Raw genomic sequence first — 487,587 nt, 5'->3', positions numbered from 1 at the left:
CTCCCCGGCCCGGCGGACGGCGCGGCCTCGCGGATTCCCCCTTGTTCGCTCTCTTTCATGCACTCTCCCTTTGTGTGGAATTATTTAAACGGGAGATCCATGGCAGCTTTATGCTAATGTAGGGAACAAAGGCAAGGGCCCGCCGGCGGGGGCCCCCCCGAAGGTGCCTGGAGGCCTGAGTGGCCAGGCGGGGCGGCTGCGCGTGTCCCTCGCGTGCCCCTGGGACCAACACAACAACCCCTCATTCCTGCAAACACAAAGCCCGGAGCCGGCGCCCAAGCTCCTGAGCGCCACGCCCCTCTGGGACCTGGCAGCGCGCACCGGGGTAGCGACCTGCGGCTCCAGTGAGGCCATCGCTTTTGGGGTTCGGGGATGGTGGAGGGGGTCTGCTGCAGAATGGAAGTGAGGAAGCGCGCGCGCGCGCGCACACACACACACACACACACACACACACACACACACAGTACCTGGGATCTCCACATCCGCCCCCCACAATGGGGGGGTGGTGAAAGTATGGACCCGCGGTCTTCTCTAGTAAGGTCAAGTTCACTTGGGAGCCAATTCCTGGGGAGAAATCCCCAGCCTGTAGCTCTGATTTCTAAGATTCGCGCTTTCTAGAAACTCCCTGGAGCTTCAACTTTGATTCTGAGCTGAGCCGGGACTCACCACGAACCCCAGCGCACGACTAATGGCAGCCTGGCGCCCCTAGAGAGAGGACATGGGAGCGGAGGTGGCCTCCAGGCCCTCTGAGGAAGCTGAGGAAGACCCCCGTCTGCGAGGGCCTGAAGCAAAAAGGCCCTGAGGTCCCCCCCCCAAGTGCTCTGCACGCCCCAGGGAAGGGGGGGCCGCCTTGAAGCTGAGGAACAAGGACAACACCACGATTTTGCTTTGGATACTTCAGTGACAGTGACAGTAACACACACACACACACACACACACACACAACTACTACTACTACTACTACTACAAATTTAGGCTAAGAATTTCCCTAGTCCAACTCCTTATAGTCCCTGTTTGGTGTGGCAGTGCCAAGAGGCAGGCTCCGGGCTCGGCATGGTGGCGCTTTGCTCTTCCCAGAGGTGGACAAATACCAGGACCCAAGGTCCCCATCCTCGAGGGCACGCAGATTCTAAGAAAACCCCGCGATGGCGGCGAGGATCCAGGACCCCGGTGACGCTGTCGCACTTGTGAACAGCCTAATAATTCGTCCTCAGTTCCAAACGCTGATGCCCTTCGAGTTTTCACTTGTGGGGACTTGTACGCAGCTGAACGCAGATCCCACTTCCACTCGCAAGACTCAAGTAAAAAGAAACGTATCCACCGAATCTTAGTGGGCATGCTAGCAATAGAGTTCAATCGATTTGACTAAATTCAGAGCCCCGTTTGATTCCTTCCAGCCGGGATTCTCAGTGTCCCCATGACCTCCCACTCCTGCCTCACAATTCTGAATGTTATTTTGTAAGGATTCACTTGGAGACGAACTTGCCCTGTCATCTATGGAGTGAAATTGCAGTGCTGTGTACCCACCACCAAATGCACTGTAGCTGTGGGATCGCCCGCCAAGCCCCCCTTCCCGCCCCCCCCAAACCATTATTCCACAACCCAGATGGGATTCCTGATTAGAAAATAAAATTGGCCAAAGCTGTCTCGGAATCCATCCTCACTTCTAATTTCATCAGCAGTATTAATCAGCACTCAAAAGAGCAAGAGAATAACATCAGTTAACTTTTTAGATCGAACCATTTTTGGTAAATTTTACATTTTATACTTTTAAACTTCTTTCTAAGATTAGCACTCATCACCACGATCATTTTTTAAATGAGGTCTTTTTAAAAACATGTTCCATTATATGCTCTCTTCTCTTTTCAGTGTGCGGGTTAAAACAAAAACAAAATCACAACACAAAACCATCATCTATCATTCCCGCTTGGCTAGTAACTAACCCCAACAACAAGATTCCACAGAAAAACTTGTTTTAATTTCTACACTAGGGTATTTTTCAGAGGGGAAACCCGAGACAATTAAATGCCTTCAGTGGAATTGAGCGTCAGCAAAACTCGGCAAAGCCTATCTGGTGTCCAGTCTTGTCACTTTCAATAAAGTGACAATTTTCCTCACAACACAGGACATGTTGCGTGGCCTTGCTGCTTGGTCTTGGGTGGGTGGGTGTGGTCCGATTCGGGCCACTGCACTGGCCCGACTCTGCCTCCTCTCCGGAGATTCTACCTTTTGTTTCTAGGTGCTGGGCTGGGAAGGAGACGGATGAAGAGAGGAAGACTGCTGGGGTCTGGGCCCAACGGGGCAGCTGGGGGGGGGGGGTGTCCGCCGTTGTCTTTCTCTGGTGGCACGGGAGCAGCGGCCAGGGCTCCATGAGGCCGCAGCCTGCGTCGGGGGAGGGGGGAGGGGGGACAGATTGCCCCCCTCCCCCCGGCCGGCAGCACGCGTCTCTTTTACGTCCAGATTGGCCGCGACTGCTGCTCAATAGCTGGAGGTTAATTTCCTTCACAAAGGTGAAGGGGGCATGGCTGGGGGGGGGGGGGCGCGTCCAGACAGGCGGCCCCTTTATTCCGCAGCGCCTTGATTGGAGCCCTTGATTTAGCATCTGATGTCAACCGGCAGACAAAATGCCCACTCGGAATGAAAATGCATGAGGCCGCGAGGGGAGGGCGGAAACCAACTTCATCCCCGGAGCTCGCACCGTGCTGACCGCAGGCTCCGCCAATTCGACGTGGATAAACCCAGCCCTGGAAGGCACCGGGAAGCCCGGGCCGGCCACGGAAAGGAGGCCAATCCCCGGGTACTCTGGGAGCAATAATAGTAAAAGTTCAGCAACCCAAGTTCCTTTTGGAAGCCAGCCTATCCTCCTCCTCCGCCCCCACCCCCAGCTCCGCGATGGAAGAAGTGCTGTGCCAAGCATTTCTCAGCCTTGAGTGGAGCCATCCACCCTTCGAACCCGTGCACACACATCGCCCTGGGCTGCAGCCGAGGGGTCCGCTCCATCCACACTCAGAACCTCGGGGTCCCTCAGTCCACTCGGCCAAGGCACGGGCCAGGATCTTGGCCACTGGGACTTTACAGTCATCACCCCTTCTCATTCTTTCCCCAACTCCACGCGGACTCCTTCGCCCCCACCCCGGCCCTCTCGCACCCCGCCGCAGCCCTCGGGCCGCCCCGCCTCCACCCCAGCCGCGCGCACAACTTCCCCCTCCGCTCTGGCTCGCGGGTTGAACCCTCCTGACATATTTGGGGCCATTCTTCTCCTTTGTTGCTATTTTGCTCGCGACCCGCGAGTAATCCCCTCGCGGGAGGGGGGCGTGCATTGTCGTGCTGATGGACGGGCCCATTTGGCGGCTCTGCGCCCCCCGGAGGAGAGACACAAAGCCCAGGCACGTGCGCCTCCCCATAGAGGCGCAGCAGACCGTGAAGGGAGGCGGGGCCGGGCGTGTGCCTGGGCCAGGCGGGGTGGCGGCGCCGGGCGGGGCGGCCGAGGGGCGCACGCTGGGGCCCCGCGCCCTCAGGTACATCTGCCGCACCTACCGGGCGACCCCCGAGTCCCGGCCCCTTTTTTGCCGCTCGGTCGCCCTCCCACCCTACCGGGCGGAGGAGCTGCAAACGTTCTGATTGGTTCTGGGGGAAGCGGGAGGCGAGAACAATGGCCCCCTCCCCCCGTTAAAAGGGAGCGGCGCCCGGGCCCGGGGACAGGGACGCGCGTGCAGGGCACACAGCCGGGCTGTCTCCGGCGCCACTCGAGTTCCCGCCGCCGCCAAACCTGGGCAATGGCCTGGGGGCGTTAAAGGCCGCCGGGCTGAACACGGAGGTGGGACCCAGCCAGTGCCTTGCTCTCGCGCCGCGCCAACATGCCCCGCGGCTTCCTGGTGAAGCGCAGCAAGAAGTCCACGCCCGTGTCCTACCGCGTCCGCGGCAGCGAGGACGTTGACCGTGCGCTGCTGCTCTCGCCGGGCTGTGGGGGCGCCCGCGCCGAGCCCCCGGTGCCAAACCCCGGGCCGGGGCCGCTGCTGCCGCCGCCGCCACCGCCACCACCGGCCGAGCGCACCCATGCGGCTCTCGCTGCCGCGCTCGCCTGTGCTCCCGGCCCGCCGCCGCCCCCGCCGGGCCCGAGGGCCGCGCACTTCGGCAACCCCGAGGCCGCGCACCCCGCGCCGCTCTACAGCCCCACGCGGCCCGTGAGCCGCGAGCATGAGAAGCACAAGTACTTCGAGCGCAGCTTCAACCTCAGCTCACCGGTGTCGGCCGAGTCTTTCCCCACGCCCGCCGCGCTGCTCGCCGGGGGCGGCGGCGGCGGCGGCGGTGGCGGCGCGAACGGCGCGAGCGGCAGCGGCACCTGCGGCGGCGACGCGCTGCTTTTTGCCCCTGCCGAGCTCAAGATGGGCACTGCGTTCGCGGCCGGCACCGAGGCCGCTCGAGGCCCCCCACTGCCCCCCACCGCCGCCCTGCGACCCCCGGGCAAGCGGCCCGCGCCCCCGGCCGCCGCCGTCGCCGTCGTCGCTGAGCCGCCCGCCAAGGCAGCCAAGGCCCCAAGCGCCAAGAAACCCAAGGCCATCCGCAAGTTACACTTCGAGGACGAGGTGACCACGTCGCCAGTGCTGGGGCTCAAGATCAAGGAAGGGCCGGTGGAGGCGCCGCGGGGCCGCGCGGGGGGCGCGGCGCGGCCGCTGGGCGAGTTCATCTGCCAGCTGTGCAAGGAGGAGTACGCCGACCCGTTCGCGCTGGCGCAGCACAAGTGCTCGCGCATCGTGCGCGTGGAGTACCGCTGCCCCGAGTGCGCCAAGGTCTTCAGCTGCCCGGCCAACCTGGCCTCGCATCGCCGCTGGCACAAACCGCGGCCCGCGCCCGCCGCCGCGCGCGCGCCGGAGTCGGAAGCCGCCACCAGGGCCGAGGCGCGCGAGGTCGGCGCGGGTAGTGGCGGCGGCGGCGGCAGCAGCGACCGGGACACGCCGAGCCCCGGCGGCGTATCCGAGTCGGGCTCCGAGGACGGGCTCTACGAGTGCCATCACTGCGCCAAGAAGTTCCGCCGCCAGGCCTATCTGCGCAAGCACCTGCTGGCACATCACCAGGCGCTGCAGGCCAAGGGCGCGCCCCCAGCGCCCCCGGCAGAGGACCTACTGGCCTTGTACGCTGGGCCCGACGAGAAGGCGCCGCTGGAGGCGGCCGGCGACGGCGAGGCGGCCGGCGTGCTGGGCCTGAGTGCACCCGCCGAGTGCCACCTGTGCCCAGTATGCGGGGAGACGTTCCCCAGCAAGGGCGCCCAGGAGCGCCACCTGCGCCTGCTGCACGCCGCGCAGGTGTTCCCCTGCAAGTACTGCCCGGCCACGTTCTACAGCTCGCCGGGCCTCACGAGGCACATCAACAAGTGCCACCCGTCCGAGAACAGACAGGTGATCCTCCTGCAGGTGCCCGTGCGCCCGGCCTGCTAGAGCGCGCCCTCCACCCCGGCCCCCAGAACTGTGCCTTCGCTTGGAGCCCCACAAAGAGAGTGCGCCCTTCTCGCCCAGATCCTGTGTCCGGAGTCAGGGGGTACCCCCACCCCGGGGTGGAAGCATCGTCTCTGATTCTCTCGATGTGGGGTGATGGTAACCCCGATCCTCTCGTTGTGACTCCTTTTGAACCCCTCTTGCCTTTTCGGTTGTGTTTCCCTCCCCCCCCCCCCCCGGCGCAACAGGAGTCCATCTCTTTCTGTATGAGGGAGAAAAAGCTGTACCCGTTTGTCTTGTGATTGGAAGCCCCCCATGACAAGGGGCGAAGCTGTTTTTCTTGCTAGTATTTCGCTGTGTTTATGGTCTAGAATTGCGGTTTGCTCTTCGCCTACCAATCTCTCTGCTCTGTCTGTAGCGTACGGGTTGTTTTGGGTGAATCTTGAGGAATAAAATGCCTTTATATTTCACAGGCTGTAAATTGAACTTCCCACACGATTAGCTTTATTATGGCTTGTGAACTGCTGGAGTCTGGCTTTACCTTTTTGTATGTGAACAAATCAAATTGCTTAAAGAGTTTTCTTTAGTATAGCCACAAATGCCTTGAACTGTTGTCTGTTTGGGATTGGGGTTTTGGGGTTTTTTTTTTTTTTTTTGGACGGGGGAGGGAAGGGAATTTTCACAAGATGCTGTAGTAACTGCCTCAATATTTCACACATGACTTTATGATTTGATCATCTGTGTTGAGGTAGGGCTATAATGAGTTCCCTCTAAATGTATATGTTGATTTATGAGTAATTGTTATTTATTCTTTATTTATTTATATTAATTATGAAGATTATGATATTATTTGATTGCAGAGTCTTTGTTTTGGTGCGATCCTCTCCCCCCTTCCCCACTGGACATTTCACTGTGCATTTTAGAAAAGAGCCTTTTTTTTCTAAAGCGATCTGCTACAAGTTTTAACTTTTATACCTATCTGAGGGAATTACAGACAACCTACCATTTCATTCTGCTTGGAGGGCCCCAAAGCCCTTGTACAACCGACAGCTCTTACTTTTAAATGCAATCTCTTTTCTACATACATTATTTTCTTAATTGTTAGCTATTTATAGAAAGCTTCAATAGAACTGTTTCAACTGTATAAATATTTACTATTCAAATAAAATATTTTCAAAGTCAAAGTAGAGTGGACTTACTTCGCATCACTTGGTTTCAACAAGGATTCCTTCTAACTGTGTGCTTTTAAGCCCCCTCCCCTTTTAATTAAGAAAAAGAAAACCATTACTATCAGAGCTGTGGAGTTTTCCACAGTATCCTGAACTTCTGGGCTCTTTCAGCACTTGAAGGCGGAGAAGGTAGCTGGTATGGAAAGCTCCTTTAGAGGTTCTTAGAAATGTACTAGAAAGTGGGTTGGGATGAAGGTTGTGAGTACCCTGTCAGAAAAATCTAAGAGTGACCAAACAGAATCTACCTGGTTCACCGAGAGGACAGATTAGGAACACTTTGATTTAGCAAATCCTTTACTTAAGTTTCAGTTCCAGGTAAGAGTGATTCCTCATATTAGGGAGTTTTTGTTTATCAAGGACCAACTAGAAGAAAAATAATTTTCAAAATGAGGGTAGCAAGCCAATTCATATATGAATGCAACAAAACTTAAGCATCTGGATTCAGGGATAAGGGCTCTGAAACAAGTTCATAAGTTCCCAATCAGGTGAGCCATCTCTTTTGGGGGGAAAGTGGGACACCATCTGTTTGGGGTATTAAATTTAATAGCAAGTGATTACAATGTTTTCCGTCATGGGCTCTCTGAAGAACAATTCTGACGCTCACCAGTGAATATTTCGAGTTGTTTTCCAACCTTTAAAACATTTGATTCAGAAGCTGTGCTAAGTATAATTGTTCATCCCCTCCATTTGTATTTTTGTCACTTCTTTCCTGAGGTCTGCTAAATCTTTCAGCCGCATTTGCTTGCCAAAGAGATCCTAGACATCTACCCAGTTGCAAGAGTGAAAATAGTAAAGATAGCTGGAACGAGGGTGGCCTGGATAACACATGAAGAACTTGGAAGAAAGAATTGACAAAAGAGCATTTGGGGGAAATGGAGAAATAGCTGGGTGGTAGAGGCAAAGCCCTGGGCATATTCGATCCTGAGCATGTAGATAGTACCTATGTACATGCATATATTCTTTTTCACATTTCCAGCCTGAGGTTTTGAGGGGAGGAGGGAGGGTGTCCTCAAAGGCTCAGCTGGCGGGAACATTGAATATTCCTCCCTTCCTTTGTGAGGAAATCTCACAGACTCAGAGCAACAACCAAGGAGAAATCTCTTACAGAATCTATTCTGGTCACCAAGGGGACCTAAGTGGCCGGTTTGATTTAGCAAATCCTTCGCTTCCCTACAATTTGAGGCTCAAGGCAACAGCAGTTCCTCAAATAAATTAATTTTTTTGGATCTAGGGAGAAAATCCATAAGAATGATTTATGTTCACATTTTAAAATAAGAGGAACAAACCAATTCACAAGTAATGTGTTTCCAGAATAAATTGTAAGCCGCATACCCCCACCCCCAGCAACAATGATATGACTTCTTTTGTTTTTTTGGTGCCAGTACTGAGGCTTTAACTCAAGGCCTGAGTGCCATCTTCAGCTTCTTGAGTAGCTAGCAATCCAGGTGTGAGCCACCTGCACTACACGTGATATGGGAACTTACCTTGCTGCACAATTTGAGTTGTGCTACATATGTAAAAAAAAAAAACAACCCCCCTAGTCAAGTATCAGTGGCTATATAATCCTAGCTACTCAGGAGGCTAAGAGCTGAGGATACAGACTTAAAGCCAGTCAGGGCAGGAAAGTCTGTGAGACTCTTTTTTTTTTTTTTTTTGACACAGTAATATATTTTATTACTTAGGGCTGCTTTTTTTTTTGTATTTTCTTTTGAACAAATTTTCTTAAAGACAGTCACTAAATTCCAAAATACATTCTCCTCAGGTATTTTCAAACATGTTATAAATCTACATTTACTGCTAATATATGTTACTTCTAGAAAAAATAATTGGAATTTTACGTATGTACTTGCCCAGTTGTATAACTGTTACTTCATAATTCTAAGCCAAACAGGAATTCCACTGTTCTCCTGTTGCAGGGGTTCTTATCTCCAAATAATCAACACAAAGCAAGAAATGGAGCTGCTGTGGCTCAAGTAGTAGAGCACTAGACTTGAGCACAAAAGCTCAGGGATAGTGCCCAGGCTCTGAGCGCAAGCCCCAGGGCTGGAACATACACACAAGACTCCCCCAACCTGTGGGCCAGTATATGTAAGTTGTGTAGGAATAACAAATCTTTCTTAAAAGCACAAAGTTAGGCCACACACAAGTCCAGACCTGTCTGCAGGACCGGCCTCTCTCCTCTGTGCTGGATTCACTGCGTTCTTGTCCATAATCATATAATAAGAATTCACCTAATGTTCAACTTTGAGAGCATAAATATACTTGTCCACAATTGTGCTCCTTTGTCCCCTGGAAAAACTTATTTCAGTTGGTCAAATATAGCTTTTCTAGAATAAAAACCACAGTGTTAATTTAGGGGAGGTATTAAGTGGACTTGAATAGGAAATGGAGTGTATTGATGTTGACTGTCTAAATGGTATAGGATAAAATTTTGGTCAACTTATTTCTAAGTAAGGTAAAAGGAGTTTGCTTCCACGGGGAGCAAATCAAGGGTCTCCTTTTTCATGCTTGCCTGGACAGATAGCTCCAGAGTTCCTATTATAAAACGCCAAGTTGAAAGGCATGCCCCTTCTTCTATGGAAGCAAAGGCTGCTATGTGTGCTGAGGTTGCTCCCCCTGGGAGGTCACCAGTGAAAGGCAGCTCAAGACTCCCACTCTACCCCATGAGAGTTTGATTGTCAGTGGATGAGGGGTCATGAACAGCAGCACGGTTAAGGAGGAGCTATGAGAGGAAGTGAACAAAGCAAGGGCTTTGCTTCTTGCCAGTGCCACCTCATTTCTCTAGTTTTATACAAATGTGGTAAAATAAACAAAAGGATGTTCTGTTCTCCTTTGGTTCCGGAGTGAGCCTGTGGTCAGAACAGTTGCAAGACATTTGGTTTACCCCTTTCTTCAGGATTAATGTGGCTGGCTCTTCCTTCTGAAGCCTGGAACAGCTGGAACTCCTCCCTAGACAAGGAATGGCACCCTGGAAAAGTCTGTCTTGGGTCAGCTTAGCCAAAGGCCTAAACTGTGCATGCTTGCCTTCCCTCTTCATAGCACCATGGACAGAGGTGCTTGCACCTTTCTGAAGAACTGAGCATGGCTGGACTCTAGCCATCCACATGTAGCTAGTAGCACCTGGGGGCAGGCCAAGGTGCCCTGTAGAGACACAGGCACACAAAACTGGGAGGGGTGGCAGTAGCCTCAGGAGGATGCTGCTTGGCATGTCTGTGCCCAGGTGTGCTGGTGGGCCCATTTCTGTTTGCTCTGTTGTCAATACCTGAGCTAAAAGGTGGTCATCCTCTTCCCAGTAGCTGACAACTTCTGTCCTTTTGGACTTAATTCCACAGCTTTCAACAGAGTTAATAAAAAATACCCCCCCCCCCAAAAAGCCCAGGAATCTCTGAATGACTCTAGGAAATAGACAGCATTGGAGGAATTCTTCCTGAACCATTTGTCTTGGGATAAGAGGCAAGTTCAATGGCTTTATTCAGTCGAATCACTTGGCTTCCTATAGTCTTCAATCTCTTCATCTGTAAAGCAGAGGGAATTCTGCTATCAGTGGGATGGCGAGCCATGGTGAGATATCTGGGGAGGAGGGGAGGGTCCCTAAGCCTGGGGATGAAAGGCAGCAAGGATCCAGGGGGTGGTCTTCACAGAGGCGAGGGAGAACCTCTTTGTTAGGAATGCCATTTGGTATGGCTTGTAGGATTCATTATAAACCAGCCAGCTTGTGGCAGGCTTACTCTGAGCAAACCTTGCCATCTATGAATATTTTGGTGTTGTAGAGGAATGTTCTGGCAACTAGACTTTAGTGGATGGGGAAAGATATGTCACCCAGTTGACTTGTTATGAAGCCAGGATATGTAGCAAGTTTTGGATGGCCAGGCTAGAGAAAACTATAATGCTCAATAATGGCAGGTTTACGTTACAGAATTTAGAAAGGAAAAAGCAGGAATCTAAGTTACAGAGGGAAACCCGTGGAAGGTTTTCCTATTCACAAAGTAGCAAAATGTGCCAGTGTAATAGAATCAACTGAATTAACAATGTACAATGATCTAGATTTCATTTGATCACCTAGGTGATACCAAAGCAAAGAGAACATGGTAGCCTAAAGACACTCAGGTTTGTAATCTTAAATTATGGGAGCAGCTTATTGGTTTTTTTTTTGTTTTTGTTTTTGTTTTTTGCCAGTCCTGGGCCTTGAACTCAGGGCCTGAGCACTGTCCCTGGCTTCCTTTTGCTCAAGCCACTCTGCCACTTGAGCCACAGTGCCACTTCTGGCTGTTTTCTGTATATGTGGTGCTGGGGAATTGAACCCAGGGCCTCATGTATACGAGGCAAGCTCTCTTGCCACTAGGCCATATCCCCAGCCCTTGGTTGTTTTTTTAAGTATAACCTAAAAGTAGTGGGCTGCAAACTCCCTACAGGTGAGAGAGAAAGTACCCAGATGCATCTTCAAATTCCATCCCAACATCTATTTTAGAGAAAGCCACTGTGTTTCTTTTTTATCAGACTGCGTTATATAATGATCAAATGCTCAGGGAAAGCCTCCTGCGCCTGCTCCTCATAGCTTATGATGTGACGATTGTCTCCAACAGGTGCATGAGCAGCACGAGGGACAGGTCAGGGGTGGAAGCTGGCTCTGTAACTTAAGGAGACTTGCCCTGAGCAGATAAGGTGGTCCTTACCCAGAAGCTCCAGGAAAAAGGAACTCTCAGAGTGGGAAGCCCAGAGCATTCCCTGAAGGATTGTGAGAAGTTCTGGTGTCCCCTCAGCACTTTCATTGGCTCACATTGGCCCACATTTCCAAGCAAGGCCAGGCATATAGAGTCTGTAGGAAAAGGCTGGAGAGACTTCCCTGCCTACTGACTTCAATGAATAGGGAATTTCTGTTTTCTCCCCCATGTGTGTTCTTGGGAGCATCTGCCTCCTTCTGAGGTTACTAAGGAAATAGATCAGTCATTTTCAACATCCCCTCATCATGTGCAAACAACTAGCTACAGGTTTTGATGTCATCAAGGCAACTTGCCAGGCAAGAGGAGTTTCTGAAGACAAATGAATCTAGTTTCATTGTACACATTCTTGATGAGAAACTGCAGGAGGAAGGGGGGTGGGGTCTTACTATAGATGAGACAGATTCTTTTTTTTTTTTTTTTTTTTTTTTTTGCCAGTCCTGGGCCTTGGACTCAGGGCCTGAGCACTGTCCCTGGCTTCTTCCCGCTCAAGGCTAGCACTCTGCCACTTGAGCCACAGCGCCGCTTCTGGCCGTTTTCTGTATATGTGGTGCTGGGGAATCGAACCTAGGGCCTCGTGTATCCGAGGCAGGCACTCTTGCCGCTAGTCTATATCCCCAGCCCCGAGACAGATTCTTGAAAGCTGCAGCATCTGATGAAGGGTGCCACCAGCAACAGACCTTCGACAGAGTTTTGAGGGTGAAAAAAAATGATTTCTCTAAGCTATCTGAGGGAAAACTTGCCTTACAAATTAATGCCCAGTATGTTTCTTAGAATCATAGAACATATTTGGTTTTATGATTTGAAGTCAGTTAATATATTTTCACTAACCCAAACATACACCCCTTCATCTCTAAAGCCTCAACTGTCATCATTTGTCTAGCAGATACTTTTATCGTGGCCTTCCTTGCTCCATCTGGAAAGTAGACTATTCAGCTGGGCACACTTCCTTCTGTGTGGTGAGCAGATGGGTTACGGGGTGAACACATTCGTGTCTGTCTTGTTTGAAGGTCTCTGTGCTGTGTGGTCTTCCTGGTGGCATTTCCACACAAAGCATCAGCACTACTTGCTTTTTTTTTCCCTCTTTAATTCATTGCAATAAGCCCACACTAGTGGGACAAACCATTCTTAGAACATTCACCAAAGTGGAATGAGCTGTACAGAACGTTTGCTGTTAGTAGGAGCAGACTCAAAGGCATAGGTGTTAGGGGCCAGTGTTCCAAGCATGTCATAGTCACAGCTTGCAGCATCGCCAAGAAATTGTTGACACAGTTAATATTCAGTTTCCCGGCGTGCCTCCCCTGCAGCAGAACCCAGGAAATTCACTGTCCTTTCCATTTGGTTTGAACCAGTAGACAGCAGAGGGCAGAAAACAATAATGCCGGAAACTTCAACCTTAATTCATTACTCTCCTCTTTCACTCATCAAAGAAGGCTTTTATTTGAATGCAACATCTGCTTTGTGTCCATTGTGCAGAGCCAGATCCCCGATGCAATGCCCTCTTCTCAAACACCATGGCCAGGTGACAATCACACCTGATGGTGACAGTATGGAGAGAGGGAGCCAAGAGGCTATTGTGTGTCAAATCTGATAGGACACACAGAAGGTGTTAGTGCACGGAAGAGTGGATTCTGAGAAGGGCTCTTTCTACTGGAGGAAAAACAAGCATATATGAGGCTACAATTTCCTTCCAGCACAAAGAACAGAAAGAGGACAGGAGGCTTGGGCTGAAACACACGTGTCCACTATCGCCATTTAAAAGCTTGTAACATCCATTGATTGCAGTTCTTGTCTGTTGCTGTCTAGCTACTGTATTATGTGAGATGAGCCTTTGGAATTCTAGAATACAACTACAAAGAGACTGTTACTCTGAGACAAGCCGAAGCCAGTAGGTGCAGTGTACCTGAAAACAATCAGATTGATAATTGTTTGGCAGGCGGGGGATAAACGGAGTCAGTCTCTGGTGCCTAAACGCAAACAGAGTCATGTTAGATTTCATCAAATACTTTTACAAACGAACACATTCTTTCCCCGCTGATGTCTTTGGAGAGAATCTTCCTTGTTTCTTTTGAAACAGAATTATTATCCTTATCACTTAAGTACCTTGATAAATCACTATACTCTTACTTCAAATGTCAATTTCTGAATCCTGATAATGAGTTGAGCATGGTATCACATACTTGTAAATCCAGCACTAAGGTAGGCTGAGGTTGGAAAATTGGGAGTTTGGTGTTAGCCTGGGTTGCATATATCAAGTTGCAGACCAAACCTGAGCTACACAGCTAGACCCTGACAAGACAGAACAAAACAACACAAAACTTTTAATAAAATAGCAAAACAATAAATATTGTAGAATTATATCAGAAAACAGTAATTCTGTTAACCTTTAAAAATTATTGTAGGGGCTGGGGATATGGCCTAGTGGCAAGAGTGCCTGCCTCATATACATGAGGCCCTGGGTTCGATTCCCCAGCACCACATATACGGAAAATGGCCAGAAGTGGTGCTGTGGCTCAAGTGGCAGAGTGCTAGCCTTGAGCAAAAAAAAAAAGCCAGGGACAGTGCTCAGGCCCTGAGTCTAAGCCCCGGGACTGGCCAAAAAAAAAAAAAATTATTGTAAAGGTGATGTACTGAGGGGTTACAGTTATGTAAGTTAGGTAATGAGTACATTTCCTTTTGAACAGTATCATTCCCTCCCTCCTTCTCTCCCAAGCTTTTTCCCTCAACCATTCCCCATACCCTAAGTAGTGTTGTTCATTTCCAACATGGTGCTCAGTGAATATCACTGCTGAATTGGTTCACTCTTTGTCCCACCATTTCTGTGCTTCCCTGTTAACCTTATATAACCTAAGATTATACTTGGATTCCAGAATTACTATCATCCTTTTGGTACATACCACACTATACTTACAGTACTGTTTTTCTAACAGAAAAGGCCAGAGCCATCAGGTTCACTGGCAAAAATCTGGCCATGAATCTGTTTTGTAAACAAAACTTAATTGAAACATAGCCTGAGTGTTCATAAAATAATTATAGAGTTTAATATTTGTAATAAATACTACATGGTCCACAATGCTTAAAACACCATTTTCCCTCTACAGAAAAAGTTTGCTGACAGTAATATGCAGTAAGTAATAAATCATCAGTCATGTGTTAGAGTTCTCTATAATCCTTCCCCCCTTTGACTACATAGAAACCTGTCTTTATGCTTTGCTCAGTTGTGTTGAATGTCACAATCTAACATACTTGATTTTTGAAAACTGCAAAACTGAGAACCCCTGTTGTTATTTGGTTTTGTGTACTTGAGTCAGGGTCTTGATATGTGATCCAGACTGGTCTGGAACTCAAGATCCTCCTGCCTCAGCCTCCCAAGGTGTTGGGATTACAGGTATGCACCACCATGCCAACCTTAAGTACCATAGTTTTGATAGGTATCATATTTTTCGGTTTGCTTACTTCAATAAGAGAGACTAGATTTCTCTGAAAGTAGGAAACTGCCTCCAAGACAGTTGATCATGGGTGCCATGATATGTGAAAATTCTAACCTGTTCCATCATCCACAGAAATCGAAATCTTCCTTGATTGGAAGGTTTCTTTACTATAATATGATTTAATTTATCAAGTGAAATTACAATCCTTAGGTTGCTATGGGCAAAACCAAAAGCTCTAAATCAACTATTTTATATGGCTCAACTTAACACTTCAAGGGTTTTTGGTAACCATTAACTTAAAAATTGAGTTGAAAACAGAAGACAGGGAGGAAGGAGAGTAAGAGATAGAGAGAGAGTGAATCTGACCAGAGTACACTGTTTGCATGTATGGACACATCAAAATGAAACTGCCTTGTACAAGTAAGGTGGGGGGAAATGACAGAAGACAACTTTAACTTAGTGTTGATTTCTTTTGCAATAGTGTTAATTCATTAGCAACAAACACTCACCTGGCAATTGCTGACATCTTTTAATTGTACAAATCGTTGGGCAGTTGGATATTCAGATTAATGTCTAACAATTAGAAGTCATCGCTAGTTAGAGATTTCCATCATCACTTAAAACATTTTTCTGTGCTGGACACTGGTGGCTCACATGTATAATCCTAGCTACTCAGGATGCTGAGATCTGAAGATTGTGTTTTGAAGGTAGCCTGAGCGGAAAGTCCATGGAACTCTTATCTCTAATACACTGCCAAAATAAGCTGGAAGTAGCACTGTGGCTCAAGTGGTAGAGTGTTAGCCTTGGGCAAAAGAATCTCAGCAACAGTGCCCAGGCCCCAAGTTCAAGCCCCAGTCTCTGAAAGAAAAAAAAAATCTAAGACAGGTTTCATATCCAGTTTCACAAGTGTATCAATTAAAGATAATATTTTGAATGTAGCCCCATCGTCCATGTGTCAGAAACGTGACACCTAATACAAAGTGTTGGGAGGTGGGGCCTACTGAGAGGTATTTATTTAGGTTATGGTGGTCTGTCCTTGTGAATGGATTAGTGCTATTAATACAGGGGAGATCTAATATCTCAGTGAACTTGGCCTCCTCTTGCTTTCTTTCACATGTCCTCTCCCACCTTCAGCCATGCAGTGGTATAAGAAGACTCTTGGTGGAGGCTAGCTCTAGAACTTGGACTTTACTCTGGAATCTGTGAGGCAGTAAAGGTCTGCTTATTATAAAGTAACCAGTCTATGGTATTCTGTTACAGCAGCATTGCACAATAGACTCAGATCTCAGATGAGAAATTACAGTTAGAGATGTGTGGGGTGTTGTTGTTGTTGTTGTTTTTGCCAGTCCTGGGGTTTGAACTCAGGGCGTGGGTGCTGTTCCTGAACTTCTTTTTGCTCAAGGCTAGCACTCTACCACTTCAGCCACAGTGCTACTTCCGGTTCTATTTATGTGGTATTGAGGAATCAAACCCAGGGCGTCATGCATGCTAGGCAAGCACTCTACCACTAAGCCACATTCCCAGCCTCAGTGGCACTAAGTTTTGAACTCAGAGACTTCCACTGCATGAGCCACATCCCAGCCCTTTTTTTGCTTTATTTTTTTGAACAAGGTTTTGCATTTTTGCCTAAGCCAGCATCAGGCCACAACCTTCCTGTCTCTGCCTCCCATGTACCTGGGATAACAGGTATACACCTCAATATCCAGCTTTTCCCATTGAGATGTTTATCTATTGTTTGCCTAGGCTGTCTTGGAGTTGTGATTCTTTCAATCCCAGCATCCCAAGTGGCTAAGATTACAGGTTTGATTCACCAGTGCCCAGTTTATTTAGCCATTTTTCAGATCCAGTCTTAGGCTTTTCGCCTAGGCTTGTCTGGGACCTCTATCTTCCTCCGTACACCTCCTGACTATCTGGGGTTACTAGCCACTCTACCTCACTCAGGACATGTACAATCCAATGCCAGATCACAGAGACAACTGATTTGTGTTTAGAATCTTACAGAAGAGCTTGAAAATCTCACCCAGTGGGAGAAAGTTATCCTATACACAGGGGGAAATAAACCCAAAACTTGTTTCTGGAAATCTACAAAGACAAGGAAGTCTTTCCTCCTTTTGTTTCTCTTAGGCATTTGTCACAGCAACAGAAAGTTTAAGACAAGCTGTGACAACAAAATGTCATTGCACAAATGGATTAACCAACAGGAATGTCTCCTAATTCTGGAGCTGGAAAGTTGAAGCTCCAGGGGCAGATTGAAGGCTCTGCTTCCTGGCTGCAGACAGCTGACTTCCCCCCAGCACTGGGGCTGAAACCCAGGGCTTTGTGTATGCCAGGCCAGGACTCTACTATGGAGCTACAGCCCCCAGCCAACAAGGCCCTTCCTACTAATCCTATCATGGAGGCCCACCCTTATTAATTCACCCAAATCCCATTCTTGCCCCAAATTTCCATCTCCTAATTCTATGACATTGGGCTTCAACATATAGATTCTGGGGGGACCTGATCATTCAGTGTGTAATAACTGCATACTCAGTGTGTTGGGCAGCAGTTAATGTAAGAAAAATGTTAACATAATCAACTTTGGGTGGTAATTTGGGCTTATGGTTTCAGAGAGTGCAGTCCATGGATACAGCCTGTGGGGAGACTGTACATCATGCAGGTGCACGTGGAGGTGCTAACCATTTACCTCATGGCAGGAGGATGAGGAAAGAAATAGAGAGCTCTGGATTTGAGAGTCCTTTTCAAAGATACCCTCAATGACACCCCCACTCTCTGCAAGATTCCTCCTCTTAAAAGCCTCTACCATCTTATAAGTTAGCAAGCTGAAGAACAAACAAGCCTTTGGATACATGGGCTTTTGGGGGGCATTCCAGACCCAAGCTTGCATACTAAGTCATTTCATTTTTGGAAATTTATCTTACAGAAAGAAAAGCAACAAACAGCACATCAGGATAAAAGTGCGATGGTGTTAATTGCAGGTCTACTTGTTATAAGGAACTGTGGAAACCACCTTAATGTCCACAGATAGGGTGAGAAAGTCAAGGCACATCTATAATGAGTAACATGTAACTACTAAACATGACAAATTGGAGATGGGTGCCCATGACCTATCGTAAAGTTTAAAAAGAAGTGGTAAAATCAGTAAATGGAAACATGTATTTTTGTTGTTGGCGGTGGTGGTGTTTTTGCTTTGGGGATTTTGCCTTTTTGGGGGGGAGGGGAGGAGGCACAGAAAGAAGGGAGGAAGGCTGAACAAATGCAATCATGGTATTTAGTATACACTGTGGAAAATGAACTATGTAACTTGTAGGCAGGGACAGGAGATGTAAAGGAAGAGGTGCTATTGCTTAAAAAAAGAAATGTACTCATTACCTGACTTAGGAAGTGGTAGTCCGTCTGTGTAACACATTAATAGTAGCAACAAAATGTTAAAAAAAATATAAACTATCCATTGTACCACACACATTTATACTTTGGTTCTCTCATCAAAATCTTAATGATGGTTACAAAATACATCTCCTATGATCAAGAGAAACTCCTGTTTCAAGCCCCCCCCCCACCCCATACAGTTCTCCTTTTAGGGGGTCAAAACAGTCCCCACTGCCAGGTGTTGGTGGATCATGCCTGTAAACCTAGTTACTCAGGAGGCTGAGATCTAAGGATCACAGTTCAAAGCCAGCCTGGGTGGGAAAGTCCCCGAGACTCTTATCTCCAATTAACCACTAGAAAACTGTAAGTGGTGCAATGGTTCAAAGTGAGAGAGCACTACCCTTGAACAAAAGAGCTCAGAAACAGTGCCCATGCCCCAAGTTCAAGCCCCACACAGGACAACAACAACAACAACTAAAACAGTCCCCAGTGACTGTTCTTCCTGGGGCCTGAAATGAAGATGCCAAGGAAGGCCGTGGGAGCCAGTGATCCCTGGGTGACCATGTGGGGTACAGGTTTTAAAAGAAGACAATGATGCGACGAATGTGCGGCCTTTGCTGCTTCAAACTGTTGGAGAGGGCTGCACTGCCCAAGATCAGCAGGTTCAGAGGAGAGAGATGTATTACCTCAGCTCTCACTTATCTCAGAGGCCATTTCTTAGGGAATATTGATCACAAGTACTCACCTCTGTCATCCAAGGGGCATAATGCAGTCCTGAGTATTCATGGAAAAAAGCTTTTCTTGGCCAGGCTATTTTCTGAAGTCAAAAAGATCCTTTCACGTTCTGTAATAGCCAAGTCCCTTCCCACTTCACACCCTCAGTGGAAAGCACACTCCAATTTTTCAGCCCCGCTAGGACCCTGTGCCAATGAGGAATCTGGAAAGCAGGGCCTATTCATATTAACTATTCTAACTCAACAAGCTTTTGACAGAGGGAGAGGAGGGACACATCAATGGAGGACTGAAAATTACACCAGGACTCAGAGGAAAGAGCACTCTCACTCCAAGGATCCTTTACTTTACTTATTCCTTTTATAAGACTTTTAAATAGAATTTGCAACCACATACATCATATAGTCTGATACCGAAGGTAGTAGATCTTGATGTGCATATTTTTGAAAAGTCTCATCAGTGCTTTTAATGTCTGACAAGTTACAAGAGAAGGATGCTAGCTGGGATTTCCTAGTTTCTCTGAATTTGCTTATATAAAAAAGGCAGAAATTTTGACAGTATCTCTCAGCCCCTCTCTCTCTTCGTTCTTCTCCCTCCCCTCCCTCCTTTCCCCCTCTAGGCCTTGGTGTTTGTGGCTGTAGAAGGCTGGAGGATGGGGGTGGCTTTGCCAGCTGCAGACCTGTACCTTGAATAAACCAAGTAAGCAAAGGTGATGTTTACCTTCTATCCCATTTCTGCAACCCTCATTTTTTTTGTTTGAAAAATGAATTGCAATTAAAACCATGTCCATTTATTGCAGAAAAGGTGAATGATAATAGTGCTCCATGACATAAATGGTTTAATAAATCAAAGTGGCCTCAATTTAGTTTATACACACTGTACCACCACCCCATGGCAGATGTGTACAGATGTGATAAATATAAATGTCTGTCCCTTCTTACTGGGAGATACTCTTTATCACAGGAAGCATAAATAACTGAGCCATTTTTCCTGGAATCTCAAGATGATTTTATACTATGGCTGGTGTGCACCTTAAGAATTTTCTTTAAATTACTTGGCAAGTGGCAAAAATCTAAGAAAGACCTATGATAGCATTGCTTGACACTGGAAGTTGGACTCATTTTGGAATTCTATTAAAGGACTTCCACGATATGGCCTGAGATTTGAGTTTCTCAAAATGTTCTGATTATTTACAGGAAGCACAACGCCATGGAATACCTTCTTACCTTTCTTTCTTCTACAAATAACCTCCTCCTCCTCCTCCTCCTCCTCCCCCTCCCCCCTCCTTCCCCTCCCCCTCCTCCTCCCCTTCCTCTTCCTCCTCCTCCTCCCACTTCCGCCACCTCACAAATTTTTCTGTCCAGGTTGGCTTCCAACCATGAGCCTCAGCTCTCAGCTCCTGAGTAGCTAGGATTACAGGCGTGAGCCATTGGTGTCTAGCAAAAAATACCCTCCTTTATGAGACATTCATAAAAAATACTTTGAATTTCATTATGCCCATTACCAGACTTGAAAATTACCCCAAAAATATCCCAGAGAAGCTTCAGGAATCCTGGAGGGCTGTCTACTAAGCCCACCTGTTAATGAGATTCAGGAGCACTGCCCCTAGGAGGTATGGTGCAACCAGCCACCTTTCAGATGGCCCTGCAGTACACATGGTGGTGGAAGGAGGGTTGCTGCTGTCCAGAATGTCACCAATGGGGCTGATTCAGGTTTACTAATCCACCTCTTCCACTTCCCTTGCAGTCAGTATCTTTTGGGCAGCTTTATGGAATGTACATGTTGTGGTTCTACTTGTACATGTCTGAATCAGGCGGGGAACAGGGTAAGAATCAGGGTCTTACATGAGAAGATTCCTAAATGAAACTTTTGCACAGGTTGGGAGACACTGCTTCTGGGCCACAGAGCTTTACAAGCTCACATTGGGCTTCATTTTCTGAGGAACTAAGTATTAGAAGCAGGACATACCTGCATGCAAGCTCTTGCTTTCAATCAAAAACTAAAAAGAGGGCTGGGGATATAGCCTAGCGGCAAGAGTGCCTGCCTCGGATACACGAGGCCCTAGGTTCGATTCCCCAGCACCACATATACAGAAAACGGCCAGAAGTGGCGCTGTGGCTCAAGTGGCAGAGTGCTAGCCTTGAGCGGGAAGAAGCCAGGGACAGTGCTCAGGCCCTGAGTCCAAGGCCCAGGACTGGCAAAAAAACAAAAAAACAAAAAAAAAAAAAAAACTAAACTAAAAAGAAGCCCATTTGGCTCAGGTTCCATTAACTCCTGGCTACCCCCCAGATGACTCTTTTGAGGCCACTGATAAGCTCTGCAAGTTACTGACACTCAGCAAGCACTTGCTAAAGGGACGAATGACACACACTCTCTCCTTGAGATTCAGTATTGTAAGACTTCACTGCTGTTCAGAGGCCCAGCCAGGATGCGAGGCTACTGGCCTGGCTGCAACATGGTGCTTGGAGTAGTAAGGCAGGGCCATCAACCTGGTTCCAGCCACACCAGCCATATTTTGTCTTCACAAAGCCCTCAGATGCGTTTGCTCAGCAATGCCAGGGATTCAGCCCATCAGAAGGGTGGCTAGTACAGAGTGCTGCCCTGGAGAGGGAGCAAGGGACAAAGTTCTTTGTGAGGCTTGATGCCAACTGGAGTAGTAGGTGGGACTGACCCAATCTTCGTCCACTAGATCAAGTAGCTGAGGAAGATGATTCTTCCATGCACATCCTCTGGTGGCTCTTAGCCTTCCATGTTATGAACTACAAGGCCAACTTTACATACACATGTATAAATTTCCCTGGACTAGTCCCAACTATCATTTTGGACATGGATTTAGGGTTTGGTTAAAAATACTTTTGAATAACTTTATACAATAAAAATGCAAATACTTCTTATTAGACACCAGGACAGCTTTTATTTTCCTACAAAGTAAGCATCTAAGTGCTGTGCCTACACTTCATTAAATCATCACAGTAAATCAAAATAGAAGGGGAAGATGGGTGAACTGGAGCTGGAGTGGTGCTGTCAAAGGAGCTGAATGCTTTCCTGGCACAGCTGCCTTTGTGGAGAAGGTCCTGGCACACACGCATACGTACTCCTGTAAAGGCAGGTAAGACATGGAGATCTTGCTACCTCAGAACAAACCTAGATGTGCGGCATCAGGAAAATTAAATAACAAGAGGCAGCAAACCAACAATCAAATGACACTATAACTTAATTTACTACATTTATCAAATTTTCTCCTATTTACATGTACTAAACATTGTAGACTTGAATGTGTATGTCATACATACATCTTGAGTGCAACTCAACTACAAGAATGGCTGTTTCATGTTGAATTTCTCTTCAGGTACAGACATTTCCCTTCAATAGATACAAAGTAACACAGTGACACAAAATATATCACAGTAAATTTTGAGTAATTCAACAAACCTCCACATGATCTAAATCTAATAGGTCAGCGGTGTGCGGGCAGTGACACCTGAGGAAGATGAGGAAGACAGGATTTGCATGGCTCTCTGGATCTCTACGATCTTGTTTGTAAGGCAAAGGGTTTGATCAATCAACCCATACCACAAAGTCAGGAGGCCTCCAATCCCTGTGCTCTTCAGAGCTGCAGACTTGGCTACTTGTGACAGTCACCGGACTAAGCTAAATTTCTTTCCCTCTATCTGCGGAAGGCCTAGATGCTTTCAATGCCATCATTTCGTGGGATTACTATCTTGTTTTTATTTTCTGTCAGCTCTGGGGCTTAAACTCAGGGCCTGGGCTCTGTTCCAGAGCCTTTCTGTACTCAAGGCTAGCGCCCTACCACTTGAGCCACAGTGCCAATTCTGGCTTCCTTTTTTTTTTTTTTTTTTTTTTAGTTTATTGGAGATAAGAGTCTCATGGACTTTTCTGCCCATACTGGCTTCGGACCCTGATCCTCGGATCTCAGCCTCCTGAGAAGCTAGGATTATAGGAGTGAGACACTGGTGCCCAGCTCTTTCTGTTCTTTTTTTTTTTTTTAATGTACACAAAAAGTATAATCAATAAGATTACAGACATCAGTTTTGCTCTATATGGAAACCTGGAATTCAGCATGAAGTAAGGGAACTGACCACGCCTGGGGGTGGGGGTGGGTAGGCACGGAGCCTTATCACACTTTGGGCCAATTAGAGCCACCTTTCTTTACACATGGCTGACCCACTAATACTAATGTGATGAATCTGCACTGTGGCTCAGGAGGGTCTCTACCACATTACTGACCTTAGCAATATTGCTAAAAGGCATTCATTACAAAAACATAATATTTACTTTGCTAACTGGAAGGGGTGGGGAGCTCGATCAATTTTCCACCCCAAATAACAAGAACGGCCGTGAGACTGCAAGTAAACATGGTTGTCAGATCCCTTGCTCTCCCGTTCTAAATTTCCAGTCACAAAACTGCTGGCTGTCACCGGGGGTCATAGGGTTGTGAAAATCATTAGGGGATTACATGAAGGTCGAGTTATTTGTTACTGACAATTGAATTTCCCACTTGAAGGTTGGGAGCGCTGTCTCATGGAGGCAAAATGCAATTGTGGAGAAGTTCAGGGAGTTAAACATGACTTCCAAGGGCTGGGGCACAGCTCAGTGGTAGAGCACTTACCTCACATGCAGGAGGCCCTGGGTATTCATCCCCAGTGCTACAGAACACCAAGACAAAAACTGAAAAAAAGACTTCTCATTCCTTATGTATCCCTTTTACCATAGCCACAAATTCTGCAACAGAGATTTTTAGAGCCTGAAGATAAAATATTCTCCCAGAAGCTAAGGGTTGTTGCTAAGGTGATACAGAGAGCTCTGGGGCCCAGGAACAGGTGTTATGCTTCCCTTCAGAAAAAAAGTCCGGGTGCTATGTAAGCATGAAGCAAAGTAGAGTAACAACAGTCACAAGTCTGATGAACACAGGCCAAATCACGCTGGCCACAGTTCAAACCACTAACAAACAAATAAACACATGAAAAGGCAGGGGGCAGAGGAGTGAGAATAAGAATCAAAGCATTGGCTGACTCTATGAGTAATACCATGACTTTCTGTCATTTTTTTTTTCTATTGCTGTTAAGCCCCCAATAAGTGAAGATAGCAGGCCCCTAGAAAACAGCCCACAGCCATTAAAGCTTCTACTCTGGAATGCCCCTTGTTTTTGTTCTTGTGCCTCCAGACAACAATCCTGTTGCTCTGGTCAGTGGGCCTGGGATTCAAACCTGTCTGCAATGCTATGAAAGGCACCTTTAAAGCAGACAGATTCTCCCTTCACCTGAGGTTTATCTTTCTGACGGGAGTGATGTTCTCAACTCTTTATCACGTGTCCATGAATGAGTTTGGCTCCTGGGTTCATTCACTTTTTCTATGAAGGTCCAGATCAGCCACATGAACTCAATGGTTGATGGGAAAAGCTGGTTCCTTCAAGAAAATGGTTGCTTTGATGGGGGTGAGCATCTTTAGGCTATAGGTATCCAAGTAGGCTGAGGGAACAAGTAAGTGTGCAGAAAACCAGAGGGTAGAGGAAGGCAGGCAGGTATCCACACAAAGAGCCTGTCTTCTCATGCCTGGGCCCCAGCTATAGCTGGGGTGGCACTGTGAAATGATCTTATATGAGAGCAAGAACTGGGGCAGCAGGCACTGGCCTCTGATGTACTTCTTGGATTTCTCACTCAGGCAGAGTGAGGAGTGGAGCAAGTCTCAAGCTCTGAGACAGCTTCAGAGCCTGGCTAGAGAGCCACACAGGTCTTCCTGTGAACCAATTTCTCTGGGGCTGGATGGCAGGGTCTACCTGGAGGTCCCCTTCCAGGGAGACAGGAAGCCCAGAGGCAGGACTTTCCATTGCTCTTTCTTCTTCCTTTCTTTTTATACAGGCCTAGCATACCTTGGAGCCAGCAAGACAACAGATACAGATCAAATCTCCCTTGCTTGGAATGTATTACTCTAAAACTCAGTGTGGTAAGACCCATTTCTAAGGTCTGTCTTGGCCCTGTCTGAGCAGCAGATGTGAGAGAGCAATGAGGAGTTGGCTATTCCTCGATGACCATCCAGTTGGCACCTGGAGCTGGTAGTTAGTTGCCTTTTGTATTGATGCTGAGCTGGGCTGAACTTAGGGATACTTTCTATACTACAAGAACTCTCACAAGAGGGCTGGGAATATGGCTCTTGGTTCGATTCCCCAGCACCACATATATGGAAAACGGCCAGAAGGGGCGCTGTGGCTCAAGTGGCAGAGTGCTAGCCTTGAGCGGGAAGAAGCCAGGGACAGTGCTCAGGCCCTGAGTCCAAGGCCCAGGACTGGCCAAAAAAAGAAAAAAAAAAAAAAGAACTCTCACAAGAACATCACACTTTCTTTCTAGAGACTTCTGAATGTTCTGTGAAAGGAGAATCACTGATGACCTGGAGGGTGTTTGGGTGGTGAGACTCTTCAGGTAGTGTCTATCAAGCACCAGGTGGGAAAAGACTCAATACTGAGGTAAAACTTCTGGGCAAAAGACCCTTGGGTGAACCAATTTTTATGATGGTGAAATTTTTGAGTAAACTATAAATTTTTAAATAAATAGAACTAGCAAAATCAACAGGGAGGAAATTCCATGAGCAATTAAATAGTTATTTTGTCACCCCCTCTGGGAATCATGCTTGGGATTAAAAATGAAGGGAAACATTTTAGGGTGCAGAGACTAACTGCCCTTTGTACCCCCCTTCTTTCCTGCTGGGCTGTATCGGGATCAGCCAGGCCAGTGTATTCTGAGGTGAGCAGGCTCTGAGGGCTTTGTCTCTGGTTGTTGATGACTTTTTCTTTTCTCCTTTGGAGGCTCAAGGTTTGCGTGTTCTCAAAACAAGGTAGCATGTCATCTCAAAGTTCCATGGGACTGGTTTGGTGGGATTCACCTCCGACTTCGGAGGCCCAGTATTCCGGAGGCTTGCTATGGGCACTGGCACAGACACAGGCCTTCCTGTGGTCTCTGGGGCTGGGGGCTGAAGGGTGGGAATCTTCTTTGTCTGCTCCACACTGACAGGCTTCTTGAGGTCCACACTCAGCCTGGAGGCCAACTCCTGCAAAGGAAGCAGAGAAGGAAAGTCATGGAATCCACTGAGCTCTACACAGAGAGATCTAAGGGAACTTGGTCCTCAGCAAGAGGGTTTGATGTCTTTTATGCTTGCAAAGATGTTTGTTGAACAAATCAACAAGTAAAAGTCTCTCCTGCCTAGTCTTTGCTCTGGGCTTTTGTATACCACCCATTAAAAAAATAAACTCAGAATCTGGCCAATACAGAGGTAAAAAATGAAGAGAAGAGGCATCCGGTTAGAGCGAAAGTGATAGAGAGCCATGAGGAGCCAGAGTTGATGAAAAAGCCAGGGAAACTTCAACGTAAGTTTGTGGATCTCTGGCAGTGTTACCAGAATCTCCATGTGCTTACATATTGATATTTTACACAGCGACTTACTACTCAATTATTCCCCAAAGGGCCAAAGACTAGAGGTCAGGCCTAAATTGCTTGTCTGAATGAGTCCAGATGAGCATACAGTTATTTAGTACTAGAGGGAAAAAGGAATACAATTAAAAGGTGCAGATCCATACCCAGACCCTTCCCCGGGGTGGCTTTCAGGAGCTCAGAGGAATACAAGAATGTCTGCTGCAATACACAGCCACTGTTGCCAGCAGTTTGCTTTCCCCTGGGACTATTCTGCGACTGAGAGGATCATTTCATCACCTTTCCCCTAGTGAGATATTTTTAAATCCTGTTGTATTATACAGCCTGAGTTCCCCTGTGTGACCTCAGCTAGGAATAACCCTCAAGAGCATGAATTTTAGATTCTCTGCCTCCTTCAGACTTTATTCAGGGCTTTGGCCTTGGAAATGATGGTTATTATTGACATTTGAAATTTATTTAAGTTATCCCATTCACAGACAGCATCTTTGTTCCTCTTTTGACCTTGCCTTATTGTTTCCTGGGAAGAGCATCAGAAATCAATACGCTAAACATGCATGGACCTGTCAAAGAGACCTGCCCATGTGCTCTAAAGTCTGTACTTTCAGATTCCAGGGCAGGGCCTCTACCATTGCCTCCTTTTCTTCTCAGCTCTGTGAGCTCAGCAAACAGACTCATCCTCCTGGGTCTCCTGCCCACGATTTTCCTCTGTAAAGTCAGGCTGTTAGGGCTGAGCGTATAGCTTAGGAATAGAATGCTTGCCTACTATGTGTGAGGCCCTGCAGTTTTATCCTTAGCACCACATACAAAAAAATCTAGGCTATTTTGGATAAAGCCAGCATAGCTAGACTGTTATTTACAATAGAGACATGATGTTTTAAGGTATCTCTTCATTCTCTTGTCAATGGGGATGACCCCAAGTATAAAATCCATGGGTGAAGAGCAGCAGAGAAACAAACCCCCAGCTTGAAATGCTACCCACCCTCCATAATCAGATCAATTGGGATATGATAGTCAAAAGAAGAAACACAAGCCAAGCCAGGTACTGGTGACTCATGCCTACATATAAAATCTAACTACTCAGAGGCTGAGATCTGAGGATTGTGGTTTGAAGTCAGGTAGGAAAGATTGTGAGTCTCCTAGCTCCAATTAACCACCAAAAAGCCGGAAGTGGAGCTATGGCTCAAGTGTTAGAGTGCTAGCCTTGAGTACAAAAGCTCAGGGACAGAGCACCTTGGCCCTGAGTTCAAGCTCCAGCACTACTGGCTTGCACACACACACACACACGCACACACATGCACACACATACACAATGCAAGTCAATAAAAGATATTAGTGATGTTCAAAGATATTAAGTGGAAGAGTGAACCTTTGCTAATCCTAGCTTAGAAGGCAAAATTTTCAGCCCAGTTCCCATCCTCATCCCCACCTACAGAGGACAAGGAATGAAAAGAGGGCTGTCCCCTTGAGCTCCTGTAGTGGCACAGATGGTCTGAATAAAGCTCACTGTCCCAGTGAATGAACCTGAACCAGCAGCAGGAAACTCTGCAGTGAAGACCCTGCATATCTGAAAGCAGGGACCCCACTGGCCAGGGGCAGAGGGCAAAGCCACACCAGAAGTGGGCCTAGGGCCAGTGCCACCTAGATTCTTGCATTCCTGTAGTTTCCAACTTCCTGCTGCTACATCCTCATCTTGAGTTGGCTCCCATGTGCCCTCAGTGCCCAGTGATGGATGGGAAGGCGGCAGCTGCAGAACGAGCAGACAGGTCACAAAAGAGAAGGGCTGCCTTCCTGATGTGATAATTCCACTTGCAAGCTGCTGGTAGTGCTGCCTTGGCTTATCTTCTTCCTGGTGATACAGGCTAGGGGTCTATCAGAGGGCACTGGGACCCCACTTCACCTCTGCTATGGCAGGTGCAGGAAGACACAGAGGGCCAGGAGGGTCCTGGGGAATAGAAAGAAGCCTTTGCATCAATTTCCCTGCTGGGGAGGGTGGATGTGGCCTTGCTCTGTCCTGATGAATGAGCACATGGCTGAGGTTCCTTGTCAACTCTGGGAGTTGATGTAAGTGAGCCCAGGTTTGGATAGTGCTGGCAGCTGGGCCAGGAGGTCAGTTTGCTGCGATGTTGGCTGCTCATCCAACTGGCAGACTTAACAGCTCGGCCTCGTGCATGAGGTTTGTGTTCTGGATAAGCCATCTGATGTAGATTCTATCATTGCACTTCCTGTTTATCCTAAGACAGAGTGGCTGGCATCTGCGCCTCACATCCCACCTTAGGCTAATAATAATGACAGTGCACTCATTTGCTTTCTTTTTTGGGTGGCATTACTGCCCAAAGAATAACTATCAATTCCTCTCTTTCCACCTGTGAGCCTGTAAGCTCCTACAACCTGGGTTATACTGGGTAGGATTTTTATTTAACCATCTATCAGAGTGCTGTGGGGCTGGGCTCAGATGCCAGACCAGAAAGGCAAGGTCAGAAGGTCACACCTGCCACAGCCAGATTGCCCTCTAGGTCCTAGACTGTCGATCCCTGGGTTCTCCACTCTCTCTGTTACCCCAGCTTTTGTCTGCTTCTCCTCCCCCCAGCTGTTCCATTTATCAGCCCCCTCAACATGGAGGGCTTGGAGGCTTCCATTAAGGCCAGTGGTCAAAGGCCAGCACAGCACGTGACACATCTTATCGTTCCATCTCATGATCCAACTCCTCCTGCCTTGGGCAACAGAACGGGACAGCCCTTGTGCCCATGGCTCCCTGCAGCCCTCCACACAAAAGAGTGGTGACAAAGACATTTTCCAGGATGGCAGGTGTTGGTGTCAGATTCTGCCAGAGTGCACAGATAGAAGAAAGGCAGGCAAAGCTGGGTTTTTCAGGCAGTGCAGACATGCAGGGGCAGGAGAGTGGGCAAAGCCTCTGGGGAGGGGAGCAGGAGGCAGCCAGGGATGAGGCACAGGAAGGCAAGTAGATGTGCAGCAGTGTTAGCATAGAGGGGAGCCTGCTAGTCAATTTACACCCCTTCCCCCAAAGCAAGGTAGATGAGAAAACCCACTGAAGTGTCACTCTTACCTTGCTCCAATATTGTAATGAGACCTTTAGGTATTTTAATCTGAAAGGAAAGCGCACAAAATCAAATGAATGTAAGTGTGGCACCCCTACAGCTTCAAATGGATAATTAACGCAGTGCTAATAATAAGTGAAATCCAGAGTTGCAGCAGTTTTTTTTCAATCTTTATAGATCATTAAGACATGAAAGTTCTACTCAATGGGACAAAATTCTAGGTGGTATCACATTTGCAAATGGGAAAGAAAAAAGGTATTAAAAAACTCCCAGAATATACATGGCAGATCTTGTTAGGAGCCCTACAGACCCAAGACACTACTGACAGCCGCATCCCTTTTGCTGGTGCCCAGGCTTTCCAGACTGCTAACAGTTGACTAAGAGTTTTAAAGACAGGTATGTGGAATTCAGTGTTTGACTTAAAAAATAATTGAGCCCCAGTAGGTGTGCAAGTTTACATGTCTCCAAGTTTTATTTCATAGGTTTCTGCATTGTATACATATGTGTTAATTCAGCCTAGTGTCACATACAATGTGACAGTCCCCAGGGGAGAAAACATGCAACATGCTGTGCGTAGTACAACTCATGAAGGGGACCCTGAGGTAGTGAAGTTGGACCACAAGCTTAGCTCTCTCACACCCACTAACGTGCAGTGAAGCTGAGCTGGGGAGGGTCTTAGTTTCCCATCCTTGGTGACAGGTCTTGCCATCACTCTTCCTCACGGCCCTGCTTCCTAAGTGGTTTTTCTGCAGCAAACACGTGATGTTTCTGCAACAGACTTCTCTCATCTCTAGCCCCCCCCCCCCCCGACATCTCTCCTGAATTCAGTCACTAGACCACCATGCAATCTGGACAAAGGACATTTATCAGTGACATCGACCACTGTCTGCATGGCCACACTTGTAAACCTGGATTTTCTGCTGACCCATTTGCGAAGGTTGGCATAGTAAGCAGAGACAGTCCCTTAGACTGGCTCAGAATATCACCAGAAGGAACACTGACAGACACTTAGCTGGGACTCTGTGAAGGACATGTAGACTTCTACAAAGATGTATTTTCTAATCCAATGATAACCCCCACACCAAAAACAAACAAACAAACAAAAAACAAGTATAATTGGAGTTTAGGATCACAAATGGATCCTACCTAGATGATCCAGTGGTATTTTCTGTCTTATTGGTTTGCTTTCAACCACTGCTAATGCTGCTCCTTTTCTATGTATGGGCAAGAGTTTGGTAACAGATCTTGTGAATCTTTGAGATTTCTTATTTTCCCCCATGGCACTGCACTGTGGGACCCCAGTTCCTATCATGGAAGATCCACAGAGTGCTTCTGTGTGGATTTTGGAGTTGAGAAGACTCTGCTTTCAGAGAACCATACCACTAAAGCTCTCCCATGTGAGCAAAGGCTGTCTTTATGAAGGGGCTCCTTGATCTCACTCCCCTGCAGCCCCTTCAGCCCTGGTTCTGCTGTGCATATAGGCTCCTGATTGGTAGAAACCAAGAAAGCAGATGGTGCACTAACAATGGAGGACTTGTTTGTAATTGCTGATGAGGACTGGGTTGCTCCTCTCCTGAGAGTCCCCAGATGCAGCCTGGTGTGGTGTGCCGGACCACAAAGAATGTCTCAGTAACTGCCAATCCATGGTTGAGTTAAGGAGATGCAAAGACAGAGGCAGTTGGAGGCTGCCTTGATTATTCCACAGGGCTCAAATGTCACCTGCCCTTGACATGCAGGCAATGATCCCAGAGGGTGAGATCCCAGTGGCTTATGGTAGGGGTATATGCTGTCAGTTTCCTGGTACATCCCTGGGGGTCACCACAAGGCATCAACTACCTTGTGCACTGACAGAAGACACCAGAAGACAACACAGGGCTTGGGGATGAGGGATGGGAAGAGACTAGAAGGCATATAATGCCCAGGGAGGAGAGGGTGACAGGGCAGAGACACAAAGCATGGTTTTACTTCCTATCAGCTGGGCCCTGATATGTGCCAGGTACTGTTCTAGGCTGTGGCCTGCTGCAGTAGATAGCCAAAGAAAACCTCTGCCTTTGGAGGCTTCGGCAAACGGCAGAGGAATAGTGTGAAATCTAATGGGCAATATTGTCCCTTGTGAGCAAAAATAACAACAACAAACAAAGAATAAATTTCTTTATTCAAATAAAGGACAGGTAGCCAGGTGCCAATGGCTCACGCCTATAATCCTAGCTACTCAGGATCACAATTTGAAGCCAGACTGGGCAGAAAAGTCTGTGAAACTTTTATCTCCAATAAACTACTTAAGAGAAAGCTGGAAGTGGTGCAGTGGCTCAGGTGAAGCTCGGGGAAAGAGCCCAGACCCTGAGTTCAAGTCCCAGGATCTGAAAAAACAAACAAACAAAACAACAAAAAAAACACCCCAAACACAAAAACAAAATAAAAAGTCATCACTACAACCACCACCACCACAAAAAAGGACAGGTATAAGTACTATAAAGAAACAGATAACTAGTATTCTTGTGGTGTTTCAGGACATGGAAAACATTAGCAAATATTAATATCTTAAAAGTCTTCCTGGGGGCTGGGGATATGGCCTAGTGGCAAGAGTGCCTGCCTCGGATACACGAGGCCCTAGGTTCGATTCCCCAGCACCACATATATAGAAAACCGCCAGAAGCGGTGCTGTGGCTCAAGCGGCAGAGTGCTAGCCTTGAGCGAAGAAGCCAGGGACAGTGCTCAGGCCCCGAGTCCAAGGCCCAGGACTGGCAAAAAAAAAAAAAAAAGTCTTCCTGGAAGTCAGGCGCTGGTAGCTCATGCTCGTAATCCTAGCTACTCAAGAGGCTGAGAGTTGAAGATTGTGATTCAAAGCCAGCTTGTCCAGGAAAGTCTGTGAGACTCTTATCTCCAATTAACACCCCCCCCCCAAAAAAAAAGGCAAAAGAAAAAGAAAAAAAGATAGCTGGAAGTGGAGCTATGGGTCAAGTTGTAAAACACTAACCTTGAGCACAAAAGCTTCAGGACAGTGCTTAGGCTCACACTTCAAACCCCAGGACACCACAAGCCTCCCACACACAAAGTCTTCATGGTAGATAGTAATGGGGAAAAAGTTGGGAGACACTGGATTATAAAGTTATTAAGTGTCTTGAATGAGAGGCTACTTAACAGTAGTGGTGCTAGGAATCTAGGCATTTACATCCTTTCATGAGGAAGGGCAATTGAGTGAGACAAAGTTGTGTCAATCATTGGTTCCAGAAGTGACTTTTTTTTAGGCTAGTGCTGGGGCTTGAATACAGGGCCTGTGCTCTCCCTTAGCTTTTCCCACTCAATGCTGTTATTCCACTACTTGGGCCACAGCTCCACTTCCAGCTTTCTGGTAGCTAATTGGACTTAAGGAGTCTCACAGACTTAACTACCTGGGCTGGCTTCAAATTGCAATCCTCCTATCCTAGCCTCCTGAGTAGCTAGAATAATAGGTATGAGCACTTGGCCCTTCATATGTCACTTATAAAGAGAAATGTCTTGCTTCTTTGGACTTGCGTCCCCTCTTTGGTACTCTGGATATGAACAAGTATTTAAGAAATAGGAAGTAATAAACCCTGTTGGAGATGTGTTGTGTTCTCTGCCACTCTTCCTAGCAGAGTGGCTTGCAGACGACTGGTGGGTCTTTTTACAGCACATTTGCCCCAGCTGTAGTTACTGGATAGCAAAAGAGCAAGGTGTGAAGCAAGCTCCTTATCTCTGAGGAAAGCTTGCATGTAGGACTGCCACCTGGGACAGTGCTGGGCAGGGTCAGACACGACGAATGCCTGCCTCTCCCTGGATTCTTGTTATTGAACAGTCGGTGTGGAAAATGATGAACTGGTTCAAGATAATTAGGAAAGAGAATGATTTTGATAGCTGGCATCAATGAGGGAGAGAAACAGTGAACTAAGGCTCCAGCTTTAGGCAAGTGCTAACTATGTTACCAGCAGGAAGGCGGACACAGAGCGAGTTCAGAGAGCTGTCTGGGTTATTCAGACCTCTTGGAATGGCTCTGAGGAAAGGAACAGGTGCAGGCAGTGGATGGGGTAAGCTTGCACACACAACTCAACACTGGCAACCCAAGACCAGTGGGAATTCGCCAGCCTCATTAACATCTCCAAATGGCCCAAGGATGGTTTCCAGTATTTCCAGTCCAGCAGCAGTGGCTGTGATCTGGCCTCAGCCCTGCCTCTGGGCTTGGCTTCCCCTATTTGTTGTTGGTCTTGCTCATCAACTTTAGTACTGAAACAGAAAGTAGGACAGCTGGACCAACAGGAAGAGAGGGAGGCAGAGAACACATGTATTGTGCACCTGCATGTGCATGCACACCTGTGCAGGGACTCAGGGAGCAGGTGGAACTTTCATGAACAAAATCTTTTCTTTCTTCTCTCCAACTATAATGTACCTTTAGAGCAATAACTGAATTAAACTCAGTTACACATTGAAGATTAATATACCAGTGCTAATTTTCTGTTTAGGCCACTAGAAGAGTTTTCAGATCCTCTTTACGTCTCACAGAAAATGAATGCTAAGGTTTCTTAGCTGTCATCTAATCAGACTGGATTCCTTCTAGTGAATGTCCAGACAGCACACAAATGTTTACAGCAGCGATATTCCTAGCAGCCAGAGTTCCTCAGCTGATGGACAATGGAATATTATTGGGGAGTAAAAAAGTGAACTGACACACTACAACATGAATGAATCTTGAAAACATGTGCAAGGAAAGAATGAAGTTGCCAAAGATCACATACTTTGTGATTTCACTTATACAACATGACCAGAATCGGCGGATTCAAAGAGATTGAAGGTTAGTGGTTTCACAGGGCTGGGGTTGGGGGAGATAGGGAGGGATGGCAATTATGAGGTGCTTTTTTCCCCCAGAAAGGATGAAAATGTTCTAGAATCAGAGGGTGAAGATAGTTGCCCAGCCTTGTGAATATTTTTATGGTATGTAAATTATATCTCCATACCTGTTTTGTTTCAGTGTTCGGGATTGAACCCAGTACCTTGAGTATGCTGAGCAAGCATTCTACTATTGATGGACATCCCTAGCACAACAGCTAATGGTAAAAAAAAGGCAAAGCAGAATAGAAGGTGGCCTAGGCTATATTCTAATCTTCCCATTCCTAAAGCTACAAAACAGAAATGGACCTAAAATTTAGGGGTGTGTGGGGGGCAGAGGGGTAGGGGTGACCTAGGAAAGCAGAGGAACAGGACAGAAAAAGGAAGCTTCAAAGATGCCACTAGCATCTGTTCTCCTGGGTCATCCCACCATTAAAAAATCAACCTCAAAGCAAACAGGACTGGCTCTGCAGGTGGTATGTAACTATTTGGTGAGTTATTGTCCTGTCAAGGCTGTCTTGGCGGCGTCTTCTAACTTGAATTCATTTGTCTTAAAATAATTCAGGATGGTAGAAGGTGGGATTCTGCTATCTTTCCCAACATTCTGGACTCCTGTGTGCCACTCGGGACTATTTTCCTTTTTTTAAAAATGATAATCAGCAGCTGGGGAAAATGTAGCAGTTAGGCTATGGGAACTTGCAAGAGGATGGAGAATTCTAATATATTCTGAGGTATCTGAGGAACCACAAGGACTGTTGATTGACTTAATAGTCTTCTTCCCAAACACTTGTGAACTGTCTGGAGTTCTTTTTTTTGTGGGGTTCCTGAGATGCTCTGATGAAAATGATGTTCTATTTAAGCTGCAGCACAGATACTTGTGTGTTCCTAGGACCTGAATTTCAATATCTAACTATAACCCAGCCTTGGGTGACAGAGAGCAGTCAAGTGGCCATGGATTCCCTTTACTGGGTCCTTTCTCTCTTCTTAGTTGAAACCCTTTCTTCTGGGATGCCAATGGAGCAGCTAACCTTGCCCTGGCCCCAAGTGCCTGGCCTCACAGAACTGAGTGTGTACTCCATGTAAACTGGAGGGCACTGGTGCTAACTGGAGCCTACTGTTTCTCCTGCTACTTCTCCACACCCTGGGGATGCCGCTAGGAAGCAAGGTTTCCCTAACAACTATGCAGAGGCCGTAGGGCCTGCCCAGGTACACGCAGCAGCAATGGCAAGGCGTGTGGGTGCACATGTTATCTGGTCTGATATCAGGGTTCTGGTGGAGTAGAAACTTCTCAAGCAAGCCTTTGAAGACCCTCGGGTAACCTCAGGAATGGCAGGACTCCTGCCTGGGAGAAGAAAGGTGCAGGACATCGTGGGCCATCAGTTCCCATCACAGGTAGGAGGGCTGCTGGGGGAGGCAACCGCAGTGAGGGACACAGGCAGGCAGAACACATCCTCTTGCATCTGGGATTTTGTTGTTTCATATTCTTGAAGTGACTGAAAACAGGGTTTGCCTATTCTTCTCTACAGTATGACAGAGTTGGCTGTGACAACGCTGTAAATTCCTCTTTCTTCCTCGCCTTCTTTCCTCCCTCTTCTCATTCCTGTTTCCTATAAAAACAGCTTGGTATGTTTCTCATTTTTAAGAGATTTTTCTTTTCTTCAGTTTTTTGTGGGATGTTAAAGGCAAAAAAAAAAAAAAAAGAACCACCTTTTTGCTTCATTATGCTACTCACAGGTTATTTCCTGGTTATCATCCTGCATCTCCCTGGAAAAGGATAGTATAAAATATCCTTTCTTATTTCCGCCAGCAGACTTACATAAATGCCAGTAAGAAAGAGAGCTTCCATTTGGCTTCTGCTTTGCTTTGCTTGTTGCTAAATAGAAATTCGAGCAAAATCATTGAGGCTTCTAGGAAGCCGAGCGGCTGAGGCTGTATATACCACCTGCAAGGTCAGGTCCACCGGAGAGCCACAGACACGGGGGAGGGGTCACAAGAAATGTGAGCCTGGGGTGCCAGATAAGCCCCGGGTTCTTCTCAGTTAAACTGTCAAGGTTATTTCAAATAAGCTTTAATTAAGACTCATTTCCAAAAACTGTCTCTGAGCAAGATTCTTGGTACCTGCCGGCCATCTCCTGGCAACTGCTGCCACCTCCCCTGAGCTGTAATTAGCAGTTAGGCAGGAGGAGATGCCACCTGCACTGAAAGCCCTGCAAGGCCTGGGAAAGCAGGACTGGCTGAATGCAGCATTTCACAGAAAAGCAGCACCTTCCAGCAGCTTCCAGAGAGGCCAGATTCAAGGCAGTGTCAATACTTCAGAATAACTCATTTCTGCTCCTTTCTATTCTGGAACCCATGGATATGCTTGGTCTCAGCTCCATCTTAAGAGTCCAGAAGACTCACAGTTGTTATTAAAGGCCAATGATCTTCTCTGTCTTCCCACATCTACTATCCTCCATTCTGTTCTTCTTGATAGGCCCTCCAGTCCTCAGTCATTTTGGCTCCTAGCCAAAGTGGCAAAGTTAGTAGATGATCTGGGATACAGGGGGAAAGTCTCCCTTTTCTCCCAGGGCCACAAAGCAGATGGTAGGGTCTATCTCAGGGGAGTCTCACCCCAACTGGCCCCATGTCACTGGTTTTTTCACTTTTATAGTTGGTGGTAACTAATCTGAGTTTATTAAAAAATAGGCAAATGGGTTATGAGTATATGCTTTTCTCTACAAGCGACAGAGAGATACAGCCTTCCCAAGGTCCCCAGAGCCTTTTGTATCCCCTCCGGTGTCCCACAAAGTCCTGCTCAGAGGCAACAGCATAGGAAAGGCAGGCTCAGTTCAGATGTAACATTTGACAGGTAACAGTACCTTGTTCTAGCTAATCAGATGGAAATGTTTTTTGCCTCATCTGTTTGTCTTAGAGCTAGCACTGAGAAGAGTAACAGCTTTAAAATGATAGAGGAATGAATGAGCATGAAGCAAAATGTGGTGCTAATCAGGGTCATCACAAATTCAAAAACCATAAGGACCATTTATAAAAGCATCCCGAATCAAGCTTTACTGACTCAAAACCGCACTATCCACTCTATGGATTAAGCAACTTCCTGGTTTCCCCTTCCTTTCCCCATATCCAGTTTTGACCATATTGCTTATCACTAGCCTACATTTTCTAAGAGATCACGATGGGAGGGAGCAGATGAACTGTAATTACAGGTGTTTGTTCTACATCTTGTATTAGGCCCAACACATCTGTGGTCTAGAGACACACCTGTACTACTTAAAGGAACAGCCTGCCTCCTTCCTGCCCTCCCCTGCCGTTTTACTCCTACTACATGTGTTATAAGAAAGAAACGACACGTATCATTCTCTAAAGATTCTTATAATCTATTATGGTCAGAACACACACATACAAGACAGACTTACATATATGCTAAGAAAGATCAAGAGAGAAGCACAGATGTTTTTCTACTTAGGATAGAGTTACATATGCCCGTCATAAATTGAAATATAATTAAATTGGACATTCAGTGATTCCAGTGTGCAGCTGGAGCTGAGCACTATTGGGTTTGAGTGATGAAATTAAGCTTGGTTAAAATTTTTCTATCAATGCCTTATCACCTTTTCAAGAATACATCTACAAACAATTAAAAGAACGGTACTGACTATGTGCAAAAAAAAAAAAAAGACTTGAGCTGGACCAGAAGTTTTGGGGTGGAGGAAATGGCTGTGGGGGAATAGTCAGTTCCAAGACCTGTGGCAAAATTTCTGACAGACAGCTGAGTATACTGAGGATATGAATGTGGTAGCCATGAGTTCTTAGACAGACAAATAATGTATGTGGACTTGAAATTTAGTGATTATCTTCATTGGAGATAGATTCTGGCCTTTTATATTAACAAAAATCCAGAAGCCATAGTTGTGATTATAGGACCTTCACTGCAGGGTGGCACCGGGGCTACCACACCCAAGTGTGGGATGGGGTGTGAGTTGTCCTTCTGTCCAGCTTCCCCACTGTCTCTGCTTGTTCCTTTGTGGTTGGGGCTTCAACTTAGTCACAGTTAATAAAAAGGGGATATACCTGCTTTTTCCTGAAGTCCCTTATAGCCCCATATCCTCCAGCCAGTTTCAGCAAAGTTATGCTAAAGCTACACACTTATAATCACAGATATGTTATCAATTGAAACCTTTTTAAAAGGGAGGCATGGAGCAAGAGAGACAGAGTATATACTGAATAAATCTGAAACAGGACCATACTTATAATGAATGGGACAATCCTTTTGGGATTAAGGTTGGGGTTTATCTATTTGGGAGGACTGGTTTGATTACTAACTGTACAGTAAAGAGCCAACAAAAAGTCCACATCAGGAAATGCATGCAGAATGACAAGTGTAATATCCTGGCACAGGTAAACATATGGTTAGCAAGTGGAAGCTGGTGTGAGTTATAGAACTAATTTGTGTAGCATCTACACCTTATATTCATGTTGGGATTGAGTAGTAACATGAGTGCTTCTGTCTCTATCTCTGTGACATTATACTGGCCATCAAATTGACTTAGTGATACTGAGCAGCCTGCAGGTTAAGTTTCTATCAATTTACCATTATGATTTTGTTGTAGAAAATAATGATAAATGTCTATTCTATGAGGCAAATGAACACAATCATCCTTTTTCCCAGGAAGGATACTTCCGTGAAGTATGAGAAAGATGAAAGTTTGCAGTTCTGGACAGTGGCAGTTGAGGCAGTAGTCTAAGTCTAATCTGAGGTAAACCCCAAATAGACTTACATTAAAGTGAGAGATCAGATGAAACAGAGTGAGGCACTTTCTCCCACTTGTTCTAAAGGCTTCAGCTTTTATGATGGAGCCTATCATAAGGGAGGAAGGGTTGCTGACCATTTCTTAGAGAAATCAAATGCTGTGTTTATGAGGGCTAACAAATAAACAAAGATTTGTGCTCCCTCTGCTGGTTCTCCACAGCAATATTGAAAGGACTTTAAGCAGTGTTGGCATCTTCAGCAAATACAAGTCAACTCTCACTTAGGTATCTTTGGGGAAAAAAAATCCATCTTTACCAAGTTCTGACCAAGGTAGCTGGAAATTCTTAATGTTAGACACTAAATTAGACACAGCTCTAGTTATTCAACTACTAAACTGCTATCTGTGACTGTAAGAGTGATTTGGGATTCATTTACCAACAGACATAGAAGCTTCCTGTAAGATATTAAGGTGTAGACATAATCTTTAGAACAGTTCTAAGAAAAACTCTCAAGTCCGTGCAAAAGTTTCTTTCCTGGTTTTTATTTTTTTGGTTCTATAAGAGCACCTTCTGAAAGGTAAAGATTTACACTATTTATGTCATTTCTGATAATGTCAAACGTTCGACTGGATTCTCCAAATCATTAGCATGCAGAAGAATGACCTCATGGTGAACAGATGCACTTGGCTGTGAGCGGCAGTGATTACATCAGCCCCTCCTCAGCACTCGAGGGTGCCCATTCCAGTTAACCCTTTACAAGCCTCTTTGTTGGCTTCTCTCCTTGGCAACATAAACACACTTACTTCCCTATCCCATAAGTGTGTGGGTTAACTGTATATAAATATAAATGAATAAAACATACTGATGTTAATTGCAAACAGTATTTAACACTGGCTACCTTCTAGATTATATATTGCTACTTAATAATAGAAGGAATCAATAAAGAAAGGCAAAACAGAGGGCTAGGAAAAAGGCTGTTAAAACCTCTTATACACTAGCTGCTATCAACACAAGTAATACATGGACCAGATTGTTTTATAATACCACTTTCTAATTTGGTAAATGAGAAGCTTTGTTTTTATTTTAAGCTCTAGGACAGAAACTGAGCCTCACATATTTGCTCTAGGTCCCTATGGACAGTTTGAAATGCACCATGGACATTCCTTTGGCCATTCTGGCTCCTAGGGCTCTGTAGGAGGTGAGCACCCAGGCAGGAGAGTCTGAGGCAAAGGGCATTCCCAGCAATTGCATGCGAGGGGACAATCAGTGCCACCTAGCATGTCTCTTTCCAGCTCAGACTCAAAAGGCCGACAGGAGGGCCTTCCCTCAAGAGTGAGGAGGCCTGCTTCATTCTCACTTGTGCTATATGCAATGGGGAGTACAGTGAGGAGTGCATGGTGTTCAGGTGACTTTCCCTTTCCTGGGAAGATAAAACCCAGTTGTTGTGAGGATAATAATAATAAAAAAAAAACAACCCTAGGAGCCTCTAATTCCTCCCATTGTGCATATGCATGTGAGCAGGCTTTGATGACATTGCTGGCCAGAGATGATCTGATTGGGCCCTAAGTGTACGGTAGGAGCTTAAGCAGCTCAGGGTCAATTTTTCCAGTTGGCTTGCTGCTTGGAGGAGGAGCCTTCACTTCAGTTTCTTAGTTTAAGCTGTCTGGGCTCATCTGGGTTTGATTGTGTTTATCCCAAGAAAATAAAAACACTGTGAGTAAATGAAAAATGTTTTCATCTGTAAAAGTAGTGACAGGTGCAAGGATTCCTTAAAAGTGAAACTGGCATGTAAATGAGAAGAGCACTGGTTCTTCCATCCTCTCTGTGGGCCCTCATTTTAGTGCCTCACCCCCAAATTGTTAAGGGTAGAGTTACAAAGTGTACTGACACTAAAAAAAGGAAGAATTGCCCTTTGTTTTGATATCTCACCTTTGGTTTTTGTTTCCCTTATAAAAGTTCCAATGAATATTCCCTTACAAGCTATTAGAATTTTTATTCTGTTTAGTCATTTAAAAAAAGTATCATTCCTGAGTCTATTAACAGTCCTCCCCAAGTTGAAGTCATAAAAACTTAAATTGCTCCCAGAGTCTCATGCAAAATGTTACTTATGCATATTAACTCAATTAAATTGGTTTAAATAATTGTGAACCTTTGGAAAAGTTCAAATTAACAAAGAGGCTAAAGTACAGAGAAAATAAGCCACCGATATTTGTTTTAAACACATGTTCATCAACTTTAAGAGTATAACAGTTAAGACATGTAAACATCTAATTATTTTTTTCTTTTCATGGTTAAAAATAAACTACCCTAAAAAGAGTTTTCAAAATCCACTGAAAAATGAAGGGCCAATATCACATGAAAATGAGAAGGTAAATGAGATCTTAAAAAAAAAATTACCTTGCTATAGATCCCTCAAGTTCTTTCATCAGAAAATTAGATACAATTTCAAATCTCTGGCCAGCCTGAGTATGAAATCTTCATTTCCCTTGAAACAGATTTTTTTTTCTTAGATAGAATGTTGGCAGAGTGTATAAAAGAATTCAATTCACAGCTGTTCTACTTTTTTAATGTAAGAAACATTAATCAAAGCTTTAAGTTATAAGCTTTTCTCATGTTGTTTAGAATTCCAGTTCAACAAAGATCAATAGAGGCCATCCCTGTGTTTCTTGACGCCTCACCAGGAAGCAGAGGCGTGATTATGTAAATCATGGCTCCGCACCTCTGCCAGCTTGCTTATCTCCCAAGCCTTCTGCCTGCTGCTCCTGGCTCCCCGAGCAAGTGCATGCCTCTCCCTCTTATCTCTCAACAAAGCTCCGAGAGACACGAATTGACGCCAGTGATGTTAAACAATGATGCATGGCTGATTTTATTTGTAAGTGATTTATTTCACTGAATTTAATTTTTTTCACTTTGTGTATAAGATATTTGTTAACAAGTCAGGAGAGAAGCAAGGCAGTATTCAGAGACAGCTGACACAGGTTAGAAATCTATTAAGCACTCTCACAGTTGTCTCAAACCCAGCGGAAGATGAAGGAAGCCCTTCACACAGACTTTCAACATGTGTTGATTATCCCATTTACTCTCGGAAAGGAAATTAATCTGTAACTACATGTAGAAATTTACAAGTAAAAATTCTGTTCTTTGGGTGGGGGGAACCCCATGGTAATGATATCCTCAATTTAAGTGGCAGTGGACATTTTCTTTTCAAATTGGAAGTATAAAATAATAAGTGCCCCAAAAGGAAATCAGTGGAATTCCCCCCCCCCCCCCCCAATTCTCCACTGGCCTAATAAAGGAAAATGATTGTAAGCCTTTCTAAACAGATTCCACACCAGGTGCTGCTCTGGCCGACGGCTTGTCTGCATGACAGCGACCACTCCAGAGAGCAGGGCGCACACTGCCGTGCTCTGTAATGATGGGCCCGGGGACGCTGTCCTTCCATGTCTCCTGCATTAATCCCTGACCCTAGTATCTTGGCAGCATAATCCCCATTTAGCATTAGTAGCAACGGCTTCCACTGTGAGGAACTCTTTTTTGATAAGTAAGCAGTGATTCGGGCATCCCTTTTAAACAACATATTCCCAGCTCAGCAAGAAGCCCACACTCCTGAATGAACCCAAGCACATTACTGAGAAAAAGTTCATTAACCTTGCTAGATTCGAGGGTTAACAGGATAGCTGAAGAAAGGAAGGGAGTGAACAGCTCGGATACAAAACAAATTAAAATGAATGTCATCATTTCTTTTGATATTCATTAGTTGATTCAGAGGGAGAATGCTCTTCTTAAATTTGCAAGCATTTATCTGTGAAAAACAGGTGTACATCTGCTACTCAAATGTGAGAGGAGAATAATGTAGACACTCACCCGTTCCACTGAGCGAGTAGCTGGGAGAGGGAGAAAAGACTTGAGCTGCAAAATCCTCAAATGTCATGACTTCACGGTGGTTCTGAATTATTGCTTCGAGATACAGAGCTCGCTCTTCATAGCTGCAGTAATTGGTTAAGGAGACAAACATATGTGCAAATGCATGCCTAACAGTGACAGTCCACTTTGCTTCCAATATAGCTGTGCTACTTCTCATTTGTGTACGTCTTGAAAGTTCAGCACTGTCAAAAATTAAGTATTGATTTTGAAAACTAACTTTTTGTATTCCACACCAGAATCACTAAATATATGCAAGCCAATTGTTACAGATCCACGTCAAGCGTTAAGGCTGATTTACACACAAAAACGAGGTAATGATCATAAGGACACTTCCTTCCTCTGACAACTGTGTGACAGAAGACCCCGAGATCTTGTTCTTCATTTTCCAGTTGCATGAAGCATTCTCAGTCTACCAACACTTTGAACTGACATTTCAAGCAAGAATGAGTGATATTATGGTACATCCACTTTTGAAAAAAAAAATGCAAGTCACTGAAGGAGAGAGGGCTGGAAGGGATACTCTGAAGGGGCATCAAAGCCTCTACCCAAGATAACTTATGAGTATTTGAGAATAAGAATATGCTGGAAAATCTAGCAAACAGTGCACAATGCAATTGAAAAAAAAAAGGACTATTGCCTTTTAATTAAAACTGCAGTCTGGAACACACAGCATTCAAATGTGTAATCAAAAACCAGTCACCAATAAAACTTACAAGCGTAACACGCCGAAGCAACTTTCCAGCTGTCTTAATAGGACCCCTGCGTGTGGCAGCCTTTCACAGGGCAGAAAGGGAACCTTCCCCTTTTGTGTGTGGCTTCTGCTTCCTCAGAAGGTGAATCATGCACTTCCAATAGCAGGATAACGTCAGAACCAGCCAACAATGGATGGAGACGCTGCACGTACGACTTTATGAATTAACACTCAGGGAAGTCAGCGTGATGTCTCATTTTCCTCTTCCTCCTTATCAATGCACAAATTAAAAGACATGTTTTGGTCATTTTGAAAATCGTGCTAGTTCTCCATGAACTGAACACGGGGCATGTAGATTATCATCAGCTTACTTGCAGCTCCAAAAAGGAAATAAAGAAAAGATTCTAGTATTTCTTAGTATATTTCAAAACTATTTTTTCCAAATGGCCTGGAGAAAATATAAGCTGGAGACAATTATTCCCTTCTAATTAGGTGCCAATACATGAACACATGCTTTTCTTTTTCCTTTTGACAAGGTATGCACACTGATCTCTAAACAAAAGGCACTTCCTCTTCCTTTATGTATTCAAAGGATTTCATACCACGAGGGAGCCACAGACATTCTAGGACTGTACTTTCTGACGTGGTATCCACGAGTCAAAAATGGCTATCTAAGTTTAAAGTGTAACTGATCAAAATATAAAAGGAATAATTCAGTTTCCCTGTTCTGTTTGCTGCATTTCAAGTATCCAATGGCCACATGAGACTAGGGGTCATTGTCCCAGGTTGCACAGAGAGCAGACATGACCATCATCATGGAAAACAATACTAAGATGGTGCTTTATGGCAGAATTTCTCTTTAAGCTTACTTCATGCAACTTATAAAAAATTGTGTTTGAGGATTTAAAAAAGTATCCCCTTTGATGATTTATGAGCTTTCTATAGATGGCCACAACAGCCCCAGGCCTGGGCATCGTGAGCCTCAACTGGCTCCTGGGCAATGGGATGAACTCCTGGTGACTTGCCTTAATGAACAGGCTGCCAAACTTCCTCAGTGAGAGGCGCCTGCTCAGGACCAATTCTAGAGGGACCCACTAATGCCATTCACGTCTCATTATGAACATGCTTATTCTGCACAGCACTTGGCTGTCGCCACAGTTCGGCCCTCCCTGCACGGCCCCAGCAAGCCACTGGTCTGGGGAACAGCAGGACGTTAGGCCTGAGTGGCCGTCTGGCGAACAGGCACTCTGACACTAAGCTGGCACGTGCTGGCCCAGCAGGGGCTGAGCGAGGCGTGACAAATTACTCAAAGAGCTGAGCTAAACTTATGGCTGACAACCACCTGAGCCTTCGGACTGCTGTGGCCCGCTGTCAACGCTCATTCATGGCTCCCCCTTTCAGTTCAGTCTGTTTGTGGGCCTGGGTTAGAGCAGGCACATCCTCTAAAGAGCTGTCATGCTCTGCTTAGTATCGTCCTGCTGTTTCCTGAAAGGTCCTACTGCGTCCAACACATCCACATACAGTGCCCGGGACAATGGTGAACAAAATAGAAATGTTTGTGCCTTTTGCTAAATACTCAATGGAAGACGTATCTGAAAAGGGGCTTACTATGTTAATCAAGCTCACAATCAAACCCACAGAAGGATGCTGTGTGTTATGCTAGAGACTGACCGCAGACAGCAGCCCATCAGCTTCCTTCAGGATGACATCTTCCAACTGTCATAAGATGGTCCATGTCAAGGATGCAAGCTCTGTGCTAAGAGAAAGTCCAGTACAACACTCACAGGAGGTACTTTTCAAGTTCTGAGATTCTCCCACTCAACGAATATTTATGGTCTGATTCCTAAAATAAGGTATTAATGAGACAGAGCAAATAGATGCTTCCAGAACTCAATACTGGAGGAGGAAATATAGAAGGTTCCTGATCTTGCTATTCATGTCCTGACTGTCATATGTTCTACACATTCCCCACATTCTCACTGCAGTGTTAACAGCGCTAAACTGGGTGTTGTCATTTAGACAAACATCCATTAGGGATTGGGGTGAGACCAAAAGATCATCAAATGCATCTCACTGGGGCCCAAGCCAGGGCATGTACACACCGTGACAAAGAGAAAACAAATAGCACCCCAGCTCTGGCAGCACTTAGCAACAGCTAAGAAGCTCACAGATGCCAAATATCACTTCTTTTAGTAGTCTTTAAAAAATGTAGTCCTAGGATCTTAACTGGATTTATTAGTAGAATTATTAGTGAGGGTAATTTGGAGCAGTATCATCTACCTAAAATCCTTAAGGCTTCAGGGCTGGTTGCTTTCTGTAAAAGAGGGCATTTATAACTCAAGACACTGAAATGCTTGTAAGGCCCTCCTTGGCCATAAGACGTAAGTGGGAATTGAATACTGAGATAATGCCTATCAGTAGATGGTCAGAGACCTTTGACTGAAAGCAGATGGCTCAAGTGCCACTTACTAACAAATCCAATACCGGTATTACAACTAGACATTGACCTCTGTGGTCTTAAAAAAGTCCACTAACAAATATGAAATGTTCACTCTGCCGTGAATGACTGTCTCATTAAAAAAACACACCTAGTAAATATCTCCCTGTCTGTCTCTGTCTCCCTCACTCAGATGCTGCTTTTAGGACTCAAGTTCATAGCCTTGAAGCTATCCCTTAGCTTTTTCACTCAAGGCTGGTGCTCTCCACCCAAGCCACAGCTAGATTTTTGGTGGTTAATTAAAGATAAAAGAGTCTGAATGACTTTCCTTCTGGGGCTGGCTGTGAACTGCTCTCCTCAGATCTTATCTTTTGAGTGGCTAAGATTATAGGCAGGAGACACTGGCACCTGGCGTAGTTTACTAGAAATTTTTGCCTAGATTACTCAGTTCAGAGAACATTCAAATTTCTGAGCAGAAAGCAATCTTGTTTTCTGGGTATTTCTGAGTTTCTTTAGTGACCATTCCATCTACAGCTTTGAATACAAGTTTTAGTTAATTGTTGTCAAGTGATCTACCTGGCTAAAGAGGTGATTTTCCTCCATGGGTTATATTTTACTGAAAATTTGTAAGACAATCTTCCAAAGCTCTCAAAACAGTTTGCTGAGTATGCTGTGTTGCAAAAACCTAAGAACCTAAATCTAGTCCCCCCAAGTTTATTCTGATTATTATTTATTTAAAAAAATGTGAGCTCCAATATAGAAAGGCACTTGCTTTTGGTGGGAGAAAAGTCTAGGTTTGAATTCTAGTCTTCTTCCTCTTGAGATGGAGGATTTGTGGTAAACTGCTTAAATCCCAGCCTCAGTTGTCTTAGATGTAAAATGAGGACTGCTGGGAAAAGCTATTATGGTAAATCTGACTTCGGGTTCCCTGCCCCTCCCTCAACAAGAATTAATGGGTTCTATTCTAGAAAGAATGTAGTAATGGGGAAACCTCTGGTCAGAGTTGGTAGCACTCAAGCTCCCTTTTCATTAGACCTATAGTCTATGTAAAGTCCTATGGTCCCTATTTTATTATTCAGGACCATGCAAGTGATTTTCTTGAGTCATAGTTACTTTGTAGTAAAATCAAGACTAAAACCCCAACTTTCTAACTTTCACTATTTTTAGCCAAGATTGTGAATTCCAAAATATATGGGTCAAGTTCAAGATCTCTTGCAAAGTTAAGAGCTACCTTCCAAATGAGTTCAAGTCAACAGACAAATATATATATAGGGTTCTGGTGGCTCACGTCTGAATTCCTGGCTACTCAGGAACCTGAGATCTGAGGATCAAGATTCAAAGTTCACTCCAAAAATCAAACAGAGAGGCTCTAATCTCCAATTAGCCAGCAAAAAGCCAGAAATGTAGGCATGGTTCAAGAAGTAGGGGCTAGCCTTGAACAAAACAGTTAAGTGAGAGCTACAGGCTCTGAGTTCCAGCCCCAGTACTGATATGAAAAAAAAAAAAGAAGAGGCTATAAAAACCAACCTGCAATTTAAACTTGAATACGTATGCTAAAGCTCCCTTTCTATCCATAGATCATGTTGACTACATAAAAGTCTGAAAAACAACAATGATTGCATCTTAATTTATCTTTGCTTATTCAGGATATGTGTTGGTTGACTACTGCTTAGCATTTCAAACTTTTGTTCTGGAATTAACTTTATATTTTTTATCCAAGAGAAAAAAGCAAACAATTTGGAAGAGGTTTATTACAGATTGTATAGGAGATTTCAAGTGTACTGGAACATGTTTTAATATTTCTTATGGCTTATGCAAATATTATGTGGTTTATAGCATTATAAATATCTGATAGTAAAAACAAGCCATTTGGTACAAATAGAATACAGAGCTGATTTTTTCTCACCCACTGGAAGATGGAATGGCTTCTTTAAGCCAGTAATTTCTATAGAAGTTAATGAAGAACAGTGATTTAAAAAAGTCTAGTTGACTCAGAGAAATCAGAAAAGAGATGTGTTATCTTTAGGGGTTTAATTCCAAAATAAATCAGAATTGTGTGTGTGTGTGTGTGTGTGTGTGTGTGTGTGTGTGTGTGTGTATAATTTTATTTTATTTTTTTTCAGAAAGTCACAGGGACTCCTGGCAGATGGCAGTTTAGGAAAGAGTTTAGGTCCCACATGGACATAAGTGGCACCCCTGAGGTAGGGATTACTGCTCTAGGAAAATGTGCATTCTATAGATCTATGTCTATTACAACTACTATGCATTAAGAATGACCAAACAGGCTGATTCTGGGAATGGTCAAAACTACTCAGAAAACATAATCAGAGGTAACCTCTCCATTTTTCAAGAGCAAATCTAACTCCCCAAGTGTTCACTCAAAGAAAGTGTACTGGGCTGGGAGTGCACATAAGCCCCAGGTTCTAATCCTCAGCGGCCTCTCCTCACAAACTAACAAAATAAAAGAAAGTATGCTCTGAGTGTCCAATCTTCACTGCTGGTGGGCATGTAGCTGGGGACAAATAGGAGCAGACAAAACACTATTAAAAAAGACAAGTTTGCAGAGAAAGGGAAACTGCCCTTAAATTAGTGCCAGGAAAGAGAGAGCGGAATGGCAAGTTGGGGAAGTCCCTGAAGAGATGGCAGGGAAGCAGTCACTGGAATGGAGGGCAGGCTGAGGAAGGGAAAGGGGGAGAGAATGACATGAAGGAGAGAGGTATTTCAGGAGCTGAAAGGGGGCCTGGAGACATGGAATGAGAGCAGGATGACAGTAGATACAGAAAGAAGGTTGGGTCTTGGGCTGGAAGCTTTCAGGAAGGAACTCAAGGTGACAATTTCAATGTTTAGATGTCCTTTTGAAGATGTGCACCACTAAGCAGAGTCTAGAGTTCCTTCAACTGAAGGGGATTTCTAAATCAATCAATGGCTTGTTGAAATGGATTGATATTTCATATAAGTCTTTGCATATTTTAGCAAGTGAATGACATTTAAGGTTTTGTATGTGTGATATATTCATATAATATATGTGACATATAATATATATGTAGAAATTAAAAGAAAGCAAGGAAGGAAGAAGGGGTTGGGGGAGTAAGGATCTCAAAGAAGTCAAGAGAGATGCATTTCCATGAGGAACAGATTCTGCTCTGATGCATTTTCACATCTGTAACACGTTCCCAAGTACCTGGTACCTGATGGATATTCCACAGGTGGGTTCAGGTGGCATTTACTGACTCAAAATAAATGGATAAAATTTGGAAATGACAAAGACAGGAACAGGCTAGTTGTATCCTAAAGTCACTCATCATTTCCACAAAGATCCTGTTTGTCTTTCAATATAAAGTAAATTTAAATGTTAGGACTGTTTAAGACCCCAAATACATGAATCATTTAATGTAAATGTCACATCCTGGTGACAATAAAGAAGATGACTTCACTGACAATGTAACCACATGAAATGGATTTTTAGAAAGGGAAATTAAGCATATGAAGGTATAAGATATTAGATTAGGTTTCAAACCCTAATGATACACTCTTGGAGAGGGATAGTACAGTCCTGCTCAAAAAGAATAAAATGCTCATATAACTTAGTTTAAGAATAATTTTGAGGAAATGATAAGTGCAAATGGAAATGGGAAAAAATAGATTTTCTTCAGGCTATTAAATTAGATTTTTGGAAAAGGTCTGTTCTCATATTCCCATACCCTTCCGGCATAGGGAACTGAAGGCTCCCTCTTAGAATCTGAGGTACTCTTAGGGTGCAGTGGATTTGGTCTACATTTTTATTAGAAATGTTCAAGCCAGTTCTTCCCAGGGGATTGATTTGTGAAGGAGCACATCCTTAATTATAGCATTTTCCATTTCCAACTTCTCCAATTCTTCCAGTGAATCTCACCTTCTGTAAATCACCAAGCGAGAAAATATCCTGTGACACTGTCGCTCAAAGTCTCACATCAGTAAAAATATAAGTGACAAGAAAATTAGTCATTCGGCCTATTTCAGGCCTAGAGAAAGTGCTGCCAAATTGGGTGAGAAAAGATTCAACAGGCTACTTTGCTGATGAAAACGACCGAAGAAGTAAGGAATCAATACCAACAATAGAAAGCCTGAGAGTTGTGCCTGCTTAGGCCAATAACTCCATTTCTGTAAGGGAAGGAGTCAATGTCACTTGAGCTGTCTCTCTTTCACTGATCTGGGGATAGGCTATGTTAGGAGCTAAAAAATGTACTTTTGACCTTAATTATAGAAATGACTACTGCTGACATTCTCTTGACATTTAATATCTACCAAGCAACAACTAAATGGAAAACAATTAGAGACACAGAACTGTCTGGAAATGTCTTGAATCTGGTTTATAGGAAAGCATAAAAAGAGAAGATTAATAGCAATGTATATGGATTTAAGCTCTGACTTAATCAACAATGACTGTAGGTGAAACACTTGTGGGAAAAAAATCACAGGTGTTATTTAGTATAATTCAACCTTGAACAATATTTACTCTCTAAAGACTGATCTTTTAAAAAATAATTACTTATTTATTGTCAAAGTGATGTACAGAGGGGTTATAGTTTCATACATAAGGCAGTGGGTACATTTCTTGTACAATTTGTTACCTCCTCCCTTATTCTCCCCTCCCCTCTCCACCTTTCCCTCTCCCCACATGAGTTGTTCGGTTGGTTTACACCAAATGTCTTTTTTTTTTTTTTTTGCCAGTCCTGGGGCTTGGACTCAGGGCCTGAGCACTGTCCCTGGCTTCTTTTTGCTCAAGGCTAGCACTCTGCCACTTGAGCCACAGCGCCACTTCTGGCCATTTTCTGTATATGTGGTGCTGGGGAATCGAACCCAGGGCCTCATGTATATGAGGCAGGCACTCTTGCCACTAGGCCATATCCCCAGCCCACCAAATGTCTTTCTAAGTATTGCTTTTGGAGTCTTTTTTTTTTTATCCTTTATCTCTCGATTTTGATAATCTCTTTCCCTTCCCTAGTTCTAATACCAGAATATACAGTATAAAGACTCTGATCTTGAAGGCAAAAGCCACTTTCAGTTATTCTGCAGATAAGTATGTTGATCTAGGTGGATTCTAAGATTATAATAGAATCATGATAATCATCATTATAATATGACCATAAGAAACAAATGGACTAGAACAAAAAAATTCTGTGGCAGATAATCTGGCTATGATGCTCATGAGACATTCTAAGCTGTTGCCCTTGAACAAACTCTTTGGCCCCCAAGAAGTTGAGTTGGCTTGAGTATGGTGAAAGCAAATACATTTGCCCCAAATGCTGTATGGACTGTCTTGCTTTTTCATTTCTGAAAACTATTTTGGGAAAAGATATCCTTTTATGATGTTTACTAAGTATGAGCTATATTCAAGTTATTTCTTCTTCTGTGAACTTAAACTAATGATGGATGTATCTGGAAGAAAAATATTTCTATAAATAATTCTAATAACTTAAAAGGCATCTGAGTTTCCCAGGAAGGTTCATACTAGTACAAATTATCAGATGAGAAGAAGAGACTATGAGAAAAGTTAGAGGTTTACAAAATGATAGTAATCTGCAAAATGAGAGTTGCCAAGTGACCTTTCTGACTATTTAGACACCTCAAATGATTGTACTAGGGTGTCACAGCACAGCTGAGCGACAAACAGAGCTGCTGATCTATATCTGAAACACAACCCACTCCAAAGAATGATAAAAAGAAAATTATAAGAAATAGGAATGCTAAAATTATGAAAATCCAACTGGAAATTTGGGGGAATTCTACTAACACAAATCCCCTTGATGATCATAAGTAGTAAAACTAAACTTGCCACTTCATATTCAAGCAACTGATTTGTGGCTATTAGAACCAAAATATGATGCACATGACTTGCATAGGCAGAAGCTACACTGAGTAGATCACATGGCAGATGAGACCGGAACTTGTTTTTATCTGCAGCCCTTGACACACCATTCTAGCTATGGGTATGGCTGGTCTGGAAACAGGCCTCCTTGTTAAAACCCCAAATGGCCAGATGTACTTGGAGACTCTAGTTTTACTAATGTCATGATTAGGAAAGTAATTATGAGCAGCTGGAAAGCAAAAGCACCTCTTTCACAGCTGTCCTCTGGCATTTGGTTCAATGATAGAGGAATTAAAAAATATGTAACATATATATATATATATATATATATGTATGTATGTATGTTACTGTGGCCTTTTTTAGTAGTACCAGGAGATGGAACCTAGGACTATACACATACTAGGCAAAGCTCTACGACTGAACTACACCCTCAGCCTCTATTACTATGTAGGAGCTTCTTATGTCCTACTGTTGAAATTGTTTATAAAAATTACAAGGCATCATAGAATGATTTTGATTTCATAGTGGACTCAACTGTGTTACTGTATACTCTGATACTTGGCTCTATGTTATGCAAAGGAAAGAAATTGGTACATACAGTTCCCTACAAAATAATTTGTCTTGGGCTGGGATATGGCTTAGTGACAAAGCACTTGCCTAGCAAGTACAATGTCCTGGGTTTGGTCCCCAGTAGCAAAAGAGAGAAGACAATAAAATTGTCTTGGTAGGCACTGATGGCTTATAGCTATAATCCCAGATACTCAGCAAGCTGATCTCTAAGGATTGTTGTTCAAAGCCAACTCAGGCATAAAAAGTCTTTGAGATTCTGATCCCCAATAAACCAGCAAAAAGCTGAAGTGGTGGTATAACTCTAGTGGTAGAGAGTGTAACCTTAAGCAAAAAACTCAAAGCAAGAGTATGAGGTCCTGAGTTCAAGTCTCAGTATGGGCACACAAAAAATTAATATTTGTCTTGAAAGACCAGCTTTTCTAGTGGAGGTTATGTCCTGTGGTACCTTATAACAGAACGAGAAGAAATCATCTGCTTCCCTGAAGGTCTCTAACTGCAATGTACGGAGCTAAGGACCTTGGAAGGCAATCATGCATTCCTGTGACACGTCTGCTCGGTGATGAGGAAGTGAAATTTTCTATCATAATACCCAAGTAAGAGTTAAAAGAGTTTATGTACTGGGGTCTGAGGCTCAGGCACATTTGCTGGTATATAATCTTAGCAACCAGTATCGATAGCTTCTTTTGGCAGTACTTCTGGCAGTACTATGCATCAAAGTTAGAGCCTCCTGTATGCTAGAAGAATGCTCTAACACTAACACACCTGCTCCACAGGAAAAGGTTGTTTTAGAAACACTCCAAAGGGAAAGTCTTTTTTCTGAGAGCCCTTCAGGTAAGGTGTCTGTAGCATATAAATCAAACTGTATCCTGAACATCAGTGAGCACCTGGAGGGGTGCACTGTGTTGGTGTTGCATCCATCACAGGTTATATTTAGATATTGATAGCAATTGAAATGAGCAAGTGCTTCTCATGAGCAGAACACCATTTTATAGGTTGACTGTCACTACAACCTCCTGTGATTCGTTGTCTCATGATCATTTTATAGAGGTGGAAATAGAAGGACAGGAGGTGAGGTGTTTAGCTCCCGGCCCCTCAGATGGTACCAGTCCTGCTTTCCATTTCTAACACCTTTCTCCCTAGTAAGAAAAGACCAGTGATGCCATTTCAGACAGAGGCTCTACACACTATTGGTGTTTGTATAGAAATGTGCATCCTTTTTCCATCTCCTCCTTTCAGATTCTATCATCCAACAACTTCAAAGGAAAAACAGCTTACTTTGCTTAGAAAGATTTCTCTTCCTCAATAAAGTAAATCTCAACAGAGACAGGAGTAAGTTTCTTCATGGAGGAGCTCCTGTGGTCGGGTGTCACACCAGGCCCTTCTGTACTGCAGTACTAATGCAGAGGCTGCTTTCTCTGTCCTTCAATTCTTCTTGAGAACTCTTCAGGTTGGCTGGCACCCAAGGCTCAACACCCTACACATTGTCTTTTTTTGGTGCCCGGTGTGGAGATGCTATGTTGTGTCCTTCCTGGCCTCAAGTGATCCTGAGTTTTTACCATGCACCTGCTGTAGGGGCACCTCACTTTAAATTTGACAAGGGATTGTGTCTTACCAGTGACACCACAGGTGGTCAGTTACAAGAAAGCAATTTTGTACATGAGACATAATAGATCTGGCTCAAGACAGGCTGTGAGTGGGAAAGGAAACTACTTGTTTGGTTTTGGTCTTCCTGTTTTGAATATATTCAGTTTTTCTTGAGTATGACATGAAGACAACACATGCAATACCTCCTCTGCATTTCATTAGTACCCTCTGAGCACCTAAACATTTTCATTCTAAGAGTACTGCATGTGACGGGCACCAGTGACTATAATCCCAGCTACTCAAGAGGTTAAGGAATTGAGGTTCAAAGCTAGCATGGACAAATGTGACAGACTCTTATCTACAATTAACCAGCAAAAAGCCAGAAGCAGAGGTGTGGTTTCAGTATAGAGTGCTAGCACTGAAAGAAAAAGCTAAGTAAGAGTGCAAGGCCTTAAGTTCAAGCCCCAGTACCAACACACTTAAAAAAAAGAGAGTGGGGGCTGGGATTATGGCCTAGTGGCAAGAGTGCTTGCCTTGTATACATGAAGCCGTGGGTTCAATTCCCCAGCACCACATATATAGAAAATGGCCAGAAGTGGTGCTGTGGCTCAAGTGGGAGAGTGCTAGCCTTGAGCAAAAAGAAGCCAGGGACAGTGTTCAGGCCCTGAGTCCAAGCCCAGGACTGGCCCCCAAAAAACCAAAACAAAACAAAAAAGTAATAATGCATGCTAGGCAATGTGGCACATGTCTGTAATCCTTGCTACTTGGGAGGCAAGGACAGGAAGATAATAGTCAGAGGCTGGCCCTAAAAAAGCACAAGATCCTATCTGAAATATAAACAAAAAGCAAAGCAAAAGAACTGGGATATGGCTCAAATGGTAGGTGTTTTGATCCAGCAAATACAATTGCTAGAACTTCCAAAAAGAAAAAAAAAAGGTAAATGTAGAAGGAAATAAGGTAAAAGATTGTCCATGGCTACCCTGGTAAGAACAAAGATCTTAGTTAAAGATTCTCTCATGATAATATGCTTAAGGAAAAAAATTATGTGCATTTTTATTTTCTGTCATTATTTTCTAGAATTATTCTACTTTGCACTTTCATGAAAATTGTGTACTTTTACGTTTTATATATAATATTCTGTCCAAGGTCTCATTGATTCTGACTAAAATGCATTCTAAAAACACCCAAATACCAGAGACAACCTTGAATACTTTTCAAGATAAAATTCCCAAAGCATCCAGTTCTCTAGGACTTTCCACATTTAAGCCTCATAGAGCCATTCAATATCATCTTCGTGACTAAAAATATAACTGCAGTATTACTTAAAATTATAATCAAATCATTCTCTCGCAAATTAAGACACTTACTCTTGGAAAAATAGCCAAATTGAATTACGCATGTCTTTTCTTGATAGATCAAAAGCAGCTCCATTAAATCAGCAGCTTTATATTAATGGCATGAGACATGGCCCAGATGAGGAAAATGTCCTTTGGAGCCATTTTGTACTTAATTTAAAGAGAGATAGAGATGTTTGTCATCATTTATATTTGAAGTAAAATTGCATTGCAGGTTCTCAAGGTCAGGAAGTAGACATGATCCCACTGTGGTATCCCATCCACACCAGGAAGTCCAGCTTCATCTTCCTTCCTTATTGCTTCTCATTATTGTGCCTGTCACCACCACCCACCCACCCACCCACCCACCCACCCACCCACTTATCTATCTGGTCTTTACTGAATGCCCCCTACATTCCACCATTTTTCCTGCCGATATAAAAAAAGAAAAGACCATTTCTGCGTCTCAGCTTTCTTCTAAACTTTGACTCATTCATGACTCAACTATCATACTGAGGGTTACAGTATTGTGGAGGATTCTAAAATACATCATTAGAGTTACTTTATGATTACCCTAAGTTTTCTTGAAGTGATGTCTCAGAATAATAGACACAGCTTTTTGAAATGATAACCTACTCGGCAATGTCATACTATTCTGCCACTTATGAAACCCCTTTTTTAGCCATGAGCCTACTGGACCTTTAGAAAACCTCAAAACACAGAAGAGAAAGCAGCAATGAAGTGAACTTGTCCTGAGCTCATCCAGCTAATTATGAGCAGGCCCAAAATTCAAGTCCAGGCTCAACTGTGATAGATGAGTGGATACATGGATAGATGTGGTCACAGACAAGTTGCTTGAGCAACAAAATCAGTATCTCCTAGATGCAGACCTCTTTTCCCTTGTACTCTCAGTTACAGCTTTTAATTATCTTTTAGTTAGGAAGTTTGAAATATTCAATGCTAATTCCCAAATAACTAGTGATGATAGACAAATGAGAATAGACAAATAGATCCTTCTCTTTCCCGCCAGAAAAAAAAGCATCACAAAATAAATGGTAACTTTTAGTGCTAATCAGGCATAAATTGTGACTTCTTAGCTGAATTAGTATTTGTATGATTGATAGAAGACAGAAATTTAGAATAGTAAATTATACTAGTTCAACCCATTATGCATCAATGAATTTGTTTGAGCCAAAATTACTGTGCTTATTTCTAGTTATATTCTGAAGACAACAATTACAGAATTCTAAGGCTTTATTAACTCATCATTTTGAGTAGACATTTTCAATGAGAAAATGATTTAGAAGCATCAGATATTGATTATGAAGTTATAATGTGCTTAACATTAGAGAACAACAGAGCTTTCCCTTGTCAGATCTATTTGGCTTTTGCTCCACAACCAGATGGCAAGAATGGACTGTCATCTTTTGACTGCTATCTTCCAAGGATGATAAAATTTTGTTAAATCTTATTTTAAATTATGTGCTACTTGGTGTCATTAAAAAACCTACTGAAGATGGTACAATCATTTGTGTAATGCTTCTGAGTAAAAGAGGTACTAGAAATTCAGGCTGATTACCATGTGTTAACAAAAAGAGTATAGTCAAAAGTCAAAGCCCAATTTCAGAGTCATGCATACATCTGATTTTGTTTGAGAATATCACCTCAACTAGAGCTCAGATTAAGGATAGTGCAACCTTTAGAATGCACCCACTTCAAGGGCAGTAATGACCAACACAAAGTTGAATATAGAAGGACCTAAGACTTAGAAGGGGTTGAGAAGCAGGGAAAGCTTTTCTTATATCAGAGAGATGGATCTATAGGAGGCACTCGGACAAGTGGATGGACAGACAGTTATATGGCCATAGGCAAGTCTACTCTGGTTCAGTAGACCTGGCTACCCTCTGATTCTGTTATCTATGAAAGGGGTTTCAGGGATGACCTGTGGGATCTTTTCGTAATAAGAGGATTGATGTCATATACCTATTCACACAAACCACAGCAGAAACTGATGATCATTTGAAACACAAGGTTGGCCAGTGAAAATGAACAGGGAACAGCTGGAAAGAGTGTCATTCCGGGATCTGGCACCTCAGAGCCAGAAGATGGAGGACAGGCTTGGCCCTGGGCCCCCATTAATCTCAGCTGCCTGGCTCTGTGATCCGGCTTGGTTATATAGCTGGCTCAGTCACGGACCCCGCCAAGGTCCCTTTAAAGGGAAGGGTCACATCACTTTCTAGTCCCAAAGCCTGAATGCTTGCTCTAACAGGTGAGAAATATGTCAGTGAAAATGTTTTTCTCAATTAAAAATCAAAACATATGATCCAGGGACAGGTACATCTGTCATTTTAAATGACAGAAGTTGGAGTATGACCCACAATAGATTCTAAAACTGATGAAGTATACTTTGTATCACCCACTTCCCCTAATGATGACTCAGAAATGTCTCTGTGGGAATCTCCTTTGTATTTCTCTACTGCTTTTACCCTCTACATTTCCCCACATCCAAATGTGGTCATGCACATAGGGTCTCATTGCTTTCCTGCTTGTGCAGGTCATTGGAACACTAAGTCCCAGGACATGTTCTATATGGATCCTAAGGGTCAAGGAGACTCTGTGAGTAAGAAACCTTTTTTTCCCCAGAAGGAAACTTTGTTTATTTATTTAGGGTGGCACAGGGGATTTGAACTCAGGGATGTATACTTGCTAAACTGTCACAATACTACTGAGCCACACTTCCACGATACCCTAAGAAGTATAATTGGGAGTCTCAGGACTCTAGGTAATCACTGGTGCTCAGGAAACCTGAGGCCTCCTTATGAGAGACAGTGGATTGATGATGAAGGGCGGTGTGTCTGGACTACGCTGGAGCAAAAGCAGGTGTGATACAACATAAGGTCTGCACAGAAAGCCCTAGACATAGCCATGAGAGATGTGTCTGGTACATTTTCAGAGAAAAATGAAAGTTTAATCATGAATCATACTCCATAATTTTAAAAGCTTTGATACAATTTATAAGCTCACTAGAAAAAGTATTCATCACATAGAGGAATGGGGACATGCAAAATAAATTTTAAGCACACTAAATATAGTTAATAATGAATAGCATATTTGAAAACTGCTTTAAAAAGTAGGTTTTTAAATGTTCTTTTCACAAAGAAGCTGTATATATGCTAGGTAATGAATATGGTATTTAGACAGATTTAATAATTCCAGAATGTATACATCTGGAATGTGATATACCATCATTACATCATATAGTAGCCAAAAAATAAATTAATAAATAAAAATTAAATTTTCAATTAAAAATAATGTTCTGTCAGATGCTGGTGGCTCACACCTGTTATCCTTGCTACTCAGGAGGCTGAGATCCGAGGACTGAAGCTATTTTAACCACAGACAAATCTGAGACTACCAATTAATGAGCAAAGAGCTGATTCAAGTGGTACAGTGCCAGTCTTGATCAAAAAAGTTTAAGCAAGAGCATGACGCTCTGAATTTAAACGCCCATGCTGGCAAAAAAAAAATTTGAAAATTCAGCAGTTATGGTTCTGAGGTTCTTAAAGAGAGTACATTGTTCTATTACATGTGTCACATGGAAAATACACGTGCACTCTGGAGGTAACCATGGTTTTTCTACATCAGGCGTGTGTTCTGAATGTTTCTTCTGTTTGGAGTTTGGTCAAGTAAAGGCTGTGTACTTAACAAGAAATATCTGCCAATATTATTTTCAGACACAATACAATTGATAAACAGGATGCAGATCTTTTAACCTATAACTAATAAAGCATTTTCAGGTCTTTGAAACATTCTTTCTTCAGTGCTAAGGATTGGACATAGGACCTGTGCCTGCTAGGAAATTATAAACCTTCCCCCTACCCCCCCCCCCCTCGCCCTTTAAAGCAGTTAGTGAGAGAAATCCTGGGAGCTGTGAAAAAGGGAGCACTGATCATGAGGGTTCACGACCCTCTCACTGTCAGAATTCAGCAGGAGAAAAGCCACTTTTCCTGTGATGATGGAACTGCTATAGAACATAATACCTGGGTCAATTTTCTGCAGAGATGGGTCTCCAAATGTGATTGTCTTATTGTACCTGTTGATGAGCAGCTGCTAGGGCTCTCCTTTTGCTATTAAATTAGTTGGCTGATGATCACTACTGGTTAAGTGACTGGGAAAAAGATCAAAAGTTACCAAGCATAGGTGCCTCAAATGTTGTGGCAATCCTAATCTCTAAAGGGAAGCATGGTACATACTTATTTTTAGTAAGCCACTTAATGAACTTTCACTTTTTATTAAAGATACCTGCCTGGATTTTTTTTTGAATCACTAAGTAATACCATCAAATCCTCCTGAGTAAGAGAGGAATAAAGACCAAATATTTCCTTAAACTGTAACATAAAGTTTTTTAAGAAAGTCTTTTAAGAAAGACTACACAGCAAACAATAATACAAAGGCAAGAAGTTATTTGGAATTACTCTGAGAGAATAGGTTCTAATCTCTCCCCAAATAGCCTTGTCTCTATATTTTTATCTTATTTTCTTTTTAACTAGCTAGCTGGGGAGAATTATGTTCATTGCCAAATGCCTGAATTCCTACAATTGCTTATCCTTGAGAAGACTTTGTGAGAGCAGCTCTGCTAGGTCTGAATGTCCTGCTGGTCTCTCCCTGGCCACTAGTGGAACCTTTGTTGAAACTGTGTGACATCACGCATCTGGCTTGTTGGTATATACCCAGTACCTGTTAGACTTATTTTGGGCATTCTAAAGAGTTCTATGTCAAGAAAGATCATACAGACTTTGTAATAAAGCATTTTGCCACAAAAATGAACTACTAGTAACATTTATATCCATCCATTCATCTATCCAACCATCTGTTCATCCATCCATTCATGGACAATTAAAAATCTTATTATATGCCCTGAGATTATCTTATATAATTTTCAGAAAAAGTATTGCAAAGAAGGTATTATTATTCTTACTTTACAGTTGAAGGAACTGAGACACTGAGAGGTTAAAGATTAGGCCAATAGCAAAGTAACACTGACAATTTCATATGATTACATATACTAATTGACTTAGAGCTAAAGGGCTGGGAGAACAGCTGCATTCTTTCTAGAACATCCCTTATCCAAAATGTTGGGGCCAGAAGTATTTAAGAGTTTGGAGGCTTTCAGATTTTGGAATATGTGCACAGGTTTTTTTCTGATTAGCCATTTTTATAATCCAAAAATCTAGACTCTGAAAAGGCATGGAAATAGCATCACTCAAAACATTTCAGATTCAGAGCATTTCTCAAACTATGTGTTGAAAGAAGTGGAAGAATATAAGAAGAACATATAAATCTGGCTGAGAAAGATGGGCTTTTGAAGAAGTTGGGGCCATTCATAGGAGATAATATCCAGAGATTGCTAATATAGACCTACAATATTCAAATTTAAAAATGTATTAACACCAGTGCCCGACTATCATCAGTAGGGTATCAGACTTGAAATATAGAACCTTTCTGTACTAGTTGCACCAACAGTCTGACTCATCTCATAAAGTCAGAATATTTTAGGTGAGGTCTAACAACTGTAAATATTCATGAACTAACCTACTCAGCTCATTTAAAGCAAATTCTTGCTAATTAATTTCATAATTAATGTCTTCTCTATAAAATCTAGTCAACAACATGCACCCAGAGGACTACAGAGATGAATTAATCTGATGTCTGGATTTTTCTTTCTTTTGAGAATGAAGACAATGTTCATGAAGACCTTAGACTGAAATTTCCACTTTACCACTTAATATGCAAGTGCTAAAATATGTCTAAGTAGTATATGTCTATCAAATTCTGAAACTTTCTACAATTGATGGTAGATCAAATGAGAAAGGAAATATTCTGTGATGTGTATTTCATGTAGTAAAGTGAATACAAAACAAAAATGTAGCAAAAACTTCTTTTCTTTGTACCCCCAAAGCACTCAACTTCAATCATAGCTTCTTAGACATGGTATGCAGTTGTAAAACATGTACAACAGTGGAGAAGACAGAAGAAAGAAGAGAGTATAATGTACTGGGAGTGGCTATGACTTAGGCTCCGTTGGGGGTCTGAAGAAAGATCCTAAAGCACACAAGCTCTAGTAATTTAGCCAAGGCAAGTGATGAAAAATAAAGTGTATAAAAACAAAATAAAAATATACCCAACCTTAATAAGCCTGATTAACATGCACCCCCACTACAATATACACACACTCCACCAACAAAAGTCACTTAGTCATTTACACTGATCTCTCTGGGGATGCATGAAAAGTACCAGTAGATTCGCTCAGTGAGGGTCTGACTGGGGGAAATATGCTAGTCTAAAAGCCAGAGTCAGCAACAAATTCCTGGCCTTTAAGATTATGGATTGAAACTTGCAAAACCATTTGGTGTAAACCAACTGAACAACTCATGGGGCAAGAGGGAAACGGGGAGGGGATTCTGTATACGAGGCAGCAGTTTTCAGATTTGATTGTACAATATAAAATGAGAAAATTAATGTTAATTAAAAATTAGCCTTCTTTATTTTACAGTGGCATTAAATAGTAAAGATTAAAAAAATACTATGACAAGTCAGGAGAGGCAGTTGGAGAGGCAGGTGGAGCAATGGATGGAGAAACATGAAATGAGGTTCCCCAAGGTGTGGCAAAGGGAACACATGATCAAACAAGGATGATCCTCACTCCTAGAAGACACTGAGTACTCAGCTTGGCTAGATGTGTGGAGGCAGAGGAAGAATGGGATGCACAGTAGCGCCTAGTTTTAAGGTGTACCCAACTTTTGGGTGGAGAAAACACATATAAATATAATTAATGAAGCACAAAAATCAAGAGAAATGATAGGAATGAACTCCTGAATGTAAACTTAATTACATTACATGAGAGGGAGAAGAGCAGGAGCTGGATGGAGGCAATCACCCATTAAGTAGCTGTGGAGAACAGAGAATATCAACAAAAAGGAGATGCACAGGTCTTTTAGCAGAGGCAATGGGTTGTTCTCACAGGGCTTCCGTGGAGTCCCAGTGTGGTAAGGTAGGTGGCTCTGCAGTCTTCCTCAAGGGAACAAGGGGCTGGGAAGAGGGATGTATCTGCAGACATTCCCGCAGGCAGAAGCTATACCACCATGTGCCAAATAAATAGTTCATGACCTCTACAGGTGGGTTTTCTATGAAAAGGCCTTATATTACTTGTCAATCCCACCCCCTACAAAGTCAAAAAATTTAATACAGTAAATCTGTCCTTGCTGGAAGCTGATATTTACCTATTTCCTCTCCCAATGCTGTCCTTGACATGAGGGAAACTAATGGTGGTTGATAAGAGTGTATTTAAGTGCCATGGCAATAAATGTGTAAAGAGGCAATGTTCCTGCCACACAACCTCCTATTCCTGGCAGGGACATAAAGGTCTAAGAAGAGCCAAAGGCAGCTGTCTCTCTTCCCCCAGGGAGGTGAACACTGGGTGGCTCTCAGAGCCCTCAATGTGTTCACACTTGATTCTGCTGCCACAATGTTGGAGGCAGGAGAATAATCTAAATAGAAATAGGAATAGGTCCTGACTTTGTATTAGCAGAGTTCTAGAGAATGAGATGATTCAGATTGACAAGGGAAGGGAGGAACATTACCACTCTGTGCCTCCTATGTCCTGTTGATATATTCATGGGCTGCATAGGATCCCATCACAAACCTGTGGACAGACTCTGCCTTGACCATACTCCTGTGCTTATTGGCCAGAAGCTCAGGGATCAGATGCTGCTGGCAGGACCCTGGATAGTTCCCCACCCTTTACAGGGCTGCAGTCACCTCAGTAAAATGGGCATGTTAACATAGTACATTTGTTCATGCACGTGTAACACGTAAATAAATTTAATAAATGTTAGCTGAATGAATGCTGGCTATTATTAATTTAAACATATGTTGCTTTCTAGACATGGGGAAATTAAGCAGACTAGTAACCACAAACTGCCCTGAGGGTGCTGAAGACCCATTGGTAACTTAGGACACACAGGACTCTTATTCTCATAAGGCACATCCTATCTGGCAGCAAATCCAAACCAACCCAGAACCTGACCAGGTGTCAGCATGGCTTACCACTACCTGGACCAAGCCATTGTTATCTACATGGCTTATGGGTTTCCACATCCAGAAGAAAGGCGATGACATTTGTTTGCTCAACCAGCCAATGGTGTTCACACTCACAGAGAAAGTCAAAGTCTTTAAGAGGTGAGTGAGGTGTTTGGCCCATCATTATCTCTGATCTCAGCTGTGCCTCTTACATTCTACACATGCTCATGTCCTTCCTTCTAGGCCCTCTGGTCTTCTAAAAATCTCAGTGGTTCATGTAATCTCTCAGAGTGGTTCTTAATATGGGTCAACAATGTCTCTTGGATGTCTAATGACCAGAAATCAAGGGACCTAAGAAGTTGGATGACAAAATGCCCATCTTTATTTTTACTGCCCTCTAATGGAAATAGAACACTTTTTCCCTTATGCATATGGACAACTGTGATAACCACCGTGATAACACCTATGACTGTGTTACCCATAGAAATCACAGATATTTTCATAGCCTATGTTGTTCCTATTTTGTCCTTACAGAGTGTATAAAATATAGTCTGAGACATAAATTCTTCAGGAAAAAAGTCTTAACTTCATTGGAAGCGGCCTAGTGTGTGAGAAGAAAGTCATATTTATGAAGTCACTGTCTGTAGCCTGTGTTGACCTAGTTACTTTCATTCTCCATTGTATCTACCATTCCTTTTTTCAGTCATGGAAACTGAGGCTTAAGTCACTCCCAGTTTATCACAAAGTGGCCCAATTGCCATGCATTTGATCATACACTGAAAAATCATGGGGACTTCCAAGTAACTTTTTACACAGTCAGGCATCACCTGAAAGACAAAATACTCAACTGGAAACACTTTCTACATTTCTATTTTCCAGTGATAGTCTGGGTCCTAAGACTAGAGTGGGGATGTAATGAGATGAACCAGTCAAAAAACTAAAGGCCAAAGCCAAAGTCCCTCTGAATCAACAGCTACATGCACAGCTTCAAAGTAATATAAAACAGGTCATTTAATTTCATAAAAGGATCTTTCCACAGTTTGTTTTTTTCCTCCTAGCCTATTGAAATGTACACACTAGGAGGACAAAGTACAAGGCACTCTTCAGCTGTAATTTTACTTGTGCACATATTTAATGTGCTGCCAGGGATGAAACATTTTGTGGTTCTGTGCTTAGCAAATGAAATAAATCAATGTGTTAAGAGAGCCATTTTTTCTTGCTGTCTGGGGGAAGTGCTCTTTACTTTTCTATTAACAGGAACTTAATGAACCATTTCACATTCAAAAGCCCTTAGAAAGGTCATAATGTCTATTTCTTAATTAAGTTTTTAAAAGTCAAATAATGCTAATTTTCTTTTATGTATCCACATGGGTAACACTGCTTTAAAAAAATTACTGAGAATAAACACCACCACAGAGCAAGGACTATTTCAGTGAGATGCTTGTAAGGCTTTATAAAGGGAGATAAAGAAAGAGAAATGACCCGACCCAGCATTTTATTAAATATAATCAAAGAACCAGGGAATTTGGGTTGCCATGGAAGTCCGGCCTAAATAAAGTTTATTGCATGGAGCGGACTTGGCATTATGCTTCAAAACAGGGAGCACAATAAAGCTGATGGGCTTTAAGAAACACTGGTCACTCAGCATTTAGGTTCCTTTGCTTGAATTTCTTTTAAATTTTTATGCTTAAACTTCCCAGCCTGTATTAAAAAGGCCCAGGCTTTGTAGGATAACAGAAGCAGGTACTTGAGGCTCGCTATGGCTTCGTTCTTGGGCCAGTCTCATTTTTCCATCCTAATTGCAGCAGACAGCACTGGGGCTTTGTCAGCCCTACCTGCTCTGAATAGGGGCACTTTTGGCCCCCCTTGTCAAAGACCAAGGAAGAAAGCAAGCTCTCTGGTTGGCAGCAGTCTTGGATTCTCGCCCCCGGCCATACTGTGCAATCACGCTGTTTATTCCACTGTAACAATCAGACAGCGAGAGCTGAGCACCTGGTACTCCCGGCCCGGGCCTTCCTTGGCAGCTGACAGGCAACCTCGCTGCCAGGTGGTCGCGCTTCAATTACATTAGCTAGCCATTCTAGGGTTAACGAGGACCCACTTTCTTCAGAATGCCCCAGGAAAATCAGTTATTCATAAAAGACAGTATGCCTTTTGTTGATCATGGAACAATGTTGCTGAATATCCATTAAATTAAATTCTCTTTATTGGACTGAATAATGCAATAGCGATAGCCCCAGCTAGAAGTTTGCATGTTTATTTACAAAATTTCTGAATAATTTATACATGGATTCTGGCTCTTTTTTTCATTTAGTGGCCAAATGCTTCTTTGGAATGGAACAGGGTAGCTTTGCCATCGTTTTAATACAGGCTACTACTCACTTGCAAATAAAAAAACAAATGGAGTGGTGAGGAAAAGAAATTGTATTTTAACTCAGAATTCACCTTCCAATTTTCTTTTGCAAGAGGACTTTCACATTTACACTGAAGCTTTGGGGGACTATTTCACACCAGCACTATTTCCAAGACAGAAAATAAAAGAGAAAGAAAGGACTAGCAATCTTGGCCAGTCATCAAATCTCTAACTTGGAAAAGTGCTTCTGATGCTTAGGTACAAGGTAGCCCAGGAAGGTTTGTGTGGATCTGAGGACTTGATAGTTGAATTCCATTGATGTCTAGATTGTTCTCCCTGACCCCACCCCTCCCAAGTCTCCATCGCTCCAGAGAGCTGCTCTCTGGGGTCCTCTGCCAGAGGGATCACACGGTGTCAGAGACAGCTCAAAACAGGGCACAAGTGGAAAGGTCCCCCCTTTCCCTGGGTTACTCTCTGTCTCTCTCACCCAAGTAACTTGGGAGGTGCTCTCTCTCCTTCTTCCTGGTGACAGTTTCAGGTTTCTTACAGCCTTAGATACATGGCTGCACAGTTTGAATGTGTTAGGAAAAGCATAGGGACAGACATATGACAGAAGTCACTTAAAATCTGTCACCCTATGGATTTAGCCTTGTTTGGAAGATTATTTATTCATTTATTCCCCCCCCCCTACAATGCTGGGGATCAAATTCAGGCCCTTATACTTACTTGGCAAGTACTTTAACACTGAGCTATACCCTCACCCTGGGAAATAATTTTAGAGCAGGATTTAAAAAACAGTATTTAGCTAGAATTGGCAAAAATATCATCTGCAAGTTAAATTATCCTCAAGCACATATCAGCTATAGCACATACACATACACAAAAGACATATGAATGGATAAAGAAAAGTTGGTCTGTATATACAATAGAGTATTATCTAGCCATAAAAAAGAATAAAATTATAACATCTGCAGGAAAATGAATGGAACTGAAAATAATCATGTTAAACAAAATAAGCTAGGCTGACAAAGGCATATATTGAATGTCCTCTTTCTCACATATGAACACACACCTAAATGAAGGTATTGCTTGAGACTGGGAACCAGTGGCAGTGGGGAAAGTGAAAGGAGAGAGTGAAGGGGGCAGAGGATGAATATGTTTTTCATATTCATGCATGAAAACAGAATAATGAAACTGTGAAAATGGCTTTAAAATGAGAGGGGGATAAGAAAGAGTAATAGAGAGGATAAGTTGGATTAAAGTACATTATAACATATATGAGAATACTACAATGAAACCCCGTTGTACATGAAACATATACTATATTATACATTAAAAAGGAAATAAATTCTATTGGATTCTATTCATTTAAAGGGAAATAAGTGCTTTTTTTTTTTTCAAAATGAACAGTGAGTAAATTTAGGGAGAGAGGCATGACCTTGAGATGACATGCAAATTCAAAGTGGTCTGTGAGACAATTTTAGCACTCACAGTAATGCAGGTCAGCAGCTGGAAGATGGCAGGGAGCGGGGCTGTGAGAGGGAGCATCAGATGCCTATGAAAGTGCCACTCTCACTTGATGGCTAAGAGATCTGGACACACCACTCAACTTCTCTCAAAATCTGTTTCCTCTCTTGCAAAATGGAACCCCAGCTCTGATTTTGAGTATCTTCCCTATGGGCTCTTTCACCTTAGCCTAATTTAGGTAGGGACACACACACACACACACACACACACACACACACATACACCCTACTCTTGGTCCTTGAATGTAACTATCTCATTGGTTTCCTCTATAGTAAAGCAAAAGCAAATTAGAACTTAGTGCCAGAGCAAAGAAAGCATCATGGAATATCTTTCTGCTATGTTGCTGATAAAGTATCAGAGCATAGATTAAAATCAGACATTCAGAAATGAATGTTTTAGTTGTGTTTCCTGATCATTTTAGATAAATGCTTTGCCTTTGCCTTGGCATTTATCTTCCCAAGGCAGACTGGTATCTGGTCACATTGTACGATTGTAGTAATATTATCTCTGAATTATAAGATCTACCTTGAACAAGGCACCAACACAAAGGTTTTACAATGTGCTGATGACAAGCGGATACTCTTGTACAGTTCAAAAACAATGGCTGACACTTCTGTATGAATAGACAGAGGCACATCAAAGGCAGCCTTTTATACAGAAAAACTGTGTGATGACCACTTTAATCTCTCTGAAAATGCATGCACAAACTGAACCCAATTTTATTTTTCACAAATACTAAGGCTTGATACAAGGACATCTTTTTCTTTGCAGTTAAAAGAGGAGGAGACAAAGATGTGCTAGCATAGCCTTTGAACTTTCTAAAGCTCTATCAATGGACCATGATACTTAACCACTGATACCAGGGCAGAGACTGACAATAGCTGTATTTAAGGCATTCTGACTAAAACTAGTTATTATTATAGATTAAAGAAAGGCATTAATATTCATATTTTCTTTAAACCTACATAGTTTTTATTCTCTTAACCCTTTGATCAATTAACAAAGGTCTAAAAAGGTAAGGCTACAATACCTCAAGGGTTTATAAATGACAGTAGCATGAGGCTGTGATTTGAGGGAGACCTTGGATGAGTAAGGAAACAGAACAAATGCTTTTTGGGGTAAGGAGAGGGAACTCAAGTGTCTTGGAACTGAGATAACTCCATGGTAATTCTTCTAATTCTAGAAAGACTAAATTAGCGATTGAAATGATATCTCTAAATGGCCCCTAAGTTCCACCTTCTTTTTCTTGTATCTCTGGGTTCCTTATGAGGAGGGGTAAGAAACCATTTTTTTCTGAGGCTGAGAATAAACAAACTTCTTATGTATTGTTGTTGTGGGAGTATACTGGTAAACTTTGAAGGAAGGCAGCTTGGCAGAATTGCTTATAGAGGTACAGGTGTTTGAACTCAGGGCCTCATGCTTACAAGAGAAGCTCTACCACTTAAGCTATGCTCCTAGCCCAAGGCAGTATTTATTAAAATAACCCACGTGTATTTCCTTTCATCCAGAACTGAAAACCTTCTGTCCTACACATGTATTCAAATATATTAAATGAGGTATATATAAGATTAAAAAAACTTTTCTGCCAAAGGATATTTGGATAATTATAACAAATTCACAAGCCATAAAAAATTACCAATACAGTCAGAAAGGCCATAGACAACTGATAAGAAGCATATGGGAAACATATCTATCTGTTCTATCATGTACCAAATAATTGTGTGGACCTTATACAGCACTTTCTCCATCCCCACACCCACCATTACCACTTACTTCTGAGGAAGTAAGGAAGTTGGAAGGAAGATTTTGAAGAAGTTGGGGCACCACTCTGGATGAAAAGTGATATATAATATATTCTCTGTGACCTGACCCTGGCTTTGCTCAACCACATGCTGCAAGGGCTGCTTCCTCAAACTCATTACAAATTTCAAACAAAAGCACAGTAATCAATCCACATACCCATGTAGGCTATTGTCCCTGTGGCCACTAGTCCAACAGCACTTTGTTCTGCCTCGTTCCAAAACACGAAAGATGACCCTGACTTGTAAACAGGGTTTTGAGATATGTTTTAGTGTGATATTAATGGTAAGTAGATTTACCTGGTTTGCTCAATGTCTTTACCATTTTAGGAATGTACAAAAGCATACTAATCAGGAAAAAATAGCAACAAACCAGCACCCACCCCTCCACAACAACAATGGTAGAATCCAGCAACTGTTCTGGAAGAAACTTTTAAGGGTTTGAACTCATGAGCATTTTTTTTCCCCCTCATACTCTCACTCAAGTGCTCTACCACTTTAGCCACGCTTCCATTTTGGCTTTTTCCTTTTTGTTTTTTGCTAGTTAATAAGTCAGAGTTGTCTTCTTGGTCTGGCTTCAAACCTCAGTCCTCAAATCTCAGCCTCTTGAGTAGTTAGGATTTTAGGTATAAGTCACTGCTAACCCAGCTCATCAGCATTTTTGAGAAACTGTGCTAATGACATTGCCAAATTGGGGTACTCTGGTAGTATCAGGCCATGCACATGTGCTTTGAGAGAGATTTTTTTAAAAGTAATTTACTGTTTTGTTATTACAGAGTTGATGAACAGAGGGATTACAAATACGAGTCAGGTAATGAGTCCATTTCCTTTCATACAATGTCTTCTGTTCCCAATCCTTCCCTCTTGTCTCTACCAACAAGTTGTATAGTTCATTTTCATCAATGTCCAGTGAGCTCCACTGCTACACTGTTTCACCCTTTTTCCCTCCAGTTCTGTGCCCTCTCCTTCACCTTCCCAAAGATATACACATGAATACACCATAAACAAGGTAAATACAGAATCATCAAAAACTGAAAAAAAAGTCTTGTTTCCATATCGTGGAGTTCGTTTCAATATGTATATTATTGGATCTAAATATGAAGAGGCACTTAGATATATTGTGCCTTTGAGTTTTTTCCCAAGAGTATCCTCTTTTGGTAAGAGATATTTTTTTTTTCAAATGACTAAATTACATAGTGCATTTTCAGAGCAAAAAATCTCTCTCCTGCCTGGGCACCTCTCACTCCAACTAATGGAAGCTGTGTTCAGTAAACTTTTATATTTCCCTTAACTATATGTTGTTTATAAAAACTAAAGTGACAACAACCTTGGGTTGCTAATGGATGTCTGTTTCTAGTTAGTAAGATTGTATTGTTAAAAGTGAGTTTCAGGGACTGGGAATATGGCCTAGTGGCAAGAGTGCTTGCCTTGTATATATGAAGCCCTGGGTTGATTCCCCAGCACCACATATACAGAAAATGGCCAAAAGTAGTGGTGCTGTGGCTCAAGTGGTAGAGTGCTAGACTTAAGCAAAAAAAAAAAAAAGAAGAAGAAGAAGAAGAAGAAGCAGCCAGGGACAGTGCTCAGGCCCTGAGTCCAAGGCCCAGGACTGGCCAAAAAAAAAAAAAAAAAAAGATTGATAATCTGCCACCATATGCTGAAACTCACTTTTTTTTTTACCCCCCCCCCCCCCCCCGCCAGTCCTGGGGCTTGGACTCAGGGCCTGAGCACTGTCCCTGGCTTCCTTTTTGCTCAAGGCTAGCACTCTGCCACTTGAGCCACAGCGCCACTTCTGGCCATTTTCTGTATATGTGGTGCTGGGGAATCGAACCCAGGGCCTCATGTATACGAGGCAAGCTCTCTTGCCACTAGGCCATATCCCCAGCCCCAATCTTCTTTTTTTTTTTTTTTTTGAAGCATCACAATTCTTACAGTTAAAGAAGTGTGTGTGTGTGTGTGTGTGTGTGTGTGTGTGTGTGTGTGTGTGTGTGTGTGATGAAGTTATACTGGGGTTTGAACTCAGGGCCTTATTATACTTGCTAGTATGGTTCATTACTACTTGAGCAAACCTCCAGCCTTACTTTGCTTTAGTTATTTTTCAGATATGGTCATGCATTTTTGTTGGGACCAGCATTAGACTGTGTTCCTCCTACCTTTGGACTTGAGTAGCTATAAAGGTGATCTACTATGCTAGCTTACTGAATGAGATGGGACCATCTAACTTTTGTGCTACCCTCAAACTAAGATCCTCTGATCTTCACCTTCCAACTAGCTGGGATTACAGGTGTGAGCCATGATGCCTGCAAACTAGGTTTTGAAAGTAAGATGAGGGAAAGGAGAACAAAATAAGAGCAAAACAAAGGGAAGAGGAGGAAGAAAGAAGAGCAGGAAAATGAAGGGAGAAGAGGAAAAGGAGTAGGAAGAGGAGGAAAAGAAGAGAGATATAAAGAAATAACAAAATGGAAATACTAATTACTTTTGTTTGATCAGTATACATTGCACATAAAGACTGAAATATTCCAGTGCATCCTATAATTATGTACAGCTGTCTTATATTAAAGTAAAATAAAAACAAAAGAGGAGAGAAGACTCTGGAAAGTCAGTGCTTTACCACCCAAGAGGAAGTGTAGTGAAGTATTCTGCACTGCCCTTGGTGATACAAATGTGGCCTGCTCGGGTCTACAACAGGCCAAACATTCCATTAGACCTGATGATTTTAGGAGTGTCAGAAGCTCTGCTGGGATGGGAATGGTAAACTATCTGAATGACTGGCTAGAGCCACACATATAGGAAACGTGCAAAGGCCAATTTCTGCTCTGAAAGTGCCTGATTGCCACATTTTGGCTTGAAATCTCATTTGTCATCACTCAGGAATAGAATTTAATATTTATATAAAATTGAACATAAACCAAAGATAACTGTACCCAAAGATAATTTTATATTTTTATGGCAGTAAAATAAAGGTTTTTGAATTTATTTTTTTCCAGAGGTGGTGAATGAAGGGGGCTATCCATTGTCCAGCACCATAAAGTGATAGCTATCTAAGCTGGAGAATTTGCTAGCCTGGCAGGCAGTTCATAAGTATCCTAGGTAAAGATGAATTTCACTCACTTGTTAATTGATGTTAAAGCTCTTTTCACAATAGCAGAATAGAAGGCACTGGATAGAACAGAGCAATAATAGCATTCATTGGGCAGAGTGCCCAGAGAAACCAGCTGAAATACAAGGCTAACGGCTAATGGTCTCAAAGAGGAACCAAGACGTTCAAGATGTAGCAACCTGTAGCAGCAGGGTCTCCAGAGTGGCCTTGAAAAGGCAGCCCTGGGCCTAGCAGGTATCCTGTACCAAGACAGTTACCCTTTCTTACAGTACTTCATGCAGACAAAAATGGAGCTAGTGTTCATTATATACTACATGGTTTTGAAGTTCAGAACACTAGAGCAAACCATATGAAAATGTCTTTTTTGTCTTAAAACAAATACTAGCAATTTTATTTCATGTACTTCAACCCAGTATGTGAAACAAAGTGTGGAGCTCATCTTGTAATTTGTCTCTAATTTGTTGTCATGATAATTTTTTTTTTAATGGAACCTTTGAGGGCATAGGCTATGGCCCTCTTTAGCTTTCCAGACTAGGCCTCATCAACAGAGCCTGATGATTTCTGCCTTGTAGCCATGAAGTTTCCAAGAATGAGCCTCATCCCTCATTATATTCTGTTCTACAATGTCAGAGAAGAAAGACATGGTGTAATCCTCCCTGGCTCAGATTCTAATTACTCTTCTAAATCTTCATTTTCTTCTACATTTATGTACATGTTAACAGTTTGTTTTTTTCAAATTTATTAGCTTTACAATGAACAAAACAATGGAAAATACCTCTCAGCTGAGTGCTGGTGGCTCACTCCTGTAATCCTAGCTACTCAGAAGGCTGAGATCTGAGGACTGCAGTTCAAAGTCTACCTGGGCAGGGAGTCTGCAAGATTCTTTTTTTTTTTTTTTTGCCAGTCCTGGGCCTTTAACTCCGGGCCTGAGTACTGTCCCTGGCTTCTTTTTGCTCAAGGCTAGCACTCTGCCACTTGTGCCACAGCGCCCCTTTTGGCCATTTTCTATATATGTGGCACTAGGGAATCGAACCCAGGGCTTCATGTATACGAGGGAAGCACTCTTGCCACTAGGCCATATTCCCAGCCCCGAGTCTGCAAGATTCTTATCTCCAGTTAACTACTAAAAAAGCTGGAAGTGGAGCTGAGACTCAAGTTGTATAGTGTTAGCCTTGAGTAAAAAGTTTAGGGACCATGCTCAGGCCCTGACTTCAAGCCCCAGGACTGGTACCACCACCACTACCACCATCACCAACAAACCCTCCATTTTGTTGGGGCTGGAATATTTAGGCTTTAAAATTTTTTTCATTATATGAGTAAGACTTGGCATTTCATTGAAGAGTGTTGGCAATGATATGGATGTAAGATATCTTATCATAATGCGGAACAGAAATAAATTCTAGGACTTGAGAACATTTAACAGTATAGACTAGATCTCAATACTAAATAGTCCTTAGGAGAGGACCATGAAACATATGTAAAGTTTTTTTTCTTTATTGTCAAAGTGTGATACAGAGGGGTTACAGATTCATATGAAAGGCAGTGAGTACATTTCTTATTCTACTTGTTACCTCCTCCCTCATTCCCCCCCCGTTCCCCTATCCCCCTAAAAGTTGTGCAGTTAGTTTACACCAAATCATTTTGTAAGTGTTGCTTTTTGGATGGTATGTCTTTTTGATTTTTGTCTCTCAATTTTGGTATTTCCTCTCCCTTCCCCAGTTCTAATACCCATACAAACAGTATTGAAAAAAATTAGGAATATGTACTTGGTCTTAAGTGTGTGACAGGTGCCTAAGAAAATGAACATGGCTTGTTGAATAGCTACCATTTGCCATAGAAAATTAAATTTATCCATCTGTGACCTGAAACAAATAAAACACCTTTAACTACAGATTCAAGTTTTCAACACACTGAAAATTTAAATAGATGCTAAGTTAAGAAGATACTTTACTGAAGTCTTATCATTTTCTAAAACAGAAAATTCCATTAGTACTATATTATTTTAGTAGAATCTAGGCAACAAAGTTTCTTAGGCAATTCTCTAACCCAGAGACATTGAAAAATAGCATTTTGCTATTCCACTATTCCTATAATTTCAGAAAGATAAAAATGAAAATAGCAATTAAATGTGGGTTTTTTTTTGGCATGAAAAGAAAATACATTTTATAAGTGGCTCTTCATTCCTATCTAAGAGAAAAATGATAAAAATTTGTCATTAATCTGCTACTCAGAAAGTGATCTAATTTTATGAATACATATTGAAGGAAAAAGTAAATCTGCCAACAAGAGAAGGCATAACAGAAGTTCATTGAGTCCACAATTAGCACCTACTATGGAGGGCTTTCTAGAATCTCAACACGAAAACCTGGAATGCAAGTCTCATTCAACAACCTGAGAAGAGGAAAGCTTTTTACAGGCAAAGAGCAAATTAAGAAGTTCATTAATTAAACAGTGCTGGTGGAGCAGATGGATGCTACCTACGCTCCAATGGCGCTAAATTGGGACAGAGGTTTGCAGTCCTTAATGAGGCTCCATAAAATGAATGATTACATAGTGATCACAAGTAAACAAACCTGCCAGAAGAACTAGACTATAGGCAACAAGTCCTGCAACATGGTAACAAGAAGATCTAACCAGGGGAAAGTATCTAATCTTCCTGCCTTTGAGGTCATTCAATCCCAGACCATCCCTAGGGCGGGGAAACCTTTACAATTCTACAAAGAATTAAGCATGAAATGACAGTGGGGAAATAATATAAAAATGTCTGGCCATGGAAATGAACAGAACGGAAAAGTTTTTGCCACATAAAGTGTATTATTGAGAATGAGACACTCAGGTTTCTTTTATCTTCACAGAAAAACAGATGCAAAATGTCAGGTGCCTGGGCCTTTTAAAGTAAAAGGCTTAGTTAGTAAAAGCAGCTTTCCAGAAGATGTGGGAATTAATAAAATTGTTTTATATTTTTTATTTATCACCAATTAATTCTTTACTTTTCAACTATGCAACCCTTACCTTTTTAAGGGGGTGGGGAATACAGGGGGCCCTAAAATTAGCTTGTGCTGGTCATGAACTGTATAGAACTCCAAAGATATCTATTGGCAGGAGAAAATTACTTCTTTAGTAATTACTTCTTTACTCTTATGTTTTCCAGCTAAGATGTGGTATAATTTCATCAACAGGAAATTTTGGAATAGCAACAACAGTGAGGGCACATGTGGTAGCTACCTATTGTGTGGCCCAGCTTCGGAAGTCAGCAGTAGTTAGTAGAGATTTCCTGTCTGTTATCTTGGTCACTACTATTGCTGTTATGGTTTAAGATACTCTTAGTTTGATTCTCATTTCTTTCACTTCAGTTTCCTTTCTTATTATATGAGGCCTTTCTGTAAGCACTTTCAAATGTATTTTAGAAAAAGGTAGAATATTGCAAAAAAAAAACCTAAATATACACAAATGTCTAATTTTCAAACTCCAGAAACTTTACCATAATATAACTAAATCTTGATTTCTTTGTCAGTGTCACTATGTATTATCAACTAGGTGCTTATTTTGGGCTAGATTCTAGAGAAATATGTCATTGAGAATATGCTTAGTGCTTTTTGTTTTTTTAAAGCTGGTATTGGGGCTTGAACACAGAACCTAGGGACTGTCCTTTAGCTTTTTCAATCAAGGCTAGTGCGCTACCACTTGAGCGACAACTTCACTTCCAGCATTTCTGTGGTTAAACTGGAGATAAGTCGCATGGACTTTCCTGCTCAGGCTGGTTTTGAACCATGATCCTCAGATCTTAGGCTCCTGAGTAGATTACAGGTGTGAGCCACTAGTGCTCTTGCTTAGTCACAGCTGAATGTATTTAGATACAAGGCATGTATAAACAGTAGCAAAATGGGAATGCTTTTCATGAAATTTATTATGGTTTTGATCTTAATCTTTAGTTATAAAATTATAGTTTCAAGGCTAGGAGCCTGTTGGAAACAATGATAGGTCATGCTAAAATCAAATGAAATTTCTATGTCATTTTGGTGGTTTCGCATACTTTTGTCAAAAGAGATATGACAAGTGAGGATCAGCAGAAAGCCTTCAAGTTGGTTGGCCTGTATGATACAGGTTGTGGTGGGTCCATTGGCTGATGGGACAGTAATTAGTTCATCTAGATACTTAACTGGCTCAGGCTCAGCAGAGACTATTTCTTCCCCTCTGTAATTATTTGACCATTCAACTGCATTTTGTCTCAGTTAATGAAAATGAGCAGAAATAGAATAAAATACAAATGCCAGTAGTAGATCATATTCCCCATCCAACAGCAGTGGAAGCAAAATTGGAAATTCTCATGCATACTAAATATGGTACATTTTAAGTGCTTAATGAATTTTTAGGCCCACTAAATACAAACCAGCCAATTTCCAATAGGAAAGGGAGAGAGGATATAGAAAGTGAGGCATATTTAAGCATTTTAAATATTCTTGTTTCCCTTACTGAAAATAGATTGCCAATTATAAGAAGTTCAATGTGGTCAGGAGCCAGTGGATTATCCCTATAATTTGAGCTACTTGGAAGACTGAAATTGTTGGTTAGGAAAACGTTTGTTAGACCACTTCCCAAAGAAAAAGCTGTATGCAGTGGCTCAGATCTGTTATCCTAGCTAGCTACTGGGAAGACTAACATAGGTGGATCTCAGGTTGTGTACAAGTGTGTGCCTAGGCAGGAAGTGAGACACTATTAAAACATAAGGAGTAAAAATTAGGGTCAGAGGTATGGTTCATAGGCAAAAGTACTTCCTTAGTAAGGGTAAGGCACTGAGTTCAAACCTAAATACTACCTCCCCTTTTCCCCTTTAAAAAAGTTAGATGCACTCTTGAATTTGTATCTGTGGATAAGAAAGGAAAAAACATTGGCTTCTAAAATGAAGCCCACATGAAATATTATTAAGTTGTTGTCTATATTTTCCACCCTACCCCTGAAACCTTCTGGGGTTGCAAAAAGTAATCTGTTTTAAAATTCTGTATTATTTACCTTGGTTGAAGTTCCTTTATAAATTCAATCATCAAGTTCTGATTGCAAAAGCTCTTAGACTATGAAACAGTGATTAAGTTCATAATTAAGTTCAACAGTGATTAAGATAATCATTTTATGCTGGCAATTCTTGACTCCGAATGTTTAAATAAAATGTTCAATAAGGGGTTATTTGTAAAATAACAAATATTTTGATCACTAATTCAAAGGGAGGCCTGATTATATAAGTGCAAATAACTAGTGCCTTATTTTAGTATATAAAAATCTGACTAAATTTAGATATTTATTTGCACAAATGACTCAAACCTTAGTAGATACTTTAAAAAAAAGAAGATCCCATGAATTCACTTTATACCTTGAAAATGGCCACTGTAATATAAATTTATAATTAAATTCATGTTGGTAGAATTGGTTATTTCAGTGTACTATTTAGTAGACAAGGTGAGACAATGTAATAGTATTCCTCAAAATGATCAGCCTTCTCTTATCATTTAAAATATTGTAATGTGAAAAGCTTGAAATGTTCCACATCTGAATTGATATGTCACGGACACAGTGCATTCTACAGAACTTTAAAAAAAGATATTTAACTTCAAATAAATACTTTCAGCTGTTCTACTAAAATAGTACCTTCTGGTTAATTTTCTAATAGCTTATAAAAATCAATTTGATTCTTTCAAAGTGATGAAGGAATTAAAAGTTAAAAATTCCCCTGCACTGGAGGGAAAAATGTGAATGGAAATTTAAAATAACCTCAACTCAAGCCAAGCAAGATGTTCTATAGTCTCTTGATAACTGTAACACATTTTATACAGCAACCTAGAAACTATCCTTCTGGCACATAGTGACTCAAGACATTTTAGCCGGAGGGGTTAAAAGTGTGGGTGTGGAAGTCAGCTTTTGTCTGAAAAATCAGCAATGCTACGAGTCATCCTGCATTAGTGGCATAAGAGTTTTGCATCTTGTACAAATCCAGACACCATATGCCATGCGAAGGCCTATTACTTTATTCGGTGCCACCGCTGACAGGCAGCCACGTGGGTATCCCCAGCGGAAGGGCTGTCTCCTCCAGGCTGTGAGGACAGGAACCCAGTGAGCTGAACACATCCGACATTGTACCAAGCAGCAGGAACAGCTGGTAAGCTAGCGAGCGGCAACGGCCAGCGAGGAGCTCCGATGCTAATGAGCCTGGCGACAAAGCTGGCCTTCCAAGGGGCCAGGGCAATGTCGGTGCGTTCCCACAACAGCCTCCAGAGTAGAATCTGCTCATTCATGCCTTTGGTCTCATTAAAAGAGATATGGGTATTTTGTAGTTAATCAAAATCTGCTGTAAATCACAAGTTATAAATCTCCCTAGCAGAGCCAACAAGCTTAAAGAAGTTGCACAGAACCCTAGAGCGTAAGTCCACACAAAGTGCCTGGGTCCTGTGGGAAGAGATTCACTGGGCAATGGGGCACAGCAGAAAGGAGGCCGTGGAGCAGCTGTGACTAGGTTCAGATCTCAGTCACCACTCACATAACTGTGTAGCCTCAGGCAAGTTATTTAACCTCTCTGGGCTTCTACTTCTGACTCTATTTTTCAAATACAATAAAATATAGGACATAATAGATTGTATTAGAAGACACTGAATTGCATTTGCACATATAAAACTCAGTACAGTTTCACCTTCCTCCCAGGATTGCTGTAAGGGCCACAGGATTGAATATACAGGTGCGGAAGGCCTTGGTGTTGGGGACAGAGCAGGTGTTAGTGAAGATAAGTAAACTTATGTCTCTCTAGGGACCAGAGTATAGGGATGAGCTGCTTAAACTCCTGGTGTTATTTTCCTCCCACAACAGAAGGCAGCAGCGTATCTCAAGATCAAGGGGTCTAAATATGGAAGTGGGGGTGGATTGGGGATGTAGAAGTGGCAGCAGGCTCTAGGAGTCCCAGGCAAGATTCCTTAATGATGAGTTGAGTTTGGGCTCCTCGCAGCACCTGGAGTTCCCTGACTTCTAAGTTCCTTAGTAATTCCAGTACTGAAGGCTCTGTTCTGCTGAAAGGCATTCTGTTTTTCTGGATACTCCTACTGTCCCTATAAATCCTGCTCACTTTTCCTTGGAACTGGGTGCCTTAAAACTTGGGGCTGAATTCTCCACCAACCCCCAGGAACCCAGATGCAATGCCCATTGTCTTAAACTGTCTGTTTTCCACCAAGGGTCCCTAGAGGACAAGCCCAATTCCTTCTGTCTGTTCACCCTTGGCCATAGCAAGGATCTGGCAGACAGGAAATGGTCAATGAATGTTTTGTTAAGTGAATGAGAAAACAAAGGAAAAATTTGCTTTTGGACTTGTCATTTTCAGAATTGGTGTCTGGGAGTATGCCTGGGATGATTAGAATTTGTTGGCTACTTCTTTCTTTGTGTGTGTGTAAATATACTCTCCCTGGCTTTTTCTATGTATGTGGTGCTAAGGAACCAAACCCAGGGCTTCATGCATGCTAGGCAAGCACTCTACCACTAGGCCACATTCCCAGCCCATTTGTTAATATTTTTTTCAAACTCTAAGGAAGATGTTTTACTGATCATCTCCCACAGCATGCACACCTTATACTTGTATGTGCTAGGACTTGTATGTATAGGAATAGGAGAGGGAATTGTCTCATACTTGTTTCCTAGGAGTCTTTATGCTAAAGCTAAGCTCAACTGACAGCATCTCCAAAGGTGACATCTCTACTTCGTGAAAAACAGAAAAGGATGCAGAAGCCTGGGGAGCATAGATCAGTGAAAGTGGCATCAAGATGAGATGACCTGCCATGGATCTTTTTTTTAAAAAGGCTGTGGAGATTGGAATAAAAACTCTTTATCAGGAATGTTGGGCTTGGGTTTGAAGAAGTATGATAAGCCTGGTGTGATGGTACATTCCGTAGTCTCAGTGAAGGGAGAGGGGAATTCTGACTGAGCCTAGAAGTTTGAGGGCAGCTTGGGCAACATAACAAGACACTGTCTCAGTGGGTACAAAGGCAGGGAGAGAGTAGAAGGAGAAGTAGAATCTTAAACATTCTAAGGGCCTTCTTGTAAAAAGGGGTAAACTCTCGATAAATTCAGGCATATTTTAAGTTGGAAGACTGGGTTTTCAGAGGAAGGCTAAGTCCTCCCTTCCAGGCAGGCAGCTGCCAAACTCTTGTGAGAAGGCATTAGACTGCAGCTCTATTTGTGACTGTTGTCTGCTGCTTGTAATATAAGCATACAATAGTAGCCAAGGCTGACCTTGGTTTGTAATTGTTGTTTCTTTTGTATTTGTCTTCTTTAGATCCAGCCCTTAACATACTGTATCCTAAATCCTACAGGCAAAATCAGATTACACAAGGAAGTGAGGACTGCAAAGCTAGGAAAGAAATGAAAGGGCCAGCTATGGTAGCACACGCATGGCATCTCAGCTACTATTGAGGTGGAGGTAGGAGGATTATGAATTGAGGCCAGCTCAGCAAAGTTAGAGAGACCTTATCTCAAAACACAAATAGAAACCAAAGGACTGAGGTTGTAGCACAAGTTGAACAGGGCTCGCCAAACAAGTGTGAGGGCTTGGGTTCAAACCCAAGTACTGCAAAAAGAGAAAAATAAGAGGTGTTTCAACTGCCCATCATTCTTTCAGGGGATACTGCTTGTTCAAGCCCAAGTTAAGAAGTGGAGACTCCTGAAGCACTCTAGCAGTCCTGGGAGAGCCAAGTTTTCATTTCTGAGTCTCTTTTGTAGGCACAGCTATTCAAAGACTGGAGTGACAATCAGTGCTGACCCATCTTATTATGTACTATGGTACAGATGTCAGAACAAGAGAGCCCTTGGTCACTGGAATTTGAAAGATTCAAAAGGCAGAAAAGCTTTAATATTCACAAAATTCCTAGGGTAGAAACAATAATCACACAGGATTCAAAAGTATAATGCAATTTTCCAAGACAAAGTGGTGGTCAGAAGCAGCACAAAAAGAGAACTGACATGCATGTGCCTTCAATTCACACATGGACATATGTACATGCATGCACACTGAATACACACACACACACACACACACACACACACACACACACACACACTCGTCTAGGTAGGATCCCTCTCTCTGAATCAAGTTTCAGAGGGATAATAATCCACAGCAGAGATGAGCAGAACTACACATTACAAATGGAATGTGTCCCTAGGAAGGGTGCTATAAATCTGAGCCACAAAGCTGCTGCCTCCACGGTCCATGTAATGCCACCTAAGCGCTCTGCCTCGCATGACTTGCTGCAGGCTGCCGAAGATTAGAGCCATCGATCGCTCCCTGCAGAAGGGTCTTGCTGTGCAAAAGGAAGGTAAGCAGTGGAGACAGACAGCTTGAGTATCGACCTGCTCCAGCGGGGGGCTGTGCTTCCAAATGAGGGTCAGCACTCCTTCACACCACCTATGAGGGTTACTGTAATGTGCATGGGGACACTACAGAGATGGGTGAGCAGGGCCAAATGCTGGAGTTTTGCTGACATTTCCTTCCTGTAAGCTGGTCATAGATCTCCCAGAGAAACCAAGGTGTCTTGTGAAACATCCAGCTTTTTAAAAACACATGGCCTGGAAAAAGCCCTGTTGTACCTCTGGCACTGGCAGTGGTGGTGCCCCGTGTGTTTTTGTCTTCCAATCTACATGTATGATCTAATTCAGGTAAATCAGACCTGTTTTACTTCTTGAACATTTTTTTTTATGCAGACAGTCTGTTATGCACTGCGGTTTCAGATGTGCAATAATTTGTACAATGGTTTATTCCCAAGTATGCCTTAAACAGAATGTGTTTTTTCTATATAGTTCCTTGCCTTAATAAATATGTAATATAAATTTAAGAAAACTTCTGTTTTGTATATTCATAAACTACAAAGTAAAAATTGAACATGTCATGGAGTTTGTATTTTGCATACTCAAGGTAAGAATTAAGTTTAAAATAAACATGTAATATTTTATATGAAACCAAATAACAACAAAACCACATGGAAACAGTAGCCTAGGATGGACAGTCTACATTCACCCAAGGCAGGATTGCCACAGAGAACTGCCAGAGGCCATGTCAAGAAGCTGTCAAAGCAATATGGATACATCTTCAATAATGTCCCTCTAGTATCTGAGAGATTCACCAACACTAGAAGGCAAGCTGTCATTACAGAAGGCAAGAACCATTTCTCCACTGAAAGATGACCTCTAGCCCCATTTAAAGCTGAAAATTTAAAAATTTGTCCCAAATGACCTTCTCCTGGTGGAAAATGCAATGATGCAATTTAAGTGGCTTTCAAAAGATTTTGTGCAAACAAACTCCCATGGGCATAAAAACATAAATTTATCTAAAAATAAAATAAAATTATGAAGTCCATTAAAACTCATGATTCTTGAAAGCTATATAAAATTTAATCAAGGATTAATGAAGGCAGATTGAAGTGGAAAATAAGGAACACAAAATAATCAAGCTAAGAAGAGAAAACCCCCTGTTAATGCATGTTTCTATGGACATAGAAATTTTATTGCTTTTGTGATTAAATTCTTTTGGGTTAAATCATTATTTAAAACAGTTAATAGGGGCTGTGAATATGGCCTATTGGCAACAGTGCTTGCCCCATATACATGAAGCCCTGGGTTTGAATCCTCAGAACCACATATATAGAAAAGGCCAGAAGTGGCGCTGTGGCTCAAGTGCAGAGTGCTATGCTAGCCTTGAGCAAAAAGAAGCCAGGGACAGTACTCAGGCCCTGAGTTCAAGCCTCAGGACTGGCAAACAAACAAACAAACAAACCCAAAAAACAGCTAACAACTTGAAGTACCCATTTTACCCACCTATGTATATTGTAAAGATGTCTTATGGTATAATTGAATACATGACATTAGAGTTTACTTTCTTCTTATCAAAAATTCCTTAAAATGTTTACATTTTAAAATTTCTATCCAACTAACACATGGTGAGTTCTTGTGCTGGATGATGAAACTGAAAGAAGAATAAGATATAGGCTTTGCTTCAAGGAGCTTACCAGGTCACTCTCCAGTGGAATACATCCTAACCAGAGTGGCCAGTGTGGTATCACCTGTCAACGACAGGCTTGGATGCTGATGCCCTTCTCCTTTCCTTCCTAGGCAGGCTGGTACTCTGTCCTCTCTTGGATCTAGGCTGGTTTTGCAACTTGCCTTGGCTAAGTTCTAGTTCATGGAAGATGAAACTGAAAAGCTTTGTCCTTCCAGTGGGTCTCTTGAAGCCTTGAATAGCCAAGAAAGAAGTTACACTGCTGTGAGAAGACCTGAGCTAGCCGCACAGAGAGGCTGTGGGGTGAAGGATGCCTGGCCAGCTCTTAGCTGCTCTAGCTGTGCCTGCATAGATACTAGCCATGAGAGATGCCCGGGGAAGAACCACCTGTGGGACCCAGACAACCCGCAGAATCTGCAAGATCCTCCTTCCTCAATTTCTCCTTTATGAATCTCTGCCAAAAAGTTTGTAGATTTTTATCCTGTAGGTTCGTAGTTTCTAGTATGAGATGGCAATGCTAGACTCCTATTCATATTTGTCTTATTGTCAAATAAGGAAAGTTAAGCTTTTCTGAGATTTACCACATCACATGACATTAGCACTTCATGCTAAGTCATCTCTCAGACTGTCCTATGCTAAGTCATCTCTCAGACTGTCCTATGTCAGGTTTAGTATATCAATCAGCATGGCTGGGAGGGGGAGAAACAGGGAGGAAGGAGTGCTCCTATACCTTTAGAACAATGAGAAATACCAGAATATAATAACAGTCTGATACTGAAAATTTAATTTTTGTGGGGAGTGTGTGTCTGTGTGTGGGGGCTGCTACTGGGGCTTTAACTCAAGGCCTCATGCACTTACTTGGCTTTTACTGCTCGAAGGTGGTTGTCTATCACTTAAGCCACACTGCCATTTCTGGCTTTTTGCTGGTTAACTGGAGATAAGGGTCTTTCAAATTTTATCTCTCAGATTTATCTGCTTGTGCTGGCTTTTAATAGAAATCCTCAGATCTCAGCCTCCAGAGTAGCTATGATTACAGATGTGAGCCACAAGCACTTGGATTGAAATTTAAATTTTTATCATTTTATAAATGCCATCATCTTTGCAATCCATCTACTGTCCTGAGCAGGGCATGGTAATGAAAAATCTGTTATATTACATGAAGATTTGCCCTTTATCTTACAGGAAATTTCTTATAAAAGCTGATGAACATAAAAGATGAACCATTCATGTTTCCTTTTTTTAATTGAAAGACAAATGTTCTAAAGTTGATGACCTTTTTTGTAATGGCAAGTGGATGACTTCATGTACTCATTCAACAAGTGTTTACTGAATTAATATTTACTCTGTGCCAGGTGCTATGGTTGTATCTAGGATTGGTATTCACTTAGAAAACATCAGCACAGTCTATCTCTATCCCAGGCCAGGTCTGATTGATGCCTCTGTCATACCCTTTTACTAAATATCTTTACTATTGTTCTTGGAGGCAAAAGTCAGAAAAAAATCAGACAAAAACCTCTATCCTAACTCAATGAGCACAACACTGAGAAAATTAGTGTTTTATATAGTCAATTAGAGGGTGACAGGACTGTAGAGAAAAATAAAGAACATGGGTAGGCCAGAGGAGGTGTTGGGAAATCTGTGTGCAGTTGTGTGTAAGCTTTGCACAGAGGTGCCAGGGAGAGCTCTGTGGGCTGAGGAATGAGCCAGGAAGCATCTAGGGAGTGGCAACTTAGACGAGGGGGCAGTGGGCCCAAGCTTCCCTGGAGAACTCTATTCTTGACCTTACTAAGCATGAGCAGGGCAGTATCCTACCCAACTCACATGTGACAGATGGGCTCAGGCTGCTGTATAAGGAGACTGGGTGGAGGTTAGGGAGGCGGGGGTGGGGGTAGGGGACAAACTTAGGAGGTTCTGGTAAGCTGTATGCCCTTAGTTGCTCCCTAAAGGAAATATTTTGACAGTGAGTGAGAATGACTGCCATCGGAAAGAAATGTGCCACAGTAAGAAGACCTTGAATAGAAATAATAGAAAATTTTGTCTTCACCATAGGCATTTACTGTTGAGGGTGGCATATATTCTCAGAAAGCTCTCTCATGAACAAAATTTTGTAAGCTATTTTTAACCCACTAAATAATTAGTGTACCTTTTAATCATTTTGTTGATAAAAATGTAACTGTGTAGTTCTGGGGTGTGGTTCAGTGGTAGAATGATTGTCTAACATGTGAGAGGCTCTGGATTCTATCCTCAGCAATATATACACACACACCCACCAATGTGACAACTGACCTGAAAACTGATCTGACATTAAAGAAGATGAAAATCTCCAGCAAAATGTAAACCAGAATCTTTGTGGGCCTGGAGGCTAAAAATGCATACAGATTATGAACTATCACAATACAGTAGGTCAAGACTACAATCTGTATCGGCCTGCTTATTTTCAGCTAAGAAACCAAGAATTAAAATAACCCAGCTTGGAGTCCCTTGAAATCACTAAATCACAAAACTACTAAAGCAAAGTTATAAAAATGATGTGTGTTGCACACACTAAAATACTATTAATACCTTATTTAGAGTGAAACAATTTTGTTATCAAATATAACATACTTCAAATTATTAGTTATTTCATCCTTATCACATCCTTTCAAAATCCTTATTTTTCATTGCACTTTATAATGCCATCATGAATTAGCAAAGTAGAACCTGTATATGTTTTAAAATCAGTCAAAATGTTCATGTCTAAATGGCATGTTTGAAAGTCTTTTTGACTTTGGAGGGAAGATTTAATAAGATTTGGGAGGCAGGCAGTGGATTTGAGGCAGGATCTTGCCTGCTGATGAGAACTATGGCAATCTGATTTCCATTCCTTCCTCTGGGATAAAATGAAGAACAGCAACCTCCAGACCATAATGGCATGCTACGCACCCAGAGCTTGCTCACAAGAGCACTTTGGAACAGGTTACTGATTTATACAATCAGTTGTACTTAATGTATGAATATCCTTTGGTAAAACAAATAACCAAAGTTCATGGAATCATAAAACTTCCAGCCTTATTAATTTATAGATAGCACACAGATGAAGAGACTGATCAGAGACAGTAACTATGTCAGCAATTTGAAAATGCAGCTAGAAACCATTGTTCTCTCTCTTTTTTTCTTATTTATTGTCAAAGTGATGTACAAAGAGGTTACAGTTTCATACGTTAGGCCTTGGGTACATTTCTTGTACTGTTTGTTACCTCCTCCTTCATTTCCCCCTCCCCCTCCCTCTTACCCTCTCCTCCCATGAGTTGTTCAGTTGGTTTACACCAAATGGTTTTGCAAGTATTGCTTTTGGAGTCCTTTGTCTCTCAATTTTGATATTCCCTTTCACTTCCCTAGTTCTAATACCAGTATATACAGTATCCAGTGTACTCAGATGATGAGATACAGTGATAGTGCAGGTACAACCACAGGAAGGGGATACAAGAGGATCGTCAACAATAGAAGCTATGGTTTCACATGGCAGGTTTAAAGTAATTACAACAGTGAAGTAACAATTGTTTCCATAACATGGAGTTCATTTCACTTAGCATCACCTTATGTGTTCATAAGGGCATAGCTATTAGGTTCTTGTGATCCTTTGCTGTGACTAACCTAAACCTGTGCTAATTATTCCCTATGAAGGAGACCATAGAGTCCATATTTTGTTGGGTCTGGCTCACTTCACTTAGTATAATTTTTTCCAAGTCCTTTCATTTCCTTATGAATGGGGCAATGTCATTCTTTCTGATAGAGGCATAAAATTCCATTGTGTATATGTACCACATTTTCCTGATCCATTCGTCTACTGAGGGGCATCTGGGTTGGTTCCATATTTTAGCTGTGACAAATTGTGCTGTGATGAACACTGTTGTGCTGGTGGCTTTAGTGTGTTCTTGTTTGTGGTCTTTTTGGTAGATGCCCAAGAGTGGGGCTGCTGGGTTGTACGGGAGCTCTATGTTTAGCCTTCTGAGGACATCATTCTCCTTAGTAGCCTGTGTCTGGATGGCCTGACATTGGACTACTGTAGGCCTTTCATTTAGCACAGGTTGCCTCCTACCTTGTCTCTTGGTGACAATCCCTGTTTGGATAGGAAGCTCCTTGAGAACAATGTCACTAATCTTTGCACTTTACAGAATATGCCATAGCCACAAAGACATGATTTCCCAGAGTTCCCATGGCACATGGCACCCATAGAGCCTATGACCTGAGATATTCTGGTGGAAGCTGGTGGGGCAGTGCAGCCACTTTTGATTATACAGAATGAGCAAGAAGCCAAGCCCACCTCTACCCTCCCAAATTCACTCATTCATTCCTCAATATTCTTATGGTGAGCACCTTCTGCTAAGTCTATTCCTTCTATTCCTGGCCTTCAGGTGAGGGAGGTACAACAATGAACAAAAACTTTACCCTTTTGACAGAGTAAATTTATAAAGAGGCACTGACATAGAACTCAGTAAAAAAATGTGGTGACTACTCAAGTGCGTGGGTACTATTTTAGAGAACTTTCTCATTCATGAGTGACCTTAAAACAGATATAACAGGTAGGAAGGAGCTATCTATGAAGATAAAGAAGTGGTGAGAGGAAGTGGCAGAATTCTACACTGAGCCTACAGCTCCTGAGATTAGCATGTCTTTGGGTCTTTTTTTTTTTTTTGTGTGTGTGTGTGTGTGTGTGTGTGTGTGTGTGTGTGCTGGTATGGAGTTGAACTGGGAGCCTAGGTGCTATCCGGGAGTTCCTTTGCTCTACCACTTGAGACACAGCTCCACTTCTGGCTTTGGTGGATAATTGGAAAAAAGAGTCTCATGGACTTTCCTGCCTGAGGTGACTTTGAACCATGATCCTCAGATCTCAGCTTCCTGAGTAGCTAGGATTTACAGGCGTGAGCCACCAGTGCTCAGCCTATGGGTCATATTAAGATTACAGATTTACTCATAGGTGAAAATGGGAAGCAATTGGAGGATTTGGCACTCTATGTTCTAATGTCAAGTTTTAGAGGGACAGTTTAGCTGGACTTTTTTGGAGAGAATGGAGTAAAGCAGGTAGGGTGGGAGGAAGCTATGTGCCAGTCTAGGTCATGACAAGGATGGCTGAACCCAATAAGAAGTGAGGGGCAGCAGGGTTCCAGTTATGTTTTATGGATAAACTAAATTTACAGATACTTCATTCCATAAATCTTCACAATAAATCGGAGAGATTATTTTTCCTCACTTTGTAGATAAGGACATAGATAAAAGATACTTGTTCCAAACCAAAGAACTAGTTATTCATTCAAAATTGAAACTTCAAAGTATCTGAGACTGGCTACATCCAATGGAGGTATTACAACAAAAGAATATCTTAAAGATTATCTGGTATCAGATGCCTGTAGGAAAATTACTGTTGCATCAAGGAAGAGAGTATCCTCGAGTCTTCCCTGAGAGAACTCTTGTCAATGAGAATCAAGACTTGATTGCTCACAGAGAGGCTGAAGTATATAGGTCAGGGGTAGAGTACTTGCTTAAGCATAGGCTAGGCCTTGAGTTTGATTCCCCTCAATGAAAAAACTAAAACAATCTTTCCCACAAGGGCCCAGTGCTGTATAACATGAGATGCAAAGAAAGGTTGGATGTTCCTCCAAGTTTATTTCCAAATAAATAAAAGTTTCCTACTTACTGAATCATTAATGACATTTTCAGTTAAATACTGGATCTACATGGAGATTCATTCAGTTCGTATACATATAAAAGTACTAGCTTGCACAGTCCCAGTCAGCTCTGAAACTCCAGAACAGAGCTGGCTGCTCAGTCTAAATCCTGGGGTAAAGTAGTGATTGAGTACAGGAATTTTTAGAGGAAGCTAATATAACAAAAGGAAAGTCCTGAGCTAAACCAACATCAACAATCTCCACTAAAAATGGGGTAGTTTATCTGGAAGGTCTTTCTTATTCAAACTTTCTTCACAAATTAAGTGCATTTGAAAAACCTATACAATATAATGACAGAAATCATCTATTTTTGTCATTCCAACAATTTAAATGTTTTTCCTGATACAGTCTTCTAATATATGTACATGTTATACACACAGAGAATATTGATTGTTTGAGACATAAATTGTATTTTTCTAAACAAATGAATACATATTTCTAATACACTTGGAAGAGGCACATCCGTCAAGGGGTTAAAAATGTTATGAAAATACTCCTTAAATTTGAAGCTAATTTAACATTTTCCCTGATATTCATATTAACATGAGTTTCTTTCCAGTATAAACTGACTTCTACAAACTTCAATTCGTATAATTCTAAAACTGTGTGAAAATACACATCCTGTTTATTTCCTCAGAGCCAAGCTGAACTCTTAGCAGGAAAACGTAATTTGATGACAGTTTCCATCTTCTTCAGGGAGAAAGTTATATGGTTCTTGGTGTGAAAGGTTGAACATAGTGGTAAGTAGCAGCAGCTCTCCCCATCGGCTCTCCACCTCCTTTAAATTCCACTGAGGATGGCAGTTTGGAAGGAGACCCCAAAATCTATTCTGTCCATCTGTTTTATTATTCTTGGAACAACTGTCAAAAGTTGCCCAGGGATCAAGTTGCAAACATACTAATTTGCCTTTGAAAAGTAGGCCCTGGGGGAATTCTGGAACTCTGCTTATAAATTCAGAATCCCATCAACCAGCTAGCCTGCCTCACCCTTTGTGGAGGTATGAGACTTTGCACTTCCAGGCATACATCTGCCTCAAGGCTGGGATGCACTGATGTACTTACATCCCACTTCATAGGCAAATGAAGGGAGAACCACAGGGACTTGGCATCTTAAGGGCTGGCTTACTCCCTGACAAGCAGACTCCTAGTTTTTAGGAGGCAATCCCTTCATTAATTGTGGGTGGATGAAAGACCAAAGCTTTGTACTAAGGAGTTTAAAGGCATGAGCACAACAGAGGGACAGACAATGTGTACTCTTTTATATCTCAGGAAGATAGAAGACTGAAATGAAGCATCAGAAGAAAAAAGCTGAAAAAAGATAAAAACCAGAAGCCACTGAAAATTGTACATTTTGTTTTTGTGATTTGAATGAAACAATTACAAAAGGCTCATTGTAACATATAGAATACCAGATGTGGGTTTGTTGGGGATAAAGAGGAATGTCCGGAGAAAAAGGGCTATGTAAAAATATCATAGCATTTTATGAGCATGATACTCTACTGGAAACTAACACAGATGCTCATTTCTCAAGTTGGCTATGTTCAAGGCACATAAAAAAATGAAACATACACGTTAAAGCACATGTGGATTCCCAGGTCAGTAGCACTCTGGACCCTGAAAATGAGGAGGGGAGGAGGCAGGTACTAGCAGCGATCCTCCCAGTGACCTGCCCTCCCCCAGCCCTGGTCTGAATGGTCTGTATGTAAAGATTTCAAAGCCCAGGACCACAGAAAGATGCCAGAAATACAACACAGAAGGATGTGCCCATTTTAGGCTGATAAGATTCCTAAGTAGTAAACTAGAAAGGATATCACCCTTCCGAGGCTAACATGATGGCATTTGGTTGTATTCATCCACAGATTAAAAAAAACACACAAAACTATTCTGCTTTGATTTAAAAAAATTCCTTGTATTGCAAATTACTCTAGCAGGGAAACCTGCTGGGAGCTAGCTGAGTATGCTAAGGCAGACACAGCACAGAAGGGATCACCAGTTGGACTTGCTTGCTTTGTCCTTCTTTGGCTTTGCACAATCTCTTATTATAATAAGGCATGTATTATCCTTTTTAGAGATTTGAATAACAGAAAGTCTCACTTTCAAAATATGCTTATAATCCCAGAGTCTACTAAACGTTCTGTGGATGCTGTTTATAGCATTCAGTTCCTTTCAAAGTGGGACAGATAATTAGTAAACTGAAATTTGATTAATGTTGGATTAAGAGGTTCTGATGTCTTGCTGCAATGTGTTATTTCAGTCTGTGGGCACTGGAAGAGGCTGTGTAGAAAGCTGTTCCTTCCCGTTTCCAGAATGGGAAGACAAATTTACAATTTATTAAAAAAAGAGAATTCAATCAGTATGTAACAGTGTATAAAGTGGGATTCAGATTTTCTTTCTTTTGTTTTCCTTGTTGTTTTTTATTTGCTTTGTCACTTTAAGCTGAAACCAATGAATTAACAAAGAAAAAGAAAACAGAAATATAGGTGTTCCTCCAAAAATGCCAAGGGTGAGCCTTTTCTGGTTACAATTTAATAATCTGGCATGGATTTTATCAAACAGCCCCCATTCTCACTGAGCTCTAGTACAGAATTTTGAGAATATGAAGAACTTTTCTAAAAACAAAAGACCTGTCTGTCTGGTATCAATAATGAAGTCTATGAAAATGCTTGGTAGATATTTGAGTGAAAATTTTATACTACTTTGTCCTTTTCAATGTTGAGGTTAGGGATATCACTTTTACTTTTATTAGGGCTATTGGCTAGGACTGGTCAGGCTTTAATCTATGCTTGGTGGGCCAAATGAGTCTACATTTCTTCCTTGCCTATGTTTTGAAATTCATAATCTTGTTGTCTACTACTGAAGAGTGTGGAAGAATCAGGAATGATGGCTCCCTTTGAAGCTGTGTCATTCCCAAAGTAACTTATCAAAATGCTAAATAAATATTGTCATTTTTGGAATGACCATTTGCTCTTTCAATATCCAGACATTAGTAAATGTTAAATACCTAGAAATCCTAGCAGTGCTATGAAAAAGGTAAGTAGGGTCAGCAAATATCTTTTTGGATGCTTTTTGACATGGTGACCATTTCTACTTTTCTAACAGCTTCCTAATAGCAAAATGTATTTGGGAACAACAGTGGAATTTGTGTCATCATGACCAAATGATTATGGTGCAAACCCGAGATTCTTCTGGGGCCCAGCAGGCTTCTGGTCCCTATGGAAACGAAACCTCAGATATTGTCCTCCACTCAGCTGGAGAACCAGCGCCAGGAGGCTTTTGTGCTCGGTGAGATTTCTTCTACAACCTTCCCTCAACAGACCCTAGTGCTTCCTCCCAACTCCTTCCTAATTGAGATGCAAATTAATCTCTCTGGCTGATTACACTTCCCTTAAAGCGACTGACAAATGCAGCTGTAACCAGAGTTTGTGGACTTTCCAACAAGTGACTTCAGCTGTCAGTATTTGCATTCAAAGCCTAGGCCAGCCCCTCCAGGTCTCAGAGCTCAGTGAGCTTCCTTTGGGCTGTGTAGGCGTTTTATTTATGAGTATAAAATTTACATACAATTAAGAGTTTAGTAAAGATCTTCTCCCAATCTGTGGACTTTCTATTTATCTTGCTAGCTATGTCTTTTGCCATGCAGAAACTTTTTATGTACTCATTTGTCCAGCCCTTCTTTGATTTGTTGTGTTTCTGGATCTTAGAGAGTTTCCACCTGTGCCAAGGAGGCTTTAGTGTATTCCCTATCCCTTCCTGTAATATTTTCAGGGTATCTGATCTTACATTAAGGTCTGATCCATTTGGAATTGATTCTGGTACAGGGTGATATATAAGAATCTAACTGCTCAGGGACAGCACCCAGGCCCAGAGTTCAAGCCCCATGACTGACAAAACAACAACACAACAACAAAAAACCCCAAACCCCAACTCAACCCAAAACCAAAAAAAAAAAAGAAAAAGAAAGAAATGTTGAACATCTCTGGCCATAAAACAAATGCAAATCAAAGCTACATTGAAATTCTACTTCACCCCAGTTAGAATGGCCATTATCAAGAAAACTAATAATAATAGATGCTGGTGGGAATGTGGTCAAAAGGGAATGCTATTACATGGTTGGTGGAAATGTACACTTGTTCAACCACTCTGGAAAACAGTATGGAGGCTCCTCAAAGTACTAAACATACAGCTCCCATATGACCCATCAACCCCACTCCTGGGCATTTATCCAAATGACTACAAACAAGGCCACACTCAAGCTACCAGAACAACCATGTTCACTGCGGCATTATTAACCATAGATATGGAATCAACCCAGATGTCTTTCAGTAGATGAATGGATCAAGAAAATGTGGTGTATATATACACAGTGAAAGTCTATGCTCTACTACAAAGAATGACATTGCCCTGCTTGTAAGGAAATGGAAAGACTTGGAAAAAATTATGTTAAGCAAAGCAAGCCAGACGCAAAGAAATATAGGCTGCATGGTTTCCCCTCATGTGTAACAACTAGAATATGTCTAGGATATTCTAAACCAAGGAACACAATAGCTCAATGGTTATGTGGATATGACCATATAAAATGATGTTTATTGAAAGGAACTCCAAGAAATGGAAACAAGAGGGTTTTGTGTGTGTGTGTACTATTTGCAGTTACTTATTTTTTTCTTTTATCCCCTTTTGGTTTATTCCCTGTTGTCACTGTTTTTGATTTCTGTACCCTTTGTCTTGTATATAAGTCTATCTGATTAGGGGAAGAGAAGGGAGATCACAGAAATGAACCAATGCAACTGTGATACCCACTAGACATTGTGTTGGAAATGAACTTTACAACTTGGGGGGAAGGGGAGTCAGGGTGGGGGAAGTGGGAAAAATTGAGGGGTAACACTGTTCAAAAAAGAAATGTGCTCATTACCTTAGTTATGTAACTGTAACCCCTCTGTACATCATCCTTACAATAAAATTTTTTAAAAAATTAAGAGTTTAAAAAACCTCAGCAATTTGCTCCTGCTTTGCTAGATTTAGAACACCAGAAATATGGGCTTCTTTGTATACTTCTTTCTGACCCTGAACTAGAGAGTTACTTTTTTCCAAGAAGGCCATAGCTCTGGTGGCAACACTACATTTCCTTTCTTGTAAGTTTTCACTTTAAAAAGATCTGATTTTAATTTCTCCTCAAATCTAATTAAACATACTTAAGAAAACAGGATTACTGAATAGACTAAGAAAATGGGATTACTGAATAGACTTCAAGGTTGTCAAGATTCCTTTAGTTTAAAAATAAAATATAAAGTCAGCATTCTAATGTACAATATTTTCACACTGATGCCCTTCAGTAACTTCTTGGTGTAGTGATGGAAGAGTTATTATTTACTTATTAAAATTTTGAGGTAAAAACCTGGTGCTGGTGGATTCCACCTGTAATCCTAGCTACTCAGGAGGCTGAGCTCTAAGTATTGCTATTTAAAGCAAACCAGGGCAAGAAAATCCATGAGACTCTTATCTTCAATTAACTACCAAAAAACCCAGAAGTAGAACTGTGGCTCAAAGGTTAGAGTACTAGCCTTGAGCAAAAGAAGCTTAGGGACAGTGTAAGGTCCTGAGTTCAAGCCCTAGGACTGGCGCGCGTGCGCGCGCGCACACACACACACACACCTATATTTTAGGTGAATTTTTGAACTTCTTGGGGATTGGACCCTGTTTTAGGCTTGGTTGGGGACTCTCACTGTGAATTATGCCCCCAGACCTTATATAAAGGAATTAAAAGAAAATATCACATACAATCAAAATTTTTGGAAGAAGTTACCTATAATGTGGACAATTTAGGTTTCCAAAACTTGTTTTTGTCTTGTAATTCAGTTTTCCAAAATGAGTTTACCCAATTAATCTGTTTCCAGTTCCCTCCCTCCCTCTGTGCCTTTACACACAAATTCATAAAACACCAGGAGGCACATGTGAGAGGGGTAGCAGTAAAATGAAAACAAGGCCAACTGTGTAACTGGGAGGCAGTGTTGGCTATAGAAACACTGCATTCTAGACAAGAGAGGATTGTCTGTAAAGGAGACAGTCTAGGTGAGATAGCTGTGGGAGGCTGGGAGCACATGCCACAAGAAAGATCTGAAGGCAGCAGTGACCCACAGGAGAATTTAGGGCAAGTGCAGGGAGAGAAGGTGTTCCACTGAAGGTGGAACTAAGAAAATGGCAAGAGAAGAAAGCTGAGGCTCTTCTGGTTATGTCACTAGGCACAGACAGTATCAGCCTGCTTTCCCTACAGATTGTTAGTCACTTTTCTTGAAGGACTGTATCTTCTCTAACAGAGATAAGTCAGTCACTTATCTCTGGAAAATGGCTACAAATTTCCTGTTAAAAATTTCACTGCACCATCTAGTACTTCCTTTAGAATTCATTTCTTGGGTAGTTTTGACTGTATAAGTCTCTGGAAGGAAGAACAGTCTTGTAACCTTTATTTTAATACGTACAGGGTGAAAAGTATTTCCTAACGCCTAATTTCACAGCTGAAGATTTCAGTTTTTCCAATATTAATTTAGAACTTGGTCACTTGTAGGCACCAGGCTGGTAATATGATGCTAACACCTTCAGCTTACACTGGGCTCTCTGCAAGGAGAGCACACACTGTTTCACCTGGCTGGGCTACCAGCTCTTTCAGAGGGAGACTAGTTGGCAGGGTAGCATGGTGATGGCACTGGAACTAGGACCTGACACTAAGGCAGGGACTATAGTGCCAGTGAACATGTGTCCTGTGAAGGGGCTGGGTGTTGCCAGCAGATTGGGAAGCTGAGAAGGGTCAGGTGTTCTGACTCTTATGAAGAAATTAAATATATAGATTTTTAAAGATGTAAAATCTCCCCAACTTTTTCACTGTGGCTGACAATTTTCAGTTTTTTTGTTTTGGTAATGCTGGGAGGACAAGGACAGGTCAAATAAAGCCCATTTGTGGGGTTGAATTCAGTATGCAGGCATCTGGTTTTGTCAGTTTTGAGTTTTGCACATTTGCCTTGACACTGAGCAAAAGCTGCTTCCTGGTTGCTTCTGCCCATTGATCCCAGTGCTGTAGATTGGTCTCCTATCCAAAAATGTCCCAGGCTCCAGAAATAATTCCTTCTTGGTTTTATTAACTCCCACATGCCTGCTGTCCAATAGTCATACTTTCCCTGGATCAGCTCCAGGTTGGTTGAGATCCCTCTTTAAATCTGGCTCCTATTGCAGCACACCACATATGGATGATCTTTGAGGCTGTAGGAACACAGCAATAGGGCTCTAACTGCTGTGAGGGGACCTCATGCTTCTTGTGTTGCAATTCAGAGAATGCTGGTACTTGCTGCTACATACATCCCCTCTTGTCTCTCATCTAAAAAACATGGCTACCAAGCCACAACAACCCTCCTCCTGCACTGCACTTAAATCACCAGTTATCCAAACCTAAGCACATGATGTCACAGTCAACCCTCTTCAATCCCACCATGGTCCTTTGCACACAGAAGTTTCAATTGTTGAGAACACCTTTTTTATGACTTGCCTCAAGTAAGATTAGTTATTCTTCTCATCTTAAAAAAAATAATAGCCTAATAATTATGTCTATACCTATGCAAAGTTACTGATAAATCTGTTGAATGGAATAGAAATGCAAGCTACAACACAGAAATTGCAGCAGAAACACAAAATCCTTAGTGGATTAGCGGTTTGTGAATTAATGCATTCCTTTTCAGGTCGGGCCACAATAAAGTCACCCAGTTCTCAGGAGCTATGGTCCTCTCTTGTATCTGATAAGATTGTCATGATACTTAATTTTATATGTCCCACAAATTACTTATATAAACTTCCTCCAAGTTCTAAAAACATAATAATCTTATCAAACAGTGTGTTTGAGACACCTTATTCTTTCTGAAGACTCATGAACCATTTAATCCATTTATCCTAACAGTTTTACAAGGGATCCATGCAGCTTTCTAAAAATTTGTCATTTAATCCAATTAAAAAACAAGGAAAATATTTTCCTATTTCCAGTTTTGGGAATATCCTTTATTCTATATGAAAACAAGCCAGTAAATAAACAAACCAGTTTTCATGGTTCTGAGCTGTTGTACATTTGTTCTGCAAAAAGATATGGTTGCCTCTGAATGAGAACCTTTCTTGCAGAGGCCAGTTCTCTCATCTATTGTATTCCCATCAGTTAAAAAACCTTTTCTTCCCTTCCCATTTTCAGAAGATGTGACAGTGCCAGAAGATGGAGAACCATGAGGACACTGTTCACAGTGCTGATCTGCTAACAAATGGGCCAGGAGTTTTCTCCCCTTATCACAATGAACAGATTTTAAATATGTTTATCAGAGACTACCTTCTTATGCAGCCAACCACTGTGGTTGTTCTCTGATGCCATCGCTTTTTCCTTCTCAAGAGAAATAATTTAAATTTTATAATTAAAATATTACATTGTTAAAAATCTCTCATTCCTTATTCCTTTTAGGAATCTGGGCCAACCCGCAGGAATATGCCATTTCTTCCTCTACTTTGTTTTTTGCATTGTGCTTTCCAAGTGTCTGGGGTATACAATTCTACTTTCATTTTCCTCCCATTCATACTTTGTTACTTTCTGCAATACTCAAAGTCACAAGTCTGTTCTTTTAAACTGGTAGGAAAAGAAGTAGTTATTACCCTTGTTTGTTTCTTATTTTTCTAGGGATGAGATAGTTGGCCAGCCAAGAATTTAGAAAATGTTTATTGCTTTTAGTAGAATGTGCCTTACAACTAAGATGAAGTAGCAGAAACACTCACTGAAACTACATTATACTTTGAACTTGTTCAGGATTTTGGATTAGAAAAGCACTGTCCATCTCTTCCATTTGAGCCACAATTTGACTTCAGGCTTTTTTGGTGGTTAACTGGAGATAAGAGTCTCATGGACTTTCCTGGGTTGGCTTTGAACCACTCTCCTCAGATCTCAGCCTCCTGAGTAGCTAGGGTAACAGGTGTGCCACTGGCACTCGGCTTAGGGTGCTGCTGTTTTAAATGCAACCTTTCTCCCATACATGAGGAGTTGAGACTGCTGAACTTTAGTCAGGGATTATTAGATCATCCAGTGGTATATGTCCTGCTTGGCCACTTGTTGAAGGGAAATCTATAACCCCTTTTCATCCTTTTTTCTTTGAAATCAATCTTCCCTTTCCTCTACCTCCTTTCTTCCAAATCTACCCTTTACCTTTAAATGCTTTACAGTGTTCTTTCTAAGACTTCTTTTATCATCCTTCACACCCCAGCAAATCTAGCATGTCTTATACTGTATCAGTTCACATCTTGTGTAGGTATCAATCCATCCCCTTGCCACTGCCATAAATCAGCGCCTCCTTCCCCCTGCTTTTCCCTTCAGAACTCATGCACAGCCCCTTAAATGATTTTATCACCTCTATGTTCTGTATGTATGCTTGCATGTGCATCGTTCATACCCTACACTTGACATATGGATGCATCTGTCATTCTCAAAAGTGATGTGTTCCTTAAAGGTTGGTTCATAAGCAAATACTATCCTCTTTTTTGAAATGTCTTATTCATATTTCTATTCCTAGTGTCTAGGACAGTGAGTGTCATATTTCAGGAATCCTTTAAATGTGGACAAATGCATGATGAGTTCTGTATGGCAAAACACAACATATAGCATGGTACAACTTCTTTTCTAAGATTTGTGGAAATGAATAGGAGAAATGAAAGGTCTTTCCAGGAAGAAGCACTAAAGACCCACTGGAGAAGAAACAAACAGGGTTGTCAAATTTTTATGGGGAGAAGTCATTTTTGAAGATGCATAAATTGGGAGCAGAATTTAGCAATTATATTATGAGGGATGTGAGAGAGGCTCTGGTACAAATGTATCTGTTAATGGAAAATGAAAGTAAATCTCACTTGTGAAAGAATGAGGTACAAAAATCACTTTTTCTTCAGCAGCTCAGTACTCTCCACCAAATGCTGATAGTTCCAGCTAGTAGAGAGAATGAATGGCATTGAGACTATTGTTCTATTGAAGTGGACATTTATTTTAAAAAGCCACCATCTGTTTGGTTCAGGGTGAACTGCTCCTAATGGGCACATCACATATTGTGAGACAACTTTTTCCCTGAAACAAGTTATCTGACAAGGGGAATGAAAGCCCTGGCTTAAATGGTTTTGGAAACTTTTATCAGCCGACCAGGGCTTCATTTTGGAATCTTTAGTTGGCTTGGAAACTGTAAACATAACACGTGGCAAGCTTCCCATTTGCCATGCTCTAGGCATAGGAATAGGCTTTCTGCATGCCCACAAGGGATAGAAAAGGCAGATGGTAGGTGAGTTGGCTCTCATCATTTAGAAGAGCAGTGGCCACAGGGATGAAGGCTCCACATAACAGATTTGCTTTAGCCCATGGGGAAAGTTACAGGAAAACCCAGGAAGCACAATGAAGCAAGGCTGAAAGCACCCTACAGATAGTGCCTTCCCAACATAGTCCTACTGTGTTCTCATTTGATGTTGTATGATCATGTAGGACAATGGCATTTTTCAGTCTACTATGGGTCTTTGCTACACAGTTCCAACTGTTTGATCAGTTAGCCAAGAGAACACCAAACAAGAACCCCTTTGATATTGACTCTAGCTGGATTTGCTATTCAGAAAAAATAATCCCCCAAAGAGACAATTTTGTTCCAGTACTTGCTCCCCCCTCCATAGACAGCTTAATCAGAAATGTTGTATTTTCTTGAATATCACTGACCAAAATGGGCATGTAATTGCCCACATTTCTATTTCTAGTCAGGTCTTAACATTAACCTGAATCCCAACTGACCCTATTCTATAGCAATTAAATATCAATTGTTAGCTAGGAGGGGACAAGGAGGTAAGCATAACTAATTCAAAGTAATTCCATTGACTCTTTTCTTCATTTGTCACTGGGTTCAATGCTTGGCTATGTATGCTTCACACACACACACACACACACACACACACAAAACAGGTGTTCCCTCTGTAAAGCATTTATCTGTAAAAAGTGAACTAAACAGAATGCGGTTTTTTTTTTTTTGTTGTTGTTGTTGTTGTTGGTAGTGGTGGTCCTGGGGCTTGAACTTGGGGTCTGGGTGCTGACACAGTTCTTTTTGCTCAAGGCTAGTGTTCTACCACTAGGATTACAGGCTTGAGCCACCAGCACAGAATAGTCAGTCAATCTGTCACCCAGAAAATGAGTGACATTGAGATAAAAAGTAGCAGTTTGAAAATGTTTTACCTAACACTTACAATCTAAATTTAGAAACAAAATGGTAGAAACAGGGCTGCGTGTAAAAAGTGGAACTTTCCTTTCTTTGTTATCACTCAATACTATCTAGTATCTCAAGGGAACAGGTAAGTTTCTGATTTTTCCACCTATTCTTCTTTTGGGGGAGGGCAGGGAACAGGGCAATACTGCAATTTGAACTCAGGGCATCACCCTTACTAGGGTAGACATTCTACCACTTGAGTCACACCTCTAGCCCTTTTGCTTTAGGTTATTTTTTAGGTAGGGTCTTTGCATTTTTGCCCGACTCTCTAAGACTGTGATCCTCACCCCAATTCGCCTAGTTATGCTTGGCTTATTTGTTAAGATGAATCTTGCTAATTTTTGTGTAAGGGATGGCCTTGAACTTTTATCTTTCTGATCTCTACCTCTTGAGTACCTCAGATTACAGGCATGAGCACATGGCTCAGATTTTGGGTCCTTTAAATAAACTTTTCTTCTAGGGCAGTGCACACAAACTGCTTCCTTCTTTAATGGATTTGGTTCATATGCAATAAAGCTTTGCCAAAGAATATACTGCTACGCCCTAGGAAGGGAATCAACCCTAGATACTCGGGGGTCCTGGATTAAGGTATGTCCAAGGCATTGCTAGTCTTCTGAACCCTTAGGGGGCTTACATGCACTTGGTTAGTGAGATGGCCCCTATACCCCTCTCACTTATTTCCCTCCCTAGGTAGCCCTGGCTGTTCACCCCAGGACGCAGTATAAAGATGAGAACTTCTCAAGCACACACAAGGAGAAAGAGTCAAGGAAGCCTTTTTATGATCACCCAGAACTAGTTCAAGAGCTGTCACAGGAGTCCTGATGAACTTGAACATAGTCCCTACAAAACATAATTTTGCTACTCCAGAATACGGAGTCCTTGTAGCCTCTGCTCTGAATGTTGCCACTTTTCTTGAGAACAGTTTGTCTCATCCTCCAATTTTTCCCCAGACACTCACCCTACTTGGAGAGACCTTCTTGCTTCCCTGTTCACCCCAACTCTCTATTTCATTTCTTTATAAAACTTCCCAACTAGCTTAGGCATTCTTTTGTTTGTCTTCTCTGTGAAGCTTTTGTGCAAGAACCGAGTCTGTTCCTTGCTGAAGTCCCAGCTCTTAGCAGAAGACCTGGCAGAAAGTCCACAGGAACTATTTGTTTGTTAACTGGATAACTTTAATTAGACACCCATAATTAGGATTTTCTAAGTTATTTAGTATTTTTCAAAATTCAAATTTAAGACTTGTGTCAATGAAGCAGCAAATTCCAGACAAGTGCAGCCATGGCATAATCAAATGGATTTAGATTTTGCCAAAATATGTGTGGATCTGTGTGCTTTAATACATTAAAGGAATAGTTAGCTATTAACAATTGAGGCTGGCACATATATTGTTTTTCCTAAACCTGACTATTCCAATGGTGCCATACTAATTTAGCGTTCAACACAATAACAAAACATGTATTTCATGAGCCCGTTTGTAGGTAGAGAAGGTAACAAGACAAAAATTACAATGGACTTGAATAAAATGGTATTTCCTTATTTCTAAGTGATTTTTTGTTTTGTCTGTCCAACATATTTGACTAATGGCTGTCCAGATCATCTTCATAGCTGACATGAAAACTGACTAGCTAATCACTGAATAGGTCTCTCATATCTGCCCTCAAACTCTCTTAAACAGCATGCTTAATAAATACTCCATGCTAGAGGCTGAATTGACAGCAGCTATAAGATTAAGTCTACAGTGCTGTGGAAATTTCTGCAGAGAATGCCATCTCCAAACACTCCCCACCAAAAGCAGAGAGAGTACACTAGCAGGAATAATGTGGCTTGGCTCCAGGGGAGGGACCAGATGGGACCTAATAGCTCTTTTCTACTACTAATTTCTATGATAATTCTAAGTTGCCACATGACAAGTCCAAGGCAGAATATAAAGATTTTAATGAAAGGAATTTTTCATGAACTGTATCTGTTTACACATATCATTCACTCTACAACCCCTAGCAACATATCATTCAGTTAGGTTGGGAAAAGGGTATGGAGAAAGGTCAAACACAAATGTGTGTGTGTGTGTGTGTGTGTGTGTGTGTGTGTGTGTGTGTATGTGTGTGTCCTGGGGCTTGAACTCAAGATTGAGCTCAGGAGCGCTGTCCCTGAGCTCTTTTGCTCCAGGCTAGCCCTCTACCACTTGAGCCACCACTTCACTCCCCACTTTTTGGTGGTTAGTTGGAGTTAAGAGTCCCATAGATTTTTCCTGCTCAGGCTGGCCTTAAACTTGGATCCTTAGATCTCCACTTCCTAAGAAACTAGGATTATAGGTATGAGCCACCAGCACCTAGCCACAATGTGTTTTTAATCACTACCAATACCAATTAGAAACAAAGAGTATTTTTTATTAGGAAGTCAGATGGGGTTTATAAACAGCAATTTTATGTAGCCACTACCTTAATCTCTTTTCCTTGTACTTAGAGATCATACTTGAAGGATTACAGCATGCCAATTAATGTGAGAAAAAATTCGAGGAATAAAGTTCTTCCGTTTTTAGGGGTAAGGTCAGGAATTAAAGGAGGAAGAAGTAATGATTAGGGAAGACTACTGACGAATGTCTACATATTCTTACTAATTAGTCCAAATTCAACTTCATTCAGGATACCTTGTCTCCTCCCACCAGATACAATTTCTCATCTCTCTTCCCACCTAGAACTCTACTGTACTTGCCATATTTTTTGATATGTTAGGGTCATTTCATTTGCTTTTGGATTCTGGGGGCATTCTGAATGAGACTGCTATATTCCGCTCAGCATTCCACACAATGGCCTATGATACAGAGGGAGGATAAATAACAGACTGAACCCAGGGAAAATACCTAAGGAAGTATTAAGAAAGTTGAATTTAAGTTGCCATGGGCAACTCATGATAGTCAGAGCTTCTCAGGCAGATTTATGTGAGTAAATTATGAAATTAACTCTTAAGTATGATAGAGCAGAAAATAAATATAAACAACAAATGGTATGAAAATCCCAGTTACTTTTAAAGCAGACAAAAAATTTCTCTCTTCTCTCTTTAACTCAGTTTGTAATACTTACGTGTCTTGAAAATGTTCCACGACTCTAGATCTGAGAGGGTTAATAAGTTACACATTTTCAGTGAAAAGATACAAGCTCTGGTAAAGTGGGATGAGGCACTTCACAGCTCTGCTGGCATTGATGCACGTGGCACATATAAGGCTTGGCAGCAGCTTCCCACTCACTATGGCTCCATCAAACAGAGGCCCAAAAAATGGAACCTGTTGATTCAAAACAGAAAAAAACCCACTTACTACTAAGAAACCAATAGAAGTCAAGGCAAAGATAGGAGAATAAATGACTGACATCTGTGCACCTCAATGGACACACAGGCTATATCACTCACTGGGTAGACTTGACCTTCACAGGACACAGGATGTGGATTTCAAATCAAGGAAAGCAGAATTACTATATAAGGCTCCTCTATGAGAAACTTTCTAGAAAACCTTTAAATGTCAATTACTACCAGCTTTGCCCACCTTGTGTTGTCATTTAGAGGAATGGCATCATTCTTTCTAAGTGCCTATATCATGTAGATGATGCACAGCACACAGACATGTTTCAGTTTACTAGCTTCATATCTGCCTGAAATCAACTGGAAACTTTAACATTCTTGTGATGAATCTGAGACACATTAACTTTTAAAGGAATTGATGACCATTACTCTAAGGTCCTACTTACAGCACATATTTCTTTTTTTCTTAATTCCCTTCTCTGCTTCAAAGATCCTGCATTATCCTCACACTTCCTTTTACTTCTTTTTTTTTTTCTCTCTTTTTTTTTTTTGGCCAGTCCTGGGCCTTGGACTCAGGGCCTGAGCACTGTCCCTGGCTTCTTCCCGCTCAAGGCTAGCACTCTGCCACTTGAGCCACAGCGCCACTTCTGGCCGTTTTCTGTATATGTGGTGCTGGGGAATCGAACCTAGGGCCTCGTGTATCCGAGGCAGGCACTCTTGCCACTAGGCTATATCTCCAGCCCCTTCCTTTTACTTCTTGATAGAGGCTTTCCTTTGCTGGACCCATCCCACAATATAGGCATCCTATAAAGAAACTTTTTACAGTTTCTCTCACTTTATTACCCATTAGAACTTTAGTACCCTCACTCACTAATTTCAAGATTGTCAGCATCTTAAGATCAGGGACTGGGTCCTTGGCTTTTATATTCACTCACTCATTTTCTTATTCACTTATTCACAAAATATTACAACTATATATATATTCAACTATATATATATTCAACTAAGATGCATCAATGGATAACACAAAAAACCCTTATTTCAATGAATTTGTGTTTTTGAATGCATTAAGTAGTAAAAGTGCTGAAGTGGGAAATAAAAGAGAAAAAGGCAGTAGACTGTTTTGGATTAAATTAGATTAGAACAGTAGGTAGGGGTAAAGAAAAGTTGACATTTCCATAAAAGTCTGTAGGAAGTAGGCAAATTCAACACAATGAGAACAAATGATAGAACACTGCCAGCATAAGAACAACAAAATGCACAGGAGAAAAGCAAAATGGAATTAGTACACTTAAGTAATAGCAAGGAAACCACTGTGTCAGGAGCTAAGAGAGTGAAAGAAAAGAGTTCATGGAGGTAACAAGAGAAGTGTTGTGGGAAAATCTAAGAGCTTTCTGGTGGTAATTTAAGGAAGTAGAACTTGGGGTCTTATTCTACATTTTAAAGGTACTGTTCTGACTAGTGTTGGGAAACTGTGAAAAGGGAAACTGTGGAGACCAGCTGGGGCAACTACTGAATTGTCTAGCAGGAGAGGATGGTGAGGTTGGAAGAGGGCAATACCCAAAGGAGTAGTGCTATACTTGGCATATAGTTGGAATGCAAATAACTGCTTAATGAGATAAATTTATGAATATCTTAAATAAATCAATGAATCAATCAATCAATCAATCAATGAATCAATAAATCAATGAATGCATGCCACAGTGCCACTTCTTGTATATATGTGGTGCTGACGAATTGAACCCAGGGCTTCATGCATACAAGGCAAGCACTCTACCACTAGGCCATATTCCCAGCCCCATAGCTTTTTTTTTGATGATCCTCTTTTATCCCTTGCCTGTGGTTGTCCCCGTGCTATCACTGTATCTCATCTGAGTACCCTGGATACTATATATACTGGTATTAGAACTATGGAAGGGAAAGGGAATATCAAAATCAAGAGACAAAGGATAAAAAGACAAATGACTCCAAAAGCAATACTTACAAAACCATTTGGTATAAACCAATTGAACAACTAATGGGGGGGGGGAGAGGGAAAGGGTGAGGGAGAGGGGAGAAATGAGGGAGGAGGTAACAAACAGTACAAGAAATGTATCCAATACCTAACGTATGAAACTGTAACCTCTCTGTACATCACTTTGACAATAAATAAGAAAAAAAACTATAGAGTAATGGTTCCTTATAGAGAAGAGTGAAGAAAATCAAATAAAGGAGGACATAAAAATGAGCTTTCCATAATTAATTAATTTATAGTACTGGTCCTGGAGCTTGAACTCAGGGCCTGGGCACTTTCCCTGTTATTCCTTCTCCAAACCTCTTCCTTTCTTTATGTAGGTGTATATTTTTCCTTCATTATTTTAATATCCAGTGCAAGAAAGTCATGCTGGTCAATTTCACTCAATTGTTGTTTGATAAGGTCTCTTTCATATTTGAAGGGTAGTTTTAATGCATATAGAATTCTAGGTTGGTGTTCTTTTTTGTTCTTTTCTCATTTTAAGTACATTAGTCTATTCTCTTACATATTTTTTTGAAGAGAAGTCCTACATAATTCCCAAATCTTTGCTCCTCTGAGACTTCTGTGGCTTCTTTCAAGATTTTCTTCTTGTTTTTGGTTTGTTATATTTTGTAAAGGATATGCCCAGGTGTACATAAAATATATTTGACAACTCTAAGAATATTAAAACTTACTCCTTCTTTTGTTTTTTGTTTTTTTTTTCTAACTGAGATGGGTCTCACTATATAGCTCAGGGGGACTCCAACTTGATATCCTCCCACTTCAGCTTCTAAAGTGCTGAGACAACAGCTGTGTACAATCAGATCCCCTTTCATATTTCAAATTTCATATTTCATGCTCCTACAAGTTATTTTAGCTTTGGTGGAACAATCACAACTTTCTCTATTGAGTTCTCTTGAGCTCAGATTGACATGAATGCCTATTTCTATTATTTCAGAAATGAGAGTTCCTTTTAATGAGTCTTTAGGACCTGGTGCAATTCCTACATTGAATTTAGGAATTTTAAAAATTTTAATACACAAGTTAATACACAAAGATCTAATATATATTACTCAAGCCATTAAAATGTTCATAAATGGTAATAAGGATCATTGGAGTCAATGAGCTTTAAGCATGTCATCTTTTTCATAGACATTAAAAAATAAGAGTTTAATTTCTAATTGGGTGCCACTTGCAAGCCTAGTTACTCTGGAAGCTGAAATCTGGAGTATTGTGGTTCAAGGCCAGTCTAGGAAAAAATGTCCATGAGACTTCATCTTCAAATCACCAGAAAAAGCTAGGATGATGGTTTGTCTCCATTGGGAGAGCACCAAAGTAGCAAGCAAGTAAAGTAAGCAGAGCAAGCAAACCAAGCAAGTGCAAGGTCCTAGGTTCAAACTGTGGTATCAGAGAAGAAAATTTCTTCTGACATATATTCATTCCCACAATTATTTCCTCTGCCATGTCCAGTTTACTTTTGAGCCTTTCAATGGCATTCATTTCCGTTATAGTGTCTTGGATTTGCAGCATTTCCTTTTAATCCCACTAAATTTTTTTAAAGAGTTTCTACCTGCTTACATTAACCAATTCCTCTGTGCTCTCCACTTTGTTTTTCAATCAATGCCCTTAGCTTATTCATCATAGTTTAAATTCCTGGACTGAGAATTCCAAAATTTCTATCATGTTCAACTCTTCTTCTGATTGTTGCTCTGTCTCTAAAAATTGTGGTTTTTGTCTTTTAGTCTGCCTTGTAGTTATTTTTTAAAAATTATCTTTAAGGAATTGTACAAAGGAGTTTCAATTCATCATGCTTATCTTTTTTTTAAACAAGGCAGACATATGCCTTGTCTAGCTTTGTTGTAAGCTAGACATGATACATCATTAAAAGCAAAGTAAGTAGACCTTTAATATAAAAACTTTCGTGTTTATCTGGCTATGAGTAAGGCTGTGTTTATTATTATTTTGTAGATGTGGACATAGTTGTCAAAGTCTGAAATTTTCTTGGATTTCCTTGCCTTTGTTTCCCCAGTATCTCTGGGTTTCCCTACATATTTATAAGATCTTTGATAAGATCTGAGACTTTTTCCAGACGCATTTCCCTGTTACTATACAATATCTTACTGATTACTGATATATCCCTCTCATACTATAATTTCTATACTATATCCTACTGATACAGAGATAAGATGTGGAGGTAGGGAGGATTCTAGAAGCCCCTTGATCCTGGGCCCCTCAACTGACCTTCACAACTGCTTCTCAGTTTTGGTTTTTGTGCCCTCTCCTTTTGTAGGTGAAATAGGAAAGCTAGGGAGTTTGATTTACCCAGATCATGTAGGCTTTGTTAAAATATCTTTTCTTGTTAAGAAGAATGGAATGTTTTAAATGGATTTAAAAATGTTTCCCTATCTTGCTTCCAATGTATGAGGGGACTTTATTGTGAGGATCTTAGGACTTAGGAGGAAAATTCATAAAAGTGTATCTACCTTCCTACTTTACTCTCATGGTTGTCCAGAAACTGGTCAATTACAATTTTCCTTACTCTAATATTGCCATACCTGCACCAATTGGTTTCTGTTCCTGAGTCTCAATTCTAGTAAACTGTGTGTGATCCTCTATATCTGGCTGTTGGTCTAATATGGGAACGTGTGTCCTGTGAGTTCAGTTCTTGGATGGAAGAAGTGTTGTTATTTTGTTTGTTGTTTTATTGTGAGGAGGATGAGAGTGATTCTACCAAGCTCTCTCAGGAAGAACAGACACCTGAAGGCATTTATCTGAATTAGTAGTCTTCTTCTTGCACATGTCCTTTCACTATTTTCTTTGCAATATCTATTCTTCAGTCTAACGCTCTCCCAACTGAGCTATTTCGGCGACCTTATCTATTCTAATTGGAAGCTTCTGGTTCAACCACTTCTTTTTTTCCAGTATTTCTTTTTTAATGTTATTATTAAGGAGCTTGGCAAAGGGGTTCCAATTCTGTAAGTCAGATAATGAGTACAATTCTTTTTGGACACTGTCAACCCTTCATTTGCTTCCTCTCATTTTTCCCTGCCCACAAACTGCATAGTTCATTTTGTACATAGTGCTGGCCATCACAGGAAGCAGCCTCAACAGATATAACTTGCCTGCTTGATTGAAGACAATAGTTTACCACAGGTCTAACTGTTGGTTATTAACCAAACTAATTGTCTCACTTGAAATTTCCAGAATAATATAATCATAGAGATGCCTCAAAGGTCAAGGTAGAATGGTGGCAGGGTGGTCCTGGGGTGCTGAGTAGACCTCTGCTGCCATAGCTCTTTTGTTTGGTGGGTCTGAACAAAGGGTTCCAGAGGTTAAAAAATATTAAGATTAAAAAGAACCCTGTGGACTGGAGGGTTGGTATGTTTTAATGTGTGTGTGTGTGTGTGTGTGTGTGTGTGTGTGTGTGTGTGTTTTTTGAGTCTGCATGTCTTTATGTAGCCTAAACTGGCCTGGAAATCTTGAGATTTCCATTCTCTGTCCCCCAGGTGCTAGGATCACAGGTGTGCAACATTGGGTCAGGTTAGGCTGGGCAAAGTTGTTACAATTTCAGTGCCCATAGCACAAAATAAGCAGTTGAACCTGATGAAGGATGAGACTATAGGGCTAGAAGTGATAAGTAATATAAACTTCCTGACTCCTGTGATGGGGGAAAAGTTGCATTTTAATTCCACAGAGGAAAGTTAAGGAGCTACTGATGATCTAAAGCTACTCAGTTGCTAGATACAGGCATCAATGACAACAAAGAAACAAACAAACAAAAAAAAACAAACTAAGAACCTTTTCCTGCTTCTATCTTTAGTAACCACACTCTTCAAATGCACTTCTTCCTAAAAGCAGTCCAGTAATCAGTGAAAGTAAACGCAATAAAAAAAAGCACACCAAGAAAACCCCTATGCTATTAAACCAGTAAATTTCAAGTACAGCACAGAAAACACAACTTTAAGGACAAATTCTCTAATTCTGTAGGTCTTGTTTTCTTTCCACAATAGGGTACTATGCACTCCTGACACCCCATCTCCCAGTATAGCTAACACCATGTACATCTGTGTGCAGGAGTTTAGCAGGGTCTGCCCTCCATTGATTGGGCCAAAAAGGCCCTTCATACTGAGGTAGATAAGAAGCAGAGAATAGGAACTGTCTTGCTTCCTGACACAAGCCTGAGTGTACATTTACAAAAGCTGACCCTGGATGGCCGAAAGAGAAAAGACAGATGAAATGGGAGGAAGCTGTATATTTCAAATACCAAGCAAAAAATGAAAAAAGATGTCAGCTTTCAAGGAAAATCAATGAAGAAGGGATTCTCAAAAACAAGTTGTTGTGAAAGATAAAGTAGCAGCTAGGAGCTAATAACAGGGTATAGATTTTCTTCCATTTTAGTGAGGCTTACCATATAACATAAATATTATTTTTCTTTATAACTTCTTGTGGGTGTCTCAGTGTTTGAAAAACTGGACAAAAGGGTCAATATAAATCCTTCACATCCAGGGAATTCTTTTAATTAGAAATGGCAATGAATAGAAGAAATCTGGTTTTAATATAACACCTACATGACAGATGCCTTTTCACATAGTTCTCCAAACTATCTTTTACTAAAATATATATTACTGCTACTATTAATAAATTACCCAAACAGATCATGCCACAGTAATTAATACATTATTTTTTGAAATTCTAGTCATTTGTAATTATTTTTTTAAATAAATGATTCTCTGTATAACTAAACATTAATTTACTTCCTTAAGAATTTCTCAGAATATTTTAAAGGGCATGATTTGTTCTCAAAAAGACTATTTCACTGAGATTGAGATAAATGTTTAAGAAAATTGTACACATGAAATAAAGAGAAACTTATATAACCATGTTTCAAATTTAAAAAGAAAAAACTTTATGTAATGAGTCCACTCTAGCAAGCTTAAAGCATTTCCTTTCAAACACAGGTATCAAAATGGCTTCTCTTGGCCTCCTCTGTGCAAAAAGATCAGGTGGCTTTTGGTATATCAGCTTTTTGCCAGCATTTTTTTAGGCACTTGGTTCAGGCAAAGGGCCAGGTCTAGGTGTCATCCTAAAGAGCGATACACAGCCAAACAAATATGTACGTAAGTTCTGTCTGTCTCCCCCACCTGCCATGTTGATAAAGATGCAAAGAGAACCAGCTATCCTTTTGGCTGTCACCAGAGTGTGGTCAGGGCAAATTAAGGAAAGTATGGGTGTATAGGACAAAGGATTCAATGGCTTCATTTACAGTCCCTGAAAGGACTGCATCCAGGCTTAATCCACAGCTAAATTTTACCACTGAGGAACCTAAGGGTCAAAGAACTTGAGATATCTGCTTAAGATACCCACTCACTGTGGCAGCCTTGAAACTAGATCACTGGCATCTCATCTCCTATCCTATTCACACTTTCCTTCTTCATACTCCTAAGGAAGTATTTGTCATTGTAAGTTTTTCTCCCATGCTCATATCTACTAGGATAAACTAAGTGATTGAGTTTGGAGGATATAAATGTTTTATATTTCTAACAGTAATGGTCCAGTTGAAGCCATGAGGGTGGACCCATCACAAAACTTCCACTAGTCTTAACAGGTCCTGGTCAAGGCTACTTCAGAACTACTTGTTAGTCAAATGGTTACCATTCAGTCACTAATGTGCTTGGAGATTAATATGTCACAAGAATTAAAACTGATTTTCACAAACACTATGAATTCCAATGACTTTCTAGTCATTGAAGACAGGGAAAGCAACATAGGAACTCACTGTAGTGTGGAAGCTTTATGAATCACTTAGCTAAAGAACAAATAAGTTGTTTTCACCAACTTCATAAAGTCACTCACACTCTCTGCCTTACATTCAAGTCTTTTCTGGATAGCTGATTTATTGATAAAAATAGGACAAAAACATCAAGCCTAGTAGTAATATAGTTTGGTTCTATGACCAAAAGATTATTGCCCCAGTATTTATGGAGATAGACTTATTTCAAAAGAAACTTAAGAACTAAATGATGCTATGGAGGACGGTTAAAAATTTAATTCAAAAAGAAAAAAAAGTTCAATACAATGCTCAAGAAATGAGGTTTTTATGCAGGCACACAAGCACACCCACACGCCTTCAACATACTATTTCACAAATGCTGTGTATTATTAAGAGGAGGCGGATTCTGCCAGGCACATAATTTGTATATTTAAGGGAGGTGTATGGAATGAAAAAGCGAAATATGTTAAATTTCAAAGGACTTGGAAGCAATGCTGCCTGTGAGCTTGTATTACAAATAGCCCTACATTATTACATACGCTATTAATGAGGCCAACTGAATGAAAGTACAATTTGAATATGCATGACTCTATCCAATGAGCAGGACTTTTTGTGTACTGAGTGTTTTTTTTTCTCCTAAAAAAGAATTAAAATTATTCTTTGGGAAGTATGGCTGCCCAAAGATCAGTAAAGCAAATGTAATTAGACCACAGAGTCATACTACATTCATATGAAATATACAGGTGCTAAAATGCCTTTGACTCCATCCACAGCTTCTGAAATTTACACAAATCCTGGTCATCTAATGGGAATAACTGTCAACCTAAAGCAACTGCACATTACAATTTATAAGTTAAAAAAAAAAAAGAGATTTTTTTGGTGGCAATTCCTAAAAGTAGACAAGGCTAAACAAACCTTTTGATTTTAGACCCTTCACTTTCATAGTAAGGAACACTAGTTAAAAGACTGGGGAATGGGTAAATTATTGCACCAAATGGCTAAGAATTAATCTCTGCTGACTAGCTGTAATCTAACGAGGCGTCTGTGTCCCAGGGAGCCTGCAGCATGTCCCTGGCGGTATGTGCAGTGTGTCGAGTCTGCGTGGCACCCTTTGTCCTCGCTCACAGGCGGCCTTTCCCCTCATTGTCCATAATATCCTCATGCATCTGGGACGCGTGGAATGCATTCATACTAACAGACTTACCATTGTTTTCTCTCAGAAGCTTTGTTGAGCAAAGACTGCATCACGGTTACTGATAATTATATTGCTTAATTAATCAAGACAAAAAATTTGCAAATCATTGCCTGGTTGCCAAGCAGGGAGATAAAAAATGACAACAATACAAGCTGAGGCAATATAACAAAAGTAACAGCTATCTGATCAGAAATTCTTATATAATGAAGCTATTAATGCTAAAGCGGTTAATGTTAACATTGCTCCAGGTGTCTCTACTTAGATGCAAACAAAAAGGCTAACATTATGGATATAAAAGGCCAAATGTTGCCATGGATTCTGTAACCTGATAGAGAGGACAGCCTTTTCATTTGATTAGGGAATGCAATTTAAATACCAGGGACTGAAGCCAAACAAACAGACTTTCCCTCCGAAAGGCTCTTGCATTCACCCTGGGGTCAGTGGTTGGTGAACAAAAGGTCAGCCACACTTGCCCTGGAAATGTCTGGATTAATTTTATTACATTGTAATGGTTTGTACTTTAAATGTAGGAATAACACTAAATTTCTAGTTATCCATTATTTTTGTCTTCTCTTCAGGCTTTTTGAATTAAAATACTAAGAAAGCAACTTGCTCAATTACTCTCATCTGGCCTTATGGTCAAATTATTAAACTTACATATTTTGAATAACAATTTTAAAGGTAAATTAAAAATACTAGTGTTTTTATGCATTTTATAATTACTATTTTAAATATCACTTTTGACACTATGAAATGAACTGAAACATTTTTCATGTCCTTTATTTACTTCAAAGATAAATGTGACATTTTTAAGACATTAAATGGCATTTTAGAAGACTATGTTGAAAATGAATTAATAAAGCTAGCTAATCCACACTAAATACTAAAGAAACAGATTTTCTAGTTTTGAGTGGTAAAAGAGAATAAATTTATTGGTTTTCTAATATTAAAATTCTCAGTTTAATTTTAAAAATTAAAGTAATACAAATACAAAGAGTAGATAATGTTAGCACTAATCCTTTCCTTATGGTACAAAATTGAACACTTCACATACACAGAGGGCTGAATAAGAGATAATATAAATATTTGATATGACGTTTTGGCATCTTTACCCAATGAATAAAAGAGCCTTTATTCTTTTGCATCAGAAATTGGATTTGCTGGATTCAGGACTTGATTCTCATTTATCTAGTTTTATAAAAAAATATGCATGCTAAACTTGGCATTCATTACAAACTTTATTTCTGTGACAGTAACTATAGCACAAATACTATAGCAATAATACTAATAGTAGCTAATGCTGAAATGCCTTTCACTCTAGGGTAGGGAACATTTGAAGCACTTTTTCACTTATTACCTCATTTAATGATCACAATTTATTACTTAAGGTTATAAATTTCAGTGACCTATTATTTTTATTATTATCTTTTGTTTGCCAGTCCTGGGGCTCAAACTCAGGGCCTGAGCACTGTCCCTGGCTTCTTTTTGCTCAAGGCTAGCACTCTAACACTTGACCCACAGCACCACTTCTGGCTTTTTCTGTTTATGTGGTGCTAAGGAATTGAACCCAGGGCTTCCTGCATGCTAGGCAAGCACTCTACAGCTAGGTCACATTCCCAGCCCCTATTTTAAATTTTTAAAAGTTCAAAAACAACAATGTTCAGTTCTTTCAAAATGATTTGGAATGAAAATAAAGACTGTATTTACAATTAGACCGAAGAACACTTGAGGAGTGGCTTAATATTCTAAATGTCTAACTTAAAAACTCTTCATAAGAAGTTCAAAACAAAAATAAGTCATTACATAAAGTATTGCCAAGATATCACTAAAAGGCACAAGTATGGTAACAGCAGCCAGTACATAAGGCATAGACTACTGGATTGTTCTATTCAGTCCCATGATCAATACCAATTGACATAACTGAATTGATTCTGTGGCAAGGTGCTTTGCTTGTTAATACCCATCATGTCAGCTGTGCTTTAAGGACACAATCGCTTTGTGGACATGCTCAAAATCCTTCAGGTGTGACCTCTATTAGTACTGATTAGAGGCTGATAAATCAATGCCTATCCTCAGACAACATTGGCTCTATACCTATAGATATCCCCCAAACGCTAGCTAGCTATACACACACACACACACACACACACACACACACACACGTACGTCTTTTAACTTTTACTAAATCAATGTGCCCCATTTTAAAAAGTAGTCTTTCAAACATACATTTCGAAAATGTATATTATTTTCAATCACAATTTTCTTTGACAAATTTTCAAAGGGGCCAAGAATATAATATGTAATTTTGTGCTCATGATTAAAGACAGTTTTGAAAATTCTAGTTCATATTGCATTCTTACATAATGGCACACACACATTTGGATATGTATGTAAGATACCCATCAGTTGGAAGAATTCCTCTGAACTCAAGTTACTGTTTCAATAACAGCGAATTAGATGGCAGATGCTGTAGAAAACATACCTCAGGTTTCTTCGTTATTGCAATAAAGAACATGTGATTCTTCATTGGGTAAATAGTGATCGAAACGTCTCCAAAGGCAGTTGGAATAATCCCCCTGCGGTAGTCTCTGGAGTGTTCAGACCAGACGATATGGACCTCATCATTCCCCAAGTGACGGAGCTGCAACAGAAAATTGGCTCTTTAATAATCAAGGTGATAACAGCAGTTTATAAGGGGTCATGGCTTACAAATTGAATTATAAAATTCAGAGGAGAAAGTACTTTATGTCCAAAGTAGGACACAACATGGATGCCTTTATGAGAATTTTTAGAAGTACAATTCCATAAAAATACATTCATCTTCTATGAGGTACATTGGGTACTAAGATCATAATTCTAAGTACTGAGGAAATATTCTGGTTGGATGAGGCACCAACTTTTCAAGGTCATTTTTTTTCCTTAATGGGGTTTTCTCTTATGTCATAATCATATGCTTTGTTTTGATGAGTTTGTCTCTAAAAATTAATGCCAAGAGTATTTTTTGTTATGCTAGTATTATAAGCCTCTTAATTCAGTGGATATTAAGAAGAATATAAGACAACATAAGCCATTATAAGAAAAAGTTAAGAACTATATAAGAAATTAGTCTTAGGATAAACATTTAAGAAAATGAATGTATAAAATTATACTTATTTAGGAAAAATAGATATATGATTTGGTAGGGATCTAGTATCTGACATTTTAAATTTGAAATTAAATGGTAAATTTAAACTCTTTAAGAGTGCCAATGTGTTTCACATATTGTCTTGTTTAATCTTGCCACAAACTCCCTGAGGGATCCAATGCTATCTTATCCTATGCTCAGGAAGGTGAAGGCTATGTACACCCAGACCCCCATGAACACCGTGTAGGCCAGGTAGGCTAGGAACTTGGACTGAGCTACTGGTTCAGTGCTATTTGTACTACCACAACTATCTAAGCCTTTATGAAAGTTGCTTTAGTGTAACAGCTCAAGGATCTGAGCCTGCTTGTTTGTATAATTTTATATAGAGAGAGGATTTAAACTCTAAAAAGCAAATTATAGAATCATGGTCCTTTTTACAGATGTTTTAGCAGAAAGATTTCAGGGCCAAGCTGTGCAGCTTGCAAGGACAACCTTGATAAACCTCCTGCATGACAACTTCACCATTCCCAGATAGAGGGAACTGCATAAGAAATCAGTTGAGAAGCCTAAAAGGAGGAGTTGAACAGATTGTAAAGATTAAAATGTTGACTAGAGAAAGCCTTTTGAAATGTGAGGTTTCTGTCTCTGCATCTAGTAGCAGAAGGTTGCTATCTATCACCTTAAAAAAGTCTTTCTTGCTTCCTTGTTGATTTAACAGATAAAAAATTAAAAACATAGTGAGTTAAAAAAGAACTTTAGTAAAATAGAAATGTATCAAATCTAATGTTTTAAAGGATTAAGAAAGAATTCTCAGGAATACTGCATATTTAAAACATAGCAGCATAAAAACTATTTTCTTTACAGATTTCAGATTTTCCACAAAGAAAAAAAATCCAAAGTGACCCCTATAGTTTCTTTCCCATTTATTAGGTAACAAACAAAGTGGTTTGTTGCAATGTCTGCTTATTCTTCACTCTCTCTTACTCTGGGAATGACTGCACAAGTCAATTACTTAAAAAGAGACTTGCATCTGTACCTATACTAAGGGCGCACGATTCGATTACATTTGAATATGGGCTCCAGGACAAGTGCAATTGAGGGGGCTGAACACAAGTCACGATGAACCAGAACAATTTAATGGAATTGACAACTTTCCAAATGCAAAAATTACCTAGTAAATCTTTTTTTCCTCCCTCACCAATCAACATATAAATACTATATTGTACAATATATTGTATAGCAGGCAAAAGGTACAGCCAATTCAATACACAAAGAGAGAAAAAAGGACAATGATTTCTCATAGCAGTGCTAAACATTTCCCTCTATCCTATCTTTGTTCTTTCCTTCCTCTTCTCCTTCCCCTTCCCTTTCCTGTTCCTTCTTTTCTTCAGTGGTAGGGATAAAACCGAGGGTCTTGTACATGCTAAGCAAGTACTTTTGAACTATACTTTGTTCCTATTCCTATCTTTTTCTTTTTAACAAAACATGCAAGGATCTTACAATACTCCTACAATTCAATCTTTTTGTAGAAAATAACACCACAGCCAACCCCACAGACATGGTAAGACAGGTAGGCTTTTCACAGGGAATATGGATATTACCCAACTGAAACTTTAGAAGGAATTTAGAGCTGTAGGAAGTAGTGAGAATTGGTCTTGCCTTAAGAGTTCAAGGCTACAACCCTGATCCTGAAGAGTTCAGGACCTCTTGTTAAAACTGCTAGTACAAGCATTCAAATGGAAACCTACAAAACCCTGCTTGTGTACTACTACCTGATACCAGCACCCAACACCTGTAATAGGTCCCTTTATTACACAAGGATCAGATGAAAGCATTATCTCTAAGTGGTACAGTGACTGCTGAAATTTTGCAGTTATTCTCCCCTTCTAAATTGGATTACTCAATTGCAAATTACATAACCCATTCTCAGAAGTACAGCAAGAGAGAGCAGTATCATACTAATAGACCCTCCTTCCTAGTGTAATAATTCTGTAATTAAGGAGAAACTATTTTTGTGTAGATATCTACACAAAATGAAAACATATAAATTCTATATATTGTACATATATTTATGCACACCCACATAAACCATGACAAAAAATCCTCTAGGGCATACAAACTTTGCTTTTGATTAGAATGTTTTGCTTAGAATCAGTATTTCAAAACAAACTTTCACTTTTCTTGTAATATTTGAATGATCTTTGGATGAGAAGAATCTTTGTCATTTAAAAACTGTGCGTATGAATATAGTATGTGTATGTGTTTTACTGGAGATGAAGCCTAGGGCTTCATGCATGTTAGGCAGGAATTCCACCACTGAGCTTTGTGTAGCTATCTTGATTATCATGATACTCTAACTTCTGGACACATTGCAGTTTGACTAGCTAAATGACAAAACTAAGAGTTAAGGCTATAAGACCAATTCACCGATATATCTAAAGCAAAGAACAAAAAGTGCATCCTCTTCTGCTTACTAAACAAACCAAATTGATCTGGACAATCTGCTCACTATATCAGAATATTCTGGAAATTTAAAGTGGTGCTCACCTTAAAGAGATTTCAGTACAGAAATATGATTTTGTCTGAGAACTTTGACGTAATGCCTTCAAATTAGAAACACTGATGGGTTTGCTCATGGCACATGAGTTAAGTTGATCTAAGGTATGTGCCTCTGGGAGTAGACTGGTGAGCCTTGCCCTTGCCCTGGAATGGAGCTGGCATTCCTGTTAGCTTTGCTTCTTCTTCCAACAGGCTCCAAAAGGTCTGGATGTTCATTGGAGTCTCAAGAAATCAACTCTACTTCATGTCCTGACAGAGTTCTAAAGTCCCTATGCTCAAGCTATTCTGCCTGCTGCTGCCAGGCTGCACGCCACTGGTGACACTGGTCACGGTCCACACCTAATAGGCTGACCTCCTTTCCCAACTAATTGCATTACATTGCCAGCTGGCTCCAGAAGGAGTCGTCTGTTTGATTGAAGAATTCCTGCTCCTCAGTGGGCCCGGCTGCTACTTTTACTAAGTAACAGTCAGGCCTGACATCCCCATTGTTTAGCTGACAGTCTGCCCATCCTAAAATCTAAGTTTTATTTGTAAATTAACCAAGAAACTTCCTGCCAGAACAGCCCTGCCTGGAGACTGATAATGTGGGCCTTTCATCCCTTTTCACTCATACTGTATCACTGCCAATTTGTTTTTTATGCGGCTGGCTAGCCTGAGGCTATAAAAGCCTTGTAAGACATAAGTGCAATTATAGTCCTGGAGTCAAATGAATTGGACAAATCCAATAGCACAGCTCTGTCCCCACTCTGCAAACCCCTACAGCAGTTAGATTAGCTGTGAAAAATCTAATCTAGCTAGAGCTAACAAATTTCTGCAGTGAAGGATCAAGAGTTCAGAATGGGGTTGCAACCAGATTGCAGAATTGAAAAAGTCCCCCCATGACAGGGGCAGAAAAGAGCATGAATCACTTTAGAATTTTGCAGCTCATTTTTTAAGCTGTTAGAGTCAATTTAGTTAGAATAAGACAAGGAACTGTGGGCTGCTGTTACTGTGTCTGAATTTTAGTCTAGCTGTGAGACGTCCTGATAAAGAGAGTTTATCACTAATGATGCTAAATCTCAGAGCTGCAAAAGGTATCAGTTGAATTTTGATTATTACAGCGGGGAATCTTTCAACCAGGCCAAGCCTTGGAACATTATTTATAACATGGCATTTTATCAAGAAAACAATATGTCTTTTAAAATAGTAACAACAAGAAAGAAAAAAAATCCACTTTACTTTAGAAAATACTTAAATATTGTACATGGAACTCTTTTGACAATATAGTTATCTGTCATAAGAAAATCATAGAATATGGTGATACATCTGCAGAATTGTAAAAATTTACACATTTAAAAAATGTGTGAGGCTCACTTGTGATATCCATAAATTGTGTTAGGCTCTGAGACACTAATGAAGGACAAGGTCCTCCTTTCTAAGACCTTGGCAGCTAGAGGCAGCCATCAGAACCCAAGACAGAGAAGCAGCTCCTCTAATGTCAGTGGGAAGCAGCACCTAGCTAACACCTCTTGTGCCCAGTGTAGCATGCTAGGCTATGTGGGTAGAAGGGCTGCTGAGTTTCTGAATGCAAATTATGTTTTGTATATCTGAAACACTTGATCACTATGAAAATCATCTGTGACAGGGTTGTGATGGAAGTTCTGATGTCTTACATGCACTGTTGCCTACTGTGTACACAGTGCAAATGTCTATAGCTACAGTGTAGTAGATAAATAAAAGCACATTGAAAAAGATAGTGTTGTGCATGAGTTAATATCAATCACCTGGCTAATAATAGACAATGGTTAAAAGTAAGGATCAATTAGACCAATGGATATTAACAGGGGCCGATGGTTGGAGAGATCTTACCAGGCACAATATTAAGCAATTTTGCATGAATGATTTATTACACTGTGACATGGACTGCATTTTTATCTTATTTAATAGATGAGAAACTAAGGGACTATCTAGTGAAATAACTGGACACACACTAGATCACAGGTTTGTTATCTTCAGGGCCTGGCTCTAATCATATCATCACACTCCCTTAATAGCTAGCCTTAGTCAATGTGTGAGGTGTAGTGCTCAGTTCCTTGAGAATGAGTATGAGGTTGGTATTCTAGGCTCCATCACAAGCTCATAGGTCAGATGAGTATAAATCTAATTGCACTGGGACTTTCTACTCATCTGGAAACTCACAGGAGTGGATTATTTTCCAGACTAAACCTCTCTTTTATTAAGGTACTTCTGACTCTGAACACAGGATTTTCTGAGGTACACATGCTGCAGGCTGTGAAGTACAGAGCCATTTCCCTGAGGGTACTTCCCCCAGGGAAAAAGGTATCTTCAATTCCAAGGAAAGTGCCCAACTGGGTCAAAGCTGAAGAATAAAAGAGTGAGCAGCCAAGGGAAGACAGCAGCACATCTGAACCTGTCATTTTGCCAGATGCTCTCGAATCACTCCCAGCAAACCTGAGAAAGATGGTTTTCCCAGAGCTCCACCAGTACTTTTGTGATATAGGCTATTACACACTGTGGCCTTCAGTCTGTGAGGTAAAAATGTTAGTTTCTGTCAGGGACTAATAGAGAAGATCTAAAAGTAGTATCATTTAAGCCCTTTACTTTTCCCAGACTTTAATCTCAAAACCTAAATTGGTCCAAGAGAGTATTTTATATTCATCACAACTGTATCCTAAAGAAGAGTCCAGAGAGCTGGGTGCATGTGGCTCATGCCTGTAATCCTAGCTACTCAGGAGGCTGAGATCTGAGGATTGCCATTCCAAGTCAGTCCAGGCAGAAAAGTCCCTGTGAAACTCTTATTTATAATTAACCATTCAAAAACTGGAAGTGGAGCTATGGCAGACTACTAGCCTTGAGCAAAACAGCTCAGGGACAGCACCTAAGCCCGGAGCTCGAGCTCAAGCTCCATAACCAACAACACAACAACAAAAAAGAAGAGTCCAGAGGAAAGAAGCCTTGGTGTCCATTGGACCTGGTATTTCTTCAGTGTCAGCTGGGCACCTACCCACCTGGGCAGCTTTGTATTGTCCCCAAGGAGGTACCTTACCTTTTTGGTAAGTGAATCATCTGAATCTGATGGCATCCGAGTGGAAACGTGGAAAATCACTTCCACAGTCGAGGTAGCATAGTAAGGGGCGGTCTGCCCTGTGCTGCCATTGCGTTGAAGGCCACCCATAAACCCACAGTGGGTTGAGAGATCAACCTGATGAAGGGCACATATAAGAAAACAAGTAGGTTAATCCTAAGCTGTTCTCAATCATTAAAAGGAATGTACATTTAGGCGAAAAAAACTATTTTCATTCCAATATATTTCTTCCTGACTATAAACAAATATAATACAAGGTCAGACAAGGTTAAAATTTTACAGAAATAAAGAACAATAAAAATGTAAAAATAAAATTGTTCTGTAATCCTTCTAATTAAAGAAAATAACTATCAAATTTTTAAGGATTAGCTTAGCATGGCTCAGTGGTAAAGTACTTGCCTAGCATGTGCAAGGTCCTAGGTTTGATCCCTATCATAGCAAACAAGCAAGCAGGCAAACAAACTTCCTTAACTAATTATTAAGGGGTACAAATGTACACAAGTTAGTATCATTCTTAAAGTGCCATCAAAAGGGTTGTTCTAGTTTGTACGACTTCCAAGTATGGGCCATTCCTTTTAAAGTATGACATACATATTCACGTCTTAGGGACTCAATCTAAATTTAATTTGTCATAAATGACTTTTCTTTTAGTAAGGTACCTATTTTAACACACATAAAATAGAAAAATGTCTTCTGGGCCACTCTGAATTAATGTTCTAGCATTTCTCAAATGCTAGTTAAGAAAGTGTAGCTTAAAAATATATAATCCAAAAATACATGTCAAATGATATATTCCATGGTAAATAAAAAAGGAGCTGGGTGCTAGTGGTTCATGCCTATAATTCTAGCTACTCAGGAATCTGAGATCTGAGAATCATAGTTTGAAGCCAGTCCAGGAAAAAAAGTGTGAGACTCTTATCTCAAATTAACTACCAAAAAAGCCAGAAGTACAGGTATGGCTCAAGTGGCAGAGCACTAGCTTGCAGTGATTTAAAAGCTCAGGGATAACACCTAGGCCCTGAGTTCAAGCCCCAGGCCTTCCAAAAAACAAAGTAAGTTTATTGGTAAGAAGAACATTTTGATTTATCAGAAGTACAATGGTATTTAGAATAAAATCTACTTGGAAGCTTAGTGGTTCATGGTCCTAGAAACTCAGGAAGCTGAGATCTGAGAATTACAGTTCAAAGCCAGCCTAGAAAGTCCATGAGACTTTTATCTACAATTAACTACTTAAAAAAGCTAGAAGTGGAGCTGTGGCTAAAATGGTAGAGCACTGGTTTTGAGCACAAAAGCAGGGACAGCGTCTAGGCCTCAAGTTTAAGCCTCCAGACTGGGGCAAGCATGTGCACATGCACAGACACACACAAGCCAAAAAAAAAAAAATCAAAACCCTACTACTTGGATTTTTTTTGAAAGTATATACTTTAGATCTTGGTGTACTCTTGCCCTGTCCTCTTATTTACAGCAGGCTTTTTGCTGATGCTGAACTCTTGGAGCCAAGTTGTGCTTATGCACAATTTGAGTCTTTCTTTCTCTTAGCACATATAACGATAACAAGAAAAAATTATATTAGATATTTTGATTTGCATTTTTTTTTTGTTTGTTTGGCCAGTCCTGGGCCTTGGACTCAGGGCCTGAGCACCTTCCCTGGCTTTTTCCTGCTCAAGGCTAGCACTCTGCCACCTGAGCCACAGCGCCCCTTCTGGCTGTTTTCCATATATGTGGTGCTGGGGAATCGAGAGCTTCATGTGTAGGAGGCAAGCGCTCTTGCCACTAGGCCATATTCCCAGCCCTGTTTTTTTTTTGGCCAGTCCTGGGGCTTGGACTCAGGGCCTGACCACTGTCCCTGGCTTCTTTTTGCTCAAGGCTAGCACTCTGCCACTTGGGCCACAGCGCCACTTCTGGCCATTTTCTGTATATGTGGTGCTGGGGAATCGAACCCAGGGCCTCATGTATATGAGGCAGGCACTCTTGCCACTAGGCCATATCCCCAGCCCCTGATTTGCATGTTCTGACTACTTTGAATCCATTACAGATTCTGGGGAAATCTATCTATCTACCAATCTATCTATTTATGTATGTTCCTAGGAGGCAGGTATGTGTTTATGTGTGTACATGTCTATATTAATATACAGACATATATGTGTCAGTTATTATTTAGTAAAGAATAAAACCTAAATGGTTACTATCAACCATCTTGGGAATGTACGGAAAATTGGATGACAGCTAAACCATCATGGCTACTGTATTCTACTTTAATTTCAACTTCTGATTTCATCCAATTCTTTCTTAATTGCTTCCTTCTCCAGTCTCCATACTGTGGTAAAACCATTGCTTCTCAGCTCAACCCCGTTTTTCACTTCTCTATACAAACTGTATGTGGCTTGGTAAGTGCACCTGAGTATTCAGTTTTGTACAAAGCAAGTGAAAAAATATTAAGGGGAGACAAATGTTCACATGTAAAATAATGAAGATGACTACTGAATAGAAAAGATGGGAAGTTCAACACATTCTTCAGTTTTTTTTTTTTTTTTTTTTTTTGGCCAGTCCTGGGCCTTGGACTCAGGGCCTGAGCACTGTCCCTGGCTTCTTCCCGCTCAAGGCTAGCACTTCGCCACTTGAGCCACAGCGCCACTTCTGGCCGTTTTCTGTATATGTGGTGCTGGGGAATCGAACCTAGGGCCTCGTGTATCCGAGGCAGGCACTCTTGCCACTAGGCTATATCCCCAGCCCCATTCTTCAGTTTTTGACCTTTACCTGTGCTATACATATCTGTAAATAGTATTGGTAAACCACTATTGAATTAAATCAATTACCTCCCATCCAAGACCAGCAACGAAGTCTTCATATGCTTGGCTTCCTCTTTCATTGGACAGGATTGAACACTTGTCTTCTTGACCTTCAGCAATGTAAAATACTGCAATTTTATGTGTCTCACGACTGTAAAAGTTCAAATTTAAATGAATTACAATTCTCTATGTAAAGTTTTATTTTACTGCTACCATCAACATGATGTCTGCTATTAAGCTCACATTTACTGGAACTTCCTAGAGTCGATCATTGTTGTAAGATGGTTTAATACACATCTCATTTATTCTCTACAGCTACTCTAAAGACCAGCACTATCATCATTACCTGCCTTGGAATGGTGGCTAAAATCGGGTACAGAAATTAAATAAGAAACACACACAGCAAACAGAGGAGACTGGAACTCATAAAAGGCAGTCTGGTTCCTGAAAGCACACACCAAACAAAACATACACTAAACAACCTATCAGAGCATCCCGTTTTTGATAAACAGCATCGTCTTGTAAAGAATTTCACATACATATGAATTGGGAGTAGATCTATAACACACTTCTAGATACAGACATTGGGTATTTCCTCAATTGAAGCAAATATGCCAAGACTTTATGAGAAATAAAAATTTCTCCAAGCAGAGGATACTTGGTTGTTTTCTTTGCCAAAGGATAATATGTAATCCTGTGCTCTGCTTATACTGAGGATGTTTGTTAGGTGGGGTGGACAACTATCCAAGAAAACCTTACTTGGTCATACAAATCCTTTATATTGGCACGCTCCATGATGGATTATGGTAAGTTTATTATATTTAGGTAATTCACTTACTAAAGTAAGCATGATACTTTGAAGAAAGGGACCCTGACCTGAAAATTTCTTTTGTACATCTGGCATAGACTGCTCAGCTAAATCCATGTTAGACTGATTAGAAATATAATGGTATATTTGAATGTCTTAATAAGCAGCTTCTACAAATTATACAAAGTAGCTGAACCAACCCCTATCCTGCAATTTGATGCTAGTTTAGTTTTGAGAACATGGTTCTATTTCAAACAGAGCCTTACTCAAGAATCCCTCATCCGAAATGAGAATGGCCAAGAGACATATGAAAAAGTGCTCTACATCACTGGCCATAAAAGAAATGCAAATCAAAACAACATTGAGATTCCATCTCACCCCAGTAAGAATGTCATATATCAAGAAAACTAACAATGGGGGCTGGGGATATAGCCTAGTGGCAAGAGTGCCTGCCTCGGATACACGAGGCCCTAGGTTCGATTCCCCAGCACCACATATACAGAAAATGGCCAGAAGCGGCGCTGTGGCTCAAGTGGCAGAGTGCTAGCCTTGAGCGGGAAGAAGCCAGGGACAGTGCTCAGGCCCTGAGTCCAAGGCCCAGGACTGGCCAAAAAAAAAAAAAAAAAAAGAAAACTAACAATAACAGTTGTTGGAGGGGATGTGGCCAAAAGGGAACCCTACTTCATTGTTGGTGGGAATGTAAACTGGTTCAGCCACTCTAGCAAGCAGTATGGAGATTCCTCAGAAGGCTAAATATAGAACTCCCCTATGACCCAGCAACCCCACTTTTGGGTATTTATCCAAAAAAACACAACCAAAATCACAGTATAGCCACCAGCACAACAATGTTCATTGCAGCGCAATTTGTCATAGCGAGAATCTGGAACCAACCCAGATGCCCCTCCATAGATGAATGGATCAGGAAAATGTGGTACATATACACAATGGAATTTTATGCCTCTATCAGAAAGAATGACATTGCCCCATTTGTAAGGAAATGGAAGGACTCGGAAAAAATTATACTAAGTGAAGTGAGCTAGACCCAAAGAAACATGGACTCTATGGTCTCCCTTATTGAGAATAATTAGCACAGGATTAGGCAAGCCACAGCAGAGGATCACAAGAGCCCAATAGCTATACCCTTATGATCACATAAGATGATGCTAAGTGAAATGAACTCCATTTTATGGAAATGATTGTTATATCACAGTTGTAACTACTTTCAACATCCCATGTGTATCTGTAGTTTATACTGTTGATGATGTTCTTGTATCACCTTCTTGGATTGTACCTACACTATCTCTGTTATCTTATCTGAGTATATTGGAAACCGTGTATACTGGTATTAGAATTAGGAAATTGAGAGGGAATACCAAAATTGAGAGACAAAGGGTAAATTAAGAGAAACAACAACAAAAGCAATATTTGCAAAACTGTATGGTGTAAGCGAACTGAACACCTCAGGGGGGAAAGGGGGAGGGGAGAGGGGGGTATGAGGGACAAGGTAACAAAGAAATGTATCCAATGCCTAACGTATGAAACTGTAACCTCTCTGTACATCAGTTTTATAATAAAAAATTTAAAAAAAGAAAAAAAAGACAAAAAAAGAAAAATAAATAAATAAAAAGATTCTCACTTCCTCAGGTTTAAACAAAACAAAACAAAACAAAAAAAAGAATACCTCATCCACAGTCCCATTGTCAGTGAGTTTTACTAGTCAATATTTAACAAAAAAATCAGATTACCACTTCTAGAGCAGTTACACTCTTCTTTTGTATTACATTCTGAGAAATCTCACAGAAAATACTGTTAAGTGCTTCAACAATACAGAAATGTTTCTATTTTCCAATTACTTAATATCTCAACATTATAATCGAACTAGATAACTATTCTGGTAGAACTTGGCTCCATATTTTAACAAAATCTAGCATTTACTTCCTCATGAATTGTTTTTCTATTTAGGAAGAAAGACAAACTAAAATGTTATATAAAAACTGGAGAGAGGTTCTCTTCTACTCATTTAAATAGATATTTGTTTTCAAGTTCTCATATAATAAACATACTTGAACAGAAAAAGAATAATTTTTTTTTTTGGCCAGTCGTGGGCCTTGAACTCAGGGCCTGAGCACTGTCCCTGGCTTTCTTTTGCTCAAGGCTAGCACTCTGTCACTTGAGCCACAGTGCCACTTCTGGCCATTTTCTATATATGTGGTGCTGGGAATTTGAACCCAGGGCTTCATGTATATGAGGCAAGCACTCTTGCCACTAGGCCATATTCCCAGCCCCAGAAAAAGAATAATTTTTAAAAAACAATTGCGCATTTAAACAAAGAACATAGCTGTTACCATTTTATGATGTATTTTTGCACAAAATATATCATATGAAAAATGACTTTCCTGCCTGGGTTGCCATATTATTTACCACCCCAGTGACACTGACAAGGGGCACTTAGAGTCAGACCAGCTCATCCCAAGAACTATGAATAATTTGGAGGCTTGAATGCTACACTAACTTTTGAAGAAGAGGAGAAAAAAAAGTTACTCAATTTCTTTCTCTGGCTATCTCTACATATTTAAAGTCTCTTAGCATTCAATTATCTCAGTTCTATAGATTTGACAAGCATAAAAACAAATTCAGGTTTATGCAAAATGTCTCTGCTTATTCTCCAAGTCTAGGCTGTTTTATTTTATTTTAAATCACAACTGTTCATTGGTCCTTGAGTCCTCATTAACTCAGTATAGAAGCTGGAAGAACCAAGACTGAAAGATGGATGACTGACTGGTGTGGGTGTAAGGAAAGGTGATCTTTAGTTGTAAACCTTCACCAAATTTCACATCCTCCAAAATGTTAGTACCACAGAGAGCCTGCTCGGATACAGACTCTGTGTCTGGTCTCATTAGAGGTAAGCTTTTGAAATGGTAATTACAACAACAATAGCACTTCATATCCATAAGCTGCACAACCAATGCACGAAGGAACAGGTAATTGGAGAACACAAATACCATAAAACCAACAATTCCCTTATTCTCATTAGAATAAATTTTTCTTCCTTTTTAGGAATAGACCATGTGTTGTAATATTTAAAGAGACAAACAAACAAAAACAACAACTTAAAAAAAAGCATTCTTTTAATATCCACCTCACCACATGGGGGTAAGAAGGCACTCATATTTAAAAGGGAGAGCCCACTGTTATTTCTATGTACAGAGGTCATATACAGTCTACAGACCACAGATACAAGACAGTGTGTACTTTTCCTAACATTATGTTCAGAATAAGCTATATATCTTGCTAACAGTGACATGAATTAACATCAGAAACAGATAAATGTCCTAAGTGAAGATGAGGAACAAATTATGTTCTTGTCTGCTATTTGACCAATCTACAGGACAGTCCAGATTCTTGGACAGTCCAGATTCTTACAGTAGAAAGTCCCAGATTTACTTTCAGAATATTTCAGAGAATCCAAAAATACCGTTTACCACAGAATAAGTTGATAGGCATTTAGATGTCAATGAGACAATAAATCCAGGAGCTGGGGTTTTAAGTGAAGGTTAATCAAGGGGCAGAGGGTTGCCAATCAGTTCCTCAAAGCTATATTTTACTGCAACAGCACCCCAGGGAGATAATTCAATTGCACCTCATGTAACTAAAGTGCATTAACACTCAAAAAATTGGCCACAATTACAAGATACTAATATAATCACTTAGTACTATGAAGCATGGAATAATTTAGCACATGCTTGAAAATCTGAGTTGGGGACCCAAATGACTGCTTATTTAATGTTGAAGAACAAGAGGGAGAAGGAAGTGAATTGCTAAGTCCTTCAGGAGTCCCTCAACAAATTTCCATAGAGAACTCAGTCTTCACTCCCCTGGAGCAAAAGAATTACAGCAATAAGCAGGAAACTGAATCCAATAGAGTGTATAAGGAGTAACAAGTTATTTATCTCTAATGAGCTTAAAGCATTTTTTAAAAGTCAAATCTTTTTTTTTTTTTTTTTGCCAGTCCTGGGCCTTGGACTCAGGGCCTGGGCACTGTCCCTGGCTTCTTTTTTTTGCTCAAGGTTAGCACTCTGCCATTTGAGACACAGTGCCACTTCTGGCCATTTATATATATGGTGTTGGGGAATCGAACCCAGGGCTTCATGTATAGGAGGCAAGCACTCTTGCCACTAGGCCATATTCCCAGCAAAAGTCAAATCTTATACTCTAAGTTTCACTGGGCAAATTAAGAAAGGAAGACATTTAAAATGGTGATAGAGCTGTATCTTCACAGAGAATGGTTTCTTTCCCCAGGTACCACTGTAAATGAATTGTTTAATCCTAGGTATTTCTTTTCTTTTAATTCTATGTAACAAACACAGAATTTCCTTGATGCTGAAATATTTATTTCTCTTCAGAGTAGGAAGACCACCTAGGAGAAAAGGCCCTCACGTCATCTTCTACAGAAGGAGTCAGGCTCAGAACAGCCATCTTGACATACTCCAACACTCAAGAAATGTACATGGAATATTAATGTTTCTCCATGTGTGCGGCTATTAGAACCTGCAAGAGGGATAAGGAGACACATGGGAAGGTAGAAAAGTAAGTATGAAAACAGGGGAGGGAACGGAAAGGGAGAAAGAAAATCCATACTCTTGATTCTCACACATAAAATGAATGCTTAATTCTAGATCTTTCTGAAGGAATAATAGGACACAGCTATGCATAAACACAATTTCATTATCTGTTTGGTCCTTAATGACATGACAAAAGGACCACTTTTTTGTAATAAAGTCATCTTCCAAGTATTAAAAATATCCTGCTGGGCATTGGTGGCTCACGCCTATAATCTTAGCTACTCAGGAGGCTGAGATCTGAGGATCCCGGTTCCAAGCCAGCCTGCGTAGGAAAGTCCATGAGACTGATCCCCAATTAACCACCAGTAAACCAGAAGTGGCGCTGTGGCTCAAGTAGTAGAGCACTAGCCTTGAGCTGAAGAGCTCAGGGACAGTGCCCAGGCCCAGAATTCAAGCCCCATGACTGATTAAAAAATAAAAAAATCTAACTGGAGCTTGTTAGTTATTATTTTCATTCTAGTTCAAGAATTCAAATCATTGAAGAAGAATCACAGTTGTGAAGCTGATATAAAAATAACAATGACACAACAAGAGTTTAAAAGCAGGTGTCACTTTTGAGTTTTGACCAGAACTAAGACCATACAAAAGTCACCTAAGGGCTGGGAATATGGCCCAGTGGCAAGAGTGCTCGCCTCCTATACATGAAGCCTTGGATTCGATTCCCCAGCACCACATTTATAGAAAACGGCCAGAAGTGGTGCTGTGGCTCAAATGGCAGAGTGCTAGCCTTGACCAAAAAGAAGCCAGGGACAGTGCTCAGGCCCTGAGTCCAAGCCCCAGGACTGGCAAAAAAAAAAAAAAAAAAGTCACCTAAACATATTTATCTAGCAGGTCATAACTCATCCCAGTAAGTGTCAGGCAAGAGAAGCTAGTGCCTTAAAATAGGAGGAAACGAGTATATAAATGAGTGCTTATGGGAGTGAAATGAAGAACACTAGTTATTTATCTGAATACCAAGAGAAGACCTGTCCAGACAAAACTGTCCTCTGCTATTTTTCTTTCCTCCTCCTTACTTTTCCAACACTCTTTCAAAACATAAAGTTCAAATATATTTCAAATGTTATGAGTTAAGGAGTAAGAAAAATGTTGTGAATAAAATATATGAGGGAGAGCTGAAAAACAAGCATGAAGAAAATAACCTGAATTTCTGTTTATAGAGTTGATGGAATATGAGGAGATTCTTAAAGACAAGAAGAGGGATCCAAAGCTGCTTTGTTCAGTTCATTTCCTTTTCTATGCAGTTTCCTTATTAAAAAAAAGTTTTATAAAAATTGAAGACTGAAAAGTAGTTTATTCTTTTCAAGACTTACACATCTGTCATGTAAAGAGGACTATACTTAGTCTTGATTTTGATGGTTTTGAAAGCCACAACTACAGAATGTCACTACATGGTGCACAGCATAGACTACAAAGTCTCATGTGGCTTTGAATACTCTAGTACAGGTGGCCTTGGTGTTTCAATCAGGTAAACTTCTATCTCCTCATTAGAAAAACAGGTAGCTTTTAGAGTAAATGAGACCAAATGTCCACTGACTGCTCCACAGAAAAAGTAACTCAAAAGTCAAGAGTATAGATTAGAGGAGCACACTGACATCAAGTCAAAAGCATAGGTTAGTGGAGAGCAGCGTAGAAAGCTTGGATTTTCTGAACCAAAGGTTTGGCATGTACATATGCCGCTAGACTGTAGTTTATAGAACTACCATTTTGGGTCTCTGCAGGTGTGTTTACATCTAGAATTCTATCTGGTACCTAAGCACACACCAAGATAGATAGGAAAAAAAATTAGTTTGATTATTTTCACATACCACTGACGGGAATCCAGATTTTTCAGCTCTCTCAATAATTTTGAGTTTTTCTTTAACAGATGAAAATTCTTTCTGTGAAAGAAAGAAAAAAAGGTTGAAGAAAAAAATCACATCACAGACAAAATTTATTACTTTATTAGTAAGTAAAATTATTCAATTAACAAATCTACCTATCACTTATTTATCTGCTACTTTTGTCACTAAAGATTTGTGATAGAAATCTTTAGAATGAATTCTATGCTCTGTAGGAGAATGGAAACTAAAAGATCCTACTATATCCCATTACTATCCATCCAGGGCCACTAATGTCTCTGTAGGTAATGAGTATGTTTCTATGTGCCTATTATGTCTCTGTTCCACATCTCTGTCTTTAAAAATGTCACTCCACTATCAGGGACCAGTTCAAATTCAACTCTTCTACTGCCCGAATTTTACACTAGATTGAATCATTCTTCTTGACCTACTATGTCACCCTCTCATTTATCACAATTGTGTCAAGTTCACCCCACTTATCACAATATGATTACATAGTGATTTATTTACCTTTGAAGTCCATTTGCATCTTGTGTTAAAGTAAAAACAAAATGGACAGAGAAGTTATAAAATAAAACACACAAAGAAAATTTTTGATATTTTTTTTTTTTTTTTTTTGCCAGTCCTGGGGTTTGGACTCAGGGCCTGAGCACTGTCCCTGGCTTCCTTTTTGCTCAAAGCTAGCACTCTGCCACTTGAGCCACAGCGCCACTTCTGGCCGTTTTCTATATATATATGTGGTGCTGGGGAATCGAACCCAGGGCTTCATGTATGCGAGGCAAGCACTCTTGCCACTAGGCCATATCCCCAGCCCAATTCTTGATATTCTTTAAAATATGTAATTTAAGTTTGGAATTCAATCTGTATGTAGTACAACAAAATTAATTTCCTTTCTAGTTTTAATCTAGTATTTGAAAATAATCTACAAATGTTAAAAATCAAGAAAATTCTTAATTTCTACTTCTCTTTAATCTCAAATTGATAAAAAGAATAATCATATAATAATGACATAATAATTGAAGGACAAGCTTGTATCATACCTTCTGTCCCAAGAATTCATTCCCAAGTCATCCAGCAACAGTCTGCAAAAATAAAAGGGTCCTCGGGGCTCTACAGGTGAGGGCTGCCTTTGGCTGGTGACTCTCATTGCAGAATCAGAGTTACATCTTTGAACATATTCATCTTCTTGTGCGCTCTGGCGCAAAATGACTTCAATGATTTCCTTCTCTTGGTCACAGTTCATTCCACATGGGGGTGGGGAAGGCTCATTTAGATTTAACTGTGATGGTAAAAGACATTCAGGACTTGTATGGCCAATGTTTTCAAGTAATTTGTCAAGGACATCATCACCCTCATCAATTTCAATTTGAGACACGTCTTTCTGAGGTCCACATGTGTGATGACACCAGCCCGAAAACAGAAATGAGGGATTTTTTCCATTAGGTGCTAAACAGCCTTCCAAAGGTCCATATAAAACCTTACCATCCCAAGAGTACTTCCCTGAGATATCCCTTACGATGACTCTTACGTCAGAAAGGGAACCTCCTGGTGATGCTCCAGATGGCCCTTCTGATGGTGTCTGAAGGTAGGAGATGAGGGTACTCTCATTAAATACAAACAACTGCAGGTTTGGGCTCCTGAACACTTCAGGAGACAGCTCAGCACCTTCCACATGGGCATTGTCATGGTTTTCACTGACAAGGCTGTGCAGCACGGCTGGGCCTCCGCTGAGGGGGTAGTGGCCCAGGTGGTTCACCAAGTGGGCCATCACCATGCGGGCAGTCAGGGGAATCAATTCCACACTTCTCCTCTTTTTTTCTGTAAAAAGCAAAGAAATATGGAGAGTGGAGAGTGAAGATTTAAAATCAACACCATCAGATTTCAGTTTATACTGAACATGTTTGATTTTTTTTAATGACACTAATTCTATCTAAACGTTTTACATGGCAATATAAGTGGACTGCTGTTGGAAGTCAACTTACACTGAACATTTGTTTCTAAATAAGACTTAGAAATCTATAGATACAGGAAAAGGTGAAAGATATATTCTTATGCTTTAGAGTTGAGGGTTCGGGGGTTCCTGGCGAGGAAAATATCCTCAGTTTGAAGGACAGCTATGGGTTGGAAAGTGGGCCAGGGAGATCCCCTTGCTCCTTCAGTGAGGTGAAGGTTGATCTGATGAGGAAATTAATGAAGCTGTGATTGCTTAGATTGGAAACAATTTGCTTGATAATTTTTAATTTAAATTTTTTTTTTTTGGCCAGTCCTGGGACCTGGGCTCAGGGCCTGAGCACTGTCCCTGGCTTCTTTTTGCTCAAGGCTAACACTTGCCACTTGAGCCACAGCGCCCCTTCTGACCATTTCTGTATATGTGGTGCTGGGGAATTGAACCCAGGGCCTCATGTATATGAGGCAAGCACTCTTGCCACTAGGCCATATCCCCAGCCCCTGCTTGATAATTTTGAGATAGCTTATGTTTTATTGTTTTCTTTCTTTCTTTCTTTCTTTCTTTCTTTCTTTCTTTCTTTCTTTCTTTCTTTCTTTTCTTTTCTTTTCTTTTCTTTATTTATTTGGCCAGTCCTGGGCCATGAGCTCAGGGCCTGAGCACTGTCCTTGGCTTCTTTTTGCTCAAGGCTAGCACTCTGCCACTTGAATCACAGTGCCACTTCTGGCCATTTTCTATATATGTGGTGCTGGGGAATCAAACCCAGGGCTTCATGTATACAAGGCAAGCACTCTTGCCACTAGGCCATATTCCCAGCCATGCACATTTTAAATATTAAAGAGAAACTATTAGTAAGTCACAGAGATATTTAGAAGGCTTTAATACCATTTGTAAGCTGATTATTAAATATGCAAGAGCAACTGGTTTTACAAAAATTTTAGTATTTAAATGTATAAATTATTTTGACAAAGAGTAAGTCTTGTAAAATGAGGTACAAGGGAAAGAAAGGTAAGTAATCTAAAACTTTAAATAAGGGTTGAAAGTTAATTATCAAAATTAACTTTGAGAGGTACTACAGAAATTTCAATCTGCTAAAATTAAAAAAGTATTAAGTATTACTCTAAAAACAAATGAAAGTGGAACCTTTAATTTTAACAAAAAGCCCCACCCTTTTCTTTTTTTTTAAAATTTCTTTTTTTTTCGTATTTATTGTCAAAGTGATGTACAGAGAGGTTAATTTCATACGTTAGGCATTAGATACATTTCTTGTACTGTTTGTTACCTCCTCCCTCATTCTCCCCTCCTCCCTCCCCCTTCCCCTCTCCCCGCATGAGTTGTTCAGTTAGTTACACCAAACAGTTTTGCAAGTATTGCTTTAATAGTTGTTTGTCTTTTTATCCTGTGTCTCTTGATTTTGGTATTCCCTTTCACTTTCCTAGTTCTAATACCAGTATAAGGTAAGATTTATAATTTGAGCGTAAAGCTTTAGGAGATAGTTGGTTTCTAATTTAAATTTAATTTCTACAACCAAACATTAATTAAAACATTATAAACTCCAAATATGCCTTTTCCTGATAAAAAACATAAAAAACCCAAGTGGCTTATTTGTTTTGTTTGTTTGTTTTGTTTGGTCATGGGGCTTGAACTCTGGGCCTGGATGCTGTCCTTGAGCTCTTCAGGTCAAGGCTAGCGCTCTACCATATGAGCCACAGCACCACTTCTGGTTTTCTGATGGTCAATTGGAGACAGGAGTCTCACAGACTTTCCTGCCCAAGCTGCCTTTGACCCACGATCCTCAGATCTCAGCCTTCTGAGTAGCTAGGATTATAGGCATGAGCCACTGGTGCCTGGCCCCAAATGGCTTATTTAAAACATATTTTTATTATTCATAAATCCTAGAAAAAAATCCCTTAAGAAATATGGACAATGTTAATGAAAAATAAGATTATTCTGAGCTTTTCTGAATTTCTTACTATTTTTAATAAACATGAAATCTACACTAACAGAAAATAAAATTTTATTTGCTTTTAATTTTTACAGCAAAATTGCTATATACATACTGCTGTGCTGCCTTGAAATTTCTTCCAACAGATTTGTCTGTACCTTTAAAGTCTACTTCCCACAAAGTCTTGAGGCATGTACAAAATATAGAAAAATTCTTTGTCTAAATGTAGTATGAATGGCCCTGTATTAACTCCTAATAGTCAATAAAGTCTTCACTCTATCTGAAATCTCATGAGCAAATCCTTTTACTGTCTGTATTTTCTCAGCATTCTCATCTGAGCTTCATCTAGAGTCTCCTTTGTTTACACTATTTTGTCCTAGCACTATTCTAGCCTGTTTTTCTAAACAATTCCAAAAATCTCTGAATTACATCAAAAATAGGGAAAGGGCCCCATTCCTAACACCAGTTTTCTTTTCTTAGTAAGGAGTAACCCACTACTCTGACAGAATACCTGCAAAAATCAACTACAGAGAAAAGATTTATTTTGGCTCATGCTTTGAGAGGTTTCAGTAAAAGTTTTGATCCTGTGATGAGACAGTAGCACATCATGGTAGAAGTATATAGTAATGCAAAGTTGCTTATTTCATGAGGTTCAGGAAACAAAATGAGTGATCTTACCTCTTTAACAAAGCTTTTCTCCAACCTATAAGTCTATGAGTCCATCAGTACATTAATCCACTGGTGAAGAGGTCAGAGCCCTCATAATCTAATTACCTCCTATGTTCTGATGTCATCAATCTTCTGTTTTTATAACTTTGTGCCCAAATGTATCTGCTTAATAAGCCCACTGCTCATAGTGTATTAGTGTCTACCCAATGGCCTTATCTAATCTGGTCACATGACAAATTCATATTTATTTATTTTTTATTTGTGGGTTGTTGGGTTTGAACTCAGGGGCCTGGATGCTCTCACTCAGCTCTTTCACTCAAGCTAGCACTCAACCACTTGTGCCACAGCACTGCTGCTGGCTTTTTCTGAGTAGCTTATTAGAGATAAGAATTTCACAGACTTTCCTGCCTGGGCTGGCTTCAAACCCTGATCCTCAGATATCAGTCTCCTGAATAGCTAGGATTACTGTTGTAAGCCATCAGCACCTGGGTAAGTCCATACTTTAAATAAGGTCACATTCTCAGGAATTAAAGTGGTAGGAGTTAGCTACCTTTTGGGGAGGATAAAATTCAACCTTTAACGGTTACAAGGCACCAATTTATGACAATTATTCTTCCCTTTCTATTTTGACCTATGTGTTTTTGCTTATAGATAAAAAATAATACACTATACATTAAATATTGCTGGTACAAAGAATACACTACATTTTAAATCACATTTTTGATGATAATGTTACATCCAAAGAGAGAGAGTAACCAAACCTTCAATAACTGTTCAAGTCATCATTCTGTAAAGCTAACTCTTAGTTTTAGAGGATGAAATAGACCAATAAAAAACTATGAAGAGTCTCCCATTGACTTATTTCCTTAATTGTAGTATAAATTCCTTTGATATTGGGTGGATTATTATAAAGCACTGAATGAGTCTATCAATGGTAATATTCACACACACACACACACGAAATGTCTACACAAATGGTTGCTCCTCCATGATAGAAGAGCCCTTACTAGTCAACTGTCTACCATGTACTTGGTTAAAATTGCCATGTGTCTATTCCAACCACTCAAGAAACACCAGTTATGCTAACAACTTGGGAGTTTTATTTTGGTAGTGTAAGCCTGATGGGTCTCAATGAGGGCAAGTCTATCTTGTGATTCTGGGTGTAGCTATTATTCTTACAATATTCTGGAGTTATATCTAGGAGAGACGGGATGGATGGCAGTATTGTGTTTGAACTCAGAGCCTCTCTCTTGTTTAGCTTGCTTGTTCTGCATGTACAAAACCAGTTTAGCCATGACTCTTGTGCTGCTTTTCTGTTAGTTGTTTTGGAGCTGGAGTCTAGCAGATTTTTCTGCCTGGGCTGGCTTTGAATTAAGTTCTGCTAGATCTCAGCCTCCCGAGTAACAAGGATTACAAGCACAATCATACATCTATGGCTGTAGTTTATGTGGACATTACATGATTAAGAAATAAATTCTTCCAGGCACCAGTGGCTCACACCTATAATCCTAGCTCCTCAGGAGGCTGGGATCTGAGGATCATAGTTCAAAGCCAGGCAGGAAAGAAAAAAAAATACATTTCTTTGAAGCAAAGGTCATCTATAGCCATCTCTGAAATTAAACTCTTCTCCAATCCTAGAAGTATAGAAGATTTCCATCTCAGAAATTTATTGCCTAAATTTAAGCTTCAAGATAAGAAATGTTAATGTCAGAAAGAGCAAAGACAAAGCTAGTCAAGAATTGATGAGTTCATAATATAAATCTGTAGTAATGCTATAACAGAACATGCATTATCTCTAACTGTAAGGCCAATCTGAAAAGATCCATGGCAAAACATAACAACTAGAGAAATCACTTCCACTTCTTTTATTCACATAAGTTGTGCTTTTAATTTGAGGTAAACATAAATGTGTATTTTGTGAACGTGTCTGAGTTCTATAATGGGAAAACAACTAGGAGTCACACTAATGGATTCATAAACCATGACATGAGACATTTAATAAAAACCCCAAGGAGCTCTGGTACTGAAAGGTAAGGAAAAGGAATATTTGTGAGATAATAAGCACTTTTTCATGACTCACTTCAACTAAATCCACCGCCTGTGGGTTCTATGATCTAGAGTCTAATAATGAAAAAAAGAACAGGCTCATGACTTCCAAAAATTATTAAAAATAAGACAACAAATGTCTTCATTTTTCTAAATCCATGGGGAAAATATAAAAGCAGTATTTCGGCTACCTTTGATTTTTTTTTCTAAAGCTCCTTGCCTCCCTTCTGTTTCAAGCAATAAAGTATGAATGATGAACAATCTGAGCAGACAGGATTAATATGAATGGCTTTACTGTGTCAAGTGTTTGTAACTTCATTTACAAGTAGTAAATATATCAAGGCAGGCAATGATCTAAGAAAGTATCAATAATTGTTAAAATATATTACTGCCAATCATAAACAATTATCTAACTAGAAATAGTTTTGTAATGAATGATAAATTCTGACTTTGAGTGAAAAATTACCCATGTATTGTTTAACCTAAATGTTATCTTTGTTCATCCTTTTCACTCTTATCAGGATTTACTTACTCAGCAAGAGTATCTGTACATGTTAATATGTTTTTAGGGTTCTTTTTTCAGTTGGTTTGCTTGTTAAAGCACTAAAACTTCTTTGTCATAAAGGTTTAAGCAATTATTTTCAGTACTATAGAACTATACTGGAAAATAATGTCTCAGCAACTATGTAAGGCTTATTTAAAGACCTCATTTTTTGTTTTTGCTTTTCAATTTTAGAGTTTTTGCTCTCTATGAACATACATTGCTTTGTAGTAAATAAAATGTGTTTAAATATTTTTCATTTCAAAATGAAATATATAAATTTAACAAAAAAGAAATATTGGGAATGCTTGCCTATATATTTTCCTGAGGCTTTTCTGGAGAATGAAATAAAATAGTACAAAAGTTTAAGTATTTTTGAGGTTTTCCTTGCTTTTTTTCTCCATTAGTCTATGAATCTTCTGTAACTTAAAGTGACAAGTTATAATAAATGGCTAACCTACTTTAGGAACAGCAATATGGGATATGTAAAAGTTAATTTCTTCTAAGACATGGACTGAAAGATAGGAAACAACAAAAGAAGTGGACATCAAAATGGTGAGACAAAGGGTAAAAGGCAAACCAATGCAACAGCAACACTTACAAGACAATATGTTGTAAACTAACTGTACAACTGGGGTGGAGGGAGGGTGGAACTGGGGAGGAGAGAAGGTAGAAGAAAAATGAGGGAGGAGGTAACAAGTTTGACAAGAAATGTACTAACTACCTTACGTATGTAACTCTAACCCCTCTGTACATCACCTTGACAATAAAAATTAAAATAAAAACTGTAAAAAAAAGACCAACTTTGATTACTTAATAAAAGTATTTCCCATAATTATGGAAAAATATGAGGAAGATATTTTGTTAATATAACTAACAAAAAAGACAAGTACATGATAAAGTAAATGGAAGGTATAAACAACCTGCAATGTACTCCATAATATTACCACCTGCACAACTCAAAAGAGGAGTCTTTAGTCTACTTAGTAGCAAAACCTGATCAATGACTTGATCATTACATTTGAGTCAAATTCTATTATTTCTGACTCTGTACCCTGAAAAAGTAACTTCAATTTATTCATGTACAAAATAGAGCTAAAATCTGGACCATCAGATTTTAGGCCATTGCTATTTTTTTTAACTTAACTGCTTCTTTTTTTTGGGAGGGGGAGTTGGGGGCGGTGTCTTTGTTCTTTTTTGGTACTGGAGATCAAACCCAGGATGTTGCACTTGCTAGGCAAATGCTTTGCCTAGCTATATCCCAGCCCAAGTCCTTGCTCCTTTTCATCCTCATCTTGTTCTCCTTCATTCTAGGCTCATAGACATATTCCAGACTCCACAGTTCTGCAAGTGCACCTCATGCCCTTTACCCTTACCCAGCCACAGCCTGTTAAGTTCTCTCCTTTCCACTAAAGGAAAACAAAAGAATTGAGACAGCTCCTGTCCCAGGGTTAAATGATCCACCATACAGGACCACTAGGTCATATTATTGGGTTAGATTAGCCACTCTGCACAAAATATTCTGGTAAAACTCACAGCCAAATACTTTCTTGAGAAGTAAAAGAGTTCCTTTTTTGCTTGTTAAAGCACCCAGAACTGTTGACCTCCCTCAGCACCGCCACTTTTTCCTTTGACCTCTTTAGAAATGTCTCTGTTGGTTCTTCTCTACTTCTCTGACTTTGTTTCCCTGGTGACAAATTCTCATTTCTTTTACCCTAAAGGATGTTTTTACCTTCAATTTCATTCGTGGCCCAAATTTTAAGCTAACAAAGTTCACACAATTTTCATAGATGATTTATTACTCCATATCCACATTTTTGAAACTTTTAATTTTGAGACAATTTATATGTAGTTTATTGATAATTTATGTGTATAATTTGATATGTAGTTACATAACTTATATGTAGTTACAAGAAATAACAAAAGACTTGAAATATCCTTCTACCAAGTGATAACATGTATCTATAGCAGAAGCTAATATAGAAGCCCTTCACAATCCCTTGACTTTAAAATGGTCACTCTAAAATGGTATAAGCAGAACATTCTACAACAGTGGCAAGTAAATTTCTATCTCTTTTCATGCTCATCTTCTAATCAGGAACACTATGTGGTCCTTTCAAAGCCTGACCATTCTGGTAACTTTAGCTTAAGTTCTTCTTCATGGAAAACACTCACAGTGCTACTGGTCCACAGTCTTTCTGAATACTCTCCATTTTCTCAGTAGATCTAGAGCTCCTTGAAAATGAGTCTTTTGTGTGAGTTTCATGGGTGTGAGACATCAGGCCATTTATAATACAAAGCTATTTAAATAGTTAAGATATTTTTTTTTACAGGAGGATTAAAGTAACAGAAAAAATAAATAAATAAGGAAGGCAGAATTTTCCATGGGAGGACTCTATAAATTGTGACTCTATAAAATTTTCCATAAGAGGACTCTATAAATTGTGACTCTATAAATTTAAACTCCAACAACTAGGTTTTTTATAACAGAACACACTATGCATGGCAAAAAATGCTATAATCATCCCTTTTTTTTGCCCACAAGATTTTACATTTGAACTAATACTCACCCTCTTCAACAGTCAGCAGGTTTCCCAATTCTGCCGAAGAATGGTACTGAACTGGCTCGGAGCTCTTCACATTTGCTAGTGGCAGGAAGGGGTCATAATCCGTGGATGACAAGTCAGCCAGAGTCAGTGTATAGTGACTCTGCTGGGTATATGTGCTTGATCCACAAACACAGCAGTGCAGAACCTGTGGAAACAGATGAGAGTGGCACCTTGGATGCCACTAACCCATGTCCATTAACTGTTCAATTACCCTAGTCCTTAAGTGTGATGGCTGCTTCTAGTGAACACTTCAAAACATTTAGTTGTTTTCATTCTTAAACACCTCTTGCTAATAGGAAATTTATTTTGCTTCTTTCACATAAATAACGATAAGTATGTTCTCAAGGCAAAAGAAAAACAAAGGCAAAAAATTACCCATTTTACTATTTGGTGTGGCTGCACATGCTTGAGGTCTCTTCCCTCCACTAAAAGTAGCACAAGTAAAAGGAACTAAATCAGGAGGTGAAGGGAAGCTGTGGGATAAACCCCTCATAGTGATGAGATTTATGACAGTTCATGAGTTTATATTAGTATAGCTGAGAACTCCATGAGTTGTAATGGATAATTTAATACAAATTTTAAACTACAATTTAATCAAAAGTAAATTTAAGGGCTGGGGATATAGCCTAGTGGCAAGAGTGCCTGCCTCGGATACACGAGGCCCTAGGTTCGATTCCCCAGCACCACATAAACAGAAAACGGCCAGAAGCGGCGCTGTGGCTCAAATGGCAGAGTGCTAGCCTTGAGCGGGAAGAAGCCAGGGACAGTGCTCAGGCCCTGAGTTCAAGGCCCAGGACTGGCCAAAAAAAAAAAAAAAGTAAATTTAATACTGTTTTAAAAATATTTTTACTTTTCATTGAAGATTAGAACCTTTCACTTATTTTAGAGGCTTTTTAAAGGTCAATAGATTATTGGAAACATTATACTGTTTTCTTCCTTTCATAAACAGATTCTGTTAAATGCTTTGGATATTATTTTCATATAAGCATTCCATTCTCAAACAGACACAGATTATGTTCCATAAAAACTGGGTATTCTGACCAAACATCAATGTTTTAAAGATTAAAGATGGCAGTCATGTAAAAATGCACACATCTTTAACTTGGTAAATTATCCTTATCTTTTTAAGTGTTTCAGCCCAGGACAAATCCTTTTCAAAGGGCATAAATAAGTAAATGCACAAAACACAATCTGGTAACTTTTGGAAATATAGCTCTAAAGTTGTGCTCTAAAGTCCAGATGGAGACTCACCCTGTAGATATAATCCAGCAAGGGGGCCTGGGATGGGTGCTGTTCCTCTAGAACCACTGTGGACACAGGGTGGAGAAGTGCATTCACTGGCAATGCCATGCACCAGTCCAGAAGGCAGAGGAGCAAGGACACAATGAACTGGAAGAATAAACATGTCCAGTACTATATACTGAATATTTAAGCCTCACTATATGTAATACTACCTGAGAGAATGGTCTCTGCTTAAACTAATTATTCAATGAACCCACAAATAAAGAGAAAACTGTTTTTTTTTGTTGTTGTTGTTTTTTGGTAAAGGTCCTGGGGCTTGAACTCTGGGCCTGGGTGCTGTCCTTGAGCTTTTTTTGCTCAAGGCTAGCATTCTACCACTTGAGCCACAGATCCACTTCTAGCTTTTTGATAACTAGAGATGAAAGTCACTAAAGCTACCAGCACAAACTGTGCTCATTGCAGCATTATTTACCAAAGCCAAGACATGAAATCAACCCAGATGCTCCTCAGTGGATGAATGGATAAAGGAAATTGTGTGTGTGTGTGTGTGTGTGTGTGTGAGAGAGAGAGAGAGAGAGAGAGAGAGAGAGAGAGAGAGAGAATTCTATGTTTCCATCAGAAAGAATGACATTGCCCTATTCCTATTTGTAAGGAAATGGAAAGACTTGGGGAAAAAATCATATTAATTGAAGTAAGGCAGACCCAAAGAAATATAGGATGCCTGGATTCCCTCATGTGTAATAATTAGTATGTGTCTAGAATAGTTCTTGCTGAGGATCACAATAGCTCAATGTACATATGACCTTATAAAATGATGCTGCTAATCAAAATGAATTCCAAGATATGGAAACAAGAGGCCTTTTTTTTTCTTTATTGTCAAGTTGAAGTACAGAGGGGTTACAGTTTCATATGTAAGGCATTGAGTACATTTCTTATCCAACTTGTTACCTCCTCCCTCATTTTTCCCCCTGCCCCCTTCCCCCATTCTCTCCCCACCCCCATGAGTTTTACAGTTGTTTACACCAAATAGTTTTGCATTGGTTTGCCTTTTTATCCTTTGTCTCTTGAGTTTGGTATTCCCTTTTCCTTCCCTAGTTCTAATACATGTATATAGAGTATCCAGGGTACGAAGATCATATACAGTAATAGCAGGGGTAAAACCAAGGGAATATGAGAGGGAAAAAAAAAGGGTATGGTTTCACATGGCATGTTGAAAACAATTACAACAATGATATACCACTTGTTTCCATAATGTGAAGTTCATTTCACTTAGCATCATCTTATATGTTCCTAAGGGTATAGCTATTGGACTATTGTGATTGATCTTCTGCTATGACTAACCTAAACATGTACTAATTATTTATTCCCTATGAGGGAAACCATAGAGTCTATGTTTCTTTGGGTCTGGATCATTTCACTTAGTATGATTCTTTTCCAAGTCCTTCCATTTCCTTATAAATGGGGCAATGTCACTCTTTCTGATAGAGGCATAGAATTCCATTGTGTATATGTACCACATTTTTTCTGATCCACTAATCTACTGAGGGGCACCTGGGTTGATTCCATATTTTAGCAATGACAAATTGTGCTGTGATGAACATAGTTGTGCTGGTGGCTTCAGTGTGGTGTTGCTTGTAATCTTTTGGGGAGATGCTCAAAAGTGGGGCTGCTGGATCAAAGGGGAGCTCTATGTTTAGCCTTCTGAGGAACCTCTACACTGCTTTCCAGAGTGGTTGAACAAGTCTACATTCCCACCAACAATGTAGTAGTGTTCCTTTTTGGCCATATCCCCTCCAGCATTTGTTATTATTAGTTTTCCTGATAATGGACATTCTTACTGGGGTGAGGTGGAATCTCAGTGTTGTTTTGATTTGCATTTCTTTTATGGCCGGTGATGTAGAGCACTTCTTCATGTGTCTCTTGGCCATTCTCATTTCCTCTTCAGAGAAGCCGCTTTTTAGGTCTTTAGCTCATTTGTTGAGGGGGAAGTTGGTTCTTTGAGGATTTGTTTTGGAGGAATTTACTTTTTTCCCCTTAGTGTACTGTATGCAGTCATTTATTTTTTCTTTCCTTTTTTTCCTTTTTTCCCCCTTTGGTTTATCCCCTGTTGACACTGTTTTTGATTTTGGTACCTTTTTATTATATAAAGTTTATCTGATTTGGGGATGAGAAGGGAAATCCAGAAATAGTGAGACAAAGGAGAAAGGGTGAACCAATACAACAGTGCTACTCACAAGACACTATGCTGAAAATGAATTTCACAACTTGGGGGTTGGGATTTGGGGGTTGGGAGGGAGGGAAAGCAGGGAAAAAAACAAGGTAGGGAGTAACAATGTTCAACAAGAAATGTACTAATTTCCTTACTTATATAACTATAACCCCTCTGTACATCACCTTTGCAATAAAAAAAAAAAGAACAGAAAAAAAAGAGTCTCATGGACTTTCCTGCCCAGGCTGACTTAGAAGTATTAATCTTAGATCTCAACCTTCTGAGTACTAGCATTTTAGGAATGAGCCACTGATACCCAGTGAAAACAGTGTTTTTATAGGAGTAGATACTGTGAAGGCCCATGCTTAAGAATATTATTAAGGATATCACTATACATAATATTACTTATCATTCCATCTCATATTTAAAAATAAACTAGGGAAAAGTCATCTAATGTGCCACGTACCTTCTTATCTGTTTCCACTGAGGAGTATTCAGCACTTGGTAAAAGAAAAGCAATTGTGGCCACAAGAATCTGCATAAAAGGTAAATCCTCAATCAAATAGACTATAATAATAGTTTGGAAGTCACATGTTAAAAGAGTACCAAGGTAACATTCTAACTAAATCCAGCTTTGTCCCATCAGTGTTAGAAAAGTGATGAAGGCTGCAAGGTAATTAGTTGTGGGTAGAATCTTGAAAGTTAGGAAAAGGGAGACCCAGGCCTGGTTTCCATTCCATTCTCCTGGTAGGAGAACTGGGAGCCCCAAGAAAAGGAGTAAGTATTTCCCTCAGTTCATATAGCTTCCACCATCAGCTACATACTTCCTACAGTGAAGTAAAAGGTACTTTCAAAAATAATTTATGGAGGGCTGGGGATATGGCCTAGTGGCAAGAGCGCTTGCCTTTTATACATGAAGCCCTGGGTTCAATTCCCCAGCACCACATATACAGAAAATGGCCAGAAGTGGCGCTGTGACTCAAGTGGCAGAGTGCTAGCCTTAAGCAAAAAGAAGCCAGGGACAGTGCTCAAGCCCTGAGTCCAAGGCCCAGGACTGGCCAAAAAAAAAAAAAAAAAAGTTGATGGAAATGTTCTCATTTAAAATTATTATAAGTTGCGTAAGTCTCCACTTGTTATCCTGGTATAACTACACCTCTTTTATTCTCAAAAATATTCATGTTCTTAAATGATAAAGATAAATAATACAATCATCCTAAAACTCAACTTTACACTTTATATTCCTAAAGATAAAGCACTATTTCACTTTAGGTTACTTAAGGTCAGAAACTACTTGTGACTTTCGATGTGTTTCCTGGGAACAAAGTGATCTCTCCAGTGAAATTTGTCTAACACTAAGAGGAAATAAATCAACATTATTTCTTTCTTCCTATAATCCCTTACAGGGACAAATCAAATTTCCTCAGACACCACTGGATGTGTAAAGATCAGGCTGTGTTTAAAAACGTGTAGCTATAAAACATAGCATTTGATGTGCTTTAGCACAGGCACCTGAGTTAGAGTACCTATGCAGGTGTGAGCGAGGCATCTCGATGGTAATCCACATCTAGGATGCTATGTTAAGTGATTCTTCCTGTTCATTCTGCTTCTCCCTGCTGCCAATTACCCCGTTGAGATTATTACAGTAATAATCTCATTATAGCTGGGTAATCATGCTATGGCAGAAAGCATGTTCCAGGGCTTTCGTCTGGGAGGGACTCTTGCTTTATATACAACAGCCGTCCCCTCCAGCCTGCACCATGGGCACTCATAACCAGCTGCCTATTCCTTGTTGGCACCATCCAAATTACTCTCCATGAATGAAGCCCAATCTACAAAAGATCTCTTTGTAGAGGTTGTGTCTGTCTTTCAAATTCCCCAAGTATCCAGAGCCTCTGCTCTGGAATAGTGCTGGCTTCCTTACTTGGTGCCTAGACTTGCAGCTGAGAAGAAACAGCTAACTTCATCTTAAAACAGGACTTACATTGCAACTCAATAATTGGCTCTCTAACCATTACATGAGGGTTTATAAATAATTAGATATAAAATAAGTTAAAAAGAAAATGCAAATGTGTTTTAGCATTACAAGAAAAAGACTTACTTCTGCCATTTTCCGAGGCAGAGCAGTTTCAAACATCTGAAGCTTTTCCCAGTAGGAAACAAGCAACTGAAGAACATCACAAGCCATTTGAGCCACAATTTTGTTAGGAAACTAGAAAAGAAAGCAAAATCCAAAAGTAAAATATAATAACAGGTGTATTATTATTAAGAAAAAGACTTATTTTTTCCCAATCCCATATACATTATACTAACTTGTTTTGCATGAAGCTCATAAGAACTATGTCTAATTAACAGAATTTATATATAACCGCACCAGTCTTGTTAATTTACACAACTTTCTCACAGAATAAAATACCATTGTTTAATTTAGAAATTAAAATTGTAATTTCAAATTCCTTACACAGATCATAAAATTAATACTTTTGCCTACAGGAAATTAAAGTGGGAGTGTACTAGTATCTCTTGTGTTGAATCAAACTCATTTTCATTGACAGCTCTGTAACGCAGATGCTATCTTCATTTTCTTTTTGTGCCAGTCCTGGGGCGTGGACTCAGGGCCTGAGCACTGTCCCTGACTTCTTTTTGCTCAAGGCTAGCACTCTACCTCTTAAGCCACAGTGCCGCTTCTGGCATTTTCTGTTTATGTGGTGCTGAGGAATCGAACCCAGGGCTTCATGGATGTTCGGCAAGCACTATACCATATTCCCTGCCCTACTATATTCATTTTACATATGGAAAAACAGATTGATCAAATGAATTTCTACTCTATGAAACGAAACAACCCACATATGTAACATAATAGGAGACGTGTAAAATTAGAGAATAGAATATAATAAAAGATATAAAAAAAGATTCTGAGGATGTGGCTTCAGAATGTTTGTTTCAGGGACCACATTAAGATCTTCTGGATGCTTTTACTTCTTGTGAGATGAATGTCAGAAGTACTGTTCTTACAAGCTTATATTTGAACATGCTGGGGGGTGGGGGGAAATGAATGTGATCAGGGCATCCCATGTTTCTCTCCTTAGCAAGAAGCTGGGGACTTTACATTTCTGTCCACACCTCATTATCTGTTGCTCAAAGTTTTGTCAATAATTCTATTCTGCATCACTGTTCTAGAAAATCTTTACTACAAGGTCCGTGAAGCAGACATCAATTAACAAGTGTGCCACCTAAACAATGCTAAAAAGGTCAATGTTTAGCACTCGAGTGACAAAAGCACAGATGAAGGTGGTGAGGAAAAAGTAACCAATTTCAATTCTACAGAACATTTGCTTACTGCTCCTACATGGCAAGTGCTAGGCAAACACAAAGTACAGAGGGTTTCCTTACAGCCTTCCCTGGCCACCTAGCCTCCAGAAAACCTGATCCCTTCTCCCTCTCTTCCTTTCTTTCCCTTCCTTCCTTCTTTTGTTCCTTCCTTTTTTTTTTTTTTGTTCAGTGATGAGGCTTGCATTCAGGATCTAGGTACTGTCGTCCATGAGCCTTTTTTCCACTCAAGGCTAGCACTCTGCCACTTGCAGCCACAACTCCACTACTGATTTTCTGGTGGTTAATTAGAGATACGAGTCTCATGGACTTTCCTGCCTGAGCTGGTGTTGAACCACAATCCTCAGATCTCATCCTCCTGAGTAGCTGGGATTACAGGTGTGAGCCAACAGCACCCAGCTCCTACATGCCTTTTCTATCACTCAAATGCCCTGGATTGCTTGTACTCTATGGAGCACACAATGTCATTGTCCAATGAGGTCACTACCCTCATCCAAAGCTGGGGCAGCCTACTGCTTCCAACTTTTCAGCTTCCTCCTGTTCTCCTATTATAGTTCCTTCACAGTTTAGGACTGTTGGACTTGTTGGACAGAGCAGTTAGACTTGTTTGCTACCCTCCTGCATCACTGTCATATCCCAAATATCTCACATGGTCCCCTCAGGTGTTCATGATGTGCTTAAGGAGAAGTTGAAACATTGAGGGAGAGGAGAAAATGAGTAGGCACTTTGCAAGGCTCTTAATTCAAGAAATTGGAAACAGACAAAAGGATGATAAAGAGAACTATGGCAGAGAAGGCAAAAGGGCTTTGGGCTGAGAGAAGGTAAAGATGGAAGGCAAAGGGAGACAGCAGGAGGGAACAAGAGCTGAGCTGTTTCTAGAAGAATGCAAATCGAGTGTTAGATCCCCTCCAAGCAGGAGGGGAGCACAGGCACTAAGGCAGAAAAGGACTAGGGAGGATTGTGAGCAGTGTGGTAGTACAGACACATAAGACAGTGAGGTGGAGAATGGTGGGGATAAAATAAGTCATTTATTCACACACTTGGGCAGCACATAGCCATGGAGAACTGTTAATGTAAGCACAGAATTAAAGGGACAAAATATATACATAGTTCCTATTTTCTAGGAACTGGTAGTGTCATTGGGTAGGCAGAGAGTCCTATGAAGTACACTACCTGGTGGGCTACACTGGTCACCCTAGGGCTGGCAACCCCAGTCAGAAGGCTCAGTGACAAGCAGAGTGAGTGAGGTGATGGATAGACTTGTGGCAGGGGAGGTAAGAGAAGATTGTTGGAGAAGCAAGAATAACCAGTAAACATCAAAGACTGAAAACATTAGTGAGATAAGAAAAGGAAAAAAGTCACTTTTCCTTCAAGAAATTGAGTAAAAGGAACACCAAATAAGGCTGAGGGTGGCTGATTCAGGAAGGTAAGGCTGGGTAGGTTTCCTGAGCCTCAGCATTTAGGTCACACTATGGCACTGGTCCACATCTACAAAGGAGGGATGCCATGACTTCATGAAGATATTGGAAGTTTAGAATCACCACACACAATGAACTCCCCCATTAAACAAAAACAACTGAATAAATGGAATTCTTTGTGCAGTAGCCCATCTGGGCTGATCTCAGTGAACTCTCTCAGTGCTGCTTGCTTGTGGCAACAGGTGAGGTTTCATCAATATATCTAGGGAAAAGAACTGCAGACATGGTTGGAGGTGTCTTTCCATACCCATGGACACAAATGGGGCACCTTTATGGAGTAGTTTTTTCCCCTTCTTCTTCTTTTCTTATTTCCTTATCTTTGGAGTTCTTTTCAGTATGAATATTATGAAGTAGTGTTTGGGTTTTACTTTTTGGTGTCTTTTTTTTGGTCTTGCTGTGAATTGGTATCTTGGGTCCTGTTTTCTTTGTCATGTCTCTGCTATTTAATTCTAACAGCAGCATATCAGGGAGACCATGTGCCATTTGTCTCTCTGTTCTTGGCTTGTCTTGCTCAACATGATTTGTTCTAGTCCTGTCCATTTCCCCACAAATGCCATTATTTTATCATTTCTAATAGCTGTGTAGAATTCCATTGTATACAGGTACCACATTTTTTGGATCCATTCATCTGTAATGGGGCATCTGGGTTGTCATGGAGTGTTCTTAAAGGTCATGGTAACAAGCAAGATGGTATCAGAAACCTTTTGGGGCTCTTGTTCCCTGTGGAACAGACAAGAGCTGGCTGGGGCCCGGCTCCAAATATGGCCTTCTCTTCTTCAGTTGTATCCTTCCTAGCTGAGACACAGGGTCTCCCTAAAGCCCTCTCTTCCCAAAGTTCCTGCTCTTCCTCATGTTCCTTGTGGCACTTCTTTCCCTTCTATTCCTCAGTTCCTATGTTTATGTGCTATGGCCTTAAGTAAAGAAACCTAATTGGCACAGAAACTCAAGAGGGAGATGTCCCTAATAATCCATATTTTGGTTAATACATTGTTCACTATTAATAAAAATGCTTAACATAAGATCTACTTGGCTATATCTTGGCCTTCTGATTTCTTGGCCTTTTGACTGCTTAGCACTTCAAGCTGGAGCAACTACTTTCTTCTTCCCTTTCCCTTGTCTTATGTCTAAACTGGAGATGGCAGCAGTACCCACACAGCCGGGGAGGACTGTGGGACAAGCCACACCCTGTGCTGGACAGTGCCTGACAGAATAAGGGCTCAATATGTGTTACCACATGTCTTTCTGATACTTTGTTTTTGCTCAGAATGATGGAAAGATAGTAGAAATTTAAGAACTAAAAGGAAAATCGGGCTGGGCACCGGTGGCTCATTCCACACCAGTGCCTGTAATCCTAGCTACTTAGGAGGCTGAACAGGAAAGTCTGTGGGACTCTTATCTCAATTAGCTACCAGAAGTGGAGCTGTGGCTTAAGTGGTAGGGTACTAGCCTTGAGCAAAAAAGCTCAGGACGGTAGCCAGGCCCTGAGTTCAAGCCCCAAGACTAGCACCAAAACAAAAAAAGAAGAAAATATATCTATCCTATTACTCTAGTCTTTTGCTGTTATCAATTTCTACTTTTGTTCTATGCTATATACACACATACAAATATACACATACATACACATACACATATGTACACACATACATAATTTCTAAGATACCACTGAGTTTTTTTTAACACTCTTTTTTAAATAAGGGTGAAGTGAGACAGACCCAAAGAAACATAGACTTTAAGGTTTCTGTCATTGGTAATAATTAGAACATGTATAGGATAGTCCCAGCAGAAGATCACAATAGCTATGTACATATGAACACATAAGATGATGCTAAGTGAAGTGAACTCCAAGTTATAGGGTAAAAAAGAAGTGAGGGAACTACCTTATATTAAGTATTTATGTCGAGATTTAAGAAAAATTCAAAGGTGAAAGGCAAATCTTACCACTGGAAAAATTATGTAAAAATAAGTTGAGATCTGCATTATTTTACAAGTTATATCCAATGTTTCACTTTAATAGTTATATGTAAATATTTCTCCATAGCTGAGAGTGAGTACAGCACACACTTATGTAAAACCCTGGACATGTGGCCAGAGTCTCCTGGGTTTAACCTGACATGCTCCTCAGGCTCCCAGGAAATGCATTTTCCTCCTCTGTGAAGTGCAGGTAGCAGTGACAGTTCACTTCACAGTGTGGTTCTAAGGATTAAACATCATGGAAAAGGTCAGGGTCAGCACCCTGCTCACGCTGAAGGGAACAGTCCTGTTGTATCATGGTTGAATAATTTTAGTTTTAACATTCCTCATCAAGGAATCAGTAGCATGCATTTTTCCAACTTTAAGATATAAACAGCACCTTCCACTGTGCCCAAGTATTGTGAAGCAGGGAAGGGTAAGGACAAGGTGATGGGAATGGTTGGAGGATATGCTGGGGGAACAAGAGGCACTGAGTTTAGTCAAACAAGAGCCAGATCATAAGGGCCCCACACCAAGATAAGGGTGTGGAAAACCACTGGCTGATTATTTTGTGGTCTAAAATTCATAGTGCATTAAGGGTGAAACAGGGCTGACATTGTCCTAATGGTGATTGTCTCCACACAGCTGTAATTACAGTGACATTGGCAGGCAACAAGGAAAGGCAGGCAACAAGAGTCTGAACACTGAGGCAAGACAGATGGTTTGAGATTTGAACTTTGGCTCATTTTGGTGGTCCTACAGGCCTGAACAAATTTCTTAACTGTCCTGAACCTTGGTTCCCCAACTAGTAAAATGAAGACACTTTTCTCATCATTGAGAACTTCCCCAAAGACCTGAGCATAATGCCTAATCCACACGAGGCACTCATCTGTTCTGGAAGTACAAAAAGAACAAGGCTAGTTATAATCACCATTTCCAAACAGGAGGCAGGAAAGGGCAGGATATGAGCTTTGATTGTGGAAACAGCCTAACAGAATAATTGAAAGTTCATTTTATGTCTTTAATATCACACAGATCTATCTTCTATGCTGGTATCTGCCTGGCTTTAAACTTGTGACCTAATTTCTCCGAGCCTTCATTTCTGAATATCTACTTCACAAAGCTATCATAAAAACTTGCCTCACATGAATATACAATAAAATATGGAAGCTGATCTCAATAACAAAGCAAACAAATAAAGATGCACCAAAATGTCTAAGGTTTAGCAGGCTGCTGGACACTCAGGGCTCCTACATGGAAACTGTAAGGGTTGTTCCCAGTTCTATGAAGCGGCTTGGACTTGAAATATCACTTTCGTGTCACCCTCACTGACAGGTAGCAGACTTGCTTCTTTCCATAGGAGCTGCCCAGCCACCAGAAGCATGCTATCTGGCTACTAGGCTTGCTCCAGGACTACTTAATTCAGTGGCCTGATTGTACCTGCCAATTAGGAAGCAACCACTGGTGGTCTCACAGCACATTAACCATGGCTGTCAGAAAAGGAATTTTGAATCACTAACCTCTCTGCAATGTGAGGAACAACAAAGATGGAGCTGATTCCAAATAAAACTAGTTAAATGTCAGAGAGATAGCTTAATGTCACATTAACATCATGAAATGGTAATACCTTCAAAGTTACACCTATCACATTGATGGCCTCTTTCACCTGAGGATGGCTGGTACATTGTGCAAGCTCTTCACAAATCCAAACCCCGAGGGAGCAAATGGCGATGCATCTTTTTAAAAAGAAACAGAGGGAAGAAAACTCCCATAAATAAAAAAGTGTAATGTCCGAACTCAAAGTAGCAACAATTATAGATCCAATAACAGGATTCATTCTTGAAAGAACAGAGGAGAGATTTTTTTTTTTTTTTTTTTTTTGGCCAGTCCTGGGCCTTGGACTCAGGGCCTGAGCACTGTCCCTGGCTTCTTCCCGCTCAAGGCTAGCACTCTGCCACTTGAGCCACAGCGCCGCTTCTGGCCGTTTTCTGTATATGTGGTGCTGGGGAATCGAACCTAGGGCCTCGTGTATCCGAGGCAGGCACTCTTGCCACTAGGCTATATCCCCAGCCCCAGAGGAGAGATTTTTTAACAGGCCGGTTTTTAGAACAAATGAATATGGATAATCATTTGCACTTTACTATTTCTTGAAATAAGTAACATATTTTCTGATAACTATCACAACCCATTGATGACTTGCTTTTGATACATCTAAATTGTTTTTACATTTTATTGTTTTCAAGGTTTTTGAGGTGGAATCACAAACATAAAACTTTGAAAACTGAGTTTGTACTTGTTTTCTTCACAATAATAAATATAAATACTTACTATGTATATAAAGACAAACCCTACATTTTATTTTAAAGCATATTTGGATGCAACTTTCAAGATAAATTTGTTATTTCCTTTAAATATTGTGATAACACACACATTCTTCAAAGATAACATCATACCATACATGTATCCTACTTGTAATTCTACTAAGTACATCCTACTTGTAATTCTAAAATTTGGCTTCTGCATTGAAGAAAAAGTTATTGGTGGAAGCAGAGGGTGGCTTACCAAGACATGTTCAGTTTGAATATGGTAGGTGTGTAAAAACTAATAAAGTTGAGAGACTTTTAGTAATAATATTAAAAAATCAGAATGTACTAAATTTTTCAGAGACTAAAAAGTACATATAACTATAGAAATGGAAGAGACAGAAGAATAACAGGGACAATTTAATATGATAGTATATTTTAAAACATATAAAATGGATAAATTCCTACAAATTTTTAATTTATCAGGACAAAGAGAAAGGAGGAGAGAGAGAGACAAAATAATGTCAGCCAAACTAGATCCAGGACCATGATACCCAAGTTGAGTTTTCCCCAAGGTACAAATTTAGTTTAACATTAGTAAATTGATAATGAGCATCTAGCTAATGGCAATGGCAGACTAATGAATGTGTTTGAAGCCATAGTCTGAAGGTAACTGAAGTAGTTAGTTGAGATATAGTAGTTGAAGAACCTTAAAATCATTAGAGTCCACAAGACACTGAGGAGTGATGGGTGTTATTTTGGCTAATTCTAAAAGGCAGTAAGAGGCTGAGTTGGATGCTGGAGTCTTTAGAGAGTTGGAAGTTGAGTATAAAAGACAGACGTTCATTTCCATCAGCTTTAGCTTTTACTGCAAGAAGAGAGGTGAGAACTTTTCATCATTCAGGTAGCCTAGAAAACCTTCTTTCTTAGTCACAGACTGCTAAAAATTTTGTCTCATGATAGAAGCCATCCACATGTTTTCAGACATGGACAAATGTCTCCTGGGGCACAAAAATCATCACTAGTTAAAAAACATTGCCCTGGGTGCCAGTGGCTCATGCCTGTAATCCTAACTATTCAGGAAGCTTAGAACTGAGGGTCATAGCCTGGGCAGGAAAGAGCCGTAGGCTCTTATATCCAATTAATCACCAAAAAGCCAGGAGTGGAACTGTGACTCAAGTATTAGAACACTAGCCTTTAACAAAAACAGCACAGAGACAATGCCTAGACCTATGCCTAGTTCAAGCCCCAGGACCAGTTCACACCCATACAAATCATCATGCATACATACATACCAATATACATGTCACTTTTGTGAATTGTTTGTTTATTCTTCCATTTTCCTTCTTACTGGAAGAATCAGGGAATATATCTACTTGTTTGTAATCTTGCCTTTTCTTATACAAAAGATGGAATACTATGTATAACTTCTGTATCTTATCATTTTCACTTAGTAATTACTTTTAAGTAATGAAGCATAACAACTTTATCATTTAATTCTTACTATACATTTATTATAAGAGTAATAAGAATTTTTTGAGCATTACTATTTACATATTTAAAAAAGCACATCTTAAAATTCTAAAATAGTTTACCTTGCACATTCATTTGGTTCTTCAGTGGCATTCTTCAGTAAAATATTTATGAGGTAATGCTAAAAAGACAAAATAAAATAAAATACAACCTTTGTGTCATAGTTGGTTTCTCATACATGCTGATCATGTTCCAAACAATGGGAAGCTATGAAGAGCCAGGGAACTTAGGAAGCTCTTCAGTTTGAAAGCCTGGGGGATGGAGAAACTCTGGGATCATCTCTGTTGGGGAATCCCAGAACAATTAAGTCAGACTAAGGCATGCTGTTGTGGGCATCCAATGACAAATTTACAAAGCAAATGACTTCCAGATAGGAAAATCTTCATTTTCTTTGATTGGATTATAATTTGTGCATTGAATTATGAAGTGATTGATTGACTGCCTGATAAATGCTGATATATTTTTGTTTGCCTCAAAAGTAAACTGAGGAGAAAATACATACTTTTATTTGCCAAGAAACAATTTCAGCTTTCAAATTATTACTAATATTTAATCAGACTGAATACTTAGCTTACCCAACTATCTGTTATAAATTCATCTGATACACTAATGCAGCATAGTTAACAAAATAAAATTATTACAAAGGATAATTCATTCCTAGGAATGATAAATAGATCTAACAAAAAACACTGAAGGAAAGAGCTAGAAGATCTAATTGCAATATAACGTGAGTGTGCTATATTTATAGCCCCCAAAACAGACTTCTAAAAACAATGACTGAAACATTTACTAGACAAGGCCAAATTCCAGAGTTAAGTAGATCAAGGCATAATTTAGGAGCTATGCTCACATAGCTAGACCTATAAAATGCTGAACCTGAGATTCAGTCAAATGTGTTATGTACCTTGACATCTTCAGTTCCTGAAATGACCTCATTCACTTCTGGCACTGATTGAAGTAAAGGAATCTCCTGATAGGTATTTGGAAAACAGACCAGAGAACCAAGGATGGTGAGAGCTTCTGAACGAGGTGCCTGCACACAAGAAGTAAAACATGGAAAACAACAATAACATGGTTGTGAGACATTGTCTTTATCATTACTTTATTTTGGGTAAGAAATACTAAACTATGCTTGTCTGTTTTCCTGGTGAGTATTTAGGCAAGTTTCCAAGGTATAGAAAATATCACTATACCTGGCACAAACAAGTGTTGTAAAGACTGGTAATCAGATTCATTCAGAATTAGAAGGGCAAATGGCTCAGCTGTGACTACACTATTTTAATGCTCTGAGCAAAGAAGAGCAAATTAAATCAACTTAATATTATTTTTGTTCTTGAACAGTTAAGGAATATTCATAAGAAAGGGGTTTTGGAGGCAACTATGAGAAAGTAGAGAGAAGGACACCTAAGAAATATCCTGTTTCACCAAGGACTACTTAGCAAAATTGCATATAGTGAGCTATGGCTATATCACTACATCTAGTGAGATACTAATCATTTATTTGTCCATAAATGAAATTGAGCATATGTTAAAGAAGTACTTCATTATATTTTGATTCAGAAAACAGTGATTGGCAGCTATAATTATCAAGGATTGATAGGGATAGGATTACAAAGGCATGTGATCCAGCCACTCAACCATCTGTCCATCTTACCATCTACCCAGATGACCCTCTATTTTCTAATAATAATAATGAGGAATAATACTTCAGGAGTCCTCATTCTCTGCAAGCACTGTTCTAAGAGCTCTAACAAGCATATTCTTATACAACAATCCAATGAAGTAGATATTATTATCATTTCCATATTCCATAAGAAAGCTGATAGCTTTTCAAAATCTTAAGGCTATCTAACTTCAGGCTTTCACAAGGCTTACATTGGTAAGCATATGGATATGAAATAAAAGCTTCCTTCCTTCAAAGAGATGGGGGTATGGCATGTGAGGTTGGGGAGGGGAGGCAAGTTAAGAGGTTTACACAAGTCAATGAGGCTTTGGGAACAATACATTGGAAATATAATTACTTCCTTTTGACTTACGATGGTTCTTTTTTTTTTTTTTTGGCCAGTCCTGGGCCTTGGACTCAGGGCCTGAGCGCTGTCCCTGGCTTCTTTTTTTTTCTCAAGGCTAGCACTCTGCCACTTGAGCCACAGCACACTTCTGGCCGTTTTCTGTATATGTGGTGCTGGGGAATTGAACCCAGGGCCTCATGTATACGAGGCAATCACTCTTGCCACTAGGCCATATTCCCAGCCCTTACAATGGTTCTTATAAACACATGAGTAAATAAAAAACATAAAGCAGAAATATATTCTATAGGACAAATAAATCTGCTTATGATGGTTAGGAGATACCAAAACTTCTGCTAAAAGCTACCCATATGAATATGAGTCAGAAAGGCTAGCACGGAGTGAAGGAGTGAACTGAATGGGTAAGATGCACATTGCAAGCAGCAGGAATGGCAAAGGCAGAAGGACCCAAGGTGTCCATGGAACTTTAAGAGGACTCATGTATACAGAGCCCAGACAGTGTGCAAGTATGTACGCAAGCACTGGGAAGCTGTGACTAGAGGGAACTGAGGAAAGCATAGTGCTGTCTGGGAAGAGAACATGGACAAATGGCACAGAGCCACCAGCATTTAACCCTCAAGCTGGGTGGTATAAATGAATGCCAGCAGGAAGAAAACAGTGTCTAGAACTCACAGTAGTATGATCTAGAGTGATGACATCTTGGAATGGAGCCATGACATCAGCAATGAAGTCACTATACCTTTAATGTTGTATTTCATTTTTTTAAAGTATGATGATTTGAAACTACTATATAAAAATGTTCAGATATGCCAAAGTCAGGCACAGTGAATATATTTGCTAATGCAAACCCAGTTGGTCAGCATTCACTCTGATCTTATCTGCCTTCTCCAAGGCACTGATTCAGTGGACAACGCCTTCCCACCTAAGTACAGTACAATCCTATGGTTTCTAGGATACCTTTCTCAGTTCCTAAGGGAGACGTAACAGTCTCCTTTACTGGAGCTTTCCATTTCCCCATAACGTAAATCTGGGATACTGATCATAGTTCTTTGTCTTATCCCCTTTGAGAGTTGTACTCACTCCCAAGGGATATCTACATCTATGTACTGTGACATATGTCCTGCCTGCTGTCAATTCCCCACACAATTCTCTATTCTAGACATCTCCTGTCCTCCAGATTTGTGAACTTGACTCCTTCTTCTTTGGTACTCAGAGTGAAAAGGCATCTCAGGACTAGGTGATGGCATATACCTATAACCTCAGCACTTGAGTTGCTCAGGTGGGGGAATTGAGAGTTTGAGGCCAACCTGGGCTATTTACTGAGTGGTAGAGGCTTGTCTAGCATGTGGGAATCAGAAGTTCAATCCCCAACAACACAAACAATGCATCTAAAATGCAACAAGCCTTACCAAGAAGGGTTCTGTAATTTTGTATGAATGTACCCTGCTTTCACCACTCTGACCACTTACTGCTATTTTTACTTTTTTTCTCTCTCTCCCTCCCTCTGCTCAATTAATTAATTAAGGTGCTGAATATCAACAACACAGGGCTTTGCATTCTAAGCACACATTTTAGCACTAAGCTATATACCCTTTCCCTTTAAGACAATTTTTATGTTAAGAAAATCTTGAAAGCTAGTGAAAAGCATAGAATATCCAACTATATTCAACATTCAAGATTTTACCACTGCTGCCCCACCTATCCCCTACTGATTTTTTTCTGTTGAATATTTAAAACAAAAACTTTTCACCTGGATCCTAGGAGCTGATGCCTGTAATCTTAGCTACTCAGACAGCTGAGGGTTGTGGACTGCTGTTCAAAACCAGCCCAGGTAGGAAAGTCCATGATACTCTGATCTCCAACTAACCACTAAAAAGCCAGAAGTGGATCTGTGGTTCAAGTGGTGCTAAGAGCGCTAGCCCTGCGCAAAAAGAGCTTAGAGACAGTGCCAGGCACCGAGTTCAAGCCCCAGCCTCCCACAAAGAAAACCCAAAACTTTTCCACTTCATTATTTTAAATTCAATTCAAGATACAGTGCCATTTCACCTCTATGATCCAGAGCATCTCTGCTTCATGCTCTTTATTTACACACATCATTTCTGACATGTTAAATGTATCCTTCATAAGACCAGAGAGATTGAAGTCTTCACCATAAGTGGAATGGAGGTACTAGAGTTTTGAGAAGCTCAGTATAATAAAGGTCATAAAAGGAGATTTCAGGAGTGAGATTTCAATCAGAGCTCTTACATATCTCTGCAATTAGCCTCAGGAAAAATATAACAAAGGCTGGTAGTGAAAGAGCAATGGTGAGAGTGGCAAGAGAGGTGAAGACTATGGTCTCTATGTCTTGATGCACGATTTGATGCAGGGCTGTAAGAAAGCATATAAAGTAATTTATACGCTCAGGGCTAAGGCGACAGGCTATGTGGTGACACTCAGCAGGGAAAAGAAGGAAGAGGTTGTGAAATGAGCTGTGGTCTGCTGATGTGTGGGGGATTTAATGTACCTATGTGATACATACAGGCAAGTGTCCATAGACTTGTGGATAAGAGGGTTGGTAGCTGGGGTCCCGAAAGTGTGTTCTAGGAGGGTCATAAGGAATTAATGCTTAAGAAGAATAAACAAGGACTCTAGGAGGAAAAGCAGTTGCAGAAGTATTTGGTTAAGCAGTTAAATGCTAATGTCCTACTATGATTTCCAAGGGAGAAAGTGTAGTATCCCAAAGTTATTTCAATATGAATCGTGGACAAAGTATTCTGAAGGACTTTTTGAAATGCTTGTCTTTAGGAAAGAAAAGTCTGGGGTGAAAATATGGGGTCCTTTTCTCTTGGTGAGTACTGGATGCTAACCACCTCTGGGAATGGGCAGAGAGAATGAACAGTGACAGAGGTTACAACCCTGGAGCAGACAAGACAGACAATGGGAAGAACATCACCAGCTCACAGAAATCTCTCTTTCCCTCCCACAGTATCCTCCCTTTTACTCCCCAAAGAAACTCCTATTCTGCCTTGGAACACCACAGATTAGTTCTGTCTGGCTTTTGAATTTTATATAAATGAAATTACAGTATATGTTTTGTGTCTGACTTCTTTCACTTATTATTGTTATGTAACTGATCCTTGTTACTGTGTTACTGTACATAATTTTCCATATTATGTAATAATATTCCATTATATTCTATATTGTGTACACACCATATTTTGTCTTTTCTATTGTTGATGAATATTTGGATGGGCTCCAGTTTGGAGATGTAACAAATAATGCTGTTGTGCATTGCTCTCTCTGTCTCTCTCTCTCTTCCTCTCTTTCTCTGTCTCTGTCTCTGTCTCTCTCTGTCTGTGTGTGTGTGTGTGTGTGTGACTTGTGCATGCCTCTTCCTCTCTCTTGCATCAGTGGGGCAGATCTATATCACACAGGTACTCACACTTGAAATTAGCTTATGTTATCTGAAATTTTTGACTGAGCTGGTGTATTCCACCCAAATTTCTCACCAGTTTCCTAAAGTTTTTTTTCTAGGAAAAATTTATATTTATTAATAATGAAAACCTCCATGAAGGAAAAGAAAATACACAGAGAACAAGATATCTCTCACATACTGTTTGGACTACTAGTGGTCGAAGAGAAATGAATTATCTAAAATACAGGGAAGAATAGATTAAGTGCAGAACTGTACAATAAATACTGCTTTCTGTTTACCAAGCACTGAATTCCTGCAGGCATCCCCTTCTCAACTACCATTGCAATCATGAGTATACTTATATTTCTTCAATAAAGGAACATATCATATAGTTACAACCCAATATACTTTCACAATAATGTATCATTGTAGTATCACTCAACACAATAACCCAGCTACTAAAACTAAATATGTTTGGAATGTGAAAACAGTTTCCTAAAGTTTTTTTTTTTTTTTTTGCCAGTCCTAGGCCATGAACTCAGGGCCTGAGCACTGTCCCTGGCTTCTTTTTGCTCAAGGCTAGCACTCTGCCACTTGAGCTACAGCGCCACTTCTGGCCATTTTCTGTATATGTGGTGCTGAGGAATCAAACCCAGGGCCTCATGTATACAAGGCAAGCACTCTTGCCACTAGGCAATATTCCCAGTCCCCAGTTTCCTAAAGTTTTAAACCTCAATTTTAAACAAGAGATAATTCATAGTGTATTAGGGTTCCCATTTCGCCACATCCTCACCGGCATCTGTTATCATTTTTTTTTTTTTATAGTGGCCATTCTAAATTGGCTGAGTGAGGGGTAATCCCAATGTTGTTTTGATTTGAATTTCCTTGAATATATAATTAAAATAAAAATTAACCAAAATTATGCATATACAAGGTAAGCAATCTGATGTTTTGATATGCGTATGCATTATAATGTGATTATCACTATGAAGTGATAGTCACCATCTCATGTGGTGAAAACATTTAAACTCCTTTTCTTGGCAAAGTTTGAGCTTACAACATAAAGTCACCATGCTCTACATGAGATCTTTATGGCTTATTCATTATTTATAACTTTGTACATTATTGTCATTATTACCCTCACACAAATTATCAGCTATTCAAAAACATTAAAAAATTATTTCAGCAGCCACTGCTGGCTTACACTTGTAATAGTAGCTACTCAAGAGGCTGAGATCTGAGGATCATGGTTCAAATCTAGTCCACAGAGATAAATCTGAGACTCTAATCTCCAACTAACGAGCAAAAATCTGGCAGTGAAGGTGTGATATGAGTGGCTGAGTGACAGTCTTGAGTAAAAAGCTAAGGCACTGTGAGGCCCCAGTACAGGCACAAAAAACCCCAAACCCGTAAATCCTTAAACCCCCAAAGCAATTCTAAATGTAGGGCTTGAAGTTTGAAGTCATTCTCTCTCTCTCTCTCTCTCTCTCACTCATACACACACACATACACACTCACACATACACACACGAGGCACACAGTAAACTAGCAAATACACATTGAACCAAATTTTGGATACTGGCTACTCATACTAACTTCAATACAAATCCTTGTCAAAAAGTAAAGCTCATTTTATTAATACAACTTGAAAAGAAGAAGATGACTCAGCAGATAACCATTTTATCAGAATATATATGAAAAAGACCCTTAAGGTTTAACTGTATAAGAGTGTTCTCTCACAGTCATTAAGACATTGTCTAAATAGTGGAGAATAAGTGAGCAGACTGAAAATAAATTGTTTTTACAGCCATTGATGTTCATTTAATCTACATGCTTATGAGAATTCTTCTATAGTTTTCTGGAACATTAATAAGAAAAGTCATATTCATTTGTGGTAAGCATTTTGGCATTTTAGTATTTTAAGAAAATATTTGCAGAGTTGAGAATTCAATACAGCAATACAGCACAAGTTTAGCAGGTATGAGGTCCTGGGTTTGATTTCAGTATCACATTTAAAAAAATTTTAAAAACAAATAACCAAAACTTAAATTAAAAAAAACCCTTTATCGCTAATGTACACCTAAAGTTCTCTTTTTACTTCATTTATATCTTAACTAGCATTTCCTGAAAAATATTAATAAGATTCTATGAGACAAGTCCTGCTTCTGTGTAAATGTGCTACAGTATTAGTGGGGATATGATTTCTCACACTTTGGCCTTTTGATGAAACGCCTTTCCAGTACCAGTGTGTCATCTTATCCTACAATTTCACACATCAGCTGCCAGGGTATCTACCCTGAGAGCCCAGTCTCACATTGCACTAATGAGTCAACACCTGTTAAGAGTGGAGAAATCTGAACCTTGTTAGCGATTGTGAAGTCTCCTGGGAGCCCGGGTGTTGAGCATTGTCATACTCACCGCCAACATGTCTGTACTGAGGACCCTAGCAGCGGCTGTGATGAAGTCCCCCATGAGCATTGAGAAGCCAGGCAAACCAAGGGAGAAAAAGCGGGTTGGACAGTGCCTTATGATGGTGTTTAAGATATCCTGAAAAGGAAAAACAAAAGCTCCACTGTAACTTTTTAATTATTTTATTGTAAAGGTGATGTAAGAAGGGACCACTGTAATTTTAAGAACAAAATTTTCAAAAGTTTATATATACGTATGAATACTATATAATACTCTAAAGGAACATAAATGGCAGAAATGTTTTGGTGACAAGGTATAAACAGATGAGTTACAATCTTGTGCTCATTTTGTAAGAGAATCAATAGTCCAAACTGTAAAAATACTGACAATCTAAACTGCAACATTGAGATGACACTTTCTTTTATATTCCACCTAAAGGTGGCCTCCTTGGACAAGCTACAGAACTGTGGAGGTAGATACTTAAATACAACTTTCAAATACCTGTCACTAAAGTAAACAGTATGTTCTGTTTTTAGCCTTCCATCTTCAGAATTGAAAGCAGTGTTTCATTTAGAAAGTCTTAATGCAGGCAAAGAGGTAGAAATCATCACTCTTCAGGTAATTTTATGTACCGAGAAATGGGACTGTATAGAGGGCCCAAAGTGATGTTGTGATACACTAAGGTCAAGGAGTCGTATGGATCTCAGCACAGATGGGATAGCAAGGTGCAAGTACACAGTACAAGAGAACCTCTTGTACATCATGCAGCATCATTGGCCTAAATGTCTCATGTCCTGTCAGTAATGGCCGCTTATTGATGGATGGATGGTGCCTCAATCACCAGCTCTGTTCTGAAGCAGTAACTTCATTCCTGCCTGTGTCAGGTCAAGATTGACTACTACACAGTGTTCACACCATCATGGCCAAGCCATACCTGTAAAACCATATGTGAGTGAAGAGTTAAGTAAGTAGGTAAGAAAATTGAGTGTTGTGTGCATACATATGTGTGCCTGTGCACACGTGGATGTTCAAGTGTATTTAGTAAGTGTTCAGGGAGAAAAAATATGGCCTTTTTGTATGAAGTTTTTAGTCGGGCACATTAATCAACCATACTGATGTATTATAGTCATGTGACTTGTAGTTATGAACATTCAGAAATACCAACATACAAGTAATAAATAAAACACAACCTCTGCCTTCTTAGTTTTTAGTGTAGATAGAAAAAAATCAATAAAAATAATTCTGACAAATGCAGTGGTGGTTCTCACTAGACATTATGTTGAAAATGAACTATACAAGTTGTAGGTGGGGGTAAGAGGGAAAGTCTGGAAGAGAGCAAGGGGAAGGGTGACTGTCAAAAAAGAAATGTATTCTTTATCTGACTTATCTTTATCTAACTATAACCCCTATGTATATCACCTTTATAATAACAATGAATTAAAAAATTCTGAGTTAACTCACTGAATTAGAACCAAGTAGAGGTAACATGCTCAATTCTTATGTCAATTTAATGAGTTTTTATAGGAGAAACCTCATTTAACAACTCTCCCAAAGTACATTTTTTATGTGCTCAGAAAACATTTTTCCCTAGGCCTAATTTTCCCTACATGGTTGGCTCTCATTTAATTTCTATAAATCTATATATCTATATTCTTAAAATGACTCTAGAATGCTTAATTTATTAGAACTTGTATATGGTAAATAGTTTATCAAGTACTAACTTAAAGTTTGGGCATTTTAACAGAGTTTTTCCTATGCCCAAAATAAACAGACAGATAGGTAGGTAAATAAAAAGGAGAAAGGAGGAAAGGGAAGAAAAACCTGAACCATACTTCTTCCCAGTTAATGTTTAAACCTGCTTTAATCACGTCCTGTGACACACTTTAGGGTCCATATCAGCCAAGGCAAACATTCTAAGGGGCTGAGCAGATGGATGCTGCAGGTTAGAAAGTGTGTAGTAAACTCATGTTCCAAGAGTGGAACAAAAGATCCACCTTTTTTTCTCTTCTTTTAAAAAATATATATAATTAAGCCTGATTAATGCCCTGGGCTCTCATCACACACCTGTAATTACTCACAGAGGTACATATTGTGCTGGGCCTTGTCTCAAAATATCAGGCATCAAGCTATCTGGCAACAGATGGAAGCACATTTCTGTTGACATATGCTGCCATGAAAGGACTCATGCAAACCTGGCTAGCAAGGTAGCAGAATGCCATGCATTTGAAGATTAATAATGCAAACAACCATAATGTTAACTTTGTTATGTTTGTGTTAATTCCATCTGTTGAGATGAGAAATTAAAACCCAGAAGCCTATGAGTTTTAAAAATCTTTAGTATACCCCTAACTCAAATGAGCCATGATCACCACTGGAATTTAGAGTTTTTAATCTAAAAAACGCTTTTCTTGGTTATGTTTAATAAGCTCAAGCCAGATTTTGTAAATAGAATCTGTTCTTGCTTCATAATATGTGTATGTGTAAAGGCAATGATCTGTAAAATGGGGCATTCAGAAAAAAATATTAAGTTGCCATTGATGTGAAAGACATCAGACATGCATAGAGCTGCAGTAAAGTCACATGGCTTGTCCCAGCCCCTGGATGTGAGCCAGTCACTTTAATGGAACCTGTTACTGTGAGCAAGAAGATCAGAAAGACAGGGCGCAATAACAGATGGCTTGCCTACCATACTCTACCACCCACGTAAGACAGTGCCCTGTGAAGAAGCAGGGCCAATGCTGCAGTCATCACAGACAGCAGTGGGATGGGGTAAATGTGAGGGTTAAATGAGGGCGCTATATGACCAGTCACCCAAATTGCAGCCATACAGTAGCCTCCGCTGGGATGGAATAATTCAAAGAATCTACTTTGAGATAATATTTTTAAAATTAGGAATAACCTTGTGGTACTCAAAAGGGTAGCTGCATCCTCCCAATAGAGGGATAGCCATGAAGTGCTCTATTCACAGATGAAGCCTTCTTTCACCTTCTCCTCTATACATTAAGGAGCACAGTTGTAATGGAACTTTAAAAATATAAAATACAAATCTTGAGGCTCATACTTTCTTCACAGCCTCCAGGGCTTTATAGAAAAGTTGATGGCACAGCCCACACATCAATCATTCATATATGTGATTCCATGCCTTTTGTGACATTCACTTTTAAAGCAAAGATGATTTGCCTAAAAGCTTTTATTAAAGTAGTGCACCCTTGGCTGGGAATATGGCCTAGTGGCAAAAGTGCTTGCCTTGTATACATGAAGCCCTGGGTTCAAGACCCCAGCATTATATATATATATATATAGAAAATGGCTAGAAGTGGTGCTGTGGCTCAAGTGGCAGAGTGCTAGCCCTGAGCAAAAAGAAGCCAAGGACAGTGCTCGGGCCCTGAGTCCAAGGCCCAGGACTGGCAAAACAACAAAAATAAATAAATAAAGTAGTACACCCTTTTTGAACTTAAAAAAATTCTGGAAAAATCAGAAACAGTAAAAAAAATTTAAATCAATACAATATCAGTAAGCCAATAATTAATTTTTTTTTCTAAAAATGTCACTGACTGATAGAAGTTCTTGGTCTGAGACAAGTTTTGCTTTTTTTATTTGGCTGCTACTGGGGCTCGAACTCAGGGCCTTGCCACTCTCAACTGTTACTCACAGACAGTGTTCTTCTAGTTTGGCTATGCCTCTACTTCCAGCTTTTTGCTGGATATTTGAAGATGAGTCTCAGATTTGTCTGCCTGAGCTGGCTCCGCCCGAACCTTCCTTCTCAGATCTCAGCTACCTGAGTAGCAAGGATTACAGGTGTGAGCGCCTGGCACCCAGCCAGTCTCTGCCTTTTAAACAGGGTGACTGTAGCAGTGCTAAGAGAAGATTCTTACAACAATACCATCAAACCTGCCTGAGTGTATCACAAGCCAAGATGAGAGACAGGATTCTATTTGAACTGTGTTGATTTGCTTTTATACAGTGCTGCCTCTCCAGTGCCTACTAGTGGGAATTGCCTGTCTACTCAGACTTAACTGGTAAAGAACTGGGGTATGAGGCCTGGGTTCAAAACCTGTGTGTGAGACTGGGCAGATCACATCATGTCTGGGGTTTTCTTAAACCAGGATGATCTCCCACTTAAAGGACTAGAATCTAATGGAACAGTAGATGTGAAGACACATGTTTATTAACTGAAAAGGACATACAGAAATCAGCAGAGCAATGAGCAAAACATATTTTTTTCCAATAGAAGAAAAGACTGTGAAGGACTTCATAGAATCTAATTCACAAATTTAGTTGCTATAATTCAGTAAGCTATTTCTCCAATCTACTCAAAGGGTACTTTCGAATTTTTCATAGATAAACAAGCCTCTTGGACCACAAAGAAGATAAAAAGATCTAGACATGACTGCTTCTGAACAGCAACCTTAACGAAGCATTAGAGCAATTAATCTTAGTGTACATTGCTTGCAACTGAAATAAGAAAACAAAAACAGGAAAGTGTTTATTTTAATTTTCTAGGTTTCATCTTTTCTGAAGAATTCTAGAGCTTACCCCCAAATAAGTGAGTGTGGAAGCAAGAATTAGTTTCTTTTTTATACTCTAAATACACTAAACAATAAAGGAAACAACAAGTTCAATGGTAAATGGAATCTAAAACAGGAATTAAGGTTATTGTTTAAGCTGACCACAATGAAGCATAGATAAAAGTCCTTCATATGCTTTTGTGCCAAACAAATAAACCTGCAAAATGTCACATGGTGAACAGACCACCAAACTAGTATTTTCCCCCCTCATTTTGGTGAAAAGTCTATGTGTATGCTACAAGTTGAGTGTGAAAGACTAGACTGTAGGGTGATAATTGTATATTTCAGCTTATCAAAAGATTCAGGTTTATGAGAAAGTAACTGGTGAGAACATCTGCCCCGTATCACTGATCTTGCAAAAAAAATCAGGTAATTCAAATAGAGGTGTGCTGTTTCCTCTCCTCTAAAGCACAGTTCTATAAACACAAACCACATTCAGCCCAGTAAATGAATCGCTTTAATTGAATGCTATGTACACAGTAACTGGAAAAACCATAAGTGATAAGAAAAACATATGGTGATGGCAGCAGAAATTGGTTTATTCATTTTGCATAGTGTTGTTTCTTTAGTTCTCTTATAATTGACCTTTAGAACGATAAATGTGTAAAATAATTTTGTTTATTATGGCTTCAAACCTTCCAACAATTACACAAAATGAAAATTTAAAAGGAAGGATTCATTCTGGAAGCATTTCTATTGTTTACATAATTGCACAACTATAATTTGGTGCTTGTGTTGTTATGGAAAATAAAAAAAGGCCATTACAGGCCATTTCAATTCAAAATATTGCACAGTGGTGTCAAAAAAATCAGAGAAAATGTTCACATTAAAACAGTTTAAAATGGACTAATCCTGTAAATAAAAGCATTTCAATATAGTACCATATGAAATACAAATGTTCAAGAAGTAGCCATCTCTCAAACTGTATTAGAAAAGTTGCAACTGTACTTGCACACCAATTACATATATATTATTCACTTAATATTTGCTCACAGCTCAACAGATGATGGCTGTAACACAATAGCCAGCCATCTGTCTCTCTGCCTTTCTTTTGCAGAATTGTGCCCGCTTCTCAAGAGCAAACAGATCCGGTTATTCTAACTAAAGCCACCCAACTCCTCCATAAGGCCAAACAGAACCATCAAGAAATAAAATCTGAGTATGCAAGATGATTTAACTCCTTAACTTTTTACTTCAAGAAAACTACAATGTTACAGAGAGATGACTTCATCTCCCTTTTTCAGGGAAGATGCCTGTCTTTTATCTTAAACTATTTTATATAATGGAGATGTCTATTCCAATAATATGTCTCATAAAAACACATGACTCATATCACACTTGGATGACTAATTATAAAAAATACCTGAATGTAGAGGGATATTTTTAACCCTAAACTTGAACATAACACAAATTTAGTTTGCTTGTGCCAGTACTGGAAGTTGAACTTGAGGCCTCATATTTTCGCTTGGCTTTTACATTCAAGGCTGGCACTCTCCCACTTGAGCCAAACTTCCACTTCCTCAAGTTTTCTTTAACAAGGAAAGGCAGCCACAATTCTGCAGTACTTTGAGAAGAAAATGTATAAATATCGATTACTGCCTGATTGGCAAAACTCAGAAATGCTGAGTGATGAGAGCTTTAGTGACTTGAAAAACGGATCTGAAGAGTTCTCCAGTGCCAAGGTCTGATTCTCTCCCTCCTACAGAGTGTGCTGCTTCAGCTCTGTGTGCAAGGTCATCCTTTACAGGGCTCTACCTGTCCTTACCATGGCCTTTAAATAAAGCACAGCAGAACATAGTATCAGTCTTGTGTTTCCAGAAAAGTCATCAGGAATAAAGGATGAAGCTGCTTACTTTCAAGATCTGGGCCACATAATATGTGGCCTGTACTATACACTATTTGTTAAAATGGTCAAGTGTGGTACAATCTGGGAAAAAAGCAGATTTTTTTTTTAACCAGTGCTGAACAAAATGTGACTTCCTTGGGTATAACTACATTACCAAGGCTTGGAGAATTATGACAGGACAGAGTAATTCGGTTCCACAGCAGAGAATCACAGTTGCTAAGAACTTCTCATAACAAGAACTGCTGCTGAGAAGACAGAGCTTCCTGGACAGGGTACCATGCAAAGGAGAAGGGGAGTGGGAAGCATGAATGCAACTTCTGATGGTCTTACTTGGATGATCTGCAAGTAGCAGGGTTTCAAGAGTGACAGATTAAGCAGACAGAGGGCACAGAGTTGCTGCAGCCTACAAACTCAAAACAAGAACTCTGAATATTTTTTATGAGTGCTTTTCAACTAAACCTCAGCCAAGGAAGAAAAACTATGCTGGCCTTTAAACTGATGAAGATTGACTATTCTGCTTTGAAAAAAGTGAGTGATAAAGAAATTTGAAACACTGCATATAAATGTCATTGTATACTGTTATTTATGAGTCACCTGCCTTCTTAATGGCTTTCTTTTTGGTTATTTCCAACAGCTTTATTAAGATATACCTTACATAAGAAAATCCACTCTAACAAGTATACAAAATAGTACAGTCACACAACTGAGCAAGCATTACCACAATTTGAGAGTATTTTCATTACCCCAAAAATGGAATCCTACACCCATTAGCAGCTACTTCTCATCTCCCATCTATATAGTACCTGGCAACCATTAACCCACTTTCTGTTTCTATGGATTTGCAATGGTGCACACTTCGGAATACAGAATCATAAAGTAATATGATATATTTTGCATCTGGCTTCTGTCCCTTAATATAAGCTTTTCAAAGTTCAACCATGTTATAGCATGTGGTAATACTTTATTCCTTTTTATAAGTGAATACTATTCCATTGTGTTGATATTCCACATTTTGTTTTATCAGTTTTTTTCTGCCTCTTACTGACTTTGAATATACTGCTATGAAAATTTGTGTACAGATTTCATGAGAACATATGTTGTAAATTCTTTTTGAGTAAATAGCCAATAGTGGACCGCTGGTCCCACTAAATGTAGGTTGAGATTGTGAGGAATTTTCAAACTATTTTCTATACTAGCTGTACAATTTTATATTCTCACCACAAAAATGCAAGGAATCCAATTTCTCTACTGTCTTTTTTTTTTTTTAATGCTAATCTTGGGCTTGAACTTAGGGCCTGGGTATTGTTCCTAAACTTTTTTTGCTCAAGGTTAGCACTCTGCCACTTGAGCCACAGCTCTCCTTTGGGCTTTTTTGGTAGTTTAATGGGGATAAGAGTCTCACAGACTTTCCTGCCCTGGCTGGCTCTGAACTGTGATCTTCAGATCTCAGCCTCCTGAAGAGCTGGGATTACAGGCATGAGCCACCAGCACCTGGCTCAATTTCTCTACTATCTTATCAACACTTATTATTTTCCTTTTTAATAAAATTATTACTGTAGCCATCATAGTGTGAAATAGTATCTTACGATTTTTGGGTTGCATTCCACTATGACTATTTAAGTTAAATATCTTTTCATGTGCTTGTTGGACATATATATTCCATATATAAATTTAAGTCCTTCATTCATTTTGTTTGGGTTATTTATCTTGTTGAATTGTTAAAACTTCTTTATATATACTAGGCACAAGACATTTGCAAATATTTTGTACCTTTTTTCTGAATTGTCTTTTCAATTGCTTGGTAAGTGTCCTTTGATAAAAAAAATTTAATTTTGATAAAAGACAATTTATCTACTTTTTATTGTTGTTGCTTGTATTTTCAGTATCATACCTAAAATTACCGTCACATATAAGACTCTGAAAATGTTCTTTCCTTTCTTTCAAGATATCTGTAGTTTTATTTCCTGCATTTAGGTTGTGGATACATTGTGAATCAAATTTTGTATATGGTGTGAAGCAGTAGTCTAATTTCATCTCTTTGTACATAGATATCCAGCTGTCCCAGCACCACTTTGCACCTTCATAAAAATATCAGTTATCTATAGATACATGTGTTTTACTTCTGATCTCTATGTCTGCATTTTTAGTAATGCCATAGTTAAATCTTCTAACTTCTTAGAAAGTTTCCAAACAAGAAACTATGAATTCACTTTGTTCTTTTATGTGTTAGAAATGTACTATTCGATTTGGCTATTCAGGAGCTCCTGCATTTACATAGGAATTTTGGAATCAGTTTTTCCATTTCTGGAAAAACAGAAAAGGCCACTGGGATTTTGATAAGGACTGTGCTAAATCTGTAGATGTATTTAAGAAGAATTATCACCATTAGTATTCTGAACTACGATTATGAGATCTTTTCCCATTTATTTAGTTTTTAAATTCTTAGAGCAAGATTTGTAATTTCTAATTTTACAATGGCTTGGATAAATCTACTCCTAAGATTTTTACTCTTTTATTATTGCTGGGCGTCTGTGGCTCATGCCTGTAATCCTAGCTACTCAAAAGGCTGAGACTGATGATTCCAGTTTGAAGCTCGCCTAGGTGGGAAAGTTCATGAGACTCTTAACTCCAATTAAGTACCAAAAATGTCAAAAGTGGAACTGTGGCTCAAATGGTAGAGTGCTAACCTTGAGCAAAAAAACTCAGGACAGTGCTCAGATCCTGAGTTCAAGCTTTAGAACTGGCACCGAAAAACTAATATTAATTTTATTCTTTTACTAATATAAATGAAATTTTTTATTCATTTCAAAGTTACCCATTCTTTGTTTTTAAGAATATAGCTGGTTTTTGTATACTGATCTTACATCCTACAACCTTAATGGAATTTGTTTTTAGCTCTAATAATCTGCGTCCATGTGTTTAGCTTGTGTACATGCCTTTAGATTTAAAAAATATGATTGAATCATCTGCAAGTACAGTTTTCCTCTTTTTTCCCAGTCTCAGTGCTTTTTATTTTCATTTTTTAATTTACTTTTCATGAATAGAAGTAGTAAAAACACACATTTTTGTCATTCTCTTGATCTGGATAATTAGGGGAAATGAAGGAGTTTGAAATTGAAATGTCTGTTATTTTTTTGTTGGGGAAGAAAGCCAGAAACACACAACCAGAGAAACCTCTGTTCAAAGTATGTTGTTTGGTGAGGGGAAAATTAGTATCTTCCACAGAATCTAGATTGCTATAAGATGAGAACCTCCAAAAAAGAATTTACCCCTATCATATAAACCAAGTAATGTCCCTAGACCAGTCCTTTAGTTTAACTATACCAACAAAACATAAACCTTTTAAACGCTGACACTGGTAGAGAGCTGCTACACTCTTGTGCTTTTTAACAGGCATTTCACAGCCTACTGGGAGATTGCCAGGAAGATGGCAAACCCTTAGGAAATTCTGGCACTTGTATAATTCCACAAAATGAGGGAAACTGTTAGAGGGTCATAAAAAGAAGTGACTTGCCAGCTGTGCCTATAACACCTTGAAGATGCTGTGGCCCAAATATGCAATGACTATCTTAGTCATGACCCTGATAAGCCTCAAATCCACAACATTACAATTTATACAATAGGCTGGCTTAATGAGGTTAATGCAGATGCTCAAGAGCAGTTCCTTACAATGAGACTTCAGCAAATAAAGTCTTCAACACATTGTTGCCAGCAAGTGACAACAGTGGGAGCAACTTGGCCACATTACTCTGAATACTGAACGCTGATACAGCATGCCAAAAGAAAGAGTAGACCTGATGGCCAAAGATGAAGGACAGTCCACGTAGAAAGATATTTATACATTGCAAAGCAGTTCCCAGGGGCTGTGGAGCAGGGTAGAGATAACTTTTTCTAGATGACTATCTCAAGAAAAACTAAATTGCATAAAATCTCTGTCTCCTGCATTCTCTCCTCTGTAGCTTTCAATAGTTTTCTCTAGAAAAGGCAAAAGCAAAACGTCACTGTCATCACAAATAATTGGACAGCTAAAAACACAGTTATGTGGAAGGCTGAGATTGAGAGGATCACAATTGAAGGTCAGCCTCAGTTTAAAAAAATGTTTTCAATGGGCTGGGAATATGGCCTAGTGGCAAGAGTGCTTGCCTCGTATACATGAGGCCCTGGGTTCGATTCCTCAGCACCACATATACAGAAAATGGCCAGAAGTGGCGCTGTGGCTCAAGTGGCAGAGTGCTAGCCTTAAGCAAAAAGAAGCCAGGGACAGTGCTCAAGGCCCTGAGTTCACCGCCTAGGACTGGCCAAAAAAAAAAAAAAAATGTTTTCAAGACTCCTAGCTGGGCAGAGTGGCATGTGCCCATCACCCTAGCTATCTGAGAGACTAAAATTAGGAGGATCCCAGTTCGTCAGCCTGTGCCAAAGTCTGTGAGATTCCACTTTAACAGTGAAACTCTGCACATGGTAGTATGTGCCAATCATCTCAAGCTATGGCAGGAAGTGAAAAATAGAATTTTTGTGATTAAAAAGGGTTAGGGGTACAGTGGTATAATCATGGGGCCCTGAATTCAGACCTCAGTACCACCAAAAAAACAAAACACTTAAGAGTTCATAATCAAGTAAGTAATATTATTAAGATAGGAACAGGAGTACCTATAATTAATATATGTACTAACAGGTTAGGCAACTATACTAGTTCTAGGTTTATTGTTCATCTGATGTCAGGAATATCTCTGTTAGGAACACATTCAGACTTTAAAAAAGAAATTATTGGAGGAAATCATAGGCTCAACACTGTCAGATACTGTCTAACACCGTGGCCACAATGATACAGTAAAGATTTAATCAACACTGTCAATGAAAACCATCTTGTTCTAATGTAGGAGTCCATATTGGATCCAACTGCACATCTGTGTTACTGTAGAATGACACAGAAATCTGGTAGAGAAAACAATTCTCTACTGAATTTGGGCAAAAAAGTGTTAGTTCCTATAGAACCTTGAAACCTGAGAAAAGGAAAAAAAAGATCCATGAGATCCAGACCCAATCATTTTACTTAAAAGAAAGGAGGTAGTCAAGAGCCTCTAGAATCTTGAAAACCGAGAAAAGAAAAGACATTTATACCCAATATTTTTACTTTACAGAAAGGAGATTGTCAGTTAAGGCCAGTAACTACTTAGTTACAAGGTCTAGACACAGCCCAATGCTAACTCAGGGTCAGTAAAGCACAATTTGAGGTTCCTCCATAATCTAGAGGTCAAAGACATGTTGAGAACATTACTTAGCTTAAAAAATGCAAATTGTGCTGGGAGCCAGTGGCTCATACCTTCAATCCTAGCTACTCAAGAGGCTGAGATTTGAGGATTGCGGTTCAAAGCCATTCTGAGCAAGAAAACCCCTGTGAGTGAGACTCTTATTTCCAATTAGCCACCAGAAAACTACAAGTGGAGCTGTATCTCAAACTGGTAGAGTGCTAGCCTTGACCTGAACTGCTCAGGGACAGAACCTAGGCCCTGGGTTCAAGCCCCACAACGGAAAAAAAAAGTGAATAAAAAAAGTATCATTTCATTGACTAATGACCATTTTAAAAAGCAATACTTTGTAAGCTGTACTGACAAAGTCAATAAGCCCAATAGCTCTCACCGTATGTATTCTTGAGGAAATATGATAACATGGACATGCCAGATAAATTCTGATCTACAAAAGAAAAACAAGTCTCCCATATGAATACTTTTTCCCCTAGGAAACTTCTGGAGACACAATGTGAGTATGCAGGATGGTAAGAAGGGGTACAACAGAAGAATCCTATGAAGAAAAAAAAAAAACAAGGAATTTATAGTATTCCAATAAGAAATCAAGCTTCCCATTTTTCCCTCAAAATGAACACCAAAGAACATATATCTGCTGTGATTTTTGTGTTCATTTAGCTGTGGCCTAAACAGCGAAAAGCCTTAGGGCTTCTGATGCAATAAAAAAAATCAGCATTCCCTACATTTAAACATGTTTCATTCTCCCATATCAAATTGGGAAGCCAGACTCTCAGATGTGGATAAAAATGAACCTGATTTGTGGCACTGCTTTTGCTGTGCTATTTCTCAGCCCTATACCCAAACAGGTTAAGGAGTAAAAACTATTTTGGTTGAAGCTTTCCCATATCTTCTGTTGTATTCTCACATGAAGCAAGAAATAAGCATTAAAGTATGATTCATTTTAATTTCCTTATTCCAGAAAAACACATGCATGTTCTCTAATTAATTTTCTTAGATAAAAAAATTATTCCATTTGTACATAGCAGAAAAATTGAAGCTTTCACCATTTTTGTGCTCCCTTTTAAAAAAGTACAAAAAATATGGTCCTTTAATTACAGGAATCTACAGACTATCCCATGGGTGGGGCTGGAGGCTGGATGAATTATGCAGAGCAGTCACAAACAGGTAATATTTTTAGTTTCTCCTCAGGCAACAGAATTACAACTTTGTTTTTGCTTCTGCAATTTAATTTATGCTTGGATAAAGAGCCCTAAGAATTAAATTTGAGAAACAAAATATCAAAGAAGCCAGCTTATCATCCTGCGAAACCTTAGGCCAGATGTGCAAGCAAAACAGCAATCCTTTTCCTTACCCAGGATAGAAAGAAAGCCAATCCCATGAGATCCCATCACTATAGGAAGGAAAGAGGTGACCATCTAAAAATGATCAAATAACTCTTAAAGACTGATAAAGGGCTCATTGCTTTAAGTTCTAAAGAATGTTTTTCTTTTCTTTTTCAGTACTGGGGGTTGAACTTGGGATTTATCAATTAAATCATATACTCAGCCCTTTAAAAACGTTTTAGTATTTTTCAGGTAAGGTTTCTTTTTTGGGAGGTTTGATTTGGGGTTTTGTTTTATATTGTGCCAGTACAGGGCCTTGTACTCTTGGCTTTTTTTTTTTTTTTTTTTGCTCATGGCTGGCCTTCTGCCACTTGAGCCAAGCTTTCAGTTCAAGCATTTTGCTGATTGGAGATAAAAATCTCAAGGATTTTTCTGCCTGGGCTGGCTTCCAATGATTTTCTGATATCAGCCTCCAGAGTAGTTAGGATTACAGGTGTGAGTAACCTGGGCACAGAAGCCAGCTCTTAAGGTTTTGATCCTCCTTCCTGTTGCCTCCAGGTAACAACATACTCAGTTTATTGAGACAATCTGGCTAACTTTTTGCAAGATTAGAGACTGGTCTCTGAAAGATATTCTCCCTAGAATTACAAGTGTCAGCTATCATACTCCTGACCAATTCTTTCATTTTAAACTTAAACATAATGTAATTCATTTGGGGAAGTATTTTCTCTTGTTTAAGTAAAGTTGCTTAAGGCAGATGTTGGAGATAATAAGGAAGTTGAAAGTAGAGGACTTAAAGGTAAGATTCCAGTGAATGATCACATTAATATCCACCTGACCCTGGACACTTTACCTTCTGAACAGCAGTTTCACTATTTACAAAGTGGCAAGAGAAATGCAACATTATCCATAGTGCTCCTATGAAAAGCAAAGGAGATTATGTCTAAAAGAATATTAAAAAATTCAAAGTTTCTTACACATTGCTCCATTTATTATTAAATGAAGAATTTATGCCATGTGCTGATGGTGTCTCACACTTATTTATAATCCTATCTACTCAGCAGATTAAGATCTGAGGATCTCAGTTCAAGTCTAGTACTAGAACACACAAACAAAATTAAATTATGGATTTATAATCATGATGTTACTAAAATATTAATTTTCCAGGACCATCTGAAAAATTTGAGAGCTGAAGTTGATTTAATTTAAAGCCTGCTTATTAAAAGGAAATCTAAAATAAAAGCTATGTCATTTTGATAATTTTACATAAAATCATTTTCATAAGTTGACAAACTTCTTGAGTGCTAAATGGTTTTTAGGTACCATGTTACGTACTGTGAGGAACTGAGGCAGAATGAAGCAGGAAAAGGCCCAGCTTTCTAGTGATGACCTAGGGGTTAATTAATGCCAGGGCAAAAACTTAAGACCTCTCTGCCAAGGGACAGCCAATATACTATGGGATCAGGGAAGGAAGAAACTAAATGACACATGGCACTGAGTCTTGGTAAAAGGACCTTGCAGCACTTAACAAAGACTCTAGTATAGGGAACAAAAGAATAGGTATTTTATTATTATGTCTTACTATTAAAAGCTTCTCTTTTGCTAAGAGTTCTCTAGGCCACAAATACCTACCAAAGAATGTTTTTCCATAGGAGAACAAAAGGAAAACTGTTGTTTATTGTTTCTTTAGAAAACAATGTTCTCTCTCAAACGTGTTCCAGTAAATAACATTAATAGCTGAACAATCTACAATTACCACACTACACTTATTGTTATGTACCAAAAAGAAATCAACAAGCAAAAGGATATTATTTCCCACAAGGAGAGCACTTTCTCACAGAAAGAAAACCTGCAATTTAAAATACTTTTCTTGATGTTATTTGCCTGTATCCAAAGCCTACCCTTTATGGATTGTAAACTGCAGGCATGACTTAAAATGTCACAAATCATTTTCTCCAACAGGAGGATAAAGTACCCACCCCTTTTTCCAAGAACAATTTTAGTACTTGAAATGCCTCTAGAAGCCATCCCTTGGACTCTCGGTGCTCCTTGGCCTACAGAAAAATGTGAATTTTCTTAAAATCATCATAGACTTCCAAAGGAGAAAAGATCTTGCAGGTCAACAAGCCATGTTACAATCATCAAAAGACTCCCTTCTGCAGGGAATGTGCCAACAACTACTGAATGCAGACTTGTCTTTACCATCCCAAGGCTCTAGAGAGGGGAAGGAACCCACTTCATGGAATAAGCAGTTCAAAAAAAAATTTTTTTTAAGCCACATTGGTGCTGAAGCAGAGTGTGGCCACTTACGTGTGAGGCTAGAGTGCAAACTGTATAGACATTTGTTTCTGTTTTCTGGAGGCTGCCTACAAGGCGGCTAAGTAGCTTTAAAATGAATACTATAGAGCTGGAGAAGCTTATATACTCAGTCAATCAACTGTCATATATGATCAGAAAACAGCACTGTCAATGTGTCCTGATGGTAAGAAGCAATTTACCTAATCTGGACTCTCGAGGTTAGACAGCCTCATCTCTTATCCTACTCCATTGCCTCAGATATGTGAAGAAGGCAATTCTGTGTCTGTGTGCCAGCTCTCCTCCACACAAGCTGTCCTCTCAGCCAAACCCTCTTGCTCTCAGCTACTCAAGCTGTGCCCTGTGTTGGGCTGGCATTTGGTCCCCTCTCTGCCTTCACTCATGCATGCCATGTCTTGGACTTTGCAGCTGCTTGTCATGAACAATTGTCAAATTGAGATTCTAGACAAAAATCTATCTCAGATCATCCTCATGTTAACTTGAGTTAATCAGCTCACTCTACGGTTTACTTCTTAAACTAATTTAAAAAATCAATACAGAATTTAATAAGATGAACCATATGAATTGTAACTACTCTTCTTGAAAAACATTCAGATACTGATAATTTTCATATTCTTCAACTTAAATATTTGCCTATCATACTTCAATCTCCCTGGTAAAATTGTCATGCGCTTTAATTTCCCTGGTTAAATTAGGAGAGCTGATCTTTTGTACTTTCTTTTTTTTTTTTTTTTTTTTGCTGAGTTTTGTCATTTACGTTGCCGAACAAGTCTCTCAGCTAATGTTATCTGCTCTTTTAGGGCAAAGTTTCTCCACCTCGTCACTGCTGCCATCCCGGTCATTCTTTGTGGGCTCTGCAACTTCTGGGATGTGTAAGAACAACTCTTGCCTTGAAATTCCAGATGCCGGTGGATCCTCTCTCCCCAGTGGTGACAACCAAAGCTATCTCTAGATGTGGCCAAATATCCTTTAAGAGTAAGGGGGGGAAAATCCCTCTACCCTCCAGGAACCACTGACCTAGAGTAATGAAAGCTGATGAGCTCACTTCAGTGGAAAAGTTCATGTTTGCTTTGAAACTGACAGTTGGAGCCAAAATCTCAGGTTGGTGAAGTTCAGCTCAGATGCTAAATTTAGGGTCATTCATTCTTCTCCATAATATAATGTGGATATGAAATAGACAGGCTCTAGGGGAGGTCTTGTTTTTGTCCAGTTTCTATCAATCACCATATTTATTGAGCATCTATTATGGGAAACGATGAGGTAGATAGACTCTAATGAGTCTACTATGTGAGGTTCTGGTGACTTGGCCTTGGGAAAGGCTTTAGTAGAATCAACTACCAGAAAAAGACCTAGGGCTAAACAACAAGTTCTCTACTGAAAAACACAAGCCATCATACATATTATGTTCTCCAAGCATGTCCTATTGAGCACATAGAAGATATACAACTACATATATCTAATCCATATTCTTCACTGACAAAACTCACTTGAGTACAACAAAGTACAACAAAGGAAATAAAACAAAACTCCAGCTTCTTGCCTCTCAGGTGGACTCCTCTCTCTCTCTGGATCAGTCTCCCATGCTATCATCTTACACTTTTTGAAGCTGTGAAACAAGTTCACTGCCCATGTGTTAAACCTCATAACTGAAAGCTCTGCCATCTGTTACCTTCTACATATTTCTACTTTCCTTATTGAGGTGCAAGTGGGCTTGGACTGCAGCTTAATGAAAATAATTACTGGTTTGATAGCCACCAAGGAAAAGAAAAATACCTTCTAGTTTATTGAAGTCTCAAGTTCCCAAGCCCAGTGATAACTGAACAAGTGTAACAAAAAGTTTTTCTTTACTAAAATTTGGCTCATTTGATTTTTTTCATGAAACCACATGAGAAATACTTAGAAACTACCATTTAAGAACTATACAACTGGGCTGGGATTATGGACTAGTGGCAAGAGTGCTTGTCTCGTATACATGAAGCCCTGGGTTCAATTCTCCAGCACCACATACACAGAAAATGGCCAAAAGTGGCACTGTGGCCCAAGTGGCAGAGTGTTAACCTTGAGCAAAAAGAAGCCAGGGAGAGTGCTCAGGCGGCCCTGAGTCCAAGCCCTAGGACTGGGGAAAAAAAAAAAAAAGAAGAACTATACAACTTCAATTTGGGGGGGGAGGGCAGGGGCAGGATTGTAGGGAGAGGTAAGCAGGAGAAAATGAGGGAGGGGATAATAGACCTTAAAAAGAAATGTACTCATTACATTACTTATGTAATTATAACTTCCATTTAATATTAATTATATGGTAGCTTCTACATTTTTATATCTCTGAATTTGGTACATTAGGCCTATACTAAAAATCATTCATTTAAGAACATATGGCACGAGAGAGTTGATTTGTAGCATCTATTCTTGTAAATATTATTCTTTCATACAACTTAAGTTTTTCATAGTTTTGAAGCATATCCTTTTCTCAGAAAAGCTTCATTAACTTGAATCAAGTAAATTCAAGATCATAAACTATATATGTATACACACATATTCACACAGAGGCAGTACTAGAGTTTGAACTCAGGGCCTTGTGTTTGGTAGACAGGCAATCTAACATTTGAGCCATCCCCTCAGCCTTTTTTCTTTTACTTATTTTTCAGATAAGGTCTTGTATTTTGACAAGCTTAGTTTTGAATTGTATTCCTCCTGATCTCAGCCCTTTGAGTAGCTAGGATTACAGGCATTAACAACTTCACCTGGCTAAAATTATATACATACATATATATATATATATATATATATATATATATTTTTTTTTTTTTTGGCCAGTCCTGGGCCTTGGACTCAGGGCTTGAGCACTGTCCCTGGCTTCCTTTTGCTCAAGGCTAGCACTCTGCCACTTGAGCCACAGCGCCACTTCTGGCCGTTTTCTGTATATGTGGTGCTGGGGAATCGAACCCAGGGCCTCATGTATATGAGGCAAGCTCTCTTGCCACTAGGCCATATCCCCAGCCCCAAAAATTATATTTTTAGAAAAACAAATGAGGTTGTCATTAATGTCAAATTACTTTTGGAAACTAATAGTAATAGAACTAACAAAACATGAAATAACAGAGACCTTGGAAGTTCATTTTAATAACTCAAAAAAAATTATAATTTGCACACCAACTGTTAGAATTCCAGCAGAAGCAGAGAATATGTTCTCTTAAATAAAGAGAAATATCCATGGAAAATTGAACATACACCTGCTTACTAGTCTGATGGTATAATGAAATGAAGGAGGAGTGATGATATGAGTCTTTTGTTATTTTCCCTTTTAGGGGTTGAACCCAAGGCCTCGCACAAGGTAGGTAAGCCTTTTACTACTGAGCTATATCCCCAGTCTTTTGTGAGACAGTGTCTTACTAGATAGCCCTGGCTGGCCTCCAGTTCACAACTTCCTGCCTTAGTCCTGAGTCATGGAACTACAAACTTGCACCACCATGCCTGGCTGAAGTATTTTTCTTTGGTTTGGTTTTTATAGCCAGGGCCTTACAAATGCTAGGCAAATCATCTACCACTGAATCACAGGCCTAGGTCTTAGGAGTCCATCCTTCTACTCATTTCCAGTCCACTGTGTCCAGTTCATTTATTTTCTGACTCATCGTCTTGGCTGTTTAAATGACTTTGGCTTTGACAGGTAATGGGAATGGTGTCAGGATGGTCTACATTCTTAGGGCACTTTCTACTCTGCACCATATCATAATTTCTTCAAATATTTTACACATACAAATATATAGGTACAAAAATGTGTAGATGTTAATGCTCATACCACCATCTATATCTCAGTCTCTGCTAGGCTTCATAAATTTGTCCCTGGACTATTAAAATAATTCCCTTTCTGTTCTTGATTCACTCACAGTTATAATTTATATCACATAATCACTGTAACTTAAACTTCCCTAAGATACATTTTGGTTTTGTCAATTTTCATACTCAAAATCTTTCAAAAGCCTCCCAAATCCATGGAATGCTGCTTGGATTCATGTTCACATATTACCACTATGCATATCTGACACTAAATCAAAACCACTCTGTATTATTCCTTGAACAATGCCCAAGAAGTTCTGTGTCTCTGACAAGTGAAATTCCATCCTTATTTTTGTGCTAATCCTAGCCAACCTTGAACGTCCTGCTATGTTCACCTCTTCTATGAACAGCTTTCAAACCAACTTAGCTGGAAGAAATGTCAACATTTCCAGTTTTCATAACATGTGTATCACTTATTTCCTACTCATTTTTGCATTTCATACCTTCAGAACAGACCTTCTAGTAAAAAGTATGTTTTACTACTTATGGTCAGATGGGAGCCACATGACGAGTGAGTGATGAAGCTTACTCTAGCTCAGGTCTTACTCTTCTCAATATGAGGCTTATCATCCATACAGATCGTATATTGATTACATTTGGAAGTCTTAAAAGATGTATTGGCTCACTGTTAAAAACCTTAGAAATAGATTTTTTTCCCCTTAGTGTGCATGCCTGTAAGTTAAAAAAAAATTTTACTGTTATTTTTTATAAATTTGGTCTGCTAAGATTTTTCTATTGAATGCCAAATTGTTATTCAGTTAAATCTTGAAATTCATAAATATGTACTTTATCTTACAAGTACTGAATCAAAATCCTATGATTTGAACCTTTTTTTTAAAAAAAAAAAGGTTACTTGTACAGAATAAGCACTTTAGACAGAAGCATTAAAACACTAGTAATTTAGTATTAAAATATTAGGTCCTTGGTTTGGCATCTTAATTGTTTTTCTAAATTTAAATACTCATTTCTGTTTGGCTTCAAGTACATTTAGAAATTTGTATGCATTTAACATATATGGTTCCAGTCATAAGTCTAATTTTCAGCAAAGAACAATTCTTTGTCTGAGAAACGCTGATGCAATTATTACATATCACTACATGATACAGGCTGTCTGGGGTTATTAAAAGTCAGGTATAGCCAATTTACAAGTATCACCCCTGCACTTTGCTTTCAAGCTCACTGCTGAGTCTTATACTCAGTGAGGGGCCTCTAGGGATCTTTTTAGAGACGATTACTTATTATTATATTATTCCATCATATACCTCAGGAGAGGAGGTAGTAATATCCGTTAAGAAAATTATGAACTAAAAAGAAAGAAAATCATGAACTTCTATTTTGACTTCTATGACAGAATATGCTGTACATACCGTATATAAAATTGTGTTTTCTTTAATGCTTGTGTTACAAAATGTTAACTCTCAAGTTAAATAAAATTAAAGTATTTTTAAAGCAAGTTAAATATTTGCGCTACAAAATAAGTGGTTAAAAAAAGCAAAACCATAAATTAATGCTCTGAAGATATTTAGGAACTAAAATATGAACCAATATTTGTTTGTTTGTTTTTGCCAGTCCTGGGCCTTGGGACTCAGGGCCTGAGCACTGTCGCCTTCTTTTTGCTCAAGGCTAGCACTCTGCCACTTGAGGCACAGCACCACTTCTGGCCGTTTTCTATATATGTGGTGCTGGGGAATCGAACCCAGGGCTTCATGTATAAGAGGCAAGCACTCTTGCCACTAGGCCATATTCCTAGCCCTGAACCAATGTTGACTATACCAGAGCACAGAGAAGTCAACAATGACAGGGTCTTATTTGTGAACAAAAGAATCTAGTTTGCTGAGAATATGTGGAGAGGACAGTAGTGTCAGATGGCTAATAGAATTTCCTGAAGTGCCAGGGAACCAAGCATGAACCTCTATAGCCAGGGTAAGGGTGTAAAAAGAATACCTAGCCACACCATGAGGTGGGTGATTGTGGCAGACTTTGTTGCCTGGCTCTTGTTGCAGTAATGTCAGTGCCTGAGTAGGACTTCTTGCAGGAGAACTCAGTTTTCCTACTTCTGCTCCCCATCCTCACATCTACTTTCAAGTGTTATATTAGTGTTCTGCTCGATGTGAATCCAGCTGCAAAGTCTAAGCCATACAAAGGCCACCTTTCCTAGCTTTCTTCATCAGCTGGAGAAAAAAAACAACAGATAAAGAGTGACCCCTGTAACCATGAAAACAACGGAGATGTTTCTAGATTATGGATGTGCAAGGGCAAAATAAACCACTACGTCTGACTCACAACACAGAGTGGGAGTTGTTAGTTCTTTACCTGTTGTAAAGTTCCAAAATGCATAGGTACATGTTTTAGTCAAATCATTATGTTTCAAAGTTAAGCAAGAGATGGATAGGGAAAAAATTTCAGAAAAATAAAATAATGAGTTGCTGGAGTTCCTCTTCTTCCTCTGACTTCCTCAAGCCCTGACTTTCACACTCCAGATCCAGTGTGTAAATCCTCTGTAATTATGTCATTTTACAAGTGGAATAAGGGCACAACAAGCCCAAATGAGTTGGCTAAAAGTGTCCATAAGCCTTGCTGTTAGCCAAGACTGGAACTCAGCTTGACATGAGGCCCATGTTCTTCCCTGTGAAACTCTGTTACGCTATATTATGCCATATCATAATGTTATGATTAAATTCTGTAGTTCAGGTAGAACTATATACCCCCTTTCACCTTGTGCTCTTTTTGGTGCATTTCAAAATGTGATGATATTACCTTGTGGATGAAAATGACAAAGATCCACATCTCCCAAAATTTCTATAAGCAAATTCGCAACAATAATTTTGCATTACTGTAAGCTTTGCATTTAAAAGAGAATTTAACTTTGATGTACAACAGACAAATTACATTAAGACATTAAATCTGTAAGTCATTGTTAAAAAATAGTTTACTTATTTTAAGAAAAGAAAACTTTCCAGTCTTTGATATATGTTCTTAAAAACATGAAAATAAAATTCCTTTCCTCAACTGTCCTTTTCCATTTCACACATATTGATCTTTCCATATGTTTTAAATAATCATGAAACTAATAGGAACTGTTTTTAATAAATCCACATCATGGCTCCTTTCATGTCAAAATATTTTGGGGAACACTGAGGTGAAAAAGCTGCTTAAACATTAGAGAAAAACTTAGAACAACCAAGAACAGCTTGAGAAGAAAAATTTAAACATGACAGAGAACTAGGAAGGCCTCTATGGGAAGGTGTTTACATGCTGGGAGGGGTGGTTACTCTAATTATTCTGAAGAAAAGGAAACCATGGCCAGGGCCCCAGTAATATAAAGGGAGGAATAAAATCCAGAATATTTGACCAACATTTTTAGCTGTGATCAATGAAAGAGACATAATGAGTAGAATAAGCCAAACCTGTATGTGAGTACTGTCTTTTGAATGTGTAACATTAAGCAAAAGTTCCTAATGCTTTTTGAAATTTCATTATTCACAAAATGGGTCATGATACTTATCTCCCTGAATTTGAGAGAATAAACAGGACAGTATCACAATCCTTGGCACAGAGCATGGCATTGTGGATGGTAGATACATGAATGACCTCCACTTGTCTCCACCAGGCCTCCAGGCACCAAACTGCTGGGCTGAGGAGGCCCAACTGGGCAACCCTTCATGGGTAAGCCGGGCAATGCCGGGCAATATATCACTCCCGAGTTTTCTTCCTAAGATATAGCTATTCTAGGAGTGTTTGTGATCCTAATTATCATTGAGCCAGTGACAAGATCAAGTTTCCTTAAAACACACACACACACACACACACACACACAAAAACCATTGTCAAGACAACAATGAAGTCATCACCACACTGGGTTTATTAGTGTTTCCACTCACACTAATAAGCCACAACTCACACTATATTTACAAAGTCATGTTAACTAATAAATAATGAAGTGATTAGCATACCTAAAATTAGTTTGAAAAAACTACAAACAGTTGTTCTAGAATGCAACTACCTTTTACACCCTAGGTGTTTGGTTTACGTATTATTTTTAGATGGAAATGACTAAGCTCATTGACATAATGAGTTTTCTATGATATTAGATGAAGCTATGGTTTTACATGATTGTGCCTCAGAATACAAGGCAATTTGTGAAACATCTGTTTTACAGATTTTTTTAAAAACTCAAAAGTCCTCAATTAGTATGAGCACTATTATGTTTGAGAAGATCTTACAATTTAACATTTTATTGGTCACTACTGACATAATTCTGGTACTCCTATATTCATAATAGCATTTTGTAAATCAACCATGCCACACCACACCATAACATTCAAAGCATCCAGATTGTACAGCAGTTTTAAATCACAGGTTGAGTTAAGCAGACAAGTGTGCCATCCAGAGGTAAGAGGAAGAAACACACCTAGCATTTTATTTGTAAGCTAAAACTGATGTTAAGTTAAATTATTTGGTATCATTTATTAAGAAACAAAACAAAACGTAGGAAGCCCACTGTATGTCACCTTTATAATAACAATAAAAATTCAATAGCACAGAAATTCTTTGAGGTTTGCTCTACATAAAATAATCCTTTTAATGCCAGGCTACCTGTAAGTGTGGCTTTTTGAAAACTCATAAAACGGAAACAAGTCCAGCCACAGGTGTAGTTCACAAATTTAAAAACTGAATTTAAGTGAATTTGCTGCAGCAAATGCTTTCTTTTCTTCTTATAATGAATATAGCATGTGTTTCCAGAAGTACATATAAATTCTATAACAACCACTATGATCTACTTAGACATGTGGTCCAAAAGTTAAACTAATTAACCAGAAGACATTTCTTACTTAAATGAGAAAAGTTTCTTTCATTAGAAGATCTTCTACAGAATTTTCTTCTGGCAAAAGAATAAAGTTTATTTAGGGTAATTCTGTTTGGCAGACAGTAAAGGGCTTCTAAAACATATACCAATAATTGCTAAGGTTAAAGTAAAACAGTCAATTCTATTAAACCCACATAAATTTCAGGCTTCTAATAGCTAAACAATGGTAAGATTATAAAAGAGATTTATGATATCATCATTTTGTCTTAGAAGTCTAAATGTAGGATTACTGTTAACATTGAGACATCTTTTAAGATTTATGCATTTTGCAATAAATTACAAAAGATCCCTAAGCCTCTACTTAACTAAAAACATAACATGTATTACACTATAAAAATGATGTTAAGCATAAAACTTTTTGTATGTAATTTTTGGAAACAATTCATTGTTTTGAGTTCTTATTTCATCTTTTACTGTTCCATTTTCACACCAACATGTCTTAAAAATTGTTACCTATATATGTGACTTTCTAGATAACCTACTTTCAGAAATACTATTTATGACTGTTTTCAAATTCCCTCCCTTCATTCCCTTCCTTTTCTCCCTTTCTTTCTTCTGGTAGGACTGTTGTTTGAACTTAGGGCCTTGTGCTTGCTAGCAAGTGCTCTATCACTTGAGTCATACCCCTAGCCCCTTTTTTCTTTAGGTTTCTTTTTATATAGAGTCTCATGTTTCTAACCATTCACTGGCCAGTCCGGATTGCAATCTTCCTACCTTTGGACTCATGCACAGCTGGTGCCACAGGAACATGCCATCACATCTAGCTTATTGGTTGAGATGGGAATCTCACTATCATTCAAGGGGTGGTCTTGAACTGTGATCTCTTGTGTAGCTAGCTAGTATTATAGGGCTAAGCCACTGCACTTTGCTCAAATTTCTTCTTACTATATCAGAAGAGTCTATAATTGCTTTTCATTTCCAAGGAAAACATTTCCCAGAAAATATCTTTATAAAAATTCCACTTGAAAGAACAGTACTGCTAACTAGCCTTTTCTTTATTGGTTCCTACATGAGGGAGCTTATTACTATCTATGAAGTTAATTGTCATCCCTATTTGATTCTTTAATCTTACATACACCCTACAATGCACTGCTCTGTAATAAATACTTGTATTTGTACTGAAAGTTGTAAAATATTTAAGCATGGAATGCAAATACTTCTCCTGACATTCCAATTTGTACATTTATTTTATAAATAAAAGAAGTTATGGGGGCTGGGGATATAGCCTAGTGGCAAGAGTGCCTGCCTCGGATACACGAGGCCCTAGGTTCGATTCCCCAGCACCACATATACAGAAAACGGCCAGAAGCGGCGCTGTGGCTCAAGTGGCAGAGTGCTAGCCTTGAGCAAAAAGAAGCCAGGGACAGTGCTCAGGCCCTGAGTCCAAGGCCCAGGACTGGCCAAAAAAAATAAATAAATAAAATTAAAAAAAAAAAAGAAGTTATGGGTCTAAACCCAGTCTACAATGTAAATGTCCCCTAAACACTGCTGAATTCAGAGTAAATATGGACCAGAATAGCAAGGTTATGATTTAGATAAAAGCTCAATTGTTAAAGCTCAAAATATGCACCAGGGACATATTAAATATTTACCAATCATTGGGAAGGTTCAAGTACATTCGTAAGCAAAAACAATGAAAGAGCTCATCGGGAAAATTATTTATTTATTTTTTGGCGCTGAAGATTTATCCCAGGGCATCACAAATACTAGGCAAAAACCTAATAAGCTGAGCACCACTAGCTCATACCTGTAATCCTAGCTATTCAGAAAGCAGAAATCTGAGGATTGAGATTAGCAGCCAGTCTAAGCAGGAAAGTCCATGAGACTCTTATCTCCAATTAACAACCAAAAAACCAGAAGTAGAGGTGAGGCTCAAGTGATAAAGTACTAGCCTTGAGCAAAAAAACCCTCAAGAATAGTGTCCAGGTCCAAGTTCATGCACTAAGATTGGCACAAAATACAAACAAGCAAACAAATCAAGATGTAGTGACAAAATAAAATGCTAACTTAAAATTTCTTGAATCTTTCCTGATCCCTTTTATTCATCTCCAGTGCTGCCATCTTAATTCTTACCATTTTATAATCTATATTAGTTTAGCTACTTCCTAATTAACCTCTGTCCACAGGTCCAAATTCTTGCTCTATCTTACCATTATATTTTCAAATGCATCTTCCAAATGGAGTCGCGAGGATTCTCTGTGAAATCCAAGTAATCATATTATTTGCCTATTTGATATCCTACAAGTTCATGTGTCCTGTTCCCTTCACAAGTCCTAAAAGCCTTCCTAACACAGAAAGAGGGCTGGCAACATACTATCCCCTAAACCTAGGGTCTACAAGGCTGGGGGCAATAGGGTGAGCCTCCTGAGCCTTTTTGTTCTTTACTTAACAAAAACTTCAATGTCTTCAGATAACCTTAAAATAATTTAAGAGGTAAAGTCTTTTAAAAAAGGAATCCAACTACTACACCAGTGATTTCTAAATACTTTTAAATTGATCAGCACTGCTTTCTTCAACAGAACTCAAAGAAGTTGTCAAGATAGAATTGGAGTTGACAACACAGGCAGAGATTGGATCATAAAGACCACAGAATATAAACACAGACATATGTGGAAAAATGCAGTATCAGTGGGGTGAAGAAGTAAGGAAGTAAAAGAAGTGATTTACATTTTTGAAAGACTATCATTTTAATATGTGTAAAAGAGGAGACTTTTGAGAATCAAATATTTCTAAAGTATTTCTACAAGCCCTGATAATCAGTAATATATTATATGTACATTGCTTATTGATGTGTAATCATAATAAAGGAGTCACAGAATACCTGGTCCTCACTGGTTAATCCCAGGTGCATCACAAGGTAAAAATGGACCAGGAAATCCGAGTTTGGCAGAACATCCTGGCGTCTGGTCATCATGGCACAGATCAGCCTGTAGGCTTGCAGTTTTCCTTCCTTATACTCGTTCGGCAGTGTTGTTGCCTGCCAAGGAGATGATGTTTCCAGATTAAATCAAGTCCAGATGCACAGCATTTCAACATTTCATTTACTTCTCAGCTTTCCAGAAGAGTTGTTTATGAAAATGTGGGATGCAGTAGCTTTAGGAAAACCCAGTCTGTCTTCAAAACATGCCATCTTGGGCAATTACATTTTTAAAACTCAATTTCAGAAAGGAAGAAGAAAATTACAATTTAAAAAATGAACATATATCCACTTGCCTTAAATAGCCATGATGCAAACATTCTGAGTGGTGGGATCAAGAGTGGAGGAGATGGAGAAGACTGGTTATCCAGACTTATTGCTAGATTGTCCCGAATCTAATTCACAAAGAGGAGAATTTTAGGGACAATAACAGTCCATGTATGACAACATTGCAACACAGTCTCCCATAGCCAAGTAGCTGCTTCCAGCCAAATTTCTCTAAATGAAATGAAAATCTATAATATTTATAGATTTTTTTCTTTCACTGTGAATTGTGACTGGCTTATCATATGTGGGTATTGTTTAAGTATAAACTAGAGCACTGCTTTTTTTAAATGTGAATTTCTAAAGGGGTCCTGAAATCCAAATGATATGGAATGATTTAATAGGCTATACTGCATGTTTTGGAAAAAAGATATAATAACATAGGGAAAAATGTATGCTTAGTATCCAACAAAGGCCAGAATGAAATTGTATGTAGTCTAAAAATCTACTTGTGTAATAGGACTATATATTAATATTGGTTAGTTCTATCAGATGATGCTGTAAATTTTTTGTACTTCCTACATTTTTCAAGTATTGTAGAGTAAAACCAGTATCCTTCAGTAAAGAAACCTAAAACTATTTAAGTAACTATTATAATATTCAAATAGGAAAATACTTTGTTCTTTTTATTATATAGGGTTATATATATATACTTTTACACTGAATGACAGAACTCAATGCATTTATATATTTAAATATTTATATTATGTTAAATATTATGAATTTAAATCTTATGTATTACTCTTTGATAACCAAATGTATTTGGTCTAATGCCTGATTTGTGTTCCAGAATATGTTCAATAGCTAACTGCAACTGTTTTTATGTTAAATGATGACTCAACTTTCCACATTAGAGGAAAAGATAAAATAGCAGAACATACCTTTGCCAGTTTGTACCAGAGATCATAGAGATAGCCAAAAACTTTAGCATGGATCTTAGGTGACTGGATATTATTCACATCTCCAAGGATTCCCAAGACTCTTCGCCAGAGCACAGCAGCAGAGTCTGGGTGCCAACCAGTTAGGTTCCCTCCAGCAATTATACTGCAGTCATCTGTGAGGCACTCACTGCTATCTGTAAAACCATGTGAGTTAGCTATGTACACACAATCTGGATGCCATCAGCACAACTTTTCTATTTATGCAAATTACCTATCCTTATACTTTATGGGTTCTCCATAAAATAATTAAGATGAAAGATATGAAATGGCCGTGGATTTGAAAGGATAGACCAGTAGAATCAAAGAAGGGTCAAATGATTTTGATTGTTGAACGAGAGATGAAGAAACATTTCCTGGCGATTCCACAAAGGGCTTAAGGAAGCAGGTGAGAGAGGACAAGGGAGACCTTGGGCAGTACAAGTGCAATGGAAATAGGTGGCCAAGGCGGTCTTAGTACTGGAGAGCCATTGGTGCTGGTTTTCATGATTGTTAGGTTAGCCTTACTGAGGGTAGAATTTGCATATAGGAAATGTCTTTTCCTCTTAGGTTTCAGGAATGTATGCCATCATGTAACAATTGACACAAATGACCCAAACCAAGATATAGAACAGTCCCATCAATTCAAATTGTCCCCCTTGTAGTCAGTTCCCTTCTTTTATTTGCAGCTTTTCATTGTCCATTTTGTTTTCTTTACCTCTAGTTTTGCTTCTTCCAGGATGTCATATAAATTGAGTCATAGTAAATAGCCTTTCTGCTTTGGCATAATACACTCAAGATTCATCGAAGAGATTCTGCATTATCAGAAGGTGGTCTATTCCTTCTCATTGCTGATGAAAAGTCCGTGTGTTAAATATATCATACTTTATTCATCTATCTGTTGAAGGACATTTATACCAGCTCCTATTTTGAGATTCTATGAATAAAGCTGCCAGCTTTAACTCATGTTAAACTGTAAGAAAAGCAGCTGCGGGCTGGGGATATAGCCTAGTGGCAAGAGTGCCTGCCTCGGATACACGAGGCCCTAGGTTCGATTCCCCAGCATCACATATGCAGAAAACGGCCAGAAGCGGCGCTGTGGCTCAAGTGGCAGAGTGCTAGCCTTGAGCGGGAAGAAGCCAGGGACAGTGCTCAGGCCCTGAGTCCAAGGCCCAGGACTGGCCAAAAAAAAAAAAAAAAAGAAAAGAAAAGCAGCTGTGAGACTATTTTACAAAGTGGCATTCCATGAGCAAGGTACAGAATTAGCACCTGTCGGAGCAGAGCACTAGAGTGCTGCATTTTCTACATCTTTGCCACAGCTTGGTATTACTAGTGTGAAACAATATAGTGATCAATAAATAGTAGCAAATATTTTACCAGTGCTTCTATTTTCTAACTCTTCATTCTTTTCTTTTCTTTGTAGCACTCACCCTGTACTTTCTCATGTGCTTTTCTCACAATTCTGCCTCCACCTTTCTTCATGACAAATAATATTTTCCTAGTCTCCAGCAGCTGGGTTTTTTCTTCCTGGAATCCAAAGTCCAGCTCTATCAAGCTTAGTCTCCATCCTCATGTGACATAACTTCAGCCTCTACGGTGTTGTACTCCTTTCAACTGAAAGGCTTATGCAGATAGTGATGTAACTTTTTAGGTCCTTTTTACACTTTTCAAACTTTGATATTTTTCTACTCACAGCCACTGTATTGCTTAACATAGTACTCAATTATCAGTTTTTAGTAATATTAAACTAACATATCTCCTTTCTAAAATCATTTATCTGACCCTTTTCGAGTAATGTCCAGTTGCTTTTCTTCTGGCTAATTTGTCTTCATCTCACAGATCTGCAAATACTGCCTTCTTTGTTCTACTCTCCCCTTTTCCTCCCCCTACTCTTCTCCTTTTCCTATAGACTAATGCCACATAGACTTAAATGCCATCCATAAACTCACATCCCTGCATCCCCATTTGCAATGCTAGGAGTCAAATTCAAGGCCTTCAAATGCCAAGCAAGAGCTCTCTTCCACTGAGGGACACCCCTTCCCACCAGCTCTTCCAAAAACTTTCTTGACTGTTTCAAATACTTAGGGGTGAATGGGAAGGTAATGCCCAGCAGGTATCATCTCTGGTGAGTTTCACCATGTTCTTAAAGAACCTCAGAAAAATGACATCAATATTTTGAGTTTTTGTTTGAAACAGAATCTCATTCTGTACCCCAGATTGGTTTTCAATTCTCAATCCTCTTACGTAGGCCTCCTGGGTTCTCAGATTACAGGTAGGTGCCACCACACATGGCTTACATTGGATTCAATTCTGGAACTCAGACACCAGGGAAAAGATTCTCCCCAAAGACTCTCTCCTATTCAGCAAATAAGTAAACTCTCATTTAATCCCCTTGTTTCCAAGACAGCATCTCTCCTTTAGCCCTTAGTGGTTCACTGGTAATTCCAGGCCAGAAATCTCTAATTTACTTTGTCTTCTGGGATGAAAGCAGCAACTGTAGGCAATGAAAGTATGACTAGTACATTGGTATTTTTTTTTGGCAGTTACTGAGCTTTGACTGCTGGTCTTTGCACTTGCTAGCAGGCTCTCTTACTGCTGAGCCACATCTCCAGCCCTATTTTTGCTGGCTATTTTAAAGACAAGTTCTCCCTACCTGCCTGGGGGTGGGCTTGGGTACAATCCATCTATGTCAGGCACGCCATGTGGCTAGAATAGCAGACACATGCCATGTCTAACTTGCCATTGAAAAGGGGTCTTAAGGGGGCTGGGGATATAGCCTAGTGGCAAGAGTGCCTGCCTCGGATACACGAGGCCCTAGGTTCGATTCCCCAGCACCACATATACAGAAAACGGCCAGAAGCGGCGCTGTGGCTCAAGTGGCAGAGTGCTAGCCTTGAGCGGGAAGAAGCCAGGGACAGTGCTCAGGCCCTGAGTCCAAGGCCCAGGACTGGCCAAAAAAAAAAAAAAAGAAAAAAAAAAAAAAGAAAAGGGGTCTTAAGGACTTTTCTGCCCCAGTTGGTGTCAAATGACAAATGCAATCAATCTTTCTATTTTCAACCTCTCACATAGCAAGGACTGCAGGTGTCAGCTACCAGTGCCCAGTTTTTTTTTCCTCCCTCATCAGTACTTGAGTTTGAACTCAGTGCCTCACACTTGCTAAGCAGATACTTTACAACTTGAGTCATGCTCCATTGTTTATTGCCTTATTTATTTTGCAGATAGGATCTCATGCTTGTGCCAGGCTAACCTGAACCAAGATCTTTCATTTGAAGCTCCATGATTCTCCAAGTGAACAAGCACTGCTCACCAAAAAAAAATGCCATATTCTAATACTAACAGAGAGCAGACAAATCATGGTTTGAGGCCAACCTTGGCAGAAAGTTATCCAGATCCATTTCAATAAACAGAGTAGGCATGGTGCCTTTACACCTATTATCCAAGTTACACAGGAGGCATAGAATCAAAGTTCCAGACCAATCCAGCAAAAAGTGTGAGCCCTTATATAAAACAGGGCTCCAATTGTGGCTCCAGTAGCAGAGTAAATCCAAGATCCTGAGTTCCGACCATAGTACCATCACCACTACAAAAAAAAAAGCCATATATTGTTTTTAATACCTTGAGAAAGAAAAAAAAGCCAAACCAAATCAACACAAAAAAACCTAGTTGATTTACTGCTATCGTTCATTCCCTACCACAACCTAGAAAAGGCAGTCATCCAAGAGGGAAATTGCCTCCAGCATTCCAGTAACACTGGAGCTTTGTGGAGTAATACTAACTCCATGTAAACATAGTCAGGAACCTTATCACCTGCACCTCTTTGCTACCTGCAAGCTAACATATCCTATTATAAAAAGATCCCATATAAAAAAAAATGTTTCAATCCTATTTTGCACTCAGAATCTTGTCTCCGTGACAAAAATCTTAGGCATCATTTCCTATCATGTTATCAAAGTATGTTGAGTGCTTTAGCAAATGATTCCATGTACTTTTTCAATATGATCATGAAAGAATTTTAATGAGTTGAAATATTTTTGCCCCAAATTAGCCCACTGATGGCATATGTAACAGAACAGATGCTGACATTTTACATGTAGATGGTTCCCCAATAAAGTACTTAATTAAAAATGGGGATTTCAGAATTTCAGAATATTTCATGCTAATCCTTCAAATACTAAATATTTAGTTTTTCATTAGCAAGCTAAAATCATAGCTTAATAGCTTTTTGCTTCATTATTAATAAATATTACAGATGTATTTTAAATTTTTTTTATTAAAATGGGAACTCTTATAAACAGGTAAAATTGTACCATCTTTTGCTAAATACATACACAATTTTAACAGGTTAAGTTTGGGACTTTGCAAATATGTAAAGCATTTTACATGTGAATTAAGTCTTAGTAATTGGTAAAACCTATCCCTAAAGACCAAGTGGCTTTCTTGTATCCCTGTAATTTTATGTAGCCCTGACAGTGTTAAAGAATTTCTGTTTGATTTAAAAACTTCATAAAAGACACAAACTAAAAGGCTCTAGTTAAACATCTTAATTCTGGGGGCAGAAGAACCAGTCTGAACCTCATAGGTCAAAGTAGAGAAGCAACAAGTTGGCATTGTACTGCCCACCACTGCAGACTGTCCCTTCTCCCCACCTCTTGTGCTTCTATGAATATCCACTGTTCACTTTAATGGTTTTAGAAGGCAACCACTACTGATGCCACGGTAGCTATTATTGTTATTTCATGATATCAAAACTAATCAAAGCGTGGTGAAAGTACGAAAAATGTGTGTGATAGAACAGAATGTTGAAAAACTATTCCTATAAAAACAAATAGTGGCACATAATGACATGTAATTCACATGCACAACCATAATTAAAAGTGGAACAGGTTAAAGGATTTCTATAAGCAAAATTTGGATATAGGACTATGATTAATATACTAAAACAGACTTTGAAACCACCTTATATATTTATTATTTTTAAAAGATTAAAATGTAATTTCTGTTTTTGGCTAAACAGTAACCTCTCCAGATTATACCTATTGCTCATTGATTAAAGTCACTCACTGAAAGCTTCTCTTCTGCCATGTATTATTGTCCAAGCCTCTCCTCCTGGAGCTGATGACGTTTTTATTAGGGGAAGACCCAGGACACTCCTAACTAAAAAAGTTCAATGGTATATATTACCATGACCATACCTTATCTTAAAATTTAACAATAAGCTGACAAGAGCCTGGAAAGAAAAGAACATCATAGGTTGGTTGTTTTTTTTTTGTTGTTGTTGTTGTTGTGTGTGTGTGTGTGTGTGTGTGTGTGTGTGTGTGTGTGTGTGTGTGTTACCAGTTTGGGTCCTTGAAAGCCATGGGATTTCTTATACTTTCTGTAATTTGAAAAGGTCTAATTTTCCCAAAGCTGAATTACTGATAATTTTCCTATTCTTTTTTTTTGTTGTTGTTGTTGTTCTCATCCTAGAAACTAACTATACCCTAAGATTATAAATAATTTTTATTTTTAAGGTTTTTTTTATTGAGCAGTTGTACAAAGGAGTTTAAAATTCTACCAGTTATGAGTACAATGCATCTTGATCAATGTCATTTCTTCCATTGTTCTCCTCCATCTTACCCATCCCTATCCTCAAGTCACTTAGTTCAATGTTTAATAACGCACATTGAATATAATGACTATATTTGCTAACTCTTCTTCTCCATACACAGTTCTTTTTAGACGAGTTACTTAAGTTTTTCAAATTTCTTTTTCTTATTTAAGAATTTTGTCCCTCTAGAACTGAGCATGATGTGGAGGAATTCTATTTCATTTTTCTCCTCATTTTGCAAATAGTTGTCTCACAGGTATCTGTTGAGTAGAACCTTCTTTCCTTTCCAAACCTAAAAAGCTACCTATCACATAACACAGTTCTATGCTTATGTGGATTCTGTTCTAAACTTTATACCACATTCTTTTTAGTCTATGTGTCTATTCATATGATTTTAACTTTAAGTACATCTCAATATTTATTACACTATTTGTGACTATTAGGACATATATCCTATCTTCTTCATAAACTCTTAAGACAATAAGTGTCTATTACTCATTCATCTTTTTATTTCTCTAGATCACAAGCTTACCTGTTAAATAAATGATGAGCTCAACAACAACATAGAATTGTAGCTGTAGTCATAAATGTCACAGCCCCAAATTAATGCTTCAACAGAACTATTCATGTACTACCTGTGTTTTCTTTTTTTCTGTACTTTCAATGCATTGGCATCTGGAGCCTAGCTAATCTGAGCGGGAAGCCCCTTCCAGTTTTAGCTAATTCCTAGAGACAGCAAACGCCTCACCAGGGACCCAGCTTTCATATGTAAATGAACCAATCTAAAGCCTAAACTCCACACTTCAACCTTTCACAGGCTCTAATCTTTATCAAATCAATTCCTTCCTGCTCTAATCACTCCAGGGCCAGGTCCCAGGCTTCTAGAGACAGCCCTAATTCTCCAAAGCCCATGGAAATCATTCACACCAGCAATCCTCAAATCTGCTGACCCTGTTTTGCCTATAGAAGTTACAATAAAGGTTGTTGCCTACATTTTGTTTCCTAGGCCTCTTGACCAACCCAAAGGATTCACTGTATGGCCACACATAGTCACAGACTTGTAAGTATAACCTTTTTTCTTCATAACCTTTATTTTGTGTCTGCATGTCTTAAGAAATCTAATTAAAACAAATCCTAGGTATATTTTAAAAAGATGCAAAATAAATTTGGCTATTCTTTTCAACAAACATGAAATAATCAAAATAAGCAAGCAAATATGAAAGCAGGCTGTTAAGATGGCCAAAGATCAAGGAATTTAGGATTTTAGAAATAGCTTTCTATTCTAAACATTTGGTAACTGGTAGGATTGCTCAAAAAGAAGAGATCTCTGAATCTGTGGGCTATTTATCTTGCTAGCTATACCCTTTGCCATGCAGAAGCTCTACAGTTTAATGCAATCCCATTTGTCCAACCTTTCTTTGATCTGCAGTGTTTCAGGGTCTTTATTAAAGAAAGTTTCAACCTGTGCCAAGAAGCCCTAGTGTTTCTCCTATTCCTTCCTATAATGTTTTCTGGGTATCTGCTTTTACTTCAAGGTCTTTGGTCCATTGGAATTGATTCTGGGGCAGGGTGATATATAAGGATCTAACTTTAGTTTTCTACAAGTGTATAACCAATTTTGTCAGCACCAGTTGTTGAAGAGGCTGGATTTTTGTGTGTGTGTGTGTTTTTTCCCCCCATTTTTTGGCTCCTGTGTCAAAGATTAGGTGGCCATAGATCTGTGGGTTCATTCCTGGGTGTTTGGTTCTATTCCCTTGGTCCTCAGGCCTGTTCTTGAGCCAGTAGCAAGCTATTTTTATTACTATAGCTTGGTAATAGAGTTTGAAGTTTAGTATTGATATTCCTCCAGCCACTGTTCTTCCTGCTAAGGATTGTTTTTGCTATTGGAGTCTTTCTTTGTTCCATATGAATTTTTTGATTACTTCCTCTATTTCATTAAAGAATGATGTTGGGATATTGATGGGTATTGCATTGAATTTGTAGGTAGCCTTTGGAAGTATTGGCCCTTCACAATGTTAATCCTCCCAATCCAGAAGCATGGGAGGTTTTTCCACTTCCTTAGTTCTGCTTTAATTTTTTTCAGGTTTTTAAAGTTTTCACCATAGAGGGTCACTTCTTTGATTAAGCTCATTCCTAGGTATTTTTTTTAAGCTATTACAAAAGAAGATGCTTTCCTGATTTCAGCCTCACTATTCTTGTTTGCATATAGAAATGCCATTGATTTTTGAGGGTTAATTTTATAGCCTGCTACTTTGCCAAAGTTTTGGATCAACTTGAGTAACTCAGGAGTGCACTATGGGGTTCTTTAAATATAGGATATGTCATCTGCAAAGAAGTAAAGTTTTACTTCCTCTTTCCCTATTTGGGTTCCCTTTATGTTTGCATCTTGCCTTATTGCTCTAGCTAGGAATTCTAATACTATATTGAGGAGTGGAGAGAGAGGACATCCTTATCTTGTTCCTGATCTTAGAGGAAATGCCTTTATCTTTTCACCATTAAATATAATGCTAGCTGTAGATTTGCCATACCCAGCCTTTATTTTTTTTTAATTTTTATTGTGAAACTGATGTACAGAGAGGTTACAGTTTCATATGTTAGGCATTGGATACATTTCTTGTATTGTTTGTTACCTCCTCCCTCATTCCCCTCTCCCTCCTCCCCCTTTTCCTTTCCCCCAATGAGTTCTTCAGTTGATTTACACCAAACAGTTTTGCAAATATTGCTTTTGTAGTTGTCTTTTTACCCTGTGTCTCTCGATTTTGGTATTCCCTTTCAGTTTCCTAGTTCTAATACCAGTATACACGGTTTTCAATGTACTCAGATAAGATACAGAGATAGTGCAGGTACAACCACAAGAAGGGCATACAAGAGGATCATCAATAATAGAAGCTACGGTTTCACATGGCATGTTGAAAGTAATTACAACAGTTATATAACAGTGGTTTCCATACATGGAGTTCATTTCACTTAGCATCATCTTATGTGTTCATAAGGGTATAGGTATTGGGCTCTTGTGATCCTCTGATGTAACTAGCCTAAACCTGTGCTAATTATTACCTATGAGGGAGACCATAGAGTCCATGTTTCTTTGGGTCTGGCTCACTTCACTTAGTATAATTTTTTCCAAGTCCTTCCACTTCCTTACGAATGGGGCAATGTCATTCTTTCTGATAGAGGCATAAAATTCCATTGTGTATATGTACCACATTTTCCTGATCCATTCGTCTACTGAGGGGCATCTGGGTTGGTTCCACATTCTAGCTATGACAAATTGTGCTGCGATGAACATTGTTGTGCTGGTGGCTTTAGTGTGTTTTTGTTTGTGGTCTTTTGGGTAGATGCCCAAAAGTGGAGCTGCTCATACCCAGCCTTTATTATATTCCGGAATGTTTCATGGATTCCTACTTTCTCCAGAGCTTTCATCAGAAATGGATATTGGATATTGTCAAATGCTTTTTCTGCATCTATTGAGTTGAGCTTCACTAGCTAGCCATACAACAGACAAGGACCTCATAATTAAAGTATACTTGGAACTGAAAAAAATTAAATCCCCCAAAACAAATCCTCAAAGAAACAACTTCCCCATTAATTAGCGGGCTAAAGACTTAAAAAGAGTCTTCTCTGAAGAGGAAATAAGAATGGTCAATAGACCCAGGAAGAAATGCTCAACTTATCTGGCCATAAAAGAAATGCAAATCAAAACTACATTGAGATTCCACCTCACCCCAGTTAGAATGGCCATTCCCAAGAAATCTACTAACAACAGATGCTGGCAGGGATATGACAAAAAGGAAACACTACTACACTATTGGTGGGAGTGCAAACTTGTTCAATCACTCTGGAAAGCAGTATGGATGTTCCTCAAAAGATAAATATAGAGCTCTCCCCTATGGAACAGTAATCCCACTTCATTTACCCAAATGATCATAAACAAGGCCATAGTAAAGCTACCAGCACAACCATGTTCATTGCAGTATTATTTACTATAGCTAAGATATGGAACAAACTCAGATGCCCCTCAGTAGATGAATGGATCAAGAACAAATGGTATATATACACAATGGAATTCTATGTTTCTATCAGAAAGAATGGCATTGCTCCATTCATAAGGAAATAGAAAAAATTGGGAAAAAAATCATATTAAGTGAAGTGAGCCAGACCCAAACAAATATAGACTCCATGGTTTCCCTCATTGGTAATAATTAGTATATGTTTAGGATAGTCCTAGCAGAGGATCACAGTAGTTCAATAGCTATGTGTATATATACATATATATGTATATATATGTATATATATATGTATATATGATCATATAAGATGATGCTAAGTGAAATGAACTCCAAGATATGGAAACAAAAGGTTTTTCATTGTTGTTGTTATTTTTGATGTACTATGTGAAATTCTTTCTTTTTTTCTTTCTTTTGTCTTTCCCATGGTTTATCCCTATTGTCGCTGTATTTGATTTTGGCACCCTGGGTACTGTATATAAATTTATCTGAATTAGGGAAGGGGAACATCAAAATGGTGAGACAAAGGATAAAGGGCAAACCAACACAACAGCGATATTCACAAGATAATATATTGGAAATTAACTGTACAACTTGCAGGGTGGGGGTTGGGTGGGAGGAAGTGGGAGAAAAATGAGGAAGTGGGTAACAAGTTTGACAAGAAATATACTTACTACCTTATGTAGGTAACTGTAACCCATCTGTACATCACCTTGACAATAAAATTAAATTTAAAAAAAGAAAAGAAACACTTTGATTTTTATGTGTGTGTATTATCAAATTTAAACCTTGGTAGCTCTACCATTGAGTTATACCTCCAGCCTCATTCGTACTGGGTTTATCTTGCATGTTCTAAAAATGAGGCTAACATGAGTTTTATTTTATACACTTATAAAGAAACTGTTCTCTTAAGAACAGAAAGTTAAATTCAGAAGTGTGATAATCCTTAAGCATTATCACATTACAGTTTGTCCTTTTCACAGGTAACAAGCTGAACTATTGAACTGCGTGTACTGATTCTCTGTATTAGTATTTCAAAGAAGTTTTTAGAGGAATTAATCATCACAGAGAGTGTATCATACAGAATTACCTCATGCAGTTTATTAAACTGAGCCATCCAATGCATACTCTGAAATGAGATCAAAAGTAATCTTTCTCAAGAGCAACAGAAGTAATTGTCCAATTTTCTTTCCCTTAATAAAGATAATTAAACCTGATTCATTTAGGCATATCAAACTTGATGAAGATTCAGTATTGGATTACTATGATGATGAGTATCTCTTGGATAATCTGTATACTGGACCTAAAGAAGCCACTTATTTCACAAACGTATTAATAATACTCAAGTACGTCAAAGGGCTTTACAATTGTAATTATAACCAAAATGTAATTGAAAGGAGTAAATACAGCATGGCAGGAAACCAGTTCAAACTGCACAACTTATATTCTAGTGGGATAACATAATTTTTCTGGATCTCAATCTCTTCATCTCTGAAACAGAAATGGCCTGCTTATTAAATGGAATCAAAGAAGGTAAATCAAAGTTATCTGTAAACTACTAAATCCTATGTGCTTATAGTATTTTTTTAAAGGAAAGCCATAACCTACTCTATACTTATTTAATACTGTTTTATCTGTTAATTTTATGACATTTTAATGTTATTCCATCAAGAATTTCCAAAAATGTGAGAGCCTTTGATCACAGTGAAAAATAAAGTTTGTTTGATTTTAAAAGCCTCTATTAATAATTAAACAATTGTTTTTCCCTATGTGGTATAGGCAGGATTGAACCTAGGGCTTGTACTTGTGCTCTACAATGTATTTTTTTCCTCCAGCCCTTTTGTTATTTTTAATTTTTCTCTTTTTGAGATAGAGTCTCACTACCTTTGCCTAGCTGGCCTCAAACTTTTTTTTTTTTTTTTTTTTTTTTTGCCTCAAACTTTAGGTCCTCTTGCTTCTACTTCTGGAACAACTGGGATTACAAGTATGCACCACCATGCTTAGTTAGAATTTTAATAACTTTTTAAGACTTACTGTGCTTTTAAGTTTGTTGCTTTTATGCAAGATGTATGCATGTGTGTAAGATGTATGTAAGTATGAATGTGCTACACCAGGAAGGACTTGGTTCCTGTCAAAATTTCACACATTGTCAAGTGTTAGTTGATCATGCTTATAATCCTTACTTCTTAGGAGACTAAGATATTGAGGATTGTGGTTCAAGGTAAGTTTGGATAGAAAAGTTCACTAGACTCCCATCTCCAAAATAACCAACAAAAAAGCAGAGCTGAAGGCTCAAATGGTAATTTTACCAGCTGACCAACCAAAGCTGAGCAAAAATAAGACCATGAGTCCAAATCCCCATATCATAAGAACAAGTAAAACAAACAAAAACAATTACATATTGAATTCATTAGAGCACACATCTCTGTTGACACTTGTCCAACAAAGCAAAACAAACTTCATCTCCTTGGTCTACAGTGATGAAAGCTTTTCTTTGAGAGGTTTGCTTATCCAGACTCATATGGAGTTAATGCACTGGTTCACATGCAAGTATGGATTATGAATAGCTAAAACTACACAGACCTTCTACTATCTTGCACACCTAACTTAAGTGTTCAATCACTTATTCCTCCAATAATCCTATGAAGTTGAAACTACTGTTATTTTTACAGACAAAAAAATTGAGGGACAGAGGTTGAACGACTAGCTTAAAACCCTCAAAAATTTCTTGGCAGAACCTGAATGCAAACTCAGAAAAGTTTGCTGTCTAGTCCATGCAGGCATCTCAGAACCATAATACTGAAGAAAAAGTTGCAGAAAAGGAAATATGGCCAAACAAAACTAAATGATATTTGACTTGAAGATAAAGACATACATGGTAAAACCATAAAGAAATTAAGGCAATTGTTATAATACCAAACTTGGGCTTGGGTCTCAGGATGTCAAGAGAAGGCTAGGGGCTTGAGAAGGGCTCTCAGAACCTCAGGTTTGTTCTAGTTCTTAATTTGGGTAGTAGGTCACCAGTTTTCATTTTACTATTGTGGTTCATAACCCACATATATGTCATAACTTATTCTATATATATATCAAATACTCCATAAAATTCTGAAATACTAATCGACAAGCTATCTATAAATCCATTATTTTGGAGTCATGATAAATCTAAGTTGAAAAAAAAAACCATTATTCTGTTTACAGAGTAGAGCAATCTGATAAGGGCAGGCAATTGCCTGGCACGAGCACTACAACGTCTTCCCATGGTAGACAGTTTTCATTAATGTGATGGGCTTCCCCCCTACCTGCCCACTGTTTTAGAGTTGCTTCCATACAGGACTCCAAGATTTTATGGCTGATTATGGATAAGTGGTTGGAGCTGCTACTCCAATTTAACTGGAAGTGGCTCTGCCATCATCATTACATGAAGTAATCCTTAGAGTTCTTCCAACTTGGAAACTATGGGATCTCCCAGTCTTACAGTGGTGCCTCTTTTCAAGCATACCTGTTAAGTTTGAAGCATCAGTTGGACTTAGTTGTAACCAATGGCGGGCATCAGAGTCAGCCACATCTGTGGGAGTGTTCAGTTCTGTGTCCTCTTCACATGTCTGCCACGGGTTCATTGACAGCTCTGCTTCATTGTTACAGCCCAGAGCCACATCACTGCTGGTACTTTCACCTGGCACAATAGAAGAAGCACAGCTTCAGATGATAGCTAGCTAAATATCAGAATGTTCACAATGACCTGTATGCATGTCACTAAACACTTGAACATTTGATACAACAGGGATTATTCAAGGGGGTATGGGCAAAACCCATGGAATGTGGTTGGGGTTCAGGTGGTATCAATGTAGGATTCTTGGTCAACAAGCTAAATCTCCCCAATACAGGGTGTTACTAGGCATTATGAGCTCCAGGATATACTACTCAAGGGATATTCTTTTCAAAGCATATTTATTCACTCAGTTATCCAAGGTACCCCAAAGATTACATCAAAGTTTTCTACTGAGATTCATTCACATACAAAATGAGATATGATGGGAGGAGCTAATGATAATTTCACCACACATCTTGGTTGTTTTGCTGGCTAGAAGAGCCTGAAAATGTTACATACATCAAACCTTATATTTACATAGTCCAGGGTAAATCATCCAGGGTCATCTGAATGGGACAAGGTGTTCCTCACAACTGATTTTCTACAATTCTCTCCTTTACATGTTAAACATTTTAATTTATCATAATATAATTCTGTTAAGCTAATAAGATCAACAGCTAATTACTTAGTCTGATAGCAAGTAAACCTAGGTTGTTCTGCTACTTGAAATCTCCTATCTCATAACAATTTTATGTGTTCATAAAATTGCAAAGAAAATTCATATTCACTTGCAAAGAACCAAAAGTTGTCTTAGTAATCAGGAGATCAATCTGTAGAGTCTCAAACTTCATCTTACACACAACTCTAAGCCAACAGAGAGAAAGTAGAAAACGGGAAGAACTCATCTGTACCCAATTAAAGGGCCATTCTGGACATAGGAGTTGTTTCACTATGCTACTCTGAGAAGGAAGGTGGCTTAATATCTTACTTGAGTAGAGTACTGTATACCATATACTTTATAGTATACAGTATCTCATCTCAGGATTCCAAATTATCTTAAAGTACTTATGCTATTGACTTCAATGTATTTCTGAAGCTTTGTACCCTTATGGGGAGGGAACTTTGGGTGGAAGACAATTGTTCCATTTGGCTCTGTTTACTCCCCTCAACCCTCAGCCACTACTGTGCTTCTCACCTGGGGAAAGGCCCAGATAAAGAAAGACAGGTCTCTCTGGTATAGGCAACTGACTAGAGCTACTTGGTTAACAGATTAACTTTACATCAATCCTGTGTTCAAGGTAAAATGTATTCCATTTTACAACCATGTCTCTCTATTTGATAAATAATCACTTGACTTAGAAAAGAAAAAAGAAAAAAAAAAGATCACAGTAATTCTGTAGTTAGGTGTACACTTACTCTTTTGTCTTTCTCTACACTTTCCTTGTGTCTGTTGCAATTCGTCCTTCAAATCCAGTTCAGCAGGGCTACTGCTTCTTCGAACTAAGATCTTCAGACAAAAGGAAATATTATGTTTAGTACGGGAAGTTAAAAATTTTACAAGACTGTTTTTAAAAAAGGAAACAAAAATAATAGTAACAAAACACTGAATGTTGTTTTTCTATCTGAAGGATATGTGTTCACAAATTGCTCTCATTGAATTATATATTCCTCAAGATCTGAACCTTTATACCCTCTGCTTCATCAACGGGCATCCAATTAAATAGATCTACTAAGAAGGGATGCCAAATTCAATGGAGTAATTTATATTCAAGTTGTATTTGTCCTGCTGGTCAAGCACACATGTGTAGTGAACACATTTCTTCAGAAGGCCTAAGCATTCCATGAAGGGTAAGTGTACAGGCAGGGAAAGTGTAAATTCCACCCAGACTTCCATAGGTCCTCTCAGTGCCTTCCTAGTTAAATGTGCTATAGACTTTCCTGGGTACAGCTCAACACTGGACCTTATGCTAAATATTGAGGGCTGAAAAGTCAAGAGTAATCTGTATCCTCTATAAACTTACATTTTGTATGGAGGGACAATAGATAGACAAGTTACACAAAATAATCACAGTGTACATAAGCAAAATATGCAAATAAACTCTCTGGAAGGTATGAAAAATAAAGTGTTACCTTAAAATCAGCTGACAGTTACAGGAGAGCTGTTCAAGAAGACAATAAACATGAAGTGGTAGAGGGAAGGCAGGAGGGGACTCAAGGCAGGAAGCACGGAGTGGTAATCAGCAAGTTCTATGTGCAGGAAAAGAAGCTGATTATAGCAGGCCATGCAGGACAGCCAGGGGAAGAAGGAAAAGATAAGAAGAAATGCAGACTTTGTAAAAGAGGCAGCTGCAAGGGAGCCTTCAACATGAGGTTTAGAATTTTTCACCTAATATTGACAAATGAGCAACTAATGTTCCCCACAATAGCTAATTGTGATTAAAATTATGCGAAAGATAGGTACAGTAGTTATCTGTGGGACAGATTAGTGTGAAGAAGAAAATTGCTGTGCAGTCGTTAGTGGAGATTCAGGAATGAGGCGATGCGGTTTCTGATGGTAGAAAAGGGAAAGAAAAGAGAAATGCTATAGAATGGAGGCTAGCCATCTTTCCAAGTGTATATGAGAATGGAAGAAAATCAAATAAAAAAAGGCTATAAATATCAGGGATAATGAGAAGGATGCTGACAAGTACAAGGAGGGAATGATAATGGGAAGGGGAAAAGATGAAAGAAAGGGAAGAACTTAAAAACATTTCTGGCATCTGAATTTTTATCTTTGACCTAAAAACCTGAATAGAATGTTCTATAAGTGGGAAACAAAACTTCACAAATAGTGAGATAGAGAATAAAGCTAGGAATGAAGATACAGATCTAATGCCCTCCACTGCAGAGTATATTAAAACAAAACAACCAAACAAATCGATTGAAATTCAATAGACCAATTAAATGGATTAACATGCCTTACAAATGAACTTACAAAGAAACAAGTAAAAAGGGGGAAGCAAGGTATATAATTAAAAGACAGTATAGTTACCAAGCTAAAAAGTAAGCCATTGCTAAAATATTGAGAAGACTAACATCATATGAAAAGTTATTATGCATCCTTAAAGAAGGAACATATAGAGAGAATATATATATGTGAATAGAAATGTGTCCAGGATAGTATCAAAGCAAACACTTTAGTTTCTAATTATATAAGAGACAAAATATCATCCAACTATAGAATTAGACACCACATAAAACTTTTGGTTACAATATGGGATGACTTGTACAAACCAAATTGCCACAAGTTCTAAAGATCCTTCTTCAAAAGTAAATAGAAATTAGAGCAGTTTAATGGGGCATCACAAGGGCAAATCTGATACTACTACCATCAATGTGACAAAAAGACTGAGGTCCAGGATTAAAGTATTACTCCCTGACTCAGGGGAAAAGCAAATATAATGTCGTGGTGAATCAGTATCACTTTAGATACCCAGGTTTTTGGTATATTGAGATCAGCCAGCTAAGAAGCTATAATCAAAGCTCACCAAATACATAAGGAAATATATCATCAGACATAAGAGTGTCAGAAACAATATGGGAATTAGGCCCCTAAAGGATGAGAATCTAGAATCAGATTTTATAAAGATTATAAAAAAAATGATGAAATCATAAAAATTAACAAGCACTGAAGAGTTACAGGACATACTTGAGAAGAATATATTTGAACAGAGCATTAAAAAATACAATTGCTAAGCTAAAAGAAAAAAAAAAACAGGGCTGGGAATATGGTCTAGTGGCAAGAGTGCTTGCCTGGTGTACATGAAGCTCTGGTTTCCATTCCCCAGCACCACGTATATAGAAAACGGCCAGAAGTGGCACTGTGGCTCAAGTGGCAGAGTGCTAGCTAGCCTTGAGCAAAAAGAAGCCAGGGACAGTGCTCAGGCCCTGAATTCAAGGCCCAGTACTGGCAAAAAAAAAAAAAAAAGACTTTGGGAATAAAAAAAACCTCAACAGAGCATAAAGAGTAAACAAAAGAGAGATTCACTTTACTGACATGAAGCAGAGCTGATGAACCAATGCAGGATGCAACCAGAGTGCAAAGGAGAATGGGTCATATGAAAGAGTGCTAGAGACATAGAGGGGGGATGAGACAATATGATGTATTTCTAAACAGAATTACAGGAGAGAGAAGAAAGAATAAAAAAGAAGTAGCAACATTTGAAGAAAGTATCACCAAGAAATTCCCCAAAATGACAAAAGATAAGCATCCAGCAGATACATAGAACATAGCATCCACCCCAAAAGACGAAAGTATAAACCAAAATAGTTAGCCTGTACTAAATATACTGGAGTGAATCTAAAAATTCAAGGACAAAGAGCATAAGAAACAAAGATTAGACAGGATAGACAAAAGATACTTCAATATCAATAATGAAAGACAAAAGAATTAAAAACAACAACAACACTAGCTCCCAGGAGAAGGGAGAAAGAAGTAGGAGAAATATTGTAAATAAGATGGTGAGGCATGGCCAGGTACAGTGGCTCATTCCAGTAAGTCCAGTTATTTGGGAGGCAGAGTTACGAAAATTTAGATTTACGGCCAAACTCTCCAAACAAGAATCAACTCCAGGTACATGAAAGACTTAAAAGTGCAAAACTGGAACACTTACAGAATACAGAGTAATACTTTTTCTCTATGTAGTTGAGCATTTAAACTAGTACATAAAACTCTAAGCATACAAAATGATAATAGAGGATATCAAAATGAAGAATTTCTCTTCACCAAAGGACATCACAGAATGAAGAAAGACACACAGTGGACGAAAATACTTGTTATATACAAAACCAAAAGGGGATCAGTACTCAGACTACAAAGAACTAGTATAAATAAGAGAAAAAGACAAACAATAGGGAAATGATAAAAAGACTTTAACAGGCACTTCACAAATGAAACACAAATTATCAATCTGAAGAGAGTTTAAACCCTATTAGCAAACTGGGAAATGCAAGTAAGTGATCTTATTTTCAACCTTTGACACATAAACATTTTTAAATCTAAAAAAAAAAGTATTAGCAAGAATGTAGATGAATGAGAACTTTGTATATCATTGGCAGAAATCTAAATAGTGCAACCATTTTGGAAAACAGGTATTATTTGTAAAGAAGAATACTCAATTTTTGAATAATTCACTAATTCTACTCCTAGATGTTATCAAGAGAAAACTTTAAACATGTAGATGTTGAGGTATATTCAAGAATGTACCTAGCTGCAGATTCCATAAAAATTAAAAGCTTTCTGAAAATAATCTAAATGCCCATTAACAAATAATGGAAAAATAAATGGTGGTTTATCCATAGCAGAATATCATGCATCACAGAAAACTTGGTCATTACTGCTACAGACAACAACTTGGTTTTGTGAATCTTAGAAATATATAACTGAAGCTAGGCACCAGTGGCTCATACCTGTAATCCTAGCTACTCAGGAGGCTGAGATCTGAGGATAGAGGTTCAAAGCCAGCCCAGGCAGGAAAGTCCATGTGACTCTTATCTCCAATTAGCAATCAAAAAAACCAGAAGTGGAGCTGTGGCTCAAAATAGTACAATATTAGCCTGAGCAAAAGAGCTCAGGGACAGCACCTAGGTCCCGAGTTCAAGCCCCATGACCAACAGAAAAAAAAGAAATATATAACTGAATAAAGCAAGAGTACCACTATATTACATATTATTGAAAAACTCAAAAATAAAGAAAATTGAAGAATATATTGTTTGGAGAAAGATCCACAGCAAAGCTATAGAGCAAAAGAAGAGACTGAACAAAGACAAGGCTATGTCACTCTTTTGAAGATGACAGTAGAAAGGGACAAGAAAGGAACTTAAAGAGTCTAAAGCAACAGCACAAGAAATGCTCTAATTCTTAAATTGAGTAATGGTTTTGTGGATATTTACTCCATTGCTGAAATACAGAATTTACATAGGTAAGTGGGTACATGCCCTATTTAAACATAAGGAAACAAGAGACTTGTCAGGCGCCAGTGGCTCATGCCTATAACCCTAGTTACTCAAGTGGCTACAAGGACTGTGGTTTGAAGTTAGCCCAGGCTAAAGGAGCCTGTGAGACTCATATCCCCAATTAATTATCAAAAAAAGAGCCAGAAGTGGAGCTGTGGCTCAAGTGATAGAGCGCAAAGGCTCAGGGACAGTGCCCAGGCCCTGAGTTCAAGCCCTAAAAGCACCAAAAAAGAAAAATGGAAAAAAAAAAAAAAAACAGGAAAAGAACCAGGACACTTAACACATTGGTTATCTTCCAAGAGGGGTAAAAGAGGCCTTTCTTTTCATTTTGTACCTTCCTGTGATCGTTGAGCTTTCTGTGTGTGTGTGTGTGTGTGTGTGTGCATGTGTGTATACATACACATATACATATATATATATACACACATATCACATTAAGATGAATAAACAATGACATCTATTGAATGAATTATGAGTTATGGTTTAATTTTCTTCTTTACATTTTATTTGTTTTACAAATAAATGCCTTTTCCTTGAACAAAAGAAACCTATAACATATTTGTGAGTATTCACTTATCTAGGAACTTAAGTTAGCTACTACATAAAATGTCAGGAATGAGAAATATAGACTCCAGGTTTATAGGCAAGTATGGATACTTAATAATATATAGTGCCACAATCAGAACAGGCATTAAACTCCATTTCATGCTCAATTTTTCGCTATTTGTGTAGCATGAGTATGATTTTACATAGAAAGTAAGCAAGTCCTCAAATGGCTTCAAGGTCATCATTGGACTTCTAATCCAGCCATTTAGCTGGATTTTTTTTTCCCCTATTTGGGAAAAAAGTATTACTATCACCAATAAATCAATTTATTGGGCAATAATGTATATGCTTATTTTTTATGTCAAAGTGGTAAGTTTTTAAAATCTTACCATTACTCCTTCATGTTCTCTCCTCATATGTCCTTTATTCTCTTGAGTAGACTTGGGTTCTGAAGAACTCAAATTCTGTACATTTTCTACTTTTTGACCTAGAGATGTGTGGGGAAAAAACATTGACAAACAAATGTTTCAGAAGATAAAATAGTTTTTACTTACAGCTAACAATTAAATTCAGATATCTGAAATACATAAAGTAAGAGTTATGGGTCTGGCCAAACTGGCAGCCTCAGGGTCCAATTCACTTATCAACCTGGCATCTGGCCTACAGAGTAGGAACAGAGCACACTGAACAGTGTTCACTATTGCCAATAGCACCTTTTGTGAACACAGGAGAATGTGACAAGACACTCCACAGAGGCCTTTGGGAAGGTAAGAGCTTCCTGGGTTGGCTGTCGGGTATCTCCACCTTACTTGAAAATAAAAGCTCTCAAGTAGAGAGAGACCTAGTTCTCAAGTAGAGAGAGATCTAGTTTCAAATTTGAAATAAGTACTGAAAAGATAATAAAAGAATTTTACAAATCATTTAGGACCACTAAATTTGAAAAAAGAGAAAAACCTAACACATGAACTAATTTCTAGAAAGAAATCTAATTTTCAAAACTCAAAACAAGAAAAATCTAAATAGTCCTATAATTATTTTTTTTTAATGCTTAACATTTTTGTTTTGTTTTTGCCAGTCCTGGGGCGTAGACTCAGGGCCTGAACACTGTCCCTGGCTTATTTTGCTTATTTTGAGCCACAGCACTACTTCCTGCTTTTTCTGTTTATCTGATGCCGCAGAATTGAACTCAGGGCTTCATTCATGTAGGTAAGCACTCTACCATTGAGCCACATTCACAGCCCCATGTTTAACGTTTTTAACTGAAAAAAACTCTATATATCATGTTTAACATGGACACATGCATACACTGTAGGATGGCTAAATCAAGTTAATATATGCAAACCTTATATATTCATCATTTATTTTTGTAATGAGAGTATTTCAAGCTGCTTTCTTAGAAATTTTCAAGAATTTTCAAGCCACCACATTGTAAAATAGATCTCTTTAAATTCATTCTTTGTTAAGTAAAATTTTGTTAAAATTTCAATAATGTTTACCAAGTCTTTCTATTAATAATCAGAAAAATATTTTTTAAAGTACTGTCAAATTCTGACAGATATTATAATCAATCAAATATCAATTTCACCCCTGTAGTGTAAGGAGACTCAAACTCATGGACTCATGCATGCTAAATAAGTGTTCTATCTCTGATATATACTCATAAAGTTCTTAATAAAAATCCTGTACAAAAACCTTCAGAGAATAAAAAACCTTTCAGAAAAGATCTTTATTGTATTATTGTATTTTCTTATTTCAAGAGGATTTCTAAGAGAAAAACTTTCCTATTTATCTGATGAGACTAGCATGACTCTGATATATACAGATACTTATTGATAAATAAGATACATTTGTTTCTTACCTCAATACAATAAAATGAAATGATTAGCACATTTATTAATACCAGACATACTTTTCGCTGTTGTTGGTCGTGGGGTTTGAACTCAGGGCCTAAGTGCTGTCCTTGAGCTTCTGTGCTCAAGGCTAGAGCTCTACCACTCTGAGCCACAGCTCTACTTTTGGTTTTCTATTGGCTAATGGAAGATAAGAGTCTCACAAACTTTCCTTCCCAGGCTGGCTTTGAACTGCAATCCTCAGATCTTAGCCTCCTTAGTAGCTAGGATTGTAGGTATGAGCCACCAGTGCCCAGCTAATACCAAACACACTTTAAATGTACTTTTGCATTGTACAATACACTATTCACTGTTTACAGGTTGAAACATCTGTCTGCTTTTCACTAGTAATAGAAACCATGTATTTAAATGTTATCATAAGTTTTTATTTTCAGCCAGGCATGGTGGCACGAACTTGTAATCCTAGCACTCTAGAGACTAAGGTGGGGGGAGCTGTAGGTTTAAGGCCAGCCTGAGCTATATAGTGAGACTATGCCTCAAAACAACAAAATATTATTATCTTCAACCCCAGTTAAGTTTGCACACTGTTAATAGATTTATCACATGTTTATTTAGCTTTCTACTCTCATTTTCAACTTCCAGACCTCTCCTTACACCTATCCTTCTTCTCCCTCCCTCTCTCTCTTACCTTATTTGCTGCCCTTTCTGCTTTAACACTCTGCTCCTACCTACTCTGGTCACTCTAAACTCCCATCTTAGTCCTTGTTCACTCTGAACTTAAAAAGTGAGCATCCATATGTATAAAATTTAGTCACTATAGCAGTGAAAATATTTTATTGCCAGAAATTAGATCCTTGCAATAAAACTAAAAGGTGATTTTGCTCAAAATAAACATATTTAGAATAAATGTAGGAAAGAATACTATTTGTATTTCATCCTGCTCCCAGACACAAATCTATGCTTCTGAATTAATAATTCTGAAATAAGACATTGTATACCCTGAGAAGAATCTGAGCACAGTGGTTCAGTGATGTCAGAGGTGCTGCTGCTCCGAAGGACCTGATGCTGTCCCACCACAAGATGACCAGATTCAAATGCAGGTGCATTTTCTGCTTGTTGATACTCTTCTACTTCTGTGAGCATTAACACAAAACATTCAGGGTTAGGCACCAAGACATTCAAACATATTTTCATAATTAAAACAACTGTTTTAAAATTTAAGTGTAAGTTTTTCACAAAATGTTTACAGTAAGATAATCTACATTTACATTATAAAGTTTCCTATGCTTGTGAACACTAATATTCCATCCTAAGAATATATTTTCTTTATTAGTTCTACTTAGCCTTTTGTTTTTCAACCAAGTGAAGTAGGCAGAGCAAAGAAAGCCACAAAAATGACACAGAGCTCTAAAGAAAGATTCCACATTCTAATTCTTGAAGATGCAAAGAATGGTAATTGCCATTTGAAGAGTATAGATAGTCACACACACACATAAACACACACACACACACACACGCAAAGTAAAAGAAAACAGAAATTCCAACTTATCTCCATTAATGGATTCACAATTGCGTTTTTTCTTTTTAGTGGCTTTTATCACCAAGTAAAAGCTGAACTAACCACTAAAGTACAAAAATGATCCACTAACACTTAAAGAGAATCAATACACATATAACATAAAATACGAAACTATGGATGAGTACTGACCACTGAATAATCTCAGCTATCACTTTCACAAAATAAATTCTCCAGAGAATGTAGTTCTAAAATACAATTCATCTTTCATTTTTTTTGAGTCGTGGCTATAGCCTTTTTGCTTTGTTTGTTTTTGAGATAGGGTCTTGTATTTTTGCCCAGGCATTTGACTGTATCATCCCACTTACAACTCTGAGAGGTCCTCTGTCATCAGAGTCAAACCTGTCCACTTTTCTGGATCTTACCCTACACACGAATCCCCCGGTCCCTACAATTGGCAACTCTGACCTACTTGGCATCCTTTCTTCTCTTCCTCCTGCTATTCACTCCTTAGGCCAATTTCAGTCCTGCTCTCTGCCCTTCCTGCCTGGGCACATCCCCTTATGTCTTGCAGTGTGGCTAGCATGTAAACACCACAGCTCTGTTCCTTCTTAGACTCATACTCACTGATGAAGTCATAAAACTTGCCACCTGCAACATGACATCATGCTTTAAAAAATCTTATGGTTTCACTATTTATAAAGCAGATTGATCAAAATTCAGCCTGAATTATCTTACATGGCTGTGATATTAGAGTTCCTTCACCTAAAGTGGAGACTCACTGCCTCTAATTTGAGCCACAAACTAAAGCAGTCTCACCTCAACTAAGAAGTTGTACATAGGATGATTCTAAGTTTGATACAGAAGATTTCCACAAAGGGTTACTACTCTATTTTTTCTAGCTCAATGAAAATTCCAATGTATAGTCCACTGATAAAGGGTGAGTGTGTGTGTGTGTTTGGGGGCCTGGGCACTGTCCCTGGGCTTTTTACCCAAGGCAAGAACTCTACCAGTTGAGCTACAGCTCCACTTCTACATTTTTTGGAGATAAGAGACTCACAGACTCTCCTGTTCAGGCTGGCTTTGAACTGTGATTCTCAAATCTCTGCCTCCTGAGTAGCTAGGATTACAGGCATATGCCACCTGTGCCCAGCAACTGATACAGTTTTAAGACCTCAAAACTAAAATTCAGGTGATCTTCACATAAGTTTAAAGTGTTTTTTTGTTTTGTTTTGCTTTTGCCAGTCCTGGGGCCTCAATTCTAGACCGGCCCACTGTCCCTAAGCTTTTGTGCTCAAGGCTAGCAGTCTACCACTTTAGCCACAGCTCTACTTCTGTTCTTTTGTGCTTAATTGGAGAGAAGAGTTTCACACTTTCCTGCCCAGCCTAGCTTCAAACTGATTCTCAGATCTTAGCCTCTTGAGTAGCTATGTATACAGACATGAGCCCCAGGAGCCCAGCTTGAGTTCAAGGTTTTTAAAACTTAAAACTTTTAGACTACAGTTTAAATTTGGATGCTAATGGATAGGTCAGGGTGACAAGAAGACACAAGATTCATTAATATCGGATCTTTGCTGGATTGGCTTTGCCTGCTGCTTCTCATGAATAGCCAAGAACTGTTCATTTTTCCAGAGGAAACACAAAGCACATGTGTATGGTTTTTATCTACCTACATGTCCCAAAGCAGAACTAGGCCATTTCACACATCTCCTTCTAGTGTCTTTAGTGTTAGGCAACCCAAGCTGGTTAACATCTTGCGGCAAGACCTTCAGGTGGTCTTTTTTCATTGTTTATTCTAATTAGCAAGATGCTGGAACCTGCTGGGAGACTGTATTTGTTAATGAATCTACTTGTGAATCCAGTATCAGTAGAGGGAGCCCAAGAGCTTCCTAGCTTACTAGGGGAAAAAAGTTGGCCAGTACCCAATTTTATGGATAGTGAGAAGAGCGGTTTTTAGTCTCTTAAATCTACTGCCAAAAAGTGGTAGATGTTGGTTTCTGGGCTACGAGTAGAAGCAAATATGAGCTGAGCCAACACTGGTTTTTGTGTTTTTTTTTTTAAATCACAGATAAAAAACATCGCCATCTGGTGGGATGCAATACAGCCACAGCACCATTGCTTCCAAATTAAGAGTGTCCCCACTGGTCCTGGGCATAGCAGACAGAGGAAGAGTCTGCCACCACCAGCTGGTCTGCCTTCCCAACAAGCGAGCCTAATACAGCTTTTAAGGTTTTGTTTTTGTAAAACTGTCAGGAGGGACTTCTTAAATGGAAAAAGTCCAAGCGGTCAGAAATAACCCATAGTGATAGTGAGAGGAGCATTGGTTATTGAAATAGAAAGGGAGAGCCACAGGGCTGTGTTGTGAGGCCTGAGCTATTCTTACCATTAGCTGACTGTCAAAAGAAGTATGGGTGCATGTGTATATGAGGAATTTCTACCTCCTATATACAAACGTACATTCATAAGAAATTTTCAGTTTTTCTTATGCCACAATTAAAATGCAATTTGACTGTTAAGTATACATTTCTTGATTTTTTTGTACTTTACACTAAGTATGTACTCAACATAGGTTCTGTATAAATGGACAAAACATTTTCTGGACACCTTTCTCTTTTTGAACAGTTCTTGAGCTCCCTCTGCTGGCACATTATTTGTTAAGAAAGCAATTTATGTTGCTCCCATTCTATGGTGTCAGCTGTACCTGTTGCTCTTTCAAAACAAATGAAAATGGTATTAGCACTGATATGAAAATATTATTAGGATACAGGATAACAATATGAGTTACAAAAATTACATTACAAATGTCAGATCTAATGCATCCTGTGTTTTAGATGCAACAAAACTTGTTTTTACTTCAAAGAGCTGGATTCTGGCTCAGATTCACAAATTCATTTACTCTCCCTAAACCCAACTTAATCCCAATAGCTCATATTTTAAAAGTACTAACGGTCTTGTCTCTTGATTATATAAATTGCACAATTCTATTACTAACCCATGCTTTCAAAAGCTCAATTCAAAACATCAGAAAAGTGATCAAATAAGAATTACTTAATTTTATTTTTTCCCACTGAAGGAAGAGGCAGTATGATTAAATTAAACTAAGCATGTAGTCTCTTCAGTAACTTCTATTTTCTCCAGATGTCTGACGACTTTTCAAAGAAGTTTCACTCACTCTTTAATATAAGGCTTTTTTAATCAAAGGCTTCCTTATTAAATGGAGTGAAGCTCATTCTTTAGAAACCGAAGTTCTGGGTTCCATTTACGCTCTTACAAAATTGCACAAGCAAAATTAAGCGTTTAATTTCTTAATTGTTAAAATATCATGCATGATAGCAACTAGATCCGGTGAAAAAATACAGGACATTTATATCCACTTAACACATTAGTTTTCCCACAGGACAAGCCTTCCAAAAACAAACCGGTCTAGGTCCTGATAAACATTTCATTGGAGCCTATGAACACAATGCAGAAGGAGCTAAACAGAGCCTTTCCTTACGTTCCCAGCCCTAACCCTTTTTAAGACAAGGAAAGATGAATCCTCCACTTCGTAGAATTACAATATCCACCAAAGAAAAACAAAATCTACCATCAGCATAGCCTGCACAAAAGCTGGAAGGAGCTGTTCTCACAAAGGACTATTGGAACTGCCAAGTCTACTTCAAAGATGTAACTGTGGTCTTATTAATGGAAATCAGTATCTGTGACTCTTCTGAAATACAAATAATTCTCCCTAAATATAAACAATAGCATTGGTATTTACGGCTGGATAATTTGTTGTGAGGATGCTTGACAGCATCTCTGCCTTTACCTACTAGATGCCAGTGACACCATCTCATTGTATAACAACCAAAAACATCTCCAGACATTATCCAAATTAATTATCCAAGGTTAAAAGAAACAAATCTCTGCTCTAAATATTCAACTATCATGAGGAACACATACAAAGATACAAGAACTAAGAATCTAAGCAAAATAAAATGGAACCCTGAGTGAGAGAGAAGAGTTCCAAAATAAAATTACTAATAGAAAGCTTTCTTGTGTGTGAGAACATATTCCAAAAAAACAAAACTAGTAAAAAGTTTAAATGAAACAATATAGAAATAAAGGAGGCTGTAGAATTTATCACCATGAAAAGAATAACTTTTGTGTACCAGCCCAATAGGGAATAAAATTAAAGACTTTAACAATCACCTCTAAACAGCTGCATTTTCAGAAAGCCAAATACTCAAGCAGTTAACACTCATGAGTAATTAAACAGATAGGGACAATTTCACCATATGTCATTTTTACTATTTTTCACCTCAGTACTAACTAGAGGTAAAAAAAGCTTTCTCATCTGAATACCCTGGATACTGTTTATAGGGGTATAAGAACTGGGGAAGGGAAAGGGAATATCAAAATTGAGAGACAAAAGACAAAAAGACAAACCATTCCAAAAGCAACACTTACAAAACCATTTGGTGCAAATCAACTTCACAACTCTTGGGGGGGAGAGGGAAAGGGGAAAGGGGGAGGTGGAGGAAAATGAGGGAGGAGGTAACAAGTTGAACAAGAAATGTACTCACTGCCTTACATATGAATCTGTAACTCCTCTGTACCACACTTTGACAATAAAGAATAAAGTTTAATTTAAAAAAATCTTTCTAGGAAACAGTATAGTCTTAGTAAAATGAACCTCTTTCTTCATAATCTGTAAATTAAACAATACAGTATTTTACACTGCCATCAGAGGACTAAAGCTTTTGTTTACTCTTGCCAAACCACAATGTGACATAACTTAGTGTAATGCACTAATTCAGGTGGCTCATGCTTTTAATCCTAGCTACTTAGGAGACTGAGATCTAAGGATCACAGTTTGAAGCCAGATCAAGCAAGAAAGTCTGAGAGTCTTATTTCCAATAAATCACACACACACACACACACACACACACACACACACACACTCACACATACACCAGAAGTAGAGGTGTTGCTCTTGTGGTAGAGCACTACCTTCAGTAAAAAAGCTAAGAGATACAATGCCTAGGATCTGAGTTCAAGCCTCAATACCAATCTATATACCAAATTATTGAAAATAAAAACAGCATGAAAATATTTCCATGTTCAGTAAGAAGTCTATTCATCCTAGAATCACTGCAAATTAATAGACATAATTATTCATAGTAGAAAAGTACATTATTTTATTGAGATAACTAAGCCTAAATCACTTTTAGTCACTCTTGGTATGTAATACCTACTGTTTTACCTGATACAGAATAAGTATTCATATTTTTTATGTAAAATGGGTTAATTTTTTAACATATTGGTTAATGATCAGATCAAGATAACTGACATATGTATGGCTTTAAATTTTCATTATTTCTTTATGGTAAGTGCATTCAAAATCCTCTCTTGTAAGTATTTCAGGATACATACATCACTGTTAACTATATTCATCCTACTGTGCCAGGAGCTGCAATGTCGTAACAAATCAAAATACGGAAAAAAAAATACGGAAAACAAAAAAAATTATGCATAAATTCACTTTCAACCAGCTGAAATCCAGGAATAAAAATGCTTGCTTTTTAAAAATTAGCAGTTTTGGGCCAGGAGTTTGGCTTAGTGGTAGAATGCTTGGCTACCATGCATGAAGCCCTGGGTTTGATTCCTCGGTATCACATACACAGAAAGAGCTGGAAGTGGCATTGTGGTTCAAGTGGTTGAGTGCTAGCCTTAAGCATAAAGCTCAAGGATGGTGCCCAGGACCTGAGTTCAAGCCCCAGGACTGGAAAAAAAAAATTAACAGTTTTTAGCCCTGTCTTTCCCCCTCTCCATAAAAATCTCAATTATCAGCACAAATTTGATAGCCAGTGAGTCATGAAACTTGTACACTACCTGAATGCTACTGAATATCATCTATGAAAATAATTATCACTATTCTTTAAAATTTAACACTAATTCAACAGAGTCAGACATAGGTATTATGTATGGACATTAACAAAGGAAGCAAGGTCTGGAAGGCCAGCAGCAGAAACCTGAGAACATTTATGGACATAGAGATGGATTACAGTACCTGACAGTCTGTGAGAGCAAGAGGAGTAAGAGAGACCAGGTAAGAGAGCGCTCACGGTGTGAAGGAGGAGCGGGACGCTTTTAGTAGCAGGCAAAGCCTCAGAAAGGTGGACACAGTTGCTGATAGACTGGCTTCGCTTAGCTTCCAGGAAAGATAAAGTAATAATTACATCAGAAGCACATCAAGAACTTTCACTACTTTATTACTGTTATTTTCCTGGGCTCTCCTTAAATATGTAAAGGAGGTAATTTTAAACTTTAAAGAAAGTCATAAATGGCAGTATTTCATCACAGTTTCTAAATACAGCCAACTTTCAGTCAGTCTCTGTGATGGCTTAAAAGAATGGGCAATCCATAAAAAGTCAGTTTTAGTTGGAATGTTTTGTAGATTTAGCCTTCCCTTTTCTGCTGTGTATCGGGTCCACATTCAAGTTGTTTATTCATACAGACACTGTAATTTCCTAAAAGATACACAACAAAAACTATACTAAGACAGCAACAATCTGCCTCAAGATAAAAACTCTTCCACAATAAATAATTCAAAAATTGGTTTACTGAGAGCTGACTGTATTCAAAAGCAAATCACTTAGTAAATCAAATATCCTAAAAGCTCAAGAATATTTGAAAGTCAAGATAAACAGTAAAAGATTTGGTGCTTAAAAAAAGCAAAATATCTATTAAGTCTATCTTTTTATATCATATTTCATGTTTATATAACCAAAAACATAGTTTTTAGTATCAACATTATGATTCACTTAAGTTTTCTAGTCACTGCTGAACAAATACATCTCTGGAAAAATGGAGAGACAGAGTTCATGCTTCATATATATAAAACCACAATCAATAAATTTGAGTTTGCCCTTAAAACAAATCATAAGGCTCTCTTTGTTGTTTTATTATTCACCTACCTTTATTTGACATAAGTTAAACAAAATTACAAATGGTGGTAGCATACTTGCAAAAAGTAACACAAGCTTTCTACAGTTCTTCTCTTAGGATTCCCAAAACTGATCAATGTGCATGAAGTGATAAAGGGCAACTTTCATGTAAATATCAAACTGACTCAGCTACTAAAAGATTTGTTCATCTCTCAGTATGTCAGAGACTTTTCATTACAGTGTTGTTTAAAAAGCTTTCCTTTATAAATAAAATGATTGTTAACTTTTCCAAAACTGATCACCAGATTTTTTTGGTACCAGAGATCGAACTCACTCAGAGCCAAATGCTTGATCCATACCCCTAGATTTTTTTGCCTTAATTTTATTTTTCAGATAGTGTCTCATTTTTGTCTAGGGTTGACCTAAGACCTAGAACCTAAGGTCCTACTATTGCCACTTCTTAGTGTAACTGGTATGACAGTGTACAGTTTATACCACCACACCTAGCTTTTTTTTGTAAGATGTGGTCTAACTTTTTGGTTGGGCTGGCCTCTAACCATGACCCTCCCATCTCTGCCTCTCATATAGCTGGGATTAAAGGCACAATCCATCCTGCCTGGACCAATGGATAACTTAGAAACAATAAGACTGGCTGTCTTATGTGGAAATTTAACACTTTTTACTGTTCTCATATTTTAGAAAATTGAACTCTTACCATCATTTATACTTAGGGACAAAGTTTCTCTTCTATTTAAAACTCTCCTTTCCAGGTCTTTTAAGCATATTTGCTATTTAAAAAATGCCATTACCCTGTAATTACATTTTCCTAATGTCATCATTAATAGTATTTTCTCTTCCTAACGGAAACTGGTGGGCCAAATCATTATATGATTATCTTAAATTATTCTCTTACTATGATTATGTAAAATAAAGTTATTGTCCATTGGATCGTCCATAAAGATCATTGCTGTCTTAATGATTATTGCTAATTACTATTTTTGTGGTAAAACACTAGTTCCAGAAGCCACTGTTCTCTTATTAAAAAAAAGCAGCCTCTATACAAATAAAACTCTACCATCAAGCTATTACATTTTTTAAAGAAGAAAAGGAAAGTTATTATACCACATAAAAATGAACTATGTAAGTCAGATGAAGGCAATTCATGCTTTTAATCCTGGCTACTCAAGAGGCTGAGATCTGAGGATTGGGATTTTTTTTTCTTTATTGTCAAAGTGTGATACAGAGGGGTTACAGGTTCATATGAAAGGCAGTGAGTACATTTCTTGTTCTACTTGTTTCCTCCTCCCTCATTTACCCCCTCCCCCTCCTCCTCTCCCTTCCCTCTACCCCCAAGAGTTGTGCAGTTGGTTTACACCAAATGGTTTCTAAGTGTTGCTTTTTGAATGGTTTGTCTTTTTGTTCTCTGTCTCTCGATTGGGATTTTTGAAGCCAGCCTGAACAGAAAAGTCACTGAGACAAAGGGTAAAAGGTGAACCAACAAAACAGCAATACTTACAAGACAGACAATATGCTATAAACCAGCTGTACAACTGGGAGGGGGAGAACTGAGGAGGAGGGCAGATGGGAGGAAAATGAGGGAGGAGATACCAAGTTTGCCAAGAAATATACTCACTGCCTTACTTATGTAACTGTAACCCCTCTGTACATTACCTTGACAACAAAAATAAAATATTAAAAAAATACTCTCAGAAAACAAAACAAACTACCCCCCAAAGCTAGAGGCCGAGTTGTGGCTCAAATAGTAGAGCAACAGAAGCTCAGAGACAGTGCCCAGGCCCTGAGTTCAAGCCTTAGGATTAGAACCAAAAACAAAAAAAACAGAAATAAAGAACCATGTAACTTGAAGGTAGGGATGAATAGGGGAAATGAGGGAGGATGAAAAAAGGGAGAACACTAATGAAGACGCATTATATTCATAACCTGATTTATGGAATTGTAACCCCTTTGTACTACTACTTAATAGTTTAAAAAAGAACAAAACCCAGGCTGGGTATCCCAGCTACTCAGTAGATAAAGATAAGGAGGATCACAGTTTAAGGCTAGCCAGGCAAAAAACTAGTGAGAACTTCATCTGAACAAATAAATTGGGTCGATGGTATTACATGCCAGTAATCCCAGCTATTTGGAAGGGGGAGGTAGGAAGATTGTGGTCCAAGGCCAGCTCTGGGAATAAAGCCCTACACCCTATCTGAACAACAGCGAAGAAGGGGTGTGGGAATGGTTGGATGCAGGGGGATTGAGAGAGGGCCTCCACAGCAAGCACAAGGCCCTGAATTCAAACTCTAGTAGACAAAAACTAAAAAAAATCACTGATGTTTAGTCCCTGTAGATTAATTTTATAAAATAACATCATTAAAATTCCAAAAACAATTTGTTGCATAATTATCAGAGACATATAATATTTTATAATTACAAAATGTAATAGGAAGTCATATATATATACACACATATCTGTGTACATATAGCACATAAAATAATAGATTTGCCCAACTATATTCATTATCAATCAAAGGCAACTGTTTCAATTTTTTAAAATTTAACTAATCCTACAAGGGCAAAGTCATGATTTTTAAGTATTTAATCTAAAAAAACCTTTATAGGACTTGAAAAAATTCTTGTTTATCCAATGCTGTGCCATCTCAGACCCCTGAGGGCACTGACAGACATAACCTCACTGCCATAATTACTCCGAATGTTTTCTAAAATATGTCAGTACCTCTACTATACTGCTGGCTTAAAATGCCTGTTGAAAGTTAAGATACTATCTCTTTTTTTTTTTTTTTTGCCAGTCCTGGGCCTTGGACTCAGGGCCTGAGCACTGTCCCTGGCTTCTTCCCGCTCAAGGCTAGCACTCTGCCACTTGAGCCACAGCGCCGCTTCTGGCCATTTTCTGTATATGTGGTGCTGGGGAATCGAACCTAGGGCCTCGTGTATCCGAGGCAGGCACTCTTGCCACTAGGCCATATCCCCAGCCCCCGTCTATCTCTTTTTTTATATTTATTTTTTTCTCTTATTTATTGTCAAAGTGATGTACAGAGAGGTTACAGTTTCATACGTTAGGCATTGGATACATTTCTTGTACTGTTTGTTACCTCCTCCAAGATAACATCTCTTATAAGGCTAAGTTTTGGCCAAATACTGGCCCATGAAACACACAAAAGCCACGTAATATACTGTCATTAACATGTGAGAATAAACTTTAAAGTGTTTTGAATCATGAAATTTGTTTTGATTGGGACTCAAGGATAGTAAGGACAGCAAGAAATCTGGGACACTCAGGCAGGATGCCATCTTTGCTACAAACTTTTGATTTCTTTCCTTGAAGGATCCAGTGGTGGAAGAAAGAATTTTTCAGAATTGGAACTAGAAGGCAAACAAATAAATGATCTCTTCAAAAGCTAGTTGTCAGAAATAATGTCTGTCTTCACAGAGAGAACAAAGAAAAACAAGAAATGAAATAGGAGGTGCAAGTAAATGCATTGGTAATTTACCAGCAAATGCCAGAGAGAAAACAGGATTCTAAACCATCTATATTGGGCTTTTAATAAACACTGCAAATGTTAGGCTGGAACAAATCTTTGTCTTAGGATCAAAAGATAACATGATTTTCTGAAGGCAGCATACTGACTACCAGCTGTAGTTACATGGTATCACTGTATCATTGATGAAAAAACTCTAAGAGAATGATATATAATTGTTTTAAATCTAAGTCATGGGGGTAAAAAAGAACTTTATTTGTTCTTATTAAATACAATATAAAAGCATTTTTAAAAGATTTCTATTTTAATTTTAGAAGCAAAATGTACAAATCAGTCTGATTAATTGGGAATAATCCTGTTCATTTAAATATGTTAATATGACGATTTCTACAGACATGTAAGGCTAAATTTTTCAAAGCCAAAAAAAAAAAACCAAGAAAATCTTTCTATACATTTTTAAATACAAAGTGAGTCATCCTTTTTTTCTTTGTTAGAACTGGTTATCACATACTATTAAGATTAACACTGCTTAGTAACAATGATGCCAACTCACAGTACACTTGTCAGGAATCTATTTCCTTCAAGGTTCTAACAAAGCCTCTCTTTTCTCTATTTTGCAAATATCTCAATGTTAACATATTAAGTTAACAATGGAAGATGTAGAAATAAATAGAAGGCTTAGGAATAAACAAAAAACTATGATTTCAACAGTAAACAGAAGAGAAAGTTGAAGAGATAAGGTGACATTTCACTCAACAAACTGTCTAATAGTTAAATTCTAAGTAGAATTTCAAACAGTTTAGCCCTGTGAACTCAAGTTAAATAATAATTAGCTTCTTAGAAATATTTAAACAAATGCTTACCGGATGCTTTTTGACGAACAATATTTCTTGCTTTCTCAACTCCTGGGGCTCCAGATGTAGTAGCACTTCTAAATCGCATTGGCTCAGTCACATCTGGGTGGCTCCGCCAGCTGAGAGAAAAGGATCTTCCCACAGTGGTCCCTTTCTGAGAATCTAGAACACAACCTGATAAAGAATGAGGTGAGAAAAAAAGCCTACAGGCTCAATTTATTGCCATTTGTTTTGCATCCCATGCTGCCCAGCAAATGGCATATACACAGAGATATATAACAGCAGATTCCCTTGTTGCAAATTAGGTACCAATGATGTGCCCACTAATCTAAAAAGTGCTATTACCAGAATATTTCCAATAATCTCCAACTGGTTCATAAAAAATATTTCTTCGTAGGATTCATTTCAATATAAAAAGACACTAACAAGCCTTTTTAAGCTATCTAACTATTCCCAGGACACTCAAAAGCCACTACTTATAAACCCCAAACTCAAGAGATCCTAATGTTAGAACAGCACTACATCCTGAAGTCTCCAACCCTCACACAAATGCCCAAGGAAATTTAAGGATATAAACTCTAGTAGATTTCATTCTCTCACTTGAGAGAATGAAATCTAAAAATAATACAAAATTCTATAAAAATTCAATAAATATAAAATTCTATTTTGGAAACTCTACAAAAAATGCAGGATTGCAACCTGAGACTCAACTTCTCTTTTGTTTTCTTATTGCTTTAGTCAATTATTTCAATGAAAAGTTAACCAATACATGAGAAGGAAGAATGGGTGGCTGTCTGCACAGGAATGATGTGCCAGGGGCAGCAACCTTTGGCTTGTTTCTGAGTTCCTTTGTCTATTTCCTGCTTTCACTAGTTTAGTGCTTAGAAGATAGGTATTTCTATAGTGAACATTTACATACCTTCTAAAGATTAAAGTGATATAAAACTATCTATCATGCTCATTTTAAAAATAATGTGTTCTGTACCACTCTGAAAACAGTGTTTGCCTTCCTAGCACTCATCTATCTCTTCACAGATCAGTTTGTACAAGAGGAAAGGAGAAAATATTGTGTAGTGCTGTATGTGTGTGTGTGTGTGTGTGTGTATGTGTGTATTGAAGCCAGAGGCAGGGAACATAGTTTAAGGAAGTAAAATATTATCTCCCATTTTAGTTCTTCCATATTCCACTCTAGAAAGTCTCCTTAGCTTAGTTAAACTCTTCTTCTGGACTGAGAATTGCTGTCATAGACATGGCCTATGGTTGAAAGTATCTTCACCCTCTCAGTTTACGGAGAGGCTGACAGAGCTGTGAAAAAGGATAAGAAGGCAAGAGCCCAAGCTCTTGGCTCCCTGTCCTATTTTAATGCCAAATTTCTAGGCTAATTTATATTTTTTTTCAAAAGGGTTCTGTTCAGCTTCAACTGGAAAGGGAAAAAAAAAGATGTGTTGCTAAAAATAAGTTAGAAAATTATTACATTACACAGTCAAAATCTAAACTGGGATTAAACTGTTCCACTGGAATGCCACGTACTTAAGCTTCTTTGTTTTGACTTCTTTGGCATTTGCTTTTACTAACTGGGGCGTTAGTAATCCATCTTCAGGCTTAGAATGAAATCATAACAGACTAAGTCCCATTAATCACATACACACACGCGCACACACGCACGCACACACACACATGACATTATGTGGCTTGTTCAATTCATTATGAAATGCCATGCAGTACTAATGGGTTAGATATATAAATATACATTCATCAGTCTCATTCCAATCATGAAACCCCAAAGAGTGGAAATACCTTTGCCTCGCTGCTTCTTTTCCTTTTGCTCACTTAATTTATCCAGAGGTAGATTTGTCAGCTCAACTCCATAAACGGTTCTTGCAAGCACTGCTGTCAAGGAGTCCATGATGTTGGCCCACTCATTGAAGAGTTCCTCCCATTCTGTGAGGGATGACAGCACACCAAGAAAGTCATCCCATAGCTCCCGAGAAATGTACACACAGAGGTTTGCTCGGATCCAAGCCACGATGAGTGTCTAAAAACCAACAACCAAGAAAGAATTCAATTGGGAAAAAAGATAATTTTCAACAAAATATTTCAAACTAAGTTTTCAAAGTAAGTTTTACAATTAAAAAGTCACTTGGGATGATGTTTTTTTCTGATTGTGAACAATTATTAGTAACTCATCAAAATAGTTATCATTATGAACAGTTATCAATCCAATATTGTTTAGAGCATGAGCCTGGCCCTGAGTATAATTAGGAAGGAGTCAAAGCCCTCTACAACATCTACGCTGTTTTCCTGACTCACTGCCTTCACTCACCACAGTGGCCACTTCAAACATCCTCCTTTATATATGAATGTTCAACATATCATTTCCTCCTTGATTTTTAGCTGATGGGCTCATTGTAAAGTTAGAAATAAGAAAGCCTTCAACCTCAACCTACACGCTCATCTGGGTTATACTTGACTCTAAGTATACTCTGGATTCTATCCTCAGAATCTTTATCTTCTGCTAACCTAGTTTTCATCCATGAAGCAGATTCCTCCTCTAGTTAAAGCCCTCTTCTTTCTCTTTCAAAGTCAAACTTCTTAAGAAAATGTTCCATACTCATCTTATCTCTCAGCCAGCTGAGTGCTCTTGCTTCTCCCCTTCCAAAACCATTCTACCTACTGCCTAATTCCAATCTCCATTCACACAGCCACATTATCCTGAATACTGTGAACTGAGACCAGCCGGGATCTATTTGCTTATTACTTCTTGTCTAACCACTTGCCTACTAAAGAACTCAGCTTAAACATCCACCAACACCTATCACATAGCGTAATAGTGAAAAGAATTTAATGTGTTTTGCTAAGGTTCTCCCAGTTCTTTAACCTATTTTCTCCTGCTCTTGACCTTTGTAGTTTTGCCTCTAACTCCCAGTGATTCTTCAAGTCACAATTTGGGCATCACATCATCCAAGAAGGTGTCCTTGACAAATTACAGATCTCATTAAAAATATATATTATTTCTTTAACATGGGCACAGAAAAAAATTGAGAAATAGATAGTATGCATTCTAATCAGGCAGGTCTACTCTTATTACATCAAAAAAATACTTAAAGTGACTTGTTCTTCATGTTAACCACACTTTTTAAAAGGGTAAAAATGTTAAAATAAAACTAAAATAGGTGTAGCAAAACAAGTTATCTATACATGAACAAACTGTCAAAACTAAGAAAAACATAAAAAATGAAATAAGTGAGATGCTACTGGTTATGCCTATAATCCTAATTACTCAGGAGACTGATAGATGAAAAACCAGTTTGAAGCCAACTCAGACAGAAATTTCTGTGACTCCATCTCCAATTAACCAGCAAAATTCTGGACTGGAGTCATGGATCAAATTGTAGGGTACTAACTGTGAGCAACCAAGTTGAGAGAGAATGTAAGGCCTGAGTTCAATCCCTGGTACAAAAATAATTATACTGCTTACAATGAGCAGTTTACCAGGTAGTTTATTTACTATGACTAAAATAACAGGTTCTGGGCTGGGGATATAGCCTAGTGGCAAGAGTGCCTGCCTCGGATACACGAGGCCCTAGGTTCGATTCCCCAGCACCACATATACAGAAAACGGCCAGAAGCGGCGCTGTGGCTCAAGTGGCGGAGTGCTAGCCTTGAGCAGGAAGAAGCCAGGGACAGTGCTCAGGCCCTGAGTCCAAGGCCCAGGACTGGCCAAAAAAAAAAATAAATAAAAAAAAATAACAGGTTCTGTCTTTTCATTTCTACACTCTTGTTTTCAAAAGCAGCTTAATGTTATCATAAAGGACACGAATAGTCTTCATCTAAAAGGAGTTAATTAATTATTAATTAGTGTTTATATACTATACCAGTAAATGTAATTTTAGCGGAATAAGAGGAAATAGTGGAGACTGGCAAGTTCACTATGACTCAGCCTTACATTTGTGGCATCAGCTTCAAGAACAAAATCCGAACATTGTCATGGTATAATAAGGTACTCTATTCTGGAAATCTTGTTTTGGCTTCATTTTACTGACTAATTTATAAAACAAGAAATATCTGACTTCTTTTAGTTTACAAAATTCTTTCTATCCAGTACCACAAACATGTATGGAGATCTGCTGAATCCTCATCACAATTCACTGTAGCATTTATACTAAGCACAGTCATAAAAGACAGTTGGAGTGGGAGTAAATGTGGCACCTCTGGACATCAACAGAGGGTGCCCTTTTAATCAATTGCCCTTTTCTAAAAACAAAGCAGGAGATGAGAGCCCCAGCTCAAGTTGTGACACTAACTTGGCTTATGACCTTCAGCAATTCTCTTGGCTTTTCTGAAACCACATTTAAACAGGAAAGAGCTGGATAAAGGCACCTCAAAGTTTCTCCAGCACTGACATTCAGTGTTTAGTTAGATATAGCTTAGCACATAAGCTATATATTAAAAAAATATTTTGCTTCAAAAATCTGTCTTATGCACATTTGTTTACCAACCACTACCTTCCTCCCATCAATGGATCCTACATAAACAGCAAGACTAGTTTTCTGACAGACCTTCAGAGCCTCATAAGTTCTTATTTAGTGATGCCAAGAGATTAACACATCGTTAGAGCAATCACCATTATCTGATACATATTTAAAACAGAGTCAAATTCCACCATCATTTGAAGAAAGTTTTCTAACTCAACTTATTTATTAACAGAGAAAAAATAAACACTAAGAGGTAAAAAGTATTCTTGTATCTAAAAGAATAATGACAATTTAAAACTTTGTGTCCCCTTTAGTAGACTCCTCTATAAAAATGCCAGGTACCTGACCATTTTAGACATTTTGCCCATGTGACAAATAAATTGTAATTAGATAGACTGTAATTGTAGTGTGGTACCAACATACTACCCACTTGACAGCCTGCCCATTCTGTTCAGACCACTGCCATATTCCCCTTCTCGGATCTCACATAAAGACATGGGAGGTCAACAGATGATCGTAAATCCCACTCTGCTTCCCATGACAGCCCTACAGCAAAGAAAGGAGTCCTCTCTTGATTATGGCAGATCAGAGGAAAGAAAGGTGAAGTGGTATGTTCAAGGCCAGATAGTCAGAAACTGCCAGAGCTGGGATCACAATCAGGATTAATAAAACAAACAAAAGGCTCATCCTCCTTTCACTATTCTATGATTAGTCCTAGATGTAAGGAACTTTTTTGATCTACTTATTTCCAAAATAATAACAATGGAATCAGATCAGATATTATCATGGACCTAAATATATCCATGAAGCTTCCTTGATAAGATTTCTTCATAAATAAAGTACAGATCCCTCCTTAAAAAAAGAGAAAAAAAACCCCATACAAACAGAAAACACTGCACCAAAATAGACTTTTGCTTGATTCTCTAACAAAATCTTTCACTAATTCCAACACACACAGTAAATGCAGGGCCAGACAACTGGTGGTGATGTGGCCTAAGTACCTTTCAGCCTGATTTTAATGTCCACTTGGCAGCCCAGCCCTAGTACCAGGAGCTTGGGTGGGTGCCAGCATTAAGAGGTCCCACTGAGACAATAAACAGAACAGTGCCCATATGTCCATGCAGGCAACAAAGTAACGATCAGTACCACTCTCCAAGGAAGAGCAAGGCCATGTTGAACACATGCAAAAACCAAGTGAAGAAAAAGCATGGTGGTGCATGTTTATAATCCCAGCACTGAGGAGAAAGAGGAGGAGGATCACAAATTCAAGGACAGCAAAGACTACATAGCAAAATTCTGTGTAGACCCACTCCACATGTCTACAAACGAGGCAAGGCAATCAGAGTGAAAGGGATACTATTCAGGAGGCAAAAGTATGTGCTAATTACTTCTGTACTCTCACATATATTTCATGAAGCCAAGACCATTAAATCATATTATAATATTAAAAACTGATGTGAATACACATAAACAAGGGGAGTATGTAGCTTTAAAGAAAGATTTCTCTTTTTGTCACCTTCATCTACATGTCTAATTGCTAATTTTCTTATGTTCTTAATTAGCACCTATCCCTCCAAAACCATTTTTAGGGCAATCATCACTTCAGCTCATGTTTCACCACGCAAAAATTTAATGTCAGCCGAACCACTTGTGCATATTTCTAGAGCCCATCTACACTATTCTCTTTTACAAATTCTATGTACCCCATAAATATTACCAGTGTGCTTCCATTAAGAGTCCTGTGCTACTTCTACATCCATGACAATGGGAGGCAGCACAAGCATCTCCTAGAGCTCTACACTCACACTAAGGGTCATTTACCCCTCCTCCATATTTGGGACTTCTCTCCAACAATTCTCCTCCCTCTCCCTCATACTATCTTGTCCTTCCTCACTGGATCATCACACTGATAAGCAAACACACTTGAGTATAATCTTCCCTAAGCCTTACCCTCCACACACTGTCTACTCCAGCTAGCTCTCCTCTACATCAAGACCTCTTGAATGCCTTGTCCACGTTTGCCTATCTCATTTTCTATTCCACCCACTCCAAGTGGGCCTCATTTCCTTAGGACAGCTCAACCAACAAATCTTATTAGCAAATGATTAACCCAGACACCTAGGGCACACACTCTCAGGCTCTCCTTCTAGACCACTGGCCACCCTTTTTTAGTATCTCTTGATGGCTCCTTCTCTTCTACCAACTTTAGAAAAGCTCTTTTCTGTCTATGGTATGTGTTCTTTCCCTAGGCAACTAGTCCTGTGACTTTACACAAATGATACTTTTCAAATTTTTACATGATTCCATGTTTCCATTCATTCTTTGCCTCTCCAAATCCACCTTGCTCTCCATCAAGGCCTTTAGCTCTTGTCATTTTCCTAATTTCTACTACCCTTGAGCAAATCAAGAGAAAATAAATGGCAAAGAGGGCAGAAAAATATAACAACAACACAACAAACAGACCACAAATTTTAAGACAAAATTAAGAAGGCAAATTTCTAAAAATACAATGTTAACTTGATATTACTCTTAAAAATCTCAATGATTAAAACTAATTTGCTGTAAAGTCTGATTCATTTCTTCTATTTTCAGTGTTTTAATAAAAACGACTTACCCTGAACAGTAACCCTGCCAAGCTCTGGGCAAACAAGTCCTTTATTTGTTTATCCTTTGGCTTCTGCATGACAGCTTCTGTTATCCTGAGTAGTATTTGCAACATCTGTTCCCTAGGCCAAAATAAAAGCTCATATTAATGATCACATTTCCAAATAACCTCAAATTATAGGTACAAAAAATCCTCTTAGGAATAACATTGATTACTAAATGCCAATTGTACAACAGTATATACGTTATCAAAATAAACTACAACAATTCTACAAATATGTCTTCCTCATCTCCAACAGGTAGGATGAAACAGATATCTCCCTAGGGACACATGCAGTCCTAGCATGACTGAGCTCCAGTCTTCTTATAGGCAGATGGGGTTTGGAAAGATCACAGCTGGGCATAAATAAGCATGGTGTTTGTGTCTGGAAGATCCTGATTACACTATAGTACACAGATGTGAAAACTAGGGTCACAGATTCTTAGTCACAGTGTGCCAACACTTTCAGAGTCTTTTGCAGAGAGAGATACTTGTAAAGTCTTTGAGGAACATGAAATACTATGGAGAAAATTTAACACTGCTGGCTAAAACAATCTGTGTTTTAGAAGAACAAAATGGGCACTATTCTTTCACACAGCTAAGTTGTATTCCTCATATCAGAGTATCTGCTAAATTTTTATTTCCCTAGATTATGTGGGAACCAAAAATGCATTACCTTCTGCATATAGGAAAGGTCTATTTTTAATTTGAGAGGAATCACTCTGGTGGGAAGTTTTATACTTTAGCCATTTGTTCATCTCTACTAACTTTCTCTTTGGCCTTCTTGTTCTTTATTGATAAAATCAAAAATAGGACAGAGTAATCTAATCCAGATCAGAGAAAGAGATTTCTAAACTATAGTTCTTTTACAATTCTCTCTGCATAGTAGGACAGCATTTGTCCATAATTTATGATAACGAATCTCATTAACATTCTCCTAATACCTCTGGGCATTTCCAGCCATCTTTATAGCGAGCCTCAATTGGATTTTTACATGAGGGTTATCAATTAGTGTAGCTTCCCATAGCAATCTCCTCTACTTGTTATCTATATCTTGTTCTATACCCTATCAATATCTTACTTTATACACTGTCTATGGATTCCTGAAGCACAGAAGAGCAAGAGCAATCAACATTGCTTAAGGTCTGGGAACATGTCCATGGACAGCAACTACAAAATTGTGCTGATTTGAGGACACTCAGAAGATAAGCATGATGATAGGAGTATTTCCAGTGTAGAAGGACGTCATCAACACAGGACCTCAGTAGTCTGAGGGAGTGAGAGTAGAGACCCCGTGTGTGTGTGTGTGTGTGTGTGTGTGTGTGTGTGTGTGTGTGTGTGTGTGTGTGTGTGTGTGTGTGTGTGTGTGTGTGTGCTGATGCTGCTAGGCCAGGTGGGCAGGGATGGTGGTAGCTGAGTGAAAAGAACATGCTTAGGGAAGCCCTGAGAGGCACTTGTAGGACAAAAGTGAGAAGCTAAGTCTTCTGGACACAAAGAGAACAGAAGAGAGGGGAAAGTGACAGAGAATGTTGCAAACACCTCACAAGACAAGATTTATGGTAATATTAGTGGAGAATGGCACAGGAAAATATCTAACATGTTCTTTAGCTTAAAATGTAATTAACAGAAAAGTGGAGGAAGAGAGACAGAGAAAGAAAACTTTACTTCAGTGAGGAAACTTTATTATTAATTTTAAATTAGATACTTCAGTAATTTACTACATAAAATAATAGTTCTTCCAAAGTAGATTTAAAAGGTCAAGCCAAAGCAACAAAAATCAGTTTATGGTATTTGGGGGAAATTAACAAACTCTCTGTAGCTTATAAAGAATAATATTAAAGCACCACAGTGCCTGTCCAAAAAGCGTATTTATTGACAGTGTAAAATGGAAAAAATTACTATTAAGTACTGTGATTATTCTTAGTTCAGGAATATTTATTAAAACAATAAGAAAATAAATGAACTATCAGGCTCATGTATTTATTAGGTTGTTACCTTTGTCCAAAATTCTCAGAAATTTATATAAAAGACTGATTATTGTCCTATTGTCAAGTTCATAAAGCCATTAAATAAATGGAAACCATAACATTTTAATTATGATGAAAAACAAAAACATATGTTTTACAATGTTAATGAATTTGAAAGAAACTTACCATGTCTTTTTATTCATTGTAAGTTCCATTATCATGCGCCTAAAAATAATCAGAACAGCTTTACAAGCATCAACTTGTTCTTTCAAGAGCATGGGAACTTCAGTACACGGTTCCAGCAAAAAGACGTTTGCAGCATTTGTAAGAAAGACCTTAAAGTCAACATTAGAAAATACAATTAACCATATACATCAAAGCAAATTTTGCCTAAAGATAAATGATATTAATTTCCTTCTAATAATGAGTTCTCTGTTATTTCACAGACTGTGTTTCAGTACAGCAAGTAGAACCAACATGTTCTAATGGTATTTAGTTCACCTGTCAGCATTACTTAAATAGATATACGAAAAGACCTTTTCATAGGGAGAGTGACTACTATAACATACATGTAGTAAAAAATCTACCATGAATCAAAAATGATTTGAAGATTTCTTTTCAATGCCTCTTCAAGAAAGGAAAAGGCAGAATAAAAGATAGTAAAGAGTATAGATAGTAAAGAGTATAGATGAGAAAGGCAGAATAAAAGATAGGATCATTGAGTATAGATGAGAAAGTTTGAGTATAGATGAACTCTGTGACTCTGAATCTTTCTGTATATAGATCCCTCTTGGGTAGCTGGCCACTCAAGGGGGGTATGCAGTGGTGTATTCATTAACAGATTAAACTACACGAGCTATAAAATTTTAGTGAATTCTTAAGACTGAAGCAGATTACAAAATAATTTAATCAGCTGACTATGTTGGGCTCTGGACCACACTTTTGGAATCCAAGTTTATTGTCCACTATCAGCAAGAATATCTCAGTGAAAAAAATATGATTGGCATAAAAAAATGGCAATCCACACAGAGGGAGAAGCTGGAGAATAGATGAAGGGTAAGGACTCCTCCAAGTTTTCTATGCTTAGGACATGGGTATACTGAGTTGCACCAAAGTTCTTAGAGCCAAAACATTCTTGCTCGCTCTCTCTCTCTCTCTCTCTCTCTCTCTCTCTCTCTCTCACACACACACACACACAAAGAGACAGACATTAATCTCTAATATATAAAAATATATAATAGGGGCTGGGAATATGGCCAAGTGGTAAGAGTGTTTGCCTCGTATACATGAAGCCCTGGGTTCGACTCCTTAGTACCACATATGAAGAAAAGGCCAGAAGTGGCACTGTGGCTTAAGTAGCAGAGTGCTACCCATGAGCAAAAAGAAGCCAGGGATAGTGCTCAGGCCCTGAGTCCAAGCCCCAGGACTGGAAAAAAAATAAATTAAAAATATATAATATACAACAAATATACAATATAGTCTCTATAAATATATACATATATGTAATATAAAGATTAAATATGTAGTATATATTATACATGTAATAATAAATGCATAATAAACTGTAAATAATTTGATAGGCAGAGACTCCACCAGTTGAACAACATTCCCAGCCTTTTTTCTTTAGTTTTTCAGGTAATATCTTGCATTTCTGCCTAGGGCTAGGCTCAGATTGCAACTCCTACTATGGACTTTTGAGTAGAGGATTGGCAGGCATGTGAACCATTATGCTCTTCATCAGCTGACTGGTTGAGATGGAGTCTTTCAACCTTTTTTCCAGGACTCATCTTGGTGTTTTTTTTAAATATTAATTTAAAATTATTTGCCGATTCTTAATGAAAAGAAAATGAGAAAATGCATAGATACTTTATAATAAATAACTAATTAAACTTGATGCTTAGCCCCATCAGGAGACAGATGACAAGCTGGACACTGATGGCTCAAGCCAGGTGCTGTGGCTCAGGCCTATAATCCTAACTACTCAAGAGACTGCAATCTGGAGGATCAAGTTCAAGGCCACACTGGGCAAAAAAGTTGACTACGCTCCATCTCCAAACTAATCATCAAAGAAAAAAGCAGTGCTGGAAGCATGGGATCAAGTGGTAAAGTGCCTAACAAGCACAAAGACCTAAGTTCAACCCCTCGTACCATGAGAGAGACATTGAGAGAGAGAGAGAGAGAGAGACATTGAGAGAGACAGAGAGACAGAGACAGAGCGAGACAGAGAGGATAGACAAAGACAGACAGAAAAGGGAGGGAAACAAAAGTACTCACTGAGAAGTGGGTAACATGCACAGTATTTCCATGCTCACCTAGACTGTACACTTGGGCTCTATGTGGGAAGATTCACTAGTAGCGAATAGAAACTTGTGTATAGATAGGACGGAGTGCTTGGGAGCCAGAGAATAGAGTAAATGATAGGCACCCTGTATTTTTTCTTATATCCTAACATCTCTTAAGTAGCACAGGAATGAGAAGTGATCCCTCAATTCCAATTTTTAAGACAAAATTCTGAGGCCTGAGGAGGTTAAGTAATGACCAAAGATGTTTTATCCAAAGTTCCCAAATTATATAAATTCTATTTTGAATTATTCAGATAAATATATAAAAGAACTATATTATTCTTCATAAACATATGCAGTTTTTAAGAGAAATATTACCAATAAGATTATATAATCACCAAGCTTGTCTTGTAAATAAATTAAAGTCAAAGTAACTACCTGCAAATGTTTGGAAGATACTTTTAGGATTTAAATTTGAGACATTTCACATTCTATGTATAATAATCCTTTAAAAAATTCTAGTAGTTCTTATGTCTTCTTTTACCTTAAAATTTTTCTTACATTATGTTTTCTTTCACCCTATAAAAAATCTTTACAAACTTTAGGTGGGCCATTAGGAAAAAACAAGAATTTAAGAGCTGTTTGCTATCTGATAGTTAAGAATATCACCCTACTTTACATGACATTCACGTGACTTCTCCAGTTTGGTGCAGGTGGTGTCATGGTAAACTGGCTGACAACATACCTGCAGCATAGCCTGGGCCCCGGCTTTCACATTTGTATTATCCTCCTCTGTCACACACCCTCTGCTCATGGCACTTGTGAAGGAATATGTGCGTCCCCAACTGGAAGATCGTTTGTGACCAGAACTCTCAGATGAGGCCTTTGGAAGATAACAATCCGTTAACAGAAGAAAAAGGCATGTTTCCACACTGAATTCTTTACACTCAACAAAAATCACAAGAAAACAGATTTCAGGGGGCAAATATTTTTTCTATTTGCTCACCATTCTACTTCCAGCACTGAAAACATACTACTACTTAGCATGTGCTGAAGGAGTTAGGTTTATTCAATGCCTTGTAAGCATAAAATGCAAGCTTCTAAAACACTTGAATTCCAAACACATGTTTCCAAGTTCTTGGAATCTTTGCTTATTTTGATGTCATGACTAGTTATTATTTTTATCAATATTGTTTATTTTTATCAATATTGAAAATTCAACATTATGGAATTAATATCAATATTGCAAAGTAACATTATAGTTAATAGGTTTAAACATTTTAAATAACTTTAAAATAGCTCGTGATGAATATAAATGTTTCTTTTGTGTTTCAAGAAGGAGCTGTATTCTGTTATTTTAGGTTTATCCAACCTGTAGCTTTTTAAGAAAACAACACTCAGCACTGCTTACAGCCCAAGGAACACTTGCTTTATTTGGTCAGTTTATTTAGTCAATCCTTTCAAAAGCTGTAACAGTCAGATGCCTCTTGGATAGGATACTGCAAAAGAAAAGTCTGCCAGAACATTCAAATTTTCATTTTTCAAAATGCGATTTACTTATCTGGGTGCTGATGGCTTACTGCTATCATCCTAGCTACTCAGGAAGCCGAGATTTGAGGATCATGATTCAAAGCCAGCCTTAGCAGGAAAGTCTGTGAGACTCTTATCTCCAACTAACCACCACAAAACCAAACCTAGAGGTGTGGTCCAAGTAATACAGTGCTAGCTTTGAGCACAAAAGCTCAGGACTAGAACTTGGGCCCTGAACTCAGGCCCTGATCTCAAGCCCAGAAGCAGCACATATACACAGAAAATGCTACTTTTACTTAAATAAGTTAAGGAGAATACATTGACTGTTTTAGTCTCAGAGAGCCATGAGAAATGTGATGGCTAATTAAGCAACTCTCTGCGACAGAAACTAAGGAATCTATACATGCACATGGCTCTGACCTCAGAATTAAGACTGCCGATTCAGAACAGAGCAGAGATGTTCCTGTGAAAGAGCCTCCTCCTCACAGAACTCAGCAACTCTGAGGTTGGTTCAAAAGAGATCTGTGGGCCACCATGACACTAAGGGTGCCCTGGTTTGAGCAGGTATATTCTGTTCCCAACTCAGAATACAAGTGAAAAAATTTACCTCTTTGCTATCAGCCTCTGAAAATGCTAATTTTTCAGTATCTTCTTGGGCAACATCTTTGTTATCTGGTTCCTCCATGAATACAGGTTTGTCCTGAAGGATCCACTTTCTGTATACTTGAACTACTTTTCTTGTTATAGCTATCTCACAGGAAGGCAACAGGAATGCCTGAAAAGATGAAAAATGCATTTAATTCCACACAAGCTTATTACTACAAAAGTCAAAACATACACCTTCTACACAAGGCCACATGTCTTTGTGCATACCACTCATCTGAAGAAATTGAGCCAGAAGAACAGTGCAGTTTAAAAATAATTCCTGTACTAGATAAGTTTTCTACAAATCAAATAATACCTATACAGGGATGTTTTTGTTTGTTTTTGTTGTTGTTGGTTGGTCTTGGGGCTTGAACTCAAGTCCTGGGCACTGTCCCTGAAATTTTGTGCTCAAGGTTAGCACTTTACCACTTGAATCATAGCTCTACTTTCAGCTTTTTAGTGGTTAATAGAAGATAAGAATCTCAGGGACTTTTCTGCCTGTCTTCAACCACAATCCTCAGATCTCAACCTCCTGAGGAGCTAGGATTACAGGCATTAGCCACTAGCACCTGGCTCTACACTAGTATTTTAATTATCTATATAAAATAATTTTAACTGTACAACTTGGAACTTTTCCCAGGGAACCAGAAACAGGTTATAAAGTTGCAGGCTGTGAAGCCAGTGGTACCTAGCTGTGTCTACTTCACAATTCTGAGTTCAGAGACAGGCATGTTAGTGACTTAAATAAGGCATAGTAGAAATGGTTATACCCCAGATGTTGGCAACAGCTATGAATCAGGGCTTTTGTTTATTTTCCTTTTCCTTTTCTTCCCTCCTACCTTTTTCCCTTCCTCTTTCCTTCTATATAAACTACTTTCAACATTTATCAGAATATCATTAACTATAGCCACTACTATAAACAAAAGCCACAGACCATATATAGCATTGTGTACATTTATAGGAACTTTAAAAATAATTAGTAAAATATTATTTTATTTATATATTACATGTAATCCTGAAATCAATGCAAACATCTAACACATATCTTGAGTAAACGTTACATAAATTTTACTTAACCAAGACACTCTTATTGTTCTGATAAGTTTTCAGTGAGTTTTCTAGAGTGATTCCTATGATTCAAGCTACTCAGTAGGCTAAGATATGGAGGATATTACAGAAGGAATTAAGAACAGCATACGCTCAAGATAACTGGATACTCATGCTCATGATAGTACTTTCCTCTTCTCTAATAGTCTTAGTTCATTACTACCATGTCGTTTTTCTTTACTTTAGCTTCTACATATGACATGTAAATATATTGTTACCTGCCTGATCTCTAGTTCTACTTTCCTCAAACATGACCTCTTTTTTCTCTATGGCTGAAAATACTACATTGTGTGTATTTTCCTTTTCCCCCCATTCATCAGTTGGTGAGCACATAGGAAGTTTTATCATTAAAAATTCCATTACAAACTGGGTGCTGGTGGGTCACGCCTGTAATCCTAGCTACTCAGGCGGCTGAGATCTGAGGATCAAGGTTCGAAGCTGGCCTGGACAGAAAAGTCCCCGTGAGACTCTTATCTCCAATTAACCACTCATAAAAACAGGAAGAGGAGCTGTGGCTCAATAGAGTTCTAGCTTTGAGTGCAAACAGGCTCAGGGACAGTACCTAAGCACTGAGTTCAAGCCCATAACTGAAAAAAAAATCCATTACCTATTTTTACACAACTTTTGACTTAATGTTGTAAAATCTTAAAACCATAGTAAGAATTTAAAAGAAAACCAGGCACAGTGAGTCATACTTGTAGTTCAGATACTTGAGGGCAGAGCCTGAACAATATTAGCAAGGTCTGAGAATAATGCCAACCTCTTCATTCTAAACTCATTGTAGGGTACTCAAGAATGGCCTGCTCCAGTTTGGTACTACTGGGAGATGGTAGACACATTAACAGGTAAGGTCTAACAAGTTATAAACCATTGTGGATGTGCCCTCAAAAGGGATTGTAAAACTGAATCTCATAATCTTTCTTTAATTTTTCACACCTGTTTCTGCCATATGCACCATAGGCTGAAGCAATAGAGCCAATCATTCAGGAACTAAAACCTCTGAAACTTCAAAAATGGTGATCCAAAATAAAGCTTTCCTCCTTTCCTTTTTCTTTTTGGTGCTGATACTAGGGCTTGATTTCATTTGCTTATTCATACAAAACTAGCATTATACCACTTGAGCCACAACTCTACTTCTAGCTTTTGCTGGTTAACTAGAAATAAAAGTCTCTCAGATTTATCTGCCCTGCTGGTTTTCAACTGTGATCCTCAAATCTCAGTTAACTGAGTAGGTAGGATTAGAGCCACCAGCACCTGAGTACCTTTCCTCTTTTTAAGATGACTTAGCTCAGGTATTTAGTAAATAATAATGGAAAGCTAATTAATGCACATAGAAACAAACAAATCTCTTTAGATTTGTAAGTTTGTAACACACACACTAACCTGTCGAAATACTTCATTGACAAAATTGACGTAACCTCGTGTTGACAAGAGGATCTGCTGTACCATTTCATACACTGTTCGGTGTTCTTCTTCAATGCTACAAAGGCTGGAGTTGCTGAGTCTTCGGTCAGACAAGGTGCTACTGTTAGAATGGCCTCTGTCCTGCTCTGTAGGCCCACTACCATCCAGCTCTGGTGCTTTCTCTTGCACTGTACCACCAACAGTCTGGAAGATAGTCATTCTTCTGAGAGATCCACATCCCCACTCAAGAGCATTTAGCAGAATTTGTTGCTTTGTGCTTTGCATTTTGGATTTTGTGGGACAATTTGGTGTTGGGGATTAAACCCAGTGTTTGTGTTCATCCACCCTAGCCCCAAAGTACTCTAGGTCCTACAACTTGAACAGAGCATGACAAGCTGAAAATCAAGCAATTTCTTACAGGCTCAGGATCTAGAACTTGTACTTACCTACTTCCTAGTTAACCAACTAATCCTTCCTCATCTGAGTTGTTTCAACTGGAAAAGTACTAAGTTATTTCAAGAAGACGGTCTGAAATATTATCACCTAAAATATTTCATTTGCATTTATAAATTCGTAGAATTGAAATACAAATAAATACTAGAGAAATGTGTGTTATTACCATTCCAGTCTTTAAACTTCAGCATTTATTCTATGATCACAAAGATATGGAAATTCAGGGGACATCTTATAGTAAATATACTGGAATATATTGTATGATTCATAGGTATAAGTGGCCATTATTAGTTCCAGGGGAGGCTGAAGTTGACATTTCCTATCTCTTGAAACATTATGCTCTTGGATCATGCACCAGTAATCCAACTACCCCACTAGTGAGACAGCATGGAAAAATGTCTCAGATGGGCTTCAGCTGCCAGGTGAAGGTTGCCACCGAGTGACCCTAGTTAATACAACAGGAAGCACATACGAGGAAAAGAAGAATGGGAAGGAGGAGGAGACAAAGGGACACTTAATATAAGTAAAAATGCTAAATAATTTTAACTATCAGGAAGATGCAAATCAAAATACAATGAAATTCCATCTCACCCCAGTTAAAACAGCTGTTATCAAAAAACAAAAATAAGAAATGCTGGCAAGGATGTGGAGAAAAAGAGCCCTCAATACTGCTGACAGAAATGTAAATTAGTATAGCCTCTATGGAACATAGTATGAAGGTTCTTATGTTTATTGAAATTAACTTCAGGAAAATTAAATTATAAAAAGGAAAAAAAAAAGAAATTAACTCCAGGAAATGGGAACAAGAAGTTTTTTTCTTTTTTGTTTTTGTTTTCTTTATGTCTTGTTTGTTTATCCGTCTTTGGGAGGGTAAGGAGGACAGAGAAATAGAGGGGCAAGGAGTGAACAAATGCAGCAGTGGTATTCACTAGACACTATGCTGAAAATGAACTATCTAACTTGTAGGTGGGGTTAGGAGGAAAAAAAACTGAGAGAGAGCAGTGGAAGGGGATGACATTGTCCAAAAAGAAATGTACTCATTACTTGACTTATATAACTGTAACCCCTCTGTATATTGCCTTCATCACAATAAAAAAGAATAGAAAAGTCCCTAAAAACAGAACTACTTTATGATTTGGCTATACTATTCCTGAGTCTGAAGGAAATGAAGTCACACACAAAAGAGACACTTGCATGCTCATGTTTATCATAGCACTATTCACAACAGGCAAGGTATGGAATAAGTCTAGGTGCATGTCAGTAGGTAAATGGATAAAGGAAACATGGTATACATACTCAATTACATTATTCATCCATAAAGAACAAAATCTTATCATCTGCAGAAAAATGGATAAAACTAGAGGGCATCATGTTAGGTGAAGTAAACCAGACACCAAAAGACAAGTATTGTATGTTTTCTCTCTTATGTGGAAACTAAAAAAATTAATAAGAAAGGTGGAGACCCATGGCTCATGCCTGTATTCCAGCCACTTCAGGAGGCTAAGATCTGAGGATTGTGGTTCAAGGCCAGCCTGGGCAGGAAAGACTATGAGACTCTTATCTACAAGGAATCACCAGAAAACCGAAGTGGCACTGTGGCTCAAGTGATAGAGCACTTGCCTTGAGCAAAAGAACTCATAGTGCCCAGGCTATGAGTTCAAGCCCCATAAATAAGTGACTGATAGAGGGAATATGAGGGAGAGGTCGTAGAAGAAAGATTGACATCATCAATGCATGATACATGTAATATATGCATGTGTGGACATACACAGTGAACCTTTAAGTTGTGTAGTCTGTATTCATAATTATAATAAGAAAACAACTGCTGCTTTTTAACTTACATGAATGAAGAGTGCAACTCAGTAGACAAACATGAGATGAGATGGGAAACATACTAGTATAGGGAAGAAAAGGGAATACAAGAAACAAATGAGATAGGCCCTAAAGACCTTCCCCAAAAATGTCCATATCTCGGTTCCCCAAATCTGTTAACTACGTCATAGATATAACATAACATGGCAAAAGGGACTCAGCTAATGTGATTAAGGATGTGGAGATGAGGAGATTGTCCTGAATTAACTAAATTGTCCAATGTAACTGAAAAGTCCTTATAAGAGGAAAGCAAGAGGATCAGGGATTGAAATTAGGTGACAATGGAAACAGGATGAAAATAGTGATGTGATACAAGGACATGAGCCAAGGAATGAAGTGGAACGAGAGGGCAAGGAAACAAAAATCCTTCTTAGAGCTACAGAAGAAACCCAGATCTCCCAATACCTCATTGTATTAGCTCACAGACACATTCTGGACTTTTTTTAATCACCAAAACTATAATATAGTAAGTTTGCCTTGCCAAATCTGTCAATTTGTGACAATTTGCTACACTGGCAATAGTAAATACACACATCCCACTGTGAAGGATAGTAACAATCTCTCCACAGCATAGTCATCAGGGTATATAGGTCTGTTGCATTTATTTTTCCTGGAACTCAAAGGTCCTTTCATTCTGGGACATACATGTCCTTTTTTAGGTAAACTTTTCTTGTTATTATTTACCCTATTATTCTTCATTCTTTTACCATTTTATCTAAACATCTGTAAAGTAGATCTGAACCTGCCTTCAGGTATTATTCATTTCTGATTTCTGATGATATTTTTACTCAGGGTTGTAAGATGTTTCCACAAAACACAATTTTGTTCTCAGTAGTGGTGTGGTCATTACCACTTGCATTCTATCTATAAAACTTTTTGTTTTTTTTGCCAGTCCTGGGCTTGGACTCAGGGCCTGAGCACTGTTCCTGGCTTCTTTTTGCTCAAGGCTAGCACTCTGCCACTTGAGCCTCAGCGCCACTTCTGGCCGTTTTCCATATATGTTGTGCTAGGGAATCGAACCCAGGGCTTCATGTATAAGAAGCAAGCACTCTTGCCACTAGGCCATATTCCCAGCCCTCTATAAAACTTTTAAGTTACAAAATTTGACTTCTTAAAAACACTTTCAGTGAAACTTTTGTCATTCTTATGGGAACTCTTATCTCCCTCAGACTTTTTTTTTGGAAAGTTCTTAGTAAGCTTTCTCCAATGGGATAAAATATTCCAGACTCCATTTACCATTCCTATATCTAATGACTCTAAGGCTCTAATAACCTTGAAGTTATTGGTCTGCTTCCTGGGTTTGTATGTTCTCCTAGCTCAGGAAAAGGCATACTACCTGAAGCTCTAGGGTATCAGCAAGCTTGCAATAAGTATATCATTCTTCTTGTCCCAATTCTTGGGGAAAAGAAACAAAAAAAGTATCCAAAACCATGTCCCTCCTAGTGAAGTAACTTCTTTGCCCTCCATATGCAGTAGTGCTCTACCAAATACACAGTCCCTAACCAACATCACCTACTGCAAAGACCCTTTATCTATGTATCTGAGCAAGGCTAAGACAGAAAACCCTTTTCTGAAGGCCTCGAGCAGAAATGGTTTACTATTCTAGGGACCTCAGCATAGTAAAACGATCCTGAAAATCATGAGCTGTTGATGCATTCCCTTCCCTAAGATGCCAGAGGGAGCTGGCAGCATGAACCTTTCCCTGGGCCAGCTATGTGAATGTTCTCTGAGGGCTTTCCAGTGCCTGGTGAAGGAAAGATAGGAGCCTGTGCTTATGCTCAGAGATCTCTAGCATTTGAACAAAGGAATGAGAATGAAAGCAAAAGGAGAATGCCTATCTGTGCTGCCACCTTAGTACTCCTCCCCTGCCTCTGTGACTGCCTTGTTATGGCAATTCTATATACATGAGGCTCCCTCTAACACCTCAACATTGCACATATTAAGCCAATAAATCCAAAACTTACAGACCCATAGCTCTCATAATCAATGTCTTTGTCTATGTGTTAGTGTGTCTTACTATTCATGGTTAAGAGATTTAAAAGATGATGACTGGTATCTGAGTACATTGGAAACCGTGTATACTGGTATCTGAACTAGGAAATAGAAAGGGAATACCAAAATCGAGAGACACAGGGTAAAAAAAAGACAAACGTCTACAAAAGCAATACTTGCAAAACTGTTTGGTATAAATGAACTGAACAACTCATGGGGGGGGGGGGAGAAAAGGGGAGGGGGGAGGCGGGAATGAGGGAGGAGGTAACAAACAGTACAAGAAATGTATCCAATGCCTAACTTATGAAGGTGTAACCTCTCTGTACCTCAGTTTGACAATAAAAATTTATAAAAAAAAAAAAAAAAAAAGATGATGACTGGCATACCTGGATGATTTTAGGTAATACATCAACTCCATTTTTAGTGTTTTGTGTTGCAGTTAGATACTTTTTTTCCAAAAAGAAGGTTACAATCCATTTAATAAAAACAACACGAGCTGCCATGTATGGAATTTTGGTACTGTATGTGGTTTCATTATCTCGAGTTATGGTGATATACACTGGCTTTGGTCTCAAATGTGGGACATCTGGTAGAAAATAAGAACAAATATTAGGTGACTCTTAACATTGCATAATCTCTATCCATGTTTCAGTTTTCACTTAAATTCACATATATTTGGTAGTTTAAGTAGAAACTAAAAATGACGATCCACAAATACACACAGAAATATCATCTTTTAGTAGGCCTTTCCAATTCTGCTTTGCAAACTGACCAAAAAAAAAAAAAAAAGGTGGCTGCAACCACTGTTCGAACACAACTACAATATTAGAGCCATGGAGAAAGTAGGCAGGTTACTCTTTTTAACAATTCTGACAAATCTTGAGACTAAAATATTGAAGATCTCTTCATATACACTGCATCTAACTTAATCTTATTTTATGACTGCCACAAATATAAAAGTACATATAAACTTCTGAAATCATTTCAAGCATTTTAATATCTAATACTCCACTAATTTAACTCCACTGACTTTTGTTTTATATCCTTTTCTTAGAAGAATCCAAGGAAACAGAATCAACATAATGTAGTTTATGTCTAAATCCAGAAAGTCACATTTTACATTTGAGATATCAGATGCCCTCATTTCCGAAGAATACATTTCCTTTCACATTCTTTGCATTTAATGAGATATAAAGAAATTGTCAATTTTCTCTTAATTTTTGGTACAAATGGAATATCTGCCTGAGGCAATAAACTTTTCAATAAATAAGTTCTAACCTATTGAGAGTGAACAGGTTTTATAGTGACTATAGTATAGATACATGTATATATATGTGTGTGTGTGTGTGTGTAGTACATATAAATTCAAACTCAACTTTTTTTAAAAACACCCACATATATACTTAATAAAATACATATTCAAATATCTCTAAAAGCTAGTACTCCATATACTTCAAAACATACAAATTTCACCTACCCTCCTCCTTGCCTGTGTGCATTGTGTGTGTGTGCATGTGTGTGCGCGTGTGTGTGCACACATGTATACACACAACAAAGAAAGCTGAATTAGTTGAGCACATCCTCAGATGGAATAATGTCTCTTGTGATCTTTTTCCCTCCATAGCTGTTTTTGGATTTGTTGTTGTTGTTGTTTTAGCTTGGGTATCTTTATTAAGTGATGCTTGCATCTTTCAATCTCTGCCAGGCATTGGGGGTGTGGTGACCATACTGCCCTCAGGTTTTCCCAAAACATGCTATCTTCAAGGATGGGGGCAGGAACCTGCTTCTTTGACCATAGCCCTGGAAGCTAGGCCAGCACTGGGTGGGGAAGGCTGAAGAACCGAGATCCACACCCAAGTCCCACTATGCTTCCAGACTGAGAGAAGCTGAGACATTCCTGACCAAAAGCCTCCCCTACAGCCCTGCTTCCAGATCACCATGCACTGCCCTGAGCTATTCTCTGCTCCTATGAGGGGGTCAGTGAAATAGGACCAGTCAATGCAGCACTGCAGTTCAAACTGACAGAGGGCTGGATATAGAGAAGGAGCTGCTGGTAGAAGCCAATACCAGGGACCAGGTGTTTTCTGTAGCTCATTCCAATGTGGTACTGCTGTAGATGTGCTTTTTATCAGTCTTGATAAGCTGGATAACTTCATAGTATATCTTTTTCCACAGCAGTCCTTTAGCCTTCTTTCCACAGTCTACAAGATGCTGGAACATGACCTTGACATAGAGCTCACACAGCTTGTTCTTCGTGCTAGTGTTCTCTGGTTTGAACACTTTTTGATAAGCAGTTTTGTTGCAAAGGATGAGGTCAAGTCGATGCACAGCCTCAACCATAGCCCTTTACTTTGGGCTCCTTGCTCTCCCCTCCAAAGGAGACTTCATGGTGCCAGGCCCAGAGGTAACTCCTGGTCACAGGCCCCTGCCACTCATCCTTACCTCTTCCACTGCCATAGCTGAAGCACCACCACTGCCAAGGGCCCTGTAAGGCCTCCAGTGCTATGAGGTGGCCCTGTGACAGCCCCAGCTCCACCTGCCAAGTCTCCTCTAAGGCTGTTCTTGATCATTCAACTTAACTAATATTATCTGTTTTAATAGGGTGATTTGTCTCCAATCACCACTCTAAGGGATGCTTCTGACCTGTGAATCTTCATTTCTTTTGTTGTTTGTTGGTTAGGGTTTTTTTTCTCCAATTTTCAATTTTATTTTATTAGCAGCTGAGGAGATAGAGAGGGATTACTGTGAATATTCATTAACCTTGTTTGGTTTCTTTCAAATAGGCTCTTGCTGGCCAAAAAGGCCTGCAACTCAGTATGCAGGCTGCACTTGCAATCCTGCTGTCACAAGCTTCTGAGTTCTGGGATTACAGGCATGTAACACCACAGTTGGCTCCTCGTTTCTTTCTTTCTTTTGTTTTTTCCTTTTTAGATAGTACTGGGGTTTGAACTCAAGACTTCATGCGTGCTAGACATATGCTCAAGTGAGCCACAGTCCCAACCCTTTTTGCTTTAGTTATTTTCAGATGGAGTCTCAGTTTTGCCTAGGGCTGACCTTGGACTTCCTATCACTGTGTCTTATATAGATGGGATCACAGGCATGAATCATCATGCCTGGCTTATTCTGGGATAGGGTCTTGCTAACTTTTTGCCTGTGTATGTATGTCTCAAACCAAGATCTATCTGTATCTGACAACCACTTGGCTGGGATTATTGGTATGAGTCACTGTACCTGGTCCTCATTTTTCTTGTGGTTGTTGGGGCTGAACCTAGGGATTGAACGCAGGGCCTGGATACTCTCCCTGAGCTCTTTTGCTTAAGCGTAGCACTCTATCTTTAGCTCTATTTGTGGGTTTTACCTGAGCCTCATTTTTTTTTATTATAGAAGTAAACTTTAGGAGCTAAGTTAGAAATTACTTTATATTTCTTAACCCTCTGGGGCTTGTTGTCCCTTGATTATCCAATCACATACATATCTTCCCTCCATAATTAACTCTCAATAGTATCTGCTATATGAAAGACAAGTATAAAAGAACATATTGTGGGCAACTATGTGCCCTGGGCTGGCCTGCCTCCTCACTGAGCAAGGTCTGGGCTTACCTTACACCATCTATGAGAGAAGCATGGAGATACAAAACATCTTTTTCCATTAAAAGATAGCAAATATAATGATGCCCAAAACTTCACATTTTTAAATTATTTCTTCCTTGCTCTTTTTTTTTTTTTGTGCCAGTCCTGGGGCTTGGACTCAGGGTCTGAGCACTGTCCCTGGCTTCTTTTTGCTCAAGGCTAGCACTCTACCACTTGAGCCACAGTGCCACTTCTGGCTTTTTCTATATATGTGGTGCTGAGTAATCGAACCCAGGGCCTCATGTATACAAGGCAAGCACTCTACCATTAGGCCATATTCCCATCCCTTAAATTATTTCTAAGTATAGGAACCATGGTTCCCCCTTATTGCTTTAGGTAAACTATATCTTAGTTGGGTCACACCTCTTATAATAATAAAGTTACTATTCAATACAAAGTTAAAGTGACAATTTCTCTCTAAATAAGGTATTACTCTGAAAGTGATTGCATAGCTTTCCTGTGAAAATCTAGAGTTCAAATGTGTACTTACCAAGTACAGGTTTGTAGATATTTGTTAACTTAGTAAAAGATGGAAACAAATGAGGAAGATAATATTTTCGAAATAGTGTAAAAAGAAACTTAAATCCAGTATGCTGGTTCTCCTTATTCTTCCACTCCAAGCTTGCAGCCTAAGGAAAATACATGAAAAAGAAAATATGGATATTTATATTCAAATTATCATATACTGAAATACTGTTATGATTAAAATTCATACCTTACATTGAAAAAAACAAATAATACTACATACACGGAATGTAATGAAATTATACCTTAATTGATCAAAATATGACCAGAATGCTTTTTTAAAATGTTACCAAGTATTTTCACACATCCTACTACAGAAACCCCACATTACCCAGGTGTTCTTTAAAGTGATTAAATATTTCTATGCCTTTAAAAGATTTAGTCAAGAATAATCAGGTACTTTTACTAAAATCAAAAAAGGCCATTTTTAATAAGAGGAGTTAAAGACATAATGTCTCTCAGTGATTTCATCCAATGTTATCTACATACAAAATCAGTATCAGAAAGCATGTGGTATAGACTTTTGAAAAGGACATTCCCCTCATTAAAATGAATTCACTGGCTGAGATAAGTCAGATCTGCTAGTCTAGTTAGGGTTTCAGTTTAAAGCTTCCACAGAATTAAGGAACATTCTCTCTCTCTCTCAATAACCTACCATATGCTGTGTATAATGTGAACAATCCAAAACAGCTCACTAGCTAGCTGCACCCCCAGGATCAAAGCGGAAAGCCTGTTATTGAGACACATTCATTCTCATATTGCCAAAGGAAAGGTGGCATGAAGGGAGGGAGGGTGCTAAGAGAGGATCTATCAGTGGTTCTTGTCAGACTAAATCATGGCTTTTCAACTTCCTTCACTAGTAACACAGTTAGAAAAGGATAATGTTTGTGTAGCACCTGAGATAATAAATGAAGAGATGCTTTGGCTGCCCCTAGGGCAGATGGGTTCAGCATCCAAACCTGCCTAAAGCTCTGCTATGAAGACTCACCCCAACAGACAGAAGGGAAGGCAAGGGTCACAGACATGAACATAAAAGCTGCCCCCACAAAGCTCTATGCTCTATCAATGCGAATCCCTCTGACGTGGATCAAAGAGACTTATGTGACTTATTTAGATCACACAACTCATTAGTGACACATTTAAAATAAGAGCATAGGCCCCCAGTGTGTGCAAGTTCAGGTACTTTTATGCTGACTTCTGAGGACAAATCAATGCCCCACCACTTCTGAACAGGTAGCATTTAAGATACATATAGAAAGGCAAGAGCTCAAGCGCGAGCCAGATGACACACACTCTGTCAAATTCCCCACATGGTAAAGTCCTTGTGTTTCTAGTACTGACTAAATACCATGGAGTAAAGGCAGAGATCAAGATTGCCCAGCAAGGTTGAGTAGTCAGAAAGGGAAGTCAAGTACTGAATCTTGGGAGATGGCAGAGAAAAGCACAATTCCCTAGAGACAACTGGAAAGAAGTGGGAAGAAAAAGAGGAGGCCAGAAGAAAACATGAGAGAAGAGAATCTCATAAGAAGGTTGTCATTGCCAAGTCATCTCAACAAACAAGTAGAGTAAAAACTGAAGCGCACTCTCCCCATACATAGGTCATTAGACCCCACCATTGTATCATAGTGTGGGAACTGGCATTTCAGCCATAACTGGCAGAAGGTAAAGAACAGTGGGTGCTTAAGAAGTGTATGGTGAAGAAATGGACAGAGAAGATGGTGATTTCAATAGTGGGCTATGAAGGGAAGGTCAGACTAGACTACACCTAGGTGGGGAATAGGGACAAAAGAAGAATTCACTGAGAAAAAAGAATGGAAGGGTTTTATTCTGACACAATTGATGTACAGAAATAGAAAGCAAAGGACAAATTAGCTATTAGAATCAAAAACTGAATTCAGCTCTATATTTTATTGATGAATCTAAGAAAAAGGAATGTGCACCATGAAGCAGGTCAAGCTCATAGCTCTTCATGGCTTCTTACATGAAGATAACCCTGCCTACCCAGCCTGCCTCTGGCTCTCTGCTCAGCCTCTAGGACTGCCTTCTCCTCTAGGGAAGAGACAAAGAATGAGAAATCGTTTAAAACACATTTCCACAAAATAGCACTTGTGCCTGCACTGCTTGAAGTCACAGAAAAGTCATCTTAAAGTAAAAGTAGAAATAAAACATATAGACTCAAAGAAAAAAGAAGGCAAGCAATAGTTCCTCCTTCCTAAGAACAAGCCCATCATTCAGAGAGCTTTGCTTTTTCTCTGACCTGAATAACCATATACTTCAACAATATTTGAAGAAAAAAGCAGGTTTGGTCCTCACTGATTTTCTCTCCTGATATGGCAGGTAGGAGTGGAGTTATCTCTTCTGGATATATCTTTGCTGTAGAATAGAAAACAACAAGTTAATAACTTTCAAAGTTAAACTGAAAATAGGGTTTTGAAAAAATGGTCTTATTATAATATACCTATCTAACCACTGGAATGCTAATGCTAAACTCCAAATGAATGTGCATAAAGGATAGAGAAATACAAATGTCCACCTTTCCCACTGAACCATCTCTCCTCTTTCAAGTTCTGCTTTGGTTAGTCTAAGATCAATTGCTAAAGCCAGGCACTGGTAGCTTACTCCTATAATCCTATCAGAAGGCTGAGAGCTGAAGATTGTGATTCAAAGCCAGCCCAGGTAGGAAAGTCTGTGAGACTCTTATCTCAAAGTAACCACCAAAAAACCAGAAGCGGAGCTGTGGCTCAAGTAGTAGAGTGCTAGCCTTGAGCACAAAAGCTCAAGGACAGTGCACAGGCCCTAATTCAAGCCCCAGAACTGGCACAATAAATAAATAAAATTTCAAAAGATCAAATGATACTCATGTGGCTATGAGAGGATATGTAGTAATGAGCCAATGGGCCCTAACAGGAGTTCCTTAAAAACTCAATAGGATACAAATGGTTCCAAGAGATCACTACTAGTCTTCCATAAATGCTGCATGAGAACACATAACTGACAATACAAGGTGATTGTCCACTTATTAAATAATAGTGATGAGAACAAAAGTCAGTCATTTTGGAAGGCAGATTTCAATTTAATTAGCAAACACTTTACATATACCATGTGTCTCTATTTCCTGCTACTGCCGAAATTTGTTCCTTCTATTCCTGTTTCTACCACTTCAGTACACATTTCCTATCATTTCATAAAATACAGGCTATAACTTTTTTTGTTGTTTGTAAGAATACAATGAAAATTACAGAGAATTATTCCTCTTTAGACCCTATTAGTATTTCTGTTTAAGAAAATGAAAAACCAATTCTTCAAGATAAGTTCAATAGTAACTTCAGCATGTTAGATCTGCTGACACATACTGCTTACCATCAGCTACACTAGGGCTAGGATTGATGAGTGTCTCCAGTGTGCAGGGCCCCCTGGATGACAAGACTGCTGGGAAACCAGGCACGAGGCATGCAAAAATCAGCACCTGCTCTTCTGCACAGTTTGTCTGAAGTGCTTGAAGCCACAAAAGAAACAGCCTGATTCCTTCACATCTTATCTGAAAACAAAATAAAAAGTGATGAAAATAACATACATGTGTTTACAGAAAAGCACCGTGATGTAGCATCAACCTTAAGAGAGAAAAACTAGAGAGCTAGGTATGGTGGGGCATGCCTGAAATCCCAGTGCTCCAGAGATTGAAGCAAGAGAATCAAGAATTTTAGAACAGCCTAGGCTACTAAAATGTTTCTCCATGGTCACAGAAACACTTTAGTCTCATCTATAAAATAGAGATAACAGCTTTTGCCACAAACGACTGCAAAGGATTAAATAAACATGTATAAGGCACATAAAGCAAGGAGAGAGAGAGAGGCAAACGGACAGACAGAGGCAAAGTAAAAAGATATAGTTATAATATTGAATGTGCATGTGTGAAAATGAAACTAGGTAACTTGAGGGGATGAGTGGGCTTGGGAGAATTGGGGTAGAACAATGGAAGAAGTGACATTGATCAAGACAATGCATAAACATAAAAATTCATAAACATGGTAAATTTTTTAAAAAGAAGAAGTAAAACTAGAAGTTCAAGGTACCATTAAAGTACTAGAGCAAGTCTTCATTAAGTGACAAATTAGAATGGGCACTATAATATAGCACCAGAGGTTAAGTGCTTGGGCTATACAGTCAGAGGGCCTGGGATCAAATTCTGCTTTTGCCACTTTCTAGCTGTGACCATGGAGAAACATATTAGTCTCATCTATAAAATAGAGATAGCAGCTTTTAGCACAAAAGATTGTCAAGAATTAAATAAATAAACATGTGTAAGGCACATAAAGTAATGCTAGTTCCCATTGAGCAGTATGTGTTTCCTATTAAGCAGAGGTGAAGAATCTTTTTCTGATGAGGGCCATTGGATTTTTATAACATCCTTAGGGGCCATACAAAAATTTTAGTACAGGTAGACTGGCAATGGGCAGCTGAGGAGTGACATTACCTGCCTATCCATCATGTACCAAATGATTCTGAGGGCCTTGCATAGCTCATGGGCTATAAGTGTAAGGCAATACTGTTGATAGCATTAATGTTTAATAACTGATGAAAACAATGACAAAGATAATCTCACTCCAAATTTATATCATTTCAAGAGAATTGTCATATCATTATAATCTGCACCTACTTACAATGTTCTTGAAAATAAGAATGTTTGCAGTTTATTAAGACTCTAAAGACCTGGCTCAGGAAGACAATGCAGCTCTCTAGCCTTTCCTGCCCTATGCCTATCATCTATTCTCTTTAACAATTTCACCTTGTTCTGAATGGATGGCATCACCTGATAAGAAACATAGGATTTTTTTAAATTCCTACACTGACTTCTAACTTCATCTTATTACTGGAATTCAAATATACATATCTCTACTTTTCTGTGCTCCTAAATGGGTGAAAAGATGATTAATAAAAGAAGCTAAAGAAACAAGTAAGAATGAAAACATGCCAGATAGTAGCTGAAAGACATAGTGAGCTCCAAAGATAGGCACTGGAGAAGCTTCCTTTTGTCTTTCAGCTGAATGAAGATGGCATTGATTCCTCCAAAGAAAACACTGCAAACCGAACATGATGCTCTGCAGGAAAACAAAGAAATAGACGATACAGACACACATACCTACATGTGCACGTATGTGTGTGTGTGTGTGTGTAGCTGCAGCCTCACTAACTCCCAAAAGAGTCAAAACATACCACGAAAGACATCCTATCTGGTGACAGTGCTACCTCATTAACTGGTTAAGTTTACAGTACACTTCTATACATGTTCCTGTACTCTTATCTCCACTCTTCCAAATCCACATATTAGCCAAACCTGTCCTCTTCTCTAGCACAGAAAATGAGTGGGAACATTGACTCTGCATTATTCAACCATCAGATATGAATGATGTAGCTCTCACTGTATATAATCATAATATTTAATAAGAGAAAAGATTGTCTAAAATTCGATGAGAAGCTGCCTGCCCTTTGTGCCAATAGTGGGGCTTAAATGCAGGATCTTACATTCTTGCTTAGCTCAAGATTGGCACTCTACTACTTGAGCCACACCTCTACTTCTGGCTCTTTGAAAAGTTAATGGAAGATAAGAATCTCCTGGATTTGTCTGCCCTTTTGGCTTCAAACTGCCATCCTCACATCTCAGGCCTAGGTCCTAAGTAGCTAGGATTACAGACATGAGCCATGGGTGTCCAGCAAGATCCGATTTTAAAGTTAACTATATTTAAGTTCACTAGATGTAAAGAAAACTAGCAATAAAATAGGTAACTCCATAGCTTTTATTTATTTTATTTATTTATTTATTTTTGATTGCAAAAGCAGGCAAGCTGCAACTCGGGCCTCGTCCTACCCACCGACAGCGGAGGTTAGGAGGAAGGCCACAAGCAGAGTTTTACATGGGTATTTAAAGGAAAGAATCACAAAGTTGCATAAACCAGGTGCAGGCAGGATTGGGGTGTGAGGACAAATCTAATTGACATGAGCCAGGTGCAGGGTTGGGGTGTGAGGACAAATCTGATTGACTCAAATAACATTTCTTTTTTTTTTTTTTTTTTTTTTGGCCAGTCCTGGTGCTTGGACTCAGGGCCTGAGCACTGTCCCTGGCTTCTTTTGACTCAAAGCTAGCACTCTGCCACTTGAGCCACAGCGCCACTTCTGGCCGTTTTCTGTATATGTGGTGCTGGGGAATTGAACCCAGGGCCTCATGTATACGAGGCAAGCGCTCTTGCCACTAGGCCATATCCCCAGCCCCTCTATAGCTTTTAATGACAAGACTATCCTCTTAAAATAAGAGGGACACAAATATGATAGGAATAGATTACTTCTGTTTTCCAACGTGTAATAGAGTTCACACATCAAGCTTAAGTGGCTGGTGGTTTCAATTGTCATAAAAACAAAAATATACTAACTTACTTAAAGTCATGCATACAACTTAGCTACATGTGAATTATCCTCTATAAAATATTCATTCCAGATGGCTTCATTTGGCTGCTCAGGTTTTAGGACTATCTTATCCCATCATCACATGGCCTGTGTCATTACAAAAGGTATATTCATTTTTAATTAAGCCAGTTCTAACCTAAATTACAAGGTCTATTAGAAACAAATATTCCAAAGTAAAGCCCTGCTGTTCTTTTTCCCTATAACAGTTCTCAAAATTAGCAATACTTCGGAGATGACTTATTTTAACAACCATGGCTGAGAGGGATAGCATGAATTATGTTATCTCTGAAGCTCAAAGACAAAGTACCCTTCATTTTATTCTGGTAAAATTGGAACAATCATTGCCTTGGCTGTGGTCCTTAGCTGTACCCAGCAGAAGTACAACTAGAATCTGGAACTCCAAACTCAGAAGCCTATTAATAGTTTAGAATGTCTCTTACAAAGCATGTCAGAACAAAAACCTTTCTATCAAAATTTGTCATAAAATTTCCAAATTAAGAAAAAAGACTAGTAATTTTTAAAGATTACCTCCCTTGCCCAATGGACTTTTACTGTGTGGCATTAATAAATTTAAGAATATATTATATGATGTTTATATATGGCATATATAAATATAGAGAGAATACTCTTAAATGTATTAATATTATACATATTTAAAGCACCATTTTACTGTCATCTAAGTAAATAACTTAAAATAATATAAATACCTTTATAGAATTTCCAGTGTGTAGAAGCTTCTTTAAAGTTGAGCCTGAAAGTTGAAAACAATTAGAAATTAGAACAATTAGTAATTAGAAATACACTATATGAATAAATATTTTTAAAGTATATGACTGACATGGTATTCAATATATACTATGTAATCTGTGGGCAGGAACAGGAGGGAAAACTGGGGGAAAGAGAGAGAAGGAGTGATATCCAAGAATTGAACTCATTATCTAACGTATGGAATTGTAACCCCTCTGCACAACTTCTTAATAATAACAACAAAATTGTATTTAAAGAAAAGCATATGACTGAATACTTAAGATAACAGGGTAAAAAGACAAATGACTACAAAAGCAATACTTGCAAAACTGTTTGGTGTAAATCAACTGAACAACTCATGGGGGGAAAGGGAAAGGAAGAGGGGGGAAGGGGGAATGAGGGAGGAGGTAACAAATAGTACAAGAAATGTACCCAATGCCTAACGTATGAAACTGTAACCTCAGGGAAGATGGCGGAGGAGCAGCAGAGCCCTAGCTGAGCTCCCTCCAACATCGCAGTTTTCCCATCCCAGAGAAACTTTCATTCCTAGAAAGACAGCCCAAGTAAGTTATAACAGTACAGGGATTCTGGCCAGGAAGGAAAAATCAACTTTGCTGGCCTGAAAACACAGATTTGAGCTCCGGGCGGCGACTCGCTGCCATGCCAGTGCTGGCTCTGGCATAGTGCCCTGCACTCTGTGCACCTAAACCACACCAGTGAGCAGGGAGAAATCCTCCAGACAGCAGCAGGCACATGCGGATCGCAGGCTGAGCACAGACAGACCAAAATCACAGAGAAAGCATGAGTACCCCACGAAAGACATTCTCACTTGCGCCCACAGAGCAGCTCCTTGAAGGTAGCCCTTCCCCCACCACCAGAGCAACGCACCAGCTTTCACAGTGGCATAGGGCCAGACCAGACTGGAGCTAAAGCGGGCCTGGGGAAAGCAAAAACAAAGCGGCCATCTTTGAAAAGGGCAAGAGGGACCAATCAGTGAGAGCCAGCTCCACCCAGGGGAATGCCCCCAGCCCTGGTGGGAGGCTTGTCCTGGGCTTTGGCTCACACACTCAAGTGAACTCAGCCAGAGGTGCTGGCCCTCCCCGCCGGAATTTCTAAATTAAAACCGAAAGCAGGAGCAGCTACCAGTGGCACAGAGCAACCAGACAGGAGAACAAACAGTTCCTGAGACAGATAAATGGTTCCGTCACAGAGGAAGCCCAATTTCTAGCCTGAATCAGAGCTGAATTCCATAGCCAGCTCTGCCCAGGAGGCAACTCCACCCAGGAGGGAGGAACCTCCCCCAGGCAAGTGCCTCTCAGCCAGGTAAACCCAGGCCAGAAGCGCCCCACCCTGCTGAGTCCACAGCCTATTCAAAGCCAGGCATTAAAGGCAGCGGCCCCACAGCAGATGGGAGGAGCCACGGTTCCCAAGACTGTTCACGTCCCCCATCTACAGAGGATACCCAAGGCCTACCAGCTAGCTGTGTGAACCACAGAGCCCCAGGATTTCACTAACAGGGGAGGAGGGTCAAAACAGATTCACTCCCTGAAAACTGAAAGCAAGTCAAACCAGCCAAGCAGCAAAATAGACAGCAGACCATTGCAAGGAAACCAGAGTCTGGAGAAAGCCCACCCAAACAAGGAAGACTCCATTTTTTTTTTCAAAACATTTTTTAAGCTTTTTTTGTTTTTTTTTCTAAAACATCATTGGTTTTTTGGTTCTCCATTTATACCTGTTTGTTTTATCAAGTTTGGTTTTTTTGTTGTTCATTTTACTGTTTTTTTCCTTTTTTTCAAATAACTTTTCTCTGTTTTGTGAATTTGTCTTCCAGTATTTTTTCTTTATTTCTCTCTTCACATTCTTTTTCTTTAAAAATTTACTTTCCTATGAATAACACCTCCACTCTTTTCTGCTAACACTCCATTGACAATCACTTTAACCTTGTTCTTTCTACTGATTCTACTCTTCTCCATGTCACTGAAACTAAACCAAATCATCACCCCCACCCCCCATACACTTTACTCTATTCTCTTTACTATCTCTAACTTACCCTCCTGACTTACTTCCAAGACCTCCAGATTCCATTGTCCCCTGGTTATTGGATAAAGGGTATCTCTGCTCAAACAGAGTGAATCAAAGGGGTTCAAAGACAAAGCCATACAGTCCAAAAAGAACTTAATATAAGAACAAAAATTTCTCATAGGGTTGTAACAGTAAATAAGTAACTACTGATACTGGCCTCAGGAGTGGTTGTTATATCAAAATTGTATTCTTTAGGAACACCAAATCTAACTTTATATACAGTATACAAGGTATCTGTATATAATTGTGTACTTCTAAGATTTACACAACAGTGCTTGGTAAGGTCTGCTTTGGGTCTTAAACAGTGCTCACAAGTGCTTGTAGATTGGCATTCCCAATCCAAATGGGCAGAAGAAACACAAGAAAGATGGCAAACAATGGAGTCTCATCTCCCACTAAAAACAAGCAGGAAGCAGAGCAGTCAATCAAAGACATAGAAAAGAATACTCAAAATGCTCTACAAAGTCTACTGATAAGAATGATAAATGAAAAGTTTGAATCTCTTCAGTCAACTACTCTAGAGCATAAGGAAGCAAAGCAAAAATTAATGGAGAATTTCATGGCCTCCACAAATAGAAAGATAATTGAACTTCAAACGAAAAGATAGTTACCCAGCTAAAAGATTTGAGAGACAGCACTCAAAACCAAATCAATGAGGTAAATGAAGTAAAGAAGTCCATGCAGGACCTAACAGATAAGTATAGCAAGGACATGGAGATCATCAGGAAAGTCCAGTCAGAAGGAAAAGAGATTCGGAATCAAGTAGCTAGCCTACAGTCCTGACTAACTGAAGCAGAGGATCGAATCTCAGGAGCTGAAGATTCCCTAGAATCTGTGGAGAAAGATAAAAAATCAATACAAAACCAATCCAATTGACAAAAGAGATTGCTCCAGGAGATTCAAGACACAATCAGGAAGCCCAATTTAAGGATAACAGGTATTGAGAAAAACCTGGAGAAGGAAGTTAATGGAATAGGTAACCTATTTAACAGAATATTAGCCGAGAACTTCCCAAATATCCAGAAGGATAGGCCTATACAGATAAAAGAAGCACTTAGAACCCCAAACTGACCAGACCAGAATAGGACACCCCAATGACACATTGTGATCAAAACAGGATCAGTAGAGTCCAAGGAAAGAATCCTTAAAGCTGTTAGGGAGAAGAGAACAATCACATATAAAGGAAAAGCAATCAGAATTACCCCAGACTTCTCAGCAGAGACCATGAAAGCAAGGAGAGCCTGGAATGAGGTATGCCAAACCCTAAATAAAAATAACTACCAACCAAGAATAATGTACCCAGCTAAACTCTCATTCATAGCTGAAGGTCAAATAAAAGTCTTCCATAGTGAGGAAAAACTGAAACAATATATCTCCACCAAACCAGCTTGATAGAAAATCCTCAAAGATGTACTATACAGGGAAAATAATCAAGATCCCAATGCAGACAGAGAAATGAACCCTAAATAGTAATCCAGAACATCAGATCAACAAATGGGAAGACACAGCCTTTAACAAGATAGGGATAATGAGGGGTTGGGGATATAGCCTAGTGGCAAGAGTGCCTGCCTCGGATACACAAGGCCCTAGGTTCGATTCCCCAGCACCACATATCCAGAAAACGGCCAGAAGCGGCGCTGTGGCTCAAGTGGCAGAGTGCTAGCCTTGAGCAGGAAGAAGCCAGGGATGGTGCTCAGGCCCTGAGTCCAAGGCCCAGGACTGGCAAAAAAAAAAAAAAAAAAAAGATAGGGATAATGAAAGGAACAAATGATCATCTCTCAATCCTAACTCTCAACATTAATGGACTAAATTCTCCAATCAAACGACATAGGCTCATAAGTTGGATCAAAAATCAAGATCCATCTTTCTGCTGCCTCCAAGAGACACATCTATCCAGCAAAAGTAAACATCTTCTAAAAGTGAAAGGCTGGAATCAAATCTATCAAGCAAATGGCCCCCATAAGCAGGCCAGAGTTGCAATCCTAGTATCAGACAAAATTGACTTCAAATTAAAAAAGGTAAGAAGAGACAAAGAAGGTTACTGCATACTAGTAAAGGGATCTCTCCTACAGGAAGATATAACTATCCTGAATGTCTACACACCAAATACAGGAACACCCAACTTCATCAAACACTACTGACTCTAAAAACACTCATAGACCCAAACACATTGATAGTTGGGGACTTCAACACTCCACTATCACCTCTGGACAGATCAACACGCCAAAAACTGAACAAAGAAACCACGGAACTAAACAATTGCATAGACCAACTAGACTTAACCGATATCTACAGAATATTCCACCCAGCAACAACAGAATACACATTCTTCTCAGCAGCACATGGAACATTCTCCAAAATAGGTCACATCTGAGGGCACAAAGAAAATCTGTACAAATTCAGAAGTATCAAAACCATTCCCTGCATTCTCTCAGACCACAGTGGAATAAAATTAGAGCTCAACTCAAACAGCCACCACAGAAAATCCTACAATTTATGGAGACTAAACAACACACTACTGAATCATCAGTGGGTCATTGAAAAAATTAAAACGGAAATTCAAATGTTTATAGAATTCAACCAAGAAGAGGACACAAAGTACCAGCTCCTTTGGGACACAGCAAAGGCAGTACTCAGAGGAAAATTTATATCTCTGAGTGCATACACCAACAAACTGGAGAAACAGCAACTCAATAATTTAAGGAAGCACCTTAATTTCCGTGAAAGAGAACAACAAGCCAAACGCCAAGTCAATAGACGGAAGCAAATAATTAAAATCAAATCAGAATTAAATCAATTAGAGATGAAAAAAAAAACATCGAAAGAATCAACAATACAAAGAGTTGGTTCTTTGGAAAAAATCAACTAGACAGACCCCTAGCAAACCTGACCAAAAAACGAAGGCAGCATACTCAAATAAACAAGATAAGAGATGAAACAGGTAACATCACCACAGAAACAACCAAAATTCAGAACATAATAAGAGACTATTTTGCAAACCTTTATGCCAACAAATTCGAGAACTTGAAGAAATGGATGATTTCCTAGAAAAAACTCATATCCCCAAACTAAACCATGAAGATTTAAACCTTCTAAACAGACCCATATCCAGTATGGAAATAGAAACGGCAAAAAGTGATCTCCCATCCAAGAAAAGCCCATGTCCAGATGGATTCACAGCAGAATTCTACAAGGCCTTCAAAACAGAACTCATACCAATATTTCTCAAACTCTTCAATGAAATTGAAAGAGATCTTTCACTACCAGACACATTCTATGAAGCCAGTATAACCCTCATCCCAAAACCAGGCAGGGACTCATCACGGAAAGAGGACTATAGACTGATTTCCCTGATGAACATAGATGCAAAAATTCTCAACAAAATTCTGGCCAATTGATTTCAACGGGTCCTCAAAAAAATCATACACCACGACCAAACTGGATTCATCCCAGGGAGGCAAAGTTGGTTCAATATACGCAAGTCAATTAATGTAATCCACCACATCAACCAGAACAAGGTAAAGAACCACATGGTTATATCTCTGGATGCGGAAAAAGTGTTCGATAAAATCCAGCACTCATTTATGTTAAAAGCCCTGGAAAAACTGGGATTCCAGGGAACATTCCTGAATATAATCAAGGCAGTTTATGACAAACCAACAGCAAGCATAATTCTAAATGGTGAAAAACTAAAGCCATTCCCTTTAAAATCAGGAACAAGACAGGGATGTCCACTCTCTCCCCTTCTCTTCAACATAGTACTAGAATTCCTAGCCAGAGAAATTAGGCAAGAAGAAAATAAAAAGGGGATCCAAACAGGAAAAGATGAAGTTAAACTCTCTTCTCAGATGACATGATCCTATACCTAAAGAACCCCATAGACTCTATCCCCAAGCTACTAGAGCTAATCCAAAACTTTGGCAAAGTTGCAGGATATAAAATAAACCCTCAAAAATCAACGACCTTTCTCTATGCTAACGACCCCAAAACTGAGGCTGAAATAAGGAAAGTAACTCCTTTTGCAATAGCCTCAAAAAACATAAGATACCTAGGAATAACCTTAACCAAAGAAGTGAAAGACTTCTAAGTTGAGAACTTTAAAAACATGAAAAATGAAATTAAGTCAGAACTAAGGAAATGGAAAAACCTCCCATGCTCCTGGATTGGGAGGATTAATATAATCAAAATGGCAATATTACCAAAGGCTAACAAATTCAATGCAATACCCATTAATATCCCAACACCATTTTTTAATGAAATAGAGGAAGCAATCCAGAAATTCATATGGAACAATAAAAGACCTAGAATAGCAAAAACAATCCTAAGCAGAAAGAATAGTGCTGGAGGAATTACAATACCCAACGTCAAGCTGTATTATAAAGCTATAGTAATAAAAACAGCTTGGTATTGACACCGGAACAGGCCTCAAGACCAATGGAACAGAATTGAAGACCCAGAAATGAACCCACAGAACTACGCCTACTTAATCTTTGATAAAGGAGCTAAAACAATAGTTTGGAAGAAAGATAGCCTCTTTACCAAATGGTGCTGGAAAAACTGGTTCAACACCTGCAACAAACTAAAACTAGATCTTTATGTATCACCCTGCACCAAAATCAATTCCAAATGGATCAAAGACCTCGAAATCAAAACAGACACCCTGAAAACATTAAAGGAAGGAGTAGGAGAAACACTTGGGTTCCTTGGCGCAGGATGGAACTTGCTTAACAAAGACCCAGAAAGGCTACAAATCAAAGAAAGGATGGACAAATGGGACTGCATCAAACTGCAGAGCTTCTGCAGGGCCAAGGACATAGCTCACAAGATAAACAGAAAGCCCACAGATTGGGAGAAGATCTTTACCATCCATTCAACAGACAAAGGCCTCATATCTAAAATATATGCAGAACTAAAAAAATTAAATTCCTCCAAAACAAAACCGCAAAGAACCAATAGCCCCCTCATCAAGTGGGCTAAAGACTTAAAAAGAGACTTCTCTGATGAGGAAATGAGAATGGCCAAGAGACATATGAAAAAGTGCTCTACATCACTGGCCATAAAAGAAATGCAAATCAAAACAACATTGAGATTCCATCTCACCCCAGTAAGAATGGCCTATATCAAGAAAACTAACAATAATAATTGTTGGAGGGGATGTGGCCAAATGGGAACCCTACTTCATTGCTGGTGGGAATGTAAACTGGTTCAGCCACTCTGGCAAGTGGTACGGAGATTCCTCAGAAGGCTAAACATAGAACTCCCCTATGACCCAGCAGCCCCACTTTTGGTTGTCTATCCAAAAGCCCACAAACAAAATCACACTAAAGCCACCAGCACAACAATGTTCATCGCAGTACAATTTGTCATAGCTAGAATCTGGAACCAACCCAGATGCCCCTCAGGAAACGAATGGGTCAGGAAAATGTGGTACATATACACAATGGAATTTTATGCCTCTATCGGAAAGAATGACATTGCCCCATTTGTAAGAAAATGGAAGGACTTGGAAAAACTTATACTAAGTGAAGTGAGCCAGACCCAAAGAAACATGGACTCTATGGTCTCCTTAGGCAAGTCACAGCAGAGGCCAGAGCTATACCCTTATTAAGACGATGCTAAGTGAAATGAACTCTGTGTTATAGAAACAATTGTTATATCACAGTTGTAACTACTTTCAACGTGCCATGTGTAACTGTAGCTTCTATTTTTGATGATCTTCTTGTATCACCTTCCTGTACCTACACTATCTCTGTATCTCATCTGAGTATATTGGAAACCGTGTATACTGGTATTAGAACTAGGAAATTAGAACTAGGAGACACAGGGTTAAAAAAAAGACAAACAACTACAAAAGCAATACTTGCAAAACTGTTTGGTGTAAATGAACTGAACAATTCATGGCGGTGGGGGGGGGAGGAAAAGGGGGAGGGGGGAGGGGGAATGAGGAATGAGGTAACAAACAGTACAAGAAATGTATCCAATGTGTAATGTATGAAACTGTAACCTCCCTGTAATTCAGTTTGATAATACTTAAAATAAAAAAAAGATTCTCACTAAAAAATAAAGAAAATGTAACCTCTGTACATCAGTTTGACAATAACTTTTTTAAAAAAAAAGATCCAATGAACGAGGTAACAAACAGTAAAAGTAATGTATCCAATGCCTAATGTATGAAACTGTAACCTCTCTGTACATCAGTTTTATAATAAAAATTTGGAAAAAAAAGAAAGAAAAACTGTACTTATGATAAAAGATACAGTTGTTCTAGGAACAAAAGGAAAAAATCTAATCTTCAGAAGCAAAGCAAAGCAAATGTCACAGAAGAAAAGATGTGTTTAAGATTAAAAAAGTACCCTGAGTATGTACCTCTTCAAAATTCTTTTAAAAGACTCAAATCAAAAACCCCAGGTAACAAGTTGAACAAGAAATGTACTCATTGCCTTACATATGAATCTGTAACCCTCTGTACCACACTTTGACAATAAAGAAAAAAGATTTTTTAAAAAATTAAAAAAGAAACAACTAACCCCAATGTTCACAATGGATTATGTCCAAAATATTTCTTGTCATACATAATTTTTTTAAATTGGTACTTGAACTAAGGACCTCACACTCTTACTTAAGCTTTTTAGCTCAAGGCTGGTGCTTTACCATTTGAGCCACATCTCCACTTCTAGGTTTTTGCTCATTAACTGGCGATAAGAGTCTCACAGACTTTTCTACCCTGACTGACTGTGAGGCTGGAACCTCGGATCTTAGCCTCCTGAGCAGCTAGGATTGCAGGTGTGAGGCACCAGCACCGAGATATTGTTTTTTAATCTTTAAAATTGAAAAATAAAGTGAAAGTACTGTTCACAAAGCATTTCTACTAGAACATCCTGCAAATATTCAGAATGGTAATTCCCTGTCCTGACAATGATGAATACATTTATGGGGTTCAACACATCAATAAATCCTTTTGAAATACTTTGGTAAGGGTCAGGAGGCAGAATTTATTCACGACTACAATGATCAAGTGAAAAAAACCCTGATGTAATGGTTTTCTTAGGCGGGCAGAAACATATAACCGAGTATTGAGCAGGGTATGGCACTTAAATATCATATGTAGACTTTAGGTTCTAACCTCAAAAAAGGGAGTTTTTTAAAAATATATTCAAATATAGAAATATATTTGAATTATTAGGCCACAGAACTCTCTCAATCAAGTTTCCTTATCTTAAATTAAAAAAAAATTACCTGGATTCCCTGATGAAAAGTATTATGCCATATTTAAAGTTCCACCATAAAATCCAACCAGTGTCTCGACACCTGATGAGAATCATATTGATGTAAATGTTGGGTATACACAAGACAGGAATTTATTAGGTAGAACAAAATTATTGAAAGAAAACCTTTCTTTCATAGCCACTAAACTATAACTGCCATATCTGTCATTGGGGGCCTAATCTCTTTTATAAGGAGCACTAACTTCCTAATGGTTGCTGTTTCATTGACTCGTGAATGATTGGAAGAAGGAATAAAACATAACAAACTGAACTGACTTATGAACCCTTCTCTAGGCTTTTATTGCATTTTAAACAAAAATATTCTTGAATGTGGTAGGTCTTAACTACTTTTAAAGAGGCAAAAGAATATAAGCACAGAGATGAGAATGAGGGCACTGCACAAATTTTAAAGAAAAGTCAAGAAACCCAATGAATAGTCAAGAAAAAATTGCTTTTGAAAATCAAATGCAACATTGATAAACAATACTAAAATTTAAATATTGGTAATATGTTGAGCCTGAGATAAAAAAAAACACATTTTAATGGTTAATCTTTTCATAACATTAAAGTAGTTGAAAAATGTTGAAAAATTAAAAACCAGATATATTAACACTTACAACTATTTTATTTATAATAATGATTGTGTTATAACTACTTTTTTGGCTTTAGTAGAAACAAATTTATCAACAGTAGTTTCAAAACTATTCTTTGATTCTCATTTTTGACTGCTGAGAACTAACACTTTGACAGTGTCTCCTTGGCCAAGTGGCAAGCTTTAAAAGATCTTTTAAAGGTATTCTTTGAGCCCAAAAAGGTGTGTGTGTGTGTGTGTGTGTGTGTGTGTGTGTGTGTGTGTGTGTGTGTGTCCGTCCGTCCGTCCGTCTGTCTGTCTGTCTGTCTTTCCTGGCCAAGTGGCAACCTTTAAGAGATCTTTTAAAGGTGTCCTTTGAGCCCAAAAAGCTGTGTGTGTGTGCGTGTGTGTGTGCGCGTGCGTGTGTGTGTCTGTCCTAGGGCTTGAACTTTGGGCTTGTCCCTGAGGTTCTTTGCTCAAGGCTAGAATTCTACCACTTGAGCCACAGCTCCACTTCCAGTTTTTTGTTGTTTTTTTTTTTTTTTTGCCAGTCCTGGGCCTTGGACTCAGGGCCTGAGCACTGTCCCTGGCTTCTTTTTGCTCAAGGCTAGCACTCTGCCACTTGAGCCACAGCGCCACTTCTGGCCGTTTTCTGTATATGTGCTGGGGAATTGAACCCAGGGCCTCATGTATACACTCTTGCCACTAGGCTATATCCCCAACCCCCTAGATTTTTTTGAGTAGAGATAAAACTCACAGATTTTTATGCCTGGGCTTAGCTTCAAACCATGATCCTCAAATCTTAGCCTTCTGAGTAGCTAGGATTACAGGTGTGAGCCACCAGCACCCAGCAGCACTAATTAATTTGAAGACAGGAAGAACTTGCTTCCTGCTCAGGTGTATGTCTAGACCACAATCTGCATGTTTTAGGGATGAAAGGAATATGCCATCATGTCTAGTTTTCTTCAGTGAAGAAAAGTCTTGTGGAGTTTTCTGCCCTGAATGATCTGGAACCATGATCCTCCTAATCTTAATCTTCCACATAGCTAGGCTTACAAGCATGTAGTCCAGGGCCCAGATAAGCACTGAGAAAGGGTCTTACAAACTTTTCTGCCAGGGTTTGCCTCAAATCTTAAACCTCTGGATCTCCTCCTTCCAAATAGCTAAGATTACAGGCATGAGCCATTGGTGTCCAGTTCAATCTTTGTTGGATTTCCTTAAAATGATCTGCATCTATCATTTCTCAAACCAAATAACAAAAAATGCAGTATACCACCAGACAAAGGTCAAGAAAATGGCAAGACTCCCTCTGTGCTGCTGATTTGTAAAGCATGCCAAAAGTAGACAGAGGAGCAAGGCCATAGGCCTTTCTGGCACGACTAAATTCCTACTAAGAATTAAACAGTAGTCTACTATGGGAATTTTAAATTAACCAAAAATTAACTCAAAATGGATCAAAGACCTAAATGTGAAATACAGCTATAAAATTGTTAGGGAAAAAAAAGGGATCCCTTTGTGACTCTGGGTTAAGCAAAGATTACCTAGAAATGAGACCAAGAATATAAACCATAAAAGAAAAAGGGTGAATTTAATTTTTAATTAAAAACTAGACTCTTTCAATGACACTATAAATTTAGAAATGAGAAGACAAACAGGGAGAAAGTATTTCCATGGCATATATCAGATAAAAGCCTTCTACACAGAATATGTAAAGAACTCTGTAAGTTAAAAATTCAAAAGCCAATATAACACATTTTTAAATGGACAACAGATTTGAACATAGATGTTAACAAAGAAGACAAGAGATGAAAAGCTCATGAAAGGATATTCAAGATCATTAGTCAATAAGAAAATCATTACCACTAAAGACCAGAATAAAAGCTAACTGCACTGTCACACTCCTGATAGGAATATAAAATGGTACAGCCACTTGGGAAGAGTCTGGCAGTTAAACATATACTATCAGCCATTCCATTACCAAAAATATGAAATGTGTGCATATATCCACATAGACTTGTAGTAGCTTTATGTGTAAAAGACAAAAACTAAAAAACAACCAAAGGCAGGTAGATAAACAATTATAGCATAATACCATATACTACTAAGAAACAAAGAGAAATCAATACGGATGAATCTCAAAATAATCACACTGACTGAAAGATGCCAAACAATGTATGATTCTATTTATATACAATGCTAGAAAATGCAAGTGAGTACAATGATAAAATCAGGTCAGAGGTTCCCTTGGAACTGTGGGGTGAAGTGGGGAAGGGTAAGAGAGAGATTACCAAAGTGAATCAGGAAACTTCAGGTGTAATGTCTATGTTCATTATCTTAATAGTAGTAATTATTTCACAGATACACATACATATTAACTTATTAAAATGCACATTTAAAATATATTCAGCTTATTGTACCTCCTCTCCCTATAAAACTGTTGTAAAAAATAGAAAAATCAGAACATGTGGCCTGAAAGCGACTGAGTTAAAGATCAAGAGGATGAGGTTGTGATCAGACAGAGATAAGCATGAGGATAGGAGTCAGAAAGCCACTAAATGATGGGGTGAGGAACAGGCTGCTGAGTAACTTGGCATGCAGGAGAAAGACTAGGAGAGAACAAGGTGCTGAAAAGGGCAGAAAAAAGAAAAAGGAAGTGACAGCAAGCTGGCAAAGTCCAGGGAGGGAAGTTTCCACAGTGTGGGTGGTAGGTAATATCTGGAATTTACAATGGAGGAAAAAGACCCTGATTTCATCCCCATACTCCTGCAGGATATGGCCAAGGAGTTGAAGGAGGCCAGGCAACAAGGCCATTACTTAACCAAGTAAGTTAGCTCTCACACTCACAGGGGTATAATACGTTCCAGTTACTGCTTCCCAAACACAGAGGCACACAGGGAACTGTATTTAGCTAAACCTGGTTGTGAGGCACTTCTGAGGAAGTCATAGGGTCAAGTGCACAGAAAAACCCTGTCCCTTAAAGAGTAGGTGATAGTATAGCCTGACTGCAAGGGAACCAAGGAAGACATCACACTCTTCCTTAGAGGGGAAAATTCAGTGGACCATAGGAACTTTGAGAAATAAGGCTAGTCAGAGGTTGTGTTCACATCTCAGGCAATATTGGGCCAGGTTGTCCCAGGCATACAGCCAAGGATACTGTTGAAAAGTCAAAAGAAATTCAATGTCGTTATGCATTTGATTTCTGTATTACAATGAAATCTAGTTAATAACAACTAACAAACTATTGTACATATGTGAATTTTCTACTAACTGAGCCTTATTCCCTTTAAACCCAAGGATTATCTGTTTTAACATTTTTTTCTATTAAACATCTCTAATACAAAATATACCCTTTCACCCACTCAATAAATAACGAATTCAGTCACATCACCATAACCTGAAACATACTGAAAATCTGTTTTGCAGATGTTCATGAATACTAAACTCTCTCAAATCAGACAAACAGCCACATAGCTTTACCCCTACCTACACTGATGAGACATGGGCACATGATGGAGTACTATTATGAGATGCTCTTGAATCAAATGTCCTATTTTAATGCCAGTGCTGTTCTTTGGCATCTCACCACTGACCAGTTTTCATTATTGCCCAGAGATAAGGTACCAAGCATCCACTTTATCCACTATGATTTACTGACCTAAAAATCACTACAGAAACAGCTTGGTAAACAATTTTTGTATTTATCATCAGTAAAGGAAATTTCCAAATAGCAAACATGTCAACAGATACTTGCTATTCCCTAGTTTCTTTCCACAGTTAACTCATTGAAACCTTGAGTGACAAGCAGTTACAGTATTAACAAACCCAAATAAACCAGAAACAATGCAACAACACTTATAAAAACAAATCTGTGTAACAATAAGCCCACAATCTCTTATCAATATCATCAAAATCCAAAGGCTGTGAAAATAAGCTTTTTTGAATAGGTATGAAGTGGACAGGATATAATCTGAACCATGTTGATTAACTAAAGGCTGCTTGAGACTTAGTTCACTGAGGGTGAATATTCCTATCTTAAGCTGCAGAAATACTATCTCAGTTGGTTCACTGCCTAGCCTCATAGAGGTGTCACATACAGAAATTAGAATAGCGATGATGTTCTAAATTACTTGTTTCATTGCATATCAATATACATAACTAATACTCAAAGAAAAACTGATTCTCAAGCACACCTAGCCTGAAAATCAGGTGGACTCATGTCCACCCAATTTGATTGATAAAGTAAAAACACATTTATCTACAAGAGTATATTTAACTCAAGCATCAAATATATAAGCATCATAATGATGATTTTATTTATATGCAAATGTCCACACTTTAGAATTCTGAATATGATTCTGTTGATCACTTTGATAGCTTGCTCCACATACCAGGTAACCAACTGCTACTGTGTTGACTTGGGAGACTAGTACTTTGAAACCCCAACTGAAGAGTTAGAAGCCTCATCAATCCTGAAAAGATACTACTAAATTCAGTAAAACTACTTATGCCAGCACTTTAATCAGTTCTGGTGGTAATGGGTAGAATTAAAGAAATGCCACATACTGCTTACTAAATGTGTAGTTTTACAATACAAATATAAATTAGTTTTCACAAAATTCTAATAAATTTATTCATGCTGAGGGGAGCCCACTAATCTTCACACATTCTAAAGTGCTATCTAAAGAAAATGAGTATGGTTTTCATACAAATTACATAAACAAAATTAGAGAAAGATTATACTTGGCACAGACAACTAATACTACATGTAGTTATTTATCATTGCTGCCTCTTCCTACTGTACCACAGAGCATCAAAAAGCCCCATGATGTCTCTTTATATTGTACTTTGCATTTACATTTTATTTTTACATTAAACACATAGACTAAAAGTCTCAATTAAGCAGAAATGCTATGGTCAAGTCTCTAAGATTAAAAAAAAACTCCCTTTCTAAAAGATTTACAGATAAGACACATGACAAATGCACATCTCTTAGCAACAATTTCAAAATCCAAAGGCTGTGAAGATGGAAGCTTTTCTGTGTAGGTCCACAATGGGTAGGACCTGATCTGAATTATGCTGGATAACTTTAAGAAACATCTTTTTTTTTTTTCTTTTTTTCTGGTCTCTGGTCCTGGGCACTGTCCCTGGATTCCTTTTGCTCAAGGCTAGCAATCTACCACTTGAGCTACAGTAGTACTTCTAGGAGTTTGTTTTTTTTTCCTTTAAATAATTGGAGATAAGAATCTCATGGACTTTCCTGCTGGGCTGGCTTCAAACTGTGATCCTCAAATCTCAGCCTCCTGGTAGCTAGGATTACAGGTATGAACCACCACCACCCCGCTGTAAAATACTTTCTTAAAGTAATGATTTTTTTATTTATCCAGTGCCATAGATATAACCTATATAAGTTTTACTTTCTTTAAATTTGTAACATAAACTTTAAATAATTTAGTTTCTGTGAGAGTCAATTACATATCTTATAAAAAAGAATCCTCAAATTTAGTATTCTAAATCTGGGGACATCTACTCATCCTGTTATATTCTTGCAAGTTCTGTAAATCTGTACATATTGATCTCCCACAAAGAAAGCTCTACATTCATCTTCCAAGACTCAGATGGGAGTTACCTCTCTTGAAGTCTCCTTCAAATCCTTTAAATACAATTATTCAACATTTCGTCTTTGTTCCTATACTTCTTTCATAGTACCATTTACACTGTAATTATTTTTCTCATCTATCCACACACAGGGTAGTATGCCTACACAAAGCAGGGATGGTGAGATATTCTTTGTTGTTGTACCAGAACTTTGTACCAAATGTCTCTCCTTCAATATGACCATCTGGTAAGGAAGAACAATTGTAGAAAATGAGACTCTTGTACACCAGAAGGATTGAAGCAGACACTCTTTAAAACAGAAGGCAGAATTCATAATCAATACCCTAGAATGACTCCAGCTGTACTGTATATATTTAATTGCAACAATATGGTATTAGCTGTTAAGAGCTGGACAGAAAGGTCAGATGTGATAACTTGGACTATTTCAACCTTTTTCTTACTACCACATCCTAAGGCATTCAAACAGTAATTCTGATTTAATGATGCAGGCTTAGAGGACAAAATGCTTTGTAAGCAATAATATAAAATTATTCAAGAAGATACTTTAGATCAGTATTTCTCTAACTATTATGCTCAGTATTGGGGTCCAAAATTCTGCATCTCTAGCAAGCTTCCAGGGAAAGACTGATGCTGCACGCCTATGACCTACACTTTAAATTGTACTTTTAGAACAAGATAAAATACAGTATTGCTCCCCCATTGCTCAGATAAGATTTGCCTTGGTTTTAGTTACTATACCCTTATTAATATTTCTTGTTAAACAATCCTGACTGTGTTAGTTAAATAATATATTATTAAAAACCGAAAAAGAAGAAAATCAAGCTACTTTAAAAGAAAAAAATACTAATTTTTCAGTTGTTCTTACCTATACTCTGGTAATGCCATCGAAAGAAAATTCGTTCAGGTAGAAACTGTAGTATTTTCTGTAAAATAAAAAAATGAGATACAAGAAAATAGATGAAATTATGTATTTTCAGGACAGGCCCACTTTACTTATAGTACATATATGTTTCAGAAAAGAAAACTACTTATAAACACTATACTTTAGCTATAGTCCTATGAAATGGTTTCTTCTATTTGCCCCTGGTAAACTCCTTCCTTGAATATTTGCTTTAAAGAGACCATTGTTCCAAGTTTAATTCCTCCCAAAAGAAAAGAGGAAAAAAATTTAAAAAACTAAATGCAAGGACGTGGAGCTGTGGCTCAAGTGGCAGAGTGCTAGTCTTGAGCAAAAAGAAGCCAAGCCAGGGATAGTGCTCAGGCCCTGAGGCCCCAGGACTACAAAAAATAAAAATAAAAGAAAGCTAACTGCAATATGCAAAAAAAAACTAAAATGATCTTTTTCACTCATAAAATAATAATCATTTCTTGACTGTAAGATAAGAATCTCCTCAGTCAAATTTTGTACATTCCTCTTGTTCACCTTCTCTCCCCATATCCACTATAACCATTATTTTTAATTAATTTATTTATTTATTGTCAAAGTGATATACAAAGGGGTTATAGTTTCATATGTAAGGTAGTGAGTACATTTCTTGTTACCCTCTCCCTCATTTTCCTCCCATCTTCCCCCCTCCCCAATTTCCTCTCCTGCCCCAAGTTGTACAGTTGGTTTACTGGATATTGTCTTGCAAGTATTGCTGTTGCATTGGTTCGCCTTTTACCTTTTGATTCTCCATTTTGATATTCCCCTACCTTTCCCTAGTTCCAATAAACATATATACAATAGCCAGGGTACCAAAATCAGTTACAGTGACATCAGGGGTAAAACCATGGGGAAGAAAGACAAAAGAAAAAGGCAGAAATTCACATGGCATATTGAAAATAACAACAATAATAAACCATTTATTTCCATAATTGGGGTTCATTTTGCTTAGTATCATTTTATGTATTCATATGTACTAGCTATTGAGCTATTGTGACCCTCTGCTAGGACTATCCTAGACATATACTAATTATTACCAATGAGGGAAACCATAGTCTATGTTACTTTGAGTCTGACTCACTTCATTCAGTATGATTTTTTCCAAGTCTTTCTATTTCCTTACTAATGGAGCAAAGTCATTCTTTCTGACAGAAGCATAGAATTCCATTGTGTATATGTACCACATTTTCTTATCCATTCATTTACTGAGGGACATCTAGGTTGGTTCCATATTTTAACAATGGTAAATTGTGCTGTGACGAACACAGCTGTCCTGGTAGCTTTAGTGTGGTCTTGCTTATAATCCTTTGGGTAAATGCTCAAAAGCAGGGTTGCTGGATCATAGGAGAGCTCTATGTTTAGCCTTTTGAGAAATCTCCACACTGCTTTCCAGAGTGGCTGAACAAGTTTACACTCCCACCAACAGTGTAGTGGTGTTTGTTCCCTTTTGGCCACATCCCTGCCAGCATCTGCTGTTATTGGTTTTCTTGATAATGGCCACTCTTACTGGGGTGAGGTGGAATCTCAATGTTGTTTTGATTTGCATTTCTTTTATGGCCAATGATGTTGAGCACCTCTTCATGTGCCTCTTGGCCATTCTCATTTCCACTTCAGAAAAGTGTCTCAGTCTTTAGCTCATTTATTAAGGGGGCAGTTGTTTCTTTGAAGATTTTTTGGGGAGGAACTGAATTTTTTGAGTTCTAAGTATATTTTAAATATGAGGCCCTTGTGTGTTGTATGAACACTGAAGAACTTCTCCCAATCTGAGGGCTTTATATTTATCTTCCAAACTATGTCCTTTGCCATGCAGAAGCTCTGAAGTTTGATGCAGTCCCATTTGTTCAACCTTTCTTTGCTTTTTTGTGTTTCTGGACCTTTATTAAGAAAGTTTTGACCGTGCCAAGGAGTGAAGAAATGACAACACCTGAAGTAAGCCTTGCATGGTTAGGAGATGCCTTCTCTGTAAGACTATGGATGGACAAAGAACATAATTTGGAATAAAGATAATTACAAAAGAGACTGAGATCACAAACAATTCAATGCAGCAAAAAATGCAATTGGTGGCATGAAATTAATGGGCTACCACTACGTTTTAGAATTATTGTTATTAAAAAAGCCCACTTCTAGTAAAGACAACTATATGAGGCATAAGAATATTCAGTTAATGAGCATTGCTCCAAATCATCAAAAAAAACAATAAAACCCTAACCAAAAACTGGCTTTCTCTCTTTACTCTAAGATAGATTTGGGAAGGTTACCTTTGGGTAATAAGATTCATTTTCTGACTGCTACTACTTTTCAAAGAATTATAGACAATCCCCAACCTGGTCAAAATAGATGCCCTGGTATGACCAATACATTATTGTTATGCAGAAGAAAAATCCTATTCTAAGTTTAGCTAGCCTAATGGTCTAATACTTCAAAAACTGAGGTCAGATCTCCTGTATGATTCCACTAATAATCTGCTTCCTCCATTTGAGCTGGCTTGCGTTTCTGTTTTGTTTGGGTTCCTTGTCTTAATGCTCCAACTAAATCAGTGATATACGTATTTACTTCATTTTCTCCCACTGGATGACAAGGAAATTGTAGGAAGGAACCTCTAGTAAGTAAAGTCACTTTCACTTTCACATACACTTTCATCAAATATAAGTGACTTTAAGTGGCCGTATCTTCCCGCAGTGGGGACCACTTTTCCACCCAGTCTTGTAAAGAAGGCATCTCCTAACCACACACGGTTCACTTCAAGTGTCATTTCCTCACAGGCCTAAATGCTCTAGTCTGAAGCCTGGCCTCTTCATGGCTCTCTAGCACTCTTTCCATTACAGGTCCTGTCCTCTCTACAGCCCTCTTCCCTAGATGAAAGGTCATGCTAATGTCTTGCTTTTAACCACACAGCTTCCAGTAGAGTATGCAACACTTCTGAACTTCCTGAAGCATCCTTAATCTCCTAGAGGATCCCTGAATGACACACAGTAGGTGCTCAGTGAATACTCAGTAAATCAATCTGAATTACTTTGCATGTGCAATTATGAAATTTGAGAGTAACCATGACCTTTGCTATGGTTCATGCTAACATAAAATGTATATCATTTTTCCTCAAATATCTCTGAGTTATTTATAATCGTTAGCTCTGAATTTAAGAAAGGAAACCAAATAAAACTGGGCATGGTCTAAACTTAATCTTAAGGTGCAACCTCCCATCCAACCATCCCCCCTCCACCCTACCCCCACCCCATTCCACCCCCCCAGTATATAAGGGCTATCTTAACCTGGAATATTAACTACTCTCCCCTTCAGTAATTGCCAAGTGTCCAATGGGAACTTGTCATGCTGGCATTTTAGGTAAATGGGGAAAATACGACAGTATGTTATATTGGGCCTTGATTTTAAGTTGTTATGTTTGTACAATCAAGAGTATTTTAGGAATTACGTGAAACATAAAATGTTCTGTGACTTTTTTTGTTAACTGAGCATCTGGTTTCTAAAGCAAAGAATTTATTTGAAAACAATCTAGAATTTTCTTGGTGCAGAGTCATGTTGAATATCCTCACATTTTTGCCATGTTTTAAGTAATTTATAAAATTAATTATAAATAATTTATTTGAATGGTGCAGTTCTAATTCTCAAATCATAATCTTAAATCAGGAATGTGTGGAGAATAGAGCCATTGTCCTATCACTTTGCTCTTACCATTCCTTTTGACCAGCCTCAATTCAACCTTGTTGTATATGTTTTTTTTTCTTCATATACACAACAAGAGAAGGCATTTTGTTTTATTTGCCTATGTTCTAATATGTTTAATAATGACCAAAGTGCATTCTGAGTATCTTCAAGGAATGTATTACTGGAGCTTTAAGAACATACTTAGTTTCTCATGTGAAATATTAGGCTTTGTCTGATATGTTCCTTCTTCCTCTATTGTCCAATATTGAGGTTGTTTTTAGGAGTTACATTTTATAAACTTTTTCAAAATAAGGTACATACCTATGCAGAACTTAACATTTTGCACAGAATATATTAAATATATTTTGAGAAAAAAGTACAGCATGAGTTCTGTTAGGGATAAGAGATGAAATTATTGTATCTCACACACACACAAAACTTATTTCAGAATGGAACTATTTTTAAGAAAAGTAGACGAGTATACTGATTTAGGACAATGCTTGCATTAGGTTGAAGTTCAGTTTAACTTAAAATTGGGAGTTGATTTATTAAGTACCTCTCAACAGCTTAATAGTATGTTGAATTCTGTCATTAATGTTGGCAGCAGTAGATACTAAAAGGAAGAAGCTGTCATATAGAGAAGTTTCATAGTGTTAACAGAACTATTTCAAGGTAGAATATAGACATTGCTGCCTTTAAGATTACCATGAATATAAAAAATTGCAATTGTAACATATCATATCATATAGAAAAGACAGTTTAAGAATAGAACGGGACAGATGTCATGTATTAACTGTTGTTCTTGCCACATGTGTTGTATTTGGAAATTTGAACAGCAAGTTTAAAATAAAACATTCTATGACTGGTGGAAAAAAAAAAAACTGGGCATGGTGACATGTGCCTATAATCCAAGCTATGTAAAAGGCTGAGACTGGAAGGATCACAGTTGGAAGCCAGCTAGAACAGAAAAGTTCCTAAGACTACATCTCAACCAAGAACTGGAACTAATGATGTGCACCTAGCTCAACACAGACGGATCATATCCAGGTGCACCCCCAGGCAGGAAGGAAGACTCTATTTGAAAAATGACCAGCAAAGAACAGGTCTGGAAGCATGGCTGAGGGAAAGAGTGCCTGCCTCACAAACTCAGGGGTCTGAGTGCAAACTCCAGTACTACCAAAGATAAAAATAAAATAAAAGCAGTAAATACCTGTTCACATGCTTAAAGTCAGTGAATTCTCTCCATTCTTTTTCTTGAATGAGAGAATGCCTCCATTTCAGACTTAACCTAATAACATTTTGAGTTTTTAAAAAAAGTCTTCCAAATTAGTGGTCCTCTTGTCTGTGGCTCATTCCTGTAATCCTAGCTACTCAAGAGGCTGTAATCTGAGGCTTGAGGTAAAAACCCAGCCCAGGCAGAAAAGTCCATGAGATTCTTAACTCCAATAAACCACGCCAAAAGCCAAAAATAGAACTGTGTCTCAAGTGGTAGAGTCCTAGCCTTGAGCACAAAAGCTCAGGGACCCTAAGTTCAAGCCCCAGGACTAGTACACACATAAAAAATCCTTCTCAAAATTATCATTATATTATTATTACTATTAGTGTGTGTGTGTGTGCGCGCGCGTGTGTGTGTGTGTGTGTGTGTGTACCAGCTTGAAATTAAGGCCTGGGGGGTGTCTCTTAGCTTTTTCACTCAAAGCTAGTGCTTTACCATTTGAGCAACAGCTCTAGTTCCAACATTTTTGTGGTAACTGGAGATAAGAATCTCATGGGCTTTTCTGAGCTCCTCAGATTTCAGTCTCCTGAGTAGTTAGGATCATAGGCATGAGCCACTGGTGCACAGCTCAAAATTAATTTCTTTTTTTAAGGGCTGAATAGTATCCATTGCCTATCTGTGCTATATTTTCTTTATTCATCCATTCATAAATACTTGGGTTGATTTCACATTTTGGCTATGGTGAAAAATGTTGCAATTCAGGTGACAGTGCAGGTATCTCTTCCATATACTGATTTAAACTCTTTGGAGATTATATATATACATATATATGAAATGTATATAATATATTGATGTAAACTCTTTGGAGATTATATATTATATTATAATCATATATTATATTGTATGTGCTATATATAATATATTACATTGTATGTATATATTATATATTAAATTGTATGCATTACACATAATATATTATACATATACAATATATACATATATCATATATAATTATATTTGATATATTTATATATTATATATAAAATACATTATAAAATATATAATTGAGTATTATATAATTATAACAAATTATATAATATAATATAATAAAATGATGTAATATATGTATATAATTTCCAGAGATTAAATATATTGTTATATACGATAAATATTTAATAAATATTATATAATATACATTATACATTATATGTATATAGAGAGATATATCTGGATCATCTGGTATTTTACTTTTAGTTTTCTGTAGAACCTCCATAATGGTTTTCCATAATGATTATGTTCTCCATAATGGTTTACTATGTACATTCTCAACAGTATACTAGAGTTCCCATCTCTCTATATCCTAGCCAACACTTGCTATCCTTTGTCTTTTTGATAATAGCAATTCTCAGCAGGTATGAAGTGATACCTCATTACAGTTTTACATTGCATCTCTGAGAATGTGATGTTGAGCTTTTTTTTCAATATTCTTATATTTTTAAAGATATGTTTTATGTCCTAAAAGATGATCTATCTTGGAGAAAGTTCTAAGGACTGCTGAAAAGTTTCATATTCTGATTTGCACATTGTGAAGCTCAGTTAATACAGAGATACCTTAACCCCACATTATATCAGTTGTATTTATATTATTTTGTGATCTGTTGAGTGTTTCAATGCCCATAATCTTATGAAAATGTCTCAGCAAAAGCAAATGGAGCTAGGTATCAGTGACTCACGCTTGTAATACTAGCTACTTACGGTTCAAAGCTAGCCTGGGAGGAAAGTCCATGAGACTCATCTCCAATTAGCCACCAAAAAGATGAAAGTAGAGCTTTGGCTTAAATGGTAAAGCACTAGCCTTAAGCAAAGAGAAAAATTACAGGGACAGTGCTTAAGTTCAGAATTCAAGCCCCAGGTCCAATGTACACACACACACACACACACACAGCACAAGGGACAACATGAAAATGGCTGTGTTTAATTTAAATGGAAAAGTAATTTTTTTTATAATTTGTTGAAAGGTGATATGTTTTTCACAGAAGTTGGGTCACAATATAGGGAAAAATGAATCAAACATCATGAAGTAACAACTAGTGTGGTGAGCAGTATTACTGTTTACAACAGTAATACTTATGAAACCAATGTCATCTGCTTCATGCATTTTGAAGTTACAGATGCTCAGACTCACTTTATACTACAGGTAAATTTAATTAATTCTAGAGTACTAAACTCTATACACTTTGAGCGCAGTTAATTTTCAATGGTGTCTCCTTGGAATCATATACCCACGAATACCAATGGTCTACTGTAGTTGACTGAGAAGTAAATACCTAGGAAAGAGATAAGAAGAAAGCAGGAGCCCCTCCTTAGGTTCTGCCATCTAAGAAGCTCTAAGACAAAGATTAGGAATCCTGTACAACTAGAAATAGAAGACCCTCCTACTCTAGCCTTGCTCAGTTGGAAGCTTAGGGCTATAAGAGAAAAGTGTGACCAGACTAGAAAACTGAAGGCACTAACAGCTGAATACCATCAGCTGACGCCACTCCTTTAGCTGGGTTGCAAATTCTTTTTTGAACAGAAACCTAGGCAGAAGAAATTATTGTGTACCATAGCAATCTTCAAACTATTTATTAGGTTATTCTCATCATATCACAAGGCTGAAGCCAGGCACTGGTGGCTCACACCTATAATCCTAGCTACTTAGGAAGCTGAGATCTGAGGATCACTGTTAGAAGCCAGCCTGGGTAGAAAAGTCTGTGATTAACCAAAGTCTCCAGTTAACCACCAAAAATCTGTTAGTAGAGCCACAGCTCTACTAACAGCTCAAGTGGTAGAGTGCTAGCCTTGAGCAAAAAAACTTAGGGTCATTGCCTAAACCCTGAGATTAACACACACACAGAGAGCTTAAGCACTAAGAAAAGTGTAGTCCACTTCAGGGAAATAGGCTCTCTGCTGACCTTGTTTCTAATTAGCTGGTTGCTACATCATACAGATAGAAGCCTGGTCCTGCTGAGGTCTTCCTACAGTTTTTCTGCCCCCTTCCCTTCAGTTCACTCACTTAAGCAAATGGTCCAGCAGGAACATGATGCCCTACTTTCTTATGTATTCTCTTTTAAGAGGACCTGGCACCCCAGCTACATTGCAGGATCACCATCTGTTACCATCTTATCAAGCAGGTGCTGAGTAAATGAAAGATTCAGGATACATCTTATCTTGACAGATGTTTGACAGCCTCACTGTTTTTCAGTCTTTTAATTTAGTCAGAGACCCAACCTGGCCCTGAATCATGCTTTTCAGCTTTTTCAAACATATACTGTTGCTCCTGACTTATGTTTCCTTTTTGTTAGTATGAAGTAAAGAAAAGGAGTAGTATATATGCATATATGGATATATGCATATTATATGCATATACACACATATGCATACATATATATATATATACACACACAGATGCTGCCAGAAAAAGATTACAAAAGTAATCTTCAACTTATTCTAAGGCCAGGATTACTTGAATAAAAGTTTTCAGATTTACACAAGGTGAATGTACTTTAAAACACTACAAAATAACTCAATAAGGTTGGATAGGAAACACGATGCCTAATGTCTGAGCTACTAAAAATATTCCTAAAAGGACAAACTCATACAACAATTCTGAGGCTGACATAATATTTGTATGGATACGTCTTTTTGTACCCAAATACTGCAATAGCCACCACTGTTTTCTGTACATTAAGTCTATGAGGTCAATAAAAGTAAAGCCAAAGACTGTTATCTATGTCTAAATGCTAAGTCTATTCCTCAGAAATCCCAGATGAAGCCTACCTTTATGAGACAAAGACAATCTGGCATTTCTTCTACTGCAGCTGATAGTCTAAGCTACACTGCTGTGAATGCCACATAAGATATTGACATCTTGTTTGTAGTTTCACTGGAGAATAAAATAAAAAAATTCAAGGAAGTCACACAGTGTGAATAAATATTACTTTTCTGAAAAACACATGGCTCTATTTAATGCTCAGTGCTCAGCTACATCTATATGGTAATCCATTATAGCACACTCGAAATCAAAATTAGGTATTACTACTGATCAGCACATCAGGGAATCTGTCATTCTTTTAGCTGATTATCCGTAGCTCTTTTTTCTTCACAACTTACTACATGACCAGGAATAATGTGAAATGTAAGATGGAGTTTATACAAGGTGCTATGGTATACTTTAAAATTGTGGGTCTTCATTTAATTTGTGATATCTTTTTTTTTTTTTTTTTTTGGTGGCCAGTCCTGGTCCTTGAACTCAGGGCCTGAGCACCGTCCCTGGTTTCCTTTTGCTCAAGGTTAGCACTCTGCCACTTGAGCCACAGCGCCACTTCTGGCCGTTTTCTATATATGTGGTGCTGGGGAATTGAACCCAGGACTTCATGTATACAAGGCAAGCGCTCTTGCCACTAGGCCATATTCCCAGCCTGGTTTAATTTGAATGGGACTTTTTCCAAATTATTATCAGATGATTGGAACATACCCAATGGATTATACTTTATTTCAATCCCATGTAGAAAGTAGGGTAAAGAATGAGGGAAATACCACATACTTATTTATGTTATTTGATCTACTGAAAAATAACTAAACCTGTTTGATCTAAAAGTAGACAGGATGGAAAGCATCCCTTCCCCCAACTACATGCATGGCCCAATAGTGCTGGGTAAACAAAATGATGCTCAGAGAGAAAATAGGAAGTTTAGTTCAAAAGCAGACAAGTCTTAGTTACTTGACCATTAGAGAAATAAATGTCCAGAAAACTTAGAAGACAAACTGGTGATTCAGTTTAAAGAAAATATTCTATAAATGCCTAAACATCAAGTATGGTCTGGCTTCAAAAGGACTCGTGGCCATGGGAGCTCAATGGCATATATGTCTCTACACAGATCTACAGAGGGGGCAGCCTGTTCTTTTGCTGTCTTGTGGCCTCTTACCTCTTACTAAGAACAAAAGTTGATTCTAATGTACCACGAAGAAAATGAAGAACCTTAAGATAATCTTGAAAATAAAACAACTATGAGAAAACTAACATTTTTTTCAAAACCTAGACTTAAAATGCAAGATAGCTAAAAGAAATACAGAAAATAAGGGAATTATTATTGTCCATACTTATGGGTAACAAATTGTCATTGAAGATTCTAAAGGAATATGGACAATAAAAAGGAATATATTCTTAGCAGGAGAGTGTTATTTTTCTTCTTACACCATCAATCCTTCCTTAGTACAGTATACTACCTAATCACTAGTCATGGTTTTATGACTAAGGGAAGCACAGCTCCAATTTGTCATATCCCTGCTGGTCTTTAGCACAAACCTGAACATCATCTTCAGGGAGGAGCCTAACTTAACTAGACTGTTCATCCAATCCTCTATTCTCAGATGCTGGACTCCTTGAGAGAAAACACACTTTATTACTATCTGGTATCCCCAACATCAAAAGCATTTCCCAATGTGTCATGTTTCTTAATAAACACTGCATGTCCCAATAGGGAAAAGAGTTTTAAAAAAAACTACAAAAAGAAGATTTTAAAGAACTTCTGATTTTAGTTCACATGTACAAAGAATGGGAAGGTAGATGTACCTTAAATGGTGGAAACCCGGTGAGTAGGCACTTAACAAGATAGAAATGTCTCCGAACATCTCAGTTTGTGACTGGATTATCACTCAAGAGGCAATGATTTAATTAGCTAGTGAAACAAATTAAATTTTTTCCTAAAAACTAAGCTTAAAGGAAAAGCAGAGATGTCAAAAGGAAATATGGAATACAACTTTCAAAAGGAGGTTAATTTCGCCCTCCTATACTTTTGAAATAAATCACTATTATATTGTTGGAAAGCCTGATTAGGCAATAGACATCTAGAAAGGGCAAGGATCCCAGCTGTAGCAGAAATGAAGCTGCAGAGAGGCTTGAGTATCTGTAGAGTGACCTGCAATATCCCTGACCCACAAAAGTGGAAGACATCTAGAATGATAATTCAGCAAAAGAAGCAATGCGTCCTCTGAAACAGATTTACTAAAAAGACAGTATAAAACTTCTGATCCATGTTTTTAGAAGACTCAAGTTAAGACTGAATGACAGTTTAAAAGATCGAGGGGAAAAAAAGGAAATGGATGCATCATTAAATAACATTCTGACATCAGAAAATAATTACATGGAGATGAAAAACATGCAAAGTACAATTCGTCTATTGCAGATGCCCCCATGCACCACTACACCGGACACTGCACATCACAAGGTTTCTCTAAAACCAAAAAGTTAAAAAGGACAGAGAAGAGTATGTAGACATAACATACTTGACGTTGCTGTCAGTAAATAATTACAAGTACCATATAAGCTTAAATAGAAAGTGTAGGATACTCATCCTACACTAAGGCTGACCCTAGTCTTTCCCTTTGCAGAGTATAACATAGTTATTAGCTGATCACTGTGGATAGACAAGTCAGTAGAAGAAGCATCAGCGCATGCATACACATGAACATAATAGCAGAAGTCCCAAAGCAGACTTCAGGCCTACAAACACTGCAGTTCATGATAAACACTGCTAGAGGGTATTTTAGCTATGCTGAGATGCAGACAAAATATACAGTTTTGAGGGGGTAAAATATGCAGCCAGTTATATATATATATTTGAAGTTAAAATTCTAGAGCTGGAAGTTCATCAGCCACATACCTCACTTTCTCAACATACCATGTGATTTATATGATTCACTTTCCTGCAAATATAGAAATTAATCAAAATAATCTCATCACAGGGTCTGAATATATAAATATTATGGCAGTAAGCTGTATTTACATAAAAGAAATGAATATGGTGGTTATAAAAATACAACAAATTCCCAAAACAACATATGTACAATAGCATTTTAAAAATACTATAATAAAATAGTCTGGATATAAAATACTTAAAATAGCTGAGAATGGGAAATAATAACGATACATAGAGTAAAAGTATGAGACTATACTTAGTGTTTTATTCTTTATATTCTTTTTTTTTGGCCAGTCCTGGGCCTTGGACTCAGGGCCTGAGCACTGTCCCTGGCTTCTTCCCGCTCAAGGCTAGCACTCTGCCACTTGAGCCACAGCGCTGTTTCTGGCCGTTTTCTGTATATGTGGTGCTGGGGAATCGAACCTAGGGCCTCGTGTATCCAAGGCAGGCACTCTTGCCACTAGGCTATATCCCCAGCCCCTCTTTATATTCTTGATATAGATTGTCCAAAGAAATGGTCTAGAAAGTATTTTGTTAAAGATAACTAGTGGAAAGAAATAAAATAGAAAGGATATTTTTCAAATTATAAGGCATATTCTACAAAGCAGAAGTGAGCGACCTCTATCCCCCAAACAAAGTTAAAAGTAAAAAGTACTAATCGCCTCATAAAATAGTAAGGAGTACAAGCAAGCCAAATTTCTGTAGCAAAGACCAAATCCCAAAGTAGAACTGACTTCCAAACAGAAAAACTGTCAACAAAATCCAGCAAATGATGTATGAGGCACACATGCACATATATCTACAACAAAGCAATAAAATAAATGGGTTGATTTGGAGAACATTTGCTTTAGTTCCCCCAGTTTACTTAATTCACAAATAAATATTTTTATTAGGTTCTCATTCTGTGCCAGGAACTATGTGAGAGACTAAAGAAAGAGCTATCAAAGACACTGGTTTCCTGCAAGAAAGTCAACCATGTCACTACATGCACAGGAAGTAAGGAAAGAAAGGCACACTTTCAAGAAGTGCATATCTTTGAACTGAATCACGAAGGATACACAGGGTAAAACACCCAGAGAAGGGTATCTTAGGCAGATTAAACAGTAGAGAAATGAAGGGAGGAAAGAAGAAAGAAAAGTCCCTGCTACTGATTGGAAGACCTTGTAGAGTTGCCAATGGGGACAGAAGGAAGATAAGTGACAAAGGATGGAAAGGAGACAAAGGAAAGATTAGAAAGGGCTGAGTTTGATCTTTGTCCAGAATTACTTTACACTGACAACATTCACGGTAGGTGAAGAAGACAGAAAGATCAATAGATCATAACAAGGATACTTCCAGTAGGTAGAGGCTCTGAACAAAGACTGGGTAGCATGCAGAAACAAGGGTCAAAGGGTGCATGCACAGGTGCAGAACATAAGGCTATCAGTGCTGAACAAACTAGAAAGACAAGCAAATGAGAAGATATTTTTACTAGGTACTATATGCAAAATTCATAACTTTCTATTATGTACTGAAATTTTCATATTCAGAAACTGGGAAGCATAGGCACTTGAAAAGTTTCAAAAGGTTATGTATTCATAATTTGCTTCAGATAATATGAAGGCTTAAGTCTCTTTTTTAAAAAAAAGCAAATTGCACTAAATTTTTCACTTTTGATGGTAGTGCATCCTGCAGCCTTCACAAATCTTCAAATCTAAAACATAAAGTTCTATTCATAACAGTGGGTACTGCCCTGAAGAAAGATAAGATTCGTGAGAAGTTTTCTTCTTATCCTAGATCTCACCTCAGAAGTTTCCATCACAGACATTTGTGCCATTCTGTTCTTCATTTCATATAAACTTCTACTTTCCAGCTAAAAACTAGCTTCAGCTTGGTGTCAGTGATTCACACCTGTAATCCTAGCTACTTAGGAGGCTGAGATCTGAGGATCATGGTTCAAAGCCAACCAGGGCAGGAATGTCTGTAAGATTCTTATCTCCTGGAGTTCAAGCTCCAGGACCAGCACAGGCCAAAAAAAAAAAAAAAAAAAAAGTAGCTTTTAATCTCATGATTTGGGTACTAACATAACCTACCTAGTCTTTTCTGCACCATTTTTTTTTAAATAAAAGAAATTCACTTCCAGAGAGTTTCTGCATCAGTGATGAAAGAAATAACAATGCCTCTGTGAGATACCACAACTTCATTCCCACCATCCTGGAAACACAGAATAAATGCTTGCTTTGACACAACCAGAAAGCATAACAGACAAGCATGTCAGCTTGAGACTGTCAAGTTCATCCAGTGAATGGCCCAGGTTTGACATATCAGTTGGTGAATGAAAGAGAAGGCTTCAGGGGCTGGGAATATGGCCTAGTGGCAAGAGTGCTTGCCTCATATACATGAAGCCCTGGGTTCAATTCCCCAGCACCACACATATAGAAAACGGCCAGAAGTGGCGCTGTGGCTCAAGTGGCAGAGTGCGAGCCATGAGCAAAAAGAAGCCAGGGACAGTGCTCAGGCCCTGAGTCCAAGGCCCAGAACTGGCCAAAAAGAAAAGAAAAGAAAAGGCTTCAAGTCAGGCTCTTTTCCTTCAGACCTGTCCTGTATCATTAGCAGGTCAAACACTAGGTGTCACTCTATAACAGCTACCATCCTAGCATCCAAACAAAACAGATGCTATAAAATTTACAAGATAACAAGTAGTTGTACTACTTTTTCCTAAATGCATATTTTTTAAAAGTCCAACTTACATAAATTGCACTGAGTTACTGATTTTAATCAACTTAAAGGGAAGAAAAGATCTTTATGTCTACTGCCATTCTAACAATAAACACAGTATGCTCAAATGTTACTGTGAATTTCCCATGTATTTACTCTTGATGTGGTTTCTACCATATGCCCTTACAAGACTCCTGGAAGCATTTCCAGAGGATCTTCTCTGGATGGTATCAGTTACCAACAAGGCAAATGACACCCTATGTGACAGAGGCCAGGATGCCAGGAAATGCAGGGCACCTGTGCTGTCGCAGATAATCAAAGAATGTAATTTCAAACTTCCACAAACATCTTGTCTCCAGTTCCCCTTCCCTCGAGGTGAACTACATTACTTAGTATATCCTATTGGGATAATCCCAAGTGTCTCACCTCTAAGTCTCAATGCATACAGAATACTGCATTATTAGCATTGAATATTAAGTTGGGGAGTTGAAATGTCTGTTAAAAATGGCTCTATTCACCTCACACACATGTTCTGATTCAAATTATTAACATGTCAGTGTATGATAAATTGTATATGAATGAGACTAGAGGCTTATACTTTGCTTCTATCTTCCAGCTTGTGGAGATCATAAACATTCACATTCAAAAGCAGACACCAAAGTAACCTATGGTTATTCTATGGTACTATATGGAAACAAATAAGCCAGCAAGCCAGGCACATGCCTGTTATCCCAGCTACTTGGGAGGTGGAAAGACAAGCATCACTGTTTCGAAAACAAGCTATGTTTGTGCTATGCCCATAATTCCAGCTACTCAAGAGAGAAAAGTAGGGAAAAAATCATAGGTCAGACTAGCCAGGGCAAAAGCACAAAATCTTACATGGAAATTAAACACTGAAAAACACAGGGATTGTAGGACTGATACAAGTGGTAGATTGCTTGGCTAACAAACACAAGGTACTGAGTTCAAATCCTCCAGCATTAAAGGGGAAAAACAGAGAGAGATTGGGTCCTATATTTTAGTATTCTCCCAGTGTCCAGTATAGTTCATAGCACAAGGAAATATTATAGGGCTAATTCACAATTTCAGCAGCTCATGAGACCAGTGGAAAAGGCACAACTGGCTACCCAGTCCTCTACTGTGATTCCTGAAAAAAAGACTCAAGAAGGGTCATACTACGCCAATCATACTATGCCACAAAAATGTTATTGGGAGGGGGGTCCAAACCAAGGGTTAAACATCAGCAAAACTCACAAGTACAATTATATGCCCTGATTATCATATAACATATTTATAATACATTAAAATATACCCTAATAGTCTCATCATGATAACTAGTAGCATCCACTTTCCTTGACAACTGGACTGCTATGCAAGATAGAAGATGGATAGACGATAGGTTAACTGTTTTTGTTTAACTGTTCTCCAATCCTGGCTACTCAGGCGGCTGAGATGTGAGAATTGTGGTTCAAAGCCAGCCCAGCAAGAAAGTCTGTGAGACTCTTTTGCTTTTTTCCAGTTGATTGTGGGGCTTGAACTCAGAGCCTGGGTACTGTCCCTAAGCTTTTTCACTCAAGGCTAGCCTCCACCACTTTGAGCCACAGCCTCACTTCCAGGGGGTTAAATGGAGATAAGAGTCTCTCAGACTTTCCTGTCCCCGCTGGCTTCGAATGGGATTCTCAGATCTCAGCCTCCTGAGTAGCTAGGATTACAGGTGGCTCACACTACCAACACCCAGCATCTGTGAGATTCTTATATCCAATTAACTGCCAAAAAAAAAAAGTCAGAAGTGGAGGTATGAGGAGCACTAGCCTTGAGCAAAAAAAGCTCAGGAACAATGCCCAGGCCCTGAGTTTCAAGCCTCAGGACAGGCACCACCCCTCTCCCTCACCAAAAAAAGTTCTGTAGGAATTTGTATTGATATCACTCAGTTACAATCAGTCATTTTAAAATATGACAGTGAGGGCTGGGAATATGGCCTAGTGGCAAAAGTGCTTACCTCCTATATATGATGCCCTGGGTTCAAGTCCTCAGCACCACATATATAGAAAACGGCCAGAAGTGGCACTGTGGCTCAAGTGGTAGAGTGCTAGCCTTGAGCAAAAAGAAGCCAGGGACAGTGCTCAGGCCCTGAGTCCAAGGCCCAGAACTGGCAAAAAAAAAAAAAAAAAATGACAGTGATACAGGAGTTGCAATCAAAATTAGACTCATTCTTTGAAAAGATAGAGAAATCCAGTGAAGCACCTAAATTTCTAAATTTGAAGACCTTAAAGAACAAAGTCCGAGAATTTGAGATAAGCTTTTTCAGTTCATTTTATATGTTCATCTCTCTTTTCTACTCAGTAATCATAAAAAAATAAGGATTTCTAATAGCTTGAGAAGTGTGAGGAAGGAAGTCCATCTTGATATGAGGAAGAAGAAGCAGTGTGGATGATATGTGCACATTAGACACACAGAAGTAATAACAGGTCAAGCAAAGAAAAAAAAGAGGCTGGTGCTGTGGCTCATGTCAAGCAATCCTATCTACTCTAGAGGCTGAGTTCCACAGGATGGCACTTTGAAGCCATCCCAGCAGGAAAGTTCAAAAGACTTCATCTCCAAAATAACCTGCAACAAATTAGTCTGAAGGCATGGCCCAAATGGAAGAGCACCAGCTAAGCAAGAAGGCTAAGCAAGGCCCTGAGTGCAAATCCAAGTACAAGCAAAAACAGGAGGAAGGAAGGAAGGGGAAGGAAGGGAGGGAGGGAGGGGGGAGGGGAGGGGAGGGGAGGGGGGAGGGAGGGAGGGAGGGGACTGGGGGGACTGTTCCTTAGTCTTGTGGAATACCTGGCTTGAATTTGTTGACTGGGACTCCACCAGAGTATTTCAATGACTTCCACAGGGGCTTTTAATTTGTTTTCATTTTTAGTGGTTATACAAGATATACAGTATAAGCAAAAGATGAGAGGGAAAAGGAAGAAGAGGGGACAAAGGGAAAACAACCATCTCAAAATTGCTTGGAATCCAATTATATCTTAACTCTGGTTTTTCTTTAGGCAATTTACTATTAATGTCTGAAGTGTAACAGTATATGTGAAAAGAAATCTAAAAAACTTTTGTATGGAAAATAAAATCAGCATTCAAGTTACTAAGTAACATACAACAAGCAATAGCATATAGCAAACAAAAAACAGCCATTTGTTTTGCCATTCGCACAACTCTGGGATACTGTACTGGAACCAATATTTTACTATTATCAGGGAAGTCATTAAAAGTCCTTTTTCCTTACTTGGAGGAAAAGACTTGTTACCTGGTAAACTCACTGTCTATACAAGCTCAGTTGAAGCAATGAAGAACAAGGGACTCAGTGCTGAATTCTATTACAGTACAGAGTCCACTGCCTCCCTGGATTCACCACTGGGACACCTTATGAGTCCCAAACATAACTGCACCCAGCAAGGTTTCACATTCCCACAACCCAATCCAACATCCCCCACCATACCTGGGAAGAGGAGAACCATCAGCTCAAAGGAAGCCTGGGGTACACATCAAACAACCAAGTGGGTAATTTCAATAATAAAGGCAAACCAAAAGCTCATTGCCTTCCTTAATCTGTATGCCCTCTTAAAAAACAAACAAACAAAAAAAAAAAAAACAGGTGTCATCTGCACTGGCTCAGCATAGCTCACCTGGGGCAATATGCCCCTCCCTTATGTCAGTGCTTCCTAAACTAGACTTTCCCTCCACCTGAGAAGGGGCAGAAAAAGAGACACACTATCCAAGAAGACACTGTAAATAAGAAACATTCCTATCATCATGGGTAAGACACCAAAGTTTATCCCTTCCGTACTTATAGACATGGAAGCCAAGGTAAAGAAAGACTGTGTACCTCAATCAAGCTACACAGCTTATTAATGTCAAAGCCTGATCTAAACATAGTTCCTCTGATTCCTATATCCTATCTCTTTTATTCAGAGAGTTCCAGATGAGAAATTAAAAGGCTTTAACCCAATAATGATAAATAACTCCACTGGAAAGAATTTGAGAATTCAAAGGACTTTAATCCAACAATAAATATTAACTAGTGAAAATCACTATGGGAGATAATAAAGGATTATAAGTAATGGTTGTTGTGCTCAGGAACTTTGTGGTCTAATTAAGAAGCTAAGACTTGGACATATTAAAGGATAACAAAGAACTTCCAAATGGTAACACATTATAGCATTATTATATAAGCTCACAAGAATGAGTACCTCTAGAGCTACTTGCCAGAAGAAATTAGTGAGGTTGAACAGAGCCTGAAAGAACATGCCAGATGAGAGCAAAGGGCAGTCCCTAGAAAGAGAGTTGTATAAATTAAGATACTCAAATGAAACTACATTTTTAAAAAGTTCAAGGAGCTAGGTGCCAGTGGCTCACACCTATTATCCTAGCTACTCAGGAGGCTGGGATCTGAAGACTGCACTCGAAGCTACACAACGTGAAGGAAAGCTATACTGGGAGGCAGAGAAATCTAAATGGCAGGCCAGCCTGGCCTAGTTTACAGATTATAAAAAGTTCAGGTTTCTGGGAATGATAACAACAAGATAAAAACAATTTAATCTGGTGGATAATTTGGATAAAATTTAGAATAAGGAATCTAGAAATCAAATGTTTTATTTATTAATGATTAACAGTGATATTTGCAAAAAGTAGCATTTCAATGCTAGAACATACGTAGGTTTTGGAATTCAGTTTCAGTCTATGTATTTTAATCAGGTATGAGAAACAATTCCTTGTTATCAAATTCTAGATGTCTTCTTAACCATGTATGTAATACTCCAAACCATTCTATTTCTCTCCTGAGAGGGGATGGCATTCAATGTGGTGGACAGCTTTGTATTTTTTGTATTCAGCACTCTTGACATCACTGACCTGGAAAGAACTTCTCCTAGGGTTAGCTAATTCCTAGAGATAGGCAGAACATAGTTTTGATTAAAAAACCAGCCAATCCCAAATCCATAATCCTTCTTTGTATGGGTTCTCACATCTGAGACATTATTGTCCTGCCCAATCACTCAGGGGAAAATGGAAAACAAAGGCCATTTTTATGGTCCCGGTTCTGCTGAAATTATTCAAGCTATCCAATCCAATAAACCACATCCTGCTGACTTTGCTTGCCTTGCCATTCTTTGGGGGTGGGAGGGTGGGGTGGGGAATAACAACAAGAAAGATTTCTCCTGCCTGTCTGTCTCTCCACATCATGCCTCCTGTTTCTAAGCAAATCTAAGCATAACTTCTTCCTTCATGACAATCATTTGCATGTATATAGCGACTACAACAAACCCTGGGTATAATTAATAAATCGCTCTGGCTGGCTGTGATGACTCACATATATAATCCAAGCTTTGGGGGAGATAGATCAGGATGATCACAGTTCGAGGCCAACCTGGGTAACTGTTCGCAATCACTTCTCAATGAATAAAAAGGCTGGACTAGGCAGTGCACACTTGTCATCTCAGCTATTTTAGAAGCACAAATAGGAGGATTTCAGCCAGGCAAACTGAGCATAAATACAAAACTCTATCTGGAAAATAATGAAAGCAAAATGGGCTAATAGAATACCAGCCTTGAATCCCTATACCTAGGGAGAAGAGGGAACCTCTCAAGAACTGATCCAAAAGGTTCTCAAAATCAAGTGGATTATTTGTCAAGTTACTGGGTGCCTTAAATTTCTATGTAACTATCCTCTCACCTATCAAGTATCAAAAGCCACAACCAAAATGATAGTTCTGTAAAGCTCTGATCCAAGTTTATTCTTTTTTATTAATTAATTATTATTTTTGTTATCTTTAAGTTGTTCATTCTTATCAGGTCACAGAAATAAGTTCATTCTTATCAGTGAACCTGTACCTTATAATGGATACATAGCATATAAACATATGATTCATGAGGATAGATGGCTGTCTATTTTGCTTCACTGCTGTATCTACAGCATCTAGACCTGTTCTTGACATTCAGTTTGTACCCAGTACATATGTCTGAAGAATGAGCACAGATTGATACAGATCAGGAAAAAGCCTGAAAGGCAAGACAATATCAAGGCTCCTAAACTACATGTAGCTTGGCAGTGTATTAAGAATATGAGTTCTAGCCAGGTGCTGGAGAGTCACTCCTGTAATCCTAGCTACTCATTAAGACGAGATCTGGAAATTGAGGTTCAAAGCCAGTCCAGGCAGGAAAGTTCGTGAGATTCTTATCTTCAATTAACCACAAAAACCCAGAAGTGAAGGTATGGCTCAAGTGATAGAGCACTAGGCTTGAGCACAAACGCTCAGGGACAGTGCCCAGGCCCAAAGTTCCAGCCCCAGGATCAGAAGAAAGAAGGAAAGAAAGAACAAAAGAGAGAAAGAAAGGAAAGGAAATGAAAAGAAAAGAAAAGAAAAGAAAAAAAGGAAATGAAAGGAAAGAGAATATAAGTTCTAAAATCAGATCAAAAATTAACTCCCTACTCTACCATTTGCTAAATGTGCAGCTTTAGACAGGTCACTAACTCCTCAAAGACTCTAATCTTTCCTCTATAAAAATTGAGAAAACATGGGACTGGGAATATGGCTCAGTGGTAGAGTGCTTGCCTAGCCCTGGGTTCAATTCCTTAGTACCACAAAAGAGAAAAAGCTGGAAGTGGCGCTGTGGCTCAAATGGTAGAGCACTAGCCTTGAGCAAAAGAAGCTCAGGAACAGTGCCCAGGCCCTGAGTTTAAGCCCCAAGACTGACAAAAAAATAAAATAAAATTTTAAAAAATGAGAAAACAAGCCAGTCATGGGTGGCTCATCCTAGCTACTCAGGAACTTAAGATCTGAGAATTTCAGTTCAAAACCAGACTAGGCAGGAAAGTCCATGAGATTCTTATCTCTAATGAACCACCAAAAACCTGCAAGTGCACAAATGCTACAGCACTAACTTTGAGCACAAAAGCTTGGGGACAGCACCTAGGCCCTGAGCTCAAGCCTTAGGACTGGCACAAAAAAAAAGAAAGAGAGAGAGAGAGAGAGAAAGAGAGAGAGGGAGGGAGGGAGGGAGAGAGGGAGGAAGGAAGGAAGGAAGGAAGGAAGGAAGGAAGGAAGGAAGGAAGGAAGGAAGGAAGGAAGGAAGGAAGGAAGGGAGGAAGGAAGAAAGGAAGGAAGGAAGGAAGGAAAGAAAAAAGGAAGGAAGGAAGAAGGAAAGAAAGAAAGAAAGAAAGAAAGAAAGAAAGAAAGAAAGAAAGAGAAAGAAAGAGAAGAGAGAAAGAGAAAGAAAGAAAGAAAGAAAGAAAGAAAGAAAGAAAGAAAGAAAAAGGAAGGAAGGAAGGAAGGAAGGAAGGAAGGAAGGAAGGAAGGGAGGGAGGGAGGGAGGGAGGGAGGGAGGGAGGGAGGGAGGGAGGGAGGGAGGGAGGAAAAGAAAAAGAGTATGTCCCCTGTAAAACATTTATATTCTAATTAAGATGGAAAGATAAATTCATGTTTTGGGGTCCCATATCATTGTCTTCATACATCCATTTTAAATGAACAGCAATGACAGAAGAAATGTTTGTGTTTGAGTGTGAGTGTGTGTGAGAGAGAAGCGCTGGTACTGGGGCTTCAACTCAGTGCCTTGCACTCTTGCTTGGCTTTCTTACAGTGCCTGGAGCTCTACCATTTGAGCCAAACCTCTAGGTTCTGCATATTGCTGGTTACTTGGAGACTTTTCTGCTTAAGAACCATAGTCCTCAAAGTCTCCGCCTCCTGAGTAGGTGTGCCATTGGTACCTGGCTAAAACACGTTTTTAAAAGAAAAGGAAGCCAGGTACCACTGGCCTATAATCCTAGCTACTCATGAAGCTGAGATCTGAGAATCAAGGTTGGAAGTCAGCTGGGACATAAAAAAAACCCTGATCTCTTATCTCCAATTAACTAGCAAAAAGCCTAAAACGGAGGTATGGCTCAGTGAGTACCAGGTTTAAGCCAAAAAAGCTAAACTAGAATGTGATACTCTGAGTTCAATCATCTGTATCAGCACCAAAAAAAAAAAAAAAAAAAAAAAGAGGAAGAAAGGGGAAAGGAGGAAAGGAGGAAAGGAAAAAATTAGGAAAGGTAGGGTTATAACCATAGTTATAACCAAGTGACCAGCATCTCCATGAAGAAAGAACAGAAGCCTAAGTGATAGATAAAATTTTGTGTATATTTGCTACAGCAAAGGTAGCTGGAAGATCAACTTCCAAAGTGAGTGCACACTCCCAATGGAGATAAACACAGAAGGTCTGCCTACTACTTGGAACTAGAACCTGGGCTGCACTGGCAGCCTTGGCTATGTGTCACTTACGATACCAGAACCTGTCTCCAGTAGCTCCCTACAGCTAAAGGCCAGTGTTTTTATTTCCAGTTTCCCCTGTAGTTTGTTCTGGCCTTACAAAGGCAGGAAGCAGTTCTTTTAACATGCTCCTCTTTTGTGCCTCCTTAACTCTCTTACATCTCTACTTCTAACCTATTTCTTAATTACATCCCTACACAGTATCCCTTTTATGGTATAACACATCTTAATAATTCTGTGTCTAAAGGAAGCCTTTCCAAATTATTTACACATTGATGAGTTTTCACACCAAACCTCATAAACCGTCTCTTTCTCTGATACTAAGGTGGAAAGCAGCAATGAAGTTACTTAGTGCCTAGAACAAAGCATACAAATTATAATCTACCTTCTAAAGCCAGAGAATACAGCATAAGCAAAGTAATACAAGTTCGTTATTAACTCATATTTAAATGGAAGTTTCATGAAGCTTTGAATAATACATATTCTCTTATATAGGCAGCTAACCCCCTGTGAATAATAATGTATCACTAATAATTCCTTCCTAGTCATGAAGAGATGGTATCAAAACTTAATCAGTGGAAAGAATACGACTGGGGTTTCTGAGAACATAAGACAACTGGTCCCCAGATCAACAACAAACTTAATTCTTAAAATGTAATTTGTCAAAAAATATTACCAGGCTTTGGATAAGATATTGCAACAGATCAGGATTTAAAATTTAGAAGGGATAGCAGCAAAGAGGGAAGCAGGAAGAAGGTATAAAACTGAGCTATTGTAATCAATAAGCCAAAAAAAATGCAGGGTGGGGTTAGGGATATAGTTCAGTGATAGACCACTTGTCTAACAGTTGCAAGGCCCCAAGTTCAATCCACAGTATTGGTGGGGGTTGGATGTGGGGTAGCAGGATCTAGAAATGCCAGTTCCCACTTATCCTCAGACCCTACCCCACAATAAGTTTGGGATACTCAATATGAATTTCCATTAAAAAACCTATTTAAAAAGAAAGCCAGGACATGCCTCAAGACTGAAATTCTATCTACTTGAGAAATGAAGACTGAAGAATCATGATTCAAGACCAACCCAGGCAAAAAGAAGGTCAGAAGACTCCATCTTACCCAGTGGTTGGTCCCAGTTGCACATCAATTAAAAGCATCTAAGGGAGAAGCTGGTGCATTAACATGGACCTGGCATTCCCAGCAACACAGGGAAGTACAAGTAGTAAGACCATAGCCCAGCCCAGCCCAGCCCAGCCCAGACATAAAACAAGACTCTCAAAAATAACCAATGCATAAAGGTGCTGGAAGAGTGGCTCCAGTGGTAGAACACCTGTCTACCAAATGTGAGGCCCTGTTTCAACTCCCAGTGACATCAGGAAAAAAAAAAAGAGAAGAAATGTATAACAACAGGTTCTACAACCTTTACAGCAGGATCAGCCAAAAACAATATTAGGAAGGAAAATAAGGCCAACCTCAGGTAGGATTATCTAGAACTGTAATTCGCCATCTTATTATCAAATGGATCATCACATAATAATCTCAACCAATGCAAAAGAAAATTTTGAAAACTGTATAGATGGGCTCATCTATAATTTTCAAAATAAATCTTACCAAAGAATAGAAACAAATTTATATAATTTATAGAGTTCCTACAAAAATTGCAAAAATATTGTTCTTAATTGTGAAACATAAATTCTTTAAATATGTTGAACACTTTTATGACTTTTATTTACCCAGTAAGCAAGGAAAACAGACTAACTGGCAAACCTGGCTATTATATTAGTTGCCAAAAATCCAAGAAAATAAAAATACCTATAGACAAAATGTAGGAATTAAATTAATCATATATATTAGCTGAAGCCAGCAGTGGGAATGAATAAACTAAAACTAAAATTGTGGCTAAATATTAGAAATAATGTTGAAGATAAAAAAGTCACTGTTGTTTCCCTATGAGACCTTTCGTATTACACTGAAAGCCAAATAAAACTACACAATGAGTTATTTGATGGTACAATTATACATAACCTTAAATAATTATATCCTTTAATTGTTCAATTACACTCAGTTTCTCGCCTAGTGGCGAGAGAGCTTGCCTCAAAAGAAAGGCAGTGAGCTGGGTACCGGTGGCTGTGACAGGAAAGTCTCTGAAACTCTTATCTCCAATTAATCAGCCAAAAGCTAGAAGTGGAGATGTAGCTCAAGTGGAAGAGGGCTAATCTTAAGCAAAAAGATCAGGGACAGTTCCCAGGCCCTGAGTTCAAGCCCCAAACCAGGTACAAAACATAAGTAAAATAAATAAAAAAGAAAAAGAAAGAATGTGCCAGGAAGTGACTACATCCAGAAGTGAGGAAGGGGTACACTTACATAGCTAATAGCTCTCAAAATGAAGCAGGAAGATGGTATGGGGAGTTTTGTTAAAAATTGAAGTCAGTGGAAATGTTCATATGATGGTCAACAAATTTAAGTAATAGGCTTAATTAAAGCTCCTGATAAATATAACTCCTCTTTACAAATTTCATTCCCAAGAAGATAACGACAGAAAACCGCTACAAAATATGCCATGAATCAGTGCCTGGAATTCTGAGAAAGAAGAATATTCCTCAAAGGAAAAAGGGGAACCACAGTTGTTGAGTGCCAGTCATGAGCCAATTCCTGAGGTGGAAGTTTCCCATGTCTTCTGAGTTCCAGAGCACATATATACTGTCATAAAAGATCATCTTCTCATACATAATTTAGCACAATATCTCTTCAAACCATGACTAATGTCCACTAAGAATTAGCCTGAGGGCTGGGAATGTGGCTTAGCAGTTGAGTGCTTGCCACTCAACTTGAGTTGAAGCCCTGGGTTTGATTCTTCAGTACCACATAAACATAAAAAGCCGGAAGTAGCACTTTGGCTCAAGTGGTAGAGTGCTAGCCTTGAGCAAAAAGAATCCAGGGACAGTGCTCAGGCCCTAAATTCAAGCCCCAGGACTGTCAAAAAAAGAAGAAGAATTAACTTGAAGAGTTTATAATTCAATTATGAATATTGTTCTCCAATTATATTTAATCTGGCACCTGTCTAATACATTTGAAGCAAGACTTTAAATTTAACAGATCAATGAACAGTCAAACATTGTTCCAGCTTCAAAGAGAATATAAGATTAACAGACACATAGAGATACACAACCACACTAGTAATCAGAAAGATCTACTGTTAAAACAGTGAATTTTTGCATGTCATACTTATCTATATTAATAAAGACAACCATCTGCAGTGTAAAAGTAAGGGAAATTTATGTAACACTTAGATATAAGTTTATATGACCTGAATGAGCCAGCAACTTAGCAATAGCTTCTACTATTTAAAATGTACACACATTCTCGCCTAATAACTTCACATCTAGATACCCATACAGGAAAAATTCTCCACATTAAAAAACAAACAAACCAGGAACATTCTTTTCAGCCACTTTTATAAAAGTGAGTGGGTATGTGGAAGGAAAAAAGAGAGGAAGGAAATGCACATTCATCCATAGCCATTTCTATTTTTCATCAAGTAAAATGATCTATATTATTTTCAGCAAAAAATTTGAAAGCCAAAAGAATTAACCAAAACTTACTTCAAAAAGAAAGAGGATGGAGTCCAGCTCCTCCCTTTGTGATTTATTATTCCCTGGAAATTAAAAAAATTAAAGTTACCATGGTGATATTTAAATACAAGGATATTACAAATTACATTAAAAGGTATCTCAATATATTTAAGGCTCAATATGCATACATCTAACCAAAAATACCTGGATGTAGTGTGGGTCACATACTAGAAATGTAGATAGAAAAAAGGCCAACTGAGCTGGTTCATATCTCACAGAACCACTTCTTACTAGTTGTGTAGACACAGCTCCCAAGTTATCACTATCCCTTAGCAGGTAATCTGTTCATTTTTCAACTAGTTATCAGCTCAAATTAAGGTAGTATATACATGGTTCTAGCACCATAATAAAAACAAGTGTGCAGTTTGTAACGTAAGTATCTGTATCTCTGGGCAAACGAACACTGTCTGTAAAATTATAAAACTACAATATCTTCCTCCAACAACAATTACCATTTATTGTCAATTCTGTGAATCAGGCATTATGCCAAAGTATTTGGCTTACATCACTTAACTTAGGAATTGGCAAACTTACTCAGTAAAAGGCAAGGTAGTACTTAAGCTTTGCAGACCTCTCTAGTAACCTCTCAACTCAGCCCTTATAAAAGCAGCCAGGGGCAAGACACAAATGGATGGGTATGTGGGAGGGGAGAGGAGGAGAGCCAGGAAACCCTTTCTGAGGCTACTGCTATAGTTTCCAATGAGGATACTGGCAGCTTAGTTTCAGTGTTATCAAAACAGTCAAGGAGAAAAGGCCAATGATTCTGGATGCATTCTGAAGGCAGGGCTAGTAACTCCTAGGTTTGTGCCTGAATAACTAAAAGACTGAGGTTATCATAAAATGATTTCCATCACTCCCAGTAAACATTTTCTTTTATTCCTTTTTTGGACTTGCATTCCAGTAGAACAGAGATTACACTAAAAACAAGAAATTTCAAAACTCTTGTCTCTTTCTCCATCCCTTAAATGTGGAATGTCACGTGACTTTCTCTGACTGATGTGACATTAGCAAATGTGAGGCATTTTGCTGAGCCCAGGACTCTGAAGCCAAGTAGGGGAATGCAACCTACACTGCTGGCTTGTGAATGAGAAACCACTTTAGAGGACTAAGGCCTCCTGGTGAATAGCTTGCCAATTCCAAGACATGGGAATGACACCATTCAATTTTACAGTTGATCCCAGATGCACAGTCAGCCTAAACCAGAACTTTCCAGCAGACCTAGAGAGACATATGCTGGATTATGGTTGTTTCAAGGTGTTCTGTTTGAGGAAGGTTTGTTCCACAGCACAAGCTAATGAAGTGTTGAAGCACCACATTGTCCTAAACAAAAAGAATGGATGGAAGAAAGGGGAAGATAAGGAAAGAAGCAAAGAAAGAAAAAAGAGACAGACCCTTTAAAATATTTGAACTTTATTTTGGTAGTTGGGTTTTGAACTAAGATTACAGCTTTTTTTCGTTGCTATTTTGATTGCACACAGTATCACACTTTATTCCTTCTCACATCTTTGAAAGAAAGTGAAAAGAAGCACAGCTAGGTAGTGCAATTAAATATCAGATCATTTCATATTAGAAGTAACTAAAAAACTGGCCAAAAATTTTAAATTGATTTTATTTTCCCCCTCCTGTCCTTACCCACAAGTTGCCTAATTCATTTTTTACAAAGCATACAATGAATAAGGTCGAAATAACTACCAATTGGGATAAAAATTTTCTAATTTAAATTCCAGGTTTATATCAATTTATAAATCATAGAAGTGGAAACTGAGGGGGCTGGGGATATAGCCTAGTGGCAAGAGTGCCTGCCTCAGATACACGAGGCCCTAGGTTCGATTCCCCAGCACCACATATACAGAAAACGGCCAGAAGCGGCGCTGTGGCTCAAGTGGCAGAGTGCTAGCCTTGAGCGGGAAGAAGCCAGGGACAGTGCTCAGGCCCTGAGTCCAAGGCCCAGGACTGGCCAAAAAAAAAAAAGAAGTGGAAACTGAAAAATCCATTAAGAAAAACAATGCACTGGCAAACAGAGTTTACACACCACTCATATGTGAGTTGATGGCTGAGTAGAGCCTACATCATTTAGCAAGACTCCAAGCCATCTGCTGTATGTCAGAGCCCAGTGCAAATCCCTTCCAAATCTCTTTCCCTCCATGTCTGACATCTGCTTCTGTTTGGCTAGAGCAATCACAGCATCTAACAGAAAGCCTTTCAGTTTTTTCTCTCTATCCCAAAATGTCTCTTTGACTACACTAATCCTTCTTCCTCCTTTCCCTCCTTACATTGACAAGGTCACCCTCTTCTTCATTTCTCTTCTGTTTACTTGACACTGTCTCAACCCACTTCTCTAGAACCTTCACCAACTTACCTCTCTTCTGCGGACCATCTCCTCAATCTGCCAACATACAGCCCTTACCAACCTTCGCATGACTATTTTGAGACACAGTCTGTCTTCACATGAAGCTTTCTAAAAGGCTATTCCCATGGGTAACTTTCCCCAGTCACTGCCTTGCCACTCTGTGTCCATCTATCTGTCTGGCTCCTTACCTAGAACTTCCCCCCACTAGTCAGCAATGTGCTCTCATTTCCTAGTCATGCTACACCTTACCTTTCTGTCATCATGCTTTTCAATTTTTCATGCCTTAAACTCTGTCTCCCCTGAATTTGTGGAATAACACTTTCCTGGTACCTCTCCCTCTTTCCTCTTTGTGCAACAAAAGAAAGGATTGCCCTACAGTTCTAATCAGCACTCCCTTTTCTTAAATACACTTACTCTCTTGACAATATGATTTTATCTCCTTCTTCCATGCTCTAGTCCCATATATTTCTACTACACTGATACCACCTATATACAAGAGTTGTCCCACAGGATGCCCAAAGTGGTCCTCATTTTCTCATCTCCTAAATCTGACTCCTCTGCAGGGTTTCCATTGCTACAAAGGCACCTCACAAGTCAGACATGGGTTCCTGAAAGACATGGGTTTCTGATTTCTACCTTTCCCGTATAGACAACCTCATGGACAATGATGTTGAGAATGAGCCACATACTTTTTCTTGCCTTAGCCTCGATGAATTAGACCTTACTAGTTCTCACCCACAGCAGCTGTCACACCGGTGAAAGCATCAGTCTCCTAACTACTCTCCCTTTACAAGCCACATTATGTTAAAGGCAAATGTTTTAAGAGGTCTAACTACCTGAAAATAAAGTAAAACTCCTTAGCCTAGAATTCAAGGCTCCTTGCAAGAATAATCTGATTTCCTAAAGATTTCTGTCACATGCCTTATGTTGCAAGAAAAAGAAATGAGCTCTTCATATGTGCTCTAAGCATACACTTGTCTTTGCTCATGTTCTGTCCATCACCTATAGTGCTATTCTCCTTCACCTAAAGTCCTACTTTGAGCCACATTCACTCCACCTACAGGACCTTTCCTGTAAGGCAGAAGGTTGGATAGATACATTGAATGGTCAATGATGTAATCAATCACACTTATGTAACAAAGCCTCCATTAAAAAAAAAGAAGAGTTCCAGGAGCTTCCAGGTTGGTGAATAAGAACACATCTACATCCTTGGAGGGTGATGGACATGAACTTCAAGGGAAGTTAAAATGGCCTTCCAAACTTCCTTGTAAACTATTCACCTGGCTATTCATTTGTATCCTATTAAATGGGCATAACCATATACAAAATACATGCAAACCTAATACACTAATAATATTTATGGGAGGAAATCTAGGAAATCTTACATAGCACTTTGCTTCTGCAAAGCAGTACTGGAGGTCTAGAAAAAGCAGACACTTCTGTTTTCATTTCTGTGGGGTTTTTTTAATGCCTTATTTTTAGGTTGATCATTCCTTTGGCATTTGTGCCCTCTGTGATTCAATTAACACCTGTATAAGTGAAAGCTCAAGGGATGCCAAGATGCTAGCCAGGGCACCATGATCTCGCATGCTTGCTAAAGGCCTGCAGAGAAAGAAAGCTAAAAATGTAGACTAGATAAATAAAACTATAAATAAAATATACACAAATTATAAATTTTCCTGAATGTTTTTCAAAAATGTAGAAAAGCTTACCTTTTAATTTCAAACTATTTTCCAGTGTTACAAAATTTTCATAGAAGATGAAATATATTTGAGAATAGTTGGCCTCAAAAAACTGCTTAAGATCACTTGCATCCACATTATCTGAAAAGAAAAGTTTCCATTTAAACCATCATTAGAATTTAGAAGCAACCTTTTCAGAAACAGAAAGTAAGCTAGTCTTATCCCTTTAAAAGACAAACAAAACTCATTCCATTTGTTCTTCTCCCCTGACAGTTCTAACTTGCACCTGGGGCTCCACCAACCACAAAGACCTATGGCAGAAGACTTTGAAGTGACTCCAGGAGGTTAGGGATGATGGGGCACAAGTACTCACTGACTGGGGAAGAGCAAGATCACTTGCTACTAGAAGTCTGACTCTTACATCAGAGTAGTTGTCTATTACCAACACATCTCTGTACATTTTTCTTAACAGCTGCTTGTGCCATTCACAGGGTCCTAACCAAGGAGTTAATGCTTTAGAATAACAAACTTACTAACTGGAGGGAAATTAGAATAGCCTTCTTAAAATTACTTAGGATTAGTCCAAAAAAATGTGTTGTCATTCAATCTGTAACAGAATGTTATCACTGCTTTTTGGTCTTAATATTGTAAATGTATATAACCATATCCTCTGCTATGTTCAGATTCTATAAAGCTAATAATAATAATACAGATGGATCTTAATAATTTTTTTCCTTTCATTAAGATATCAGGCTATTCCATGTAAAACTCTTCCCTGATTCTGTGAAATAATGCTCATAAGGTGTTTTTAAAGGTATATGAACTGCCATTTTCACATATTTACTTTACCAAAATAGATTTGAGCACAGAGCAGTAGAAATTCCTAGTAACTAATGAATTTACCAGTACAAAAATTAATAGTAATAAAATTAGTATCATCAATCCATATGGATGATATCATTCTCATGAACAAGCTTACCAAGGAATCCTTGAGGGCCTTAGGCACAATCTGCCAGTTCCAAGGAAGGATTTTGCACATTTAATTCCAGTGTAAACTACAAGCCCATCTACCACTAATTGTCCTCTGTCAGAGCACACCAACCCCAGCCAGCTCCCATTAACCCTTCAAGGTCAGCTAATACAACCCACCCTACACTCAAACTAGATCTGTACTTTCACTGTATGAGCTCTACCCTGTTCTTCCCTATCCTAAAACAAGACAAAGAAAGGCTTTGCTAAATGGGAAAAAATGTAACTGCAAGCTTTCTTCAGGTAGACTTTCTTGATCCATTCATTCAAATATTTACCAAGCCCCTTCCCATGCCAACTAACAATGTGCCATGGGTTAGGAAATTCAAAGAGAATAAGACCAAAGGCCATCAAGGATGCTCAGGTGAACAAACCAGCAATAGCAAAGGCATGTCTTAAGCCCAGGCTGGCACAATTAAGGGCAAAAATAACAACAGCAGAAGGTTTGCTTTATGCTTTAAAGACATTTTCATGAATGTATGCTATTCCACAACCCGGTGAAGTAGATGAGACAGGTATGGTCTAGAGAAAGAAACCTCAGAGTCAGAATCTCCTATGAGCTGCCCAAGGTAACACAGTTAGGATGTGGGCAGAGTTTCTGCCTGAGGCTTCTGATTCCAAACCATAGCTACACAAAGCAAAGGAGAGTAAATCAAAACTAGAAGCCAGGCCAGGAATTTAGAAAAAGTAAATGATTCCCTTGAAAATGAGCAGGAAAGCTATAGGAAAAGAAGCAGGAGGAAAAGTCCAAAGTAAGAAATAAGAAACTAGAGGGAGAGAGTACACAGAAGTAGCAACTCAAGCACCTTCCTATAGCCTGACAGAACAGTGAAGAAGGGATAGGAGGGAGATAGGCCAGGCAGCAGAACCAGATTAGAAACAGCCTTTGATCCTCAGGGTCAGACAGGAAGGACGCTAGCATATTACCTTACTACTAGCACAAAACTCAGAGAAATACACCCAAGTCAACCACAGGGAGGCAAGTAACAAACTGCCTTGCAGAGTTTGCCCAATAAGCTACTTTTCATTGTATCTCAAATCTATGTGCCACACAAAAGACTGCTCTCTCCTACCCATTTATACAGCTAAACTTCCTGTTAACAATTCCTCCATACCTAGCTAAAAAGCATTACTAAAGCTGAGAGCAAAGCACTTGGAGCAGACTGTCTCAGTTCAAAGCACAGAAGCTACAGATGTATAGACAAGTCAAACATTCTGTTCCACAATCCCTTCTGAAAAATGGGGCTTGGGATGGTTCCTATGCTACAGGGCTGCTGTGATCATAAAATGAGCATGTGTCAAATACTTTCTTATGAGACTGTCTACCTGTAAGCACTAAATAAATGTTAGGTTTTTTAATTTTATACCTAGCTTCTGGCAAAGGCCATCTCAACAACCTCACCTAACTATGAAGCACAGTCATTCAATGTCTCAGAAATTCATATACTTAATCAGACCATCCCATATTAAGTATCCCTTAATCTCAATACAACAAGAAACACTGCCAACAAACATACTCATGAAACTAGTGGGATTATCCCTTTATCTCCTTTCACATATAAACCTTTTCAATGACAATTCTACTGCTTTTTAGCTACTAGGGCCATAAAATAATCTCATGAAAACCTGCCTTAGCAGACTGCTAGAAAGCACCAAATTAAGTAGGGGAAGTATTTATCCCATTCAGACTCCCCAGTGGGAAGTTGTCAAGAAGCTCATGCTCAGCTTCTCCCTGGTTGGGAATGACCCCTCACCATCCCATCCTTCCACTCAAATCCTCTGGATAATGAATGGCACTGAAAACCTGATGATCAAAATCATAGGTGGTAACAGAGGAAAGGGATAAATGAAGAATTATAGGCAAACTTGGCAACTTAATGAAAGTAATTTTGAAACAATAAGAACAAGAACAATAATGAGTATAATAAATAGGTGGCCAGATAGAAATGTTGTCAAGAATGCTCGTCATTAGTGATGCACCATTACTTTCAAGCTAATGCGATTCTGATTTCCCATTCAAACGACTGCCTAGGTTGGTGTCCTCTCTTGCCAAGGTTTGTAAAAAGGCAATTCAATATTCCTCCCTTATAACCACACCTCTGGATGGTGCCCACCCACACTCATTCAGGGATTATCTCCTGACCTACTTTGTCAAAAAGGTGCTTAAAGATGGCACAGTGTTGCCTAGGAGAGTCTACGGTAGCTCTTAGGTTTCCAACAGCTTCATGAAGAAAGTCATGAAACACAAGTGAACCCAACCCAACAGTAGAGCGCCAACCCCATGCAACCTGAAATCATTAGTAGAAACCACCCCAGTTAGCACAGACCCAAACACAGTAAGGGAGGGAAAGAGATGCTTGTTGCTGTTAGGCTCATGAAACATTACTGTGGAAATGCCAGTGCAGAACAAGAAACTTAGCACAAAACAGCTTTACTCCTATGAGAGCCAGTAAGTCTGTGAGGGCACCCCCAACTGTAGCACATTCCCCCCTCCCTTAAAGGAGAAGTAGTAAAAAAAAAAAAAGTAATCCAAATAACAGAGGTTGTCTGCTGATAGAAACTTTCTGTCAAATATGACCTATGCTGGCCAGCCTGCCAGAAGACCTCTTCCTCCTGACAACAGCCAGTGTGCCTGAGAACTTCCTGTACATGCAGTGAAGTGCTATAAAGTGCTGGCCACAGGTAAATACCTTATCTAGGTGGCCTCTCCTAGGAGAAGAGACAAAATTTTCACAATGAAGCCTTCCTAAATTCAGGAGTTAACAGTATTAAAGCAGGAAATGTCCAAGGAATGGTGTGCTTCAGTAGCTCAACAATAATTTTAACATTATCATTACTATAAAAGGGAAATTCATATCTTAAAAAGGCCTTTCTATAATGACTTTAAAATGTCTGATATGCTGATTATATGCAAATACAAAATCTTCATACAATGGAAACACAGCAGAAAGCATATTGAACAAGGTTCTAGCCCTCCAGTGATCAGAATCTGAAACTAAGATGTGATCAAAAATGGAGAACAGAATGGGAAGGACAAAGAAGGAGGAATAGAATCCCTTCAATTCCCTTAGCTAAGTAAACCATGTTCAACTCCCCCATTCCTTTGTCAGCGAGTCTACTGGTCTCAGCAGGTTCCTGTAATTGTGTGCCTCAGTCTCTCCCACAATACTATAGATAGTGTCAGATCTCCACACACCCAAGGAAACAACATTCAATGTATATTGAATAAATGTACCAGAGAATTTAGATAGGTGAATAGGCTTGATTATTAATCCCTTCCTACAAACAAGAAAAGGTCATTCCTGAAGATCATAGCAAACAATAACATGATTTCTTTTAATCATTTATGTCAGCTAAAAATTGAGACATAACTATTACATAAGTAAATATTAAAACTACACTGTTTAAAAATAAAAATATGGGTGGGCCAGGTGCTAGTGGTTCAGGCCTATAATCCTAGCTTCTTAAAAGCCTGAGACCTGAGTACCACAGTTCAAAGCCACCCCAGGCAAGAAAGTCCTTGAGATTCTTATCTCCAATTAACTACCAGAAAAAACAGAAATGGAACTGTGGGTCAAAGTGGTAGAGTGCTAGTCTTGAGCAAAAGACCTTAGGGACAGTGCTCAGGCCCAGGCACTGTGTTCAAGCCACATGACCAACAGCAAAAAGAATAAAATAAAACGGCCAGACACTCTTGTGCATGCATATATCCTAGCTGAGGATCGTGGTTCGAAGCCAGCCAGGGTAGGGAAGTCCATGAGACTCTTATCTCCAATAAATTACCATAAAAGCTGGAAGGGAAGCTGTGGCTCAAGTGGTAAACCACTAGCCTTGAGCAAAAGAAGCTCAGGGACAGTACCCAATCACTGAGTTCAAACCCATCAGAAAGAAATTCCCCCCAAACTCCATCCTCATCTCTGGCTTCTGGCGGAAGTTCTATCCCAAATCCAAATACCAACAGCAAAGTTCTTCCAGTGTCCTACTTCAAAGTCAGATCAGAAAAGAAACTCTATCCCTAGCTCCATACTTCCCCCACACCCTCAGTGTTCCCTAACCTTCTCATCTCTGCATCTTTTTGTCTAAGATTATTTATGAAATTTCTGCAAAGCTTTACTAATCAAAAAAAAAAAAAAAAAAAACCAGCCAGGTGGGCTGGTAGCTCATACCTTTAATCCTACCTACTCAAAAGGCTGAGATCTGGGGCTGGGGATATAGCCTAGTGGCAAGAGTGCCTGCCTCGGATACACGAGGCCCTAGGTTCGATTCCCCAGCACCACATATACAGAAAACAGCCAGAAGCGGCGCTGTGGCTCAAGTGGCAGAGTGCTAGCCTTGAGCGGGAAGAAGCCAGGGACAGTGCTCAGGCCCTGAGTCCAAGGCCCAGGACTGGCCAAAAAAAAAAAAAAAATCAAAAGGCTGAGATCTGAGAATTTCAGTTCAAAACCAGCCCTGGCAGGAAAGTCTGGGAGACTCTCACCTCTAATTAGCCACCAAAATACTGGAAGTGGCACTATGGCTCAAAGTGATAGAGTGCTAGCCTTGAGGAGAAAAGCTTAGGGACAGCTCCAAGGCCCTGAGTTCAAGCCCCACAATGGACCAAAAAAAAAACCCAAAAAACGAAGGATCAAAACCCATTTAACAAGTATACTTTTTACATGACTTTTTATGTCAAAAAATGTTCTAAAAAAGTACCATACCTTTGATCTTCATTTACTTTTAGGCATTAGACATATGTAGTAAAGAACTACTTCTGAAATCATTCAGAAGCTAACTAATAATGTACTCAAGGTAATTCTGGCCCCTTCCTGAGTCCACTCCATACTGTCAGACCTATCCTCTCTCTTACTTGGCTACCATATGATACCTAAGAAGCCATATTTAATAGTAAGACGACATTAGAAGAAATCTAGGGCCATTTCTGAGGTGCACATCAGGCTTATACTCAGGTGTCTATGATAGTAAACCCCTTGTTTACCAAGATCCTTTCCTCTTACCATCATCCTCACATAGCTCTAAGCATCCCTAATTCAATCCTCCCACTTACTTCAGTCAAGAAAATTCATGAAATCTCCTCTTCCCTACTATGTCTTTAAGGGTCTCCCCCTTCCCTTGGGCTCCTCCTGAAAATCAGCAGCTCCATGAGAACAGTTTCCCTTACAAGTCACCAGGCAAGGCTTCTGTCGTCCTTCCATGTATCACTTGACCTAGATGACATGTGTGGCCTCCCTGTTCCCACTACAATTTCCAGACCATTCTGGTCCTTACCATCTCACACATAAAAAGTTATCTTTTGCTCCTCATAGTATCAGTCTATATACCAACAACCTCCATCAACTGGAGTGGTATAGTGTCTCTCACACACCCCAGGCATTTTCCAAAGATTCCAGGGCCTGGAATCTGACAGCCATTCTCTCTACTAATCAGCTCTGCCTTCATTCTTGGTGATTTCAACATTTACCAGGATGATGCCTAACTTCCTCATCTCTAATGAGGCTGTTTGGCACCCCACCTCCACCATCCACACCCACAGCAAGGTATAAGACCTAGTCATTACTTCTTGCCTCCGAAGTCTCAGTTTCAAACAATTCATTCTCCTGTCACCTGCCATTTCTTCTTTCTCCTGAACATACCTGGAACCTAAATTCTAACAAAACTTCAACCCCACTGGGTTCTTGAATCTAACACCCAACCATCACTGTCTATATGGTCCCTCAAGTCCTGTCTGTCTTTCCCAATTTGGTTTCCTCTGATCATCTATTCAATTATCTTTTTCATTGCTCCTTAATCCTCCTGTCCCTTTTCCTGTTCAACATAGTCACTCAATAAAATCTGAGTCTTGCCGGGAGCTGGTGGCTCACACCTACAATCCTAGGTAGGTAGAACTGAGTAACACAGTCTGGAGCCAGCTAGGGCAGAAAAGTTCATGAGACTCTTATCTCTAATTAACCACCAAAAAGCCAGAAGTGGAGTTACGGCTCAGAGCACTAGCCCTGAGAAAAAAAGCATAGGCCAGTGCCTAGGCCCTCAGTTCAAAGCCCCAGAACTGGCCAATGATGATGATAATAATAATAATTATTATTATTAATATATTATTATTCTAGTCTTAGTTTCAACCTTGATTCAAGTGAAATTATTTTTGGGAGCCTAGCACAGTGGCCTGTGTGAGACATAAATGTTTTTTATTTAACTTAGGTCATATAATAATAAAACAGTTAAACTCATCCAGCCAATGAAAGCAGCCAGTACAATCCAGCTCTTGTTGCCACTGCTCTAAAAAGGTGCATCCTCTTAACCCAATGGCCAATGTTCAGCCTTCCTAGTTCCTAGAGCTGATATACACGTGCCCTGAGCCTAAACTCCACTAGCCTGACCCACAAGAAAGATTGGAGGCTAGAAGCCAGGCATTATACTTTGGAGGCATGTTGGGGAATAAATTATATATTCCTATCTGCTAGACATAAACTTTTAGTCTTTTAGCTTCATTGATAGACTTGTTTCATAAGTATGTTATAACAGTGTTGTATATACTAGTTATACTGTCTAAACTTGAAAAGATTTATCTATAAAGGAAAAAGAAAAAGGGTGAATAACTTTGTAATGCATTGCAAGTATATATGAGGATAGCATAAAAACTCAAAGCTCTTGATCAGTAGGGGGTGGGGGGGAACAATAGACTGTCAGTGGGTGGAGACTAGAGGGAGGGATTGAGCTGGGGAGGAGGATAAAGGAAGTTGAATACTGTCCAAAGAGATAATTTGCAACTATGAAAATAGAACAAGGAAACCTGCTGGGAATTCGTTTTCAAGGGGAGGAGAACAGGGAGTGTGCTAGAGGGGATGAAGTTGATGGAACACCACAAAAATGTGTGGGGATGTAACAATAAAGTCCCCTAATAATATAAGCTAGAAAAAAACTCCATAAAATATACATTCAAAATTTTATAATAGAAAATTCATTTCCTTAGGAATTCTACATAACATTGCAAAAAAAGTGAGAACAGCCTAGAGCAGACACTATTGGATCCACTCCAGCTCACCACCTCCTACAAATAGACCATTACTCTTCCTAACAGAGCCTTGTTTGTTCAGGGACTTTCCTCCACAGAGTGATGCCCCTGGAGGGAGGGAGGGTTGGTTCTAGCCAATTCTGAATCCTAGGGATGAGATCTGATGCAGCTGAGTCTATTATGCTGGCAATATACATCTTGCAAGTAACTTACAAGGGCTCCAGCCTATGACCCAATGCTGCAGACTCTAAAAAGAAGTAAGTCTGATGGAGATAGCTGTGAAATAATTCATGGTCCTTAAAGGGACTTTAGAAGATCTACCTCTGAATATTATTCTATCTGAGTAGCTGTGGGCATTTCATCACATTAAAGATAAACTTACCACACTTACAATGTAAAAGAAGAGGCAGAAAGAGACTGGACTGTCAATCCCGGAGTTGCTAAACTAGCTAAATCAAAAGTTGTCTTGGTTTTAGACCTCTTGATTTTTCAGGTTTGCTTTTGGTTTTTGGTTGGTTTTGTTGTTGTTGTTGTTGTTGTTTGGGGTTTGGGGGGTTTTGTTTTGTTTTGTTTTTTTGCTTTTGTCTTGAGATAATCTTTCTATTTAACTTAAGATGGCCTTGCCTCCCATTCAATATTCTCCTGCTTCAATATCCCTTCAGAGCACTGGGATTAGCCTGGGACCTCTTTCTATAGGAGAAAACAAACCTTACTACTTGCTTATGTTTTAGTTTTCTGTTACTTGCAACCAAAAACATTCTTATAGACAGTTGAAATAAATTTGACAGTAGCCAGTAGTGTGCTATGAAATTTAAAGGCTGTCAAATTTGAAGTGTGCTGTCAACTGAAAAGATTGTAAAAATTATATTCATTTTACTTTATTTTCTAAGGTATACTTCTTTCACTTCTTTAAACTTATAAGGTAAACCAGATGTCAAAGCAAAATTATTAGAAATAAGAAAAATATTAATAGTTTGCTATCCAAGACTGACAGTCTGTGTACATAAAACAATTGTGTATGAAGATTTATTTGTATTTAAAATATTTGTGTCAAAAATTTCTTAAATGGACAGTTCAATAGATATCAAGTTTGTTCAATAGATATCAAGTATCAGTATGATATATACCAATATAGCATATACCATATATGCCAATACATACCATATACCAATGAAAAAAGAAGTTCAAATCAAATGTATTTGTATATTTAAATATATTAAACATATTCATTTCATAGAAATCAAGTTATATCAGACTTTTTAAAGTCAAATGCACTACTGCTTTGCCTTTTTTTATATGAATTGGTGGGAGCCTATACTACAGTCTGAGCTACACACTTGGGAAAAGTCAAGGAATAGGCTTGAACTCAGGGCCTAGATGCTATCTGTTAGCTGTTTTTACTCAAAGCTGGTACTTTACCACTTGAGCCACACCTCTACTTCCAGCTTTGGGGTGGTTAACTAGAGATAAGAGTCTCACAGACTTTCTTACATGGGCTGGCTTTGAACCAGGATCCTTAGATCTTAGCCTCCTGAGGATCACAGGCATGAGCCACCAGTGCCTGGCTCTCTTCCATTCTTAACAACTAAGGAAACCAAAAAGTAGTAGAGAAAATGGGGGAAGCCATCAAATAATGTTCTGTGCCAAATAATTATGATTAATAATAATAAAAGCTTACAAAACAGATTTGCATATAGTGACTAATTAACTCTCCAGCAACTACAGGAAGCAGGTGGGATTTTTTAATGCCTGTAGGAAGAAGGGTCAGAAAGGGCAGCTCACCAGCAGGTCACCTGGTACCCACACACTTAGGATCCCACATTGCTCAACTGATGAAATCCGATACTAATAGGAAGTGACAGAGAAGGTATAGAGAAGCATACCCAGAAATATATTTTGTTTAATTTTGTTATAAAACAAAGAAAGAACAGAGGAGACAGTGTAAGTCATAAAACTAAATAATTAAATCTAAAAGACTGTCCAGAAGTTGGTTCATTTTCAAAGGCCATCAGAGCCAGATTCCAAGGAGAACAACCTTTCTTTGGAGCAGATTAAAAAGAGGGCCTCTTTGTGAAGTTTGCTTAACAAAGACTTGGTGCAGTTGCCTTCCATCAGGAGTTTACTTTGCTTCCAGAAAATTGTCTGTCCCTTTCTGTCAACAGCCCAGACACAGTCACTCCTCTACAAACAACTGAAGACCCTTATCCTGTTTGCTAAGAGGAACTCCCAGGCACACAATAAACTGACAGTATATAAGAGACTGAAACTCAAAATCTGAAGAATGGTGGTAGAGAATTTATTATGAATTCAATGGAACATGATAGCAATTTTAAGGATTTATGTAAATCTTCCCTTACCAATGTGCAAAAATATCCAAGAAATGTGATGTTAAAAAATAATAGTGGGGGCTGGGGATATGGCCTAGTGGCAAGAGTGCTTGCCTCATATACATGAGGCCCTGGGTTCAATTCCCCAACACCACATATACAGAAAATGGCCAGAAGTGGCACTGTGGCTCAAGTGGCAGAGTGCTAACCTTGAACAAAAAGAAGCCAGGGACAGTGCTCAGGCCCTGAGCCCAAGTCCCAGGACTGGCCAAAAAATAATAATAATAATAATAATAATAATAATGTCAGATCATGTATAATGATTAGTTAACTCTGTATGAGTGTGTGACTGTATATGGGTGTACATGTATGAGAGTATGTTTGTTGTATATATGTGTATATGAGAGACAGAGAACAGAAATAGCACAGCAAACACAGACCACAGGTTTATTTAAAAACACAAAAACAAATACTAATAGTTATCAAAGGACCGCAGAATTTGAGAAGTTTTTCCAATTTAAAAAAAATTGTTTATTTTTGCACTAACTGATTTTTATATTAAGTATATAAAGATTAGAACAAGAAAAAATACTATTTCTTGAGGAGGACTGGTTCAAGAGGGTTTTGGAAAGGGATGTTTCTCAAAGCCAGACAATATACCATAAAAGGGGAAAAAAAGCAACTCGGCAGTAACAACTCATGACACTAGGCCAAACTTTTTTCCAGGTCATACTTTTCAACTCTGAAGAAAAGTCAAAACCCAGATAATGAAGTAGTATTTTTATCAATTCTAAAAGGCTCTAAAAATAGTAAATAAAGTTCCTATTCAATATCTTAATTATATTTCTGTAATCACATATGCATTGTAAATAATGTCCATAGTGATCTAATTATTTAGATTATGTAGAGATTTTGTCTTTAAGAAAAGTTATGTTTCTCTAGACAACACTTTCTGCAAAGTATAGAAAAATAATAGAATCCAGCAAGAAGAAATTGCCCATCCAACTACTGAAGACCTTGCACTGCACAGGTAATGAGCAAATGCGACATCTTTGAAGGCTAAAGTCAACTTAAGATTCTGCTTAAGCCCAGTACTGTCAACTACCAGAAGAGTCTTTTAATAACACACTGTAAATCCAAAGATATGATCTATACTCAGAAATGATAGTTCTAGAGCACTATCATAAGATCCTCCTCTATGTCTAACCTCCAGTTTGAATCACCACATTACCAGAGACAGGATAGAATCTTTGGTATTGAGACAGGAATGAGACTAAACCAAGTACATGGGAATATAGGCAAGGCTTGAGCAGAAGGGACTCACTACTGACAAAGAGGAGACTAGTCTTCTCTCCAAATAAAAGGAGAGGCAAGTTTTATTGATTTGCTGGGGTGATCTAATGGACAGTCACTAGCTTTTCTTAAGGAGGCTTTCCCTAACCCCAGCATGTATACAAAGGCACACAGACACACTCTTCTCATCTTGTCAAGCTTCATTTTTCTATTATCAATATCTGGAAATAATATTTAATATTTTGATTTGTGTGTTGTCCATCTGCTGTTTTGGGTTTGTTTGTTTTTTTTCAGTCCTGGGGCTTGAACTCTGGGCCTGGACACTGCCCTAAGCACTTCAGCTCAAAGCCAGTGCTCTACCACTTGAGTCACAGCACCACCTCTGGTTTTCTGGTTATTAATTGGAGAGTCTCACAGAGTTTCTTGCCAGGGCTGGCTTTGAATTGTGATCATCAGATCTCAGCCTCCTGAGTAGTTAGGATTAGAGGCATGAGCCACCAGCACCCAGCTCCATCTATCTTAATAGAAGGAGAGTTCTAGTAAGTCTGAAGGACTTCAGGTGTTTGGGCTGCTACAGCAGCTGAAACAGCAAAAGGGTAGGATGAAAGAAAATAACATACACAGTAATTTTCACAAGAAACAAGCTCAGGGCCCAGAAATATACATGCCTCTGTCCTCTTGTGGTAGTCCCTAACTATCTCAATCACAGCCACCTATCCAAATAAAACATAAGGCTTGTATGCCAAAAATAGTTCACAAAAATCATGTATTTTCAACACAGAACCCAAAGATCTAGGTTCCCTCAAGGTCTCTTTCTAAGAAACACATTCAACACAGCAAAACAGGGTCTTAGGAGATCTAGAATAGAGCCAATCTGCAATGTTTGCTGCCTTTTATAATTGTTTATCTAGATAAATTATTAATGTACTGATCCCTCAACATTTCCCTGTGTTCATGCTTTTTCACCCATCATCAGGCAGATCTCTATTTTTTTGTCAACATCTGAGGTACTTTTTATTGTGTCTGCCCTTGCCTGTCACTAGCTTGTGGTAACAGCAAGTCCATGTCTGTATTGTTTGTTATAAGCTCTTGCCACTACAGGACTCCCAGAATATGGCCCACTGTACTCCTTCTTGTCTCATTGTCTGGCACTAAGTGTTCCTACCCTGTCTTCTCATCAATTCTCCCTGCACACAAAGGAGAAACATAAGCTATTTGTAACCCTATCTTCCTTCACACCTATATGTGCCATGGTTTCAAAGACTACTCACTTTTCCAAAATCATTTCTCTTTACCCTTTTCTGTCACAAGTCACTGCTTAGGATCTGACATTTTAACAAAACCAAAGAAACTTTGAAAAGAAAGCTCATAATCATAAAACCAGTCTTTGGTAAGCTAACCAAGCAAGTCTATTCTTCATGCAAGAACCACAGTGATTCTTACAGATCTAAAGGTCAGTTCAAATCATTCTCCTGCTCTTCATAATCTCTGAGGCCCCTCCCCATCTTTTATTACTTAACAGTAAGATGTGCCCCACCTAGATTTACCTGTACTTCCTCTCCAAGCCCTGCTCCTTTTCCCTGCTCCCTCTCTTTTCTAACTGTATGGACTTTGGCGAGATTCAGCACCTATTTATATAACTATGAGCCTTTGCACTTGTTCCCTTTGCTTGGAATACTATTTCCTAAAATAATCACAAAGCTGCTCAGTCATTATCATAGGTTTCAGTTGAAACTCCTCTTCTTCAAGGCCTGACCTACCCCCAGCATCTCAACAAAAGCACACATGCACTCTTTTTTTTTTTTTTTTGGCCAGTCCTGGGCCTTGGACTCAGGGCCTGAGCACTGTCCCTGGCTTCTTCCCGCTCAAGGCTAGCACTTCGCCACTTGAGCCACAGCGCCGCTTCTGGCCGTTTTCTGTATATGTGGTGCTGGGGAATCGAACCTAGGGCCTCGTGTATCTGAGGCAGGCACTCTTGCCAGTAGGCTATATCCCCAGCCCCACACATGCACTCTTGTAAAGTTTCATTTTTCTATTATTAATATTTGGAAAAGTATTTATTTGCTTGTTGTCATCTACCTTAATAGAAGGAGAGTTCCACTAGATCTGGAGCTTCATTTGCAAATAGCAGGTGTTTGTAACTATTTGTAGAATGAGTTTTAACAAATGAAGATAGTCTAACCTAGGTAAACTTAAACAGTGGCCCATTCTAGTTGTTCAAATGACAATACTTCATCTCCCCCAAATTAATAAAAAAAAAATTCTCAAATATCCACAGCCCTAGGTAAAAATGTATAAAATGTCATTTATGGATGTCTTAATGATCTAGGATTATTAGCAGACACACACAAGAAAATCAATGACCATCATCTTGTGAGATAAATAGACACAGGCATAGAGAATAAAACCAGTGATGTATTATGTAGGAATACGCTAGAATACCTTTCCAGGGTTACTTTCTCAGAAACACAGGAACCAGAGTGAGACATTATCTCTACCAACAAGATAAGTGATCCAAACTAACTCTTCTCCCTACTTGACTCTATCTCTCCTACCTCATGATTGGTGCAGAGTAGGCCATGATCCGGATGAAGCCAATCAGAGAGGTTCTCAAGGCACTATGACTTAGACCTGAGGGGAGGGACCATACTATTCCCATTACTTACTAGATAGATGCAGAGAAGTGTCAGACTGGCAAAGCCTATACTTGGGTGAGTTGGCCTGAGAATAAGAATCAAAAAACCTAAACCAACCCATAACCAACAGTAGAAAGGAGTATTTTTCCACCATAGAGGTGAGAAAACAGAAGGAGATGAATGTGACTGAATTCCCTTGACGACACTTATCCTGTGGAGGGTTATAGCTAATATCAAATGTGCCCTTAAAATTTTAGTTACATGTGCTACTCAATCTCTTCTTTTGCTTAAATTAGTTTAAACTGGGTGTTTTTTTTCTTGCAACCAAGAGTCCTGACTTGTACAAGTATACAAAATATACTACCTTCTGGTAGTATTATTATAATATTAAAAATATTCAAAAAATAAAAAGCCCAGTCTGGTTATGAGATAAGTGTTCAATTGTTAAGAGTTTTCTGTTGAATGATAAAAATGTTCTGGAGGTAAAGGTGGTGTGGTGCTACAGCAAGCAGTGAGTACTCTAAATCCTACTTAAGTGTTCACTTTAATAAATGTTTACTATACAATTTTATATTATGTGAATTTTGCTTTGATCAAAATTCAAACACTATTTCAATGCATTTCTCAAAAGAATACTATTAGAATTTCATCAACTATAATTTCCTAGAAAAGGAAGAAATGATAAATATATCTTAAAAATCACTGATAAACATTAACAAATTATTTTCCAGGAAGACTATAACAAATTATAGGCCTATCAAATGTATATCAGAGAGCTCATACAGTACACAGAAAGAAAAAAATCAAGAAGAAAAAAATAGTAACTTTGCTAATATCATGGGGAAAATATTATATTCTTTAAGTTTCTATATCTTGAATTGTTAGTGAAGAGCAATATTAAAAATGTGAATTTTATCATTTCTTCATTTATGACTTTGCATATACATATATTTTAAACATTACACAATATTTTTGTTAATATGTAGGAAAAGATCAGCACATTAAAAAAAGGTACTAAGGATGTAACTATTTCTCCTCTTATAAGTTTTAAGTATTTTCCAGTTCATTATTTATTCTCTGTTTCAAGAAAAGGTGACATGTCTTGTCAGGTGCTGGTGGATCATGTCTATAATCCTAGCTACGCAGGATCTAAGGATCGCAGTTCAAAGCCAGCCCAGGCAGAAAGAAAAGTCCATGAGATTCTCCAATTAACCAGCAAACAGCTGCAAGTGGAGCTATGATCCATGTGGTAGAACATCAGCCTTATGCAAGAAAAGCTCAGGTACAGGGTCCACATCCTAAATTCAAGCCCCAGCTGTGGTGTGTGTGTGCGTGTTGCACACATACATACTCACACCAAAGACACAAAGCCCAAGGACAGCAATTTTGAATTAGTGTTACAAAATTTTATGGGATGATGACTACAGGATAAGAGCAAGTAGATGTCATGTTCTTCTGCTGTGTTCTAGAAGAATTTTACAGAGCAGGGTGTAAAATACCTTGTGGGAAAACAAGTTTAGGCTCTGAGAGAAGTAGACTCTGAGAATTATACATACAAGAGATTTTCCAGGGAAAAACATCTGAGAAAGATAAAAAGGAAATGAGCTGGAGAAGGCAATGAGAGGCTACAGATTACTATTGCAGCTCTGACTTCTGTGAAGGAGAAAAAATGTTGAGTAGAGTCTCAGACTTCAGCACAGTTCTCAGAAAATTTTGGCTAAGCCGAAGTCCTCAACCCAGGTGCCCATCACAGAAATATGCAGCATTAATAAATGTGTTCAATAATGGGCTGGGAATGGTCCAAGGGAAGCTCAACTTTGGCTCAAAACTGGTGGATTCAGAAGACATCAGCCAGGATTGATCAGAATGTCAATCATGCTGCACAAAGTATGAGTGGAATTAGTGCATTCTCAGAGCTACAATGGATACAAGCAATGCTACTATAACTTGTGTGTCCTTGAAAGCATGGTTAATGATCAATGACTGTGCTAAAACTTAAAATCAAACATAAGGCATCATCAATGGGTTCCTAAACTTCATCAAAAAGGGATTACAATAGCAAAACCAAAGCATGTGTTTACTGTTAGAGATTATAAGTACTTTTAAAGTAGTGTTCAAGATCTTCCATATGTGCTTCTAGCTTCTAAAACAATATAAAAGACACAGTGGTGTTATAAAAAAAATCTCTCTTCTGGGGCTGGAAAGGTGGCTTAGTGGTAGAGTGCTTGCCTAGCAAGCATGAAGCCCTGGGTTCAATTCCTCAGTACCACATAAACAGAAAAAGTCAGAAGTGGAGAGCTATGGCTCAAGTGGCAGAGTGCCAGCCTTGAGCAAAAGAAGGTCATGGACAGTGGCAGGCCCCAGGAGTGGCAAAGAAAAAAGAAAAAAATTATCTTCTAAAACTCAAAGCTAAAACCCTGAAGTGAGAATTCCAAAGTATCTCAGACACAAATCCTTTAAAAGATATAATTTCTGGAAGTTCCTCTTTTAATTTCATCAAATTCTCAGTTGTTTGATTTTGTTAGTAGATTTGCATTCTCTTGCCTAAAAATATCTATTTGAACTGACAAAAACAGGAGGCTGTAATTTGCACTGCAGACTACCTAAAATACATTCACAAACAGATATCTAATAAATTATTTTAAGGTTAATAAGAACTTATTTCTTAAGATAGCACTTTTGGCTAACTTGAAAATATATTTTATACCACAAGTATAAAGTATCAGATGAACATAAGCTACTAATCCTATGTAAGGCACAGTACAGAAAATCAAAATGACCCTTAAACACCAAAGTCACAGCTGGCAGGCAGGAATATACTCCCACACTGACAGGTCTGGAGGAGTGATCTCAGGGGGTATAAAGCAGTCCCACCTCACACTCATCCATGGGCACACATGGACACTGAGTGGTAGGGCAGGAGATATGACACCTGCTGTACTTAAATTATCATCATTCTATGAAGAACTTTCTCCCTCTGACTAAATATATTTATGAGATAACTTCCCAAAAGAACAGGAAACAAGAAAAAAAAAAAAGCACTTTCAGATAACAGTATTTCCTTTCTTAAGGGGAGACACATGGCATAAAAGAAGGAGCAAGACATACCAAGATCCTATCATGACAGTGAAAATACTGGCTCAGCAGATGAGTTCACTTCTTACCTTTACACCTTCACAATGAAAACAAAATCATGGCACAAGAGCCCTCTTCACATGTCTGTCATCCAGCACCCCATTCTCGCTTTCTTCAAGTGATCTCAGAGAAAGAGTGTGCAGAGCTCTCTTCAAGTTTACCATCCTGCCCTCCACTCTTAAAGCTATTGTAGATCATACCTTTCCTCCATTATTATACCCCATTATCTTTTTTCAATCTTGTTCTTTTCCATTTGCTCCTATTTACAAATTTAAATTCTTTCATTCTTAGAAAATGAAAAATCGTATCTACTCACATACTTGAACTGGAATCTCTCTTCCTGATACTCTGTTAATTGCAAGACTTAAGCTAGCTAAGGAAAAAGCAAGTTACCAGTTCCTGTAACATCAGGTCAGGAGTAAATCTGGCAAAGGAAGAGTTAAACCCCTCTATTCATTCAGGGTCTATGGTTCTCCCTCATTTCCCATCTCTCTACTCTCTATTTCTCTTCTGCAGCCATTGATTGTGGGATTCAATTTGAGGTAGGTATCTTCAAATGACGATTACCAGCATACGTCTTCAAGAGCTTACAATCCAATAGGATGGGAACTACCGCTGTATCAGCTTCTAAGATTCAAGTCTCATGAGAGACGGTAACTCCCAGACTCCACAAAAGCAGGACAACTGCTCTGACTCTTTCTCTGCATAAAATTCATCAGATTCCCATTGTCTAGTTGTATCACAGGGTAAAATCCACTCACTATACACTTAAATCCAGGGTGCCTCACACAATAACCTTGGCACGAGCTGTTCTCCCTGCTGTGCTCTCATCCCAATTTGACCACTTGGCAAAGTCCATTATTCAAATCCCACCTCAGGCCTGACCTTCCTCAGGAAGCACTGGCAGAAATCTTCAGGAGAGGTGGCTACTGCTCCTCTCTGCACCTGTAACCACCTCTACAGTTCCACCCCATTCCACCATGCAGCTTAAACCCTCTGACAAGTTCCACTGTTTACATATCTATTTCTCCAAGTCCTAAGTAATGGGCTTATGCTTTATTAATCTGAAAACACAACATAAATACAGCAGACACACACACAGACGGATACATACACTCACACAATGGACAAAAAAATAGTAACTGAATTTTTTTCCATCCAAGGACAAGGTAGTTGTGTACTACATTTTCATATTAATTATCCTTTTGTGTGTTGAGGCTTGAACTCAAAGCCTAGGAGTTGCCCTTTAGCTTTTTAACTCATGGTTAGCACTCTACTACTTGAGCCACTCCAGCTCCACTTCAGCTTTCTGCTGGTGAATTGGAGATAAGTGCTTTGTCTGCCTGGACTGGCTCATTCTTAATTTTCAGAGCAGTAATTCCTATTTTTTTTAGAATAATTTCAAAGTTAAATGGAATCAGTTGCTACTTTGAAAGTCAACTTAAAAAAGTCAACTTCCCTGTAGTTTTGTCTGATAGTTCAGAAACCAAAGATTAGTACTACAAACAGTATTTATGCTTATCCACAAATAAAGTGCTTATATACAAAATTAAAGTCCAAATTGGAAATGTTTATATAAAAATAAACATTCTGGACCTTCCTTCTCAGAACAAAAGGTGAAAACATATTTTCTAGTTCTTGTGAACAAAACTTCTAAGCTCTGACATATATCCTAGATTCACCTTTTTCACATCTAGACAAATCTAAGCCCCAGAAGCAAGACTGTGTATTTGTATGACACATACAAGTTCATTTTACATTTTGGAGTTTATAAACTATCCATAACTGGTGAAAAACCTAACAACAGGAGCATTTTCACAAAAATCACTTTGCTTCAGACAGTGTCAGTCAAGAGTGATCATATGAGGACTGCATGAAGAACTTGAAATAATATCTCCCAGCTTTGTTTTGGAAGTAGAATGCCTATGAGGCATTAATGCCTATGCAAATATCTTACCACCCACCTGCTAGACCTGCCATGGGCATAGAGAAGTCAATGAACACTAAAACACAAAAGCAGTTTTTTTATCTTCTTAGTAGGCTCACATGAAACATCATCTTCCCAAATAATCTTCCCTGGAAAACTACAGATAGGTCAGGAAAAGAGCTATAAACATCACAGCAACATTTTGGGGAGACATATAAAAACAAAGGTCTTGTTTATATGTGAACATTCATTCTGATGGGCAAACATATTTTCTGTTGAGTAAATATCCTTTTGAATCAGATAGGTAGCAGAAGCACAGCACTGGCTTTATAAACATGGATGCCAGCTCTGCTACTTACAGGCTAGGAACTAGAAGACAAAGTTCTTACATCTGTTTCATCTGTAGGTTGGGAGCAGGAACACTATCTTCATCAGAGCAGTGGGAAGAGTCAAATGAGACCATGATAATAAACAATCATATCATAGCCTTCCATCCTCTCATTACACTCTACACCCTTCCTCCCAGACATTCTACTTGGATCTTACCTTTTTTCAACATATAGAACATCAAACTTACCACCCTCATCATTAGCCACAATTCCTTCCAGACTTCTCTAGCACCGTCTAATACAATCTCACTATCCCTAATACCTGCCACAAAATAACAAATTATATAAAGGTCATTTTTGCTAGTCAGAGTACAGTGAAAATGGTAGTCTCAAACATTGGTGGTGGCAGGGCCGATGGAGCAACAGAAGAAAGCACTGTGGATCAAATCATAAACATGCTTCGAGCCTAGCAATTTAACTGGCACAAAACCTATTCTAAGGAAAAAACACAAAATATAGAAAAAGCTTCTTCACAGGATGAGTATAGAGGCATGACTTATATCAGAGGAAGAAAGAAGGAAAACAGAAGGAAGAGGAAATAAAAGAGAGAGAATGGGAGAGGAGGAGAGGGAAAGCATGACAATACATCTGTGATTCCTGCCCTCCAGAGGTGGGGGCAGGAGGTCCAAGAGCTCAAGGTCAGCCTATGTTACACAGCAAAACTGCATCAGAAAGGAGAAAAAGAAATGATTATTTTGGCAAATGTTTGTAGTTAAAAATGATAGGAACTGGTCAGGTATGGTAGCTCACACACCTGTAGCCTCCTAGCTACTTCAGAAGGGACAACTGGGAATATTTCAATTCAATCACCCTGGGCAAAAAGTTCACAAGATCTCATCTAACCAATAAAAACATTAGAGGTGGTGGCACATACTTGTCATCCCAGCTATACAGGAAGCCAGCCTAGGCACAAATGTGAGGCTCTATTTGAAAAATACCTAAAGCAAAAAAGGATGGGGGGGGCGGAGCTTATGTGGCAGAGCATCAGTCTAACAAGCACAAGGCTCTGAGTTTTAACTTTATTACTGCCAAAAGAGGAGAGAACAGAATGTAAAAGATACTAATAATAAAATAAGTTTAAAGGTGAACATTATTTGAAATTATAAGTGAACCACTTAAAGCAATAGAAGCACCAGGGGAAATAATTTTAAATGTTATATTTTTGCTCTGTCAATATATAGAGCATTTGTAAGAAACTGTTTTCTCTCTGGTTCTAACTCTGAGGTCTAAATCTTTGATTTGACTGGACTGTCATAGCCTCTGATCTCAAATCTCTTCTTCACGCTTACCACTCCTGGGTCTGTTTCTGCATCCCTGGTTTCCATTATCACACTTACAGAGACCCATTAGATCTACTGCTCAGATCTTTAGAATCCTATTCCTTCTCTTCATTCACTGGCAGCATCTTATTTCAGGCAATTTATCATCTGCACACTCCATTACTTCCATATTCCCTTCAATGGACCCCCTGCCTTCAGTTCTACCCCTCCCAAATTGTTCATCCTGGCTCTATTGGAAAGATGATTCTCAAGTCTTATCCACTGGCCTACTAAAAAGTTCTACACCTCTAGGATAGATACTAAGCTACCAACGGAGGCAAAAAAGCTATGTACGATGAGCCCCCTTCTCCTCCCCACTGTCCTCCTCTACTCCTAGCCTTTCCATACTTTTGACACTAGCCTTTGGACCCTGTCCTATCCTCTGTGTCCAATGCTACCCTTCATCATTCCCGCACAGGATGAAGAGGGAGTCATGTTGGTTTCCTTACTCCCATATCACAGTATTTCTTCCTCTTCTTCCATCTTCCTTTGACTAGCTGGAATGCCCCCCTCTACTTCCCCAAATTTTGATCCCACTCTGTCCAATGTGTGGCCAATAGCCACATTTGGCTACTGAATACCTGAGATGTGGCTAGCAAGAATAGATATATACTATAAGCATAGAGTATATAAATGTATATTGTGATATAAAGTAATGTACAGTATATATACTGAGTTCAAATACATTATGGAAAAATAATGTAAAATATTGTTAGTATTAAATATATCTATTAATAGATGTGTGAGGTTAAATAAAATATACTAAAAGTAATTCTACCTGTTTATTTTTATTATTATTTAATTGCAATAAAACTTATACATGTGGCTCACATTATGTTTTGTTGTTCTAATTTTTTTAGACAAGGTTCACTATGTAGTGGGCTAGTCTGAAATCCACTATGTAGCCCAAACCACCCCAGAAACTGACATCTTCCTGTCTCAGTCTCCTGAGTGCTAGGATTACAGGCATGCACCACCATCATGCTCTGCTCACATTACATTTCTATTAGAGAAAGCTAGTCTAAATATTCTTCAGGCCCTAGCACGAATTAAAACTTCTCCAAGGGGCTGGGAATATGGCTTAGCCATAGAGTGCTTGCCTTGCATTTATGAAGCCCTGGGTTCAATTCACAGCATCACATAAACAGAAAAGGCTGGAAGTGGTGCTGTGGTTCAAGTGGTAGAGTGCTAGCCTTGAGTAAAAAGAAGCCAGGGGCAGTGCTCAGGCCCTGAGTCCAAGGCCCAGGACTGGCCAAAAAAAAACCTCCTCAAGACACTGTTTCTATGTCATCCTTTTTTTGTCTTCTGAAATCCTATAAAGCCTAACACATAATCAACTGTGTATTTATATAAAATATCATGCTTATTATTTTACATTGACCCTTCCTATCATATTAGTATCATTTTTACCCTAATTTGGGGCTCATATTAGGTACTCAGCTTTCAATTAGACATGGAATCTTGGATGGAGCAATACATTGAATGTTTTTTGTTTGTTTTACTTTGTTTACTCATCCTTTCCCAATGAAGCCAGTTTTTCATTCTTCCTCTAATTCAGTTAATAAACATAATCAAATTTAGTACATAGCTTCGCACCTTGTAAGGCTTCAGTTTTCCCTCTATTCTAAAATAAAGTTTAAAATATCAGGCCAAGCCAGGCACTGGTGTCTCATGCCTATAATCCTAGCTACTCAGGAGGCTGAGATCTGAGGATCACAGTTCAAAGCCAGGCCAGGCAGGAAAGTATGTGAGACTCTTGTCTCCAATTAACCACCAGAAAACCAGAAATGATGCTGTGGCTCAAGTAGTAGAGCGCTAGCCTTGAATGAGGGATGGGGGAGAGCCTCAGGCCACAGCACACAGGCCCTGAGTTCAAGCCCCATGGTTGAAAAAACAACAACCAGGACAATCTGCAATATTTATCCAGGCCTACGTATCTGAGCAAATCTGGAGACATTATCATGATACTAAGCTATATTCTACTATCTACAGTGGTTTCCCAGACAATTGTTTGGATTATAATCTACTTTTGATAAAGAAAAAATAAATCCATTGCTATTATCAAAAATAGGAAAAGTGGGGAAAATACTTGTATCCAATTAATGGTGGAAGAAAGACAATGCAAGAGGAAGCCGTTAAATGTCTCCTCCAAGCTGAAGTCACTTAAACATCATACTCAACTCATATCATACCACAGCACACCATACCACATTCATTTAAGAGGGTAAAGAAACTGAGGTTCCAAGGCAGAGTAAGTAACTAGCCCAAGTTTATAAAGCTGCGAATGGCAGGGACAGGCTGCTGGAAACCCAGCCTTACGTGTGAAAAAAAAAAATAACCTCTTTATTATTACTTGAAGATAAAATATGTAAAAAGCAAGTGTTACATAAAATATATACATTAAAATACAATAATGATTACTACTAATTTCCTTCAGTTTCCTTGATTTTGGCTTCATTCCCATGTCTCACTTCAAGAGCCTTTTGCTTATTCAGCAAACTTTATTAAATAAGCAGTGCCAAAAAGTTTACATTAAACTTTATGCCTAGAGATCCTCAGACAAACTGTATCTAATTCCTACAGTTAAAGATCATAGAAGTAAACAAAAGAATGTTAGCCATTACAACTGCATCAACAACAACAAACACATATAAGGAAACTCAAATAACTTCTCTACCTTACAAAACTGAGGTCATAATAAGTTCAATGAAATGAGTGCTTTGAAATAAGACATACACCTTAGAGGAAACTATAGTTACACAGCCTTGAAAATTATCTACTTTCTCACAATGGTAGCAATGGAGTGAGTATCCATGCAACCAGTCTGACCTAGGTTTAATTGATTCTGTCTTTATAAAATGTAGCCAACTTAAGCTTGTAGACTTGGACAGAACAAAGGTTTAAATTCTCTAGCACAAAAAGTCCCACAGTATCAAATGTCTTAAAAATACTGCTCAACTCTCCTTTATCAAAAATACCCCTACAGAAGGTGTTAATCAGTCACTACCAAGAACCCAGTCACAAAGCAACCTGTGTGCTAGTGGTATTTACTACAGGAAGAGGAAAGTTCAATTTAACCACAACCACCTCATTTTGTTTTCAAAAGTCTTGAAACTAATCCCTATAACAGTAACTGATTTACATTTCATTCCAAACTGAACAAGAAAGTTTTATCTCCAGGAATCTGAGAATGAGTAACTTCACTTGGGTGCTGGGTCTTTAGTTTGTATTTGGATTTAGGGTGTTTTTCTGTTGTTGTTTGATTGGTCAGTTTGGTGTTTTTTGTTTTGGGGTTTGTTTTTTTGTTGGTTTGTTGGTGTTTTCCCCCCTTAGAAGTGACTCACAGATTACAATGATTAATAATTAGCAAATTTTTAATCTCATGAGTAAGATGTTTACTTAAAACTCTCACATATAAAATGAATTTTCTTTATACTATATTTTCTCAAGTGACAGCCACATTAAAATTAAGTGATTTAGCAGGGTGCTGGTGGCTCATACCTGTAATTCTAAATACTCAGGAAGCTGAGATCTAAGGTTCAAAGCTAGCCCAGGCAAGAAAGGCCATGAGACTTTTATCTCCAATTAACCATCCAAAAGAAAGAGGTAGAGCTGAGCCTCAAGGGATAGAGGAACAGCCTTCAGAGGAAAAAGCTAAAGGATAGGGCCAGTAAAGGTATCCCAAAAAAGAAGAGAAACATAGGTGACTTTTTCTTGGCCTCGAAATGCATATAGATTATGGACAAGTCTGCCCATAGACAGGCAAGTGTATCAATCCAAATAAATGACTAAAGAAAGACAAAAGAGGGGGAAAGACAAGGGAATAAAAAGGGAAGAGAAAGGAGAGGAGATGGGAAGGGAGAGGAAAGGGGAAGGAGAGGAAAGGGGAAGGAGAGGGGAGGGGAAAAGGAGGGGAAGTTAGGGGAAAGGGGAGAGGAGGGAAGATCACTAGCAGCAGACAACAGGAGGCCTGCGGGCACTTTATACCAAAGAAGAGTAGGTGAGCTCCACTACAAGGCAGATGCACCTGTGTTCAAGAAGAACTTCCACCTAGGAGGCCATAAGAACAGACATGGAACCATGGTTGTCATCCTGGAAAGTTTCTCTGGTCCCCCTCCCCCCCCCCAAAAAAAAACCCTCTCTCCAAACAGGCAGAGGAGCCCCCTTCACACCAAGAACATAAAATAATAATAAAAAAATGAATAAGACATTTTAAAAAAGGCAGAAAGAAAAGAAAAGCCAAAATAACACCTAAAATTTAAAAGGAGGCATAGGAAGATTGCTGACAGCTAAATATGGAGAATCAGTCTATTTAGGGGCTTGCACTCAAAAGTCAAAAGTTTAAACAGGAAGGAGATGGTAGCTCAATTTAAGCTCATGCTGACACCACTTAGGGCTATCAGTCCATCTAAGGTGTCAGCCTCAAATATTAACATTTAACAATGTGGGGATGTGACAGTTGGGAGGGGGTGCGTGCACGGTCGTGTGTGTGTGTATGGGTGTGTAGTGTGTGTAGTGTGTGCGCGCGCACGCTCCAGTGTGCCTGCCACTTGGGGCTCGGTTTATTTGCTGGGGAGGGCAGGAGCCAGTCACGGTCACCGCCGTGCCCAGCCTCGAGGTTACCGGGAGGACAAGCACCCAGAGTTAAGTTTACATTCGAGCACCGCAGCGCAGCGCCAGAGGCCAGGCTGCAGCTTGGCCGGAACAATGCCCCGGGGGTCCCAGCACAGGAATCCGAGGAGGTCTGACGCCCACCCCACCCTCCGCCCGGGCATGCCCAGCCCGGCCACCCCTCCCCGCCAGCTCCGGGGTCTCCGGGCCGGCCAGTGACGAGCGCCCTCCCCCCGGCAGGTGTCCCCGACCCCGGGACCCTGGGGCGCGCGCCTCACCCAGCAGCGCCCGCAGGTGCTTCAGGCGGGTCAGCACGTCCTTCTTAGGGTCCAGCACCTTCTGGGTGGACTTCTTCACGTCCCCGTGGCTCCTTCGGGAGAACATCCCGCCGCGGGAAGCCCGAGCCCCGCCGGCGGGGCAAGAGGCACTGACGGCAGCACGAGTCACCACATAAGGTCCGGACCCGCGCGTGTCGCGCTGGCCGCTCGCCACCCCACTCCCGGCCGCCGCCACCGCCACCGCCTCAGCAGTGACTCCAGGAAGGAGGGGCGGGCCAGGCCCGGCAAAGGGGCGGAGCCAGGAAGACGCCGTCGACGCGAAACCAACGGCCCCGCCCCGCGGGAGGTAAAGGCCGGCTCCCTTCCTTCCCTGCCCTCCCACCGGGAAAGACGCGCGCGCTCACACACGGTCAGACCTAACTCACCTTATACAAATTGATCTGTTCGTCCCTGGCGGGAAATCCCATGGGATCAGCGCGGTGAATCACAAAGAAGCTTGTCGCAAATGTACTTTGGACTACAAGTCCCGGGATGCACCGCGAAAGAGGCTCTCCAATCACGTTCGTGAGTCTTTGTCTTGCTATGAGTCGGTAGGAAAGCTATGAGCACGTGGTCCCGCCCCGCCGTAAGCTGCAAGTTCTCCTGGGAAATGAAGTCCGGTGTTGCGACTGTACCTACTAGGTCCCAAGCTAGATATTCCCTACCTTCACTTTGTCCAGCCAACCCATTTCTCCCTAGTGTAAATGGAACAAAACAAACACCTCTATAGAATCCCTTTAAATGCAAACTATCTTTAGATTTAGCTTATGGATCCATACTAGGGAGCCAGTAGATGCCAAAATTGTGACTCCAATTTCCGCACGAAAGTAGGTGTGTTTTACAGAAGACCCCCTGAGGAATCCAGTCAGTTCCCTTGGTTCCTGGAACCCAACTGCACTTGAAGGATGGAGGTTGCTTCCTCAAAGGGCTCTAGCTCTTGTCTCTCGCTTTTTAGGAAGTGTACATTCTCTAGGTTGTGCAAGACCACAGAGCCATCCAGTAGCAGAACCAGAAATAGAACCCGAGGGACCTGACTCTCAGGACAGGTACCTGTTCCCTGGAGCAAGACTTTGAGATGGAAGATGGGTAGATTTTTCTATAAGAAAATGTAAGGTTAATTATTAGCATCTGAAATCCCAAAAAGTTTTGACATCATTTCAGAGTTTTCATCAAGTGGCTGATTAGAATCACGTGCTTATCCTCCAAGTTGAGACAACCCAGCTGTCCTTTTTTACTTTCGGTTGAACCATAACCTGAGAGAAGTGCCAGGAATTTACAAACCTCGTATCCTCATCACTGATGACAGCATCTGGATTTTATAAGTACTCAACCAACCCCAGAGTAGAAATCAAAAATAGTTCCAATAGCCAGTACTAAATATGTGTCACAGTTCTTACAACTTGTGTTTTTAAAGTTATCAAAACAGCATACTCATACAATGGAATATTATTCAGCTATATAAGGGAACAAGACAACTGATAGATCCCAGCAACAGAAATGAACCTCACAGACCAAGAGCTGGAATCCCTATACTCAGGATAATGGTAGAGCTACCCAATACAGTGATTCCCCAGATAACATTATAGATCAAGGCCATGGATTTGGGTTTATGGTTGTTGTTTATTTTGTGTGTTTTGTTGTTTTTGTTTTGGGGTGGGGTGTGTGTGTGTACCAGAACTGGAACTTGAAATCAGGGCCTTTGTGCTGTCCCTTAGCTTTTTCACTCAACGCTGGCACTCTACCATTGAAGCCACAGATTAATTTCCATCTTTTGGGTGGTTAATCGAAGATAAGAGTCTTGGGGACTTGCTTGGGCTGGCTTCAAACCTTGATTCTCAGATTTCAACCTCCTGAGTAGCTAGGACTAGATGTATGAGCCACTGGCACCTGGCAAAGGTAAGAGTCTGTTACTGTAGTTTATCCTGTACTCTATTACAGTTACTAGATTGTGCATGCCCCATTCCTTTGAAAGAGGGTCACTTTCTTTACACTGACAAAAAAAAAATACAATTCAAATTTTCTATTCCAAAACAAGCATTTATTATCATCAAACATTTATTGAGCACCTGCAATGAGATAGTATGCCTCTAAATTATTGGGATAAATGATGTATAAAATGTAGCCCTGTGACCTCCAAAGCTTTTAGCTGAGGAGACTAACTAGACAAGTAAAGAGAAAAATTACACTCAGGTATCAAAAGCTATAGCTACATATAGCTGGTGGGAGCATAAAATGACACAGCTCCTATAGAGAGGAATTTCTCAAATTTGCATATTATTTGCCCTTTGCCCTGGAAATTTTTCTTCTATGCTATATCTCCACAAATATAAAACCACTTGTGGAAGTTCAGTTTTCTCGGAATCTAGGCAATCTAGTGGGCAAACAGGGTTCCCCACCCTCCAAGAAATACATCTTTATCCTCATCCTCATCCTCAAGAAATTTTGGTTGAGACTTTATTTGGAAAAAATGGTCTTTGAATAGGTAATCAAGTTCAGAATTTTAAGATAAAAATCATCCTGGATGCAGCCGTGTGCACCTTAAGTCCAATAGTAAGTGTCCTTGCAAGAAACAAAGAGGAGACAACATAGGAGCAAAGAGGAAAACCAAGGAAAGACCAAGGCAATGATGCAGCCACAAACCAAGAGACTATCAAAAACATTTAGAGGATTTTTGAAGAAGATGATCCCTATGGCTGGGAATGCGGTAGAGAAGTGGTAGAGTGCTTGCCTAGTATGCATTAGGCCCTGGGTTCAATTCCTCAGTACCAGATAAACAAAATAAATAATTATAAAGAACAAACTATTGAAAATATTAACTACTTTAAAAAAATGATCCCTAGGAGCCTTCCAAAGAAACCCTGCTGTCATTTTTATTTTAGACCTCTGAATTCCAGAACTGGAAATAAATAAACTTCTGTTGTTTTAGACCCTTCAGTGTGTGGTAAAGTTTAATAGTGCCTGGTTGTCTATAGTTATATAATTAGAATTTGATACATATTTACACTTCCAGGTTTGTTTGGTTTTTTTTTTAGGTCCAAGACAAAGACTTGAACTTGGTACCTGAGGCCTTTACTCATTGGCTAGTGCTCTACCAACTGAGCTATGCCACCAACCCCATATTTACACTTCTAAAAATGGCTAGTTGAGGGTCACCTCCAATGGCATATGCTTATAATCACAGTTAATCAATTAGGAAGCACAGATGATTGCTGTTTAAAGCTAGGTAAAGCACAAGACCCTATCTAAGAAATAGCCAAAAGCAAAAGGTTGAGGCATTGAGTTTAATCCTCAGTGCTACATATATATGTATATATGTATTATATGTAATAGCCATTTTTAACATCAAGGACCCTATTTCAAGCCCCAGTACTGGCACCAAAAAAGTATATTTGTTTGTTTTTTAACATAAACATTGGATAATTTTTAAACTAACATTAATAGCTGGGCACTGGTGGTTCACACTTGTAATCCTAGCAACTCAAGAGACTGAGATCTGAGGCTTGAGGTTAAAAACAAGACCAGGCAGACAAATCCAAGAAACTCTTATCTCAAATTTATGTACAAAAAGATGGAAGTGGAGGTGTTATACAATGCCAGTCTTGAGCAAAAAAAAGCTAAGCAAGGACAAGGGCTCTGCGTTCAAGCCCCCAGTTCAAGGCACAACAACCCACCTACCTGGGATGAAAGATGGGTGGAAAGGGGGGCAAGCTCACATACTGAACATCTTTTCCCAGTTAACCCAAATGAAAAAAGCTACCTGAATGTAGATTTCAAGATTCTAACCAATGAAGACTGCAGGGCTTTATTATTCATCCCTTAATTACATGCAAGAAAAACATCCAGCTTTCCTAACAACAATTTAGATTAGGTTGTTACGAATGGCAATGAAGTGGACACTGGTGGCTCACACTGTAACCCTAACTACTCAGAAAACTGAGATCTGAGGGTCATGATACAAAGCCAGCCCAGGCAGAAAAGTCCATGAAACTCTTATCCCTAGTTAACCAGAAAGACCTGAAAGTGTAGGTATGGCTCAAGTGGTAGAGTGCCAGTTTTGAGAGAAAAAGCTAAGGAACAATGCCCATGCTCTAAATTCAAGCCCTCCCACCCCCAAAACCCAAATCCAAAAAGCAGAATGGCAATGACCATAATGAAGTAGGTCCAAAGAATACATAGAAATAAATAGAATAAATAGAAATACTCACAAGTTTTAGTTACCTGGAATCAGATTTGTAGATGTGTTGCTGTTTTTGGTGGTGGTGGTTGGTAGGTTTTGTTTGTTTTTGTCGGTAGTGGGGTTTGAAGTCTGGGCCTGGGCACTGTTTCTGAGCTCTTCAGCTCAAGGCTAGTGCTCTACCACTTTGAGCCGCAGTGCCACTTCCAGTTTTCTGGTGGTTAGTTAGAGATAAGAGTCTCATGGACTTTTGTTCCCTGGGCTGGCTTTGAACTACAATCCTCAGATCTCAGCCTCCTGAGAAGCTAGGATCACAGGCATGAGCCACCAGCTTTGTAATGTTTTTTGTATACATATATGTATACACACAAGTATATATGTGTATATATACATACATATCTATATATCTGTGTATATAAATTCAAATCAAAGAACAAAGAGTTAACAACTACTATTGCTAAATTGTAGTTTTGCATTTTTCCAATCGTTTCTGCTGAACTCAAAGTTGATCTTTCAAAGGCTGATCTTAAAATTTGAGCTCACTAAATTATTAAATATTTTCAAACATTTTTATAATTCCTGTTGCTTGGACTTCTGCTCATCACAAGCCCAGAGTCACTACTCAATCACTATTCATTAAGTGAGTGAATTTATTCATTTGTTCACTTATTAATGTCTCACGCATAGTTAAGAAATATGTTAGAGTTTTTTGTTTTGTTTTTTTTGGCCAGTCCTGGGCCTTGGACTCAGGGCCTGAGCACAGTCCCTGGCTTCTTCCCGCTCAAGGCCAGCACTCTGCCACCTGAGCCACAGCACCCCTTCTGGCCGTTTTCCATATATGTGGTGCTGGGGAATCGAACTGAGAGCTTCCTGTGTAGGAGGCAAGCACTCTTGCCACTAGGCCATATTCCCAGCCCTGTTAGAGGTTTTTTAACCTAACTAAAAAAAATACACCCTAGATTAAATTTTTATCTTATTTTCTTAAACTCTTTCTGTAAGAAGACAATCTTCCTTTATTCATTTTGAAAAATTTATTTTAAAAAATCAATAATTGGGAGGGGGGGTATGAGGGACGAGGTAACAAACAGTACAAGTAATGTATCCAATGCCTAACATATGAAACTGTAACCTCTCTGTACAGCAGTTTGACAATAAAAATTTGAAAAAATAAAATAAAAAATCAATAATTTATCCTACGCCTTCACTCCAGACCTCTTCCTAAATTATTTTTGCTACTAGCAACATCCAAATTTCAACCAACTCTTGCCTAAATGATAAATCCAATTATCATAGAAAACTTGTTTTGTCCTTTTAGCTTCATAGTTGAAATCATTATAGAAGCCTAAATTGACTTAGTGTAGTATCCAGATAAACTAAAAGTTGTTCTCAAAGTTTTCATTATCTTTTTGTTAAAAGGAATTAAGTACACAAAATATCTTTCTTTGATATTTGCATATGTACATATAATATACTCAAATTTATCCCTCTCTATAACTCTTTCTAATCCTCCATCTTTTCTCTCTAGTTCTTTTTAAGGGTTTTTAGTCTTTTCTTCACTTTTACTCATTAAATAGTCTTTTTTTTTTTTTTTTTTTTTTTTGGCCAGTCCTGGGCCTTGGACTCAGGGCCTGAGCACTGTCCCTGGCTTCTTTTTGCTCAAGGCTAGCACTCTGCCACTTGAGCCACAGCGCCACTTCTGGCCGTTTTCTGTATATGTGGTGCTGGGGAATCGAACCCAGGGCCTCATGTATCCGAGGCAGGCACTCTTGCCACTAGGCCATATCCCCAGCCCTCAAATAGTCTTTTGGTTTGGGAGGATTTACTTTTTTGGATTGACTAAAAATTATCATTACATATTAATCCTAATTGTCCTGAATAACATATCAATTTTAGCATGAGAAAATTTGGTGTATGCTATAAATTTTTCCATCAAGTAAGTTCATTATATCAGGTATAAGATCTTCCAGGTGCCAGCCATACTGTGCATGTGGATTATAAAATATTAACAAATCCTTTTCATAATGGAGAAACATATCATACTTTTATTGGTACTCTCTTTCATTTTCTAGGGCAATATAACAATTCCTGGAAAACAAAGGATATAAATTATTTTTCCTAATCCACATGCAAATATACATCCTAAATTGAGATTACTTTCATCTTATGTTTCAGGCAAGACCTTTAGTTGTAAGCAACAGAAATTGGCTGGCTATGGAAGTGAAAAATTGAATGTCAGCCTCAAAAAATTCAGTAGAATCAGGCTTGAAAAATAATTCAAAAATCAGAAATGGAGGAAGTCCTGAGATGCCTAGACAGATTGCAGGACAAGAGCACATTAGTTGGCAGACTGCAGTTTCCTTAACAACAAAGAACCCTTAACCATCCTTCACATCCTAAAGTTCAAAGTCTCAAGAGAGGGAGTTGGAGAGTGGCTGGAGTTAGAGGCCTGGCTCAATTGGTAGAGCACTAGCCAGTGAAGGAAAGCATCATGTATCAAGTTCGAGCAATGGTCCTGGACCTAAAATTTAAAAAAAGAAAAGAACGCCTCAAGAGAGAATGTCTCTTTTGCTGACTTGGTCAAATGTCCAGTTCATGTGTCTACCTCTATGTCTGCCCTGGGACTGAAAATCATAGATGCTGGATTCCTTTGTAGTAGGAGGTTGGCACTGCCTCTTAGCATGACAATATAAGGTAGGACAACATAAGATATCTCCACCAAAAATAATAACAATGGAATGCTTTGTTGGAAGATGTTTAATAGCTAAAATAAAAACAGTGATAATCAATAATTTTCCACAGATCAATAAAGAGCACAGAATCCTTACCATCATACAGTTGACATTAATATATGCACTAGAATATAAAAGGAATCCATTTATAATTAAAATCTTGTACTTTTAAAAGATGATTGAAAGACATAATTTGCTGCTTTCAGTATATCATTAAAAATTATATCTGACATCATGTTCCCCCAAATTTTAACTAGGACCATCCTGAGATTACTTATACATGAGCCACACTGATATTTATCTAGTTGTTCCCTTCTTGGCCATCTTTACTGATCCTGACAGGAGTCTTAACTGATTCTGTATTCATGCTCTTTTCATGTTAACAACAAAGTGATAATGGTGCTGAGGACACAGCATCCTACCCCAGAGAAGTCATAGACATAGCCCTGACCTTGGAAAGCTCAGAGCTTAATATAGGAGAGAAAAAAAACTAATTGTATAATAGTAATTAGCAATAGCAATGTGTGAAGGGCATTATAGGAAAGACCAGGAGGACTGGGCAATGAGAATAAAGGGAGGGGTTAGAGAAGGCTTCCTACAGGAGGTGACACTTGAGCAGGGTCAAGGTTCTGAAAACACCCCAGGCCAAAGAAAATGAGATGGAATGCAATTGGTTTTGTGTAATTACTACTCAGGTTTATGCCTGTAGTTACATATGCTGCACAATTTAGATGTTGCAAAAAAAAGTCTATGTGTTTTTAGCTGTATGAGAACATCAAGAATGGGGTTAGATGACCATAAAAGGTAATGCTGCTCAAATGGGAAGAGATAAGTCCTTTAAATCTGAGAAAGGCAGGAAAGCATGCTGAAGGTACAAGGGATCTGATCCAAAAGCAAGTGTCTCCCCAGAGGCTCATGCATTAAAGGTTTGGTTCTTAGTCCATGATGCTATTTGGAAGTGGTGAAAAGTGTAAGAGAGGGGCTGGGAATGTGGCTTAGCGGTAAAGTATTTGCCTAGCATGCATGAAGCCCTGGGTTCGATTCCTCAGTACTACATATACAGAAAAAGCCAGAAGTAGCACTGTGGCTCAAGTGGTAGAGTACTAGCCTTGAGCAAAAGAAGCTCAGAACAGTGCCCAGACCTTAAGTTCAAGCCCCAAGACTGGCAAAGGAAGGAAGGAAGGAAGGAAGGAAGGAAGGAAGGAAGGAAGGAAGGAAGGAAGGAAGGAAGGAAGGAAGGAAGGAAGGAAGGAAGGAAAAGAAGAAAAGCAAAAGAAAAGTGTAAGAGATGGAACCTAGTGAGAAGACTTCTGGCCATTGGTGACTTTGAGAAGGCATCAGGACCCTAATCCTTTCCTCTTCTTCTCTTTCTGTATTTCTTGTCATTGTCAAGGAGCAAACAAATTCCTACCATGATGCATTACCTCACCTCAAGCCCAAATGCATAGACTGGACTGGTACTTCTAATAGTGTCAGCCAAAGTAAACCTGTTTTCTCTCTTTCTCTCTCTCTCTCTCTCTCTCTCTCTCTCTCTCTCTCTCTCTCTCTCTCTCTCTCTCTCTCTCTCACACACACACACACACACACACACACAGAGTCAATCCTTGGGCTTGAACTCAGGGTCTAAGCACTGCCCTTGAGCTTTATCCACTCAAGGCTAACTCTCTACCACTTAAGCCACAGCTCCACTTCTGGCTTTTTGAGTGGTTAATTGGAGAAAAGAGTTTCATGGACTTTCCTGCCCAAACTGGCTTTGAACCAAGATCCTCAGATCTCTGCTTCCTCAAGCAGCTAAGATTACAAGCATGAGCCACTGGCACCTGGCTCTTTATAAGCTGATTATCTCAAGTATTTTTATAGTTATGGACATCTGGCTGACAGTCCCCTCCTAGCTATACAGTATTAAGTTGGTGACTTAATTCTACAAGCCCTAATTTTCTTTATCTATGAACTAGAGATAACCTTGCAACTGGTTATTTACCGTAACAAATAAGCATAAAAATAACCAAGCACGGGGCTGGGGATATGGCCTAGTGGCGAGAGAGCTTGCCTCGTATACATGAGGCCCTGGGTTCGATTCCCCAGCACCACATACACAGAAAATGGCCAGAAGTGGCGCTGTGGCTCAAGTGGCAGAGTGCTAGCCTTGAGCAAGAAGAAGTCAGGGACAGTGCTCAGGCCCTGAGTCCAAGGCCCCAGGACTGGCCAAAAAAAATAAATAAATAAATAACCAAGCACAATGCTTAGTATGAAGGGGTTAAACATACAGTATTTTGTCTTTCTTTTGTTCCTTACTTCCCAGAAAATACGAACAAGGTGGTTTCTGTTTGCTAAGATAGTCCATTTATGTGCTCACTTTATTTCTAAATGACTGGGTGGGGTTTACACAGCTGTGGTTTCCCATGGTTTTACATAGTTTGCACTGGACGCCAGCAGAACAAGTTGAAGCAGCTTCCCCCAACCCTGTACTACCGATATTTGTTATATGCACTTTTTGGCAAATAAAGCCATGCTTTCACTGACACCCCCATAGTACCATTTGAAAGACCTTGTTTCTAGACCTACATAGTACTGGGTTAAGAAAGCAGATCAAACCAGGAGATAGTACCTCACACCTGTAATTGTAGCTACTCAGGGGGCTGAGAGCTGAGCATCACTGGCAGTAAAATCATGAGACTCCTAACTCCAATTAACAGGCAAAAAGATGTAAGTGGGTCTGTAGCTCAAGTGGTAGAGTTAGTCTTGGATGAAGTATGGCAGAAAAAAGAAGGAGGTGGTGGGAGGAGGGGAAGAACAAGAGGAGGAGGGGGGAGAAGAAGGGAGCAGTTGGAGGAGGAAGGAAGGAGGAGGAACCAAGGGCTCATAGACCTAAATGTGTAAACCTGTGACTTGGCATTTTATTCCGAGCTATATTTTACCTCTTGTGGTTTCTATAAAAGCAAACTTATAAGTAAGATATAAATCCTTTCAAAAGTTGATGTGATCATTCAGATTTTTCATTTCAGCTATAAACAGTAGTAAAAACTACAAAGAATGTTTAGAGATTTTAAAAAGTTTGGTGTAGGGCTGGGGATATAGCCTAGTGGCAAGAGAGCTTGCCTTGTATACATGAGGCCCTGGGTTCGATTCCCCAGCACCACATATACAGAAAACGGCCAGAAGTGGCGCTGTGGCTCAAGTGGCAGAGTGCTAGCCTTGAGCAAAAGGAAGCCAGGGACTGTGCTCAGGCCCTGAGTCCAAGGCCCAGGACTGGCAAAAAAAAAAAAAAAAAAAAAAAAAGTTTGGTGTAAATAATCTCTGGTGTAAAAATATGCCAAGAGATATTTTTCTCTATCACGGAAATGTTTGTGTCCGTACTAGGGCTTGAACTCAGAGCCTCTTGTTCTTGCTAGGCTTGTCCACTCTAGTGTTTCTCTACCACTGAAGCTACACCTCCACTCTGACTTTTTGCTGGTTAATTAGAGATAATTGTCTCCCTGATTTGTCTTCCTTAGGCTGGCTTCATTTTACAATTCAGTCTCCTGAGTAGTTAGGATTATAGGAACAAGCCACTGGTTCATTGCTGAAATGTTAATTTTGAGCAGGAAGTCAATTAAACTATCTCCAAAATAACCAGCAAGAACGGAGCTAGAGTTGTGGCTCAAGTGGTCGAGTACCAGCTGAGCATCCGTGAAGCTCTGAGTTCTAACTGACAAAAACAAAAACAAATGTTGGCCTTTTTCCTTAAGCATCTTCACAGTCTTAGCTTTTCTCATATACTCATTCAAGGAGTATTTGTTGAGTGGAGGTGTAGCTCAATGGTAGAATGTTTGCCTAGTATGCACAAGGCCCTGGGTTTGATCACCAGCACTGCTAAATAAATAACTAAATAAATAGGAGTGAGGAATGAAAAGAAGAAAGGAAGGGTTCCCTTTGCAAGATACTTTATTTATTTATTTTGCAGTACTGGGGCTTGAACTCATGTCTTCCAGTTTTCTCAGCTTGCTTGCTCATGGGCTGTATTCTACCACTTGAGTCTCATTTCATCTCTCAGGAACTTTTTCTAGTAACTAAATGCATAACAACAAAAAGCTTCGGTTCCAAGGAGCTCACTGTCTTGTTTAGTAAATTATCTGAAAAAGAAAATCATGTTAATTTTTAATTTATTTTAACTTCCAGAAAGAATTAAGAAAAGCTCCTCATTTGCTTTTACCTTAGATAATCGTTATATAACTCATCTGTGGTTATAATATTGTCCCAGCCAAATGAGTTTTATATTATTGACAAGAATACTATGAAGAATATTCTCTAATTGCAGAATGTTTTGAGTGTAAATCATCATAGAACCAATCCCTCAAAGGCTGAAGGCATAGCTCAAGTGGTAGTGTGTTTGCTATGCAAATGCAAGGCTCTGCATTCAAATCCCCAGTACAAACAAAAAAAATCCCCCAAATCTATGTTTATATGCATATCCAGTCCCTCATTGTAAAGAGAAAAAATATAACCAAAGTCAGCTAGTGATTGTTCATTACCAGAAGTAGAGATAGAAGCACTTACCTGACTCTATCAATTCCCATTGCTTTCATTGTGCTTGTTTTATGAACATTTTATGAATTCAATCTGTCTACCATGGGTCCATTACCCAGTACTTGAAAGCTATGGGCAGATATACTAACACTGAGCTTCTGGACTTGCATAACCAAACTCAGATATCATATTCATGATGATTGTAGTGTCAGTTTCAACCTTATGGGGCACTATGGGACAGTAGTACTCTTTCTTCTTTGACCTCTTTGAGTATTTATTAATATTTTTGTGCTGCTACTGGGGCTTGAATTCCAGGCCTTGTACTCTTGCTTGGCTTTTTGCCCTTAAAGCCAGCACTCTACCACTTTAGTCATACCTTCCGTTTTGGCTTTTTGCTGGGTAATTGTAGATAAGAGTCTCATAGCTTTCTGTGTGGACTGGCTTTGAACCTTAATCCTCAGATCTACTGAGTAGCAAGGACTACAGGTGTGAGCTGCTTATTGACCTTATATAGCTATACAAACTTCCTCAGTATCTGTGGAGTATCAGTGCTAGGACCCCTTGTGAATACAAAAACCCAAAAATGCACAAGTCCTTTATATAAAATGGGGTAGCCAGATGCTGGTGGCTTAGTTGCTCAGGAGACTGAGATCCAGAGGGTCAAGATTTAAAACTAGTTGGGCGCTCACTGGTGGCTCATGCCTGTAATCCCAGCTACTCAGAAGGCTGGGACCTGAGGATTGCCACTCAAAGCTATCTGTGACAGAAAGTTCATGAGATTCTTATCTCCAATTAACCACCAGAAAACCGGAAGTGGTGCTGTGGCTCAAGTAGTAGCGCTATAGCCTTGAGACAAAGAGCTCAAAGACATCACCCAGACCCAGAGTTCAAGCCCTACAACTGAAAAATGAAAAACAAACAAACAAAAGAATCGAAACTAGTCTGGGTAGAGAAGTGGTCAATACTTCACCTCCAAAATAACCAATATCAATCTGGCTCTTCCTGAAGCTTTCTTTTTGGCTCAGTATTGTGTTTCTGAGATTTAAAAATACATTGCCAATTGTCATTGTAATTGTTTCATAGTACTCCATGAACATGAATATGGCACAATTTACTGATTCATCTTGATGGATAACATTTTATGTTTGCAATTCATGCTGTGATAAACATTCCTGCCTATGCCTAGCCCCACCACCTATAAATGGGGCTGCTAGGATATGTGTGTGGGAGTGACTTTTTTAGTATGGAAACTACCAATCCTTCAACTGTGGGCCCCTATAGGTGGGGATAACCATAGCAAGTCTTTAGGAGTATGATAATTCAACCGATGTTGATCTTATAATTTCTGTATGTTATTGTATATTCAAAATACATTGCTCATAATTTTAAAACACATGAATTTACTATGGCTTTGAATCAGGTCCAACACAACTCTTTTCTGGCTTTAGTGTGTTTTTCTTGATAAAAGAGTCTCATGTTGGGGGCTGGTGGTTCATGCCTGTGATCCTAGCTACACAGGGGACTGTGATCTGAGGATTGCAGTTTAAAGCCAGCCAGAGCAGGAAAGTCTGTAAGACTCCTGTCTCCAATTAAGCACTCCCCAAAAAGCCAGAGATAGAGCTGTGGCTCAAATAGTAGAGTGCTAGCCTTAGTCAAGAAAGCTAGGGACAGCACCCAGACCCAGAGTTCAAACCCCAGATCAGGTTAAAGAAAAAAAAAAAAAAAAAAGGAAGAAGTCCCTCTTGAGAATGCAGTAGGATGTAGTAAAGAACAGAATTAAAACAAGGCATAATGACTGACTTAAGCCTGTAATCCTACCTATAAGGCAGAGATGAGAGGATTGCAGTTTGAAGTCATCTAGGGAAAAAAGTTCATAACTCCATTTCAACTAATGGGCCTGTTATTTTAGCTTTGGGAAATGCACAACAGCTGGGCAAAGTGGCATTTGACTGTTATTACCAGTGACATGGGGAAGCACAAATAGGAGCATCATGGACCCAGAGTATAAAGCGAGACCTTATCCCCAAATTAACCCATGTGAAAAAGGACTGGCTAAATGGTTCAACTGGTAGAGCTCCTGCCTACTAAGCACAATGCCCTAAGAGATTAGTGCTACACCTCTGAAAGAGAGAGAGAGAGAGAGAGAGACAGAGACAGAGAGACAGAGAATCAACTTTGTGCAAAGTTGGAAAACAAACCAGTAGGAAACAAGAAGGAGCTTAATCTGTGGCCAACAGAAAAGTTTTTCCTCTGTTTCTTCCTTCCCAGTATTAAAAAAAAAATAAAGTCTGTGTTCATACTACTGGTTTGGGCAAATAGTCCTCACCTTTTGATGATTTCCAGGATGTGGTTTATCCACTGGGCACTGAAACTGAGCGGCTCCATGAAAAAAAAAAAAAAAAAAAAAAAAAAAGATCAGGCTCATTAAAGGTTGTCGTCCTTTGTTATCCCAAGTCAATAAAAATAGTTGGCCAGGAAGGTGACTCAGAATCTGCCTTGCTCTGGTTTACTTGATTGAAAATAATAACCAATTAATTTGGTGTCTTTGATTCCTCTCTGTCTCTTTATTCCGCTAGAAATTAGATTGAGTATTATTTTTGTCTCACTTCCAGTCAGTTGACTCTGAGCAAAAAATAAAAAGGAAATTATTTTCACCAATGTGATGTGATTGCGTGCACCATTTCTGAATAAGGTAGCTCTGGTTTGGTTTCATTTCCTTACCAAAAATTCCATCCATGAAGGTATGTTTCAAAAATAGAAAGTGAGTGCAGTGGCATGTGAGTTTCCATTGGGAGGAATTGGGGTTATGATTCAGCTGTTTCGTGGACACTGATTACCTAATCAAGGCAGTAACAAGTCTGCTGCTATTTAGAGGTGATACCCTGAATAAGAAAAATTTTTCTCCTTTTGAATGTTCCCTCGCATTTTGTGATCTCAAGTGTTTTTTCAAATTGCGAAACCAGGCCTTTCTGTGCTAGCAGACATCAGGCCCAAAATACTTTGCTCAATGGAAATACTACTTTAAAAATACGAATGGCTAAAATTCAGAAGGCACACAATATGTGTGAGACATTATTCCTAAGTATTTTCTATCAACGTTTCATTTAATACACATAGTATTCTGCTGTAGAGATGATCATTTTACATTATGTAAATGGGGACTGAAGCACCAGAGGTTAAGTAATGGGCCCAAAGTTACACAGTAAATGCTACAGCTTGAACTCAGAGCACTCATGCTCTTTTTTTCTGATTAAGGCTTGCACTCTACCACTTGAACCACACCTCCACTTGCAGCTTTTTGCTAGTTAATTGAAGATAAGAGTCTCTCAGATTTGTCTGCCGGGACTGACTTTGAGTTGGGAACCTCAGATCTCAGATTCTTGAGTAGCTAGGACTACAGGCATAAGCCACCTTTCACCCAGCTGTGTATGTGGTAGGGAGGGAAAAAGGGGGGAGAGGTTGTATGTTAAAAATGTTTTAAAGCTCGTCCTCTACAACCCTAGAGTAAAACAATGAAATGAAGTGACATCTTAATTATAGGGAAGAATTTAAATTGCCAGTATGTATGTGGAATAAAATCAGTTAAAATTTTTGCTGCAAGTGTAACTTAAGCTGATGTAAAGGGGGGAAAAAGGACAGTCATTATTTCATGCAACTGAGAAGACCATAAGTGGGTGTGGCTTCAGGGTCATAGGCTGAGGCCTGACCCAACCTCCTGTGTCTCAACTCTGTCCTGCTTTTTCTCTGGGCTGGCTCCCTTGTAGGTTAAGGCTGGAACAGAATGGCCATGGCAGAAGACCTGGACTGAACTTTGAGCCTGACCAACCACTGTGGCTGGTAGTGGAGGAAATTAAAAAAAAAAAAAAAAAAAAGCTACACATGAGAAGTCTCCAAAGGAAAATGAGGGACTGATACATGAAGTACAGTGAATGACCATGGAGGGGAGCATAAAGGCCACAAAAAACTACTACAGTATGAGAGTAAATTGATGACACCTCATAAACTACTTAAATTCCCCCATGCACTCTACTGCAGTCAAGAAAATATATGCTTTAACAGCATCTAAGTATCTCCCATTTAGTGGACTAGGGAATGTGTGTGTGTGTGCGTGCGCACACGCGCACTTTTAATTGTATTTTCTTGCTGAAATGTCTAAAACTTGCCAGAAACCAGAAGCAACCATTAGGTCATTCTGCCTGTCACTTCCTCGTTTACACAAATATATTACCACTTCATTCAGGGAAGAGAAAACATGTCTGAATCTGACAATTGCCTGATAAAGGGGGTTCCTCCCAGCACTTAACCTTTTGGCAGAAGAGTGGCCGAACTTAGACCCATGGAATGGGTTCTGAGGAAGTGACATTTGGATGCCTGCTTGCCTAAGAATCCTCAGGCACTCATCCTAGACTATGGACAGCTCTAGTGCCACAGATAAACAGGCTTTCCCAGTCACTGTAGATCTAGTTTGGTAGGAGTGTTTAGCTTTCTGAAAAGTACCGTTTCATCATTCACTTTCTAGAAATGGAATCAGCATTTCTAAGGAAGCAAAGGGCATCTGTCTACTCTTTTCAACTCCTGGTCAAAGTTCAACTTCAGTTACTTGGTTTAAAAAGAAATGGCATGCTGGGCTCTGATGGTCTCAAGCCTATAATCCAAGCTACTCATGATATGGGGGTTGGGGCTCTACACCAATCAAGGCAGGAAAGTCCTGTGATGCTCTTATCTCCAGTAAACTATTAACAAATCAGAAGTGGAGGTGTGATAGAGTGCTAGCGTTGTGTGTAAAAGCTAAGGGACAGCACCTAGGCCCTGAGTACAAGCCCCAGTACTGGCACACACACACACAAAAAATACTTAACAAAAGGTTGTCAAAACAATTTAGGAAAATAGAGGAAATGACTGATGAAGATGCATTGTATAAATAAATGTACATGTGGAAACAAAACTCCCAGGTACTAATGGATGCTAATAAAAAAAACAGAAGTTGATCTTTTCTGTAAAAATAATTGTTAACATTGAAATGACTTTTAAAAAACATAAATAACTTTTTTTTTTGGTCTTTTCTTTTTTGGGTACTGGGGATCGAACCCAGGATGTTGCACTTGCTAGGCAAGCGCTTTGCCACTGAGCTACATCCCAGCCCTCATAAATAACTTTTTTAAAGTATAGAAGATTAAGATCTGATGAACTAGAAAAACATTTGCAATAGATGTGATAAACCACATATTTCTATTTCTAGTATATATTGACCTCATACCCCTTGATAAGAAAATCACCAAATTCTAAAGGAAAATGGGCAATAGTTTGGGTGATCTATTGCATTCATGGTGACCATAATTAATTATAATATATTAAGCATTTCAAAATTCCTTTAAAATAGATTTTAAGCCTGGTGCTGGTGGCTCATGCCTGTAATCCTAGTTACTCAGGAGGCTGAGATCTGAGGATTGTGGTTCGAAGCCAACCCAAGTAAAAAAAGTCCATGAGACTCTCACCTCCAATAAACTACTCAGAAAAAGTCAGAAGTGGAGGTATCTTTTTTTTTCTTTATTGTCAAAGTGAAGTGCAGAGGGGTTACAGTTTCATATGTAAGGAAGTGAGTACATTTCTTATTCAACTTGTTACCTGCTTCCCCCCTCCCCATCTCCCTCTCCCCCCCATTAATTGTACAGTTGGTTTACACCAAATGATTTTGTAGGTATTGCTTTGGGGATGATTTGTCTTTTTATCCTTTGCCTCTCAATTTTGGTATTCCCTTTCCTTTCCCTAATTCTAATACACATATGTACAGTATCCAGGGCACTAAGATCAGACATAGTGATAGCAGGGGTAAAACCATGGGAAGGGAATATGAATGAAAAAAAAAAGAAAAAAAGGTACGGTTTCACATGGCATGTTGAAAATAATTACAACAATGATAGAACACTTGTTTCCATAACGTGCAGTTCATTTCACTTAGCATCATCTTTTGTGTTCATACAGGCATAGCTATTGGGCTATTGTGATCTTCTGCTATGACTAACTTAAACACATACTAATTATTCCCTGTGAGGGAAACCATAGAGTCCATGTTTCTTACTTCACTTAGTATGATTTTTTTCCCAAGTCCTTCCATTTCCTTATGAATGGGGCAGTATCATTCTTTCTGATAGAGGCATAGAATTCTATTGTGTATATATACCACATTTTCCTGATCCACTAGTCTAGTGAGGGACGTCTGGGTTGGTTCCATATCTTAGCAATGACAAATTGCACTGTGATGAACATAGTTGTGCTGGTGGCTTTAGTGTGGTCTTACTTATAATCTTTTGGGTAGATGCTCAATAGCGGGGCTACTGGGTCATAGGGGAGCTCTATGTTTAGCCTTCTGAGGAACCATGGAACTGTCTTAAACTGGTAAAGGACTAGCCTTAAGCAAAAGAAGCTCAGGGCCAGGGCCCAGACCTGAGTTCAACCCTAGGATGGGCACTAAATATATACATATATACCTTTTATCACAAAAAAATGACTCTAACCAGATAATGAGTATGTTAATTAGCATACCCAATCTTTTTATAATGTATACATAGGTGAAACATCACATTGTCCCTCATAAGTATGTAAATTATTGCCAGTTAAAATGAATAAATAATTTTTAAAAAGAAAAATGGGCTAAGATATAAGCAAAAAAATCACAGAAGTATAAAAGTCTAGACATTCACACTCCTGAAACTCTGAAGAAATTACAGGATTCCAGAAACAAAATACAAAAGCATACTTCTATAATTTCAGGATTCAATAGGCTGAAGGAGAAGGATGGCAAGTTCAAGGACAGCTCAAGCTGCATAGTGAATTCCAGGCAAGCCTGGGCTACAGAGAGAAAAAAACAAGGAAGAAGAGAAGAAGAGGAGGAGAAAGAAGAGGAGAAAAGAGGGGAATAAGAGCTGAAGGAAGGAGGAGGATCTTAATCTCATTAATAAGCAAAGAACTACAACTTAAACAAATTTATTGTCGTATTTTCCTCCATATCAAGTTAGCAAAGTAGCTAAATAAGCATTGTTAATCTGTAAGTTTGACTTCAAGTTGGCCATCTTTCTGTCTTTCTCTCTTTGTTTTTTTTTTTTTTTTTGTTGGTCATGAGGCTTGAACTCTGGGCCTGGGTGTTGTCCCTAAACTCTTCAGCTCAAGGCTTGAGCCACAGCACTACTTCCGGTTTCCTGGTGGTCAATTGGAGATAAGAGTCTCATGGACTTGCCTGTCTAGGCTGGCTTTGAACTGCAATCTTCAGATCTCAGCCTCCTGAGTAGCTAGGATTACAGGCGTGGGCCACCACTGGCACCCGGATTGTCTGTCTTTCTTATAGAAAGGTTAGTCTTAAGTAAATCTATACATTTTTGTCCCTGTAATTCCTCATGTAGCAACCATCTTAAGGAAATAATAGGAAAATTAAAACGTCCCCACAGACATACACCATATACATCTACAATTTCACATAATGCAGCAAAAAGAAAACATGCCACAAAATGTGCATCTGGATTTTAGGCAAGCCGTGACTTTCATTTTCAAGGCTATGCCTTTCCAGATTCATTACAGGAGCATGCATTACATTTTTTTTTTTTTTTTGCCAGTCCTGGGACTTGAACTTACCCAGGGCCTGAGGACTGTCCTTGAGTTTCTTTGTGCTCAAAGCTAGCACTCTACCACTTGAGCCCCAGCACCACTTCTGGCTTTTCTATTTATGTGGTGCTGAGGAATTGAACCCAGGGCTTCGTGAATGCTAGGTAAGCACTCTATCACTAGGCCACATTCCCAGGCCACATGTATTACTTTTGATAATCCAAAAACAAAAGAAAAAATTAAAAATTAAACAGGGAAGAAGCCAGTCACCAGTGGCTCACATCTGTAATCCTAGCTACTCAGAGGAGATCTGAAGATCAAGGTTCAAAGACAGCCTAGGCAGAAAAGTTTGTGAAAATCTTATCTCCAATTAACCACCAAAAAGCCAGACGTGGATCTGTGGCCCAAGTGGTAGAGTGCTAGCCTTGAGCCACCCCCCTTCCCCCCAACTTAGGCACAGTGCCCAAGCCCTGAATTCAAGCCCCAGGACTCACACAAAAACAAACAAACAAAACAAAGCAAAACAAAAACAGGTAAGAACTGGAATGGTATTCCCATATGTAAACAGTATAATGTAAACAGTAAGGCTTGGCAACCTTCTGCCTAGACTATTCATATTCTTTGTTAAAGTATCTTTCTTTTTAGCTTGTGCATGTCCATAAAGAAAAACTAAACACTTTCAACCAACCTAATAGAGAAATTAAGTGGACAGTAAAAGACTCATATTAATCCTTGGTGACAGGAAGTATCATGACTAACTTCCAACAGATCTGTAGCGTCCACCCCTGCCCCCTCCCCCCTTCCTGGGTAATTGCTCCTATGATTCAGGCTTCTCTGCTTATGCTTGGCTTTCCAGGTTTACTCTTTTTTTTTTTCTCCCCAAGGCTTAGAGGAAGGCAGTCATGGAGTTGTGCAGGGTAGCTAATTAGGTTTCCTTCAATTGGATTTGAAAAGATGAGCACTTCCTTAGCTTCTGAGCTGTGTATACCCTATCCAGGCTGGATAGGAATAACAGGCAAAAATCCCATCTCCTGTTTCTCAAACTGAGGGAATGATAGAAATAAGCAAGATCAAGTGCTCTGGCCCCAACCCCAAAGGGCTATCAAATTTGAGTTTGAGGAAAGACTAGAAATTAAAGATAGCTCATTCCAAGTGTCAAGAGAGGCTAAGACATTTGTTTATATACAGTCAGAGGGAGATCCCTTTTCCCAGTGCCTAAGCCATCATTCTCCCTAAAGTTAGATCCTCATATAAGAATGTGCAGAAATGGTACTGTGGCTCAAAGTGGTAGAGTGCTAGACTTGAGTGAAAAAGCCCCGAGTTCAAGCCCCACAACCAACAAAAAAACAAAATAAAAAATTATTTGCTGGCTATTGGTGGCTCACACCTATAATCCTGCTACTCAAGAAGCTGAGATATGAGGGTCCTGGTACAAAGCTAGCTTAGGCAAGAAAGTCCTTTCTTTCTCTTTCTCTGTCTATCTTTATTAGTTACTCAGTCTTGAATTTATTTTGGAGATTCTTATCTCCAATTAACCAACAGAAAACCAAAAGTGGAGCTGTGACTCAAAGTGGTAAAGCACTAGCCTTGAGTAAAAGATCTCAGGGATAGTGCCCAGGTCCCAAGTTGAAGCCCCACAACTGACCAAGAGAAAAAGAATATGCAGGATTTCAGGAAGCACAGAGAAGAAGAAATGACCAGGGAAAGACCAGGGGTAATGACCAGGGAAGGGAGGAAGCCTTATATAAGATATATCAATGAGCAGGTTATCAGCTGTGCTAGACATCCTCCAGAAACATATAGAACATGATTCATTTTTATTACTTCTCTGCAGAGAGGCAAGAAAACAGACATTTATTCATTAGTTATCATTTCCCAATGATTGAAACGTGTGTGCAGTCCGCATGAAGTCCTTGAAAACTGCCATGTGCTTGGTAATCATCCTCCAGGCCAGAAAATGCCATGGGCACAGATGCAGGAAGCTATAAACGGAGCTGAAGAGGGCTTTCAGTCTGCAGTTGATGTATGAGGATTTATGTAGCTTGTGCTACATATGGCCACTAGTGGCCTTCTGGCATTCTGTCTTGCTATGGTCGCTCCACACACATACATGCTCAGTCATAATGGCATTGCCATCAGGTGATGCAACCAATAAGGCCTCACCACAATTGTCATTACACTGTTTAAACTTCCAGACTCCAAAGCTATGAGCTGAATAAACCTCTTTTTTTGCTGGTCCTGGGTCTTGAACTCAGGGCTTGGGTGATGTCAAGGCTAGTGCTCTATCATTTGAGCCACAGCTCCACTTCTGGCTATTTTGGTGGTTAATTGGAGATAAGAGTATCATGGACTTTTCTGCTGGGTCTGGCTTTGAACTGTGATCCTTAGATCTCAGCCTCCTGATTAGCTAGGATTACAGGCTTGAGCTACTACCACCCAGATTATCTTTTTCTCTGTGTCTGTCTCTCTCTGTGTCTGTGTCTGTCTCTCTGTCTCTCTGTCTCTCTCTAATTAGTTACCCAGTCTTGAATTTTTGTGTGCTGGTCCTGGTGCTTGAACTCAGGGCCTTAGTGCTATCCCTTTTGCTGGTCCCAGTTGCTGTCCCTGAGTTTCTGTGTTCAAGACTAGCACTCTACCACTTGAACCACAGCTCCCCTTCTGGAATTGGAGATAAGAGTTTCACAGACTTTCCTGCCTGGGTTGGCATTTCAGCCTCTTGTTATATATTTTTATTATAATAACAACAGCAAAAAATAAATGAATACAAATAGACAGCAGTTCTTTGGAGCATGTTAGTCTGTGAAGGATAGAACTGAAATAAAAGCTGTGGTTTTATAGTTTTAGAGTAGCTAATAATGTGTGCAGCACTTAAAATTATGTGTGTGTGTGCGCATGTGTGAGTGTGTATGTGAGCTGGTCGTTGGACTTGAACTCGGGACCTAGGTGCTATCCCTTAGCTTTTCCCACTCAAGGCTGGTGCTCTCCCACTTGAGCCACACCTTCACTTCTGTCTTTCTGGGGGTTAATTAGAGGTAGGAGTTTCATGCATTTCCCTATCCAGGCTGATTTTGAACCACAATTCTCAGATCTCAGCCTTTTGAGTTAGCTAAAATTATAGGTGTAAGTGGCACCCAGCTGAAATTACTTTCTTAGAACAGAAAACTGTCTTAAAAAAAAAGAACCTGGGTTCTAAACTGCACAGGGAAAATAATACGTTTGGATAACAGATAGGGCTCAGATCACCTGAGAGGGAAGGGATAGGACCACAGAGACATACCATGGAACGCCTTCGACAATGGGCTGCCAAGCAGCCTTGTTCCAACTCTCCAGCTCTGACATTTAACTGGGCAAATTACTGAAACTCTGAGCTCCCATTGTCTAATCTTTTTTTTTTAATGTTATCAATGTTTTAATGTTTTGAGGATTAAGTAACATGTGGAAAAAGATTTCTACTCAACTAGGTTAATTTCTTCTGAATTTTTCTAAGAATTAAAAATTTACTATCACACTTTTAGAATCATTAGATTTTACTTCTGGAAAATCCAGTACCTTTCAGAAAATTGTAATTTTTAATGTGAGCACAAAATTACTTACCAAGATTTCATCTTAAAAATTTTTTTTTTCTGTCACCGAAGATTTCTTTCTGAATTACGATACTGCAAGGCACATAAAGAACTCACCTCCTTCAGAACACACACAAGACATACACTCCCTGAAACATGACTTTAAAGTCCTCCAGCCATTAGAAATACTACAAAATTAGCAACTTTTAGATAAAAACATTGCTCCTACAAGACCTATGGGACCATGTACCTTTCTTAAAATCAATTCAGTCCATACGTATAAATATTCTTTAAAAAAAAACAAAACCTCTGTACATCAAATGCAGATACAGGGACACTGAAAGCAGACCACACAGAAGTCGGAGAAGTAGGACAGCTTGGTACATCTTATGTTATTGCCTTCATTGGACCATTGTCTAATCTTTTGCATGGACATTTGAGATAGGGATAAGAAGATAACTACCTCATGTTGTCTTTTCTCCATTCCTTTTCTTTGATCCATTCTCCACTTTTCTCTGTCCTGGTCTATGTCACAGACTGATCCTTTGGTTAATGGCCCTCAAGCTACTCTGCCAGCCAGTTGTGTGTGGCCAGTGAGAATTCTTTACAGCAGAAAAGAGAGGTCGAAGCTATTCTTACCTCCATCTCCCTCCATCTCTCTTGTGTGTATGTACATGTGCCTGTTTTGAGACTGAACTCAGGGCCTGCACACTGTCCCTTAGCCTTTTCTGCTCAAGGCTAGTGCTCTACCACATGGGCCGCACCTCCTCCTCTAACTTTTTGATGATTGATTGGAGATAATAGTCTCATGCACTGGCTTCAAGCAGTGATCCTCAGATCTCAGCCTCTTTTTTTAAAATTTATTTATTTTTTATTTTTTTATTATTAATTGAACATAAATTTTTTTACAAGGTGTTGTGCAAAGAGGGTGCAGTTACATAGTAGGGCAGTGTGTACATTTCTTGTGATACCTTACAACCTGTTTTTCCATCCCTTGTCTAGGTTAGGTAGACCCATATGCAATATACCATGTATCAAGCACATATACAGTGTTCACAGACTTGGTCTCTACTGTCTCTCCGTCTCCCTTTGTTAACAGTCATATATCAGGGAGATCATGCCCCTTTGTTTTCTGTGTTCTAGGCTTGTCTCACTCAACATTATTTGTTCGAGTTCTGACCATTTCCCTGCGAATAACAATATTTCACCATTCCTAATCGCTATGTAGTATTCCATTGTGTATAAGTAGATCTCAGCCTCTTGAGTAGCTAGGATTACAGGTGCGAGCCACCTGTGCCTTGCATATCTATGAACACTCTTTTGCCAAGGCTCTCTGTGTGGCTGTGCTCCTTTGCAGCCATTTTCTTCACAAATGGCTTCTTTGCTGTGACTCTAGCTCTCACTAGATTATTCTTCCCTCACTCTTCCAGTGCTAGGGTGGAAAGATGGTTTGTTTCCTGGGCGTCTCACCTTTGTATGCTGGTCCCTTAACCCTACCCTTATCTCTGTAAATATCCCCTTCATCAAACTGTCTTCAGATAGACTCTTTTTCACCTGTTACCTGCTGGCTGCAGCCTGATATTTGTAGCATGGAGATTCTGGGAGGATTTAAATAACTGTCCCTCTGAGACACTTGACATATGACCCAGGACTTTCAAAATGTTTGTTGTGGGTGCTATTACAACAGCTTTGACATCTTTCTTGAAGGTACCAGTGGCTGGTGCTTTAGAAGGGAGCAGGGGTAATATTAGGGAGCATTTCGGCATGAATCAGGCCAAAGCATAGGCTCTCAAAAGCTAAGCACTGTGGGATTAAAGTCGACATTAGAGGAAGTTCTGTCCTGACAATCTGGGCACTGTGTCAAAAGCAATTAGTGTAAATAGAGCCTGGCATGAACCAGGCAGATTTAAAGGTGGTAGAGCATATTGTATAACCTGGTTTAGGAAGAAAAACCTCAGCTGATCTGATTAAAAATTCATTTTTAGCAAATATCTTGGAGTCATTTTGTCTGTGTTCTTACCCTGGAACAGGAAAATCTAGCAAAACTTCTGTTTCCTAAAACACACAAACACTTTTAGTAATGCCTGGTCAACTAGTCTCCAAAACCAGTTTTGGGAGACAGTCTTGTGGCTGTGCTAACAATGGGCACACAGGAAAAAGTCATGCGAAATGGCTGTCCCTTGGGAAAACTCAGTGAATTATGGCTTGCAGAAATCAAGCTCACCTTCAGTCACCTCTCTACCATTTTATTGTTGAATAGTTGGTATGGAATGTATGTACATTTGCAGTATGATTATCGTGTAAGGGTGATAAACTTTGAACCAAATCACAGGTCACATCCTAGAAACTGAAGTATAATTTGAATTGGCTGTTTTTAGAATGCTTTATGGAAATAGCCCGTTTAGCATTCATTAACCTTGAATGTTCAGGGGGAAAATGCACTGTGAGAACATCTCTGGAGACTCTTTATTTGGCTGGTGGGAGAGAAATGATGGTGGTGGCTCTTTTCTATCTCATCTGTGTTTCTCAGCTATATTTCTGAAACTGAAGCAAGAATCTGCATTGGGAGGAAAGTGGAGAAGTTTCATAAAGGAAGACTCAGAAGATTGGAAATTTCAAAGCAACTTGTTTGCCAACTTCAGGGGAAAGTGGGACTATACACAAAAGTCCTACTGAAAAAATATTTAAATAAAGGTGGGAAATTACAATCCACACACCTTGCTTGCCTTGTGTCAAATGGGACACCAATTTAAGGAAGGTGACAAACATCCAGTTTTCTGAGCCAATGCAGAACTTGGGGACACTCATTTATTTTTAGATTAGTCATTAATAATTCATGAATGAAATGACTTGGCTTTCAGACTTTGGTGAGAAATAGGAAATCTTCTGTCTGAGGTTTTTTCTCTTTTAATATGTGTTTCTTTAAGTGACATCTACTTTTTGTACATGTTTGTAGGGTAAGTTGTAACCCTTTAATACATTTATACAATGGGCACTGATCAGATGAGGAAAATTGGTATGTCCATCACCTCAAACATTTAGTATTTCTTTGTGGTATCAATTAAAATCCTTTTAACTGGCTATTTTGAAATACATAATTAACTATTGCCAGCCACAGTTGCCCTATTCTGTTATAGAACACCAGAAACTACTCTTATCCAGCTGTACCCCTCTGCCCATTAACCATCCTTTCTCTAGCTCCCTTCCACCCATCCTTCTGACTGTATATTTTAATTGTAACACCAAATGTTTTGAGTAAAGTCTGGAACAGAGATATTAACAGAAAACAAACGTGGAATTTAATTTTGGCATCGTGGCTCCATCATTTAAGTTTGAAGATTAAGATTTGTGGCCAATTCTATCTCCCAGATGGAGTTTTCTCAAACACAACATGGGCACAATGATAATAAAGGGTTCTCTGCACACAGGAAGGCTGCCCACTGTGGCCTGGCATATAGAAAGGGCTCAGAGCATAATCCCTACTATTAGTGTTATTCTTGCTGCTGCCATGGTTACATGGTTCTCCTCCCCTCCCTGTAAGCTGCAGACTGGCCTCTGGCCCTTACATTTTGAGCTTATCCTTATGAAAAGTCACTATGCTGCCAGTAAAGGAAATGGCCCAGAGCCCTATTCTCAGATATTGTTCTGGACATAGGAACCAGTACTCACTGCATGTTTATTCAAGCAAGAGCGTTCAAACTGCTTCCTCTAATGGGCCCAGAGAAAGGCAGATGCTTTGTCAGTTGAGCCTTTGAGATCTGGCTGGCTGTGGATGAATAATTAAAATCCTGCCAATGCAAAGGTAGCACATAAACTCCTTAAAGTGGCCTCCATTTTCTCCATAATGACCTCCCATACCCCCATAACTGCTCCAATAATCGGATCTGTGTTTTTCAGTTGAGCTCAAGTTTTAAGGCACAAACACTACCTTTTCCTTCATGGCAACTTCTCAATAGCATTTGTATGTCAGTCTTTTAGTAACTATAGATATGGGGCTGGAGCAGGGCCCACCAGAACTGAGGGAGGCAAGTTCCTGTCTTAGGGATTGCACAGAGAGCCACTCAAGGAGAATACAAAATGGAAAAGACAAGTGTTTTTGCTCATTGATCCCCTCACAAGGAGAGCCTTGGGCCTGTAGAAAACTTAGCCTATTTGTATAACATCCTGTTACTGGAGGGCCAGAATTCAGCAATGGAGAGGTACTTTAAAACAAACAAAGAGCCACTCCTGAAAGTGTGCTAGGGTTGAAAAGAGGCCAATTCAAGTCCCAGTGTATTTGGAAAACATTAAGTGTGCTTCCTGTCTCATTCCATCAGCAGTGGCATATTATTTCTCCAATATTTTTGAGTCCTGGGGGGACTGGTTCCCAGCACAGACACCCACAGTTTGGCCCCAGTACTGTGAAATTACACATTTGAACATACCTGGACTATGCATAGAAAGAGGGACTCCTTTTATTATGTGACCTTGGTTCTGAGGTTTGTCCCAACTATGGACAAAAGAAAACACAACTTTTAATTCATGATTGCTGATTGTCCCAAGGTGCAATATTCAGTCTTCAACATTTGCCTATCATATGTCCATTTTTGCAGGATGGCTGTTAGATGCATATGAGAATGTCAATGGGTTATACGGCAGAAAAGATTTGATGTCACTGGGAATAGTACCTTCCAGCCTTCCCTAGGATAATGGACCTTGGGTCCTTGGGTCCTGGACACCTTGTGGATGTGAGAAAAGCAGTCTCTTGGCCTATAGGATAGTAATCTATGGCTAGAGGGTTTCTGATCTGTCACAGGTCCATAGGGATTGTCAACTGCCATTCTCTGTCTGACCATCCTCCCACTAGCTCCACTTGGTAGCAGATCCGCTAACCCTACCATGCCTCTAACAACCTTTTGGACTGAGCATGCACCCCGACACTGCTAGATGCACTGGACATATGAGAGACGGAAAGGTCTACCTTGGCCTCTCCTCTCTAACTACAGTGTGGCAGCTGAGACAAGGATGTGAATGGTGACACTGGAGAAACACTGGTACAGAGTAAGGAAGTGAATTGGGAGAGAAGCTGTTAAAGCTTGTGTTAGTATGCAAATTGTCACTGTGAGCAACTGGAGCCTAATCACCCAGGGGACTCTGGGAAACCATGTAGAACATGCCTCAGAGTTATAAGCATGTTAATAACTCATAAAGTTAATTGTGAACATTAAATAGAATATGCCTGCAATGCAGTTAGCACCCAGCCAGCTCAACAGATGTAAACACACCCCTGCTCCTCCACAACCCTCCATCCCTAAATTACTTCTTGATGGTTCTCTCCGTGGCTTTTGTAGCTGTTTCTCTTTCTTGATTTTGACCACTTCTTTCTGTTCCTCATCCACTTTTATTTTTACTCCTTGACCTGAAGGCAGATAGTTCCTAAGATCCTTTTGGCTCTTTTCCTGTTAAATATATTTATCTCCTCCATGAAGAGTTAGGAGGGCAAAACACTCAAGCCTCTTCAATCCCTAAGGCTCAGAGAGTCTTTTGGGGGTACACAGTTCATCCCATACTCAGACTGGAGCCAATGCAGTCTGTCAATATAAAACTTCTAGACATTTTAGAATATGTAGTGGAAGCAGATGGGTGAACATCTGTAAGTCAGATAATATGAAGATTTGTAGGTATTGGAGGTGAGTATTTTCAAACCACTTTGGTGGGAATACAAATTTATGTGACATTTTGGAGGGCAATTGACAATATTTAATCAAATCTGAAAACACACAGTCTTTACCATCCAACAGTTCTACTATACATATTCACTATAGTGAAATCCATTCAAATGTACACAGTGCTATTGTTCTATCTGTTAGCTAAGAACTGGAAACAATCTAAATATCTCTGAGTAGGGGACTGTGTGTGTGTGTATGTGTGTGTGTGTGTGTGTGTGTGTGTAAAAGAAGATATATTTATGTGATGGGAGAATTATATAGCCGTTACAAAGCAATGGAAACCAGGTGCTGGTGGCTCATGCTTGTAATCCTAGCTACTCAGGAGGTTGAGATCTGAGGATCAAAGTTCGAAAGCAGACCAAGCAGAAAAATCCCTGAGACTCTTCAATTAACCAGAAAAAGCTGCAAGTGGAGGTGTAGTTCAAGGTTCAAGGTTCAAGGTTGGCAGAGTGCCAACCTTGAGTGAAAAAGCTAAAGAACATGCTCAAAGCTCTGAATTCAGGCAGCACAAAAATCCTCCCCAAATGGAATTCTGTCTCTTACATATATGAAACCATATTTACTAAGCAGTGAGATATAGTTGATAACCTCATTGGTTATATAAAAGAGTAATCTTAATGTGTGTGTGTGTGTGTGTGACAGAGAGAGAAAGAAAGAAAGAAAGAAAGAAAGAAAAGAAAGAAGGAAGGAAGGAAGGAAGGAAGGAAGGAAGGAAGGGAGAGAGAGAGAGAGAGTTGAAAGAAACAAAAACCATCAGCTTTAGAGAAAAGAAGGAAGTCCATTGCTTGACTAAAAGCTTAAAGTTGATGGTTATTTTTAGGTTACAGAACATTACTTAAGAGAAAAATGGGTTGAAACAGTCAAATCTCAAACTCTGTCAAGTGAGAAAAGAAGCAAACTGAGGGTAATAACTGGGTTCCGAGACAGAAAAGAGGAGGGGGAATGGCCTCAATTCTCCAGAGGCTTTGACAGCTTCCACACAAGGCTGGTTCTATGACTGAATGGGAAGGGTAGAATGAGTGGGTGTCAACAGCCACCTCATGGCTCAGGGTTTAGAGGGATATCACATATATATGCATTAGGGATTGTGGTGGCTTTCCAACCTGTCCTTCTACTTGTGATTGATGACTTGGCTTCAGACTCATCTGCAGTTGAGTGAATCATCATTGACAGAAACCTCAGTAATATGACCACATTCCCTCAGACCCAAGATTCTGATTACTGCGGTTACTTGTGATGAATGGGTGGTGTACATCAGGGAGTCACTGGAGATGTTACAAGAATTAGAAGGAAAAGCTGGACTCTCAGGGCTCCCTGGACCTTTCCTGTTTGATATCCCTTCCTGCACACTATTTTGACCCTGACTCATGATAGTAGAGAGCAAGCCCATGGTGGTCCAGGAGAAAAATTAGGCAGAATATCTGAACTGGTACAGATTTCAATACTGACAAAGGTATTTAATCTTTAGCGTTGCTTTACCTATATTTAAAGTCCAGAGTTCCAAATGATATCTTACTCTAAGTCAGTATATTGTTCAACTTCGCTCCCAAGCCAACTTTCTTTTGCTAGTTCTTTTCTGTTGATGATTCCTACATTTGTGAAAAACAAGTGGAATCTCTTCAATTCTATTCCTTCTCCTTTTTTTCCCCCTCAGTTGGAATTTTCCTCTTCATTGTATTTTCCTTTCTTTTATTTCTGCACTCATTTGTCTGGATGAGGAAGCCTTTACTGCTTAACCAGCTTTCCTTCCCTCCCCATGGCTATTGCTTTCTATACACTGCTATCAATCACCTCACTCCTCTCCTGCATAGAGCCCCCAGCAGCCTCCTACTTCTCATTAGTCTACTTCATTGTCATTATTACTTGAATTTTCCATAACCAAGAAACCATGGCCTTACATATTTCCCTTCCAAATGATCCCATCTTCATTATTTCCACTCTACCCCCACAATCCTGACATTCATTAGCCATAAGCCCAGTAACCACTGGTCTCTCACTTCAGTTTCTCTACTCTACCCTGTATTCTACCACTGGACTAATCTTGCTTAAATATCATTTGATCAAGCCCCACCTTGGTTCAAGAATGCACAGTGGCTTACCACTTCCTATCACATCAAATCTAGATTTCTTTGTCTCCTATCATCATCTGGTCCTATAAGCCAACTTTCCCACCCACTCTTACCTTAATTTCTTCAAGACCTCATTTCCTCCATTCCCTCTGTTCTATAAATATCCTAACCTTAGTCCTAGTGGTACAACTTCACTCAGACTCTTTATTCTCTGCCGAATCAAGGCCTATTTAATGTCTTAAGATCTGAACCTTTTCTGGCTATCTGTCTGCATCTACTTCATGCTCTGTCCAGAACAGAACCAAGACATTTGAAGTAACAGGTCAAATTTTACATGGACAGATGGGTATTAAGAGTCCCTAGAAAACACAGAAGGAAATTGGCACCAGATCCAGAAACACTGGCCTGAGAGAGAACCCATAACACTAAAGATGTTTTATGGGCCTAGGCAAGCAATAGATGAGAGTCAAGTTTGAGAAGGACAAGATCATGGCTGAAGACTCCCCAATCCAGGAGAGATGCAAGCATTCTGGGTTTAGAATGCATTCAGAAGGTGCAGGTTCAGGGTCAGAAATTGTGGCATATGCCTGGAATCCCAGCTACTTGCAAGGTAGAGATTGGGAAGATAGCTATTTGAAGCTGGCTCAGGCAAAAAAGTTAGTGAGACTCCCATCTTAGCTAATGTAGCTGATCATGGTAATCCTTGCTTGTCATTCCAACAACACAGGAAACATAAATAGAAGGATGACTAGGGCCAGTCCAGGCAAAAATACAACCGAAGCAAAAATAAGTATTGAAAACTTGAAAAATGACTAAAGCAAAAAAGGGCTGGAGGTATGCTTAAAGTGGTAAGAGTGCCTTCCTAGCACATGGGAAGCCCCCAGTTCAAGCTCCAGTACAGCAAAAAAAAAAAAAAAAAAAAAAAAGGCACAATTTCAGGTCACATAAGGGAAGTCCAGATGGCAATAAGACAGAGTCAGGAGTCAGGAGACTGGTGGAAGAATGGAAAGCAATGGCTGTGGCACGAGTACCACCATAAAATCCTTTCATTTCCTCTGTATCTTGTGCATATGTCTGACCTCTGTGTATATAATATCCAGTCATGACCCCTGTACATTTCTTCTTTCATCTTTATATGTGTCATTTTGCCACATGTAGCTGGTGTTTATTTCTTCCTTGTCTTGCTCTTGTCACTGCTTTGTCTAATAGAGTATGATGGAAAGTAATGAAAGGCCTGGGGTGCTGCCTTCACATTCCTAAATGCAAAGGGCTCACCAGGACCTTACACAATGCTTTTACTGTTGCTGCTGTCTAGAACTTTGCTGCACAGACCTCCTGATCTTAGTGGTTAGAGGAAGAACTATCATTCATGGCATCCTTGAGGCATAACTCAAACAAACCTGTGTCACTTATAATGGGTTTGGGCCTGGATTTGGTGCCAAGATGGGGCCGTGTGTAACACAAATTAAGTTATTAGGATTCCACAGATTTGTCTGAGAACATTAATTTCCTTAAGACACAGTGTTTTCTGGGATCTAAGTGTAGTCAGAAGGTTATCATATTTCCAGTATTAGAATGCTATAATTTGTGGTTTATGAGGACAAAATCCACATAAATATTGAGACCTAAAGAGCAAGGATCAACTTAATCTAAATACATTTCAGCTATTTAAAGATAAGAGATAAGCAGGTTCTATTACAACAAAAATCAGTATACTCGAACTTATGAATTATAAGACTTTAAGCTACAGCCTAATGCTTTGCTAGAGGTCTCTCAGTAAGTACCATGAAGATCAAGATATTGCTCCTAATGACTACAAACCAATTTAAAAAATCAAAATTAGCGTTTATGGTTCTTTAGCATTAAAAACATTTCTGATTAAATTAAAAAGGAAGATATAACTGGGCACTGGTGGCTAACTCCATGTAATCCTAGCTACTCAGGAGTTGAGATCTGAGGATCATGGCTCAAAGCCCGCCTGGGTAAGAAAGTCCAATTAAACAACAACAACAAAATATCTGGAAGTGGATCTGTGCTCAAGTGGTAGAGTGCTAGCTTTGAGCAACAAAGCTCAGGAAAGCACCCAGGCCCAGAGTTTCAAGCCCCATGACTAGTGCATGCATGCACGCGTGTGTGCACACACACACAGAAGATACATATTATTAAAGGTACTTTTTAAAGGCCTAACAATGCAGTCTGTGACTAGGGTGCACAGAGATCCATGTTACTGGGGTTTTGTAGCCAGAGAATTTAATTGATGGAATCAGGGTTACATATAGTGTGAAAGAAAATGGACAAGTCAAGGAGGTGGCTCCTGTAGAACATGAGTATATGTTGGATCTAAAGGGCATAAAATCGCAGGTGCTGGTGGATCATGCCTGTAATCTTAGCTAGCCTTGGCAGAAAAGTCCTCGTGAGACTCTAATCTCCAATTGACCATTCAAAAACTGCAAGTGGAGCTTTGGCTCAAGTGGTAGTGTGCTAACCTTGAGCAAAAGAGCTCAGTGCCCAGGCCCCTAGTTCAAGCCCCCATTCTGACAGAAAGAAAAGAAACAAAGGGCATAAAATGACTTTCTAAAAAACAGTGTTGTGATCTTGACTAGAAAGGTCACTTTCTTGAGTCTGTTTTTACATTTTAGATGTAGAAAATGATAATATCTGTTCCACTTCATTGGATGTCATAAAAGTACACTAGGATAATATCCAATAAAACATTCTGGAAGTTCTACAAAAATGTAAGATTTAACCTATGATACCAACATTTTGGAAAAAAGAAAAGGCATAAATAAAGAGGGAAACATCAAGCTAGTGTGTAAATCAAATGATAGGAACAAATGGGTAATTTATGTCATGGTAAATATATATTAGTGTGAGTCATGGTCATCTATGTATGATTACAAAGGAATCTTGATAAGCAAACCATATATTTTCAATAGTTGGAAAGCTTTATTGAGGAACTAGGAATTTGGAGGCTAGAAAGAAGGAGTTAGGGAGAAGGCATGGACATAAAGAACATCATCTCAAATCAGCTAGAGTGTAGGTGGCATTGCAAACTAAAAGAAGAGGTGTAGGAAGAACCAAGGGACAGATCATGATGGCAATAGTGAGCAAACAGTTGTATTTCCCACTTTTTTCATTTAAGCTTCACCTTAGGTGGTAGGTATTCTGATCTGAATTTGCTGGGAGCAAACAGATTCAAAGAGCTTTATGTAGCTTAAACCTTTACATTGTAGTAGAATCTAGATTAAAAACTCAGATCGTGCCAGGCACCAGTGACTCACACCTATAATCCTAGCTACTTAGGATGTGGAGATCTGAGGATCAAGGTTTGAAGCCAGCCTGAGCAGGAAAGTCTGTGAGACTATAATTAGCCAACAAAAAGCTGGAGTTGTATCTCTGGTGTGGAAAAGCATTAGCCTTGAGCAAAAAAGCTCAGGCACAATGAATGCCCAGGCCCTGAGTTCAAGCTCCATTACCAGCACACAAAACAAACAAAATCTCAGATCTCCAAAGTACATTAGGGACATGTATGGAAATACCATAATGAAATCCTTCACTTTGTATAATTATTATACACTGATTTAAAAATAAGCAACCACCAAGCAAGGTGCTGGTGGTTCATGCCTATAATCCTAGCTACTTAAGAGGCTAAGAGCTGAAAATCATAGTTTAAAGCCAGTTAGGGCAAGAAGTCTATGAGACTCTTATTTCCAATTAACCACCAGAAAACTAGAAGTGATGCTGTGGCTCAAAGTAGTAGAGTACTAGCCTTGAGCAAAAGGGACAGAGCCCAGGCCCAGAGTTCAAGCCCTACAATCGACAAAAGAAAAGAAAAAAAGAAACAACCATCATCATGGTTTTTAGTAGCCTTCTCTGCTGTTTCTTACCAATTAAATAGAAAATAGAATTTTATAAGAAGTACTCATGGGCTCTTCAGAATCGAAGTCATTCCAATGTCACCTCATCACTGAATTTGTATCTAGAGAACATTTTTATGTTATACCAAGTTCCAAACATTGATACTTTGTTTTTGACTGTTTCTAAGTTGTGTGTGTTTGTATTTTCCATAGAAACATGTATGATTGTACACATATTAAGTGATTTTAATCAAGCAATTATTTAAGGAATAAATAAAAGCCACCTGATCCATCTGAGGTAAAATAAAATTCCCATATATTCCTATATACAGGAATATAATAGGTCATGATTAATAATGTAATGGCTCATCATACTTATTGATAAGTTCTTGCTGCATTTCTATTGAGAATTCAAATAATTAAGGATCGATTATTCATAAAAATAAAGAACATAATACAAGTCATTTAGGATCTAAAACAACATTCTCCCATGTAAGAATAATAAAGTATTGGGATACTTCAGAAGTGTCAACTTGGGTGGGGTAGGATGGTAGAGTGGAGTGAAAAGAACATGGTCTGAGCAAGAGGTAGAAAATGTCCTCCTCCTTCACAACCTTGGTTTTGGTTTTGAATGACCTAATTTCTTTCAAATTACTTTAATATGCTCATCTCCGAAACCATCAACCTCCCCCTTTCTCTGTTTCTTCAATAAAAAGAAAGAGAAGAGAATTGCTTTCAGGCTAACCTGCTCTTTTAAATACACAAGGAACAACCTTTTAGCTATCCTCCTCTCCATGCAAACCACCTCCTCCGGAAATAAACACATTATCCACACCAGAGTTGCCACACAACCAGAATTACAAGACAATCAACAAAAGGAAATGGTGTTGCAAACACAATTGAGGGCATGATACTTATGAGAGCTTCATCAAATTCCTCTAACAAAACTTCCTCTTACAAACATCCTTTCATAACTGGGACATGATGCTATTGACCAAAGTATCTCAACAGGGGTGAAGTAGAGAGCCTTTGGTTCTCATTATAATTAAATGACTATGATAGAAACTTTAAACAATTGGGATCATGATGTAATTATGACCTGTGCTTCCTTTGATGAAATCTTCTGTGGGCTTTAGGAGTTAGGTTAGAAAGGAAGTATACATGTACCAGGAACACCATCTGGACTGAAAAACCACCAGTATTAGTCTTTCCACCCATTGATAAATTCTTACTGCATCCTTGCCTAATGAGAACTCAAAGAATTAAGAATTCATTTCAAAGAAAAATAAGAGACATAAAAAGTCATTCAGGACATAAAACAAAGCTCTCAAACCTAAGACTCCTTATCCTGAGACTTTTCTAGACCTGGTATTCAAAGTTTGTAATGACTGTCAATACAGATTTCTCTCCCTTTTGACTGGAAGTTGAGCTGTGAAAAGTCATGTTCACGCTACTATTACAGGAGCTGAGCTGCCTGTGAGAATCTCAGCCTTGACATTTCTTGACTACTTTGTCTACAGGCAACTTTAAACCCCGCTAAACTCAAGTTCCTAGTCTGCAGTATGGGACAAAGTGCATGAGCTGGAGGAATCCTTTAAATGTATCAGGGAATCAGCTGCAGCTTTGCAGCTTCAGTGGATCCCACCAACTTCCACACATTTTCCTCTTCCTCTTAGACTAGCTCAAATACCCCAGACAATCTTTACTAACACCTTTGTTAGCCTTGACCTTCTTTCCCCTTTTGTTAGTTTTTTCTTGACAGCACTCTATTTGTTCTCTCTTTGCTCTGGGGTTGCTGGCTGTGGTATGACAACTTCAAGTGGGCTCCTAATGCTGCTTTGCTAAGCCCACACATTGCACTATATGTCTTGTTCTCCACTAAGAAAGCAGGGACAAGCACACAAGAATCCACTCTTGCCTAAGGTGCTAGTGGTTCATACCTGTAATCCTAGCTACTCAGGAGGCTGAGATCTGAGGTTCAAGATTCAAAAGCCAGCAGGGACCCACAAATCCAAGAGACTCTAGTCTGCAATTAACCAGTAAAAGGCCAGAAGTGGAGATGTGGCTCAAATGGTAGAGCTGCCAGCCCTGAGTGAAAAAGACAAATGAAAGCTTGAGGCCCTGAATTCAGGCCCCAGTATCTGCAGGTGGGGTGGGGGATGGGGAATTACTCTTTCACCCACATCTGTGATAACCCCTTTGTCTGCTCATGTGCCCACTGCCTTTACATTTGTGATTATGAATAGTCACAGCTAATAGCCTTCCCTCCCCTGTGTTAACACACATATATCTTATATGCTTTCCAGACATTCTCTCTTTTTTTTTTAACCTCATTTATGTAACCCTCTTTTTTTTTTCTGGTCATGGGGCTTGAACTATGGGCCTGGGCTCTGTCCCTGAGCTCTTCAGCTCAAGGCTAGTACGCTTCTACATTGGACCATAGCGACACTTCCAGTTTTCTGGTGGTTAGTTAGAGATAAGAGTCTCATGGACTTTCGTTCCCTGGACTGGCTTTGAACCACCATTCTCAGATCTCAGCCTCCTGAGTAGCTGAGATTAAAGGTATGAGCCATGGGCTCCTGGCCTGTGTATCTCTCTTTACTGGATCATTCCCATGAAGTACATTCTATTACATCTCCCATATCAAAGCCTGACAGTTTCTTTCCCGACTCCCTTTTCTCTCCAGCTTATACTCCTTTTCTCAAGTTTAATTATTAGCAAAACACCTTGAAAGGATTGTCATTACTGGCTATTTCCAGTTCAATTTCCATTCTTTCTTAATCTACTCCATTTCAGCTCTGCCCTCATTACTTTAAAGGTTGCTTGTTCCTTCCAGTTAACACAGCCAAGCAGTCAGTCCTTAGCCCTCATCTCTCTTTTATCTACAGCAGACACTGAAACAATTGAGAAACTGCTTCTCTGAGAAGTTCTGTCTGCACTTGGTGTTCCAGTTATTAGGACGGCATAATAAAGTATTCCAAAACTTAATTGCTTAAAACAATCAACTGATTTATTTTGCTCATGAATCTCCACTGTGGATAGGGTGTGGTGGAGACAACTCCTTTCCTCTCCAATTGGTGTCATTTGGGGCAGCCAGAGTATGTGCTTGGAATGACATGAAATTTATTCACTTGTGTACTTAACTGGCAGGTATGGGAAGGCTCAGATACCTAGTGCCTGGGAATCTCTGTCTCTTTCTCTGGTTTCTCTAGTCTGGCTACATCAGCTTAAGTAGCCAAAGACACCTTACATATTGCTTAGGTTTCTCAAGTTATGTGTCCCAAGAGAAAAGGACTAAACAAAAGCCGCCATATCTCCTTTCCTTCTATCACCTTACCCAGGTCACTTTTTACCACAGGCTTAGACCCACCAAATATATATGGAAGGAACAACCTCTACCTCTTTGTGTGTGTGTGTGTGTGTGTGTGTGTGTGTGTGTGTGTGTGTGTGTGTGTGTTGGTACTGGAGCTTGAACTCAGGACTTCATGTTCTCCTTTACCATTTTTTCTTTTCTCTCTCCTTCCTTCCTTCCTTCCTTCCTTCCTTCCTTCCTTCCTTCCTTCCTTCCTCCCTCCCTCCCTCCCTCCCTCCCTCCCTCTCTTTCTTCCTCCCTCCCTCCATTCCTTCCTTCCTTCCTTCCTTCCTTCCTTCCTTCCTTCCTTCCTTCCTTCCTTCCTTCCTTCCTTCCCTCCCTCCCCTCCCTTCCTTTCCCCCCCCCTCTCTTTTGCTTTCTTTTTTGTGCCAGTCCTGGGGTTTGAACTCAGGGCCTCAGGACTGTCCCTAAGTGTTTTTGCTCAAAGCTAGCACATTACTACTTGATCCATAGCTCCACTTCCCAATTCTTAAAAGTTAATTGTAGATAAGAGATGCGTTTTTCTGCTCTGGCTAGTTTCAAACAGTGATCCTCATCTAGGATTGTAATAGGCTTGAGCTATCCATGGCTAGCTCAGTCTCTTGATGGAAGTGTATTAACATCACATTGTAAAGACAACTGTGTTGAAGTTCTTGAGAGTCTGCATTCTTGTCTTAGTGATAGCACCTTATGATCCTGCCTCACTGATTACCCTTCATCTTTTCCATCCCTTAAGTTCATGCCATGAGGATAGGGTCATACAAACCAGCCCCTAAGATTAAGATTTACATGAAAATGAGTTATTAAGAAAGTACTATCTGGGACTGGGAATATGGCCTAGTGGCAAGAGTGCTCACCTCATATACGTGAAGCCCTGGGTTCGATTCCTCAGTACCACATATATAGAAAATGGCCAGAAGTGGCACTGTGGCTCAAGTGGTAGAGTGCTAGCCTTAAGCAAAAAAAAGAAGCCAGGGACAGTGTTCAGGCCCTGAGTTCAAGGCCCAGGACTGGCCAAAAAAAGAAAAGAAAAGAAAAGAAAGTACTATCTGGGTACCAGTGGCTCACACTTGTAATCCTAGCTACTTGGGAGGCTTGGATCTGAGGATCTTGGTTTAAAGCCAGTTCAGGCAGGAAAGTCCATGAGGCTGTTAACTTTAATTAAGTACCAAAATCAGAAGTGGAGCTGTGACTTAAGTGATAGTGTATCAGTCTTGAGCAAAAAAGCTCAGGGGTATCCCAAGCTCTGAGTTCAAGCCCCAATGTTGGCACAAAAATAAAAAGAGACATAGGCCCCAAAACTTACTCTGTCTTGCTATGCAATACCGTCTGCTATGTTATAATAAAGCAAGAAGTCCTTTCCAGTTGTCAAACAGAAGCCAACATCAGGCTCTTAAAACTTCTCAACTTCTACAACTGTAAGCTGCCCTCTGCTGCTTTATAAATTACCTGTCTTCGGTATTCAGTTTCACCAATGGAAAATGGACCAATACAGAAAATGACCTCAAGACCTGTGGCAAAGAGCTTCATGCACAGAAAACAGGAACAAGAGCTCAGTGAGCAAGGTTAACCCAGGTCAGCCAGCAGTCTCTAGAGGAATTTGCTGGTGCAGTTGACTCTCTGGGTTTCCCTTTGGCCCTTAGTTAGGCAACATTTCCTGGCATTGAATTTCTTTGGATGGCACAACTCTTAACAAAAACATTGTAATAGGCTGAAGAAATAAAACTTGTCACTGAAGTACAAAGACCAATTACCTCAAATTCAGCATTGAAATATAGCATCTATCCACAAATATACTCTGATTATACAGAATAGTTGTAAGTAAAGACACAGTAAGTAGATACTAAGTGACAAAACTACATTCAGGCTAACTTAAGCAAAACATACATAGAGACATGAAGGTTTCATTTGGGAAGATTTCTAAGGAGATTGCTGGATCATAAGGTATGCATGCATTAACTCTCAATATTTAGAGTTAAATCTTTTGTAGTGGGGTCTTCATATTCTAGATCTCATGCCTTCATGCTTGTTTACTGTACTGAGCTGGGGCTCTGTACTCCTTTCTTGTCAGTACATCCAGTGTCACTCTTTGCTTTGTGCCACATCAGTCTTTCCCCAAGGGTCTGCCTTGCATTTAAACTTTCTGTGCAGAAAGGCTGGATCTTCTGAAACCCAGAGCAGCCACAGCCTCTGTTTCTCATGGGCCACTTCAATGAAGCAAGCAAGTGGCATGATAAGGGTTATCCAAGAGAGGTATTTTAAGTGAAATATTATTTTACTATGAAACCATATGCCATGGCTGGCAAACCCAAATGTCTATGTGGCTCTACGGCCCAGTAGGAAGTGGCAGAGGCCTATGAGAACAGGTTTAGCCCAAGCTGATGGAAGTGGCAGCAACGACTTAGTGGGTGATTCACAATTTTTAGACTTAAAGCTACCTCACAGATGATTTGCAAAGGCCTATCCTTTAGAGAGGAGGATAGTGAGGCCCAGCAGCACACAGCCAGAGAGTAAGAGGGCCAGGACTTCTGGAACCATGTTCTTCCTACTGTACTGCAGAGCCCATGTGCTGGCTAACCTCCATTCCCCATCTCTATCCTCCTTCAGGTTCATCTCTCCTCTTCCTCCTGCTCCTTGCCCTGGATGGCATCATCCGACTCTCTTGTTCTGGATTCTTGCTGGATTTAGCCAATGGCAGAGAGCAGCAGGAGAATGAAGGTTAAAAGAGATATTGTGAGGCCTTTTATTTTTTCAATTCCTCTGTGCTCTGGGCAATGTTTTCTGTTGGTAGCTGTACCTCTTTTATACTTAATAGCTTTTTCTAGAAGGATCTCTCATTAAGGTGTTTTCAGGGTCACTGTTCCTTCCATTTGCCTCTTTAGGCCTAGGGTGTTACTAGCAGCCCACTTGGGAATATCGCTGTTCTTTTACACCTTTGCTTATACATCTGTGGGAGTCTCTTAATTATTAAGCACTTTGGAATCATCTATGTCAGATTATTCCCTGTCTGGAGACCTGTGGTTGTACACTAAATAGAAAATTAAATGAGGGTAAAAAAAAGTTCTGTGCTTTTATTTATTTATTTTTTTTTTTGCCAGTCCTGGGCCTTGGACTCAGGGCCTGAGCACTGTCCCTGGCTTCTTCCCGCTCAAGGCTAGCACTCTGCCACGTGAGCCACAGCGCCGCTTCTGGCCGTTTTTTCTGTATATGTGGTGCTGGGGAATCGAACCTAGGGCCTCGTGTATCCGAGGCAGGCACTCTTGCCACTAGGCTATATCCCCAGCCCCCTGTGCTTTTATTTTTGAATGCAAACTAGTTCTTCTACATCATTTGTGTCATGTAAATTAAGAATTTTTTGTTTTGTTTTGTTTTGTTTTTGTTGCCAGTCCTGGGGTGTGGACTCAGGGCCTGAGTACTGTCCCTGGCTTCTTTTTGCTCAAGGCTAGCACTCTACCACTTGAGCCACAGCACCACTTCTGGCTTTTTTCTATATATGTGGTGCTGAGGAATCAAACCCAGGGCTTCATGTATACGAGGCGAGCACTTTACCACTAGGCCATATTTTCAGTCCAAGAATGCTTAATAATACAAATACTCTACAAAGTGGAGTTGTAGCTCAAGTGGTAGAGCACCAGCCTTGATCAAAAGAAGCAAATGAGAGGGATAGGCTGTGAGTTAAATCTCTATACCTCAAAGTAGATCCACATGGCCCCTGTACATGTGAAACATGGTCGACTCATTTAGTCACAAGGGATATAAATGCAAACTATAGTCATCATCAGGATGTCTAAAATGAAAACTTCAGATAATGCCAGGTGTTAGTGAGGCTATGAAACAACCACAGCGTGCATACCCTGGTGGAAGTATACATAACACCACTTTGAAAAATCATCCAGTGGTATATCTAGTATGACTCCTGAGCTCAGCAACTCTACTGTTACTACACCCATTAGAAATATGCACATAGCTTGGCACTGATGACTCATATCTGTACTATTAGCTTCTTAGGAGGCTGAAATCTGAGGATCTTTATTTGAATGCAGCCAGGGCAGACAAATCTGAGAGATTCTTTTTTTTTTGCCGATCCTGGGGCCTGAACTCAGGGTATGGGTTCTGTTCCTGAGTCTCTTTGTACTCAAGGCTAGCACTCTACCACTTGAGCCACAGTGCCACTTCTGATTTTTTCTGAGTAGTTTATTGGAGACAGTCTTATGGACTTCTCTGCCTGGGCTGGCTTTGAACCATGATCCTCAGATATCAGCCTCCTGAGTAGCTAGGATTACAGGTGTGAGCCACTGGCACCCAGTGTGAGAGATTCTTATCTCTCACGAATCAGCAAAAAGCTAGAAGTAAAGATCAGTCTCAAATGGTACAGTGTCAGCCTTGAGTGAAAAAGTTAAGCAAGAGTAGGAGGCTCTGAGTTCAAGTCCCAGTACGGGTATGCACGTGTGTGCACGTGCACACACACACACACATTTCTTGTGTAAATAAATATCTAGAGCATTCAGCCACAGAGTTGAGTGACTGAGACAGTTTGAGAACAGACTCAGAGCAGGACGGTCAATCAGACCACAGTTAAGGCAACAGGATGGATGGTGAAGTTCTAGGGACCTTGAAGCAGAGGGGTAGGGTCAACCAGTGCAGCAGCAAATATCTTGTCCAAGACAATTCTTAAAAATAATTAGTCAAGTCAGGTGCCAGTGGCTCACACCGTAATCCTAGCTACTCGGGAGGCTGAGATCTGAGGATCGTGGTTTGAAGCCAACCTAGGCAGGAAAGTCCATGAGACTCTTATCTCCAATAAACTACTCAGAAAAAGCCAGAAGTGGCATTGTGGCTCAAGTGGTAGAGTGCTAGCCTTGGGCACCAAGAGGCTCAGGGATAGCACTCAGGCCCTGAGTTCAAACCCTAAGATGGGCCAAAAAGGAAATTAGTCCAAATCACAGTCATCTACATACCAATCTCAGAACCAAAGAAGAAAGGATGGACAAGCCAACTTGGCTCAGAACAGAGTATGAACAGCTTCTGTAAGACATTCAGAGACTACTGTAACTAAACCCAAATGCCACTGGCAATAGGTGCACTTTCCATCACTGAAGCTGGTAAGCAGAGTTACCACAGTTACATCAAAGAGTGGGATTGGAGCATAACAGCTCATTAGGAGAATACTTCCAAGGACTACTTTAATTAGAGCACTAATTAGTGATGGAACCTCATTATACCTCACCCAAATCTTGTAGCTTTCCCACATTCTCATTTATGGAAGGACAAAGAAAAAGTAAGAAAAAACAAGGCAGGGAGGGGGAAGACCAGACGAGGGGGGGGGGGTAACTAATTATATCTTTGCCTATAAAACTTAAGAAATAAAAGTTGCTTGCAAAATATTCTCAATAATGTCAGTATTATGACAAATACAGTGGCTGTGAGCGCTGGCAGCTAATGATTATTTTAATTTGTAAGGATAGAAGGAGGAGGAGTAGAGAGAAGAGGGAGAAATACTTACAAAGACTTAAAATTAAATGGGAACATCTTACTAACTAGATAAGTATCTAGAAAGTCAGAATTAAATAAATCCAATTCTTCTTTCAGGATAACTTGCAACTGTGCTTACTGGATTGATAATAATGTGGACTTATGAAATGTGCACTAACTATTATTGCAGTCTTTTGGGGCATATAAGTTTGAAATAAAATTCTTTGAGGTGACGTTGATCAAGATATATTGTGTACTCATAATTTTACTTGTTGAAGTGAAACTGCTTTGTACAACTACTTAAAATGAATTTAAAAATTTAGGAGGAAGACTTAAGATCTTGAGTGATTATTTAAATCACTCTAAATAGTATACATTAAATGATTGGAAGCACATAAACATGTGGAATCAAGTATGTTTAACCTTTTATGTGGAATATGAACTCAGACTTCCTTATAAAGCATAGCTTTCCCCCCTTGTCTTGCTAAAACTCAAAATATTAATTTCCTCCATTGAAATTTGTCTAGCAAGGATTGTTCATTCATTAATTTTTAGGGAAATGTCTGCAGTTGTTAGGCAGGTGTTAAAATCATGTGGCAAGAAAAATGACCTTTGAGATTCCTGTTTGACTAACTTTCTGAAGAGAAAGGACAAGGAAGGAGGAAAGAAGATATCATGTATCTTTGTTAGTTCAGTTTGCTGATGACTGGTGATTACTGCCAGGAAATTGTCATATTGTTCCCAGGAACCTTGAAAAGGATACAGTGACTTAAACATTGGCCGCCATACAGGCTCAGAAGCCTTTGAAATAAGTGTCCTTTCCACTGCTTTCAGTCACTGGAGAGAAAGTAGGACCCACTCTGAGCCCTCCAGAGTCTCAGACTCTTAATATTGTCAATTCTTGGAAACTAGTTTTGTAACAGTGAAGAAACTAAAAACTAAGAAACTTGAATTTCAAAACAACCTAGAAAAAGCAGGCTCATGCCTGTTATCCTAGCTACTTGGGTGGATGAGATCTGATCTGAGGAGAACATTTTTAAGCCAATCTGGGGCGAGGCGGGGGTGGGAGGGGGACAAGGAAAATAAATAACTTGCCTGGTACCATGGCTCTTGCCTATAATCCTAGCTACTCAGAAGGCTGAGATCTGAGGATCACGGTTCAAAGCTAGACCAGGTAGGAAAAACCATGAGATTCTTATCCACAATTAACCACCAGAAAGTCAGAAGTGGTGCTGTAGCTCAAGTGGTAGAGCGCTGGCCTTGAGCTGAAGAGCTCAGGGACAGCACTCAGGCCCAGAGTTCAAGCCCCCAAACTGACAAACAAATAACTTCACACACCACCAACAACCAAAACATCTTGTTTTCATATCTTGGAGATCATTTCAATTAGCATCATTTTACATTGTCATATGTACATAGCTATGGAGCTATTGTGATCATCTGCTAAGGCTATCCTAAACATAGAGTAATTATTACAAATGAGGGAAACCATGGAGCCTAAGTTTCTGTGGATCTGGCTTACTTCACTTAATATGACTTTTTCCAAGTCTTTCCATTTCCTTATGAATGGGGTGATGCCATTCTTTCTGATGGAAGCATAGAATTCCATTGTGTATATACACCACATTTTCTTGATCCATTCATCTTCTGAAAGGCATCTGGGTTGGTTCCATATCGTAGCTATGGTAAATAATGCTTCAATGGACATAGTTATGCTGTTATGCTTTAGTGTGACCTTGTTTTTGATCATTTGGGCAAATGCCCAGGAGTGGAATTGGTGGATCATAGGGGAGCTCTATGTTTAGTCTTTTGGGGAACCACATACTGCTTTCCAGAGTGGTTGAGCAAGTTTACATTCCCACCAACAATGTAGTGTTATTCCCTTTAGCCACATCCCAGCCAGCATCTACTATTATTTGGTTTCTTCATAATGGCCATTCTAACTGGGGTGAGGTGGAATCACAATATAGTTCTAATTTACATTTCTTTTATGGCCAGAGATGTTGAATATTTCTTCACGTGTCTGTTGGTTATTCTTATTTCCTCTCCAGAAAAGTCTCTTTTTAATTCTTTAGCCCACTTGTAGAATGGGGTGGTTGTTTCTTTGATGGGTTTTTTTTGGGGGGGAGGGGGAACAGTAATTTTTTGAGCTGTAGGTATATTTTTTATATAAGGCCCTTGTCTGTTGTTTAGCTACTGAAGATCTTCTACCAATCTGTGGGTTTTCTATTTATCTTGTTAGCTATGTCCTTTGCCATGCAGAAGCTCTGCAGTTTAATACAATCCCATTTATCCCATCGTTCTTTGATTTGTTGTGTTTCTGGATCTTTATTTAGGAAGTTTCCACCCATGACAAGGAGCCCCAGTGTATCCCTTATCCCCTCCTGTAATATTTTCAGGGTATCTGTTCTTACCTCCAGGTCTTTGATCCATCTGGAGTTGATTCTGGTGCAAGGTGATATATAAGGATCTAACTTTAGTTTTCTATAGTGTATAGCTAATACTGCCAGCACCATTTGTTGAAGAGTCTGTCTTTTTTCTACCTTATGATTTGGGCTCCTTTATCAAAGATTAGGTGGCCATAGGCCTGCCTCCATATATTCTCTCTCTCTCTTTTATTTTTTGTCAGTCCTGGGGCTTGAACTCTGGGCCTGGGTGCTATCTCTGAGCTCTTCAGCGCAAGGCTAGTGCTCTACCACTTGAGCCACAGCACCACTTCTGGTTTTCAGTGGCTAATTGGAGATAAGGGTAACACAGACTTTCCTGCCCAGGCTGGCTTTGAATCAGGATCCTCAGATCTCAGCCTCCTAAGTAGCTAGGATTACAAGTGTGAGCTGCCAGCACACGGCTCACATATATATATATATATTTTTTTGGCCAGTCCTAGGCCGTGAACTCAGGGCCTGAGCACTGTCCCTGGCTTCTTTTTTGCTCAAGGCTAGCACTCTGCCACTTGAGCCACAGTACCACTTCTGGCCATTTTCTGTATATGTGGTACTGAGGAATTGAACCCAGGGCCTCATGTATACGAGGCAAGCACTCGTGCCACTAGGCCATATTCCCAGCCCTAGCTCACATATTCTTAAAGTACTTATTTGTAATCCTGGGTCAGTGTTCAATTTATCCCTTTGTTACATTTCCCCCCCAAACACTTTCCCATTACACTACAAACCCAACCCATGTTAGTAATATTTTAAATGCAAGTGTAAAAGTATATAATTCTACTCAGTGGGTTACTGGAGTTTACTAAAAAGGTGCTTCTTGTAGGAACATTTAGGGCATATTTTTCCATCTATCCAGGTGTCCACTAGGGAATTATACTCACATTGCTCCAAGAAGACCTAATCTTTTCACCCAATGATGGCTAACATGACTCAGCTTCCAGCTTCCAAGAAAAAAAATCATAGGTCTTTGAGATACACTCATGAAAAGCATTTCAGGATATCTCACGAAAAGGAGCTTCTGACAAGGTGATGGTTTCAGGGAGGATTTATTTTAGAGTTAAAGTAGGGAGAAAAACATTTCTTGTTTGTCATGCAGGAAATGAGAGATAAAGACTCAAAATGGTGGCTCCTATCTAAAGCTTTTATACTTTCTGAACTAGACTAATACATAAATGCATTCAAGTCTTCTAGAAACTCCTAATCACCACACAATAGTTCTACATGGGTAAAATGAGTGAGACCAACCTAAAGAGCAGGTAACCTTTAGGATTTTCTTTTACCAGACATGCTTTTCATTGTTTTCTTTCTCTACTCATTCATGAAGAGTTCCCAGATTTTTTTTACCATTATAAAGGGGATGGCAGATTAAATAGCACTCCTATGTCTCTGAATCTTGTAAGTTACCATCCAGAAATACATGGTGGGAGGAGAACTTAGTTGCCATTTTAGTTACTTTCTGCTTTTTTTTCTGAATCTGAACTTTTTCATATATATATGTATATATATATGTGTGTGTGTGTGTATATATATATATATATATATATTCTCTGATTTCTCATCTATCTGTCTTTCTTCAAACTTACTGAAATGTAGCTCAAAGGAAAGTTTCCATCTCCACCAGCCAGATCTGTGCCTCCCTGCTAAGGACTGGTGAGTGTCTAGTGAGGTTGGAACACAGGAATTACACAGTATCCACCCATAAATCCCTATCTCTAAAAGACTGGTGACAATGAACCAAGAGTAAATACCCAGTCTTGAGCAGCTCATCAAATGCCAGGTTTCCTGTTCAGGCTAATTAATGAGGACAGTTTACATGCAAATCCGATTACCTTTTAAAGTTAGCATTTCCCTCTCTTTGGTGATGCTCCTGGGCTAGAGTTACCAAATGCATTAGTGAGGTGCATTCCCATGGGAAGGTGCCCTGAACTTTTTCAGAGTTGCCCCTCTGGCCAATTGTCAGATAGTCCTTCTATTAGTTACTATCCCTAAGATGATCACTCTGAGATGTTCCTAATAAGCATGGAGAGGAAGTTACTCATGTCTTTTACCTGCCCTCCTTCTACCTCAGGCCACTACATCCTATTTTTAATTCAGCTGACCAAGTGATTAGGTTGAAAAGGAATGCCAACCTACACCAAGTCAGCTGCAACATGGAGCAAATGGACTTTTCTTCCACATTGCCCAGCAGATCCTGGAAATAGAGACCAGATGCTATGACATCATGAGGGTTTTTCCTACTTGAGAATTCAACAGAAATGTCCATGACTCATGGCAAACTCTGCAAAGAACATCAGTGATTAGTGGAAATTACAGCTATGAATGGATTTCTTTTATGGCTTTATCATGAAACGAGTTTGTTTTCAAGATGGAAAAATATATCTTAAGAAGAAAAATATAGGAAATTTACCATCATCTAGACACTTAAAGAAGTGAATGAATTAACTGAAAAAATGTGATACTTACAGCCTAGACATTAGGATGTCTTACCTGAAAGCAATGCTGTGTTGAAGTCCTCAGATCTCAGCTTCCTGAGTACCTAGGATTACAGACCTGGGCCACACTGCCACTCAGCCTGTAACCCCTGCTACTCAGGAAGCTGAGATCTGAGGACTGTGGTTCAAAGCCAGCCTAGTCAGGAAAGACTGAGACTCTCTCATCTCCAGCTAACCACCAGAAAAAGCAGGAAATGGAGCTATGGCTCAAGTGGTAGAGAGCCAGCTTTAAGTGGAAGCTAAGGGATAGCACATATGCTCTAAGTTGAAACCCTAGTAATGGCACAGACACATAAACAACAGAAACATAACAAAACAATTCAGGGTGTCAAGAGAATATTATTTACAGGCAGTGTTTATAAGAATTGTGCTATTATTATTGGTGGTAGGCAAGATAATTGTAGATATTAAATGTGATGATGGGTAAACTGACTAAACCTGGAGACTCACTGTTGGGTGATCCAGTTACACAGCTGGTGACAGCTTTCTCTGGGATTGCAGGCTGCTTTTCAGTTACTACTTGCCACTTATTGACCCTTGGCCATTAGTAGGTCTCTTCAGTTGGCCAACTTTTTGTTGTTGTTTTAGTTTCAAGTTGCTTCAATATTGCCTCTAGGAACAGTGCAGAATTCTTGAATTTAAATACAGTAATATGACTAACTTGCAATATATATGAAACACAGAACAAACAGAATACATTGACAATTAATGAGTAGCTTCCATTATACTGTATTATTCTGTCCATAGTCTGAGCTGGTAAGCCTGGTAATTTACTGCTCAAAGCTACCAATATCAAGGGTGTTGATTTATGTTTACATCTAACAGTCAGATATACATAGTTCCTGGGTCATAGATTCTATATATCATTGCACAAATGCCTGTAACTATTGAGGGAGTTAGGTCTGTGAGTTAGGTCAATATATCTGAAAGCATGGTATTCATGCTACTGGAGTGGGACAGATAAGCCTAAATATCAGGAAGATCAACTTAAAAATGCTTTATGCTAATATTATGTATTATATATAATGCTAGTGTATTTATGCTGATTTATTTAATCTTTAGCTAGAATATCAGGCCTATGATTTCATGATCATTTATAGCTTGTGCTAGAGCTAAAGTAAGAAATTAAACGTAAATAATGGAGCCCATTTTAGAAATACATAGTACTAGTGTCACGTCAATGGGACATAACTCAAGGAGCTGCAGATACTTTAACACTGTAAAATAAAGTACATGCGCACAATAGCCTCCTCTCTTGTTCTCCTGTGGCTAGTTAGGCATTGCTGCCTGTGGTGTTCACTGTGGGTTGGAGAGCCTGGTCTGTCTGGGGCACTGTTTATTCCCATGGAAGATCCCACACTGTCACGTTGAATCCTATTATGGCGTTTAAGTCCTGGCCTTGACACTGATTCACTGTTATCTCCACTCAATTCCCATTGGCCTAAGCAATGCATAAGATGGTGTCCATATCAGTGGGTGGGGAAGTATGTTTCTTCCTAGGCGGTTGCAGGTGAGAGAGAGTAGATATTTGCTATGCAACAATCTAACTCACTAAACTACATGTTGGAAGTTTGAGGATAGCTAGTTAGTAAACTCTACCACCTTAATGCAGAAGCACGTCAAGGCATACTCTCATTAGTCTTGTCCTATGAGAAAGTCTATACATTTCTTTTTGGTGGTTCTGGGAGTTGAATTTTACCATTTGAGCCATAACTCCATCCCTATTTGCACTGATTGTTTTCAAGATAAGGTCTTGCTTTATGCCTGGAACTCCTACTCCTATTGGATCTCCAATGAGGTCCTCCTCCTGTGCTTTCTTGTGTCACTGGAGATGATAGGTGAGAACCATTGCCCCCAGTCACTTTGTCTCCTCATAGCTGGGATAATAGATGAATTCCAGTAAGCTCAACCACTGTTTAAGATGTAGTCTTACGAAGGTCCTTCTGCCCAGCCTCAGCTGGTCTTAAACTGCAATTCCTCAATCTCTTCCTCCCAAGTAGCTGGGATAACAGGCTTGAGTAATGGCACCTGGTAGAAAGTAAAAAAAATAAAGAAAACTAGACACTGGTGTCTCATGTCTATAATGCTAGGAACTGAGAAGAAAACCATAATTCAAAGCTAGTGGTCCAAGCAGAAAAGTCTATAAGACCCTTGTTCTCAAACAATCAACAAAGCCATGTTAGAACCATGGATCAAGTGGTATAGTACCATCTGAGTGAGCAAGCTAAGCTAATACATAGAAAGTATTATTTCTTCAAAGAAAAAAATGCTAGGAAGGTCAGAATATAAAGTTTAAAAATTTACCTTTCTTATTTTCTCATGTTCCTAATCCTAATTCCAAAAAGTAAGGCCCTATTAACAGTTTGTGGTGTCATTTTGTTCCAAGCTATTTTCAATGTTTGTTTTCATGTTTTCAAAGAAACATGAGATTATGTTGTATGTATGGATCTTAAATTTTCTTTTTGCACATATAACATATTATGGGCAATTTTTCATAGAAGTATCTATATAACTATTTTAAGTAGTCGTAGACCATTCCACATAACAGACATATGATATATTAAAATACTTCCATGCTGACATTTAGCTGGCTTCCACTTTTTGCTATCATCACAAACAAGGTCCAAGTAATTTACATATAAAAGAAATAACCATACTTCTTAGTTATTTCTTGATTATTAGTCCCAAAGAAGGATTATTCTGTAAATGTGAGACTCTTATCTCCAATTTTACCAACAAAAAGCCAGAAGTAGCACCATGGCTAGAGTCATAGAACACTAGACTTGAGCAAAAACATCCAGGGACAGTGCTCAGAGCCCCAGAACTGACACTAAACAAACAAACAAATACAACATGGATGGATATTTTCAAATTACTCCCCCACCCCACCAAGTGGTTGCAAAGATTTCCATCCCTTCTCACCACATTACAGTAGTAGTTATATGGTAGAATTGAGACTTAGCAGAATGACATTTGTAAGTATTTGTGTTAAGTACATAGTTGATTGAGGCAGGACAACTTGCATACTTAATTCTGTAAAACGAATTTTGCTTTTGTATTCAGAAATACTTATGATGACAACTCTTCAATATTTTAATTGCTTATTTTCAAAATAATTTGTGACACACTAGAGTGATAATAATAGAACTCACCTTCAAAATATACATGCCCAGCAGAATTCTGCTCACACCTTCATCCATAGAAGTGTGTTTAAAATGTTTATAGCAGCACTATTCCTGTTAGTCTGATTGAGTTTCAGATCACTAATACTTCAAAGTATGGTACATTGGCCTTCTGGATCTTTTGAACTGAAGGAAGTTGGTAGGGACTCACAAGCAAGATCTGATCTCCTGTCCTTTTCACTCTGAAAAATAAAGTCATGGTGTCTGAGAGGTGACATGAGAAGGCTTCAGGGTACTGGTAATACTCGCTGCTTGATCTGCTAATATGGTTTTAGGTGTTCTTTCTCCCTGAAGGATTCATGTGTGGGAAGCTTGGTTCCAGCATAGTGATATGAGAGGTGATGGTACCTTTAAGAGGCTCAATGGAATGGGATTAGGTCTTTGGGATGTTGCCTTTTGAAGGGATTAATGCTATTCTCACATAATGAGATGGTTTCCCCAAGAGTAAGTTGTTACAAAAGAACAAGTCGGCTCCCTGAATCTCTCTGACTTCCTCTCTGGCTGTGTGATATCTTTGGCAAAATTCCCGCCATTGTAATGCCATCCTCCATGAAACCATCACTGGAAGCCAAATGGATGGGCCCATCCAGGCTTTCAGTCCTCAAAACTGGGAGCTAAGTAAGCCCCCTTTTCCTCTATTTGTCCAGACCCAGGAATTTTCCAATAATAACTGAAAACAAACTAATGAATCACTCAAGTATGGAACTGGAAGACTCGAGCTGTTCTTTGATACAGAAGCATGTTTTGTATGTATGGAATAGCTTTTGGGAGGATGCTACTGAGGTTTGATCTCAGGGTCTTACCTTTTGCAGTTAAGGCTATTGCTCTGCTTCTTGAGCCATACTACTACTTTCCAGTGTTTGGTGGTTAATTGGATGTAAACATCTCATGAACTTTCCTGCACCAGCTAGCTTCAAATTTAAATCCTCAGATCTCAGCCTCCTAAATAGCTAGGGTTACAGTTGCAAACCACTGGCGCTCAGCTTGTATTGCATATTTTAATGTGAGATTATCTAAAAGGAGTATCTGGTAAACACTTGTACCTGTTTTATAACCAGTGTTCTTTGTCTCTTTAATCTCTGTTATTTTAAATTCATAGTCATATAATATTTTTAATCTACCTCATCCACTTCAGCATGCATGAAAACCTGAGGGTAATGTATAGCTCCAGGCTTCTTTGGGACACATCCCTTGTAGATGCTAGCAGGATTCCTTCCAGGAGATGTGGCAATCCACATTACCTCATTAAACACTTGTGCTGGCAGTGGGATATGGAAAAGTGCACGGGAAAGCAGAAACTGAGGTTACATTTGCTTTAGGATTTTTAAAAATTAATCTACTTTATTGATGTACAGGGGGATAACAATTACAAAAATCAAGTAATGAGAACACTAGGTGAATTGAGATTACTTAGTTCCTGAGCAGAGCTGGGATGAGAAAGAGCCAGGCTACAGCGTGTTTCCTTCCTCCTGTTCCCTGCATCTGAGGTGTGAGGTCACCATTGCAACAATGATCACTAGACTCAGCCAAGGCTTCCTCTTTCACAGTTGCCCAACACCTTTATTTGACACTGCCTGTTCTCCTTGGCTGACAGTTTCCAGCACAGTCAGTCCTTGTTGCTAACTGACTCCAGTTTGCCAGGCCAGGTCTGGTGGAGAAATGATTAGTTCAAGTCACAGACTGAGCTGGGGGAGTTTTTTGAACTGTCTTTACAAGTTAGCCTAAGCCATCCAGCTTATTTGGCATATTCTAAAGGCCCTAAATATCAGGATGCTGAACCTTTTTGTTTTTAACCTTTTGTGCCAGTCCTGGGCTTTAACTCAAGGCCTGGGTGCTGTCCCTTAGCATTTTTTTGCTCAAAGCTGGTACTCTACCACTTGAGCCACAGCTCTACTTTTGTCAGGATTTTTTCTTGCTAGATAGAGATAAGAGTCTCACAGACTTTTCTCCCCAGGCTGGCTTTGAACCCAGATCCTCAGATCAGCCTCCTAAATAGCTAGGATTCCAGGTGTGAGTCACTAGCACCTGGCAGATACTAACCTCTTAAACTGGCTTTTTATAAGCCAACTTCATTAAGATTTTATTTTAATGCAATAATCAGTATCATTATTGTAAAGGGTAAGATATGAGTTGTGGGGAGATAAATGTGTCCACGAACTATGGCCATAATCAAAATACAAAACATTTTTTTCATCCCCAAGTTTTCTCAACCCTCCTTGCAGCAGCCCTTCCCTCTCCCATGTTGCCCCATTGTCAGTACTGACTGTTTTGTACTTCCTAGAATAAACTTGCCTTTGAATAAATGAGTGTGGCAATGGGCCAAATCCAAACACATTTCCCATGTACACACACGAATGTGTGTACATAAACACAAAGGAGTATGTGTGAGTACACATATACTATATGCTGTAATCACAGTCTCTTCCCACAGCTGCGTACCAAGGCAAGTCCTAGGTGACCTTCAAGTGTGTCCTGTGACTTTGCAGAACAAGGTAGGAAACCTGAGCAGTGCCTGAAATGAGAGTTGTTCCCAGCACTGTGCCCAACAGGAGGAGCCATGAGGCCACAGCCTGCACACAAAGGCAGAAACTTCTGTTGTTGCAATCCTGAGGCTTGAACTCAGGGCCTGGTGCTGTCCCTAAGCTTTGTTGCCCAAGGCTTAGGCTCTACCACTTGAGCCACAGCTCCACTTCTGACTTTTTGAAGTTCATTGGAAATAAGAGTCTCATGCACTTTCCTGAAGGAGCTGATTTTGAATTGCAATCCTCAGATTTCAGTCTCCTAGGTAGCTAGGATTACAAATGTGAGCTACCAGAGCCCATCTCATCAGAAGCTTTCGAGTTGGCACGAGCCAACACTCGGGAGTGGTGTGTGGTAGCACTGACAATGAGTCGCTTTCTATGAATTTGCTGAGCTGCTATAACATAGTACCTCAGGCCACATGGCTTAAATAACAGAAACTTCTTTCTTTTACCTCTGGAGGCTGGATGCCAGAGATCAAGGTGTGGCCTGTTGGTTCCTTCTTAGTCCTCTCTCTTTGGCTATGTCTAAGGCTTTCTTTGTGCATGTCTATGTCTGAATTTCCTCTTCTCATAAGGATACTAGTTATATTACACTATATTCTCATTTTTCCTTAGCCATTTTTTTAAAGGCCTTAACTCTTGTTGTGATTTGGGTGTGTCTTCTGGGGTTGATATACAGCTTGGTTCTTGGTGGGGTGATGTTGAGACATTGGTACAATCTTTAAACATTGAACCTGAATGGTAAGTAATGGAGTCCTTTAAGATACTCATCTTGGAAAGGATTGATGTGGTACTCCCAAGACCCTGAGCTTGATCTGGGAATGAGAAGTTGCAAAAGGCCCTTTCCTCTCCCTCTCTCTCCCTCTCTCTCTCTCTTTCTCTCTTTCCCGCCTCCTGCCATGATGGGGTCCTCCCCATCTTAGGCTTTTAGCCTCCAAAATGGTGAGCCTACATTACCTTACAATGCATCAACTACATTGTACAATCTTACACAGTAAACAGTTTTATGGCAGTAATATCAATTTCTGTTGGTGACAGCATTTCTTTCTAGTTGTCAGCAATGTAAATGTGACAAAGACTTCTCTACTTTGTCACACAAAGAAAATTTCCAAAGCAGCTATTTCTGGCATGTGTCAAACTAAGAATTTATTGCATATTACTATTAGTTCATTTTGAATGAAAGACTATGGAATTATAGCAAAACAAAACCCTGTGAGCTAAATAAGCATTTTCTTTTTTTCACTATCATTTGTTTTTTTTTTCTATTATTAGGATCAATTAGCTATACAAGGGACTTACTTTTTAACACATCTCTTTTTGTGTGTATGATGTATCTTTATCTATAAGCCTCTTTTTGTATATAAGTTACTCAGCCTCAAGTATTTTGTTGTATTAGTGGAAAATGGAATAAAGCATTTCCTAATAAAGTCACATTCTGAGGTTCAGTCCTAAATCCTGAATTCCAGTACTAGGTTGTTGTTTCTTTTCTGTGTTAGTACTGGGACTTGAACTCAGGGCCTTGAGCTCTTGCTTGGATTTTTCTACTCACAGCTAACACTCTCCTACTTGAACTACAATGAACTCTTGTCCTATGTGAGGTTAGGAGAGGTAAGGAACAGGCTCCTTTCCCTTCTACTAGTCATAAAATTCTTTCTTTTAAAGTGCTGGCAATAAAGTAACAATAAAATGGGGCAAAGCACTAATTACAATGAGGTATTCATTGTGTCCTTTTTAAGTCTGTGCTTAGAAACTTCTCTTGGGTATACAAGGTAGTAGTGCCAGATTACATGTTTTTTTAAATAAAAAGTCCTCCCAAGGGCAAGCAGAAATAGCAAGATGCAGGCCAGGCTCCTGTGGGTCATGGGTTTTGGTGCAGCTGATAGGGGAATTTGCTTGGCTCCTCACTTTTCTAAATATAACCTTCCGCCAAGTTTTCTCAGCAAAGTGGCACAGAGGCCTGAAGGAATGTTCTAAAGCACAGGCTGCAATGATGGAGGTGGAAAACCTTTCTCTCTACCTTGTGCAGGAGGTGAAAGTTCACATGTCAGGAAGCCCTTTTTATTTGTTGTCTCATAAATCAAACCGACCTCAACAGGAAGATTTGGGAAAGTGTTCTTGCCAAACAGCGACATTTTTATTAGGAAACAACGGTCAAGGGTGAGTTTCTTTCCCACTAGTTTATGCAGAGGTTGCAAGTTGGTGGTCAGAGGGCCAGCATTCTTCCATGGACAGGCTTAGTTATCTGACTGTAGCTTACTTTGAACAATATTAAATTTCTCTTTCTCTCTGTGTGTGTACATATATGATACGTACATATATACACACATATATGCATGCATATGTATATAGTACATACTCACACACATATATATTTCACCAAAATTTAAAACTTAGATGTGCGCAAATAGCTTCGTTTCTGGCTTTCCTTAAGCCACTGGAGTGTCTGCCAGGGCTGGATCTTATGAGATAAGAGTTGTGAGCTGAGAAGGGCCCCAATTCTCCCTCACCTCTACCCTGTCCTATAGCTTCCCCGTGTCTAGGATGGATATAAACTGCTAATTGTCAACTCACTTGATCTGTTGTTTCATTTATAGGAAATAGGGAAATAAAATAATTTTATGTTCACCCTAAGAAGAAAAAGTATAGATACAGAAAGCCAGATGCTTCAAGAGAAATGTGAAAACGCATATTCCTTTCAGAAGTGAAGACTGTGCCTCATTGATATGATATAAGTTGGTTGCTCTGACCAGTTTCTCCACTGGTAAATTTTGTGTAACCTACCTGTCTCCACCTATGTTTGCATCTCTGGAATCTTTTTCTGTGGGTGTGCATGTGTGTGCTAGTACTAGGGCCTTGTACTCAGGGCTCATGTACTGTCCCTTAGCTTTTTGCTCAAGGCTAGTGCCCTACCACATGGGTTGCAGCTCCACTTCCTGCTCATTGGTGGTGAACTGGAGTTAAAAGTGTCACAGACTTTTCTGCCCGGTATGACTTTAAACTCCAATGCCTAGATCTCAGCCTAGGATTACTGGAGTGACCCACCACTGTTGGTGCCTTTGTGGATTGTTGAGTCCAGGCACTTTACTAACCACATCAAGCCATTGTTAAAAATGCACTTGGCTAAGCCATCTGGATCATAGTAATAAGATTATAGGCTTAAGAGCTGCTACCCATAGCCCTTCCCTATCCTCATCAGCTTTTACTAGAGATGATTTTCAGTAGGGGAACAAGATTCCATGTGAGGCTGTGATCTATATGTTTGTCAGGAAATCACATGTCAGAAAAACCTGGAAGAAGGCTTAGGAGTTCTCCTGCAGGAGAGGTGGCTTGTTCTGGAACATTCCTATCAAAGGCCTTGAGGAAACAGAAGCATTGAGATCCAGTGCAGCTTTGGTATGTAGTGTTGCTCATCCTAAAGTAGGGTTGCAAGCACCTACTTATTTAACTTATTACAACTTTAATTCCAACTAATATTTATGGTTTCAAGCTAAGAACCTGACAACCTAAGCAGCCACAACAATTTGGTTATATCAGTGTGCAAGACTTTCTTAATAATAAGTTAGGCAATCATTAGCAGTTTTTCAACTTGAAATAGTTCAGGCATTTAAGCTGAAGATCTTTTGCAAAGTATTGCTTTTGTGCCCTGGGAAACAGTTTGGAGAGTTATGGTGGGATGATTTGGTTTTATGTTTTTTCATGTTTGTATGAATGGATCTGCTTAAGTATCTGTGCTTCTATTCTTCTAAGAGAGAAGGCAGAGCAGTCATTAAGATCCTTGACAAGATCATGAATGGTAGAGGTTGGTGAGTCAGGTTAGGGGCCACTCCAGGAGACCGTGGACAGCGGCAGATGACTCAGACTCAGGATTCTTACAGGCCCAAGAAGGATCTAAAGAAACATTCTCTTATAGAGATGGAAATGTTGACTACTGGACCAATCAAAGAGACAACCCAGGACCACAAATACCAAACCAGGGCATGTAGTGATTATGAATGGCCCAAACTGGAAAGGTCTATGTGTGTTGGGGGCTTAAGGGTTAGGGAGTAGAGTGCTCCAGATATTTTGAGAATCTGGTGGACTAATCCTGTCAATCTTTCTAAGGAAAAATGGGTTTCTGCATTAAACTCTCTACAGCAGGAATCTGAAGCACACAAAAGTCTGCAGAGGGGTGTGCTAATGTGCCAATGGTCAGCTTGCCCACGTGTCAGTTCTCTACCACCTACTTCTCGCTCTATACAAACATTGATGCAAGTTCAAAATACTATACAATTTCATTAAATCTTAAAATACCACTTAAACTGCTAGTTGTCATAGAAATGACATAATTTTTCTTAGTTTGCTTCTATGAGGATAGAAATAAGATTCATTCTACAGCCAGGTTGATCTGTGATACAGTTTTTCTAATGTGTAATCTATAGCTTCCCTCCTTCTCTCTCCCTTCTTTCTCTCTCTAAGTATGTAAATAAACTACACTTTACTTAGTTATTTATTTTGGCTACTACTGGGACTCGAACTCATGCCTCGGGCACCTTCACTGTCTATGCTAGCACCTGTATCTCATTTGTGTGTCTGTTCCAAAGCCATGGGAATTCACTTTGCCATCAGGGATCAAGAAGTTCAGGGAGGCTGGGGATATGGCCTAGTGGCAAGAGCGCTTGCCTCCTACACATGAAACTCTGGGTTCGATTCCCCAGCACCACATATATGGAAAACGGCCAGAAGGGGCGCTGTGGCTCTGGTGGCAGAGTGCTAGCCTTGAGCGGGAAGAAGCCAGGGACAGTGCTCAGGCCCTGAGTCCAAGGCCCAGGACTGGCAAAAAAAAAAAAAAAGAAGTTCAGGGAATTTACTTATCTCCTGGGGCAGTCTTGACCTGTGGCTGTGACTCACAGGTTTCTAGGGACACACTGCCACTGACTTGCTCCAATTGGTCCAGCTGTGAGTGACCTTCACTGAGGCTCATCAAAAACTTCCCCGGTAGTACTTTGCCAGCTGGTTTAGATATCCTCCCTTTTCTAGCCCACTAGCCCACTCCCAGGGTTTTCTTTGGAATCTTTCCTCATATAAATCTCCCTTTAAGAAAGGAGATGTGGGCTGGGAGTGTGGCTTAGTGGTAGAGTGCTTACCTAACATGCATGAAGCCCTGGGTTCGATTCTTCAGTACCACATAAACAGAAAAAGCTGGAAGTGGCGCTGTGGCTCAAGTGGTAGAGTGCTAGCCTTGAGCAAAAGAAGCTCAGGGACAGTGCCCAGGCCTTGAGTGCAAGCCCCAGGATTGGGAAAGGAAGGAAGGGAGGGAGGGAGGGAAGGAGGGAGGGAGGGAGGGAGGGAGGGAGGGAAGAAAAAAGGAAGTGCTACCAGGCATGTGATTGGCTGAGGATATGCTATTCTGGGGGTTGCCCCTGGTGGAAGACTGAGCAAGTGTTTAGGTATTGAAAGGCTAAAGATGTGAGGCTAAAAGGTGGATTCTGGAGACAATTTTTCAGGGAAAAGGTTCAGGCTTTGCCCTTTGTCTGAGGCAAAGTATCCTATCTGGGCCTCTAAGTAGTCCATATGGTCCTCTAATAATAGCCTCTAAGGTTGTTGTGAAGCATTAAGCAGCTGCTGAAAACTACTAGAAAGCATGTGAGCACTGCCTAGAATAGAGAAAGCATTTAATAAATGTGATATATCATAATTATTACATGGCTCTGCTTGGGTAAGGTAGACTGTGGGGCCTCCTTGTGGAGCAAGCATTAGGATAGTCATAGAATGTGCTTAAAGTAGAGGCTTGCCTGGAGCAAGAATCCTCAACCTCTGCACTTTGTCACTTGGAGCCAGATTGCTCTTGGCTGTGGGGCTGTTCTGTGCATTGAGGTTCATTTACCAGCTTCCCAGACCTCTGACCACTAGGTACTGGTATGACCACTAACTACCAGTACCAATTCATTATCCCCATATGTGAAAGCTTAAGCGTCCCAAAACATTGTCAAATGTCCCTTGGGATAAGGGTGAGAGCAAAATCTCCAAATCTCAGTCAAGAGTGGATAGTTTGGAGGGAACTGATAAGCCAATGCAGTAAGTCAGATGAGAAAACCCAGAGCAGTGGCCTGAACTTGACTTTGCCTAGAGAGTAATACACTAAGGCAGAGAGAGGTAACACAAATGAAAATCTTCTAGTTGTTAAGAGTTGGAGCTGAATACATTTATTTGGGAATAGGTGTGTTTTATGGAAAAACAGGTCTAAAAAAAGAGAAAATACTTTCTTTTTTAAAAAAGTATTTTATTGTCAAATTGATGTACAGAGTGGTTACAGTTTCATATGTTAGGCCTTGGGTACATTTCTTGTACTGTTTGTTACCTCCTCCCTCATGCCCCCTTCCCCCTCCCTCTTTCCCTCTCCCCCCATGAGTTGTTCAGTTGGTTTACACCAAATGGTTTTGCAAGTATTGCTTTTGTAGTCATTTGTCTTTTTATCCTTTGTCTCTCGATTTTGATATTCCCTTTCACTTCCCTAGTTCTAATACCAGTATATACAGTTTCCAATGTACTAAGATAAGATACAGTGATAGCGCAGGGACAACCACAGGGATACAAGAGGATCATCAACAATAGAAGCTACAGTTTCACATGGTGTGTTGAAAGTAATTACAACAGTGATATAACACTCATTTCCATAACATGGAGTTCATTTTACTTAGCATCATCTTGTGCATTCATAGGGGCATAGCTATTAGGTTCTTGTGATCCTCTGCTGTGACTAGCCTAAACCTGTGCTAATTATTCCCTATGAGGGAAACCATAGAGTCCATGTTTCTTTGGGTCTGGCTCACTTCACTTAATATAATTTTTTTCCAAGTCCTTATGAATGGGGCAATGTCATTCTTTCTGATAGAGTCATAAAATTCCATTGTGTATATGTACCACATTTTCCTGATCCATTCATCTACTGAGAGGCATCTGGGTTATCTATGACAAATTGTGCTGCGATGAACATTGTTGTGCTGGTGGCTTTAGTGTGTTCTTAAAGGAAAACATCTTAAATGAAATGTTCTCATGCACTTGATGGAGGTTTATTAGGATTGATATGGTTACTGGGTGTGGGTGGCTTATCCCTGGAATCCTAGCTGCTCAGGAACCTGTGATCTGAGGACTGTGGTTCGAAGCCAGCCAGGACAGGAAAGTATGGGAGACTCTTATCTTCAATTAACCACCAGAAACCTGGAAGTGGCACTGTGGCCCAACATGGTAGAGTGCTACCTTGAGTGAAAAAGTTCAGGGACAATGTCCAGGCCCTGAGGTCAAGCCCCATGACACACACACACACACACACACACACACACACACACACACACACACACTGATGCAGTTGTTATCTCTGAGGCTCTATGAGCTCCTCTGGGTGGCAAAGTCTTAGAGGGCTGATATCACCTGTGGCTTTCTGTGTGCACCTACTCCCCATGCCAAAACACACCAAATACTTCCATCATGTCTCCTTCTGGACTGTGCTTTTTGTTTTCTTCTAGAATAATTCCTTCCACAATTTGAGGAATCAGTTCTTTTTAGAGAATTTAAAATTATAGATACTGTCTTTCAAAAGCCGGAATAGGTCAGGATCCACCCCTCCCCTCTTTGCTCCTCCTCACCCCTTACCCCCCGGTTTTTAAGATGGTGTGCACCAGGCAACCTGTCATCTTTCTCCCTTAGGATGTATTTTTTCTTTTCTGGTGGTACTGGGATTTGAACTCAGGACATTTGTACTTGCTAGGCTAGTGTTATACCACTGGAGCCACTCTGCCAGTCCCTTTTTGTGTTGGTTATTTTCAAGATAGTCTTGCTTTATGCTTGAGTGGGACTAGACTGCAATCCTCTTACCTGTGTTTCCCTATGTCACTGGTATGACAGGTGCATGTCACCACACCCAACCATTGTGTGTCCCTCTCTTCTGGGATGACACACAGACACCATTGCATCTTACTATTGGTTAAGATGGAGCCTTGAGAACTTTTATTTATTTTTTGTGAGGAGGCTGGGCTGGACTCAAACCAAGATCCCCTAATTTTTGCCTCTGAAGTAGCTAGTACAGGCTTGAGACACTGTACCTTGTTCTCGTTGGAATATTTAACAGTGATTTTTCTTATCAGATCTTCTCAGATTCTAATCACTTGAGGTTTTTTTCTTTTTTTTTTCAAGAACAACAACTTATTTATTAGAGTTAATAGGAGGTTAGCCATGTTTTAGACTCAAAATCAATGTACAAAAGTAGAGACAATCGATTTTGAAGATACTAACAACAGTTACAAAATATATTAAGATGAAACTATCATTTTTTTCTCAAATTTTTATTATCAAACTGATGTACAGAGAGGTTACAGTTTCATACGTTGGGCATTGGATACATTTCTTGTACTGTTTGTTACCTTGTCCCTCATGCCCCCCTCCCTCCCCCCCTTTCCCTCCCTCCCCCAGGTGTTCAGTTCACTTACACCAAACAGTTTTGCAAGTATTGCTTTTGTAGTTATTTCTCTTTTTTTACCCTGTGTCTCTCAAATTTGGTATTCCCTTTGAATTTCCTACTTCCAATACCAGTAAACACGGTTTCCAATATACTCAGATAAGATCACAGAGATAGTGTAGGTACAACCATAGGAAGGTGATACAAGAACATCATCAATAATAGAAACTACACATACACATAGGACGTTGAAAGTCGTTACAACTGTGATATATCAATTGTTTCCATAACATGGAGTTCATTTCACTTAGCATCATCTTATGTGTTCATAAGGGTATAGCTATTGGGCCTTGTGATGCTCTGCTATGGCTTGCCTAAACCTGTACTTATTATTCCCAATAAGGGAGGCCATAGAGTCCATGTTTCTTTGGGTCTTGGCTCACTTCACTTAGTATAACTTTTTCCAAGTCCTTCCATTTCCGTACAAATGGAACAATGTCATTCTTTCTGATAGAGGCATAAAATTCCATTGTGTATATGTACCACATTTTCCTGATCCATTCATCTATGGAGGGGCATCTGGGTTGGTTCCAGATTCTCGCTATGACAAATTGCGCTGCAATGAACATTGTTGTGCTGGTGGCATTACTGTGATTTTGTTTGTGGGCTTTTGGATAGATACCCAACAGTGGGGCTGCTGGGTCATAGGGGAGTTCTATATTGAGCCTTCTGAGGAATCTCCATACTGCTTGCCAGAGTGGCTGAACCAGTTTACATTCCCACCAACAATGAAGTAGGGTTCCCTTTTGGCCACATCCCCTCCAACAATTGTTATTATTAGTTTTCTTGATATATGACATTCTTGCTGGGGTGAGATGGAATCTCAATGTTGTTTTGATTTGCATTTCCTTTATGGCCAGTGATGTAGAGCATTTTTTCATATGTCTATTGGCCATTCTCATTTCCTCATCAGAGAAGTTTCTTTGTAAGTCTTTAGCCCACTTGATGAGGGGGCTATTGGTTCTTTGCGGTTTTGTTTTGGAAGAAGGTAATTTTTTTAGTTCTGCATATATTTTAGAGATGAGGCCTTTGTCTGTTGAATGTCCGGTAAAGATCTTCTCCCAGTCTGTGGGCTTTCTGTTTATCTTGAGAGCTATGTCCTTTGCCGTGCAGAAGCTCTGCAGTTTGATGCAGTCCCATTTGTCCAACCTTTCTTTGATTTGTAGCCTTTCAGGGTCTTTGTTAAGGAAGTTCTGTCCTGTGCCAAGGAGCCCAAGTGTTTCTCCTACTCCTTCCTTTAGTGTTTTCAGGGTGCCTGTTTTGATTTCAAGGTCTTTAATCCATTTGGAATTGATTTTGGTGCAGGGTGATATATAAGGATCTAGTTTTAGTTTGTTGCATGTGTTGAGCCAGTTTTGCCAGCACCACTTGTTAAAGAGGCTATCTTTCTTCCATACTATTGTTTTAGCTCCTTTATCAAAGATTAAGTAGGCGTAGTTCTGTGGGTTCAATTCTGGGTCTTCAATTCTGTTCCATTAGTCTTCAGGCCTGTTCCGGTGCCAATACCAAGCTGTTTTTATTACTATAGCTTTATAATACAGCTTGAAGTTGGGTATTGTAATTCCTCCAGCACTGTTCTTTCTGCTTAGGAGTGTTTTTGCTATTCTAGGTCTTTTATTGTTCCATATGAATTTCTGGATTGCTTCCTCTATTTCATTAAAGAATGGTGTTGGGATATTAATGGGTATTGCATTGAATTTGTAGATAGCCTTTGGCAATATTGCCATTTTGATTATATATATATATATATATATATATATATATATATATATATTTTTTTTTTTTGGCCAGTCCTGGGCCTTGGACTCAGGGCCTAAGCACTGTCCCTGGCTTCTTCCTGCTCAAGGCTAGCACTCTGCCACTTGAGCCACAGCGCCGCTTCTGGCCGTTTTCTGTATATGTGGTGCTGGGGAATCGAACCTAGGGCCTCGTGTATCCGAGGCAGGCACTCTTGCCACTAGGCTATATCCCCAGCCCCATTTTGATTATATTAATCCTCCCAATCCAGGAGCATGGGAGGTTTTTCCATTTTCTTCGTTCTGACTTAATTTCATTTTTCAAGCTTTTAAAGTTCTCTTCAAAGAGGTCTTTCACTTCTTTGGTTAAGGTTATTCCTAGGTATTTTATGTTTTTGGGAGCTATTGCAAAAGGAGTTGCTTTCCTGATTTCAGCCTCGGTCTTCGGGTTGTTATCATAGAGAAAGGCCATTGATTTTTGAAGGTTTATTTTATATCCTGCAACTTTGCCAAAGTTTTGGATCAGCTCTAGTAGCTTGGGGGTAGAGTCTATGGGATTCTTTAGGTATAGGATCATGTCATCTGCGAAGAGAGAAAGTTTAACTTCATCTTTTCCTATTTGGATCCCCTTTATATTCTCTTCTTGTCTAATTGCTCTGGCTAGGAATTCTAGTACTATGTTGAAGAGCAGGGGAGAGAGTGGACATCCCTGCCTTGTTCCTGATTTTAAAGGGAATGGCTTTAGTTTTTCACCATTTAGAGTTATGCTTGCTGTTGGTTTGTCATAAACTGCCTTGATTATATTCAGGAATGTTCCCTGGAATCCCAGTTTTTCCAGGGCTTTTAGCATAAATGGGTGCTGGATTTTATCGAACGCTTTTCCCGCATCCAGAGATAAAACCATGTGGTTCTTTACCTTGCTCCGGTTGATGTGGTGGATTACATTAATTGTCTTGCGTATATTAAACCAGCTTTGCATCCCTGGGATGAATCCAGTTTGATCGTGGTGTATGATTTTTTTGATGACCTGTTGAAGTCGATTTTTGTTGAGAATTTTGTTGAGAATTTTTGCATCTATGTTCATTGAGGTTTTTTCTTAAAATACAGGTGCTTGGGCTAGGATGTAGCTCAGTGGCAAAGTGCTTGCCTAGCAAGTCCAAAGTCCTGGGTGAAATCTCCAGTATCAAAAAGGAAAAGACAAAAAAATAGCATTAAAAATAGGGCTGGGAAGGTGGGTTAATGGTAGAGTGCTTGTCTAGCATGTATGAAGCCCTGGGTTCAATTCCTCACCTTGCACATAAAAAAAAGCCAGAAGTGGCACTGTGGCTCAAGGGGTAGTGTGCTAGCCTTGAGCAAAAGAAGTTCAGGGAAGGTGCCCAGGCCCTGAGTTCAAGTCCCAGGACTGGCAAAAACAAAACAAAACAAACAAACACAAGTTCTGGTTTAGCAAAAGAGGCACAGACTCAGGGTCTAAATTTCTTGGGTGATACCAGCACTGCAGTCCATGGACTTCTGTGGAAATAGAGTTTTCAGTAAAGGGTCTCCTGAATATTTTTAGCAATTTAGAAGCTGTGAAATGGCATGTTTATCATTGGGAAATAAATATCCATGATAGACAGTCATTGCCCCTTGCTCTCCTCCAGAGTGCACTGAGGTAGGATGGAATGTGATGGACATTGCATAGAGTTTCATTTGGCCTCCCGTCTTTTGAAGTGTACTATAGAATACAAACTAATTTCAAACAAGATGGGAGAGGCAGAGAGAGGGGAGGGATCGAGCCCAGGAGGAGGGGAGGGAGGGAGAAACTCCCTCAGTACCCCATTAAGCCCTGAGTCAGTCCTGGCACGTGGACATGTGCTGGTGTTACTGGGGTCCACCCTGTGTGTGGGACATGGGGCTGCTTGGAAATCCTTATGAATGGCCAAGAGGTGCTGGGGAGTGGCAGAAGACCTCGCTGCAAACTACACTGGTTTCCCAAAGGATTTTGCAAATGCTCACAAAAGTGGTAGGGATAACCTGAGCCCTGTGGGTCCTTTATGAAAAGGGAGATTATGGCTGGACTTCACCACAGCCTAAGTGTGCAGTACAACAAGGCTATTGTATGCCTTGGGCATTCATATTGAAAATAAAATATTAGCTGGGTGGTCCTGAATAATGAAGGCATTTATGACTCTAGCTAAGCATATGTGTGTCAGACAGATCTGCAGATTTTCCTTATAGACTCTGGGCTCCTGTGGACTCCAGAGGAGTGAGGCCACCGGGTAGAGAAGGAGGATAAAAGGCCCAATGATCAAAGCAACCCAGGGGGACTAAAGAGCTGTTTATCTGTGACCTAAGCACACAATGGAATGAGGAATCTGATTTTATTGAAAACAGGGGCTGATTTCTAAGAGCATCCTTAAGAACTCTAAACTGGAGAAAATGGTCTCAAGCACTCACAGCGGAAAACAGCACAGCAGAACAACCCAAGGTGGTTGTGAAAACTTGGGAAACCCTGTGGCCCAGTAACTTTGTGAACAGGTCCAGAGTTGGGATTGGGGAGGACAAATTGCTAGTTTGGCCACAACTTGGCAAGTGCCGCCTTGGATGGGTCACAGAAGTACCAGTTTTGTTTTTTTTTTGGTTTTTTTTTTTTGTCTGCTGGGGACGGAGGTTGACAGAGGGTTGCAGTCTGCATTAGGCTCAGTGGGTCTCAGATTGACATACTCACACACCTGCCATTACGTGAAAATTCAGCCTGTATCTGGGGTTAGTACAGCAGGATTCCATGACCATATTCCCCTTGGCCTTGCTCTTTCTGTCTCCACAGCTCCGGTTCAATTTCTCACAGCACTAACACTGCATGTGAGTTGGGGTTCTCTAGAACTAGATGAGGTGGGGGATCAGTGGGGAGAAGTGGCTCATGTGATTATAAAAGCTGAGAAGTTCCATGCCAGGCCATCTGCAAGCTGAAGATGGGAGTACCACACATGTGGCCCAGACCACATCACCAAATCTCAGAACCAGGATGCCTGACAGGTAATCCTCAGTTCAAGGCCAAAGGCCTGAGATCTCAGATCTGCTGGTGCGGGTCCTAAAGTTCAAAGCAATGGAGCCTGACATTCTGCTATCCAAGGGCAAGAGGAGTGGACCTCAGCTTTGGAGATCTAGCTCATTGTACAGTGCTGCCCACATTGAGGTTGGTCAACCACCCACATGGAAAACTCTGGAAACACTCACACAGGCACAACCAGAAGTAATGCTTTGCTTGTTCTCCTAATTGTTTGCTTACTCTTTTGTATTCTCTAAATTTTATTCTCTTCATTATTTGCTTGTTTTCTAAGTTATGGAGGGATAATTATTCCTTAATCCAGCAAGACTGCTCAAATCCACCATCCCAGGTCTCATGCTGCTACTGCTACTACTGCTGTTTCTCCTCCTCCTCCTCCTCCTCCTCCTCCTCCTCCTCCGCCTCCTCCTCCTCCTCCTCCTCCTCCTCCTCCTCCTCCTCCTCCTCCTCCTCCTCCTCCTCCTCCTCCTCCTCCTCCTCTTCCTTTTCTTCTGCTTCTTTCTTCTTTGCCAGTACTAGGGCTTGAACTCAGGGCCCAGGTGTTGTCCCTTAGCTTTCTTGCTCAAGGATAGCATTCTATCATTTGAGCCACAGCTCCACTTCTGGCTTTCTTGTGGCTAAGTGGACAAAGAATCTCATGGACTTTTCTCCTCAGGCTGACTTCATACTGTAATCTTCAGGTCTAAACCTCTGAGTAATGAGGATTACAGGTGTGAGCCATTGGCCCCTTTTTTTGTGCCTCTGGACTTGGAGAGGATAGCATATCTCTGCAACTGTTTTACTTTTTAGGGCCTCAGTAGCCAATTCTGCAAACTGTTTTGCTTTTCAGAATCTGGGTAGCAGATTCTGAAAAAGACACTACATATTAACAATTTATCCAGAAAGCACCAAGAAAGAAGTGGGAAGTCAGAAGGATGGGGAGGCAGCCAACACAGGGTGCTATGATGAGACTATCACTTTACAGAATGGTAAGCATCTCCCTGGGGACATGCTTCACCATGAACCCATCCAAGGGGTGACGAATAGAACCTGTGCTGGGACTGTGGTGGGTGCCATGTGAATGGCCTTTCTCTTTTACCAAGTGTTTGCCTCTGAGATCTCTCCCTGAGGCCTTTGCTGCAAAGAAATTTCTTGGTCTCTGTGGCTGGGTTTAGACTAGTCAGCGAGGCTCCCATTTACCTCTTTTAAGTCCATTATAGTGGATAATGTTTTCAATGTCCAGGAATTCAGTGGCTAATCACAGAATACAGAAGCAAATCTGAGCTGTTTCTCCCCTTCTTGGGACATAATCATCAAAAGCCACTTTTGAGTGGCTGAAAGGGCTGGCTTTTGCATTCAAGGGCTCTGCATGCCAGTTCGGGAGTTGGCTGCACCTGTTACAGCTTTGCTGTGGATAAGCTGGTGGAATGCCCACCACAAGCTACCCTTTTCCCCATCTTGAGCCTGCATCAGCACACAGAGATCTTTGAAAGAAGCAGCAGATATTTTTAGCCATTTATCATGAAGTGTTTTGTTACGGAGGATGACAGATTACTGTAGAACATTAGATTAATCCCCTGTGACCTCACGATTTGAAAGTTCACAATGGAATTTGAGCAGTTGGATGCAAAGTAGCTTAGCAGTGGGAAGGGCTTAAAATGGTCCAATTTTCTCAGGAGATATTGTGTCAAAGCATGCACGATGTGGACTTCTGAGCTTGCTCTGTGCTGCTAATGAAAGGTAGGTTTTGACAAGTCCTTGCTCTAATCCATAGATTATTTCTCAGACTTTGATCAAGTGCCTGTGGATCTGTGCCTTTTCTGCCTTTCAGATTTTTACCATCTTCCCAGGCTGAGTGGGAAGCATTGTTTGGCTTGCCTGGTCCCATCTCTTACCTAAACTTAGTGATCCTTTCAATCCATCAAATAGATTTACACCAGTCTGAGTAGTTTCTCCCTTTTTTCAGAAAAAAAAATGAATCACCTCAGCAATAGCAATCTTCCTGGGTATGTTAACTGATTGACACATTCATTTATTCAAGATGCAATTCAGAGTGCTCTGTGTGAGCAACCTAAGGGACCTCAGCAACAGGAAGAAATGGTGTGCGTGCACTGTCCCAGGGCCAAACACCCCTCCCCTCTGTCCCCTGGAGGACTCATTGGGTTATCCTGGCAAGTGAAAGGGCAAAATTTTATCTTGCTCCAAGATGACCTCCAATTGGAAATGACCCAGATATTCCTCATCAGCCATGTTTCCTTATTTTAATTTAGGAAATTATAGTGTGAAAAATACTTCTTAGGATTTCTTTCACAACCATTTAAAACGAGTTACATGATTCCAGAGTTAAATTCATCAAATAAAGTACATTCAGGGTTGGGGATATGGCCTAGTAGCAAGAGTGCTTGCCTTGAATACATGAAGCCCTGGGTTCAATTCCCCAGCACCACATATACAGAAAACAGCCAGAAGTGGCGCTGTGGCTCAAGTGGCAGAGTGTTAACCTTGAGCAAAAAGAAGCCAGGGACAGTGCTCAGGCCCTGAGTCCAAGCCCCAGGACTGGCAACAAAAAACAAACAAATAAATAAATAAAGTACATTCAGAGAAGTTCAGCTTCTGCCCAAAACTTATCTACTTTTCTTCTTTCCCTTTTGTAGCTAGCCCTTTGAATCTCTTTATTCAGTCTGAAATAAAAAAAATTCATTTAATATTTGGTTTTATATTCACAAGTAGGATAGATGATCTTTTTTTTTTTAATTGGCCAGTTGTGAGGCTTGAACTCTAGGACTTGGAATCTGAACTCTTCAGCTCAAGGCTAACCACTCTACCACTTTGAGCCACAATGCCACTTGCAGTTTCAGTGGTTAATTGGAGATAAGAGTCTCCCAGACTTTCCTTCCCAGGCTGGCTTTGAATCATGGTCCTAAGATCTTAGCCCCCGAGTAACTAGGATTACAGGCATGAGCCACCAGTGCCCAGCAGTTGCTCTTACTTAAAAAAATTTTTTTATTTGTTTTTAAGTAGTTGTACAAAGGAGTTGCCATTTCACAAAGCAGTTTATGAATACAATGTGTCTCACCCTTCCATTAAAAAAATCAGTGAACTGGTAGAAATGTATGCCCCATTATCTTGGATAAATACTAACCAGTTATGCACGCCTCTTTCTATCTTGCTTACTTTGTTTAATGAAGTGTCCTGAAGAGTACTCTGGTGGTCATTGTAGATATTTGTATTTGTCAGGTTTTTTTTTTTTCAGATAAGTAGAACTAGTGGGATGTAGATAGAGAAATGAATGGATGGATAGGTAGATATTTGTAATTATGGCATCTTCTGGGTGAGTGGGTATGCTGGAGACTTAGGAGAGCCTGTGGTACAGTTCCAGTTTGAAGGCTGGCAAAGATGAGACAGAAAGAGCCTCTATTTTAGTTAGAGTTCAGAGCCAGGAAAAAGCCGATGTCTTAGCTTTTATAAATTTAACTTACTTTTATTTTTTATTGTTATTGTAAAGGTGATATACAAAGGGGTTACAGTTATATAAGTCAGGTAATGAGTACATTTCTTTTTTTTCTAATTTACTTTATTGTTGTCTTAGAGGTGAAATATGGCAGGGTTACATTTACAAGCCTCAGGTAATAAGTACATTTCCTTTTGCATAGTGTCATCTGTTCCCTCACTCTCTCCCATTCCCTCCCTCCCATCTCCCCCCATGAGTTGCATAGTTCACTTTCATCAGTGTCCAGTGAGCTCTACTGCTGCACTTTTCACCCTTTTCCCTCCCCCACTCTCCCACAGATGTACACTTAAATACAGAGTGATCAGAAAAAGAAAAAAAATTAAAAGTCCCTTGTTTTCACATTTTTATAGTTCATTTCTGCATGTATATTACTTTATATATATTTGAAGAGGCGCTTGGGTATTGCACTTTTGTGATTCTCTCAAGACTGTCCTCTTTTAGTCTCACTACATGTGAGAACCTAAAATTCTGTGTAATTTGTCTAGTGCAGTTTAGATCTAACTTCCAAGTATCAGGGAGAACATGTGCCATTTGTCTCTCTGAGCTTGACTAACCTCACTTAACATGATTTCTTCTAGTTCCATCCATTTCCCTGCAAATGACATTATTTTATTCTTTTGAATGGCTGTATAAAATTCCATTGGATATAGGTGCCACATTTTTTTAGATCCACTCATCAATGTACATTTGTTTTTGAACAGTCTCATCCCTTCCCTTATTTTCTCCCAGTTTATCCCTCCTGACCCCCTTGCCCACAAGTTGTATAGTTCATTTTCAATATAGTAAATGCATTTGTTCACCCTTTGTCCTACCACTTCTGTGCTTCCCCTGTACTCACCCCAAAACAGATAAACTTACATACAAAGGGTACAGAAAACAAAAACAGCAACAAAGGAGAAAAATAAACGGAAAACCACAAAACAAAATCACAAAAAGCCTCTTGATTCTTGGGGCTCATTTCGATAAATATCATATTATATGATCATATGCACATAGCTATTGAGCCTTTGTGATCCTCTTCTTAGAATATCTTCCTTTGGTTTCATTGTGTGAATATCTAGAGTATTGTTTAATTGTCCACGTGTATTTTATGTCTTTTACCATCCAGTGTCTTTGTTTGTTTGTTCTTGATAATCCTGGGGCTTGAACTCAGAGCCTGGGCACTGTCCCTGAGCTTCTTTTGCTCAAGGATAGCACTCTTCTGTTTGTGTGGTACTGAGGAATCAACCCCAGGGCTTCATGCATGCTAGGCAAGCACTCTACCACTAGGCTACATTCCCAGTCCTCTAGTGTCTTTGCTTTTTATGAAGTGTTAGACAGGAAGAACTCTCTCTTACTTCAGGAAGAGTCTGACTTTTTGTTCTCTGTAGACTTCCAACTGATCAGAGAAAATAATTGCCATCTACTGATTTAAGAGTAAAACTCAGATGGGTGTTAGTGACTCATCCCTATAATCACAACTATTCAGGAAGCTGAGATCTGAGTTTCACCGTTCAAAGCTAGTCTGGACAGAACAGTCTGTGAGACATATCTCCAATTAGCCAGCAAAAAGCCAGATGTAGAGCTGTGGCTCAAGTGGTAAAGCACCAGCTTTGAGAAAAAAAAAAAAAGCAAAGAATGCAAGGCCCTAGTTCAAACCCCAGTACTGGAACACACACACACACACACACACACACACACACACGCACACGCGCACACACACACACACACGCACACGCGCACACACACACACACACACTATGAACACATAATATGATGCTAAGCAAAATGAACTCAAAGTTATAGGAATAAGTGGTTTATCATTGTTTTTTATTTCAACCTACCATGTGAAATTGTGCCTTTTTCTTTGTTTTTCTTCTCCATGGTTTTACCCCTGACATCACCATAACTGATTTTAGTACCCTGGGTATTGTACATATGTTTATTGGAACTAGGGAAGGGAAAGGGACATCAAAAAATGGAGAGACAAAGGGTAAAAGGTGAACCAATGCAACAGCAATACTTAGAAGACAATATGCAGTAAATGAACTGTACAACTCGGGGGGGGGAGGGGACTGGGAAGGGAGGAAGGTGAAAGAAAAATGAGGAAGGAGGTAACAAGTTTGATAAGAAGTGTACTCACTGCCTTATGTATGAAATTGTAACTCCTCTGTAAATCACTTTGACAATAAATAAATAAATTAATTTTTAAAATTCTCCCACAGAAATATGCAGAATATACTTATTCTGAACCAAATATTTGGACACCTCATGATCTAATTAAGTTTATATACAAAACTAACCATTACAATGTTCTCTCCTTTTTGTGGTGAATTCATTGTGTGGATGTGCCACAGTTTATTAAAGCAGTCTCTGGTTTGTGTATATTTGGTTACTTACAATCTTTTGTTATCATGAGTAGTTCTGTGACAAGTAACAGTGTGTGTGTCTTTTTTTTGCTACTATATTGGCAAAAAATGTCTTCCCTAGGGGTGAGACTGCTGAGACACAGGATAAATGCATACATAATTGTCCATCCTTTGGGAGACAGACCATTTCCCATTCCACCAAACGATGCTTGAAAGCACTTGTTGCATTGGAAAATAAGTGCTCTATGCCAGTGAAAAAGTTCACCATGAAGATTGGTCCAGGACAACCACACTTGCCAACAAGAGAAATCAGTGGGAGTTTTGGACAGAGTTGTCTCCCCTAGGATGTCTATCTGACTCTTACAGGGGCTACCACATGGAGAAAGCCTGGCTTAGAAGATACATAGAATAATAATGTCAATTCTGGATGGATGGAGACTCTGAACTCATCTTGCCCTGAATCAGTGGCTAAGCCTGTGCTTTTCAGACATGAAAGCACAATTTCAGCTTTTAAAACATGTGAGTTTTCAAAATAAATGTAAAGTTTATTTTTTTCTTGTAAGTAGACAGCTCAATACAGCTGGTATAAAACCTATTTTCTCTGTCTTTAAGGATGCAATCAGGACTGTAGGTGTGGCTCAAATAATAAGTTCAAACCCTGTTTGCCCTTCTCTGCAAAAAATAAAAAAGAATGTATGCAACCTTTTGAAAGTCAGGGCCGCTACATGGCATAAAACAATTAGAGAGCAAGATAATACAGTCATATTTCTTTTTTTTCTTCCAGTACTGGGGCTTGAACTTAAGGCCCCAAACTCTTGTTCAGCTTTTTTGCTCAAGATGGCGCTCTATCACTTGAGCCATGTCTTTAGTTCTGACTTTTTGATGGTTATTTGAAGGTAAGAGTCTCTTGGATTTTTCTGCTGGCTTTAAAGCATGACCCTCAGATCTCAGCCTCCTGAGTAGTTTAGGATTACAAGTGTGAGCCACTGGCGCCTGGCTAATCAGAAACTTTATAAAGACTAGCTCTTTGGCTTTCCAAAAATGAGCAGACTTACTGTTGCCAGACATCTGGTCCTCAGGCAAGTTCATTTGCCAGCATGTATCCATGTAGAAAGATGCCTCTTTCATCAACTTAAACATCAAGCATTGATCCAAAATTTCCCTAGAAGCAAGGCTCAGGGACGCTATTTGGCTAGAAGGGAGATTAGGAGAGTTGTATAAGCCCACTCTTGATATGACAAGCAGCCAATATTATTCAGGTTTTATGTTACTTTAGGATGGCTTTATGAAAGGATCGGTAGATATTGGGAAGCTGAGGAATGCTACCCCTTGACCCCATCCTTCCTAGTGAACCAAGCATCCTATGGGAAGAAGAATCTGGCAAGAATTTGTTGGAGGAAAGGTAGAGCAAAGGCAGAGTTAGAAAACCTTCCCACTAAAAATTCACCTGACTTTGGCTGGTTTTAACAGTGTTTGTCTTTGTAGGCAAATCAGATTGTCCCTCTATTAGAAAGAATAGCGATCACTGCTGATTTTACTGTTGTAATTTCTACCACAGCTTTTGGAGCAGGCTCAGCCACCCAGACCCTTGCCTCCCCAGCTGCTTTCAGCTGTAAAATTGCTTCCATCTGTCTAGCTGTGAAATGTGTTTACAACATCATTAACCCATCTGCAGAGATGGTAGGATTTATAATTCTCAACAGTTCACTGAATAGAAACAGACATTTTGTCAGAAATTCATTGTCAAAAAGAAACATTTAATCTTGGTAATTAGCAAATAATAAAAAGAAGTCTGAGTGCCTAACTCAAACCAATACTCTTGCCCACTGGGTGAATGTGATATAATTTGTGGTTGATACACTGAAATCTTCTCTACACTACAATTTTTTTACATTTTACCTTTCTGTATGGACCAAGGAAAGCTATTGATTATAATTGGACAAAGGAGAAGAAGTCTGATAAGAACATTAGAAAACAAACGGACAAAAACAACCACACAGCTAAGGAGCCAAATGGCTGGGGCATCTGCTAGTGGAACAGTTGGCATCACGGGACGTTGCAGTCATTAGCCACTAGACTCTACCTAAGTATTGGGCTGCATTACTGGTGTGGAATTGGATGCCAGCGAGGACTGCCATGGAGCAAGAGACTCAGGGTGTTCTGTGAAAGAAAATTCTTGAATTAGGGACAAAGTAAAGAGAAACCAGGTTCTCCCTGTCTGGGTCAAGTTGGTTCAGTGCATTGAAAGAGAGAAACTTACCAAGTGATTCCTGGAAAACAAGTATGCTTGTGAGATCAGTGACACTCTCCTGTCATGTGCAATCATGGAGGTTCATATGACTTCCCTCTGTACATAATATAGACTTGGGATAGGGAATTCTATTTGAGAACAGAATTTTTTTCTATGAAAAGAGACACTGTGCCTGCTCTGACAACACATTTTCAGCATCTATATTTTGGCAGTGGAATCACATTTTTTTCACAGTAGAACTAAAAAATTAATATATCACCATGGGGTATAAAGCCAACAAAACCTACTAAAGTGAGAGAATTAGTCAGTGGCAAGCAGGAGACACTGTATGGGCTTATTAATTCTTCCTCTTACTGTTACTATTACTATTAATTATTAACTATTGTCCACGCAGTCAGTATACAAGTGCCTGGTTTTGTGTATGTAACTCAGTCCCAGAAGGGTTTTGTGGCCTGGAAACTGGCCATTGCAAGTCATTCCTTGCAAGAGTGCCAGTCTTTTGACTTTTAGTGCTGGTGACTGTAAACTAGATCACACCACTTACGTGTCTCTTTATAAAAGACGATTCTCTTGCAGTGCAAGTATAAATGCTGCAATTGTGAATGTTCATGGTGTGGTAGCCAAGGCAGAAAGCCAGTGCTGCTTACAGAACAATCCCGATTTGAAATACTCCATTCCTTTGTCTCCGGCAAGCCACTAAAATATCTCAGAAACCTCAAAATTCCAAATTCATACATTTCTTCATTGAAAAAAGCTATTGGGCATCCCAATGACTATATTTAGAAGTCATATCCAATCAACAATGATCTACAATAATTTAGTGCATGAAATGCCCACACTAGCCCATTTCCCTATTATTGTGTTTATTTTCATTTGTTTGGCTTTGTATAGGGGAGCATTAGGATCATGAATTTTTCATGTGAATTAGTGCTAACAGGCTAAAGATGATAAATTTTCCTAGTCTAGTTTTATGTGGCTCAAATTTAAGAGGGCTTAAAGTATTCAATTATAAAATGCTGTATTCATACCCAGAATGAATGCAAAGCTGGGTACCAATGGCTCAAGTCTATAATCCTAGATCCTTAGAAGGCTGAGTTCTTAGGATCATGCTTAGAAAGCAGCCTGGGAGGGAAAGTCTGTGATACTTTTATCTCCAACAAACCACCAAAATGCCAGAAGTGGAGCTGTGGCTCAAGTGGTAGAGTACCATTGAGTTAAAAATAATAAGGGACAATGCACAAGCCCTAAGTCTGAGCTCCAGTAGCAGCGCGCGCACACACACACACACACACAGACACAGAATGAATGAATAAATGAATGAATGACTGCAAAAAGAAAGAAGTAAAAGTGCTTTAAGGGATCTTTATAGGTGGAAAGTTACTTGTTTTAAAGAAGAACTATGGCATCATAATAAGACAAAATTGCTAAATACATTAGTATTGACACTCACTTTTTATGTACCTAAAATCATTCAGTTGACTGTTGTTCAAGAGCTGCAGGGAAGGTATTAAAGCCCCGCCATGCACAGCCTCAGTTTCCTAGCAGTTGTGAGAAGGTTGAGGTTTATCAGTCAACTTTCTTCCCATGCCTACCCACCCAGCATTTCCCCAGGCTCGCTCCTCTCTGTGTGCCCCTGCATGGCTCTGCTAGCTTCTTCTCCCCTCTCTCCTCAGAATTCTCCAATGACTTCCTTCAACTTAAGAAAATAATCCCCACTCCTTAGGCCAGGAAAGTTGCAGCTGACTTCCTAGGCCTTCCCAGCCTTTATTCCTCATTTATGTTCGCTACTAGTTGCCTTGAGGATGGAGAAGCAGAATGAGAGTTGGGTTCTGGATCCCTGAGGCTACCAGAGTGGCCTACGAAAGAACAAACTCTTACTATATTTAAGACAATTTATGTCTGTGATGTCTGTGATGACCCAGTTGCTAATGGACATTGGTATTGGAGGATCTGCAAGGGAAGACTTAGCTCTAGTCTTCGTCTAGTGTATGCATCATTTATTTCTTAACCCTAGCTTCAGGTACTACCAGATAGTCATGTACTGGGAATTCTCATCCTGGCTTAACACTATACCAGTTCCAATGACCTGCATCTTTCTCAGTCTCCCAAAGAATGTTTATCATCAACAAAGATGGCGTCTTCCACCTAGCATTTTTATATTGATTGAAATATGCAAGTTCTTATGTCAAACTCTCTCTACTTCTTTCTCCCTGAGTGATCTTGAGCAACCTATGGGTTAATAAAAAAATAATCTTGCAAGGAAAGATACTGTACTCTCCAATTAGGAGGGTAGGTAGTGGTCTACAGGTTAAAAAAACACACCCAGGTGAAGAGTTTGACAACTATTCCCGTCCACCTAAAAGACTTTCAGGAGACCCTCTTCATTCCTTCTCTTTGAGTTTCTTTCTTTTGTTGTTGTTTCTGTAAAATGGCAAACAATTGCCAGGCACCTGTGGCTCATGCCTGTTATCCTAGCTATTCAGGAGGCTGAGATCTGAGGATTGAGATTTGAAGCCAGCCAGTGCAGGAGGACCTGTGAAACTCTTACCTCCAATTAACCACCAAAAAACCAGAAGGGGAGCTGTGACTAAAAGTGGTAGAGTGCTAGCCTTGAGGAAAAAGAGCTCAGGAACAGCATGCAGGCCTCAAGCTCAAGCATCACAACTGAAAAAAAAAGGACAAATAATTATTTATTATGACTTGGAAATTATGCTGGAGGAAAAAAAGAGTATTTTAATGTGTGTGTGTGTTGGTACTGGGGTTAGAAAGCAGGGCCTACTGAGTATGTTCCCTTAGATTTCCCTCCCCCCCACATAACGGTGGGGTTTTATCACTTGGGACACACCTCTATTTTGTCTTTTTGGTGGTTAATTGAGGTAAGAGTCTCATGGACTTTTCTTCCCTGTCGGGTCTCTAACCATGATTCTCAGATCTCAGCTTCCAAAGTAGCTAGGATTACAGGCATGAGCTACCAGTGTTCCGCTGAACAATTTAACTTTAAAAAATAGCTTAAATAAAAAAATAGTTCATCCCCACAGAATACATGGCTACAAATATACTGAAAAGCATCCAGGAACTAATAGAACCTGAATTCACTTTGCTTTCATGGAGGCTAGCCTATAATTTTCCTATTAAAGTGAAGTGCTCATTCACCATGTCCGACATGGGGTAATAACTCCTACCTTTGTGTATGTTGCCAGCATCAGCTATTTATTGCATTTTTGGATGCCCAGACTCATTTTCTCAATTTGCCTGAACACAGGAGCAGGTAATCAAGGAGGCAGTAATCTATTTTCATTTGGCAGCTTTTAATGTGTGCACACCAGGAATGAGGGGGAAATAGATAGGACCTTGCTGGGCAGGAGGCAGGGTCTGGACTCAGCTCCTGCGGGATGCAGACAAATGGCCTCATTGCTCTGAATCACAGTGATGTAGCTCTTGGGTGAGATGGACTTGTCATTTTCTCCCAGATATGTGGTCTTTATTCTTAATGACATGGCAACTTAATATTACCCAAGTCTGCAAGAAAAGTCTTATATAACCCAGATGATAGTACCTCAGGGATGGTCTGTCATGAGTGTTGGGTGCTGCCTGCTCACCTTAGTCTAATCTCCTTCCTAAGAGAACTCCTTGACTATAGACAAATCATTTCTCCTCCCTCCCATCCCTTCCTTCCTTCCTTCCTTCCTTCCTTCCTTCCTTCCTTCCTTCCTTTCTTCCACATTCCTTCCGAGTTTAAACTCAGTGCTTTGCATTTGCTACCTAGGCACTCTACCATTTGAGCTATAGTTCCAGCCCTTTTTGTTCTGGTTATTTAATGCCTATCCCATCTTGAACTGTGATCCTCCTATTTATGCCTCTTGCTGTAGTTGGAATGACAAGAGTGCTCTACCGCACCCAGCTTTTTTTTTTTTAATTGAGATGAGATCTCAAGAACTTACTAGAACTGTGATCCTCTTGATCTCTACCATCAAAGTAGGTAGGATTACAGGCATGAACAACGCATGTCCAGCAAAAGCTATTTTCTTTAATTGTTGGTGAATCCCAACTCCAAGTGAGTAACTACTGTGATGGGTCTATGTCAACTTAACTGTTTCAGGTGTCTAGATTAATCTTATTTTTCGATGAATCTGGGGATGTTTCTGGAAAACATTAACATTTGAATATGTAGAGACCGAATGAAGTAGTTGTGAGGATTAAAAAGGCCTCACCCACTCAAAAACAGGGCAAGGAGGAATTTGTCTCTACTTTTCCTGTCTCACTGCTTGAGCTGGGACACCTTTTACTCTCTCCTTCCTGCAGCTGGGATTCACACCATTTTCACCCCATTTGTTTCCCTGGTTGCTAGACCTTCAGATACAGCCTGAGTTCTACTCCTGGCTTTCCTGGGTCTCTGCTTCACAAATAGTAAATCGTGCTTGACCTTCACAACCATGTTAGCCAATTCCCACAATGAATCTCTAATATGTCAGTTCTCAACTTCCCATTTCCCAGAATTTATTGAAATCCATCATCCATTTTTAGTAACCTCTGGATCTATCTTTTTATCTATCTACTTATTTATTGCTAGTCCTGGGGCTTGAACTCAGAGTCTGTGTGCTGTCCCTGAGCTTCTGTGCTCAAGGATGTCACTCTACCACTTGAATCACAGCTCTGCTTCTTTCAATTTGGTTCTCTTGGCCCTGTCTCTCTGGAGATGCATGACTAAGATAGCTTCAACACACTCTTCCCTTAAAATAAAAAAAAAAGAAAAGAAAAAGAGAAAAAGAAGTTTTGATCATTAGAAGTCCTTCCAACACAAAGCTACAATTAAAGTTAAAAATAGGACAAAACCATACAATAAACTTCCAGTGACATCTTTATAATTTTTTTAAAATTTTACCCTATTTCCTATTTTGTTATTATCATAATACCCACTAATTAACATAACTTTTTTTTTACTCAAAGTAGGTAAATTTTATATTATGGACCAGAATGCTATAATCTGTCACTTTCTTCCTATCTTTTAACCCTCCCCCTCAGTTTAATTTGTCCTATTCTGATGTCATGTGTACAATAAATGCTCAATAAATCCTTGGGCATACAATGAGTTAAGTATGTCTCCTGAATTAATACCTTCACATGACAGATTTTAAAATGAAGTTAAAATGATGTAAAAATGTAGTTGCATCTCACATCACCCTCATAAAGTAACATCCAGTCCATTTTACAAATAGTTTGAGTACCAAGTTCAATGAGTTGCTTTAGGTCAGAAATTCAGATTTTAAATGTCCTGAGAAGTTTTTTCTTAATTCAAATCTCAAAACTTTTCCTAAGGCTGTCTACCGAAAACTAGGTCACTAACCTTTCTACTTACTTTTTCCTCACTCATAAGTAATGATACAAGTAGTCACACCCATGGTTGTTCATGGCTGCTTTACTTAGTCACATCACATCTAAGTCTTTCCTCACTTCAAGACAATTGACTTACCATCAATTCTTATCTCATGAATTTCCTAAAATCTGATTTTAAAATTTAATGCAAGAAAGAAGTAAGCCAGTTAAAAATAAAGATCTAAGCTGGGTACAGATGGCTCATGCCTGTAATCTTAGCTACTCAGGAGGCTGAGGTCGGAGGACTGCTGTTCAAAGGCAGCCCAGGCAGGAAAGTCCATGAGACTCTTATCTCCAGTGAATCACAGAAAACCAGGAGTGGTGCTGAGGCTCAAGCACTAGCCTTGAGCTGAAGAGTTCAGGGACAGCACCCAGGCCCAGAGTTCAAGCACCATGACTGACAAAAAATAAAATAAAGATCTAGCTGGGTGCTGGTGGCTCTTACCTGTAATCCTAGCTATTCAGAAGGCTGAGATCTGAGGATTAAGGTTGGAAGCCAGCCTGGACAGGAACGTCCATAAGATTCTTAGCTCCAATTAATCACCAAAAAGCTGGTAGTAGAACTGTGGCTCAAATGGTAAGGTGCTAGCCTTGAGCAAAAGAAGCTCAGGGACAGTGCCCCAGCCATGAGTTCAAGCACCAAGACTGGCAAAAAAAATAAAAATAAAATAAAGCAATCTAGAGGTTACTAATGAAGGGAATCAAGGAAATGGGAAGTTGAGAGCTGATAGTTGAGAGAAGGACCTCTGTGCTGGAACTGGTAACTATTGTCGGGGTGGGAAGGAAGAGTGGCTGAAAACAGAAGTAGTAAAGGAATGTTTGTGTAACCACTGTGCCCTGGAGCCCCTGTGATGCAGGGACAATAAAAATCCCTGGAGGCTCTCTTTACAAAAGTTGTCTGGCAGGCAAGGGTACATTCTCCTGCCATGGATGCTGGCACCTTGCAAATAAAATGCATATGGCACATTGTCCAATACTTATTCAATTGTGTCATTAGAATCTTAATATTCAAGTTAGAGTATATGAGGCAGGTTCATTTACAAGATGCCATACCAGACTCCTTGGATGGTTACTTCAGATTCTTTGGGGCTCATCTTTCTCCTAGTTCAACCATTGATACAGTAGTCACTTGTTGGGCTTCAATTGCCTTTTCCTCTCTTCTTCTTTTTTAAAAATTGTGCTGGAACTGTGCTTAAACTCAGGACCTGGGTGTGGTTCCTTAGCTTTTTCATTCAAGGCTGATGCTTTACCACTTGAACCATACTTCTACTTCCAGCTTTTTGCTGGTTAATTGGAGATGAGTTCTCACAGAGTTTCCTATCTGAGATAGCTTCAAACTATGATCCTCAGAACTTAGTCTCCTAGGTAGGTACTATTACAGGCATAAGCCCCTAGCTCCCAGGGAAACAGTACTCAATGTTTATTGCTTTCTGCTGTATCACATCTTACTATTATGAATGCTCATGAGGCCATTTGGACCGATTAGATCTCTGTTTTGGAAATACCATACCATGCACTTTTCCCAGGTCTACATTCTGGACAATCATTTTGGTAGCCTGACATAAGCCATGTTCACAGATCTTTACCAGCACTAAACAATCTGTCAGAACCTTTCTCACATCTCACAGTACAGCTCTTTCCTGCTCTGGAGAAATGCAAGGGAGCCAATACCTGTATAGCTCTCTCTCTCTCTCTCTCTCTCTCTCTCTCTCTCTCTCTCTCTCTCTCTCTCTCTCTCTTTTAACATGGGTTAATACTTTCCTCTTCCCGCCCCCCCCCCCCCCAGGCATAAGGTCCTATTCAAATGAAACTGATTCCCCCAACATCAGAGTCCAGGCCAGGAGGCACAAGTTAGGTCTGGCTATTTGCCTCTATGCCATATAAGAGACATGGTAAGTACAGAGAAAGAAGACTTATGACCTGACAGCCATGGGAAGATAGTACATCAGTACTTCTTCAGCCATCTTCAGAGGTAGTGACATTAGATTCAGGTTAAAAGGGAAGAATTGAGGAAAGGAAGTGGGAAAGGTATGTGTAGTTAAAACAGTCCCCAGTCACAGGAGTGGCCTAGCTGACCATTGATTAGCTCAGACTTTGTCCCTGGAGAAATTCCCAAGAGGAGGCTATCCCTTTATTTACTTGGAACCGAACAGGAATGAGATGGTCTCATGAGTTTTTGGCTGTTTGCTTTAAGATAAGAAGGAGAATGATTGTTTGAGGGGCAATGTTCCTTTCATACAAGATGTTTACTGCTGAATCTTCACTTTTCTCCTGGAAATGAGATGATAGCAAAGGGACTGCAGTCTGGAATAGCTCAGATGGAAGGGCACAGATACAAAGTTGAGAGATAGAGCCCAGCCAAAGTCTTTGTTGTTGCTGTTGTCTCTCACAATGTTACATCTCAGAGCATAATCCTGTTACATTGACTGTTTAGTGGCAGCCAGCTCCATCACATATCTATACCTCCTGCCTCACATTCTTTGATTCCTCTGCTCTGGGACTAAGCTCCATAGTAACATATTGTTTCAGGCTCTGCCTTCTAGAAGAGTTGCTGTAGGGTCTTACGTTGAAAATGAGTGTGCAAGGCTGGGAAGAACAAGCTATAATGCAAGAGCCTGAGGCCTGCCATCCTAGGGCTATCACAACCCCTAGCTTAAGAGACAAGGGCAGGGAGAGTTAGGAAAAGCAGGACTGGGAAAGTATCATTTCAAAAAGACCTAGGAATCTCTGCTGAGGATCACAGGAAGGAAGCCAGGAAAGCAGAAAAGAAAATAAATACCTGTACTCTGTTTCCTCCCTCTTAAGAGTCCCAGGGGGCTTCATTACTTAACACAATTGGGAGCTGGATGACCACTGTGGAAGGAAAGGGACGTGGGGGATAGGAAAGGAAAATACGCTGGCCATAGATCCATTATCCTTAGAGTTCCTAGTTATGCTTCTCTTTTTTAATAGAGAGATGCTAGTAAGATCTTACTTGATAGGGAGGAGAGGGAAATCAAAGGTGAGGATGAAGAAAGATCAAAAGAAGACAAGTGAAATACAACAACAAAACTAAGAAGAAAACTGTTTCCGGAAGAAACAGACCATTTAGAGAAGAGAAAGGACCTTGAAGACAAATTTATTGTACCTCAATAATAAGAATACAATGCTATGAATAATTGGAATTATTCATGAGAGAAACAAAGAAGAAGGTTCTCTGACATTAAAACAATCCATATAGAAATAAAAGCCCTCCATAGGTGGGACAGAATATAAAACAGGGGAAGCCTCTTGATCCTAGGGCTAAACCCCAGAAGATATAAAGCTTTAAATATAGATTATAAAAGTTTAACTCAAAATATTAGCCCAGAAACAAAGAATTAATGTCATATATATTCATATATATGCATATATTCTGGGCACTGATAGCTCATGCCTATAATCCTAACTACTCAGGAGGTTAAGACCTGAAGATCATGGTTTAAATCCAGCTCCAGCAGGAAAGCTTGTGAAACTCTTTAATTAATCACCAAAAACCAGCTGGCCTTGAGCAAAATCTCAAGGACAGAGCCCAGTCCCCGAGTTCAAGCCCCAGGACAGGCACACAACACACACACACACACACACACACACACACACACACACACACACTCGAGATGTAAGTCTTCTCGAGATGTTGGTCTCCTTCAGTTGGCCAGTTGTTGTTGGACATGAGCTGCCTCTGGAAAGTGGTGTCCACCTCAGCATAGTAGGTCATTTTAGTTGAGTTCAAATTCCAGAAAGTTCTCAGCTGTGCGCTTCCTACAGATTAACTCACATAGTGGCTAGATGGTGACGTTTCCTTAAATGACTAAGAATAGAGAGAAGGTTCTATAGGCCTGTAGAGAGGCGAGAAAAGGAAAAAGTTAGAAAATAATAAAATTAGAAGCAATGCTTAATATTTTCCCTTTGTAAATGTTTGCTAAAATTATGGCTCATTCAGGTACATTGAAGTTGAAGGGATCAATTGAAAGATTAATACTAGTTGAGATAATACTAACAATAATATCTAGAGATAGCAAAACAACCCACTTTCTTCGGTGAGGCTGGGTAAACTGCCTAGGGGTGGTGTTTTAGCTTGTCTTGCTTAGTTATCCTTCCTGCTTAGTGCCCCAACTATCCTTCAAGGAGGAAAATGAGGAAAAAAAGAAACAAGAGCTGAAGTATGTGGAGCAGCCAGTGCCCTGAGCACCAAACAATGCCTCTCTGTCTTTACACCCAATACAGCCAGCCATCTTATAAACAACTTATTTTCTTTATTAGGCATATGGAGCAGGCTTTGTTTCTTGCCTTGTTAGAAGTGGAGGGGAAGGGCTGGGGATGTGTTCTGAAGGAAACTTAGGAGGGATTGCGACTTGGTTGGAGAACCCTTGAAGCAATACTGCACCATTAATTTATTAAGTTGGACATTGATCATAGGTTCTCAGGCTGGTCATCTCTCTCACGCCCTCTGCTGGGGAATATCTAGAACTATTTCTTAAAGATAGGGAATTCTTTTTTCCCATGCACTTTTAAAATTGTTATTATAAAGGTGATGTACAGTAGAGTTACAGCTATATAAGTAAGATAAAGAGTACATTTCTTTTTGGACAATGTCATCCCTTCCCTCGCTCACTCCCAGTTTTACTCTCCCATTCCAACCCACATGTAATGTATAGTTCATTTTCAACATAGTGTCTAGTGAGTACCACTGCTGCATTGTTCACTCTTTGTCCCACCATTTCTGTGTCCCCCTCCCCCTCCCAAAGACAGATAAATGAACAAACAAGACAAAAGGAGAAGGAAACAAAACAGCAACAAAGAAAACACCTCTTGTTTCCATTTCTTGGAGTTTGTTTCAATATTTTATTTTATTTTATTTTTTGGCCAGTCCTGGGCCTTGGACTCAGGGCCTGAGCACTGTCCCTGGCTTCTTCCCGCTCAAGGCTAGCACTCTGCCACTTGAGCCACAGCGCCGCTTCTGGCCGTTTTCTGTATATGTGGTTCTGGGGAATCGAACCTAGGGCCTCGTTCGTGTATCCGAGGCAGGCACTCTTGCCACTAGGCTATATCCCCAGCCCTCAATATTTTTTAATATGATCAGATACACATAGGTATTGTGCCTTTGTGTTCCTTTCCTAAGACTATCCTCTTATGGTCTCACTATGTGGGAATTCTTTTTGTTTTCTAAAGGAGGAATTCTAGGTGCTCCTTCCAAGACCCAGAGCCCTCCCCTGCAGGAGCAGCAGTGGGCTGTAGGGAGACGTTCACAGCCCAGGAACATCATGTCTTCTATTTGGTCTCTGGAATGATAGTGTCCCAACTGACATTGTAAGCACTGAAGGATGCCAGGGGTGTAGCTTTGCTTTGAGACTGCTCCTGTATGGTCAAAAAACAACTACCAAGTACAAAGGGCAGCCTCTGCAGGCCTATCTTGTTTCAAAGGTGGTAAAGATTTTATTTTTCAGCGATGAGCATCAAAGCTATAAGGCCTCATCATACTAATGAAGTGCTCTATCCCTGAGCTACATAAATATCCTAGCCTCAAAAATTTATCCTTAAAATTGAGGGGTTAATATGTTATGTAAAACCTGAATTATTTTAGTTTTATTTATCTGATGGTACTGGGGTTTGAACTCAGTGTTTCCTACTTGCTAGGTAGTGTTTTACTGCTTGGGATACCTTACTAATCCTTTTTTGCCTTAGTTATTTTTTCAGATAAGGTTTTGAATTTTTGCCTAGGGCCAATCTGACCCAGATACCCCTACCCATACTTCCGGAGTTGCTGGGATCATAGATGCAAAACTACCACTCTCAGCTTATTCATTAAGTTGGAATCTCACTAGTTTTTTGGTGGACTAGCCTTGAACCACAATTCTCCTAACTTTAGCTTTCCATGTCGCTGGGATTCCAAGCAGGGAATTTATTTTTGTATCTGTCAAGTGATATTTTGTAGACTTCTCAATATTATACACATGGAACTTTCTGACCGGAAAGAAATATCCCTATGGTAAAATATGACTCTCTGGCAGAACTTAAGTGCTTATTTCCTCCATAAAACTAAATTTCTTGAGGTACATATGCTTATTTGGAACTAGGTGTTTGACTATTTAATGGGTGGATGAATAGAAGACATAAATCTATTGCAATTTTGGCTCACTATATCTTTCACAAACATTCTAAATTTATTGTGTGCATAGAAATGTGAACAGACCATTACTGATTAGGCTTTTCTTAAACTCACCTCTATAAACAGCATCTGTATACAAAACAGGACATTTACAGACAGTGCCTTCACTCTTCCACAGTCACCACCTATCCCTAAAGGAAGAATTTATGTAGTCTTTGTATAGATGGGCTCATATGGGCAGGTCTCTGTGGAAAGTGACTTTGTAAGACCCACCCATATAATTGTGTGACATCTTAATCATAACAATATCACCAATATCACTGCAGCATATTGTCTCACACTAGAACTAAGTTCGGGTTTTCCCATAACAAACGATGAGCAAGGATTTAGGTTTAAGTTATTCACTGGGAAAATAGGTGAATGAGGAAGGAAGACAAAGAGGAGGCAGCCCAACTTCTTTGGTATCCAGTGAAGTATCACCAAGGGCAACTCCAGCTCTGTCCTCAGTTCTCCCTGCCTGACACTCCTTAGATAAAGCTTTCCAGATTCTGTGAACTACCCCCAAAGGCTTCTAGAAAATACCTCTGATTGGTTATATAAATCCAGGCTCAACAATAAGCAGGTGCTAAGGTCAAAATACATTTCTAAGAGATTCATGGGAGTTCAACGTTAGGGGGCGGGGCAGAGGACCTGTCAACCCCCTCAGCTGACTTGCAGTCTGACTCCTGAGCTGGAGAGGAAGGGAAGCAGCAAGGAAGGGGAGAAGAAAAGGAATCATCTGTGTCCCACAGTTCTCAAACAGCTTCAGCAGGGCTTTAGGAAGTTCTTAAGCCTAAATTGCCTGAGTCTCTAGGAACTCACCTGCCTTAAGATTCCTGCTACACTGTTATTGACCTAAAGCAGCTGTGGGTCTCTGCAGAGGCTGGAGCTCTGGGACAATTTCACCCCTATGCCGGATACCTGATGCACCTTTCCCAGCGCTGTAGGACCCATATTAAGATCACAGACCAAATCACGGTAGCTGGTACAGCAAGTATCTCTTCCCTTCCTGCTCTCTCTATGTACTATATAAAGTTCAGTGCAAATTACTATTCTCCTTGACTTCTTAGAGGACTAATGTAGCATCACACCTACCTATTACCTTCTGTTTCTTGCTTACAAATAAAATAAACCTTGAGCAATTCTTTTATGGAATCAAGTTGCAAGTTCTGCTTTTCAGATGTAAAGGCTTTTGGTAGCGTGATATCTTTGAGTAGTTTATACTGGGGTAAGATCAACGTCCTGGCTCCACCCACTTTCCGCCTTGGGAAATTGCAGATGCTCTGTGAGTTGCAATTTTCTCATCTAAAAATGATGAAGTAAAGATTTCTCTTACAGGGTTACAGTGAGAATCAGGATAATGTTTGTGAAGTTCTTGGCACACAAGGCATGCTGAATTCCTTGTCTTCTTTTTTTTCTCTCTCACTATCTTCCCCATTTTGACACCCCCTCCCCCCTCAGTCCTCAATTATTTTCCTCCTGCCACTAAGATATATTAGAGATTGAAAATTTGATGGAGGTAGGAGGGAAAGAAAAGTAGAATGGCCTATTTTGGTAGATGGAATACCGAGAATTTACCAGGGCTGAGGGCCTATGAGCAAATTCATTTTATGTGATAGCATGAGCGAATGTGCACTGATGTTATTACATGAGTTACCCCAGGCTGGGCATGGTTCCCCAGAGAACTGGAAACCTGAGTCATGATTTGGTGAGGACATCAGATGTTATATTGTAGCCCATAAGTATGGACAGCTATTGTGCTTATCAAAATTGCTTTTTAAAAAGTCTAAGGAGGGGTTGGAGGTGTGGCTCAGTTGGTAGAGCACTGGGCAATGAGTCAAATTCCCTAGTTTGAGTTTCAGTCTTGCACTTAAAAAAAAAGTTTAGAGATGGAAATGTCAATGGACCCAGTTGGGTCATTACACAGCATACACATGCATTAAGTTATCACACTTACCCCATATATGTATAGCACTAAAATATAATTAAAAAGTGAGCCAGGACCTAATGGCTTATGCTTGTAATCATAGCTACTCAGGAGGCTGAAATCTGAGGGTCTTAGTCTGAAGCCAGCCAGGCAAGAAAGGCTATGAGACTCTGATCTCCAATTAACCAGCAAAAAGCCAGAAATGGAGCTACTGCTCAAGTGGCAGAACCCTGTCCTTGAGCAAAAAAATATAAGGAACAGTGCTGAGGCCTGGAGCGAAGCCCCAGTTCCTGCACCAAACAGTGTGGACCCATCGAAAAGCCAGGGCCCAGTGTAGAAAAGCCGAGGGAGGCTAGAAAATCTCCTCTGTATAGTTCTCAGACAAGAGTTTGTGAATGCGAAGTGAAAAGGGGTACAGGAAATGAGAGTCAGAAGTCCCTGAAAGTGAACCTCTGCCTGGAGCCTGGGGTGGTATTTATCTTGCCCAGGACACAGAGTCCATATTCAAAGCCCCTTTGCTCCACTGGCGCCTTCCTGGTGGGGGCTGGACCCTCCCAACAGTGGGGCTGCATCCTGAGCTGCTCTGTCATTCTTCGAAGTGACTGGGCTTGGTCAGGAGCCTGTGTCTTTTCTGCTGAATAATCCAAATGCCTTCACCGCCCCAGCCCCCTAAACAACTGATGGGAAACAGTTGCTTTTCAAAGGTTATCGCAAGGGCATCCTTTCAGGAACTCCTGTCTACTGAAAGTGTTGGAGTTGTAAGAATTTTGCTTACAGGGAAAAGTTTCAGGAAGCAGTGTGGAGCCCTGTCCCCGGGATCCCACACTGAGGTGGGGAGCTGGGGTGTTCATTCACAGGCATATCCAAACCTGCTGGGCATGTACAGACAGACACTCTTCCCCTCCCTAAGGTGCTACATCTAAATGACTTAGAGGAAAGTCAGGACCCAGGGGTGTTTCTGTAGTGGAATGGTTCACCTTCATGGATCCACCTGTCCTCTTTGGTCTAGCCCTTCTTACAGACACAGGCATTTACATAAATGGACAGGACAGGCACTGAGGGCTCATGCCTATAATCCTAGCTACTAAGGAGGCTGAGATCTGAGAATAGTGGGCTGTCAAATTAACTACCCCCAAAAGCTGGAAATGGTGCTGTGGCCCAAATAGTAGTGCACCAACCTTAAGCGAAAAAGCTAAGTGACAGCACCGCAGACCCTGAGCTCAAGCACCACTATGTACCCAAACAAACAAATAGTGCTCCCAGACTGGGAGACAGAAAGCCACGAGGCATAAAGCATGGTGTAGGAGGCACAGACAGGCCAGCAGACCGAATTCTGCCCCGTAACTGCCCCAGCCCTGGAGGACTTGCCATAAGGCCTCAGAGAACCCCTCTATACTAGCGTGACCCCACAGACTGAATGACAGGACATAGATACCTCACTTGGGGCCATTCAGGGAAGAAGGCTCTACAGGGTTTCCTCTAATGTCCACCATGAGGTGGCTTCATAACTGTGTCTTTCCCTATCCACGTTCCTGAACCATCCTCATGTGTTCACCCCATGATACTCTCCACCTCCCATGTTGTCTGCACATGGGAAACAAGCCATTGGAGCGGCAAGCCTTCTCTCGGAATAACCCAATGGTGGGAACCTGTGTGAAAGTTCCGTTTTGGGTTTGGCCCCCGCAGACAAGTGGAGGCAGGGGAAGTCTGGTGCAATGGGGAACACCGGCTATGGCTCGGGAAGCAAACTGTGAGCCCAGCTTGGCTGCTTCAGCCTGGTAGCCCCCGCCAAGCCCTGGACTTGCTGGGATCTCACTGAACTTACTCCCGGGAACTAATGGGATAAAGGCCCTGCCTTCCTCCTGGGGACCTCCCAGGGTACCTTTTAGGCTCTGATGGACACCACACAGCAAGAGATCCCACGAGGAAAGGGAAGGAAAGGAAAGCAAAGCTGTTTATTGACAGTATTAATGATCTCTTCTTCCGCATAGTGTAGAAAACAGTTAACACTACTTGAAATCATCGCAAGCCAAGCCCTTTGGATAAGGGCTTCCTTATTTAATATAAATATTAAATTATATTTCATTGCCTTGAAGGATGACTCTTAAATCGGTAAAGGCTTGAATAACTTGCAGAGTCCTTTTACTTAGAATAATTATATAAGCTAGACCAGCGAGGAAAGGGCTAAGGATAAGCATGTGGCGTTTCCAGGGTGACTTAAGTGAATGGGATTTTTTTTTTATTTCAAACATTAAATTTCAGTGGCTGGACTCTAGTTAGGTATGAGTTCAAACCCTCTTATTTTTGTCCTGACAATCTTGAGGAGGCGTTGTGGTCAAAGGGTCTCAGACTGGTCACCCTAGAGCTTGTTGCTAGCTCAGTGGTTTCAGGGTAAAATACAGTGGTTCCATAGTAAAATAAAGAAATAGTTCTTGGATCCCATCTCATCTAGTCAACTATATAGTTTTCCCCTTTTATTTGAAGCTTTTCTTTCTGCATTGCCTGTTACCTATAGGCAACTCATCTGAAAACATTAAATGAAAATTTCCCAGAAACTTGCATACTGTTAGGGGTCCATAGTGAATTCTCAAACGGTACCACTCCATCCCAGCTGGAATGCAAACCATCCTTTTGTCCGGTGTTATCCATCCAGTATATGGTCTTGTCAGTCACTTGGTAGCTGTCTTAGTTCTGAGATCAACAATGGCAGTGTCATGTGGTTTGTATGTGTGAGTAACCCTTAATTGTATTTAGTAATGATCCCAAAGCACTGATGCTGGCAATGAAGACATGCCAAAGAGAAGCCATGAAATGCCTCCTAAAAAGATGAACATTCGTGGTTTAATGAGGAGAGGAAAATGATATTGTGGCTGAGATTGTTTTAGGATCTATGAGGTTGTTAGGATCTATGGTAAGAACAAATCTGCACATGGAAATTATGAGGAAGGAAAATGAGCTTCCTGCCACTTCTGCTGTCAAACCTCAGTCTACCTAATTAGGTAGAAGAGAAAGCATTAAAGCGATCTGTAGCTTCTTAGATGTCCACTGGGATATCTTGGAAGATATCCCCCATAGATAAAGTCATACCTCTCTCTCTTTGTGTGTGTCTATCTATCCATCTATCTATCCATCCATCCATCTATCAATCATCTATCTACAACTATCATCTATCTATATCTATCATCTATCTACATCTCTATCATCTATCTATCTATCTATCTATCTATCTATCTATCTATCTATCATGCTGGAACTGGGGCTTGAACTCAGGGCTTGGTTGCTGTCCCTTAGTACTTTTGTTTGAGGCTGGAAATCTACCACATAAGCCAAACCTCCACTTCTGGCTTTTTGGTGTAATTGAGATGACCATCTCACAGACTTTCCTGCCTGGGCTGGCTTCAATCCTCAACTCTCAGATTTCAGTGTATTGAGGAGAGCAGGTAATACAGGTATGATAAATGGGAGCCACAAGTGCTCAACATATTGATATATTTTTTAAAACTTTTTTTTATTTTTTAAGTTTTTATTATAAAACTGATGTACATAGAGGTTACAGTTTCATACGTTAGGCATTGGATACATTTCTTGTACTCTTTGTTCATATTGATATATTTTTAACAATCCTGTATTTTACCAGTCTTACCAACATCTTGAGGGAGAAATGTAATATCTACATTTTACCCCTGACAACATTGGGTCTCAAAAAGCTAGTCACCCAGTGTGCTGGGGCCAGTTTCTTTGTCTAAAACCAAAGCTCTGACCCAAAGCCTAGCACTGGTTTCCTCTGCTAATTATGGACTGCTTGCTCACTGAGATAGAGATGGAAGGATCTCTTGCATTTTTAGACCGACCTCCAGAGCCGCACCACATGTTTGATTTCTGTCCTTCTGGAGCTTACAGTGTGAAGCAGTGGTTCTCATTAGGGGAAAATTCTTTTTCCCAGGGGACATCTGGCAATGTCTGGAGACAGTTTTGTTTGTTACAACTGAGAAGGGGAGTTCTCTGAGCAGCTAGTGAGTGGGCAGGACTGGAGATAGAGTCCACAAGGGATTGCAGCTGCTTGGCACACAGAACTGGTCTGAATCATGCTCTACTCAAAATGCATGTCTACTCAAAAGAGTCTGCTGGGTGAAGGGACTTGAGCTTGTAATTATATCCACTTGAGACAGAGGCCAGGGGATCAAGGTTCAAGGCAAGCCTGAACATAAAAGTTCCTGAGACTCTATTTTGATCAATATCTGGGCACAGTGGTTTGGATGTGTTATCACCAGTAATACAAGGAAGCACAAATAGAAATGCTCATAGCCCCACCAGACTAGGCATAAAGTGAGAACTTACCTTGAAAATTCCCAATGCAGAAAGGGTCTGCAAGCATGGTTAAAGTGGCACAGTGCCTGCTGGTCAAGTGTGAAGCCCTGAGTTCAATCCTCAATACTACAGCCCCCTACCGCCATCTCCTGCATCTTGTTGCCCTAAGGAATAGCAAGTTTGAACAGCAGGTCATGCACATCTCTTATTTCTTAGGTGGTGGCTATTGATTATCCCAGTGCAGGTGAAGAGGCCTGTGATTGGCTGGAGAGGCTCTGGCTCTGTGTGCGACTATATGATTGGGCACAGAAAGGTAGGAGCAGCTGAGAAAGGGCCAGATGTTGCTCTTCAGATCTGGCTTCTGATGGTTGGTACCCAACCCTTCATCTTACCTACCCACATTTTGTTTTGTGCATGCTATTTATGAGAGAATCCTGGAAGCTACCTATTCACTAAAATATTTCTTATGCCTCTTATTTTTCTTAAAACAACAACAATAACAACAAATAACAGGTAACTCCAGACTGTCTCATTTATCTCAGAACATAGTATCATGTATGTGGCTTATGGATTTCACTAAATGAAATTACACAGTTGTCACTCTCAGAACATCATGAATGCTTTTGTCCTCTTCCTTTCCTCTCCTCTTTTCTTATTTTCTGTCTATATTTTCACTTAAAGTATATGGCAGGGGCTGGGAATGTGACTTAATGGTAGAGTGCTTGCCTAGCATTCATGAAACCCTGGTTTTAATTCCTCAGTGCCACATAAACAGAAAAAGCAGAAAGTGAGGCTGTGACTCAAGTGGCAGAGCACTGGCCTTGAACAAATGAAGTTTAGGGACAGTACCTAGGCCCTGAGTTCAAGCCCCAAGACTGGCAAATAATAATAATAACAATAACAACAACAACAACAACAACAGCAGCAGCAAAAGAACCCAATTCAGGTTCTCCAGAGAGCATGCGGATGACTGGCCTTCAGAGAACTTTGCAAACAGCAATGTAACACCTAATGGCTTCCCCATTCCTGAAGCCAATCGCTTCTCAGACACACAGTGACTGATCACTTCTGACTACCTGTATCAAGGATGTCCCTGACATTGTGCTTGCTAATGGTCAACTGCTGCTTCTCATCAACCTATTGTCTATCACCTGGAGACATTCCCATGTTAAAGATGTATTTGCATTTATAAAAAATCCTATAACAGCCCATTAATTACCATGGAGCTTCTTAAGGATGACGAGGAGAGGCTTCATCAGTGGCACTGTTAACCCCGTCCACAAACAAATATGCACCCATCAGATTTACCTGTTTAACTTAAACCATAATTACTGGGCAATCAAACAACCGACAAGTGCAGGTGCTAATTATCCAAATGAGACTTGCAATATTTGGTTACTGAGTTTTTTTTTTAGCTTCTTGGCTGTTAGTTGACCTCGCACATGAGAAACTTGTGTTCAATGAATTGGCTCAGAAAGTATTTTCAATAATATATATATCCATAAAATTAGCTAATCTCCATAATTAGCTCTTGCATAAAGGAATACTTCAATGATATAGACTTTAGAATACACCATAAACCACTGGAAGGAAACGGCAAATGCTTCAGGTAGTGAGACAGATGAGCCAGCAGGTGGCAGTGTGGTCCAGAAAATAAAAATTCCTCACATCATTTATTTTTATTTTTTTATTTTTTGAGGTTAGCAATCCGAGTCTACTTTCTTTTCCTGATGTGCTTTTGAATGAAAAGGGCTTCATCTGTCCATGCAGAGAGCTTGAAAGAGTCAGTTTGTATGCAAAGCTCCTATATGTGGACATAGCTGCCTGACAGATGTGTGATCTGTGTATCTATGTAGATATATTGATTATATCTATTTAGTTTTGAATCTATTCTTGGCAAAATAGATGACTTAGATATATAAGTCTTCTGGGAAAACATGTGAAGGAATATCATCTATATGAAGGCTAAACACAAACTATGAAAATGAAGATTATATGAAGAGTTGGACACATTGAGCTGGCTATCATAGTAAAACACTTGTCCTTTACCATCACCTCAGTTTACTTAACTTAGACTAATGCATGAAAAAAGAATTTATACCTGATCTCTTCTTCCTGTGTATATTTTCAGTTACTCCCATTAGCCTGTCAAACAAAGCAAGAGTAGCACGTTATATTTTTCATTTGTAAAAACTATCTTTTTTTTTTTTTTTTGCCATTCCTGGGCCTTGGACTCAGGGCCTGAGCACTACCCCTGGCTTCTTTTTGCTCACTTTTTGCCACTTGAACCACAGCACCACTTCTGGCTGTTTTCTGTATATGTGGTGCTGGGGAACTGAACCCAGGGCTTCATGTATATGAGGCAAGCATTCTTGCCACTAGGCCATATTTCCAGCCCCCAAAACTGTGTTTAAGTAGTTGTACAAAGGGGTTTTGATTCAACATGCCAGCATGTACGTAAAATATATCATGATGAATGTCACCCCTTTACTCTTGTTGAACTTCTTTACTTCAAAGTTGTGGGTGTTGTGGTAACACATACTCTTGTTTTGCTTCTATTGTTTTTGCCCAGAGTGTCACTCTGTGACTCAGGCTGGCCTTCAATGCATGACCATCCTACCTCTGTCTCCCAAGTGCTGGGGTTGCAGGCACATACCACCATGCTCAGCAGTCACTTGTTCATTTTAAGAGATGTTGTAATCCTTGATTAGACAGTGCTCCCCAGAGAAATAGAAACAACAGAGAGAGAGAGAGAGAGAGAGAGAGAGAGAGAGAGAGAGAGAGAATGTGTGTGTGTGCTGATCCTGGGGCTTGAACTTAGGACCTGGGTACTGTCCCTTTGGATTTTTTTGCTCAAGGCTGGCACTCTACCATTAAAACACAGCTCCACTTCTGGCTTTTGCTGGTTAAATTGTAGGTAAGAGTCTCACAGACTTTCCTGCGTGGGCTGGCTTCAAGCATTGATCCTCAGGTCTCAGCTTCCTGAGTAGCTAGGGTTGCAGATGTGAGGTACCAATGGTTGGCGAATTCAACAAATTTTAGAAGAACATTATTGTTGATGAAAATGTGTTAAAACCAATGGAAAGCAATATCTGATGCTGCTGAAGATTTGAAAAAAAAAAAGTCAAGACCCCTCTGCCCAAGTTGCTTATGTGCCACAGCTGGGGAGGAAAATAAGCTTACTAGAAGCACCCACTTAATTAGCTAAGGACTACAGGAGTACAGTTGATGCCCCATGTGGAGTGTAGGGCCATATATCACATATATCAAAGAGAAGGAAGGGGAAGAAGGACTTGCCATGGATGTTTCTTTGTGGATCTGGGGATCTAGAAGACTTTGTGGAGGTGAATATAGCAACTTACAGTGTAAAATTTTTATATTAAAGAAATGATGTAAGGATTGGAGGAGAGGCTTGAGTGGTAGAATACTTGACTAGCTTGAGACCCTGAGCTCAATCCTCAGGGTTACACAAAGTGAAAGAGTGGAGAGGGAGAGAGGAGAAGAGAAGAGAGGAGGGGAGGGGAGAGGAGAGGAGAGCAGAGGAGGACAGGAAAGAGGGGGGAAAGGGAGAGGAGGGGAAGAGACAAGAAAGGAGAAGAAATGAGAGAAGATATGTGTGTAAAAATTGTGTGTGTAGAAATCTAATGAGATTTGACTCAGTGCCAACTCAGGCGATAGAAACATGAGAGGCCAAGTAGATTTCTGCCAAGGTGTACATGATCAATCTCTGTTTTCTCATTTATTTATTTTATTTTATTTTTATGCCAATACTGGGGCTTAAGCTCAGGACTTTGCAATCTCTTGGCATTTTCTACCCAAGGCTAGTGCTCTACCACTTGAGCTCACTCATCCACTTCCAAAAGAAAAAAGGAGGGAAGAAAGAGAGAGGGAGATAGAAAAAGAAAGGAAGGAAGGAAGACAAAAAAGAAAGACAAGACAAGGAAAGGTAAGAAAATTACTTAAACTGGGGAAGGTGGTGCACACCTATAGTCTCAGTTACTCCAGAGATGGAGGCTGGAGGACCCATGGAGTCCTGGAATTCCAGGTTGTTTTAGGCAACATAGCAAGACCCTGTCTCAAAACAACAACAAAATCCTAGAAAAGATTAAACAATCAAATCTCATTTCTGCTTTCTGATGACCAGTGACACACCCCTTCCCCCTAATTTTCTGGGCTCAGCTTTCAGATGTTTCATCTTAACCGAGCCCTTATAGCACTTCTTGAGCTTTCCTGAACTGCCACCCCCCCTCCATCAAAAGAACATCTTATTTGTAAGTATTGGGTCTTTTTATGAAGGGTTCCAGATCTCATGGAATTTAAGAGGGGTGCCTGGAGCAACCCAGATTCTCAGAGCTCCAGACTCTGGCTGGAAAGCTTCCAGCATGCTACTCAAGGAGGCTGCCCACTGCCCCCTTCAAACTCCTGGCGGGGCCCAGGGTGCTCTCCTCTCCCTGGTCACGGCTCCTCAGTACTGACTTCCTCTGTGGCTGTTATTTTAGGGTCACAGACCTCAAAGCATTCAAAGGAATTAAACACGCCATGAGTATGTATTTTGAAATTCTCCACAACTTTAGTCTTTTGCTCTCGGATATTTCTCCAAGATATAGTTGAACTGGGAATAATCTTCCCTAAACTGGAAAAACAAAACAAAACACATTTTTGTGCCTTCTGACCCTGTGATAGGTTGTGCAAAGGCCTCTGAACAAATTGCTCCATGCTTCTGCCCCACCTGTTTGAAAACAGGACTTTCTCTGTTCTCTTGAATTTGGCTGCCTCCTTGGAGAGGTGAGAGTGGGCTGGGGGGGACCCCAGCTCATCCTGGGCTGTAGTCAGTGCCTGCTTCCCCTCCTCCATCCCTTTGTTTACTTTCCTTTGGAGCAGCAAGTGTTGAGAGATATTAGTATTTAACCCCTATGAGCCTAGGCAAACCCTGCCTCCTGGAGCCACATCTTTGCTTCTTCTGGGCAGTTACCCCCTCTCCAGAATATTCTTTCCTCCATTGACTCTATCTCTGATACTGTGTGAGTAAAACTCAAAAAAGACCCAGAAAGCAGGAGGTAAGTCACAGCTCCTGGGTATTTCATAGAAAAGTTTCTAGAACTCTCCCTCCCCAAAGAACTCTCCTTGCATGACATTTCTGAGCACTGCAGTCCCATGTACTTTTCAGGTTGTGTTTGTCATATTATTTGTTCCTGTACTTGTCTTTTTTTTTTAAAGCTACCTTTAAGCAATTGTACAAAAGGGTTTCAATTCAATATGTCAGTTTATGAGTACAGTACAGCTTGATCCTCGGACCTGTCTGTTTTCACAAGTGGGGTTGCTCAGCCATTATGATGAAAGGAATGACTCCCTGCCTCAAAGATGCCAGGGAGATCACCACACACCTGCGAGCAGGCTGGCCCGGTTCCTGAAAATGCCTTCCACAGCAGGATCTGAGAACTTTGCTTGTTGGAGATTCCTTAATTTAATTTAATTTTTTACTGTTACTACAGAGAGGTGACAGTTACATAAGTCAGGTAAGGAATACATTTCTTTTTGGGCAATATCACTTCTTCCCTTACTCTTTCCCAGTTTTCCCTTCCTGTTCCCACCCACAAGCTGACCCCCCCCCCCCCCCCGCCCAGTCCTGGGCCTTGAACTCAGGGCCTGGGCACTGTCTCTGAGCTTCTTTTGCTCAAGGCTAGCACTCTACCACTTGACCCACAGTGCCACTTCCAACCTTTTCTGTTTATGTGGTACTGAGGAATTGAACCCAGGGCACTCTATCACTCAGCCACATTCCTAGCCCAATTTCATGTCTGTTATAATTTGGATTTTTTTTTTTTTTGCCAGTCTTGGGGCTCAAACTCAGGGCCTGGGCACTGTCCCTGAGCTTTTTTTGGATCAAGGCTGGAACTCTATCACTTGAGCCACAGCTTCACTTCCAGCTTTTGGGTGGTTAACTGGAGATAAAAGTATCATGAACTTTTCTGCCTGGACTGGCTTTGAACTAGGATCCTCAGCTCTCAGTCTCCTGAGTAACTAGGATTACAGGTGTGAACCACTGGCACCTGGCTTTCAGAGTAATACAGTATTCTTTAACATGTGGCCGTGAGCAGTCACACTCAATCATCCCCAGCACTGAAAAGCAAGAATGAAATGGGGTGGGAGGGTCCCTATCTTCATTCAGTGGAGGGCCTTCCTTTTCCTCCCTTCCCCTCTCTCCTCTATATCCTTCTCTCCACACAAACCACTTTCAGACACAAGTGTCCTATTCACCTGGTGCCTTACCAGAGACTTGAACTTGTCATGCTCATGGTAATGGCCAAAGTGTAGATTTAGAAGAATTATTAAAATCTTCATAAAATGAGCTGCAGAATATAGTTCAGACTCACAGAAAACAGATCAACCAACAAATATCTTCTAATAGAAGCAACTGATAACTTTGTTCTATTTTGTTCACATATATGTATACATTTTTCCTTGATTAGAAGTTTAGTTTTAGTACCTACTTTCTATTTTGTTATGTGACATTGTTTTACTACTATTACTTCTTTGAACATGGTTAGATTTATAGTATTTTCTTGATCTACTTCATGAAGGATTTAGAACTCTTTTTATGTGTTTCTTTTTCTTTTATGTTTACAATTTTTTATATTATTAGGAATGCCTTGGGTGCCTTTTGTAATATCTAGTTTGTTCTGGGAACCCTTTTAACACTGTTATACTGGAACATGGGAGAAAATAATGCAAATTTGCAAAAGGACATTTAGAAGCAGATTGGTAGGTTGTGTGACTAGATTGAAAATAATACAGTGTTATTACACATAGCCCAGTTACAATGGATTATCTTATTGTTACTTATCTAAGAGTTTTATATCCTGACATAGACAGATGCAGGAATGGGGGTGCTGGGGTAGCCTGGGAGATGGGACTTAGTGGTCCAGGTGTTAAAAAATAGAGATAGATCCAGGATGACCAATGACAGGAAGCCCATCTGGCTGGTAAAAGATGGTGCTAGGCAACTAGTGGTCACCTAGGCAACCATTAGGACTGGGGTGGGGGTAGTCAAGCAGGAGGTGACAGTGCATCCAGATGATGGGACTGACATGTATACAGAGGGGGAGGTGTGGAGGCAAGCCCACGGAGAGAGAGGTGATGTACAGAGACTGGGGCAGGTGGGCAGCCTGAGGGACACCTGTCAGCTGCAGAACAACAGGCCAAGCAAAGAGCCAGAGCGAGATAGCATTGAAAAACCAGCAAGATGGAAGCCTTGAGAAGTTATCAAGAAGAAGAGGGGCAAAAAGATGGGGTTGCACATGCAGAAATTAGGCCTCTGGGTGTGGTAGGATTCCTACAGCAAACTGAATTTAGAGCTTACAGGCCCTAGCACTGTAGAGTGAAGCAGTTTCCCAGGACTTCTTAATTTTCCATTCCAATGAGGCCTAACTAGTAAACATGGAAGTCGGGAGCACTAGCCAGGGAAGTTTCAATTTGGGGATCAGTAGTGAGAAATGCTTGGGTTTCAAAGATCTGAGCGTAATTTTACAGAGGGGGGAGATTTGTAATTCTACCAGTCTGTGTATATGCACAAGGTGTGTGGAGTGAGAGTGTGTTTAAGAGCATGCAAGTGTGAGTGAGTGCAGAATTGTGAGTGTACACGTGTGCATGTATGGGAAGGAGCAGCTGGGGGCACCCCTATTAGCTGGCCACAAGATAGATCGCTGTCTCAGAGAACTAACCTGGTGTTCATTGTCTGATGGTGGGATACATGTGTGGAGATAGAGATTGGAGTTCCACTTTTCATTTTCTCAGAAGACAACCTCCATGTTTAATTTCCACCTGTCAGATGGGCAAAGTGATAAGTGAGTACCAGCACAATAACTCCCCTCACCCTGACTAAAGAGGAGAATTAGAAGAGGCTTTATGTCATTTTTACTCTGTGAGGGTCTCAGTCTGGGTGTTCATAACTGTAGGAAAGTGAGATTTCTATTCTTCAGAAAATGTTTGTTTGGCCAAGCACTGGTGGCTTGTGACTCTCATCCAAGTTACTCAGGAGGCTGAGATCTGAGGATCCTGGTTCAAAGCCACCTCCAGGTAGGAATCTCCAATTAACCATGGAAAAAGCTGAAAGTAAAACTGTTGTTCAAGTGATAGAGGACAGGGCATGGGTGGAAAAAATCTAAGAGATAGCTCTCGGGCTCTGTCAAGCCTCATTATTGTCACAGTAAAAAAAAAAAAAAAAAGCCCACCAAATAAATAGAGAAAGAAAATGTGAACTAGGCTGGTAGGAAAATAGACTTTCGGCTGTAAGAGGGACAGGGCTAGCAAGTAAGCCAGAACTCTGAGTAACCTCAGGCTCAACTTGTCCTTTCTGTGGCCTTGCCCCGGGTGCCTCACTCAGGACAGCTCCCTCTGCTCAGATTTCTCTGCTTGCAGGACCTATGCAGCAGTGCAGAGGGGAAGATGGGCACTGGTGGAAGGGAGGGCCATCCACACTGGGTTGGGGTGACTCTAGAATAAACAGCTGGACTGAACATGGAAGTCAGGAGGACCTTCTGGATGAATGGAGCCCTCAGTGTCCTTTCATACAACTGTTCTTCCTTTGTCTCTCTGTCTTTAGCTCTCTGTTATGTAAACATCTGGAGGGCCAAGTATCATTTTCGTCCCAGTAGAGGAAGAATACATCTTATATTCCCCCACAAAGAGGCAAAATGTGGTGTGGGCTGCACCATGGTAGGAACTGGAAAAATCTGTATGGAGTGCCCTTGAAGGAGTCACTCTTGTCTATGAATCACTTTTCTTTCCTGCTCCAAACATCTGTGAAGCAATGAAATAATATGTGCAAGGACTCAAGATTCCTTTCCGGATCCATCTGAATGTATTTGTTTTACATCAATGGCCATAAAAGAACAGGTTATCCCAATGAATAGGAATTAAATTGCTTTTGTATTATTTTTCAAGCCTTACTTATTTTTTTTTCTCCTCATGTGTTAAGCATCCTGCCAATTACTAAATTATTTGTTTTCCTATTTGGAAGATTTTCTGTTGTGATGATGTGATTGTGTCCTTCCTGGGGTTTGGTTATTCAGTCCAAAATGAAAACACGGCCAGTGTTGTTATCTGCTCAGTATTCTGTCCTTCAGATCAATTGAAGGAGTCGATTATTTTAAATCCACTTTGGCTCTGTGTAGCCCTACTGCTCAGCAGCACGGATGTGCCATCATTAATGCCTGACAAGCAGACTTGGGGTTCTCTCTCCACATGCCCTCAACAAGAATCTACCTTTTAACAAGGTAGGGAGTCGGGGGCTTCATTGTGCATTCAAGTTTGGGAAGCCCTTAGTATGAAGGCTCCACCTAGGATAATGAGCTTCTTTGTTTGTTATAGATTGGATTGGTTTTGTTTATGGGTCATGGCTATATCTTTTAAGTGGCACATTTTCATTTTCTTCTGCCCAATATCTTGATTTCTTGGCATGGGTACAGATACACATATGTATAACTATCAGGAAAAAACCCTATGCTTTATTCACATCTCTAATCATTGACAAATATTTATTAAGCACCTACTGGGTAAAAGGCACTGTCATAAGTGTTGGCGATAGGGCAGTGACTGAGATCAAATTCTGCTTTTACAGGACTTTGGTGGCAGGAGACGATTAGACAAGCAAGTAAATGAGATTTTAGAAAGTCTTTAATAATTGTGAAGAAAACAAACCAGAGCTTTGTGACATTCTCTTGGGCTCAAGAAATTTGAAATAAGCCAGAATCAGTGGTTCACACCTGTAATTCTAGTTACTCAGAAATTGGAGATCTGAGGATTGTGGTTTGAAGCCAGCTTGGGCAGGAAAGTCCTGAAGATTATTATCCTTAATTAAACTGCAAAAACACAGACGTGGAAGTGGAAGTGGCTTAGTGATAGAGTGCTAACCTTGAATGAAAAGGTAATGGACGGCATCTAGGTTCTGAGTTCAAGCCCAGTACACTCTCTCTCTCTCTCTCTCTCTCTCTCTCTCTCTCTCTCTCTCTCTCTCTCTCACACACACACACACACCTTGAGATGGTGGGAGTTATAGTTAGCATCTATGGAGAGTTTCCAGATAGATCAAAAGTGAGTGGTCCACTGGGCACCAGTGGCTCATGCCTGTAATCCTAGCTACTCAAAGCCAGCCTGGACAGGAAAGTCTATGAGACTTTATTTCCAATTAACTACTAGAAAGCAGGATGTGGCACTGTGGCTTTGAACAAAAAATGCTCAAGGATAGCACCCAGGTGCTGAGTTCAAGCCCCACAACCAGAAAATAAGTTCAAGAGACAATGAATGACAAAATAAGAGATCTGACTTGAGTTTTAAAACTGCTAGAAATCTTAGTGAAGTTGTTTTCTATTTCAGGAAAACTCAGGGAGAAGGAAAGAGGTGGGAGAGAGCAAAAAGTCTTTCCTGGGTCAGATCTAAGTGTTCCTAAACATTGAGATGGAGAGGAAAGGGCTGGGAGGGGCCAGCAGAGACGATTCCCACATGGCCTTTCAAAGGAGGTCCTTCATACTCAAAGCCAAGATGACTGGCTTGCTTGCTTATTTATTTATGTCGGTCATGGGGCTTGAACACGGGACCTGGGCACTGTCCCTGAGCTCTTTTGCTCAAAACTAGTACTCTACCACTTTCAGCCACAGAACTACTTCTGGTTTTTTTTGTTTTTGTTTTTGTTTTTTTCTGATGGTTAATTGTATATGAGTTTCAGGGACTTTTCTGCCTGGGTTAGCTTTGAGCCATGATTCTCAGAGCTCAACCTCCTGAGTAACGAGGATTACAGGCATGAACCACCAGCAAGATGGCTCCTTTCAAACAAACGTGTGTAGCGGTATATAAGACAAAAGGGAATACTAATCACCTCCAGAAGGGAGGTGCTGATGGGTTCAAGTACTCTATTTAAGTTGTGTTCTATTGAAATGCGCCCAATGTCTTCCAGCTGATGACAGAATTCTTGGAATCAGTGTTAACAGTGGCACATATGGAGACCCAGAGTCAAGGCAAAGGCTATGACAGAGAGATTTGATCTGGGTAACAGTAAGGAGTCAATGGAATTCTCTCTGGTAGGAAATAAGGGTTTCTGCCATCAGTGTACCTGTTCTATCATTTCTGCTTCATTAAAAAACAATAACAACAAAGTCTTAAATGAAAGAGAAACAAAAGTCAAGTATGTCTGAAATTAAAGAAAGATAATGTCCACAAGCGCCAGTTTGGATAAGAACTTTTAAAACACGGGGGATAGTTCTTATATGAAGGGAGTCATCACTGCTCCTCTTCCCTCCCTATTGTCCCTGTATATGACAATCAAAAACTCTTATTTATCATGAGCATAGAAAACTATGTATTCTTATCTTTGGCCATTGCCACTTAGTGTTTCGATGGAGAAAAAAATAAGAAAAATGGCTCATTCCCATTTTCCAATAAGGTCATTTTAGGGTGATACTGAAGGGCATTTATAGAATTGAAAATTTACTTCCTTTGGGGCGAACAGTATTTCCATTTCTGCTTGCTCTAGGGATGAAAGAAAGATACTCAAATTGGAAAATCTCCTACTGACTATATTTCTTCCTAGCAAACAATGATGAAAACAGAGGAAACTCCCTGAGCAGGAGGTGTGCCTTAGCTCTGATGACCAAGTTTTCTCAGATACACTATGGTACCTGCTATTTTATGGACCCAAATCATGATGTTTGTGGTTGATTCTTTTACTACAGATGAAGCCAAGTGAGTAGGAAAGCTGGCCACATTGTCACCAGTGTGGCTGCCAACGGAGCTCTTTCCTGTTAGTCCCAAGAGGTTTGTTTGGTGCTTCCCATCATTGCTGGGAGATACACATTCCTCCATCTGAGTTATTCATGCATATCCAGCAAGGAGCCAGTGATCACCAAGTCTACACCAGGCTCGACACTAGGTACTGTGAATATGGTGACTGGCTTATAGCCTGTCTTTACAGAGTTTAAAATTAAATGTTATGTGCACTGGTAAAAATGCATAATGCAAATAGAACACGTGCTTCAGATTTCGGGGTGACTAGAAAGGCAGAGAAAGAAGCCTGCCTTTGGAAATGTGTGTGAGGATTTCAGTCTGACTGTAAACAAAACAAAACAAAACAAAACAAAAAACAGCAGTAAAGTTTTAATCTAATAAAGAGATGGACCAGTTTGGGATTTGGGGGAGCACTCATTCAGACTGGAAGAGCAGATTATAGGCAGGACAAAAGGAACTGAGGAAAGCAATTGGAATGCAGATGTTGGGACCCAGGAGAGATGGTGGCATCAATGCTGGTAGAGAAGCAGAAGACCATTCCCAGCTCTTGGTGTACCCCTTCTTTCCCGGTGTGGAGAGCACTGTTGCAAGGACTTGAGCCATGTTTGTTCTGCACCAATCCAGGAAGTTTCTCTCTTTTGTTGTATTTGGACAGTCTGTTTCAGTGCTGAGTGTTGACTTACACTAACCATGTCTCATTTCTGCATGTGCCTGGAGAGTCAGTCTTTCTTCTCTTCAATTGTGTCCAGGAATGTTGAGATGTGGAGGTAACCACAGCAGGCTCCAGCTTCCTACCTAGAGTGGGATGTTGAGTAGTAACTAGTTACCAATATATGGCTATAGGCTTCCTTTCTAGATTGTGGAAAGTAAGCTGTGTTTTAGAGGCACAAGAGAACTTCCCCACTGGTAAGTTGTTTTTTTTTTTTTTTTTTTTTTTTTTTTTTTACATACAGTTAAGCAGAGATAATTCAATGCTCTGCAGGGGGGCAGGCAACCCCAAGTTTCTGTATAAGAGCAGTGACCTGGCTGAAAGTGGCAGATATGGAAGTATGGCTGTGGGCTGCACTTACATAACTCCTTAAAGAACTTGATGGAAATGAGGGAGCTGGACTAAATCCCCCCTACCCCCATGCCCACACATTCTTCTACCATTAGTGCTAAGACAGTGCTGTGGAAAGTGCTTACAAGTATGGGAAAATGCCAGGTGGCAATGACATATGCCTATAATCCCTAGCTACTCGACAGGTTGAAATATGAGGATCATGATTCAAAGCCAGGAGGAAAGTCTGTGAGACTCTTAGCTCCAATTTACCACCAAAAAAGCAAGACATGGAACTGTGGCCGAAGCCTTGAGCAAAACAAAAGCTCAGGGACAAGCCTTTGAGTTCTAGCCTCAGAAACACACACACACACACACACACACACACGGAAACACTTTCTGGTATAACCATGGAGAAAAGGAGAAAAAAATCCTAAAAAGTAGACATTGTTTTTGCCTCTCTGGATGAGGGCCTAAGCTCCTTAAAGTCATTTTCACCATCTCTCCATTCTTTCTTCTCTGTGTGTGCCAGTGCTGTGGCTTGTACACAGGACTCATGTTGTTACCTGGCTTTTTCACTCAAGGCTGGTGGCCACCATTTGAGCCATATCTCCACTTCCTCCTTTTCTTTTGTGTGCTTTCAAAGTTTACCTCTTTAAAGATGTCGACTTTGAAATGTTAAATTCTTTTTTAGATGGTTTTAAACTTTAATTTTATTTTCAAGGTGATGTACATAGGGGTTACAGTTACATACGTAAGGGAGTGAGTACATTTCTTGTCAAACTTGTTACTCCTTCCCTCATTTTTCTCCTACTTTCCTTCCCGCTCCCGCCAATCCCTCTAGCAGAGGATCACAATAGCTCAATAGCTATGGACATAGGATCATATATAATGATACGGTTAAATGAATACCAAGATAGGGAAACATGAGTTTTTTTCTTTGCTGTTGTTTTTAATGTACTATGTGAAGTTATTTCTTTCATTTTCCCCCTATAGTTTATCCCCTGTTGTCACTGTATCTGATTGTGGTATCCTGGGTGTTGTATATACATTTATCTGAATTAGGGAAGGGAAAGGGAACAACAAAATGGTGAGACAAAGGACAAGGGGTGAACCAATACAACATCGATACTCAAAAGACAGTATGTTGGAAATGAACTCCACTTCCTCCTCTACCTACTTATCTAGTTCCTTAGACTTTGTTACCATACAAGCCAGCAGGGGGCACACAAGCACAGAGTCACCAGGAAAAGAAAAACCAATTCATTTGCTACAATTCCCTTCCTGCCTCTCTCTGCAAGTTACAAACTCAGGAGTAATGACTGAATTTAGGCTTAAAGAGGCATGTAGAATACTAAAAAGCAACAGGATTTTTTCCCCAACTCTTGGAATTGAAAGCTACTATATAGTTATATAACATCCCTTAATTAAAATGAGGAGTTCCATAACTATTATTTTAATAATTGGCTAGAGTAAGTATTTAACAAAACAGAAGTTGTTATGGTTGACAGCAAGCTCAAATAACACACATTTTGGAGAAATGATAAAAAGATTAACAATTTCAGTCTCCTTTCTGAAGTTTCCGAAAGGTAACAGAAGCGAGGAAGGCAGCAGTGACATTTTGGCAATAAACACATAAATGTCAGGTTCTGTACTCATTCCGTGTTCCTTGGCACTTAGGCATGGAACTTAATGAGAGCTTTAACCTGCTGCAGAGAGAATGCATGAAAAAGAATGCAGGACAAAGCTTGAAGGTTTTCACATTCATAGTCTGGCGAACTCTCCCTCACACACCGTACTTTGGGTAGCTTTCCTTCAAAACTATGAAGGCATCTTCATTGGAGCTGGGGTAATTCTAAACACTAATAGTGTACTCAGTGTTACTGTAATTGATTTAAATGATAGCAAACTTGTCTGAGCAGATGTACCCTACAACAAAGGCACAGACACATAATGTGGCAAGAACAGAAATGTTCAAATGCAGAAAATAAGAGCCTGCATGCAGCATTGTATGAGCCTGTTAGTGTGCAGTCACGGAATGACCGATGCGTGAGTCTAACTGCGTGGTCTACATCTCCGTTTCCATTGCACATTATGTTGTTAAAATGTTAGAGTCAGAACCAGAATACTTCTTGGGTTTTAAGTCTCCACTCCCAGAAAACGCCAAGAAATTTCTAGTGGAACAAAAGAGGAGAAAACCCTTGAAAAATAGAGCACGCAATGGCATCATGAGATTGCATCTTTAAAATGCACCCATGCGCCAAGGAAATGACACATGTAGCTATTTCAGGCTTCATACTTATAGACTAAAAACAAGACAAAACTAAATGAGTAGCTTGGATTTTAGCATTTCCCCATTTAATTAGTTTGTTACTTTTTCTTTCCCTTTGGACTGATATTGTGTACTCTTCCTTATCTGCATCCATGACAGAAAACTCTAGAAAATTTGGTTTACCTTCTGAGTGAAGGGAGTTGAAGAGGAAAAAACATGAAGTCATCATCACTTGGATAAATAGTTGTAGTACTCTTTGACATTGAGATACAGCAGGACAGAAAATAATCATTTAAAAAGACTCATCTTTGTTATAAAACTATACTTTTAAAAAGCGAAAGAAGGAGTGACATTGTCCAAAAGGAAATGTACTACTGGGGCTGGAGATGTGGCTCAGTCAGTAGAGTGCGAGTAGCAAGTTTGAGTTCCAATCTTGGACCTGAAAAAAAAAAGAAATGTATCCATTATCTGATTTATGAAACTAATCCCTATATACAGCACCTTAGTAATAACAATACAACAATAAAATCATATTTAAAATTATACTTTAAATATATTTGTTTTATGTATTTACTTTTGTGTGTATTGGTATTGGTGTTTGAACTCAGGGATTCATGTTCTTACTTTTTCACTCAAGGGTGGTGCTCTGCCACTTGAGTCATACCTCTACTTCGGTTTTTTTGGTGGTGAATTGGGGATAAGAGTCTCATGGACTTTATTGCCTTGGCTGGCTTTGAACCTCAATCCTCATATCTCAGCCTTCCCAGAAGCTAGAAGTATAGGATTGTGCCACTGGCACCTGACAATGTAAATTCTCTGTAAAAAGTTGTTATGCTAGATTGCTCAGGGGATAATGAGAAAAAGGATTCTATACTGGAAAGTAAAGATGCAATGTTTTCCCGAAGATTTCCTATATGAGATTTTGTTGAATCTGAAAATGTGGAACCTATGTTACTTGGATTACCACGAAACATTCAGCAAGCTCAGGGCTATTTCATTGATCTAGAAGACACGGGCACAAAATGTTCCTGAAAACAAAACCACAAACGTTTAATTATGAACCGCAAGAGTGTGTTTGGGATGTTTGACCACTTTTCTGCTAAAATTTTGCTGTTTAAAGATATGTTTTAAAATTATGTTTAAGTATGGAAAGGTAAGTTTGGAAGTAAGCCCCCATGGGATGGGGACATGAAAAGCCAGCTAGCCACCAGTGAGGCCCATGTTTTGGCTGATGTTGATGAAGCTTAAAGCTAAAGCTGAGTCCAATAGACAAAAAAAAAATAATAATGTTCAGAGAGGAAAGCATTATTGGAATAACTCTGTGTTGGCCTGAACTCTTTGGAGAGTGTTCCATTGTTACTTCTCAAATCTCTGAAACGCTCACCAATACTATTTATGTAATCAGAGAAATATGAAGACTCCTTGCATTTTCGCCTCTGTTTGTTCTCCCTCCTCCTTGAACAGTGGCTGGAGGTCTCAGGTGCTGGGTCTCTGCCTCCATGTCAGGAATGGCCACTGCAAGAGGCTTGCTCTCTGGCAGAGAAGGAAGGAGAATTCTGCCCTTCTGCTGTGGGCTCACAGGAGAGCAGATGGCTTGAGATTGGCCTTCATAATTATAGTACTTTTATAAACTGGGAATTGGAAGGTTGGAATAAGGAAACAAAGGAAAGCCGGATGAGGTTGTTCTTGGGTGTTCTATTTGTTCTTACTTTTTTTTTTAAAGTGGCCTGAGTATTGTGGTGAGTTTTGCACTATTTCCTGAAGGTGGGGATGTTGGAGCTTGGATGGGCTCCGTGGCACATGAGCAGGAAAGGCTCAGCCTTTGGTAAGTTCAATTGCCAAGTAAAGATACAAATAGCCTATGTGTGGCTGGATCTAGACAGTGAGACAGCAGTGGGTGGTACTTTATTTGGTAATGATAATAATATTCAAATTCTGAGAAAGGAAAATCTGAGTTCCAAAATAACTAGGTCAACTGCTATGGGGGGAAAAGCTGGTTGTCACAAGTATATCTTATAACTGGTTTATTCCTCTTGATAGGCCAGGTGTGGTGGTTCATGCTTATATCCCAGCACTTGGGAGTCTTGGACAGGAGGATCAAGAGTTCAGAGAGCCGGGCTGGGGATATGGCCTAGTGGCTAGAGTGCCTGCCTCGTATTCATGAGGCCCTGGGTTCAATTCCCCAGCACCACATATACAGAAAATGGCCAGAAGTGGCGCTGTGGCTCAAGTGGCAGAGTGCTAGCCTTGAGCAAAAACAAGCCAGGGACAGTGCTCAGGCCCTGAGTCCAAGCCCCAGGACTGGCCACACAAAAAAAAAAAAAAAAAAAAAAAAGAGTTCAGAGAGCCAGGCACAGTGGCTCATGGTTAAAATTCCAGCCATTTGAGTGGTAGAGATTGGGAATAGAAATCCAAGGCCAGCCAGGGCAAAGATTCTGGAACCCTTCTCAGCCTATGGATGGGGTTGGTGGCACGTACTTGTCACCTCTAGAGCATAGTATGAAGCCCTGAGTTCAATCCCAGTACCACCATACACACACACATGTGGATGCCCCAGTGTGGGCTAATGAGACTTCAACTCACAATGAGTAATTTTGGCTAAAACTTTCCCTGGCTCTACTCTATTATCTGGCTTTTCCAATTTGCCTTATAGACTGGAGTTAACCTGTCAATGAGTAAACACCCATTGGTGAACTGTGTGGCTCAGGTAGAATAGAAGCAAGGCTATGTACCTGAGGACATAGTTTCTGATAAAGTCTGTTTTACTAGTACTGAGAAAAGTTGCTAGTGTCTGCTTCCTCTCCTCTTTCTATTGTGTCTCTGGCTCTTTGTTCAAGAGTGTGCTATGAGTATTTGTTAAACAAGGGAAGGGATTCGAAATCCTATTTAATGCAGCATGTTCTAGGTGAAAGTTAGGAAAATGTACTTGGAGAGTGAAAATCAGAAAGTTAGAGAACTGTTAGTGTTCTTCATAATAACACCATAGATTTGGACAGCACTCAGAGCCTGCAAAGCTATTTCACACCTATAATTTCATTTGATTTGCTGTTAAACCTAAGATAACGTTATTAGCCTTTACGTACCTTCGCTTTTCATCCATGGCCAAGAAAAGCGAACCCATGGAAATACCATTATCTTTTCATCGAGCTATGGTAACTTATTATTGAGTAATTCCCTAGAATATCATTACAAGTCACTCTGAATAGAACGGGAGCATCAGCACTCTTGAGATTTTTAAAGCCTATTTGTTATGGTCTACATGGGAAATGCTGCCCCAGCAAATGATTCAAATATGAATGTCAAGATACTTCTGACTAGAACTTGTCAGGACGGGAGACAGTTAGGTCTTAATATAAGTAAGATGATTCTGGAATGCATGCATTCCAGCACATTTCATAGTAAACTTCCTTCCTATTCCTTCAGACTGCCTTCTGTTTTCCCAGGGAGCTTAGACAGGTGGAAGAAGTAGAAGGTGTAGGCTTGGTGTGGAAGTCTTATTTCTGTGGATTATTTATATGCTTCTGGGTAAAAGTTACATGATCTGTGACTGAGGTCAGGAGTTCAAATCTCTGCATTACCATTTACCAACTGCCAGAGCTTTGCAATGTGTTCACCTCTCTGAATCTAAGCTCCTGAATGTATAAATTGGAAATTAGTATCCAGTTCTTCATTGATTCCATGAACTGAGTTCCAGGCATCCCCCTGAGCCCCCAGTACCATGAAAGAATATAAGTGCCAGGAATCATGGACAACAAAAAGCGGGGGAGGTGCTCTGATCTTTTGTGTGAGTCAGTTTTCTTTCTGCTGCTACAACAAATGCTTGAAAAAACTCCTAAAGGGAAATGGGTTGTTTGGGCTCCCAGTTTTGAAGGTTCTAGGCCATGATCTGCTAGCCCCATTGCTTTGGGGTCTGTGACAGGACAGAGAGCAAGTGGTAGAGCAAAGTGACTCACCCTAGGGCCAGGAATGAAAAGGAAGGAAAAGAAGAGAAAGGGCTATGGCCAGCACTATTATCTCTAACGGCATATCCCCAATGACAGGAAGACCCACTGCTCATCTTCTGCTTAAAAGCTTCTGCCACTTTCCCCTAGTGCATGGGCTGGTGACCAAGTCAACACGCCATCCTTTAAGGGACAGATTCCTTATATAAAATGCTGTGGTATTTGCATATAACCCACAAATGTCCTTTGATGTATTTTAAATAATCTCTGCTTACTTATAATACTTAATATGATGTAAAAGCTGTGTAAATAATCATTATACTATGTTGATTGGGAAATTATGACAAGAAAAAGTCCATAGATGTTCGGTACAGATGCAATTTCCCCTCCCTTTTCTACTCAAACTGCTTGAATCTGTAGCTACAGAAATGATCTATAGGGAGGATGAACTCTGTGGATCTCCTGAGAAGGCGTCAGAAGCAGCCCAGTGCCTCTGCACCATGGCTGACAAGATGCTTAGCATGTCAAAGAATACTTAGCAAAATGGTAACTACAATGGTGTGTGTGTGTGTGTGTGTGTGTGTGTGAGAGAGAGAGAGAGAGAGAGAGTGTGTACTGGGACTTGAACTCAAGGCCTACCACTCTCACTTGGCTTTTTTACTCAAGGCTGGCACTACTACCATTCGAGCTATAGATCTACTTGTGGCTTTTGGCTTGTTCATTGGAGATAAGGGTCTCATAGATTTTTCTGCCTGGCCTGGCTTTGAACCACAATCCTCAGATATCAGCTTCCTCAGTAACTAGGATTGCAGGTGTGAGCCACCAGTGCCCTAGAAGGATTCTAGTTCTCTTTTCTATGGGAGAATTTACACAGCTTGTCACATTTCTGGGAGAGGTAGGGAAGGTTGGTAGTTCCAGAAACTTTTAGGCTTCCACATAGCCAATGTGGGCTCTCAGATAATAATGCTTCCTAATTCTCATCTTATCAAGAAGATTCTCTTTCTCTCATGGTGCTCTCACTCCTCACAAGAGCACACATTTGAAGAGTAAAAGGTTGGCCCTTCTGCTGATGCTGGTAAGGATGCAGGTATGCGTTCATTTATTCTTCTCTTGGTGGGGTTGCCTTCTTCTGGGTGGTCACCTCCCAGGCCTTGGTTCTCGTAGGCCAAGTCACCACTGGGGAAGCCATACACAGGATCTGGTTGAGTCCCCAATTCTTGGGTCTAAGTTTGACTAATTTTTCTGCTAGTACTTCCAGTATCCAGACAGGTCCAGACTTGGTCTAGTAACCCAAGACCTAGAACCATGCTATTTTGATGAGGTGGTAGTTTCCCATAGAATTTTGGGTAGACAGTAGTTGTAGTACATTTTAACTGATGTTCATGCAAGAATAAATATATATTGAATTGTCTTTACTTGGCAGACACTCTTCTCTTGTCTTTAAGTGCTTGCTACAAGAGCTGGCTGTCTTCTTTAGTGTCTAATAGGAAAAGCTCCTGTACCTCCAAATATCTTTCCACCAGCCTGACATTTCACCTGAAATCTCCTGTGTGAACTCATCTTTGGATTACGATGTTGTAGTGTTAGTGCCATTGCTCTAACTCATACAGAAAAGATGCAGCTTCTGGTATTCTTGTAATAAAATGCTTGGTTATTCTTCTCTCTTGCAGCATAAAATTCCTTCTTCCTTTACCCCTGAATAATACAGATTCTTTGGAAGGGGTCAACTGACTATATTGTGAAGAGCAAGACAAAGAATGCTACACTTCTTGAGCTTGAAAACATCATGCTAGATGTTTCCCCTTTTGTTGAAGCTGCGATAACGTGGGTCAGGCCAGGCGGGTGACTTGCTGATGGAGGTAACAGTTGTTTTCGTGGGTCAGCTTAGTTTGGGATTTTGATTTCTTTCATTGTGTGAATGTCAATGTCACTGTGAAAATAAATGATGGGCACTGGTTTGCTTTGCAGTGTTTCCCAGTTCAGCAAAGGCCCCTGAGTACAAGTGTAATTCCCAAGAAGTTTATATTAAAAGGCAAATACCGTTCCCATTGAGTGCCAGTGGCTTATGCCTGTAATCCTAGCCATTCAGGAGCCTGAGATCTGAGAATCATGGTTCAAAGCCAGCTTGGAGATGTAAAGTCCATGAGATTCTTATCTTTAATTAACAACCAAAAGCTCAAAATGGAGTAAGTCAAGTGAGAGAGTACCAGTCTTGAACACAAAGAGGGGCAGTGCCCAGGCACTGAATTCAAGCCCTGGTACTGGCATGCAGGTGCATACGCATGCTCACACAAACATGCACAATGTTCCCAAGAGAGGCAAATATACATATCCATGGGCAATGGGACCATTACTGATATGATAACCAGACATTCTTGTGTGGCGGGTAGCATCCCAGATCATCTTGTGTTCCAGATGCGATGCATATTATACTCAATGTGTAATGTGATGCCGGGTGTAATAGTCATAGCTTCCTTGTCACTCTCAGAAGTGTCCTAGTTTGAAGATAGACTCTGCTCATTGGAAATAGCTGTCATGTAGCAGAGATTACAGGAATGGAGGAACTGGAATGGAGTAGAGGAAATAGAAAGTGATTAAAATTCCATTTATGTGCAGAGGTCAGGGTTGACTGTATTAAGAAGTGTCACTAATTAGGGGAAAGTCTAACTGACCTTGATAGGAGTAATGTGGTGAGAGAGAATGAGAATGAGCAAAAAGTAGAAAGGGCCAGACTGACCTTAACCCTCCCAGGTTTACTCTCTCCATCTTAATGGTTGACATGGGCAAATTCAGATTTCAAAACCCCCTCTATCCTGAAGCCCAGCTTGGAAACTCTGGCCTGGGAATGGTTTTGTAGAACTGACTTTTTAATCCTTATATTTTAACCATGGATGGGAGGCAATGGGTAGAATCTTCAATTGAAAACTTTTAACTTTTCTCTTTTTTTTTTTTTGGCCAGTCCTGGGCCTTGGACTCCGGGCCTGAGCACTGTCCCTGGCTTCTTCCCGCTCAAGGCTAGCACTCCGCCACTTGAGCCACAGCGCCGCTTCTGGCCGTTTTCTGTATATGTGGTGCTGGGGAATCGAACCTAGGGCCTCGTGTATCCGAGGCAGGCACTCTTGCCACTAGGCTATATCCCCAGCCCTAACTTTTCTCTTTTTAATCCTCTGTTTCCACTTCTAAAATCCATGTGTGTGAAGTTCATGGAAGTCTAGGGGTGTCCCAATGGGTCCTGGTCATTTCAAAGAAGCCCCAACTTGCTGGGCACTGGTGGTTCATGCCTGTGATCCTAGCTACTCAGGAGGCTGAGATCTGAGGATGGAGACTTCAAGCCAGCTCAGAAAAAAAACCCTATGACACTCTTATCTCCATTTAACCACTGAAGATCCAGAAGTAGAGTTGCGGATCAAATGGTAGAGTGCTAGCCTTGAGCCAAAAACAATCAGGGACAGTACTGAATCCCTACCTTCAAGCCCCAGGACCAGCACAGAGGAGGAGATGGAGGAAGAAGAAGAGGAGGAAGAGGAGGATGAGGAGGCCTGACTGAAGCATAAAGGTCTTCAAGGCTCCCATCTCAATGAGCATGGGGGGGAACTGGTCTGTCATCCTATGCTAAAATAGGCAGATCATGGTCCAGGCATGTCCAGGCAGGAAGTAAAACATTATCTCAAAAACAATTAGCACACAAAAAAAGGATGAGAAGCATGGCTGAGTGGTAGAATACCTGCCTACCCAGCACAAGACTCTGAGTTCAGGTCCTAGTACTACCACAAGTAAGTAATATAAATGAATGGATGAATGAATTCATAAATGGATGGATGGATAAATAAATAGTACAGCATCCTCAAGGCCAGGCATCACCAAAGAGAATGAAGAACTGAAGGCATCGGTGGTTCGGCAATCCACACTTATTGTTACTTTGTATTTTGAACATCGCCCTTTCCACTTACAAACAGTTATATTATTAAAAAGATATTTTCCAAAGATAGTAACCCTGGCAGTAGTTGTCAAGGCTAATAGTTTGACATTTCAGATCACCCACAACTAATCAACTGAACATGGCAACACATTTGAAAAACCCATTATAGGCGGAAGGCCCTGAAGTAATATGTCAACGCTTGCACTAACAGCTGTTATGTAAACGGGCTGATTTTTCTCCACTGAATGGTCACGTGATTGGAGGAAGAGTGCTTTGAAGGACACGTGCGTGGAGCTGGGAAAGGAGATTGTGTTATTGAATGCCATATATTTATGGGGGAAAAGTCTCTATCGCTGATGATAAAAACACTCAGTCATCTCTCACAAATGCTTTTAGGGATGTTTTTCTCATCTAAACATAACACTTCCTGAAGGGCATGGAGAGCTGTTATGGCATCATTGCCTTCAGATTGGGGAAATGATCTTTAGGGCTGAGTCTCCCAGAGCTCTGGGCCAAGGTTTCCCTACAATATAAGAAAACACAAGCAGGTAGCTTAGAGCTTTCGAAAACTCGCAAGTCCAGATGGGCAAAAGACAGAACTAATTTTGCTTTTGCAATTTCTATATATAATTAAATTGTTTAAAGTAGTTGAACAATTTAGCTGTGTGGATGGTTTTTCATTAAATCTCAGTCTTAGGATAGATACATTGTGGATGATCTGTGTGTGTGTGTGTTAAATAAAGGTTCTGTTACAAATGAGTTTACTTAAAAATGACAAAGAAAGGTTGAAAATAAAGAGGTAGGACAAGATATCCTGGGTGGAAACCAAGCCAAACAAAGCTAGTAGCTGTACTCATAGCAGAAAAAAATTATACTAAAAATATCAACATGAGAAAAGACATAAACGACAGATCTTTTAAAAGGAAGAATCTATAAATACAATAAAACAACCACAAACCCTAGAATAGGGAAAAGGGAAGAATGTGAAAAAATTCATCAATTGGCATCATGTTATATGGAGTGGAAAAATAACCCCTAGTGTTTTATGATATAAAAGAGTCACTGAGATAATAATGTATATGCATATATGTATGTATATATGTAATATAGTACATATATAATGATAATGTATATATAAAGCTAGAAAAATAATTTTGTATCATACAGAAATGATAAACATATAAGCAGCAGCTAGATATGTGTGTTAGTAAGCTTTCTGTCACTATAACAAATACCCAAGAGAATCAACTTATTAAGAGAAAAGGTTTATTTTGGCTCATAGTTTTGGAGATTTTAATCCATGGTTATCTGCCTCCATTACTTTGAGGCCTGTGGTGATTGAGGCAGCACACTGTGGCAGAGAGCTGGTACAGAAACAAAATTTCTTACCTCATGGCTGGAAGCAAAGGAGTGGGCAAGGAAGGTCTCAGTATGCTTCCAAGGGCATGCCCCAAATAACAGAAGACTTCCCACCAGCCCTTACCTCTTCAAATTTCTGCTGCCCCCCAATAGTGCCAAGCAGAGATTACGCCTTTAACACAGGGGCCTTTGGGAGACAACTAAGATGCAAACCATAGCAATATGTTTATTCTAGCATCAATACTACATAATGTGTACTTTTATCTAAGTGTCACATGGAACCACATGAATACACACAGTTATGTGTCACTTTAAAGACAATCACAAACCTAAAAGCTTCAGCTTAAAATATGTAAAACAAATGCTGGCTTAGAAGTGGTAGATAAATAAATCTACAAGTTGGCCAGGCCGCTGGTGGCTCATGCTTGTAATCCTATCTACTTAGGAGGCTGAGGTCTGAGGATTATGGTTCAAAGTCAGCTTTAGGCATAAAAGTCTGTGAGATTATCTCCAATTCTTTAGTAGCATGCTGGAAATGGAGATGTGGTTCACGGGGTAGAAAAGTGTAGGACCTTGAATTCAAGCCCCAGTTACTGGCACAAAAACCCAAAACCAAACAAAAATCACCCACCGAATTGCTATTAGTAAACCTTTCCAAACCAGACAGCAGTTTGGTTTTCCTGACCGGAAGGTCTTTGCGCTATACAGGACAATGTTAGCTGGGTCTTTTGGGGAGGATTGGAGTTATCAAAAGGCCTCTGAGCTAGTGGTGCAAGGAGGAGGATGGGGGAACCAGGCAGCTCCAACACTACTCCCTTGGGAGGAGGAGGAACATGTCATATACCCACATTTGGTGACTTGGAATGGGCCCTTGTTTTGAACAATCAGAATCAGAGAGATCTTTGTAGTTTATTTAGTGTTCTTCCCTGTCAGCAAGGCACTTAGCCCAATCAAGGCAATTTCTCCCAATTTTCTAGTCATTAAAATTTTCTATGCTCTACACCCAGGCTTCCCTTGGGGGCCTCGTTGGTGCTGCTGAGTCAAAGTTGGAAGTCCCCTTCCCTTCCACTCATCCCACCACTGGCTTGATTATTCTGCCCAGCACCGACACGAAATCTGAGAGCCTGAATTTTGTGCCCAATTAAACACAGAATTAAAAGCTCAGAGAGGCACATCCATTATCAAAATTGGGCCTTTTCACACCATACGCTCACTCAGAAAACATTTCCCAGCAAACTAATAAACCTCAGCCCGTTGTCATTCCAGCGGTGTGCTGTGTCTCTGTTCGCAGGGAAAGGTTTACAAGTCTGAACAGAATCCCAATGAGCTCAGGGCCTGTGGATTAATTGAAAGACAGGTAAGTCAGGACTAATTTTCTGAATTAATAGCATTTCTCACAGCTTTGAAAATCTGCTTAACTTTAAGTCAGGTCAAAAGGGGCTCTTTGGGTTGGAGGAAGAAAATAATCCAGAACTCAGAAGTGGAGTAGAATCCTGACCCAATGCTACTTTTTTTTTTGTCTTTGTTGCAGTTTTCTGTTTGGATGAGTTATATTTATACAACCTACATAACTATAAAGCAACATGTATTGAACTTTCATAATCTGACAAAGTAAGAACACTCAAAAATGGAATGAAAATGATGGGTAAAATAAGCTATTATTATTCTCGCAAACAATATGAAGTAGATCTGACTATATCATAGGCAAAATAGGAGGAGCCCAGTTCATACATAGCAGAATAAGAAATGTCTGCATTTGGACACAGAGACACTGAAAAAGTACAAAGACTTCAATTTATGCCTGCAGTTCTGATCCAATAGAGGCAGATTACAGGCATTTCTAGATCTTCCTCTCAAATTCACTTACACACAAAATGGCATTAAATATCTGTGACCCAGATCCTATGTTGTGATGGATGGAGGGTACAGGGTGAGTTGTAAGAAACAATATGGAATGATCTTGGTTCTTGCCTTCTAGGGCAGGAAACTGGAGAAATCTCAGTGCAATCAACTCCTCTTCCTTCGTTTCTTAAAATTTATCTAAACCTAAGAAGGAAATCCAAGGTCTTGTCGGAAAGCAAAAGTCAAAGACATGTGAAACCCGAGAGCCTGATGATTTGAAGCCATTCTACAGCATCATCTCTTAGCTATTCCAGAAGTTTCTTGAAGGAAGTTTATATTAAGATGCAGCTAAGCCCAGTGCCAGTGGCTTATGCCTGTAATCTAGCTTCTTGGAGACTGAGATCTGAGGGTTGTGGTTTGAAGCCAGCATAGGCAGACAAGTTTGTGAGACTCTTATCTGTAATTAATCAACAAAAAGCTGGAAGTAGAGGTGTGGGTCAAGTGATAGAGTGCCAGCTTAAACAAAAGCTCAAGTCCCTGAGTTCAAGCCCTAGTAGAGGCGCGCGTGCACACACACACACACACACACACACACACACACACTTATTGTTTGATCTGTTGGCCTATGCATTCTTGGGACAAGACACTCAATTTGGAAAGCCTGACAGGATCTACACAGGTGTCAAGGATGCTCTGTAATTAATTAGAGGTTCATCTTCTCTGGACCTCAATGTTCTGAATGGACTTCAAGTTTCTTACCTGGAAAGCAAGGAGGGTGAATGAATGTTTCTCCAGAGTTCTTATTCCTCTCCAACAAGGAGCATGTTGCTCTCTCTGAAATTCAGAATGTATGTGGTAGTCCATGATCTAAGTTTTAGAAAATACTATTTTGAATTTAACCAGACATAACTCTTCTCTAGTCCTCAGGCAAATTAACTTCCTATTCTGAGCTTAAAATCTGTTTTTCTTTTTTTTTAAGAGATAAGAATACCTAACTTCGGAGGCTGGGAATATGGCCTAGCGGCAAGAGTGCTTGCCTCATATACATGAAGCCCTGGGTTTGATTTCCCAGCACCACATATATAGAAAACGACCAGAAGGGGCGCTGTGGCTCAAGTGTTAGAGTGCTAGCCTTAAGCAAAAAGAAGCCAGGAACAGTGTTCAGGCCTTGAGTCCAAGGCCCAGGACTGGCAAAAAAAAAAAAAAAAAAAAAAGAATACCTAACTTCCCTGTGATTAGAAAACTGAATCAATGCACAAAGATGAACACAGTGCCTGGTAAGCACTCAGCAAGCTGTACTGTTATTGGCTTTATTTTGTTTTTGCTAAGACTTACCCTTTGCCATAGGCTGTATAATTGCTACTTTTGATAAAGGCATTGGTGAGGCTTACTCCAAGCTCACTCCATCAGTTTTGTCTTCATCTTAGGCATAGATGTCATGCATTTCCCAGTCTCCTTTGCAGATGTGTGTGATCATATGACTGGATTCTACCAATGGGATATAAGCAGAAAGCCTCACATCTGTAACAGATCCTCCCCTTCTTCCTACCTTAGTGAAGACAACTCTAGAAGCTGCATGGGGAAAGTAGCACTGTGAGGGATGGGAGGATCTTGGGCCCTAGAATGACTGCTCAAAGGTGAGGTGCTTGACAGAACATTTGGGACTTCGAGAAGGAGGAGAAAAACTACTACTCTCTGAACTATTTTACACCTTTCAAAAATTTGTCTGGAAAGAAAGGCTGTGATTAAAAGTGTAGTCTTTAACAATAATACGAAAGGAAGCTAGTCATTGGTGGTCCATGCCTGTAATCCTTGCTACTCAGGAGGCTGAGATCTGAGGATCACAAGTAGAAGCCAGCCCTCGCAAGAAAGTATATGAGGCTCTTATATCCAATAAACTACTCAGAAAAAAGCCAAAAGTGGGGTTGTGGCTCAAATGGTAGAGTGCTAGCTTTGAGCAAAAGAAGCTAAGGGACAGCAGCCAGGGCCTGAGTTTAAGCCCCAGGATTGACAAACACATACACATACACTTTTCCATGTACACACACACAAAATAATAATAATATGAAATGAATTCATGTAGGTTCTTTTGTGTGTGTACCAGTACTGGGGCTTGAACTCAGAGTCTAGATGTTGTTCCTTACTTTTTTTGCTCAAGACTGATACTCTGCCACTTGAGCCATGGCTCCATTTTTTGTTTTTGTTTTGTTTTGTTTTTGTTTTGGTGATTAATCAGGAAAAAAGAGTCTCATGGACTTTCTTGCCTGGGCTGGCTTTGAACCTCAATCCTCAGATCTCAGCTTCCTGAGTAGGTAGGATTTCAGGTGTGAGCCACCTTGGCTTAGTACTTTTTATTTGCATGACATTTGAAGAAATTATTACTGTTTCCAAATTCAATTTCATTGATATTTATCAGTTGCTTCTGGTTTACCAGACTAAGGAGGGGACCTCCAAGCGGGCTGGAGATTAGGGCCAGTCTGTCATTGTTATACGGGATTCCATCAGCAAGATACGGAGAAGCCACATTGTAAGAGGTCAAATTGGGAGTCTTTATTAAAATGCCGGCATTTGCAAATGGACTCACATCCCAAAAACCTTGCAGCCCTGAATATAGCTAGCACAAAGCTTAGAAAGCCAAATAACACATATGATGTGAGGAATGAAACCTAACAAAAGTGTTTCATATAAATAAAGCAAACAAGGTGAGGAAGAAGTAGTGGCTTAGGGCAAGAATTCCCTGGAGCAAGGCTTCTGCAGTTCAAAGGATGACCTGTTTCAGCTCTTGAGTTTTTTGGAAAGTCCCCATCCTCTATTAAGGTGCCAAAATGGTGGTGAGGACAAAATGGTGTTACTTAGATTCAGTATCCCTATTTCATCATGTGTGGGAGGTCAGGTGATTGTGTGTCCTGAAACTCCATTTGTACAAGGTTTTAGATAGAGTCTCTGCATCTCACCTCTAAATGAATCTGTAAAAATAACTACAGAATTAACCCAATATGAAAAGAAGACATTCACCATATAATAGCTAGAATTTTGAATTGACATTTCCTAAATTTATTATCAACCTGCCAGGAACACAATGAATTGCAATACTTGAAGTTTCTCCCATAGTCCCCACTCCCAAGTAATATCCAGCCACAATCACACCTGATTGTCCAGTGTCACAATGGACAAGTTTAGCAGAGGTGCAGGACACACAGAGGGAGATGAAGACAGTGGCTCAGCCCGTGGGCATTTCAGTGGGACAGCCTTCCCCGCAGGGCAGGGATCTGAACCAGCTGATAAAAGAAGCTCAGGAAGATCCACATGCAGAAGTGGCAGTAGAAGGTAATTTAGGGAGTGGCCTCCTAAGGAACAATGACCATGACCAGGAACAGAGTCTGAGTTTCTTGGAAGGCCTTTGAACAAGGCCTCTGACTGGGTTTACAGTGGACAACCATAACCACACAGTAGAGCTAAGAATAAACTGGGGAGGGGAGATACCATTGAAAAGAAGACTGCTGGGGCGTGAGCATGATGGCCGAACACAGTGTGATGTGCTGGTTCAAGAGAGAGGCTGTGGATGTGCTGAGGGAAAAGAAAGAGGTTTCTAAGATGCTCAGGCCATGAGGCCTGAGAGGGGCCCTGAAGGAGACGGGCTTTCAGATCACTGTAAGATCCTGGCTTCAATGGTTTGTTGATGGATAATCTTGACTGAGGACTGAGGTCAGTACAACAACTTTTTTTTTTTTTTTTTTGTGCAGATCCTGGTGCTTGAAATCAGGGTCTGGGCACTGTCCTTGAAGTTTTATGTTCAAGGCTAACACTCTACCTTTTGAGCCACAACTACACTTCCAACATTCTGCAAGTTCATTGGAGATAAAGAGTCTCGGTCTTTCCTACTCTAGCTAGCTTTCAACCATGAATCCTCAGCTCAGCCTCCTGAGTAGCTATGATTACAGGTGTTTGCCAACACTAGCTTCTGGCTTTACACATCTTTATCAGACCTATGTGGGTGGTCGCTCATTTCCTTCATCCACCATAGTTTTTGAACAACCCAGATGCTTCTTTTTCTCCCTTCCTCCCTCCCTTCCTCCCTTCCTTCCTCCCTCCCTCCCTCCCTCCCTCCCTCCCTCCCTCCCTCCCTCCCTCCCTCCCTCCCTCCCTCCCTTCCTTCCTTCCTTCCTTCCTTCCTTCCTTCCTTCCTTCCTTCCTTCCTTCCTTCCTTCCTTCCTCCTTCCCTTCCTTCTTTCCCCTTCCCTTCTTTCCTCCCTTCTTTCTTCTTCCTCTTTCCCTTCCTTTCTCTTGTATTGCTGGTACTCACTTTAGTCCTTGAACTCAGGGCCTCATCTTGTCCCTTAGCTTTTTCATTGAAGACTGGCGCTCTACCACTTGAGCCACACCTCTAGCTGGTTAATTGGAGATGAGAATCTCAGGCTGGCTTTAAATTTTGACCTCAGATCTCAACCTCCTGAATGACTAGGATTATAGGCTTGAGATACCAACACTCAGCTGATACCCAGTTTTCTTTTTGAGACCTGTTTTGGTCCTGAATTCTACTGGAGTAAGAAAAGCTTGTTTTGTAGGAAACAGTTACTAAAACTAAATCATGGGCCAGTTGTATTGATGTGTGTGTGTGTGTGTGTGTGTGTGTGTGTGTGTGTTCCTAGCAGGCTTAATTGCAACAACATTTATATCACATAATACAGTGCACTGAGGTTGTAATTTTCCTATCATCTAAATTGCAGGCTGAAAATTGTGTTAAGGAAGGACTGTAGAAAATGAATTACTGCTTTCAAAATGACTACTTTTAACTGACAATGTGACTGGCAAATGAATACTAGAGACAGAAGGACATTTTGTATTTGATGGTAGTCAGCTGGACCCCAGGACTTTTTAAGTGGAGCTAACTCATATGGTTGCATTTTAAATTTATATCTGGCACCTACCCTACCTAGAAAATGGTTTTCCTTACTTAATATTGTATTACCTTAGAATAGTGCATAGTAGTGATTTCTGAAGACATGATCCAGACAGTTCAACCTGTCTGCTTCTTTTAGACTCTCCTGCTGGACAGGCCTAGGATTGGGAGAAACCACTCAGATCTGAGTACAGGCCAGAGGGGTCACTACAGATTTTTTTAAAATTGTAAAATGAGTAAGTAAAAATACAACCTATTAAGCCCATTATGTAGTTCTGGCTACTGTATCAAACACAGTAACAGATAAAAACTGATCTCATTGGGGTAGTTATGAAGGTGGGTGCTGGGTTCAAATCCTTTCCTTTCACTCTAGTATCTACTACCTAGCTTCAGTGTGTAATGTGACTTATTTGTGTTTCAGATTCCCTGTACAACATGAATAACAAAGCTAGGGTCAAAGAGGTAGTGCCTAGGAAGAGGCCAGCCAGGTGAGTCCTCAGGCGTATGAAATCCTTTCATGATCAGGAACGTGGGGAAGAAAATTCTGAACTATGGGAGCAATTCAGGTAATTGAATGAACCAAAAAGCATAACATCTCAGGAAGCCACCAATGCCAACACTCAGATACTTTCTTGTCTAAGTGGGTAAGGGAGAGATGAGGCTCAGGAGGTTCAGTGGGATTCCTAGCTTGCAGGAATCAAGGCCTCTTATGGCAGATTCTTCATTCATGACCAGACATTGTAACAGATTCTTCTGCATGTCCTCCTCGGACAGAGTTCTGTGGTGCTGGGGGTGGAACTCAGGGCATTGGACACACTAGGTAAAAGCTCTACCACCGAGCCATGCTCTTAGCTCTTGGGTTTTTCTGTTTGTTTTGTTGTTGTTTAACTTGTTTGCTTGTTTGCAACAAGGACTTGTGCAAAATAGCCCAATTTGGCCTTGAACTCATGATACTCCTTCAGCCTCCAGAATGTTGGAATTATTGAGTGTATCACCATGCTTCTTCTTTTTGTTGTTGTTACACAATAAAGATTAGTTGGGAACAGAAAATTCAACATGCTTCCTGTGACCAACTGGACTTGGTCTTCTGCTACAACAGAGTCACTGACCCCAGACCTCCCTTCCCCACCTATAACTGGTCACCTGACTTTGACATTTGGCTACGGGGATACAGATACAAGCTCAGGTCTGCCTGAGAAAGGGCTGCTCTGTGGTGTTGGAAATGCTCACAGGCCCCTTAAGAATCATGACATCTATCTCCAAGAATCAAGACTCTAGATTGTTACAAAGTTTGAAGTGGGGCATGGTAATAGTTAATAAATTTACAAATGCAGTTTCCTTTGACCTGATAGTACCAATTCTAGGAATTTATTCTAAAGAAACACCTCGAATAATGCAAAAACACATAGGCACAAGGCAATACACAGAAGAACCATTTAGAGGTGCAACATATTGAGAGCCACTTAGAAGGTATTTTAGTAGTATATGGTATATCCACACAATGGAATACTAGACAGCTATGAAAAATACAGAGGAAGGTAAATGTGAACTTTTTGGTTTGTTTGTTTAACTGTTGGGTAAGAAGACAAGGTGTTAGTAAAGAGCACTAGTATGTCTCCTTTGTATAAGGAAGAGTGGAAAATCCTTCCTGTAAGAAAAATTAAAAATGAGAAAAATGTGCACTTATTTTTTATGTTGAAAGGTAGTCTATTCTCCCTTTAACAACACTAGCTATCTCCAGGGAACAAATTAGAAGAGGGTAAAAGAGACAATGAGGTATAAATGAGATGGAAGGAATAAGGGGGCAAGGATGGGGTAGACATTTGAAGCATGTTAATTTGTACATGCTCAGAAAAGAATTCAGTGAACAATATGCAATAGCCCTAAAATGAAATGTAAACAGAAGAAAAAAGCCCTACACTTCAACTGATTTGCATAACCAGTGAAGGACAAGAAATGGTTGGTCGGAACAAACCTATTACGGCCTGGAGTACTTTATTTCCTTACAAGCCTCCTCAGCACAGGAGATAGTACTTTTGTTCAAAAGGAGCCCTGGAGGGGTGGTGGGGGGAGGCTTGGTGGAATGGATCTTTGTAATGATCCTTCAAAGCTCTTATCACACATGTTTTTACAGGTTCTTAGTGTAGGAGCAACTTGAAGTGGATTTCGTTCTATGGATAATACATAGGAAGGTAAAGATTGCAGCAGACATTTGGATGGGAAATATTGAGATTATAAACACACACACAAATGTATGTATATATGCACAATTATACATACATGTTTGTATATATAAATGTATATATGTATATAAAATGTTTATATGTGTTTTAATGTGCAGAATCTGTGTGAATAAACCTAGCATATAATAGCTCCATGCTTCATAAAATACACAAGAATTATAAATATATATATAAGCATATTATCTGAAGGGGAGAGGGATGAAGGGAGAGAAGGGAGGAGTGTGTGTGTGTGTGTGTGTGTGTGTGTGTGTGTGTGCATTTATGAGAGAGGCAGAGAGACAAGGGACAGAATACTCCCTTTGAGGGCACTTCTCCAAGGGCCTCCCTCCTGCAACCAGGCCTAATTTCCTAAGATTCCTTTGCCTCCTAATAGTCTGCTAAGTTACAAATCCATAAATGGATGCATCCATTGATGAGGTCAGATCCTCAGTATCCAAAGGCTCCCCCTCTGAACACTGATACCCTGGGAATCCAGCTGTAAACACACAAGACTGCGGAGCACACTTCATGTCTAAGCCCCATAGCATCCAGCGCATAGGTGGGAGGTTCTATCTAGCCCTTTTGCTGTTCTCCTAGCAAAGTTTCACCTGGAACAATTGAACCGCAGGGTTATTTTCTGCATATGCTTACCTTTCTCCTCTTATGGTTGTAGCTGGCTGGAGTGGACTTGACAGTGAGATACCCAGAGAAAACATTAAATTCACATTGTGTATGTGTAACTCAATTTACATGAGGAGTGAAGGAAATCACAGTAGACCAAAGCTTTCTCCCTTAGCTCAGAAGACCTGCTCATTTTTCCTGGCAGCCATTGCTCCAGCCCACCCCCCCAGGGGCCCTGAATCCAACAAAGCTCTGGTGCCTGGAGAGAAGGAAACCCTAGGCAATGACTTTAGACATCTTACTGAGCCCTGGGACACCAGCAGTGGCCTGGATTTGGTCCTCAGGTGAGACACAGCCTCAACCTGCTGCTGTTGACGTTTTTAAATCTGCATAGCACTGGTGAAGAGGTTAGATTTGGAAAGGTTTAGAGGCATTTTCATTACTGAGCATCAATATACCCAAGATGGAAAACTGGACATGCCTTCTCTCTGCAGCCTCAAAGGCTCTGCCATTTTCTGTGAGAGACCCTGTGTCCCTTTTCCTGTGAAGTAAACCATTAGAGAGTTTATCCCCCCAGGAGAGGAGCAAACAGGAATCCAAATACCACACATTGTTTAGCTAGGAAGGAGCTACACACCTTCAGTTAACACCTAGACAGAATATTGAAACCTCAGCTCCTAACACATCACACTGGCATTGCCATCTTCATCCAGGCAGGCAGAATGGTCTCAGGGAAACTACTATTGGTAGACAGCCAATAACCCAGGTTAAGCTTTTGCAGCTTTAGGCTACACACACACACACACACACACACACACACACACACACACACACTCATATTCATTCTCACTTATTCATACATGGTCATGCACAGATACATATGCACATATGCTCATGACAGTTGCTTTCCTTCACAATCTGGGACAAATATGGCTTGTCTAAGAATTGAGATTTTTGAGCCTAAGGGTCCATCTTCTCATCCTCACTGCTGTGAGAAGGCTGGTGGGTGTCAGCTCAATATTAGTCTCCCAACTGGTCCCAGGAGAAGAACTTGGTATCAGTTAGCTGAAGAGCTGGGTCAGCAAGTCCTGACCATTGAGGAGCTGGGCAGAGGTCACCTGCTAGGCTGTCACTCAGGTGTCTGAGGCTCAGGGCTGGAGGCACTGGGCTAGAGACTTTCTCATTGTGGGGTGAGCTTCAGGGCTGGAAGGCAAGCAGAGTGGGAGTCTGAAGTCCGGCAGGGGCCCACCCTGAGTCCATCAAGGGTCACAAGGCTGGCTCATATTTAGCTAGTGGTAATGATCTCAGGGGTGTGAATGAGCTGCCCCCAAGATATTCAGCCCTGCCAGAGGGCCTCCCCATCCAGTTCTGCCTCCTCGGTGTGGCCTTACACAGGATGTGAACTGTGATTAACCTACTTCCAGTGCTTAAGAATCTGCAAAATAACATTAAACTAGGGAAGTTGAGGACAAACAGAATGGGAGACTGGTTGGGCGGGAGGTGGCTGTCATCAGTCAGGACAATCCCACAGGCAGGCCTTTAACAAAGCTGGCAGGGAACAATGTCACAGCTGGAGCTGGCTGCTGCTCTGAGGTGGGGCTCTGGAAGGTGCCCCCATCCATCCAGGTGGTCAGGCTGAGCTGGGCTCTTTTAACTTTGTGCATTTCTTTAAAATAAACACACACACACACACACACACACACACACACACACACACACACACAAAACAGGGAAGGAGGGTTGGGTGGGGGGAGGCCCTACTCCTTGTCGGAAAGAAAGTAAGAGGGGGGCCAATGAACAAGAGAAAGAAAGAGATTAAGAAGCAAAGAAAGTGGCAAGCTGAGAAGAGAGAAAAATTTCAATAGTGGTATAATCCTTGACATGCAAGGACAAATATGAATACTTTTGTTCTTGATTTTAGATTAACTTTCTATCAGGAGGGATTCCCAAATAACAAGTTAGTTTGTTGTGCCTTTTCTCTTGTGAATCTCTGAAAGCAAATTGACTGCGGATTGTCAAAGCCCATGGAAAAGTGCTGCTTTAAGGAATATTTATGCAAACAACAGTGACTGGGTATGAATAGACCACACTGGTGGAAGGCAGAACCAGGCAAATTATTAAAGATGTGAGATGTGAGGACATTTGCCCTATCTTTTCTATGCTCACCGTATTATACACCTCGAGGTCATCTCATCCCTGTGGACACTGCTTAGCATTCAAAAACCATAAAAGTTTGATCTTTTTAATATCCATCACATGCAGAAAATCTGATTTTTATCAGTGTGTATTCAAACTTCCATGTATCAGGAGCCATTATCCACAGGTCTCAGAGCAACAGGAAGTTGGTTTTATGGGAACATCATAATGAGGAGACGTGTTTGCCTCCGAGGAAACTTAATGACTTATTAAGGCTCAAGGAAAGGACAAGAGAAACCAAGAATTGTCTGGGTGGGATTTATTTTTAGCTTTCTTGTAAGCATTGTGTCTTAAACTTGCTGGACAATCTATCCTTCTGCTCAGATGACATGTCTACTAATTAGGGGAAATTTCTTGGACACCCAACACCCCTTTCTCATTGTTACACTTAGGTCACCACTGAAATAGTCAGTCATGCTGTTTCCAACCCAAATACCATGTTATATTTCCTCTGGCTAATATCTTGATCAATTTAGAACCAGAGCACCAGCTGGCATCTTGGCCTGACCCACAGAATTCGTCACAGTGCTTTGCAACATGGTGCCTTGGTTCTGTGGAGAGGATGCTATGACAACTGGGGAGAGTAGGACATGCTGGAGATGGGGATGGCCAATCATGAGATATTTAGTGATTTCTTTTCCTTTCTTTTCTTTTTTGGTTAGTCATAAGGCTTGAACTCAGAGCCTGGGTGCTGTTCCTGAGCTTTTTTTTGCTCAAGGCTGGTGCTCTAGCACTTTGAGCCACAGCTCCACTTCTGGCTTTTCTGGTGGTTAATTGGAGATATGAGTCTCATGGACTTTCCTGCCTGGGCTGGCTTTGAACTGCAATCCTCAGATCTCAGCCTTCTGAGTAGCTAGGATTATAGGTGTGAGCCACCAGCACCCAGTTACAGTTAGTGATTTCAGTGGAAATGCTCACGTATAACTCCAAATTGTTGCTTATGATGAGAGAGCAGAGAATATTCTTTCTCTCTCTCTCTCTCTCTCTCTCTCTCTCTCTGTCTGCTGGTACTTGCAATCTTTTGCTTGGCTTGTTTGCTCAAGGATAGTGCTCTACCACTTGAGCCACATCTCTACTTCTGACCCAAGCTGGGTTTGAACCTCAATCCTCAGATCTCAGTCTCCTGGGTAACTAAGATTAGAAGAGGTGTGAGCCATTGGTGTCCAGCTGAGAATATTTCTTTAAAAGAATGGCAGTGAGTGGCTGGCATCCAGACAAGGGTGGTATTGATGATGGAGGTGTCTAAAGAAGTGTGTGGACCAAGCAGGCAGCGAGGTGGATGTTATCGGCCAGTGACATGGTGACATTTTGCACACACGGTGCTTTGCGGGCCATGTCTCATACAGTTAGGATGACTGACAGCCTTATTTTATGATTGACTTGGCTGCTGGGATTTGTCTTGACAGCTGTGTAGGTGTGCCTTCCAGGATTGGCAGGCTAGAGAGAAAGTGCCAGGAGGGAAAGGCCACTCCACCCCTCCCCGTGCAGCCCTGGGCTGGAGAGGCGTTCTACCCTGGAGACCTTAGTTACAGACTCACATAGGCCTCCATGCCCTGTGCTGTTTCCCCACAGTATCATTGTGCCATCTTCAGAGCTACCCAACACAGCCGCTGCCTGGGGCTCCCTATTATCCCCTCCTGATTAAAATAGAAAAGCTGGATATCCATCTCCCTGCTGGGTCTTCATAAGAGGAGACTTCCCTGCAAAGATCTGAACCAGGCCCACTGGCAATTCTGGAAAATGTGTTCTTCAATCAGAATAATTGACCCGTTGTCTTCTTTTATTTTTCTTTTCTTTGGTTGGTTAAAACAGCTCTTCTAACTTTTTTTCTTGCTAATTGACACATAGTTAATTGTACACATTTGTGGATTGCAGTATTTTAGCTGAATACATGTATGTAATGTGCACAAATCAAGGAGATTATCAAGCCTATCACCTTACACATTTGTCATTTCTTTGTGTTGGGAAGCTTCAAGCTAATGTCCTTCTTGACAAATGGATTTAGGCTGTGGTAATAGAAAGTTAACAGAAGTACAGTTATGTGTCATATAATGATGGTTCCATCAACAACAGATCACTTATATGACAATAATCCCATGAGTTCAGTTCACCTAGTGACATCATGACTACCCTTGTTTGTGTAGGAAAGCTGTTTACCCTATGATGAACTCACTTAATGATGTATTTCTCAAAACAGGTCCCCACGTGGCTATAATGTTAGAAAAACACTTCTTCGCCATTCATTTTATACTTAGATTTTTGTCTCTGATCTTAAAGAAAAGAAACTATTTTGGAGATAGCTTGAGTCAATCTTCCTTTCACCCTGTTTAGAATAGTTATTTGTTGGCAACAGATGGAGGCCATGTGTATTGTCTCAGTAAATAATGAAGTGACACCTAGACAATGTCTAAGTAATTTGGTCAACATGGTTTTCCAATCTTTCTATTTTTGTTAGTTGGTTTCCTGATATGAAGTTAAATTAATGATGATGCTCCAAGATTAAGGTAATTTCCAATGGCACACACTTACTAAACTAATTCTCTTATGGTAATAGTAGGTAATATATTTTCTTCTTTTATAAAATCCATGTCATAGGGCTGGGAATATGGCCTAGTGGCAAGAGCACTTGCCTCGTATACATGAAGCCTTGGGTTCAATTCCCCAGCACCACATATACAGAAAATGGCCAGAAATGGCACTGTGGCTCAAGTGGCAGAGTGCTAGCCTTGAGCAAAAAGAAGCCAGGGACAGTGCTCAGGCCCTGAGTCCCAGGCCCAGGACTGGCAAAAAAAAAAAAAAAAAAAAAAATCCATGTCAGAGACATTTGAGAGTTTTGGCAGAAACTGGCCAGAGTTCCTCTGACTCAGTTCCCCTTTCCTCTTGCAAATAGCTATATTATCTCTCCCAGTCTTGTGTTCAATGTTGTCTGTGACTCCTAACCAATGAAATATGGCAGAAATGATGTCTGCCCCTTGCGGGACTGTTTTACAGAATCTTCCCTCTGAATCTTCTATGTTCTCTCCCTCCTCCTACCTGTCCACTGGAAACTGAGGATTTATTTTATTTTATTTTTTGTAGGTTGTGGGGCTTGAACTCAGGGTCTGGGAGCTGTCCCTGAGACTCTGTACCCAAGGCTAGCATTCTACCACTTGAGCCACAGCATCACTTCTGGTTTTTGAGTGGTGGTTTATTGGAGAGAAGAGTCTCATGGGGACTTTTCTGCCTGGACTGGTTTTCAGCTGTGATCCTCAGATCCTAGCCTCTGAGTAGTTAGGATTACAGGCATGATCCACCAGTGCCCAGCTTTATTTTGTTTTTTAAAAGTTATATTTATGTAGTTGTACAAAGGGGTTTCAATCCAACATGTCAGTTTATGAATACAATGCATCTTAACCAATGTCACCCCTATCACTCTCCCTCATTTTCCCCAACCCCACCTATCCCCTTAATTTTCCTAGTTCCCATTTTCACGTATATACATTAAATTTTAGGACAGCATTTGCCCACCCTTTCTCAAAACTGGGGGTTTAACTCCCAAAAGCCAGTGAAGCTCAAGCTGGAAGGAGACTCACCTCAGAATCTAATCTCAGACAGCTAGAAGGCTTCCTCAAAACTTATGCTGAACCCTTACTTGAGTGAGAGATAAACTCACATTAAACTGCTGAAATGTGAGGACTGTTTCAGGAGAAATACTTGACTAATGCAGGGCTGAAGGTTTACCTTCAGAAAGAATTCTATTATTAGTATTATTATTCTATTTTATTCGAACAGTTAGACAATGGAGTTGCCATTTAACAAAGCGGTTTACAATGCATCTTGATCACCCCCTCCAACATTTCACCCAGCCCCTGCCCTCTTAACATTGTAGGAAATACATTGAATTCTTAACTGAATTCTCTCCCACTTCTCTTCTTCATTCATCTACACCCCCCCCCCCCACCTTCCCTTAATCCTACCCTGGCCTTTCAAGTAATGGTGTTCTGATGTTATTTTGTAGAACTTTGATTTTGCCTCAGAAAGGATTCTTTACTTTGCAAGCAGAATCCCATCAGGGTCTTTTAAAATGGCAAGATTGCCTAGCATAGGGGGTATGATGCTATTTATTACAGATTTTAAGGGCATATCAGTTGTTCAAGTTGCTGGTACATTCAGGGCCATGGTTAAAGTGCATGCTCAATGAAACATTGAGCTCCAGGGCAGAAACAAAGAGCACAATGACACTATATTTGGTTTTGATTAACGTTATAATCTACTGATAACTTAGTTGCAAATAAATCTTAGGTATGTATCTGTTTTCTTATACTTGTTAATCCACTTTGTTTTTTTAAGTTGACTTATAATTTCCTGGTTTTGACTTTTTTCATTTGAATTTCCCCATGAAGCTCAGCATAAAGCAAGAATCTTCCAACTTTACCTGTTATTTCTTTTCTTATAGTAATGAATTATGAGTCAATCTTTCAGTAGCTTCCACTGAGTTTAGAAGTGTTGTTCTTTGATCCCTGAGGTAGTTTGGGCATCAGTTCCTTTATTGAGAGGATAACATCTATTCAGCAGGATTTTGAGATTCCTATGCATTTTCCTACTTGTCTGTGAACTCTTAGTATTCAGGGACATGACCTCCTCTGCTTTGAGCTCAACTTGTGACTTGGGTTTTCATAAAATTGACAGTAAACAATTTCTTCCTAAATATAAGAATAATTCAATGAAGAAGTCTGTTAATTTTATGGAAGTATATATGCAATTTTAGCATAGAAGCAAAAGAAATGTGACTTTCATGTAAGTTAATTAAAGATTCAGTTGAGTATCATTGCTTTATAGAATAATTCTGGGACTAGGCAGGGCAGTACACTCCTATAATCCCAGCACATAAGGAACTGAATAGGAGGATCAAGAGACCAAGGCTAGAACTTGCACTATATAAAAAGGCATTGTCTCAAAAAAGTTTATGATTTTGGCTCACAGATTTGTCATTAGGTCTCAGGTCATAGAATAACAGTGGGATGGGTAAAGCTTTTCTCTAGAGTTTTCAAAAATCAATAAGCTACCCATAAAGTTGGAAGAAAATTTGATGCTTGAGGCAAACGAGAAGCTTCTAATTAGAAGCAGGGAAGTAAGGAGAAGGCAAGATATTATTGAGGCCAGCTTTTCTGAAAAGTTGCTGTTAACATCACTGAGAATTCACTCATTTCAGCAATTCTTGAAAAGAAAGGGTTCAAGAACCAGCCTTGCGAATCTGGGAACACTAGTGCTTCTTTCTCTCAAGAAAAGAAGTAACAGACTCAACAGGCTTGGCAGGGAAAGAATAAATGAAAACTACTGTTGATGAAGTTGTTGAAGCAACCCTGAGCTATGGAGCTACATAAAGCCCAAAGGTAGCTCTTTCCACCCAGGCCCATTGATTGGGTCTGTGGCTACTGAGAGCTTTGGACCTTAGAGTGATGTGCACAGACACCTGGGAAGCCTCAGTGCAGTGCATGGTTGGAATTACGTTCGGATGAGCATGGCAACATTTTACAGACTTGAGGACGAAAAGAGAAGGGTAGGTGACTTAGTCCAAAATCATAGAAAAGAAAGAGGCTAGAACTGTCTTTAAAATGTGGTACATATACACAATGGAATTTTATGCCTCTATCAGAAAGAATGACATTGCCCCATTTGTAAGGAAATGGAAGGACTTGGAAAAAAATATACTAAGTGAAGTGCGCCAGACCCAAAGAAACATGGACTCTATGGTCTCCCTCATAGGAAATAATTAGCACAGGTTTAGGCTAGTCACAGCCGAAGATCACAAGAGCCCAATAGCTATACCCTTATGAATGCATAAGATGATGCTAAGTGAAATGAACTCCATGTTATGGAAACGATTGTTATATCAGAGTTGTACCTACTTTCAACGTCCCATGTGTAACTGTAGCTTCTGTTATTGATGATCTTCTTGTATCATCTTCCTGTGGTTTTACCTACACTATCTCGGTATCTTATCTGAGTATATTGGAAACCGTGTATACCGGTATTAGAACTAGGAAATTGAAAGGGAATACCAAAATCGAGAGACACAGGGTAAAAAAAGACAAACAACTACAAAAGCAATACTTGCAAAACTGTTTGGTGTAAATGAACTGAACAACTCATGGGGGGCGGGGAAAAGGGAAAGGGAGAGGAGAGGGGGAATGAGGGACGAGGTAACAAACAGTACAAGAAATGTATCCAATGCCTAATGTATGAAACTGTAACCCTTCTGTAATTCAGTTTGATAATAAAAACTTAAAAAAAAAAAAGAACACCTGTGTTCTTGGCTAAATGCTATCTTTGCTGAGCCAAGTATCAGTTCCCTGTGTGCGAAATAGGAACAAGTGAGTTGAAGGCTCCCTTCTTGCCTGTATTTCTATTATCTTGGCAAATCTGGATGAATGCTTGCTTAAGAATCCCAAAATCTGAGGTCAAAGGTTTGTATTTAAGGTACTCAAAGTTGAAAAGTGAGTTAGGTTACTCTTTTCAGGAAAATCTTTTACTTTCTACAAATATCTTTATTCTCTACATGAAAATCTTCATTTTCATAGTCATAAACTTGCCAGGAATCCAATTGTACCCCTCCCCAATACTTTGTAAAGTGGGTGGTGGCCTTGGCTCTAAATCCACATTTCTATCTCCTGAAAAAGTAAGTTATTTTGCTGCATTTAAAGACATCATGAACCAGGGTCTGGTAACTCATGCCTGGAATCCTGGCTACTCAGGAGGCTGAGATCTGAGGATGGAGGTTCAAAGCTAGCCCAGGCAGAAATGTCCTTGAGACTCTTATCTCAACTAACCACCAGAAAACCAGAAATGGTGCTGTGAGCTCAAGTGGTAGAGTGCTAGTCTTAAGCTGAAGAGCTCAGGGATAGCACCCAAGCCCAGAGTTCAAGCCCCATGACCAACCAAGAAAAAAAAAAAAAAAAGACATCATGGGGTGACAGGAATTTTTCCTGGGAATCCATGTGACCAATGAAGACTCTAGTACCTAAGAAAGCCAGTTTCAAGAAATACTATTGTTGAAGCTGGTGAATGGAAAATGCATGGGAGCAGAGAGGTGAATTGTGCAGACAGAAGAGTTTTTTGGGCCCGTGTAATGTGTGTATACATTGGGCAACTGCCATAGGTTGATTTTCTCCAACATTTTTCTCTGTTTTCCCTGTGCATATAGAAAAGTCATAATAACTAAGGTTATTATGCTAATTTTTATAGCTATCCAAGATAGCAAAAGATTTGCTATCTTTTCACAATAGCAAAGCATGATGGAAAAGAGGAAGTGGATTGAAAAAAAAGGCAGAAGATAGGGTGAATGTGGTAAAAATATTTTATATAGCTGTGTAAACATGGGATAGTGAACCTTTTTGAGATAGATTTGGGAAAGGGGCTGAGGGATAATGATGCTGGAGGTGAGTCTGATCAAGGTAGCTTGCATGCATATATGAACATGTCAAAATGAAGCTCCCTTGTGAAACCAATTGATGCTAATGTAAGTGTTGGAGGAGAAAAGAATCCAAGTATAATAATATAAGTCAATTTAGAATTCAAGGTCCTCTGCTGGAAATGAATTTTACAACTTGGGGAGGAGAGGAGTTGGGGGTAGAAAATGAGGGAGGGGGTAACACTGTTCAAAAAGAAATGTACTCATGACCTTACATATGTAACTGTAACCCTTTTCTACACCACCTTTACAATAAAAAAAGAACTCAAGGTCCCCATCTCAAAAGGATTATTAATGTGTGTGTAGTGTAGTTGTTCATTAAATGTGTATTGAAACTTAGTTCAACAAATCTATTTATTATTTATTAGATGTTAATAGCTCCTAAACTTTCTGTGCCAAAAAGAACATTTTTCTCTTTTAATAAGAAATTCATTTTAATAAATGATTGTAGCATTTCTTCCTCTTGAATTTCATGAGTTGAATAAAATGTTGTACAAATGACACAGCTCCACATTTCAATGGTTTTCTTTCACATCATCAATGGAACTGCAAATAAATTCACTAGATCTCAATTTCCTTACAAAAGATCCCAGCTGTCGCCCAATGCCAAAAATGGGTGTGGATTGTGTTGTTCACAGAAGTGGATCTCTGGGTATTGAAAAAGCATTTAATAGGCATTGTTAACGAGAAGAATCAGCTCAGTGAATCATACAATTATGAACTATGGTTCAGATATTCAAGTGCAAGTATTCAGAAGGTGATGTGGAGGCTAATCTGCAAGGGAGGTTTTTAAAATAATGCCATTTAACCCATCATAGCCACTGTTCTCATAAAATACATGAACTACTGCAATAACTAATACAATCTGCACAAAAATTATCTTCTAGTGTTAGGAATCGTAAAACTGAACACAATAAGTCTTCGCCAATGAAATCAAAATTTTAAAATGTTACTCCTTTAAAGAGGAAAAATACTAGCAAGCCCAACCTTTATTCCATGAATTTCTAAGCAATATGCTTGCCAAGATCACAAAGAAGAACTTTGATTATTCAAAGTGAAACATGAAGGACAGCTGTTAATCTGATTAAAGTAATGACATTCCTAACGTATTTATTTGGAGTAGTGATTTCTGAATTGTACTGTTATTAGCAGGCTCACCCTGTTTACTGGAATGCTGATACATATTTAAAAATCTGCCTTTGAATAATGCAGGCTGAGCATGTGGACAATAGAATGGGGTCTTTTGCTTTCCTCTTTTCCTTTATGCATTATCTGATCTGCCTGGGAATGGGTCCCAGAGCTTTGTTATTGTTGATGCTTGGTCTCTCCTACCCCTCCCAGGTTTGGCCTCCTTGGGGACTGATGTCTGATACACTCATGACACCTCAGAGGAATGCAGCTGAGAATCCATTGTCCTTGAGCTATTTCAATACCCCTGTGAACTCTCCCCCCCCCCCCCGCTTTTTTTTTTTTTTGACTAGTTAGAAACCATTTCTCATGCTTTATTAGTTGGTTCCCCAACCTTAAAATCATTGCATATTAAATTTGTGAGTAGAATCAACTACTAAAAACTTTCAAGCACAAACTACCATTGATTGCAGATGAGACCAGCTAGGATTGAGACATTCCTTATCCTCAGGACTTACCCCAAGTTATACTCTTTGGTAGAGGGAAAGAAATGGGTAAATTAAGTTCCCATCTTGGCTCCATTCTGTACTGAAATTACAAACCCAACTGGGTTAGTTTCTTTCATTCCCACATGTCCATAGCTATCATTGGAACCTGAAATTGTTTTTTTATATTTAATAACATATTTTAGGTTTTTTTTCTTCTTATTTATTGCCAAAGTGATGTACAGAGAGGTTACAGTTTCATATGTTAGGCCTTGGGCACATTTCTTATACTGTTTGTTACCTCCTCCCTCATTCCCCCTCCCCCTTCCCCCTTACCCTCTTCCCCCATGAGTTGTTCAGTTAGTTTACACCAAATGGTTTTGCAAGTATTGCTTTTGTAGTCATTTGTCTTTTTATCCTTTGTCTCTCGATTTTGATATTCTCTTTCACTTCCCTAGTTCGAATACCAGTATATACAGTTTCCAATGTACTAAGATAAGATACAGTGATAGCGCAGGGACAACCACAGGGATACAAGAGGATCATCAACAATAGAAGCTACAGTTTCACATGGCATGTTGAAAGTAATTACAACAATGATATAACAGTCATTTCCATAACATGGAGTTCATTTCATATAGCATCATCTTATGCATTCATAAAGGCATAGATATTAGGCTCTTGTGATCTTCGGCTGTGGCTAGCCTAAACCTGTGCTAATTATTCCCTATGAGGGAGACCATAGAGTCCATGTTTCTCTGGGTCTGGCTCATTTCACTTAGTATAATTTTTTCCAAGTCCTTCCATTTCCTTACAAATGGGGCAATGTCATTCTTTCTGATAGAGTCATAAAATTCCATTGTGTATATGTACCACATTTTCCTGATCCATTTGTCTACTGAGGGGCATCTGGGTTGGTTCCATATTTTAGCTATGACAAATTGTGCTGCGATGAACACTGTTGTGCTGGTGGCTTTAGTGTGTTCTTCTTTGTGTTTTTTTGGGTAGATGCCCAAAAGTGGGGCTGCTGGGTCATAGGGTAGCTCTATATTTAGCTTTCTGAGGAATCTCCATACTGCTTGCCAGAGTGGCTGAACCAGTTTACATTCCCACCAACAATGAAGTAGGGTTCCCTTTTGGCCACATCCCCTCCAACATTTATTATTGTTAGTTTTCTTACCGGGGTGAGATGGAATCTCAGTGTTGTTTTCATTTGCATTTCTTTTATGGCCAGTGATGTAGAGCACTTTTTCATATGTCTCTTGGCCATTCTCATTTCCTCATCAGAGAAGTCTCTTTTTAAGTCTTTAGCCCACTTGTTGAGGGGGCTGTTGGTTCTTTGTGGTTTTGTTTTGGAGGAATTTAATTTTTTAGTTCTGCATATATTTTATATATGGGGCCTTTGTCCATTGTATGGCCGGTAAAGATCTTTTCCCAATCTGTGAGCTTTCTGTTTATCTTGCGAGTTATGTCCTTTGCCCTGCAGAAGCTCTGCAGTTTGATGCAGTCCCATTTGTCCATCCTTTCTTTGATTTGTAGAATTTCTGGGTCTTTGTTAAGGAAATTCCATCCTGTGCCAAGGAGCCCAAGTGTTTCTCCTACTCCTTCTTTTAGTGTTTTCAGGGTATCTGTTTTAATTTTGAGGTTTTTGATCCATTTGGAATTGATTTTGGTTCAGGGTAATATATAAGGATCCAGTTTTAGTGTGTTGCAGGTGTTGAACCAATTTTGCCAGCACCATTTGTGAAAGAGGCTATCTTTCTTCCAAACTATTTTTTTTTAGCTTCTTTATCAAAGATTAAGGGGGCATAGTTCTATGGGTTCATTTCTGGGTCTTCAATTCTGGAACCTGAAAATTTTTTAATTCATCAACATGTAAGGATGGCTGGGAATATGGCCTAGTGGCAAGAGTGCTTGCCTCATATACATGAAGCCCTGGGTTCGATTCCTCAGCACCACATATATAGAAAAGGCCAGAAGTTGCAGAGTGCTAGCCCTGAGCAAAAAGAAGCCAGGGACAGTGCTCAAGCCCTGGTCCAAGTGCTGGGACTGGCAAAAACAAAACAATAATGTAAGGATGGCATTAATGAGTGTTTCCAAAAGAAAGGGGTAGAAATAAAAAAAAAGAAAAAGAGATGTTGCTGCCATCTGAAGGTGCATGTTCCCTACAAATTCATATACTGAAACCTATTCACCAGTGTGATACTTAAAGGTATGATTTGGGGGAAGCAATTATGTCACAAAGGGAGTGACCTCATGAATGGGATTATACCTTTATAAAGAGACCCCCCAAACTGCCTTGATTATGTGAGGACTCAGGGTAAGAAGGTGTCAGGTATGAGAAAGCTCTCACCAGATATTTATCCTGCCAGTTCTTAACTTATACTTTAGCCCAGCCTTCAGAATCATGAGCTATAAATGATTGTCATTGATAAGCCCTCTAGTTGATGATCTTTGGATAGTGCAGCAGTGACTAAGGGAGAAGTGTGATCAGAACTTTTGGGTACTAGCAGCTCTTTGGTCTCCATGATAAGATCTCTGGTTGGCTAATGGCTGGATGATGCAGTGGGACTTCACTTTCTTACCTAGGCAGGACAGGCTAGTTGCAGCGACAGTGGGTGTAACTGGATGTGTTTCTCATCCTCCAATGACCTGCTCTTAGCTTTTCTCATGTAACAATCACAGGGTTCCAAGGACCAAAAAATCATGAGCCTCCATGGACATGCACATCTTGAATCTCCACTTACTTCACATTTGCTTCTATTTGCATCCAAAGCAAGCAACATGGCCAACTAGATTTGTATAAGCTTGACAGATAAAGTACAGATGTAGTTAAGTGTGAATTTCAGATAAACAAGGATTGATTTTTTTTTTTTACTATAAGTACCGTGAACTAGGATTCTCTAGAGATACACAACCAGCAGCAAGAGATTTGTCACAGAAATTGGCTCACATAGTTATTAAGGTTGCGAAATTCCATGATCTGCTTGTAAGCTGGAGCCCCAGAAAAGCCAGTGGTGTATTCCATCTGAGTGAGAAGGCCTGAGAACTGGGGAGTGGGGGGGGGGGGGTGTTAGCTGATGGTGTATGTGCCAACCAGAAAGTAGAAGCTCAAGAATCAGGAACTTTGAGTTCGAAAATCAGGAGATAAATGGTTTGGCTCAAACAGAGAGAATGAAATGGACCCTCCTTCCATTCCCTCAAAGACTGATTGGGGAAGGCCCTCTGCTTACCTCAGTCTACCAATCCAGACTTTGATTTCCTCCAGAAACACTTTTCCAGACACATCCAGAAATAACATTTTGCCAGTTGTCTGGGCATCCATCCCTTAGCTTAGTCAAGTTGATTTAAGATTAACTATCACAGATGTCTTCCCTGGCTACTTTCGTGTTATAGTATTCTAACCCTTGAGGCAGAGAATGTAATTCATTTCTTCTAGTGCTCATCACAACTACTAATTGTATATCCATGTGATTTTTTTTCTAAGAAATCTAGCTATGTAGCCCAGGCTGGCAACAAACTCAGAATCCTTCTGTCTCAGCCTTCTAAATGCTGGGACTAAAAGCATATGCCACGATGGCTAGCCTCATGTATTTGTTTACTATTTGAGTTCTGACTCCTCTACCAAACTACCAGCCCTATAAAACAAGCATCATCAGCATTTGAGACCAGCACCACATGTAAGGACTGGAATTCAATGAACACACACTGAATAAATGAAAGAACAAACTAAAGAGCCAACAGGTAATTGTGCATATGTGACTGGCCCACATCAAAGTTTTAGATTCAGCTGGGTATTGGTGGCTCACATCTGTAATCCTAGCTACTCAGGAGGCTAAAATATGAGGATCTCAGTTCAAAGCCAGCCTGAGCAGGAAAGTCCATGAGACTCTTATCTCCAATTAACCAGTAAAAAGTCAGAAATGGAGCTGTGGTTCAAATGGTAGAGTGCTGGCCTTAAGACACACACACACACACACACACACACACACACACACACACGACTTAAGTTCAAGCCTTCCACCTAGAGCATATTTCTTTTAGATCTAGCACAGGGAAACATTGTTGAGAGCTATAACTGTCCTTCAATATCAAGGTGACATCATTAATAGCCAAGCTTTTCTCTTGTAGTTTATTAAAAGGCTGGCTGGACCCTTTGATGCATTTATTTCACCATTACTTACTTGTTCTTTATGTCCTCCATATGTATGGAGTGGCTTTGTGGATATATATTTATATAAATTCTTATTATTCAGGCTCATAAAATATCCTTTATGAGAAGAACTAGCCATGGCTGACCCAGATGTACACGAGGAAATGTTTCATTTCTCAACAAGAGCCTTCTGTGCATCCTTCCTTCTCTCTGCCATGTGGTTCCCTCATGGGACCTAATGGTTCTAAAAACTGGAGCAGCTGCTTGCCTCATAATTTATTGACCTACTGTGTGTGTAACAAGCAGAACTTCAGTGCAGCCAGCTGGGGCTATTTTTGTTAAGACCAGATTCTAACTAGTTTGATGAGGTTTCTGTGATGTTTTACTGATGCATATGATCTTGTATGTTGGCTTGTCTATTAATCAGAGAAGAACATGGGGGAAAAACTCAAGTGAGTTTTATATTCTTTATTAATCACAGGCAAAATACATTGTGTGTGTGTGGGGGGGGCTTGAACTCAGGGCATGGGCGCTGTGCCTTAGCTTTTTCACTCAAGACTAGCATTTTAAGCACTTGAGTCACAGCTCCACTTCAAGCTTTTGGCTGATTCATTAGAAATAAGAATATCTCATATTTACCTCTTTAGCTGGCTTTAGCTGGCTTCAAACTGAGATCCTCAGATCTTAGACTCCCGAATAGCTAAGATTATAGTCATGAACCACTGGCACCTGGCCTCCCATATTTTCTTCTTTAGCAGTGAGGCTAGTTTACCCATTACCTAGAAAAGAAAAGGAAAAGTCTTACAGTTCATCTTAAATCCTAAACCCAAAAAGCCTGAATCTACAAAACCATTGTTTTCCTCTGTTGGCCAACTAAAATTAATGGATACCTCTTTCTGTCATTTATGAAACAAATATTAAGTGATCTTAACCAAGTCATTATTAATCTCAAAGGGTTAAAATCTTAGGATGCAACAGAAGCTTAAAAGCTGCTTTGCTGAAAAGCATTGAATCTTTAGGATAAAAGCTAGGCATCCTATCCTTTTTTGTATCCATGTCCTTTGCTCTGAGCCATTCTCCCCAGCAGTCACTTTGCAGCCATCTTGGACTCCATGGAGGACTGGATCATCTGTTAGGCATCACTGACTCTCAAGGGATGTTCTGTCAGGGGGAATCTGAGCAAACCTAAAACATGAGCTGTCAGACTGGCAGTGGCTGTCCTCAGCCACCCAGGACCACCAGAGCAAACCAGTGGCTGGGACTGTTTAATGATTATACATGACTTTCCCCTTGCCTCCAATTCTTCTCCTATTCAAGCCTAAAGCAAATGTCAGTAAGAAGAACATGGCTGAATTGCTCCCTTTCTTCTTCTCAGCAGCTGCTACCTGACCTACCGAACCCAGAAATTGGGCCTGAGGCATTACAATCTACAGACTTTCTGAAATGTATAAACAAAAACCTGTAAAGAGTGGTTACTAATTTTAGAGGTGGGTTGTAGACTTCTAGGAAATTTAACAAAAGGGAGGAGGAGGAGAAGGAGGAGGAGGAGGAGGGGGAGGGGGAGGGGGAGGGGGAGGAGGGGGAGGAGGAGGGGGAGGGGGAGGGGGAGGGGGAGGAGGAGGAGAGGGGGGAGGGGGGGGGAGGGGGAGGGGGAGGAGGAGGGGGAGGAGGAGGAGGAGATGATTGCGGGCACTTTTTTTTTCTTGTACTAGGTACTGGAGCTTTAACTCAGGGCTTTGTAATCTTATTTAGCTTTTTCACTCAAGGCTGGCACTCTTGCACTTAAGCCATACCTCCACTTCTGGCTTTTTGCTGGTTAATTAGAAAGAAGAATCACTTGGATTTGTCTGCCTAGCTAGCTTCAAACCTTGATCCTCAGATCTCATCCTCCTGAGTTGCTAGGATTACAGGTATGAGCCACTGGCACTTGTCTTCACTTTCATTATTTTGTAGATAATTTCAATACTTCACTGATAACCTAAAATCTATCCATAAATCCCAGGCTCTGAGTCCCTCCCCTGAGGGAGATATGACATGTGCTGTAGTTTGAATATGATTTGAGTGTGTGTTTTCCAAAGATTTATGGGCCAAAATTTAGGTCTCCAATGTGATAGTATTGATGTGATAGAGCCTTTAAGTAGTGGGGATTCATTGAAGGTATTTAGGACAAGGTAAAGCAGCAGTGAAGAAAGCAAGACAAAACAAAGGAGAGAACCACTCAAGGTGTCTTTCTAGGCATAACCTGTAAAGGGCAAGGCTATAGCCTCTGTGAGGTATGTTGGAGGCAACAGGTCTGGTTTTCATGCCATGCCCCTCTCAGTTACTGGTTCAGAGAAAGGAGAAAATAGACTACTAGGAACCAGTAGTATGAGGGGAGCCCTCCAAAAACAGTCTGCAGGAGGTGACTGGAAACAGAGCTCAGAAACAGGAAAAGGGACCCTGAAGATGGATGAATGGATGCCTAGAAAGCAACTGATTTAGCAGACCCAACCCGAACCCCATACTGCCACTACCAGAAGAGACACATGCAGATATTTTTGGGTGACCTAATGTACTTTCTCCCAAGAGAAAGGATTGGCGCAAAAAAAAAAAAAAAAAAAAAAAAAAAAAAAAAAAGAAAGAAAGAAAGAAAGAAAAAGAAAAAAAGCTGGGTGCCAGTGGCTCAAGCCTATAATCCTAGCTTCTCTCTCTCTCTCTCTCTCTCTCTCTCTCTCTCTCTCTCACACACACACACACACACACACACCCCACAACCTTACATAGGATACATACAAGAGCAGAGCCAATTTTCTTTGTTTCTACAAAGCATGTTATTTTAAGAGATTAAAAAGCATCTTTTATTAAACTGAACAAAGTAACTGCACCACAAGAGATATATGAACTCTGCTCTTTAGTTCTGAAAAGTCTTTCCTAAATGTAAGTGATATTCCCCTTTAATTCTGGGGCAAAAATCCCACAGTCTAAAGCCATATCCTTGGTGTTCCTGCTCTAAGTTTTGAGCTTGCAAGGAAAAAAGTAAAGATTGATTATTCAACAGAGTATAGGCAAAAGAAACGAAGAACTTGAGTGTTGATATACAGATTGACTTGACCTACAGTGAGATTATATGCTGGTGAACCAATCACAAATTGAAAATACACTGAATACATGGCCTATTGAACGTACACACTTAGCAACACAACACACCTTAGGGATCAGTCACTTCTCGTAACTGGGTAGCTGACTGGGAGCTATGGCTTACTGCTACTGTCCAGAAACTCCAGAGAGGACCATCCTTCATTATCACTAGTCTGGAAATAAACCACATTCAAAATGCAAAAGTACAGTTTCTACTGACTACAAATTACTTTTTCACCATCAGGAGGTAGAAGAATCAAATTGAAGGCAACCGAATAGTGGACAATGGCCAGATGATGCATAAAAGCAGACCTACAGTCTATAATCAGCAGCAGTCAGTCTGGGAAGCCAAACTAAAACCTGAGCAACAATGGGTCCAAAAAGCCAGGACTTAATTAGTAACTGACAGTTTCCCTTGTTGTTACCAACATTCATCCTAGGACCAATCAGAAAAAGCTAAATATGCTTCCCCAACCAATCACATAGGATGTGTTGATGCTAGTTAGCCCACCTTCAGCTTCCCCAGGCCAACAGCCTCCAACCAGTATGTACCTGAATAGAAGGCTTCACTTTATTCCACTAGAAAGCTTTCCAGGTCCCCTTCCTACCTTTGAGTCTCTACCAAAGACAAGTGTTGGTGGCCAACTCCTTTGCTATCTATCGGAGGTCCTGAATACATTGCCTCTATTTGGTCTCATCTGGCTCTATTTGGTCTCATCTGGGGAGCCAATGTCCATACAGTTCATAGAAAAAAATATAAGTAAAATGTAATAAGGAGGTCAGATCTGGCCAGTGCCATCATTAGCTGTGGAGGAACTTCAGGTTGACTCCACCTCAGATTAGAGCAGAAGCCAACTCCATCTCCACTAAGCCCTCCTCCACCCTATCCAGGGAAGCTCCCCTTTATTATGATAAGTTATGTAAATTGACTACCTGAGGCCTGGGATCTTCAAGGGAACCTGTGCCCTCCTATGAGTAGGCATATCCACCTGCATCATGTGAGCCCTGCCAAATCCATGCGCCAATTCTAACTAGAATGATAGGTTGGTTCAAACAGATACTATGAGACAGACTGTAACTCTATTGGCCACCTGCGTGAGGCCTAGCATGCTCTGTAAGTGTTGTATCCTCATTGGCCACCTGTGTGTGGCAAGTTTGTCTGTGATGTTTGCCTTATAACCAGGCTGGAAGGCCACACGGACACGCGGTTCCAGCTCTCGAGTCTGGGCCCTGATCCTGCACACGTGGTTGGCAGTTCGGTTCCCGAATCTGGGCAGCGACCAAGGCCGGTCGGTTCACTTTTTGTTCACTTTTTACTTCCCCAATAAATCTGTCTTTTTGTCATCTTGTAGCTGGAGACTGTGTGGTGGACTCTTGGGGGAACCAGGAATCCCCTCCCTTGGGCGGGGGGGGGACCCCGTTTCATTGTACCGAACCCCCACTCTACTTCATAAACAAAAAATGTGGTGGTGGTGAAGCACAAATGAAACTAATTTTAAAAGAAAGGCAAATTAAATCAACAATGACATACATTTTGGGGGGGTCTGATTTGAAGGGTACTTGGTAAGTATTAAGCAAGAGATTTTAAAAATGCACATGCCTTTAAGCCTAATAATTCCAATTTTAGCAATTTATTTTACAGAACTTATCTCATAAATGGACAAAGTTAATGTAACAAGATGTTTATTTTGTATTTATTTGTATGGACTAAATATCCAGAGGGGGAAGAAATAAAATAATTAAATATCCATGCAATGGAATTCTGTGAGGCCATCCAAAGAACAAAGATCTTGGTGATAGATACTGAAAAAGGCAGGAGAAAGGGGATGGGGACTGTTTTGTGAATGTGTGCTTGTGTTGAGTGTGTCTCTCATTGCTTTACACTATGCTTGTAGTGGTTCATTCCAGAAAGGGACTGGAAAACAGGAGAGAGGCTTTTCTTTCATGCATTATTTTCATTGTTTATATTTTTATGATGATAATATATTTAACTACTTTGTGATGAAAAGTTTTAAATAAAAAGAAGGAGCTGGGAAATGTGGTCCTGAAAACACATTGTTCACTCTGTCACCTATTTTCTCACTTCCCTCACATTGTGGCTGAGTTATGCAGAATAAGGCTTGGGCATTGATAATAGCTTTGATTCCAGGAACAATAGCAGAGATAATGAGGAGCCCACTTCATTGACAATGCCTAGCCACACCTTGTCAGAGACAAGACAAACATTGGTGCAGGTGTGGAAACAATCAAGTTTCATTTATCTGCCATTGTCCAGGAATGAGCTGATGTCACTAGTGAATTTTTCAGAATAATAGAAGCTTATCATCCCTTTAAAATGCTGTATCTTTTATCCCGTTTATCCATTTTTTGAAGAAAATCTTCCCTAAATGGATTATTGTACAGCTTCTGTTTTCTTAAAGAGAGGTGGTGATCACAATAGAAGGCATTCTTGATGACTTAGGATTATACCTATGACTATAGAGCCCTGAGCAATGACATTTCAGTCCCCTATCGGAAGAGACTGAAGTAGCTGGGCAAGCTTACCTCTGCTTTGAATGGCAGCCAGTTACTGGGATTTAGAATTCATTCCTGATTGTACAATTTCTGCTGCTTCTCTTACTTTCAGCCATCCTTTGAAGATAATGCACCTATGTATCTTACTCTCAGAGGAAACTCCTAAGTATTGTTCTTACCTTGATCGTCCAATACTTCATCTTACTCTGGTTCCCCTAGGTTATGTCAGAGTAAAGATGTGAATGAATGAGGGTCCCTGCAATGTGATCCCAGAAAGCTTAGAAGGAAGAAGAAAAAGGAAGGAGAGAGACAAAGGATGAATCTCTGAGCACTTGGCTGCTATGGCCAACGAAAGTACTTGGGGAGTGGGACACATCTTGCTATAGTATTACCTAGGAGCAAGGAAATTGGAATATTTACTCATCAGCCCATATCCCTCTACCACCTCATCTGAGGATTGCTGGGAGGTCAGGACAGATGATTAGCTTTTCAGCACGTTAGGTCTGCCGTTTTAGCTGGGCCACACATGCCTTCAGACAGAAAGACACGGGTGTGGGAGAAGATGACAGAAGCAGAGCACAAAAAGAATGGACTGATTCAAATTTTAGAAATTATAACATTTGTGAGATGACTGAAAACTTGGGATTGGATATTTGTTATTGAAGAAGTAATGATTATTATTTTAGGTGTGCTAGTGGCCTTGTGGTGATGTTTCCAAAAAGGCTTTATTATTAAGAGACACATATTAAAATATTTACAGACAAAATGATATGATGGCTTGGATATTCTTCAAAATAATACACAAAAAGGAGGTCAGAGATGGGGACTGTGGATAAAACAAGATTTCTCGTGAGTTAATAAAATACTGATACTTGGGGCAGTGGCTTGAAAGTTCATGGTATTGTAAGTCCCTACTTTTGCATGTTTAAAATTGTCTATAATAAAAAAAAAGTTTATAGAAAGGGATACATAAGTGTTTCATTATAGACTGAACTAGGTGCTGTGGTAAACTAGAATTGGTGAACCCAAGCTCTCGTAGCCACAAAGGGCATTTACTTCTCAGTACTGATAATTTTTTATTAAAAATATTTATTTTTGTGATTTATTAAAACTGCTTTTCTATTTCTTCTTCTTTCAGTTAAAAACCTATTCCAAGCATATAGTGGTAGGTATATTTTTCTTTTCTACACTTTTTCTAAGTGTTTATTTTATTCCCAACTGGGAACTTGTTGGTTTATATACAAAACAGGTAGAGCCAGTGATATAATTATCTGAATTTCAAAACGCAAGTAAATATCTATTGTACTTTTAAAGTAAGCCTGAGATCCTTGTGAAAGGAGGGGTAAGACATTTTTATCCGCTTTCTCTGTTAATTTATTTGAACTTAAAACTGTATTTTAAACAATTGAACTTTTTTTTTTTTTTGACCAGTCCTAGGCCGTGAACTCAGGGCCTGAGCACTGTCCCTGGCTTCTTTTTTGCTCAAGGCTAGCACCCTTCCACTTGAGCCACAGCGCCACTTCTGGCCATTTTCTGCATATGTGGTGCTGAGGAATCGAATCCAGGGCCTCATGTATACGAGGCAAGCACTCTTGCCACTAGGCCATATTCCCAGCCCTAAACAATTAAACTTTTAAAAAGAAGTTTTCAGTCCTGTCCATAACCTTCTTGATGCCTCTCCCTTCTAGAGATGTAATGGTGTGCCCTGTCCTTGGGCCAGCTTGAGACTAGTTTACAGAATACAGAAGAAGAGGCCATATATGATTTCCACAACCAGAAAAGGCCAAATGACTTTACCTGTTTCTCTTGGGAAAGTCATTTAGGGAGCCTCAAACTTCATGTAAAAGTCTGATTTCTTTGAGGCAACCATGTTGTGTGGAAGCCCATGCTGTATGAGGAGATCGTATATCAGTATGCTGATTGACAATAGTCCCTTGTGCCAAATCTAAGCTATCCAATAGCTATTACTGTCTACCAAACCCAGGGGTAAAGGTGTCTCAAAATTATCTCTCAGCTATGAAGTTACCCCCAAACATTAAAGCTTGAAGTAGAAGCCCTAGAGATTATGGAGTGTACGCCTAAGTGATAGCCACATTGCCTTGTTTGTAAGCAGAATAAAATTATTGTTTCACTCCACTTACTTTGAGACTTATTATCCACAGCCAGAACAGAAGCTAACAATGGACTGATACACAATTTTTATTTTTATAATACTTTTTATAATATTTTTTCTAATACTGCTGGAAAGTAGTGTTGAGCCTGGGGTTGAGAAAGGTAAGGGAAGCTATACCAGAAAATGAACCAGTTTTATGGGGAGTAAAAAGCTAACCAGAGACAGACTTTTGTTATTTGGTAACTACTGAACTTGCTGAGCCATGCCAGGTATTTCATGTGGAAAGGCTTTAATAAGGGACTTCACTGCTTGTAGAGCCCATAGTATAGAAGAACTATAAGCATAAAGGTCAATGGTCACCAATGGATCCCAGCTCTGCATCATCAGGTCATTTAACTATAGCTGCCACTGCCCTCACTAGAGCCACTGCTAAAGCTCCTTATACATGACCACAGTAAATGCAGAGAGACTAGAGGCTGCCACTGGCCATTTTCTCTGAGAGAGATATAGCTTCTATATCCCTTCAGTCATCAGATATTGCATGAGTAAATCTCACTGGCCAAGAATGAACCTAGAATCACAGTTGTAAAGAATAATATGGCTTAGTGGTATAGTGCTTGCCTTGCATGCATGAAGCCCTGGGTTCGATTCCTCATCACCACATAAACAGAAAATCCAGAAGTGGTGCTGTGACTCAAGTGGTAGAGTGCTAGCCTTGAGCAAAAAGAAGCCAGGGACAGTGCTTGGGTCCTGAGTCCAGGCCACAGGGCTGGCAAAAAAAAAAAAAAAAAAAAAAGAAAAAAAAGAAAAAAGAAAAAAGAAAAAGAAAAAAGAATCCAGGAACGTGGGGTATCCATGGCTAAAGCCTATAATCTTCGCTAGTCAGAGATCTGAGGATCATGGTTCAAAGCCAGCCAGGGCACAAAAGTCCATGAGATACTTATTTCCAATAAATTACAAAACAAGCCAGAAGTGGCTCAAATGGTAGAAGTGCTAGCCTTGATCAAAAGAAGCTCAAGGACAGTGCCCAAGCCCTGAATTCAAGCCCCAGTACTGGCAAAAGCAACAACAACAAACCAAAAGAATCTTGGAAAGTTTGAGTCTAGTTTTCAGACTTCAAGCTTCCACAAAATGATGGGAGGTAGGACACAAAATCAGATAGCAATCAAAAACCTTGCTCTGGGAATTCTTATTCCTCCTAGAGATGAAAAGAGCAGCTAGATGGATTCCTGTTTTTCACACATGTAAGAATTTAAAGCATTTTTTCCCACATCTGCATTACAAAGCATCAAATTTTCAATTAGAGACACAGGGAATAAGACAGAGCATAAAATAAAAACAAGCTATGCTTTTAGAACACAGAAGCAGAGTGAGACCCAGGTAAAATGGCTGAGATATTCAGGGACTCCGGCTGAAGAGGTACTAGAATTGGAAAAGGGCAGAACAGAGCTTTCCCCATCACCACCAGTACAGCTGTAAGGCAGGACACCGCTATCCTTGCTGTTCTAGGGAATACTATGGTCTGGGTAGTGATAGCCCACCTTAACGACTAGCTAGACCTACAAGTGATGAGTACTTGGTATTCTGTCTTGATTGCCATGACTTCTCTCTGAACCTCAGTTTCTTATCAATAAAATGGAAGATAAACGTGCACAGTTTCACTGTGTTATAGACAATCACATGTAAAACTAGAGAATAAGCTGAGTGTTGGTGGCTTATGCCTGTATTACTAGTTCCTTAGGAAGCTGAGACCTGGGGATTGCAGTTCAATCCTAGCCCAGGCAGAAAAGTTCATGAGACCCTTATTTCTAATTAACCACTGAAAAGCCAGAAGTGTAGGTATGGCTCAAGTGATAGAGCACTAACCTTGAACTAAAAACCTAAGAGACAGTGCCGAGGCCCTAAATTCAAATTCCAGTCCTGGCACACACACACACACACACACACACACACACACACACACACACACACATACACACACATGAGAACAGATCATCCTTTATTCTTTCACTAGTAGAACTTTTCCTTCCTCACATGAAATATAAACGGGCAAACTTCAAAATCTTCATGGTAAGAGGTATGACAGTTTCTCTCTTATTAGGTACTTCTCTACTTCTTGGGCTTTACAGTGTCTTTTCCTTTTTGCATCTTACCTATGTGTGTTTTTTTCTCTCTAGAAATGTCAACATGCATTTGTAGCATCTCTCCTGTTAAAGACAATATTGTTGAGCAGTATATACATAAGTGTCTGTAAGTCTCAGTTACCTCTACCAGGAATGTGTCTGAGGACCCCGATAATTTTCCCCAAATCTTCTCTAATCTCTTAGTGACCTAGTACTTATCATAACCCCATTAACTACCCAACTGAGTCTGTGTGAGACTCTTCCAACTTTAACTACTTAATGGGCTATTGAGATCAAGGGAAAGACCCTCAGCTGACCTCACAACTCACCATGGCAGTAAGTGGTATTTAGTCAAGTTGTTATCACCATCACCTTCCAAACTTCAAGCTCTTAAACAACACATGAGGGCTCTTAATGTGATAATAATGTGGCTCTTGGTGAGGCCACACCAGTGCAATTCTTCCATTGCTGTAAAAGAAAATAGAGATTTTCTGTTTGAGAAGCAGCATCCTTGATAAAAGATCACTATGTTTACTCTTTCTGCCTTATTTAAACCTCATGTGAGCTCTGATGCATGCAATCCTCCATTGGCTCTTAGTGCCTTTATGAGGCCATTAGAATTCAGTCTTGTTCTGAGTTCTTTCCCAACTAAAGTGTCCATATTGGCATATGGACAAAATCTTCAGAATTAGACCTGGGCAAATAGCTTCCTTTCCCCATCATGACTCTCTAACCAAACATTATGGCCTCCAGTGATATTGAAGGAAGATATTTATCCAATTTCTGAATTTTTGTTTCTCCTTGAGACGAGAACTTGGAAACAAATGATTTATTTCCCAGGTGACTCAGCAAAGTACTATGAGGAAGCAACAAAGGAAGGGCAAGGAAAGACCCCAACGAAGAGGTTAATAAGCAGCTTAATGCTGTGAATAGCTGGGGTTCAACCCACTATACATTCTGGGAGACTGTCTCAAGTGCACCCTTCAGAGTTGTCCTAGTGAAGCCAGGGCACTTATTCATCGACCTCCATCTATCATTGTCTGAGGGCTATTGATGGGGGGTGTTTACTTCTAGTTTGATTATTGTATAAGCAAAGAATATACAACCACCAGAGAAAGACCTGCAGGACAGAAACTCAGGTACATGAAGCAGAAAGCCATCTGCTTACATAAGAAGTGTCTATTCCATCTGAAAGTATCTTCTGGAGTCAGCCCAATGTATACAGGCTATTCTTACCATCATTAAATCATAATTCTTGAAGTAATTTTCAACAACAAAAATGGTCATGTGCTTGGTGCCAGTGGCTCACACCTGTAGTTCTAGCTACTCTTAGAAGCTGAGATCTAAGGACTGAGGTTTGAAGCCAGTTCACACCAAAAGTCTGCCAGATTCTATGTACAAATAACCAGCAACAAGCTAGGCTGGAAATATAGCTCAAGTGCTCCTAAGACAGCTTAGCAAGCTCAAGGCTCTGAATTCAAACCTAGTGCCACAAAAAGAAAAGCCATACAAAGAAATAAGAAGACGCATAAGACAGAAAATTAGTTAATAGAAATTGTCTTCAGAAAGAACCAACATTGGATTAAACAGCCTTAAACAAGAAACTTAACATATGTCAAAAGATCTAATAGGAAGTATTATATGCTTTCTTAACAAGAGAGAGAATACCAGTAGATATGTCGTGTATAAAAAATGGAAATTCTAGAGTTAAAAATATAATAATTGGCTTAAAATTTTTACTACAGAAATGCTGGAACATTTGAATCTGAAATGTACCCATTGGCCTTGTGCTAAAAGGCAAAGTCTCCAGCTAGGGGTGGGCTATGAAATTTAGGAAGTGGAGGCTAAATGGATGGAGCAAATTGCTAGAGACATGGCTTGGGAGGCTTTCTCTTATCCCCAGGTCCTTGGTATCATTCTCTATGCTTCCTGCCTGCCAAATTCTTCTGCCATGATGCCTGTGCTTTATGATAGGCAGATGGACTTAGGTGGACAGACAACCTCTGAGACTATTAGCCAAAGGAAATCTTTCCTCCTTTAAGCTGATTTCCTCAGTTTCTTTTGTCACAGTGATGAAAAACTGACTAGCACAGACTTTTTATCTTATACATAACCACAGTAAATGTAGAAAGACCGAGGCTGCCCATTGATCACTGTCTCTGAGAAAGGAAACTTCCACATCCCTTCAGCCATCCAAATGTTCCATGAATAAATCTCACCGGCAAAATCTGAACCTGTGCAGCCTGAAGGAAACAAATCAGTAAATCTGAGTATAAGCCAATAGAGATGATCCAGTCTGAGACACCATCTAGCGTAACAAATGTATATATATATATGATGGGAGTTTTGAGGGCTGGGCATGGTGATGAAAGTTTGTAATCCCAGTCACTCAGAAGGCAGGGATAATGGTCAGTCTGGGCATAAAGCTAATGAGACCCATCTCACTTATCACACTGGGTGTGATGGCAGGTAAGTGTATTCCCAGCTACACAGGAGAAATAGATAAAAGGATTATGGTCCAAAGGGGGCTCCAGGCAAAAACATAAGATCTATCAGAAAAATAACTAAAGTGAAAAAGGGCTAGGGTTGTGGCTCAAGTGGTAGTGTCTGCCTAGCAAGTACAAGGGCCTAAGTTTAAACCCCACCCCCACCACCCACCCAGACACACACACACACACACACACACACACACACACACACACACACACACACACACACACCGGTTCTCAAAGCAGAGGAAAAGGAAAAGGAGAACACGCTGGGTTGATAATTTAAAAGTTCCAAAATTTGAAAAAGAATTTCATCTATGTATTCAAGGCACTCAATAAATTCCAAGCAAAACAAAATCAAAACGATCCTACTCTAGATTTATCAAGATCAAACTGTCAGAAACTAATGGCAAAGAAAACAATGTTGAAATCAAGATAGAAACCATTCATCAGGTACAAAGCACTTCAATCAGGTCATCAGCTGATTTCTCATCAAAAACCTTCGAGGCCAAAAGGCAGTGTCGTAGCATATTTAAATGACAAGTAAAAATATTGCCAACCAAGAATTCTGTGTCCGGCAAAATTATCTTCCAGAAATGAAAAAGAAATAAAGGCATTTCCAAATTTTTTAGAAGCTAAGAGAGTCCATCACCTGTACATTCATTTATGAAGAAATACTAAAGAGTCCTTCAGACTTCAATAAAAGGACACTAGACAAAAGCTTGAATCTACATAAAAAAGTGCCAGCAAAGGTAATTATAAAGGTAAATGTAAGAGTGGTATATTTATACTTACTTATATGTTTTTTGTTTGTTACTCAATTTTTTCTACCCAATTTATAAGGCAATTGCATCACATTATAATTGTCTAAGTGGTGGGCACACAATACAAATATGTGATTTGCGGAAATGACAGTATAAAGGAGATAGAATTACATAGGAACCAAGTTGGGATATTGTGGAAATTAAGTTGCTACTAATCCAAGCTGGATACATATATAAATTATGATTAGCTTTATCAAATTAGTGCAAGATCTGTACACTGAACACCATCATTGTTGAAAGTAATTCAGTTAGGTCAAACTACATACCAAGATATTCCATGTCTGTATGTTGGATAACTTAATATTGTTAAGATAAGTAATTGTCAAGATAGTAATACATTCAAAGTTTATCAATGGATTCAACACAATGCCTTTCAAATGTCCTTTTATAGAAATAGGCAAGCTGATTCTAAAATTTATATGGAATGGCAGGGGACCCAAAATAGCCAAAAGCACTTTGAAAAAAGAGAAACGACATTATAAAAATCTTTGATTTCAAAACTCACTGCAATGCTTCTTGAATCAGAGACTATGATATTGACATGGGTAGATATTTTGGGCTGGAAGAGGCTCAGAGATAGAGTGCCAGCCAAGAAAGCTAGGAGAGGATGTGGTCCTTACTACTGAAAAAAAAAAAGAGAATAAATATATAGATTCATTAATATAATAGAAAATCTATGAAACAGAATAGAAAAATCTATTGATAGATCTCCAAATAGAATAGAAAGTAGAATGTGATAAAGAAGGCATTTGAAACAAGTGCAGAATGAATGAACTGTCCAGTATTTGGGACAACAGAGCAGCCTGAAAATAAAGCCTGACTCAGTCTTCCCTCAATGTACAGAATCAATGCCAAGTGGGTCAAAGGTTTAAGTGCTAAAACATTTTCACTCTAAAATTACTAGAAGAAAAACATAATTCTTTTTTCTTTTCTTTCTTCCTGTCTTCCCTTTTTGTTTCTTTCTTACTTTCTTTCATTCTTCCTTTCCTTCTTTTTCTCTTTCTTCCTCTTTTCCTTTCTCTCCCCTCCCCTCCTCCCCCCCCCCCCCAGCCCGGCACTTTCTCTTTGTGTTTGAACTCAGAGATCTTGGGTGAAATTTTATTCTCAAAGCTACCACTCTACCACTAGAGCCACAGCTCCACTTCTGATTTTTGGAAGTTTGTTGGAGATAAGAATCACATGGACTTTCCTGCCTGGGCTGGCTTTGAACTATGATCCTTTGATCTCAGCCTCCTGAGTAGCTAGGATTATAGATGTGAGCCATTGGAGCACACCCTGAGGATTTCTTTGTAACCTCAGAAGAGATAATTCAAAAGCCATAAAGGAAAAGAGTAAAATAAAAACAATGGAAACTATCCACATGATAAAATATAGTCATCAAGGCTACAATATAGTTCAAGCAGTAGCTTGCTTAGCATTCAGGAGGTCCTGGGTTCAATCCTTAGTACTCAAAAGTAGCTAAGTCAAGAGAGAAAAATATTTGCAGGTTATATCAAGGCTTAGGACTGAGGATGGGAATAATTAAGAATAAATTAAAAAATGTATGGGTCTATGGATTTTGTATCGCTAATACTATAGAATATTGAGTAAACATTCTTTCATTCAATATTAGTATCAGCAAAGATGTTGCTCATGTTCATTACTTGAATGAAGTTCAAACATATAAGACTACCACAGTGTGACTTTCATCTTAAAAATAGTAACACTTTTATTAATTACAACCACAGGCTGGTTATGGATCCAAGGCAAATATGACCCTTTGAAAAATCAATTGACTATGTTTAGAATTTATCGTAAAAGTCATTGTATATCTTATTATAATTTATAAATTATATGCTCTTCATTTTTTACACTAGTAAAATTTATTAACTGTGTACATATAAATATATAGTTTATTTTCTGAGTGCTGGTTGTTAAATATTTGCCAACCTATCACTGGCTTAATACAAACAAAAAAATTTTTTTTCTCAAATTTTTATTATCAAACTGACGTACAGAGAGGTTACAGTATCATACGTTGGGCATTGGATACATTTCTTGTACTGTTTGTTGCCTTGTCCCTCATGCCCCCCTCCCTCCCCCCCTTTCCCTACCCCCCCAGGTGTTCAGTTCACTTACACCAAACAGTTTTGCAAGTATTGCTTTTGTAGTTATTTCTCTTTTTTTACCCTGTGTCTCTCGAATTTGGTATTCCCTTTGAATTTCCTACTTCTAATACCAGTAAACACGGTTTCCAATATACTCAGATAAGATTACAGAGATAGTGTAGGTACAAACATAGGAAGGTGATACAAAACATCATCAATAATAGAAACTACACATACACATAGGACGTTGAAAGTAGTTACAACTGTGATATATCACTT

The 487,587-nt window shown here is 39.8% G+C and overlaps 2 protein-coding genes and 4 long non-coding RNA genes across 6 annotated transcripts; 5 read left to right on the top strand and 1 right to left on the bottom strand.

Annotated features, from left to right (window-relative positions):
* Positions 1–3,857: 3,857 nt before the first annotated feature.
* Positions 3,858–5,435, top strand: Insm1 (INSM transcriptional repressor 1). Its single transcript, XM_048347410.1, has one exon. The coding sequence runs from the start codon at positions 3,858–3,860 to the stop codon at positions 5,433–5,435; it is 1,578 nt and encodes a 525-aa protein (XP_048203367.1).
* Positions 5,436–25,721: 20,286 nt separating this feature from the next.
* Ralgapa2 (Ral GTPase activating protein catalytic subunit alpha 2) lies at positions 25,722–330,134 on the bottom strand. Its single transcript, XM_048348713.1, has 40 exons — positions 329,893–330,134; positions 303,973–304,083; positions 299,881–299,933; positions 273,622–273,679; positions 257,183–257,226; positions 253,377–253,554; positions 252,274–252,389; positions 249,982–250,120; positions 246,249–246,448; positions 241,525–241,749; positions 238,997–239,164; positions 237,605–237,742; positions 234,764–234,912; positions 232,581–232,692; positions 227,289–227,526; positions 225,501–225,665; positions 213,691–213,825; positions 211,232–211,329; positions 205,719–205,809; positions 204,213–204,386; positions 191,084–191,277; positions 190,175–190,273; positions 189,783–189,938; positions 162,957–163,085; positions 156,019–156,147; positions 155,177–155,235; positions 152,906–153,014; positions 146,622–146,732; positions 144,990–145,058; positions 142,324–142,461; positions 141,034–141,217; positions 132,358–133,135; positions 131,285–131,356; positions 124,077–124,200; positions 121,222–121,377; positions 114,975–115,133; positions 103,393–103,520; positions 42,859–42,980; positions 29,415–29,454; positions 25,722–25,970 (listed from the first exon to the last, which is right to left on the bottom strand). The coding sequence occupies exons 1-39, from the start codon at positions 329,996–329,998 to the stop codon at positions 29,450–29,452; spliced, it is 5,619 nt and encodes a 1,872-aa protein (XP_048204670.1). The 5' UTR covers positions 329,999–330,134; the 3' UTR covers positions 25,722–25,970; positions 29,415–29,449.
* LOC125353203 lies at positions 69,674–94,858 on the top strand. The gene is made up of 3 exons (XR_007211288.1): positions 69,674–70,006; positions 89,018–89,022; positions 94,847–94,858. It is a non-coding gene; the product is annotated as an uncharacterized LOC125353203 (long non-coding RNA).
* On the top strand, positions 179,042–194,687 carry LOC125353202. The gene is made up of 3 exons (XR_007211287.1): positions 179,042–179,587; positions 180,502–180,505; positions 194,677–194,687. It is a non-coding gene; the product is annotated as an uncharacterized LOC125353202 (long non-coding RNA).
* LOC125353205 lies at positions 227,939–230,820 on the top strand. Its single transcript, XR_007211290.1, has 2 exons — positions 227,939–229,016; positions 229,245–230,820. It is a non-coding gene; the product is annotated as an uncharacterized LOC125353205 (long non-coding RNA).
* Positions 283,031–290,003, top strand: LOC125353204. Its single transcript, XR_007211289.1, has 3 exons — positions 283,031–284,139; positions 287,893–287,895; positions 289,962–290,003. It is a non-coding gene; the product is annotated as an uncharacterized LOC125353204 (long non-coding RNA).
* Positions 330,135–487,587: the final 157,453 nt, after the last annotated feature.

Source organism: Perognathus longimembris, chromosome 6 (assembly GCF_023159225.1).
Source record: "Perognathus longimembris pacificus isolate PPM17 chromosome 6, ASM2315922v1, whole genome shotgun sequence".
Taxonomy (NCBI): Eukaryota; Metazoa; Chordata; class Mammalia; order Rodentia; family Heteromyidae; genus Perognathus; species Perognathus longimembris.
The sequence above is the reverse complement of the archived record's forward strand: the minus strand, read 5'-3'. Positions and strand labels throughout refer to the sequence as shown.

What these genes read in the sequence shown, in the direction of transcription:
- Insm1 (XM_048347410.1), top strand. Translation starts at nt 3,858, where the DNA reads ATGCCCCGCGGCTTCCTGGTGAAGCGCAGCAAGAAGTCCACGCCCGTG.
- Ralgapa2 (XM_048348713.1), bottom strand. Translation starts at nt 329,998, where the DNA reads ATGTTCTCCCGAAGGAGCCACGGGGACGTGAAGAAGTCCACCCAGAAG. An exon ending in ACAATGAATAAAAAGACATG is followed by an intron (nt 232,693 to 234,763) that starts GTAAGTTTCTTT and finishes ATTTTGGCCTAG; the next exon opens with GGAACAGATGTTGCAAATAC. An exon ending in CAGGAACTGAAGATGTCAAG is followed by an intron (nt 155,236 to 156,018) that starts GTACATAACACA and finishes TTGTCTTTTTAG; the next exon opens with CATTACCTCATAAATATTTT.